Source organism: Lissotriton vulgaris, chromosome 12 (assembly GCF_964263255.1).
Source record: "Lissotriton vulgaris chromosome 12, aLisVul1.2, whole genome shotgun sequence".
Taxonomy (NCBI): domain Eukaryota; kingdom Metazoa; phylum Chordata; class Amphibia; order Caudata; family Salamandridae; genus Lissotriton; species Lissotriton vulgaris.
The window spans coordinates 697,444,057-697,959,388 of NC_141700.1; the positions used below are offsets into that span (position 1 = coordinate 697,444,057).

At 46.7% G+C, this 515,332-nt stretch overlaps 1 protein-coding gene across 3 annotated transcripts; it reads left to right on the forward strand.

Annotated features, from left to right (window-relative positions):
• Positions 1-50,115: 50,115 nt before the first annotated feature.
• On the forward strand, positions 50,116-364,929 carry PELP1 (proline, glutamate and leucine rich protein 1). Of its 3 annotated transcripts, XM_086945907.1 has the most exons (18): positions 50,134-50,286; positions 65,516-65,580; positions 66,082-66,187; positions 66,504-66,653; positions 67,017-67,088; positions 67,714-67,773; positions 101,202-101,352; positions 139,789-139,918; positions 140,348-140,435; positions 193,648-193,736; positions 220,650-220,766; positions 240,799-240,949; positions 293,914-294,073; positions 306,926-306,981; positions 334,586-334,792; positions 351,307-353,670; positions 363,639-363,717; positions 364,466-364,929. In XM_086945907.1, the coding sequence occupies exons 1-18, from the start codon at positions 50,164-50,166 to the stop codon at positions 364,474-364,476; spliced, it is 4,179 nt and encodes a 1,392-aa protein (XP_086802033.1). In that variant the 5' UTR covers positions 50,134-50,163; the 3' UTR covers positions 364,477-364,929. The 3 variants fall into 3 exon arrangements, with proteins under 3 accessions (XP_086802032.1, XP_086802033.1, XP_086802031.1); XM_086945906.1 differs by lacking the exon at positions 363,639-363,717 and having other exon boundaries at positions 50,116-50,286; XM_086945905.1 differs by lacking the exon at positions 364,466-364,929 and having other exon boundaries at positions 363,639-363,832.
• Positions 364,930-515,332: the final 150,403 nt, after the last annotated feature.

Genomic DNA, 515,332 nt, shown 5'->3' on the forward strand with positions numbered 1-515,332 from the left:
CTGAAGGGTGCATGAAAGAACTTGAAAAGAGAAATCTTAGTCATGACATTAATGAAGTTTCATTCCATGATTTTCGAGACAACAATCGTAGTGATGATGACTTAAGCTCCATAATTGCAGTTAAAAACAAAGGGAAATTGCTCTGGAAACCTTTCACGCCTATGTCTACTGGCAACAAAACTTGTAATAGGGGTGGCAGCAGTGCACACTCATCAGACTCAAAATTTTGTTTTGCTGCCAAGCAGGAATGTTTACAATGTGGTCGTATGGGCCAATATGCCAGGGTTTGTAGAAGCAAATTTCGCTCTTCAGTATCTAGCGTACAAGGAGCTGGAAAAGCTGATGACCTTGATTGTGACCGAAATTTGGTGGTTGACTATGGGGATGTCTCTGTTGATGATGACAGAAGGAAAAATAAGCAGAAGGCTATGTTTACCATTGATGGCTGAGAAGTGTGCTTGATGGTTGACACCGGGTCAAAATTTACCATTATTCCTAAATGTCTTTTCAACGAGAAATGGGTTTATTTATTATTTTTTTTCGAAATTTGTATAGCGTAACAAATACCCTGGGGTGTCTCGGCGCTGTGGAGCTACTAGAATCAGCTAGCATCTTACTGGTTGAACAATAGTGTTGAACAACCATCTTACTGGTTGAACAACCAAGTTTTTAAGAGCCTACGAAAACTCAGCAGGTTCGGGGCGGTCTTAATGGCCAGTGGCAAGAGATTCCAGAGTTTTGGAGTAGCCACCAGAAAACGCCTGTCTCCCCAGGTGGCAGTTCTTGTACGCGGTACAGGGAGGAGACTGGTGTTAGCCGATCTTAATTGCCTCTTGGGAGTATAAAGCTGAAAAGCTTCAGTGAGGAACCTGGGTCCTATGCCATGTACTGCCTTATAGGCAATGCAGAGGGCCTTAAATTTAATGCGGCTCTCAACTCTCAGCCAGTGGAGGTGGCGGATAGCAGGGGTGGTGGGCTTGCGGCGAGGGATATTTAGGAGAATCCTTGCAGCCGCATTCTGAATAGACTGCAGCTTCGTTAGGACACGCTTCTGAGTATGTAGAAAGAGAGCGTTCCCATAGTCTATCTTTGAGAAAACTAAGGTGGAAACCAGAGTTTTCCCAGCTGAGGTAGGGAGGTAAGGCAGCAATTTCTTAATTTTTTCAGAATAAAGAATGCTGCAGAGACAACCTTATTGGTGTGGAGGTCAAAGGACAGCTTCCTGTCAAAGATCACTCCCAGGTTTCTGGCCTTTTCCACTGGGACAGGTGGAGGGCCCAACTTTTCAGGCCACCAGGTGGAAGACCATTCCGGGGAGAGTCTGCCGAAGGTCATGATCTCGGTCTTGTCCGAGTTAAGCCTCAGACAATTCGAGGCCATCCAGGTGCTGACCTCAAGCATGGCTCTTTGGAAGTTGGCTGCCACAGTAGGGCCATCTCTGTGGATAGCCAGAACCAGCTGGGTATCATCTGCGTAGGATGTAAGCCGTACCCCATGGGCCTTTATTACCCTCGCTAAGTCCGCTACGTAGATATTAAATAGCATGGGACTTAGCGAGGAGCCCTGTGGGACTCCACAAGGGAGTGCAGAGATAGGGGAATAGAAATCTCCCAGCCTCACTGTCTGGGTACGATTTTCCAGGAAAGATGAAATAATGTCCCTGGCCAAACCGTTTATCCCCAGGGCTGTGACACGGTCGACCAGAATGGTATGGTCGACCGTGTCAAAGGCTGCCGACAGATCCAAAAGGATCAAGACAGCCGCCCCTCCCTGGTCCATGATCGCCCTGATCTCATCAGAGGCCTTTATCAAGGCGGTCTCAGTTCCGTGCCCTTTCCTGAACCCAAACTGCGTTTCGTCGAGGAGTTGGTGAGCCTCGACGAACTCTGAGAGTTGTCTGTTCATCAGGAATTCGCATACTTTGGCAGGAAAGGGCAGACACGCAATGGGTCTGTAACTGGCCACAGCTGTAGGGTCTAGGGAAGTTTTTTTTAAAAGGGGTTTGATGACAGCCTTCTTCCACAGGCTAGGGTATTGACCTGTCTGGAATGCAGTGTTGCAAATTTCCATGAGTGGACGTGAGATCACTTCTGTGAGTTTTGCCATCACGGAAGGAGGACAAGGGTCCAAAGGGGAACCCGACTTGATGGTGGAAATGAGTCTGATAATATTGTCCTGTGAGGTGGGTGTAAAACAGGAAAAACTATCATGGTTGTGATCAAGAATTACTTCTTCACCAGTGCAGACTCTATGTTTAGTTCTGATATCCCCTTCAAAAGATGCATATATATCTGCCACCTTTGTGGTAAAGAAAGTGGACAGTTGATTGCAGAAGGTCTGTGAAGGTTCGACCCCAGGTCCAGTGGAGGGCGTGGACAGAGTCATAACAACAGAGTACAGCTCTCTAGCAGAATTTGCAGAGTTCTCTATTTGTGCCGAGAAAAAAACAGTTTTTTGGGCGATGATCGCCTTTTTATATATGCTGAGGGCATCTTTGTAGGTTTGTTTGGCTATGGGGCAATAGACTTTCCTCCAACGCCTTTCTAGGTTCCTGCAGTGTTGGCGGTGAAGTCTAAGATCTTGAGTGTACCAAGCGGCCGACGGAGATGCTCTATTAGGTCTCGTGAGTTTCTCCGGTGCCACTAGATCGGCGGCACTTCGAATCCAATCCTGGAGGTCTGAGGCTGATAGTGTAGAGGTATCTCCCCCCGGGGGGCAGGAGAAGGCCAAGGAATTTAACATCTTAGGAATATCCGCGTTTTTCCAGGCACGAGTCCCAACCCTGGTTCGTGGCCTGGGTAATGAAGGGTTTGCGGTCCGGATATATAGCTGAAATATAATGGCCCTATGGTCTGACCACGTGATAGGAATAGTATCCAGTACAGAAATGTCAGGATCATTAGTGAACAGACCGTCTAAGGTATGTCCCGCCTGATGTGTGGTACCTTTGATCAATTGGTGCAGTCCCAGATTGGAGAGATCAGCAGTAAGTTGAATTGTATCATGATTGTCCTGCTCTTCCAAATGGAAGTTAAAGTCTCCCAATATCATATATTTCTCAGAGCTTATGATGTGATTATTTAAGTCAGAGAAAGTGGAAAGAAAGGGGTTTCGGGGGCCAGGAGGCCGATATAGTAGTATACCTTTCAGGGCTTGTTTGGAGTTAATGCTAATAGCAAAGGTAGCTGCTTCACAGTTGGCAGAGTTTAAGGGATCCAAGGTGGTACGGTATTTATCCTTGTAAATGATGGCGAGTCTGCCACCTCTTCCTATGGGTCTGTCATGTCTAGCTACACTGTATCCATCCGGGGTTGCAGCGCAAAAGTCCGGCCCTGACCCGGCATCTGCCCAAGTTTCAGTGGCAAATAGTAAATCCAGGTCATGGGCGAGTATAAACTTGTTGATCTGGAAACTATGGGATGGAAGAGAGCGTGTGTTAATAAGCGCTGCTCGACAACTATGAGAGACAGCGTTATCTGGAACATAAGACAAGGTGTAACTAGGGTCTAGAAGGACTGAAGAAGAAAAATGAGGGACTTGGTAGGAGCACCCCGGACACGGGGGGGGGACAAACGCCCACAGCCACGGTAGGATGAACAGTAATACAATCGTGATGTGGCTTACCTAGATTCAGCTCTTTTAGTTGCTGAGGAGTATAGCGCAGTCGGGGACCAGGGGTAGTGGCCATGGGCCGAGTCCGGCCGCGGACGGGCGCAGACGGGCTTGGCTTTGGCGCGGCTTCGGCGCGCGCCCGCTGCGCCAGCCCGCTGCGCCGTCTGGTCATAGTGCTCATTTATTGGCCGTGAGGAGGGTGGGAGGCCAGCGCGACTAGAGCGCAGCCCCAGCCCACACCAAGATGGCGCCCGCCGCCGCCTACAGTCAACCAAAGCGGCAGGCGAGGCGAAAAGAGTGCTTAATAACGTGAGGAGGGGTGTTAGAGTGCCTCAACTAGATTCCCATTAGGCTAAAAGAATAAAATGCCCCCAAACATATTTTTCAGCACACAGTATAAAATGCGTTAAAAAACGAAATACAGCAGGTTTATAAATGCAGCAATGCGTATAACTGATCCCAAGTAGCTCGCAGCCCTAGTGCTCACACAGGGAGAGCTTCAAAAGGCAGCGAGCGTCAAAAAACGGCAAGCTAAGTAGTCTGGGAGGGCGGGAGGCCAGCGCGACTAGAGCGCAGCCCCAGCCCACACCCAAGATGGCGCCCGCCGCCGCCTACAGTCAACCAAAGCGGCAGGCGAGGCGAAAAGAGTGCTTAATAGCGTGAGGAGGGGTGTTAGAGTGCCTCAACTAGATTCCCATTAGGCTAAAAGAATAAAATGCCCCCAAACAGATTTTTCAGCACACAGTATAAAATGCGTTAAAAAACGAAATACAGCAGGTTTATAAATGCAGCAATGCGTATAACTGATCCCAAGTAGCTCGCAGCCCTAGTGCTCACACAGGGAGAGCTTCAAAAGGCTTAACAAACAACTTCTCCTGAAAGACATTTCCTCTGGTGGTTATCAAGGTGAATCAATAGACATTTTGGGATACTTCGAGGCACACATTATTTTTTTCGACAGGAAAATTCAAGGGAAAGTTTACGTAGCATAACATGGTCCAGCTATTCCAGGGTGGGTGCATCAATACGATCTAGGCATCATAGTTAATCCAAGGGCACAAATGCAGGTTATGGTTATAGATTATGAAAGTCTAGAATCTATTCTTAAGGGGGCAAATGCCGTCTTTAGGGAAGAGCTTGATCAGCTCAAAGGTTATGCCCATCGCATCTTACTAAAAAAAGACTCAATACCTGTACAGCACAAGGTCAGAGGTAGGTCTATTGTTGTGAAGGATGAAGTCAACAATCTCATCAAAGAAATGCTCGATGCAGGAGTCATCAAGCAGGTAGAGGCCTCTCGTTGGCTTTCTCCCGTTGTAATTACCAAGAAGGCCGACAGAATTGAGATTCTGTGTGGACTTGAGGTCAAAACAGTTGGTTACTTTATGGGGAGTTACAACTCAAGCTAAAAAGAAATTGGATATCCCTTGTCGCTTCAACGAAGGTGACCTAGTCAAAATCAACAGTGGTAGAGTTAGGAGAGGTCTTTTTAAGTTCAAAGGGACCTACAGTCAAAAAAGGTCTTGATCACTGGGTTATCTTAAACAATGGTGAATGTTGGAATTTTTGTCTTGTAGCACTCTACCAAAAGGATGGTGTGGGCCATAAGCACGAAAAACATGTGAGTTCCCTAAGTAGTAGTGATTATGTCATAGCTCAGGAGCTTGAGGATACCACCCGTCCAAAGCTGTCTGGTACTATCTTTGGTGGGAATAATTCCCTGATTCCTGTGGATTCTTTGATTCCTGTGGGTTCATCCTCAGGTTGTTTGGCTTCCTCCCAAACCAATAGTTCTGTTTAAGACACTGAGAGACCATGTTCCTCCCGTTCTCTCAGGTGCCACAAACCGCTTATTTATCTTAAGGATTCTGTGTGTTAGTTTTTTTTCTTCTTTTCTCTCTTTCATGGTTTTTTATTTTTGCCTTTGGAAAGGGAGATGTGTAGCACATTCCTTTCATGCTTTACAGTCTAGACTTTCAATAATGTACATGCATTTACATTCCATGTCTTTGTTTGAATGTGAGTGTTCTCTTCCAAGTCAGTTGTTCTCCTGTCCTGCTTGGAAGAGTCCGCTCTTATCCTGCTCTGCTCTTCCGATAAATAATCCAGGATCTACTTACCTTGTCTGCGTCTTCAGTCTACTACACTAGGCATGGATCAAGCATGCCAAGGACGGAGACTTCCCTACTCAATGCAGTTTTTTAAATGACAAAACCTGCTATAAAAATTTCATACAGTGCAGTGAAAAAAATATAAACTGAAACACAAACTGCTTTTATTAATTGGAAAGGGCTTCATCATATTTTTGCGATACTTTTTTCACGATTTAAATGTCTAATCTTTCAATAGCCTGCTTTGTGATTTAGGCGTTGGAATTACGCCAGGTCCCTACTTCTGCTCTAACTATGCTCACTGTATTAATTTGCTGGCTTGTCTGCCTCAGCCTCTAAGGAGGATGCAGATGTATTAATACTCCAATGCAGTATTTTAATGTCTGAGCATGTACAAATATTAAGAAAATCACCTAAAGCTGGTATTTTCCCCCTTATATATAAATATTTAAAACAGTGATACAGCATTTTCTGTGCCCATTTGCTTATCATTTGTCTTCCGACTGAGAGGTGATTGGAGTTAATCTTTGCTTCCAATCGAATATCAATTAACAGTGTAACCCATTTAGCTACACAATGAGGACCAGGAACCGGTAGCCAAGTTCAAGAACGTTTATTACAAATTAACGATCAAGTGCAAATACACAATTCGTAAGACCATGCTGCTGTAAAGATATAGAATAACAATTTGAAGTCCCAGATGCCTGAAGAAATTTAGGCAAACTAGTTTACAACAAACAAACAATTTGGTGACTGCGATATAGAATAGTAGCAACAAAATCTGGTGCTCAGAAAATAGTCTAAGACTCTCTCGCTTATATATCAGTAATCTAGAATTTCAAAGTCCTGAGGACCGTTAGGTACTAAGAGAACTCTTAAGCAAGAAAGTGTTAGCATCGCAGAACTTCGGTCAAGTCTTCTATGGGTCAGGGATAGTGATAGCCTAAGCCACACTTAAGCAACAATCGAAAGAAAACATTGAGGTCTAAACCTCTCAACGTCCAATCAGGTAGTAGGGAATCAGGGAAGGTGTCTGCAAGGAATCCGCAAGAGAGGAGGGGATCTCTCTCTCTCTCTCTCGCTCTCTGAAGGAAACCGAAAGAAGTCTGATGTCTGGTGGGATGAACACTATATTATAACATACAAAGTGCACAAGGAACGCACCCTTGACCACGTCATCATGGGTCCATTGTTCTCATGAAGTTCCCAGGTTGCAGACTGCAACATTGATGGTTTATCCCAAGCTGGACATGGGAATTACATCTCTTCCTCAGACACCTAGACTGAAACTTTTGTTAAATAGTCCATTCAGTAGCGATCTGGCTCTCCATGTACCATAATCAAGGTCTTCTTCTCAGGCTCTTTCCCCTATCTCTAGTACAGTAATGTATTTGTTCTTAACTAACAATGCACGTGAATACCTGCAAGAAATGTTGTGTTAGCAGAAAATGGAAAACAGTATTTTATTAAATGGAGCGTGGTGAAATACAGGCCTAAACTGTTAGGACAGGTTAAACATTAATTCAGTGGTGCTCAATTGATAGCATGTGCACATTTAAACATAAATGAATATGTTTCTAGTGCAGTGCATTTAATTCATACTATGTGTGGTATACAATAATCCTTTAGAATAAATTAAGTGCAAGTATGACTAAGAACTATATTTAAATGCATTTAAGTGTAACATTAATGCACACACTACATAAACCATATAGTTTGCGGTAAGATCACATTCTACATATATGAGGATGGTTTTAATCACAGTTTCAGGTCATTATGTGACAATCATACGTTGTAGCACATGTTTATAAAAATTAAGGCTTCTTCTTCAGATGAAGTACTTTATCTGTTAAATGAGGATGGGTTTATTTTCATTAAAACAGCTTAATTAGCATGGTTAAACACACACTTGTGAGTAGATTCTCTATCTACAATGAATGAGCTCTTTAATGGTAATGTTGAGTGAAATAGTTTCAGTAATCATTGACTAAAGTAAGAAAGGTGTTCAGTACACGTTCATGTCATGTATCAGTTAACAATTTATGTTGTAATTCGTGACGTTCAAGAGTGGGAAACTTTGCGCTGCACCAATCCCCCTCTGATGATGAATCAAGCCATCACATCAATGTCTTATCAGATAGACAGATTACAATCTGGTTGTCTTCATCATTCCTTCTGGAATCCTCCAGATGTTTCATGGCATCACAGTATATGTTCTGTCTATCCTCCAGTTCCATATCTGCTCTCTTTCTCTTCACTCCCTTTTTCACTTGAGCACTTTTGTATATCTTAAATATTACGACCAAGAACAATCCACAAAGAGCAATTATCCCTAAGGGTTTTAGAATGCTTCCAATAAGTTCACTACTTAGGTTTCCAAACCATCTGCCTGTAGCAGAAATTCCATTCTCAATTGCTTACCAATCACCTGTTGCTGTTAACCCTTTCAAATTCTTTTTCAGGAGAGTAATGTTACTAATGTATTTTTCAGGTCTTTACTTTCGTCTGAAATGTAAGTAGAACTGTGTTGAACTTTTAACATTTGAGAGACTGCTCTCTTTTGCGAGATGGACGTCTGAAGCAAGTCAGTTCTGCAAAACCATAGATCTAATGGCGGCCATTTCTCTATCTATCACTAAGAATCCTCCAGACAATTTGTTAACTACAGCAGAAAGTTTTCTAATGTTGTGTGAGTTGAGTATCACTCTTACAGATGGTTCAGAGCTCAAAAAATGTCACCTACAATTTCACTAGCACCTTTTTGGTTCTCACATGTTGATCTCTTGTCGAATCATCAGCTTGTCCCACATGATAATTCTTTGGGATACTTCTCCCATATAACTTGTTTCATATCATCTCTTGGGTAATCTGTAAAATGCATGTTTTCCATAAATGTAGTAAACCCCAGGAAAAACAGGATATTTTCCGTCTAAGTATAATCTCCAGTTTCCTCTAACTATGTATGTATGGTCACATTCACTAGTCCATATGAAATGTGTGTCTGTTGTGGATTTTCTAATGAAAATGCATAATTTCCTTTTATGTTGCCAATCTAAAGCTAATGTCACCATGTTTTCCACTAATCTATGTTCACTTTCATCTTCAGTCCATTTTGGCACTTTTGAAAGATTAATTGTTTTAGCCACTAAGTCTCTCCTTTTGTATTCTACTGAATCTATGAATTTCTTTTCTACATCTGTTAAGACACAAGTCAGATTATGTCTGTGTGCATAAGCAGTGTCCAGGGTCAAGGTGGGTCCAAAGAAGTCGCCCACTATCGCAGTGTTTTTCAAATCAAGCTGTCTATTCAAGTGCTTCAGCACAGGAACTTCTGAAAAGACCTAGGGCCCCATTAGGATGGTGGGCGGATTGCCCCCGCCAGGCCGGCGGTAGTCACCGCCGGCTTGGCGGGGGCGATCCATCCGCCATCCGTGGAGGAATGACCCCGCCATATTATAATGGCTGGGGGGGTCCGTGGCGGATGGAAAGACTGTCTGCCGCTTTCTGCCCAGTCGACATGTCGACCGGACGGAAAAGGGTTCTCCAGCCATATTAGAATGTGATATTGTGAATGCCTTTCCGTGACGGCATTGCCCATGGTACCCCCTGCCTTTCAAAGAACGTGGCAGGCACCGCGCGGTGCCTGTCACGTTGTGTTTTGAAATGCACAACATGTATTTTTAGCATTGCGGCGGGCGGTGTCAATGTTGAAAATAGGGGATGCGCCCGCCACTGTGGCAGGCGCATCCTAATTGCCCCCACGGGACCCCCGCCCTTATGGTGGGCGGTCCCTTTCACCGTGAGGATGGCAGAGTTACATGTAAAATAAAATAAGATAACTCACAATTTACACCCAAACATAACCTACTTGGATAAAAGTGAACTGCTGAGAAATGCAGGCGCCCATATGCAGGTGTCCAGTTGGAATCCTGGCAAGGACAACTCTGCCTTCGCACTCAAAAGGTTGGTCAACTGAGTACTGTTAAAAGGTTAATAGCCACATCTTTTTATTACAGCACTTAAAAGTGCTATGAAGAGATATATTAAGAAATACGCTATATAACATCCATATGAAATATGTAGATCAGCATTGAAAGAGTCCACAAAGTCTCTTTTGGTTCATGAATGCTCTACAAATACTATTATGTTAGCATGTGGAGGACATAATGACGGAAATGCACTGTTAAGCCACCTGGAACCCTAAATGTAGCTAAGGTGATCCACTATTGCTGCTAAATATTTTGGTCCAGCTTTGATTGTATCAAGCATATATACTTCTTGTAGTCGGTATCATGAGTATAGTTTTTAGCACTAAGGTAGAATACAAGAGCCTTCCGTCATAATCAGCTCTTACAAATAAAGTTATGTTTGCATAAGTGTAACTTTAATATGATGCCATTCTCCTTCCAAATTGGCACTAACCAATGTCTTGTAAGTTAAGGTACTGAGGTGTAGACTTATCAATGTCAGTACCAAAGAACAGAAAAGAGGGAGACTTCAAAAAACAAATATGAGGAATTTATTTCCCAAACAAACTTGCATTATGGTGGAGCATGTGAAACCTCAAATAAAGACATATTTCTTAAGAAAATAAGTGTTTCCCAGTTAAATCTGGAGTGTTGGCATGTATGCTTTTCAGGTTCCATTGAATGATCGTCACAAATGCATAATGGGCTCCAATCCTGTAGCCATTTTTTAATATAACAGTTCACTGACAGAATATCCAGTCACCCCGAATCTGAGATATAGCAATGATAGCATGACAGACCATCCCTAACCAAGGTAGCTTTCTCTGATACCAAGGACATTGAATTCTGCATATCAAATACTACTATGACTGTGGTGTCACCATTGCATGACCACCTCTATTACCACACAGTGACTGTCATTATCATTCATAGTTACCACCAATATAATTTTGTAATGATAACCTCCATCAACTCAGAGTGACCGCCAGTGTACTAAAATTAATATCTTCCTCAAATGACCAATATCAACTCCCAGTGATCGTCACAGTCATCTCCCAATGACCATCATTAATGCATTACAACCACCATTACCAACTCAGTCTCCATGTCCTCCTCTTAACCCTATCGCTGCTGCCGTCGGCCGTTGGACGTCGCGCAAGCTACCTCCCTGGTGCTGCGCACGTCCAACGGCCGACGCGGCCGCACCCGTTTCTTCGAAAGTTCAGCACTGGCGCTGAACGTTCGAAGCCAACTCAGTGACCACCAAAACTTTCTGTATGCGTGTATATTCCCTTAAAAACCTTCCACTGAAAGCATGTTATGGGTATGATTTAAAACTTAAGAACCACTGAAATTCACCCGTTATAATGATAAAAGCACCCATAACTAGCTCTGCTCATAACCTTAGAAATGATGTAGCAAATGAAATCACTGATGACATTAAATATCTCCTCCCAATTGACATAATTGATGATAGCACTATGGACGGCCAAAGCAGCGAAAGGTTTTACCAACAACAACTTTGATACAAAATGCCTCAAATTTAGGCATAGCAATTTTACCTTGAACAAACTTTAAGCTAAAAACAAAACAATTATCAAACTAGCAATTATTATTTTCTCAATTTGAAAACAATTTTATTGTTACAGGAGAAAGAACAAAAATATCAAGATGTCCATAGTTGATACACTCTTTGTTGTGTACATCAGGAGAGAATACACTGGATTAACAGAATGGATAACAGGCTTTGCAGTTAGGATTAAAACTGGAATGCCAGAAACCGGTCCTCGAAGCTTGTTTCTGGTCCAGGGAAGACATGGCTTGGCAGTTCGGGCTGGACTGTTCCCATGAGGCACAGGGTCAGACTGATTTGCATATAGCCATTTCTGAACTGGGGTGGCAGAGTGGGCTAAAGAACGGTGATGGATTAAACCCAGATCTTTTGACTGGGTGTGAGTGTTTGATTGATTCAGATACTCTGTCCATCACCACCCCCTTTTGTACCTCTTCAGTTATGAGCCTCATCAATTCTAACACCAGAGATTTTGCGCCGATTTTTTTCCCACTTGGGTGTAGATAAGTATTGAACAGTATTAGCTGTTGTTTATTTTTTCTGGGGCCTGCTATCTCCATCTGTATTACGTTAATTCCGTTTGTTGACACTTCAGAATAGCCGTGCACATTATAAATGGAGGCTAACATAACATAACATATGTTTTTCATCATCAGTTCTTTGGCTGTATTTATGGCTTTTATTGAGGCGTACGTGGTAAGGCCTCCTTTCAGGTGACCAAACTTCTAGCTTCTGCTGGCGGAAAGGTGATACGACTTGTAGCCTTGTAAGTGGAACGGTTCTTCCAACCAGGTTTCTTGTGGTTAGATTAAGTCAAACTGCTGGAAGTACATCAATAGATCTTTATTCATGGTTTTCGATACTATGCCATTTATCTTCCAAGAACAAAGTTTTAGCTGTGGAACCTTCTTTTCTTGTTCTGTGATCATTCATGGGCCTACAGATCTAGTATTAATAGCTTTTGCTACCCAGGTCCAGTCTTTTGCTGTGTCGTTCTCACATTTGTCCCAGAGACTCAGGGTGTCACTGGCCATGGCCTCTACAGAAACACTTCGGGCCCCTTTTAGCGCAGATTTTGTGGGCCAAACTGATCTTATTATTCTTGACAAATTTTCATTGTGTTCTTGGTGATGCCAAAGTAATGGCTCTAGATAACCAACATTGTGATGGAGTTTTATGCGAATCCCCCATGTTTCTAATTGATAATCCTCCTTTAAAATTTTCTCCAGTTTTTCCCCAGTGGTCCAAGTAGTTATTGTTATTTCTTGTTCCGACATATGTTTAAATCATTCAAATTCTACAGATTCCAGGTCTTGAGTGACTATGCCGGCCAGGTTACTGATGGAAGGTAGTAAGCGGCGAATGTTGCTTCTGTTTAAAATATCTCCCCGACCTTTTGATTTGAACTCTGCAATAAAGAAAATTGTTTTGGAGTAATTCCGCCCAAAGGTGTTTTGAGGTGTTTCGATTCTTAACTCTGTTTCCCTCCTCCGCAATTTTCAGAGTGGCTGGGGATCATTACCCGCCTGGTTTACTATTTCCACTTTAAAGTTAATATCGGCTACTACTGCCAGCATTTTTAATACTTTTGCAGCAGCGGAATCCTGGGTGTCATTTTTCTCTGTTTTTGACTTTTCCATGCTATCTGTGGCTTGGACTGTTGGGCTTTTGATTTCTAAGGTTTTGTTTTCAGTCAAGGTTTTCTTTCCTGCATCTTCGGTGAAATCAGTTTTCCCCACTTTTTCCTTTTCCACATTACTTAAGGCAGATTCTATCAGACGATTGGCCTGTGGGGTCTTACTTTCACACAAAGGTGTCATTCCTGCGTCTTCAGATCCCATTGGGCAAGGTTCATTAATGATTTTCAGCTTCTCATGCAGGGTTGGGGTCATTGATTTCTCTTTGTTCTGTTTGAATCCCCATTGGGATCTTACTCGCTAATTGGAAGAAAGACTTTATAGAGGAGGTTTTATTCCTGCCTCTTCTCCTCAATTTGCATCGTTGTTTCGACGATTGCCTTTTATTAAACAGTGTGTCCCCTTCTTGTGGGTTACTTAACTGCTTAGCGGGGCTGCCCAGGTGCTGCTCTTCTTGTTGAGATTTGTTAGGGAGCGCTATTTTGGGCAGGCCCCAAAGGCTTACACCCCTTGAAGCTGCCTTGATCCCAAAGTTTTTTTAGTTGTGCTGATCCATGAGTGACTCCTTGTCCAATTGTCAGGCCTTTTCTTTCCTCGGAGGGCAACGCATTCACATTATTTCTTTCCTTATTTAATTCAAAATGGTTTGATGCCTCTCTGGCTTGTTACGAAGTTCCCTTTCAAATGTGTTTCCTTCTCTAGTTCCATCTGCATTAAAGATTCCATTATTTTTGGTGTTATTTGCTTTCTTTAATTGTGTTAGGAGAACTCCCATTACTACCGGTAATGTGGCAAGTTTGTCGATAATTGAATAACAAGCACAGCTTGGAGGACTTATTGCCGTTTCGGATTGGGCTCTCTTAATCAGATTGTTCAGTTCCTAGAGTTTGTTGTCAATGCTTGTAACATGCGTGGCTAAGCAATTGAGAAGAGTTAACTGGATATCCATCGGGTCAGAGTGATATTCCATATCCTTTGTTGAAAGTTGCATGTTGTTTAATAGGGACACCATTAGTTTATTCTCTTCTGTTGGTAAATCCTCAGTCTCTTCCTTTGTTACTTTCCCTGTGTCCTGCTGTGTCCACCTTTTCCCAAGGAGCATGTGGTGACTAGTTTTTTCCACTCTTCTGTTGTAAGAAAGGATAGGTTACTTCCTGCGAGACTAGGAATCTCTTCTTGTTCGACACCGATCTTCTCTGTTCTGCTGTCGGAAGTCATAAACATGGAAATTGACTGGTGTCGTTCCGAAGATTGGACGATGGGAACAGTGGTCGTTAAGACCTTTCCCTGATTCCTGCAATGCTGTGTTCTCGTATCCGGTCTGATATGGTCTGGAGGTAGTTCGTCCGGTCTCTTTTGTGGGTCGGTCCCATGCTTTCTCTGTTTTTGATTAAAATTCAACTATGGTGGGAGTGTCCTCTTTACAATCTAAGAGTGTGTCAGAGATGGATGTTAATGCTTTTACATCTTGGTTTGTCGCCTCTGCACCTTTCGTTACATGTTGATGAGTCTGGATTTTAATGTTTGTTTCCAATGGATTTCTCGGAGCATCCAGGAAACTGGCAATAAGTGAGTTTCCTGAGGTTTGCCTGGCTTCCTCATTCCTTTTTTCAAAACTTTTGATGGTAGGCGTGTCCTTGCAATCCTGACAATCTTTGATATCATTGACTTGCTTTCAATCTTGATCTTGATTGGGTTTTCCTCCTCCGCCTCCATCAATTTTTAATTCCAAATACTGCTGCCTTCCATTACCATTTCTCTGTGTGAGCTCCGTTGATATACCTATTGTGACTGTTCCCCCTATTCCTTTTGGAGCATTTTTTTCTGGGTGTAGTGGTGGGTAGGGGTGTTGGCGAATTTACCACTGCCCCGTGAATTTTGAATAGATTTTAGGTTGGTAGCAAATTTTTGGTGCTTTCACAGGTGGTGACACTGCTCCTTCTATTTCATGATCTAATTCCACCAACATTTCGTGCTCTATGTTGGCCGTAAAATCTGTTGCAGCTGTATTTTCCTGGTCACTGGTGGGTACGATGGTGGGTACTTTGAGGATCTTGTTTTTCTTATTCCGAACATTGATAACACTTGTAATGCTCCGCCCTTCTTTCCCAGACCTCATATCAGTCTAGCTATAAAATTATCTGTAGTTTTGTGATATTACAACTGGATAAAACTATTTTAGTGCTTATGTTTATAATGGGAGACCTATAATGTCTCTGCAAAGTTAGGGCTTAGCTGGTCGGTAACACCCCAACTTGACTTACATTGGAAAAGTAAATAGAGGTTTTATTTTGACCCACAAGCTAATGTAATCTTTAGGTGTCAAGAGCACAAGGGCCACCAAGGAAGGCGTCTTTATCCTGCGTGTCCTGGAAATAATGCTCTATTTACAGGGGGTCGGGGCTCGAAGGACGGGGTTCGAGAACAAAGTCTTAGTCAAAATCGAGGTCTGGCCAGGTCTGAAGTTGAAGTGTAAGAGTGTAACAGCCCCTGTAAGGTGCACAGCGAGCAGGGGCAGGCAACCCAAGAATTCTTTATTTCGCCATCCATGCACTACCCTCCTGCCCTCCTTGAACACACTTCTCTTGAGCAAGCAGGGCTCACGGATTGTCCACAAGCCGCAACTGACATAGTCAGGCAACCTCCGTGGGCTCTCCGGGCTCACAATTCGCAACCACCCCTAATAATGGATGCGCTCACTACACACCACTCCGTGTGATTGTTGCCAGTTATTGTTATTTGGCAGAGCTGGGCAATGCTAGGCGAACCAGGTGCTGCTTGGAGGATGGTGTGGTGTGTCGGGTCAGGGCCCAACACGTGGTAGGAGTCGCCGTAATCAGGGACACAGACACAGGCTTGCTCGTTAGCCGGAAAAACCCCGAGCGGTCTTCCGCCCTGTTTATTTATACCCTGGTGCGAGCCGGCCCAGGGTATGCGTGGATGCGTGTAGGTGTTTGCAACATTGTAGAGGAGAGCCCGTATGGCTCTCTACATCCCTCCTTCAATTTAGTCTGTCTTTACGTAATTCAAAGTTGTTCATCTTAGGGAGATGTCCAGACAAAGTCTCTCAGCTTCTGGCTGGGTCTTGGGTTGGATCGCAGACTGTACCGTTGGCTTCGGGCAAATGGAGATACTGCAACCCCAGCCTGGGTCGTTCCCTCGCTCTCTTCCCTTGGGACCCCACGTGGTTGGCTGTACTCAACAGCGGTGTCATGCGGTGTTGTCCTCGGTGAGCTCTCTTTACTGCACCTGGCCACCGGTGACCCAGAGGATTGTTCTCCAAGATCAGACCACCATCATCTCCCGCCTCCTAATATTCTGTTGCTTCACCCCTGCCAGTGGGACCTCTCACTTTCTTGAAACAGGACACGTTGCGTGTTACGGCATGCCAATCCCGTCTTGCGGTGACCATGGTCCTTTGGACCTTGTCTACGACCCAAGTCTCGGGCTCATAAGGCGTTCGGAACTTCCACCCTGGGTGTCGGTCTCTCACAACCACTGTGTCACCCTCCTGCAGGTGGGGGTCTTTGGCGTGACGCGCCTCGCTAGCCTTCTGATTGGTGGTGCGTCGCCGAGATTGGATGGCTTCGTCATCCCGGTCTTCGGGCATCCAAGTGCTGTCCGTCAGGATGCTGTCTCGGGGTGCTCTCTTGAATAGGGCATGGGCAGGAGCGCACTTGGTGGTGCTATGCGGCGTCTGCTGATAGGCTCCTAAGAACAGATCGAGTGCTACTTCGGGATCCTCTCCATGGTCTACGGCTATCCTTAGGGCTCGGTTCAGGGTCCTCATCAGCCTCTCAACTTCCCCATTCGCCTGGGGCCACAGCGGGGTGATTTTCCGATGTTTGATCCGGAGGCCCTTGAGATAGTCCTGAAATTCTCTCCCCTGGAAGGGTGGCCCGTTGTCTGATTTGATTTCCTCTGGGAGGCCCATGGTGGCGAAGACGCGATTCAGGGCCTTTCTTACTTGGGGAAAAGCTGTAGAGGATATCACTTCGACCACTGGGAATTTGGAGAATGAATCGACGATGACTAACGTGTGTCTGCCACCCGGGAAGCTCCCGAAGTCTATGCTGAGGTGGGTCCACGGCGTCTGTGAAGCGTCCTCGTGATTACTGGCGCTGGCGCCGGGTCGTTGCTGGTGATGGTACAGGCATGGCAGGATCGTACCGTCTCGTCAACTAGATGGTCCATGGCCGGGAACCATACCTTGCTCCTCAGGCGGGCTTTCGTCTTGGCCATTCCTTGGTGACCTATGTGTGCCAGGGCTACTACTCTCTGTTGAATGCTCTCAGGTATCACGATCAAGTGTCCTCTGAGAATGACCTCTTCGTCCCCCACACTCAGCTCGCTTCGGATCTGCCACAACTGCTGACGCGCGTGGCTTACTTCCGGTCAAAGGCTTTGAGCTCCGTCTAGAAAATGGGCCCAGCGGCTCCCTTCCAGAGCATGACGAACTCTCACTAGCGTCTCATCTGTCGCGGATGCCTCCCCGATCTCCTTCAGCGTCATGTTTTCTGGGCACGCTGCTTGCGAGACCATGTGAATGAATTCTTCCGCCTCCGTCATCTCCTCTGGCGGGGAGCGCTGGCCGGTGTCTTCGGGATGGCGTGAGAGATAATCTGCCGGATTGTGCGCCCCTGGTCGGAAGACGAGTCTGAAGTTGTATCCTTGTAGCTGGACGGCCCATCGTTCGATTCGTGGGGGTGCCAGCCTGGAGGACCACGCGAACAATGGCAGTAGTGGCTTGTGGTTCGTCACCACAGTGAACTCTTGGCTGCACAAGTATAGGTGGAAGTGTTGGCACGCCCACTTTATGGCCAGGGCTTCTCTTTCGATTTGGGCGTACCGGGTCTCGGTGTCAGACAGCGCTTTGCTGGCGTATGCTTCTGGCTTCCACACTTCCGGTCCATGTTCTTGCAGGAGGACTGCCCCCAGGCCTACCGGGCTGGCATCCACAATCAGCTCGGTTTTGCGACGAGGTTGGAAGTATGCCATCACAGCCGTGTCCAGAAGGTTTGCCTTGATGTCCTGGAATGCTTTATTCGCCACTGTCGTCCGCTCCCACTTGTGGTCTGTGCGCGTGAGGGCTCTGAGGGGCTCTGCGAGCGCTGCCAGGTTCGGTATGAAACGGCCGCAGTAGGTGGCCATGCCCAGGAAACTGCGCACTTTGGTGGGGTTCCTTGGAGTGCTCGCAGCCTTGATTGCTTCTGCCTTCTTGGAGTCGACCTTCAGCCCTTCCCTCGTGAACGTGTAGCCAAAGAAATCTATTGACTCTTGATAAAAGGAGCATTTTGACCGATGGAGGGTCAGTCCACTGTCTACGAGCCTTTGAAGGGTTGCCCTCAGGTGTGCATGGTGTTCCTCTAGTGTCGCTGAATACACCAGGATATCGTCACTGAGGTTGATCACTCCGCTCAGGCCGGATAGCACCTCGCATATGGCGTTTTGAAACACCTCCGCGGCGGAGGAGACGCCAAAGCTCAGCCGCCTGTAGCGACAAAGTCCCACATGGGTTGAGAAGGTCGTTATATACCGGCTCGCTGGTTCCAATTCGAGTTGGTGGTAACCCGCGTTGAGGTCCAGTTTGGAGAACCACTTCGCCCCATTCAGGTCAGCCACTATGTCGTCCATGGTGGGGGTGATGTGTCTCTCCCGCTTCACGGCCGCGTTGGGTAGCCTCATATCGACACACAGCCTGATCGCTCCTGGTTGTTTGGGTTTGGGTGCTACTACCAGCGGGGAAACCCACGGTGTCGGGCCCGACACCTTTTCTATTACTCCGAGATCTTCCAACTTCTGGAGTTCTTCCTCGACTTGGGGCCTTAGGTTGAACGGTACTCTTCTGTGTCGGAGTGCTACCGGTCGTACTGATGTGTCAATATGCAGCTTGAACCTCCGTCCTTTGAGTTTTCCAAGCCCTTGGAACAGCGCTGGGAAATCCTTCAGCATAGTGTCAGCATGTGCCTGATGCACCTGGTTTGCGAAGAACACGAGTCCTAGATCTTCCGCCGTGTGGCAGCTTAGAAGGGTGCCCTTTTTCCCTTCCGTGATATGGAAGCGTGTTTCCGTGGAATAGTCGCCATTTACAACAGTTGTCTGTATTACTCCTCTCAGTGGCATTGGCTCGGTTCCGCCGTAGGTGTAGATCCTCGCATTGGAAGGTGCCAGTGGGGGCTTGGGCGTCATTTTGTCGTACTGGTCTGAGTCCATTACATTTACGGAGGCCCCCGTGTCGATGAGGGCTTCGACCTCGGCGCCTTCTATGGATATCGAGCACATGGGCGGTGGCCTCCTTTTGGTGGACGCCCTGCTGACGTAGGAGATGACATATACTTCGTCGTCCTCGTCATCTTCATACCGAGGTCACCTGCCTTGGGCTTGACTGTACGGGGGAGGCAGTTCTTGGTGAAGCGACAGCTGGCGGATGCGTTTTGATACTGTCCTGGGCTTTGGACCTGTTGGTCTGTACTTTCCTCCTCGACATACTGCCGCGAAGTGGTTTAGGCGTCCGCATTTTAGACACGTCTTTCCTTTTGCTCCGCACATTGCCGTGGCCAGGAGATCTTCACCACAATACCCGCATTGGTTCCCTCGGGAAGTGGCGGCTCATTGGCGGCCTGCAGGGGGTCTCCTTTGGATGGCGTTGACTCTTTCCTCTTTGATCGGCTGTGTACTCGCCATTACTGGTGCGATCACCGGTGTGCGTAGGGCAGCTTTCATCTCTTCCGTTCTCGCGTCTGAGAGCTCGTGCGACCTGGCTAGGATTAGTATCTCATCTAGTGATATGCCTGGTTAGCGGAGAATGAGTTTCCTCAATAGCTTTGATCGTCAGCCCACTATGATTTGGTCTCTGATTTCTTCCCTCAGGTTCGTGAATGGGCAGGTGCTGGCCAGCCGGCGCAACCTGGCGTAATACATGTCCACAGACTCTGACTCAGTCTGCCACGCCCTTTTGAACTTGAACTTCTCAAAGTCGTTGTTGAGTTGGGGGTCAAAGTGTGCGCCCAACGCAGCGACTGCCGCGTCGTAGTCGTGCTCGGGTCCTGTGTTCGGGAGTGATTCAAATAGATCGTAGAACTCGGGCCCACCATATAGGATGAGGAGCGACCTCTTGACCGTCCCATCAGTCTCTCTTGTGCCTTTAAAGTAGAGGTTCAATCTTCCAATCCACGTCTTCCATCTTGACGCCGCTGTCGCCGGATCTGCCGCCTCGCTAAACGGGGGAATAGGCGCTGCGCCTGAGTGGAGGTGGCTGTGTGGTGTCAGTGCCGGGGCTCCGGCCTGATTCTGACCTAGTGGTGCCAGCACGGGCCGGGGTGGCGCGGTCGCTGCCGGTACATTCTGCCCTGCGCCACCTTGGCCTGCGCCTGGTGCTGTGTTGGACATGCTTCAGTCCCTTTAGGGCCTCCTGGAGCACGCTTGCGTGATCCCGGCACACTGCGCTCCCTTGTGCAGGTGGTTGGGCTGGCCAAGGTTTGTTTGCTCCTGTGCCCAGGTGGAGGCTGACTCCCTTCCCCCCCTTTTGTTTGGGGCGTCCTTCCTGACCCACTTCGGGCGTGGGCTTGGTGTTTTGCAGGGATGGGGCAAGGAATGTCTCACTTGTGGTTATTTATATATATATATGTTCTTCCTTGACTTTGCCTGTGCTTGTTTGTTTAGTGTGGCCTTCTTCGCCGAGTCGCTGGAGCTAGGGGCAGCGTCCCCCCTTCTGCCCGCGTGGGCCGTGGCCTTTGCGCTGCTGTTGCGAGCCGTGACCACGTGACTTCCTGCCGCAGGTGTAGCGCGGTGCTCCTTAACTGCTCGAGCGGGCGCACCTGCACGTCAGGGTCCTGCACGGCCGATGACTCGGGGCCGCGGAAGGAGCACCTGAGGAGGGGGGCGTTCAGAGGCACGCGGGCGGGCAAAGCAGGCACACCCTCACCTCTTGGGGCCCAGTCAGCCACGAACCGGTCCACCGGCGAGTCCCGCCAGCTGAAGGCGCTCCCGACGGGGAAGACGAGTGGGCGGGCCTCAAGCCGGGCCGGTACAGGAATATAGTCGGGTGGGCTCCGCTTCAGGCAGCAGGACACACCGCGGAGCGGTATGCAGAGGCAGCTCAGCACGGGTGGCGGTAAGCCAACCTCGTCGCCAGTTTGGTGTGTCGGGTCAGGGCCCAACACGTGGTAGGAGTCGCTGTAATCAGGGACACAGACACAGGCTTGCTCGTTAGCCGGAAAGACCCCGAGCGGTCTTCCGCCCTGATTATTTATACCCCGGTGAGAGCCCGCCCCGGGGTATGCGTGGATGCGTGTAAGTGTGTGCAACATTGTAGAGGAGAGCCCGTATGGCTCTCTACAGATGGGTCAAGTCAGATTTTGGAAGGGTGGATGGGGGAGACCGGGTGTTGCTTCTTAGAGCAGCCGCCCCGCTGTGGGCCGGCATTGCTACCAGCTATAACTTGGCTTAGCTTACCGCCTTCACTACCTCACCTCACCGCTCCCCTCACTGCTCCGCCTGCTCCGCCTACTCCTTACGTCCCCGGGCAAGGCTCGGCTCCCAGGTTGGCACACCCTGATGACTCTAGGCTCGAACTCAAACTCGGTTGAGTGCTGTGTATACAGCACAGCGTGGCCGACCTGCTTGCCTACCTGCTCCGCTCCGGTTTGCCTGAACTGACTTCCTCTTAACACCTGACTTTGGAGTCCAGGAAGTGTCCTCCAAAGTTGTCAACACAGAGATCAGCACATGGATCACGACAGTGGTTTGGAATATGCATTGAGCTAATGATGGTGATGTTTTTGCACAGTTTGAGCAACGTTTTATTGTGATCTGTGAGAATTTGAGCTTAGAGCAGATTATATTCTATTTATTCTGTGTTTTCAGAATGGGTGCATATCTTTTAATAACTAGACGTTTATAAAATAGAAAGGCTACATGTCTTTTCATTATTGTATTTGGATTAGGCAGGGCAGGGTTTGTATTTTACTCAGTTTGCTAACGACTGACTTTAGTGCTAAGAATTTGTAAAATTCAACGTTGTCTAGTTTGTATTCTTGCTGCATATCAAAAAAGGAACTTAATGGCTCTTGTTTTTTTTTTTTAAAGGATACCTTTATTTGTTGAGTCTTCCAACGGGAGCTTTTGACAACAGAATTAAACCAAAGGGACACTTCTCTTGATTTTTTGGGGTTGACCAGCCTTTTGATGTTTTGGGATTGCTTGCTGTGTTCAATGTCACATAAGTTCTTGCTCTATTGAGAGCCTTAAGCATGCATTATTGTTGGCTGTTTGGAATCAGTTGCTGCCGTGTTTAATAAGAAATGCCTTTTTATAGTTATGAAAAAAAACATCATTTTCATATGCAGCAACCTTCTCAATTTCAGATAAAAAAATGGACCCATGCCTCACTCACCCTGACGACGAGATCCAATTGATTGCGTATCAGCATATGATAGAGGACAGGCAGCTTGGAGTAATCAGCAGGATCATCCAAGAAAAATAAGACATCATCTGCATACAAGGTAATTCTGTTGCTGACTGTCGGGACCACTGGAAGAAACTAAACAAGGCATCCACCCTCACCTAGGCCTTCAGGGGCTCTACTGCTAGGGCAAAGAGCAAGGGAGACAGCAGGCATCCCTGTGGGGTGCCCCTCTCTATGTTGAACCGGTGGGACACAGCACCGCCCACATGTACCCTCTCCTGAAGGCCTGGTATAATAATCAAACATAACTGATGAATTTAGACCCAAAGACAAGACAAGTTAGTAAGGCAAACAGGTAGTCCCAATCCACAGAATCAAATGCCTTCTGGAAGTCTACCATTAGCAAAACCTGGTGACCAAGTAGGTTGGCGCTCAACTAAACTTAACCCCTTGCATGCTGATGACGAACCCCAGCCGTCATGCACTACGGTGCTCGTGTGCTGATGACGGCTGGGGTTCGTCATGGCCCGCCCCTGTTCATTTGTTTACCGCACAGGGGCGGAAACGGGCCAGCAGTGAAGGGGTTAAGACTCACGTGCATGTCATCTGCTTAGCTGAAGGGAAAATTAGCTATTTTATTTATTTATTTATTTCATTTATAGAGAGCATGGTTACTCCCCACGCTAAGAGATAGCTCTGAGAGAATAGGTTACAACATGTCAGGGCTGCGAGGAAGTGTGGTCCTATCAGGTTCTATCCTTGAATCGGTTGTGTAAACAGCCAGGTCTTTAGCTGTCTACAAAAACTGTTTTCATATGATTCACCACTTAGTTTCATCAGAAGGCTGTTCCAAATTCTTGCTGCGCAGTATCTGAATGAGCGTTCCCCCATTCTCACTCTGAAAATTCTTGGTACAGTGACCAGAGCCTTTTCTGAAGATCATAAGCTCCGTCCTGGAGATTATTTGGTGATTAGTGGTTTGCAGGTATGTGGGTCCTTTCTTTTGTAAAATGCGGTAGCATTGGCACATTGCCTTAAACACAACCCTCTTCTCCACTGGAAGCCAGTGGAGCGCTATGAAGGCTTTTTCGTGTTAGATCTTCTTGTCAGGCCAAGTACCAGACGCGCTGCCGCATTTTGCACCCTTTGTAGTTTGGACAGACCCTTTTTTGTGGCTCCAAGGTATAGAACATTCCCGTAGTCTAATTGGGATGTTATTACCGAGTGTACAATGGTTTTCCTGGCATTAGGTGGTAAAAGATCTAGCACTATCCGCAGCGTTTTCATGGCCCCAAAATATTTTCCTGCTACCTTTTGTATTTGATTCTCAAATGTCAACTCTGAGTCAAACCAGACTCCAAGGTTTTTCACTACTGTTTTTGGGATGAGTAGTTGGCCTAATGCGTCGGGCCACCATGCGGTAGACCATATGGAAGGTGTTGAACCTACTATCAGTACCTCCGCTTTATTCCCATTTAACTTGAGGCAATGATTAGACATCCAGTCAGCTAATTCTTTCAGGCACTCTGAGAATTGTGAAACTGCTTGGTCATTATTCTGCGAGAGCAGCACGATAAGCTGCATGTCGTCAGCATAGGAGACAATTGACACATTGTGTTTCTCCACTCTTTCTGATAGTGGTCCCATATAAATGTTAAATAAGGTAGGGCTCAGAATAGAGCCATGTGGAATCCCCTAGGGCAAGGGGATGCTTTCAGATACAAAAGTTTGTTGTGCCACTTGGAAGCTTCGTGCTGAAAGGTAAGAGGTCAGCCACCTTAGTGCCCACTTTTTTACGCCACAAGTTTCTAACTTGTGGAGCAGCAATTTGGGGGAGACGGTATCGAATGCCGCACTGAGGTCCAATAGGATCAGTGCGGCAGTTTGGCCTTCGTCTGCATATTTTCTCAGGGTTTCTGAGGCCAGCGGTAGCGCTGACTCTGTGGAGTGAGCCCTCCTAAATCCTGATTGGGATGGATACAGTATATTTTTCCTGAGTATATGATCTACTAGCTGTTTGTTTGTTACTTTCTCTGCTATTTTCTAAACAAACCTTAGCAGAGAGATAGGGCGTACATTTTCTAAAACTGTTAGATCTGATAACATTTTTTTTTTGTGGCTTGACGAAGGCCTGTTTCCATTTGGTAGGAACAATACCATTTGGAAGGAGAGTAGAATGAGCTCCGAGACGTATGGCATGATTACCATAGCTCCCTCCATCATTATTTTTGGGTCCAGCGGGGATCCAGATTTGATTCCTTTTGCTATGGCTGTAAGTTGTCCTATTTCCAAGATCTTAAATTCTTCCAGTATCTGCCCTGCAGACTTAGTCTGACTATCGCAGGATAGGCCTGTTCCTTGTCGTGCTTCCATCGGAAAGGTGTCATATATGTTAGTGACTTTATTCGCGAAGAACTCTGCCATCTATTACAGCTCTCAGTAGAGGCGATAAAGTCCTTTCTGGTTGTGATACGGCGTCCTCACATACCCGTCTTGTTCCACGTTACTGCAGTCCTTCACGTACAACAGAGAACCCAGCCAGAGCGTCCATAGTAACGGCTCAACCCACCAAATGTCCAACCCTCTGTCCTTTGTTCCAGGACCCAATCCGGAACGGCGAAAACACGGAAGCACTACCTCACGACCCCGGAAGTACCTCCCCCTCACGTGATCCGGACACTAGAAAGACCGGTACCAGGAAACAGTCCAGCGTCGGATTGAGCTTGTGGCAGGAGACCCCGACCGGAGCGGCGAAGGAGAGGACGACCGAAGAGGAAGAAGACTGGTCCGAAGATTGGTGGAGTCCACCGGAGGTTGCTGGGGAGCGGCCGCAACTCAACTTGGAGAGTTGCGGCGGAGCGGGTGAGTGAAACGGAACCCCTCCGATAGCACGTTAGGTGCAGTGTAAATAACCTCTTTCTTGTATAGTTTAGAAACCCTTTAGGCTCACGTCGTCACCCGGAGCACTGTGTAAATATTGTGAAGCACTCCTCCACTTTGTAAATAAACCCTCCAACCCTCACGTCCCACCACCCAACACCCCTACTGCTTCTCAATACCCAGCTTGTGTCCATACCTACCCCGACCCTACCGTCCCCTCCTCACTTTCGATTCCATACCCCACACACTCCCCGGTGCTGGTAACAGGGATCCGACAAGAGAAGTCCGGAAGGACTAACGGCTCCTTTCTTTTCTTTGTTTTCCTCCCGGTACCTCCGAGGACATCCCCAAGAGTAGAAGACCCGGAGAGCCCGCTGACAACGTTACCGAACCCGGACCCTTCTTCCACCCGTGGAGCTGTGCCTTTAATTTCTGGAACATTGACTCTCGATAAACATCTTGTGGTGAAAAGACGTACTGAAATAAATCAAACATTGCCCACTATATACGGCCTCCGCGCTTGGTATTCCGGTCCGCCACACCCCCACGCACACACTGGTTTCCTGTGTTCCAAGGGTCTTTAGTATATTGAACATTTCTTTGGAGGAGTTATTCGCCTTATCGATTCTCTCCGTGTAGAAAGTGCATCTGGTTTTCTTGATTAACACATGGTAGTGTTTTAATTCCCGTTTGTAGTTGTTTTTGGATATACTACAGTACTCCTTCCTCCATAGTCTCTCAAGTCTTTTACATTTGTTTCTGGCCATCTTTAGTTTGTCGTTGAACCAAGGTGCTGTTTTCTTTTGTCTCCTAGGAATCCTGGTGCTCAGCGGTGCTACCTTGTCTAGTGCCTCTGTAATCCATGATTCAAGATTGCTATTTGCCAGGTTAATGTCTTTATCTAGCGTACGATTTTCTTCCATCAGTGCACTGGTGAAGGTGGTGGGGTCAAAATTGTTCCACTTCCTGCTCGAGAATTTCCTTGGGCTGTTGTTTTGGTCTCTTTCTTTGAGAAGGTACTGTAAATTGGTCTGACCAGGGTATTGGCCATGGAGTAGCTACCTTTATCTCCGTAATATTTGAAAAAATGGGGTCCAGGATGTGACCTCCTTGGTGGGTTTGAGTTTCTACTTTTTGTATTAGGTTAAGTGTCAATAAGTCCTTGCATATTGTATTCGCTTCTGGGTTCTGTTTATTATCGAAATGAATATTAAAGTCTCCTAGTACCAAAAAATGTTTGTATCGTAGAGCTGGGTGTAGCATCTTCTCTTTTAGGCTTCTGATAAATTGCGATGATGGACCTGGTGGGCGATATATTAGTAAGCCTGCTATGGTGTTATCGTGCGCTGCTGCTAGGGTGAATAGTCGCGCTTCTCAGTTTTCAAGGCCTGCTTCTTTTATCTCACACATTTTCTCTCAAATTTTACAAATGCTAATGCAGGAAAAGTATTAATAAATAAACGGGAATAGAGTAGAGATGGGTGGGATACAGTGAAACCATTTATTCGTAAAATTAATATTTGTCTTTTTGACTTTATCACTAGTGTGCATTGGGGCCTCTCATGTATAACTGAAGTAAGCTGAGTCATGTGACGACTGCGCATGACTACGGAATGATGACTCGGATGTTGAACAGAAGCCAAGGTCGCAAAGTGTCCTACCCTGGGAACGGATGGTGAAAAGTTCAACGATGTGGACTTGTATTTAGACTGTTAACAAATTGTTGCAAATAAAACGTGAATGTGTGTGTGAAATAACATTTTGAGTACGAATTAAGGGAATGGTGTGAGAACAATGGTCCAACTGATTTAGATGACATGTAAGCATGGTGTGATGATCTTCCCCCCTTGCCTGACTAATTAGATTTCGTATTTTTACGATATTGAAACTTTAGTGTGTTTAACATGAAGAACGAAAGGTATAATTGAGATAGCATTAGTTAGTTAGTTAGTTAGATTCGGGAGATCAGAGGCTGCTGAAAGATCGGGAAAACACAGATGCTGTGAGTCGTGGATGCTGATACTGGGAGAGATGCTGTCAGATGCTGATGAAGAAGCCAAATGCAGAACCTTATATCCTAATTTAATTGGGTTAGATAAGAAGATCGCGGAAGAATCTCGAGGAGGAAGAGAGTGTCGCAGAGGGGTGCGGTGCATTTAAAGAGGTCAACTATCTTGTCCTGATTCCTGTCCTGAAGTCTTTGTCACCTGACCTATCCCGGGGGACCCTTACCAGCCCTTTGGCCAGGGGGTTGGTCTTCACACCATTCTTGGTAACTATTATTTCACGTCATTTGCAGATGTTCCTTTCTCTTTCTCCTCTCTTTTTTCTGAGCATTGCTCATTGCATGAGTCCGTAGAATGTGTTTGATGATTTATCAATTTGAATTTTCCCTCCTATGAATGATGGTGACTGTACTGTATTTTTGAAGTGGTTCACATGCATTTAATTTAGATAAAGATTTTAAAAGTTCCTGAGTCTGTGGTTATTTACCTTAAATGAATAAGATAAAGTTACAGTTAATTATCACTATCAACTAGATCACATAATGGTCCATTGACCAGGGAAAATAACTTTTTGATCAGTGATAGGTTAGTTGGGGATATGAAATAACTAATCCTAAACATTGTGAAAATTAAAAAAACTTTGTGACTCCAACGGTTTACTCAACTTGTGTGTGTTTTATGGGCCCAGGTGAGTATATGTTAGTGGAGTATCTGTTGTTGTTAGTACACCGCTGGATCAAAATATTCTTCTGTTTTTGCAACATGTTTTGGCAGCTTTCCCTATAGTACGTGTTTCTAGCCAGAAAGGTAATCATGCTTCTCGACTCATTCCATGCATCCCTACCCTGCCATGCCCCTTGCCACTTTGCTGTGCTAGTCTGACTTGCCATACGCTATTGCTTACAGTGATCTCTTGTTTTACTTATGCTTTGTGAGGTTTTTCTGTTTTATGCTAATCATAGCTACTGCTGTGATTCTTTTCTTCCAACACTCTTAGACGGTTGCTACTGCAATTTTCCGGAGTACTCGGCTGAGTCTCCAGTTCAACCCTTTAAGGGGAATTCAATCTTCCGCTTAGTTATTTGACTTTTTTTCAAAATATACTTGCTCTTTTACAGAAGGAACCCTTTATTGGTTCTTGTTGGGATAAGATAGGTCCTTTAGTTTAGAATAGGGGTGTGGGAGCGCAGGTTTGATAAACAGGCGTGGAGGCTGCAATAAGGGTTTAGAAAGGGGTTTATTGGTAATAGAATGAGTTGAAACGGTTTGTTTAAGAGGTGGTTTGTCTTCTTCTTCAGATGATTCTTGGGATGAACCGGAATCCAGAGGTGGTAGAGATGTTTGTGGTCTTGCTTGTTCTTCCGGACTGGAGTGGTCTCTCCGGAGGTTCATAGAAGAACGAAAGAAATATGGGAACCGTCAGAATGATGTTTTACTATGTTAGGGTGTTCTTTCCCATCACCACACCGTTTGCGATTTCCTTATTTGTCCTATAGGGATAGGGTTGTCGTGATTCTATACTAGTGTCAGGAATATGCCGTTCTTTAAGTGACTAGGGTGGATAAGGATCGTGTACTTTGAAGTAGGAACTTATCAATCTCAGTACTCCCGGAAACAATGTGCAGAAACGTCAAAAATATTCTTGTATAGAAACATGCAGGGAACTTTATGGCACTCGGTGTGATTATCGTGCAGGGAACTCTAAGGGCACTTGGTGTAAACCGTGCAGGGAACAGTTTATTGCCCTCCCTTTATTTTACACTCCAACCCTCCTCCCTTTCTACATTAAAGTCCCCGAGCCAGTTACACTCACCAGCTCCCGCCGTAACTCTCCTGAGTCACGGCCGCCTTCCAGCCTCCTCCGGACACCACCAGTCCTCCGACCAGCTTTCCTCGTCCTCCTCAGGTCTGGGGTCCTCCGAACCGGGTCCCGCGTCTTCTCTTGAACCGGGTCCCGCGTCTTCTCTTGAACCGGGTCCCGCGTCTTCTCTCCTACCGGGTCCTGCGTCTTCAGGCCAATCGGGTCCCGCGTCTTCTCTTCCTTCGTCCTCGGTACTCCGGCGTCCTCCTCCGTCTTCCGCGCTTGCCCTTCTCAAACGCTGACCCTGCGTCTCTTTAATTGGACCCTGTTCAACTCTTCCGGAGCACAGGGGCGGAACTTCCGGGTCACGTACAGCGTTTTCTCGTCCTACCTCTGTATCGGGTCCGTTCTGCGAAGACAAATGGAATCGTGATGGCGGTATTCTCCGGGTAAGTGCTAGTCCTTTCTCACATCCCCTTTCCCTTGCTGTCCTCCTACTAGGGATTTTCTCTTGAGGATGTCTAGACAAGTAGTCTGCATTTCCTTGGTCTTTTCCTTTTCTATGTTTGGTGAGAAACTTATAGGTCTGTAAGGATAGGAACCATCTTAGGACTCTTTCATTGTGTCCTTTATTCCTTGCTAGCCACTCTAAAGGAGCGTGATCTGTAAATAGGATAAACTCCCTTCCCTCTAGATAATACCTGAGTGTTTCTATAGCCCATTTGATGGCAAGGGCCTCTTTCTCAATCGTAGCATAATTTTTCTCTCTTGGGAAGAGTTTGCGACTTATGTACAAGATTGGTTTCTCGCCTTGTGGAGTATCTTGGGATAACACGGCTCCTAAGCCTAGGTCTGATGCGTCTGTTTGTAATATAAAAGGCCGAGAATAGTCTGGACTGATCAGAACCGACTCAGAGGTTAAAGAGTTTTTTAAAGACTCAAAGGAGTGTACCACTTCAGCAGGGGGGATCTCAATATCTCTTCAGTTTGTATATTTTTCTGCAAGAGATCGGTCAGAGGAGCAGCTGTTTGTGAAAACCCTGGGATAAACCTACGGTAATAACCCAACAATCCTAGGAAAGCTCTCAAATCTTTTTTTGTTCGGGGTAAGGGTATCTGAGAGATAGCTGATATTTTGGATGTCTGGGGTCTTATAACTCCTTCACCTAGAAGGTATCCTAAGTATTTCACAGTTTGTGCAGCTAAATGATTCTTGGAGGGATTGATTTTCTGTCCATGCACTCCTAAAGTGTTTACCACTTGTGAAAGGTGAGTCAAGTGTTGTTCCCAAGTGTCACTGTATATCACAATGTCATCAATGTAAGCCCCAGCATAAGCCTCATGAGGTCTCAGTATCATATTCATGGCCTGTTGAAATGTTGCTGCTTCTCCATGTAAGCCAAAAGGCAACATTTTGAAGTGAAACAACCCATCTGGGGTAGAAAAGGCTGTCTTTTCTCTATCTTCAGTTTTTAAAGGGATTTGCCAGTACCCTTTACATAAATCAAGAGTACTAATATACTTGGCTCTTCCTATCCTTTCCACCATTTCGTCCACTCTAGGAAGAGGGTAAGTATCAAACTCTGAGATTTTGTTTACTTCTCTAAAGTCAATGCAAAATCTTACCGACCCATCTGGTTTTGGTACTAACACAATGGGCGAATTCCATTCGCTTTTAGATGGTTCTATATATCTGTAAAATCTTTTGTACCTCTTCCTTGATAACCTGGCGGCGAGATTCAGGTATACGATATGGTCTTAGTCTAACTCGTTTGCCTGGAGGGGTTCTGATTGAGTGTTCAATTAGATTAGTTTTCCCTGGAGAGGTGGAAAAGACTGTGGATAGAGGCTGTAGGATCCTTGTCAGATCGCCCACCTGATCTTCAGGTAATTCTGGGTCAAAACAATGGAATCTGTGGTTCAGCACTATTCACCGATACAGGAACAGGACCCTCCCATTTTTTTAGTAAATTCACATGATATATTTGTGAGATTTTTTTCTGGGAGTCTGTCTCTATTCGATAAGTTACCGGGGTTACCTGTTGCATTACTTTATATGGTCCCTGCCACTGTCCCAATGACTTCTGATCTGAGGTAGCCATCATGAGTAACACAAGATCTCCTACCTGAAAGGACCTAGGTTTAGTCCCTTTGTCATATTGTTTTTTCTGAGCATTCTGGGCATTCTCCAGGTTGTTCCTAACAATATTTCGGATCTGTCGCAAATGAGTCTTTAGATTAGAGACATACTCATGAAGTGGTTTTGTATTATCAGGTTCTGTTTCCCATTGTTCTTTGGCCATATCCAAAAGGGTACGGGGTTTATGACCATATAACAGTTCAAAAGGGGAATATCCAGTGCTTTTCTGCTCTTTGCATCTAATGGCAAATAGAGCCAAGGGAAAGATATCTTCCCATTTGCGAGCCTCCAAATCTAACAGTTTCTTTAGAGTGGACTTGATGGTAGCATTATATCTTTCCACTAAACCATCCGTTTGTGGATGATAGGCCGAGGTTCGGATTTGTTTCACTCCCAGTTGGCTACAAATGTCTTTCATCATTTTAGAGATGAAGGGGGTTCCCTGGTCTGTTAGAATTTCTTTTGGGAAACCTACTCTGGAGAAAACATTAACCATGGCTTTTGCAATGTTGGTGGTGTCAGGTTTACGTAAAGGTATGGCTTCTGGATATAGAGTAGCATAATCTACCAGAACCAACACGTATCTACACCCACTTCTGGAGGGTAATAAGGGGCCAATGATATCCATACCAACCCGACAAAATGGTTCCTCTATGATGGGGAGTGGAAGCAATGGTACTTTAGGGGGTTGATATCGACTATGTTTTTGACAAATCGGACATTCTCTACAGTATCTTTTGACCTGTTGATATATGCCTGGCCAATAGAAGTTTTCCAAAATAGTTTTTTCTGTTTTGTCAGCCCCAAAATGGCCCCCTAACAAGTGACTATGGGCAAGATACAATACTTTTTCTCTGAATGAAGAGGGAACTAACAACTGGGCGGTCTGGTTTGGGTTATGTTTTCTATACAATAATCCATTATTAACAAAAAAATAAGGACCTACATGTAATGGGTCCTCTTCATCCAGTGCCTTGCTCCATGCTTCCTGAAGAACAGGGTCATCACGCTGAGCCGCATGGAAATTACGGTCTGTTTCCCAAGGGTTGTCTATAGAAATGATAGGTGCCACTAGGGGTGTTCTACCTTTCTCAGCCCTCCTCTGACTACGGCTTTTCCTGGGCTTGGATGCTGGCCATTCTTTGTCAATGTCTGAAGAAAACGGTGCAGAAGCTAACCATTCATTCTCGGCTAGAGAGGAGTCTTGTAGCAACTGAGGTAGTTTAACATAATCATTCCCTAGGATAGCTTGTTCAGGTAACCGAGGTATGAGCCCTACCGTTAAAGAGGTTCCTGAGTCCTTGGGGTGTTGAACCAACACGCGAGCAGTGGGGTAAGGTTTTGTGTCACCATGTACACACTTAATGGCCACCATTCCTTCTATTGTACCAAGGTGACTACCAAGATCTTGGGGTCTGACTACACTGTGTAAACAACCAGTATCGGCTAATGCAGTAACCGCTTGTCCATTCAGGGACACATTACACCTATAGGGAGGTGGTTTTTTCTCTAAGGGTGAGCAGAAATAATTACGGGCCATTCCTATTTCCATAGGTTCCTCTTTTTGAAGACAGAATCGAGCTATATGTCCTATACCCCCACATTGGAAACATTGGGGTCCTAGCATAGGGGGTCGAACAAACGGTACACTCGGAGAAGGACCACTAGGAACAAATGCTAATGGTTCGGGTTTCTTGACTATTGTAGGTCTTGGAGGTCTATTATGTACGTGTCCCCCTGTCTTCCCTGAGACTTCCTCTCTCCCTTTTTGGAAGTCTTGAGCCCTGTTATAGACGCTGGCTATCTCCACTGCGGTTTCCAAGGTGAGATTGGCTTGTTGTCGGACCCAACTTTGAATAGGGGGATGTAGGGACGTAAGATATTGTTCTAAATAAATTTGAGCCATAATCCCGTCTTTATCAGTGGTAGCAGGCTTCAGCCAACGATCTGCCATGTCTTTTACTCTAAAGTATAAGGCACGCAGAGTTTCTTGGGGACCTTCCTTCATTTGTCTCAATTTGAGTCTATAAGTCTCATCGTCCACTCCGAGTCTTTCTAGAATACATTTCTTTATGTCTGCATAAGGAACAGTCCCTTGTAGAGTAGCTGCCTGGTATGCTGCTTGTAAGTCGCCTGACAAGAGAGGTCCTAAATACTGTCCCCATTTTTCTGCAGGCCAGGATGCAGCATTGGCCATTCTCTCAAAGTTACTAAAGAAAAAATCTGGGTCTTCTCCAGGGATGTAACGTTGTAACAACACGGAGGGCAGGGTAGTGGGACCTCGTTGATGTCCCAGGGCCTCAGTCAGTTTACCCATGGCAGCTTCCTGGGTTTGACCCTGACCAGTAATGACTTGTTGTAGTTTTCCGCGGTCCTCTTCTACAACGGTCAAAAAACGTTCCATAACTTTACTAAGATGTTCCTGATTTTCGGCCATTTTTGCTAAAGCAGCCTCCATTTTGCCTTCCAATCCCACTTCTGACACCACTTGTGGGAGCGCAGGTTTGATAAACAGGCGTGGAGGCTGCAATAAGGGTTTAGAAAGGGGTTTATTGGTAATAGAATGAGTTGAAACGGTTTGTTTAAGAGGTGGTTCGTCTTCTTCTTCAGATGACTCTTGGGATGAACCGGAATCCAGAGGTGGTAGAGATGTTTGTGGTCTTGCTTGTTCTTCCGGACTGGAGTGGTCTCTCCGGAGGTTCATAGAAGAACGAAAGAAATATGGGAACAGTCAGAATGATGTTTTACTATGTTAGGGTGTTCTTTCCCATCACCACACCGTTTGTGATTTCCTTATTTGTCCTATAGGGATAGGGTTGTCGTGATTCTATACTATTGTCAGGAATATGCCGTTCTTTAAGTGACTAGGGTGGATAAGGATCGTGTACTTTGAAGTAGGAACTTATCAATCTCAGTACTCCCGGAAACAATGTGCAGAAACGTCAAAAATATTCTTGTATAGAAACATGCAGGGAACTTTATGGCACTCGGTGTGATTATCGTGCAGGGAACTCTAAGGGTACTTGGTGTAAACCGTGCAGGGAACAGTTTATTGCCCTCCCTTTATTTTACACTCCAACCCTCCTCCCTTTCTACATTAAAGTCCCCGAGCCAGTTACACTCACCAGCTCCCGCCGTAACTCTCCTGAGTCACGGCCGCCTTCCAGCCTCCTCCGGACACCACCAGTCCTCCGACCAGCTTTCCTCGTCCTCCTCAGGTCTGGGGTCCTCCGAACCGGGTCCCGCGTCTTCTCTTGAACCGGGTCCCGCGTCTTCTCTTGAACCGGGTCCCGCGTCTTCTCTTGAACCGGGTCCCGCGTCTTCTCTCCTACCGGGTCCCGCGTCTTCAGGCCAATCGGGTCCCGCGTCTTCTCTTCCTTCGTCATCGGTACTCCGGCGTCCTCCTCCGTCTTCCGCGCTCGCCCTTCTCAAACGCTGACCCTGCGTCTCTTTAATTGGACCCTGTTCAACTCTTCCGGAGCACAGGGGCGGAACTTCCGGGTCACGTACAGCGTTTCCTCGTCCTACCTCTGTATCGGGTCCGTTCTGCAAAGACAAATGGAATCGTGATGGCGGTATTCTCCGGGTAAGTGCTAGTCCTTTCTCACAAGGGGCTATACTCTGAATGCAACACGTTGTTTTTATTTCTCTATGCTTGTTCTAACCAATCTTAATTCTTATTATTTCTGTAATCAATTTGCCACTAAGTGAACAAAAGAACAAAATACTGACTAATCTACTAAGACAAGAAAATTAATTTTAAAAAAAAGTCACCAACCCTCTCTTTATTAACTAAACATCAAATGTCATTACTGAAGTCTTGTGTAAAGCTCCATTTGAAAACTGTGGCAAAGATTCATCGGCCTATAAAGGCGCTGAACTTCCAATTACTCTAAGTAAGGTTAAAATGATGTAATTTGTGGACATTTTAATGAGATTTCGACTCTAGCAATGACATACTTCATCATCGGGTTCCTCCTCACACCACTAATAGATTGGTTACAACTCTCACACAACTAGAGAAAAGGTCTTGGATGGTATCTCTGAGGATATCCGGACGTCTGTTTTTTTGTGTAGGTGGTGAGCAGAGTCAAATAAAGGACAGTGAATATGTTATTTTAAAAAAATCTCTTGGTGGACAATATCGTAGCTTCGATGGTTGTCGATAAGGTGCACACTAAAAGAAGCAATGTGATATGACATTGACATTTTTCTGCCATTCCTGTTCACCCTTCCAAGAGGTATATGGCATACTTCAGGACCTATATTCTGAATCTTATCACTCTGCCGGGAAAGCAGTATAATAATTAAATAGAAATACAAACTCTGATCCACAATTATTGTGGATTGCCCAATGTTGTCAGCATCTGAAAAGCAATACAATCAAACCAGAGAAACATATACTGCTGTGGCAGATTAAAATGGATCCAGTCTGCAATCCTTTGTGATCATTTGTCAATATCATATAAGTGCCACCGCAACACCCAATTCTATGCAAGGACCAGAGGCTCCAAATTATGGTTCACGTTTCTTCACTGTTTATTCACAGCAGCTAATAAAAGCAAAATAATAAAACTACATTACCCATAAACACCTCAATGTCACATGACCAACAATAGAGTATCCCCTAAATAAGCGCTGACTAAGGTGACATTGTCCTCTTTTTTTGCTGCTCCGCAGCCAGTTAAGTGCTTTTCTAATATATTGGTATTGCTTGTTAGCTTCAGTGTATGGGTTGATATTCAAATTATAGCATTACGATTGTGATTTTGCTGTTATATCTGTTACTGATTTAAATTTGATTGGCGCAATTTCAGGCTAATGTTAATTGCTACCGTGATTGTTATTGTGTGGGCTACCGGCTTTGAAACTGTGCTGATTTCCTGGTTGAGACTGAGGTTTTTCCCCATTTATCTGCGGTTGGCTCTACCTCCCAGAACGTGCATCTTTTGCCCGCGTTGTCTTTTAGTGGAGTGGGAGGAAAGTGAGCGAGGACGCGCACCGGGCTGACGCGCAGTCCTCTTTCAGTGTAAACGAGCCGCCGACATTGTGCATGAACGGCGACCATTTTGCCCAATTTTAGTTAATCGTTTGGGCTTAAACAAGCGCGGGAGCAGCTTTTTACTTCTCTTTATCCCACTTGGCTTGTTTCAAGCTCCAAGTGACGCCCGACACTAGAAGTGTGTGTGGGGCTGTAAAATATTGCATAGACTCTGCCTAGAGTGGCTCTGGCAAGTCCTCCCTCCACATTATAATTGGTATAATCATTATTATGATTTCACATTGGCTTGCCTGGGGTTGATCTACTCCCCCTGAACTCTGATACCATCAAACTGATTGTAAGGCTCGTCTGTGTGGGTACACCTCTCGTGTGGGAGACAGGGAGTCCTCCTCTGGGATAGATTACTTCACTACAGCGTGCCACCATGTCTGAATATTTTTTTGAGGAGGAATACTATGATGACGAACCCTATGGGTCCATGGAGCAGGACCTCATTCAGGCACTGGACGCAGGAGTGCAGCACAGAGCGAATAGAGCCCTGGTAAGAGCCGTTGATCCCCTGAAGCACCATTTGTGCGGATATGTCCAGCAACAGGGCTTTCTCCCCAGTACTGGAGGTCGTTCCAAATCCAGTGGGCAAGGGGTCAGGAAACCCACGCTGTTGATTTTTCAAAACTAGCCAAGGCTATGGCAAAGGACCATGACTATGGTCCTTTGCTAAAGAGGCAGCTATCTCAGAAATGCGCCAGGATTACGATGAGGACACCTCCTCGGACCATATGTCCGACCAAGAAGAAGCCTCTAGACCCTCCAAAAGATCTAACCTAAGCTACTTACAGTCAAGCCAGCTGAGCTAGTGCATCCCAATTCCACTGCCTGGCTTCCGCCTCAAGAGGTGGCGTACTACGTCCAATCCCATCTCTGGCAGGCCTTTGACAAGGATGTAAGGGCATGGCTGAGATCGGAATGCCCTAGGCCAGACCTAGCAGGTAAAGTGGCGGAAACATCGGAAGTAGGTACCGCTATGCTCAGGTACCTGAGGAAATACTCTAAAGACCCTAAAAAGGCATTGAGCGGGCATGGAGATCATACCAGGGCAAACGTTTAAACATGACTGGCGCCTAGATAAAAATATTGGAGTTGGGCTTTAGAGCCAAGGAGTCCGCACTGGCAATACATCCAAAAGAATTGATTGGGTGAGTGCAGAGGGTGGTATGTCAATTAGGAAATGCGAACTGCGCAATGTCCAGCGAGAGGCATTGCTCAATACTGCTAAAGCTGGACCTCAAATGAGCGGAAATCTCTTCCTCTGAATCAGGGCCCCTAGCCCAGTGCCTCCTTTTTGGCCAGCCCTTCCTTAAGGAGCTTACTAAATTCATCACCACCTTCAGTGGGTTGGCCAAAGCACAGGGCTCTCTCAAACGTGCTTCCGACCAGATTTCGGCAGGGGTTGCGATACAGAGGGCGGTCGTTCGCCTGGAGTTACAACCAAGGTGCTCCGCTTGGTTAATACCACCAACAACGAGGGGGTTACCAGGGCTCCAATTACAGTAGCAACTCCTCCTTCTACTCAACCCGGCCTGCCAAAAATAGATTCCGGAAGGGCTGATACGGAGGAAATCAAGGTGGACCACAGGATGCCAAAATTCAGGTGAGACCACCGTTCCCTCTAGGGCGCGCGCACCTCCCTGACGTCAGCGCGCACCACCTCACGTGGACATCGCTAGAGTGAGTCGCGCCGCCGGCCGCTTTAAAGAAGCGAGCGGCGCGATCCATGCGGTGGCGATGGCGGCAGAGCGGGCGTGAGGAGTGCAGGTAAGGAGGCGGGGGGCTGGTGGGGATTGTGGCACTTGCGGCTATGTGGGAGCGCGGGCAGACTGTGGCCTTTTGTTTAAGTATTGCTGTTAATCACAGCCCCTTCACGGGCTCCCATTAACAGCAATACTTAAACAAAAGGCCACAGTCAGCCCCGCGCTTTACTAACAAAAGCGTACTCAGTTTCCAAATACAGCGCGTACTTTAGCACACGCTGTGTTTGGAAACTGTCTCTACGCTTTTGTACGTAAAGTGTTGGGCAGACTGTGGCCTTTTGTTTAACACCTTGGCTGCTAGGCGTTTTCCCCCCCTGTGCTGGAAAATGCTTTAGTACATCATTTCATGACGAGCTCAGCTCGTCATCAGCACAGCTCAACTGTGCATCATGACGAGCTGAGCTCGTCATGACCATCGAAAGGGTTAAGTATTGCTGTTAATCGGAGCCCGTGAAGGGGCTCTGATTAACAGCAATACTTAAACAAAAGGCCACAGCAGCTAGGGAAACAAGCGGAACAGAAGGCAAGAGGGCAGAAAGGCAGAAAAAACGAGTGGGACAGAGGGCAGAAAGGCACAAAAAACGAGTGGGACAGAGGGCAGAAAGGCACAAAAAACAAGTGGGACAGAGGGCAGAAAGGCACAAAAAACGAGTGGGAAACAGGGCAGAAAGTCACAAAAAACGAGTGAGACAGAGGGCATAAAGGCACAAAAAACGAGTCGGACAGAGGGCCTAAAGGCACACAAAACGAGTGGAACAAAGCGCAGAAGGACACAGAAAACGAGGGGAAAACGAAGTGGAACAGAAGGCTGAAAGGCACAAAAAACGAGTGGGGCAGAAGGGCTCAAAAAACGAGTGGGGCAGAAGGGCACAAAGAACGAGGGGAAAACGAAGTGGAACAGAGGGCACAATGGCACAAAATACGAGTGGAACAGAGGGCACAAAAAACTAGGGGAAAATGAAGTGGCACAGAGGGCAGCAAGGAACAAAATACGAGTGGAACAGAGGGCAGAAGGGCACAAAAAACAAGGGAAAAACGAGTGGCACAGAGGGCAGAAAGGCACAAAAAACAAGTGGAACAGAGGGCAGAAAGGCACAAAAAACGAGGGAAAAACAAGTGGAACAGAGGGCAGAAAGGCACAAAACGAGTGGAACAGAGGGCAGAAAGGCACAAAAAACGAGTGGCACAGAGGGCAGACTGGCACAAAAAACTAATAGCACAGAGGCAAAATACAGAATACAGAAATATAGGGGCAGCTAAGAAAGAAGGCAGAACGGGAAGAGAGGCATGGGGCAGCGAGGGGAACAGAAGGGAAAACTGGGCAGAGACACGGGCAGCGAGGGGTACAGAAGGAAAGACCGGGCAGAGAGAGCACAGGGACAGTGAGGGGAACAGAGGGAAGAAAAAAGGGCACGGACCACGTACAGGCAGCGGGGAAGACAGACAACAGCAGTCACAGACACAACAATGAAAATACAGGCAATACAATACATTTGCAAACTGCCCTTAAGACCCTTATTGTGGCGCTGTATGCGTGAAAATGCACCATCTTTTCACTTTTTAAAGTAAACGTTTTGAGTGCCATTTGGCGCCGCAGACACGCGCTGTTTAGTTCATGGCACACATAGCCATGGTTGCAGCGCACAGAGACCCTCCACTGACGCACACAGAGGAAAAAAATTAGAGAGAAGATTGGGTGAGACTGATCTCATGTTCAGAAGTGATGTTGGGGGGAAGGATCCAATTGTTTATGCACACTTAGCACACAATCTCGCAAGATGATTGGATCCTAGAGACAGTGCAGGGGTACAAGCTAGAAGTTTACACCTCCCCAAATACGGGTTCCCTTCTCCCTCAAAAGTTTTTTTCCCAACAAGAGCAGGACTTTATATCCGAAAAGATGGATTCTCTTCTAAGGAAAGGGGCCATAGAGATCACAGACCCCCACCCCTGCAGCTTTACCAGCAGCATCTTCCTAGTCGAGAAGAAGGGGGGTGGATCCAGGCTAGTTTTAAAACTAAAGGATTTCAATGGATGGGTAGTATATCAGCACTTCAAGATGGAGGCCATCCATCTTCTGTGTGACCTCCTTCAAGAGGGGGATTGGAAGGTCCGTCTGAACCAGAAAGATGCATATCTGTCCGTTCCCATCTACGCATCACATCAACGTTTTCTGCAGTTCCACTGGTAGGGAGTTTGCTACGAATACAGAGTCCTCCCCTTCGGCCTTTCGTCAGCACAATGGTGCTTCATGAAACTCCTTTGTCCAGTGGTGGAATAATTGAGGGCACAGGGTGTTCGTCTAATCATTTACTTAGTCGACATCATCATCATGGCTGGTTGACCTCAGCTAGTAGTGACACATCTCAAATGGGAAATCAACCTATTGCAGAGTCTGGGATTTATTGTGAATCCACAAAAATCAATACTAACTCCAGCCCAATCGATCGAGTTTCTGGGATTTCAGATTGACTCTTGGAGTTGCCAACTCCTTCTTCCAGCTCAGAAAGTCAGGTCAATCAAGAGAGAGTTGAGGTTGATTTTGAGCAGCAGAGTGTATCATTAACGCCTTAACCGCGGCGGTTATTACGCCGCGGTGCGGGCTTTCTATTGAGTGGGCAGGGCTGCGTCGGCCGTTGGACATGCGCAGCACTGGAGAGGGCGTGCTCGCAACGGCCAACGGCCGACGGCAGCACGGAAAGGGTTAAGATCTGTAGCCGGGGTTGTCGGGCTGCTGGCCTCTTCAATTCGGGCAATTTTCCCAGGTCCCCTTGACTACCGGGCACTCCAAAGGTTAAAGATTCAGCATCTCCCGAAAGGCCTCAGGTACGCAGAACAGATCCCTCTATCCAAGGAGGAGAGGGTTTAGATGTTGTGGTGGCTGGACCACATCGAGGCGTGGAACGGCAGAGCCATCTTTGGGTCCACTCTGGAAGTAGTGATCGAATCCGATGCCAGCCGTTGGGGGTGTGGAGCTCGTTGCGGCCAGATTTCCACTGGCGGCCGCTGGTCACAGGAGGAACTTTTGTTGCATATCAATTGTCTGGAGCTATTGGCAGGCTCATTTGCGATTCGCTGTCTTTCAACTTGGAAGACAGACAGTTGTATCCTGCTTCGCATGGACGTGTCAGAGGTATGCTACATGAACAAGCTAGGGGGAAGGAGGTCCCGGATTCTGGCGGAGATCGCCAAGGATTCTGGCACTTTTGCCTTCAGCACAGGATTTCAGTGGTGGCGGAATACCTTTCGGGCTGCAACAACAAGGTGGCCGGTTGGCACTCCCGAAACCTGAGGGACTTCAGCGACTAGAGACTCCATCCCCGGCTTTTCCAGTCACTGAACTACTTTTGGGGCTCTTGCAGGTTGGACCTGTTTGCATCATGTCCCAACAGTGAACAACCAGCCTTTTACAGCTGGTGGCCAGATACAGGGGTGATTGCCACAGATGCGTTTCTGCAGGACTGGTCAGCATCCCTGTGCTGTGCCTCCCCTCCATTTATGATGATTCCCAGAGTTCAAGCACAAACCTAACATCAACAATCAGAGTTAATACTGATCACCCCACTCTGGAGAGCGCAAGCATGGTTCCCAGTGCTTCTGGAAATGCTATGTGCAGTGCTGATCTTTTTCCACAGTGGTGGAATCTGTTGCTGGACCCTCAGAAAGCCTCTCATCCATTGACACAATCGGTGCAACTCCCTCCGGTAGCCTGGTGAGTTTCAGGGACAGATGGAAGGTCCCGGGCCTTTCAAGCGACGCTGACAGGTTTATTAGTGAAGCCTGGTCCGCTAACACCCACAAGAGGTACTCATCAGTTTGGAAGCGATGGTGTAGCTGGTGCTCTCAACGGGAAGTGGATACCACTAAAGCACATGTCTCTTTGATTGTGAACTTTTTAGCATCCATCGTTGATTCAGGCTTAGCCTACAGGACAGTAAACAATTTCCGGTCAGCCATCTCAGCAGGGCACGTGCCAGTAGAGAGTAGGTGTGTAAACTGCTCAGGGGCATCCGGATGGTCAAGCCCCCTTGCCCTAAATACTCAGAGTTATGGGATGTGTCTACAGTCCTGAGATTCTTGGAAGCCTGGCCTTCCAATAAGTATTTGTCAAGAAAGCAACTGTCTTCAAAACTGACCATGTTACTTTATCTCAGATGTCCGAGCGTTAGATCTAGTGGGACATAGATTTTCCCCAGAGGGTGTGACCTTTGTTATCACAAAGCGGACTAAGTGCAATACCTCTTCGGCATCTTATCCAGCTTTTCCTAATAACCCTAGGCTGTGTGTTGTGCAATGTTTAAAAGACTATGAGGTGAGTACTGCTGAATTTTGTTCAGACATGAAGGGTCAACTACTAATTGTGCTGCAAAAGCCATTTCGCCCTGTGATTCCTGCCACCTTGTCAAGATGGGTGCATTGGCTCATGGGCGAAGCGGGCATTGATGAATCAAAATTTGGAGGCCATTCAGCTCGAGGGGCTAGCATCTAAATCTTTCTCTTTAGGGGTCAGCCTCACAGAGATTATGAATGCAGCTGACTAGTCAACAGAGACCACTTTTAAGTTTTTTTTATTATAAGCCTATTGTGGATGTGGCATCTGTGGTGGTGGCTAAGCTTTAAACAAGCATAATCGGAGCCTCCGGTCCTGACATAGAATAAAAAATGTGCAATCATTTGTGACAAGAATTTTCAATTCTATTAAGGACACAGAAGCGAGGATTATCCCACCCAAACGATATGTATTTGCAGTGTACTTGTATTGTATTATTTGCAAAGTATCTTTATACTGGATACATGTTCCTGTGTTTTCCCTTCCCTTTATGATTAATATGCTGATATCAGAAATGGCACACAGTGTTATGGTTTATCCTTTACACTTTCAGGTGCTGATAGCAAGTAGAGCATGATGGACAACATGGATGTAAGGACTTCGCAGTCCCCAAAGAGGATACCACGACTCGTGGGTTCAGGAACCAGGTTCTGAGGTTGAGCCCCGTTGGTCGTAAGTTGTCTCTTCAAGAGGAAGTTCTTCTACCATAAGGATGGTTCTATGGGATTAAGTTTATTGTTTATGGACTTAACTGTTAGATGATCATTCAGCGAAAGAGGACACTGTCACCTTAGTCAGAGCTTATAATGGGGATACTCTATGGTCAGTCATGTGACATTGAGGTGTTCATGGGTAATATAGTGTTTATTACTTTTCTTTTATTTGCTGCTGTGAATAGACAGTGAAGAAATGAGACGCATAATCCTTGCATCCGTGTCCTTAATAGAATTGAAAATTCTAGTCACGAATGTTTGCAAATTTTTAATTCAGTGAGATCCTACAACACAGCATCTGTGATATTTTAACTGAAAAGCTCACCCGCGGTATTATGGTATATTGGTCTCAACTCACCAAATCTTTGATAGACAGGGGCAGAAATATAAATCATAGAAACCAACGTCATCAAGCACAAAAATAAAGAAGAGTATGTGTAAACTAACATGGAACTCTAACAAACCACCAGTATACCTAATAATAATTAGATCTGGCATTACAGATTGGGTTACACGTCGCTACTTTGTGTACGGCTTTGACTCAATCATCAAGGCAGGGCATTAAAATACCAGGCATTACAGTATACAACTGGTCAGGTAGCAGCCCTACCAGTGGCTTAGCTATCTCTCAACTAATAATATTGCAGTTTGGGAGTATTATTCCACCGCTCTACTAAAATGCCTGAATAATTACAGCCTGCTCGATATGCTCCAGATCAGTGCTTTAAATGGGCCGGTACTCACCGGTACTGAGTACCGGCGCTTTTTTTTTTCACCCCGAGAGTACCGGCACTTTTTCCTTACAAAAGGAGAGTACCGGTACTCATTTAATTAGGTCAGCATCTCAGGTCTAGTGAGCATGCGTCACATTTTTACACTGTGACACATGCTCACATGATGGCCATTTCACACCGGTTACACACTGGTAGTGACGTGGAACTGCCAAACAACGTCTGACTTCACCCGCCAGGCAGTTGTTTGGCGCGAAGTATCGGGAATCCCTTTAAAATGGGCAGTTTAGGCTGGTTTTCCGTTTCGGTTTCACAGGTCAGGACGGAAAGCAGAGCCACGGGATCACACAGAAGAAGAGCACTATCGTGAAGGGATTTGCATCGCAAGTCAGACCCAACGAGGAACCCTCTTCATCAACTCCTCCGGTATTTTTTATTTATTTTATGCGATTTTATATAGCGCAAACGTTACCCGAAGGTGTCAGAGCGCTTCACAATAGGAACAGTAATCACGCGCCTGACTCCGTTTTGGCTTCTCCCCACTGCCACACACCTAAGCTAAACACCCATCTGACATCTTTTTACTACAAACATGTACACATTGCTGAAGGGCAGAAGCGCTCAAAGACTGCACATCAAAGGCAGTACTGTTATTAGACTGCATTTTTACTAAAAACAAACCGGAAAACATGGGGGTTATCCCTTTAAGCTTTATAGTCAGTGGCACAATCAAATGCAGATAATAGACGCGTGCCTCTCGCTCAGTCCTGCGATGCATGGACTGCAAGTGTTGGACTCCGGGGTCTTCATAGACAACGACCTTTAGATTGCCCTTCCCAGGTCCTGTCCGTGAGAGGGCGTGCCCGTTCTATAGATCTACAAGAAGCAATTGCACTACAAATAGAGGGAACTTATTTGATGAACCACTGTCACCGGCAAACTAGCAGGGCTGAGGGTACATTTCAAGGCACAAAACGTGTCTTTCCCGTAAAATGTCATCAAACTAACTGCCCCTAACGCACAGGATCAAAGACGAGAGGTAAGGGTGGAAGGAGAGGTGCAGTCTCTCCCGAGTGTTAGTCGTTTTGTAAAAATAAAAAAAATCGTTGTGATCCGCATGAAAGTGTGTTAGACTTGCTTTATTATCATTGTCTGTTTTTTTGTACATTTTTTTTTTAAATAAAAGTGACTTGCAAAGGGTGGGGGAGAAAAAATGCATGGCATTTCAGCAGACGCAACGGAGTGTTGTCTTTGCTACTTTCTTCAGGTGAGGTGACCTTCCTAACTCGATCAGCATGGAGTATTCTTCTGAGAGCAGTAGAGGGCGAGGGGTGTTGCACCGGATCCCAGTTCAAGCAGCTATTTCTGGGCCAGATCTGGGATCCGGCCGACCCAGGGAAATATTCTGAATGTGTCCTGGTGTCATTTTCCAACACCAGGACACAATTCAGCAGTGCCCACACGTTGTTTACATTTTGCTCCATGCAGCAACTTGTGGCCAGCAGGGGAGCTTCCTTCACTTCTACTTCCAGCTGGATATAAACAAAGGCTTGATTTAAAGGTCCTTCGCCCCTTCTTTTTTAGGTCTCGCCTGTCAATGCGCTTGCGCATTGAGCTTGCGAGAGATATTGGGGCTTAACGAGAGCTTAACCATCGGGTGATTTGATGCTGTGCCAGTGAAAAGCAAGCTCAATGCGCAAGCACATTGACCTGAAAAGCGCGTGCACATGAAGGCCAGGCTTCGGGTTGCATACTTCACTGTAAATCTGCTTCAAAGGTAAATCTGCTTCAAAGGCACAGACGGTACTTCACACGGCTGTGTGCGTCTCAGGACAAACATCGGAAGTTTCACACCTCCGTGTTTGTTTCCTCACATCATGTGTTCCTCGCCTGTCTTTCTTTCGGATGAGAAAGAAAATCTCATGTTTCATGCGCGGAACCCTCCTCCCCTGCCCCCTGCTTGTTTTCCTGTAAGAGTTCACCCCATTTCCTGCGGCGACCCTCGGGCTTTAATCTAACCTGCTGCATGCCAGTACAAAGTTCACGCTGGATAAAAACTTCTCCCGGCAGTGGCCCCCCTCGAATGCTGACAGCTTAAGAGCTTTGCTGTCACGCCGCCTGCCCCCAGCACGCCCCCTCCCCCTCCAAGCCTTCTGGTCCTCCTCACTAACAAGGAGGACATTACCACAGCCCGAACCACGAAAATCAAAATGTTTAATGTGTTGCTACTGTTGCTGTTATACACGTGCGTTCCTTTAACTATTTTCGAACAGACATTGGTCACAGTGCCAGGTTACTATAGGATTTAGTGTTCGCAGCACGTGCCTTCCCTCAGTATTGCATTCCTCTCACCTCACCTTTGTAGCACGAGTCGAGGACTCATTCCGTAGCACACCCTCCCCCGCCCCCTCCCACGGCACCTAACGTTGTCCCAGCGGTCTCATTGGATCATTCCCTTGTTCTGATTTTTGCGGTCTTTTGGAACTTTACTTGTCTTATTTTAAATCCTTTTTTTCGTGCTTTGTGACCACTTTAGTTGGCCATTATTTACCGGGACCTTGTAATTCCTGCTTAGTTGCTGATTCCGTGAATAACAAGTTGCCGCCTTTGATTCCCCTAACAATTTTTTTGCTGGCAGCTCCCCTAGTCTTTTACTATGTGTGTCTAGTGACCGTGCTTTATTTTATCTGTGGCTTAATATGCTTGTATCCCTTTAAGCCATCATCGTCCCTATTTTTAACATTTAAAATGTCCATAGGCATGCGTTAAAATTGTTTTTTTATTGGGGGCTGTGTGGGCTCCTAAACTTTAATTCGTAAAGACTACATTTGCGAGCTGACCCTTGGAAAACAGCTCAAATAGGACAGCCAATTGAGTAAATATATGCGCAATTACAGTGGCGATCTGCAAGGAACGTCTGAATCGCAGACAGCAGCATTTCCAGCCCCAGAGATGCATGTTTGAGGGCGGACAGCTGCTGTGATCCCCGGTCAAATGCTCGCCCTCTTTCTCTCCCATTAATAGGTCTGCTACAAATCCTTCTCTGCCCTGCAAACATGTCTTTCTCTCCCTCACCCTCACAACCCCACACCCTCACACCCCCTCACCCTCACACCCCCTCACCCTCACACACCTTCATTCACCCTCACACCATCACCCTCACACCCCTTCACCCTCACACCCCTTCACCCTTACACCCCTTCACCCTCACATCCCCTCACCCTCACAACCCCCTCACCCTCAAAACCCTCTCACCCTCACACCCCCTCACCCTAACACCCCCTCACCCTCATCCCGACACCCCCTCTCATCCTCACACACCCTCACTCACCCTCACACACCCTCACCCTCACACCCCCTCACCCTCACACGCCCTCACCCTCACACACCCTCACCCTCACACCCTCTCACCCTTACACCCCCTCACCCTCACACACCCACACACACCCTCACTTACCCTCACACCCCCTCACAACCCTCTCACCCTCACACACCCTCACAGACACTCACTCTCACTCACCCTCACTCTCATTCACCCTCACACACCATCACCAGCATAGCATAACAAAACAAAGCATAGATTAACAATACACAGCATAGCATAACAACAAAAAAGCATAGGATAGCAAAACATAGCATAAGAAAGCAAAGCATTGGATAACAAAACAAAGCATATGATAGCAAAACAAAACAGCATAACAAAACAAAACATAGCATAGCAAAACACAACAAAGCATAGCATAGCATAACAAAACACAACAAAACATAGCAGAACAAAACATAGCATAACATAACATAACAAAACATAGCATAAAATAACAAAACATAGCATAACAAAACACAACAAAACACAGCATAGCATAACAAAACACAACAAAACAAAGCATAGCATACCAAATCAAAGCATAGGATAGCAAAACTTAACATAGCATATCATAATAAAACAAAGCATAGGATAGCAAAACAAAACATAGCATAGCATAACAAAACATAGCATAACATAACAAACATAGCATAACAAAACACAACACAGCATAACAAAACATAGCAAAACACAACAACACAGCACCATGTGACTCTGGGCAATAGCTTGCTTAATCTTCCCGACGGCCCCCAGCGCCTAGAGACACTTACGGGTGATTGTGCGCTTTACAAATGTGGATTATTATTAATATTATTATTATAGCATAGCTTAACAAAACACAACAAAACATAGCATAGCAAAACATATAATAGCATAGCAAAGCATAGCATACCAAACACAACAACGCATAGCATAGCATAACAAAACATAACATAGCAAAACAAAGCATAGCATAATAAAACACAACATAGCATAGCAAAGCATAGAATAGCAAAACATAGCATAGCATAACAAAACATAGCATAGCATAACAAAACACAGCATAGCATAGCATAACAAATCAAAAGCATAGGATAGCAAAACATAGCATAGCATAACAAGACAAAACATAGGAAAGCAAAACAAAATATAGCATAGAATACAGCATCACTCAGCACCACCACAGCATCACTCAGGGGCACCACAACATCACTATGCGCTACCACAGCATCACTGAACGCCACAGCATCACTCGTTCGCCATCACAACATCACTCAGCGCCACCACAGCATCAATCTGTGCAACCATTCAACAACAACTGGTTCAAATATGTTCTCGCAATGTTTCAAGCTTTATTACAAATGTAACGAAAAAAATTTAATATTTCACTTCTGTTCTTGGATTTTCGTCACAATAAAATACACTGAACATAATCTTCACAATAGTTATTTACAAAAGTTTAAGCTATTGCCATTAGGAATTACAATAACTTTTATTTAAGTATTAATTAATTAGAAAAATTAAAAGCCATTGTTATTTGTAATATCAATACATGTAAGTCACGTAAATACAACACATATTGCATTACAAATGCTATAGGTGTCACATTTGCGAAAGTTATAACTATTGGCATTGTAAATGACAAAGCTATTAATTTCGCTATTTTCAAAAAAAAAACATAAATAAAAAATGTGTCATTTACAATACCAATAGCTCAAACTTTCCAAATGCGAGACCTATTGCATTGCAAATGCTTGTTTCAACTGTCATCTTGGCCAGCATCTAGATGCCAATACAGAGGAAGGAAACAAAGATACTTAGCTTATCACTTCACAATTACCTCAGAGAAACTCTGACTTGGTGGGAGGTTTTTGACTTTGTTCAACTCCTCCTGTGTAATAGATGTATATGCACTGTAACAATTAGGGGTCTCATTTATGAGGTTTTGGCAAAGGGTAGCACTGGCAAAGGGTAGCACCGCATCCAGTGCTTTAAATGGGCCGGTCCTGTCCTCTAAACTGTGTTGACCTGACCTATGACCTTAGGCAGTGTGGATTCTGACCTCTGGTGATTTGAAAGAGAATGTTAAAAGTATCTTTAATACATACAAGGGTATCAACAATATATTACAGATTGGAGCAATTTGTCATTATTCACACCCAAAAAATTCTGGCGCCCTTTAAAGTGACATTAGTCCCGCCTCTTAGCCCCGCCTTCTTGCCACGCCCCCAGGTCACAGCTCAATTTGATGAGCACTTTTTCCCCCCATTTAAAGCACTGCTCCAGATGATCCATGTCGTGCATCTTGTGCTAACGTTGCATGTCTTAGCACATTAAATTCTGACCTATTGACTTTGCCAGTACTTGTTTTAATTGTATTCACCCCTCTAAACAGCAACATGACTACATAGACCAGCCACCCTCTTTGCAGTATTATCCTTCTACCTGTGTTTGGTACTCGTGTGTAACATGCACCCGTCACTTTCTCTTGTAACACACTGTTTTCTACCTCTTACATTTGTTTGTTTTCGATACCTGCACAAGTGCCACCAGTGCCTACGTAACGTTTGTTCTTGTGCTTGAGTGTCCTCCATATATTGCAGTATTTTGCTCACTTGTAATGTTCTCATGTATCAGTTATGTTCCTATTGTGAAGCGCTCTGACACCTTCGGGTAAAGTCCGCGCTATATAAAAACGCATAAATAAATAAATAAATAAATCACCTGTCTCCACTATACCTAGATCTCCACCTTAAACTCTCGACTCATCCTCATGAAAGCCTACAGGTTCATATGTTTAAAATAAACTCTGCGCCTCTGAAATAGTGCTGCTTCCTTGGTTAATGACAGGACAAACTCTATAGTCCTTCCTCAAACTCAGTTGCTCCTATTCACCACTACAACATCCTCACGTGGTTATTGGCTTGTTTACTTTTGCCTTCCGACAGTCCCTTTTCTGTTTCGGAAATTCGTCTGGTGTCCGTCGTCAGCGTATAGGCCTCCGGATAGTCCTTCTTCGGTGACGCTCAATTAACTTCTTTAGTCTTCTCTCGCTGTCATCACGTTCTGTTTCACGCGTGCGCGTTGGTGCCGGCAGCGATGGCGGGTTCTGTGCGAGTGCTGGAGGCTTTCAGCGGCCTGATTCAACGAGAGCGGCTCGGGGATACATTACCAGGTGTATTGCAGGGTGCGCGGGACACCGGGGGACTGCGAGGGACACAGGTGAGTGACTCAGTGAAGCAGAAGGCGTACTGGTTGCAGATTCGGTATAAACTTGGGAGTGTGGGGTCAGTTGTGAATTTGGGCAAATTGTCAACCCATTGAGATCAGAAATGGGTTCTAGTTTTCCAACCACCTAAATTGCTTTATTCCAGTGGAAGGCAATAGTGCTATTTCGTTCAGGGGGAGGACTTCTTGATATAACCTAAGCTTGGTTCCATTGGTGTTTCTAGTTAAGGGGTTGGTCACCAGAATTGGTGTAAAGTCTTTGTTGTCCCAGATTGCTTGGCGAGAGAGAGTACTTGGTTATCCAGGTTGAGCACATGTTTTGAGGGTGGAGCCTAGCGATATCCTATGAGCTCCCATTTCTTGCATAATGTAAAGTTACCAGATTTTCAGAACAAACAAGCATTTACAATGCAATGGTCTCTGCATTATTAAAGGTAGAGCTATTGGCATTGCTCATGATTTTTTTTTAAATCCTAAATAAATGGCATTGTCATTTACATTGCCAATAGCTTAATCGTTAAATGGCATTGTCATTTACAATGCCAATAGCTTAATCGCTCGCAAATGCATGACCTATTGCTTTTACACCCACACAGAGCCACACATACAAAGCCACCCACACACAAAGCCACCCACACAGAGCCACCCACACAGAGTCATTCACATAGCCACCTACACAGAGCCACCCTCACACAGAGCCACCCACACCCAGCACTTGAAGAGGAACAGAAATGCAATTTACAAAGCGACTAGGTCTGGCTTGCAAATTCAATACCGACTCAAATACTTTTTTAAGTCTGCTACTGTGAAAAAAGGAACAAAAAATGGGTATTTCTGTAATCAGTGCATCTATAAAGGTAAATGATTTAATGCCAAGATTCATTGTATTATTCAAATGTAAAATATTCCCTCGTGCATTGCAATGCAAGCTCTGCATAGGAGGCAGAATGATATATCAAATAGCCACATAGCATGAAAATACTGGAAAGAACTCCTCTGGACAGAGCCAACTCTATCCCCATTTGCATTCCAAATAATTGGTAACAAAAGGTCTCCAGTGAGCTGCATCATCAAGCCAGACCTAGACAAGCATTGGCAAAGCCGGCCAGTCTAACATTGGCTACCAGCCTTGTGCTTTTAATTATTTGTTATGTTCCATTATTGTTCTTGTAAAACTTTATTGTTGGGTGAGGTGGGGGCATTTGCCCTTATTAAAAAAAATATATTAAAAAAAAATGGCTTAACGCAAAGCAGTTTGTCTCAAAAAACACACACTGCCATATTGCCCCTGGCACGAAGAAAAGAACCCCGTCACTCAAAGCGAAGTTATCCAATGCCTGGAGTGGGCTGACCCATTGCCCCGTGCTGTAGTGGGTGGAACAAAAATTTAAATGACACAAAAACGGACCAATGGATGAAGATAGCAGGTCACAAGTCCCTTTAAATTACTTACGTTTGGTAAGTTCATGTGGTATGGCTACCGCCAGACCTAAAACGGATCACAAAGGTAAATAGAAGAGCCAGGGTGCCTTGAGAGAGGGGGTTTCGGTGAGGGTTAAGAGAAGGGGGGGGGTGTTTTGTGCACTGCACCTGTCTGGAAGACAGCGTGCCAGAAAGGCAGAATGACACACGAGAGATGCTGACACACAGCGAGCGACTAACCAGCAAAAACACAAGCTGGCCAAAGATGCAGACATGCACAGTACGACAGTAAGGAGGCAAGAGAGACCGACACAAAGGACAGACATACATACATACAGAGGCTGATGAGCAATACAAGCAGACAGACAGCATTAGACAAATACAGAGTGACACAAGACGGACAGGCTGACCACGCCAGAGAGACAGAGGCGGATGCGCACACAAACGGACTGGCCAACAACACTGCACAAGACAGAACAACAAGAGACAGGGGCGAACAACACAGCAGAGAAACGAACTGACAAACCAAGGCAGACAGACTGGTGATACAGGAGAAGCAATCTCTGACGAGATACAACGGGTGACAACACAGACTTCCAGACCAGTCACAGACTGACAAAACAGCAGACACACCTGACACCCACAGGATAATATCACAGACTGACAACACAGAAAGGAAAGGCCTGTCAACACACGAGGGACAAAGGCTGACAGAGGCACCTTCACAGACTGTCTACACGAGATAAGACTCTGACAGCAAAACACAGAATGAACACCACACACACAGACTGAAATGACAGACAGGAACAGACTGGCAGCACACACATGGACTGACAACACTGCTGCCTCCTACCTCACAGTCCAAGTACCTCAGTGCCGCGATGCTGACTTATAAGCAACAACCCATAACAATGACCCTGACTGCCAACACGCCCCGGACACTGACAGGCTCCAGTGGGCCGGGGTTCACGGGCCCAGGGGCATCAGTTTCCGCAGCAGCAATGCCTTGAGGAGCCGCTGAGCCCATGGAGGGTGGAAACATGGCATACACATGGCACACACATAACACACAGCTGGACTCACCCACTCCGGAGGAAGGCACGGCCGGCCTGCGGGGCTCCGGGCGCTGATGCCCATCCCAGAATGTAACGCTCAGGTGGCGGGAGAGCCGGAGGTTCCTGAAGTGTCACAGATGACACGCGGGTAGCTGCGGAGTACGAGTGCTCCACATAATTAAGAGCGGGTCGTTGTCAACGAAGGGACACAAGCGCTACCTGTGTTCATTACAAAACCCCCTAACATGCCTCGCTCAAGTTGATGCTAAATGCGCTGCAGTGAGGCGCATTTTCCTGAAAAACAGAGATTAGTGACAGGATGCCGATGGTCCGTGGCGATCGGTGATGTTAATGAGAATAACTGTTTCCCTGGCAGGTGGGCTCGGAGGAGTGCCACAGAGGCTGCTCCGGATGTAAACATTCTGAATGATAATTTCAAGGGCTGTTTCATTAGTAGAAGGATGCAGGCAGCGCGAGCCGAGTCCCTCGGTGTGGGATGTCAGCTCGTGTTGGATCGTCTGCTTGACAGGAGAGGAAGATACCTGAGGATGCTTACGGGAAGCCAGACTTTAGACGGGCAGCGGGGGCCTTAAAGAGTCCTTAGTGCTACTGCCTTCGGCTACATCCCTGAGGTAAACTAAACCCCCACCCCTCACCCACCCACGAGGCCTTCGTTGGCTCCAGCCCCCTCTCCCACCCACCCCCGAGGTCTCCCTTGGCTCCGGCATAGAGTTCCAGCCCTGGCCAGCGTCTTCAAAGCCACCTCCGACCTACCCACTGGTTGCAATATTCCTTCACCATACAGCTAAGGCGGGGGGGGTGTAACAGCCGTTCCAAGAATGGCGAATGCCTTCCTGAGCCAGATCACAAACGACAACACCTACGGGAGATGGATTCTATAGTGCAGAAGGCCAAGGAGAGGCAACGGCGGAGCCCGTTCGCAGAGGCTTCCAGGAACCCGCCCAGGCACAGATACCGAGCGGGCAGCAGCAGAGGCGACGACGCAGCGCTCCGTGCAGCTGCCAAGGAAACACGAGGACGGATTTAGAAACATATCGCTCAAAAGCAGCCGAACCATGCCCTATTGTGCTACTTCACCAGTTTCTTAAACAAGGGACGCACAACAATAGCAGACACGCAGCATTTAGTAACAAGATGGCGGCCGCCAAGGTACGAAAATTTCGGATTCGGGGCGTGTTTTTTGCGCTCTGATTGACAGATGACGTCACAGGGCTAAAGAACGGAAAAAACACCACCCCCCCCCGAATCCGAGAGAGACGGGGCTTTATTGGAGTGACTCCCTTCTCCTCCAATGGCTGGCCTCCGTTTAGGAAGCCAGCCAATGGAGGAGAGACAAGAAGAGAGGCGGGATAAAGAAGCCACTCTAAGAAACAATAATTCTCCGGACTTCCGGCTTTGCCTACGGTCCCTCGACCTAAAAAGTGCCCCGCCTGTACCTGTATTATCATAAATTGAGGGGGTGGGTGAGAACTGAACAAGCACCTTTTTGCCAACAGAACATTGTTTGTGGGCACACAGCTGCCACATTGGTTTGGCAGAGAGGGGCACATACAGGCCTCGTGCTATCGCTGTGACAAACTACAAATGCTGCACAACCCAGGGACAAACCCAGGGAGAGGGCACCTGGGTTCCAGGAAGTTGTAGTCAACATTGATTAGCTCGCCTGAATGCAAACCTTGTGAATACTGTTAAAATCAAGATACAACGAAGATGGATCTTTTAAGGTTACATTGATGTAGGTTTATTAGCTTAGTTGTAGGTTACAGCCAAAGCCCCGCCAGGAGCAGCATCCTGCTGCTCAGCCCTTCTCACTCCAAATGTCCACTCAATCCAAACACTCAACATTCTAACCACACAATGACATCACTCACTGGCTGAGCAGAGGGAATCACGAGGACTGTAGGGAGAATGCAAAAGATAGCAAGAGAAGATAACAAATGCCTTTGGATAAAACTTCAGCAAACGGTCCAGTGAGTACCCCTGCCCGCTACATACATGACAATTTTGACCCAGAGCAGCCCATTACAGGGCACGGGTGGATCTCTAATGTTTGGTATTTCAAACGACCTACTGTGAGCACCAATTGTCCCAGACTTTACCTTAGAAAAACTTTTGGAGCAGTGACTGGTCACCTTGAAATGTGCCCTGTCTTTACAACTGGCACTGACTTATGAAAGTAGGCTAGCCAAACTTTGACTTTGTGCCAGTTCTCTGGCACATTAAACCCCCTTTTTGCTGAGGGCTTCTTGGTTCACTTACTCTATCACCTGACCCCTCCGGCATACAAGGACAATGTCCTTGTAGCATAGAAGGCAGACATAGCATATTTAATACTTCAACATGTGCCTGAAACATTTAATGTCATTGATTGTGTGCGGCAAGCAACATCAAGAGACCAAGCCTCCCATCTCCGAACATTAACCACAGATTCCCAAGCTGTCCACACTGTTAAACCTCACTTTGTACGCTCTGTAAAATTGTTACAACTATTTTCCTGTCCCCAAAAGGTGCTAAAACCATCTGGTTTGTGTTGTTTAATTTAAGTGCCCTGCAACGTCTGGCTTTAAATACAATATTATTATTTCGAAAAGATATAACTGTGGGTTACCATTAAGTTTATTGTGTGTTCTGTTTTATGCTATATCATAATCCCACACTCTGTATCATTTCTGGAGTACATTTGAGTGGTCAATTGGTTTTTCAGTTGGAGCCCAACAATAAAGCTACAGTAGTAACAATATAAAAAATTGTTTGTGCACAGTAACTGATGACAGCCAGAATACGCAGAGAAGAGTCCTCAGAGCACGTTCAATTGAATGCTGGCCTAAGCTAAGTTGAAAGCTTGGAACAATGGCATTAACTATGAGCACCATCAGAAGAAAGTTGAAATTCGGACTGCCAAAATCTATTTCCATCACTACTATCAACCTTGTCTATTACTACATCTTCACTATTTTCACTGCTACTACTACTATCCAATTAGCCTATTATTTACATGTGAAATATCCTTAACCCAACACCATGCCATTAACTCACTACAGATTTTACCTCAATACTTGACCGTAACCTTGCCATAACCCCCACCCTTACCCCATCACTAGCCCCAAACTTAAACAAGTTTATGGAGCCTAAAGCAATGGCACTAGGAAATGATAAGTGGCTAAGTGAAAAGAAGGTAATGGTATAGCAAGGTAAAGTCTACGAAATAAGGGCAGGACAACCCAGTTTCAAACATGAGCAGTTACACTATTCTGCCAGCTGAGAAAACAATGTGTCATTTCCACTCCCTGTTCAAGTGGCCTGCTACTTTGCCCTAACCTCCTGAAACTGCCAAGGGAGAGCTTTTTCCAGCAGCTTTGTCCTTTGTGTGTGTTGTGCACACTCCTCAGAGAAAGGTTTAAAGGTTAACATGGTGCACTAGGAATGCCAGACCCTGGAGGCAACGGGAACGTTTTTCTCTGGAGGAGAGAACCGGGGGTGATGCTGAAGACGAAAACACAACTAATGAGCAGTACGTGAAAAAGAAGCTGAGCAGAAACCTTAATCACATCGATAAGCACAGTATGTAGCAAACTTACTGGGGAAGCTCCCTCGCAACCTGGTCGCCTGGTCAAACCCAATACGACAGTACTAACTGAAATAGAAAGAGAAGAAAGAACCATAACAAAACAATAAAAATAGACAAGCTGAGGATCAACGGGCGCGAAACATCGTGGTGGGCGCGCACAAGACGCAGCGTGGGCGTGCACATCAGCTGAAGATCGCCGGAGGAGACACCGAGTCTGCCTGCTGCCGTGACTGACCCGCTGCGGAAGGAAAGAGCCCGGTGAGTGGGGGTAGAAGGGGGGCGGCAGAGAGGGAGTGGGCAGAGAGGGAGGGTGTGTGTGTGTTTGCGTGTTTGCGCGTCTGTCTCTGTATGTGTGCTGCCTTCGGCCGGCCTGCGTAAGCGCGTCCACAGAGCCTGGTCCGCTCGTGCACCGCTCTATCTCCCTTGAGGAGCAACTCGGCGGCAATAGGTCTCGATGCCGAGACCTAAAAACCAGAACAGCCATTGACATAGAAATTGGACTAAATGTTGACACTGCACTGACCCGTGCCGACATTTAGTCCGACTTGTATGTATGTATGTATGTGTGTGTGTATATATATATATATATATATATATATATATAATTATATGTATGTGTTATGGAACACTGCATGGCCAATTAAGTATTTAATTTTCATGCTACAGAAACACACATCTCTAGCATGAATGTTAAATTGTCCTCAGCCTTTCTATGGTGTGTTGCCAGGGGAGCTTTGTGATTCTCCTTAGGGGATGGGCTCTGCAGGCTTTGATTCACCCCACCCCCAATTAAATTCTGCTCTGCTGCCTGAATCAAGTCTGGCACCACAGCTGTGGTCTTTTTAACCAAACTCTGTCCATGGTGTCATGAGAGAGCCGGTGTGAATGTGAGCCTACTGAGCACAGTGATAAATGTGCAGGCCCATCCAACCCTCTCTCAAAACCAGGACATTTAGCTGATTGTGTAACAAGTGTTGGGACACCGGGACAGTCATTTAAAAACCAGGACGGTCCGGGCAAATCCGGGATGTCTGGTCATTCTAGCATAATGTCTAATATATTACGTTTATAAATTAAAGGAAGCGCAGTTTAGTCATATTGGGGCAGAGGGAGTAGTGCAAATACTTTTTTATTTTTTTATTTAACCAAGCATGCCTATAGTAAAAGTAGTAGTATCTTTTTTTTTTTTTTGAGTACTCGCAGTAGCATAGTAACAGGAGATTTTGCAAACCTAGGTCTACATGAAGAATGGTAGCAAACTTTGGTTCCCGCAGGTAGCAGAACATATGGCCTTTTGTGAAAAATGCTGCGTTTGGGATCGAGGATTCTCCAGAGATGGGATCCCAACACCACATCCATATGGTGATTGGATAAACCCAGTTAGCAGCAAGTAATGTGGTAAATGTCTGAAAAAAACATTGATAACACCTTCCTATGTGACGTAACTTATTTGTTCTCAATTACTAAATGGTAGAAGTATACAACATAAGCAGTGTACATTATTATCTTGTGAAAGGGACAATTAATTAAGTGAAAAGCATTATCTGCTAGAATGGTATATGTTAGCTGAGTTGTACTTCTGAGTTTTGGTTGGTTGTTCCGTGTCCCCCATCGGAGATGTGCCTGTGGTGTCACCTTTTGTCTGCTTCTGACTGTGCTGATGAAATGATAGTGGCTGTGGATCTTATTGGTTTATCCTGTGTAGTTGCATGCCAAGGCTGGATATTATTAGCGGAAGTGAGAGCTGGTAAGAGACTTTTCTGTATGGTCACCCCGTGTTTCATCATTTGGTGGACCTTACATTTTTGCTGGTTTTAGAACTCTGTGCACTTTATCCCGGTTAACCAGGAGTAGAGTGACTGTGCTCTAACCCCTAAAACTCCTAAAACTAAAACACTAATCCCATATTGGTGTATTTAATTTTTCTGTAAGACTGTAGTCTATGGTGTGGAAATACATCCATGGTCTGAAAGTTAACGGTCACCTGTGGACTGCATTATTTATTGTGCCATCCACTAGCGTAACAAAAACAAACATGGCTTCAAGCTTACTATTGTACCATAACTTCTCGGTGTGAAACAAGCAGTTAGCCTTAAGATAACCTTTTTTGACTGAATCCAATCACTGTATATAAAAGTGGGGCATGTAGAACATTAATGTTGACATGTCCCTACAGTGACAAAGCCCAAAAAGAAAATTATACTGTGGTAAGCCTTGATGTCCTAATTGGAAAACCAGAGTACAGATGAAAATACTAATAATGTATCTCGGGAATGGTATAAGCTAGAACAATAAGAAACTATTTTTGATTGTTATTATAAATTGAATTCAACTGTGAAGTTGGATTAAGGAAAATTAACTATAAAAATGTGCCCTTCACCTGTCTGAACTGTCAGAAAGCTGATTAGCATAAGCCTTTGCAAAATTTTGGATAGGTGTGAATGAAGTGTGAAGTGCCTCCCAAGAGTAAAAAATAGGCTGACTTGAATGGGCAGCGATGACTCCTCTGTGCTGAACAGAATATGCAGGGTTGGGGTTGTGGGCGTTCTTTATGACACTATAATGTCAAATCTTGCCTGACGGGTCCATTGATCCACATCACCCTTTGGTACACTTGAAAAAGAAAGAACGGGATATCAAGACCACTATTGTGTACCCCCTGTCTGGTTGCTGATGGACCCTGCTTTTGTCCTACCAAATGTCCGTTTCTTGGTTTAAGGATACAGTGCTTGCTTTTACCTGGACTTTAATGTTAAATGTGAGAGGAAATTGATGATTTCTCTTTGACACACCTACGCACAGCACCACCCTCAAAACCTTCAATAAGTGTGGACGAAGACTTTTACCATCTTGAAAATGCCCTGACACGTGGCATTTTGAGGCTGTTTGCAGTAAGACGAACGGAAATCTCAAAATAGTGGATGCAGTTGACCCCAAGAACTCCTATTCCACTGGTTAGAGTGCACCAAGGAGTCATTCCCGCACGCACAAATAGTGCTAGGCATAATTGTAGCACCTCCAGGGCCCCATTTCAGAACACCCCTGGACCTGTGTAAGAACACAAAAGGACTGGACCTGCTGCCTGTGACCTGAGAAGCGCTGTGAAGTACTAGACGTGCCCTTGCCACCCCCACCCCCAAACACCCACCCTGGACAAAAGTGGACTTCAAGGGTCAGCTCACTGACCTCCTGTGTGGTTACTGGGACATTACTAGCAGCAACAGGCCTTTCTCCTTGAGTGTCCAGCTGACTATAGGTAACTGGACTTGGACCCGACTTCACTGTTGGCCTCTGCCTGATACTGTGAGAGTCTCTAAGTGTCTTCGCTAAGGGTACTGGGGGCTTTAGAAGTGTACACCTGTCGTTAATTGGGACTAAGAAGGCAAACTCTTTGACCAGTACGGTCCTGGTTGGTGTATCTAACCCATGCTCCATCACATTCGGCCTCAAATTGCACCTAGATCTACCACGACGTTTGGTGCTTTTTGGTTCTATCTTTACAGTAATTTTGGTGTTGTTTTGTAGTTTGGGATTTTTATTGTTTTGTATTTTGACTTTTTTTTTTAATTGTTTTGGTACTACATAAAGCCTCTCGGCTCTGTACCATAGCTACCAGGTGGTTGAGCTCATGTTAATTTAGTGAAATTAAGAGTTCAGTTACCCTGTCAACAGTTGCGATTACTCCTTCAGGTGGGTAGTCGCCCACCCCAAATAATAATCCAATTTCCTACACATTTGGTTTTGGGCAACTAATAGTAGTCAATAAGACTGCTATAAATTATGGCTTGAAGCTAAAAATCCAAACAAAGTATTCTGATCAGGTAAGCTAGGTCTCATTATATGACTTTAGTAAATGACAAAAGGTTTTATTACTGTTGATAAAATTAATCTTGGTTCTGATTTCACTCATTTCCACAGAGATCTTGGAACACATCTATTCAAAGTATATGTGGTCCTTAGTAAATATTAACTTTGTTAGCACCAGGATATCTTAGAATAACAGTTCTCTTGATAATTTAATGTAATTATTTCAACCCCTTGCATGCTGGGCCGGCTTTTACTTGTGAAAGCAACAGTGCATACTTTTTTAATGTCAGGGATATATTTGCCATTTTTTTCTAGCACTTCATTTACTACCAGGTATTCCAAATAAGAGGGCTGCCGATGCTATAACACAGACATCACTCATTTTAAATAGTTCCGTGTTAAGTTACGTAAAGTGTATGCTCGTGTTATATTCAGAGTTTTTGAAGATATGTATGGATGGTTTACAATTTCAGACAGACATTAAGCCATTTAATCAAGGAGTACTGCAGGTGTTGTCTCTAAGTCCCACTTTGTTTAACGTTTGTCGTGTCGCTGACTTGCTTGAAAAGATTATTTTGCATCCCGTTTTGTAACCTATGCAGTTGATGCCCATTTGTTCGTAAGACTGGATGATGATCTGGCATATTCTCAATCTAAGGAACACAGTCATGTGGTCCATTGAATTGGGTGATCTCCCGGTTCCAATTGACTCTGCAAAAAAATTGGATTGGGTAGTAGGTATTTCTTTCATTACGTCCTCTGAATAACAGCTTGATTTCGATTTGTCTGTTATCTCGCATTATTAAAAAGTCTACCTTTTTTATGTCAACTATGGACTGCAGGAAGGTAATCTATTTAGGTTGTCATTTTATCTCTTTTAGGCTACTGTGATGCCATGTAGCAATATTTGTAAAATTTGGCAGCTCTTTACCTGCTAGGGTTAAACAGGTTGTCTCGGATGGCTCCTGTTTTAGGTTAAGCCCATTGACTTCCAGTAAAGGACGAATAACAAATTATGCAAAAATTATTCAAAAGAACCTTTGTATTTTCCATAGACTTTTACCAACAAGGATGTACTCATTTTCACGGAAAAGTACTTCAGTAGTTTCCAACTTCATATCTCATCTCAGGAGCACAAGCTTTGGATTCTGTTCCATACGTTAAGAAATAAAGATCAGGTGGTCGAGCTTTTTTTGTTGTTTCAGCCCAACAATTACATTTGTTAGCTCAATAATGTGTTTGAGTGCAGTTGTTCGGCTTCTATTAAAGTCTGACTCTTTCCCCAGGACATGGTATTAATATATATATGCCCAAAGCCCCTTCTTAAAGCTCACTGGGCAAATTCTGTGAGGCTTTCTTGACAACCAACTTGATCAAACTCAATGAGGACCTAGGTTGGTTTCTTAACTTCTGTGGAAATAAAAGATTAAGCCCTCCCCATTTACAAAACTCCTCCTATAGACAAGAATGTTTAATTCATTAACATTTACTACTTTTGAAGAGCTTCTGAATTGCATTTTTGAGAAGTGAATGGTCTTTTTTGAGGAAGGTAGAGATGGAAGTGTGTGCGTATAGTATACATACAGGTAAACTGAATGTAATATGGTAATTACCATGGTTAGGTGTTGGGAGGGGTTGTGACTCATGAGAGGAAGAACCTACAATAAATCATGATTTTTTTCCCTTCTGTCAACAACGCTAGTATGTAGCTTATTACATAATGCATTTGTTTTGTCGTAAAATTCTTTCATGTGTAGTATTTAGTAAAATGAATATTTTAAAAAAAACGGTTACAAGGGGTTTCATGTCTTACCAGCGTGTTACTCCAAAGCATTGTGATCCATGAAGTAAGCTTCAGCGAGTACGCCTCTGCCAGAGTCTTGAGCAAAAATCACTGTTGCGTTGGCCATCGCTGGACACGTGTTTCGAGGTTGTTACCTCTCATCAGAAAGGAATAGGCATGTATGTAGGGTTGCTGCGTAGGCTGCTGAAAAATATTCTCAGGTCCGGTACCGTTCGTGGCACGCAGGTGCGTAACCATGGGCTCGTCAGCCCCATCAGCTCAAGGGAGCCTGAATATAAACAAAAGTCCAATTGGTTGCACACTGCTTGTCCTACCAGCCTGTTACCCCAAAGCATTGTGGTCCATGAAGTAAGCTTCAGCGAGTACGCGCCGTGAGTGGTACCAGACCTGTAAATATTTGGCAGCCTGCACAGCGAAACCCTGTAAAATACCTATACTCTGCTGATGAAGGAAAATAATCCTGAAACACCGGTGTCCAGAGTTGGTGCTGCAACTATGCTTTCCAAACTTCCAGATCTACGAAAGGCGTACATGCCTAGAAGAACTGCATCTACCGTGATGCTCTTTGGTTACACCTGCTGGTGGGTGGAGTAGTGTGCGACCCATGAACTTTTCATTTACAAATGGTTCCTTCGAGCCATTGGGCTGACTAGCTCAGACAACGCACCTACGCGCCGTGAGTGGTACCAGACCTGTTAATATTTGGCAGCCTGCACAGCGAAACCCTGTAAAATACCGATACTCTTCTGATGAAGGAAAATAATCCTGAAACACCGGTGTCCAGAGTTGGTGCTGCAACTTTGCTTTCTACACTTCCAGATCTATGAAAGGCGTACACGCCTAGAAGAACTGCATCTACCGTGATGCTCTTGGGTTACACCCTCTGGTGGGTGGAGTAGTGTACGACCCATGAAGTTTTCAACGCAGGTAATTACTTCGCATGCTTTTGCCACACATTTTTTAGCATACATGTTTTTCACTGCGAATATGCATTTACAATGCATGCCAATACCACACGTTGTTTTGGGATTTAAAAACAATGTATTTGTTGGGGAAAGCCTCCCATGCCCCCTCAACCTATCTGAAATGCATGGTATTGGCATGCGTTGTAAATGCATATTCGCAGTAAAAATGTGTGCTAAAAATGAGCGGCAAAGGCACAACGAGAGAAACTCGTTGCAAAGGATGTTTCCCCATCTGACTACAGCCTAAGAAGTGTAAACTTGAAAAAGCAAGTCAGCAGATGTTTTACCATCTATTCATGGAGCATCTGGAACAACATCCCCATATCCATCAGTGCCTCTCATACACTGCTCCAATATAGGAAAGAGTGGAAAACTCAACTCGTTCAAGGACCTATTTCACAATGCTTTAACTGTTCACAACTTCTCTATCTCCCTGTTGACTTGATGGTTGTCTTCTTCCTGTGCAGTGTTTGCTGCCTTTTGGCTATGTTTTCACTATAGAAATAACATTACATACAGCTTTAATGGCTAAGTTTCAGCATGCCAAGTTTGTCATATCTGTCTAGGATGGGAAAACTTAAAAATTAGGTTTTTAGATCTCGGCTATACAGCGCATGCGCTGTTGCGAAGAGATGCGTTGTGTACTAATGGTGGGCTTACAGGCTGTCCATCTCCTACCATTGGTGAACTTCAGTGAAACTCTCATTTTCTTTGATGCCATTTGTCATGGCATACAGGCGTCAGGCCCTCTTCTTATGTTTGGCCCTCCCATAGCACATGCACCAAGTTCATGTCTCTTTACACTGCTTCCGGTCTGTGGTTTTCAAGCATTCCATAGGAGTATTTGTGTTTTCAGACAGTCTCCCTTATACACATACCACTAAAATGCATGCCTGTGTTCATAAACAAATGCATTTCTTAAGAAGTTTTAAAAATACCAAAAGCACTTGTTAATTTTTTTACACAATCCAGTGGCATTGGAGCACCCACTCCGTCGTCTGTCTTGCCATAGCACAAACACAAGCCAATAGTATTTGAGCGTTTTAAGTGCTCACAGTTAGATTACACAATGACTCATTCATTTTGTCACTGATCTGCTTCAAATAAGGTTTTTTTTCTCCACATTGTTTCTTGCCCATTTCCCCATCCCCTACTACTTTCCTGTTTGACCCGACTCCCCCCCCCCCCCCCTACCTCCCTAGTCGCTGCTGCCTCTTCTTTTTGTGTGGTCTGATGGTATTGAAGCGCTTGTTCTATCCTTCATCTTGCCATAGTGCTAGCCCCAGCCAATCGCATTGGAGCACTTCCAGTGCTCACCAGTTACAATACACAATGACACATTTATGGTCGTAGGCAGGGGGAAGCATAAGTGATTTGCCCAGAATCACAAATTGTTCAACCCACCCCGAGATTCAAACCTAGTATGCCAGTTCCTCGGTCTGTAGCTCTGGCCATTATGCCACATTCGTGCTTCACTTCAAAGCTCCTCAACTGCTTCTCACCATCACTTCCACATTTTTTCAGCCAGACCACCATCAACACCAAACAAGCACTGGCTTTGCCAATGGATCTTGGGAATGCCCAAGCTATTGTGAATGTCTTTTAGCCATGTTGTCTAGCAGCACATCTGCTGTTCAGCATGGCTGAAAGCCATTTACAAAATCACTATGATGCAGCCAGCGTAGCCATGTCATAACACTTTTTTCTTATCTTAGGAGGGGCAAGACAAAAAACTCAACATGGGGGGGGCTAAGGGACTATGCGTCAGCTCAACATCCTCTGATTCTGGCCTTACTGTAACTTTCAGCAATTCTGAGCAGCAGGTGTGCTGCTAGACCACATAGCTAAACAACATTCACATTGATTGACAAGGGCAATAGCTTGGGCATTGCAGAGACCTATTGGCATTGCCAGTGCTTGTTAAAAAATTAGATTAGAATGATACTCTGAGGTATGCCTTTGCTTGGTTTAGAGTAAGACTGTTCAATAAGTTTTAAGATACTTGTGTTAAAATAATGCCACGATGGCTTTACGGGTACCCAGACCCTTAATTCATATCCTCCTTAATTCATATCTTCCTTTAAGTGAATTTCAGATTCTGTTTTTTAAATGTAACTTAATATGTAACACAATCATAACTTCCCTTTTTTTAGTGTGTGTGTAATATCTTGGAACATGATATCAGTGAATTAGTATTCCAAATACTAAAGGAGCTGTAGATAAAATGTTTCCATCCCAATCTATTTCATTCAGTATTGTTCTGATAGTACACCCTTAGTCTGCAATATTGCAATTGCATGCCAAGTATTTTCCACGCAAACCATTCTTAAAAACCGCTGTGTATGAAAGAAGTTCAGCACCACTCAAGAGTCTGCATTCTTCTTAACAATCTCAAAATATATAATTGGATTTTCAGCAGGATTCATGCACAAACTGTGCACACACTGACACCAGCATTAACCTATTGATTTGTAGGTTGAATGTAAGTGAATGTCCACTGATTTTCTATCTGACATGTGGAAGACGTTTTCCAGCGCTTTGTTGGGATTACAGTTTTTTCCTTTTCTTTCCTAATTGCTAGAACTCTTCGGTTATTGGAGGCCTCGTTGGAATTAGTAATGCCAGACTGAGTTCTGTCAAGACCCGGTAAGAATGATGACACTTATCTATTTCAGTATCAAACGCGCTCTGCAGAGCCTGACGTCTTTCACTTAAACAGACATACCTATCGATCACTGTGGACAACTGCAAGTGTTCGTATTTTTTTTCTTATTGGTAATCTAGACTTGAAAGTTACTTCACCCACAAGAATCGACCTGAAGGCCTCAAAGGACCTCACTGATAAGCCCCTTCTCACCAGCTCTTGCATCGCAATGTAGACCTGTGATTCCCTTCTCAAGTTATTGTCCTCTACCATCTAGCCTCTCCATTATTAGTTTGAGTGGGTTCACACCTATCAAAACTTTCTTTGATGATAGCTTGTTTACTGTCATGAGCAGTGGCACCCTTGTGTGGGGTAGCTGTTTAGCATTTAATGAGGCAATACATATGTAACTTTGTGATTGGATTCTTTTGAAGGCATCTTTCTTCCTCCAGGCTTTTCAGACTAATGACTGTATTTTTAATTTGTCTTTGCTCTGATTGCAGGTATGAAGGTCTCTGCCTCCTCTCCCTTCTAGTGTCTGAATGTCCAACTGATCACTTCCAGCAACATTGCGTGGCTTGGCTTCGCAGCATACAGCACACCATACAGGTGAGTAAGGGAGTAAGGAGTCCAGGCTAACAAATGGGATTGGTACAGCAAAAGGTAAGAGTGTGAAGATGTAATAATGCTTCCAATTCAAATAAACAGAGGAAAGTAATAGGGGAAGTTGTATTCCAGGGATATGAAGTGCACAGGCAAGGTTGTTGGGGGCCACATGGGGCAGTGCAAATAAGTCTCTATCATAGGAGTCGGCTTAGGTTATGGGCCATGGAGCATCCATCACGAAAAGTAGCTATATAATTTTACCTAGTACTCCTGCTGTTTTTTCCTGATTTATATTCTTCTTCATCTTCTTTCCCATTAGGCCCAGGATTCTGCTCAGACAATGGAATTGGCTGTCTTCATTCTCCAAGATCTTCTGAAGTATTCTTCACTCTTGCCTGAGCTGGCACGTGAGATCTCCATGAACCACATTCCAGGAATACTGACCTCACTCTTGGGACTGAAGCTAGAGGTAAAGTGGCTGAAGGAGGCTCTAGCTTTTTGAAGAGACCCTTGAACCAATGAGTCAGCATAAAGTAGCCCAATTGGACTCCAGTTAGGTCCATATTCATAGAAGATTGGAGAGTATGTGGGTGGGAGGATGCAAGCACGTCACATGTTGATATCACAAAGAAGCGGGAAAATGGGCCCACTAGGGCATACAGTGTGCAATTACTAGTTAGGTGGGAGGCACATCAAAGTATTTTGGTGGAATGGAAGTGTATGTTAAGCAAAACTCTGCTGTAGAGACTGTTGGCAGCATGCTTCATCTTGAAAATATATCCAATTATTTGTTACATTAGCTTTTGTTGCATTTGTTTATTTCCTCCCACAGTGCCAGACTGCAGCCCTGAAAGGCATGAAAGCATGTATGAATTTCTATCCGCGAGCTTGTGGCTCCTTGCGGGTAAGTGATGTTCTGCCCTCAAGGCTGAGATGATCTCCTCCATGACTCAGTGAAACCTGCATGTGTGGTGACCACTAAGCGTCAGCGTGTTTGATCTCCTCTTCTTTTACAGCTCTCCTAAGTGACCTTTCCTTGCCTGCTGAACTCTTTACTCTTTCCGTATTGGGGCCTACACCATGAGGGACAGCAGGGAAGGACTTGGGACTCGAATTGAGAGGACTTAAATATACAAATGAATGACCACTGCAATATATGTACGTAGTGGCAGTAATGGGAATTTTTGTGTAACAGGTTGGAGAGTGGGAGGTTTATGCATGCATGCATGCGTGCACAGTGAACAAGCACCTGTTTGAGCAGGCAGTGGATGATGGCGAACAGTAGCTGTGGTAAAGACGTGCATTGCAACTGGTTTATTAAGACTGTCAGTGGCTTTTGGTAGGAGTTGAAGAAATGCATATGCAACGATTGATGCAGATTGCAAGTATTACATTGGAGGAAATTATGCAAGTGCAGGCTAGAGTGTGGTATACAATTGCTGGCAATGTAAACGCAGCCTATACTTACTGAATATATGTTTCACTCACTTTAGTAGACTGGTTGGAATAATCTCCTTCTGTCTTCTCAGGGAAAACTTGCCTCTTGTTTCCTGTCTCTTTTGGATGTGGAAAGCCCCCATCAACAGCAGGTGAGTGTCCGCTGAAAGCCATATAGTAAAGGGCATCTGTTTCCCAAAATAATAGTTCAGTTTCAGTAGAAGGCAGTGATATTTAATTCACACATACAGTGCATGAGTTCTCAAGTGACATTTTTTAATTCTTTTGACGTATGTTCTCTTTTTCTCAGTTATTACTACTCTGGGCTCTTAACTTTCAAAGAGGTTGTGATATGGTTTATTCCAAGTTAATTATTGAACTGGGAAGTAGTCTTTATATATACCTGGAAGAAGGCCAGCACGTGTGTTCTGACCTTCAAGTCGCTTCATGAGGGTCACCAGAGTCACTATGTACACTCTAATATAGTAAATAGCAATAACATCACAGGTTACACGAAGTGACCAAAACCAGTATCAATTTTATAAACGAAAGAAATGGAAACTACATTAAAAAAACATCATTAGAACAAAATGCAGTTTGATTTCTGTTACAACATTAGCTCAAATGGAACATTTCACAAACATAACTGCTGAGATGATTTTTTTAATCCACAGCTGAAAAGAGTGATCCAGAATCCCTCCACTCTTTAAAGTCCGGCAAAGAAATCACCCCCTTTATGTAAGGTGCTTTCAACCTGCACTTTTTGCCTAACTGATAGTGAAAAGTAACAGGAAAGGAAAAAGAAAGGTGGGTTGAAAGAGATAAACTAGAAAAAAAGAACTTGGTTACAATTACATGTTCACAATCAACAGTGTGTTAATTTTTTGGGCCACATAATCCAAATAGTTTACAACATGGGTAGTTAGTCTGAGGTCAGTGGCTTGGAGGGACTGGACTGGAGTGGAGTGGTGTGGCTCACTGGTTAGAGGCGCCAGACCCGGAAGCAGAGAACGGCCCGGGCCAGGGTTCAATTCCTGTCGCGGCAGGGTCGTGGACTACGGTCAGCGGACTCGATAATTCTCGCCTCAGTGCCTACTCTAACCAGGGATCACACTCGGCAACTCTGGGCATTAGCTTGCCTTATCTCCACAACGGCCCACCACAAACGCCGGGGATGCCTGGTTTCACCTTGGAGATACCCAGTAGGGACCATCTCACAGGGATAGCCAGGACGGGTTCCCCAGCGGTCTACAGCGCCACGACGCCCCAGGGCAGCAGTGCGCTTTACAAGACACATACATACAGACATACTAGATCACAGCAATTCTGCATGAGTGGATCCCTGCTGTTATAAAACAGGTTTTTAGCCAATAACTGCGATCAGTTAGCAGGGATGAGCAGGTAAATGTGATTGGCTCAATCGCTTCTCGATGGTAATTACATAACCTGCACTGCTGCCTTTCATCCACGATGTGCCAGCAGGAGGGGGGGAGGCAGGCAAAGGGTCCGGAGATCACCAAACCTGTAGCAGATAAGCTGCTTTTCACATGTCATGACAGACCTGCTACCAAGTATGGTTTTGGGTACAGTACCTTGTAGGTGTTGATAACATTGCAGTAATAAATGCACATATACAAGGATGTCTGGTGGACACTACTTTTCTTCTTCCGACACATCTACGGAGGAATTACTGAAGTAATTTAATTAACTTTATAAGTTGTGTGCCAAAATAAAGTTGAACTGAACTACCACTCCTAAGTAAACACTTAAGCTTATCAGACTCTTGGATCCATCTTGAATAGTAAATAAAGTAGATCCTGTTGCACGCTTTTTTCTGATTCCTGGCTGCACCTATGTTTATCATGGTCAGTGTGTCTGATCTTTTTATTTTCGTTTCAGGTTAAAATAAAACAATTATAAAAAAATTGGAAGGTATTGAGCTACACTTTAAAAAAAATTTTTTAATTGCAGTCAAGGATTTTACACTGACAAGTGGGACACATCTTGCCTAAATGGATGTGCAGAGTTAATATGGCTGTGGGTCTGCGTATGGGGGACGCATCAGATCTGCTGTCTTTGCCACCCATAACTAAACTGTCCTCTTATAACAGCTGGTGTATTTGTCAGAGTTATGTGAAGCAAACAAGGACCCCCTGATACGGATTAATTTCCTGGGTCAGGGCAAAGAGCAAGTGTGAGCAGAATACCCAGGCAAATTTTTGAACCAACTAGCACATGAAAAGTAACTCAATACACATTAAAAAAATGATAATACACTATTGCATGTACATATAAAGATACAAATTTAATAACATGATATTCAATAAAATTGGTACATAATTATACACCAAGGATAAAAAGATTTATAACATTTTAACATATGCATATTTTCAATCATTATAAGTAGTTAATTAATATAAAAGATTAGATGGTTTCCTGTTTTATGTCAAACATAAAACAGGAAACCATCTAATCTTTTATACTAATGAACTACTTAATGTGTATTGAGTTACTTTTCATGTGCTAGTTGGTTCAAAAATTTGCCTGGGTAATCTGCTCACACTTGTATTTGTCAGAGTTGTCTGGGCTTGCTGAAGAACTATTTGTACACGTCTGTGCTAACCAACAGCAGTATGCTATGATGGAAGACTCTGATTCTGTGTGGATCCAGTCACCTTGTTATTTCACGCAAGTCTTGTGTTAGCCTTCACTTTGTTTAACATCTGTGTGCAGCTACTTTATTAGTTACTTTTGCATCTTTCGCGTTCTGCCTGCTCTGCAGAAGGGGTGGCTGGGTTCAGTTAAGCTCTGAAATGTATGCTTCAATTTCCCCATTTGGTAGTATTACAGGCAGTTTGGAGGGATGTTTTCTAACCATAAATAGATATCACAGATAGTGTCTCATGCTTCTGATGTTCATCTGAGTGATAACCTTCTTTTGGTATCCAGGATTTCTCATCTGTCCCTACTTAAGTTATTGGTTATTGGCCATCCTTTTCCAGCTTACATGTGTTGCCTTTTTTTTGTTCTTTCATTACTATTTGAATTTGATATTTTGATCGTTGTGCTGAAGTCTCCTGGGTGCTGGCTTAGTACTGTATTGGAAACTAAAGCTAGCAGAGAAAGTTAGCATCTTTCAGGAGGTTCAGCTCCACTTTGAGTTCTGCTTTTACGCAGGTTTTTGGTGGACTCCTTTAGTGAGGTAGTGTGGCTCACTGGTTAGAGGCGGCAGACCCGAGAGCAGAGGACGGCCCGGGACCAGGGTTCGATTCCCGGCGCGGCAGGTTTCTGGACCAGGGTCAGCGGACTCGATAATTCTCTCGCCTCGGTGCCCACTCTGATCAGCGATCACACTCGGCAACTCTGGGCATTAGCTTGCCTCATCCTCACTAACGGCCCCACCAGACTGCCGGGGATGCCTGGTCTCACCCTGGAGATACCCATTAAGGGACCATCTCTCAGGGAAGCCAGGAAGGGTTTCGCAGCGGTCGAAGCGCCTTGGGACCCTACGGGTAAGTAGTGCGCTATATAAATGCCTATACATTTACATTTACATTTATTTAGGCTGTCCCTTAGTCATAGTTGAAGAAACATAGGCCAGATCAACCAGTTGCTTTGCAGTAAGTTTAGGAAAATGGACTCTGTGACTGTTATTTGACAGGTGATGCAGAGAAACTTGGTTTGCTTATTCTAATGCGCCGTGGGGGAATAGCAATGGGCTTCTTCTCCTTGTTTTTTTTAGGTATTGGTCACCATTGTTTACATGACTTGGAGCTTATGGTTTGAGTGCTTTTCCAAACCAAATGTTGGACACCTATCCAACTCCTACAGGTTTTTATTTGCTTCTCAGTTGGTTGTGTGTTATGTTCAGGTGAACTTTTGTAAGTCTGATTTAGATGCAACACGAGGGTGTGGACCTTGGTGTAATCTATTAAAATATACAACGCTGTTAATTAGGATGATTTTGTGATTATTGTACCTCTTTCCTCCTGTCTTGAGATCTCAGTGCTATATGAAATCTAAAGTTATTAATTCATTTTGCCACCAATAACTATAAATAGTGACGGTTGAGCCAGTTTTTCTGTTATCGAATTGCTGTTGCCAGTGCCAGCAAGATTAGTGAATGACTAATTTTTTAACCCAGCCCTGCTTTCTTTTTTGAAGGGAATGTGGTGCCAAGGAATTACTTTAATCACCGAAGTGCAGACTGTTTCTTGTGAATCAAAGAAGTTTCTCTTTGCGTATTTCAATTGCTTCAGAAACCGTAAAGAGCTTGCATATTGCTCTTGCTTATTAGTCCTCCAATTTTGTTTCTGTAGCATACTAAGATCATTCATTTCTTAGAATGTGGGTTTCCAGGTTCTTCGAACGTATCAGTGCCCCCCGTGTCAGTCACAAATGACAAATGCCAGCTCTGACTATTTGATTTGTCAACTTGTAAAGCGCGCGAATGCCCGTGGGCGTCTTGGCGCTTCAGTTAATAGACCTGAATAAAGTTTCACTGCGCACACACTCTTCTATCAAGTAAGGTCAAGTGTTCTGCACTTGAACTAGATCAGTTATGTATAACAAGTCTGTTTTCTTGCCATCTGCCCTGCAGTTTATGTATGAAAATTGTTCAGTTCTCCTGGAAGTACCAAAAAATGTGTTTGCCCATTTTCATTTACTATAAACTTACTTCTGTGGAGTACCTTTTGACCTTCTTTTTGGTGCAGACCTCTACTTTATTATGAAAAACTGGTGTAATCAACCCTTACCCATAAAATGTTAGCATTTTTAGATAACACAACTAGAATTCAGTGACACAATAACATCTGAGTCTAAGTCTGGATAATAAGACTAGCATGAAATAAACATGCGTTTAAGGGTACTTTACTGTACCTAAGTAGATTCTCCCTCTACCTCATAAAGGTTAATATTAATGATATTAAGTGTTGCAGGTGTCGGGTCTCATTTTACCACATCCTGGAATATATACAGTACCAATAGTCGTAGGAACTAAAATCTTAAGCTCTTGGTTACTCAAGCCCCTTGTTTTGTTATGAATAGATCTCTTCTTTGAAAGGAAATCCATGTAATATTTCCACTACTTATTGTTGATACTAAATGACATCAGCAAAAAAAAAAAAATGTCCGGCCCCATTATGATGACTTATTGGCATGCATGCATCAGCACCCATGTGCATGTGTGCGTCATGCCACTGCTGAGGCAATTTTTGTAAAACTTAATTTGCTATTCCAATAGGGTGAAAAAACATTTTTGAGGAACCAAATAAAAAAGAAAAAAAAATACAGGAAAGTACCTTATCGATAGAAAAGAGAGGCCTAACACGAAATTGTAGCATCAGGACCATCTAAAAAAGAAAAAAATATTCTTTAAAAAAAAAAAAGGGACTATGCATGGCTGTGTAACCACCGTGGGGATGGTAGGAGGAAGCAGCTGAGCAGCATGGTGCAACAGTTAACAAGAGACGGGGGAGCAGCAGAGGTCTTGAGGATAGGAAAGAAAGTCAAGCATGAGTGGGCAAGCAGTGGGTGGGGCTGTAAATTGTGCTTGGTTTAGTACTTCATGTATGCTTACTGGTTTAGTTTTCACTTTTTAATGTCTAGTGCTAGTATTGGGTTTATAAATATAGGCTATGTTTTCCAGAAACTAGTTGTCTGCATTTAGTTTCAGTTTATAAATTTATACTTCATTTATAAGTTAAGGGAAAGTCTGCTGGAGGGCAGGTGTCCAGTGGTGAGCGAGCAGTGCAGACAACTAATACTCTGGGTTTCTGCATCTCATATACGCTGCTGCAGAATGAGACTATGCATAATGCAATAAACTGATTATCCATTCAGTCAGTGCTATGACTTCTGTGAAGAACAGGACATTATTTGTTGGCATGTGATATAGGTCCCTTAAAAGAAATGGACATGAAGATAACCAGATTTAAATGTGTCTGAAGTATTAACAAAATGGATAGCTTATATTTCTGTTCTGTCCCTTGCGCAAATCAAGCTTTCAAGGTCTTATGAGCACTCTATAACAGAATATAATGCAAGGTAACTTCCTCTTTGTTGCATGTGTTTCTTTTGCTTTAAAAGACAATTATAGTCAAGTTGTGGTTGATAAAATAGTATACCATCTGAAAGTGTCATGCAAACCATGATGCAACCCAGTATAGTGCTTACCAACACATCATGTAATGACAGATTTCTTCAGTGGGTCTGAGGAAAGTCTAATTACAAATCTGACACGAGCGGCTCTTGAAGACCTATATATAACCGGTGGGTGCAAATGTGTGTTGTAAGTTTTTATGTTATGACTCGTAAGTTTCATTTACTGACCAAAGCAAATAAATTATTGCCTCTTATTGTTACGTTTGAGTCTCTTGAGAGGGAATGTCATGGCATGCTCATGTTTGGGCAGGGTCATAGTTCTTATGTTGGCAGTTTCATGACTTTGTGTCCATTTCATGTCAAATGTAAAGCAAGTCCAAGGCTAAAAAATGGGGATATTTCATGACTCTGGAGGAGGCAATGTAATTTCTCATGTGAGACAGTTTTTCATGGATCTTGCAGCACAAATCTGTTTTCTCATTTATGGGAAAATTTCAAATATCAAGCAGGTAATAGCCAGAAGAATAAAATGCTCATGTCTCGTTTGGAGATGTAATTCTTTATGCGAAGGAATTTTCACTTATAAGGGTCAAGTTAATTCCGTTACTTGAGTGAAAGGAATAACGTAGGTGTGTTCCAGGAAACATATTGCTGATATGGGTGAATTCAAAGATTCATTGTATTTCAGTATCATGGCGCTTCCGAAGACAATATAGTGTTTGATATTGGGAACAATATTATGCTGATTGCAGTCGTAACTATATGGCTTGTGTTCATATGCACCTCACTTAAGACATGGCTCTTGAGTTTTCATTTTCATGATCAATACACAATCTTTCAGACTGGTGAGAAGTAAATTTCTTGGCTCACGCTAGATAACTTTATGAAGCAATATGATGCAGTGCTGTTATTTTAGTAGTTGTGAGATTTCTTGATCATTCTGCAAAAAGACAATGCTATGCCTTGTATAGTGTGAATTTCAGTGCCTACATCATGGCTTTTCATGCTGAAATGAGGGCAAATTCAAACGGTAGCAGTGACATGTTGATGCCTCTTTGTGCATTTTCACATTACTGTACAACAATGCTCATGCAGACTTAATTTCATGTTCATGTAGGGGAGATTATAAACTGCATTGGGACAGTTACAATGTAGCTTCCAGCAGATCTCTGATCTATGTCTCCGCCAACCTGTGCCTGCTCAGGATGATGACATTTAAACAAGTTATCTCAGAATGAACAGCTCATTGGGCTATGGAAATAAGAAATACCATAAAGGACCGGTAGAGCTGCTTACATGTGGCAGCTTACTGAAGGCCATAAACTACATGCCGGTCTGTCACACTACTTTAACCATTACTCCTAAGCGCTGCCCATAACACGATAACTGCACTTCTGTGGTTATCACACACAACATGGAAACACTTCCCATATAGGATAAAAAAAAAACTGTATCCTTCTAACCCCGCCGAGTCCTGACACAAAATAAATGCCAACAAGGACACTTTTCCTCAGACCCTTCTTTTGCCATTGAGTGGCAAATACTCTAGGAAACGTCGATATTCATGAGATCATCTGTTTCTTGTTGGAGAATCATCTTCATATTGGTGTCGTGAATGTTAGAAGGTTGAGGCTTGAGAGCCTGAACACACATTGCACAGAGCATTGGCAGGCACTGAAGGCACAAGCAGCAGAAGACTAGGACAGCTACTCTCCATCCCCATTGGGAAAGGAGGCTTCAGATCCAGCCTGTGAGGGACCAGTTGCCTTCATCCTGATGAATTTCAGAGGAAAGGTTATGCAGACGTTGGATGGCATCATATACTGTGGATGCGTGATCTAGAATATACACACAGCAGCTGGAGCCAATCAATTTACACACACCACCATGATCAGCGAGGATGATGTCCAGGACCATACGATTTTGAAGTGTTACAAGGCGGTTTGCCTGTAGCTCTGCAGTGATGTTGGAGAGGGCACCAGCTGTTTCTGTGATGGTGGCCTGAAGGACCCTGGTCAGTCCTCGTATAGCCCGACTGTTTGCCATGGGGCCCCAGAATGGGAGGAAACCCTCATCCTTAGCCGATATGACCCCCCCCCCCCCCCCTACGTGAGCGGCGCAAAACCCCCTTCATCAACAGGTGGTAATCTCCATTGGTAGAATAAGTTGGTGGAAGGAGGAAGGCCAGATAGCAGGTACCGGACCAATTACGGGGGAGCCAAGTGTAGGCTGCTGTGCCACAGATAAAATAAGTGTTTGGTGACGCCACCAACTTTGGAGGAGACTTAGAGTTTAAAGTTTTAATGATGTCACAGATACTAGTACCAACTGTCTTAGTTCCCAAGCCATGGATGCAGACTCAGCCCGCACATTTATAACATTCAGAGTGTTTCTTAACATCAGGTAGTAGCCTTCTGACTCGAAATTTGGTAACTGTTTGTTGAGAAGTTGAGTTAAATACCACCATCTCACCGAGTTCCTCCGTCAGTAATAGCAATGTTGATGAGCCTGTCGGGCAAAAAGGAGTATTGCCAGACTGGTTTTGCCAGAAGTCATCTTGAAATGTTCCAAGGGCAGAATTGGCAGTACCATTGATAGTATAGGCCTCCTGCATCAATATCCACCATGCAAGACAGGACCCAGAAATGGAAAAAGGATAAGGAAAGAATGGAACAAGTTGTGTCATAGCATGTGGCATCAGTCCACATACCCAACAATTGATGTATTTATGATCAGCTGATGATGATGTAACATATTGACAAAGGTGTTATTGAAAGTCTGCACGGTGGGGTAAATCGTGGGTGGGTAATGTGAAATACTGATGCTCTGCAGGAGTCTGGGTAGGAGTTGGTGGGGTAACAGGATAGAAGATCCGTAACATCCAACCGATGATGGACAAGATGATTGAGACAAACAGCGTAACCACGGGGGCCACAAAGCACTTGCTATGCAGGAGACTGACGTATCATTTCTGAACTTGGGTGTATTGGACGGCTGCCATTGTACTAAGCCTGGGACCACTAGCAGCTGTCTGTGATTGCTTCACTGGATGCAGGTGCCAAGAGCCCTAGGGGCGTACCTTAGTCTGATACACCAGCACCTGTCTTAGCTGGGAGATCGTAACTCTACAGCCTATAGGTACCTGGGCGAAGTCGAGGGCAAGCCTTCCTTCTGGAACGCAAGTTATATCGGGTAGAAGTAGGAACAGTATGGTCGGGGAATAATTGTTCCTGATGCTGAGCAGAGTGAGGGGAGTGTTCCACCTTTCCCTTCAGTATACTGTCACTCTCTGCTTCTGTAGATGTGAAATGTAATCTTGCGTCACTGAATGGAACAAACAACGGGACTATTTCTGTCTCTGAGTCTCCTCGTCCTTCTCACCCACTGATCATAGGGGAGAGGCAGAGGCACTCGTCTACAGTGTGTTGTGTGGATCCAGTTCTTCCGACCTTCAACTTTCACAGCAGTGCGGGAGGCCAGTATCACCTGACAGCAGGACTCAAGGCTCTTAGTACGTTGAAAGTTGCGAGTCAGAACCCAGTCGCCAGGTTGAATAAGGTGTCCTGGGCCTTTGCTTTTATCAGGTATGGACTCATGCACCTGGTGGTAAAGAGTGCGAAAGGTGTTAAACAAACTGTACAGATAATCAGTCAACACAGGGTATTCAACATGAGACAGATTCTGGGGCCGTGGAACACCCCACACATTGGCAGGCCTCCCGAACACAAACCTCATGGGGAGATGGTCCTATCCTGGTATGGGCCGTTGTTCTGACAGACAGCAGAGCCAGGGGCAGAGCATCAACCCAAGTGACACCTGTCTCGGCTACAATCTTGGCCATTTAAGTTTTTAGGATGCCATTGTACACCTCCACTAGACCTGACTGGGGGTGGTTAGCTGTATGAAATTTTTGTTTGATACCCAGTACTGAACAGACATACTCCATTATTTGAGCCGTAAAGTGTGTCCCATTGTCACTCCAGACCAAACTGGGCAAACCAAATCGTGGGAAGTATTCTTTCAATAGTATTTTGGCGGTAGTGATAGTGGTGCAGTCTTCGACAGGGTAGGCCTCCGCCCATAGGCTGAAGGTACAGACCACCACCAGGACGTATTTTAAATTATTACATCTGTCCATCTGGATATAATCCATCTGGAGGGCTTCGAAAGGAAAGGTAGGGGGATAGAATCCTCCTCCAGGGGGTTACTGTACCTTTTCCCCGGTTTTACATAAGGCAAATCATGCATGTTTTGACCATCCTCTCAGCATATGCTGGTATCTTTGTGTTATACCGTGTGGGTTCCAGCAACTTGTATATCCCTTTCGCACTAATGTGAGCTGGGCCATGGGCCATCGTTACTACCGGTAGCACATGACTGTCGGGAAACATCCATTGTCTCTCCATAGTGATACAGGCCCAACAACCATCTATTACCTTTACCGCCAAATATTACATCCACATCCTCAGCTCTTCAGGGGTAGCATGAGACTGAATAATGATCACACTCTGTACAGTATCTTCAACCGTGCCCCCCTCTGCCACCCATCTGGCGGGACCGCCCACATACATTCCTTCTTTTTTCTTAAGAGCGGTTGGTCTGGCTGTCTGGTCAGCCAGGGCATTGCCTTTTCCAACATCATCCGTCACTTTATGCGCTTTACATTTTGTAATCGTTACCTTTCTGGGAAATGTCAGGGAGTCTAATAATTAGTGAATTAGGTGGCCATGTTGAATTTTCGTCCCATGTGAAGTAGGGAAATTCCTTTCTTTCCACAGTCTCCCAAAGATGTGAGCCACCCAAAAGCATACTGACTGTCAGTGTAGATATTAACCATTATTCCTTTGCTTAACTCACAGGCTCTAGTGAGGGCCACTAATTCTGCAGCCTGAGCAGAGCACTGCGGAATCTGAGCTGTTTCTACTACTTGCTCCAATGTCATGAGGGTGCAGGCGGCCGATGTGTTACCATCTGGCCCTCTGAGACATGATCCGTCCACATACAGTGCACCTTCTGGGTCTGCTATCTGGGTATCCTGTAAGTCAACCCGTCCTTCGTCTCCTCCTCTGTCCTCAATATACAGTCAAGTGGATCTAAACGGGCTTCCTGAGTATCCAGTGGGAGTAAGGTGGCGGGATTCAGTGCAGTGCATCTCTTGATGTTAATGTGGCTGGAAAAGAGTGTCAATTCATATCCTGTGAGTGTGCGCTAGTAAGGTACTGTGTCTTGGTGTTATTAAGGAGGGTATCCACAGAATGGGGAACCATCAGAGTCAAGGGGGAGTTCATGACAATCCCCGCACTCTGACAGACCATGAGTGCGGCCGCAGCTGTCGCCCATAGGCATCCTGGGAGAGCCGTCGCAACAGGATCTTCGGTAGCTGAAAAATAGGCACATGGCCGATGGTGACCTCCGAATATCTGGGTCAATACAGCGCATGCACAGCCGTCTGTCTCATGTACAAAAAAAAAGTGTTTGTTATAATCAGGAGTACCGAGGACTGGAGCAGTACACAGAGCTCTTTTTAAATCCTGGAAGGCCTGCGTATGCTCTCTAGTCCATGGAAAGATGTCTGATATGTCCTCAGTGGTGAGGACAAGAAGAGGTTTGACCATGGCCGAAAAATTGGAAATCCACTGTCTGCAGTATGAAGTTAGACCTATGAAGACTCTCACCTGCTTTTGTGTCTGTGGGGCTGCCATAACATTGAAAACGCCTACACGATCAGCGGTGAGCTGCCTTCCCTCCTTCGAGAGGAGATGACCTAAATAGGTCACCTTCTCTTGACAAAACTGAAGCTTTGTTAAAGAGATCTTGTGGTTATGGAGGGCAAGGTTGCGTAACAAACAGAGTAGCCTCTTTACATGTTGGGGCAGAATTTGTAGCAATAAGGAGGTCATCAACATACAGCACAAGTGTGGAATTATCAGGGAGTTCCAAGGACTCTAGTTGACTTTTGAGAGCTTGACTATAGATACTGGGGCTCTCGGTGAAGCCTTGAGGGGCGCAGCAAAATCTAAAGCTCCGCCCACCAAGGGAGAAACCAAAAAAATGTTTGCTGTCAGGCTGTATAGGAATACTGAAAAAGGCATTCGTCAGGTCTGACAAACGTGCGTGGCGTCCGAAGGTACCATCGTCAAGAGGGCTGTAATGTCGGGGACAACAGGGCATTGGGAGATCGTTATTTTGTTGAGGGCTCTCAGGTCAATCACGAATCTGTATATTTTAGGGGAGAGAGCATCTCAATTTTTTTTTTTTTTTTTTTTAGTACCGGAATAATGGGACTGTTGCAGATATTTCCATGTGTCTCCTCCTCTACGCCCTTGTCTATCAATTCAGATATTATTGTTAAAAGGGCCACTTCTCCTTACGTGGGCAGTCGATACTGTCGAAGGCAGGGAAGGATGGCTCGGGGCTGAATACATACCCCATCAGGGGGTATATCGAGACAGCCGACATCAGTGTCTGATGATGCCCAGAGGGAGGAAGGTAAAGACTGCAACTCTGGGAGGAGGGGACCGTACAGATACATATAGGAGGCTGCGGTGGGGGAAATTAAGGGATACACCTTGGGGACTACATGATATGGTTGCATATAGAGCTTTCAGTAAATCCAGGCCTAATTAGTTTTCACTGCAACCTGTAGTGAGGACCAAGGGAGTGTCAACATGTGCGGGCCAATATCGAGAGGGGAGGGGTTTAGACACCGAGCTGGTCACTGGTTTTCCTGCAAAACCCACGGAGACATTCATGTTGCCAGAAAGGGGTGCCTCCGGGACTGGCAATAGAAGACCTGGTAGCCCCAGTATCCAGAAGAAAATACTGATCGTTCCCCACAACTTACATTTGAACATACGGGCCCCTTTGATCCACTGGAATTTGCACTCTAGTAATACCCCTTTCCTGGCTGTCCTATGCTTGATAGAACCCTGTCTCATCAACTTAGTCATAATCATCATTGTAATAAGTGCGTGTTGCTTCGTATCCATCAAACCTATTGGCTGGGCGTTGCTGGACAAGGGCGTCATCCCTGGACCTATGCTCTTTGTCCTGCGGACGGGGCGGGCCATGGTCCCTAGTTGCCTCCCCTCCCTAGGAGCACGAGGCAGTTTTCCCTGTTCGGATGTTTTCAGCTAATACGGGACACTCATCTATCCAGTGGCCGTGCCCTTTAAAATAAGCACACAGATCTGTTAGGAGGGCTTCCGTGCGTTGAGGGCTTGAGGGGGTAGACTGGCGAGCCCTCGGTGGGGGTTGGGGCTGTGGTCTGAAATTCACGTGGGCATCGGGACCTCGGGGAGGGTAAACCTGCTGCAGAAGTACCTTAGTCTTAAGATCCCTAGCCTTCTTACTTTCTTTCTCTCTATCTTCATTCTCCCTATTCTCGTGATACTGTGCCATAGCCAAGATACCAGTCATAGTCTGGGCAGACCATGTACTCTCAACTTTCTTGAGCCGAGCGGAAATCTCAGGACTTATCGTCAAATACTGGGCCAGAGCCTGGGATCCGGGGGTCCAAGCCACCATGTCCCTTGTATTCTGTTTCAAAATGGGTAAAGAAGTCAGCCACACTTTCATCTTTTCGCTGCCTACAGGCATTTATCTTATCCCAGTTAATGACTTTTTCTGGCTAAAATGTTTTCATAAGTGTTATTATTTTACCGGGCAAAGTCAAGGTGGCAGCTTCTGGCTTAGTCCCTCCTGCCCTTGCTTCTTCCATAGCTTCCAGATTAGCCCATTTACCTCCTAGCTCTACTTCATGGTCAGTATGTCGAATTTTATCCCAAATTTCAGTAGGAATGACCGTACCAAAGAGCAAGTCGATGTCTTCAAGAATAAGTGCACCAGCAGATATTATCTGGCCTAATTCTTTGTAAAAGGCAGCCAGATTTTTTCGAGGATCTGGTAACTGCCCTTTCAACTGCATTACCTCTTTTCCAAGGGACATGAACCCATAGCCTACGCCAGTAAGCTTCACCAGGCCCTCTGCCATTATTTTGGGCATTGGTGAGTGCGTTAACAAAGACATTGGCATAGCTGTCTCTAGAGGGGGTTTGGAGAAGGCGGTCATATCACGGTAAGCTATCAAAGCAGACCTAGCGCCAAACATCCCCTCACCCTGCACATCCCCTCTTTTTATTTGTGACCTGAGGTCCACTAATCCGGCGGATATCTGCATAAATGAATTCTCGAATCTCTGCATAACCAAGTTACACATATATTCAGCCCAGGTGGACTGTTCCATAATCCACCACTGGGAAAATGTGGACCGTATTTCTTTAAATGGATAAATATTCCCGCTACTTATCCAACATTCACACTGTTGCTTTTGCAGGTCCTCTTCTCGAAGGGACGAAAAGGTGACTGCAGAGCGCAAGGAAGCCAGTCGGGGGGGAATTCAATAATCGATATAAATCCTGCTTAACCGTAGACCACGGGGAAGAAGGGAAGGGGCAGGCAGGGGTAAAGCTGCAGGGATTGGGCGGATGGGGACTCGTTGTCATTCCCTTGGCGAGGACAGGGGTACTGTGCGCAGTCTGTGTCATAGGAGTCAAAATAGGGGGGTTTGGTGTGATGGGGGAACAGTAGGAGGGGCAGTGGGGGCAGGAGTGTGCTGCACGGCTGGTGCAGCTGCATGCGGGGCGTCAGCGCAGGGTACATGGGGGCATAAGCAGGAGGACTTTCCAACAGGGTATCGAGCAGGGAATCTCCCTCTTCTCCCCATTCCATAAGCCTTTTCCTTTCTCTTCACGGCCCGGGTAGCACTTCTGCACACACACCCTATGTTCCCTGTCAGCTATCTCTACAGATTTTTCCAGTCGGTCCTGTAAGTGCTCCTTAGCATGGTCAGCCATTGACATCCGCTTCCTTTCTAGTGCCTTTTCCTTCTTTGCTCTCTGCTCAATTTCCTTTCTCCACAACCTGACCGGCTCCAACATCGAGGGATGAATCTTCCGTTTTAATAGCTGTTCTTCTAGATTTGCCAGAACTTGCGGGTCAAAAGACCCATAAGGCGGCCATTGTAATTCTGAGTTACTTTGTGTAGTGCATTTGGTCCAAAAAGGGTAAAACATTATAGCAGAAGGACCATGTTTAGTATACATGGTGTGAACAGGGGTCCCCTCTGGAAGAAGCGGACAGGCCGTCTCCAGCTGGGAGTCCTGCGCACACATACAACAACATAATTTCTTAAACTTACTACTGGCCGGCATGTTTGTAAACAGATAACAGCGGGTTTAAAAAAACTGACCTCGCTGGCTTGGCCTTTGCAAAGGTCAATAACAGCAGAATCACACCGGCTCGGTGAGTGATCAGCCCACCCTTACCTGACCGGGGTAGTTCTCTTCTGTAGACTTAGGGCTGTGTCCTGTTCCAGAAATCACTTTCTTAGGGGACCCAGCGAGGACGCGGTCATGTGGCCCAGACCGGGCGGGGAGGAACAGCGGGCGAGTCGTTCGGCTACTGGACTGCAAGAATCCCTTGGGTAGGGTTCCTCTGTAGGATTCTCTCCGTGCACCACCTCACATTCACCAAGCCTAACCTTTGTGCTCGTGGGTTCCTCATTCGGGCGCCTTTGAAGAACCGTTTATACCCACCTACTGGGTCTCAGCAGCGGGGGAACCCAACTACCCCCCCCCCCCCCCCCCCCCCCCCCCCCCCCCCCAAAGTCTTCCATACCCTCCTTGTATAGGAAAAAGACACAGGAGCCTTTGTCTGCAGGAGGAACCAAGTTTTATTCGAATAGCCCGGGCTATGGAACAGAGTCCCAAGCTCGTCTGAGACAAGACAGAGAAGGCTGCTGCTTCACTCCGCAGCTAACAGACCTTATACACACATTTCCCACCTTAAACCAGTTCGGATGGGGGCCTGACGCCCCCTGAGTCAGAATGCAGTTACGCCATTCTTTGTTCAGGCAGGATGGTTGCTGCAACAGATGGTACAAAAGATTACGGACAGGTCTTGCAAAACAGGATATGTACGTGAGAGAACAGACAGATCTTAAACAGCAGGATATGTGAAAGAAAAACGTTCTGGGACGGTGTTGTGACCAAATCTTGCGAAACAGGGTGGGTGTGTGCAAGAGTTCAGTCCGAGGGTGGTGAGGCCAATTCTTTGTTCCCTTTTTCGAAATTGGCTCAACCATAAGGAGCAGGAAGGGCAGGGTGGTTGTGAAAGTTACGAGTTTCATCAGACATCAGCAGAAACGACCAGGAGGGTTGTGCAGAGGTGTTTGACACAAAATGGAAATGCAAAAATAACGGAGTCCTGACACAAAATAAATGCCGACCAGGACACTTTTCCTCACCCACGACCGTGACCGGAGCTGGTGAGAGAACCAGACGCCTAAAGACACCGCTGCACGGCCTCGGGTGGCCCAACCGACTGTGTCTCAGCATCCCCAGGCATCTCAACTTACCTTTCCAACCAGTGGTCACCTCCAGAAGATCTTCATCCCCGCGCCTACAGTCTTTGTTGCAACCAGAGTATCCCCTTTGAAAACAACTGGGTACCCGATGCCAAAACAGCACCTTGAACCCAGCTGCCCCTGCGCTGCTTCGGGTGTATGTTGCTCCCAAACCCTTGTGGCCTGCCCGTGAGCAGCCACCAACCGGATACCACCTACCCCCCATTGGATAACATTGAGCCCCAGCACTCACCACCTGCCTGCCCTGGTGCTGTTGAGGGTGTTTTGAGTGTGCATCCTCGACCCTGGGGAACCCTGGTTCTAGCCCCAGAATACCAACTCCCACAAATAACTACTTACCTGTAAACCAATAACTATTTTACTCCATAGGATTGCATTCTGCTTTTTCCTAAAAATTGTTTTAAGTGTGGAGTTGAAATAGAATTTCAAAACAGTAACTTACCTGTAACTAATTCAACTGCATTTGAACCTGTATTCAATTGTAAAACAGTGCATTAGATTTTGCAAAGAATTTATTTCACTTACCTGCACCAGGCTTGGCTTTATTATCGAAATAAAATAATTAAGTCAAATTTTTATGCAAATCAAATTAGTCTTTGAGTGTGTGACATTTGCTGATATGGAGTGTGTACAACAAATGCTTAACACTACCCTCTGAAGACTGCTCACCCACACTACCACAAATCGAGAGTAAGGTGCGATCTACTTTTACCTCTGCCTACCTTTGGGGTTCCACTGGACTCTGTGCACACAATACCATACCTTGTTTTAGTATAGTATATACAGAGCCAGCTTCCTACAGGTTCATACAATTCTTCAGGGACCAATCAGGGTAGATGGTTAGTGTGACCATTTGATACTAACAGATGTCCTGCACGTTTCTAGGTGACACCAAAGGGTTTCAGATCAGCAGGCCCGGCACATGTTACAAGCAGACACAACACTTGGGGGTAGTAACAAATTTCAGTGTTGGAAAGTTGGCTGGCTAAAAACGTCAACATTGTCCCAGGTGAAACAACTCTTGTCCGTTCTTTCTGATGACATGGAACTACAGGACTTTTTATTAGGCTCTCAAAAACCACATTAAAAGTGCTTCTTGTATACAATCAAGGCTGGAAAGCTCCCCGTCAGGAGGCTGCGGAAAGACTGAGGGAAATAGTCATGGTAAATTTAGAAAGGGCTCTATCAGTAGTGCATAATGAAATGACAACATTGTTTACTAGGACATCTGCAGTAGACCTCATACAGAAGGACACTTCCTCTTTTACAAAATGGGCAGTCACAGCTTAAATTAATCATTCTACTGAGCTGGATTCTTCAGACACTTCATGCCAGTCCCATACCATGTCGACACCGTAATGCCATTGGGTTGTTTTTACCTCACAATCTAACAAAACAGCAAACTATTGTGGCAAGAAAGGACGCAATGTACACTACGTTATACATAGAGAAGTTGGTGAAACTACCATTTACTTGTTGCAGAAATGCCTTTCGCGGATTGGATAATCCACAGGTTTATTGCTCTGCAAATTTTTAACATTTCACCTCCAATACTGTTTACAACACAATCAAGTAGGCAGAAAAGTGCTAGGAGAAGGATATGTGCTTAATATTTATATAAATAGCAAAACATAATTGAATAACCTATCTGAACAGTACAATACTGTATACATTTCGATGTCAATCACAATGTTAAGGTGATGTTGTAGGAAGCTGGCTAGGTTTATACTACGGTATATCAAAATGAGGTATAGTATGCACAGAGTCAGGTGAAACCCCAAAGGTAGGCAGAGGTAAAAGTAGGAAGGCTTTATCAGAGGGTAGTGTTTTTAAAAAAAATTATATTTCTTTTTATTAAACATATTGTCAAAATTCAGCATTGATAATCACGAGCAAGAGATAGTACAAATTCCATATTTCCAATCTAGTACACATGTCAAGTCCTAGTTTACCATAAACAACAAATCAAGGAGTCTCAAGAGTGTCCGTGTCCATCAGGGGAGCTGGTGGAGTACATGTATCGCCTCTGTAGTCGTTCCATGGCCCCCACACTCTATTCCATTTCCTAGGGCACCCTCTTGCCATAAAAACCGACTTCTCGCTGAACATGCACCAGTCTAGGTCTTCCTTCCACTTTCCCAGTGTCAGTGTCTGGTGTGCCCCCCCACTGCTGTGCTATTCCTTTTCGCTACCATGAATGCCAGTCGCCCATAGTGTAGTGTATGAGTTGAGATCCGTAGGTTCCCAAATGTTTAGGAGACACCTGCGAGCCTCGAGCTGAAGGTCAATGTGAAGTACCTCCCGTAGCGTGAGGTGTATGTTTTGCCAGTAAGACTAAAAGTGTACACAATTCCATAGCATGTGTATAAAGGTTCTGGTCTCTATGCACCCTCGTCTGCATTCCCCATTTTCTGCTCTGCCCATTCGTACCAGACACGGCCCTGTGCTATAAATCCTATGTAGTATTTTGAGCTGCACCAATCGTAACCGTGCCTGGACTGCAACTTCTCTCGGGGAGGAGATCGCCTCCTGCTAGTCTTCCTCGTCTAGTTCCAGGCCATCACTAGTATATTTCTCCCTCCATGATTGCAATGGATCTTCCGTATTATTAATCAGTTTTTTTTTATAGCTCAGGGAGATAGTTTGCTCAGGAAGGTGTCCATCGAGTAGTCTGTCCTCCAAGGGGGAGGCTTCCGGAAGTGTGGAACCATTGACCACCTGGGCAAGCAAAGCATGCCGTATTGGAAGATACCGAAAATATTCGGATTCCGCCAGGTGGTATTGTTGTTGGAGGGAGGCGAAAGGAAGAATAGTCTCCTTGCCCCATATATCTTTGATCTGTGAGATTTCAATGAGATCCCATTTATCGAAGCCCTTGGATTTCCATAGGCTCCCTAGCTTCTCGGAGTTCCACAGTGGAGTAGCCAGGGTAAGTCTACCATCCCTGTTGTTTGTTAGCCGCATGCCAAACAAGGATTGAATGTGCGGTCGGCCCCGTGAGAGGGTACCTGCGGGGCCTGGCGTATAGCGCTCTGCCTTACTCCCCTCCTGGGATTATCCATTTTTCCATGGCATAACCGTGGTCATCCAGTCGACCATAGATCCCATGGTTGATGGCTGCTAGGTGGGATGCCCAATAATACTCCTAATCTCAGGGAAGCTGATGCCCCCGTCATACCAATTGAGGGTCAACTTGGTTAGGGCAATTCAGGGCTTACCTTCCCCTAGGAGATCTCTTGGAAGGCTCTCTGTTTTTTTAAAATAGGATGCGGGGACTGGGTCCATCGCATTTTGAAGAGCGTATAGGAAGCGGGGCAGTGCCATCATTTTGAAAAGGACCGCTTTGCCTAACAAAGAGAGGTAGGGACTTTCAGCGTTTTGACATCACTTTTAAGTCTCTGTATAGGTGGCCCCAAATTGCGGGTAAATCGTAGCTCCGAACTCAGTGTGATGAAAATACCAAGGTAACGGAAGCTGTCCGTCACTATTTTATCGGGCAGCCCCTCAGGAGGGTGGGTGGTTCTCCTGAAGAACATAAATCGCTGATTTCGACCAATTTATGGTAAAATTGGAGTCCCTCCCAAATATTGCGAGAATGTCAAGGAGTCCAATCAAGGAGGCCTTTGGGGAGATCAGATAGAGTAAAACATCGCCTGCGTATAACAAGATCTTGTCCTCCCAACCCGGGGACCACCGCATTTCGCGCACATTCCTAGCCCTGCGGATCCAAGCCGCCAGGGGCTCCAAGGCTAATGCAAAGAAATGCAGAGACAAAGGGCACCCCTGGCGTGTGCCACCACTCCGGTGGAAAGCTGGAGACTTGCGTTTGAACAGTAGTACCCAGCCCGTAAAGACCGGACCAAACCCCAACTTGTCCAGCACGGCGAAGAGATTCGGCCATTCAACCATATCGAACGCCATGGTGGCGTCTAGGGATAACAATATGGCAGGTTCAAGTATGGTTGGTATTCTGCCCAGAACACCATGTTAACAGCGCAGATTAAGGGCAGTATTGCGAGGACTTTAGGTTCTGCATGTTGCAGCGATATCGGTCTATAGGATGCACAACTAGTTTTGGTTTTGCCCTCCTTGTGAATGACTACAATATTTGCAACCTGTTGGTCAAAGGGGCGCATTCCCATATCTCTGGTCTCAATGAACATAGAACAGATATATAGGGCTATCTTGTCTGGTCGCAATTTGTAAAGTTCAATGGAAATGCCGTTAGGTCCCGACGCCTTTCCCGAGTTCATCCCCCGTATTGCCTGTGCCACCTCGTCTATGAGAATGGATTAGAGAAAGTCTCGATACAAATCTGAGAGTGTGGGAAGCCTGATATCCCTAAGCAAGTCACTACTTTCAATACCTTGAGTGTTTACTGGTGGTGCAATACACCGTTTGATAGTAATCCGCAAATTCATCAGCTATTTCCTGTGGGTCTGTTATGGGGACAGTTTTCTCCCTGCAGCTCAGGTACCAGGCCCATTCCCTCCTATCTAGCCAAGCGATTAGTCTCCCCGCCTTGTCTCCGTGTTCATAAACTCTGCTCAGCGCCTCTCTGCCCTGTGCTCTAGCTCTGTCCTCTGCTATACTTTTAAAATCGTCTTGCTTCAACTTCAGGAGATGGAGTCTTTCTGGCGTCACTGCCTGTGCTAATTCTTCTTCCACTTTCAATACCTCTTCCGCTCGCACTAATTCCGCCCGCCTCTCCTTTTTCTTTCCTGCAATCAGGGACAGAGTTTCCCTGCGAATACCTGTTTTATAAGCTTCCCATAACGTCTGGGCTGAGTCAACAGTTCCCTCGTATTCCTGAAAGTAGTTGTCTGGAGCTAGGGCTATTTTCTTCTGGGTTTCTCAGATACCATGGGTTAATGGGGGCTATCTTCCCTTTGACCTTAAACTACCATCATCCAGACCGGAGAGTGGTCCAAGATGCCTCTACCCAAGTGACGAACCTCCCGCATGTTGAATGCCTGCGCCGCTGAGACCAGAAGGTAGTCAATACGAGATAGACTACGATGGGCTCCCGACAAATAAGTGTATTGGGACCTATTTGGGTTATATGACCTCCAACTATCTACCAGCCCCATGGACTCAAGAAAATCTGGCAACCACTTCTGTGCTGGTCTGAGTTCCTGCGGTGGATGACAGTCGAGTGTTTCAGATAGCACTGCGTTAAAGTCTCCTCCTATCATTAGGAGGCCTATAAGAAGTGACAAAAGGATAGTACCTAGGTCTGTGAAAGTGTCATTCTGGAGGCCGGGGGAACATATACTGACATTAATGTGGCCGTCTTGCCCTCCCACATCCCTGAGACCCCAATATATCTACCCAGTGTGTCAGACCATGTGGCTTGCACGGTAAAAGGGAATGAATTTTTGATTAATATGCCAAACCCTCATGACCCAGTGGTAAAGCCTGTATGCGCCCAGTCTATACCCTCCCCTGTTGAGTGCCTTGCACATGTTCCCAATTAGGTGTGTTCCTTGTAGGAGGATGACGTCTGGGGCTTGTCGCCTGAGGAAGTGGTTGACCATGCCACGTTTGATCTTGTCCATTAAACCGTTTACATTCCAGCTGAGAACTCTAACCCCATCTCCTACTACATACCCATCGGTATTGATGCCGGGAAGTATCTCCTGTTCTGTAACCCTTGCTGGTGTTGTCGAAATAACAAATTCTACGTACATTTCAAACCGATAAAATAATGACGTTCCCTCCCAACTTCCCCCCTCCCTGCACTCCGGGCTTTGAACTACCCATGGTCAAACTTGCAGAGTGCCTGTCACCCTATTAGATATTAAAAGTAGCAAAGTGGGGTTTGTGGTGCCCCCTCCGACTTGTTTTCCAATGACGACTTGATTCCTGTGATGGCTTCTAGGATGTCCTTTAGTGTAGGTTCTGGGTCAGCATCAACTGTTGCACCTCCGCTCCTGACTTCAGGGGATGGTTCAGGAATATTCGCTTTGGGAAGCGTATACGTATCCAGCTTGGTCTGCTGTCCTGATTTACTGCCTTAGTTGGATGACATTGTGGTTCGGGTGAATGAGTCAGGCACATGCAGTGGGTGAGTATCCCGGCGGCGGGAACTCCCCGTCGTGCTCTGGGATGTGAGCAGCAAGTCCTCCTCACCAGGTCCAGTTAACCGGGTTCTCACATAGGATCCTCTTGTGAGAAGAGGTGGGCCGGAGGCCAGTGACAGCTGTGCCCAATCCCGGCAGGTCCGGGACGGCAAACGCAGGCTTTTAGTTGCAGCTCGTCCTCCTCGCTGCTAATAATGTTCCCAGTGTTCTGCTCGCCTCCTGGCTCTCTGTTGCGTTGCACTCACTGCAGGGAGCCCAGTCCAACCCGGGTCTGCTGGAGTATAGAAACCCTCCTGGAATCTTCCAGCCTGGGAGTCGCGGTTATCTCCGCCCGACCAGGAGGGGCACACACGCTGCCGCCTCCTCTACTTGAGGCCCCGGCCTCCGCCGCCCGAACAGGCCTCGCTCAGGTTTCGTCAGATTCTCAGCCCCCGTATGACGCTGGGGACCCGCCATCGCCAGAGTATGCTCTTCGAGCCTTCCGGTCAGAGGTTCGTGCACAAATATTGGATCAATGTGCCAGATAGACGAGGGGGATATTTAGGAGTGGCGGAGCTCCACTAAATCGCTGCCATCTTCCTTCGTGGCCTAGCCACGCTCCCCAGAGGGTAGTGTTATGAATTTGTTGTACACACTCAGGCAGTAAATGATGTCACATACTCAAAGACTGAACTCAGACCAATTTGTTTGTATCAAAAATATTAAGTTATTTTATTTCTAGAAACCAGCGAAGTCTGGTGCACGTAAGTGAAATAATACTTTGCAAAATCTTTTGCAATCTTTTACAGTTGAATGCAGGTTCAAATGCAGTTGGTTGAATTACAGGCAAGTCAATATTTCAAAATTACTTTTCAGTTACTTTACAGATTTATTTGTATGTTACTTTTTAGATTACTATTAAAGTTACTATTTCTACTCGGTGTGATATGCCTAGAAATCACACTGGGACATTTCCTGGAGAAAAGGAAAGTAAATCAGTTTTTGTACATTTGCAGTTCTTGTGTTTCATAGGAAAAACAGTCTATGTATTCCTAAGAAGAAAAATTAAGTTACCGGTTTGCAGGTAAGTACTTGTTTGTGTGAGGTAAGTTGGCATGCTGGGACACTGCCGGTTGGGCCACCCAAAGCCCTGGGACTTTGGGTGCAGGGTTGTCTTTAGGCGTCTGGTTTTCCTTACCAGCTTTGGTCACGGTCTGGATGGATCCTCCAGAAAGAGGCTGTAGGCTTCCCATGGAGATTGGAGGTGGGTCGGGGATCACCAGATCTCTTGTCAGGATTGCCGGGGAGACATCCTTGTGGTGTTGGGCCCCTTGGGCGTCTGGTGCAGAGTGGTGCAGACTCATGGATTTGGCCGGAGTCAGAGTCAAGGATTAAACAAGTCTGGTACTCACGGTACACAGTCTTTTATGTGGAAGGCAGGCCTGGTCCTCTGGGTTCTTGAGGTTGCTGGCTGTAGGACAAACTGGGATTTTGCTGGAGCAGGTTTGAGGTGGGGACACGCTGGTAGGACTGTGGCCAAGTCTGTGTCCGTCCTCTTAACTTTCAGCACAGCTCTTCGGTCCTTCTTCTTCTTGGTCGGTTCCTGTCTGAGAAGGCAAGGTTCAAGAGTGCCCCTAAATGCTAGATTTAGGGGCGGTACAGGAAAGTAAAGGCTGAGACCAATGAGTCCCTTCTTTGGGGTGGGTACACCCCCTATTGTGCCACCATCCAGTGGGAGGGGGCATATGCCTCACTCTGGTTGGCTGGGTTCCACCCATCTGGAAGATGGCGGGGACTGAGAGTTGTGCTTCACCTCACCCAACTGAGGTTTTTGGTTTTTCTGCTGATTCTCCCACCCAAAGTCGGGGTCAGAACCAGTTGGAACCAGTTGCTAGAAGGGGGCAAGCCTTTGAAGCTTCCCCTTCGTGGACCCTGCCCATCCTAGGGGAGGAGGCTTGGCACCTCGTCCCATTATGTGCATTGTTTCAGACCCCTCCCCGGAGCAGCAGGCTCTCGACCCAGGGGTCCAGAAACCTATCTGGGGGTGGCAGCTGGCGAACAGCCACTCAGCTTGGACACTAGTATTAGGTTGTTTTTCAGGTGGCATCTCTGTGGGTTTTATGTGCTGAGACGTTTGTAACCACACTTCCCAGTTTTCAGTAAAGCCATTATGGTACTGTGGAGTTTATAATGATAAACTTCCCAGCATCATATACTATTAATGGCATTAGTGCACATACAGTGTCTAAGCCAATTCTTAAACATTGGAAGGGTACAGGGCTCATGCATCTGTACCCTCACCACTTGTATAGTGCACCCAGCTAGATGGGTGACTGACCTATGCCAGGGCAGTGGGTTGTTGGCATGGCACAGTGTGCCATGTCGACTTTTCAATTTATTCTGCACCAAAACACGCAGCCTGCAAAGGCATTGTGTGTATGTGTGTTTAGGTACAGTGCCTCTACGGGTGGCACAATAAGTGCTGCAGCACTTGGGAGTCCTTCCCTGTCCACAGTGCCCCTGGTACCTGTGGTGCCATTTACAAGGGACTGACCTGTGGCCAAAGAGTGCCAATTGGGTTTTGATTACAATGCAGTTTAGATAAAGAACATAGACCCTGACAGGTACCCAGGGCAGGCTCAAAGTACATCAGCAGTTTAGCAAAAAGTGGGGGCAACCATGAAAAAAGAGGGCACTTTCTTACAGGACAGTTGCGAACCATGATGTCTGATATTTCCTCCACATAATTTGTTAAAAGTTGCCAGTCACAAAACGTGCAAATGTGGGAATGCTTGATGTATTTAATTTTTTTCTCTTAATCAGGTGAAGTCACGATGTCTGCTGCACAGTTTTGTTCAGGAAAATCAAATGATGTGGTATCTCGCATGCTCTAAATAATGCATTGTTCCCCCTAAAATTGTCAATCTTTAGTTCTCCAAATGTATTTTATATCAAAAGGATCTCTCCAAAATTCAAACCCTTGTGTGGACAAATGGAAAAGAAAAGATTCTGAATGTATCAATGAGCATATTTTTCTTTGCTGGTGATGGCGTGAGCCAATAATAATACTGCACTTGGTCAGCTGGAACACTTTCCAAAGAACATGCAATCTTCAAAAATGTGATTGTCAACTCTGTAGTGATTGCTACAGCGGCCTTAAAATTAATCCATTTGGAAAAATAATAAATTATGACTATAAAATAACTAGTCAAAGGTAGACAATGGAAATGCCCCAAAAAAATCAATCACAACTTTATCCCAAGGTTGCTCTGGAATCTCCACATTGATCAACAGGATTTTACTCGCATGCCAACTTATAAAAGACACTCTTAACAAACTCCTATGTAGTTCTCCAACATTTTGTCCTTACCAAGCCACCAATAGTGGTTAGAAAGAATGTTCTTTGTAGAAGTGATACCAAGGTGACCTTCATGGACCATTGTGATGAGCTTTTTTTTTTCAAGTGGAACAAATAAACAGCCTCTCAAGACCATGTCCAACTCCACCCTTAACTCGGGCAACACATGGTAAAAGTCTTTGTTACCCAAAACACCTCTTGACACTCATGTCCCCACTATTGATGTGACTGATCAGTTCCTGATACGAGACATAAGTAATACCTAATCGTGCCAGTGCTCAGCAGAAATTGCAGAGTTGCAACTCTCTGCTGCATCAGTTGCTGCAACCACACACTCCTCCAACATCAAGTCATCACATTCGTTAATTACACGTTACAGCCAACAATGATAAATATTCAGCCTGGACATTTAAATCCCTGGTACATGAGAAATCTCAATGTCCAATTATAATAAAGAAGTGATTAATCTGACCAGTCTGGAAGATGATTTACCAATACCGTTGTCACCCATAAGATACACCAACCAGTGATTAATAACTAGGATGTGCCTGTTAATCTAATTTGGGGATATGCAGCCTTCAAATCAATTGTACTGAAAATGCAAGCATCACCTATCTGTGCCAACATCTCTTGAGTCTTAGGATGGGAATGCTATTCCACAATAAGTGAGTGGAGATCGGCACTTAACCTAATATCCCCCTTCTTCTTGTGAGCAATCTCAATACTCGAAACCCACTTCGAGCACTCCACCGGAGCAATAATGTCCTCCGCACACATTTTATCCAACATCCCCTTCAGATCATGGCTACACTCGAAGGCGCATTTCTGACCTGGTGCACAGTAGGTTTAACTTTTTCCTTGAACTGAATGTCATGTAAGAATCCTTTGACACAACCAACTTTGTCCTTCAAAACAGCAATGTACTATTTAAGTAAAACGCCAATCTCCTCCGCACTCGCAGTGTCCATATTCATCACAGATAGTTCAGAACTGACCAACTTGGACTGATATAACCCCATCTTCACCCAGTTTGGATCCAATTGCACAGTAACAAGAACCCCTGGTTTAAGAATAATCCCCAGTCTAACCTGGTCCATCCACTCAGACATCTTTTACATCCTCAGCCACCTACACCTTAGTGACGGCCTTCCTATCTTAAAATGATACACATCCTCAAACCATCCCAACATTTTAATCTCAAACTCACCAAATGCCTTGCCTTTGGTGAAATGTCACACTCGCTTAATTCCACATCACTACAACCATCCATGAATGTACACTGATCCTAAATAGTAATGGAGAGCCAGACTCAGCCAATCCTGTTAACTTTACCATAGCAATGCTAATGCTGCAGAAAAGTCCTCTCACCGCGTTTTTACCATCAGAGGTGATTGTAAGATTGACATTTTGAACTTTTCAAGACATTCACCCAGACTGTCCTCTTCCTCCTCAACTTGTGCAGTAGAAACGCTTGTACTATTAGTTTTTGTATTACGTCCAAGCATTTGACCTGCAAAACTTGACAACATTTCCTATTTTGTCACATTTTAAACATTTGCGTTTTACAGCTGGACAATTGGGAGAATTCACAAAATGTGTATGTGAGCCACAACTAAAGCAGTGATCCATTTTGGAACTGTCTTGAAACTGTTGCTCTCCTTCTTTCTTCACCTAGAGGCGCACAGCTCCAACACTTAACTTCCTCTTTACTTTTTCCTGAAGAAAGTATTTTAGAAGGCACCATAGTTCTCTCAACTCCTTTAGCAGCCCCAACTAGCTGTGTAAAAGAGGGTTTGCAAGTTCACAAGATTCTCTCCTGGATCTTTTTACTTAAACATCCCAACACTTGTTGATCTCAAAGATGGGTATCCATGCCAAGTCTCCACTAAAATCTTGAGATTCGCAATGAACTCTTCAATAAATTCATCACTAGCCTAACACCGTGTAAATAAACGAAACCTTTTAACAATTACAGTAGGCTTCTCACCAAATTGTGCATCTAATCTAGCAACAGCCTCTCAAAAATCATTCCATGACACTTTCACCTCAGGCAAGTTATCAAATATTACCTCAGCAACCGCCCCTAAGCAGCTTAATAAAATCCCCCTCTTTCTTTCTGGATGAAAATTCCTGGCATCAATGGCCAATAGATGTATCTCAAAGTTCTAAACCACGTACGCCATTTAACATCAGATTTGCCAAAAGACTGTAAAAATGGCTGAGGCTGTGCAACAAACTGTTGTGAAGTCCTAGTACTTCCTGGCGTAGTTGGTAGGACAATAATTACTCAAAAACTTTGAATGGTCTGACACCTGAATGCCCTTTATTTCAAATCCTAGTGCAAAATAATTTCAACAGAGCAAGAATAAACCACTTAATGAAAAATAGACTAATTTTGCACATAAAATAAAATGTTACTATGGGTGTAGCTGTAACTGTAGGTGCAGGCTGCTCAATTAATTCAACTTATTACCTTAAAAATAAATATTGGTGTTCCTATCACCGAAGATGGAGGCCGTATAGCTAATAACCTTCGTGAACCAAGGAACATGAGGACTCTCCTGCTCACTATAAATACATCGTCACAAGGTGTGCTTATCTCCGAAGCACTACTCCTGATGTGAAGACGAAAACCTTGAGCCTGGCCCGCTTTCCACCCTGCAGTACCCTCACACGCTAATACAGCTTGCTCTTGTGCTGGCAACAAGGCTCTCATGCTGGTAACCAGCCTCCACCTCCTCAAAATCTCATGCTGGACTTACGGCTGATGTGCCAGTTCCAGTGACTCCTCTTTCAGGAACTGTCCAATAACTATGGCTGCTGGAGTCCCAAGAGCATAAACATCACCAGAGCACAGGAATGTCTCGGGCTTCACCTCAGTCACGTCGCCCAACTTGTTGCCAGTGTTTGTTGGATTCAATGATGAGACCTGAGATGGTGAGTAAAAGATAATGTCGTTTATTCACTACATATGAAGCCCCAAACCAAGCATTGCCTCCTCACCGCCATTGGCTCATTAACCATCTCTCTTGGAACCTGTGCATTCCATGTGAGACCGACCATGAGCCCGACATAAGCGAGGACGCAACCACCACCACTGCAACAATAAACCCAATAGATAAACACTCTGCCTCTTTTCCCCACCCTCTTTGGGCTGATTCCTTTGTACATGCACCCCCCATAGACTGCGGTGCAGACAGTGCCTGTTGGAAAAACTTGGTTTGTATCACCATCAATTTAATCTACTTCCATTCCTAATCGAGATATTTACTACAATACTGTGCACATGCCAGTATTTCCTCTCCTGTCTTAGTTTGCCGGCACGTGACATATTGTTTCTCTTAAATACTGATATTGGACCTCATTCCCTTCACAAAAGCTGACAACAGGACTGGCATTGCTCCACTGAGCAATGCCAGCCCTGGAAGTCGGCTGCTTGACTTCCACCAGCTTGGGCAGAATCTGAGTATAAGGACATGCAATAGCGACCTTCCTGAGGGCATAAGCACAGCAGACCGCTTCCAGGGCCCATTAACCTGTCCGGTGTTACCTTCCACCTCCTGCTACCCCCGCTTAGACCTTTCACACCTGTCTCTCTTGATCTCTCTGCCATCTTCATCGACCTCTGTCATCCTTGATTGACCTAGGGGAATGTATGAGCCAGTTAGAGCCCTTTCACCCCCAGGTACAATGACAGACTGAGCCTGGGCAACACTCGGGCAATATCCAGGTAGACTGGCAGGGTCAATGGTCGGGCCTCCAAGCCCCCAAACCTCTGGCAAATTTACCTCGAACAGTCCTCCTGGAACACCGAATATGCTCCTCCCCACTCTACTCGGCCCCACTCTAATCGGCACCACTCCCCCTAATCTATTCCATTTTGCTCTGCCCGCGCTAGTCTACTCTGCCCAGGCTAGTCTACTCTGCCTGCGCTAGTCTACTCTGTGCCCGCGCTAGTCTACTCTGTGCCCGCGCTAGTCTACTCTGTGCCCGCGCTAGTCTACTCTGTGCCTGCGCTAGTCTACTCTGTGCCTGCGCTAGTCTACTCTGTGCCTGCGCTAGTCTACTCTGTGCCTGCGCTAGTCTACTCTGTGCCTGCGCTAGTCTACTCTGTGCCCGCGCTAGTCTACTCTGTGCCCGCGCTAGTCTACTCTGTGCCCGCGCTAGTCTACTCTGTGCCCGCGCTTGTCTACTCTGTGCCCGCGCTAGTCTAGTCTGTCCCCGCACTAGTCTAATATTCTCTGCGCCCACGCTAGTCTAGTCTACTCTGCGCCCGCACTAGTCTAATCCGCTCTACACTAATCCACTCTACCCACACGCCATTCTACACTACCCACATGCCCCTCTACACTGCCACTAACTTTAGCCATGCTCAATAGCAACCCCTGTGTTGTGCAACATAGCGAAAACACTTTACCAAAGCCAATAGCTCTCATAGGAGCGATTTATTCACTGCTCCAGTGCTTGTTTAAAATGTGTATGTCCTCTGCATATGCGTGAAAGCGAAGTCTTTTTCTTTCATAAAATGTATGTTGCGGATTTACAAAAAAACCCAACCTCCGTCTCTAGCTCTGAACATATCGCAAGCAATCGCTCAACACGGGGAAAGTTGGCAACATTATCTTATCTTGCTGTTTCCAGTTAGCACATGCAAACTGATTTTTTTTAATTTAACGTTTTTTTCCCCAGTTAGTGTTTCTTGCACAAAACCTTATCATTCATTTTAAATGTCATTTATGCTTTTGTTTAAATAATTTTACATTTGAATTGCTGTTCCTGTATACTTTGCTTCGAAGAAGTACATTCTCCCTAATTTAAAACCGTGAACTTGCTGACTCAATCTATTTTCACCGCTCAAATTATTTCTACAATGCTAAATAAGATGGAACTTCTCGTAATCTGAAGTTTGCTATCAGAAAATGATTTAAATCCAGTCTTAAAATGGTTGAACAAGTATTTTTTTATTGCTTTAAATAATTTACAGACTTGTCATCACTAGTAGTTCTTTAAAACAAGCATTTGCAATGCAATAGGTCTCGCATTTATGCGAATTTGAGCTATTGGCAGTGTAAATGACAATGCCTTTTATTTATTTTTTGGTTTTTAAAACCTAAATGAAAGGCATTGTCATTTACAATGCCAATAGCTTAAACTCCTGTAAATGCGAGACCTATTGCATTGCAAATGCTTGTTATCTATTTAGTGCTCTGTAAATGGTCTATTTTTTACTTTGTTTATCTGTGTGATCGAAATAAAGTATTTTGACAGTGAGTAGTCCAACCACTAGAGCACCAATCACCCAAGGCAACTCTATGATTAGGTCTCTATGGTTTTCAGCACTTTGTTTTCCCCGTAGAACTAAAACCACATTCACTTCCCTCACCATGACTCCAAAATAGATGAAGCAAATTTTTTAAAGATGCCAAGATTCAAAGATAGAATGCAGATATTTTTTTAAGTGAGGAGTTTTGCAGATTGTGTAAAGTGCTAAGGGCTTTGTTGACTAAAAACACATTTAATTTCCTTACAATTGCTCCAACATAGATAAAATTGTATTTAAAAAAAAAATGTAAGATTCAAAATAAAAATGCATGTAAAAACGAGGAATTTTACAATTGCTCCACCAAGCAGCACTCTGCTATAATAGCAGAGAAAACATTTCAAAAGGGGTGATAACATGCTTTATACACAAAAAAGCAACTGAATGTCTAATTTTGTCCCGGTCTGATTATTCTTGCTTTTGGATTGCATTTCTGACTAGTTTAGATTTCTAAAATTTGTGTAGGGGTCTAGAAAATCGGCAACCATTATGTATTTCCAGGAATACTCAAATCCCTAACAATTTCTACTTTTGCAAATGTAGCAATTCTACTGCTGCACATAGGAGTGTCAGGCTCCAGCACGTTGCCGCCAATTTACATTTTCGTTTGTTTCTGCCAAGTGAAAATACTTTTTATCTTGGAGAAGCCCATTTTGCTACACCCCATCAACATTGGGGGTGTTTCCTCCCCTTTATCTCTCACATGTCAAAGTTACTCCGGACCACAAGGGTGTAAATCTCTAGCTGCTTAGAGTGGGGTTCCAGGGATGTGTTTCTGGAGTGGCCAAGCAACTCCATACTACATGAGCAGGAATGTTGGTGCTTAAAATTCTGCCATACTGCTTGTGACAAACTGGTCTGTAAATCTAGGTCTATAGGGCTAGAACAAAGGACAAGAAGTGGGTAAATGGGAAAGTTCTACTATCCCAACATATACCACAGAGTGTTAGATTGCTCAGACATTTGACTGACTCTGTGTAGAGGGACTCCATCTCCCAACATACAACTTCAAAGCACATGAAAGACAGATGAAACCAGGATTGGTTGCCAAACAGATACCGAAAAGAGAAAGTGCACAACCGATATCGCTGAATAGAAAGTGCATGCGAGTTATCTGCGACCATCGTGACCTACTGCCAGTAATGATATGCAAAAATGCAGACTCTGACCTCTGAAATAATGAATCCCTGCCGTTTTGTCAAAATTAGGTGTATAGTGTGTACCGCCATTGCAAAGCGCTAAATTTTGAAATCTAAAAAGAGATGGCATTAAAGATCCAAAAGAGCTGATGATGCGTGTTATTTCCACATGCCCCAAGAGTTTCACTTACCCAAGTCTTTGCTAAAAAGTTTCCTGCGTTGCGGAGCTTGAAGTGCTCCGTGCTACAAAAGTTATGCATTTAAACGCGCTTCATTGTGCTTGCCCGAACGTTGGGGAACGAGTGAAAAGAATGCCGATCTTTGTAGAGTGTCGACTATGGAAAAAAAGTTGAGAAATACCTTGGTCGGGAAATGGGTTACAAGTACAGTGTATTTTGGATGTTATGGTACTTTTCTGAAAAATAAAAATTAAATAAAATAAACATGCTGGTGAAAAATAGGTTTAAAAAACCACAATGGCTTTGTACAACACTTTATTCGCCTATGGCATCAACAGACTGGGTTAGTAATAGAATTAAACAAGCATCGATCTCTTAGCTTTAGGGGGCAATGTGTTTCTAATTGGCGTGAATAAGAAACACATGGCCCAATAAAGAAAGTGCTTTGCGACAGCAGCAAAGCAGGCGACCCAGTCAGATCGGAGGCGAAAGGGCGTCCACAAAAAACCCTCTTTTCCAATGGCAGGCCACCGTTTAGCCTAAACTGTGACGCCAGCCAATGGAAATGAGGGACGGGGCTTAAAGCTCTTTTCTGAAATCCCTCTCTAATAAAATTTCGCAACAAAGCATGCGCTGCAACGCAGGCGAGACAAAAACAAGAGAATCACTATTTATTTCTGTAACTTTTCCTTTCAAATTTTCTTTTTTATATTGACCTTGTAATGTTTTACAGTATTGTGCGCGGTCATTCCGGATATTGTATACATATGTTTTGATGGCGTAGGAGACGTACAAAAAAAATACAAATAAGGGGGATGGGGTAAGTTCAGATTGCCTAGTACAACTGGTACAGGCTATGGTGGTTCTATGTTAATGATTTGTGAGTTCTTTTCCCCCTGTTCTAAATCTCACGACCTCCTTTTCCCTTTATTGCTTCTCCTCTTCTGTGAAGCCTCCCCTTTCTCATTCTGCTGTATTTGTCTTCCTTCAGCTGGCCTGTGAATGTTACACCCTTTTGCCCTCGCTGGGTTCAGGCTTCTCACATGGTATGAAATACAGAGAATGCTGGGAGCATCAGATGCACACACTCTTGGCAACGCTGCATGGGATTGTGGGTAATCTCTATGAAGGCTGTGAAACAGGTAGGTCTATTGAGCGTACGTTTTATCTCTATGATCTCAGACCAGGTGAGTGCTATCAAGTGGAAATATGGCTGCTTGTCATAAAGTGCTCATTGCTAGTCCCTGTCCCAGGGGACACCACCAGGAATCTCTTGCTAATTCCATTGAATGTTCATATATGTTTCTGTACTTTAAATGAATTCTTGCACAGCGATACATTTTCAAAGTGTGTTTACAATTAAACACTTCTGTGAATATTTCATTTGACTTTTTTTTGTTCATTTTATTTCTTTCGTCTTTGCCATTCTAGATGCCTAGGAAGTGGTATTCATGTAAGATGCACCCCAAATATGCCCTCATATAGCTCAGTTGGGTTTAGCAGGTTGATATTCTGTAGCACCTACATTCTGCTTTCGGAGCTCTTTTTCTTAAATTTATCATTCTTCAAATATTTTGTATTGATTGTGGAAAAAAGAAAAGCAAATAAACAGTCACCTTTTCGAAAACACTGGGAAAAAGCCTATACTTAGGATAAAAACCACACATAAGCACTATAGTTAGTCTGTATGTAACCAACTCTTAGTTGTGGACTTGTGGCCCTTCAGAAAGGCAATTGTATAGCGGCACCAATCCTAGTGTAGTTTATTATGGACTTTGACTAGGAGCCAGTATTGGGGAAGTGTGGGATTGGGATATAGGGGCAGGGCTAAAAGAATGGTATATGGAGCGAATGATGGAGTTGGGCCAGCCTAGAATGGAAGCACTTGGGGAGGTGATAAATAATTATGGAAAATAGCCTCTGGACTAATTTGTCTTAAGTGAGAGCCAGGAGAAGTATTGGGAAGAAATGGTGGTCGGGAGAAGTCATTCCCAGAGATGGTGAAGAGTAGGGAGTATTGAAGGAGTACATAGGGTAGAGAAGAGTTTGTGTATAGGCTAAAACACACTGGATTCAAGTTATTCAGTCTCACTTGCAGATAGACAATGAAATATCACACTTCTTCCTCACTTCCACCCAACAGAAGCACACATTTAACCCTCTCCTCATGTATTTGAATGGGGTGGTACATAATGCAAAAAGGAAATAAAGAAAATGTCCAAAAACATTTACTGTAGCGAATAACATACAACATAAGCTCACTTCCAAAATATTGTGTGTTATCACAGCTTTTGTTTTGTAGTAAAGAAAGCTATTTGACCTCTGTAGGGGGTTGGGGGAGGGCCCCTTGATAGGGCTGTCTACTTCTGCCCTGGAGGGGGTCTTAAGGGACGGTTCTACGGAAGGAGAGGCTGAATACTGAAACAGACTTTTCTGTGACGGCTATATTTTGGTGATTTTGGTATAAGTCTTTCTTTGTCTACTCGTGATGCGCTCTCGGGCGAATGCTGCGGGGTCATATGGTGTAGTCCGGGGAGGATCCAGGTACCGAGGTCTCGGGTCCTTTCTTCTCCGGGAAGCAGCTCATCCTGTTGAAGCCACACCCCTCCCGTGGGCATGTGGCGGGGTGGCTCGTTCCTCCGAGGCTCTCCTGGCTTCCACGACTCCTCGCCTGGGCTCGTCAGGGTCTCCTCTGCTGGGCTCATCAGGGTCTCCTCTGCTTCCGGGCAACGGCTGGCTCTCTCCTCTCCTCCACTCTTCTCCGGGGAAACGTTGTCCGTCCCTTCCTGCTTCCGGGGTTCTTTTGACGTCGCCACGTCCGTTGATAGGGGCGTGGCTACCATGGAGGATTCCCAACCCTTAAAGGAGTAGGGTTCATTTTGCTTTAACGTCGGCCACCAATAATCCGGGTCCCTTGCCTTCCAGTCCTCTCTGTCTGGGCTGTCAGGGTGCTGCATGGAGGGAACGTAGGTAGGTGAAATAGTGGTGGCTGACCACCAGGTCAAAGTCTGATCCCCTTCCACTGGGGATTGTGCGCCCACCCCGTCACAACCTCTTTGTGCAAAACAGTTGTAAAGTAGGACTGTGACACCATCGAGCTGGAGACTTAAAGTATTAAATATACTGTGGTCAACAATACATTGCACATTTGTTATCAGTGTGCAGCCTTAGCCTGCCTCCTACCAATGGTATATGACATGCTTTTTTCACCCTGCCTTCTATAGAATAACCAAAAATTGCATCTAGCATGTCAATTGAACAACTTCACGTATTTGGCTGATAAGTGGAATGATTTCTTTAAATGTTTACATCTGCATAAATTAGACTGGACCCTACTGGGTGGTTTACACCTTTTTACAAATCCCATTACGTTTTTTTTTTTTAAACTGTGTAAGGAAACGACTCTTTGGATGGTCACCGCCAAAGTTTTCGGACTGATACTGCCGTTTTTTTGACTCGGAGTGCACTGAGGTCTGCTAACCAGACCTCGGTGCCAGTGCCCTGACCTTAAGATATGTAAGTTTTGAGTGGCTTATACCAACTTTCCATAAGCTAACTTGCATATAAGTCCCTAGTATATGGTACTCGGGCCTTTAAGTTAGATGGTCACCCCAAGGACTGGAGCAATGGATGGGCCAACCCTGTGTGTGACAAATGTTAAATATGGCTCCCAGTCTGCCACTGCAGACTGTAAGGGCAGATTTTGCCATTTCAAACACTGGCAAAGCCCAATCCTCCCTTCTTACCATATATATGTTTCCCCTAAGGTAGACCTATTTAGTCTTAAGACAGTGGGCTGTATATTAATAAGTGGAATATGTACTTTTACATGTTCCAGCAGTAAAAAACAGCAATTGTTTTAATTGTGGAAAAGGCTTGAACCCCTGTAGGCGAGTGCTGAGTTACAGGCTGACACCTCAGCCCTGCTAACTTCTGAATGGAACTACTAAAGTTGGTACTGTAAGGTATCAAACAGCTAGTTACATTAAGCCTGACATGATGCTAAAGTCAAAATGTAAGTAACTTGGTATCATGTGCAATTTCTTAAAAGTTGACACTTTGTTGCCCAAAGGCTCTGCTGCACCAAGGACCCAGCAAAGAGCGGCTGCACCGATGTGGATTGCACCTGGTGCACCTCATGATTGGCAAAGGAAAGGACTGTGCCTGCTGTATCCTGCTTTTGGAGAAGTCCACTCCTGAGCCAGCTGAAGCGAAAGATTCCAAGGGTCAGTTGGCTGACCTCCTGTTCGCACCTTAGGGCAACAAAATAAATAAATTTGAAGACGTCTGCTGAGGCAAGTTGGGAGTCTTGATTCCCGGATTGCCGCTTCTCATACCCATGCAGCCCAAGGGACCAGGACCCAACGGTCAAAAGTTGCTTCCGAGTATTCTGGATCTGGGAGAGCCGTCTGAGTGCAGCATGGCAAGTTACCGCCAAAAGAAGGTAACTGCTGAAACCGCTGTACCAGGCGACTGGTAGTCCAGTGGCGACTAGACTTCTGACAAACTTGGAGGACTTTGAGGAACGTCGACCACTGTGGCCAGGTTCACCTTATCAAGCCTGGGGACCAAGGAGTATCTGCAGGAAGACCCCTGTCAATCACACAGCATCTTCAGCATCCAGTATCCCTTACATCAGAATCACTCCATAGAAGTCACTAGCAAGGAGCCACTGAAACATGACTAGACTGCTTTTCTTGTTGAGGTAACAGTTTTTGTGGACCTTGCTGGCCCCCCTGACTGGCTCCCTGTCAGATCTCTTCGCCTAAAGCAACTCTTAGTACCACATCACAATTAACCCACGTTTTTTCTTAAAAACGTTTTTTAGTGTCAAATTAGTTGAATTTGTGCTAATTCTGGTTTGCAGTTAAGTAAAAAGTTTTGATTAACTATACTGGTACCCTCCAGGGGATCTTTTCAATTGGTGTCAAAAATTACGCAAGAATCAAATCTATTTTTATAGATTTGTCGTATTTTATGAATGTCTAGTTTAATTCTTCTGTAATTTTTTTTGGTACTGGTTAAATGCTTTACACATGTTCCTTTGTGTAAGCCCGAGTGCGCAGAGCCACAGCTACCCTGAGTCGAGCTAAGGTTTAAAAAATGAAAAATAACTGATCCTGGAGTGATGCCACACAACCACACCATAAAATATATTCTAAAGTTTGGATACCAACAAAAAAACGGGCGCACAACCCTATTATCAGGGTCCAATAGTCCAAGAAATATAATGCAATGGTGCTTCTAGAGAGATGATGCGTATCCTACATCACCAACTCCCGTGCAGGAGCGACAATATATACAATAACCTCTGAGCACACTTAAACAATCTCTATATATAACACAAACAAGTATCTAGCAAGTGTCTCTCATTTCTTGAAGAGTGAGATGCCAGTGCAGCGAGACGCGGAAGGGGACAGCACGTTCTGATGCAGGGCTTACTACAGGTGGTCGAGAGACAGATAACGACAAGAATTTAGCTACATATTTACTACTTTAAGATAATATCGACCCCGAGCTGAGACTGATAATTTGAGACCGTTGAACTTGTACTTATGGAAATGACGATTTGAGAAGGGATTCAGAGATAAGATTACACCCTTCGCGTAGGAACTTGTCCCAACTTATTTGGAGACCGTATGATATATTTACAGATGCCATGAATGAGGACGTGTGAGGCAAAGATAAGAGAAGCTCTGGATAAGAACTTTATATTAACCCGGACAAAAGAGACTGGTGAATGCAGATTGAGGATTGAGAAACGGAACAGGATCTGCTGTTGTCGATTTTGATTTGGAAGACAGTGCAGATTGACAACTTTATTTACGTTTGGAATATGCATTTGATGCCTGAAATAACTGGATAATTTAAAGCCCTGAAGAAGTCGAGGTATTATACTGTACACGACGAAACACGTGTTGGCTGTTGTAATTAACTTTGGACATCTGGGGAGATACGAAGAAAAACAAAGAAATAAACAACATAAACTGAATATTTTGGAACTTTGATTATTGGAATTGACCCTGTGAGATTGGAAAGTTAAATCTCACTCTTCAAGAAATGAGACACTTGCTAGATACTTGTTTGTGTTATATATAGAGATTGTTTAAGTGTGCTCAGAGGTTATTGTATACACCATAAAATATACTCCATTTCCTCCCAAGCCGCATATAAATGTAATTGTTTATTGAATCACACATCCGTACTAATTACTGTCCAGCAGAGTGCAGTCCATTAAGACCATATTTTAGATTTTTTTAAATGTATTTTAAATGAGTAATACTCATTCTCGATATAATTATGCAGTAGTAACCTTGCAATTCTAATACCTGCCCTTGCCTGTTAGGCTGCTGGTTACTGTTTATCCATCTGTAAGGTCTAGCGCTGGGAAGCCTAGCTTTTGGGACAGCTATGCACTTTACAAATCCTTTTGACAAAACATAACTTTCACACACACTTTCAGATCAAATAAAAGCAAACAGAGGCCTAAAGTAGAGATGTGTGATATTCAATCTATATGTGCAGACCTTGAAACAGCCTTTTAAAATAAGTCATACACACCTCATTTCCCCCACCCCCACCCCCAATCTAGGTGGGAGGTTGGTACCTCTCCTGAAATACAAGGATGACACTGTCCTGGTGGACAAGACCGGTGTATATCTTTACGGTCTACTTACAGCCCTGGAAACCTATTGCAATGAATACCTCTAAGCCAGATGTCTTCAAACTTTTTTGCTCTGAGCTCCCGCTAAGCAAAATGTTTTAAAGTGAGGCCCCCCCTCCAAAACTTTACGGTAAGGATTGGGTGAACGGGAGGGATAAGGCTGAAGGCAGTGGGCATGGCTTATGAGATCATTTCAGGAGTACTTTTTCTATTGCTCATAAACCACATTAAGGGCCTGATTACGACTTTGGTGCTGCAGCGCCTGGTCCGTCCTGTAACAGCACCGCCAAAGCCATGGTCGGGCTACCGGACAGATTACAAGTGTAACTCGTATCTGGTGGGCTTTTATTTTGATGTTCCCATGGTGGTGCCTGATAATGTGCATCGCAATAGGAAAGCCATAAACAGTTCCAGCACGGCATGACCTGAAAAATTCATGCTGTGCAGGAACCAGGGTGCATGCACACAGGGGGTCACATGTTGTGACCCCCTGCATGCATCCCTGGGTTACAGAGGCACAAGGGGGTTCCTGTTAAATCCCTTATGCTTCCTCTCCACCAGGGTTTTCATGGAGGAGGAACCGCCATGAAAACCATGGCAGAGAGGAGACTCCTAATATATTTGGCTGGACTGTGGCGATCCCACCAATTATATTGATGCCTCTTAACTGCTGCACCACTGCCAGGGAACAGTGGTTCCCTGGTGGCTGCGGCAGGAAAATGGCAGCCCAACCCCCGTAATCATAATAGGGTCCTAATGCCCGAAGGATAATAAACACCCATAATTAATGTTTAGTTGGTTCCTGGTACCTCAGGTTCCTGGTACCACTGTACCTGCAGTACCAATGATTCTTTCTGCCCCTATGTGTTAAAGAGAAGCAAACGTTATCTGGGCTCGAATGCTAACCAGGAAAATGGGCACCCACTCCACGGTAAGCAGCTATAACTGAGCAGCAGTGGTGCCACATACACAGCGGACAGCATTACCAGCTGCGCTAATAGGGCCATTTATAGCCATAAAAATGAAGCCCCTACACAGTGCTTCCTCTTCTGGACCATCTCTTTGAGTATATTTATGAGTCTCATTATTTTTCTCCTTCTCCTGGACCATTACTCTGAGGCCCTAGGGGTCAAGAGGATCAGGGCTCTGCATCTAAATGGAACTCTGTTGATTACTTCCTTGTCATCCCCTGGACTCACCTTTTACAAAAGCAACTGCCCCTGAATGTTCAATGCTGACTTTGTGGTGCATCTTCCCGAAAGCAAATGTGGGGTGGTGGTGCAGACAGTTAAAAACAGAAACAAGCGTTTAAAAAAAAAAGTTTTATAAAGCGCAAACTCAACCTGAAGGTATCAGAACACTTTACACGAGCACCCGTTGATTACAGATGGACACGTTAATCTTTTTTCAGGCAAGGGGAGATTTAAGTGATTTGCCTAGAATCACAGGATGCTTGAGCCTCCCGCCAAGACTTGAACATGGTTCCCAGCTTTAAAGTCAGGCGCTCTGGCCGTTAAGCTACATCCTTTTACCAACCACTAAATGATTGAGTCACTTAAAGCCAGGGCCACTGGAATTAGGAGTTTCTGAGGTAGCAGCACTTTCGGAATAGTTATGGGTTTACCACATTTGCTACATAATCCATTATCTGCTGCATAATCTTCAGATTTTAACTAAAACATTTGATTCTAATTCAAACTAAGCAAAAGTGACTTATAAAGTGGCTGGCGACATGTTCCGGAGCAGTAGAAGGCTCTTTATAAAGGTTGATTGGTCATCTTGCAGATGCTTATTGATGGATTTAGGTGGTAAACTGGTAATGATGCGGTATAATATTTCCCCTGACAGTGTTGCCATTAGTAAAAATGACAAGAAATGTAGTAAACCTAACCACACAATGTGCTGGATTACGCTGCTTAATATACCTTTTCTTCTTGCATAATTGAGTCAACCCTATATTTGGTAGGACGTGTTTTTATCTTGAGCACTGCATCATTTTGCAGCAGCCTATGTTAGACTGTTTGTAATGCAAGGATAAAATTATAACTTACATATCCACAGTGCTTTCTGTCACAGGCTGGGAACACGCAGCACTTTCAGTGCAAAGGTCACTATTCCCCAAAGTGTCAACAAGGATCCAATTATGTGTTGCTCAGATTTCATACTTGGGCATCTACAGTGACAGTATTTGCCAACTACAAAATACTTAATCTACTTACTTATTTTCTTTTTAGCCATCTTCTTGACACTCAGTGACCTCTCTTCATCAGAATCTTTTTAGTCCCAATTTAAAGGGCTGCGTGTAAATAAAGACAGCCTGGAAATGCGCAAATGAACAAGGCAGCAGTTCCAGGCAATCTTCATTTGCATGTATCTGCAGAGGCATTCGCGCCCCCCTTGGAAACCATTCACGGACCCCCAGGGGGGCCGCCCAACAATTTGAAGACCTCTGCTCTAAGCAAATGTAGTCATTCACTAAAAAATGCAGTAAAATGGAAAGTTGACATTCAAAGGATCCACCATTGTTAGGCCCACATCCTATCTTGGGTTATGGCTGCAGGAGAGAGGTGGCTATAACACACATCCGACCACTTTGAGTTTCTAGTCTTGATTACTTACAGCCGCAGTGTCCCAGCTATTGACAGAAATAATTGGTTATTACCTGATTTCATTAGTGGGAGTTGTAAGGGCAAAATATGTACCTGAACTAAGTAATGAGAATGAAGCTTTCCAGTGTAGATTTCCCTTTTGCTGAACACTGCTCATTGTAAAGTATGGAGGCATTTATTCAGGCTTCCTAGCTTGGCTCCTCAAGTGCAAATCAGGCTAGAATTTTTTCTGTTAAATTAGGTTCAGCCCAGTGAAGCAGCATTATTGAGATACTGAGATAGTGTAGGAACAAATTTGTTAGGTAAGGCTTGTTTAAAAACAATTGTATGTGGATAGATGAGTGCTCCAAACCAGAAACAAATGAGCTGAAGCTGAGCTCCAACGAAGGTGCCCCAAAATGAGGAAATGAGGCCACTTTGAAATTTTGGCTTGTTGCATAATGATTGAAAGAGGATTTTACAGAGGAGCAGGAAACCGTTGTCATTAAACAAATATGTTTCAAAAGTTAATAGTTGAAAAATGTTCAGCTGGGTAAGAAATTCATATACAAAACCAGAGCCACAATCATGTATAGCAATTTCAATGAGACATTCCATTAAACTAGATTGAAGTTTGGCTTTAGAGAGGCAGAGCCCACCTGGAAACCAGTGGCAGATCATACTTCTTGCAAATCGCTGAATATTATATCTAGTATGCTGTCTCACCTACTTTGCATTTGCCCAGCCCTAAAAATGGCTGTAAACCTATTTGATTGCAGCATTTTTACTATTGGGATTTAGAAGATATAAAGAAGCTGTTTTAACTACAGTGATGGACAGTTTCTTGCAGGATTGGTGAAGTTCATGTTGGCGACCCAAAACAGAATTCAGGCTACAAAAACAAACATTTTAAAGTTTTTACGTTTTATATAGCTCAAACATGACCCGCAGGGTGTCCAAGGGCACTGTACAAACAGGTAAGGCAGTGAGAAATGCAAAAGGAACAAGCATTTGCAATGCAATAGGTCTCGCATTAGGAAAGTTTGAGCTATTGGTCTTGTAAATGACACATTTTTTATTTAAGTTGTGGTTTTGAAAATAGCGAAATTAATAGCGTTGTCATTTACAATGCCAATACTTTTAACTTTTGCAAATGTGACACTTATACCATTTGTAATGCAACATGTTTTGCATTTACATGACTTAGATGTATTGATATTACGAATAACAATGGCTTTTAATTTCTTTAAATAATTAATTTTTAAATAAAAGTTATTGTAATTTATAATGGCAATAGCTTAAACTTTTGTAAATAACTTTTGTGAAGATTATGTTAAGTGTATTTTATTGTGACGAAAATCCAAGAACAGTAGTGAAATATTAAAATTTTTTGTGACATTTGTAATAAAGCTTGAAACATTGAGAAAACCTATTTGAACCAGTTGTTGTTGAATGGTTGGACAGATTGATACTGTGGTGGCGCTGAGTGATGTTGTAGTGGCGACGTGTGATGCTGTGGCATTCAGTGATGCTGTGGTAACGCATAGTAATGCTGTGGTGCCCCTGAGTGATGCTGTGGTGCCCCTGAGTGATGCTGTGGTGGTGCGATAGATAGATAGAGTGAGGGTGATAGCTAGCTAGAGAGAGGGAGAAAGATGGATAGAGTGAAGGCGATAGATAGATGTGTGTGTGGTTGTGTGGGTGTGTGGTTGTGTGTGTGGTTGGGTGTGTGGTTGAGTTTGGTTGTGTGTGTATATGGTTGTGTGTGTGTGGTGCTGTATGTGTGGCTGCGTGTGTGGTTGTGGTTGTGTGTGTTTGTGTGTGTGGTTGTGCCTGTGTTGTGTTTGTTGTGTGTGTGGTTGTGTGTGTGTGTGGTTGTGGTTGTATGTGTGGTTGTGGGTGGGTGGTGATGTGTGTGTGGTGATGTGTGGATTGACAAAATGTTTTGCGAACAGTAACTTGTCCTCCGCGACTTCTTTTTAATTCATTGGGATTCAAAAAAAAATCCCCTTGATAGCTTTACAATATTCAGTATAATACTTAAGTATTTGCATAGCCCACTGGTTCCCTTGCCTGTGTGGGTGGAAAACTTCAAGCAATTCGCCAATATGAAATTAAAATCCACGGCACCAATGTAAAAAAAGCTCTGGCAAAAACAAAGCTCCACTGGTGAGAAGCAGATACTCTGTGCAAAACCACAGTACCTAAAACAAATATTTCAGCTAGTTGTAAATGAGGATATAAGCTCTGTGCAACCGGAGTGGCGTTTACAGATAAAACTGTGTGGACATCACTACCGCATTCTGGTTATAATACATGCGCCAGGTTTAATTTGAATAAGTAAATGTAAAAGCTTCAAAATACACAAATGGTGCAATGCAGTAGTGTCAGAAAGGAGAAGGTCATATCAGCGCAAGCCTAACACCCCCAGCCCCCGGACTTGCCCCAGAAAGCCGGCAATTATGTATTTAAATTACCCAAGTGTTAAAGATTTTTTTTTTATCTGTAAAACACGCAAAAGGCATGAAACTCACAACCCACTGACTACTAAAGATATAGTAAAGGTCAAGACTGCTATCCCCGTAGATGCAAGATCAGATTGTGCCCTGGGCCTGATCGCACTTCAGCCCAGCAGATACAGGTCAGGCGGCTGAGCCCAGAAAACAATAGTCCCATCAAAAGATTGTGAGCCAAACTCTGTGCTTGTATTGAGAAAGAATACAAGGTAACAGCGGAAGTAAGGGACAAAGAAGCCAATCGAGACAGACATACAAGGAAGAGAAATACACATGCAGTGACAGACGGAGCACCAGGCAAATAGATATTAGTTGCAGAGATAGAGGCAGCGATACTGATTTTCTCTGTCTTTATCTCTTCCTAACTCCCTCCCACCTGTCGCCTGTCTCCATCTTTACTTGCTTTTCTCTTGTTGTTTTTCCTCTCCGTCTCTCTCCTTCGTCCCCCCCCCCCTGTCTTATTCTGCCTCTCTTCCTCCCTATTTTTCTCTGTTTCTCTGTTCTTCCGTGTCTCTTCTCTCCCTTTACATGCGTTTCTTTCTCGGAGTCTGTTTTTCCGTCTCTTTAAGCCGTCTTCCTTTTCGATCTCTCTACCTATATTTCCGTGTCTCCATATCTATATGGTTCTTTTGCTTGCCTTTTTCTGCCTCTCCCTCTTTTCCGGACTTTCTTTCTACTTCCAGGTCTGTCCCTGTCTTATTCCGCATGTCTTTCCCCATCATCATGGCTTTCCCTGACTTTGCATCTCCTACCTTTCTCTCACTAGGTCTCTCTCTTCCAGCTCCTGCATTCCCCGTACTGGGCAATTCGACTTTCTTACAATCTTGGGCGAAGTGCAAATGTTGCTGTGCTCAGTTACATGCAGGCTAAAAAGCTTTAATATCAAATTCCCTAGCCTTTCAAAGGTTAGTAGAAACACATTGGCTGTGAAATGCTGTTAATAGCCTGGGACATTTATACTAATGCCTGCTCTGTCAAGTGATCGGCTGACTCTACGGGAACAAAAACTAGCGGGGAGAGGAAGTTCTTGTCTTGCTGTAAGGATGGCATTCATACCTGCAGGACAAACCGATCCCTTGCTACAAAGCAGAAGCATGGAAATCGCTTGTCACAACCTGCTCCTGTAAGGAGCTAAAACCTAATTGCTGTTCGGCCCGATCCATGGAGCCACACGAAGGCTCGTTAGGGCATGAATTGTGCAACAGACAGCCAATATTCAATTTAAAAAGTCAATTAGATTTTTAACAAGTCACCCACCGCCATGCGCATTTTCTGCAAAATCAGCCATCATCAGTGCGAGAGACACTAACACCGGTAGAGACAAACGACGGACTACTCCATTATAGCAGCGTGGAAGGAAAAGAAGAAATAAACAAGCCGTGAGCGTGCACGTCCCGAAACCGGAAGTTCGGGAGCGTCAAGGCTGTCGCGCGGTGGCTGCAGAAGTCAGGAGGGGCGACTGAGGACGTTGATGGGTGAGTGGGGCTTACTTGTAGGGGGGGGTATGTGCGTGTCTGTTGGGGGGGGGGGTGCGTGCGTGATTGAGAGAGGTGCTGTGTGAATGTGGGACAGACAGGAGATGTGCACGGTGCCGGGAGGCTGGGCATGCGCGTCCACGATGTTAAATCTGCGCGCTAAGCCCGGTTGGGTAAGAGAGGGGAGGGGAGGGGAGGGGAGAGGGGGTTGCCTTTTTGTGTCTGCCTGCGTCTGGGTGCCTGCGCGTGTGTGTGTGTGTGTGTGTGTGTGTCTGTGTGTGTGTCTGTGTACATGCATGCCTGTTAGGCTGACTTGCTGGGAGTATCGGAGGGAAGTGCACGGCGCGGGACGGAACGTTTGCGCACCCAAATCTGGAAGAAACGCTCGTGACACACTTTTGTCCCTCATTCCCCCGAGTCCGACAACTAAAAGGCTCCAGCTGGACGCATCCTTCGGATGCAGTACCAGCGAGCCCTAAAAAGCAGTCATCAAAACGCACAATATAACACTCCATCAGCATTATTAAGCACCAGCAGTGCTCCAGAAAGTAGTAAAGCTGAGTGACTTCAGGACAACTCATGAAAGAATGTTTTCAGCAGATGCACTTTTAATACTTTTTTAAAGGAGAAAGATGAGGGTTTTGACCAGATTGCAGGAGGCAGTGCATTCCAAATTCTCTGGGCTAGATTTGACCATGAGCAGTTGTAAGTTTTCTTTTTGTTGAACTTCTGAGGTTTCAATATTAGTGAGTTGGCGCTTCTTAGGGAGCCACTACCACCCCACGATTCGAGTTTCTTTGCCAGATAGACAGGAGTGTTTTGGTGCAGTGCTGTGTCACGCAGGCTGTCTTCTCCCCCTCACTCATGTTGATCCATTTAAATATCACCTCTCAGGAGTCCCCACATTTATTCAAGGGTCGGCATGAGACCGGGGATGATACCTTCGATGCACCACAGCCCCCTGATCCTTTGTCGGCCTACGACATTGACCCTCTAGTAGGACACTGATCCCGACTTACACCATACTAGGCCATCTCCTTTGATAACACCCCCTCTTATCAGGAGCTTATTGGCAGGGCTGCAACTTATCAGGTACCACTCCATAAGGAGCCTATAGAGGAGTATTTCCTCTTCAAAACTCTTTCCACAGCACATAGGGCAACACAGTATCTCCCATTGCTCAAAGGTGTGCTATGAAATACAGCCGATATTTTTAAAGATACTGCACGTGCCCAGATAATCACTTCCAGTGTCAGTAAAAGAAAATATAAAGCATGAACCTATTTATATCAGGGCAAATTCCACCTGACTCCCTGCTTGTTTCAAACACCTGTAAGAGTGCTAATTCACGGGCTGCGAGTGACGCTCCACCTCCTGATAAAGAGAGTACGCTTATTGATGCCTCTGGCAAGAGAGCAGCAGTTCAGTCTACTAATCACTGGTGTATTGCTAATACCATGGGGTTATTGGGCAGACACGATCATGGCCAGTGGGGCGAAATGAATTAACTCGTCCAACATCTCCCAGATGAGTGTAAAAAGAGGGGCAGGAGTTTGTAGCTGAGGGCAAGCTTCTTTCTAACATGTCTTATCCGGTGCGCCCTAGACTCCACAGACACTGGTGCCTATGGCATGAACACTAGTGTTTGGTTGCGCCGCTATGCTTGGCCGATCATATCTGAATTCAAGCCAGAAGTCCAACAGAACATGTTTAAATGTCCCCTTTGAGAAGGAACCCCTTTTTAGCCCACAGGTTGACAGACTCTTGAGAATATGAGAAAGGACATGAAAATTGCAGTCCATGGGTGCATTGCAAACACTAAGTCCTCGTGGCTCTTTTTGCCGCTCGTCCTATAGGGCAGGCTCACAAACCTCTCCCGATGCCTCTTCCTCATGCCGCCGAAGTCGCTTCTCCTCTCCCTGAGACTACTACATTTTGCACATGCAGGGACAACAACTTAAAAAGTAGAGGGAATGGTGCTACCCCACGTGGTGCTGCACCCGCCACAAAGCTATGGCTCCTTGCTCCTGTCTCCTTCCCCTGATCGTTCCACACCTATCTGGGGCTTGATTACAACATTTTTTCCCCACTTGGCAATCGCCATACCTCCAAACATTCCACCTTGCACTCTCAGGCCCTTCCTGGAACACCAAACGTTACTCGAACAGGAAGTTTGAGCTCTTTTTCTCAAAGGAGCTGTAGAGCCTGTCCCTCTACAGCACCAGGGGTCAGGAAAATACTCCCTGTACTTCTTAAACCCCGAAAAGGACGGGTCTTTGCAGCCAATTTAGTTCTATGCCCCTTAAATCATTGCATCCTGTCATAGCATTTTCATTGGGACAGTCTCCAAGACATAATCCCACTTATAAAGTATGACGAATGTCTGTCAGCCCTAAACTTAAGACGCCTACTGTCACATTCCAATACATCAGGCTCATCGCAAATAACTACAGTTTGTGATAGTAGGCCAAAATTACCAATTCAAAGTCCTCCCATTCGGACTGACTACTGTACTGCGAGCATTGACCAAATGCCTAGTAGTGGTAGCAGCACATTTACGCTGACAAAACATCCATGTCTTACCATATCTCGACGACTGGCTTATCAAAGCCAGCACTCTTCTTCTGAGTCAACTACACACTCAAAATACCATAAACCTGCTCCATCAGCTAGACTTCACAATCTGTTTCCAAAAATATCATCTCCAGCCTTTACAGGTTCAACCGTATCTAGGGGCTATCCTAAATGCACAACTGGGATTAGCCTATCCCAATACAGCAAGAATTCCAAATTTCCGATCCTTATTACCACGTTTTCTACCCAGTCAACAGCTGACAGTCAGAACTATCATGCATCTAGTGGGTATAATGCCATCATGCATTGCCATAATGCCACTTGCACTGCTACACATGCATCCACTTCAGGAATGTCTAGCACAAGAGTGGTCTCAGTCACAGGGTCAATTAGAGAATCTAGTGTTGATAGACAGCCGCACTCATCACTGTCTGCAGTGGTGGAACACAAGCAACCAGTTAAAAGGACAGCCTTTCCTCGACCATGTTCCCCAGATCATCCTGACAATGTACACCTTAGTGATAGGCTGGGGTGCTCACTTACATGATCTCACAGTCCAGGTTTTCTGGGACACCAAACACTAGGGTCTCCACATCAACTACCTAGAGTTTCAAGCTGTTCACCTAGCATTGAAATCGTTCCTAAATCACCTGACCAGCAAAGTTGTCATAGTCTGGACAGAGAATGGAAACTTTGTACAAAAGCAGGGGAGAACACATTCTCTATACGTAGCATGCCTATCTCAGACTCTGGCAATGGGCTCTACATCACAACATTCTTCCGTTAGCAGAACACGTCCTAACAGACAACAATTTTGGCCTCCTCCTCTGCAGGATGCGGTGGAACTCCACCCCAAAGTCCTCCTCCCTCACTTCCACAATTAAGGGTTTCCACACATAGTTCTGTTTGCAACTCCAGACAACACAAAATGCCCAGATTTCGCTGCCATATTCCCTCTCCCACCATCAAAGGCAAATGCTCTATGTAAGAATTGGTCAGGGATATTTGCGTATGCTTTTCCGCCTCTCCCTCTTCCGTTTCTGGTTCGGAAGCTCAGGCAAAAATCCCTCACACTCGTACTAGTAGCTCCGACATGGGCCCTACAGCCTTGGTTCACATCACTACTTGAACCGCTCGTAGTTCTCCACGAGAAGCTCCCCCTCAACCTCTCACTAACAACCATGGAGACATCAGATGCCCAAATCCCAGGGAACTCAACCTAGCAGTTTGGCTCCTGAGATCATAGGGTTCGGTTATCTCAATCTCCTACCTGAAATCATGACCATTCTCAAAGAAACTTGTAGGCCTACTACTATAGCATGCTATGCAGCTAAATGGGAAATATTAGTCTGTTACTGTCATAATAAAAGTAGCAATATATTTAGTGCTTCAATACAAAACATTTTGTTTCCTTCTAAATCTACTGCTCTCTGGCTTTGCATTCACTTCCATACAATTACACCTGGCTGTAGTGTCCGCCTGTCTCAAAAATAGGCAATACTTACCTTTGTGTAAGGTACCAGTCATCGAAGATTTTATGGAATGCCTTCGAGTGATTCCATCTAGAGTTCCACCTGCACCTAAGTGGAATCTTAACAATGTTCTCACAAGACTTCTGGTCACCTATTTAAACAATTACGTAATTGTTCCCTCCAATTTCTATCTTGAAAAGTCACTTTGCCAATTGCCATCACTTAGACTTGTCAGTGAGCTCCATGCACTAACCCTAGAAGAACCTTTCTTCCAATTATATAGGGATAGTGTGGTTCTTCGCACCAACCCAAAATTCATTCCAAATGTGGTCTCCTCTTTCCACCTTAACCAGTCAGTTGAGTTACCTATATTTTTTCCTCAACCAGACTGAGTTGCGGAAAGAGTTCTTCATACATTAGATGTTAAAAAGCTGTGATGTATTAAATCGACAGAACTAAAGACTTTCGTAAAACCAAACCACTCTTTGTTGCTTTTTTGCCTCCTCACAAAGGAAAGCCCATATCCAAATCAGGCATTGCCAGGTGGATAATTAAATGCATTCAAACATGTTACGCCAAAGCCAAATGGATATACAACGCCCCCTACAGCACACTCTACCTGCAAAATAGGGGCTTCCATGGCTTTCCTGGGCAATATCCCACTAGCTGATGTATATGAAGCAGCTACATGGTCTACACCACACACTTCCACTGGGCATGCTAGAACATCCGCTTAGTAATGCTAACAAGCTAATGTAGGCCAGGCAGTGCTACATACACTTTTCCAAACTGCTGCAACACCCACATGTTAGCCACCGCTTTTGGAGGGCACTGCTTTACAGTCCAAGCAAAGCGTGTGTATCTACTGCCATATATGCCTCGAACAGATTGTTAGTAACCCTGTAAGCATCTTGTCATGGAATGTAGTGCTGTTGATTCACATGTGCCCACCCTCCTCCACGGACACCTACGGCTGTTGCAGTTACTTTACCTTTACATACTCATGGACTTTTATTTACTGACACTTACATGCCATTATCCCCCGCCTGATGGAAAACAATCTAACAGTGGAGTCGATGCCCATGCATGTTATCACCAAGAGGAGGAGTCCCTTTACCTCTTGACTCGCAAGACTTCCCAACACCAGATGGCAGGAGTATTCAAAGCATGTGAATCTACATCACTACATGCCAGAACAGATGCTTACAAGGTAAGTAACTCAAACCTTCTTGATTCACCTGTTTTATGACTTTTCCTCTCTCCCTGTTTTGGTTGTGGTTTTTCCCTCATGTGACTGATGTTTTACCAATTTACTATGGAGTGCCCTGATGCCTCTTGGCTCCAAGTGAATAACTTGAATGAATAATCCTTAGCCACCAACACCTCTTTAATAGGTGGGATTTAATCTTCTACAGTGTTGGTCTTAACAGTGTATGATCATGACAAAATATCATCTCTCCAACTATTTGTCAACCTTTCCTAACTTTTTTAGAAGGCCTATAGATCTTGTCAGAATGAGAAGAAACCACAGAGCTTTCCCAGATCTCTATTTGGAACACAGTTTAAAAACCTCCCAGAGTTTTGTGATGAGTCTATACTTTAGTTAAGTAGATCCTTCCAGGTTTCCATTTACAAACTTGCATATTTCATAGCTTAAGGTTTCTTTTCCAGTTGTTGTCTTTCTGATGTAAACTTGTACCTCCGGATTTCTTATCTGTAAAGTAATCCCCAGAAGTCGGACTGGATCTTTGAAGCTCATGTCACTGCTAGGGGGTGCCGACTTCTAATCTATGCCTGAAGTGGCTTAAGGTGACGTCACAGAAGCCTTGTAACGCTCACCTCGGCATAACATCAGTTCCCAGTTGACACTGATCCGGAGCACGCTCTATGGATTGAGTTTTCTGCATAGAATAAATGTACCTTTTGCAGTATGATGTCCCCACCCGTGTTATTGGCTTTTAAACTCTACAGGGTCTGTGAGGGACATGTATATGACTGACCCCTCTCCATTCGTCTCTGGTGCCTTGGGTCCGACCAGGTTCCTGTTCATGTCTGAGCATGCTCCCCAAAGCCATCAATGAAAGGGAGACTAAACTGTTCATGGGTTGCAGCAGGGATGACCGAAGAAGTTGTCTGTGCTCTGGACCATGTTACTGATCACCAACATCCCACTTCTAGGGTGCAAAGCAAAGGAAACCTAAGAAATTAAAGTCTTCCGGGTTCCCTCCGACTCTACAGGATTTTCATCCTCTGAACAGAATTTGGGATCCACTGGCTCCATCACTTCCTTTCCTGGACATTTTTTATAAATCAACCCAGCGCTGTTCTTAGCCACTCCAATGCAGTTGTGGCTGTAAATGAAGTGGTGTGGCAGCGTGGGGGAGAATAATAAGAAATAATGCCTCGGTGCTCTTCTGCTTGTTCCTCTGGTGAACAACAGGCTCCCAAGCTCTGCAACACTAATCCAGACTCTACTCTCATGCTGGTAATAGCCAGCATGAGAGAATCGCCACGATTTGTCTGAGCAGACTGGTTTTGCACTCACACAGGGACTGAGAGCCTGTGCCTGCTGTTCTCCACCCGCTGTGCAGCTCAGGTTTGAGAAATCTTTGTGCGCATGCCGATTTGGCTGTCCTAAGATGGCCAAACTGACATACTCACTTGCAGTGCCCACCACTCATCTATGCTGCTGTCATCAGGATGGCCTTCCCCAAGACTCTGCTCTCAGCCATGAAAAATAAAATGATATTGTTTTATTATAATAATTTTATTTTTCATGTTTGCATCTGCCTTCAGGCTCTCAGCAGTGGATCGGCACTCCCCAGTGTATGAGTAGGGGACTGCAAGTAACCTGTATAAAGCATAATTCATCCTGGTGGTTGAAAAGAACAAACGTGAACAATGGTCTATTTTATTGCTACAAGCAAGTTTTGCCATAAATTAATGATTAATAAAAGGAACTATTAAATAACAGACCATCATAAATCTGTCTATCTGGATGAATTGTGTGTTGTATGTGTAATTTAGAGTCACATACTTATGCATTGGAGTGACAGAGAAGAGGTCTGAATTAAATTGTAAAATGTGTAGTTTGTCAGGCCAGGTTGTGCTGTATTGAAGTGACTGGTCCCTGCTTAACTCATGCACTGTAGATGGTATATGGAGATAATTGACTGCTGGAGGTAGTAATATGTGCTGACGTTTGTCAGTGCCATTTGTCAGTGCTTCAGCTCCTAATCTGTACATCCTTTGTACTGTCCTTTCCTGGCCCTCTGGCATGATACCTCCTTCCCGAAGAGCCCTGTTTAGACATTGCTACAGGTGTCCTCTCCCTCACATTCTGGAAGGAAATTGCCTCAGGATAGTTGGGTTGTCCAGGTTGCTAAAATAGGTTACACCCTTTCCTTCCTGCAGATTCTATACCCATTCCTCCAAGTCTTTTCCCACCTCCAGACCAGCTGGCCATACTACCACAAGAGGTGGCAGTATTCCTATTTATTTATTTATTTGCAAGCTTGTATGGCGCTGCGAATCGACTCCCGGAGGAGTATCTCCGCGCCTTTGGCAGCAACTAAAGAACAGCAACTCGTCATGATTTAATTCAAAGCCCTAAACCAGCTAATATTTAAAAAGGAACGTTTTGAGTTTCTTCCTAAAAGGGAAATGTTCCCTGCATACTCTGATTTCCTTCGGGAGTTGGTTCCACAACTTAGGGCCGGCTACAGATAGGGCCCTACCCCCCTTTCTAGCCTTCATGGCCCTAGGAACACATAACAATTCCTGATCTCCTGATCTCAAGGATCTAGATGGGACATAAGGGATGAATTTTTCAGTGAGGTAACCAGGACCCTTTCCCATAAGGCATTTATGGATGACACAGCAGATCTTAAACATCACCCTCTGCCTTACCGGGAGCCAGTGCAGTTTGGCCAACAATGGTTTTGAGGGAGTACGAGGCGGGACGTTTAAAACTAGTCGTGCAGCAGTGTTTTGCACAACTTGCAATCTAGCCAAGATACCCTCATTGGCACCCAGCAACAGACCATTGCAGTAGTCCAGCCTACTTAACACTAGTGACTGGACCAACGTTCTCCTGGTGAAATCCGGTAGCAGAGGGAATACTCTCCTGAGAAGACCAATAACATGAAAACATGAACCCACCACTTGATTAGTTTGTTGTGTTAGGGTGAGCTCATGATCCAGTTTCACGCCCAGATCTTTTACCACCGTCTTGGGCTCAGGGACGGGGCCAAGATCTTTGGGCCACCAGTCCGGAGTCCATAAACGTTTGGCCTCTCCGAAGAGCATAACCTCGGTCTTGGAGACGTTGCACTGCAGGAAGTTGGCTGCCATCCATCGTGCCACCTCCTTCATCCCCCGGGCGAAGGAGTCACGCACCTCGGGAGTCATGATTTTAAAAGGGAAGAGGAGTTGGGTATCATCTGCGTATGATACTGGAATGAACCCGTGGGATCTCATGATGTTAGCTAGGGGTGCCACGTAGATATTAAATAACGTAGGGCTCAAACACGAGCCCTGTGGCACCCCCTTTGAGATCGCCACCACCTCTGATTGGTATGGTCCCAAAATGACTCTCTGGGTGCGTTTACTAAAGAAACTCCTTAGCCAGGCCAAAGCCTTGCCTTCCAGACCGATGTTAACTAGTCTGGAGGTCATGATGTCATGTGACACAGTGTCAAACGCCGCTGACAAATCCAGAAGCACCAGGACGACGGAGTAACCCTTGTCCTGTAGCATCTGAAGATTGTCAGCGACGGACAGCAAGGCGGTCTCAGTACTGTGCCTGGGCCTGAAACCCGACTGAGAGGGGTCAAGTCCACCCGTATGTTCAATAAATTTTGGCAAATACTGATTCACATATCTCTCAACGAGCTTCCCTATAAAAGGGAGAAGAGAGATCGGTCTCAGATTTGTCAAATCCGACCAGGGGATTGAATTGTTTTTATGAAGTGGTCTCACATGAGCCTGTTTCCAGGCTAAAGGGACTTCCCCCGTACACAAAGATAAATTGACTATATGTCGCATTCCAGCCCCCAGATCATCCAGCAGAAGTGGCATAATACGTGCTGGGATGATGTCTGTCGGGCATCCACTCTTTGTTTGCATGACAAGAGCAATCAGCTCTTCAGTAGAGATGGGTGGGAAAGCGGCAAGCTTCTTGGCCTCATTATCTGTGGTCATAGTATGCAGCCGGACTCCACAGTCAGTTGCAACTGGATTGTTAGAGATGGAGTTTGACGCAAGTATTTTATTATATATGGCGTCGATTTTCCTGACAAAAAACTGTGAAATGTTGTCACAGAGTTCTTGGGATTCGATCCCCTCAGTGTCACAGGCAGTGGGCTTGGTGAACGTCTGTAGAATGTTATACAGGGTTTTTGCGTTAGAACCCGCAGCTGATAATTGAACTGCTATATGTTGTTTCCTAGCAGCGCGGATTGCTTTATGGTAGTTTTTAAACGACCTCATAAAGTCCTCCTTATCATCTGCCTTGTGTGTAGCTCTCCATTTTTTCTCCAACTTTCTCATGGTCTGTTTTAGTTGTCTGAGATCCCCAGTATACCAAACTTCTTGTTTTGGGGCTGGGCGGGGTTTATACGTTCTCAGCGGGACCACACGATTTATGGTTCTTAACGCAGCTTCACTGAATGCGCTTAAGGCTGAGGTGGCGTTTTCTCCGCAAACTTCCCAATTGGGCTCAGAGTAGTTTTCCCTAAAGTCTGCAGGGACCAGTTTATTCCAAGGCCTTCTAACATTGGCCATCGGCCTATGGAAGGCTTTGACTTTATAGTTAGAAGGAGTATAAAACGTAATAACCGAGTGGTCTGTCCAATCAACTTGGTAGGGACTGAGACAGTTAATGGCTGTTGAATTACATAGCACTAGGTCAAGAGTATGGCCCGCAGAGTGGGTTGGCCCCTGATTCTTTTTATTAAGTCCAAGTGTGGCCAAATCTGTTAGCACAGTCTGTGCGTCAGTACATGTGGTAATCTCACTGTGGATGTTGAAATCCCCCACCAAAATGAACTCAGAGTTAGCTTGCATGTGAGCTGCCAAAATTTCCATTAGTTTAATGGAAAAGGTCCCACATGGACCAGGAGGTCGATACACGAGTGCACCTTTCCTGGTTTCCCTAGAAGTGGGATTGATCGTAAAAATCATAAGTTCCATTTCCGGGGTACACACAGTTTCAATGACAGCAACCTCCAACTCTTGTTTGAACACAATAGCCAACCCTCCTCCCGTTTTAATCGGGCGATCCAGCCTTACTATTTTGTACCCAGTCGGGACCCCCAGCGTTATGGCTGGGATTGTATGAGGCTTCAACCAGGTCTCCGTTAAGAAACACAGATGAGGTTTCTCCGTTGTAATGAGGTCCCACACCTGTGTTGCATGAGAGACAAGGGAGCGGACATTGCACAGAAGGTTTTTACACGCTAGGGGCGGATCTTTAGGTACGCTAGTAGGCTGAATTACAGGATTAGGACTCCGTATTGAACTGGCAGGCTTTAGGTGACAAGCAGGTATTACCGCAGTGCTGGTAAATTGCGAGTGACACCCCAAACAAGAGAAAGGTCCCCCCACGCTGGAACGAGTCCAGTAGGGGCACAGTGTGGTAACATACCTGCCTATTTCCATGAGAGTCTGGCGTGTATAAACCTGAGTTGCGACAGAGAAGAAAGGAGCAGTGGAGTTGGTGCCAGAGAAGGAAAAGGGGCAGGGATGTTATGCATTTTATTTCTGGTGCCTATGAAAGGCGGTGGTCTGTACCCAATTCTGAGCTCAGGGAATTAAACCTCTTTCTAAAAAAGGAAAAGTTCAGGATGCTGACACTAGCTCAAGTGTTGGTGGCTTTAGAATTTGGAGACCGCATGGTGTCACTCGACCTGCAGGATGCATACATCCACATCCCTATCCTGCATTCACACCGGAAGTACCTGCGATTTGTGATGGGTACTATGAGCTACCAGTTTGGGGTACTATCCGCTGACTTTACATTGACACAGAGAGTCTTCACGAAGGTGATGGCGAGGGTTTCATCCCATCTCGGAAGCTCTTGCATTCCAATCTTTCTGTAACTGAATGGCTGCCTAATCAAAGCTGGATCGCCACATTGCTGTTCGATCTGGGCTTTTCGAGTAATTTATTTGGGGAATATCTTTATTGCATTTTTATCTTTCCTTATTCCACATAATCCAAACATTGGTACAAGTCGCACTTATAACAAGATCAGTAGTGCAATGTCACTGTTTACACAGTTCAGAACATTTACATCTTGCAGTTATAGCTTGGTGTACATCTGCATCTTAGTAGTAGATGTGCATTTGCAGATCGGCATTGGTATCAATAGCCCACGCATACCATCACCTCTAACTGGAGAGCTGGACATGTCTGTCATGCGCGCCTCTTCCCTACTGTGGTTATCCATATGCAAGTATATCAATAGAAACAGAAGTGTGCAAGGCCATATGTGGTTCAGCTATAGGATCACAAAACACAATATTGCTTGGGCATGAGAAGCGAGTATCATAACTGACTGCAAGATATCCATATTTTTTTTTTTAAACAAATTTTTGAGTGCATAATATGCATATATTCTGTAATGCTCTGTCACCCAGAGTCAATCACCATCATCATTAAACAAAGCACAAATGCAGTCATTTTCTTTTTGTTGCAGTAAGGAAGAAGAAAAAATGCAAACCAATTGCGCATCAAACTGGCCCCCCCGATACCCCCCCCCCACCCACAACTCCCACCCCCCCATGCACTGCTGCCTGCTCTGTTCAAGTAAAGCACCTTCAGAGCACAATACATCTCATGCACCGATAAATACACAGTGTTGCCAAGATTGTCCGGCTAAATCCGAGGCTGGTCTGTAGTGTCCTCGGGTGGTGGGTCTAGCTCCAGTCCGCGATAGTCCGCCCACCTTTTCCATATCCTATAATGTTTGCGCAGGCATCCCCTGGCCACAAAGACGGGCTGCTCCATCCCCATGCAGAAGTCCATACCCTTTTTCCATGCCACTAGTGAGGGAGCCTGGGGCGCCTTCCACGAGCGCGCAATATCCCTCTTCGCTAATGTTAATCCCAGTAGAAGTAAATGGCACTTGTACCTATTACCTCCCACCCCAGCCATAACATGTAGCAGAGTCAATTTAGGGTCTCTTTGAAGTACCCAGGCCAGGACTTCGCCCAAACACCGGAGCACCCCCGTCCAGAATCTCTGCAACGCCCTGCATTCCCACACTGTATGTAGTAACGTTCCAACCTCCGTCCCACACCTAAGGCAATCCAGGGACGCAATTAGACCCGCCTTCCACAAGCGCTGCCTAGTATAATATGTGCGGTGTAGGTACCTAAATTGTATGAGTGGCAGGCGCGTACATATTGCAGCTCCCCTAGGGCTCTCCAGTGCCTCCACCCAGTCCTAAGATATCCATATTTTAAACATTTTAACCACAATTAACAAAAAAATAAAATCAAAAAGAAAAGGGAGATATCCAATGTTGAGAGGAATATGTATCTAGTATATTAGGTACCTTTCGAGTTCAGCCATGTCTAGACTGTTGGGTTTGTATTGGATGCAAGCTGCTTTTCCTGGACCATATATAGCCGCATGGCCATCAGGGCATCTTGTATCTAAAGTCGTATTTATGAAGTGCCAGGAAGGAATGTGTGGTCATTGCCCATCCCAACAGCGATGGCTGTGGCTTTTCGTAGTTTCAGAGTGTCTATTGCACCCAGACGACATGTTAGTCACTATCTCCTGTTCGTTGCGTAGGGGATGTATGTGGTGTGGCATTAGTGTGTAAGGGCTTTGAGGAGATCATCCCAGCCCTGTGCGATGGGATACTTGCGTAACCCTGCTGTTTCTTCCCCATGTAAAATAGTGCTCCGCCTGTGGCCAGATCTTAACCAGTGTGGCACCTCAGGTGGGTCCTTGTGCTTCCACCTCTTGGTTATGAATCGTTTTGCGGTTATGAGGCCTAGGTCAGGGGCGTAACACAGGCTCCTGCAGCCCCCGCGGTGTGGCGGGCCCTCGCCCTCCAGGGGGCCCCGTCAGCACCGCACTTCTGCTGGGGAGCTCTAGTATGAGTCCGGAGGGGGCCCCTTTACGCACCCTGCAGGGGTGCCTCCTCAAGGTTCGTTGCGCCACTGGCCTATATCGCGGAATCAAGAGCTTACTTTATTAGTTTTTGCTTGTTTGTAAAACCCCAAAATACAGACCTCCCATGTGTTGGGTACCTCGGTGTTAGTGCTGTTCATAAGTGTCTCTGTTACCGCGCGCCAGTAGGAAAGCAGTGAGGGGCAAAACCACAGCATGTGTAGAAGGTCAGCGCCTAGTAGATGGCATTGCGGACAATCGGAGGTGTTAATGTTAAAGTATTTGTTGATCTTATCAGGTGAGCGGTACGCTCTATGTAATATATATGTTTGTATAAGTTTAAACCGTGAATTGCGTGGTATATGTGTGGCACCGGCTAAAACCTTCCCATTCCTTGTCAGTCCATGGTCGGCTTCTGTCCTCAGTCCATCGTGCACAGTGTCTCTGGTGAATTCAGTACATGAGTAAGTAAGACCTGTACTAGCCAGTGGATCACGTGTGACCCCTCCCCATCACAGATACTGCAACAGCTGATGGGTCGGTGGTTCATTTGTCAATTCTCCCCATGGAGATGTCAACGCCCTTATGATGGCTGCATGTAGAAGGAACTGGCCTGCCGGTAAGTCGCTGTCTGTCGTTAGGGTTGCGAAAGGCATGAGGGCACAGTCTGCGTATAGGTTTCCCAACGTCTCCATTCCTGCTGCGGTCCAGGGTGCCATCACTACTTCTGTCACAGAGTCTCTGCCTCTGGGTGTCTCGATAAGCGGCAGCGTTGAGGCATATGGGATTGTCTCTTGTGAGCTGAAGCCTCCTTCGGTAGCATCTATGGGCTAATTCTATATGTATCTGCGTCGAGCGGGGGAGTTTCGCTAGTGGGTGAAACAAGCTATAGATTTGAGTCTGCGTCCATGTCGATGACTCGGTCGCCATGTCCGCCAAATTCTTTCCACCTTGTGACCCATTGTAGTTGCGCAGCTAAATAATATAGCTCCAAATGTAGACTGCCAATCCTCTGCTCTCCGGTGGTGCGTACAATTTTTGTACTGGTAGCCTGGGTCGCCCGCATTCCAGATTAAACCTCCGATTAATCCCTCCAACTCCCGAAACAGTCGTCCCGGAACATATACCGGAAGGTTTTCAAAATAATATAGCAGTCTCAGCAGTACTATCCTCTTTGCTTAAATAATACGGCTCGTCACAGTGAGCGTTAGAGTCTTCCAAAATTGTATCTGCGCCCTTATGGAGGAAATGGCACGCACTAGGTTACCCTCCAAGATGTCTGCTGGGGATCTATAGATCTAGATGCCTAGATATCTGAACATGGTAGGATACCAAGCAAGCGTAGTCCCGTTAATAACTATATCAGTTGCGGCCACGTCTTCATGGAAAGAATTAACGCCAGATTTAGCCCAATTAACCTTGAGGCCTGACACTTTCTCGAAGCCAGGAAATAGCGCAGATATGGTCGGGTGCACTGCATGGAGGTCTCGTATGTACAGCAATAGGTCATCTGCATATAGGGACACTGCGTGGAGACCATCATCCAAGGGGATACCCCAGTCCTCTCCGCTCTCATGGAGCATGTCTGCAAGAGGCTCCATGGCAAGGGAGAAGAGCAATGGCGATAGAGGGCATCCCTGCCTGGTTCCGCGTCTAACTCTAATCATGTCAGAGATGAGCCTGTCCGTGCGGGCCCATACTGTGGGATGCTGGTACAATAATTGCACCAGCTGCAGGTACCAGTCACCCATCTCGTATTTGCGCAGGACCGCAGCAAGATAGGGCCACTCCAATGAATCAAAGGCCTTCTCTAGGTCCAACACTAAACATCCAGATCGTGGCCAGTTCTTAGTCACGTACTTTTGGACCCTAAACCGGCGACGTGTATTAAGGGAAGTGTTCCTGGCTGGGACTAATCAATTTTGATCTTTATGTACCAGGGCCGGTACAAACGGGGCCAATCGTTTAGCTAAAGCGGAGGCAAGTAATTTATAGTCCGTATTCAACAAAGACAGTGGGCGATAGGAACCAAGGAGTTCAGGGTTTCTACCCGGCTTTAAGAGGGAGATCAGTGTCGCCTCATTTTGCGAGTGTGTGTGAGGGCTAAGTCATCCAAAGCTGCTATATAGACCCGCAACAGCTCCGGGGTCAATATATCCGAATAGGCTTTGTAAAATTCAACCGGCAGTCCATCTGGACCCGGGGATTTACCATTCGAGAGGGATAAAATACTGTCCCTTATTTCCTCCGGTATGGGCTTTTCGAGTAATGCGCGGAAATCTGACCAATGGCCCTTCAAAGACTAAAGTTCATAGGGTCTTCAACAACCAGCACCCTTCTCTCTGCCTTTTCGCCACTACAGCAAGGCACACAAATTCCTGTCCTGGGGGTGCCAAGATTCCTAGATCTGCTGCTGTCTGCATTCTACTAGTCACATGCACACATTGACACATGAGGAACCTGTAGTGGGGCCCCTGTGCTTGGGCAGAAATGGTCGGGTGGGTGAATAAGCGAACCTGAATTGTGGAGTGGCCTTCACTCCCCCTTCAACTGTGACTACGTTAGTGATGGATGCCTCCACCTTATGGTGGGAAGCTTATGTGAAGGATATGGAGATCAGAGGACTCTGGTTTCCGTCAAAGCAATTTCTTCCCATCAACCTGTTGGAATTGTTGGCGATTTAGCTGGTGCTCAGTGCCTTCCTCCTCTACATCCAAATTGAATCCATCCGGATCTTGACAGACAACATGACTGTGATTTGGTACGCAAATAAGCACTTCACTTTCTTTGCCTGAAAATATTGAGAAAGTGGTCTTGGGTGCATCACCAAGTGATCTGGCCTCAGAGGGTGTTCTATGCGATCCTTCAGTGGTTCTTCACTTGTTCCCTGCTCAAGCGATCATTCTGACTCTAGCGCGAGCAAAGGAGAGGAACAGATCATATATTGGTTGACTTTTCAGTGACCATATACGGGAGATCACAGACACCGTTGTACATACAAATGATCGAGATTGAGGAAATTTTATTCAAGCTGGGGAATTAAATACCCTATGCTAACTCTGACCGTCCTAAAGTTGAGGAGCAGTTGGCTGCCCACCCCAGACTGTTATTGATAGACGACTCTGAAGTGCTCCACCACTGCTTTGTCTTGATGAAGACCGCATCATGAGGAACCACTAACCCTTCAACCTCTGGGGTCGAAACATAGACTACCACATATCCTCACACCATAGGAACAGAAGAAATTGATTCACTGGGACCTATGTGTTATGAGTATAGGGAACTATGGACCAAATTTAGGCTGTAAAGGTCTAACTGTATATAAGTGTAATCGTGTTCATGTCACACCACCTTTACCCAGTCCCCCACCAACCCAATCACCCCCATCTCACCCAAAACCTTCCCTTTTCTATCTTCACTGAGAGCACTTCAAATATTGAATGTGATATAATGTGCATCAAGTAGTTTCATGAATTTACATTAATGCTTTGACTAACCAAAGCCGTTAATGAATGTCCTACTTTGAAAACCAATCTGTTTTCAAGAAGAGATACATGGAATAATATGGATGCTTTGGTTTATAAGAGCAGTGAATAATTTTCCTTTCATGCTGTGTAAATAAACCTTTGGAGATGATGAATTATGAAAAAGTTTGTTTGTGGTGAATCGTTGATGCGAATGTAAAATTACAGGGACTACCTTGACCCTTTCTAAACGTACTACAGGCGATCATTCAGGCTGAAACTTCTCTCCCTGTTGGATGGGAGGGAATGGTTCTGCATCCCAGTCTCCGATGACTCCACCTATATGTATGGAGATTGAGCAGGTAATTCTGGATTCCTTTCAGCTGCCATTGGAGGTGGTGGACGTCATCTTGTCAGAGGTTTCCCCCCTCACCAAATTGAGTTACTCTAGCAGATGGAGGAACTTTGTTGCATGGTTTGCAGACAACAATATTAATCCCTTGCAGCCCAAGTTGTCACGGGCCCTCCAATATGCACTTATATCTTGCCCAGAAGGGTTGTGTGATAGGCACTGTGAAGGGGTATTTTGGCTGCGTTGTACATTTCCTGGTCACCTAAACCAGTCCATCACGGTAGGAAAGTGTCCCTTTTTGTCATGTTCACCTCTGCTTTTTGCCTTTGATATGTTTTTCAACTGTTGTGCACTGGATCCCTTCTAACCAGGCCCCAGTGCTCTTTCCATAAAAACAAGAGGGTCCCTAAGAACTGCAGAATGTATTATGCCACCCTAAGAGACCCCCATACAAATTGCATGCAGGCTTCTTTTGCAGGCTATGTGGTTCAAACCATGTGTGAAAGCACGACATGGCACACTCATGGTGTGCCGCGTCGCTGCATATAATATATGTAAGTCACCTCTACAGCAGGCCCTATAGCCGTGAGGCCGGTTGAGTTATATTAAATGTCAGGACATATCTGCATGAGCAGATATGCCCCTGTGCTGTCTAGTTCAATTACTAGATAGTATAAGGAACCAGGGAAGCCATTTTAAGAATATGTACTGAGCCCTAGTCATTACGGGTTCCCCAGCTACAGGATGGCTTTACTGAACCCTATGGTGTTTGGTATCAAACACCTTGTCTTAATAAATCTGTGCTGTTAGTACCAGATCTATTATGACATGCACCCAGAGGGCACCTTAGAGGTGTCCCCTGAAAAAACTACCAGTGTCTAGTGTGCTGGCTGGTATTGTCTATTCTGCCACCACCGACCAGTTTTTGAGCCCCTGTAAGTGAGAGCCTGCACACTCTGAGCCAGAACCCACGCATGCTCCGGAGGAAGGTGTTCACCCCCTCCAGGAAATTTGCTGTGCAGAAGGCATGCTGCCCCACTAAGCTAGTCACACCCAAATGGTGGGCTACCTGATAAACTCCACGAACGAAAGATAACCACCACCTTGTTTATGGGGGAATTAAGCATTCTGAGGCAGGGATATGTCCACTCCCCAGAGGAAATGGTCATATGGGGGTGGTGGAGGGGGGGGGGGGGGGGGGGAGTGTAGTGACCCCAGGGGTAAGTAGCCCATTAGCTAATACCCTTCACTCCCTTTGATGCCCCTAAAATTAGTGTTTAGATGGCCCCCTGACACTAGAAACTCAGATTCACCTGCCTTAAAAAGGACATAGAAGAGCTGAAGAAGTGAGAACGGTGGACCCGCATCTACTTTGGCACAACACCTTGCCCAGCTCCTGCTTTCCCAACAATCACGGACATGGACTCGTCCAGAAGTGGAACAGCCTCCCCAAACCCTTGGAGGACTGTTGAGCTCTTCCTCGACCCTGCATTTTCTCCTGTGAGTGAAGGTGCCACTTCCTTGCACCAGCAGGCATGGACTGCAGCTGTCCGGTACAGTGTTCTGTCGACCCCAGGGCCCACTGAGGGAGCAGCTCCCCAGCATGAGGTCTTCGTAATCCAAGAGGTCAGCTATGTCTCCCTGCCAAGTTTGGAGATGCTAGGACCTTCATGAGCCTCCCTGCGCCAATAACCGAGGTATCCGAGCCAATTGCAAGCACCACAGCTTGTTTGCGTTTAGTCGGAATTGCATTTGTATAGCGCTTACTACCCATGATGAGGCGTCAAAGCACTTTTTCTGCGAGTAGCATGCTACTCCCGGACCCAGAGATTAGTATAGTAAAACATGCAAGTACATTTTAAGTGGTGGATATGTTAGTCAGTTATTTGGATTCGGAAGGATAGCACAAGGATAGAAGAGGAAACAAGCACTGGAAATGCAATAGGTCTCGCATTAGGAAAGTTTGAGCGATTGGTATTGTAAATGACACTTTTTTTTATTTGTGTTGGATTTAAAAATAGCAAAATTAATAGCTTTGTCAGTTACAATGTCAATAGTTTTAAAGTGGTGGATATGTTAGTAAGATAATTGGATTGAGAAAGGTTGGGGAGGGTTAGAAACGGGGGAAAAAGGTTTGTATTTATATAGCGCTTGTAACCCTGATATTCTGGAACCCATAAAGGATTAGTGGTGAATTAGTATGGTGGAATATGAAATAGAGAAGTGAACATGGTTGTCTTTTATTTTGATTGAAAAGGATAGCGGAGGAATAGAATAGTTAAGGATTTCTTTTTTTAGGTCATAGAAGTAGGAGGAGGCTTTTGGATGAGTAAAAATGTTTTTTGTAGGGCAAGAGTTAGAAAGGTTTGTTTTGGGTTATCAGTATAGTAAAAAGAGGTGTCAGATGATGCAAGGAGGGATAGAGTAGGAGAGAGTTAAGAAAGGGCTATTTTGGGGAAATAGTAGTGGTATGGGGTTTGGGATAAATGAAATAATGGGTGTGGAGGATCTAATGATAGATATATAGGGTGAGAGATGGGGTAGTGAATTGGAAAGAGTAGTAGAAAGAAGTTTGAGATGAGTCAGAAAGTTGGGCTAGAAGATATATTGAGAGAAGTATAGGCTGAGAAATAGGGTAGTGCAGTGGTTCCCGAACTTTTGACTCCTGAGGACCCCCATTGAGTCACCACTGGAAGCCGGGGACCCCAAGCAATTTGTATGAGTTACATTTCAAATATTAAAACAGTAATTCTAAAAAAATGCACATGTGTGCACACAAAATAAATGCTCAAAGTACTAAGGATTTTGGGGCCAGATGTAAGACCATTTCATTTATCGCCTCGCAATTGGCGACACATTGCGAGTGGTAAATTGGGAGTCGCTAAATGAAATGTACAACAATGTGTTTAACACTGTTTGGGATTCCCAATGGGGTCGCAAATTGCTAGGTTCTTTAATATTAATGGCCTCTCGCAATTTGCGAGCCCATTGGGAATGCCAGCCATCCCAGGTATGGTGGCCTGCTGGGCTCTGCAGGCCACCATGTCTGGGACTTCTTTTAAATAAAGCAGTTTAAAAAAAATGCAGCCCGTTTACCATGCATTTAAAAAAAAAAGAAAATGAAACATTTGTTTCATTTTCTAAGGGCAGGCAGAGGTCCCTGGGACCACTGCCTGCCCTTAAAAAATAATTTTGCATGCATTTGCAAAGGGGAAGGGGTCCTCTGGGGACCCCTTCCCATTTGCGAATGCATTACCATCTACTTGAAGTAGGTGGGAATTGCGAGTGTTTTGCGACCGCAAAACATTTGTACATGGTTTTTGAGGCTCACTATTTGGAAGGGAAAGCCCCTTCCAAATAGCAAGTTGCAAAACCTATTTAGCAAATCGCAAACAAAATGCGACTCGCGAAATAGGCAATGTACATGGCCCAATAGGTATTTGCATGTGCAAACGGGTTCACGAACCTGTTCACGCATATAAAAACAGATCTTATATCTGGCCCTAAGTATTTTATATTGAAGAAATAGCCCCTCTGTCACATGTATTTCATTTGTTTTATAGCATCCATCATACCATTGTAGGATGTCAGAGTACTTTACATCACACACATATAAAGACATTGAATCATACATGTAAATCAGTGTGTATATTAAATGTTTACAGAGTGATTGGTCTGGAAAAGCACAAACTCTGGATTCAGAACATAACACAGTGTCTAGCACTGACTAACATTAAAAATGTATTTCCACCTAAATAAATCTTTTTAGCAGCATCAGGATAATGAATAACTGGGAAAAACATAAGTTACTAACTGGTAGCATGCAGTTTGCAAGCAGCTCTTTGATGACAGTGTATAGGTCCCTCTGCTATATTACGATTGTCACTTATGAAGTGCACAGTAAAGAAAGAATCTCTGTGACAAAAGCAGTAACCATGAACCTATGCACATAAAATACTGTTTTAAAAAATGCATGTTACACGTTCTTTGCAGTAGGCACATTAACCCTCTGTGCTACATTAGTTAGGTCAAAGCTGCCACTGAACACAACTTTCCTCATGCTCCAGCAGGTACATTAATCACTGGCATTATCTTGAAACTTTTATTGTTGCTGGGAAGCTGCTAATTATACAAGAAACTTTTCTGCGCTTTTGAAACTGTTGACTACGGACCCCCTGGGAATGTGTCACGGACCCCTGGGGGTCCGCGGACCCCAGTTTGGGAAATACTGGGGTAGTGCATTAGATATACTTTTTCAGGAGAAAAGTAACCGACACAGATCCAAGTACATGGAGGTACATAGGTGCACGATGGAAGTAAGTAAATGTAGAGCAAGATGAATTTGTTTTTACAACGTATTCTACATGTTTATACAAAGCAATACACAAAGATAGGTACATATCTATGGTGAATATAAATGCTATATACTGAGGGACACATACATAGGGTGGGTTTTAATGAATCGGAAAATGGGCAGCATTTCTGGCCCTGGTCTCGACCAGGCTCTCACCCTTGTTCTCTCCACCCTTAGCTCCGACGCCTGGGCTGAGACACCCTAAGCCTTGGCAGTTTATAACCCTAGTAGTCGGGTGACCCTAGCCCTAACAATATCTAATCCCAACACTAGCCCTAAAATCTAGAACCAATAAGAGACCAGGACCCTACAGCCAATTTTAGCCCTAGTCCAAGCACCCAATCAGTTTCTAAAACCCTTATTTCTGTGTCCATAGAGAACCTAGCCCTACCAGTAGTCCCAACCCTAGTCAAAGCAACCAATAGCACAAGAAGCCCTAGTCCCTACTTCCAATAGAAATCCTAACCCTAGCCCCAAACCTACATTGATCGAATCAGACTCAGAACCCTCAAATACCCAACCAATGAGGACATTAGCCCTAATCCAATAGAAACATCAGATACAACCACCAATCAGTGTACACATGTACCAAACAATATCAGACTATATAAGGTCCCAGCTACCTCAGACAAGGTTTGCTGGCCAGGGAGTTGGTAGCTGCTCCTCTATTCACAAATCTCCTATGAGACAGACCGGCTCAATCCACACTTTGGTAAGGCCCTAACAAACTTGTCTTTTAACACTATTTGTATAAAACTTTACTAACTCTCCTGGCCAGAAAACGAAGTGCACAGTCCCAATTAAACACAGTTTAAACAGTTTACAGCAGACTACTGCTGTCTCAGTGGGGAAGGGGGTGGGCTGGTTTAACTGACTTGTTAACATAAAATGGTCGCTGGGGGTGCACTGCTTACACACAGGTTTTAGCAGAGAGCAAAGGAGTGAGAAACTGATAGTCAAGGGGAATGAGAGGGAAAAACTACAGAGTCTGGACTGCAATTCTCACAATTCAACAGGTCAAATGGAAGCAGTCACGGGCAGGAAAAAACACAAGTTCACACGAAAACATGGGATAAATTATGCAATTACTGGCAGGTTAAAACTACAATTTTAAACTGTAACCACAGGCAAAGACAGTTAAAGAAATGAAAAAAGACAAGAATAAGATGATGCAATTACAGGTAGGGAAAATCATTTTTTAAACCTTTTTAGGGAAGAGACGGCACTAGTCTGCCTCCTTACCACTTCCTAGACTCTGCTCACTGCAACCTGGGGCAAGGTAGGCTGCAACTCACAAGATGGAGGAGAATGAATTGGGCTTGCACCCAGCAAAGCCTCAAGAGGCCTGGGCATGTGTGAGAGGAGGGCTCAGATTTGCTTGGAACTGGGGAAAACCAATAGCAGTCCGAGGTCTGCTGGCCTGGGGGTGGGGGTGGGGCTGGGACTGGGACTGGGGAGCTGCTCTTTTCACAAATCTCCTAGGAGACAGACAGTCTCAATCCACAACTTGGTAAGGCCCTAACAAACTTGTCCTCTAACCACACTATTTGTATACAATTTTACATCATCCATGCCAAAACTTACCTGCATGTCGAGGAACTCAAAGAGGTCAGCCCCACTCAGAGTGGCCCTGCTGCTTCTTTTCCCTCGTCTGCAAGTTCTTCAAGAATTGAGAGAGCCTCTAACTCACCGACCCCCGCTGGACAAAACACCTCTGCACCCAAGCTCACATAAACCAACAGTGTCTCTGTGGTCTTGAGACCCTCAAGTTCCAACCAACCCCCCCCCCCCCCCCCCCCCCCCTTTTTGGGTTCTGCCGGACTGGTCCTCCAGTCACCCCTTACAGCCTTTTCTTACAGGTACTTTTCCCCTATTAACTTTAGCAGGGAGCGTTCAATGCTACCACCGCGTAAAGCACCTGGGCACCCCAAGGCAGGTAAACTTGAACTGGTGGTTCTTTCGTGGACCTTGAACCCTACTTATCTCAAGTCCAGAAGAACAGTCCTGTAAGTTGTCTGTAAGTGTACCTATGCAGTGAAAGTTTCTCCCTTTGGATAAAATTACTGTGTTTGAGGCTCATGCCTCAAATCTGACAGCTGTCATTTTCTGTTTTTAGTGTAAAATGTTATCATGGCTAAAGTATGTACCCGACTCCGATGATCTTGGTGTCTAAAATGATATCCATTTTTATTTTTCAAAATTAGCTTAGTTTCTTCGGGTGTCTCATTCATTGACTCAGTGTGTACAACAAATGCTTAACACTACCCTCTGATAAGTCTAAACTGCTTGCTCAAACTACCACAAAAGAGGGAATTTCGGATTATTAATTTGAGCCCTGTAATCCAATAAGGGTCATCTGGAATTTTTACATAGTGTACCTCATTTTGGTACGTTACATAAAAAGCCATCTTCCTGCAGTCACCCTTTCTACTTTCTATCCCTCTTCCCATCCCAGTAAGGAGGAGGAGCGATTGTGCAGGCTTTTAAGCATGCATTTAATTACTACCTGGACTGCACCACAGACTTGCGTCTGGATGACTACTTTTCCTGTGGCATTGTGTTGCCAAGAAAGGCGCAGCGGTGCAGAAAATTATGTTCGAGGCATGTGAGCTGTAGATCACATGCTTTGCATACTCTTGCCATCTAGTGTTTGGTCCGGATGTTTGCAAGTTGTTTTTCTTCGAGGTTAAATGACTCCTCCTTTCGGTGATAGTGTGCATGGCATCGACTCCATTGTTAGATTGTATTTTTCTGCCAGGAGGCTACTACAAGAGCTTGTTATGCAGCTAAATGCAAACGATTTGTGATATATTCTAATAATAACAATATCAGTCCTTTAGATGTGTCCATACAAAATGTAATCTCTTATTTACTACACTTGCAGCAGTCCGGATTAGCGTACACATCCATCTGCTTACATCTCGCTGCAGTAGCTACGTACCTACAAAATAGACAGCATTTGTCTCTGTTTAGAGTACCAGTTATCAAAGCATTTATGGAAGGATTAAAAAGGGTAATCCCACCAAGACTTCCACCTGCCCCAGTGTGGAATCTTAACATAGTCCTTACTCGATTAATGAGTCCACCTTTTGAACCAATGTATAAATATAAACTGCAATTTCTTTCATGGAAATTGGCTTCCCTCATTGCAATTACCTCACGGAGGAAAGTGGATGAGCTACAGGCACTAACCATAGAAGAACCTTTTTTCCAGCTCCACAAAGACAGTCGTTCTTTGTACTAACTCTAAATTTCTGCCTAAAATAGTATCTGCCTTTCACATCATTCAATCGGTTGAGTTACCTGTGTTTTATCCTCCACCAGATTCAGGAGCAGAACAAACTATATCTAAATCCGGTATTGCTAGATGGATTGTCAAATGTATTCAGACATCTTGTGCAAAAGCAAAAAGAACTTTACCAATACCCCGCAGAGCGCATTCAACTCGCAAAATAGGGGCTACTATGGCTTTCCTATGAAACCTTCCCATAGCTGACATCTGTAAAGCTGCTACATGGTCTACACCGCACACATTCACCAAGCACTATTGTGTAGATGTGTTAGCGAGGCAGCAAGCTAATGTAGGCCAGGCAGTACTTAGAACACTCTTTCAGACAACTGCAACAGCTACAGATTAGCCACCGCTTTGGGAGAATATTGCTGTATAGTCTATGCAAAGCATGTGATCTCCAGCTCACATGACTCGAACTGAAAATGTTACTTGCCCAGTAAGCACCTCTTCTTGGCATGTAGAGCTGTAGATTCACATGCACCCACTCGCCTCCCCGGGTACCTGTACCTGTTGAAGTTTCTTACTCCTATACGTACGCATGGATATCATTATTCTAAATCTACTAACTCCATTCTCACCCTCTGCGGGAAAACAATCTAACAGTGGAGTTGATACCCATGCGCACTATCACCAAAAGGAGGAGTCACCTTACCTCGTACCTGGAAAGACTTCTTTGAAGAAAAACAACTTGCAAACATCCGGACCCAAGAGGAGTAACAATTGCTTAAATATGTAAAGCAGCTACATGGACATCTCTGCACACCTTGGTGCCTGGACTTTTTAAATGTGCATAGATGGTCACGTCACCAGATGCTTCCGGCAGAATTTCCTCATTTAACCATCAATCAACCCTCCTAAGCAGGGTATAGCAGGGTATTGGTTTGTAATCTATTCTACATGTGAGGAATTTGCAGGTAGAAGTAACCATCAGAAGAATAGGTTACTTGACTGCAATAAAACATTTTCTGGTGAATGTCTACCTGCAAATTCCTCAGTGACCGGCCTGCCACCACGTTTGAAGTATAGTTATACGAAAAGTTAATATCCCAAGATATGTTCTGGTTCTCCACTACTCTAGCAATGTCATTCTGTCAGCTCGACTGAAAGGTTTGGAAAAATGACTGGAAACTGAAGTTGTTTGTCCAAGAGTGTCCACTATATGGCTTTGTCAACATCACCAGAGTTGACTTTTGATTTTGATTAGAAGCTAGATCTCCCACCTACTGGCAATGTGAGAGCTTTGAATTTTCCATATCCTGTCTGACGCTGGGGATTATTCTACAGGTGAGTAATCTGCAGGTATTGTTTCCACCAGAAAGTTAGTTACTGCAGGTAAGTAACTTATTTGTCTTGAATGCGTGCAACTCGTTTGCTAATGGATCCATCCTTGGCAGGATTCCATTCCTGGATCCACATTTTTTCCATCCATGCAAATTTCCTTCCTTAATAAATAACTTGGTGGGGGACTGACTGTGCTAAGATGGAAAATGAAGATAATCAAATTGTCAAACCCCTTTAATATTTCAGTCCCTATTTGACACTTTGCTAGTGTCCAGTGAACAATAGCCAAAATAGATTTTTTGCTCAATCTAAATAAAATGACATGATGCAGATGTTATCCATGTGTCTGTAGCTTTTGATCGAATTAGTTTTTAGATGGTTGCATTTTTCTCTCTGAGTCAATGTTTACTTTTCTTTCAGATCCAGTCCTTTATGAAGGTCCAGGGCTGGAACTCGAACTTCCAAAAACTGACAGTTTAAATTCAAATGCACTCCTGCATCTGAAAAATAGATTCACAGCCATCAGCAAGTGCATATGCCTCCTGCTCAGGTAACTGCCCCATTCTCACTTACCTGTCCCTCACCAGACAGTACAATCAGTGTTTTCCTTGAGAAAACATGCTTACTTTCTGCTGAGGTAACCACCTCTCTCACCTTAAGAAATGCTTGGACTTCCTTTCCCAGTAACCAGTCGAGAACTTTCGTTGAGCAGCTGTTTTCCACTCTGTGTTTGATTTTTCGGTGCCTACGTTACAAGTTCTGTCCTCCTTCCTTCGATAAATCCCTTTCCGTAGGTAACACTCCACTTCTCCCAGAATAACCTGACAATGTTGCTTTATTAACCTGCCCTGTCTTGTGCAAGTACACTACTTGCGGGTCTTGCTTTATCTGATTTTAGGCCAGGTTTTTCTTTTAACATTCTGGCTATCCCTGTGTCTTCTGATTAGCACTTTCAACATGTTCTTTGTTCTCCTTTCAGCTCAGACTTTTCGGCACCAGTCAGTGTCCCAGTGCAGGACATCCTTGATGTAGTCTGCAGAGTTTTGAACATCAGCAACAGAAACTTGGTGAGTGTAAGAAATTGGGTTATTAGTTGAGGAGTGGAAGCCTAACTCTAATAATAAACACAATCCTTGTCAGGGTGAGCCACAATATTCACTAAATAAACCTGTGGTTAACCCTCTGGTAGTTTGGTACAAAATCAGTCCGGCTTAACTTAAAGGCAATGTGTAAAGTATTTATGCAGTACAGAAACCGTAATAAAGTGACAACACAACAAAGGAAAAATCCCAAAACAATTCAATAAAATAGAGTACATTTTAATAAACGAAACTATACCAGAATGACACACATCTGATCTATAGAATGGGAGATCATTTTTTAAAGGTTTTAGGTACATTTATGGCCTAGAAGCTCAAAGTGCCACTTGTGGATATCTGGTCATCCTAGGCGGAGGTGGGGGGCGGGTTAGCGTTAGATGTAGCATGGGTTCGATACATGAACTAAGTTAGTCCCGCTGAAGTGTTACCTTTCAAGTCTGGTGCGAGGGGAGCTGTTCGCTTTGTCAGGTGCCGCAAGGAGGAGGCTGTCTGCGCGAGGAGCAGGTTGATCGTTGCTGCAAGTTGTTGCTGTAGTGCGAAGAGCTGGTTGTCATTGGAGCCTCGTGTTGGTTGATCGTCACAGGTTGTCTCTGTCTGCTTCAAGTGCAGGTTTTGCGTTGGTAGTCATCGCGGATGGTTGATCCTCGACAAGAAGAGGCCACTTTGTGGCTGCAAGGAGCTAACCTCTAACTTCATTGTTTCTTCAGGAGGAGTTCTATCTGACGCCAGCCAAGTGTCTAGGACCTGGAGGGCACCTCTTGGTGATAAAAACTCACTCCATCAAAGGCCTGCAGCAGGGGTCAAGCAGGTCCATGTACTGCTGGTCAGTTGAGTCGTTGAAGGGAAGCTGGTTTTGCCTCTAGTTCTCACAGGAGGTCAGCCTACTTGACCCTTGGAGTCAATCTGGGTAGCCTGGGTTCAAGGCAGGCTGGTATATTTCTTCTATCCACAGGGCATCCCCCTTTCTTCAGACACCAGGGCAGTTCTTATTCTGAATTTTCTGAAGGTCCAGGAGTGTTCTGCGAGGCTTGCTGTATTAGGGTATGCACTGGAAGCACCTCCCACTCTCCGCCCATATTTGTCATTGGCTTGCCATTGTCCTTCATAAATGCTTGCATCTGAAAGAAAAACATTAGTTATAGATTCCTTACCTTAGAATCACCCCCAGGCGTCCGACTGGAAAGTTTTTAGTCCGCAGTACCTCTGCGCGTTGGAAGGTGGCGTCGGGATGACGTCACGGCCACTACTTAGATGCTGCCCTCGCACGCTGACGTTGGTTCTTTCTTTCTTTCACTCCAGCCAGCGCAGATCCGAGAAGAGCTGACTTTTTCTCTACTTTTATGGACTTATTTTTTGAGTCCCTCGACTCCTGATGCCCGGCTTCAAGGCATGTGGTTCCTATAACCGACTGATGTCGGTGACGGATCCCACCGCGTGTGCCTCTTTTGTCTGGAGCGCGACCACGACCCCAAGTTGTGCTCTATGGTGCCGAAGGCTTTGCGGGAGCGGTCCTGAAAGCTGCTTGAGCGCCGGTATTCGGCTCCGTGCCGTTCGAGGTACCGGTTATGAGGGAAGTTGAGGGACCGGTCGCGGAGCCGCCACCATTCATCAAAGTCTTCGCACTCTGGGTCGGGTAAGTCTAAGCATAAGAAGAAGTCGAAGAAGCAGCATCGCTCTTCGACTGCTCCTCGTGAGCCGACCTGACGAGGGATGCAGGTGGTGCCCCTCCTGTGGCTCCGCTTGCCCAGCCCAAAGAGTCGACTCCGCGTTTCTCACTCTTTCAGGGACCCGGAGTGACTCCCGCCCAGCTTCGTACGTTCTACGAGGCGATGCATACCAACTTTGGGAAGCACGGTTTCGCCGGTGCGCCTTCTGGCCCAGCGGAACCGTGTTGGGGTACCTAGGCCTTTTCTGCCGACTGCTCTGGCCCCGACGCCGCAGGCCCCCCTTGGATCCAGGCCTGGATCCGGATCGGCGCCTGTTGAACTGATTACACCTCCACCGGCGCCCTTCCTCTGGCACCATTACCGCATTAGTAGCCGGTCGACGGAGCTACTCCCTCCCATTCGAGGCTACCCCTCCAGCCATGCCACCGCAGTACCACCGCATGTCGGAGGATCACCTGGCCCTTCTCCAGCAGTAAGTTACGGCTCTCTTGGCCAAGGGAGCCATTGAGCGCGCTCCTGTCCCAGAAGTAGGTTGTGGTGGTTGTTCCCCCTACTTTCTGGTCCCCAAGAAGGACAAGGGCCTGCGTCCTATCTTGGATCTCAGGAACGTCAACCGCTTCCTCCAGAAGGAGAAGTTCAAGATGTTGACTCTTACTCAGGTCTTGTCTGCCCTCGACTTGCAAGACTTGATGGTTGAATTGGACTTGCAGGACGCTAATTTTCACATCCCCGTCCAGCCGGCCAACTGGCATTACCTGTGGTTCACGGTAGACCACAAGCATTTTCAGTTTACCGTGCTCCCCTTTGGCCTTACCAGCGCCCCTCGGGGGTTCACGAAAGTGATGGCAGTGGTCGTAGCTCATCTGCTCAGATCAGGGATTTCAGTCTTCGCCTATCTCGACAACTGGTTGTTGAAGACTGGCTCACCCCAAGTAGTAGTGTCCCACCTCCAGACTATGGTAGACCTCCTGCATTCACTGGGGTTGTCAATCAATGTGTCGAAGTCACACCGTGCTCCCTCTCAGAAGCTCCTCTTCATCGGAGCGGTTCTGGACACAACGTAGTTTCTATCCTCCCGAACACCGAGTCTGGGATATTCGGGCTATGATTCCGATCTTTCAGCCTCTATCCCGGGTTTCGGTCAGAATGACCCTGAGGCTGCTAGGCCTCATGGCCGCCTGCATCCTGCTGATAGATCATGCCAGATGTGGGCTCTGCAGTGGGACATGAAGTTCCTGTAGGCGCTGCATCAGGGGAATCTGTCCGACTGCGTTCAGATCTCTGAGGGCACTGCTCGACAACTGCAATGGTGGCTCACGAACCAGGATTGGGTCAAAGGCAGATCCCTCTCCCTCTCCCTTCCCCAACCATACCACACAGTGGTAACGTACGCATCCCTTCTGGGACGGGTTGGCCACATGGTTGAGGCTTCTGTGGCGGAGTCCGAGCTCCATATCAACCTTCTGGAGCTCCGGGCGATCTGTCTTGCACTCAAGGCCTTACTTCCCTCTGTCTGGGTAAGAGTAGTGCGGGTGTTCACAGACCACACCACCGCCATGTGGTACTGCAACAAACAGGGCGGGGTGGGGTCGTGGACCCTATGTCAAGATGCCCTCCGCCTCTGGACATGGCTGGAACATCCAGGCATATCCCTGGTGGTTCAACACCTGGCAGGTTCACTGAACGGTTGGGCTGACAATCTCAGCTGCAGCTGCATGATGGATCACGAATGGCGTCTTCACTTGGAGGTGGTGCAAGGTCTCTTTCTACAGTGGGGGGAGGGGAGGACTTGGTTAGATCTATTTGCCACTGAAGAGAACGCGCAATGTCAGTAATTCTGCGCGTGTGAATTTCCAAGGTGGCACTCACTAGGCCCCACTTTTCATCGTGAGTGGAGTTGCGGTCTGTTGTACGCCTTTCCACCTATACCACTTGCTGAAGATCAGGCGTAACCAGACCCATGTCATTCATGTGGCTCCGGTTTGGGCACTAAGAGTCTGGTATCTTGCGCTGCTCAACATTCCTCTTCGGGAGGATCTTCTGTCACAGCAACAGGTGACGGTCCTCCACTCAAACCTGTCCAGCCTCCACCTCCTTGCTTGGAGATTGAGCGGCGGCAGTTGATGTCTTTCGACCTGCCTCCTGAAGTCTGCAATGTCATTCTGGCACCCAGGTGTCCCTCCACTACGACTGTATACGCCTGCCGTTGGAACAAATTTGTGTCATGGTGCACAGCAAAGACTGTGGATCCCCTCTCTGCCCCTCTTTCTGAGGTTCTCGTGTTTGGCCCAGCAGGGCTCAGCTCTGGGCACTATCAAGGGCTGTCTCTCTGCCATCTCTGCCTTCCTCAGGCTTCCAGATCAGCCTTCCCTTTTCAAGTCCCCAGTTGTAAATCTTTTCTTAAAAGGCATAACTCATCTCTTTCCTCCTATTCCCTTCGAAATGCCTTAGTGGTACTTGAACCTGGTTTTAATGTATTTAATGTGCGCTCCCTTTGAGCCGCTTCACAACTGTCCTTGGAGGCTTTTAGCTTTTAAAACTGCATTCCTGGTGGCCATCACCTCTGCTAGACTAGTGAGTGAGCTCCAGGTGCTTTCTTCTAAGCCACCTTTTCTGTCTGGGCATCCAGGCAAAGTTGTTGTCGGGACTCCGCCATCCTTCTTACCCAAGGTTGTCACTGCCTTTCACATCGGGCAGACCATCACTTTGTCCATCTTCTTTCTGCTTCCGCATCCTTCGAAAGAAGAGAGGCTCCACCATCTGGTCCCAAAACGGGTGCTTTCCTTTTATCTGGATCGCACCAAACCGTTCCGGTGGATGACCAGCTCCTTCTTGGGTACGTGGGCGCTAAGAAAGGTCGGGCGTACACAAGCGGACTATATTCCGATGGGTCGTCTTTTGTATCAAAACATACTATTCTCTTGCAAAGAAGGAGCCTCCAGTGGGGCTGCGCGCCCATTCCACCAGGGCGACGGCAGCCACTACTGCTCTGGGACGAGGCGTTCCTCTGAATGACATCTGTCAGGCGACTACGTGGGCATCGCTGCACATGTTCACCAAGCGCTACTTTCCGGACAGTCCAGTCCGGAGAGACTGCTTCTTTGACCGTTCTGTTCTGTTCTCCAGGACTTTCTGGTGTGAGCTTGGTTCGCAGACCCACCTCCGGGGTTGGTATTGCTGGGGTACCTATTCTAAGGTAAGGAATCTATAACTAGCATTTTTCTTTCAGATGAACAAGTTACTTCCCTTCAGGAACAATATATCTGTAAGAAACATTAGTTAGTTCTAGATTCCTTACCGCTCCACCCATCCTCTCCGGTTCTGCGAACTGATTCCTAGTGTTAAGGTTATCATTTCAGGGCCCTAGTTTTGTGCACCAGTGGTCAGTGTCTTGCAAGGCTCTGCGCTTCTGACTCTGAAAGTCGTGTACAGAACGGACGTTCGTGCGCAAGGGCGGAGTCTAAGTAGCTGTTGCAATGTCATCCCGGCGACACGGTGCCAACGACTAACGCGGAGACGACCGATGCCACCTTCCGACGCGCAGAGGTACTGCTGACTAAAAACTTTCCGGATCAAGTCTGACGCCTGGGGGTAATTCTAAGGTAAGGAATCTATAACTAACTAATGTTTCTTACATATATATCATTACCGAAGGTAAGTAACTTGTTCCTCTGATTCGTAAGTAGGCTTACTAGTCCCTCCTTGGTATCGCCTTGTCTGCATTTGTTACCACCCATAACGACTGGCCCTTTTACTTCTTTGTTACACAAGATGCTTTATTTAGTCTGTGGGCACTATTTCCTTTAATGAATAAGGTGGGACAATGGTGGAGCTTTAATTTGCAGTGTGCCCACACAGCACTCGGGGGACAATGGCAGGCGCTACTTGTATACGGAGTGCGCAATGTGCGCTTTCACTTTAATAGTGGCTGCTTCCCCCGCTCCGGCACTCGTGGGACAATAGCGGGCGTTTTTTCTATACGGAGCGCGCAATGCTTTCATTTTAAAAATAGCTGATGCCCCACACATTCGCGGGATACCAGCTTTGGATCTCTGGCAAGGGCGCTCTGCTTAGTAGCACCTCTTGCCATACTTTCACCAACCGGCTCTAACTTGAGACGTGCAGAGTGTACGTCCACTGTGTAGTGTTTGAAGAATTACTTCAAGCTTGTTTTATTTGTCGTGGTTGTTCATTTCCAAGTATTTGTATAGCGCTCAGCTGCTGCAGTGTGGCTTCACAAGACTGTAGGCTTCCTGGGGGTTGATGTATGTTATGTTCGAGGCATATGGGCTGCAGATCACACACTCATGCATAGTTCACCATCTGGTGGTGGGCCCGGATGATTACACTTTGTTGTTGTCTTGGAAGAGTCTTTGTTTGGTAGACGACTCCTCCCTTGGAGCATAGTGCGCATAGGCATCGACTCCATCTTCAGATTGTTTTTTTCCGCCATCGGGCTTGGATGTGCTTATCGTTCGGTCCCGTTACCGATTTCCTTTCGACTTCCGGTCCTCCATCATACCGTCGGTATCGATTTTGATCGCGATTTCCTTGTTACTCGCGTCAAATCTTTGCGCTTCTCGATTCCTGCGCTCGTCGTGGCCGTTGGGTTCAACTGCTCGACTGGGCCTTTGGCTCATCGAAAGAACACCCTTCAAGAAGTGCCCTCAGTGTGGACACAAATTACCCTACACTGACCTGCATGAAGTGTGCAATCTGTGCTTGTCCCCAGAGCACGATAGCCGAGATTGCCAGGCCTGCGCTTTGTTCCGGTCCAAGAAGACTATCGGAGACCGTCGAGCTCGAAGAGTCATGGCGCAGTCCTCCGCATTGACACCAGATCTCGTCATAGATGAGGCTCCAATCGATCTAGAGTCCGAAGAACAACAGGAGGACGACGTTTTCTAGTAAGCAGAGGATTTAGCTTCCATAGCCGAAGGACAATCATATGATGATGATCTTCTACCAGCTGGTCAACAGGTCGTGAGTAAAAGCGTCGACCCTGTTCACACCCCCATACTGGGCCACCCCGGGTCCGGGTGCACACCGACCAAAAACTTCTGACGCCCCGCCTTTCGGCTCGGCAACGAAGAATACCAAAAAGCCTCTAGGCGACTCCAGCTCGAGTCAGCCTCTTGGTCCTGACAAACAAAAAGTGCTTAAACCGAAACTAACTCTGGCACTGAAGCAACCCTCGGTACTGAAATCAGTCGAGCCGAAAACAAGCTCAGTACCGAGAAATATCGAACTGAAGCCAAACCGGGTACTGGAAAAAAGTCGACCCAAAGTCCACTTCGGCACCAAAACACACTTCGGCACCTAAAGTTGTCGACCCGAAACGTGCTTCGGAACCAAAACTTCAGGATCTGAAAACATCTGATCCGAACAAAAGACACAACACCAAGAAGGATTCTGACTGCGAGTCTTCGGAACCAAAATCTACTCCAAATACTGTAATAGACACTGCTAAACCTTCTAAGCAACAAGACAAGTCTGTGCCGAGGAAAGATACGTCCACAGAAGAGCTTTTCAGGCCAGATCCAAAACAAAAGACTCTTCTTATTAATCCGAAAACTGGATATGTCCTTGCAGTACCTGAGAAAAAGAAGCTGGACCCTCCTAAAACACCTCCAGTTCCTCTTAAACATGCTCAAACCTCCCCTGTAAGAATACCTTCACCATTGCTAGAACTACCAGATTTAGATATTTCCCCTCCACACTCACCATCCACCACACACAGCCCTGCACCAGCAGATGATGGAGAGGAGAATGATTATTCAAGAGGGATAGAAGATGAGCAACACATAGATGACCCAGATGATATTCCTGGTCCACCAGATGATCCCTGGGAAGATTATAACGCACCAGATGACCCAGATCTGCCACAAGATGACTCATACGCTTCTAGGCCATCTCCTCCAGATGACACTATAGGGTTTACGCAACTCATTCATAGGGCAGCCACTTTTCATGGGGTAGAGCTGCACACTGATCCAGTAGAAGACTTCCTTATGCACACACTTTTGCCATCACATAAAACCACAACCATATTACCAATGCTTAAAGGAGTGGTATAACGCACACCAGAGGTATTCAAAGACCCCGTTGGAGCCAGGGTAATTAATCCCAGAGTGGAGAAAAAGTATAAAGCAGCTCCAACTGACCCATCATACACCAAAGGCCAGTTGCCATTAGACTCATTAGTAGTCTCAAATGCCAGGAAAAGAGCGAATTCACAGACAACAGGGGATGCTCCACCCCCTGATAAGGAATCCAAACTTTTAGATGCCTCAGGCAAACACACCATCTCGCAAGCAGCCACTGTTTGGAGAATTGCTAATACTCAAGCCCTTTTTTATCAAGGTATGATAGAGCTCACTAAGATGAGCTTGAAACCCTTATGCAACATTTGCCAGACACACATAAGACCAGGGCTTCTGATTTAATACAAGAGGGTAAAGTCATTACTAATACCTCAATACTTTGTGCTTTAGATACTGCTGACACTGCCTCCAGAGCAGTAAGTACAGGCGCGCTGTTACGAAGACATTCCTGGTTGCAAATCTCTGCTTTCAAACCAGAAGTACAAACCAGCATTCTTAATCAACCTTTTGACCAGCAACATCTTTTTGGTCCCACAGTGGAGAATGCACTGGAGAAAATGAAAAAGGACATGGACGCAGCAAAATCCATGGGAGCTTTACAAACTCAAGCTCACAGAGCGTCCTTTAGTCGCTCCTCTTATAGGGGCGCCTCCAAAAATGTTCAAACAGACAACACCTCCTCTTCTTACACTAAAGTTAGAGGCAGAGGTAACAACCACAGTGACTCCACTCCCAAGCAGTCACTTCCCTCCCTCTCCTCCCCCCAGACCATTCCACTCCTGTCTGGGGGAGATTACAACAGTTCCTACCTGTCTGGAACTCCATCACCTCAGACAGGTAGGTGAGACAAATAGTTCAGTCAGGTTATTGCCTGGAGCTCCCTTCCACTCCTCCAACAATACCACCCAGACAGCGTCCCATGTCACAGGAGCATCTCACTCCTAAAACAAGAAGTCGCCTCTCTACTGTAAAAAAATACAATAGAACCAGTTCCAGTACACCATCAAAACACAGGAGTTTACTCCCTATACCTTCTCATCCCCAAAAAGGACGGCTCCCTCAGACCTATAATAGACCTGAGACCCCTAAATCTTTACATACAGTCAGACCACTTCCACATGGTCACATTACAGCAGGCCCTTCCTCTGTTAAAACAAGGAGACTTCCTTGCCACTCTAGATCTCAAGGACGCCTACTTCCACATTACCATCCACCAAGCTCATAGAAAGTACCTTTGGTTCGTACTGGACAGTCAACATAACCAGTTCAAGGTACTCCCTTACGGTGTCACTACAGCACCTTGAGTTTTTACAAAGTGTCTCGAAGTAGTAGCATCACACTTGAGAAGGGACAACATCCATGTCTTCTCATACCTCGACGACTAGCTAATAAAAGCCAAGTCATACCACTAGTGCGTGCAGCACACTCCTCAAACCATCCAGCTGCTACACAAGCTCGGTTTTACAATAAATCAAACCAAGTCACATCTCCAACCATTCCTGTCTCAACAGTATCTGGGTGCCACCATAGATAGCTCCAAAGCACTTGCATCCCTCAATCCAGCAAGGATACAAAGTATGCAAGCTCTTATACAAAAATTCCAACCGCAACACTCACTACCAGCTCGAGTGTTCATGCAATTAATTGGAATTATGGCATCTTGCATCTCCATAGTGCCACACGCAAGTCTCCAAATGCGCCCTCTGCAAGAGTGCTTAGCAAATCAGTGGAACAATTAACAGATCTGGTGGTGGTGGACGACCGGACACATTGCTCTCTGCAGTGATGGAACACCAAAAACCTTTCCAAAAGCTGGCCGTTCAAAGAGCCAGTTCCACAGGTAGTGCTAACCACAGACGCATCCCTTACAGGATGGGGAGCTCATTTATCAAGGCACACAGTACAGGGCACATGGACACCACAGCAAAAGCTACTCCAAATAAACCATCTGGAGTTGCTAGCCACTTTTCTAGCTCTAAAGTAATTTCAACATTACCTATCAGGCAAGGCTGTATTAGTCCGCACCGACAATATGACAGCCATTTACTACATCCAAAAACAGGGAGGAACACACTCCTTACAGCTCTCCCGGCTAGCGCAGAGCATATGGAGGTGGGCTATTCTTCAAAAATTATTTATTTTAGCCGAACATCTACCAGGACTTCACAATCAAGTTGCGAATCTGTTAAGTCGTCAAAGACAACAAATACATGAGTGGGAACTTCATCCTCAAGTACTTCAACCTTTCTTTCACAAATGGGGCCAACCAGAGAGACATCTGTTCACCACACACCTAAACTCCAAATGCCCAAGGTTCGCCACCAGGTATCCACACCCATTGTCCAAAGGCAATGCGATATGGATGACTTGGTCAAACAGATTTGCGTACGCTATTCCGTCTCTCCCACTCAATCCGTTAGTGGTACGCAAGCTACAGGAACACTTCCTACCATTAACTCTCATTGCACCAACGTGCGCAAGACAACCATGGTACACCACGCTACTGGAGCTCTCCGTAGTACCACATCAAAAGTTGAAACTCTCTCCACACCTACTAACACAGAAACAAGGAGAGATCATGCATCCCGACCCCATGCAGCTCAACCTAGCGATTTGGCTCCTGAGGTCTTAGAATTTGGATATCTCAATCTACCGCCTGATTGCATGAATGTTATAAAAGAGGCTAGGTGTAATGTAATGTAATGATGTTTTGTAAAGCGCATGAATCACCCCACATGGGGTATCTCCGCGCTGTAGACCGCTGGGGAACCCGTCCTTGTGAGATGGTCCCTGCTGGGTATCTCCAAGGTGAAACCAGGCATCCCGGGCGTATGTGGGGCCGTTGTGGTGATGAGGCAAGCTAATGCCCAGAGTTGCCGAGTGTGATCCCTGGTTAGAGTAGGCACCGAGGCGAGAATTTTAGAGTCCGCTGACCCTGGTCCACGACCCTGCCGCGTCGGGAATTGAACCCTGGTCTCGGGCCGTTCTCTGCTTCTGTATCTGCCGCCTCTAACCAGTGAGCCACACCACTCCACCACTCCATGCCCTAGTGGAGTCCCACCACTAGGGCATGCTATGCAGCCAAGTGGAAAAGGTTTGTTGTGATTTGCACAAATAACAACATTAACCCACTAGATGTTTCCATACAAAACATCATGTTACCTGCTCCATCTACATAGATGTAGTTTAGCATACACCTCAATCCGGTTACATCTTGCTGCCATAGCAGCTTACCTTCAAAACAGACATCTGTCATTTTTCAGAGTACCTGACATCAAATCATTCATGGAAGGACTCAAAAGAATAATTCCTCCCAGAGTACCACCCTCCCCTGTAGGGAATCTAAACATTATTCTCATTAGACTTATGGGTCCTCCATTGGAACCCTTGCATAAGTGTGAATTACAGTTCCTTTCATGGAAAGTTGCCTTTTTAATTGCTATTACCTCACTCAGAAGAGTAAGTGAGATCCAGGCTTTAACAATTCAAGAACCATTCTTGCAACTCCATCACAATGAAGAGGTTCTAAAAACAAACCCCAAATTGCTTCCAAAAGTCATTTCACCGTTCCATCTCAATCAGTCTATTGAGTTGCCAGTATTCTTTTCTCAACCCCAGACAATTGCTGAAAGAGCTCTCCATTCGTTGGATGTCAAAAGAGCTCTTCTCTACTATATTGATAAGACAAAGGCATTTCGTAAGACAAAACAATTTTGTGTTCTTTTCTCCTCCACATAAAGGTAATCCCACTTCAAAAGCTGAGATTGCAAGGTGGATCGTCAAGTGCATTAAAATGTGTTACTAAAAAGCGAAACACACTTTATCCATTCCCCTAGAGCTCATTCCACCTGTAAACTAGGACTACATAGACGTACCCTATGCACACACACAGTATTGTTGTACACGTAGGTAGTAGTACACAAAATTCATAGAAATGCAAAACATGCATAGAAACCGTTATTATTGACCCGGTGGGGCCCAAGACCGTCTTAAAATTCCAATATAGATGAGAGGACGTGGACTTGAAGCGAAATGCGCTTCTTGCTTATGCCCGGGAACTGTAGTAAATATCTTAAAAGGAGCCAGTCACTTCAAAGTTCTTAAGGTCTAGTAAAGCGTTGAAAAAAGACGGAGGATCAGAGGTAGCTCTATACCCCCATGGTATGTCTTTGTTTGTTTCTTCTTAAGCTCAGAGGAGCTGTTCCCGGGTCGCCGCGTTCCTGGTAATGGTCATTTATATTGGAATTTTAAGACAGTCTTGGGCCCCACCGGGTCGGAAGTATCACCGGCAGAGCGACCTTTGGCTCAAACACAGCTACCTAGAGCCCTGAAGATTTGCGTGAGCGATGAAACACGTGTCGGCTGGCTGTTGTTAATCCTGGAAAATTACAAAAGGACCAAAGGATCATCCCTTGTCACACTTTTCTTTTCTATTTTTTGTCAATAATAACTGTTTCTCTGCATGTTTTGCATTTCTATGAATTTTGTGTACTACTACCTACGTGTACAACAATACTGTGTGTGTGTGCATAGGGTACGTCTATGTAGTAATTGTGAGGTTTTTGCCAGCTTGCTGACACAACCATTGAGTGGTTATATGGTATTCCGCTCACCCAGTTGCACCACAAATTACTGTATATTAGTGCTTCCATACAGGCAGTGCGCCCATTGCTAGATTGACCCCTAAAAACGATTCTCTCCTTCACCTGTAAACTAGGGGCATCTATGGCATTTTTAGAAAATATTCCCTTAGCTATCATCTGCAAAGCAGCTACATGGTCTACACCGCACACCTTCACAAAGCACTACTGTGTAGATGTGCAAGCAAAACAACAAGCTAGTGTGGGCCTGGCTGTACTCAAAACACTATTTCAAACTACTACAACCGATACTGGTTGTCGCCGCTAAGGGAGAGAACTGCTATGCAATCAATGCACTAGTGTGTGATCTGCAGCCTATATGCCTCAAACGGAAAATGCTACTTACCAGTATGCATCTGTTCTTGGCATGTAGGGCTGCAGAGTCACACACGCCCACCCGCCTCCCCGGCTACCTTTATCTGTTCCAGTAATATCTTCATTAGATACACTATACATGGACATCTTTTTCTGTTCTCATACAACTCCATCATTTTCCCAATGGCGAAAAACAATCTTAAGATGGAATCGATGCCCATGCACACTATGCTCCAAGGGAGGCGTCCTCTACCAAACAAAGACTCTTCCAAGACAACAACAAAGTGTAATCATCCGGCACACCACCAGTTGGCGATCTATGCACTAGTTTGTGACTGCAGCCATACATGCCAAGAACAGATGCATACTGGTAAGTAGCTTTTTCCGTCTTCACGGCTCTTACAGCACAGTGTACAGAGGTGCCCATTTCCACAACCATTTCATCATCCAATACACAACTAACCGAGTACTTATTTGGCCCGCCACAATACATCCCGATGTTGGACAAACTGAGATCGAATGTCCGCAGTGGGTAGCTGATGACTCAAATGTGGTAACATATGTATAGCGCCTAATGCCCTCTTATGCTGTTTGCAGCACCCACAGAAGAATGCTATGCTCTTGTCTTCAGTGTCATGTGACATTAACATGTTTGACAAATTCCACACATCAAAATGAGTGAATGGCTTGTGTAGCTCAGCGCGGGCCTCTTTGCCTTGGAAGTGTGGCTTTAGTGGGAATTCCCTTTTTTCTTGAAGCGAGTGTATCATCTCCCTGTGCAATTTCACAGTGAGGTGCATTTTAAATCAATACTTTCAAATAAATAAATCGATTAAACAATCATGGGTTTTGCAGGCTCTTCCGAAGTGAGGCTCTCGTAATCTACCAGTTCTTCAACGTATTCCCAGAAGTGTTGTCGCTTCTGCCTGCCACTTTGTCATTTCCTCAGTTTGCACCTTCCAAATGCTTCTCCCAGACCATGACAGAGGATGCACTAAGGGGACAGCGTAGGAATACAAAACGTTACACAGATATCATGATCTTAGTCAATGTGGAGTGGGTCTGTTCATCAGGTTAGAAAGCTCTCCTTGGCCCGGACACCTAGGTCCCCAAATTAATAACACTGTGCACCAAGTTTGCATCACTAAAGTGACACAACCCGAGCAAAGTGTTTAATTGACATTTACTTGTTATTGCAAACTATCTTTTGCGCTGAATAGCAGTTATAAAGTAACGGAAAGTAGTGTAACTTTGCATTGAGGGAGACACCAAGGGTGGTGCATGGGCATTCCTATTCAACCACTTATACTTTTGATGCAAAGCTGTATCTGCTACACAAGCATTTGTAATGCAGTAGGTGTTGCATTTTAGAAACTTTGACCTATTGGTATTGTAAATGACAATGCCTTTTATTATTGCAGGTTTAAAAAAAAAAAGGCATTGTCATTTACAATGCCAATAGGTGAAAAATCTCGTAATTGCGAGACCTATTGCATTGCAAATTGTTATACCTGGTGCCAGCCTGTGTGGAGGAATTCCTTGATCTACCCACAAAACTGGCTCTGGTTAGTTTTTGTCCTCTGCTGGGTTTGTCTCCAATCTGTCTAGGGTGACAAAGGCATGGGTAGGCCTGGTATCACGTTCCTGCAGGCATTGCCCTTTGTAGGGGCGCACTACTGGGCTGACTACTGCTACTCCCAAGCCATCCTGTCAAGACGATCCAATCCCCTCATACCTAGGCTTCCGTTGGATCACTGCTGTTGGTTGTTTTTTTGTATAATCACCAGACAGAGCCATTCACAATCATGAGCCAGAAAGGTCCCAGAGAGGCACACTGGGTTGGGCAGAAAAATTGCAACTTTCTTAAAGTGGCATTTTCAGAATTGTAACTTGAAATCGGATTATACTTTGAAAGAGGATTTTAAATTACAATTTTGTTAGAAATTGGGTGTTCGAGGCATGTGGGCTGCTGAATTCATATCTGTGCATAGATCGCCGCCTAGTGTTGGGTCCGGATGATTGCACATTGTTGTCCTGGAAGAGTCTTCGAAGTATCACGAGATAGGTGGCTCCTCCCCTGGACTACAGTGCGCATGGGCATCGCCTCCATCCCCAGATTGTTTTTTTCCGCCATTGGGTTCGGATGTGCGTCGGTTCCCTCTGTCGGAACCGATAGTTGTTTAACTCATTTAACTCGAGACCAAAAGGTCTTTAGGCTTGGCGCCGGTATAGTTCTCGTTCGGGTTAGTTTCTCCAGCTCCGAACTCTCGCTGCCCTTCCGCGTGCTCTCGGCGCGGACGGGCCCACACGACGCTCAGGCCATGGAACGGACTGCGTTTAAACGGTGCCCGGTCTGCAACGCGAAGTACTCGCACCTCGACGTGCACCCAGTGTGCAACACCTGTCTGTCGCCGGACCACAACGAGGCCAGGTGCATGGCCTGCTCGAAGTTCCGGTGCAAAAAGACCCTCAAGATTCGTCGGGCTGCGAGACTCCAGGCCCAACTGTCTGCGCCCCCGCCGGACAACATCTTCGAGGAAGACGTCGGAGACTACGATGTCCAGCAGGTTTCGGACTCTGGCCCTGCGTCCGAGGGGGAGGCCTACGACGCAGGGGACGAGGACTTTGACGAAGCCGACGACGAGGTAGGGGACGACGATACGGCCTTTGCCACCGTGGGGGACAGCTCTGAGGACGAGCACCCCCGGACTGACTCAGGGGTTAACCCCCTTCCTACGGCCCAGGTCGAGGGATCGCCTTCGGGCCTTACCCAAGATCCTGTTCTAAGTCCAGCTGCCCCGCCTACGAGCCCGGCCACGGACATTTTGGAGGTGCCGCTCACTTTTTCAAAACCGAAAGTGAAGCCATCGGGTTCAACAGCTACGGCTTCGAAACCGAAAGTGAAAGCCGTACAGAAGGCTTTGGAGGCGTCAAAACCAAAGAAATCCAAAATGGCCGACGTGGGCGGCCCAGCCAATATGGCCGACCCGAAGTCATCTGGGTCGGGGCAGAAAGCAAAGCCGGCCGACGCGGCTGCATCGGCGCCGAAGGTGGTCGCGGTCGACGACCCAAAGAAGGCTTCGAAGAAGCGTCAGGGTGATCCCAAGACTCAGGCTTCCCCGGCACCAGCCGCCGGAGCCAAGGAGGGTACCACGTCGACTCCGAGGACTCTGCCTCTCGCCGACTCGACTCCCAAATCGGGGAAATCTGGCGAAACGGTCGCTCCCTCTCCAGCCCTCACAAAGAAGGTCCAGGAGTCCCTGCACCGGATTCGAAAGGCCGCGGAGCTTACAGGCCCAGAGACTGGGGTGTCGAAGCCCGCACTGAAGCCGTCCAAGGCGCACACGCCTATCCACTTCACCCTACCGCCGAAGTCGGCGCCGAAGGCCTTCGCCCCGAAGCAGGTGGTCACGGTCCCCTTGAAGGAGGTGTCGACGCCCAAAGCGTCTCCGGTGGTGGCTAAGCCTCGGCTCCAACCACTCGCGGAGGAAGAACGTCGTGAAGTCATCATCGACGCCAATACTGGAAAACTGTCCCTCCTCAAAAGAAAAATCACCACGGAGCCGGTGCTGGAACACTTTCGCATTCCTCTAAAAAACAAAAAGGACTCTGCGGGTACTTCAGCGCCTACGGCGCCGGCATCCCCGGGTGACCTGCCACGATCCCCAAATCGCTCTACCGTGGGGGATGACGATGAGGAAGAGGTCGAGTACAACTATCCGGCGTACTCGGATCCGGAGGAGGAACATGAACCTTGGTCTGCCGGAGGCGACCCCGAGGACCCGCAGTCAAGTCTGGAACCGCATTTCTTTGCGCCCAAAACTTCGCCAACGGAGGACTCTGCTGCCTTCAACGCGCTAATCGAAAGAGCTGCAGCTAACCACGATGTCGAGCTGCACTCAGATCCTGTGGATGTCGACTTTCTGTTCGACACTTTCTCTGTGGCCGAAAAGTCAATTAAAACTTTGCCAATGCTCAAGGGGGTGCTCAAGCATGCGCAGGAGGTATTCAAGGAGCCCACTCGGGCACGCGTTATCAATCCACGCATTGATAAAAAATATAAGGCAGCGCCCTCGGATCCGACATATATCAAGGGACACTTGCCACTGGACTCTCTGGTCGTTTCCAACGCTCGGAATAGGGCGAACTCAAAGACAACTGGTGACGCTCCTCCCCCAGACAAAGAGTCGAAGATATTTGAGGCCTCAGGAAAGCGAATCGCTGCACAGGCAGCTAACATTTGGCGCATTTCAAACACTCAGGCCTTACTCGCACGTTACGATAGGGCTCATTATGACACCCTAGAGACACTACTGCAACACTTGCCTGACCAGTACAAGGAAGCAGGGGAGATGATGATTCAAGAGGGGAAGCTCATCTCAAACGCTTCCATCAAGTGTGCGCTGGATGTGGCTGATACAGCTTCCAGGGCAATCAACACTAGTGTGTTGCTCAGGAGGCATGCTTGGCTTAGGATTTCAGGTTTTAAACCCGATATACAAACAACCATCCTGAACCAGACTGTTAATCCTGACCATTTGTTTGGCCCTGAGGTGGATGCGACGCTTGAAAAAATGAAAAAAGACACGGACACTGCTAAATCAATGGGGGCCCTTCAATCTCAGCAGTTTCGGGGTGGCTCCTTTCGCCGCTCCAATACCAGAGGCACCTCAAGGGGTCAGGCATCGCAATCCACTCAATACTACAAGGGCAATACCCAAACCTCATACACCAACAAGGGTAGAGGTGGATACAGAGGCAACAACATCAAAGGCAGGGGACGTGGAAACAACAGCTCCAGGTCCACCGCCGCCAACAAGCAGTGACGCCTTGTCACTGCCCCCCGACCACACAACACCGGTCGGGGGGAGACTCCAGCAGTTCCTGCCCGCGTGGAAATCCATCACCACGGACAGGTGGGTCAAGTCTCTTATCCAGTACGGTTACTGTCTGGAACTTACCTCCACTCCACCGAACATACCTCCAAGAAGCCGTCCTATGTCCGGCGAGCACTTGCTCTTGTTGCAGCAGGAAGTTCAGGTCATGCTGCAAAAAGGCGCAATAGAGCTCGTCCCGCTGCAGGAAAGGGGTACAGGAGTTTACTCTCTGTACTTCTTGATCCCCAAAAAGGACGGTTCCCTGCGGCCCATCCTGGACCTCAGGCCCCTCAACTGGTACATTCTCTCGGAGCATTTCCATATGCTCACGTTGTAGCAGGTGCTCCCCCTGCTTCAACAGGGGGACTTTCTGGCTACGTTGGATCTGAAAGATGCATACTTTCACATCCCCCTGCATCCTTCCCACAGGAAGTATCTCAGATTCACGATCCAAAACCAGCACTACCAGTTCAGGGTTCTGCCGTTCGGAGTCACCACAGCGCCAAGGGTCTTTACAAAGTGCCTGGCGACAGTGGCGGCGCATCTGCGACGCCAGAACATCCACGTCTACCCCTACCTGGACGACTGGCTCATCCAAGCAAAAACAGAACAACAGTGCGCCGACCATGTGTCCCGCACCATTCGTCTCCTGCACGATCTGGGATTCTCTCTGAACTACCCAAAATCACATCTCCAGCCCGCCCATGTACGACAGTATCTGGGCGCGACAATAAACACTCTGGCAGCCACTGCGCAGCCAAATTCGGTGAGAATCGCCAGTATCCAAACGCTGATCCAACGGTTCAGACCTCAACACTCGCTTCCAGCGAAGGTGTTCATGCAGTTGATAGGCATGATGGCCTCCTGCATCTCCATTGTCCCGCACGCGAGGCTACATATGCGTCCGCTTCAGGAGTGCCTAGCACGTCAGTGGACTCAGGCTCATGGGCAACTGACAGACCTAGTGTTGGTGAGCGGTCGGGCATACAGCTCTCTGCATTGGTGGAATCCACAAAACCTTTGCAAGGGCCGACCATTCCAAGAGCCTGTGCCACAGATTGTCCTGACGACGGACTCTTCTCTCCAAGGATGGGGAGCGCATGTACTCCACTACACAGTGCAGGGACTATGGACACTACAGCAAAGGAAGATGCACATCAATGTGTTAGAACTGATGGCGATCTTCATGGCCTTAAAGGCGTTCAAAGTACACCTGTGCAACAAGGTCGTGTTGATCCGGACGGACAACATGACAGCCATGTACTACATTCAGAAGCAGGGAGGCACACACTCTCCGCAGCTGTCTCATCTGGCTCAGAGCATGTGGAAGTGGGCCATTCAGAGGAACATCTTTCTCATGGCGGAGCATCTCCCGGGCAAGGACAACCAGATGGCGGACCTGCTCAGCAGGCACAGCCATCAGATGCACGAGTGGGAGATACACCCATCAGTACTCCAACCGTACTTCCAAAAGTGGGGTCATCCAGAGATAGACCTGTTCGCCACAAAGGAGAACGCAAAATGCCAAAGCTTCGCCGCCAGGTTCCCACACCCGCAATCGCAGGGCAATGCGATGTGGATGAACTGGTCAGGCAGATTTGCGTACGCTTTTCCCCCAGCACCTCTGATACCGCTGGTGGCACGCAAGCTCAGGCAACACTCGATGACTCTCATCCTGGTTGCTCCAACGTGGGCTCGCCAACCATGGTACACCACGTTTCTGGAACTTTCCGTGGTACCGCATCAAAGGCTTCATCTCACGCCCAGCCTTCTGACGCAGAGCCATGGCGACATTCAGCACCCAGATCCGCAACAGCTCAACCTGGCGATCTGGCTCCTGAAGTCCTAGAGTTTGGCTACCTCAATCTCCCTCCCGATTGCATGAACATCATTCGGGAGGCAAGGAAGCCCACTACTAGAGCTTGTTATGCGGCTAAATGGAAGAGGTTTGTCGTTTACTGCGTTAACCACGATATTGACCCGTTAGATGCTTCCATTCAAAACATCATTTGTTACCTGTTCCACCTGTATCGGTGCAATTTGGCATACTCTTCCATCCGCATTCACCTGTCTGCTATGGCAGCATACCTCCCGAATAGGCAACACCTGTCACTTTTTAAAGTCCCAGCTATCAAGGCTTTTCTAGAAGGACTCAAGAGAGTCATTCCACCAAGGACCCCACCAGCTCCAGAATGGAACCTCAATGTGGTTTTTACAAGACTGATGGGTCCTCCCTTTGAGCCACTGCACTCTTGTGAGCTTCAGTTTCTGACTTGGAAGGTTGCTTTCTTAGTAGCAATTACATCGCTACGGAGGGTTAGCGAGTTGCAGGCGCTTACCATCCAAGAACCTTTCTTCCAAGTACATGCTAACAGGGTTGTACTCCGCACTAACCCTAAATTCTTACCCAAGGTTGTATCTCAATTCCATATAAACCAAACAATTGAGTTGCCGGTGTTTTTCCAAAACCCAGAGACGCTGGCGGAGCGGATGCTCCACACCCTTGACGTTAAAAGAGCCTTGATGTACTACGTGGACAGGACAAAAGATTTTCGCAAAACCAAGCAGCTTTTCGTTGCTTTTGCCACACACCACAAGGGAAACGCTATCTCCAAAGCTGGGATCGCTAGGTGGATCGTGAAATGCATTCAAATCTGTTATGCTAAAGCTAAATGCACTCTCACTATCCCACCAAGAGCCCACTCCACCAGGAAGTTGGGGGCCTCTATGGCTTTCCTAGGTAACATTCCCTTAGAAGATATTTGTAGAGCAGCCACATGGTCTACCACACATACTTTCACTAAACACTACTGCGTAGACGTGCACTCCAAACAGCAGGCAGCTGTTGGTCAGGCTGTTCTCAAAACACTTTTTCAGACTGCTGCAGCTGGCACGGGCGGCCGCCGCTAATGGAGGGACTGCTATGTATTCTATGCACAGATATGAATTCAGCAGCCCACATGCCTCGAACTGCAAATGCTACTTACCAGTATGCATCTGCTCTTGGCATGTAGGGCTGCTGACATTCATATCGCCCACCCTCCTCCCCGGCGCCTGTAGCAGCTGCAGTCTTCATATATACATATGCGCATTAGCATGGTCATCTCTCACATACTTCACTCCATCTCTGCCAATGGCTAAAAACAATCTGGGGATGGAGGCGATGCCCATGCGCACTGTAGTCCAGGGGAGGAGCCACCTATCTCGTGATACTTCGAAGACTCTTCCAGGACAACAATGTGCAATCATCCGGACCCAACACTAGGCGGCGATCTATGCACAGATATGAATGTCAGCAGCCCTACATGCCAAGAACAGATGCATACTGGTAAGTAGCATTTGCATTCTGGTTGGCTAGGGTATGCACCTAAGCCAGGCAGAACCCACCACTCTAGTCAGTGTAAGGAAGTTGCACACCAAAGATAACGCCTGCTCACCCCATTGAAAGCTTGGCAGAGCAGGCAATGTGTAAAGCGTTTTGCGCAACTCACAGAGCAACTCAGACACACCAGTGAGACACTAGGCACACCTGAAAAAGAGACTCCACATAGTGGCATATAAAAATATCACTTATATTATATATAAAACACATTACTTATTTATAAAGTTTTGTATAGTGCAAACAAGACCCAAGCTGGTATCAGAGTGCTTCACATAATGATGGGAACAACAATCCGACAGGGCAGGATTAACGGGTAAACGAGTACTGCGGAAACAGAACAACACATAAATAAAGTAAAGGAGCAGACATGTGAGGAAGGGGTCTCAGCGCATTGTTTCCGGGCTGAGTAGTTACAATACAGGTTCAGAATGTATGCATAAGAAGTGCTTTGACTTCTTTTGGGAAAGAGGACGTTCAGGGATTTAAGTCTGGTTTCTGGAGGCAGAGTGTTCCAGATTCTCGGGCGATACCGGAAAAGGCTCGGTTATAGGTTTTCTTTCTTTGAAATTTTTGTGATTTCAGCAGTAAAGGGCTACAGCGTCTCAAAGATCTGCAACCTCCCGAGAGTTCCAGTTTTTGGGTGCGGTACAAAGAAGTATTAAGGTGAATGGCTTTGTGAGCCATGCAAGCAATTTTAAGATGAATCTTAGCCTCAATAGTAAGTAGTTTAGAGATTTCAAATCCGGCGTGATGTTTATTTCTTTTGGATCCTGTGATGAGCCTAGCCACAGAGTTCAGAGAGGCCCTCAACTGTGCCAACTTGAAGCCCAGAGAGTTGAGCTCCCAATTCTCCAATCTGGAGATGACTAGTGCTTGAAAAGCAGACTTCAAGACTTCCGGAGCAAGGAAGGGTTTTAACTTTCTTAGTATGCTCATTTGGAAGTTCGCTCCTTTGGTGGCATCGCTGATGTGTTCCTGCATGCTCAGGGCCTTATCAAGTATTATTCCGAGAGATTTGGGAGTCAATGATGTGTGGAACACAGTTGAGAGCCGTAAGCTCCTTTATGCATTCAGTTATAGTAGAGGTCTGTTTGGGAGGAGAAATAAGGAGGAATTCCGTTTTGATGGAGTTTAATTTGAGATGGTTAGCAGTCAACTAGTGTTGGGTTTTGAGTAGGATCGAATTGAGTGAATTGATATCTTCGGGGGAGTAGAGTTTCAAGTACAATTCGGTATCGTCGGCATACATGTGGTTCAGTATATTGGATGATTTGAGCATTTGCTTTAAGGGCTCCATGAAGAACATCCTTGTGTCAAACATTGGAGAGACGATGGAGACGATCTAAAAAGGAGGGGGATAAAATGATTTATAAAAAGGCCTTAGCAAGCTACCACCATAATATCAAAACTGCTAGATGTGGTTACATCCAGTTGCAAATAGAACAGGCAGGTAATTCCTCAAAGACACTGTTCGAGATTAAGGGTTTTGCTTCCCCTCAGGCCTGTAAACAATCACCGGTGGAAACGCAGGAGCTCTGCGAAGCATTAGCCCCCTATTTTCAGGATAAGATCTCCCTAATATATGAACTTCTCCAAAAAACACTCACTCAGATGAATTTGACAATACTTAGTCAACTCCAGGGAATTGTCTCAAGCAATTTAACCCCTTCTCACGGGAGGACTTAATTCGTCATGTTCAATTATCCAAATCAGGGTCCCCTACGGATATATGCCCGCCCTATATCATGGCTTTAATCGCAACGAGCTGTGCGCCAGCCATTCAGGAGATTTTCAACTCTTCAATTGCTAACGGCCACATCCCTACGGTGTGGAAGGAAGCCTATGTTCGTTCCATTCTTAAGAAACCCTTGGCAGATCCCATGGTTCTAAACAACTACAGACCAATATCCTTACTCCCTCTGCTAGCGAAGATATTGGAATCTCATATTAATACCCAGTTGAGCCACCATCTAGAGACCAATAGTATTCTGGATATATCGCAGTACGGCTTTCGGCCGGGCTTTAGCACAGAGACTGCCATTCTGGCTGTCACTGACTCCATTAGGGGGATCCTGGCTGGAGGGGGATCGGTAATGCTCATTCTTCTGGACCTCTCCCAGCATTCAACACTGTTTCACATAGATTGCTTGCGGAGAGGTTGCAGGACTGTGGGGTCAGGGATCTTGCGCTGAAATGGCTGGTCAATTTTCTGGCCGATAGGAAACAACAGGTCATGATGGGTGCTTTCAGGTCAAAAAGGTTTCAGCTGGAGAGGGTGGTCCCACAGGGCTCATGTCTAAGCCCTACCCTCTTCAATGTCTATATGGCCCCATTAGCCAGGATTGTACGGCATTACGGGTTTGAGGTCGTCTCATATGCAGACGACACTCAACTGATCTTCCCCATTGGGATTAACCTGGTTGAGGAAAAAGTGAGTTTGTCGCAGGGAATGTTGGCTATTGCTAATTGGATAATAAACACTAACAGAGGGGGGACGGGGAGCTCAAATGGGAAACTAGAGAAGTAAAGTGAGGTCCAGTGCCCTTGCTCCCAAGGTCAAGTATGTCAACACAGATAGGGGCTAAAGTTCCTCATGGGGAGTATACCTAAAGCAGGATGCTCCAAACGAAAGAGTGGAGAGATAGAGAAAAGTGTAAGGGAAAGGTTATGCTCTTGTTCTAGATTACAGGTGGAATAGTAAGGTATGCGTGGAGTGAAGTGAGTGCTTCTCCTTGGTAACCTAGTGCCCTCAGAAACCTTATGATCGCTCTAGATCATCATTGGGCATTGCTCCTCCTGTGGGCGGCGCTGCAGTCCCTCACGGGCCCCTCTAGGGGGCTCTTTAGCGGAGATCTTTTCTTGGAGTTGCCGCAGTTGTGCAGGGGGGTAAGGGGGCCTAGTAAAAATTAGTAGTGATAGTGAGGGAGTTAAAATAACCGTGCAGTACCCTCAATCTAGTTTAATTCAGGGGTCAGGTAGGTTAATTAAAAGGGGGTGGACCCTGGAGAAACCCTATGTAACAAATAATAGGGGCGATTGTCTAACTTAAAGCTGCTCTCAGGGTAAGTGCTCAAGTGGGAATAAACAAATGAATCGGTCAACATGTTTTGCGCGTCTAGAGGTCCCTAGTGGATCCAATCGCGCTTGAGCACTTACCCCGAGAGCAGCTTTAAGTTAGACAATCGCCCCTATTATTTGTTACATAGGGTTTCTCCAGGGTCCACCCCCTTTTAATTAACCTACCTGACCCCTGAATTAAACTAGATTGAGGGTACTGCACGGTTATTTTAACTCCCTCACGATCACTACTAATTTTTACTAGGCCCCCTTACCCCCCTGCACAACTGCGGCAACTCCAAGAAAAGATCTCGCTAAAGAGCCACCTAGAGGGGCCCGTGAGGGACTGCAGCGCCGCCCACACGAGGAGCAATGCCCAATGATGATCTAGGGCGATCATAAGGTTTCTGAGGGCACTAGGTTACCAAGGAGAAGCATTCACTTCACTCCACGGATACCTTACTATTCCACCTGTAATCTAGAACAAGAGCATAACCTTTCCCTTACACTTTTCTCTATCTCTCCACTCTTTCGTTTGGAGCATCCTACTTTAGGTATACTCCGCATGAGGAACTTTAGCCCCTATCTGTGTTGACACAACATTGCTAATTGGATGGCAGACTCCTGCCTCCAAGTAAACCCAGGAAAGACAGAGCTGATCTTTCCAGGGAAAAGACCAGATCTGAAGTTGGACGATTGGTGGCCGGCCGAGCTGGGCAGTGCTCCCGTCCCCTCTATCTCTGTAAAAAGCCTAGGAATACAGTTAGATCAGAATCGGTCTATGAAGCACAATGTCGGAAATATCATGAGCTCCTGCTCCTATAGCCTCCGGCTGTTGCGGAAAATCATCCCATACCTTCCCCTGAACCACCGCAGAACGGTGGTCCAGGCTCTGGTAATCAGCCGGATGGACTATGGAAATGCTTTGCTGGCGTAAGTGGGGGAGACGTTGATAGCAAAGCTCCAAGTCATCCAAAATACAGCTGCCCGGATGGTCCTAAATCGTCCCCTTGGAACGCCATCCCTTCCCCTACTTAGGGAATTACACTGGCTTCCAGTGAAAAAGGTCCTTTTTCAAGACCTGCTGCTTCACATTTAAAGCAACTAGGGGAATAGGCCCTAAGTATCTACAAAACAAACTTCGCAAGTTGACATCCTGCCGTAATATAAGATCAAATGGTAAAGCTATACTATCGATTCCATGTATTCAACGGACTCGCTTGGGAGGCAAAGCTTTCTCCTATTTGGGCCCTAAATACTGGAACTCCCTACCAGAAGCCCTGCGTAAGTCACCATCCTACTTGGCCTTTAGGAAACATCTGAAAGCTTTCCTATTTTGAGGTCATTTCTCAGCCACGTTTCGCTTTCAGTTAGTTGTCTAGTTAGTGCGGAGATACCAATGACCGTACTAGATCGGCTGCTAACCATCATTCACCTACCAGTGGGACAATTCAGACTATTCTATGCCTCCAAAGCTATAAGAATGGCTTGGGAGCAGGTATAGGTCACTTACAATGTATACTAAATGAATAAACAACGGTTATAGTGTTACTCTCAAAAGTTGACAACCAGCGTCACTGTGGCAGGCCGTCATAAGTGCTGGTGTTAACAATTAAGTGCTGGTACAGAGCATCGGAAACTACTGCCTCAAATTAAGCACTGACTTGTAACTGTATCACTTGGGGGAGCTGTGAAGGGGATGATGGGCTAAGCCACATTTATACACATTAGACCACAATTGCATAAATCACTGCGCCACTAGGCAATTGTCATGTAGTCACATAGATCATAAATTATTTTGCCAACTAGGAAATTGTCATAACAATATATTTAGTGCAATAAAGCTAATACTTATAAATTTCACATGGCATAGGAATATCATGAAAGACATCATTACAGTGTGTGATGCAGTTCCTACAAATGACACTTTATCTGGTCTTCACAAAAATTAGACTCACATTTATCATAACATTTTTGGGCATCAAACTTTAGGTGAATATTATAAGTTCCATGAATTAGCACAGGTTAGGAGGAAGCAATCGCATGAATTATCAACGTGCCCCCTGAATGCAAAGCCACAGTGCCCCTGCCCTGCTTTTAGAGGCCATGCGGTAATTCTGGGCCAACTGCAGGGCACAAGAGCTCCTGTGCGCCCACTGCGGTTACCTTGGTAACTCTTGTGGTCACCAGGCACCTCATCGGCAAAACCGGGGTCCTTCATTGAGGAATCTCGCTTGAATGCCACTCGGGAAGACAAGTGCCCCCAAATTAAAGAGAGAACCACCCCGGCGTATCGCTGGGTTATCTGCACCTCTCCAGTGCAATGCTATTTGCGGAAGGTAGTCGGGCCCTCTGCCAGTATGCCACCCTTAACAAACTTGCTCAGACGTGTGTCATCCACATGCGGTAAGGGCGGGGCTTATCTTGGCGGTCCCTAGCCGGTGAGTGTCCCACTCAGCCTTTCTCCGGAAACTCTGCTAGGTGGGCCGGATGTCTGGGCGGCCTCTGATGACGCAGTGTCTTTTCTTAGCCTCAGGGCGACGTTGCAGACACTCTTACGGTGTTTTGCTGATGATCGACCGCGCTGAAGGTGTGCCGAACTGTCCAGACCTCGGGCTCTGCACACCTTGGGGTGGGGGGCTCAGCCCAAATCTCTGAACCATGGTAACCACTCCCTTGGGGCTCAAGGAGCACGACTGAGGAGGCTCTCCCAGCTAGGCCGCAGCACCTGGCAATTATTCGCTACAGCAGTGCCTCTTAAAGATGAGACAAGATGAGGCTTTCCAGCAACACAGCCCCGGTTATTCTTTTTTTTGTCGTAAGCGAAGACACAGTAGATACTTTGACCCAGAGTATCCCAGAACAGGAGGTCAGCACACACAGGCCCTTGGAGAGTCCATCACAAGCAAGATACCACCTCGGTAAAAAAAAAGTCAGTCCTCCACAGACAAGCAGCAACTGCAGGCCAACCCACCCCTCCCTCAGAAAAGGTAGCGCTCTTCACGCAGTTCTTCCTCTTTTCTTCATTGCTGGGTCCTCTTGTTCCTTGAAGTAATTAAAATCCTGGGGTTTTAGGTGTAGTATTATACCCCATTTTGTCATTGTTCTCTTTGTGGCAAGGGTCTCTGAACCTAGTCCAAACCAGTCCTGTCCTCTCTGGTGCAGCCTGACAACAGGGGGCAGACACAGCATTGTGAAAATGGAGACATAGCCTTTTCAGGTGCAAGTGAAACTCCTCCCACCACTCTAAACGCAGACGAGGTCTATTCAACCCAGGGATGAGTCACCCAGACAAGGCAGGGCACCCCTCAACCCCACCAGTGACTGTCTAGAGTGAATGCACATCCCAGCTCCTGTCTCACACACCCACACACACACCCACCCCAGACGCTGAATACACAAACCGCCAGAGACACACAGAATGGTAAAGTACATAAATGCCCACTTTCTGAAAGTGGCATTTCCAGCACCGAATTTAAAAAACACCTTTACCTAAAGTTGCGTAAATAAACTCTGATTTCAGAGAGCCTAAACTCCATTTGGAAAGCTACACATGTAAAAATGTTACAGCGCAGCCCAAATGATAAGCCTATGGGCCAGACAGCCTTTCAATAGGGAAAAGCGAAATACACAGTATTTCACTATTTGGTAATGTCACACACACATCAGTACACGTGCTACCTTTCAAATACACTGCACCCTGCCCATGGGGGTAGGTTGGGCCTACCTTAGGGGTGCCTTACATGTAAGGTATGGGAAGGTTTGGGTCTGGCAAGTGGGTGCACTTGCCAGGACAGCGTGGCAGTTTACAATTGCACACTCAGACACTACAGTGGTAGGTCTGAGACATTTATAGGATTACTCATGTGGGCGATATGATTTTCGCAAGCCTCGGACTACCGCTCACTTCAGTAGTTTGCCATTTCCAGTATTTGGGATGCAGCACCTCTGCCCGACTACCCAACTCTGGTGCAGGATGATGGCCTATGGCGTTTTGGACTCTTGCTAAGTCAGCAGATGTTGCTGCTCTCTGGTCATCTATCACTGCTCATGTCTGGTGTTCTACTGATGTTTGTGCCTCTGTTGGTTTTTGGTGATATCAAAATGGATTGTTGTACACTCCTTAGACTGCCGGGCCTGTTTTTTTCATCTGAGGCTCATTTGAGAGAATCTGGTAAAATCTTTCCCCTTCCAATGAGCATTCAGGTTTACTATAGTTATGTAACAATACCTAACTGATCTGTCATCCGTCAGCAAACCCGAAGAAATTGATTACTGTAATTATTTTGCGTTATGTTCTTACCTGATCTTGGACTTTGTTGCCCTGTGACTGTCTCTCAGGGGCTGTATTGGGGGATATTTTTGTGATCCTGCATTAGGATAGTTTGCTACTTATAGTATTATTTTTATTATGTAGTAATATTCTGGACGCAAATTATGGGGCTCAGAATCTGCTTACTTTGTAATTTTTGCCTCTTGGACTATTGTTCATAAACATGTTGAATATATTAATCTTGTAAAACCAATAATAGTTTGAGACTACCGTGGTGCCTAGGTAATGCATTCTTATTCCTTAAATCCTTTTAATCCTTGATTTTGCTATCTTTATGGAAGGTCTGTCAGTCATAGTCAGTCCTTCATCTATTTGTGCGGCCGTATTTATAATGATCTGCTTAAACAATGAGTTAGGACTCTTGTACTGTTTTACAATGGTTTGACACTTAATCTTTCACCAATATGTACCTCTGTGAAGCACTGAGTAGGAATCCTCGAAGTGATGAAGAGGTATCAGTTTATAGAAAGTTGTAGAAGGGTACTATGAAAAAAAAGGAAATTCCAGTCCTTTCATTGAGATCGGATTATTACAGCTTCAGCTAATCACAACTTTTTTCTTGAGAGACTGATTTACATTAAATCTAGAGAGGTGGTTGGAATTGCCATGAGTAATAGTATTCATGATTCACAATGGGTATCCCGTTTTCAGATGATCTTCTATATGTTCGGATGGATTGACTTGATGGCATAATGAAACTTTTAGATATGTTTTGTTTGAAAAAGGAAATCTTCACCAAGGAGTTAACCTGTGAAGCCCTACTTAAAGACTCATTTGTCCAAACCATGTTTGTATGATAGGTTTAAAGGGCAAATTGGCCGCTTGATGTCTGGACATGGAAAAAAATAGCAATAATTTCCTTTTAGTAGATTTTGTGACATGGAGATATAATTTACTCCTCAAACCTTTAAGGGCTACCGGCCCTGTCCACGCATTTGTACACTTACCGCTTACCATTACTGAGCTTATATTCTGATGCATGCAATTAATGGATTTGCTAGACAATTTAATAGGTAAAGTGGTTTGTCCATCATCATTGGAAACTGTTATCGAATGTGCCTCTGCCTTTGATGAAATCCAATTGATTGGCGTTTTTAATGATTGGCTTGAAATATACTTCTTGCTTGTATTTTTAATGAAGTCTTGTTTATGAGTCCCCTTTAGGGCACACTTTGATTTACCTTATTTAAGCCTAACTGTAAATTGTAGGCTGCTTTGCTTTACACATGTTGCACTCAGCATGTTTATTTTTGTACCACAATATTATTTTAGCAAAACGCTGCACATGCTTTTGTTATTAGTTCTGCTCTCTGGGACTCTGAACATCTCGTACAAGGTCGGACAACACTGTGCCCTTCTTCTATGCGTTGTAGCAACGTAGCTTGGAATTTAGACACAACATACATTCACGTCTGCCGTTTTCAAAAAGACAGCTATCCTATACACGCGACGTGCCATTTGAAAACAGAGATGGGATTTCTTTCTGAAGTGGTCTTGAGAATATTGTGGCAGGCTTGTACAATCTGAGATGCAGATTACCTAACACTAATACAGATATGGGGTTCTGTTCTAATCCCTGAGATCTATAATACATCACTGTGCCTCTGTGGGGAGGATCGGCTGTATCTTTAAACATGGTAGGGCTTCTCATTGTATGTCATTTACTTTTGATGCTACTCACTTTGCTGGTATGCATATGTTTTCTAGTTGCAGCACAGTTTTATAATGGAGAACAATAGTTTCAATAAACACTGTAAACTGTTCTTATGTTTTTGTTTTGTTTATTATGGGCATTCATGAGTGAGAAAACAAAAGGGGACGATCTGTTCCCCCCGGTTCCCTGAGGGGACGTGAGTTTTGTGTTCTGGGTTGCTATCTTACCTGTCACTTTGGGAAGGTTAGGTGGCCAGATAAGGCCCTATGAGCTAGTTTGGATTCGGGTTTATAGGTACTGATGTGGTATGGTGACTACAAACTGACGTTCTGTTATCCAATGCAAAGTTCTGTTTACACAGAACCCCTGCAACAGTCTAAGTTCGGCAGGTAAGTGGATCTAAAGAAGACTAATAGGGAAGTGTCCTTATTGGGTTTCAATATCAAGGTCAGTGTCGACTATTATGTATTTATTGAAAAGTTTTTCCGGCCTGGCAGTTTATTGGTTTCCAGGCCTGTTTGGCTGTCTTCCCTATTGAGATGTATTCTAATTACATTTTCATTTGCAGGGAGCAATTATGTTAGTGGTGTTAAGTTTGGAAGACTGCACCCTCAGATCCTGTCATTAGTCCGCTATGAGCAAAGGGATTGAATTATTTATTTGTTGCCACCTGTATTCTTTCATTAATCTCTAAAAGGCATTCAGTTAGTGCGCTGCAATTGAGAGTTTCATTATTCCTAAAATTGATTAAGAGCAGAGTGGCATCTGCATTATCATTGCATGTTTGTCTGAGTGATATTAGTGTCCATGGGTAAACCAAAGATTGGAGATGTGGTCATTATACAGGCCTTAATGTGATTCCACATGATAATGCAATTTGGAGTAGAAGGTATCCATCAATATTGTTTGAGGCCTGTTTAAGAGAAGTAGTAATATCCATTTTGCATCTTTGAAGATACTCTGGCTGATATTAGTTTCTGCTTAATAGTGTCACAGATGAGAATCGAAATGTCACTCAGTTTTTATTCTATTTTTAATGATGTTTATATTCTCTTCCTATACTATAGCAGACCCCCAAGCCCTTGTGTAATTATTTCCGTAGGGACACTTTAATATATCTTTTTGTAATAATCCTATTGAGTTTTAACTGTTTAGTAGAGACATATGACCTCACGCTACACAATTGTTCACAAATTAATACATTTTTAAAAAGAAACCGTTTTAATTGCAGAACCAAGGTATACAGCATACATTTATAAAGACCCTGCACTGCAAACGCAGTGCCTATTCTTGTTCATGTTGTCTTCGTACACTGCCTGTAAGCCCACATCCCGGAGGTCGGGCGGCGTCAAGCGATGGATCACCATTCTCAGCAACATTTTAACATTTGTATTCTTCATGCAAGGATTTCTTCAGTCCGCTTTTACTTTTTTTTTTCTCCCACCCCGGACCCCACCTCCCCCCCCCCCCCCCCAACTTCTTAGCTCCCTAACCCCCTCCCCTACCCACCCACAAGTGCCCCCACCTACGCCTGGGCTCGCAGTTAGCGTGTGTGTATGAGGACTAACAGGAGTGAATGATTATCTATGGAGAAAGTGTACCTGGTGTGTTTATGGGAGCGTCAGTGTGAGAAGTTGGCCTGATATTCAGTGTTCACTATTCTAGTGATCACTATGTATCAGTCCAAACAACCCTTATGGTGATTGGTTGTAAGTCAACCTTATAGACCAGCTATCCCAGTAGCATGGATACGAGCAGTCTTCGGGCTAAACTCTAGAGGGCGTGTTAAGCCAGCTGTTATACCATCACATATACCCCTTGAACACCAAGTGAAAGGACACCACACAAGTGTTATGAAAATAAACAGTGTATTTATTTAGATCACAACAGCCCTGTACGCTTTATGAGGACAGGGTACTAAGCACACAACAAAACTCTTACGAAAATACTTTAAGTTGCACAATTTACACAAATTCCCGAGGGGCACTGAAAACCATATACTATGGAAGTGGAATGCGAAATTACTAGCAGGTAAGTACTGGACTAATAGGCTTTGGAATCGCTAGGACTACGTTACTGAACCTTCAGATTACTAGTAGGAGGCCTAGGGGACTCGGGTGCAGAGTGTGCACTCTCACGCGGGATGCGGGACAAAGTCTAAGGAGGCTAGTAAAAGCAAAGTTAGTGTTCTCGGGCGAACCCGATAAGGTAGGTTGAACACGAAAGTGGATCTGGACCCTTGGATAGTGAGGCTATGCTGGGGCACCGAAATGCCGAAGTTACCTAGCCCAGGGGCTGCGGCTGCATAGGTCTGAAAAGACATTGGAAACCTTCGTTGACGAACCAGGAGCCTGAAAGAAGGAGTTGCTGGCAGGCGACCAGTGAAGATTGTTCGATGGATCCAAGCCTGGATCGAAGATGGAAGACACCTGTAAGCAGAGGGGACCAAGTCCTGTATCACTAGCCAGTGATCAGATGGGCACCAGGATGGCACCGGATGGAGTCACCTCGACCAGGTGAGTGGGCGACGCTGGGCTCTGCAGTCTCACGGACCAGGAGGCGTTGTCGGCGACCAGGATGGAGGTGCGAGCTGTCCCACGATGGTTGATGCTGTCGACGTCGCTGGACCCAGGATTGGGGCAACAAGTCTTGGCAAATTCAAGCCCACGCGGTGGACCTAAAATGGCGTCTGGAGTGGACCAGGAGGGTCCGGGGTGCTCCTCTTTTGGAAGGGAGCAAGGGCCAGTCTGGAGCAACCAGACTAGCAGTGGTGATGTCGGTCGTCGTCGGGAAGGCCACAAGCCAGCGGGCTAGTAGCCAGACAACGCGGTGAGCAGCCAAAAAGCAGAAGGGCCCCACGCAGATCTCGTGGATGCTGGGGGGCTGGTCTTTGGTGCTGGAGCTGCTCAGGGTCGGGGCTTCTCGGACCCCAAAGCACTCACCAGAGGATCCCTCTGCGGTCGTGCTCGATAGAAGTCGTGCAGTTCTGATGATGGCCGGTCCCTCGAGGTCTCATCGCACCTACGGTTCTCAGCTTAGCTGTAGAGGTAGGTAGAGGTGAGAGGTGCCAGGGAAGCCGGGTCTCGTCGAGCTGGTCAGTCGGATTCCGGAGGAAGGACGTGCAGCAAACCGCAGTGTTCTTGATGGTGCCTGCGGGTGCAGGGTGACTACTCCTTAGCCACAAGGGAGAAATCTTTTTTTTTTTTTTTTAATTTTTGAAAACCTTTATTCGTGCATATTAGGAGAACAAATACGGGCCTACAACCTTCAGGCCGGCCACGATACGGTTAAGCACTGATACAAACATTACGGCCCCTGCGTTTCAACGGTCAAGATTAGCGACGATTTATGAATTATACACTGGAGAGAACCTTGACGCCAGGGGGAGGAGAAGTGAAGGTTAATTTTAAAGTTTTTCAAAATAATTTTATCAGGGAAAAAGTCAGTGAAGAGTAAGAACCAAGGAGATTCGAGTCCGCACGATATCTTCACCAAACGGGAGAGCGGCAGCATCAATGAAACAGCAATGGAAGTAAAATCTCAGGCAGTGAGGCAATGCAGTTATATAACAGGATAGTCACATGAGCAATTACGCACCCCTCCAGTGCCGCCCCCCCTCTGTCAACCCCACACCCGGACCCAGATTCGAAACAAGTATAGCGCAGAAAAATAAAAAGAAACAAGCATTGGAAATGCAATAGGTCTCGCACCATTAGAGTTAGTGCTTTTAGAATTGTTTATGGGTTTTTTTTGTAAATGTTTAGCATTTTTGTTTCCTGTAGCCAATGCTAAAGAATTACAAATAAAAAAAGCCATAAACATTTCTTAAAGCTGTAACTGAAATGGTCTGAGACCTATTGCACTGTGTGAGGGTGAGGGGTTGAGGGTGAGTGAGGGTGAGGGGTTGAGGGTGAGTGAGGGTGAGTGAGGGTGAGGGGTTGAGTGTGAGTGAGGGTGAGGGGTTGAGTGTGAGTGAGGGTGAGGGGTTGAGGGGGTGAGGGAGGGTGAGTGAGGGTGAGGGGTTGAGTGTGAGTGAGGGTGAGGGGTTGAGTGTGGGTGAGGGGTTGAGGGTGAGTGAGGGTGAGGGAGGGTGAGGGTGAGGGAGGGTGAGGGAGGGTGAGGGGGAGGGTGAGTGGTTGAGGGTGAGTGGTTGAGGGTGAGTGGTTGAGGGTGAGTGGTTGAGGGTGAGTGGTTGAGGGTGAGTGGTTGAGGGTGAGTGGTTGAGGGTGAGTGGTTGAGGGTGAGTGGTTGAGGGTGAGTGGTTGAGGGTGAGTGGTTGAGGGTGAGTGAGGGTGAGGGTGAGTGAGGGTGAGGGTGAGTGAGGGTGAGTGAGGGTGAGTGAGGGTGAGGGTGAGTGAGGGTGAGGGTGAGTGAGGGTGAGTGAGGGTGAGTGAGGGTGAGGGTGAGTGAGGGTGAGGGTGAGGGTGAGTGAGGGTGAGGGGTTGAGGGTGAGTGAGGGTGAGGGGTTGAGGGTGAGTGAGGGTGAGGGGTTGAGGGTGAGGGTGAGGGGTTGAGGGTGAGGGGTTGAGGGTGAGGGGTTGAGGGTGAGGGTGAGGGGTTGAGGGTGAGGGGTTGAGGGTGAGGGGTTGAGGGTGAGGGGTTGAGGGTGAGGGGTTGAGGGTGAGTGAGGGTGAGGGGTTGAGGGTGAGTGAGGGGTTGAGGGTGAGTGAGGGTGAGGGGTTGAGGATGAGTGAGGGTGAGGGGTTGAGGATGAGTGAGGGTGAGGGAGGGTGAGGGTGAGGGGTTGAGGGTGAGTGAGGGTGAGGTGTTGAGGGTGAGTGAGGTGTTGAGGGTGAGTGAGGGTGGAGGGTGAGGGGGTGAGGGTGGAGGGTGAGGGGGTGAGGGTGAGGGGGTGAGGGGGTGAGGGGTTGAGGGTGAGTGAGGGTGAGGGGTTGAGGGTGAGTGAGGATGAGTGAGGGGTTGAGGGTGAGGGGTTGAGGGTGAGGGGTTGAGGGGTTGAGGGGTTGAGGGGTTGAGGGTGAGGGGTTGAGGGTGAGTGAGGGTGAGTGAGTGTGAGTGGTTGAGGGGGAGTGAGGGTGAGTGAGGATGAGGTGTTGAGGGTCGGTGAGGGTGAGTGAGGGTGAGTGGTTGAGGGGGAGTGAGGGTGAGGGTGAGTGAGGATGAGGTGTTGAGGGTGGGTGAGTGAGGGTGAGTGAGGGTGAGGAGTTGAGGGTGAGTGAGGGTGAGTGAGGGTGAGGGTTTGAGGGTGAGTGAGGGTGAGGGGTTGAGGGAGGGTGAGTGAGGGTGAGGGGTTGAGGGTGAGTGAGGATGAGTGAGGGGTTGAGGGTGAGTGAGGGGTTGAGGGTGAGTGAGGGGTTGAGGGTGAGTGAGGGGTTGAGGGTGAGTGAGGGGTTGAGGGGTTTAAGGTGAGTGAGGATGAGTGAGGGGTTGAGGGTGAGTGAGGGTGAGTGAGGGGTTGAGGGTGAGTGAGGGTGAGGGGTTTAAGGTGAGTGAGGATGAGTGAGGGGTTGAGGGTGAGTGAGGGGTTTAAGGTGAGTGAGGGTGAGTGAGGGTGAGGGTGAGTGGTTTAAGGTGAGTGAGGGTGAGGGTGAGTGAGGGTGAGTGAGGGTGGGGGGTTGAGGGTGAGTGAGGGTGAGGGTGAGGGGTTGAGGGTGAGGGGTTGAGGGTGAGTGAGGGTGAGTGAGGGGTTTAAGGTGAGTGAGGGTGAGTGAGGGTGAGGGTGAGTGAGGGTGAGGGGTTTAAGGTGAGTGAGGGTGAGGGTGAGTGAGGGTGGGGGGTTGAGGGTGGGTGAGGGTGAGGGGTTGAGGGTGAGGGGTTGAGGGTGAGTGAGGGTGAGGGGTTGAGGGTGAGTGAGGGTGAGTGAGAGTGAGGGTGAGGGGTTGAGGGTGAGGGGTTGAGGGTGAGTGAGGGTGAGGGTGAGGGGTTGAGGGTGAGTGAGGGTGAGGGTGAGTGAGGGGGTGAGGGTGAGTGAGGGTGAGGGGTTTAAGGTGAGTGAGGGTGAGTGAGGGTGAGGGGTTTAAGGTGAGTGAGGGTGAGTGAGGGTGGGGGGTTGAGGGTGAGTGAGGGTGAGTGAGGGTGAGTGAGGGTGGGGGGTTGAGGGTGAGTGAGGGTGGGTGAGGGTGAGTGAGGGTGAGGGGTTGAGGGTGAGTGGTTGATGGTGAGTGAGGGAGAGGGGTTGAGGGTGAGAGGGTGAGGGGTTGAGGGTGAGTGAGGGTGAGGGGTTGAGGGTGGGTGAGGGTAAGGGGTTGAGGGTGAGTGAGGGTGAGGGGTTGAGGGTGAGTGAGGGTGAGGGGTTGAGGGTGAGGGGTTGAGGGTGAGGGGTTGAGGGTGAGTGAGGGTGAGGGGTTGAGGGTGAGTGAGGGTGAGGGTGAGTGAGGGTGAGTGAGGGGGTGAGGGTGAGTGAGGGTGAGTGAGGGTGAGGGGTTGAGGGTGAGTGAGGGTGAGGGGGTGAGTGAGGGTGAGGGGTTGAGGGTGAGAGAGAGTGAGGGAGGGTGAGGGGTTGAGGGTGAGGGGTTGAGGGTGAGGGGTTGAGGGTGAGGGGTTGAGGGTGAGTGAGGGTGAGGGGTTGAGGGTGAGTGAGGGTGAGTGAGGGTGAGGGTGAGGGGTTGAGGGTGAGGGGTTGAGGGTGAGTGAGGGTGAGGGTGAGGGGTTGAGGGTGAGGGGTTGAGGGTGAGGGGTTGAGGGGTTGAGGGTGAGGGGTTGAGGGTGAGGGGTTGAGGGTGAGGGAGGGTGAGGGTGAGGGGTTGAGGGTGAGTGAGGGTGAGTGAGGGGGTGAGGGTGAGTGAGGGTGAGTGAGGGAGGGTGAGGTGTTGAGGGTGGGTGAGGGTGAGTGAGGGTGAGTGAGGGTGAGGAGTTGAGGGTGAGTGAGGGTGAGGGTTTGAGGGTGAGTGAGGGTGAGGGGTTGAGGGTGGGTGAGGGTGAGTGAGGGTGAGGGGTTGAGGGTGAGTGAGGATGAGTGAGGGGTTGAGGGTGAGTGAGGGTGAGGGGTTTAAGGTGAGTGAGGATGAGTGAGGGGTTGAGGGTGAGTGAGGGTGAGTGAGGGGTTGAGGGTGAGTGAGGGTGAGGGGTTTAAGGTGAGTGAGGATGAGTGAGGGGTTGAGGGTGAGTGAGGGTGAGGGGTTTAAGGTGAGTGAGGATGAGTGAGGGGTTGAGGGTGAGTGAGGGGTTTAAGGTGAGTGAGGGTGAGTGAGGGTGAGTGAGGGTGAGGGGTTTAAGGTGAGTGAGGGTGAGGGTGAGTGAGGGTGAGTGAGGGTGGGGGGTTGAGGGTGAGGGTGAGGGGTTGAGGGTGAGTGAGTGGTTTAAGGTGAGTGAGGGTGAGTGAGGGTGAGGGTGAGTGAGGGTGAGGGGTTTAAGGTGGGTGAGGGTGAGTGAGGGTGAGGGGTTTAAGGTGAGTGAGGGTGAGTGAGGGTGAGTGAGGGTGGGGGGTTGAGGGTGAGTGAGGGTGAGGGGTTGAGGGTGAGGGGTTGAGGGTGAGTGAGGGTGAGGGGTTGAGGGTGAGTGAGGGTGAGTGAGAGTGAGGGTGAGGGGTTGAGGGTGAGGGGTTGAGGGTGAGGGGTTGAGGGTGAGTGAGGGTGAGGGTGAGGGGTTGAGGGTGAGTGAGGGTGAGTGAGGGTGAGGGGGTGAGGGTGAGGGTGAGTGAGGGTGAGGGGTTTAAGGTGAGTGAGGGTGAGGGTGAGTGAGGGTGAGTGAGGGTGGGGGGTTGAGGGTGAGTGAGGGTGGGTGAGGGTGAGTGAGGGTGAGGGGTTGAGGGTGAGTGGTTGATGGTGAGTGAGGGAGAGGGGTTGAGGGTGAGGGGTTGAGGGTGAGGGGTTGAGGGTGAGTGAGGGTGAGGGGTTGAGGGTGAGTGAGGGTGAGGGGTTGAGGGTGAGTGAGGGTGAGGGGTTGAGGGTGGGTGAGGGTAAGGGGTTGAGGGTGAGTGAGGGTGAGGGGTTGAGGGTGAGTGAGGGTGAGTGAGGGTGAGGGGTTGAGGGTGAGTGAGGGTGAGGGTGAGTGAGGGTGAGTGAGGGTGAGTGAGGGTGAGTGAGGGGGTGAGGGTGAGTGAGGGTGAGTGAGGGGGTGAGGGTGAGTGAGGGTGAGTGAGGGTGAGGGGTTGAGGGTGAGTGAGGGTGAGGGGGTGAGGGTGAGTGAGGGTGAGGGGTTGAGGGTGAGAGAGAGTGAGGGTGAGTGAGGGGTTGAGGGTGAGGGGTTGAGGGTGAGGGGTTGAGGGTGAGGGGTTGAGGGTGAGTGAGGGTGAGTGAGGGTGAGTGAGGGTGAGTGAGAGTGAGGTTGAGGGTGAGGGGTTGAGGGTGAGGGGTTGAGGGTGAGTGAGGGTGAGGGGTTGAGGGTGAGTGAGGGTGAGGGTGAGTGAGAGTGAGGGTGAGGGGTTGAGGGTGAGGGGTTGAGGGTGAGGGGTTGAGGGTGAGTGAGGGTGAGTGAGGGTGAGGGTGAGGGGTTGAGGGTGAGTGAGGGGGTGAGGGTGAGTGAGGGGGTGAGGGTGAGTGAGGGGGTGAGGGTGAGTGAGGGGGTGAGGGTGAGTGAGGGTGAGTGAGGGTGAGGGGTTGAGGGTGAGTGAGGGTGAGTGAGGGTGAGGGGGTGAGGGTGAGTGAGGGTGAGGGGTTGAGGGTGAGAGAGAGTGAGGGTGAGTGAGGGGTTGAGGGTGAGGGGTTGAGGGTGAGGGGTTGAGGGTGAGGGGTTGAGGGTGAGTGAGGGTGAGGGGTTGAGGGTGAGTGAGGGTGAGTGAGGGTGAGTGAGGGTGAGTGAGGGTGAGGGTGAGGGGTTGAGGGTGAGGGGTTGAGGGTGAGTGAGGGTGAGGGGTTGAGGGTGAGTGAGGGTGAGGGTGAGTGAGGGTGAGGGGTTGAGGGTGAGTGAGGGTGAGGGTGAGTGAGAGTGAGGGTGAGGGGTTGAGGGTGAGGGGTTGAGGGTGAGGGGTTGAGGGTGAGGGGTTGAGGGTGAGGGGTTGAGGGTGAGTGAGGGTGAGTGAGGGGGTGAGGGTGAGTGAGGGTGAGGGTGAGTGAGGGTGAGGGGTTGAGGGTGAGTGAGGGTGAGGGTGAGTGAGAGTGAGGGTGAGGGGTTGAGGGTGAGGGGTTGAGGGTGAGGGGTTGAGGGTGAGGGGTTGAGGGTGAGGGGTTGAGGGTGAGTGAGGGTGAGTGAGGGGGTGAGGGTGAGTGAGGGTGAGTGAGGGAGGGTGAGGGGTTGAGGGGGAGGGGTCGAGGGGGAGGGGTCGAGGGGGAGGGGTCGAGGGTGAGTGAGGGTGAGGGGTTGAGGGTGAGGGGTTGAGGGTGAGGGGTTGAGGGTGAGTGAGGGTGAGGGGTTGAGGGTGAGTGAGGATGAGTGAGAGTGAGGGTGAGTGAGGGGTTGAGGGTGAGTGAGGGTGAGGTGTTGAGGGTGAGTGAGGGTGAGGGTGAGGGAGGGTGAGGGGTTGAGGGTGTGTGTGTGACAGTAACTTGTGTGTGTGAGGGCAGTGTGTGTCAATGCAACGGGGCTCATGTTATCGACCTCAGAAGCATTAAAAGTGTGTGTCTTGGAACGTCTGAGGGCAGCTCGTGTTACAAGCTTGCTTTGAAGATGGTCATGCAGTGCTGGGAGTGGAGCAGATGGTCCTGTTTATGACCTGCAGAGCACGTGTGAAGTGGGCGCGGATGAAGTGACTGGGGGGTGAGGGGTGTGCACGTTTTAAAAGTAGATACGGCCTCCGGCCGTGAATAATTAGGGGGTGAGAAATGCGCTGGGAGGGCTGCCTTTGATGTGGGAATGCGAGGCAGGCAGGCAGGCGGCTGGTGGCATTGTGCACGCGCTTCATGCACTGCAAGGAATCGCCAGCCAGTGGTGGTGTGGATAAAGACTGGATAAGCCCCTATATAGCTTGCCAGCTGTGCTGCGCACAACAGGCGAGCCCTAAAAAGGCCCATAGAACTAATTAGAAACAGTAAATTACCCCCCCACCCTACACCAATGCGGAGGCTACGGCCTGCCCCCCCCCCAGCATAGTGCCTGTCGCCCAATAAACCCGAAATATAGACAAGAGAGAGAGTAAGAATAGAGTAAAGAAAGATAAGAAAACGTTACACATATGATAAAGGGGGTGAGAAAAGAATAGAACTATTCTAATCTAAACTCCCAAAAAGAAGAAAGTGGGGAGGAGCCTACGTATCATCAGAGCGCCCTAAACCCTCGGCCGTCTATGACTTCCACACACTGAGAACCCACTACACCAGAAACGGTCGTGTGGAAATGAATTGTCACAGCATTTTAAATGAAGGAAGACAGATCGCGACGAGTGCACACAGCATATACATACAGTTCCAGTCCCAGTTCAGCCCATCCGTGAAACCATGGCGGTAAAAATCAGTCTAGCCCTGGCCCGATCGCGGGCTTGAGATTAAGCCAGCCCCTACATGAAAGCCCCGCATCCCGTACAGACAAAGACAATATGGCCGCTGGGGAGAAGATGGTGAAGAAGGATCACAAAATGGCCACCGACCAGCTGCAGAGGTCCCTTCGTCCACCACATAAAGTCCATCCATGGCATGTAAAGTACAGGAGTTCCACAGAAAGGAGGCAGTAGGCCACCGTGAACGACTCATCGAGGATGTTAGGTGTTGCCCAGCTGGATACTCTTGCAGACGCGGTGAGGTAGGCAACAATGAAGCAGGCAGCAATGAACGGGGATACAAAGTATCCGCTGTTGAGCTGGAGAGCAATTGATCCTGGGTGCCGGGAAATCCAGTTGCAGGCACCAGTGCAGCACGATCACACACAGTCGTTGCGTCCCCGCAAGAGGACAAAAGCACTGGCAGACCCACGCCGTGTTGATGACAGTCGGAGTGCTCACGACCCGCAGCCGACAGCATAGAGTCAAACTGCTCACACAGCGCCTTCAAGCCAGCACACATTTGTAGACGAAAGTCCCGTAGGGCAGCCAGAACGGAGCCGCATGTCAGCGGAAGCTGCACCCCCACATCGGCAGCAATCAGGGAAGGCACAGTGGAGCTGGTGTCTGGTGGAGGGAGGGCGAAGCAGGCAGTGGGCAAGACCGGAGTATCACCCCCCAGCCGCGAGCAGGCAAACAACACCATGTTTTACCGCCGAACGGTACAATGGCCAGGGGGGGGGGGTCGTAACAAGGAATCAGTTCCCCTCAGGACTGCGCCGCAACAGGGATAGCCAACAGTCGCCTCCCTTCCCTCGGGTCCTCTTTGCAGCTGACTAGGCAATAGAAGAAGGGGGTCGGCAGCCTCCCACAACACGGTCCACAAATCGGGGCAGGAGACCCGCTGCACCGGGGCTTACCTTACAGCCCCAGCCCCTTCAGGCGCAGGGTGCAGGAGGTGTCTGGCCGTCCCCCCCCAGGCTCAGCTGGCGACAATCCGTGGTGTGAGGTGAGGTCGGGACCGCGCGGCTCGGGTTGGCGCTAGCGGGTCCGGTGACTGTGGAGCTTCCAGGGGGCCGTCAGAGGCAACAACGGAGCAGGGGTCCAGGGCGGAGAACAAAAACACCAAGAACTCCGGCATCCGGGCGGGCTGAGACTTCGGGGAAGCGGCGGTGTGGACAGCGCGTCGTCGCACACGTTTCACCTCGAGAATCGACGAGGATAGGAATCAGGATAATAGTCCGAGGCCAAGGGCCGACGGAGCCGGGCGTTCAAGCGTCTGCTCCGGTCGCCATCTTGGCTCCTCCTGACAAGGGAGGAATCTTGAGAAGAAGTCGAGAGTTCCTTTCGTAGAAAGTAGTGTCTTGATTCAAAGATGATCTAATTTGGAAGGGTCCCCGCTCCTGCCTTTATCCTAAAGAAAGGGGTGGGTACGCGACTAGGTCCTGCCCTAGGGGTGGGACCAGGAAGGGGGGTGGTTACACCCCTCTCCCATGCCGGACTTTCCCCAGCTCAGGGGCTGGTGTGCCCCTGGAACTGGTTCTAGCCGGCAGATGCGTAGTGAGCACCGGGGTGCCACTTGCAGTCACCTTCCTGTAAAGCCCTGCCTACCCAGGATACACAAAACCCTGTCTGGGATGGTGCTAGCACCGCCCTTGACAGGAAACCCTTTGTCCAAGCTCCCCTCACTGGAAGGACTCCCAGCTGCAGGGGGTCAGACTTGTGTCTGTGGTGGCAGCATCCATTTTGTGATGCTGAGGCTTGAGTTAACTTTAACCGGGGTTCACAGTTCCATACATGTCGTGTCCCTCTAGAAGGGTGGAATGCTAACCCCGTCGCCAGAATTGGCGAGGGGTTAGTATTCCAATTCGTATGACACCTTACTCGACATGTTTTGATAAAGCGATACCAAAGATAGCATTTAACCGCGAGGATTATAATGCACTTAAGAGTATATGGTATGCGTTATCATGGAACAGCTATTAGGACTTGGTTCCGCAAGCTGCAAACGGGCTCAGCTCATGCCAGAGCACCATCTCACGCGATTCCAAGCACTCTGCCTTCAGGATTGTCAAGGCCTGCCATAGGAGTGACTGATAGGAATCTGTGTGTCCATTTTAGGGTTAGATATAGGTATACTATATCTAAAGCAAAGGGTGATTACACCACCTTGCCCCAGCTGTCGTGCAGCCAGTTGTGTCAGATTTAGATGGCCAGCCAGGGGTGGCATAATGCATGCTGCAGCCCCTGGTAGGCCCTGGGTACACCTATGCCCTGAGTTACAGGGTCTGATAAGGTGGCCCAGTCCCAATTGGTAATGTACCTAAGGTACATGGAATCTATTTTACAGAGAGAGCAGTAGGCCTGGGGTCCTGATTGGCAGGGTCCCAGGCCAACTAAGTCGGAAAACCAGCAAAACACCAGGCAAAAAGTTGGGGTGCAACCATAGTCAGGTATCCACCTTCCTACAGTCAGCACCTAAGTCGGAAGGTCCCTCCTCCTCCAAAGTGCTGTCTCGCAAGGCCTGCACCAACGTCTCCCACGCCGCTGCCGCCTCCAGTGCCCTGTCGCCGGACTTGCGGCGAGCCAGCTGATACCTGAGCGTACTTTCGGTCGCCGCCCATTTCAGAAACTCATTAACCCATCGCCCGTGCGTGCGACCCCTCCTCGATTTCCAATTCCTCGTTACTTCCCTCTTGGCCAGGATCAGGCCCATATCTATAAATTTACTCGTAATCCTATTCATTTTTTTTTTTTTATAAATCTTTATTAATATGAAGGCATAAGGTGCACACACTATATCGTAGTCCAAAAACAATAACATTCATCACGGAGATATGTTACGGTAGGGCAATGCATACAGTGTACAGTCCAACGCATGCGAATGTTATTCAAATCTCGACGTGATCGGTACCTATCCGCTAATTTAATACAAGTGATGAAGTTCAGCATACCGTCTTACATTATGTATGGTGTATCCCCCGTACCCCCATAGTACAATTAGAAACATATGGAGTATATTATTCAGAACAAAGAAAAGTAAACTTAACCATTGTCATCATTGTCCGGTGTGTTACAACCATTCTTAGCTAATCAACAGCACCCCTCCTGGCCACTCCACCTGGTCCCAGACAGAGCTACAACTGTGCATTAGTGTGTCTTAGACAGGCACCCAGCAACCCTCCCGTCCATCCCCCTACTCATCCTCGTCTTCGGAATCTAGGTCTCCTTCTTCTGGCAAGGGTTCGCAGATGTCCCCCCTGTATGTATTCCACGGTGTCCAGACCTTGTTCCATTTACGGGGGCAAGCCCTGAGCACATATACCGCCCTTTCCATCACCATCAACAGGTCCATATTTCTAGTCCATCTGGCTGCTGTAGGCAGGTCCGGGGCCCCCCATTTTTGCGCAATGTCTCGCTTAGCCACTGTGACCGCTAAAGTGGCCCATGTCAACCCGTATCTATCCAAGTCATTGGGGTCCCAGACGTTCAGTAGACATTTACGGGGTTCAGGCAGGATGGAAATTTTGAGTGTTTGGGAGACAGTGCGCATAACCTGTTTCCAGAATTCTTGAATCTTAGGGCAATCCCAAAGTGTGTGGAACAGCGTTCCCTCCTCCCCGCAGCCCATCAAACAGAAGGGGTGTGTTGCCCTCTGTATCCTATGTAGTAGTGTTCTAGTGTAGTAAGTGCGGTGCAAAATTTTGAGTTGCACCAATCTGAATTTTGCCGAAATACCCATTTCTCTTGGGGAGGCAAGCGCTGCATTCCATTCTGATTCATCTAATTCGCCTATTTCCTCCACCCACTTCTCCTTAAGTCGACACGTAGGGTCATCCAGGTTATTTATTAGCCTTTTATATGTGAGGGAGGTCGCACTTTGTTGTATAAAGTCTGTTAACAAAAGATAAGTAGAAGAGTTCTCCCAATTTTTTAATTTTAGGTCCAGAGGAGGGAGGAAAAATACAAAACAAGACAGAACCTCTGATCTGAAAAATATTATTTTTATTTATCATTATATTTCTTTTTTTGTTAATTTTTCTGGTAATAAATACATTTGAATGTGTATATACAAAGTTAACACTTTCTACAACTCATGTCAAAATGTTATCTAAAATGAGTTGTAGAAAGTGTTAACTTTGTATATACACATTCAAATGTATTTATTACCAGAAAAATTAACAAAAAAAGAAATATAATGATAAATAAAAATAATATTTTTGAATAAATCAAATGTCTCTGTCAGATATCTAGCATCCTTTTCAAAGCAATGTATGAAAAGTCTCATTGAGAAAAAAACATATAGGTTTGATCAGAGGTTCTGTCTTGTTTTGTAAAGTCTGTTAACAGTCTGTCCTCCAGTGGTGATGATTCCGGCAGGACGGTGTTTGCCGGGATCGCTTGGAGCAGTGCATGACGTATTTGTATATACCTGAACGTCTCGGTGGGGCCCAGACCATAGTGTTGAAGGTGGGAAAGCGCAACAACCGTGCCCTTATCCCACAGGTCTCCCACCGTGGAGATCCCTATGCAGTCCCACTGTGCAAACCCTTTGCAGGACCCAAGGTTACCCAGTGATTTCGCATCCCACAGTGGCGTCATCCTGGTGATCTTCCTCTTCCATCCCATCCGTGTCTGTGCCATATGCCACAGGGCTGCTGTATGCTGTGTTGGGCCCAACAGTGTTTTAACTTGCGATTTGTTGTACAAAACAGAGAGCATGCAGTCCGTCCCCAATTGCGACCAGTCTGCCCTGTAAGCTGGGTCCGTACGAGGGTTGTGGATCCACTGGTTGATAATTTTGAGTTGGGCTGCCCAGTAGTATAGTTGCACATTCGGTAGCGCAATCCCCCCCTCACACCAACTTTTCACCAGTTTGTCATGTGCGATACGCACCTGGCCATTGCTCCAGAGCAGATTTTTGTCTAGGGCCGTTACTTGTTTGAAGTATTGTGGCGGTACCATATACGGGGTATTTTCCAGCACATAAAGGAACCTCGGGAGCGCCATCATTTTATACAGGGCTGCTCGCCCAAGGAGAGTCAAGGGCAAGGTCGCCCAGTGCTTGACGTCCGCACGCAGGTGATCTAGAGGTGGCTTCAAATTTTGTTCAAAAAAATCTGCGGCGTTGCCCGTGATTATAATACCCAAGTATTTAAAGGAGGTGGTCGTCTGTGCCAGAGGGCAATCCTCTTGCAACAGCGGGTCTGGGCCATGGAGGACGTACACTACGGACTTGGACCAGTTCAGAGTGTAACCTGATGATTGCCCGTGGGTGTTACAGAGATGCAGTAAGGCAGGAATCCCGGTGTCAGGGTCAACCATGTAGAGGAGCATATCGTCGGCGTACAGGGAGACCTTATCTTCCCACCCCTCCTCCCATTTAATACCCCGAAACAGCGGTGTTGTTCGAAGCAGGATCGCAAGGGGCTCCAGCACTAGAGCAAAGAGCAGGGGGGATAATGGACATCCCTGCCTGGTCCCCCGTCCCAGTGGGAATGATGGCGAAATGTGGCCGTTCGCTACAACTTGTGCTACTGGTGACGTATACAAAAGTCTCACCCATGCAATATACTTCGGACCAAAGCCCATGCGTGCAAGCACTGCGAACAAATATTCCCATTCTACAAGATCAAATGCCATTTTGGCATCCAGTGAGAGGATCACCGCTTGTTCGGAGAGGTGTGCACGTGCCAGCACCCCATGGACCCTTCTTCGATTCAGGGCTGTACTCCTGTGAGGCATAAAGCCCGACTGATCAGGGTGTATCAGTGTGTGTAAATGTTGTTAGGCGGCAGGCCAGGAGCTTCGCCAGGATCTTGGCTTCTACGTTCAGTAGGGAGATAGGGCGATACGAGGTGCAGGCAGTCGGCGGCTTGTTTGGCTTAGGAATGGCCACGTTGATCAAGCGGCAATTCTGCCTTCTCGAGGCTGTCAGTATACATATCTAGCAGTGGTCTACTTAGTGTCGAGGCCATTGCCTTGTACCATTTCACGGGTAGCCCGTTGGGACCCAAGGCCTTGCCAGATTGTAGCGCCTGTATCGCCAGTTGAATCTCTTCCTCTGACAGATCAGTTTCTAGTTCCTGCTGTGCTTCCTGCGAGAGTATCGGGATGTTAATGTGTTCGAGGGAGGCTGCCGCTGTCTGTGCAGTGACTACTCTGTCCTGGGTGTAGGTTTCCTGGAAGTGACGTGCCAGAGTGCGTACTATGTGCTCAGGGTGTGTCTGCAGTTGATCGTCGTGAGTGTAGAGTCTCTGTATACCTCTGGCTGTTCCCCTCTCCTATCCAACCATGCCAGCATTTTCCCGGCCTTGTCACCCACGTCATATATTCTATGTGCTGTATTTGCGATATAGCCCTTAACAGTCGTTTTGAGGTGAGCCTGATATTGCTGTTGGCGGAGGTGTAGCAGGTGCGTCAATTCAGGGGTGGGGTCCGACATGTGAGCGGTATGTGCGCGGTGAAGTGCCAGCTCTAGGTCTGTGAGTTCGCGTCTTGAGTCCCTTTTGTGCCCCGTTATCGCTGCGATCGCCTCCCCCCGGAGGACCGCTTTGTAAGCCTCCCAGAGGACCGACGGTGAGGACACTGTCCCACTATTTTCCTTAAAGTACTGTGTGGTAGCCAATTTTAGTTTCTTCCTGACCTTGGGGATTTTTAAATAATTTGGGTACAAAGGGTATATTCTAGCGCACTTCCTTTCTCTAGTGGTGAGCAACAGGGAGATAGGCGAGTGATCCGACACGCCTCTGGGCAGGATTTCTAATTTATCCACCGCTCCCATACCGACTCCCAGAAACAAAAAGTAGTCTATTCGTGAAAGGCTATTGTGTGTGGCGGAGTAGTACGTGTATTGGGCCGCCGCCGGGTTTAGCTGACGCCACACGTCTGTAAGTCCCATGGCCTCTAAGAAGCCAGGGAGTGCAGTAGCACTCCGCAGGTGAGTTCGTATGGGAAAGGTGTCTAACGTGGGGTCCGCTATTGCATTAAAATCCCCCCCTATAATCGTGTCCCCCTCCGGGAGTTCCAGGAGGAACTTGCCTAGGGCTGGTAGTGCCGTGGAGTGGAGCGCTGGTGGGATGTACACTGAGACCACATTGAGAGGCCTTCCCTCCCATTGGCCATGGAGCGCTGCGAACCGACCCTGGTCGTCCGCCGTACGATGTTCCACTAAGAAAGGTGATGTTTTTTTCATGAGTATCCCAGTCCCCCTGGAGCCCGTTGTAAATTCTGCATGTACTGCCATTGTATACCCACGTCTATCCAGTGCTTTACATGTCTTCCCAGTGAGGTGTGATTCTTGAATCAGTAAAAAAGTCAGGATTCTGGCGTTTGACGGCCTGTATAACCAGCCCTCTCTTAATTTTATCCCCTAAGCCTCTAACGTTCCAAGTGAGCAGGCGCAGGGGAGGCACTTCCGTTGTATTACGGGGCCCCTCGGCGGGTATCGCTTGTAGTTGCTGGGCCATTGGGTCGTGCTAACAGTGATGTGGGTGTTCGATAGTCTAGTGCAGAGCACATGCCGCTTCGTGTGTTGGTGCTCTGGAACCCCGTGGCAAGTGGCGTGCTAGTGTAGTTTGGTGCATAAATGATGACAATCAACAAGAACTTGAACATTATAACCCCCCCCCCCATCCCCCTCCCTGCTCCCCTCCTCCACGGACCTTTCCCCGCCCGCTTCCCCAACTTGGCAGAGTGCTCTGTTTCCCCAATTAGTCAAGTCAAGTCAAAGATTTATATAGCGCGCTACATACCCAGAGGGTCTCAAGGCGCTTGAAGGAGGGTGGGGAATTACTTGTCGAATATCCAAGTTTTAAGTTGCTTTCTGAATGCTAGGTGGTTCTGAGTGAGACGAAGGTGAGTGGGGAGTGAGTTCCAGGTTTTAGCTGCTAGGTAGGAGAAGGATCTACCTCCCATGGTGGTTTTGTTGATGCGAGGTACGGTGGCGAGGGCTTGGATGGAGGATCGTAGCTGGCGGGGGGGGGGGTGTAGAAGGAAAGTCGTGTGTTGAGGCAATCGGGTCCAAGTTCGTAAAGTTCTTTGTGTCTTATTGACGGGGAGCCAGTGGAGGTTTTTCAGGTGACTGGAGATGTGGTCTTTACGCGGGATGTCTAGTATGAGTCTGGCTGATGCGTTCTGGATGCGTTGGAGTTTTTATCTGGAGTTTTGTGGTGGTACCGGCGTAAAGGGTGTTTCCGTAGTCCAGGCGGCTTGTAATCAGTGCATGGGTGACCGTTTTTCTGGTTTCGGTGGGGATCCAGCGAAATGTTTTTTTGAGCATGCGAAGAATGTTGAAGCAAGATGAAGAGACGGCGTTGACCTGTCTGGTCATCAAGAGTGAGGAGTCCAGGATGACGCCCAGGTTCCGTGCGTGGTCCGTCGGGATGGGTGCTTTTCCAAGGGCCTCTGGCCACCAAGAGTCATCCCAGGCGGATGGGGAGGTACCTAAGATAAGGACTTCTGTTTTGTCTGAGTTCAGTTTCAGACGGCTATGCTTCATCCACTCGGCTACTTCTTTCATTCCTTCATGTAGGTTGGTTTTGGCGGTATTAGGGTCTTTGGTGAGTGAGAGGATCAGTTGAGTGTCGTCAGCGTAGGAGATGATGTTGAGGTTGTGTTGGCGTGCGATGGCCGCGAGGGGGCTCATGTATACGTTGAAGAGGGTGGGGCTGAGTGAGGATCCTTGTGGTACGCCGCAGATAACTTCCGTGGCCTCTGACTTGAATGGTGGGAGGCGGACTCTGTGTTCTTCCGGTGAGGTACGAGGTGATCCATTCCAATGCTTTTCCTTGGATTCCGATGTTTCTGAGGCGCTGTAGAAGGGTGCTATGGCAGACTGTGTCGAAGGCTGCGGAGAGGTCAAGGAGGATGAGGGCGACTGTGTCTCCATTGTCCAGTAGAGTTCGAATGTCGTCTGTTGCTGCGATGAGGGCGGTCTCCGTGCTGTGTTTGGCTCGGAAGCCGGACTGTGAGGGGTCGAGGGATTTTTTGGTTTCGAGGAAGGCGGCGAGCTGGTTGTTGACAGCTTTCTCGATGACTTTGGCTGGGAATGGAAGGAGCGAGATGAGGCAGTAGTTTTTGAGTTCGGTGGGGTCTGCTGTGGGTTTTTTCAGAAGGGCGCTAAGTTCGGCGTGTTTCCAGCTTTCCGGGAAGGTGGCGGAGTTGAGGGAGCAGTTGATGACGTCTTGGAGGTGTGGTGCTATGATGGAATCTGCTTTGTTGAAGATGTGGTGAGGGCATGGGTCTGTGGGGGATCCTGAGTGGATGGATCTTACTTGCTCGTGGGGTTGGTGAGTCCCCTACAGGCACCGGCTAGTACCCCCCTACTCAGCCTCACCAGCTGCAGGTCCCCTTATATTGCATTCGTCCTGGAGCAGAGAGAGTCCCCCCTATTCCAGGGTCGGTTGCCCGAAGTCAAGCGGGTCCCGTTCCAGATCAGAGTCCAATCTCACTGCATCCTCCTGGCTCGCAGGATGACTGGTCGGCGGAGTCACCTGTCTGTTGTCACGATTGCGCGGTCGATCTCTGTGCGGACGTTGGGGTTGGCCCACCTGTCTCCATCCATCCAGCCAGTCCCGTGCGACCTCAGGCTTGTCAAAAAACCATGCTTTGCCATCGGCCACAATCCGTAACTTTGCTGGGAACAACATTGAGTACGGCAGGCCTTTGTCTCGTATCGTAATCCTATTCTTGGGCGTGTGAGGAAACCAATGCAATATGCTGATAGCCTTGTTGTATTGTAAATCCCTGTCCGTTACTTTGTTTAATATCTCGCCAATCTCCCGCCAGTAGTCCCGTAGGTGAGGGCAGTCCCATAGCATATGGCCCAGGTCCGCACCTGCCGTATTACATCTGGGGCATGCCGCGTTCTGCCTGGTGTGAGGTAGGCTCTATGGAGGACCAAAAATTGTATCAACTGGAGCGTGCGTTCCTCGTGCTCTTCCTTGCCCGCCTCACTATTTGCGCCCAAGTGGTGTCAGGGATCTCTGTCTGAAGATCTAATTCCCATTTAGCTTTCAATGCCGTTAAGGGCTGCAAAGTTTTGCGCAGCATTCTAGAGTAAAGGCACGTTACCGCTTTATAAGTATCAGCTGACATAATAGTATATTGGCAAGCCATGGACATAGCGGGCTCCAGAAGCCCTTCCCCCCCAGTGCGCCTGCATAGCTCTGGTCACAGCAGCATGCATCAAATAGTCCCCCCTCGGAGGGTCAAATCGATCTTGCAAGGTTTGGTATGGGATTAACGCCCCATCTTCGTATAGGTCACCCAGCATTTGCAGCCCTGCATCCTCCCACAACTGTAATCGCGACCAATCGCCGCCGTGGGGGAGCGCCGTCACCATCCCCAGCGGTATCTCGGGTGCGTACATGTGCCGCACCCCCGCTCGACGTTGCGATCGATTCAAGCAGAGCCTAAACGTCTGCTCCTCTAGAGACCAATATCTGAGGGCGAGCCTCTGCTGTAAGGTGATATACGCCAGAACATGGCGGCGGGTGCCCCCGTCCCTCTCGTGCTCCGGACCTCGGTACACCCTCACCACTTTCACAAATTAATACATCACACCAATCTTACACTTTACTGCTCCAGTACCCTAATGACCATGTGGCAGCAATCGCACTCTACATGTTTTTGTATTGACGGGGACACCCCATGGCTTGATAAACAGTTTTTTCAAGATGAGGACATCTGTCCTTGCTCCTTAGCTATTCTTCCCTTGGTGGGACAGAGGCTTTCTACCTGTATTGGCTGTGTGTTTCCTGACAATAAGGGTATAGCATATTAAGTTTTCCAAAATAATGTTCCAGACAATCTGCTAATCGATCAGGGTTGATTCCTTAAGTGACCTAGAGAGCATTTTATAGGATTTAGGTTGGATAAGGTCAGTAAGTGGATCAGTTACCTTACAAGATGATTTTTATTCATCCTGGGAAAGAAGTTTAGTATTAGGGCTCTGTGAAATAGTGACTATATAGACTAATGCTTCTTTTGTTGGCGATTCTGTTTGTAAGCGATTTAAAAAATAATAGTTACATTATTTGGGGTGCGAGACAGACAGGTTTGACTTTTACTTCTGCTTTCATTTTGGTGAAGCTAAAGTACATTTCCTAGGATAAATCTGTTATTGTGTATGTAGTCCTTAAGATGTTTGGTGTCATGAGTTTCATTCTTGAGTTAGGCAGTTGGCTGTTTTGCTTTTAGTGGACTCAGGCAGTTTTGACTCCAGTCGACAGGGTTCCCTTGTGAAAAGGAATGCTCAGTATTTAGGATAGTGAGAGCTGTTTGTGCATGGATTTGTTGCAAGAGTTCTTTGGCTTATTAACACATTGTGAGTTTTGACTTTTCTGTAAGTGTGAATAATGCACAGGGTTTATAAGGTTGATTAAACTGTGCTACTCATTGAGTTTGAGGTGATGAGCTTATGGTATTATGAATGTGTGACAACACTACAGAGGGGGTTATGCAATCTCTGTTCTTCAATATCTGAAAGGTGTCTTTTGTCCCCAGAGTCGGTAGGGAATGGGACATGTAAGCGCATTGTTTTCTTGGTTTCCAAACAGTAAGGGTGTAGTTTGGGCTGTTTCTTCCGACTTGGTAGCATGACCATTGGGCTATTTGCAGTGAAGTTGTTTGGTTTTTGTTATACTTTTGCTCGGTGTTATGAATGTTAAGTAATGTTATTGGCAAAAGGTTGGTTTATACCAGCTTTTCTTTTAATTACAGTGTGCCTCTAAGGGTATGTGTACTTTGTAGTATATGGCTGTACCTATGTCATAGTGTGTTTTCAAATCTGATAAAGTAAAAAAAAACTAAACTAATATTTGTGTGTACTTCTTGGATTTAGGAAGTGTTTCAGTTTGCCAAATTTGAGCTGTCCTTAATAAGGTGTTGGGGACCATGATGAATTCTCTTTTTGTTTAGATGGGCATAGATGGAAGGATATAGATCTGTTGCTGTAACATGGATCCTCCATTTCGTAGTTGCACAAGTTATGTGCAGGGTGAGTTCTGGGCAAAGAGGTTTGTTTAAGTTTTCTTTTACATAGCCCTAATTCCTTTTTGCTGTTAAGTGTACCTTTTCTTATTTTGTCCAAAATCTCGGTGGGTTTTCGTGCTTTGGCTTTGGTTTATGCATAAAGTGGTTGGGGAGTAAATCAGTCTGTTTGACTTCCTCCCCACATGTGCAGAATAGTTTTTTCCTCCTAATTGGCCAGTGAGTAGAGACTTTGGAGTGGTTTGTGCACCTGCAAATCCTCCCCCATAATATTGAGTAAGTCAATTTGACTGAAATATGATGTCTGTACTGCAAAACTTGTGTTGAGTCTTTGTAGCCTTCATCTTTAGTAGACAAAGTGATCATTGGATCCCTGGAAATTCAAGTCCAAACGTAAACACCTGCTTGTGGATTTGCCTCCACCTTTGGTGCATTTCAGGATATAAAATAAAGTTGCACCACTCCCCTCGGGCTGATTGTACTACTATTTCATTCTGAGCAATATCACCTCTACAAATAATCATTTTGCATCCATTTACACATTCCAAATGCACAAATTTGACTTTGACTACCCTTCATAATATCCTTTTGCTACTTTTTAGTGTGAAAACGTATCTGTTCGCTGTAGCCCTGGTCTTTCAGTGAGATAGTATTTCTTTATGGTTGTATATCAGCCTGGTACAATGGGTATATAGTTGCATTTCTGATTTGGGCGTATGTTTAGCTACCTGATGTCTTGTAGTGCATTTTATTTTCCAATGAACTGTAGTAAAGCAGCCTGCTTTAGTTTGGTAAATGAAAGTCATGATGACCAAACTAACTGTATATTTTTTGTTTTTGTGTTCAGAGCTGGCTTGGCGATGGGCCCCTGAAGATGCTTCTCTTGCCTACGATTCACATGGCGGTTTTAGACATCCTTTCTGCTCTCATCCTGGCGTGAGTAATTTCTCTTGTGTTCCATTAGTAGGGCTGGAATTGAAGTACAAAAAATACCCACTCTTTGCGCTTGCCCACAGTGCAATTACATTAATTGAGCACCAAACATGTTCAAAGGGTTGCTTACCTTATCTGAGCCACAGTTAACCTCAAATGACTGTCCTGGACACATATGCTACTTTGTTAGTTCGCTGCCCCCTCCTACAGCGACATCTGGGAGGATTGCAAAGGATTCCCACTCCTCCGCCAGCTTCCTGTTAAACCTTTCCAGCAGAGCTACAATAGCTACATCTGTTTGTTGAACATATACTGTTTCATCTGTTTTACTTTTTTCCCAGTTTTGATTCTCTTTGTGCATAGTTGCATTTACCTGACAAGCGATCTTCCTTTTTATCAGTGTTCCTACAGGTTCACCCTTTGAAGAGCAGCATTTGATATCGGGTTTGTTTATCCAAATTAAGATAATGAAGTTTTACCGCCTGTGCTTTTCCTCTTCTGCTCATGTGCAGTCATGGAAACATAACCAGTTTGATATTAATTGAAGTGGCTTTTCCTTAAAGGACCTCCACTGAGGCAGCGTGCATTTTCATGTTGACCTCTGTAGCTCTCCAGACCCACCTGCTTGATGGTAAAAAGCTAATTGGGGCCTCTCCACCTGACTTCTTAGCCTCTTGCGCCTTCCTGACAGTGTGGGTCTTGGTGGCGAGATCAGAGTCCATGTTAAGGCAGATTCTGTAAGCACGACTGTGAAATCCTAAAGATTCATGTTTTTTTGTTTTTGTTTCCAGTTTACAATAAATTGACAAAAAAACAATGTAAAAGTGTCCAGTTTGATGTACATTGGTCACATAACTTTAATCCCCTTGTTTGCAAGGGGCCCATAAATCTTTTGGACGTGAAGCTTCTGGAAAGAGTTCTTCATATATGTCTAGTTGTTCATTGCAAGAAGTGAATTCCGTGAACCTTGCTTTCTACATCTGGGTGCAACCTCCTCCCTATTACTGGGCAACCAAATGCTTAGCAAGTCACAAAGCCAGAGCAGTATACTTTATTTTGGCACATGGTATTGTTTTTATCCATCCCAACAGAGCAACCACCAGGGTCAACTGTATAGATAGGTCCGTGCTTTTTTTTTTTTTGTAATGTGCTTATCACTTATTCCCAGGATTTGTATATTTGTATATTTCACAGCATTCCCACGCGAAATGGTAGATTATTTCTTCTTCGTCTTGGCAATGATTGCAACATAAGTCTGCGCTTTATTTCCATTTATGCAAAGCTGCAGGTTGGTAATAGATGCAATGTAAAAAACTTTAGTGAATCAAACACAGCCTGCTTCTATGTGGTTTACCAGTTTGCAATTAGCAGTACTTCCTATTTCATTGATAATTGGAGGATCTAGGCCTGCAGTCCATTCTCTGTTTGCAGGAATAAATAATTGTATGGCTATTTCGTTTTGCTTTCTCTTACTCTACTACAAAAAACAAAACCGCTAATCCGCTTCCAGTAAACATTAAAGTGAACTACAAAACTTAATTTCTCATGAACTATCCCATGCCATAATAACTTCATCCACCAATCAGGGCTAAGGAAGGCATATAATATCTGCTGTCCCCATTGTCCTTCCTTTTTCTTTTTTTTATCCTTTTTAGACATATGGCTTTAACTGAACCATAACGTTAGTAACCACCAATGATCTGGAATACTCTGGTAACGTCCATCATCGATCACCACTCAGCCTCGTGGATTATTCAACTGATGGTCTTCTGCTGGGTGCAGAGGTCAAAATCGGAGTTTAACCCAATGCTTTTCAGTGGAGACAGGGGGTGCCTGGAGCCACTCTGCTTGCAGGTAAGTAGTTCAGTTGCCGGGGCCAAGATTTTGGGGTTCAGTCGAGCACAAGGGGAGGGCCATAAAGCAGCACCAAACATACTCCACTGGCGGCACAAGGGTGGCCAGTTGAAAATTTGATGTCCGGCAACCACTGCTTTACAGTAAGGATTCGTCTTGTGGCAAGTAGGCTGCAGGCATGGCACCGGAGGTTGCAGAAGGAAGACCAAACGCAGCTGGGGTAAGTTGGGATGTAGGGTGTCGTAGGGGCACCGTCTGTTCAGCTCACCAAAGGCCAGAGGCTTTCGGTGCAGGGGTGCCTTTCGATGTCTGAGTCTTCTTGCGGGTCGCGGTCAGGGGGAGCCTCTGGATTCACACTGCAGGCACCGTCGTTGAGGGCAGGATAGGTCAACTAACGCTGGACATGAGTTCAGGATCGCCGGGGAGACTTCACTGCACAGGTGAGCTGCTTGGGCGTCGGGTGCAGAGTGGGCTGGAGACGCAGATCCACCGGGATCCAGAGTCCTTGGAGTAGGTCTCTTTAGGACAGGTCCGCTGTCCGCAGGAGATTGGAGTCTTTCTCGAAAGCAGCAGACCTCCCAGGGGTTTCAGAAGTCGCTGGCTTCACAATGGGTTGCAGGCTCGCATTACCTGGAGACAGGCCAGTAGGGCTGGGACCAAGACAGTCGTCTTATTCAGTATTCTCTACAGGGTTGTCTTCTTTCTTCTTTGGCTGTCGCAGATCTAGTTCCTAGGTCCGGAGGAGCTACCTAAATACAAAATTTAAGAGGCGTTTTAGAGGAGTAGCAGGTAGGGCCAATGGTCACATTTCATGGGTGACTACACCCTCTATTATACCACCCTTCTGTGCAAGAGGGTTTAGACCTAGCCCTGATTGTAGCGAACTCCCTATCTTCAAGATGACAGGGACTGAAAGTTGTGCTTCACATCGCCTCCCCCACATTGGGGGTGGGGTTGGCAGAGGAAGGCACACCTCCTATTCTTTTTGAATTATTCCTGCTGTTTTTGCCGCCCAAGTGGGAGTGTAAACCAAGGGCATCCATCTGCTACTAGCAGCAGAGGCTGCGGGTCGCATTGCAAAGGCAGTAGGCCTTTAAATCTTCCCGCTTCAAGCACTGGCTCGTCCTAGGTAGGATGTATGACACCTCTGCCCAGGGTGCGATTTGTTTCTGGCTCTCTACTCAGAGGTCCAGAAACGTGTCTGGTGGTGACTGGCTACCTGCAGCCGGTCAGAGACCACACTAGAGTTGGTAGGTTTTCAGGGGGAACCTTTTAGGTGCACTCTGAGTACAATACCTCCCACACTGAAATCAGTGGGGATTTATTGTAAGGAGTAATCTGAAAGAAACAGGTTAGTATTAGATTCCTTACCTTAGAATATCCCCGGACGTCAGACTGGATCCGGAAACTTTTGCGTAGCAGTACCCCGGTAGGCGTTGTCTGCAGCTCCGCGACTGTCGTCTGCGTCGTTGGCGCCGGGATGACGTCGCTGGAGTACTTAGACGCCGCCCTCGCGAGCTGTCGTCAGTTCTTTTTTTTTTTTTTCTGCGCCAGCAAGCTTCGATCTGGAAAAATTGGTACTCTTAGTCAATTTTTGACACAACTTTTTTGATCATTTTTTATCCTTTTTCGAAGTCTACCGACTCCTACGGTGCCGGTAGGGATGCCCGGGTTCAAACCTTGCGTCGACTGGGACTGACTGATGTCGGTTACCGACCCCCATCGCCGGTGTCTTCACTGTCTGGGCCTCGACCACGACGACAAGACCTGCTCCGACTGACGGGCCCTGACGTCCAAAGCTAGACGGGAGCGGTCCCACAAGCGACTCGAGCTCCGGCAGTCGGCCCCGCGCCGCTCGAGGTCCCAGTCCAAAAGGAGGTCGAGGGACCGGTCGTGGGGTCGGAGCCATCATAGCTCCGGGAGTCGTCAGCGGTCTTCGGCTCGAAATCCTCAGGTAAGGGACACAAGAAGTTGAAGAGACCTCATCGCTCTTCGGACTCCCCCCCCCCCCCCCCCCCGACGCTCGCGTGATACGACACCGCCCTCACGGCTCCACCGGAGCCGCAGGCGTCACGGCCTGCTCCATACCAGTCGGCCCCTGGGCAGAACGAGACGTCTGAGGAGATCGAGGCCTTCCTCACGGCCATGAGGTCGCTCACTCCTCCGTCGGGCTCCGCGGTGCCTTCGGGCCCAGCGGCCCGACTGGGGGCCCCAGCGGGTCGGGTGCTTCGGCCCCGACGCCGTCGGGTGCTTCAGTCCCGACGCCGCCGGCGACTACGGTCCCGGCGCCGCAGGCCCCCGCAGGATCCGGTTCCGGATCCGGGTCGTCGCCGGTCGACCTTACGACCTCGCCGACGCCAGCCCCCAGGGTGTCGCCTCCGGGCGGCGCCGTCCCCGATCCCACCCTCGATTCGGGTCCGGCGCCGGTGGGAGATTTCTGGTTCTATGACCTGGCCCCATCCTTTGGCCCTGAGTTTCAGGAGATGGGTGGCGAGGGGGATTGGGAGGGGTCTGAGGACCCTCTGGCACAGGAGTGCCAGTCTTATCAGGACTGGACAGGTGAGCTAGGGGAGGCCAGTGGTCTAGCCACCTCGCCAGACACTGGTTTTGTCTCCCCTCCTACTGTGGCTACGGAGGAGGAGGCTGCCTATAGTGTGCTGCTGGCGGCCAAGGCCTTGGGCCTGGAGATCCCCGTTGCGGCCGTGAGGACTAACCTCCTCACAGAGGCCCTTAAACCGCAGGCCGAGCCTCTGCTGCCGTTTAATGAGGCCTTGTCTGACGTTCTTCTGGACACTTGGTCCAAGCCCGCTACAGGTCAGCCTGTAGATGGGAATGTGGCCAGACGCCACCGCTCGGCTCCGGGCAACCCTTGCTTCCTGTCCACCCACCCCACCCCCGAGAGCCTGGTCATCCAGGCCTGTAACACCCAGACCGCATTCCCGACGGCTCCCCCCGATCGGGAATCCTAGAGGTATGAGCAATACGGAAAAAAGGTATTCACCTCCCTGAGTTTGGGGTTGCGGTCTGTCACCACAGACTCACTGGGCAGAGCGATGGCAACAACGTTGGCGATTCGTCGCCACGCCTGGTTGAGGTCCACCAACTTTTCGGCTGATGTCCAAAACACCCTTATGGACATGCCGTTTGATGGCCGTCGCCTTTTTGGCGACAAGGCAGACAATGCGCTTGAGCGCTTTAAGGACTCCAGGGCTACGGCCAAGTCCTTGGGCCTCTCGGCCCGCGACCAGCAAACGGCTGCCTTTCGCTCCTTTTGTGTCCAAGGAAGGGGCACCTCCACACGTTCTGCCAGCCACGGGCCGCAGACTACCATCCAGCGCGGTGGCGTACGTGGAAACCGCCGTGGCGGCGGTCAGGGAACACGGCGGGGCCAGTCCACACCTGCCCCTGCAGCATCCGCCTCAAAACCCTCCTAGTCAGAGCTTTCAGGCCCATGTGACGCCAGTGGGGGGCAGGGTTCGCCATCACCTCCTCCACTGGCGCACTGTCACATCGGACAGATGGGTGACCCCTCCAGCCATGCCACCGCAGTACTACCGCGTGTCGGGGGATCACTTGAAACTTATACAAAAGGACGTTACTGCCCTCTTTGCCAAGGGGGCCACAGAGCGCGTTCCTGGGCCAGAAATAGGGTGTGGTTGTTACTCCCACTACTTTCTGGTACCCAAGAAGGGCAAAGGGGGCCTACGTCCTATCTTGGACCTTCGGAACGTCAACGGCTTCCTCCGGAAGGAGTTTTTCAAGATGCTGACACTGGCTCAGGTCTTAGCTGCCCTGGACCCGGGAGACTGGATGGTAGCATTGGACTTGCAGGACGCTTATTTCCACATACCCGTCCTGCCGGCCCACCGGCGCTACCTGCGGTTCACGGTAGGCCACAAGCACTTTCAGTTTACTGTGCTCCCCTTCGGCCTTACCAGCGCCCCACAGGTGTTCACGAAGGTGATGTCGGTGGTCGCAGCTCATCTGCGCAGGTTAGGGGTTTCAGTCTTCCCCTACCTCGACGACTGGTTGTTGAAAGCGGGCTCGCCCCAGACAGTCGTCAGCCACCTCCAGACTACGGCCGACCTCCTGCACCAGCTGGGGTTTTCCATCAATGTGCCAAAGTCACACCTGTGTCCCTCTAAAGCTCCTCTTCATCGGAGTGGTTCTCGACTCTGCGCAGTTTCGGGTTTATCCTCCTGAACAGCGGGTTCGGGATATTCAGGCTCTGATTCCGATCTTTCAGCCTTTATCCCGGGTCTCGGTCAGGTAGACGCTGCGACTTCTGGGGCTGATTGCCTCCTGCATCCTTCTGGTGCATCACACCAGGTGGCGGATGCGGGCTCTGCAGTGGGACCTGAAGTTTCAGTGGGCCCAGCATCAAGGCAACCTGTCCGACCATGTCCTGATCTCTGAGGGCACTGCGACACAGCTGCAGTGGTGGCTCACGGACCGCGATTGGGTCAGCGGCAGATCCCTCTCTCTACCCCAACCGGAACACGTAGTTGTGACGGACGCATCCCTCCAAGGTTGGGGGGGGCCACATGGGAGAGGCGGAGATCAGAGGCCTCTGGTCTCCGGCGGAGTCCCGGCTCCACATCAACCTTCTGGAGCTGCGGGCGATTAGTCTTGCACTGAAGGCATTCCTCCCCTCTGTCTGGGGGAGTACGGTGCAGGTGTTAACGGACAACACCACCGCCATGTGTTACTGCAACAAACAGGGCGGTGGGGTCGTGGACCCTATGCCAGGAGGCTCTGCGCCTTTGGCAGTGACTGGAACATCAGGGCGTGACCCTGGTGGTTCAACACCTGGCAGGTTCTCTGAACGCCAGGGCAGACTAACTCAGCGGACTGTGCATGATGGATCACGAATGGCATCTGAACTCGGACGTGGCGCAAGGCCTCTTTCAGGAGTGGGGAGAGCCTTGGTTAGATCTATTCGCCACAGAAGAGAACGCGCAATGTCATCAGTTCTGCGCATTGTAATTTCCAAGGCGGCACTCGCTCGGAGACGCTTTTCGTCGCGAGTGGAGCTGCGGTCTGTTGTATGCCTTTCCGCCTATACCACTTCTGCCCAGAGTGCTGAAGAAGATCAAGTGCGACCAGGCCCAGGTCATCCTTGTGGCTCCCGACTGGGCACGAAGATACTGGTATCCCGAGCTACTCAGCATGTCTGTCGATCCCCCGATTCGTCTGCCTCTTCAGGAGGACCTTCTGTCGCAGCAGCAGGGGACGGTCCTCCACCTGAACCTGTCCAGCCTCCACTTCCATGCTCAATGCGCACTGGCTTTTAACATGGTACACCGGTTCCAGGGAGGGCGGGAGGAGGAGTTGGGCCGTGGGTGGTGGGAAGGGGGATAGTTGGCAGTTCTTGTTTTTAGGAAGACCTGCACATTGCCTACTGAAAGACTACAGCCTCAGGCATCACTGTTGGACACGTATCTCAAAGGCATTCGTTATCAGCTTCTGTTACGCTGAGATTGTGGATTTACGGAAGGGAAGGGATCCGATGGGAGGCAAAAGGGCGATTGTGGGTTCTATTAAGTGTAATTTTGACTGCTTGAAAATCAATAAAGTAATAAAAAAAAAAAGTCCCGCCATTTGCCAGTGTCTTCTGATACTGTCCAGGCCATCAACACTAATTCGCCTGACAGAATCAGAGCGTGAGGGCGGTGAGAAGGTCCGGGAAGGTTGGAAACATTATCTGAGTCTGACTGGACATTTCCAACAGCAAAGGGAACCAGAGCTGACCTCTCAAACAGGGTGTTACAAGAACTGGCTCCGCCCCTTGTCATCTCATCTTCGAAATGACCCTCCGAATCATGAACGGGAAAAAAGCATAATGGATGCTCCACTGGCAGTTCCGGAGGAAAGCATCCAAGCTCACTGCAAGGGGTTCTGGCCTGTAAATGAAGAATATCCGAAGCTGCTAGTTCATATGGGAGGCAAAGATATCCGCTACACCCGGGCCCCATTGGTGGTTGAGTAGATGGAAAACTCTGGGGTGTAACCTCCAATCCCTCAAGTCCCCAGGAACCGTGAGTTCCAATCTGCTACCACGTTCGCCTTTCCCTGGATGTACTCCACTATCTGTGAAATTTTGCGTTGGAGACAAAAATGGCAAAATCCTTGGCAGTCTCCCCTAGGTGTTGGAATCGGGTTCCCCCCCCCAATTTGGTGACGTATCGCACTGCAAAGACCTTGTCCATCCGCAGGAGAATACAATTTTGGGATTTGTAAGGGGAATAACCTCTTGATTGCGAACGATCCAGCCAGGATTTTCAGACAGGTGATCTATAGTTGACCACCATTCTCCTGTGGAGATTGTTCCCCATCTGTCTCCCCAGCCCCATCTGTTTCTGGTTCAATTATGACGTCCAAAACACTGCCCAATATGGATTTGCCGTTCCAAGCATCCATGTGCTGTAGCCACAAAGTCATCTCTACTCTGGCTTCCTCCGATAGGGAGACCTGCTCAGAGTATGAAAAACCCCCAACTCAGATGGAATATTTTCAGGCATTGAACGGCTTTGTAGTAGAGGGAAATGGGGAAATCGTCTAAATAGAATACTCCAAATCCCCACAATCCTGGCTAGTACTCTCAAAGAGGCCATCTAAGGCTCCTTCTTGATTGACAAAATCTTTTTGAGTCTGGAGCCTGAGAAGGGCCTATACAGAATCTATATGAAACCCAGAAAGGCCATGGACTGCGAAAGAATCCAACACTATTTCAGGGCATTGATGATGAACCTCAGGTCATGTAGAAATTGAATTGTCCAGTTTAGATGAAGCATAACCACCTCCCGATCTTGGTCCATAATGATCTGATCTGCCAGATAAATTTTCAATGTCACCCCTCTGAGTCTGAGGGATTTTTCAACCAGCTCAACAGTTTTGTGAAGCACAAAGGGGCCATAGAAAGCCCAAAAGTATAGGCAGAAAACTCATACTAGTGATCCCCCCCCCCCATATTCCCCTTGCAGAATTGGAGAAAGCCTGTGCGTGGAAAAATAGGAATACGAATCGTGAGATATGCGTCTCTTAAGTAGAGTCTGACTAACCAATCATTTTCGTGAAGGGGGTCCCTCAATAAGTGAATGCCTTCCAGTTTGAAGTGACGATAGACCAACCATGTATTGAGCTGTTTGATTGAGGACCAATCTGTAACCACCCCATCTCTTCGGCAATAGAAACACTGTACTGACAAATCCTCTGGAATTAGGCTGAGTCACCATGATTGCCTCTTTGCGCAAAAGCTCTAGGATCTCTGCATCAACAAAATGCGCCTCTTGTTGGAACAAAATTAGGAAGAAAGTTTGTGTGTTGGCATGGAGATTAGTAGAACTTCAGTCTGAACCCTTGCACTGTCTCCAAAACCCAAGGCTCATCCGTAATCTGGCTCCAATTGGGGAGGAAATGATGTACTTTGCACCCACCCCTCGCCACCCCGGTTAACGTCAAAGGAGAAATAATGGGTACCTGAATAAGAGGAGTCCGCATTCCCAGCTGCACCACCTCTGTAGTTTGTTTTGTGGAAGTTTCCTCTAACCTGTCGGCATCTGGAAGGATAGAAGTTGTCTTGATTCTTAGCATTATTCCAACCCCCTCTAACTCCGGGATATGAACCTTTTGTTTGAGGCCCATCCGAATCCTCGATGTGATGTTCAGCCCCTATAGCGTCCGGCTCTAGTAAAAAGGATATTATGGAAAAAAAAAATTAAGAGAAGATTGCGCCTTATAAAATGTGGAGAAAGTGCCCACAAATTTTCACAGATCTTTCACAAAATGATCGCGAACAACTTCCTAATGGGCTTGCCTCCGATGAAGTCAGCCCCGCCAACTTTAGGTCGATTTGCATTAGAATGGAACAATGCCTCTCCAAAGAGATCACACAGTTTGCATTGCCCAGTAAGCATAATGCTTGTTGTGACCACCCCATAATGATATCTGTATCCACAGGAGAGCCTGTCTCCTTCGCTTGAACCGCCATTTCTAGAATCTTGGTAAGCCGGCCTGATACATTGAGAACCAGGTCTTGGCAGCTGCGCAAGGCACGGTCAATGCCTTTTTTTGGTAAACTTTAGGATATTTGCTCATGAAGACCGCAATACTCTGGTTAATCTGAGGCATGTTTGCCACCTTCCCAGGAAGGGAGGAATGCGGGTATTATGTGCGAAGCTTTGCTGTTACTTCCTTCTGCAAACCTTTGCACAACCTGGATTGGACTTAATCCGCACCTCTGCACATGGACACCACTCCGTCCATCAGTGTGAGCTGTTGGGATTTCAACCTGTGCAAAGGGAAAACGTTTTCATCTAGCTTCTATTTTCGCCGCCAGCTGATGAGACCTCAATTTCAAGTGATGTGACATCTTCACTGGACCACTACTGAGAAGATTCACCTGGTGGCAGTGTTGAAGTGGCTTGTTTGAGGAATCTCATTTGGAGACTCAATTTTGAATTGGGGGGTGATATGAGGAGAATTCACTTTCAGTATTGCCATAAGTTCAACATCAAGTTCCCTGGTCTGACACACATGGGCAGTGGGATGATAGGGGGTGCAACTTGTGCCGTTCCCCCCCCAACACAACGAGGCGACCTGCTTGGCATGCAAAGCTTTTTGGTACAAAAAGACCATATAGCACAAATCTAAAATTTAGCACCTGAAATCGCATGAGACCTGTTGCTGCCAGCAGACTTTTTTAGGTGCCGAAGGGGAGGAGGTGGGCTTCTCTGGTCTGCAACCGATGGAAGGAAAGCAGTGCCTGAATAAATTAGAAAGAGGAGCACCCAGCACGTCTTAGCACAGACACTAAAACAAAGACAAAACTCAGGGCCTCGTTCACCCTGTGCCTGAGAGTCAGTCCCACGGGGTTTGAGCTCTAAAGTACTCACCTCACAGGTCGAGGCTGAGCACTAATCCAGAAGGTATCTTGTATCGTACCAAGAGACTAGTCTGAAAATGCACTGACTTTCGGGTTAGGCTCATATGACTGGCGCCTCTTGACCCTGAGGTTTCCCCTCAACACAGAGCAAGCCCTCAGCCAGGTGTATCAAGCAGCACCAATCATCCAAGCTGTCTGTATTCCAATGCCCTAGAAATCCTATTCTGGGCTGAAATCCGCTTCAGTTTTGACCTGGAGAGCATTCACTCCCCTTTCCCTCAAATGCTCACTCCCAATCACCCCAGCCCTCCCCCTCCACCTCTTAACCACACACCATATGCCAAATAAGAGGAGGCTTACTTTTGAGCAGCTGCTCTCCCAGGAACTACCTACCTTGACTGTTCCTAGAAAGGGTAGGGACAGGGTCACAAGTCCTTGACCGCAGCCTCTCACCTACAGATTACCTCCACCACCGCCTCCTCTGCCCTGCACACTTCACCTCTTCTGGCACCACACTCCTCACATGGATTCAGACAGGGGCAGCCAGTACGACCCAGGGAATCTTATTATGTGCCCTGGCGCTCCTGGGAAGGGAAGTGATCCGTCGGTGGACTATTGGGCCAATTTCACTCCCGCCCGCCCCCAGGAGATCCAGATCTCTAATCATTCAAGGCTTCTCCTTCAGATGGCTCTGTGTAAAACACAGTTCTATAGCTGGCGGCTCAGCACCAAAACGTGAAATTGCATGTGAAAGCCAGAGTGAATAAACTGAACAGACATGTGGCAGATCATGAGTGTCATCTACATCCTGAGGTGACTCCCTTTCACATGGAAACGTCAATCACTCTACTGGCATACTGTGCTCCTCACTCCTTAAGAGAAGGTGTGGCTCTATCGGTTCGACCACAAAAGGGTTTTAAGTTCTTAAATTGATCATACACAGTCCCATCACATGGACAATCAACTTTTTGCATTTTTCTTTGTGCGCAAGAAAGGGATGGCTGTGCAGAAGAGTGCCCAGATGAGGTGGTTAGTTCTCTGCATCAAGATATGCTATGCACTGGCCAGGAAGCAGCCGACCGATAATCCAAGAACCCAATCCATCCGTGCCCTGTTCGATAACCACCATGCTGGCAAGTGGTATGCCAGCACTTGATGTCTGCCTGTTTGCAGCATGGGTGTCTGTTAATACCTTCACAAAGTACTACTGTCTTGACTGCTGGTCTGACTGGAAGGACACTTCACCCACTCAGTTATGTTAAGTAAGCTTATAATGCGCAGTGCTGTACAAACTTTCCGGGCAGTAAACTCAATTGAAACCTGAAAGACATTTTTCTTTCTATATAGGACAACAGCCATGTTTTCAGTTTTTTCTTGAAAAATGGGATGTCTTAAATTGTATGGCATCTCGTTTCATCTCTTGGTGGCAAGGTAAGTGAAGGCATGATATCCACGTTGTCTACGTAGGATGAGAGGGCATGCCAGCAGTCAGAGTTGGCAGATCATAAAGATCTTTTAGGCAGACAGAGTTTTGAAGATGGCTCTTTTCTTAACTGAAAGCCAGTACTGCTAAAGTAGAAAAGGAAATATGACATGGCATGGGAGATGGAGAATCAATGTGACTGCCAAGTTCTGATTTCTTTACAATTGAATCATAAATCTTGATGCAGTGCATATTTAAATACAGTTTCCAAAGTCAGATCTTGCACTTATAAGTGCTTGAATGATGAAAGTGGCACTCAACCTCAAGGACACTTACTTCCAAATATGTCCAACCCACTACCTGTGCTTTGTGGTAAGTTTACTGCAACTCCAATTCAACGTTCCTCTCTTTAGGGCTTACTAAGGCTCCGATTATATTTACAAAATTTCTAGCATGTGTCCAGAAACGCCATTCACGTCTTTCCTTTACTAGACAACTGGCTGATAAAGAGCAGCAGCAACGAACAATGACGGCAAAGTACATAAAGAGCAGCAGCAAAGAGCAATGGCAAGCACACAAGCAGGCAGCAGTGTCTTCATTACACAGATTAAGCATCTGTCAATGCCAAAAAATCCACGCTACAGCTTCAGCAGTTTTAGCCGTTTTTATGGTCTGTTTTAAATCCAATCACTGTTAAAGCCTTCCCCAACCAAGAGCGGATAATGGCTTTTCAAAAGTCTGCCTCTTTTCGGACACCACTACCTATATTGGTGAGGAAGGTAAAGAGGCAGTTGGGTGGATGGCTTCAAGTATTGCAATAGAACCACATGCAGCAGGTGTCTTTTGAGGCAATGGTCACAAGCGGATGGTCATTGGATAGATCTAGTGTAGAGACAGTCCAGAGTTCAGTACACCCTCATTTGGCAAAATAACAAAAACCTTTTGGTGTCCGGCCTTTTCTAGATCTAATTCTGCCATTGACTATTGTCACGGGAGAGTCACTAATTGAGTGGGGAGCACATCTCAATGGCATGACTGTACAAGGTATTAGTGCACCTCAATAACTGAGTTACTGTATCAGATACCTGGAATTAATTGCAATCAGTTTATCTCTCAAGGTTTTTACAGACTCATTCGAGGCAAAACCGTGCCAATGAAGATGGACAATATGACAGTGTTGTATTGCATTCAGAATGGTAGCAGGGGCGCGTACTCACCCTCTATCTCTGCATTTGCCCAGGATATATGGCATAGGCCATTTCAGCTTCAGAATCCACTCCTAGCAGAGCATATGCTGTGGTTGACAATGACTTTGTAGACCTGCTGAACAGGACACATCAAAAATTCCACAAACTGAAGATGAACCCTCAAAGTACTTTCCCCAGTGGGGCTCTCCCTCCATCGATCTGTTAGCCAGAGTGAGAAATGCCAAATGCCATACTTGACCCCCAGGACCAAAAATGCACAGTCCTTGGGCAATGCACTGTGGATGAACTAGTCCAATTCCTCTGATTTCAGACTAAGTGAAGAAAGTGTCAATGCCGTATCCTAGTAGCACCAACCGGGCCAGACAACTTTGGTACTCAAGGCTTGTGGAGATGTCTGTGCATCCACACTAGAAACTACAGTGGAGGCTGGATCATCTCACTGAGCATCAGGACCAGCTCAGACTCCCAGACCTCAGGAAATTGAATCTAGGTATATGGCAATGAGGTCTTAAAGCTTGGTTACCAGTAGCTTCTGGAGGTTTGTATGCAAATCCTGCGTGAAGCCCCTAATTGTCCCAATCACATTTGTTATGCTACTTAGTTGAACAGTTTTATCCACTGTTGCATTAGTAACCACACAGACCCCCTTCCTCCCCACCCCATCTAAAATCTCTGTGCAGGATAAGACTTGGTTCGAGGAATGTGTGCTGTGTATACACATGCTTTGCATACTCCTGCCATCTAGTGTTGGGTCTGGATGTTTGCAAGTTGTTTTTCTTCGAAGAAGCCTTTTCCAGCCTCAAGGTAAGTTGACTCCTCCTTTCGGTGATAGTGTGCATGGGCATCGACTCCATTGTTAAATTGTTTTCTTTCTGCCATCGGGTTCGGACATGGTTTGCATCGCTCCGGTTCAACACCGTTTTCATGATCCCCCTCAGTGCGCAAACGCACTGTACCCTGGTCCGTATGGTTTCGTACGCGTTTCATGTTTTCTGCGTCCCGTAAAATAGAAAAATTAACTTGAGTCCGGAGACATTCCAGCGGGACAAGGTGCTGTGAGTACAAAGCCCCTTTGCCTCTCAAGATTCTTGCTACCAAACATAATTTTCAAACCAAGAAAGTCGCAGGGACCTGCTATGGCATACTTAGTGGACTTAAACCGTTGCCTGGATTTTTTGACCCATCAGTTAGGCACATGATCATCCAGGCTTCCATCCTATCAAGACTGGATTATGGCAATGCACTGTATTTAGGGGTTAATAAGACCGAAACCCTGAGATTACAGCGAGTTCAAAATGTGGCGGCTAGAACACTGCTGGGCCTCCCTAGAACCTGCCCCACCTCTAATGGCAATCCGTCGGTTGCACTGGCTTCCTGTCGCCAACCAAGTGGAATTTAAGGTCCTCTGCAGGTCCTCTGCATTGCATTCAAAATCCTGAAACTTTCCTCTCCGGCCATCTTGTCCAATCTGCTGTCACCTTACTACCCTACGCACCAACTTTTCTCTACTGGACAACACCTGGCGACTGCCTCGTATGAGGAGGGTACTGTTGGGTGGACGTTCTTTCCCTCTTTTGGTTGCCAAGCTTTGGAATGCTCTGCAATACTCCATTTGTGCCACAGAAAATTACTTGGGCTTTCGCATAGCTATTGAAACCCATCTCTTTCCCACCGCCTAGTGCCTGCTGAGGCAGCTGTGCGCTATACAAAACCTGTGTACATAACATAACATAACTCTTCTCGGCCACCTCTGCCCTCTGGTCATGGTCGGCCCGAAGACACTGCTTCCAATGCCCCGCCCTCGAGCTCGGCACCGAAACAGACAGTCAGCCTTCCAGCTCGGGACCGAGCCGAGAACTTCCTTCAATGCCAAAATCTTCGGCCCCAATGGAAAAAAGGACAAATCCAGCTTGGCATCAAAAATTTCGGCATTGAAAGCAAAAGGGGCTCGTCCTAAGCCTCCAGAGCCGTTCCTAGAGGTTATGCAAGAAAAGCTGGATCCTAAGCAGGAAAAGATCTACATTAATCCAGACACTGGACATATATCAGCTAAACAGGTCACTCCTTCTAAAAGGAACATTACTTCTGAGCATTTAAACAAAATCCCTCTGAAAAAGGACATGGCTACAAGCCCTATACTGACCCCTCCACCCTCTTCACCACCCCAGGCGTAAACCCTTTATATATTACACCACAGGGTTCACCACACACACAGCCTCATATTGATTACATAGGTGAGGATAGTCCACCATCTAAAGATCCTTAGAATGACTATAACATTGATCCTCCAATGGATAATGATTGTGACCTATACCCTACAAAGCCTTCACCTCCTGATGACAACACGGCATGCCACAAATTAATATGCAGAGCAGCATCATACCATGGGGTCACAATTCATGCGGAATCCTTAGAGGAGACCTTCGGAACATCATATAGAACCGCACAATCTTTACCTATGTTAAAGTGCATGATGCGCCATGCCAATGATATTTTTAAAGACCATGTACAGGTTCGTATTTTAACCCCTAGGATTGATAGAAAATACAAACCTCCTCCAACTGATCCGATTTTTATTAGCGGACAGTTACCCTTAAATTTTTTATTTGTGTCAAAAGCTTGGAAAAGATCTACTTCCAAAACTATATGACAGGGCCCATTGGGAAGAATTGGAGCAGTAACTCCAATATCGTCCAGAAGAACACAGGAAAAAAGGGTAAGAATTAGTGTAGGAGGTTAAATTCACACCCAATTCATCTATCAGATGTGCACTAGATGCTGCCAATATAACATAACATAACATAACAGGTGTATTTGTAAAGCGCACGTTCACCCCAGCATCGGGGTATCTTGGCGCTTAAATAACAGATGTATATTGTTACCCAACTCAATAGCAGCCTGGGGTTCTTAGAAGGCATTCATGGTTGATAACCTCTGGGGTTAAACCAGAACTCATCAAACTATTCTTAAATCTTTTTGGAGCTCAAGTAGATGAGTCACTTAAGAAAATAAAAAAGGACACCGAAGTGGCAAAATCCATGGTAGCCCTCCCGTCACCATCTAATAGAGGCTCCTTTCGCCGCTCATGCTATAGACCGGGATCCAAAGGAAATGCCTCAGATCCAATTGCATCCTCATACAAGTAAAATACACAACCCTCGCCATCGACACTTACTGCTCCATCTCCCAACAAACAGTGACTTGCTCACTATTCTCCCCGACCATCTTCCACCTGTCGGGGGAAGATTACAACAATTCTTTCACATCTGGCAATCAGTAACATCAGACAAATGGGTATTAGACATTATCCAGCATGGTTACTGCCTGTAAATTAACAGCAACCCTCCCAATATTTCACCTTGTACTCCAAGAATCTCATTACAATACCAACAGTTCCTCAAACGAGAGGTACAAGCTCTTCTAACAATAGAAGTTAGAGAACTAGTTCCTTTAGAACAACAAACTAAAAGTTTACTCCCTTTACTTCCTTATTCCCAAAAAGGACAGGTCCCTAAGACCAATCTTAGATCTCAGACCGTTAAACCTATACATACTGTCGGAACACTTCCATATGATTACCCTTCAATAAGTGCTTCCACTTTTACAACAATGCGACTTTATGTGCACACTAGACATAAAGGATGCATACTTCCACATTCCTGTCCACCCAGCACATCGCAAATATCTCAAATTTGTGATAGCAGAAAATCACTACCAAGTCAAAGTACTCTCATTTGGAGTCACTACTGCATCCAGAGTATTCACAAATGTTTCGCAGTAGTAGCAGCTCATCTTAGAAGACAACAAATTCATGTCTTCCCATATCTGGATGATTGGCACATCAAAGCCAACACACAGCAAAAGTGCTTACAGCACACTCCAAACACCATAAACCTTCTCCATCAATTGGTTTATACAGTCTGTGCACAAAAGTCCCATCTTCAACCCTCACATTTGCAAAAATATCCAGGCTCAACGCTAAATACTCGTACAGCTCTAGCCTCTCCCAATGCAGTCAGAATGCAACATTTTCAAAACTTACTACTACAGTTTTAAAACAGCCAGTATCTAAAAGTCAAAACATTCATGCAACTATTAAGAATGATGGAAATACGAGAATTCTTCACCTCAAATAAGAATGAGATTCTTTGAGAACCTCCTAGACACCGCAGCCCCGGACGTTGCCTTCCTCACGGAGACCTGGATGAACGCCTCTTCAGCGCCCGACATCGCCATCGCCATCCCAGAAGGCTATAAGATCACCCGGAGGGACCGCACCGCCAACCAGACGGGAGGAGGCATCGCCATCATCCACAAGAACACCGTCCGCATCACGACTAGCACCGACGACACCCTAACCACCGCCGAACACCTGCATTTCCAGATCCACACCGACCCGAAGACCACCCTCAGAGGCACCCTGATCTACCGACCCCCGGGACCACGCACTCAATTCAGCGAGGACATCGCCGACTTCATCAGCCCGCAAGCCCTCCGCTCCGCTGACTACATCCTCCTGGGGGACCTCAACTTCCACCTGGAGAACAACAACGACCGCAACACCAGCACCCTGCTCGACAACCTCGCCAACCTTGGACTCAAGCAGCTGGTGTCCACCCCCACCCACCTCGCCGGACACACACTCGACGCCGTCTTCTCATCCAGCACAGACATCGCCTTCAGCCACGCCACAGGACTCCACTGGACGGACCACAGCTGCGTCCACTTCACCTTCAAACGAACGACGATCCACCACCACCAGCAACAGGTTGCTCGAAGAAGCTGGAACAAGATCACAGCCGACCAACTCGCCGCCTCCCTGAGCCAGCACCCACCTGCCAGCTCAGCGAACCCCAGCCAGGCCGCCGACAACCTCACGAAGTGGATCAGCAACTGCGCGGACGAACTCGCCCCTCTGAGGACCCCGCCCAGCAGACCCGGCAGCAAGAAAGCACCATGGTTCACCGACTAACTCAAGAGCTCCAAGAAGAACTGCCGAGCCCTCGAGAAAGTCTGGAGAAGGGAACCTACACCGAACAACATGACCACCCTCAAGCTCGCCACCCGGAAACACCACCAACTGATCCGCACCGCCAAGAAAACTGCATTCAAGGACCGGCTGGACAACAACGCACACAACTGCAAGGAACTCTTTAACATCGTGAAAGAGCTCTCCAACCCCAGCGCAGGAAACGACGACATCACCCCATCGCAAGACCTCTGCAACTCCCTCGCCTCCTACTTCCACAACAAGATCGCGGACATACACAACAGCTTCAGCAGTCAACCGACGCACGCCACGACCGCAGCAACGCCACCCACCACCACCCTCCGCGCCTGGACCCCGATCAGCACCGAAGACACGGTCCGCATGATGAACTCCGTCCACTCCGGATCTCCGACCGACCCCTGCCCTCACCACGTCTTCAACAAAGCCGACGCTATCATCGCACCCCACCTACGGGACATTATCAACACCTCCTTCGACTCCGCCACCTTCCCTGAGAGCTGGAAGCACGCCGAACTCAACGCTCTACTCCAGAAACCCACAGCGGACCCCACCGAACTCAAGAACTACCGCCCCATCTCGCTCCTCCCGTTTCCAGCAAAAGTCATCGAGAAGACCGTCAACAAACAGCTGGCCGCCTTCCTCGAGACGAATGGATCCCTCGACCCCTCACAGTCTGGCTTCCGAGCCAACCACAGCACCGAAACCGCCCTCATCGCTGCCACCGACGACATCCGAGCCCTGATGGACAACGGAGACACAGCGGCCCTCATCCTCCTAGACCTCTCCCCGGCATTCGACACGGTCTGCCACCGCACCCTAGTGCATCGCCTCAGCAACGTCGGAATCCAGGAGAAGGCACTGGATTGGATCATCTCCTTCCTCGACGGAAGAACGCAGAGAGTCCGCCTACCACCGTACAAGTCAGAGGCCACCGAAATCATCTGCGGCGTCCCCCAAGGATCATCTCTGAGCCTCACCCTCTTCAACGTCTACATGAGCCCCCTCGCGGCCATCGCACGCCAACACAACCTCAACATAATCTCCTACGCCGACGACACCCAGCTGATCCTGTCCCTGACCAACGACCCCGCCGCCGCCAGAGCCAACCTGCACAAAGGGATGAAAGATGTAGCCGAGTGGATGACGACCAGCCGCCTGAAACAGAACTCAGACAAGACGGAGGTCCTCATCCTGGGCTCGTTGCCCTCCGCCTGGGACGACTCCTGGTGGCCCCCCGCCCTGGGCACCGCACCCAAACCGACAGACCACGCACGCAACCTGGGCTTCATCCTGGACTCCTCGCTCTCCATGACCAGACAAGTCAACGCCGTCTCCTTGTCGTGCTTCAACATCCTGCGCATGCTACGGAAGATCTTCTGGTGGATCCCCACCGAGACCAGGAAGACCGTCACCCAGGCCCTCGTCACCAGCCGACTGGACTACGGCAACGCCCTCTACGCCGGTACCACCGCCAAGCTCCAGAAGAGACTCCAGCGGATTCAGAACGCCTCAGCCAGACTCATCCTCGACATCCCTCGCAACGGCCACATCTCCGGACATCTGAGAGACCTGCACTGGCTCCCCGTCAACAAAAGAATCACCTTCCGTCTCCTAACCCACGCACACAAAGCCTTACACGACCAAGGCCCGAGCTACCTCAACAACCGAATCAACTTCTACGCTCCGAAATGCCACCTCCGATCAGCCAGCCACGCCCTCGCCGCCGTCCCCCGCATCCGAAGAGCGACAACAGGAGGAAGGTCCTTCTCCTACCTCGCCGCCAAGACCTGGAACTCCCTCCCGACCGACCTGCGCCTGACCCAAGACCACCTCTCCTTCAGGAAGAAGCTGAAGACCTGGCTATTCGAGCAGTAACGGCACCCCCCCCCCCCCCCCCCCCCCCCAAGCGCCTTGAGACCCTACGGGTAAGTAGTGCGCTCTATAAATGTCTGTGATTGATTGATTGAGACATTAGGGGAAAGATTGAGTTTGAGGAGGCAGCCATAAGGGAAACACATTATCTGGGGAAGGAGGCACGTGCAAGAACATAGGGAGAGGGAGACCGTGTGGGTAAAACATTAGCAGGTCTACTTAAAAGCCATGAGCCACGATTATATTAAGTTACGTACATCCAATAATGAGACGGTGACTGGTCAGGCTGCTGTCCAGGGGAAAATGCTGTCTTACTCCTCACTTCATGCAGCGCGCCACACTGACATCCACCCTGACCTGGCTGCCTTTTTATTAATTCTATTTGGGTGCTATGGCTTGAGGACGGCCATCGCAATTATTTGGAGGGAGGGGTGATCGGAGTGAGCCGAGCCTTGCCCGGCAATAAGGCCTCAGGACAGAATGGACTGACAGCCACTTTTTACAAAGAATTTTCACCGCTGCTAGCGCCACATCTCATCAACCTGTACGAGGAATCGCTGGAGCGGGGAACGCTTCCGCCCTCACTCCGCGAGGCGCTTATCACAATTCTCAAACCTGATAAGGATCCGCTGCTTTGTGTTATCAATGATCAACCTGGATAGTAAAAATTCTCGTCAAGCTTATTGAGGCAAGATTATTCCCGCTGTTACCCATTGGGCTTCGCCCTGACCAGTGTGGCTTTGTATCTGTCAGAGCTACATCTCACAACCTACGCACCATTTTTGCGACTATACAAGAAATAGACCACTCTCTTCCAGCGACTACGATCTTCCTGTATGCCGCCAATGCATTTGATACCTTGGAATGAACATATCTTTTTGCACTCCTTTCTGGCTTGGACGTTAGCCCAAAATTCCTAAAACTGATCGCCAGCTATACTCCTCCCCGACAGCAAGCCTGCGGATTAATGGGATAATTTCCCCCTTCTCGGTGTCCGTTCCTTCCCCCCACCCCCTTCTCTTCGTCATGGCCATGGAGCCTTTGGCTGCCCAATTGAGGCAGCAATTCGCGCACCATGGCCTGGCATTAGTCCCGTTTGTCTGCAGACAATGTGACGCTGTATGTTAAGCTTCCGGCTGAAAATTTACACCTTCATGATCAGGTAACTCAGAAGATTTGGCGGCTGATCTGGCATAACTATCAGTTGGGGACATCGATTATCTTCCTTTGACCAGGCAACGGTCCGCCTTTTGAACCATTACCCAATTGTCCATTGCAATTTTTATCTTGGAAGGTTGCCTCTCTAATTGCTATTGCTTCACTAAGATCTGTTGGTGACAGACATTGACCTTAGGAAAACCTTTCTTTCAACTTCATAAAGATAGTGGTTCTTCGTAAATACCCTAAATTCCTTCCAAAAGTAGTTTCTGCTTTTCATATTAACCATTCAGTTGAGTTACCTGTGTTCTTTCCTCAACTTGTTTCAGTAGCAGAAAGAGCTTTACACACATTTGATGTCAAAAGAGCACTATTGTGCGATATTCATAGGACAAAAGATTTCCGCAAAACAACTTTTTGTTGCAATTGCTCCACCTTATAGAGGAAATCCCTTCACAAAATCTGGCATTTCTAGATGGATTGTTAAATGTATTCAACATTTTTATGTTAAAGCTAAAAGAACTTTAACTATAACTCCTAGAGCACATTCTACCTGCAAACCAGGAGGATCTATGGCATTTTTAGGCAACATTCCCATAGCTAACATATGTAAGGCAGCTACATGGTCTACACCACACACATTTACAAAACCATTATTGTGTGGATGTATTAGCACGTCAAAAGGATAATGTAGGACAGGCAGTGCTAAAACACTCTTGCAAACAACTGTAACACCCACTGGTTAGTCACCGCTTTTGTAGGGTACTGCTATACAGTCTATGCAAAGCATGTGTATCTACAGCATACATGCCTCGAACGGATTATATTACTTACCCTGTAAGCATCTGTTCTTGGCATGTAGAGCTGTAGATTCACATGCGCCCTCCCTCCTCTGGTTGTTAGTTATTATTATTCACATTCTATACGCATGGACATCTCAATACTACGCTTACTTACTCCATTCTCACCCTCTTACGGGAAAACAATCTAACAATATTTTCTATGACATGTCACCAGAGAGCCACACAGCCCGTGGTTTTGTCATGTAGGTGTCCTTCTCAGCTGCACCCTTTTCTCTGACTTGTTGTGGGCAGGGCACTTTGACTGCACGTCCTGTCATATCCGGTACCGCTACTGCTCTGAGTGTTATTCTTGTAAGCAGACCTCTATTGCTTCTTGTGTTTTACTAAACATTTTAAGTTTCCAATGCAAAGGCGTGTGTCCTTGTCATGTATTGTCATTGGGGTTCATCTTTTTACGTGCAAAATTGTCTGTCCCAGTCTCCGCAACACTTAGTCAAAAGAGATCAACTGTAACCCGCAAGATGTGCAAGACCTGCAAGGTATTCCGTTTCCAGGCTCTGATTATTTCCCTGTGCATCCCCTTCTACAGCACATGCGCTATCCCTGCGTTTTGAATGTGCTGAAGTCGTTTCAGGAGTTTGGCCTAGGCTCCTGCGTAGAGGGCGTTTCTGTAGTCCAACCTGCTGCTGACTAGGGCCTGGGTGACCGTTTTTCTAGTTTCTGTGGGGATCTTGCGGAGCATGCGGAGGGTTTAGAAGCAGGGGGATGAGACCGTGTTTACCTGCTTTGTCATGGAGAAAGTAGGGTCAAGGATGAGGATGAACCCTAGGTTGCGTGCGTGGTCGTTGGGTGGTGGAGCTGTTCCCAGTGCGGTCGACCACCAGGAGTTGTCCCAGGCAGAGGGAGTTGAGCCAAGGATGAGGACTTCAGTCTTGTCCGAGTTTAGCTTCAGTCGGCTGTTCTTCATCCATTCAGCTACAGCTTTCATTATTTCGTGGAGGTTGGTTTTTGCGGTGAGGGGGTCCTTGGTAAGGGGGTCCTTGGTAAGGGAGAGGATCAGCTGGGTGTCATCGGCATAGGAGATGATGTTGAGGTCATGCAGTCGGACGACTTGGGCGAGCGGTGTCATGTAGATGTTGAACAGTGTCAGGCTGAGGGATGAGCCCTGGGGTACGCTGCAGATGATCTCAGTGGCTTTGGACAGAAAGAGGGGAAGGCGGACGATCTGGGTTCTGCCGGAAAGGAAGGAGGTGGTCCAGTACAGAGCCTGGTCTTGGCTCTCTGCGTCGTGGAGGTGTGTGCGAAGGGTGCGGTGGCAGACGGTGTCGAATGCGGCTGACAGGTCCAGGAGGAGGAGGGCCGTGGTTTCTCTGTTGTCCAGCAGGGCCCTGATGTCATCTGTGGCGGCGATGAGGGCAGTTTTGGTGCTGTGGTTGCTGCGGAACCCGGACTGGGACGGGTCCAGGATGCCGTTCTCCTTGAGGTAGCGGATCACTTGTCTGTTGACTGTCTTCTCGATGACCTTCTCCGGAAACGGGAGCAGGGAGATGGGCCAGAAGTTCCTGAGGTCCTTGGGGTCAACCTTGGGTCTCTTGAGTAAGGCGTTGATCTCGGCGTGATTCCAGCTCTCCGGGAAGGTGGCTGTCTCGAAGGAGATGTTGATGGCTTTCAGTAGATGGGGTGGGATGGTTTCGCTGGCTTGTTGAAGATGTGGTGTGGGCACGGGTCAGAGGGGAATAGGGAGTGTATGGTGTTCATGATTTTGTTGGTGGTGTTGTCGTCAATGTTGGTCCAGGCGAGCAAGGGGTTGATGCGGGTGGTGGACGTAGTGATGGAGGTCTTGGTGGTTGTCTGGGCGGTTGTGACATTGAAGCTGTCATGGATGTTGACCAGGGAGTCTCAGAGGTCTTGCGAGGGTGGGATGTCGGTGTTGGACCTGGGGTTGGAGAGTTCCTTCACAATGTTGAAGAGCTCTTTGCTATTGTGTGCGTTGTTGTCTAATCGATCTCTGAAGGAGGACCTTTTGGCGTATCTGATGAGGTGGTGGTGCCTGCGGGTGGCGGTCTTGTGGGCTGCGTAGCTGTCAGGTGTCTTTTCCCCGTGCCATTTCTTTTCTAGCTTTCGGCAGGTTTGCTTGGAGGCCTGGAGGTCTTCAGTAAACCAGCTGGCTTTCTTGCTGGTGTGTCTGTTGGAGGGTTTCTTGAACTGGGCGAGGGTGTTGACGCAGTCGTCGATCCATTGTCTGAGGTTGCGGGTGGCGGTGGCAGTCGGTGGGGTTGGCTGGTGGGCTCCGTGCGAGGGTGGTAGTTAGCTGGTCTTCAGTGACTTTGCTCCAGCAGCGGCGGGGGTTCTTTTGGGTGCAGTGGTGGATTTCTGGAAGGTGAAGTGAATGCAGTGATGGTTGGTCCAGTAGAGTTCGGTGGTGTGGTTGAAGGAGACGTGGGAGCTAGCGGAGATGATGGGTCAAGCGTGTGACCGGTGGAGTGGGTGGGCGTTGTGACGAGTTGTCTGAGTCCGAGGTTGGCAAGGTTGTCGATCAGGGTGGTGGAGTTGGAGGCGGCGTTGTTGTTCTCAAGGTGGAAGTTCAGGTCCCGAGGAGGATGTAGTCTATGGAGGCGAAGGCATGTGTACTGACTAAGTCGGCGATGGAGTCGCTGAACTGTGGTCGGGGTCTGGGGGGTCTGTAGACTAAGGTTCCTCTGAGGGTGGTGTTGGGATCGGTGTAGATCTGGAAGTGTAGGTGTTCGGCGGCGCTGAGGGTGTCGTTGGTGTTGGTCGAGACTCTGAGAGTGTGTCTGTGGATGATGGCGATTCCTCTCTCAACTCCGTTGCTCCGGTCCCTGCGGATGATCTGGTAGCCGTCCGGGATGGCTATGGTGATGTCTGGTGCCGAGGAGGCGTTCAGCCAGGTCTCCGTCAGGAAGGCGACGTCTGGGTAGTTTGAGTCAAGTAGGTCCCAGAGTTCAACATCGTGTTTGTGGGCGGTGCGGGTGTTGAAAAGGATGCTTCTGAGGTGGTTAGGATCTTTACTGGTGTGTGGATTTGCGGAACGGATGCTGGTGAAGCTGCAGTTCCGGCAGGTGAAGGGTCCTTGCATACGTTTCGGGGGGCCAGGAAGCAGGTGTGTGATCGTCCGTTGTTGAGTGCGTGGAGGGAGCTGGCATCGTAGCGGCATTGGGGGTCGTGGCGTTTGGGGGGCCAGAGTTTCTGGGGCTAGGCACGGTCCAGGCACAGACATTTGGCGCACCAGCGGCGCGGCCTTGCGCGGCTGCCATATAAGTGGAGGTGGGACGCAGGAGCAGCTAGGAAGCGGGAGAGGGGTAGCAAATGGGGGGGGCGGGCCACAGGGAAGCAGCGGCGGGAAAGAAACGGGCAGAAAATTGGGCACAAGAGAAAACAGTTAAAACAGCAGTGACAGTGATAAAGTGATACAGGGAATCAAAGCAGGAAATAAAAATACGGGGCAGGAGACAAACCAGGGGCACAGGAAAAGAATTCGAGAGGAGAGAGCAATACCAGGGAGCAAAGCAGGCAGGAGTGCAGCTGAGGCACACTGGCCTCGAACCTACGGCGCTGATGAGAGCAGAGGGACACCGGCACACAGGTGGTGCTGTGCGGCGTGGGGGAGGGACCTACCTGAGGTCAGGGTCAAGGGTCGCTCCAACACAAGATAGCAGGAGTATACAAAGCAGGTGAATCTAAAACACCACACACTGCAAATAGATGGTTGCATGGTCCGAAACCTGTTTCTTACATTTATAAGTCTGACAATTGTTTACACCTGACTTTCTTTATTAAACTCTGTTGGAGGCTGTCTCAGGCTAGTGTCTGGGTTTTGTTTACTTGGTATCATTGACAAAGCATAGGAATGCATTGTGTGATTTCAACAAGTGAGTTGGTGGGTTGTGGAGAGGAGAGGGAAAGTTGTAGTTTCCTTATTTGAATGTTTCCTTAAATGAGCTAATGGTCTGTTTGTATGTGAGCTGTGAGAGATAGGGAAAAATGGAATGGTGGTCCATCCAGTCTCAGGGTGGGTTTTATAGAGTTTGAGAGATTAGATAGGGGATGGAGAAGAGGATGAGCTATAATATTTTTTGTGTGTGATACACATGACTAGGGATATGTTGAGTGATAAGTACCCTGCTTAAGTGTTTGTGAGAGTTACTGCACTGTTTGCTATGAAGTGTTGGGTTACTGATGTTTGTGAATGAGGTGTGACTGGTCTTTGGACTGGTGGAAAGGCAAGCAGATAGGGTAAGCAGAAAGGGTTTCAAAGTAGTTATTCGGGGAGGATGGTCTGTTGTAATTGATTGCTGGTGTAATTAATGCAGAATCGTATAACCTTCTGAGTGGTTTGTGATGAACATTAGGTCCAGTTTGGTTTGAGTAGGTTTGTCCTACTTTTTTTAACAGAACGGTCACTGTATATTGGAAAGTATAAAAGATGTGATCAAGTATGAACATGTAATATGGTGGTTTTTGATGCATGTATTGTAATGGGGTTTTGGTTTTAAGATGGGAGTAATGATGGGGACCTAATACAAGGAGTAGAAAAGCATCTTGTCTACCTTGATCAATTGGTGCAGAGGTTTTGACCTCTGTTTGATCCTTTATAAGGAAAACCCTACCCAAAACCCCTTTGTTGCTTTGTTGCATTGTTTGCGATAGTAGACTGCATTTCTTGTTTTTTTTGTGTTCTACAGGTGTGGAGCTCGACTGGTACGCTTTGCCAGTGTCATTTGCCGGCTTTTCTCACAAGTTCTGACTGCATGGAGTGTCTTGCGTGACTCTGCCGTTCCTGGTCAGGAAAAGCCTTACAGGTGAGTGAGGAGCTAGATTAGTTGGTTGAGGGGTAGACTGATATAACTGTAAGTGGTCTCTGCAGCAGACTGTTGGTGGCGAGAGATTTGGAAGTTTGAACAAGAGGGTACTGGCTACTGAGTGAGCACATTTATATAGCTCAGTAGAGAAACCACTGCACTAGATGGAATGCCGATTATGGTAATATTTAGAGAAAAGTTGCAGAAATGGCAGTATGAAACTGCGTGTGGTGCTATTACATGGCAAACACTCTAAAACTGTAACCCTGAAGTAACTAACAAGGACCTGGTTAGTCTAGTTACTTGTCTTGTGTTTTAGACTGTGGGGATTGAAAATGAGGCTTTCACCCTGCCAAAAGTAAATGAAACAGGCCCACTGGATAGTGCGACATAGATTTGCAGATTTTGCGGCACAAAAATCTGAATTTTGCAGCACAAAAATTTTAAATTTGCAGCAGCATTGTGGCACTTTATTTTGCGCCGATTTGTATCACAAAAACTCTTTTCACCCACCTCTTCTTTGCATCCTCCTCGGCACTGCACTTGTCCTCCACTCCCCCACCTCCACTTCCTTGTTGATCCAAACAGCAACATAATAGACAATGTGGAGAAACTTCACTTTGTTTACATTACCAAGTATTAGGGAGTTAGCTGATTTTGCGCTTATTTCGCAAATTGTGAAATACTGGAGGGTCTGAATAAAGAGAGAGGTATATATAGATAAATAAAACCTCCATGTCGCTGCACGCAAGCCAGGACTGGACTGGCACTTGCCAACAGCTTTCAGTTGGAGGTTGGAGATGACTAAGTAAAGTTCCCTGTGCATTCTGTTCAATATGGTCCATCTACGCAATGTTGCAGTTTTTCAGTGAGGCAAAGTGTGGTAACTATTAATTTCTTCCAATATTTCATTTTTTTTCTTGGCTGCAGACAAGTATGTGAGGAGAACAAATCTAGTCTTCAGAGCAGGGTATTTCAAGTGCTTTTACTCCGTACCCTGGTGGGTGCTTAGAAGTGAGATTTTAGTTTTGGCCTGGAATCAGGCAGTTCGGTTTCAGATGGACCTGGGTGCGGCTGGTTCTTGGAGGAGGAGACCGGAAGACTCCTAGAGTGAAGATGAATAAAGTCGGATCTTTAAGAGTGTGGCTTATCCATCCTAGTTCTAGGACACCCCCGCGCCGCACGGCCACCAGCTGCTGCGTGTGCCTCCCCTTCCATTGTGCCTCGCTGCCCGACTGCCGCCTCGTGACCACGCCCCCTCCTTCGAGCGGCGTGGTCCGTGATCGGCGCTCTTCTCCCTGTGCCCCTGGTGTTTCTACTGTGTAGAATTGTATTTGTATTTGTTTAATTATTGTTTTCCCGTTTTTTATAGGTTTTTCCCGCTGTATTGCCTGTTTGTTTTCCCTGCCTGTTGCCGCCCTCCGTCTTCCCTCCCCGCTTCCCGCCACCACCGCTGACCCCGCCCCTTTTTTCCTTCTGTTCCCTCCCCGCTCCCGCCTCCCAGCTGCTCCGCCCACCCACGCACTTGGCTATATATGGCGACCGTGCGACGCAGGTGAGTGTGACCTAGTTCTAGGACCCCCCCCGCGCCGCACGGCCACCAGCTGCTGCGTGTGCCTCCCCTTCCATTGTGCCTCGCTGTCCGACTGCCGCCTCGTGACCACGCCCCCTCCTTCGAGCGGCGTGGTCCGTGATCGGCGCTCTTCTCCCTGTGCCCCTGGTGTTTCTACTGTGTAGAATTGTATTTGTATTTGTTTAATTATTGTGTTCCCGTTTTTTATAGGTTTTTCCCGCTGTATTGCCTGTTTGTTTTCCCTGCCTGTTGCCGCCCTCCATCTTCCCTCCCCGCTTCCCGCCACCACCGCTGACCCCGCCCCTTTTTTCCTTCTGTTCCCTCCCCGCTCCCGCCTCCCAGCTGCTCCACCCACCCGCGCACTTCGCCATATATGGCGACCGTGCGAACGTGCAGCGGTCACGCGCAGCGTGCGCGCCGATTGTGCGCCGAAGGCGCGCCAAAGGTAAGCCCGTCTACGCCCGTCCGCGCCTGGACCGCGCCCAGTGCCAGGACCCCTGGCCCACGAGGACCCCGACCGACCCGCCTGACGTACACCGCCGCCACCCTCATCGCACTCAACACCGGCCGAGTCCCGGGATGCTGCAGAGCCACCCCACGACGCGTCCACGGACCCTTCAGCTGCAACACCTGCAAGTTCACCTGCATCCGGACCTGCCCGACACCAGCACCTGCCAAGCCGAACACCAGCAGCAACCACCTCAAGTGCATCCTGCTCAACACCCACTCCGTCCACAGACGGGCCATCGAACTCTGGAACCTCCTAGAGGCCACAGCCCCCGACGTTGCCTTCATCACGGAGACCTGGATGAGCGCCTCCTCAGCGCCCGACATCGCCATCGCCATCCCAGACGGCTACAAGATCACCCGGAGGGACCGCAACGCCAACCAGGTGGGAGGAGGCATCGCCATCATCCACAAGAACACCATCCGCATCACGACCAGCACCGACAACACCCCACCCTCCGCCGAACACCTGCATTTCCAGATCCACACCGACCCGAAGACCACCCTCAGGGGCACCCTGATCTACCGACCTCCGGGACCACGCACTCATTTCAGCGAGGACATCGCCGACTTCGTCAGCCCGCACGCCCTCCCCTCCGCTGACTACATCCTCCTGGGGGACTTCAACTTCCACCTGGAGAACAACAACGACTGCAACACCAGCACCCTGCTCGACAACCTCGCCAACCTTGGACTCAAGCAGCTGGTGTCCACCCCCACCCACCTCGCCGGACACACACTCGACGCCATCTTCTCACCACAGATGCATCCACTTCACCTTCAGAAGAACGACGATCCACCACCACCAGCAACAGGTTGCCCGAAGAAGCTGGAACAAGATCACAGCCGACCAGCTCGCCGCTTCCCTGAGCCAGCACCCTCCGGCCAGATATGCGAACCCCAGCCAGGCCGCCGACAACCTCTCGAAGTGGATCAGCAAATGCGCAGACGAACTCGCCCCTCTGAGGATCCCGCCCAGCAGACCCGGCAGCAAGAAGGCCCCATGGTTCACCGACGAACTCAAGAGCTCCAAGAAGAACTGCCGAGCCCTCGAGAAAGCCTGGAGAAAGGAACCCACGCCAGACAACAGGACCACCCTCAAGCTCGCCACCCGGAAACACCACCAACTGATCCGCACCGCCAAGAAAACGGCCTTCAAGAACCGACTGGACAACAACGCACACAACTGCAAGGAACTCTTCAACATCGTGAAAGAGCTCTCCAACCCCAACGCCGGAAACAACGACATCACCCCATCGCAAGACCTCTGCAACTCCCTCGCCTCCTACTTCCACAACAAGATCGCGGACATACACAACAGCTTCAGCACTCAACCGACGCATGCCACGACCGCAGCAACGCCACCCACCTCCACCCTCCGCGCCTGGACCCCGGTCAACACCGAAGACACCGTCCACATGATGAACTCCGTCCACTCCGGATCTCCGACCGACCCCTGCCCTCACCACGTCTTCAACAAAGCCGACGCTGTCATCGCACCCCACCTGCGGGACATCATCAACACCTCATTCGACACTGCCACCTTCCCCGAGAGCTGGAAGCACGCCGAACTCAGCGCTCTACTCAAGAAACCTACAGCAGACCCCACCGAACTCAAGAATTACCGCCCCATCTCTCTACTCCCGTTCCCAGCCAAAGTCATCGAGAAGACCGTCAACAAACAGCTGGCCGCCTTCCTCGAGACGAATGGATCCCTCGACCCATCGCAGTCCGGATTCCGTGCCAACCACAGCACCGAGACCGCCCTCATCGCCGCCACCGACGACATCCGAGCCCTGATGGACAACGGAGAAACAGCGGCCCTCATCCTCCTAGACCTCTCCGCGGCTTTCGACACGGTCTGCCACCGCACCCTAGTGCAGCGCCTCAGCAACGTCGGAATCCAGGAGAAGGCACTGGAATGGATCGTCTCCTTCCTCGACGGAAGAACACAGAGAGTCCGCCTACCACCGTACAAGTCAGAGGCCACCGAAGTCATCTGCGGCGTCCCTCAAGGATCCTCGCTGAGCCCTACTCTCTTCAACGTCTACATGAGCCCCCTCGCGGCCATCGCACGCCAACACAACCTCAACATAATCTCCTACGCCGACGACACCCAGCTGATCCTCTCCCTGACCAACGACCCCGCCGCCGCCAGAGCCAACCTGCACGAAGGGATGAAAGAGGTAGCCGAGTGGATGACGACGAGCCGCCTGAAACTGAACTCAGATAAGACGGAGGTCCTCATCCTGGGCTCCTCGCCCTCCGCCTGGGACGACTCCTGGTTGCCCCCCGCCCTGGGCACCGCACCCAAACCGACGAACCACGCACGCAACCTGGGCTTTATCCTGGGCTTCATCCTGGACTCCTCCCTCTCCATGACCAGGCAAGTCAACGCCGTATCCTCGTCGTGCTTCAACATCCTGCGCCTGCTTCGGAAGATCTTCTGGTGGATCCCCACGGAGACCAGGAAGACCGTCACCCAGACCCTCGTCACCAGCCGACTGGACTACGGCAACGCACTCTACGCCGGAACCACCGCCAAGATCCAGAAGAGACTCCAGCGCATCCAGAACGCCTCAGCCAGACTCATCCTCGACGTCCCACGACACAGCCACATCTCCGGACACCTAAGAGACCTGCACTGGCTCCCGGTCAACAAGAGAATCACCTTCCGCCTCCTTACCCACGCTCACAAAGCTCTCCACGATCAAGGCCCGAGCTACCTCACCAACCGCATCAACTTCTACGCTCCCAAACGCCACCTCCGATCTGCCAGCCACGCCCTCGCCGCCGTCCCACGCATCCGTAGAGCCACTACAGGAGGAAGGTCCTTCTCCTACCTGGCCGCCAAGACCTGGAACTCCCTCCCGGCCGACCTGCGCCTGACCCAAGACCACCTCTCCTTCAAGAAGAAGCTCAAGACCTGGCTGTTCGAGCAGTAGCGGCACCCCCCCCCCCCCCACCCCAACCCCCCCCCCCCCCCCCCCCCCCCCCCAAGCGCCTTGAGACCCTACGGGTAGGTAGTGCGCTCTATAAATGTCTTTGATTGATTGATTGATCATTTCTGACACTGTCCTGCTGGTGCGTATAGGGCCGTCCCTTGCTCCAGTAGCGCCCTGGGCAGAGAGGAATGTGCCACCCTTGCTACAGCCGGTGAATTAACAATGAGACAGCAGATGCTTTTCACAGGTCAGTCCTTGCCTGGAAACATCAATGCAGCGACTTGCTTCAGATCACACATCGCCGCACCTTCCAGGCTCACCTTCATCATCCACAATATAACACCCTCAGAATGGTGCTAAGTTGTTTATTGGGAGAGGGGGTGAAAGGCAAATGGAAGGACAAGGTATGGGGGTTGATAGGGTGCTAAAAGAAATGGACTGCAGCACTTTAAAAACGTTTAAAAGTACTTCCATGGGAATCATTCGTTAGATACCGAGGACGGACTCTCTTCGTTCCCTTCACAGGAAATTCAACTGCTTTTTTTCAGTCTGAGATGGATGCAGCGCTACAGGTCGGGCGAGGTACATCGTGGCACACTGTACAAGATCAAAACTTAAAAAAACAGAGAGCCACATTATGCGGCAAGCGCAGACACAAGTAAAGGATTTGTGACTGCATCAAATGGTCAATAGAGAACATAACTATGGGCACATGTAGGCATCCTGCCCTGTGGTACACTATCACATGGTCACAAGAGAGCTTAATCGGTGGGCATGTGTACATTTCTTGAACCATGGAGCAGTGTCATCAATGGCATGAAGCATCACACAGTAATGCGACAGGAAGAAGCAGGCAGCTATTTTATGACGTATGCGCATATGGTCAATAAAATGTCACAATTTGTGTTGATGCCTGCTGGAGACATTTTTCTTTGTGGCCAAAACAATAAATATCAAGCTTGTCGGCTAATTTCAGGATTATTTCGTGAATCTCAAAATGCTGGATGGTCTGAATGAAAGTGCCTTTTCTCTGCGGACAAATAGTCATGTTTCCTCCTGGCTGCCAATCAAGCCTATGTATTTAGGGCAGTTTGAATTGTAGATATTTGTAGACTTGGATATAAACTATTATTATATTTAATCATTGAGTTTACATAAATTTGAGGGAGGAGGTCTGGTATGGTGGGATTTATCTTTTTTTGTTGGTTGAGTGGGAATGCCTCACATTTCCTTCACTTAACCTTGTACCCTGAGGACTTGCCAAAGTACTCAATCGGTGCTGCAAAAGAGGTGTCCACCTTTGACAGGAATATGAGGATTTTATCGGCATAGAGCAGGAGCTTTATTTCACCCGCCATTGTAGGAATGCCTGAGACCTGTGCAATCTCTATTGGGTTTCAGTTCTCATGGACCACGATCAAGAAGTGAGTCCTGGCATTATTTGATCTCCTCTTAGCAGGATTGCTATCCGACCAGAGGCCGTGAGTGGGTGATGAAGTCAGGAGAAAAAAGTCAGTTTGGGCCAATTAACTGCGTGAATGCTCCCCACAATAAGAAGAGATAGATCTATGATGGAACCACGTGTTGCTTAGCAACGCATGCCGTTAAAATGCTAATGCCATTACCATGCATTTTTACAGCAAATATGCCTTTACCATGCATGCGTTTACAAAAGATTTCGTTGTAGAAGCATGCATGGTAAAGGCAAATGCTTGCGTAACAATATGTACAGGTTGGTAGAAACACTTGTTTTTTGCACACACGCACACATTTTTTGTATATATATATGCATATATATTTTTACTAGCAGCCCGCCCCAGCGTTGCCTGGGGCAGAAAGGGGCTGGGGGCAGTACACCCGCTCTGTAAAAAGGGGTTCAAAGACAACCAGTAACCAAAGACCCTTTTATGTTGCCCGGCGGTATCGCCTCTATGACCCACCAATGTTAATCAATGAAGAAGCAGGCGCTGGAGACTGGAAGGCAGGAAACGAGGATTTTATTCTCTCCGGAGGAGAACATATCCATTCAGACAGCAAGTATCGTCACGAGGTGCTCTAACCACATCTCTGAGGCCTGGCCTCTTATACTAGGGTTTATGACCTTTATTGCACATAACACATTCTCGCAACACTTTGATGCTTGAAAGAACATCCTCGGAATCTCCCCTTCAGACCCGTTCCCACATACATTTACAGTTGGATTCCCCATCCCGGTCACAACAGGTGATGGTTGTCGCACAGCAGGGCATTCCGCCGATTCACGGAATGCATGGGGTTGATCGGATCTCATAGGGTGGGGGCTTTGATCGGCTCGAGGGTCTTTTTGATAGGGAGGGGAAGCTTCCTACTGTACGGGGTAATAAACAGTATCCGCAGGGCCAGGTGGTGGCCTGGAAATAAGGAAGACAAACGGGGACACAGGAAAAGGGGGTTTGCATCAAAAGGATCTGAGACCATGAAAGGAATGAAGGGAGGTGTCGCGCTGGGAACAGGATGGGGTTCTGTGACGGAGCTGCGCTGAAGAGGGGTTTATGACCCAAGGCATGAGAGAGCGGGGGTTGTCGACGTGCGGGGGGGGATGTTTTGCGAGGTTAGGAGAGAGAGAGAGACGCGCTGGCTATCAGCGAGGGGCAGGGAGGCCATGGTGTTTAAAATGGCTGCTGCTTACGCGCAAGGCATGTGAGAGTGGGAATGACCGGTGCGTGGGGGTCTTTCGTGAGGGTGATTCTGATCGTCTAAAATATGGCGGATGCGCATTACGAAAAGTGTGGACTAGAAAAAGGCAAGATGGCGTAGATAATGTTCACTAAACTATATTAATTTTCCACAGCTCCCGCCCGACCCCCTCCCGCACCGACTCCCTCCCGCCCAGACTCACTCGCGCCCCCCTCCCGCCCAGACTCACTCGCGCCCCCCTCCCGCCCAGACTCACTCGCGCCCCCCTCCCGCCCAGACTCACTCGCGCCCCCCTCCCGCCCCGACATTTTCATTTACTGCTGCCTCCTACTTTCCTCCCCCTGCATCAGTCTCACTTTCCCTTTCCTTACAGCGCTCCCGGTGCGCGCCCCGGAAAGCGTAGTATTTTGAAGCCATACTTTTGTCATAAGTAAGACTGTTAGCGCTCTAGTTGTTCTTTAGAACACTCTGGGGCATTCTGTCATTGGGCTATAGTTGGGCTACATCTGGCTGATATTTGGGCTACATTTGTTTTTTTTTGTCTCTGGTGGCCATCTTTGGGCTACATTGGGCTACATTTGGGCTCTAACATATATATAGCCCAATGTGGCCCAATATATATTTTTTCAAAGTTAATTTTCGTAAAAAACACTGGAGCATATATCTTGAGACATAGCAAAGGCACATCGGGGTACCAGTCCCTACAATTTTGCCAGGTTTGGTGGAAATCCATTCAGCCGTTCGGGCTAAAAGTGAGTTCGACCGCCCTATGGAAATTAACATGGGGAAAACACGTTTTGGGACCCCCCTTTTATCTCGGCCCCCGCTTGACGAACCCCCCCCCCCACATTTTCAGGGAAGGAGCGGAGCGGAGCGGAGCGGAGCGGACCACCTACTTTGAGAAATTTGCGAAGATTCGTCCACCGGCGCCAAAGTTATTCCCAATAGAATGTTGCGGATTTCCTAACTATAACTACCTACTGGCGACCGCCAGTAGGTAATATATATATATATATATATATATATATATATATATATATATATATATATATATATATATATATATATATATATATATATATATATCCGAAACAATCCACTCCGTGAGGAACAGAGAGAGGCCACACAGGGGAAACCTTTGGAACACCTTTAATAGAATGACAGCGTGTGCATGATGCATTTCGGCCCGACGGCCTTCTTCCGATGCTGCTGATTAGGCTGCGTGTGAATCCACCCGCACATTTGTATATCCAGAAGCCCTGCCATTGGAGGTAATCCGCTGACGATAGGTCACGTGGGTCAGACTTCACTGCAGCTCTCACAACTGCAGCACCCAGAATGCACCAAACCGGGCAAATGTAAAACGGCAAAGGCTGCATAGTTCAAGCCCAGTGATGGGTAGAATTGATGCCTGGAAATGTGCGCAGTGTCCAAATTACTAGTTGTAGCCCTCATTCCTTTGCCGGTCCTCCTCCGGTCCCCATCGACGTTACAACCTCGTGGCAAGTTTGCCGGCTGAACCACGAGACAGCGGCTCAGTGTCCTTGTCTCCCTGTTGGTTACAGGCTGCATAATGCAAAAGTTCAGTAAACAGGCGTATGTCACGAGGTGGGATGGATGTAATTCAATACCTTGAAGAGTCAGTGGATTGCGCACCGAGAGGAACCTGAAGAACTGTTTCAAACTGGAGCGCAGCAATACATGTCCGAACATGATGGAAAGAAAACACTCTAACAATGGAGTAGATGCCTATACGCACTATTACTAAAAGGAGGAGTCACCTAACCACCTGACTGTGAAAGACTTCTTCGAAGAAAAACAACTTGCAAACATCCAGACACAACACTAGATTGCAGGAGTATGCAAACCATGTGTATTTACAGCACACATGCCTCAAACACATATATGCGCACACACACTTTTATGTATGTATGTATGTATATGTATATGTATATGTATATGTATATATATATATATATTTAATTCACAAAATGCCCCAAGCATTTAAAGAGCACACAACTTCACCCCAGCCATCCGGCAGTCTTACGCAGCTCGCCGTGATTCTCCCTGTAATTGTAATGCCGATGCGTTTCGGGGCACTGCGGCCCCTTCTTCTTGGGCAGGCTCATAAATATCACTGAGACTTGCAACGATCTGTTACTCTCGGTTTTATTCGCGTCACATGACCTTGCAGCAGCCTCTCCCAATTCATGCTGCTGCAATGTTTTATGGGGCTTGTAGGCACCGCGTTGCAAGTAGTCAATCTTCTTTGAGTAAGTTCAGTGCATATTTACAGTTTTTGAGCGTGTTTTAAATCCTTGAGTAGGAGTTGGGATTAACAATGACGGGCTTTCTGTTCGCGTTCAGCCAAAACATCCAACATACTCTGGATACTTTCAGAGAAGAATCTGAACAGGAAGAATCGACAGCGGCGGAAGAAGAGGGAGAGATTTCTCTGTCCCAGAATCTGATTCTGAGCTGGAAATCTAATGGGAGTCCTAGGACTTTCCACTGAGACAAGGTGCCGTGAATACTAAAGTCCCTTTGCCCCATAAACTGTCTTCCACCAAACATAAGGTTTCGGCACCACCTCTGCCTTCGGGCCTTGGTCGGCACCAAGACTATGTTTCCGATGCCCCGCCCTCGGGCCCGGCACCAAAACAAATGGTCAAGCCTTCCGGCTCAGGATAGAGTCGAGACAGATAGTCTTCGGATCCGAAACCTTTTGCTTCTAAGGACAAAAAGGACAAGTCGGGTTTAGCGACGAAATTGAAAGTAGTCCTTCCAAAGCCTCCGGTACCTATCTGGACATTATGAAAGAAAGATTAGACCCTAAACAGAAGAAGCTATACATCAATCCAGATACTGGTCACATTTTAGCTAAAACACCTTCCAAAGGGAAAGTCAGTTCAGAGGACACTGGTTATAAGATTCCTCTCAAGAAGGACATGGCTACAAGTCCTACTCACCCTACTTTGCCATCCCCTCCACCATCTTCACCATTACCACAACTGCCAGGCTCAGATCCACTATGCATAACACCTCGGGGTCTCCCCATACACAACCTGATTTGGGGGATGATGATGATGACTATGACAATGGTCATTTACCAGCAGATCCATAGGATGACTATAATATTGATCCACCCATTGATAATGATCCAGATTTACACCCTGCAAAGCCATCACCTCCAGATGATGCGCTTTGCGCTACCTGAACGCGCTGCGCTGCTGATATCCACATAGCTGCCTGATCGTAGGCTTGTAATTAACCCCGTTTTAGTATTTTTGTTGGACTTTGCTTTTTATTCGCCCCCTTTTAAATACTAGCTATCTGCAGTTCACTTTGCATTGCCCACTTACCCGCAATCTAATCGGATAAGAACACCGCTGTTTGGCGGGTCCCTTTCCCGGCACTCCCGACGTAGTTGCTCTTTGGCGGCCATATTGGGGGGGGGGTAAAGGCACGCCCGGCGGCGATTCCCACGCGCGGTAACGGTCTAGTTGTCACTAGGACGCTAGGCGGCTACTTAAGCAGGTCATTCTGACGCGCAGCGGAATCGCGCAGCGGGGACGCCGGATTTCTGCCGGAGTTATGCCAGTGTTCTGCCCGTCTGCACCCGTCCGCGCTGAGGACGTGCTGCAGGACCAGCCCAGTGGTATTGTTGAAGTTTTTTCGGTACCTAGTCAGGTAGCTCGTTTTTACTCTCTTGGCGATTTGACTAGTTTGAAACCATCTCTTACCATGCCACTACAAATCTACCCTTGAGAACATGGTAGGCTCTTTCTTTTGCCGTTCTTGCCATACAGATCCCTCCTCTATTACTGCACCAGGAAGTCTTTCTGTCTCCTCCTTGGATCGGGCTCCCTCTCATGCGGAAAGGGGCTTTTTAATCAATGCACGATCACTCATCAAGAACAATATCGCTTTCCATGACTTTGTCACGGCCAGAAATCCGTCCTGGGTTTTCATAACGGAAACGTGGGCTTCTGACTCGTCGGGTCCGGACCTTCTGATTGCCATCCCGGAAGGTTATGCGTTACACAGATTGGACCGAGTGAAACGTAGCGGAGGAGGATTGGCGATTCTCTATAAAACTTCTTTCTCATGTCACATAAAAGCTCTCTCTGGGCCGTCTGATTCATTTCAGGCTTTATATTTCGTTATTTCCTCTTCTCCATAGTCTTCCTTTACCGGCCTTCTTATCTATAGACCCCCGGGCCCCAGATCTAATTTTTGTCATGATTTATTTAGAATCATGGAGCCTTACTTCGGTAAACCCTATTTCACTATTCTAGGGGATCTAAATTTCCATCTTGATGATTTGAGCTCTAAAGATACTCTTTCTCTAACTGACCCTCTTACGGCATGTGGTTTCCCTCAGTTGGTGTCCAGCCCCACCCATCTGGCAGGACACATCCTGGACTGGGTGTTCTCAAATGACCCTAGGCTGTCCTCTGGTCCCCCCCGTACCTCTAGTCTGGTCTGACCATCTAGCTGTGCCTTTGGAGCGGATTACCCCTTTAGGTCCCTTGACTTTCCAGCCTTCTGCCAATAGAATTTCCAAGCGATGCCTTAGGAATATTACCAATGAGGTTCTTGCCCCTTTAATAGGATCTATGGCCGATCTGGCTTCCAGAGACGCTGGTGCTGCTGCACATGAACTTGACACTTCCATTGCGAGAGCTGTTGATGTACTAGCCCCAGCCTCGCTCTGTTACTCAGCTAGGGCAAAACCCTTGGCCCCCTGGTTCTCAGAGTCCTTGAGACTCTTGAGACAGAAGTGCAGGAGGCAGGAGAGGAAATGGCGGAAATCCTGGGCTCCTACGGACAGAGATTGCCATAAGCGGCTACTGGGAGAATATAAGGCCGCGATCATTAAGGAAAAACAGGAGTTTTTCTCCAAACGCACGATGTCCCTTACCTCTCCCAGGGAGTTCAAGATCGTCGATACCCTGTGCACTCTACAGGAACCGGATCCAGTCGTAGCCTCTCAAGATCTTTGCGACAGGATCTCTGATTTCTTCCACTCTAAAATAGTGGATATTTACACCATCTTAGAAGCACAGAGAAAGACTCTTGACGACTATCTTAATCTTACCCAAGACAGTCTAGAGCCCTGGGTTAGGGACTCGGCTAAGACCCTTACGGTCTTCCCCCTCCTCTCTCTTAAAGACCTTGACTCTTTGCTGAATAAAATGAAGTCGGGCTCTCCTCTGGACCCTTGCCCTTTAAAGATCCTGAGGGATTGTAAGGATACATTATTACCACCATTACTGGAGGTAATGAATGGTGCTATCCTTCAGGGCGTTTTTCCGGTAGCCTGGAAAAAGGCCATTGTCAAGCCCCTTTTAAAAAAAACCTACCCTGGACCCAGATAATCTTAAAAACTTCAGGCCCATTTCCCTGCTACCTGCCCCTGCTAAGATGCTGGAATCTCATCTTAATTCTCATCTCACCACTTTTCTTGATTCCTCTTGCTACCTGGACCAATCCCAACATGGGTTCAGGAAATCACACAGCACGGAATCCGCACTTACTGTGGTGATGAACAATATCCGAACTAAGATGGACCAAGGACAGACCACCCTGTTAGTCCTTTTAGATCTGACGGCAGCATTTGATACCCTGTCCCCCTCGACTTTAACAACTCGTCTGAGGGAGGTAGGGCTGCAGGGCCCATCGTTGAAATTGCTGTCTTCCTTCTTAGAACTTAGGGAGCAGAGGGTTAAGCTTGGAGAGTTCCTCTCCCCTGCTAAACCGGTGCAATGCGGGGTCCCTCAAGGGTCGACGTTAAGTCCGACCCTGTTCAATATCTATGTGGCCCCCCTTGCTAGGTTAGTTAAATCGCAGGGAATAGAGGTTGTATCATATGCAGATGATACACAGATTATGGTGTCCTTGACCCACTCGATCAGCACCACCGCATCCAGCTTCAGGAATTGCATGCAAGTAGTTGCAGAATGGATGATCCGCAATTCCCTGAAGCTGAATGGCGATAAAACCGAGGTGATGATCTATGGCAAGGACCAAGATGTCTGGTCCAGTGAGTGGTGGCCTCCATCATTGGGAGCCTGTCCTACACCTTCGCTTTCTGCCAGGAACCTTGGAGTCATCTTTGATACTTCCTTGGCTATGAATTTGCAGGTAAATCGAACGGTGGCTACCTGTTGGGGAGTCATTAGGATTCTAAGGAGAATCGCTCACTATCTCTCCCCCCAGGCACGTGAACGGACTGTAGTCGCGTTGGTGTCCTCACGTTTAGACTACTGCAACGCTCTGTATGCAGATATTAACAAGGGCCTTATTCAACGCCTCCAGAGCGTGCAGAATGCTGCGGCGAGATTTGTGTTGGATGCCCCTAAGTCCTTCTCTGCTACCTTAGCCAGGAAGAACCTCCATTGGCTCCCGATCCAGCAGAGAATTGTGTTCAAAATCCTCTGCTTGGTTTTTGGAGCACTTGTGGTAGGACCATCTGATGCCCTAGGATCTCTGTTAACCTCCTACTCTCCAAGTAGGAGCCTTCGTTCTTCAAACAAGAATCTTCTGTGCATCCCGCGTAGCAAAAAAGTCAGATGGGGAGGCAGGGCCTTTGCTACCGTGGCCCCCCGTCTGTGGAATGCCCTCCCCTCCGACATAAAGATGCAGCCTTCGTTGCCTCTTTTTAGGAAAGCATTAAAAACATGGTGCTTTATTGAGGCCTATCAATAAGCTTGTTATGTGGATATCTCCTTTGGATTAGGCGCCTTGACGCCCCTCTGGCTAAGTAGCGCATTATAAGATGGACTTCGTTCATTCATTCATGATAATGTAGCTTATCAAGATCTGATTTCAAAGGCAGCAGCTTATCATGGAGTTAAATTACATAAAGAGTCTTTGGATGAAGACTTTTTATTTGTGACACTAGGGTTCTTCACATAGGACTAGTCCGAATCTACCTATGTTAAAAGGCATGATGAGACATGCAAATGAGATTTAAGGACCCTGTTTGTGCCCGCATTTTAACACCTACAGTTGACAAAAAATACTAACACCCCCCCATCTGATCCTAATCAAAGTACTCCAATTCAGAGTAACTACTGCTCCCAGAGTGTTCACAAAATGTCTAGCAGTAATGGCAGCACACCTCAGAAGACAACAGATTCATGTCTTCCTATACCTAGATGACTGGCTCATTAAAGCCAGCACACACCAAAAGTGTTTACAACACACTCCGACTAAATTAGACCTACTTCACCAAAGGGGTTTCACGGTCAATGCGCAGAAGTCTCATCTTCAGCCTTCACAAATGCAGTCCTATCTCGGAGCAACACTTGCACACCTCCAGCCTCTCCCAACGCAGCCAGACTTCAAAATATTCAAACTCTGCGACTACAGTTTCAGAACAATCAATACTTGGCAGTGAGGAATTTGATGCAATAGTGCCTCATGCAAGGTTACACATGTCCTCTACAAGAATGCTTAGCAAGTCAGTGGAATCATTCTCAAGGTCAATTAACAGCTCTAGTGTTGGTAGACAGCTGCACCCATCGCTCGCTGCAGTGGTGGAACACACAAAACTTCTCAAAAGGGCGGCCCTTCTTCGACCCTGTTCCACAGATCGTGCTAACAGCAGACACATCTTTCACAGGTTGGGGTGCCCATCTCAACAATTTGACTATTAAGGGTCTATGGGACGACCAGTACAAAAGTCTTCATGTGCACTATCTAGAGCTTCTAGTTGTGTTTCGAGCACTGAAAGCTTGTCTGCATCTCCGCATAGGGAAAGTTGTCCTAGTCTGCAATGACAATATGACAGCTATGTACAAAAAATAGGGGGGGGGCACACTCTGCAACTGTCATGCCTCTCTCAGACCATTTGGCGTTGGGCAATCCATCACAGAATTCATCTTCTGAAAGAGCACCTCCCAGGATTGAATAATCAAATTGCCGCCTCCTCAGTAGGAGGCGGCAACAAATACATAAATGGGGACTTGATCCCCAAGTTCTCCTTCCATACTTTCAAGAATGGGGATTCCCACAAATAGATCTGTTCGGATGTATGACGTTACAGCGCATACTTTTACCACGCATACCATTACAACGCGGTTTTTACAACGCATACCATTACAACGCATAGCGCTTTGGGGTGCTGGATAGTGAATAGTTTAATTTACTATTCCAACTCCAGTCCCCGTGGACACTAGGGAAGGTGTTGGATAGTAAATTAAACTTATTCCCTATCCTAGAGCGCCCCCCAGCGCAATGCGTTGTAATGGTTTGCGTTGTAATGACCACGTTGTAATGGTAGTGCGTGGTAAAAGTTTCGTTCGCCACAGTGAACAACTCAAAACGCCCAAGCTTCGCCTCCAGGTTCCCACGCCCTCTATCCAAAGGCAATGCCCAATGGATGAATTGGTCAGAGATATTTGCCTACGCTTTTCCGCCTCTCCCTCTCCTTCCTTTTCTGGTTTGGAAGCTAAGGCAAACAACCCTCACACTGAGTAGTGGCTCCCACTTGGGCCCGTCAACCGTGGTTCACCACATTCTTGGAACTATCTGTAGTTCCACATCTAAAGCTGCATCTCAGTTCCAGCCTTCTCACTCAGAACCATGGAGAAGTCATGACCCAAACCTCAAGGAGCTTAATCTAACGATTCCTAGAGTTTGGATACTGAAATTACTCTTACTCCTTCAGGTCAGGCATAGGTACCACTCACCAACTAAAGTTCACCCAACTGCATTTTTCACCAAGGATCAATGATACAACCTCTTCTTTTTCTCCCCTCTTCTGACCCCAACCTATTGCAGGACATGATATCTACTGACTCTCCGAAGTGGGCTGCCGCTGCACACAGCAGCCTGTTAGGCCAGACAGTTCGGTCTCCAGCTTGACAGTGCTCTCATTCAATGCTCAGGGACTAATCAAATGCAAAAAGGTGTTATCTTTCTTGGCTGCCCATATCCCGAACATAGTGCTACTCCAGAAAACCCATGTGATGGAGGCCGAATCTCTGAAGCCAAAAGGGACTGGAAGCGACAGAGCTATAGGCCTGTGGCAAACCTTCTAAGAAAGGAGGCAATGCTTTGCTGCTCCATTAACTGGCTGCCAGAGTTATTTCGACCAGGTCGGCAAAGAAGGGAAGTTTGTGGTAGCCGAGCTGGCAATACAACCATCTCATAGGAAAACAACCATTGCAAGGCAGCCATTATCACATATAACCATTACAACACAGAGTTCACAACGCAGGTACCGTTGCCAAGCATAATCGTTACCATGCAGGATTAACAATGCATATGTCTTTACCTTGCATGCCTGTACAACAAATTCCATTGTAAAGGCTTGATTAGTAAAGGCATATGTGTTTTAAATGTAAGTATTAATAATTTATACACACATATATACATACACACATATATACATACACACATATATACATACACACATATATACATATATACATAAATACATAAATATACACATACACACACACGTACCATATAGTCACTGAAAAAAACAACGTCCTTAAATCACTTACTGTTTCATCCTGTAAAACAGGGGTACTCATAGTACGGCCCGCGGGCCAGTGGCGGCCCGGCAAGCCTTCCCTGGCGGCCCGCGGACCTTGCACACATCATACCAGTGTTTGAATTTTTTTTTTTAAAAGAGTGTCTGCAAACTAAGTTACAGCAGCGCGACTCCTAGACTCTGCTGCTCTGTGGGGGCCGGCCGGGGGATTCCTGCCATAGTTGGAGTGGAGCTGCAGGGGCAGAGGTGAACAACACAGCCTCATTTACATGCTAATGGTCTTTTAAAGACCTGTTAATGCGCTCGGTGCATCTGTGTGTGTGTGTGCTCCGAAGCTGTCTCAGCCCGGGCTGACACAGAGGCAGGGTGAGAAAAGAGGGAGAGGGAAAGAAAAGGAGACTAAGTGAGGAAGGGAAAGGGAGAACGGGTGAGGAATTAAGAGACGGAAGGAGGGAAAGGGAGGGTGGAAGCAGGGCTCAAGTCAAGGTTCCACGCGGGTGGACAGCGTCCCCCCACTTATTTTACCGGGAGCTCGATAACTGGAGCACATGGAGCAGCACATTCACTATTTGGCCTCTCTGGGGTGAGATTGGAGCTCATTCAGAATGCTGCTCACGCACTGGTTTCTCTGATGCAATCGCATCTTACGGGCGAGCAAGAGGAGGCAATGAATCTGAAGGTGCAAGCCACCTTTCGTGACATCACTTCTTGTTGTGACGTCAGCGTCCCCCCACTTCTTTTTTTAGGACTTGTGCCCTGGGTGGAAGGGAAAGGGAGGGTAAGGGGGGGAAAGGGAGTGACATAGAGGGAGTGAGGGAGGGGAATGGAGATCGGGTGAGGGAGCGAGAGAGTGAAAGGGTAGGGGGGAAAGGGAGGGAGGGAGGAAGGGAAAGGGAGGGGGAGGGAAAGGGAGTGACAGTGAGGGAGGGAAAGGAAGACCGGGTGAGGGAGGGAAACGGAGACCGAGTGAGGGAGGGAAACGGAGACCGAGTGAGGGAGGGAAAGGGAGACAGAGTGAGGGAGGGAAAGGGAGTCATAGAGTGAGGGAGTAATGGAGTAAGAGAGTAAGGGAGGGAAAGGGAGACCGAGCGACGGAGGGAAAGTGAGACAGTGAGGGAGTGAGGGAGGGAAAGGGAGACGGAGAGAGGGAGGGAAAGGGAGACAGAGTGAGGGAGGGAAAGGGAGACAGAGTGAGGGAGGGAAAGGGAGACAGAGCGAGGGAGGGAAAGGGAGACAGAGTGAGGGAGTGAGAGAGGGAAATGGATGCAGGGAAAGGGAGGGAGGGTTAGGGATGAAGGGAGATGGAGGGAAAGGGAGGGAGAGAAAGGGAGTGACAGAGTGAGGGAGTGAGGGAGGGAAAGAGAGACAGAGTGAGGGCGGGAAAGGGAGACAGAGTGAATGAGGGAGTGAGAGAGGGAAAGGGAGGGAGATAAAGGAAGGGAGGGAAAGGGAGTGAGAGAGGGAAAGGGAGACAGAGTGAGGGAGTGAGAGAGGGAAAGGGAGACAGAGGGAGGGAGACATAGGGAGGGCGACAGAGGGAGGGGGACAGAGCAAGGGAGAGTGAGAGGGAGGGAGGGAGGGAGACAGAGAGAGCAAGAGAGAGAGATGTGTGTATGCCGGGTCTGGTGGGCCAGTGCATGAAGGTGTCCGCTGCAGGGACCAGTGATCAACCTCATGGTCAGTTTTTTTTTATTGCTCTAGCCCCGCCCCCTCCCCCACTGACCCCGCCCCCACTGGTGCGGCCCTCGGACACAATTCACAGTGTAAATTTGGCCCCCGAGAGAAAGTTTGTGAGTACCCATGCTGTAGAATGTCTTGCTTATGCCGGACAACCCAACAAGACCAATACACACAAGTTTCTAATCCAGTTCCTGGAGTGCTGTACCCAAATCATTGACACAATCTTTTCAGTTCTTTCTTTGTTGTGAGAGCACCCACCTACTGCAAAATCATTTCAAAAGTTTTGGAAAGGTTTTCAGCTATACACTTATCAGTTTACAAGAATAAAGACGTTATCCGATTTTCCCCCTCCCCCTCACAACAAAGAGGATCCAACAGTGGTACTGTAGTCATCAACTGTTCTCCGGAAAAAGGCCTGTTTTTCATTACTATTTTTGCCTGACATTCAACAACCAGGGAGTCAGGAGGGTGTCTGATCCGAAAGAAATATGCATTTCAAACGAATGTCAAAATTTATAAGGGTGAGGATGTGGTCTCCAACCTAAGAATGCTTTAGATGAATCTGGAAAGTGAAAACGTGGAAACAAAGCAAAAAGGGAAGCAAGAACAGGCACTAGCTAAGAAGGCATTTGCGTAACAGTGAAGTACATTACAGTGACTTACATTACCTCTTTTGTGAAGAGATGCTGAGTTAATGTTTGTTTGTTGCTAAAGAAAACTAATCAACATATTAATTGGACATAGAACCATTCTGTCTAACAGTTTGTAGTACTGCTGCATGTCAGATGTGGATCTTTATAGGATTATATGTATATAACATGCTGAAAGAAAATTGCTACAGTCTCATGTAGTGGACCTTAGGATCATGTTACGAAATGTTGTTTGATATGATTCTGTACCAGAACTCCTCACTCTGCTTTTGTTGGTTCACATTTAAGAAATGTTAAGTTAACAAGTGAATCGTCTCCATAGATGCAATATTTTCCAAAGCCCACTCCCTATGCCAGCTTTGTCAATGTTTTCTTTCATGCTGTCAGTGGACTTAACCAGAAAGCAGACATTTCTTATAAGTAGTCTTTTCACACCTACCTTTGTGAATGTCCAGTGGCTTACATTTTTTAATTCCTGACTGCTTTTTCCTAGTGCTGTCAGAGCAAAGGCATACTGTGTTCTGGAGCTGTGGCTAAAGGTTTGTGGTGCATCAAGTGGAGTTCTGCAAGGATCGACGCACCATTCTGATGTACTGTTGGCTCACCTCCTTGCTGACATCACACCTTCAGCGGAAACTATCAAGGTAAGAAGGACACTTTGAGACCAGGCCCTTCTTTCTCCCATCAGTGAGAAATCCTATCAGTGGGAAAAAGACAGGCATGCCCATCTTTATCCTATCGGTCAGCTAGAGCCAGTTTGAAACTCTCTGCACACTAGCTTTTCTGGTTCTCTTCCTGGCAGCTATGAGGATAACTAGCCGAGCGAAGTGCAATTTGAGACCTTCATATTGCATTTATGCCTATCTGTACACTTTTCATAAACCTGCTATTTCTTGGTCCTGCTTTGCTTGTAAGGAGAAAGGCTTGTTGCAGGTTTACCCCGACTTTGTTTGCTCTCAGTTTTGACTACTATGCACCGGTGTAATGGCTCTGAAGTGCCCTGAGCCCAGCTAAACAGGACTCACTGCATGTGCTCTGACCTGGAAATTGGTGTGTTTTATTGTTTTGTCCTCAATTAGCATAGCCTAATTTACTTGTAAGTCCCTAGTATGATACCAGGGGTACCCAGGGCCTGTAAGTTAGAATGTCTGTCAGGGACTGCAGCACTTGGTGGGCCATCCTGAGTGGGACAAGGTGAAATCTGGCTCCCAGTCTGTCACTGCGGTTAGTAGGTAAGTGTGTTATTATGCAGTGTGGCTGGTTAGGCTTCACAGTGTAATAATCTCACAATTCCCCAAATAGGTCCCTTTTGGAGTCCTACTAATAAATCCCTAGCTCAGTCCTGATAGTGTGGCACAAAGCGATCATGCTTTGCTAGTGAAACACGTGTTAAGCATTTCAGTGTACCAACATGGACAATAAGTAATTGAAATCACTTAAAAGAAATCAGACACCAATTTATAAAGACCAACATTGACAAAGCCAGTAGGTCTAGCTTTTGGGACCTGATAGAGATTTTTATTTTTATGCAAGTATCGGCTGCTTTATAATAGTGTCAATGTATTGGAGGACCTTACATGAGTACCAGTTACATTACACAAGGTCACATTTCTTTTTTTAAACCTAGGGAAATTAAGTGCTTTAACTAGGATTACAGGATGTTGAGCAGGTGCCGAAACTTGAACTCTGTTCCCCAGTCTAAAGTCGGCAGCTCCGATCGCTTTCTTTAAGAACTGTGCTAGAATGGAATATTGGAAAATAAAAAGGTGCAAAAAACTGTTTACAATTCGCAGGGTCACAAAGAGTGAACAGGTTTTGCACATTCTTGTACGCACAGACGAAGGCACAACAAAAACTGAAGAAAACATTACACAGTTTCTTCGTATGATGCAGTCTTATGCTACTCTAGTTGTGACAGTATGAAACAATCTGCATAAAATTGACGATTTCGAATAAAGTCAATAACACAATATATGAAAAAATAGAACAAGCAAGCTCACCCTCCAATCTTCCTCAGAGCGCGCATATTTGTTGCTGTAAATTGTCAGGGTGAAAGGCAAATGTTGTAAGCCGGTGGCCTGGATCTGTGCTGCCCTCCTTTTCCCGGCTGTGCCATGGAGTGTGTGAAAGTGAGTAATGTGATTATGGGCAGTGAAGGTGGGAGACCTGCAAGCGCCGACCTTCCAATAACCACAATACTGCGAGGGGGAGAGCATATTAAGCGACATGGATGGTGGAGTAGGGTTCGCATACAGTGCCTAGGAACTCCTTATTGTATCGCGCACATTTGCAACAAAATTAAAGAATAAAGTATGTTCGAGGCATATGAGCTGCAGATTGCACACTGTGCATAGATCGCCACCTAGTGTTTGGCCCGGATGTTTGCAGTTTGTTGTTGTCCTGAAAAGTTCTTTGGAAGTCACGAGATAGGTGACTCCTCCTTTACACCACAATGCGCATGGGCATCAGCTCCATCCCCAGATTGTTTTTTTTCCACCATCTGGCTCAGATGCGTTTCCTGCGCTCCGGTTTGGAACCGAATTGCCTTCGGCGCGCAATCCTCACCCAGTTCGACGGTATTGTTTCGATTGCACTCCACATCAACGCAATTCTTCACCACTTCGAAGTCTTACATTCCGGTCGTCGACGAAGGCCTTCGGGCCTACCTAGGCCTTACTTTCTGGCTCATGGAAAGGACGCCATTCAAAAAATGTCCTCAATGTGGGTCGAAGTTTCCCCACACCGACCTACATAAAGTGTGTAACCTTTGCCTCTCACCGGAGCAGGAGACCAAAGACTCTTCAGCTTGTGCCTCCCTCCGCTCCAAGAAGACGATCCGGAACCGACTAGCTCGAAGAACAATGGCTCGCTCGTCGGCTTCGATCCCCAACGACATCTTCGAAGAGGGCGTCGACGTGCCAGAACACCAGCATGCCGAAGAGAGTACCAGCTCCTCAGACGCCGAAGACTCCGACGTCGAGGAAGTCACTCCAGCTCAACGGGTCGTAAGTAAGATAGTCGACCCCAACCCTTCCTCAACACCCTGTAAAAAGGCTTCGGGCACTCCCCCTTCGGACACGGGTGCACACCGGGAGACTGCTTCCCATGCCCCACCTTCGGGCTCAGCAAAGAAGCCCATTAAGCCTTCAGGCGGCTTGGGCTCGAGCCAGCCTATTCCCGGTGCCGATCCTATACCAACACCGAAGTAAAAGCCATCTTCCTCAACCACGCAGACCGTTGCTCCGACACCTAAGCACACGGCGCCGAAGACTGGCAGCGGCTCATCGATGCCGAAATCGCATTCGGAGCCCACTAACGCCTAAAGCTCAAGAATACGCTTTGGATCGATAAAACACCCAGAACCGAAGAAACAGGTTCCGGTAAAGGGCATTTCAAAAGGGCACACTTCTAAACCAAGACCAGCTACCGACTCGGTGCCGAAAAAACCTACAGAGCCGAAAAGCTCGACGCCGAAGGATCTGCCCTATTCAGAAGAACTTTTCACACCTGATCCTAACCAAAAAACTCTTGTAAAGCATCCTAAGACTGGTCAATTGACTCAGTTCCAAGAAGAGACCACATGATGCGCCAGCACCTCCTCCTCCTCCTCCAAAGAAGAGACATTGCAACCTCTCCATTAAGGGTCCACTCTCCACCACCTCCCCATATTGTACTTCCTCTTACATCTCCTCCACCTCACCATTCACCTACACCATCCCCTAATCCAGACGATGATGTAGGCACAGACTCTGATAACACAGGTGGGGGTGCACATGACCCAGCAGGGACCAATAGTCCCCCTCAGTCACCTAATCCATGGGATGATTACAACATCCCTGATGTGCCTTATGTCCCACAAGACGATCTATACCCTTCTAGGCCTTCCCCACCAGACGACACTATAGGTTTTAACCTACTAGTCCGAAGAGCTGCCGAATATCATGGGGTGGACTTACACACCGATGCGGTGGAGGAAGATTTCCTACTAGACACTTTTGATAGCACACAAAGGTCTACTGTCATTTTGCCAATGCTATGGGTGTCATCAAACACACAACCGAGGTTTTTAAAGACCCCGTCAGGGCTAGGGTCCTCAATCCTCGCATTGAGAAAAAATATAAAGCTGCCCCTACAGATCCAGTCTATATATACAACTTTATAAATAAATAAATAAATATTAAAGGTCCAGCACCATTAGACTCTTTAGTAGTGTCTAATGCACGTAACCGTGCTAATTCTCAGACATCAGGTGAGGCCTCACCACCAGACAAAGAATTCAAGCTACTTGACGCCTCTGGTAAAAGAACAGCGGTACAAGCAGCTAATAGCTGGCGCATTGCCAATACCCAAGCATTGTTGGCCAGATATGACAGGGCACATTATGATGAACTAGAGTCCATAATGCAGCCTCTACCAGACAAATACAAAAATAGGTCCAATGAACTTATACAGGAGGGTAAAAATATTACTAATACTTCCATTCGTTGTGCCCTAGATGCTGCAGATACTGCCTCAAGGGCAATCAATACCAGCACCCTTCTACGTAGGCATGCTTGTCTACGTATCTCCGATTTTTAAACCTGAGGTGCAAAACTTCATCCTTAATCAGCCATTTGATGGGACACATTTATTTGGCCCAAATGTTGACGTGTCTTTAGAAAAGATGAAAAAAGACACCAATACACCAAAATCTATGGGAGCCTTGCAGCTGCAAGCCCCCAGACTTTCTTTTTGTCGCTCATCATACAAAGGCAACACTAGAGGCTACTCCTCGGAAAGTCCCTCCACTTCTGACAAAACCCCTAGCCAATCCACATTCACTAAGGGCTACCAGAGAGGGGGTTACAGGGGTAACCACAACAAAGGCAGAGGCAAAACCAACAATTCTCGCTCTGCCTCTACCCCTACCCAATGACTTTCCTCCCCCCCCCCCCCCCCCCCCCCCCCCCAACATTCCACTCCTGTGGAGGGAAGACTGCAACAATTCCTTCCTGCCTGGACCAACATCACATCGGACAGGTGGGTGCGACAAATTATTCAGTCAGGTTACTGTCTAGAACAAACATCTACCCCCCCAAACATACCACCCAAACAGCGTCCAATGTCACAAGAACATCTATCACTGTTAAAGCAAGAACTAGTATCTCTGCTACAAAAAAGTACAATAGAACCAGTTCCTCTGCACCAACAAAACAAGGGGGTTTACTCTCTATTTTCTAATTCTAAAAAAGGACTTCTCTCTAAGGCCTATTCTAGACCTCAAACCGCTAAACATATTCATACAGTCAGACCATTTTCACATGGTCACACTCCAACAAATCCTTCCGCTTCTGTCACAAAACTACCTCCTTGCTACTTTAGATCTCAAGGACGCATACTTCCACATTCCCATTCACAAGGCTCACAGGAAGTATCTCAGATTTGTAATAGACGGGCAACACTATCAATTCAAAGTACTCCCATTCGGAGTCAAAACAGCACCAAGAGTATTCACCAAGTGCTTAGCAGTAGTGGCAGCTCATTTACGAAGACAGCACATCCATGTCTTCTCGTACCTCCACAACGGCCTCATAAAAGCCAGCTCATACAACCAATGCGTGGAACACACTCATGCCACAATACAACTACTTCACAACTTGGGGTTCACAATAAACCATGCCAAGTCCCATCTACAACCATCCAAAGTACAACAGTACCTCGGTGCCACAATAAACACCTCAAAAGCGCTAGCTTATCCCACTCCAGCAAGGATAGCCAGCATGCAAACTCTTCTAACAAAGTTTCAGCTACAACACTCCCTTTCAGAACGAGTGTTCATGCAACTCATTGGGATGATGGCCTCTTGCATTTTCATAGTGCCCCACGCAAGACTTCAAATGCGTCTGCTACAAGAATGCTTATCACGTCAATGGAACCAGGCTCAAGGTCAATTGACAGACTTAGTGTTGGTAGACGGTCGGACTCATCGCTCTCTGCAGTGGTGGAACACCAAAAACCTTTCCAAGGGACGACCGTTCCTAGAGCCAGTTCCTCAGATAATCTTGACTGCGGACGCATCGCTCTCCGGCTGGGGAGCCCACCTACTGCAACACACCATGCAAGGCAGGTGGACACCACAGCAAAAGTTACTCCACATCAATCATCTAGAGTTACTAGCAATATTCCTAGCACTGAAAGCTTTCCAAAAGCAAGTATCAAACAAAGCTGTGTTAGTCCGCACAGACAACATGACAGCCCTGTATTACATACAGAAACAGGGAGGCACACACTCCCTGCAGCTCTCAACTAGCACAGGACATATGGCGGTGGGCTATACCTCAAAACATATTCCTTCTAGCCCAGCATGTTCCAGGAGTACAAAATACCATAGCGGATCTGTTAAGTCGTCAAACACAACAGACCCACGAGTGGAAACTTCATATGCAAGTTCTTCAGCCATTCTTTCAGATGTGGGTACAACCTCAGATAGATCTATTTGCGACCCACGAAAACTCCAAATGGCAAAGCTTCGCCGCCAGATATCCACACCCACTGTCCAAAGGCAATGCGATATCGATGAACTGGTCAAACAGATTTGCGTACGCTTTTCCACCTCTACCACTCATGCCACTAGTAGTACGCAAACTATAGCAGCATTCTCTCACCTTCATCCTAGTTGCTCCAACGTGGGCTAGACAGCCGTGGTACACCACACTGCTACAGCTGTCTGTAGTACCGCACCAAAAATTGCACCTCTCCACACCTCTTAACACAGAACATGGCGAAATCAGACACCCGGACCCAGCTCAGCTCAACCTTGCTATCTGGCTCCTGAAATCCTAAAATTTTGATATCTAAACCTTCCTCCAGACTGCATGAATGTCATAAAAAAAGCTAGACGTCCAACCACTAGGGCATGTTATGCAGCCAAGTGGAAACGATTTGTAATATATTGTCTCAACAACAATATTAATCCTCTATATGCGTCTATTCAACACATCATAGGATGCTTACTGCATCTCCAAAGATGTAACTTAGCCTATACGTCTATTAGGCTACATCTTGCTGCAATAGCAGCATATCTGCAAAACAGACAGCATCTATCTCTATTCAAAGTGCTTGCCATTAAAGCCTTTATGAAAGGCCTTAAAAGAATAATTCTTCCCAGAGTACCACCTTCACCTGTGTGGAATTTAAACGTTGTTCTCACACGGTTGATGGGACCTCCCTTCGAACCCTTACACAAATGTGAACTACATTTTGTAACGTGGAAGGTTGCGTTCCTAGTAGCTATTACTTTCCTGCGGAGAGTTAGTGAACTACAAGCACTATCCAATCAAGAACCCTTCTTGCAAATACATCACAATAAGGTAGTTCTGCGTACTAATCCAAAATTCTTGCCCAAAGTCATTTCTCCCTTCCATCTCAATCAATATGTGGAACTGCCCGTTTTCTTCTCGCAACCACACAGTAGCAGAAAGAGCTCTTCAGACACTAGATGTCAAAAGAGCATTGCTATACTACATAGAGAGGACACAACCCTTTCGTAAGACAAAACAACTTTTTGTGTCTTTCTCACCACCACACAATTTCAAAATCTGGGATAGCTAGATGGATTGTCAAATGCATAAAGATTTGTTACCACAAAGCTAAACTTACTTCATCTGTTCCTCCTAAAGCCCACTCTACAAGAAAAATAGGGGCTTCAATGGCATTTTTAGGGAACATTCCCCTAGATGACATCTGCAGAGCAGCTACATGGGTTACACTGCACACATTCACAAAACACTATTGTGTAGATGTGCAAACCAAGCAACAAGCTAATGTGGGCCAGGCTGTTCTCAAAACATTATTCCAAACTACTGCAACAGATGGGGGTAATCGCCGCTAAGAGTGGGTACTGCTATAAAATCTATGCACAGTGTGCAATCTGCAGCTCATATGCCTCTAACGGAAAATGCTACTTACCAGTATGCATCTGTTCTAGGCATGTAGAGCTGCAGAGTTGCACACGCCCACCCGCCTCCCCGGCTACCCATGTCTGTTCCAGTATTATCTCAATTGGATACAAATTACATGGGCATACTTCCTTCTTGCAAAGCTCCATCATTTCCCTAATGGCGAAAAACAATCTGGGGATGGAGCCGATGCCCATGCGCATTGTGGTCCAAAGGAGGAGTCCCCTATCTCATGGCTTCCATAGAACTTTTCAGGACAACAACAAACTGCAAACATCCGGGCCCAACACTAGGTGGCGATCTGTGCACAGTGTGCAACTCTGCAGCTCTACATGCCAAGAACAGATGCATACTGGTAAGTAGCATTTTCCTTCTAAAAAGTTGCTAAATGGGGAGCAGTGCATACTAGTAATTGGTCCATGCTCTCGGGGAGGGTTAAACACAGGAAGAGGCATGATGCGTGCATGCCCTGGACAAATGGGGAGAAAGAATATGAGAGCTACGATGAAGACCGCAAATGGGAAGCCTATGGATGGACTAAAGCCTACAAAGTATATACATGTCTCGAAGAGACAGGTCAAGCGCTGTCTAACCAATACCTAATAAAGCAGACTTTATTGAAATTTAGGCACCAAAATGAACACAATTGGATGAATATAACCGAAGTTATGGATTTTTAAAGGAAAAATAAATCCATGCAATTCCCTACTGTGAAACTTTAACTTTGGGGTCTATGGAGAAATTGACTAGTGGCAATCCATCACTTGTTGGTCGAGTGGAAAAGAAAACACAGAGGGTGAAGGGGTTCCTCTTTCGTTTGGAACTTGTCTCTGGTCCAGGACGAGTCGCAGTCGTGCAGTTGCAGGGTGGTTGCCACAGGTGCAGTCTTGGGTGCTTCATTTTTGGGCAGGTCCTAAAATCGCAAACTCTGGTCTCTTCTTTGTCCTTTGGTTGCAGGTCGATCAGATCTGAGGTTCTGTTGCCAGGTGAAACCCCTTAGATCCTAGATTTAGGGGTTTGAGAACTAGTAGCCATAACAGCTAATCCACCGCTGAGGTGACCACTTCCTGGATAGTGTGGCAACTTCTCCACACAGACACAGCCTCTAGTCAGACACTTTTAAAGATGGCAGAACCCTTCTTCGGGTGTACAGACCAGGTAGCTCACCTTAGGGGTGTGGTAGCCTTCTGGGGGTGTATGCCTCCTGACTATCTAATCTTTGCACCTGCCCGAGTTGCAAATGTGCCTGGGGGCAGGGCATTGGCTATTTCCCCCCTCTGTGGATAAGCCTGGTTGCCTATCTGAGTCAGTGGAAGCTTTGATGCTCGCTGCTTTGATGTCAGGCTGTCAGCCAGGGCACAGCAAAGACTGGCAACCAGGTGGGCAACCTCTAAGGAAGTCACCTGGGTGCATGCCACATTAAATCCGACTATGGGGAAAAGTCAGGTTTGATGAGATAAGTTGTTTAATATCAAACATGTTACCCTAAACCCCCCTAAACACTTATAGCAGCCCCTAATTGAGCTTGCACTTATATGTCCATACCTGTAATATAATGCACCCTGACTCCTGGGCTTTGGAGGCCTACCATAGGGGTGACTGGCACATATTAAAAATAGTACTATGACCCTGCCACTCCTGGTGCGGGCAAAGTTGAGTTCAAGCAGTTTACACTGCTCCTGCAGTCTGCAATGGAAGGCATGCTGTCATCTGTTTACTTGGGTCACTCAGAGTGGCACAATCCGTGCTGTAGGCCCTGGTGACCCCTCTAACTCCCATGCCCTGGGTACAACTGCTATCATTTACCAGGGACTTATAAGGGGGTTAAAATCCCTGTCAATTGGGGTTACCAATTTATATGTATCATATTTTAGGTAGAGAACACCGACACTGTGACCTGGTTAGCAGGCTCCAGTGCATTTCGGGATCCAAAAACCTTCATCATTGGCGAAAGAAATGTCAAGGTGACCATACAAAAAGGGCACTTTCCTACACAGGTTAAAACTGCTAACTCAACTTTGCCATTTAAAGTTAAGACAAAGCACAAACCTCCTTTTTTAATGTTTGTAAGGCTAACAAGCCCTAAGGCACAGTGCTGTATATTGTAAAGTGAAACGTACTTTTAAATATTTCAGCAGTAAAAACCCTATATTGTCATTTTTACTGTGGAAAGCCTAGTAGCCCCATTGTACAGTACAAAGTTGCTGGGTAGCACCCCATCCAACTTCTGAATTCAACTACTAAGGTAGGTATCAAAAGAATAAGTGCATTACATCCAATTTAATGGTTACATTGAATTTAATGTTACTGGTGGGCAGAGTGCAACATAAGCAGTTGGCACTTTAGTTGCCCAAGCTTTCCAGTACCCATTTACTGATGTACACAGGACTTGTCCTGCAGACCACTTTCTGCACTCCTGGGGTGCGTCCTAACAACTCCCAGGAAAGGACACAATAGAGACCTGCATGGGAGAGCAGTGTTACCTACCTCCTGCAGGAAGCCACACGGGTGTTAGCCCAAAAGGTGAGCTTCAAAGGAGATGCCGACTTTGAAGGGCTAATGGGTAATACTTAGGAAAGGGGCTGCACTATTGATTAGGCTGGCACTGGGGACACAAGAGAAGGCAGTTGTTCAAACCGTTTTTTCCAGGGGCATGTAGTCCCATGGTAGCAGGCTAGGGAGCTCTTGAGTATCGAGAGAGGGTCCTCGCCATCTTGGTTGTGGGCAGAATGGTGCATCCTGGGATAGCCAGATTCCACATTTCCCAGGAAGTGGTCATCAGGAGGGAGGGAATCCGGTAGTCCATTGGCTATCAACTGCATCTTACCCTGAGGGCATTTTCTGAAGGTAAATATGGCACCAAGATCTCGGATCTCGACTGTCTCTGAAGAAGGACTGAAGAATTGCCCTGCTACACCAAGGGACCCACAAAGAGGGGTTGCACCGTTGAGGACTGCACCTGGTGGCTAGCAAAGAGAGGGCCTGTGCCTGCCGTGTCCTGCTCGAGGAGAAGCAGTCTCCAGAGCCCAGTCAATCCAAGGAAACTCTAAGGACTGATTGGCCTCCCGTTCGCAGCACAGTAACAAATCGGCAGAAGAAGCCTGCTTGGGGCAAGTAGGTAGTCGCTACCACGCCGATGTGCAGCACAGAGTACGAAGACATGACGCTGAGTTTCACCTGAGTTCGTTGAGCCCAAGAGTGCTGTCTTGTAGTTGCTGTGACCCTCAGAAGGACAGTTATCGACCTACGAAGGATTGGCCTCTGACCACAGCAGTTGGTGACTTGTAGTCCAGTGACGACTGGACTTTGGCCAGACCATAGAGCACTTCTTAGGATGTTGATCCTACAACCAAGACCCCCTCATCACCTTCATGGACCGAGGCATGCCTGCAGGGAGACCCCTGTTGACTGTGTCGCATTAGCGCATCTTCAGCATCCTTAATCCCTTGCATCGGGATCACTCCCTAGGATTCCATTGCAACCCAGAGAAAGTGGCAGAAACTGCTGAAGGACTGCTTCACCTGTGGAAGTAACTGTTCTTCAGGACCTTGCTGGTCCCGCTGACTGGCTCCCTGCCGGAGTCGATCGCCCGAAGTACTTGCAACTGACTGCAGTGACACTTACCTAAGTTTTCTTTGAAAAAGTTTGTAAAGTGGCCAATTTAACTTTGCCAAGGCTTGTTTGCGGTTGAGTGAAATTGCAGCGAGTAACACTATTACAGTAGGAGTGAGAAAGGCAAAGTACACAGATCAGGATGGTCTCCAGCATAGTCACGTTTCATATCAAACCAACGCCCCACCCCTCAAAACTGAGCATACTACAGGAACCGTAGGAGGTGATGACGCCGAGAAAGAGAAAAGTAAAGGGCCATAGAACCAATGAAGAAACAAGAAAAAATAATAAAGGCATTGCTCCGTGGGCACAATCTACGGCGTTCCTCCTCATCAGAGGCTCTCCGGCAGGCAGCGCTTCATTAGCCAGAATATCGCTCTCCCAGGCGTCCGAACGGTCACTAGCTTGCCACACATCGAGATATGGTCGAGTCACGGCCATGGGAGTAGCAGGTTCCATGGCGCTACAGACGATGTTGTAGAGGCAGACTCAACAAGCGCCAGGCTCGCTATCGCAGTCTGGAGCTCTCATTGCCCAAGCACAGGTCTCGAGTCACACAAAGTGTCGCCCGCAGTAGCGTCGGGAGAAACAGCAGGAGCATCCGAGCGGCGCACGGGCGGAAAAACAGCTGAAATATAGTCAACTCGGACCTTAGATGCTCCGCCGGCACTCAACCCGCTGGGTGGGATATAGAACTGCAGCAAGGGTTGCGCAATGCAGTTGAGTCACTCCGGTAGGCCGACTCCGCCCCGTCGCAGAAGAACGTTGTTGATGCATTAGAGGCTGGCCATCCCCCTCACGCAAAGCCCCGGTTCCATGGCTGTTAAGGGCCGGAGATCAAGTGAGGATATTTCTCCGGTTCTGCAGCTGGTAGGAATCTCGGGGGCACGCTACCGGAGGCCGTGTCGTTTCCCCTTCACGAAGATGCGGCTCGGGTTCAGGATAGGTTACAGGATGTGAGCACAAAGCAAGGAAGATGGCGGAGCTGAGAGCCTACGCGGCCATCACGGTCAGCAGCTTGGCTCCTCCTCCTTCAGTTTTGATGCTGTTTAAATGCTTAACACATGTCCCTCTTTGCAAGCCTTGCTACTCAGAACCACAGCTAGCCAGGGTTGACAGGAGGGTTTTCCAGAAGAAACCTACTGGAACTAAAGGTGTTGGTATGTGTATTACATGATGAGGTAGCACAACCACACAATATAATAATCCCATTTCCTCACAATGCTTAAATTGGACATTGAAAAACAAACACATAAACTAATGTGCAAAAACAAACCTGTAGGACGTTGTGGACCTCTGCTCCATGTCATACAGGGGTCTCATTAAAGAGAACTCCAATGGTTGCATTTAGATAAAACGTAATCTGTTTCTTTCTAACGACTATGTAGGTGGCAGGTTATGAACTCTATGTGAATCTCTAACTATTGCAGGGTAAACCATTTTGCAATACAAAATGTACTTTGTTTCTTACCATCTTATTTCCCGTATGGGAATTCCTTAACCCCCCCCCCCCCTGTTGCCCTTAAGGTTTCTTAATATTAGGTCATTGTGAAGGGCATTCCAGAAATAGTTCAGAGAGGAAAAAAGGCACTGACAGGACTATGCTTCATGGAACTGCGGTAGCTGCAGACAAATTTGAAGTGTTTTTAGCTTTTCATCATAAAGTACCTAATTTTATTACTGACTTTAAAACGACCTACCCCTGTTGGGTGTGCTCTGATTCTTTTAGTGTTAATGCATGTCCCTATAACAGGTTCAGTCACAGACCTGTATCTCAGAGGAGAAGCTATGAATACTGTAGCTGGTAGAGATATTTCTTCTCTGCAACTTGTATGAATGATCATTTGTTGGACCTTGAAGGGATGGCTAGGATTACATTGGGAGGGTTCACTTGCTGTAGCACTGAAAATGTGGAAATTGGTGGATTTTTGTGTTTGATGTTGTGTTTTATTTTGTTTATTTAAACCTAGGCCCGACTGGATTGCAGGCGGTACTGGGAAGCATAGTTTGGGAAGTATAGTTTGTGAAATACTGTATGCCTCAGTTTGTGTAGCAAACCCTCACTTTTAATTAAAAATGTGCAAACAAATACATGTTAACACTAGTTGCAAGTAAAAAAAAGATTTTGATGGATACCATTGTTATGTTGCTGAAATTTTAATGACTCTGACAAGCCAACAAATTGGAGAGGAAACATGACTACAGGTATACTGCTACATTATAGCCTTTCTTCTTTCACAGCTTTTAACTGGTTAAAGATGGCTGAAAATAGACAGCCAGAGAAAACAACTCTTATGGCTATCACCACGCCTGCACTTCATGATCATGCTTGAAGCATACCAAAATTTACATTCCTTTAAGAAACTAGAGCCTTCAAATTCTAAAGGCATTGTCATTATCAATCTATGCACCGGCCAAAGTCCAATTCTTTCTTATAGGCAGAATCTTTGACTATTCAGGTTCTCACAAACATTCTTTACAAACGCCATGTAACTGACTAGCTCTTCCACCATAGGACTATTGCACATCAACGTAGTACCTGTCTGCAAATGTGCTTTGGAGCCTTATAAGGAGAGTGAAGCTCTGTATAAGAGTAACTACAAAACAATAATTTAGTGCATGCTGCTTAACCGAAACTGCTGACTTGCAGACTCGCAGCCACCAAAAACACTCTACTGCAAATTTGTGACTTTTCTCAGCAGGGCAGACTCCATTTTTTAACCCACTTTGTGTTGGCTCAGATGGTCTCTCTGTCCAACTCAGAAATCCATTTCATACACAATACGTTTGTTGAAATGTAACTTATTGTGGCTAATAGAAGACCGTTTTACCATGCTTTTGAACCTTTAGCGGTGTATTAAAAATTCAGAATTCACATCTTTCATAACTCTCTTGTTGTACTCCTTTCCAGTGTCAACTTTCTCTGAGCTTTTAGCCACAAACTAGTGCCTGACTTTTTCCCCCAGTCTGTGGTATGTGGCTTAGAAACATGGCACAATTCTGTATTTTTTATATAATCCTTAGTTGCCCAGGAAGGCCTGAAAAGTGGAGTGAACTGCAGCTGGTAATTTCTGAGCTCTCCTCAAGCAGTTTTTATTTTTGAAGTTCTGATTAGCTGCCAAAAGCCTGTCAGAATAGTTTTAACACATGGCCCTGTCTTTATTGGTTAAAAGTTTTCTTTGGTTATAACTATTATCACTATGCTCTGGAAGACGATCAGAATCCCTGTTGGCAGCCTACACTTTTCTAGACTACTCATTCTGGCATGTTGTGAGCTCTCAAACAAGCTTTTAGCACTCTGTTGCTCTTTCTAGGTTTGTTCTATAAATGTAATGTTACATAAATAAAGATATGTACAGGCAGCCAGAACAAAGGACCTTTTCTGGTTCTGGCATGAACATTTCTTCTTCTAGTTTGCATGCAGACCTTTTTCTTTTTGAAGTTCCAGGTTCATTCCACAGGTGAACAAAAATAAAAAAAATGGCTTATTAGTTCCGATTCACATTTAGGTTTTGAATATTGTATCACCCAATCTTGTTGTGTGCCATTGTTAAGAGTCAGCCTTGCCTGCAGGCCACTGCTTTCCCTGAGAGTCAAAGTATAAACCAGCATTGGCATAGTTAATAGGTCTCGTCTTTGGGACCGTATAAGTGTTTAGCCGTGCGTAGCCGGCCATGACCGATAATAATAGATTGGGGGTTGGTGCGTCTTTAATATATTCTGTGCAGGACGACTTTGATGTAGATGAGCACAAACTGACCATCTATGCAGGAAAATATGGGGGTGAGGGGGGGGGGGGGGGGTATCTGTGCTGTGTGCTTGTGACGTGTACATGTGTGCCCAGGTGTGGACATATTGTGTGTGTAGGAAGGTGGATACCTGACTATGGTTACCCCAAATATTTTGCCTAGTGTTTAGCTGGTTTTCGACTTAGTTGGCCTGGGATCCTGCTAATCAGGGCCCCAGGCTATCTGCTCCCACTGTAAAATGGACTCCATGTACTCTAGGTACATCTCCAATTGAATATTGGGTCACCTTATGAGCCCCTGTATAGTGTACCATAGGTACCCAGGGCATAGGTGCATCCAAGGCCTACCAGGGGCTGCAGCATGTATTATGCCACCCCTGGCTGGCTATTCACATTGACGCAACTGACTGATCACTCAGCTGGGGCAAGGTCGTGTAATCACCCCTTGCTTAGGTGTAGTATCCCTATACGTACCATTACATATAGACACATATATACCTATAAGTCACTCCTATGGCAGGCCTTAACAATCCTGGAGGCAGAGTGCTTGGTTTTATGTGAGATGAGGCTCTAGCATGAGCTGAGCATGTCTGCAGCTTTCGGAACCATGTCCTTATAGCTGTTCTATGATATAGCCATACCATATACTCTTAAGTGCATTATCATCCTCGCGGTTGATTGCTAACTTTGGTTTGGCTTTATCAAAACATGTCGTGTAAGGTGTCATACGCTTTGGAATACTACCTCCTCACCAGTTCTGGCGACGGGGGTAGCATTTCACCCTTCTAGAGGGAGAAGACATGTTGTTCCCACTAAACCCGGTTAAAGTTCAACAGAGCCTCGGCATCACAAAATGGATGCTGCTGCCACAGACACAAGTCTGACCTCCTGCTGCTGGGAGTCCTTCCAGCGAGGGAGGCTTGGACAATAGGTTTCCTGTCTTGGGAGGTGCTAGCACCACCCCAGACAGGCCATAGTGTATTGGGGCAGGGAGGGCTGAATGAAATGAGACACTGCCTGGGGCACACAAGGTGTCCCATGCATAGCCCAGTTCAAACCAGTTGCTGGGGCACTCCAGCCCCAGCTCTGGCGCGAAACTGGACAAAGGGAAAGGGGTGTAACCACCCCCTTCCCTGGTCCCACCCATAGGAGGGACCTAGCAGGTAATCCAGCCCCTCAGATTATTATATAGGTAGGAGCCGAGTCAAGAGAATTTAGATTTATCCTGAACTGAAACTTGAAACGAAACTCTGGACCTTCGACATTCTACTCGACATAGAAGACTGAAGAATCTCCCTTGTGGTCAAGGAGTGACCACCCAGTGCAAGCAGGCACCATCAATCGATCAACGGTTTGCTTTGTCGATGCTCCCGCCGGAGCCCGAGCACAGAGCCTGACAAGACCCGGACTTCCAGAATTCCTTCAACCCGATCCACAGCAAAGCTGAGACCCGTGGAGGCGACCAGAGACGTTGGACCGGCCATCTTGGAAAGCCTGCAAATTGCTTCCAGTGCAACTTCTGAGGCACCCTCGAAGTTGTGCATTGGGGATTGAGAAGCCCCAGCCCCGAGCATCATCTGCACTGAAGATCAGCCCTCCACGAGTGCCGCGTGGGGCCCTTCTGCATTTTCCTGCTCGACGCGTCTGTCCGGTCACTTGCCCGTTGGCTAGTGGCCTCTGTGACGACGAACCTACGAATTTCCACTGCTGGCCTGGTTGCTCCAGGCTGGCCCTTGCTTCCCTGAAAAGAAGCCCATCAGACCTTGCTGGTCTGATCCAGAAGTCATCTTCGATTCCTGCGTGGGTTGCCTTTGCCAAGGCTTGTTGACTCCAATCCGGAAGCCGACACAGCCGACAGTGAGATCCTTCGTGGGACAGTCCGTGCCCAGCTCCTGGTCGTCGTCGTCGACGACACCTGGTCCACGTGGCTGCAGAGACAAGCTTCACGGCATCACCTGATTGCTTCCTGGTCACTGGCTAGTGACCCAGACTCTGTCCCCTCTGCTTTCAGGTACTCTTCATCCTCGATCCGCCCTTGGATCCACCCTTGGATCCACCCGGACACTTCTCTCCTGGTGGCCTGCAGCATCTTTCTTCAAGGCTCCATAGGATTCAGCGACGAAACCCGACACACTTTGACACCTATGCACCCACTTCCTGTGGGTAAGGTAATGCGAGTACTCCGGTGCTCCTGTGGGTATTAACTATCCTAGTTTCCAGTAGCTTTCTCCTAGTCCATCCGGAAGTGTCCTAAAAGAACTAGTTTCCATTTCTTTCGTTCCCATTCAAACTCCATGGTAACTCGCGTGTGTGTAAAGACACTGCACACGCCTCCCGTGGGCCTCCTGCTTCCTATCCTTTGGTAGTACAGCGTAGCCCCAGCGATGCCCTAGGCCTATCCATTGTCCGTGACGTGGTTCTTATACCACTATTTTAGTATATGCTTTAGCGTGCCCCTAGGACCCTACTGTATTTTGTGCAACTTATTGTATGATAATTAAGTATCTTGTTATGTGCTTGTGCCTCTGATGTCATAAAGAGCTCAGGGGGGTTGTTTTAGTAATAAATACATATATATTTTATATATAACCTGTGTGGTGTCCTTTCATTTGGTATTCAAGGGGTTACATATGGTAAAACAGCTGGCTTTACTGGCCCTCTGAAGTTTTAGCCTAAGACTGCTTTGTCCATGCTACCTCTAGGATAGCTGGTCTATAAGGTTGACTTTACAAAAATCACCATAAGGGTTGTTTGGACTGATACAGGGTGCCCACTAGAATAGTGGACATCACATATCAGGCCAACTTCTCAGTGTGCACAACGCGCTAGCGGGCATGGGCTCCGTTATAACGGATTGTGTGCACAGGCAGAGTTTGCTGTTGGTGCACAGGTGGGCTGTTTATCCCGTTGGGTAATGTGCTTGGGGGTCCTTAATATTGGCGGATGTGGGGTAGGGTCAATAGAGAGGCTGAGAATGGTTTATGTACAGACTGAGAGTGGCAGCAGGAGGGGGGTAGTATCCTGCCCCAGTCATTGAATGAACAGGGAGCTTGCTCTGCGGCATGCGGAACCGCAAGTTGAGGCATGCTTCTTGCTACCTCACCTGTGCCCCTCGCTCACAAAGTGCTGTGCCTCTCCTCTGCCTGGTTACAGATGTTCACTTACAGCAGCCGCCAGAGTGGCAGAGTGTTGTCTGGGCATGGGCATCTATTCTCACTGGGGACTGTGCTGCCACTGGGGCACCGGTGCATCTCACTCCCTGGGGACACGGGAGGGGGGGGGGTTTGCACAGGTCCCCTCTATACGCTGAAGTGACTCGGAATGGCAGCACTGGGACCACTGATAGATTTTTTTTGAGGAGGATGGAGAGTGTAGAGGGGGGAAATAATCTTGGAGCTATGTGTCACATCGGTAACCGTAGTGTGCACCCTCAGCGTGTGCTTAGTTTGTGGTAATTGAACCTGTACCTTGCATATGGACAGGGCGACACTTGCAGATCATCAACCGTTTAATTAAGTTTCTTTTGTTGTGCTTCATTAAACTGTTGTCCCTAGGTCGTCTTTCCCTCCTTGGGCTTGCCTTCCACGTGGCACCAGCTGTCTCTGGTGTCCCGAGCCATGCATCCTTTGTTCCTCACAGGGTGCAGTGCCCACTACTCCGTACCAGAGCAGTGGAAGTGAGACAAGAACCACCACTGTTGCCTTGTGGTGCAGTGGGATACAAGAAAGAGGCAAGGAGCACTGAATGCCGGGCATTTCCCGATGGACTAGAGCCATGGTCTCCGCCGCTTCCCCTCCTCTATCAGAAATGGGTAGGCTGACCGGTTTTAGGTTTAAACCTATAATACCGGATAATACCCCACCGAAAGGGAAATCGCCCTCATCAGCGTAAATATATCAACACTGAAAAAAACACCTACAGAACCACAAACTAAATGCCATTCAAAGAAAGGAAAAGGAGCGAAAGGTCTTTTTTTTTTTCTTCCTGAAGGGGCCAATACAATGTAGCTTTGTTATACAAACTAGCAGCAAGAAAGACTGGGCTAACATTATTCTGCTTGTTTTGTTGTTTAGGGATGTCACTAAAATACTATTTGTTCTCCAGTATTGGGGTGTTTTTCATAGATTCACATGCTTGAATCATTCCCCGTCGTCGGAGTGGGAGTCCCTCAGTACATAAAAAAGCAATAATATGCCTATAGAAACTTCGACACATGACTATCCTAGTCATTTTGTATAGACCACTCTGCAGCCAATCAGGCGACAGCACCCTCCAGAATGTTCTCCTCAGAGGCTCAGGCTCTCAGATTTTCTACCGCACGTCGTGTGAAGGTAGTCTCCCTGAGCTTTGCTCAGTTTCTTCATTACTTTGGTTGGTTTTCACCTCCTAAAAGATGTCTACTTCTAAATCCCTCTTCAGGGCCTGTGATTGTTGTGGGACGCTGAGGTTGTTTAAGGAGGATCCTCACAAGAAATGTATTTATTGTTTATATCCAGATCATGAGGTAAAGGAGTGTAAGATCTGCAGAACCTTTCTTCAAAAGACTCTCAGGTACAGAGAGGGTAGTCTTCTCCTGTGGCTCAGAAGATCAAGGACCAGGATAACCCAGTTTCTGAGGTAGGAAGTATAGCCTTGTGGTCTACTACATTCTCTAAAAGGAGGAAGGCTGAGGTTGAGAAGGCTTCTCCTGGGGCAAAGGTGTTGAGGAAAGCCCAATCCTCTCAGGATTCTGGCGTGCCTTCTACTTCAAAAAAGGCTTCTCCACCTTTTAAATCTGGTCCTGGTATGCCCCCAAGGAAAACTGGAAAATCTTCATCTTCCAATACAGCTTCTCATAAAATATTACCTCTGAGAAAAAACTTGTCGTCTTCAGCGTTGACGACTGCTCCACCGTCTGTTTCTTAACGTCGACGCTTCTTCAACATCGACGGTAATATTCTCCTCACCAAGACCTGAAATGGTGATGTCTTCAAGTTCCTCACCGTCGACGCTCGTTCAGGTAACGGTTCGTCCCATCTCGTCGACTAAGATGGTGCCATCGATCGTCGACGCCCCTCAGTCGCCGAAGATTTTGAAGGTACCGTCGACGAGCGATTCGTCGTCGACGAAAGTCATACTGTCGACGGGCTCATCGTCGACTAATATCACCCTCCTGTCGACGTCCTCGTCGACGAGGATTACCATACCGTCGACTAGGTCATCGTCGACAAAGAAGACACTTCTGCCGACGACGTCCTCGTCGACTAAGATTACATCGTGGACAGCCACACCATTGACTAAGATTACCTCGTTGTCGAAATCATCGTCTACAACGACTGCCTGGTCGATGCCGACGAAGATCGCTGTTCCACAGACAGTTACTGGTTTTTCTCTGTCCACGACACCGACGACTGTGGCACAGTCGACGCCTCCACTATCAACTTGTACAGAACTGCAGGTGTGGTCAGCTAAGCAGTCTACAGTCCCTCTACCTTCACCGTCTGCAGCAGCTTCATTGCTAGAAAGACGTGGATCATCCTTAAAGGCTCTATTACTGTTAAAGTTGCCAGAGCAGTTATTAGACTCTGAGGAAGAGGAGGAATCCTACGAGGATGAAAGTTTTCGTGCAGCCAGAAGCCCATCTGAGCTGCTTATAAACTAGAATGAAGATCATGAAGAGGATCAGTTCCTTGAGCCTTCTGCTCAGGCTCACGTGTCGGTGCCTACTGCTCAGATGCCTTTTTGGATTTACTCCATAACCTTCATTATATGTTCAGTGATTATTACCGCCGATTCCCACCTTCCGAGTCCGGTGATTCACGCCGGTCAACGCCAATGCCACAAGCATCTACGGCACACTTAAGACCTCCAGGACAATCCTCCCCGCTGCCTATCTTGGGAGACACAACCTACAAGACCTCCTTCGCCGGTACCATCTCATCACACTCAGGATGATGTTACTTCTGATGAGGAAAGGGAAGAAGGTGAAGTAGATGGCAAATCAGTACTGTCGGAGTGGGATGATTATCAAGCACAAACTCCTTCTCCAGCTGGTCCACCTATGGCGGACTCTCTGCCGGTAGACATTGCGACTTTTCATCAAATCATGGACAGGGCAACAAAAAGATTTCTTATCACCATGGAGTCTAAACGGGATGACTGCTTCCTGTATGATTTTAAAGATCAGCCACAAAGGCAGGTGAAGACCATACCAATAATTGACTTTATTTGGAAGGAGGGTTTGAAGATAATGGCTACGCCAAACTCTCTCCCGGCAGTTCTACCTCGAGTTGATAAGAAATATAAGGCGCCTCTCACTCACCGACATGCCTTATTGGTCAAGCTAAAACGGACTCCGTTGTCACCCAGGCTGCTCAGAGGAGGGCCAGGAATCCTTCTTCGCAAGTCACTGCTCACCCTGACAGGGATGGGAGACGTCTTGATTCAATTGGCAAGAAGGTCTCAACTATAGCGGCAACTACTGTCCGTGCTGCGAACTCCCTAGCGGTACTTGGGAGGTACGATAGGCAGATGTGGTCAGACATAGCCCCTTATATTGAGAAGCTTTCGGAGCCTGATAAGTCTGAAGCCAAGAAGATATTACACGAAGGTGAATGTTCGTCAGCTGAAATAATCGATGCTGCGGTGGAAGTGGTGGCTACAGGTTTCAGACAGCTGGCGGGTGCAGCTGTTTTGAGAAGACAAGGATGGCTCAAATCTACGTCCTTTCGCTTAGAAGTCCAGACTAAAATCAGGGACATGGCCTATGATGGAGAGTTTCTTTTTGGCCAACACGTAGACGAGGTTTTGCAAGCCATTAAGGACACGGAAACAGCACGATCGCTGGGAACGCTGCCATTCCGGAAGTCCTTTCGTGGTGCAAAAGGAAGAGGCAATTTCTCCAATAGAGGATGTTACTCTCAGCAGCGTTCATATAGCATCACGCAAGGTATCCAAAGATACCAAACGTACAGGCTGGAAACGTACGGTCAGAGAGGGAACAATTATTCCCAGACAAGAAGGAAAACCTCTTATCGAGGAAGAGACACCAACAAGAGCAAGTGAGGCGAACAATCTGCCATCACTTCTACCCAAGCCAAATTCACAAATTGGAGGAAGAATATCCCACTACTTATCAAATTGGTCCACGATTACTACAGACAGATGGGTCCTGGACGTTGTAGCCAGGGGCCACATTCTGGAATTTGTCAAAGCCCCTCCAAATTCTCCCCCAAAGGGTCCACCACCAGATCATCTCAAAGAGCTGTTCTTTCAAATATTTGCCATGATTCGGAAAGGAGCAATCTAAAATGTACCTCAATTGCAAAGAGGGAAAGGTTTTTATTCGAGAATTTTCCTTATACGCAAGAAGTCGGGAGAATGGCGTCCCATTCTCGACCTGCGTGCCCTCAACAAATACCTCAAAAAGTTATCCTTCCGGATGTTAACACTTCAAGAAATCCTCCAGGTTCTCTCAGAAGGGGATCACATGGCAACACTCGACCTTCAGGATGCTTACTTCCATGTGCCCATCCTTCCCAGGCACAGGAAGTTTGTTAGGTTCAGAGTGGCTGGCAGGGACTTTCAGTTCAATGTTCTCCCATTTGGACTGCGTTCAGCTCCCAGAGTTTTCACGAAGATATTAGCTCCGGTGGCAGCTCATCTTCGTTTGGAAGGAATTCAAATTTACCCATATTTGGACGACTGCCTTATCAAGGCCAGTTCTCTAGTCACAGCAGAAGCTCACGTTCAAAGGTGCCTGTCACTATTTCAGAGCCTGGGTTTCTCAGTCAATTTCGAAAAGTCCCATCTAACTCCATCTCAAAGGAAGGCTTTCTTGGGGGCAACTTTGGACACACAACTCGCCCAAGTTTTTGTGTCAAAAGAAAGGCAGATAAAGATCCACAGGATGGCTTCCATACTGCTGAAAAAAGAGTGTGTTTCTGAGTTCAAATCTAGGGATGATCTCTTCATGTATCCCTCTCATCTCCAACTGTCGTCTCAGGACTGCCCTTGCAGGAAGAGCTCAGTCTTCGTTGGGTGCAGGTGGTAGGATCATTCAAAGACACGATCAACATAACTCCTCGGATGAGAAACTCCATTCAATGGTGGATGCAAAGATGCAACCTACAAGGGGGATGTGCATTTCTGACAGAGGTGCCCAGATTTATCATTACCACGGATGCTTCTCTGGAGTGATGGGGCGCACTCCTCCAGGAAATGACAATCAACGGAAAATGGAACGTACAACCGAAAAAGTGGCACATAAATCTCCTGGAACTACGAGCCATCTTTCTAGCACTGAAATCTTTTCAAAGAGTCCTCGAGGGTTCCACGGTTCTAATTCGAACAGACAATACAACCAGTATGCATTACCTGAACAAACAGGGAGGTACAAGGTCGGCTCGGCTATCTCGTCAAGCATAAGAGATTTGGAATTGGGCTCTGGATCACATCAATCTTTCAGCGATCCACGTTCCAGGGGTCTCCAACGTGCTAGCGGACTCCCTCAGCAGGTCTGCTGTATCCACTCACGAATAGGAGATCCATCAGCCGACCCTGGATCGAGTATTCCGAGAGTGGGGTCACCCCGACTTTGATCTATTTGCGACGAATCGGAACCGGAAATGCCCACGCTTTGCATGCTGGATTCCCCACAGGAACTCATGCGGGGATGCGCTTTCGATGAACTGGTTTCAGACATTTGCATTCACCTTTCCACCAATTCCTTTAGTCCCCAAGGTCATCAGGAAGATGAAGAGACAACCATGTAGCCTAATCCTGATTCCTCCAAGGTGGCCTCGACAATATTGGTCCTCCGAACTTCTCCTCCTTTTGGAGTGCAGTCCAATCCAGCTGCCACAAATACCGAATCTCCTGACCACTCAAGGGGGTCAAGTGTTCCATCCGGAACCAGCTTCCTTGAAATTAGCAGCTTGGCTCCTCAACACAGAGTTCACCCACTTAGACATCCCTGCAGATTGTCAAGAAGGTCTGGCCAATGCTAGAGCGCCAGCGACGATTAAAACCTACAAGCTTAAATGGAAGCGATTTTGTGCCTGGTGTCGCTCTGCTGATCTGCATCCCATCCATGCTAGGCCGGAACAGATCTTGCCTTTCTTCTTTCATCTGGCTAGATCAGGTTTATCGCAATCAACTCTAAAGGTATTTTTGACAGCCATTTCCAGATTCCAGCAGGACGGATCTAATTCTCTTTTTTCTTCAAGAATAATTCAACAATTTTTTAAAGGACTATTCCGTATGTTTCTTCCAATTCGACGTCCTCCTCCATCTTGGTACTTAAATGTGGTACTCGCTCAACTCATGCGTCACCCCTTTGAACCCATTCATAAGATTGATCTCAAGTTCCTTTCATGGAAGGTCTCTTTGCTCTTAGCATTGACATCAGCTAGAAGGGTCAGTGACATTCAGGCATTCACTTCAAAATCTCCTTTCTTGCAATTTACTCCAGATTCTGTGGTGCTACGTACTAATCCTAGGTGCCCAAAGTTCCATCTGACTCATCTTAATGAGCCGGTAATTCTCAAAACATTTTTTCCAAATCCACAATCAGCGGCTGAAAGGGCTTTACACTCTTTAGACATCAGGAGATGTCTCAAGTTCTACCTTCAAAGAACCGCCACTATTCGCAAAACAGACCAACTGTTTGTGGCCTATGGAAAACTGTGCCAGGGATGCGCTGTATCCAAACAGACCATAGCCCGGTGAGTCTCCTCAGCAATTGGATTCTGTCATCAACAAGCAGGAAGACCTTTACAGTCTTTACCAAGAGCGCATTCTACAAGACCGGTATCCTCTTCTACCGCTCTTTTCTCTGGTGTGGCTCATTCTCAGATCTGCAGAGCTGCAACTTGGTCCAGCAGGCACACCTTTACCCAGGACTACTGTTTGGACTAGGCCAGTGATGCAGATGCTTCGGTGGGAAGAGCAGTTCTTCGCAACTTTTCAAATAAGGTGAGCCTCTGTTCTCCCTCCTCCTCTATGCTCTGTTTAAAAGCTTATAACATGTTTTTCTATTTTATTAATATGCATGTATACTGTAATGCAAATAGTGTCTAATGAGCTTTATGTTATGGGTACTGCTTTCTACTCTGATTCAGGCATGTGAATCTATGAAAGACACCCCAATACTGGAGAAGAACAATAGTTACCTGTAATCTGTGGTTCTCCAGTATTGATGTCTTTCACAGATTCACTTGCACCCGCCCACCTCCCCTCAGAGGCTCCTTCGGGCGATTATTTGGTTTCACTCCTGTGCGAGAAAATCTGAGCCTGAGCCTCTGAGGAGAACATTCTGGTGGGTGCTGTCGCCTGATTGGCTGCAGTTTGGTCTATACAAAATGACTAGCATAGTCATGAGTGTGGAGGTTTTTTGTACTGTAGCTTGGGCTACTTTACTTCCTGGTTTGTTATTACCAAGGTTTTGGTGTTTCTATAAGCATATTGTTTTTTTATGTACCGTGGGACTCCCACTCCGACGATGGGGAATGATTCAGGCATGTGAATCTATGAAAGACACCAATACTGGAGAACCACAGATTACAGTTAAGTAACTATTCTTCTTCATTTTGCTTTTTTCAGTTTTGTAGTCTTTGGTCTAAAGATGGAAGGTTTAGAAATATGTTTTAGGTCTTATTTAATGATTTTATAAACTGTAGATAATCAGGAAACCTCAATCATATTTTACATTTTGACTGCGTTTGATTTTTTCACTGATTAGTGAAATGGCAGGTTTCATAAGAATCTTTCCCAATATGTGCCATCACATTTACCTACAGAGAATGGGTAAAAACCCTTGATACATCAGCCCCCAGTTTTTAGTGAGTCAGTATTGATAGTAGGTGGATTGCCAACACCTCCGGCTTTAAACATTCAATGCAGGGTATAGTGAGCAAGTATATGTGAAAAGAGTGCTATCACCAAGCATCTGGGATAGTTTGTGAAAACATGACGCCAGACTTTTGGAAAACATGTAACTAAATGTCATTTGGAATGCTGCTGCAAAAAGGGTATTTCCAAGTTCAACAAAGATTGGAGTGATATTGTTTGTATTTGCAGTGATTTAGCTACATGTATGAACAAGTTGTGTGATAACCTGTCAAAATCGATTCCTGAGCTGAAGTGCTTCCCTGTAAGATCATTGCCACTTGTTAGACGATATGCTGAAAGCATCTTTACAATCTTCAGAGTTAATGAAGAATGCTATTGACTTTTTAGTCCATCGTGGTGCACTGTTTTGTTATGCGTGGGAACTAAAAAGCAAATGTTCCTCTTTGTGTGGCATCAAAGAGAGCAATCCCATTTGTGTCATTAGCTGATGGTTCTCAGTCCAAGGGGCTGTGAATGGGATAGTATCCATGTGGCAACGTTTACAGAATTGATGATTCCAAAGGCTACAAATGTGAGGATCTATTATCGCATATTGACAGTGATGTGAAAGAAAGTACACTACTGCATTCTTAAATTTTTAAAAGAAAACGTAACTGCTTTAGTGGACATAATAAAACAACTAGAGTCTGAAAATAACCTAGTCTGCCAAGTGTAGATGTGAAACATCTCATTGAGAGTAGGCTGGGCGACATCATTAGTGAATTTGGCACTACAACATGATCCATGTTAGAGTGCTTGCTACTTGGTAAGCAAAGCAATGTTGACAAGCAATTAAATAACTTTTATTTTACAATGTATGAGAAATGGCTTGCATGAAGCATAGAAGTGTCCCTTCACCAACCATAGCATTTGAAGTCAATAAAACCGCACCATGGGGAGTTTTCTCCGTAGTTTCAAAAGTGTTGCTTCATTTTTTGACTGCTTCAATAACTCACGGGGCATAAGCGCCCAGTTCAACAAAATTGCTCCAGAACCTGCAGAGAGAATCGCAGTCTTCAAGTGCACCACTATTGACATGGAAAGCTATGTCAGTGGCCAGAGTTAGAAAATTGTTTACTTCCTGTTTTGGCGTTGCCCATGTCAAGTGCCAATCTTGAAAGGGCCTTTTCACAGAAAAAAGTTTACATGCGAACCACAAAGTGAGCGCACATGACCAAAGACTCACTGAAGAAGTATTGTATGGTGTACTACAATAAGTCTGATTTTCAAAAATGAATTTGGACCTCATATACACTGTACGTACACTGTCTATATACCCTTGACTATCAGTGCAGAAAGCAAGCAATAATAAAAGAAACGTTCGATAAACAGAAAAACACTTTTTCTGTTTTTAATGGCGCGGAAATGTGTAACCACTGTTTTTATAAGGTATTGAAATCACTTGAAAACACTGAAAAAACCCCACCACAATTTAACAAAAATAGAAACTGAAAACCGGAAGGCCTAGAAATTGGTTACAGTTAAACAATTTTAAAAAATGCACGCACAAAGCAAGCAAAAATAAATAAATGTATGCGCATGGCGTCTTGTGAACCAGGCGCCATGGCGATTAAAACGAGCATTTTACAAAAAAAAAGCACAGCGAGTTCCGTTTAATTAGTAACCTGATCCACGATAAGGAATGCAGCTGCAACCCTGTGCGCCTCTGCTCGCTCCCGAGAGCAAAACGCTGTGGGAGTGAACATTAAAAAAGAGGTGGGACAAGCACCCGCCTTTAGCCTTTAGCCATTTGTATGCTTTCATTATTGAAAGACGGCTGTCGAGAAAAGTCTTTGCATCGATTGGCCTTAAACAAGGGTGTGTCCTTGCGCCTCATTTATTTAATCTTTTTATTTCAGATCTTTACGGTAACTTAAATGCTTGTAATGCACATCCTCCGAAACTAGGTGATCTACAGCTCACACATCTGGCTTATGCTGATGATATTGTTCTCATGAGCCTAACGAAGGTGGGCCTAACCAGATTAGTAAAAAAACTCTGTTTTCCTGTCGGCAAACAGGTTGGCCTTAAACGGTACTAAAACAATGTTGATAACCAATCGCCGTGTTTCAAAACATAATATTTGGATAGATGGAAAACCGTTAGAGAAAGTCTCAAACTATAAATATCTGCGCTTCTTTATAGATGACAAGCTTGATTTAATAGACAGAGGAAATATCTGACGCAAAGAGCAGGAGCATTGATATTTGGTCTAAGTACTCTGGCGAAGAAATTGGAAGGTCCATCATTAAAACCTCTTTTAATCGTGATGGCGAATAAGGTTCTTCCCACCCTGACATATGCAAGTGTGGCAATGCATGGAAAGGACGCGGACCTACTAAACAGTTTAATAACTAAAATATATTAAAAAGTTCTTCGACTACCAATCATGTCCTCACCAGCCCAAATGCGTCTTGAATTTGGCTTAAAAAATGAAAGGCTGGGCTGACTATATTCATACATTAAGGTGTGGTACCAGATTAAGCAAAAAGCAACCGACAATCTTAATACCTACCTACCTATAGCAGGAGTTGAAATCACACAAAAAATCAAAAGCAAATCAATTCCTTACATATGCTATGGAGGTAACCTGCTCAACAAATCTTTGGGATAAAAATCTGCGATTCCCAGTATTAAAACGGGCACTAAATAGAGTGGCCAAACTTCATTCATTGGCCACGGACAAAGAAACTTTTTCCCATCGTTCTCATTCTTGGGCTGTGATCAATGGTTATAAATCACTAAAGCCAGCATTCTATTTGGAAACAACTTATTCCATTTTTACTAAGAAAAAGCTGATTGCATTGAGATTTGGTAAATTTCCAACCCTGGCTGAAGAACCAGCCTGGAAACAGGACGCTACCGTCACATGCCGACTATGTGGTAGCCCCAAAGAAGATCTAATACATATAATTTGTCATTGCAAGATGTTGACCAAGGAATGGACATATTTTTTAAAGCATATCTTCCGGATTGAGAGGCTACGAACATGTAGATCTGCCATTATTGGAGGCTTGAATGCGACTGCCCCTCAAATACATTGCAAGCTGGTTAAGTTCTTGCAGGCATTCGAGAAACGTCTACAATTATAGGAAGATTTTAACTGTTAATGAACTACTCTTTGCCTGACTGTTTTTATCTTGATCCGAAGGAAAATAATCTAGTTTTAACTCTTGTTCTTACTAAATGCTTCTTTTTAAAGTGAATCTTAAATATTTTAATAACGGTTGTATGATGTAAATCAAATTGTTATGGTTTTAATTAACTAAACAATAAAGATTAAACTTACAAAAAAAAATTACATTATTGAAAGACACACGCAAAAGCCAATCCTATGAGTGGGAGGAGTCAGACCCACACACAGTAGTTTAGAGTACTAGCGGCTGCTCTCCGGCTCAGGATCGACCAAAAAAGGTTCTAGTCTTTGAGTGGGCTTGAAGCAGTATCTTACTACTGAGGATCCAGAATAGCAAGCAATATTTGTTAGGAGTTCCACAGACCCCTAAGAAGTGGCTTGATGCTAATCCAAGTTCTTTGTGGGGATCTGTCCCTCCCACGCACTCGGGGATTGGTATCACACTCCAGAGAGGATTATTCTGTAGGTTCCCGAGTGATACCCGTTGTCTACTCCCTGAGACCTTAGTTGCTGCAAGATTGTATGTTTACTAGCATAGTACATATCACCAAGGACGCCACGCCAGTTCTGGATGTGTATGTATTTAATATCTACATTCTAATAGTTGCAGTTTTGATTCCCATCAATGACCTAAATGGACATAAGCTACTAAATTAGAATGTCTGGTGAAAAATAAACCTTGGACTGATGTATTGTTTCCTCTGTGACTGAGTCAATTCAATTCACGAAGCTTTATTCGGTGCATGTATATGACCATAAAAGCACAAAACAGAATATAACAATCCATTAAAAACACACATACAATTCCTAATTCTTGAGCTAATTCTACAATTAACAATCAAAATACATTAAAAACACATACTTTTCCTGGAGTTGATGCATTGGTTTAAAACCGTTGCAGTATAAAAACAGATGTCTGCCGATTGCAAGTTAAAAATTAAAGCCATAGCATGTTTAACTGTACGTACACCATATTTGACAAACGGGGGTTTCAAAAAAGTAATACGAAAATTTGTGTACAGTTTACAAAACAGCAGAAAGTGCTCTGAATGGATACACCATCACACATACATGGCCCAATTAGATGTTTCTTGATATTTGGGTGGGCCACTAAATAATGTGCCATACCAAATCTAAGTCTGGTTAGCACAAATTGAGTCCTCTGGTTACCTTCTGTAAAAGTAGAAGTGAGTTGAAGGTTCTGAAAAAAGTGGTAGTTAACGTTTTGTCCCTTTCGTGACAAGGAGATAGTCTGCTTGTGGCTGCTTGTTCCTGTGCAACACTTTCTCACAACCAACATCCACATCCCCTAACTGCTGCTTGTTGGCTGAATACTTAAGCTGTTGTGGCATGATTTTTTGACTGGAGAAGATGTGGAGGAAACGTTGGGGCAGACATGAGTCTGCAACTGGGATCTGCATTTTCATAGTTGACGTCTGTGTTGCCCAATTTTATCTAAGCTTATGTGCAGTCTTATTTTTTTTTTGTTAATGAATTTGTTTTATTCTAAAGTTTATTGATTTTCAGAATTTATAAGAAACCAAACATACCTTAACAATATATTGATTGCTGTTACTGTCAGGTTCTTAAAGATCGACTGTATAGACAGATTAGATCATACAATCATCATAACATCTATGAAAATAACCAAGATCATTTATGTAAAGGTTGGATGGTCATTCAGCAATGGGATTTGCCACCCCACAACACCAAACTGGAGTTTCTGCTAGAGTAGGCGAATGGTTATAGATTTAAATGTACTGATTTTGGATGGAGTCTATAAAAAAGAGCAGTATAGCTGTGTCTCAAGGCACCTATGTATTGAGAAGATAAAGAGTGATAGTGGGTGACATAGGGGAGGAGCGATGGCGGGTAGGGAGAGAACCATGTGGTTCAGAAGAAAACTAAACTAGCGTTCCAGCAATAGTGTTTATGAATGCTAAATACAGCTCATGGAATTCTGCCTGATCTGCACAAAACTAAATGTGTTTATTGTTGGCTTTGAATGCTGTCTGGGTGGTGTTGGCAATATGCCCAAGTTAATCTCTTATCCAGGGAGGTCCTGAGCAGTGAGGTCATTACAGACTTGCCTGTGAGATGCCTTGTGACTGCTGAAGTGGTGTGGTGCTGTGAGAAAAAGCAGGGCTCTGTAGCAAATATACCTCTTCTGCTTGGTCACCCCACACTTTTTGCCTTTTGCAGGATCCTATATTTTTACTAGTGTAAGACTTATGTGCAATTAAACCCTGTTAACCTGTGGTGGTAGTGCCTTTGCCCCCCCTTTAAACTTGGTCGAATTATCATATATTCCCAAATGGTATATTTATTTTGCCTATAATTCCATAGTTATTGTACGAAATGTACCTAGGGCAAGTACATTTAATGTTGCTGGTGAACCTATTGTGCCAATCATTACAGGGACTGTGTAAAACATGGCTTCAAGCTAATCTGTGCAGACTGACAGTATAAAAACTACAAATCAACCTGTCAAAATAAACCCTTTTGAAATGTCATTACCTCTTTTAAATTTTAATAAGTTAACTCTGTGTAGGGTGTGTAGTCTATAAGACCGGGTCAATGTTATATAAAATTAGGATATGTACAAATATAGTGTTAACATGCCCTTGGAGTAAGTATCACCCAAAGGCTATTTTTGTCTGTGGCAGGCTTAGCTGTCTTATGTAGAAAGCTAGAGTACAGATTACAATCCTACCACTGTATCTCTGTAATGGGACTCACTACAAAAATAAACAACTATTTTGAATTGGTATTAATAATCCAACTCAGTGATTAGATCTGATTTTAAATAAATATTAAGGGAATTTAATGTTTAGAAAATTGTTTTTCCCTGCCTGAAGTTCCTAGAGGCTAACTTGCATTTGCTCTCAATCTTCACCCAGCCAAGTTTTAGCATTTGAATAGGTGTAAAACAAATAGTGTTACATGCCTCTGAGGAGAAAACAATAGGCAGAGATGGTTAGACTGAAATTCACAGAACATGGATGGTTGGGAATGTGATCATCCTTTTTTACATTATCGTGTCAGATCCTGCTTGACTGGCTTGCTGAATGTACATATAACACTTTGGGTGCACTTGAAAAGCCGAGAACAGGAAGCCAAGTATACCCACTGCCTGGTTGCTAAAGGACCTTGCTTTATCCTTCTAGACTTATGTCTCTGGGTTTTACATATAAACCTGGATGGCAAAACAATTCTTGTGTATTCACTGTCTGATTGCAGATAAACTCTGTTTTTTCTAACAGACTTCTGTCACCAGATTTAATGGGGTACAGTGGCGGGGTACAGTGGCTGCTTCAAACTGGATTTTGGTGTTCGATGTGAGAGGACAATAGGCTTACCATAGTACGCTGCCCCCACACCCCCAGGCATTGTAGCCCAGGTTTAGTATGGCGAAGACTTTTGCCATCTTGCAAATGCCCAAAATAGGTAGGGATGGCCCTAGGACCTTTAATCCAATTAGTTAGGGCGTACCCAGGAATATTTACGATCTACTACCTTTTGGCAAGCATAAATGTGGCATCCCCAGGCACCTACTTCAGAACACCAATGAACTTGAGAACCAGCAGATGATGACTGGACTTGCTCTCTATAACCTGAAAGGAGCACTGAAGTACTGGACCTGCTCCCTTTTGTACCTACGACAAAGAAATTGACTCCCAAGGGTCATAAGGCTAGCTTCCTGTTCAAGCTACCGGGTACAATAAACTAAGAGAGTCCTGTCCTTCAAATGGTCATCTGACTAGTAACAACTGGACCCTACTTTTGGCATCAGCCAGACACCCTGTGTGCCTAAAAGTGCCTCCTCTGTAGTCCTGCAGTGGCGGATTGAACCTTAGAGGACTAAAGTCATAAGGTCTAATCTTTGACCATGATGAATCTGGTTGATGTATCCGATCCGCGCTACATTGCAGTCTGCATCAAATTGCACCTGGATACTGGTCTATTGAAATCATTGGCACTTTGTGCTTCTTGCCTTTATCCCAAATAGAGGATTTAAACGTTCCCACCTTTTGTTCTTCTAGTTGGATTGTCATTTTGGAGATTTGGTTTATTACATTTTACTCTATTTTTTGTAATTGTATTTTTGCTGTTTTTCGTTTTGGCTCGTTTACTGGTTTGGTACTACAAAAATACATTTCACGTTGCTCTAAGTTAATCCTTTATGCTCTGTGCCACAGATATCACAGAGTTGAGATCAAGTTATTTTAATAACTTTGAGGACTCACCCTGAAAAGGGTTGTCACCCACCCCATTAATAATTTCTTACACAGGCTCCCATTGAGAAGATGTGTTTGTCTCTATTAGTTCCCAGTTTAACAACTTCTTTGACCCTCTCAGTAATCATTACTTAGAATTCATGGAGGACAACCATGTCGATGGTGGTGCTTTGCTGGCAGATGCCCCCCTGTGGAGAGTCTAGAGTGCTTGGGGAGTTGCTGGAACGCTGGTGCCAAAGTGAGGAGGTGTTGTCAGACAACTAGCTGAAGCATATGCAAGTCAGTGGCGATCACATGATGGTGCCTGGGCAACTCAATGGGTTGCTAATCTCGGCAGGGAAAGTGTTTGATCAGTAATGGGCAAGCAACTGCCAAAAAAATTGGATGCAGTTGGGTGTTGGAGGAAGCCTGCTCAATTTTTGTACTTGGCAACTGTTTATTTTAATTGCCGGACTGATAATTTCTCTTGTAGGACCCAGATTCAGCTCACAGCCTTGCTGTCCTGTTCGAACTATTAGTACTACTACTATGCCACCCATTAACCGCGCACTGCCACATCTGAAAGACGAAAGCAGAAAATTGGAGTCTTTTAAATTCCAAAAGCAACTCTGTGAAAGACATTGCTAGGATGCCCTAGAAATGGAGAGAAGATAAGCTTGCTTTGAAGAGTGTTGCAAGTTGACATGGCAGCCAAAACAATCAAGATTGAGGAAATAGGGGGAGGAGCTTCGCTGGCAACCAAGATGGCCGCGTAAGCTCGGAGCTCCGCGGACCTTCCGATCCTCCGCAACTATCCTGCCCGTAATCCTGATCCACGATGGTGGATACTCGTTGCTGAGGGCCCACTGAGGTTATCACCGTTTTCAGATTCCAAATCGGTGTCTCCTACGCGGAGCTACGTCGAGTGGGACTCCGTGCCAGCTCAGTGCCATTGTCTCTGCGGACTCCGCTGCTACGCTTTGCTGATCTGCGGAGTGCCTGCCTGCGCCAGCGGAGAAGTGTACTAGACAGCGGTGCTATTTGGACTGCGGAGCTAACCTGGGCCGGTGCTTCATTGTCCTCCCGGACGCATCTCCGACCTCTGGGCTTGGACTTGCCTGGCATAGCCCTTTGTTCTCTTGGACCTAACATGGCGGGCAAGGGGGACCTCGACAAGCCGTCTAACAGAGGAGTGCGCAGTAAATCGCAACAGCAGCAGAATCGGATTGAGCGTTATACTCAGCCGAAGACACCGCCTGTTACTGGACCCTCTGCCAAGGGTATCCCACATTCGGGCTCGCCGGACGGCTCTGAGCCCACCCTAAGCGATATTTTGGGAGCCATCACAAATTTCCGGGCGGACATGCAGCAACAGCATGAAGTCCTCACGCACAAGGTGGATGGCATGGCCGTTGATCTGTCCCTCATCAGAGCCGACTTGGGCAAAACCAATGATCGGGTTAAGAATCTGGACATCAAGACGAACAGTCTCACGGGAGATGTCTCGGACTTGCAAACTGAAGTCCGGAACCTGCAGAGGACAGCGGAGCACTTCGCGAGGCGGCTGGATGACTTTGAAAGCCGGGCCAGGCGGCAGAACATCCGTATTGTCGGTGTACCGGAGGGTTCGGAGGAGGCGGCGACGGACCTCCTCGTTGAAGACCTGATCAGGACTTATCTGGCCCCGCCTGGCCTCAGCAACTTTTTCTCGGTGGAGCGTGCCCACCGAGTACCGGGCGGCCCGCCGAAGACGGGCGTGGCGCCTAGAACCATCGTGGCCCGGCTGCTTAATTTCCGAGACAGGGATGCTGTCCTGCAGGCTTCCAGGCGACATGGACCACTTAAGTTCCAAAATGCTGATGTCCATTTCTATCCGGATTTCACCAGGACGGTTCAGCGGCAGCGCCAAAGCTATGCTGGGGTGAAGCGACGACTAAGGGACCTAGGCTTCAAGTACTCTATGATGTTCCCTGCTAAGCTCCGAATCGAGCACGAAGGTCGTGCCCTGTTCTTCGACTTCGCTGAGAACGTTAGTGAATGGCTGGACACTCTATCACCGCGCCGGGACGCACAGGAGGACCATGAGGGTGGCGCTGCTGGCGGCTCGGACCTATGAGACTTGGTTCTGTAGTGGGTGACTACTTGATTATCTTACTTGCCTCAGTGGCCTGTCAAATGTAGCTTTGAGATGCCGTACTATCTTTCCTGTCAGTACATGGAGGGTGGCGGGAGGTGTTCGCGGAGATTCCTCACTCCTCTGGGTGTCTTTTTGTAGAGTAGTTATGGGGCGACAGGCACACTGCTGGTTGGGGGGGCTTTTTAGTCACATGCAGGGGTGCAGGGTGGGGGGTGTAACTTTGCGAGTTTTATTTTTTGTTTGCTCTATCTCTTTTTCTTCCTTGAGGCAATGGACTGTGTGTTTTACTGTGCGATTGACGATTGGGTTGGATGGAGTCGGGTGGGGCGGGTTGGTAGGGGATGGGGGTAGGAAATTGAAAGTGCTTAGCTGGAATGTCAATGGATTAGGTGATCGGGTTAAGAGAGGGGTGGTGGTTCAGCTGATAAAAAGGAACATGCCTGATGTTGTATTATTACAAGAAACGCACTTAGTGGGGAACTCTTGTAGGGCCCTGAATCGTAAGGGTTACAAGATGGTCGCCCACTCTGGGTTCTCCTCGGGCTCCCGGGGGGCGGGCATCCTTGTACGTGCGTCCCTTCCTCTTGAAATAGACGTCACGCTCCTAGATGATAGAGGACGCTACGCAGCGGTGTTGGGTAGATGGGAGGGGCGTTCCCTGGCCCTGCTTTCGGTCTATGTTCCCCCTGGCCTCCAATCTAGCACCTTCCAGGACCTTGGCGGCGCCATTTTGTCCCTGCCTTCGGGCCTTTTGATCCTAGGGGGTGATTTTAATTCAGTCTGCTCTGGTACTCTAGATCGCCAGCCACCGAGAGACCTCCTGGGTTCCCAAACATGGCTGCCGACCTTCCTTGACTCTATGGGTCTGGTGGATTGTTGGCGGTTATTGCATCCTGCGCTTCGCCAGTTTTCATTCCTTTCTGGTGCCCATGGAAGTCTGTCCCGCCTGGATTATGTCCTCACCCTGGCGGCACAGTCGCCCGCCATCTCTGAGGCGCGCTTCCTGGCGAGGGGAGTTTCCGATCACTCGCCGCTGTGGATCTCCTTTGACTTCGGTGTCATTCTGTCCAGCCGCCCGGCAGCGGTAAATCCCTGGTATTTCTGCAACCATAACATGCGAGCACTCCTGGCCAAGGCTATCGGCCTATATTTTACTGAAAATACTGGATCCGTGGGCTCTGCGGTCACTCTGTGGGAGGCCTTCAAAACGGTGTTGCGGGGTGAAGCCCTAGCTATCATCGCGGAGGCTAAACGAACTCGCGATGCGGATCTTATGCAAGTGGAGGAGGAGGTCTTGGACCTCGAGTCCCGTTTGGGGCCTGAGCCTGACCCTTCTCTCCTGCACGAACTCTCTCTGAAACAATCGGAGTATCACGATCTCGCCACGAACGCAGCCCTGATCTTGGCGAAGGAGCAGCAGGGCCGCATCTATGATGTTGGGGACAAGGCTGGTAAATTGTTGGCCTGGCTGGACAGGCGGGAAATGGCAAGCCGGGTGGTCCCGGAGATCCTTGGCGAGGACGGAGTGGTGGTTACTGATCCGAGTGCCATTGCCGAGTCTTTTGCGGACTATTTTCGGGGTGTTTACACTTCCGGTTCGGACCGCTCCGAGGCCGACTCATCTGAATTCCTCTCGGCGATAGACCTTCCTTGTCTCTCGGAGGAGGACAGGGTCGACATGGACCGGGACATCACCGCGGACGAGATCGCTCTGGCGATTCGCGCTCTGCGTGCAGGTAAAGCAACCGGACCCAATGGCATACCGGTTGAACTGTACAAGATCCGGCCGGACGTGATCTCCCCTCATTTGAGAGATATGTTCCTCCGTGCCCGCGAGGATGGTGTCTTTCCCTTGGACCAGCGACTGGCCACTATAGTGGTTATCCATAAGGACGGCAAGCCGCGAGATATTTGCAGGTCCTATCGCCCCATTTCTCTCCTCAATGCCGAACCCAAGATCCTGGCCAAACTGTTGGCTAACCGGTTGGTCGGGGTTATAAGCGACCTGGTGCACCCGGACCAGTCTGGTTTTATTCCCCGCCGCAATACTGCCCTTAACCTGCGACGCCTGCACGGGGTTATGGCCAGGATTCATACCATTACGGAACCAGCGGTACTGGCCTCCCTTGATGCCACGATGGCCTTTGACTCCCTGGAATGGAACTATTTATGGGCGGTGCTGACGAGACTTGGGTTTGGACCGGGTTTCCTGGGCTGGGTGTAACTTCTTTATGCTAGCCCTCTGGCTGCTGTCACGGTCAACGGTCGCATGTCTGCGCCCTTTGCGCTCCAACGCGGGACCAGACAGGGCTGCCCCTTGTCTCCGCTTCTGTTTGCGCTGGCTCTAGAACCTCTTGCGGCCATGCTACGCTCGCACCCGGACTTGCACGGGATTTCCTGGTCCCCGGGCTTTGAGGACAGGGTCTCCCTGTACGCAGACGACATCCTGCTCTACCTCACCTCCCCTTGCAAGTCGCTTATAGTGGCGTGTGATGTGCTCAGGTTGTTTAGGCGCTACTCCGGCCTGATCATCAACTGGGCCAAATCCTCCCTCTACATCCTCAAGGGTGACACGCCGCGCCTCCCCAGAGGTTGCAACATACAACTGGCCGGACAAGGATTTAAGTACCTGGGGATCTACATCTCACACAACCCTAAGGCAAGGTACGACCACAACTTACTCCCCCCGCTCCACCGACTGCGGAGGGATGTGGAGAGTTGGCGTAAGCTCCCTCTCTCTCTACTGGGCCGGGCGGCGTTATTTAAAATGATGTCCCTGCCCAGATTCCTGTATGCCTTGCAGAATACCCAGGACCTTGTCCCGGCCCGCTACTTCAGGGAGGTCGAGAGCCTGCAGCGTGCCCTTCTTTGGGACGGTCGACCTCGTGTCGCTGTCCAGAAGCTTACCATGCCATGGTACGACGGGGGCATTGCGTTACCAGACGTGCGGAGGTACTACTGGGCCTCTCAACTTACCGCAATCAACCATGGTTTTTACGGTCCCGTGGACAGCCCCGGCTATGCCATTGACCGGTGGCTCTTGCAGGGGGGCAATTATATCGCGCCCTCTACTCTAGATCCTTCGATCGGAACCTCACGGGTCCGACCAAGGCGGCGGTCCACACGTGGCGAACGGTTAATAAGATACAGGGCTGGCAGGGCAGACTGACGAAATTCACCCCTCTCTTCGATTCCGACATCTTGGGTAAGCTCTGGCACACCAAGGGCTTTGACAGGTGGGACCTCATAGGGATCTCGAGGGTCGAGGACATGCTTTTCAGGGGGGAGGTCAAGACTTTCCCGCAGCTGCAGGCGGAATACCAATTGAGTGGAACGGAGTTCTTCCGCTACGCCCAGCTGCAACACGCAATAGCTGCCGCCAGACCGGAGGAGGGTGACATCCCCGAGAGCTCTCCCTTGGAGGACCGAGTGCTGGACGGGCATATGCCGGATAGCGCCATCTCTCTGTCCTACAAAAAGCTGATCAACGTTCAGGTGGACCTCCTCCGGCGCTTGCGGGAGCAGTGGGTGGCCGATGGGCTGGAACTGGACGATGAGGACTGGCAGAGTGCTGTGTCCTCCCCCAAGGAGGTCGCCATTTCCTCACGTCTGCGGCTGGTCCAGTTCAAAATACTTCACCGAGTGTACGTCACCGGCCCCAGGCTTGTGCGTATGGGCTTCTCGCCAGATGGCCTTTGCCGGCGTGGCTGCGGAGCCCTTGCCACTTTTCTGCATATATTGTGGGAGTGTCCCATTATTGCCCCTTATTGGGAAAGGGTCCATAGAGTGATGCAGGAGGTGACTGGAGTGGGGTTGGCTGCGGAGGCGCGTAGATGCCTCCTCAATGTCTGGGAGCCGAATGACTATAACACGGCGCAGACCCGATGGGCTACACTGGGCAATATGGTTGCTAAACGTGACATAGCGCAGAAATGGGGATCCAACGTGGCCCCCCTGGTGGTACAATGGAAGGCCAACATGGATTGGTGCATGTTGCGTGAAAAGACTGTGTACGCTGCCAGGGGGCGGCCTCAGACTTGGAATAAGGTGTGGGGGGCCTGGAACGCTTACAGAGGTGATTTGTGTTTACCACCTGAGCCGATGCCTCGAGAAGAACGCTTATCGCCGTAGACGTTGACAACAGCTATGCTACTCTTGCTCTGATTCTCCTGTTCTTCCCCCCCCCCCCTCTTTTTCTACATTCTGCTTCAGCTCCTTTCATAATTTATCTAGCCTCTGCCGCCTCCTACTGACTCATAGTCAATTTTTCCTACCATTGCCTTTTCTGCGCCCTCGGGCGCTTCTGTTCACGTTTCTGTGTTTACATAAAATAAAAACAACCTGTATTGTTCTGACATGAATCGTTTGGCACTATGATCGTTCTGATACTTTGCTGCCTTGCCTCCGGGATGTTAGGCTGAATAGCTGTGTGCTTTATTACAATAAAGGTTTTAAAAATTTAAAAAAAAAAAAAAGATTGAGGAAATATTTAAAGACACAGAGAAGAAGCTGTTGGCCTGGATGAAATAGAGCAAAGTTTATAACAAAGCTATATGGAGAGTTGAGGTGCTGGAGAAATGACCATCTTCTGATCCCTCGTGATTGATGAAGTTGCCTGTACTTGAAGCAAACATTAAACTTCGACATAATTTGCAGGAGGTACATCTCAGGGTACTAGGTGATAGCCAGCGGAGATGACAACATTGTAGAAAGACCTTCTGGAGTTGCAGGTTGGATCAGAGAAATATATAGCAGCTGATAAACTGTGAGGACAGCACAAATGTCAGTGGCACATTTATGATTGTTCTGTGGTTGGTGAACTGGTGAATAGGGGTGCTCTAAGCAGAACTAGCAAAAAAGTTGTTTAAGAGATGCGAAGCATCTACACTTCTATGATTTAAACTCCAAGCCCTTTCACTAGAAAGAAGGCTTTTTAGGCACAAAACAAGCTGGTGTAGATTAGAGGCTGATGGAGCATGTGTGAATGTAGATGAATGGAACTACTGTGTTACTCCGATGGATATATTTGAAGTACAAAGGGGGTTTCGAGGCTCGATAATGATTGTCTGGGAGTCCATCCTCGGTGAAGAGGGGATGCAGGTAGCTGAGGATTCATTTTCTGCTTGACATATCGTAGTTTTGTTTATTGCTTGTCTCCGCTTTGTTTTATGTGGTGTCAATTTGTAAAAATATATTTTACGTTCTTGCAAGAAAGGCTTCAAATGTTGCTTGTAGTAACACTAGGCAGCCTTTTTAGAGTTTGGCTATCCAGTCATCTACACTTGCCAACTGTGTGCCTCTCAACCTGTGGACACTATTTTTTTATAGCTTTTATGTTTCTAAATCCTAGGATTTCTGAGCCGAGTTTGTTATATGTCCATTGACATCATTAAAGAAAATCCATCTGTACGAGACAAAACTACTCTTTTGTGACCGTGTATAATATAGCTGTACTTTTGGAATTGAAGCCAAGCATATTTCTCATTCCAGCTCTTGCATGTCAGGATTCATTTTTCTTGACCAGCCTGATCTCAGGCACTTGTATGGATGCTCAACCCATGTCTGTCTCTAAGAATGAGACTGAGCATGGGTTTCTGTTTCCCTTAAATATTCTACCTGCCTATTAGACCTACTTTACTACATTTCCAAACACACGGCACATCACCACTACCTGTACTTTATGCTTAAGTGGACAACGCTACCAATTCATAGCGCCGAGACGCCTATGGGCCTTTGTTTGCGCTTTAGAAATGTCATTAATAAATAAATAAATATCTCTACCATTCTGAATCACAACAGCCCTAAGGGTGTTCACTAAATGTCTAGCGGTGGTAGTGGCACATCTGCAAAGAAACGCCATAAATGTCTTCCCATAACTGGATGATTGGCTGATAGAGAGCTGCAGCAGCTGACAACGATGCATGGCCCATGCTCAAGCAGCAGTGTTTTTGTTACACAGGCTAGGCTTCAAAGTCAGTGTGAAAAAGTTGAATCTCGATCCACGAGAGATCCATCCTTTTCTGGTTGGTGTATTAAACTCTGTCACAGAAAAATCCTGACCAAGAGAAGAGAGGGTTATTTCATTCCAAATGCTACTACCTCATTTTCAGAAACCACATCCCCTTACTGTAAGGATAGTGATGAAACTACTGAGTGGGATGGTTTCCTATATAGCAGTGGTGCAACATGCAAGATTGTACATGCATCCTCTGCAAGAGAATCTAGTAGGGCAGTGCTCACAGTTGGAGGGTTAGTAGGAAGATCTAGTGTTTGTAGAGCCCAATTAAGGTGATCAATACCACAGGCGCCTCATGTGGCAAGGAGCAACATTTCAATACCTGCTTCTTATTTCCCTTCTAATTTTCCGTGTCGGTTTCCCTCTCTAAAAGGGTGGATTCTGGCTGATATGTCTTTGTGTGACCACTGACCTGTGTGATCCAAAACTACATCTTGAGCGGACTGCTCTGATCACCTCTAATTCAAGGTTCACACATGCAAGGCTGCTGAAGTCCCTCCTAATCTCAAACCCATTTGTAAACGCCATGCATTGCAAGCAAGCTAAAAGCTGCTCTGTCTTCACAGGGACATGTTCATCATCATTTCACAGTCCACCTGGTGCAGTACTATGTGTCTCTGTGAGTCCACTCTGCAGCAGAGGATCAGCCTCTGGCAGCACTTGCTCCCAGTTCCTTTTAACACCACCAGTGTTAGTTGAGCTCACTTGTGCATGCCTAGTTATGTGTACTCCAGCAAGATCATCTCAGAAGGGCGATACTACAGTGTCTCCTTTTCCAAGACCTCCTTCCGACAAATGGTCACGATAGTGACCCAGACACCCACAGGTAGTACTTGAAGCTAGTCCAGGTAGTGTACTCCCAGACAACAACCTTTAGTTACTGTAGAATGAGACCTTTCATGCACTGGTGGTAACCTGTGCTCTATCTGGATAGGGCCTTACTATGTCAGGATAATATGAGGCACCAAAATAAGCCCCATGTTTTGGAGCCCCAGGCCCTGTGAATTTGGGATGAGGGCGAATAGATGTCTGGAATCCTCTGGTAAAAAGATGCACCAATCTCAGTGTTTTAAACTATGGCTTACAACATCACCATTATGCAAGCTGTATGTTTGCCATTCTGGCGAACCATTTGCTACACTTGAGGCACAAGTTTCCCAGTTATATCAAATTAAATCAAGCTTGTTTCGGATCAAATAGAAAATCCATAAAAGTCTACTATAAAATACAATAAAATCCACGTGTAAACAAAAAGAGAAAAAGAAACAGAAAAAGCTTCTTAACATAATTAAAGTCATTATACAATTATATATATCATAAGGAAAATACACTTTATAATATTTCATAATTCAAATTTTCTAAGTAAACGAGTTCATTCCTTAGTTTAATTGCCGACGTTATATAACCAAGTACTGCATTATAGACTGATATTGTATCCAAATTTCTTAAATAGTTAAAACCAGCTTTGTGGGAGTACAGGCACTCAGTTTTAAAAACAGGACGAAGGAAAATTGTTCTAATTTCCTTATAGAAGTTACAAAAAAGTAAAAAATGAAGAGTACTTTGTTTGGACCTGCTATCACATGGGCAATTTGGAAGGTTAGCACACCACTTGCCCCTCCTAGGATAGGCAAACAGAAAATGTAATGTGTTCATCCGCAGTTTGGTTAGGTAGAATCTATACTGAACATGGTTATAAAAACGAGGTATGGCTGTAAGCCCTTAGCAATTGGCCCTTCAAGATATGATACAACAGTCATCTTGGTACTCGCGACCTCTTCTCTTGAAGCAATCCTAGCATTCAAGAGGCTCTTTTTTAATTAAACCTTGCTAATTTTTTGTATATCCTCCGATTGAGTCCAGTTCAGGGCCAAATTGCATTTGTCTAAAAGACCACTGATATAACTTAACCAAGGTATTTTCTTACAACGGTCTTGGGACAGACAGTAAAATAATGTCCCTCGTAAAATGGGTTTCTTCCCTATTCCAGACGCGGTGCCACAAGTTTAAAGCGGCAATACTAATCAAATCATGTATGTGAGAAGAGCCGGTTTCTCTATGCAAGATAGCGGAGGGGTTGAGGCAGGTACGGCTAGTAAGCGTCTTAAAAAATTATTTTCAAGGGTTTGTGTCTGGGTGGTATCTGTCTGGCCCCATAGGGCTCCCCCATAACAAGTCCCTGTAATGCACTACGCTCCATATAACATCAGAATCACCCGTACAGGCTTTTTACCAATTCTTTGGGAGAATCTGAAAATAGCCTCTACTACTTTCACAAATTTCTACTTGCATATTTATCTGTTTATTCCAGGTGCCCTCACTGTTAAAAAGAATCCCTAGATATGAGAATGTGGCTGTTCTCTCTATTAATTTCCCGTTAATATAATATGTTTTTGTTTTAATATTCCTTTTACCACAGGACATAACCAAAATATTGGTCAAATTAATTTTTAAGGATTTTTCTGTCATAAAACTTGTAAAATTATCCATCAAGGTTTGTAGGCCGTTTGCTGTCCTCGAGATTAGGACAGCATAATCGGCATACAATAAAAGGGGCGTAGGTCGATTGCCGACCTTTGGCACATCTACCTCCAAATTCTGTAATAAAACATCGACACCATTTATATTCAGTGAAAACAAGAGAGCTGCAAGAGTACATCCCTGTCTTATCCCACGTCTAATATTAAAATTCTTCGTACATTCCCCATGTTTCCCATAACGAATCGTTGCAGACAGACTGGCGTAGATTTGAGATAAGAAACTAATAATGTCCTCGGGGGCGCCCATACCTCTCAACGTCTCCCATAGCTTTGAATGATTTACCAAGTCAAAAGCGCTTGACAAATCAACAAAGCAGATGTGAAGGCAGCCCTCCCTTGCAAAAGTATATTTCCCTATTATTAGTTCTAAATTCAGACATTGTTCAATTGTTCCAACTCCTCGTCTAAAGCTGTACTGATCTACAGATAAAATATTATTTTCTACTACCCATTGCTCCAGCCTGACCAACAACATTCTACCCATTACTTTAGGGGTTGAGTCGAGCAAAGATATTGGGCGATAGCAACTAGCACTGCCCCTATTCCCTTTTTAGGTTTCGCTGGGGGGCGGAGCCGTTAGGCTCCTCCTCCAGAGAAATCTGTAGTTTCTAGTATGGGTGACTTAGTCACGCCTCTCTGCTTCATTGGCTAGCTCCATAAATGGAGGCTAGCCATTGGAACAGAGAGGCGTCCGTCAATGCCGGACCAGACACGGGGGCGTTCCCGAGATTCTTTGGCTTTTGCCAACGTCACGCGACGCCGGGAACGCCCCCGTGTCTGGTCCGGCCGGGCCGTGCTTGCTGCTGGCACAGATTCAGGGGTGAAACGAGGCCCGCGGTGTTTCCCTGCGCCCAGGATCCCCCCTGTTGATCTGCTGGTTAGAAACGGTCTAACCGCGACCTGGGGCCCCGAAAATCTATTGCCGCCAAATCACCGTCGCGGCCCGGGGCCAGAAACACCCTCCAAAGCGGCCGTTCGTGACCAGGAGCTGCAGCAGCAAAGATCGAAGCCGCCGCGCTCCTATTGGCCCAGCAAGACGAGCCCCTCCAGTAACGCCGCGCTGGGATTGGCCCAGCGCCGCCGCGTCATCGCCGAGGCCGCGCACTGATTGGCTGCCGGCTCAGCATCATCCAGGGGCAGGTCCCGGGAGCTGCGCTGTCATTGGCTGACTCCCGGGCGTGTGTGGAGGCTTGGCGTGAACGCCGCGACCGGATTGGTCCTCGGCGCCCTGCTTGGTAGGAAGCTGCGTGGGAGTGACGAAGCCGGGGAAGACCGACCCGACCTCGCCGAGGGAGCGCCGTGAGTGCCCCCTGCCCCTGGCCTGCCTGTCCCTGCTTGGAACGCAGCGCTAGTCCTCCGCCGCTCCCCGAGGAAACGAGAGCGGGCGGAGGGCTGCTGGGACCGGCCGGGGCAAGGAGCGAGTGTGCTCTGTGAGGCGCGGTGCGCCTAAATCCACCGGGGCTGCGAGGCTGAGCGTGATCAGTAAACAAGGAGTCCCAGGAGTATCTGGTGAGGCGGGCTCGCCGCGGCCAGGACGACAGTGAACAGGGGGAGCAGCCATCCGTAGCAAGACACCGTGACTCGGGTCGCTGGAAGGCGAGAAGTCGCCTTCAAGCCTGTGAGGCTGGAGGGCGCGCTCATACTGGTAAGCGGTAACTACATAAGGGGATAAGCAGCTGCGTTGCGCGGGGCTAAAGGATGGCACAAGTCAGTGATGCGTGTTTTTTAATCCAATATATCTGTGTCTTAGAAGCAATTGACCCATGGCACAGCTGCTCGTAGCGAGATGAGTTATCATTGCAGTTAATTTTTCTTTCACGAAGTGCCGACTGTAGTGGTAAACGCAGGAGAACTGAACGATAAGTAAATTGGAAAGGAAACCAGAGGCGCGGGACCCTGACAAGGAGTTCATGCAGATTAATATTTTCGATGGTACAAATATTTGAGCTGTGTGTTAAATGCAAGCCGCTAATCACGATTACACCCGGTCACTGAATGGCTCCACGGGAGAGCGGGAGATTGATGCTTGTGTTAGCAAATAGAGCACTACAAAGGAGGGTAGCATGCTCCCCGGGTTGCTCATGCCCAGGCGGGGGATGGGGCAATGGTGGAATGTAGCACCTCGATGTTAGCTGTACTTTTCCCAGTCAGCCGAGGCCCAGGGTAGTTAAGGCGGTTTGCCTAGGACCCCAGCGCCCTCCCTATGTCACAGCTAGCTGGCTAGATAGCTAGAACGGTGCAAGACTGATTCGATGGGCAATTCACCAACTGAGTGAGAGTCCCGGCGTCGGCTCAGCAGCCTGTGATTCTGGGCAGATCCCCTTGGGTAATGTGACTTGCGCTTCCTTGGGCCGATTTGCGTAAAATAAAACAGTAAAAGTAGATTCTCCGCCTTCTCTTAACTCACCCATGTGGGACAATAAATGAACGTGCTGCCTGTAATGCACGACTGCTCCGGCAAAGCGCCCTGAAACCGGCGGTCAATATCGTAGGCGATCGCCACAAAGAGTGTTACGGAAGGGGTACATAACGGGTGATCAGGCAAAGAGCTCCGATCCGGGTTGGCGCTACATAAACCGATGAAAGATTTGGGGGGGAAAAGGCATTCTCTGCAGGACAGTCAAACCTCGGGATCGCGGCCACAGCTGGTGATATCGGGCAAATCCCTTAATTTTACGGTGCCTGAGTTTTAATGCAAATAAGGTGCCCGGGTAAAGCGCGCCACCGCCCTCAGTTCGAGTTTGCGCTATATAAAGAAAGGTGCAGAAAAATCCCCACAAAAAAGGGTTACTTAAGGTACACACAACCGGGCAAATCACTTTATCTTACTATGCGTGAGGGTGTAATGCAAAGACGGGGCCCAGGAGAAGCGCTCCACCCCCCACGGGTCGAGTTGGCGCTATATAAAGGAACGCGCAGAAAATTCCCCACAAAAAGTTGCTGAACGTGCACATAATTTGTGACCGGGCAAAGCGCTCCAATCAGTGTGGCCGAGAATGCGCTGCGCAAGCTACAGAAAGATTTGGGGGGCCAAAAAATGAACAAGACATTCGAGCCTCGTGGTCGCGGCCACATGTTTACAGAGTGCACAAGAGATTATGGCGCAGTGATGTGCACACCAACATACACGGGCATACAACTCAGTTGTGAGTTCTTGGTTTTAGTTGCGCACACATGAAACTGCTTCCATTTGGGCGCGCATTGCCTTATCGTGAGGAGAACTGAATTGTGTTTAGCCCTTGTTTATTGAACGGCGCTCATACCTGAAAGTGCTTAGTTTCATATATTTAACGTGTGCACCGCCTTTATATAAAATGTGCAGAGAAATCCCCGGTTAAGATCTATTAAAGGTGCACATAACTTGTGATCAGGCAAAGCACGCCAGTCCTTGGGCCTGCTTTTTAGAGTTCCTTGTTGCTCAAATTGGTGCAACTCCTGATATTTGTGAGTTTCCCTCGCCTTCATTGCTAGAGTTTTCCCCCTGATAAAGTCTCACGGTAGTCCTTGAAGTGGCACTAATATTTACACTGAAATTATGAACACGTCACACAGAGAAATCTGAAACCATGGCAGCTACGAGGGTGGGCAGGATTTCCGTGAAGGTGATCCCACCATAGGCTAAGAGAGATTTGTATGCCTGGTGAATTAGAGGTAATCTATGTGGACTGACACCTCTAAATGAAGGGGATTTGAGAGGTTAGACCAGTTACTTAAGACCTAAAGTGTGGCAGGCTAGAAGATGGAGGTGGGAGCGGAGATAAATCACCCTATCTCCCCGTGCCTGAATGCGTAATGTAAATATGGTGTTCATGTTAAAGCGCTCCAATAACTTCGGGGCGAGTTCGCGCGAAATTATATATGCACACAAAAAAAAAAAAAAAACGCGAATGGAACCGGTGAAACACAGAAGGAATAGCTGTCGCCAGTATTTCTAAAACTGTAACGCGCCTTTAATTCTGGAAGCTTTGCGCAACCTAGGTGACAAACAGGGACTAAAGAAAAAGGCAGCCTTAAAACATCTCCGATGAGAACAGAGAACGAAGCTGAAGAAAATAACAGTAAGTATGTCAGGGATGCTTAGGTAGTAGTTGAGGAGAAGGACCTATCTGGTGCTGTGATTACTTTGTGAAGGTAGTTGGGTTGTCAAACATTCGTGGTTAGATCAAGAGAATCGGAGCTGGCACAAGGAGCAGATGAGTACCTTTGAGGGAGGGTACCATAATGCCAAAATAATTGTGCTGAACATGGAGATCTTTCTCTGGTGTGACCTCAATGATATTAACTCCCCCCAGAGTCTACAAAATATAATGTCCACGTTTTGCTACTGCTATTTGTCAAATTAGATGTAGGTCTATCTAGCAAGTGAAAGTAGATTCCCTTGCCCTCCATTTAACCTTTGCTTTCGATAAACAGACAGGAGGGTTGAGATTTCAAAGGAGTCTAAGTAGATAATAAGGTGATTAAATGTATGGAGTAGATACATGTTTAAGGGAGTTGTACATAAAAGGGATGCCAAGGAGATATGTAATGGTGCTCCTGAAACAATTTTATTTGATTTGTGCCACATAGGTTCACCCATTTAGTGATGGTTTACTTGGAACCTTGCTTTCTGTTATCTAAATATTTTTTTTTACACTGGTGTAGTTTTTCCTTCAGGTATTTAATAATTTACTTTTTATTACGTATGATAAATTTAGGGCAGATAATGTTTGCCATGTCAAATTATTTTACACTTTGCCCTACCTATTTTCAATACCACATGCCTGCCATGGAGTCAACATTTACCATGTTTCTATCCTTAGCTTTATTGCTTCTTTAAAAAATGTTCTCCTTCAGACAGCTTCTTTGATTTGTTAGCCTTTCTTAGACTCTATATACAGGGCGTTAGTATAACCGTAGGTCACCGGGGAGTAGTCTTGCATGCCTCCTTAGGTTTACATATGAAAGTAATTTTCTATCTCGTTTAAAAAAAAAAAAAATCTATCTATCCGTAGTTCCACTCTTAATTGTGGGGCTCTTTGCATGTGTGTGGGGCTCTGTGCGTGTGTGTGGGGCTCTTTGCGTGTGTGTGGGGCTCTTTGCGTGTGTGTGGGGCTCTTTGCGTGTGTTTGGGGCTCTTTGCGTGTGTTTGGGGCTCTTTGCGCGTGTGTGGGGCTCTTTGCGTGTGTGTGTGGGGGGGGCTCTTGCGTGTGTGTGGGGGCTCTTGCGTATGTGTGTGGGGGGCTCTTGCGTGTGTGTGTGGGGGGCTCTTGCGTGTGTGTGGGGGGCTCTTGCGTGTGTGTGGGGGGCTCTTGCGTGTGTGTGTGGGGGGCTCTTGTGTGGTGTGTGTGGGGGGCTCTTGTGTGGTGTGTGTGGGGGGCTCTTGTGTGGTGTGTGTGGGGGGCTCTTGTGTGGTGTGTGTGGGGGGCTCTTGTGTGGTGTGTGTGGGGGGCTCTTGTGTGGTGTGTGGGGGGGGCTCTTGTGTGTGTGTGTGGGGGGCTCTTGTGTGGTGTGTGTGGGGGGGGCTCTTGTGAGGGTGTGTGTATTGGCATTGTAAACGAGAATGCCATTTATTTATCTGTTTTCAAAACCAACACATAAATAAAAAGTTTGCCATTTACAATGCCAATGGCTCAAACTTTTCCGAAGGCGAAACCGTTGCATTGTAAATGCTTGTTTGAAAATGGGGACTATCAGACTCTCCGCCCAGGTGGCCGGTATCACCCCCGCAATTGTTGCATTAAAAAAATTGTGCAAGACCGGTACCCAAAGATCTATATCATATTTAAATACCTCAATTGGGACCCCGTCTGGGCCAGCCGCCTTGCCACTAGCACTATTCTTAAGGGCTGTTCTAATTTCGTCTTGGGTTATACTACTTATTTTGGTGTCTTTTAAAATTATAACAGTGTTATCCTCCGTATTTACAATACCCTGATGTATCATTAAAAATTGCGTCAATATGGGTTATCCAGTCTGCAGGAGTTACTACAGTATCAATTTTTACAAATTGGGCATCTTTGAAGAATGGTTGATTCAGGGTATTCCAGAAAAGAGTCAAGTCTTTAGTCTCTGCAGCTTTAATCAGGTTCTCCCAGGCATTTTCCCTAATCTCCAATTTTCTTAGATTAAGAGTTTCTTTATATAATTTCCGTAAGGTTTTAATCTCCTCTCTATTACGAGGTTTGGTTTTTAATGCAGACTAAGTCTCTATTTAATCTAGAGCATTGATTATCGAACCATCTTGGGGAAAGCAATACATCAGTCTTAGGATTCCTTCGCAGGTTATCGGAAATAACGTTCGAGATACTTTGAAAGGCCATGACTATAGCTATACTAGTTGAGGATTTATCGAGGCAGGTTATGAACTGATGATTCATTTTTTGTAGGCTCCTATTTGTAAAAACTACTGGATCAACCCCTACCCATTTGATTGAGATCCCATTTTGCCCCTGTATATTTATATCCTCAGCGTGGGAACTAAGTGCAGTTTTTTAGCATAACAGAATTTAAGGTTATTGGCAGGGGATAGTGGTCGCTCAATAAACTTGGAAGAACTGAACATTCCGATATAAGGGGCCTAAGATTTATTGAGGTGATAGTGATCAATGTACAAGGATAATCTTACTCCTTCATAGGTACGAATAGAACCCATATCCTCGCCTCCACTCCCCTTCATAACCTTTTCCGTAATTTCTAGATTGTACTTGGACATGACAAAATTAATACTTTCCCCATAATTATTGTGCGGAAAGTGTCCAAAAGCACAGCCTAGTTCCTCTTAAAATCTCCTGCCCAAATTAGGGAACAATCGGAACCTACATTTTTCATGAAGTCCATCAACTCTTCATCTAAGAATGTGATAACCTCGTGTCGCGAAGCATTAAAAATATTATTATAAACATTTATCACTAAGATGTCCTGTAATCCCTTTGCTGAAAACAATAAAAACTGAAAATTTGACTCTTTAGTATAATTTTTTTTAAGTCCGCCTAAACGACAATGAAATAAGTGCTAAACCTCCACTGGCCCTATCTGCCTTTGAGGGGATAGCATTTGTTGAAATAGTCTTAAAACCGTTTACATAGAAATTGTCTATGAGCCAAGTCTCTTGTATTAGAACCACGTCACATTGTTGGATACTTTTATACCAATCCTCATCCTTCAGTTTGTTCCTCGCCCCTGCTACATTCCATGTCATAATATGTAGATATTCCTGCAATGGGGGTCTGACATGATTTGGCTCAGCCTCCATAATAGGCCCTTCCTTACATTGAACAGTGCAATTTTCCCTAACAAAAGTTCTCTCACTTGAGCTCCTCCTGGCGGAGTTTAAAACATCTGGATGTATAGCCAGGTTAATCACAGAAGATAAGGGAGACCGGGCACTAATATTACAAACTTATTGGAGGTAGTCAATCACAGTTGTCTAAACGGACAAGGGAGAAAATCTGTTTACTAGGTTTAGATGGAATGATCTCCGTGGTACTCCATTAACTCCTCCCATGCTCATGACAAACTCACTTTGTCATGAGCCACGGTGGCCGTGTGCTCATGACGAGCTGAGCTCGTCATAACGGCCGCAACGCTCGCACACAGGGCTGATTCCCCCGCTGAGCTGAGCGTTCTAAAGAAACGGGTGTGGCCGTGACAAGCTCAGCTCGTCATGAGCACACGGCCACCGTGGCTCATGACGAGCTGAGCTTGTCACGAGCACTGGGGCGCTGTGGGTGCCCCCCAGCACAGCGGGGTAATTAGCCCTGCAGGGAAGGGGTTAAATGTTCTTGGATAATTTAGTTCACTGGGCATTAGCCACCCAGTTATAACTGTTTGCCCTTCTGACAAACCATGTGCTTCACTTAAGGCAGGAGTTTCACAATTATACCTACCTATGTCCCAGTGGATTGCACAATTCTGTTTAACCTTGGGAATTCAGGGGCAAAACGTAATTTGCTGGAGTCCTGGACTTCACTCTGTCCACCAGTTTTGAGACTGGCATCGAATAAGTATTCCAACTTAAATGTAGTTGCCCTCCCATGCGATAGGCAGATGTTGTTGGATACCTCTAAAGCCCTCTATTGACATGTTCCTCTAGCACTACTGGGTGTTCATAACCAGTTGATGAATGGCATTAAAGTTATACATGCCTTTTTGGCTGACGAAGGCTTCTTGCAAGTCCGTAGCTTAGTCCCAAGATTTCAGCAGCTTACTAGCCCAAGTCCAAGAGGAGGTGCTTCAGAAGAACATGAATACAGCGCCATCAATTCTATGTTTTAGGATACGGACTGAGCTGTAGGAAAAGGAAGAAAACACATTTTCCCCATTCCCATAGTAAAATTGCACAGCAATACTGCAAAAACTGCTACACCAAATTTAGCACAAAGCTAGATCTTGTTTGAGAAAGGATACTTTTCGTGATTTGATGTAAATCTATTCTGTAGTTTTTTGAGAAATTAAGGCTAAAAAGTGTATATTTCACACCACTGCGGAACTGCAAGCTCAACCACACACTGTGATTGGCTCTCCGAAGAAAAGTTGTGCCCACCATCTTATGACTCTGGGACTGTCCCAGAGTCTTAAAAATTAAAACAAAGCTAGATAAAAGGGGGCAAGACTAGGTTCACGCTGCCCTCCCCTGGTCCTTGTGGGGTGAGTTCCAGAGGGTCCCCCTGCGGTCAAATTAAAAAAATATATATTTATATGTTTTGGGGAGGGCGTACCTTGGGTCCGTGGATCCACCGCAAAGTCCAACATCCCTGGGATTGCATGGTGGATCCGCGCATCGGGAGTGAATTCCCCAGGTTGTCATTTAGAGCCTTGCAGTCCACAAATCCATGGAATTCTCTCCTCCACCCCCCCCCCCCCCAAAATAAAAAAAAGGGTTGTTATGCTCTCAACACCGTACTGCCAAAGGCTGTGCCATCGTGGGTTGGGGCCCATGCCCTGCGCCCATCCCCACACCACTTAGGGTGATGAAAATCTACTTTACTTGGCAAACCCTAGACTTTCACTAGAAAAACCAAATGTTAAAGTGACGTTATAGTTCGGTATGGTAATAATTTCTTTTCTTTGCATTAAAAATAATTCGCTGGAAAGTACACAAGGTTAAAGGCATGTTCTTGTTGATGAAAATGACATTTAAAAACATACTATTTAAAATGAACAAAACCACAGAAATTCACCAGTTTAGTTATTCTTAAAGCTAAGGTAAGAAGGCTGTTTATTGCCAACACGTGGCATCAACATGATGCATGGTTGGGTGCAGAGGGAGCACTGAAGGCAGGAAAAACTGCATCATTAGTTGAAAGCTAACCTGGACTTGAGGGCTCCTAAAAGTGAGGGTGACCTCACATTCTTCCCTTGAAAATGTCTCCACACATGCCATCCCCTCAGATAGTGTTTCTGTATATTTTGCAGCTGAAAGGTGGACACGTGGGAGCTGACATGATGGGGAGTTCTGGTAAGCCAGCCTCAAAGAAGCAGAAGATGTCAGACATGGAAGACTCATCTGAGCTGCAGAGCCATCGGAAGCATGATGCCAATGCCAATAGTGACGTGTGCTGCGGAGCTCTCAAAGGTACAAACTGAGACAACAGACACATTCAAGGAAATAAATTTGCCATACTCCTGTCTGATGAACAGCAAATACATCCACATTCTTATGTTTGTGAAACAGCCATTGTAAACATCCTTACAATAGTCAATGTGAAGATGTGACACATCAGGAAGTAGGGAAATACCTTTATCCATATAGATTATTTTTAAAGAAAGGGACATGTGTTCTTGCAGAGGTAGTGCCTGTTTTAGGTTAATTAATGTGTATGGTTGCATTCCTTCAAAGCACGTATAGCACTTTGTCAGCCTGAGGAAAAGACCTGTGTGGTGTTGAAAGCAATCACCAAAAATGAGTTGGACAAAAAACATATCACTGTAGTATTGTCCTTCTGATTGTATTTAAAATAAAAAGCAAAACATTTAAACACTTGGTGCTCTGTACCAAAGTGCCACTCTGAGTATTTTCTCAGATGTCACACATTGTCGCTTATTGGGACGGGAAGAGGGATGTCATGTCATGTCTGAATGTAGTCTGCCATGTTGCAATTTACTTAGTGCAATAATGACCCATTTCGTTTCTTGGCACTTGCTGTGTAACATATGACCAGCTCGAGAAAGATCCGGTGAAGTTGAACTTTGTCAAAGAAGTGGATTTCACTGCTTCTGAAAGTTTAAAGGGCAATCTAGTGAACAATACCGCATAAGCCTTGAAACAGTATCCGACCAGCTGCAATCGTTGTTACTAAATTATTGATTCAGGAATGAATTAAGGGAACTGCTACTATTTCTGTTCGATGAATGCACACTATAGATGATTCTCTTGAGTCCCCATGCACTTTGGAGAGGTAAGAAACCCAACTTGATTGTGGTATGTCCCTGCTGTTTGTTCGCCAACTACCATGCTGTCGCTCATTATTTGTTCCCAAAAAAGCTTTTTGGTTGTTGGTTTTACCGGCCTAGTACAACTTCATCCATGTTTCTTCATGGTAGGCCCTTTTTGTCTTCCAGATCTCGTTCTTATATGTTTTTCTCAGGTTTGCCAATAGTTACATTTTAAGATCTTTATGGACACAATTTGTTTGTTTATATATTGCCCTTATTACTTTATTGGGGACCTTCTTTTGGAGGTACAATTTGTTTGAGTACCGCCTGTTGTTTTTTGGCCTTATTGGGTTGCACTCAGCAGTTGTTTTGGGGGGGAGAGGTGGGGGAGAGGTCTGTTAGTGAAGAACATAGAGAGGGCCAAATTACCACCATAGGGTTTCCTGATTTGGAAGTTTCCGAGGTCCAGTTATATTTTTGTTTCCGCAAAGGTCAAGATCTCAGATAGTTATCTACATTCCATATCATTCTTCTTAGATTAAATGCGGTATAATTCTCCTTAGATTAAATGAGGTTGCCAATTGGTCGAGGTTTCTCGTCTTTGGCTGGTATTCATGTGTTAGGGCTAATTATATGATTTGAGGATTGTGATTGCTCTCCACTCGGATTGCAACATGATACCCCTCGATTTCAGATGTTATTTGCCTAGAGACAAAGGTTTATTCCGTTATAGAAACTAGCATGGAAAAGTTGGTATACCTACTTTATTCAGTTGATGATGATCTTGTCTCAGCATAAGCTCATATTTTTGAAAATGATAACCACTTTGAGTTGTATTTAGCTTCACCAAAAAGATCAATTGACCATGTGCTTATTCAAATCGCCTGACATGATTAGGCCCATATTATGGTTTTGGTGGGTCCAAGTATCAATTACTTCCCAGACGGTACTAAGCTGCATTATTCTGATCGACTTTTTTGTGCCTAGGTACATATTTAATAAGATTATTGGTAATTAAAGGTGTATTTTAATTCATTGTAACCATGTAAGTTGAAAGTCAATTTCTTAATGCTTTGTGCTTAGTTCTAATGAAATACAAGTAGACAACCTGCCTTTTGCTCAACCAAAGGTGGATGAACTGGTTGCTGTGGTACAATATTCTTGGTAACCAAGTCTCTTCCTTATCTGTTTTCCATGTTTTTGTAACATAAGAACTTTAAAATTCTGTAAGAAGTTTGTTTTTTGGTCTTGTAGAAGTCTTGAGAGGCCATGAACGTTCCAAGAACAGATGATAGACTTTTGCGATTTATCCGTGGCTTTAGAGCTTTCAATTACTATCTATAGACAGGGCTAAAAAAATCCACTCGCCCGCTCGCATTTGTGAGCCAGATTTAATTAGGGTGAGATCGTTTTTAGATCCTACTCTCCCTTTCTGGCCAGTAGGAAGGAAAACTGACTGTCTCTGAAAGCAGAGCAACTGTGACAAGATATCAAGATTTAAAGGCATCTTTATTGCTCACAAAGTGAATGAGCAATAAAAATGCCTTTAAATCTTGTTAACTTGTCACATTTGCTCACAGAGGTCAAGTGCATTACAGTTAAGTCAAGTAGATTTTTTTAAAGTTACTAGACCTACAGGGTCTAGTGAGAATTTTAGATTTTTCGAGACCTGATAGATGTTCTTTTAGTAAGAGTATTTGGTAGCCAAGCCCACTCCCCATCTATACCTGGCTTCCTCTGTATTGATTTGCAAGTACCAAAACCCTAAATACAGCTTGTAATAGTAATACCTGTTGTTGATGCTAGATTGACTAATGGTCCAATAGCCTCTTTTAGGACATTAACTTGCCCTCCATAATTTCCAGATGGTATATTATTTATCTGAGTGTTCTTTTTTGCTGCTGGCTTTGGGATCAGTAGGGTTGGATAGTTGCTATCTGAGCATTTCCTGAACTCGATACGCCATTCTTAGAAAAGGGACGTATTTTCCATGGTTTTCTTAACCGTATCCTTGTTATGCCAAATGCATGTTATTTCTCGGGGGAGATGGTGAGATGATTTTTAAATTGAAAAGAATCTAAGGCATCAGTTGTTGGATATCTAAGAGCTGGAGTAGCTGTTAGTAGTTTTAAAATGTTATCACGGTTTAGAATATCATGTGTACCCCTTGAATTGTATCGTGGGATAAACCAGAGTTTTGTGGAAGCGGATGGGCACTTATCCTGAGTTTTGGTTTACATTTTTGTATTGGGAAGATTATGATTTATTATTGAGCTATATGTGCTCGATCTCCTAGGACAACCTCCTACTTGGTGTTGTATAACCTGGCTGCCCTGGTTTGCTCTGGGATATCCTTGCAGTTGTTGCAGACTTTTTGCCGGTGAAGTAGAAGGGTGGTAGCATTGGGCATGGTGATTAAAACTGCTGGAGATTTAAAGCTTGCCAAGACTCATCCCATCCGATCGGGGGACATGCATGTCTCTCCTGTCTCCACATTGCCCATGTGTGCTCTTTGCATCTTGGGGATAACAATTTGCGTTGATTTCGTAATGATTAATTTTTCTTTTTTTTTTGGTTCTCCTGGTCCTCCAAGATAATAGACAAGTTTTGATTGATTCGTTCCCTAGTCGACTAGTTAACTAATATTTTTTCCTGGTCAGAAGATTTTGTGATGGGCTTGTAATTGGGTCACTTTCTTTTGTTCTGTATGACATACTTGACATGACTGGGCTGTTTATTTTGTTTATTGTATTATGTGCTTTTCTTTGCCTTTACAACGCTCTTTTGGTTAGTACTGTTGTGTTTGTAGTAGAAAGTATGTCTGAGGGATTTATAGCTTGGTTGCCTCCACCGTTTTGGACTGGTAATTTTTGAGCGACCTCAGACTCATGCAAAGAGAAGGCTCTATACTTAGCTGCAGGAGTTTTTTCATTTCCAGAGTGCAGAGTGGGGTATGGTATTATTTCCTCCTTGCCCTTATCTTCTGTCATAATAAGATGTGTTTTTTCTTTGCATATTGAGAATGGGTTCTCAGGGGTCATGATAATTTTTAAGTCCAGATCAGATCTTCCTATAACTGGGATTGGGCTGAAAGGGTCTATTTCTCGTCTATCCTTTGGATTGTTCGGACTTGGAATTTCGTAAGGTTTTTTGTGTACACGATCTGTGCTGTGCTCTTATTTAGGTGACCCTTGGGGGGAGTTTGGAGTCATCGATTGGCCTATTCTATTTTCAGAATCAGATGTTAAATCAATCACAGTGTCCTTCAGATCTAGGCCAGAGTCTAGATCTATAGTATCATGATAGTTCTCAATGTTACTATCTATAGATTCTCCCTCATTGGATACAACATTTGATAGAACCGTCTTTGGTAGGTTAGATACTGTTGCTTGTCCTTTGAGCTTTCACTACTTCTCCCATACTAGATATCTTGTTTGGTTGAGCCGCTGATATTGAGTGGCAAGGAGCATGAACATGTGCTTTTGCAAATATTGGAAAAACAACAGTTGATGGACAGAATGCAGAACAATGTCATACGTTCACCCCAGTACAGAGATCTGGGCCTAAATCCATCGTTTTTTTGCTCACCATGCCATTCCAGTTTGAACCCAGCCATATGCAAATCGGTCTTTACCTTGTGCCTCATGGGAACAGTCCAGCCCGAACTGCCAAGCCAGGTCCTTCCTGGACTGGAGACCAGCATCCTAGGACTGGTTTTGTAGTTTCACCCCTCTTCAGCCAGGATAGATTTATTCCAGTGGCATGGAGAGCACAGGACCCACGTCTGTGCCTGCAAGTCCCAATCGGGGTGAGCAATGCAAAAACAGTTGATGGGCAGAATGCAGAATAATGTCATACATTCACCCCAGTACAGAGATCTGGGCCTAAATCCATCGTTTTTTTGCTCACCATGCCATTCCAGTGTTAACCCAGCCATATGCAAATCAGTCTGGACTCTGTGCCTCATGGGAACAGTCCAGCCCGAACTGACAAGCCAGGTCCTCCCTGGACTGGAAACCAGCATCCTAGGACTGGTTTCGTAGTTTCACCCCCTTCAGCCAGAATAGCTTGATTCCAGTGGCATGTAGACCACGGGACCCACGTCTGGGCATACCCGTCCCACTCGGGGTGACAAATGCAAGATCTCTTGACTGGGGGAGAATGTTTTCATTGTCAGCATTCCGTCCATCATTTATTTGCTGTAACACTTTTCTCCCTAAGTGGGATGGGTTTGCCCGGATGTGGGTCCCTTGCTCACTGTGCCACTGGATTCAAGCTAGCCTGGCTGATGAAGGGTAACATACCCTGAAATCGGTCCCAGGATGCTTCAACATTCAACATAAACTGAATACTAATATCATCAATCATGTGTTATGCAAAAACTATAACACTGGTATATAATACCTGAGAGAAATCATGAACAACTTTAAATTGCATACATTTTATGAATGCATGTGTAAATTCAGAACACAAAAATTCGGTGGAAGTTACGGTCTACGAGGAGGATAACAATTCCAAAAGGTGTCCCCCACGGGTACCCAGATTCTCAATTCGTCATTATTAATGAGCCCTTAAGGCAGAAAAAATCCAAACCTCAATGGACGGGCATCCTATTCTGGGCTGCTCCGTCCCCTCTCCAACAGCGCAGCCCGGAATAGAATGCCCGTCCATTGATGTTTGGATTTTTTCCACCTTAAGGGCTCATGAATAATGACGAATTGAGAATCTGGGTACCCTTGGGGCCCACCTCTTGGATGTTATGGGACACGTCCTGTCTTTGAATTAGGAAGCCCAGTTGGGCTCCAGTGATTCTGGCGATTTTGGGCCTTCCACCCTTTGCTTAAAGTTTGGACCACAGCGATCCTTGTCTTTCCTGAGTTGCCGGCTGGCACCAGGATTAGGTTGCCTCCTCCCCGTCCTGAAGAAGACTCGCAGGTGAGGTCCGCACCCGCCCTCCATGCGTTAGTCGAGTTGAAACGTCAACGCCCTCCTCCCACATTACACCTGTACCTCTCTCCCCGCTCCTCTTTCTGGAAGTGCATATGTTGCATGTGTGACTCAACAAAATTCCTTTTGTAAATAGATGTTTTCTTGGCAAACAGGTCTTCTGATTCTGGTCTTTTTTACCAGTAAATGTCTAAATTATTTAAATTGTTTTTGCTCTACATAACCTATGACCTTCACTTTCTAAACCCCCACACATTCACTCACTTTTCCTCCTCCTTTTCTCCTTTCGGGCAACCCATGACCACTGTATAAAATGTGCACTTTGAGCTTATAAATAAATGCATTACATATGACATTGGATTCTCTGGCGCTTTTGCATTTTAGTGTTCTGAATTTACACATGCGTTCACAATACGTATGCAATTTAAAGTTGTTTGTGATTTCTCTCAGGTACTATATACCAGTGTTATCGTTTTTGCATAACACATGATTGATGATATTAGTATTCAGTTTATGTTGAATGTGTCTCGGACCACCTTGTACATTCCCGCATTATACCTAGGTCCGTTGTTTATTGGATCACCCCATTATCCATAATGATACTCAAACTGAAATCAGCGTCCTCCCTCCATGTCTTTAGGAAACAACTCAAAACCTGGCTATTTAATCAGTGATCTCTCTTAATTCTATTCAGGTCATCCTTGGCTCAACTCTGCTCTGTATAGCGCCAAGACTCCTCCAGGCATTTGTGCGCTTTATAAGTAAAAAGACAAGATATATAAAGGTACAATGCAATACTACTGCTGCAAGCAACACCAGTTCAGTTTGTCTGCTCGCTTCTGCAGATAGCTCAGAGAGGTTTTTTATTTTATTTTTAGCACATACAAATTGCTGTTGTTTTATTGCAAATGTCTATACAAGTCATTTGGTTCTTATGGCGCTGTGTGCATAAAGGAGCATAAGAATTTAACTGAAAGTCAGCCTGGGAATGCCCAGAGCCGACTCAGACCAGTGAGTCTCAAAACAGTGAGACCTCACACCCTGCACCGCTCCCCACCCTCAACTCACCGCACCTTACTGGGGATTGTCTCCGGGAGTTTGTGGTGTGACAGAATGCGGCAGGGTACGTCTTCACACCAACTTGCCGCACTGTACTCCACTAAGATGGACAAAGGGCAAGGGCCAAAGGCAAGGATGAAGGGCAGTTGGTGAGTGGGGCACACCGGTAGATACCACAGGCCGCACCGGGTTCGTACCACAGGCCGCACCGGGTTCTAACAGGGCCGCCTCCATGGACCGCCTGGGGCACACACACTGCTTCCGCAGACTTCAGCAGCCACACTTGGCTGGGCCTCATTGAGGTGCAGGATCTGAAATGTGATGTTTGTGTTTGAGCACCACCAAAACTTTCCCAAATGCATATGTTATGATCACCTGAAGAACCATAGCAGCCAACAGTCTATAACCACTTTCAAACAAAGTCCTACTTAAAGGTAATGGTCACGGCAAGTGGGTTAGATGACTTCCTGCAGGACCCCTGGCCTATGAAAACATTTCAGGTGATTCTACTCTCCCAAACCGCTACCTCCCCGGCAACAATGGTCCTCAACATTTCTTTAACTTCAGGCCTCTGCCCACTCTGTCGTCAAGACCTCTTACATCAGACCACTCATTCAGAATAAGAAGCTCCGTCTATCTGATCATGCCAGCTACCGACTACTCTTCAATGTCCTCAGAGTCCTCAGACCTTGGTCAAAGGCACGCACTCTCCCCGATGCTCTGCTCCGCCTTGAAGCCAGCCTACTCTGTGCTGCAGGGTTCAAGACCACCCTGGTCCAGGCGCCCCAAAGGCGCTTGGTGATTGTTTTTCTTGGCTGCATTCGATCTGCTACAAGCGCCACTGTTGTACTGTTGTATTGTATTTCCTGTTTTATTTTACTTATTGACTTTTCTGTTCACTTACAGCCCTTGCTGTTGGCTTTTGCTCTCTGTGCTCCCCTTCGTCTCCCCTCTGTTTTTTCCCAACGACGCCGCTAACTGCTCTCCCTACCGCCCCTCTCCCGCCTCCCAGCTCCTCGTCCCTCCCCCCGCCCCTACATTATGGCGACCGCTGCGTGGTCGCGCATCAGATGCGCCTAAGGCAAGCCCGTCTTCGCCTGTCCGCGCCTGGACCGCGCCCAGCGCTGGACCCCGTGGCCCCCTTGCACACCACGCCGCTATGACTCCAACATCCTCCACGAACTCAACACCAGCCTATCATCCTTCTGCTTCCAGGACACCGCGAAGCTCACCCACGGACCTTTCTCCTGCCAAAGCTGCAGCTTCACCAGCCACCGAACACCTGCACGTCCTGCCTCCCGCCAGGGCAGGTCGCAACCAGCTCAAATGTATACTACTCAACAACCGCTCTGTCCCCAGGCACGCCATCAAACTCTGGGACCTACTCGAATCATCCTCCTCAGACGTCGCTTTCCTGACGGAGACCTGGATTAACCCCTCCTCGGCGCCCAACATTGCCATAGCCATCCCGAACAGCTACAAGATAACCCGCAGGGGCTGCACCAACGGACCAGGAGGAGGAATCGCCATCATCCACAGGAATAACCTCAGAATTTCGACCAGCACTGAAGACACCCCTCAGCGCTGCTGAACACCTGCACTTCCAGATCCACACCGATCCCAACACCACCCTCAGAGGAACCCTCGTCTAAAGACACCCCCCCGCCGCCCCACGGACCCTGGCCTCTGTTCAGCGACGCCATCACCGACGTCGTCCGCTCACACACCCTTGCATCCACAGACTACATCCTCCTCGTAGACCAGAACTTCCACCTTGAGAACGCCACGACAGCAACTCCACCACCATGCTCGTCAACCTTGCCAACTTCGAACTCAAACAGCTCCGCCAGACACACGCTCGACCCCATCTTTTCCGCCAGCAACCATGTCTCCTTAAGCCACACCACCTTCTTCCACTGGACTGACCACCGCTGCATCCACTTCTCCTTCGAGAAACACACCGCGAACAACCACACAAAACTAATCCCGCGCCGCAGCTGGAACAAGGTCACCGAAGACCAGCTAATCCCCACCCTCGCCCAAGACCCACCAACCGACCCCACCGACACAGCTGCCCACGACTTCGAACACTGGATCGATGACTGCGCCAACACTCCCGCCCCGATCAAGAAACCCTCAAACAGACGTTCCAACAAAAGGGCGATGTGGTTCACCACCGACCTCCAGACACCTAGACATGAATCGGCGCAAAAGGCACTAAAGTCGCTCCACTGGCTTCCAGGCCAGGATTAAGTTTACGGCCCTATGTGCTATGCACAGCGTTTTAAAGGGAAAAGGACCAACCATACTTAGAACCCTGATCACACCCTACACACCAGCAAGAGCCTTAATATCTCTCACAGAACACCTGGCCAAAACCACCAGGATTAGGAGAGCCAGATGGGAAGGAAGATGATTTTTGCATATAGTACTGAAACTTTGGAACTCTATGCCCATAGATCTAATACTTACCATGAACTAGATGGCCTTCAGAAAGAAACTGAAGACCTGGCTTTTCTCAGGTTGAGCCCCAGTCCATGCTCACTCCTGCTCCACATCGCTGGGAAGCCCACGGGCAGCTACGCGCTCTATAAAACTCACAAACCTAAACATATTTGTTTGTCTCTTGGTTGTTGCGGCACACGTTTTTTATACTAGAATTAATCTGGTTCAATAAATCCTTATTACAAACGTCCCCATCATTTATTCTGTGTATCTCTCTCTGAGACAAAAGTGAGCACGAATGACTGAGCAAAAACTACCAGTTTCCACAGTCAGGGTTGTCATGTTGGATAGTTGCCAGAAGCTATTCGCTCCTTGCTAAGAGGGGGTTTATTTATTTTTATTTATTTTTACCATTTATTAAGCGCACTGTTACCGGGCAGGTGTCCTGGCGCTGAAATGATATACTTTCTCCATACGATGTTAGTCCCTATAGATTAAAAAGCCATGTTTTAATGTTCTTCCTGAATGTCATTAGGTCAGTGCTTTGTTTTAGGGGGAGGGGCATTTTATTCCAGATATCGGCTGCTCCGGAAATAAAGCTGCGACCTCCCCATCTAGCTTTCCTAATACGATCAGTCTTGACAAGCCATTTGTTGGATGATCTTAACTGTCGGCCTGGTTGATACAGCTGGAAGTGTTGTTGAAGGAAAGACGGACCTTGTCCATTCACTGCCTTGAACACTATGCACAGTGCTTTGAACATCATACGTTTCCGTACTGGGAGCCAGTGCAATTTGCTCAGTTCCCCAGAAACTGATGCAAACTTGTGTAGACCCGTAATTAAGCGGACAGCAGCATTTTGCAGCATCTGCAGCTTGTTCAGGATCCCTTGCTGTGCTTGCAAATACAGACTATTGCAGTAATCAAGGCGTGACAGCACTAATGCTGTCACGACAGTTTTCCTGCTGCTAGTGGAGAGAAAGGGGAGAATTTTCCTGATTGTTTTTATTATCCAGTGAACAGAGGATGAGAGGGCATTGACTTGTGCTTTAAAAGAAAGTTGTCTGTCAATGAGTACCCCCAGATTTTTTACTGTCGTGGCAGGTATGGGAGATTCTCCCATTTCTTGGGGCCACCAATTGGGGGTCCATAAGTTGGTCTCATTGCCAAAGAGAAGAACCTCTGTTTTCGAGGAGTTCAATTTAAGGCAATTCCTAGCCATCCATGAACTTACTGCAATCATACAGTCCTGAAATCTTGCTGCTGTTCCCTCCTCTCGACCCGGGAGCAGAGATACCACAATTTGTGTATCATCTGCATATGATGTCAATTCAAAGCCAAATGACCGAATCACCGGGGCGAGGGAGGAAATGTATATATTAAAAAGGGTAGGGCTCAGGGAGGAGCCCTGAGGAACCCCTCCTGGGAGTGTAAAAGGAGTGGATTCGAAATCTCCCAGGGCTACCACCTGAACCCTGTCCGAGAGGAAAGATCTCAACAAGCTCAGCGCGACTCCTCGCACTCCGCACCCCTCAAGGCGGTCCACCAAAATACTATGGTGGACCGTATCAAAGGCCGCGGACAAATCAAGAAGCACCAGGACTGCCCGTCCGCCCGCGTCCAACACCTTCCTGATTTCTTCTGTGGACTTAATAAGGGCAGTCTCAGTGCTGTGGCCTTCCCTAAATCCGTGTTGCGCCATGTCAAGCCCTTGAGAAGATCTGAGGAAATCACAGAGCTGAGCATTCATGGCCCTCTCAATAAGCTTGGCCGGCAATGGAAGTCTAGCTATGGGCCGGTAACTATTGGGGTCTGAAATGTCCAAAGTTGATTTTTTAAGCAAAGGTGCGATGGAGACTTGCTTCCAACACAATGGATATTCTCCCCCTTTAAACATTGTGTTAAAGACCTCAGTTAGCATAACTGAGATGGGAGTGGCTGCAAGTTGAGCCACAGCAGCTGGACAGGGATCGTGGGGTGAGCCTGATTTAGTTCTTAACAGTAGCTTTGTTATTTCTTCTACTTTTACTGGGCTGAACTCCACGAATTCCGAAGGCTGTGAGTTCTTTTGTATGGATTTGTGGGTTCCTTCACTGAGAGTAAGCTTCACTTGATGTTCTAGGGCGGCAAAAATTTGCTCTACCTTTCCCAAGAAGAATTTAGCAAGAGTCTCGCATAGCTCCAAGCTAGGGGGAATAGTGACTGATTTCAAAGTACTTAAGTTAGTCACAGTCTCAAAGAGTTCTTTAGAGGAATTCTTCGCGGACTCAATTTTGGCGGAAAAATAAACGCTTTTTGCTTTTCTAATCATTCCTTTGTATGTCTTAAGCCTGGCATTAAGTATCATTTTGTCTGCCTTTGAGTATTTTGTGCGCCATTGGCGCTCTAATTTTTTACACGACACCTTATAGTCGCGTAGTTCCTGGGTGAACCAAGGAGCAGATGGTATTGTACGCGTTGAGCGGCAGAGTTTGGGCTGGACTAGGGAGGTACAGGCATGATCTAACCAATTTGTATAGCTTTCAGCGGCTTCGTTTATATCTGTAGGTGGCAAAAAAGTGGAGGCTAACAAGTAGTCCTCCAATACTTTACCATCCAAATCCTTCCAGCGCCTACAGAGCTTGGCAGGCTTTCTGTCATAGTGGCACTGTGAGCAGGCTGGTCTACAGACTAAGATATCCTTTGCGGGTGTCTGAAATCAGTCTGGACACCAATCCCTTAGTTTATGTTGTCTAAATGCACAGATCCTATTTAGATTTGTAGGAACAACACAGTTTGCTATATTTGTAACACTTGACAAGATTAAATCTCTGGCCTGCTAATCATTTGGGCTACTCATATTTGTTTTTTCTTATTGCTAATAGAAGAAGTGTCTGTAGTCTGAAGGACTTCTAAGCTCAGCGGATCTCTAGTCTCAAGACCTTGCCCTTCCTAGCAAAAGGCAGATGTCTAATGTGAACTAAAAATACACTTGACCAGACCTAGGGATCTGCTTTGAGGATAAATACATGCTGATAATACTGATTCTGCTTTGAGAAGGTGATGATGAGACTGACCTATCTAATAATTCACTGTGAGTTGAGGATGGCTTTTCTCCGGTCTGTAAATCTGCAGAGCACATTCAATGATTTGACTTCTGAGACTATTGGGGTCAATTAGAAGCATTAATAAAGGGACTTAGGCTTATTTGTGATGTCTGTTAATTGATGACACAAGGTTGACTTTGAAAGTATGATGAAAATCTACTTCATTTAAACGATTGCCCGCCTTGAATAATTAATTGAAACATTTTAAAATGATTAGTTTGCTTAATTTGCATTTATAAATTGTTATAAATACCCAAGCATTAAACACATGTTGGTTTAGAATGGTAAAAGTTTGTTTTACTGCACTTACCTTTCACACGTAGCGTGTTGACTTTCTTAAAGAATTTCTCAGTGACATTCAAACCACTTTCACTGTGCAACATTTTACATTAGAGGATTTTTACCTATTGTTGTGAATTCCTTTGGTAATTTTCATTAAAATGCCTCTGGAAGATTAATGAGGTACTCCTGATACTGGTTAGCTCTGCTAATATTTTCTCATTTCTAATTTTCAGTGCTAAGTCGGGCAATCCTGCTTTCTGGAAGTTTGATGAAAGAAGAGACTCATAGGGTGAGTGCTGGGCCTAGAGAGTTCTAATGACTGATGCAGAAAATTCAGAGGGTGGCCATTGGTTGGGCAGTAGCATGAGTGGGCAAGGACAGAAAGAAGAGGTGGATTGGATGAACAAAAAGATGAATTTTTGTGGGTACATAAGGGAAAGATGGTAGTGGAAGTATCCGGTATTATGTTTTACAAAACTAAAATTATCATAATTTTTTGTGTGAATTAAAAGAATGCAAAGATGTGGTTGTATCTCACTCTTTTTACTCAATGTTTAAACAATATAAACAGTTTACTAAATATTTAACAAATTCAATTTTTTTGCTTGCGATGCCGTAAATGGGCTCCAGCGCTATCACAATATGAGAATGACTAGAGCAAATGCCCGAGAACTGGCATGCACTGCTGTGCCCAAAGCAGTGCATGCTGGTTCTAGGTCATTTGTTCTAGCCATTCTCGTGAATAAAGAGTGCCATATACACCAAATATTTAACAGAAAGTTTAACAACGGTGTAATCCACTCTTTGACGAGAGGCAGTAGTGTTCAGTATTTGGTCATTGATTATTAAAAAATTGTTGGAGTGGGGGCAACCAGAAAAATTATTTTTTAGGTGAAGTAGTCCTTACGTATGTATTCAATCTCTAGAAATTCTTGTTCGATGCTGGTGGACGGCATACATTCCGCAGGTTACACAGTTAGGTTTTGGCATTTTTTTCTTTCTTTGTACTTAAGATTAAGGGAGAAATGTTCTGTGTTGGATCTTAAAATTGTGATAGAAGAGGTCTCTGACTTGTCAGGTACAGAATGTGTGGATTCGGTCTTTATAAGAAACTCAAAGATGCATGCAGGGTAAATGAATACTTGCCTGCAAGCAGTGTGTGCAATTCAGAAAGTTACTTGCACAGCAAATCCCTGGCTGTTGGTGGGAGAAGGAGTAAGGGTGTGCGCAGACAGGCAAGTGAGGTGAATGCTGGACTTAGTTGAATTAAGAGTCAGCAGGGACAAAAACAACAGATCCACAGCACCTTTAATGGCAGCCTAATCAGTCACTGAGTGGTTGAAGACAGAGTAGATGCAGAGGGCGAGTGGCAGGCCTGGTCTTTGGACATCATATAATGGTGTACATTAATGCTAATTAACAGAACACGTTTTCCAGTGGCGAGCTCCAGGCTCTGCAGACGCTGCAGTAAGTTTGGAAGAGTTTAGTAAAATGCCCACAAAAGGGTTGTTATTAGGAAGAAGCAAGGACATATCCCAGGGGGGCAGCTCAACTTCTTGGGATGTAAACTTATAGTAAATTAGAAAAAAGTGACCAGGTGTTCATCAAAGCAGGTCATGGTTAATGTATAGGAGAAAAAAAACTGGAACAGTCTTAAGCTCTTAGTGAAGTATAGTTCGAGACTTGTGGCTGTAGATACATGTTTTTCTTACGTCTGCCATCTTGTATTGGGTCCAGATGTCTGCAAGTAGTTTTTGTTCAAAGAAGTCTTTCGAGTCACAAGACAAAGTGGTGACTCCTCTTGGTGATAACGTGCATGGGCATCAACTCCGTTGTTAGATTGTTTTCTTTCCGCAGTCGTGGTTCTGACATGTTTTGTAAAGCTCCGGTTCTAGACCGTTTTTGGTTCCTTTCAGGTTGCTATTCATTTCCACCCTCATTTGTATTGTTTTGGCCACGTATTCCATCCTGGCATCCGGCAAATCAAGCCATTTTCGCCCGTCCATTCGACGTGCTCCTATCTTCACATTCGGGCCTCACTCGCTCGGGCCTACTCTTTGTTTCACGCAGCTTTGATCAATATTGCGCTGCTAATTGAACGATTCTGACCCAGTTGCCACGTAAAGTACCTGAGAACCGACCTACATGTGTTTGCAACCTGTGTTCATCTCTTGATCCTCGTGAGGCGGAATGTGAGGGGTGTCTATCTTTTCGATCAAAAGAAGACCGTACAGGACCGTCTGGTGTTTCTTAAATTTCTCTGCGACACACCAGACCTCAATCAATTTGTCAAGCAGGAACAGGAAGAGCTTCATGAGGCCTCTGCTGCTTCTGCGGAGGCTTTTTCCATCCATGACTCCAAATTGGGCTCTGATTCAGACCTCACCTCTGGATGTTAAATATAAGATCTTCCTTCGGGACAGTGAGTACACCTGCCCCTGTTCCACCTCCCAAAAGATATTCGGTTTTGACTGATGCGTTGGGTCCCGGGCCACCACTGACAAGCCCTGGTAGGCACTGATCACCTGCTTCAGAGGCCCCGCCCTTGTGCTCGGCACCAAAAGCAAAGCTGACGTAAAAGGTTCCTGCACCGAGCCGAATGAACCCGGCACTGAGCTGACCATCTGCTTCTTCTGCTCAGAGCAATCAGCTACCCCTGCCTAAGGCTCTGATCTTATCGCCTCCAATAAAGAAGCCTGCTTTGACACCGGAAACGCTGGCTTCCACTTTGAAGTTGCCTCCAGAACGATTCTCCAAGTAATGCAAGAGCAGCTCGATCCGAAACAGCAAAAGCTACACATTCAGCCTAAAACTGCCTGTGTTTTAGCCCAACCTTTGCACTCTGCGTTAAAGTCATCAAAGCGCCAGCTTTCCTTTGAGGAGGCCATAGATGTCCCAGTGCCTGCTAAAAAAGGTCATTGAAACAGTCCTCTTCCTCCTTCTCCACCACCCCCTCACCCCATGATTTACAAGGTGAACCGCATGGTTTTAAATCACCAGGGTCTCCACAGTCTCCTACTTAGGATTGGGATGGGGAGGTAAGAGACAGGATGCATATATACTTCCCACAGATCCTTGGGATAATTATGATGATCCCCCAGATGATACCGACCCAGATCTCTACTCACTAGACCATGACCCTCTGATGATGCTTCATCTTCTTCTGGATCTCTTCACTAGGAAAGCAGCTCATCACCAGGTTCCCCTACACAAAGACCCAGTTGGAGATGATTTTTTTCTTTGAAACCCTATCTAATACCCATAGAACAGCTCAATGCCTGCCTATGCTTAAAGGCGTGTTTAGACATGATGAAGACATTTTTAAAGACCCAATGCGTGCATGCATAGTCACACCCAGGGTTGACGAAGTATAAGCCTGCACCCTCTGACCCTATTTTCATCAAGAGTCCGCTCTCTCCAGACTCCTTTGTTTTAGTCAATGTTTTTAATAGAGCTAATTCTCAATTCTCAGCAGATGCTCCACCACCTGATAAGGAATCTAAATGTATTAATGCTTCAGGGAAAATAGTAGTTGCTCAATCCTACAGTCATTGTCGGATCGCTAACACTCAAGCCCTTTTTTAACGCAAGATATGACGGGGCACACTGGGATGAAATGGAGGAACTCCTTCAACATCTCCATGAGGAATATAAAAAAGGGGTCATGAAATTGTAAATTAGGGAAAATTAATCTCTAACAATGTCATTAAATGTGCTTTAGACTCAGCTGACGCAGCTGCTGGAGGAGTCAACACCAGTGTTTTGTTGCGTATACATGCTTGGCCACGTATCTCTGGTTTTAAACCAGAAGTGCAACAGACCTTATTACATTTACCTTTTTATAAAGAGCATCTATTTGGTCCCCAGGTGGACAAAGTTTTGGAAAAAATGAAAAGGGACACTGAAGTGGCTAAATCAATGGGGGCGCTACAGACTCTCACTCCCAGTGGCTTCTTTCAGCATCCCTTCTACAAACAGGTCACCAGAGCAATACTACCTGATGCCTCTACCTCCTCATACAGGCAACAGCAAACCTTCCCTTCCAAGGGATACTACAGGGGTACTTTCAGAGGAAATATTTCAGGAGGTAGGGGGTGCCTCAATACGCTCTGCCACCTCCAAGCAGTGACTCTGCTCTTTCCTCCCGACCACTTAACATCTGTAGGGGGACAACTACAACGTTTCTTCCCCGCCTGGAAAACCATCGCCTCAGATTATTGGGTGTTGAACATTATCCAACATGGTTGTCTTAAGCGCACATCCACACCTCCAAACATTCCACCTCACAGACTTAATCTGTCCATAGAGCACCACACTCTGCTCAAACAGGAAGTGGAGGCTCTTTTACTCAAAGGAGCTATAGAGCCTGTCCCTCTTCAACATCAAGGAACTGCAGTTTAAGCTCTCTACTTTCTACTTCCCAAATAAAGCAGGTTCACTACGGCCTATATTAGATCTCGGGCTCTTAAATCCTTACATCCATCAGAACACTTCTACATGGTCACTCTTCAAGATGTGATTCTACTGCTTCAAATAGGCGAGTTTATCAGCACTAGACTTAAAGGACACTTAATTCCACAGTTCAATCCACCCAGCTCATTGCAAATACCTCAGATATCTAATAGCTGGAAAACATGATCAGTTCAAAGTTCTTCCATTTGGAGTCCCTACCGCACCAAGGGTGTTCACCAAACGTCCAGCAGTGGTAGCAGCACATCTGTGCATCAAAACATTAATGACTTCGCATATCTAGATGACTGGCTCATCAAAGCCAGTACTCATCTCTTGTGTCAACAACATACTCAAACTACCCTCCTTACATTAACTGGGATTTACTGTCAACCTACAAAAATCATACCTTCAGCCCTTACAGATTCGCCCATATCTAGGTGCCATACTCGACTCGCAATTAGGGTCAACATACCCAAATATGGCCAGAATTCACAACACCTAAACATTGGTGCAGCAGTTTCAAACCAAACGCATACTAGTCAAAACAGTTAAGCAACTTTTAAGCATGATTGTATCTTGCATAGTCTTAGTACCACATGCTCGACTACATATGCTGCCACTGCAAGAATGTCTGGCGCACCAGTGGTCTCAAACACAGGGTCCGCAACAAGATCTAATGTTGGTGGAAGCCACACTCGTCACTCTTTTCATTGGTGGCACACACAAAATTTGTTGAAAGGGTGGCCATTCCTCGACCATGCTTCCCAGATCATTCTCACAGTGGACGCATTCCTCACACGATGGGCGCTCACATTCAGGGTCTCACAGTTCAGGGGCTCTTGGATTCCAATCACCAGGGTCTCCACATCAACTACCTTGAGCTTCAAGCTGTTCACCTAGCTTTGAAAGCGTTTATAATTCACCTGACTGGAAAGATTGTCTTAGTTTGTACGGACAATATGACAACCATGTACTATTTACAAAAACTAGTGGAAGGGGGAGGTTGGGGGCACACACTCCAGCTATTACGCCTATCTCAGATGATTTGGCATTGAGCAATATATCACAACATCCATCTGCTAGCGGGACACCTCCCAGGGATGGATAACCACTTTGCAGACGTTCTCAGCTGGATGCGGCAACAAGTCCACAAGTGGGAACTCCACCCACAAGTCCCTCTCCCATATTTTCACTGGTGGCGGGGTTCCATAAATAGATCTATTTGCCACTACAGACAACATAAAATGCCAAATTTCGCCTCCAGGTTTCCACACCCACTATCCAAAGTCAGTGCTCCGTGGATGATCTGGTCAGGGATATTTTGCCTAAGCTTTTCCAACTCCCCTCTTTTTCCATTTGTGGTTCGGGGATTCAGGCAAATGTCTCACCCTCATTCTAGTTGCTTCCAGTTGGGCTCACCAACTATGGTTCACTACACTGCTCTAACTCTCAGTTCCCCATCAGAGGCTTCCCCTCAACCCAGACCTTCTCACTCAGGACCATGGAGAAATCAGGCACCCAAATCCAAATTAGCACCATCTTGCAATTTGGCTCATGAAGTCATAGAATTTGTATACCTTAATCTTCATCCTTAAAGAAGCTCGTACAGCTAGAGCTTGTTACGCAGCAAAGTGGGAAAATTTGTTTTAGCTGTCCTAGTAAACAAATTAATTCCCTGGAAGACCTTAAACTAGCAATTCCTCCTAGAGTTCCACTTGCACCATTACTCAATATAGTGCTCACCAGACTTATGGGCCCACCATTTGAACCACTGCCCAACTGCTCCATGCAAATCTTGTCTTGGAAAGTTGCTTTTTTAGTAGTTGTTACCTCAAGTATCTGAACTCCACGCATTAACTTTGGAAGAGCCTTTTTTCCAGTTACATAGAAATGGTGATCCTTAAAACCAACCCTAAATTCATTCCAAAAGTTTTTTCACCTTTCACCTTAATCAATTAGTTGAGTTACCGGTTTTCTTTCCACAACATGTTTCCATTGCGGAAGGAGCACTCCATGCACTAGATGTCAAATTAGCTCTAATGTATTATATTGACGGAACTAAACAATCCCATAAATCTACATAACTGTTGCTTTTTCGCCTCCTCACACCAGAAAGCCCATATCCAAAACAGGCCTTTCCAGATACATTTAAACATGTTATGCCAAAGCCTAAAGGACTTTGCTCTGACTTTCACTCCATTCTCACCCAGGGGAAAACAATCTTACAGTGGAGTCTGTGCCCATGCACATGATCACCAAGAGGAGGAGTCACTTTGTCTTGTGACTCGAAGGAATTCTTCAAAGAAAAACAACTTGCACACATCTGAACTACACACTAGATGGTGGAAGTATGCAGAGCATGTGAATCTACAGCACTACATACCAAAAACAGATACTTACAGTGTAAGTAACATATTTCTTATTACACATGCACAGTTTACGTCTCTGTAGTTAAGGTTGACGCTGAAGTCCATAGGAAATTCCATGTTCGAGGCATATGGGCTGCAGACCACACACTATTGCATTAGATCACCATCTAGTGGTGGGCCCGGCTGATTGCACTTTGTTGTTGTCTTGGAAAAGTCTTTGTCTGTTGGATGACTCCTCCCTTGATTGTAGGGCGCATGGACATCAACTCCATCTTTAGATAGTTTTTTTCCGCCATCGGGCTCGGATGTGTTCATCGTTCGGTCCAGTTACTGATCTCTTTTCGAATCCATAAATCAATCAAAATACCATAGTCGTCGACATTGATTCCTGTTACCAGCGTCAATAGAGACTTCACTTCTCGATTCCTGCGTTCGTCGGGCCGTCTGGCCCAACTCCGCCATTGGGCCTTTGGCTCATGGAAAGAACACCCTTCAAGAAGTGCCCTCGGTGTGGACACAAATTCCCTCACACCGATCTTTATGAGGTTGGCAATCTCTGCTTATCTCCAGAGCACGAGAGTCTAGACTGTGAGGCCTGCGCTTCGTTCCGGTCAAAGAAAACAATCAGGGACCATCGAAGAGTAATGGCGCAGTCCTTTTCGTCGACACCAGACCTCATCATAGACAAGGCTCCAATTGAAGTAGACGCTGAAGAACAACAGCACGAAGACATCGCTTCCGAAGCAGAGGATTCAGCTTCTGGAGTCGAGGATCAATCCGAAGATTAAGATCTTCCAGCTGGTCAACAGGTAGTGAATACAGATGTCCACCTTGTTCACTCCACCATACCGGGACAGGCTTCGGTTCCACCTCCACCTTCGGGTACAGGTGCACACCGACCAGAACCTTCCAAAGCCCCGCCAGCGAAGAATAAAAAAAAATCCTCCAGTCGACTCGAGCTCGAGTCAGTCTGTCGGTCCTGAAAAGCAGAAGGTCCTTAAGCCAAAATTAACACCGGCACCAAAGCATCCTTCGGTACAGAAAGTGGTCGAACAGAAAGCAAGTTCGACACCGAAAGAGGTTCCCAAAGCTACCAAACCGAAAACCACCCCGGTTCCTAAAAAAGTGGACCCGAAAAGGGTTCCGGTACCGAAACATACTTCGGCTCCGAAGGTAGATGAGTCGAAACGTACTCCGGGGAAAAAAAAACTCCAGATCCAAAGAGCACGGATCCTAGGAAAAAGTCTTCGGAACCGAAACCAAAATCTGCTCCAAAGACAATAGACACTGTTAAACATAAGCATTTCGGCCCCATACCATATAAATCGGCGCCGAAAAAAGTTTTTCCAGTAGAAGAGCTTTTTAAACCCGATCCAAAGCAAAAAACCCTTCATATTAATCCAGAGACTGTACATATCACTTCTGTGCCTGAAAAGAGGAAAATTGACTATTCTAAAACACCGCCTGTTCCTCTAAAAAAGCATGCTCAAACTTCACCAATGAGGATTCCTTCACCAGAAAGAGAAGTACCAGTAGAAATTTCTCCTGTACATTCTCCATCTAGTACACATAGTCTTATACCAAAGGATGATGGGGATAGTTACTCACAGGACATACAGAGTGAACCTCACATGGATGACATTAATGACCCAGATGATATTCCTGGGCCATCAGGTGACCCATGGGAAGACTATAATGCACCAGATGTCCTACAAGATGATGTATAACCGTCTAGACCATCTCCCCCAGATGACACTATTGGGTTTACGCAGCTCATTCATAGAGCAGCCACTTTCCATGGGGTAGACATACACACAGATACAATGGAAGATTTCCTAATGGACACTTTAATGTCATCACATAAGACCACAACCACACTTCCAATACTTAGTGGAGTAGTAAGACATGCACCTGAAATATTTAAGGACCCAGTCAGAGCAAGGGTAATTAATCCCAGACTATTAAAAAAAAAGTACGATGCGGCTCCAACTGATCCAGCATACATTAAAGGACAGTTGCCATTGGACTCACTAGTAGTGTCAAATGCGAGAAAAAGGGCTAATTCGCAGACAACAGTAGATGCTCCACCTCCTGACAAAGAGTCTAAGCTTTTAGATGCTTCGGGAAAACGCACCATTTCACAAGCTGCTAATGTCTGGAGGATTGCTAACCCTCAAGCTTTGTTAGCAAGATATGATAGAGCTCATTATGGTGAGTTAGTCACTCATGCAACACTTGCCAGAGCAATACAAAACCAGGGCTTCTGGCCTAATACAGGAAGGCAAAGTTATTACAAATACCTCCATAAGATGTGCACTAGACACAGCAGACACAGCTTCTAGAGCAATAAACACAGGGGTATTGTTGCGTAGACATGCATGGTTACGGATCTCTGGGTTTAAACCAGAAGTACAACCCAGTATCTTAAACCAGCCATTTGACCAAGAACATCTTTTCGGTCCATCAGTTGATGAAAAGATGAAAATAGATACAGAACCGGCAAAATCCATGGGAGCTTGACAAACACAAGCCCATAGACCTTCCTTTCGGAGCTCCTCATATAGGGGCGCCTCTAAGGGTTTCCAAACAGACAATAACTCCTCTTCTTTTAAAGCGCCCAACCAAACCTCACCTAATAAAGGATATTATAGAGGAGGTTATAGAGGAAACGACAATAAGGGTAGAGGTAGCGGAAACCACAATCGCAACACCTATACTCCCACACAGTGACTTCCCTTCCATCCCCCCAGACCATTCCACTCCTGTCAGGGGGAGGTTACAACAGTTCCTACCTGTCTGGCACTCCATCACCACAGACAGGTGGGTAAGACAAATAATTCAGTCAGGTTATTGTCTGGAGCTCATTTCCACTCCTCCAACAATACCACCCAGACGGCGTCCAATGTCACAGGAACACCTCATACTGCTAAGACAAGAGGTGGAATCTCTACTGCAAAAGAATGCAATTGAATCAGTCCCAAAAGAACATCAAAACACAGGAGTTTATTCTCTATACGTTCTCATACCCAAAAAGGGCCCTAAACCTGTACATACAATCAGACCACTTTCATATGGTCACACTACAACAGGTTCTACAATTGCTAAAGAAGGGAGACTTCCATGCCACATTAGATCTCAAGGATGCCTACTTCCACATTCCCATACATCAATCGCACAGAAAGTACCGAAGGTTCATTCTAGAAAGTCAACACTATCAATTCAAGGTACTCCCTTTCGGAGTAACGACAGCACCTCGAGTGTTCACAAAGTGTCTAGCAGTAGTAGTAGCAGCACACTTAAGAAGGGACAACATTCATGTCTTCCCATATCTGGACGACTGGTTAATAAAATCCAAGTCATACAACCAATGTGTACAGCACACGCATCAAACAATATGTCTGCTACACAAACTGGGATTCACAGTAAATCAAAAGAAATCCCATCTCCAACCATCCCGGTCTCAGCAGTATCTGGGTGCTACGATAGATACCTCCAAAGCAATAGCTTACCCCAACCCAGCAAGAGTGCAAACTATACAGGATCTTATCAAAAGATTCCAGCCACAACACTCACTACCAGCTCGAGTGTTTATGCAACTAATAGGAATGATTGCATCTTGTATTTTCATAGTGCCATATGCAAGACTACAAATGCGCCCCATTCAAGAGTGCTTGGCAAGTCAGTGGAATCAGGCTCAGCAATAAATAACAGATCTGGTGGTGGTAGACGACCGGACATATCGCTTTCTGCAATGGTGGAACACCAAGAACCTTTCCAAGGGCCGGCCGTTTATAGAACCTGTTCCACAGATAATACTAACGCCAGACTCATCTCTCACAGGATGGGGAGCGCATTTACAAAATCACACAGTACAGGTACATGGACAATGCAAAAAAACTACTCCACATAAACCATCTGGAGTTACTAGCGATTTTTCTGGCTCTAAAATAGTTTCAGCATTACCTATCAAACAAAGCTGTACTAGTCCGGAAGGACAATATGACAGCAATGTATTACAATAAAAAACAAGGAGGAACACACTCCCTAAAGCTCTCCCGGCTGGCACAGAGCATATGGAGATGGGCCGTTCCTCAGAACATTTTTCTATTAGCAGAACATCTACCAGGAGTTCACAATCAAGTTGCAGATCTGTTAAGTCGTCAAAGACAACAGATACACGAATGGGAACTTAATCATCAAGTTCTTCAGCCATTTTTTCAAAAGTGGGGTCAACCAGAGATAGATCTGTTTGCTACAAAACACAACTCCAAATGCCTAAGCTTCGCTGCCAGATACCCACACCCATTATCCAAAGGCAATGCGGAATGGATGAACTGGTCAAACAAATTTGCGTACGCTTTTCCACCTCTCCTACGAATTCCATTAGTGGTACGCAAGCTACAGCAACATTCTCTCACATTGATTCTCATAGCACCAACGTGGGCGAGACAACCTTGGTACACCACGCTACTAGAGATGTCAGTAGTACCACATCACAAACTAAAACTTTCTCCACATCTACTAGCACAGAACCATGGAGAGATTATGCAAGACGCCCTACCACTAGAGCATGTTATGCAGCCAAGTGGAAAAGGTTTGTTGTATATTCTACAAATAACATCAATCCCTTAGATGTTTCCATACAAAACATTATATGCTATCTCTTAACTCTGCAAAGATCTAACTTAGCGTATTCCTCAATCAGGTTACATCTTGCGGCTATAGCAGCATATCTTCAAAACAGACAACATTTGTCATTGTTTAGAGTACCTGCAATCAAAGCGTTTATGGAAGGACTTAAATGAATAATTCCTCCTAGAATACCACTCTCTCCAGTGTGGAACTTAAATGTTGTTCTCACAAGACTTATGGGTCTTCCTTTCGAACCATTACATAAGTGTGAATTACAATTCCTTCCATGGAAAGTTGCTTTTTTAGTAGCTGTAACTTCACTTAGAAGAGTAAGTGAGATACAAGCATTAACAATTCAAGAACCATTTATACAAATTAATCATAATAAAGTGGTTCTTAAAACAAATCCAAAGTTTCTGCCAAAGGTCATTTCACCTTTCCTCCTCAATCAATCTATTGAGTTGCCAGTATTTTTTCCCCAGCAACAAACAGTGGCAGAAAGAGCTCTACATACATTATATGTAAAGAGAGCACTTCTCTACTACATAGATAGGACGAAACCTTTTTGTAAAACTAAACAACTGTTAGGGTCTTTTTTTCCTCCACATAAGGGAAATCCAATTTCAAAATCAGGCATTGCAGGATGGATTGTTAAGTGCATTCAAATTTGTTATGAAAAAGCAAAACACACACTATCCATTCCCCCTAGAGCTCATTCTACCCCTAAATTAGGGACATCTATGGCATTCCTAGGGAACATGCCATTAGATGACATCTGTAAAGCAGCTACATGGTCTACTCCGCACACATTTACAAAACACTACTGTGTAGATGTGCAGGCAAAACAACAAGCAAGTGTGGGCCAGGCTGTACTCAAAACATTATTTCAAACTACTGCAACAGACACGGGTGGTCGCCGCTAAGGGAGAAACTGCTGTGCAATCTATGCAATAGTGTGTGGTCTGCAGGCCATATGCCTTGAACGGAAAATGCTACCTACCATTATGCATCTGTTCTTGGCATGTAGGGCTGCAGAACCACACACGCCCACCCGCCTCCCCGGCTACCGGTCTCTGTTCCAGTATTTCCTTATTTAGATACACAATACATAGTCATCTCTATATGTACTCCTACAACTCCATCATTTGCCCAATGGTGAAAACAATCTGAAGATGGAGTCGATGGCCATGCGCACTACCATCTAAGGGAGGAGTCATCCAAGACTCTTCCAAGACAACAACAAAGTGTAATCATCCGGGCCCACCACCACATGTTGATCTAATGCAATAGTGTGTGGTTCTGCAGCCCTACATGCCAAGAACAGATGCGTACTGGTAAGTAGCATTTTCCTTTTGCAGCATTAAAAACTCCTGTTGACCAAATTTGCCCAACTTGGGGGATGCGACCTTCAAACTATATCCTTTCAGCAAGCCACATGTGTGACACTGGTTACAGCTCTAGCCCTGAATTAGGATCGCTCTTCAGCTAGAGTTTGCCCTATATCACACTATACCATTACAACGATTCAGCCAGTTGTGGAGGATCACTCCCCTCCAGCATAACAATGATGATGAGGTGGCAGAAAACCTGTTACCTTCTTATCATGGAGATGCTGGGTTTAATCTCTACTTTCAGAATTACACTGTTGATACCCTCCAAAAATGAGTCCTGGACTATCCATTTAGGTATCCGACCAAAGAAGGTGCCTCGTTTGCATTTGTAGTAAGGAGGGCAGCAGAGGTTTTGGAACTGACACTCCCGACTGAAGAGACTAGGATTAATCTCTTGACTGAGATTTTCGAACCTAGACCTTATATTTCAGGGCCTTTGTTGGCATTTAAGAATGCATTGGTTAACCCAATTATGGCAACTTGATTGAGACCGTTTTCTGTGCCGGTGAATAATTGCCACATTACTAAGCACTATAAACCAGATCCTGGTGACTCTAAGTTCCTAACATGACACCCCACTCTGTAGAGTCTTGTAGTCAGATCTCCACTAGTTAAATCCTAACTTCTTTCTTGCTACTCCTTCAGGCACTCTAGCACGGCTCATTAAAATCGGTCATACCTTTTGGGGTGCTGTAGCAACATCCCCTGGGACATGGCATGTGAGATTTTAACAGTGTTGCCTTAAGATATGTATACCATCTTTGCACAAAAGCTCCAGGATGAACACGATGCAACTAACTAGATTCTTTCCACTTGCCTCTACTCCACCAGGTTAGTTGCTGAAGTAATGAGCACTATTGTCATTATTATTTTTTTGTCTTGTTCATAACACAACAACAATCCCAGTATCCCATTTATATCCATCGTCCCCTTGCGCAGAATGAGCAGAATTAAGGCTGTCATCCATGTACACATCCCAAGACACAGTACATAACCCATCACACCCTTCCATGGACACAATATTGTGGTGGAGTAGCAAAAGGGAGGGGAGGAGGGACGAGCAAGAAAAGGGAGAGTCATTAACTGTATTCAATTATCATGCAAGATTCTGCTCCCTCCCTTCCCCCAACCCCCTAGCATCCCGCCCATATCTTGTCAAATATCTTAAGGCTTCCTCTGTCTTTGTATACTGATTTTTCCAGGGCCATGCATGAGTCCATGCCCATCTCTCAATCACGTATGGTGCCATGCCTCCCCATTTTTTGGCTATGTCCGGTTTAGCTACCCTAAACCCCAGGTTTGTAGATGGTGGCCTCCAAATCTTTCCATATCTCCAATAGTGGAGATATGGATATGGATGGGGATTTGGGGAGAGGATGTAGCCTAACGTCTAGGGCGGTAGGTTCTCAAATCTGGGCAACGGGGTTAGAGTCTGGCCAATGATGCTCAACATCCTGTGATTCTAGGCAAATCACTTAATCTCCCAGTGCCTAACAAAAATGAATGTGTCCTTGTGTAATGCAACTGGTGCTCATGTAAAGCGCTCTGATACCTTTGGGTCAAGTTTGCGCTATATAAAACTACGGGGGGAAAAATAGCACCAGCAGGCAGGTATAAATAACACAATAGAGCCACCCAATAGTCCCCCAGGGACTGGGTATCGTCAATAACAATATCAAGATGTCCCTAAAGGAATCATTCGTATAAGAGCTTAAATATTTGTTAGTGTCATATCCATGAACACTTAATTTGTAAAAATCACAGGAGCTTAATGACAACTACAATTTATCAAAAAGATCAAACTTTAATACATATATTTTTTATCAATTGTTCTTGGGCAACTTAAACTACCAGTCATTTCCAAAAGATATTGTGTGGTAGTACATAGTACACCATTCGCATTACACATGGATTTTATAATCAACCATGTTCAGGTGGTTATTGCACAGACTAAATGAGTCTACAAAAACAAATATGGATATTTCAGCAAAAATGGTGTTCATGCGTCGGCAGTTATGTCACAGGTACAGTTTGTGGCCTCCTCCAACCTTTGTGTTACCAGCTGCTAGAACCTATGTAGTTGGAGCATTCCTACAATACGTGGAAGACCGTTTCTCTCTGCCTGAAGATCCAAAGACATACCTCTGTCTCGGCTCTCCTTATTTTGTGCTACATTGTTCTGCTGTAGTAAATCATATGCAAGATTTTCAGCTGCACAAGTCCGAATCTGGCTTTTATGGCTGCCTCCTGTGGGAGCTGCTCCGCCGCCAAGAGACCAAATGTTGTGTTGTCATTTCCCTCTTAAAACATTTGCCAGTTCTATTTGGGTATTGACCATAATTGTCTTCTATATAAGGGATATGGCTTTAGCAGTAAATTGCCCATCTTACAACCTCCTCTCTAGAGGGGAGTCCTCTTGTGTCTCTTAATCTGCTGGAATCCTAGATCGTAAGGCGTGAAGTATTTGAATGTTAGGGTTGGGGCCATATCTTAGTCTGTCTGGAGGTGTTCAACTAGGACATTTCCATTTGCATCCCCTACCTGTTCTAGTGATATGCAATTAAGTCCCACTTCATGAAACCTTATAATGTAGCCTCAACCTTGTTCCCATCCATAGGGGGGTCTTTTTTTCTCATTGCATTTTCCTGGTTAGTTTGTGCTGTGCTATGACTACTGGGTCTATAGCCAGAAGTAAGACCCTCTGGCTTTTTCCCCATAAAGGGAATGCAGGTATCCCCTCATGCCTTGAGTGAACCTATCTAGTCTGAAAGGAGGCTTGTCCGTTGCGGCATAGGCCCTTCAATTAACCACACAGATGTGTGCTGCGTTGTAGTTTTTACTGACATTGGATGATGCTTTTCCACCATCATATGTGGAACACAGTAAGGTGTGCAGTGCGATCTGGGGTATGCCTCTTAACACCCAGAGTAACGTCTATAGGCAGTGATCTACTTTAGGGGAAGTTCTGCAATATGTAGATGAACCTGGGCAGCGCCATCATTTTGAAGATCGCTGCCGTCCCATTAGTGAGATTGGGGGTATGCCAGCCCATTATATGCATCTCCAGTTTGGTCAGCTAAGGGACTAAATTGTCCTCATAATGTGCGCGGTTATCCCTAGTGATATACAGGCCCAAGTATTTAAAGTAATAAAATATAATATAGCAAAAATGGGGCAACCCTGTGTCCCTCAGAACCTGGGTATGTATATAATAGGCTGCAATAGTTCTGCCTGGGAGAACCGAATTGCTTTGAAAAAGTAAAGCTAAAAGTTAAATTAAAGAGAACCTGGAAGAGTTGCTTGATACCTATTAAATAAGTATGTCAAGTATAGCATTTACATTGGTTAAATCATGAAACTCATATCAAATAGCATTGGAACATATATCGAATGACTTTGGAACACTGATTGAAGCAAAACACCTACAAGTATATGCTTTGCAAAAGACTCCTCTTTTATATCAATTTAAGCTTCAGTCAATATTTACAAGTAATCAGAAGTCTGTCCTTACAAGAAATACTGAAAAAGGTGACTCCCAGTCCCCCAGAAGCAATGCGTACCGTCCGCTGTCATCTGTCCCTGTTTGTGTGTGGTAAAAGGGAACAATGTTCTTTAGTAATATTGCTCCTCCTGTTGTGAAGCCAGAGTACCTTGTTTCTCAACCCCCCCTGTATAAAGACATTGCTGTTTTGGGTTACATCAAGACTCTAGAGACAAGCCCTCTCTTAATTGTGTTCCCCAACCTGTTGACGTTCCATGTCATGAGTCAGTGCATTAGTCATCCTAATCTGCACCTGGACATGCAATTGAGCTCGTTGGCCACATGTGCCAATTCAACATCATGTGTCCTGGGTAATAATCAAACAATAACATAACCCCAATCCCCCGCCTACCTTACAATACTATAATTTCCAAACTAACCACCTCCGCAACGCATGATACGTCTGTTGCCTCTGCATAATAAACAACTGTCACTTAAAGTATGGTTTCCAGAATGAGGTAGGGCTATCGGAGGCAACTCCTCCCTGTTCTTCTGGTACAATGGATGTTGCAGCAGAGTTGTGTGAAAAGCCAAGTTATTCTTGTTCTGTCATATCTGCCGCAGGGTGAGCTTCAATGTTCTCTGTCACTAATGAATGGGCTATTTGAATAATATTCTGGAGATACAGGGCTCTCAAGGTCATTTGGCATGGCTGCCTGTATCCAGTCCTTACCTGGGAACTACATTGTGCTGCTTCTTTACAAACTTCAAAGTTTATTCTTGTAAGTTGCTCTTCTGCAGTCCTAACCTGGCAAAAAACTGTACCCTCTGCCAGTCTGGAAAGGTAGGCATGTCCTCGCGCTCAGCTGTCTATATTGTCTCAAGTGAAGTATAAGCACAGCTACATGATTTCATTAACACAGTCACAGCAACAAAAGTATATTCCTTGACTCATCACTGACCTTAAAAAAATTAAATTAAAAAAAAGGCTTTCCAAATATGCTACCTATGCCCAATCAGTCAGACATTGCTATAGTCACACCTGCCAGTCACCCACAACACCAAAATGGTGCCCACTTAGACCACATCAAAAGTCAGCATCTTCCAACCAACCATTTCAATATGGTGTAACATGTCACTCTGCTATGAAGCAAAATATAATGTTCGAGGCATGTGGGCTGCTGAATTCATATCTGTGCATAGATTGCCGCCTATTGTTGGGTCCGGATGATTGCACTTTGTTGTCTTGGAAGAGTCTTCGAAGTATCACAAGATAGGTGACTCCTCCCCTGGACTACAGTGCACATGGGCATCTTCTCCATCCTCAGATTGTTTTTTTCTGCCATTGGGTTCGGATGCTAACTCGTATACTCCCAACTTTGGAATCGAAAACAAAACTTTTCTAAAGGCCTTCGACTTCGACGGTATTGTTCTCGTTCGGTACCTCTCTACTCGATCCAGCCTTTCATCTCGAATCGGTCGTCGACGCGGGCCGTTGGGCCTTTTCGACGCCACGTGAGCCGACCGTCGATGGAAAGAAGCCCGTTTAAAAGGTGCCCACAATGCCACTCTAAGTGTATGCAACATGTGCCTTTCCCCAGACCATAAGGAAGAAACCTGCCCAGCCTGCGCCCAGTTTCGATCGAAGAAAACTATACGAAACAGACGGGCCGCTAGGCAAGAAATGCAACGACAGGCACCGGAACCGGACAACATCTTCGATGATGACCAGGATCTACCGGAAGCTCCAGATTCGGACCTAGAAATCGTCACCGTCGAGGACTACTCTGACTCCGATGACGAGATCCCACCTGGGCAATCGTGAGTACCCTGCCCCAGACACCAATTAGCCCGTTACCAAAGGCTCCGGTCGAGGCATCGCCAAAAGGCCTTAGCCAAGATCATAAAGTTTCGCCAGCCCTGCCATCCGGCTCGGCTCCGAAATCGTAACCGAAACCTTCAGAGACCCCAGGGCCCAGTACCATCGTCCCGAAGAAGGTTCCAGAGCCAAAGAAGTTTGTCGACCCGAAGGCTGTCGATCCGAAAAAGGCCGTACAGCCAAAGAGCTTCGAGTCAAAGAAGACTGTCAACCCCAAAAAGGCCGTTCAGCCAAAAACTGTCGACCCCAAAAAGGTACTCGAACCGAACAAAGGCACGCAGCCGAAGGGCGCCGAACCAAAAAAGGTCGTAGACCCGAACAAGCCTACTGTTCGAAATCCGTCGACCCCGCAAAGGGTGCCGTACTGAAGCCTGTAGCAAGGCCTGAAAAACCTGTCGACCCAAAGATAACTGCTCCAAAGACACCAGTCGATCCAAAAAAGAACATCGACTCGAAAAAGGACACTCATCCAAAAAAGTCTACGGAGCACAAAAAACGCGTCGAACCGAAAGTTCCGGTCGACCCAAAGACACTGGTCGACCCGAAAAAAGGGCCCGAACCGAAAAAATCCAACAAAACACCAAAGTAGTCGGAAAAACCAGGTGGTACCAACCCAAAAAAGTCTAACACTCAACCCAGGACTATAGAGGAACAACTCTTCCACCCAGATCCATCAGACGACCAGGCAAAGATATATATTAATCCAGAGACTGGTAAAGTTACCATCCTGCATAGGAAAGAGAGGCCTTTGGCGCTCCTGCCTCTATTCCATTGAAGAAAAAGGACTTTGGGACTTCTCCCTCTAAACTGATTCACAGACTTTATTCGACAATTAAGTCATAAAAGTATACATACATATATTACACCAATAAAGATAAAGACATTAAAATCCATACAATAAATATATATATTTTTTTGAAGTATTAAACTAGAGTAGACTGTCGAATTACAGTTTAAAAAGCATATAAAACTATTTCATAAACATACATTAGTACAGGGGAATGTTGTGCAACGTTCACAAGTGTTGGCCCATAAGTGCAAGGACAGATACAATTTGGTCTTCACATTTTTACCGCTAAGTATTTTGTGCGGATTCCCTCTAAACTCTTCATCCCTTTTCAGCCTATCATGCCTACTACACCTTTTGTTCCCTACTCTCCTTATTCTCCTTCTCACCACGGGGACAATGAGGGTAACATGGGGGATGAGCCCCAGCCTCAATATGATTTCCCACAAGTTCCTCAACCACAAGAGGAACCATCGGAGGAGCCAACTGACCCTTACAACACCCATCCCATCCCTGATGTACCCTCTTATCCTATTAAGCCGTCACCTACTGATGACACCGTAGTCTTCAATCAACTCATAGACTGGGCAGCACAATTCCACAATGTTGACATTCATAATGACCCTGTTGAGGAAGACTTATTTGACACCTTCCCTACTTCAGAAAAAAGTGTCAGAACACTTCCCATGTTAAAGAGGGTTCTAAAACATGCACCTGACATATTTAAGGATACAGCCAGGGCACGGGTAATCAATCCCAGAATAGGAAAGAAGTATACGGCAGCTCCTACAGACCCTACTTACATCAAAGGGCAGTTACCACTAGACTCACTGGTAGTGGCTAATGCACGTAAAAGGGCCAACTCCCAAACAGGGGAAGCACCTCACCCCGATAAAGAGTCAAAAATACTGGAGGCATCAGGCAAAAGGGTAGCAGCACAAGCTTCCAACTCATGGAGAATTGCTAATACACAAGCCCTACTGGCTCGTTACGACAGGGCGCACTATGATCAGCTCGAAAGCCTAATGCAACACCTACCTGAGCCTTTTAAAGCACAAGCTGATGACCTCATACAGGAGGGAAAATTCATAACAAACGCCTCCATCAAATGTGCACTTGACGCAGCAGACACCGCAGCTAGGTCAATTAACACGAGCGTCTTACTATGCAGACATGCATGGCTGCGTATTTCTGGTTTTAAAAATGAGGTGCAGTCCACCATTCTTAACCAACCTGTCAATCAGGATTTTCTATTTGGCCCTGCTGTCGACACCATTTTGGATAAAATGAAAAAAAGACACAAACCGCAAAATCAATGGGGGCATTGCAATTTCAGCAACATACAGGCTCCTTTCGACGCTCCTCATACAGAGCAACTACACGAGGAAATACCTTGCAAACATCTGCCTCATACAAAAGTAACACACAAGGTTCCTTCAACAAAAACACAAACAGAGGAGGTTATAGGGGCAACAATAATAAGGGAAGAGGACGTGGAGGCAATAACACCAGAGCTTCCACTGCCACAAAACAGTGACTTCATCACGCTTCCTCCAGACCACCTAACACCGGTCGGAGGCAGACTCCAACAGTTCCTACCTGTCTGGAACGCAATTACCACAGACAGGTGGGTGAGAAAAATGATCCCGTTTGGTTATTGCCTAGAACTGAATTCTACACCACCAAACATACCACCCAGACATCGTCCTATGTCCACGGAACACATCACCCTTCTACAACAAGAGGTGAAATGCATGCTGGAAAAGGGGGCCATAGAGCAAGTCCCTTTCCACCAGCAAGGGACAGGAGTATACTCCCTACACTTCCTTATTCCCAAGAAGGACGGTTTCCTCAGACCAATATTGGACCTCAGACCCCTAAATCAATATATACTATCGGAGCACTTCCATATGATCACACTACAACAAGTGCTCCCGTTGCTACAACAAGATTTCCTTGCAACACTGGACCTCAAAGATGCGTATTTTCACATACCCATCCATCCAGCCCACAGAAAATACCTCAGGTTCACAATAGAAGGTCAACACTACTAATTCAAGGTTTTGCCCTTCGGGGTTACCACGGCTCCAAGAGTGTTTACAAAATGCTTAGCGACAGTGGCAGCACATCTCAGAAGGCAACACGTCCATGTGTACCCTTATCTGGATGATTGACTAATACAAGCAAAATCGTACCAACAGTGTGCAGCACACACGTCTCAAACAATTCAGTTGCTACACAGCCTAGGCTTTTCAATCACCTACACAAAATCGCATCTGCAACCATCCCACATACAGCAATACCTGGGAGCCACCATAAACACCTCAGCGGCAAAGGCATATCCAAACTCAGCAAGGATAGCCAGTATGCAGATACTCATTCGCAAATTCCTGCCACAACACTCTACCAGCTCAAGTCTTTATGCAGCTCATAGGCCTAATGGCATCCTGCATATTCATTGTCCCCCATGCCAGACTTCAAATGCGCCCATTACAGGAATGCCTAGCACGGCAATGGAACCAGGCTCAAGGACAACTAAAAGACCTAGTGTTGGTAGACAGTCACACTCGCAACTCTTTGCAGTGGTGGAACCCACAAAACCTTTCCAAGGGGCGACTGTTCCAAGAGCCGGTTCCACAACTAGTACTAACAGCGGACGCATCACTGACTGGCTGGGGAGCCCATCTCCTTCAATACACAGTACAAGGGCTCTGGACAACCAAACAGAAAAAGCTGCATATTAATCAACTAGAATTGCTAGCGATATTCCTAGCCCTAAAAGCATTTCAGAAATACTTGTACAACAAGACGGTGTTGATTCGGACGGACAACATGACCGCAATGTACTATATCCAGAAACGGGGAGAAACGCACTCCCCACAGCTGTCCCATCTGGCACAAAGCATATGGAAGTGGGCGATTCCCAAAAACATTTTTCTCCTAGCAGAACACCTTCAGGCAAGGACAATCAGATTGCCGACCTGCTCAGCAGGCACAGCCAACAACTACACGAATGGGAGATTCACCCCCAAGTTCTCAAGTCATTCTTCAAAGAGTGGGGTCACCCAGAAATAGACCTGTTTGCCACAAAAGAAAACTCCAAATGCCAGTACTTTGCCGCCCGATTCCCACATCCGTTGTCACAGGGCAATGCGATATGGATGAACTGGCCAGGCAGATTTGCGTACGCTTTTCCCCCAGCACCGCTGATCCCGCTGGTGGCACGCAAACTGCAGCAACACTCACTCACTCACGCTAATCCTAGTTGCTCCCACATGGGCGAGACAAACGTGGTACACAATGTTCCTGGAACTTTCAGTAGTTCCTCATCAAAGACTCTGCCTTGCACCCCATCTTCTAACTCAGAACCATGGAGAAATCAGACACCAAGATCCCAATCAGATGAACCTAGCGATCTGGCTCCTGAGGTCTTAGAGTTTGTATACATTAGCTTGCCCCCAGATTGCATGAACATCATTAGGGAGGCAAGGCGACCAACCACACGAGCGTGCTATGCAGCTAAATGGAAGAGATTTGTTATTTACTGCAACAATAACCAAATCAACCCTTTAGACGCTTCCATACAAAACATTGTGTTACCTGCTGCATCTACAAAGATGTAACTTAGCATACTCTTCTATACGACTACACCTCGCAGCTATAGCAGCAAACCGTCAAAACAGGCAACACCTTTCACTGTTTAAAGTACCAGCAATCAAAGCCTTCATGGAGGGTTTAAAAAGGGTGATCCCTCCAAGGCACCCCCCTTCCCCATTCTGGAATCTAAATATAGTACTTACCAGACTTATGGGCCCTCCTTTCGACACTACACTCATGCGAACTACAATTCCTAACGTGGAAGGTTGCATTCTTGGTTGCCATTACCTCACTCAGAAGAGTGAGCGAATTACAAGCACTAACAATTCATGAACCTTTCATGCAGGTACATGCCAACAGGGTGATTCTTAAAACCAACCCAAAGGTTATGCCTAAGGTCGTATCCAATTTCCATATCAATCAGTCAATAGAACTGCCAGTTTTCTTTCAAAATCCACAGTCAGTAGCTGAGAGAGCCCTACACACATTAGATGTAAAAAGAGCTCTACTTTATTATGTGGACAGAACAAAAATCATTTAGAAAAACAAAACTATTTGTTGCTTTTGCACCACAACACAAAGGAAATCCTATTTCAAAGTCAAGAATAGCCAGATGGATAGTTAAATGCATTCAAATATGTTATCAAAAGGCAAAACGCACTTTAACTGTCCCCCCAAGAGCACACTCTACAAGGAAAATGGGGGCATCCATGGCTTTCCTAGGAAATATTCCTCTTGAAGATATCTGTAAGGCAGCCACATGGACCACCATACACACTTTCACAAAACACTACTGTGTAGACGTACCAGCAAAACAGCAAGCTGCTGTAGGCCAGGCTGTCCTCAAAACTCTTTTTCAAACTGCTGCAGCTGGCACAGGTAAGCACCGCTAGAGGAGATACTGCTATACAGTCTATGCACAGATACGAATTCAGCAGCCCACATGCCTCGAACGGAATATGCTACTTACCAGTATGCATCTGTTCTTGGCATGTAGGGCTGCTGACATTCATATCGCACGCCCTCCTCAACCGGTGCCTGTCGCAGCTGCATTATTACCTCTGGCATGGCCATCTCTTTCTTTACTTATCTCCATCTCTGGTACAATGGCGAAAAACAACCAGAGGATGGAGAAGATGCCCATGCGCACTGTAGTCCAGGGGAGGAGTCACCTATCTTGTGATAATTCGAAGACTCTTCCAAGACAACAAAGTGCTATCATCCGGACCCAACACTAGGCGGCGATCTATGCACAGATATGAATGTCAGCAGCCCTACATGCCAAGAACAGATGCATACTGGTAAGTAGCATATTCCTACAGTAAAACGCAATATGAGCTTTCATGCATCAGAGAAAATGCGACAAAGTTCGTGTTGGGAGAACCTGTCCCCAGGCCTTCTCGTGTGACACACCTAACACACACACACACACACACGCACACGCACACACACATACACATACACAAACACACACTGCAATCTACAATTTTAACAGATTACTCAATAACACACTTATGCTAAGGGAAGTTATTAATTATTGTGAATTGCAATGCATTCCAGACTATTCTATTGCTTCATCAGGAGGATGCTTTCGACTGTTCATAAATGCAATTTATTCTTCATTTCAAACCATTAATCAGCTAACCTTAGTCTCTTGTTTGTGGATCGATCATTACGAATTTGGACTGTTCAGAGTTATTGAACCAACACAGTTGGTGTAATATTAATGCCCCTTCCCCATTTCATGACTGTTAGAAAAGCAAAGGTTGAAGTCTCGATCCCTGTCAGATAATTGCTTAAATGCCTTCTCACTAAACATTGTAGTTTGACAACCTTCTCTACCTAAGGAAACAAAAATAATCAGTTTTCCTTTATACCATTTATACCATTCCGATGTCAAGTGCCTATTAGTTGAATCTTGAAAAGTTTTGTTTGTTATAAATGCATTTCTCAGTCTTCACCTCTAATCAAATATTTGACTACTTCTTGGATCTGGACGCTTTTTTGTCTGTGTCCTAAATGATGGTAATGTAACACATTTGGTGTTTTCATCTAGTTGGTCCTCATGTTTTTTATCTTCTCTTAACCTTATCTTTACATTGAATTTTACCCACACATCCAAGCCAGCAATGGCATTTAATCAAATATGTACAGTGATCCATACTGATTGAGGTTGAAGATAAGTGGAATTTTATTTGCCATTCTTCGATGAAGACCGGTATTTTGTTTGATTTTGCCGTGGCGCTGTGCACATTTGAAGAGTGAAGTTTACCTTTGTTCTTATTAGTAAGCAAAGTCTGTCTTAATGTAGCAACTCATGTCTACTGTACCTAAAACATATTTTAGGTTCAGACTTCTTTGGAATTCAAGAGTAAAGCTTTCTTTGAAAAACATTTTCAGGTATCCTCTATTTTCAACAAAATCCAGTGTTTATTGCTTTGTAAGCTGTTTAAATATTACATAATTCACTTTAAATATTTGCTCACATAATTTATCAGATGTCTTTCATTCATCTAATTTTACTAATCATTCTTTAGTAATATTCTTTTCCCACTTTTTGGCAAATTCCAACCACTTCAGGATATCCTCCAAGAAAGATTTTTTCTTTCATCCTCATTTGCTCTTCCAGAAAGTGAGATTCTTTAGAGAGGATACTTTGAATATGGCGTCACAATGTTGCTGACCTTTGTGGGATTGAGTGGGTTTGTGCACTCACTAGACCTGGTGAATGGGGTCACTAACTGCCGCTAACGGAGTTATCTCGGCCGCTGAATGGTGATACATGGGGCACACAGGAGAAGTTTATAGGTGCAAGTTCAGATCAGTCTCAAGTACACACGTGCGGTTCGGGGGGCAGGGTTGATTTGATATTTTTCAGTTTTGTATTCCTGTTGAGATGTAAATACACTTGAAGCAACTGCCGGTTTTCTGCTATGACGATGATCTACCGGTTTGTTGGCAAATGCTAATGTTCTCCTGGTTTGGTACTTGGGTCCTCCCAAGATACAGGGTTTCAGAGGATTGTTGAATGAACAGAGTACACGATTTCTGAAGGCATCATGAACAAATATTATTGAAATGTATCTGAATTCCTTCCTCGGACATGGAGTATTGTTAATGTATGCTAGATGTGGTTCTGCTAGATATGCCAGTGAATCAAAAATGTAATAAAGATATTTACACAAAAAAAAATTAGAACTTGTCAAGCTGATTCCCAGTTGGTTGATAGTGGTGTGTCTGTGCTTTGATTTGGATGCTTCCTTTCCTGTGTTTATTTAGCATCAGGATACATTTTAAGTTATTTGCCACACTTTATAAATGTGGTAACATAACATCACTTGTTTGCCAAAAATGTTAACTCTGCTCTCAGCTTTCCCTTTTAAATGTTGGGAAGAAATTGTGGCTCAAGTGCATATTGCTGCTGTGACAGTACTAGTGGCAGGGGAGCTGTACCACCAAGTGAGGAGTCAAACCAACACCTAGCTGGAAGATGTGCACAAGACTCCACTGACTGACTTGTGTATGGAGGTTCCCTCAGTGGATTCGGTCGGGCAGCTGCCACTATATTGAGGCTGCCAATCTGACTTAATAAAGCATCACCAGGGGTAGAGGAGCTATAGAGATGGTATCATAGCAAAGCAGGGGATGAGAATTGAACATCCATGAAGTGACTGGTAGCTGTAGGATACCTCGCTCCCCAACCCCTCCATTTTTGAAGGGACAAAGAGGTTTTCCCTTTTCACCACTTCTGTTGGGTTTCTCTTTTAGCTATTGCTGCCCATCTTGATTCTGCATTTGTTTGAACCTTTTCACTGGCATATATTGTGCATGCTATTGAGTCCCATAGATGCGGTTCCAACCTAACCTAAATTGAACATCACATTTAGGTCTGGTGTAGAGGGCCATTTGTTGCCCCCAGTAATGTGAACACTCCCACGTGTGGACAATCTGATTTCACCTGCTGTTTTGTGGTTAGAGGCTCCTAAAGGGTTGTACGTTCAAGGGTAGTGGCAAACACTACAGCGGTTACTAATCCACTACTAATCTTGACTCCTTTCATAAGCATTGAGAAATTGTGTAACCAGCTGGGTTGTTCACTAATTTTATCCTGAACTTCAGGACCACTGCTGTTGGAGTCTAAGTATATTTTTGGTCTGACCTTAACTTACTGAGCCTACCCTTTCCGACTCAAGCAAAATACCACTGACCTAGTTTGTGTCCTGAGCCTTAGGCTCAGTGGGGTTTTGTTGACTCTATTTGCAGGAAATGTTGCTGTCTGATTTCTGTCCCACTTAGGTCTCCAACTTTGCATCCAGAGTCAATCACTCAATACAGAGTGATCACATTCCACCAGAAACTGCCTGTCACCTCTGCCCCTTTGGCTGAGTTTGTTTACAATCATTAAAGTAAAATCTACCTAATAAGTATCCCTAGTATCTAGCCCTAGACCTATTTTGCAGTAAAAAGCATAATGGTGCTCAGCAAGGGTGTGGAAAGTATAGTGCAGCTAGCAATGCAATACAGTAGTTTTCTTACAGGATAACATTAGCATTAGGCCCATGTTTTGTAGCACCTTGTGCTTAAGCATTTTGTAATGAACTAGGTTCCAATTGGGTTGCAGTAGTTGTGCTAGCTTTGAGATGCAAGTGGTAAACAATGGAACCCTTTTCAAATACTAATTAGTAGGCTCTTGACTGTCGCCCCTGATTTCCAGAGTAGGCAAAGGAAAGATATCATGTGCTCAGCTTGAACCTAATGCCTGTGGAGGATAAGAAAATAGGTGAAGAAGCGGGCCCACACTGGGCCAACATCTTTAAAGGGTGACAGAAACTAGAATTTTGAATGGCAGTTTTGAATGGCAGGTATTGGTATCCTGACTTTGCTGGACCACAAAAAATGGAGAGCCCAATAGGGCTATGAAGCTGCTGGGATGATTTTGGGGGATGCCAAAACACTGGCCTCTTTCTTGAGAGGTGGTCAAATAACGAAGCTTGCAGATTGGGCTGAGGCTTAAATGAAGGTGAATTGTCCATTAAGTGGGGGCTTTGCATATGGTTTTACAAGATGAACTTGTTTTTCTTAATGTTTGACATGTATAGTTGCATTGCCATAAAAAGCGTACACCTGCCTGATTCGGAGGTTTTTACTAAATGTTATGAGGATATATGCACTAAATCACTGCACGGCTGAGCAGCTTTTTGTGACGCTTCATCTTTGAATTCAGCATTACCACTTGTCTATCTTGTTGACATAATCACAATTAACATGTGTACTGGTCTCTCCTTGGTTCCTTCCTTTTTGTCAGAAACTCCATGAGCTGGTTGTGCCATTGCTAATTCACCTGCAGCAGAGCATAGGACAGATGACCAGCCCATATTCTTCTGCTGAGTGCCGCAAGGAACTGTATCGACTTCTGCTCAGTCTTCTGCTGGCGCCCAACCCACGTTTACCACCACCTCTTCACTGTGCCGTCCGTCTTTTTAGCCTTGGCCAGGCTGAGAAGAATACAGAGGTAAGACCGTGATTATCTCCTTCCCACTGGTTTGTACCTCCATAGCCTTCACTGATTTCTGTCCGCAGGCATGCGCTGCCCTATTAGTGGTTGCTTCTCACCTGAAAGGGTACACTGGCCTAGCCAACTAAAGAACTGCTGCTTTAGTTTTCTTCACTGTAGCACAAGTGCAGGATTGCTGTTCTTGAATAGCTTACACATAAATCCGTAATGTGATCTTCATCAGGAATAAAGAGTTGCATCTTTGTCCAGACATTGGGGCACTATTTGCACAGCATGCCCTAGAGCAGAGGTCTTCAAACTTTTGGATGCCGAGACCCCCTGTCTACATTTTCAGGCGTAAGGACCCCCTCCTGACAAAAATTTCTAAACCCTGTGTGGGTGACAAGAGTACCCAAGTGACTGCACGGTGAGCGATGCAACAGTGTGAGAGTAGGGTAAAAGGAGTGGCTGCAGAATGAGTGAGGTGACCATATGAATTTGGGTTCGGCTGTAAGTGCAGAGTGGGGCAAATTAATGCATGGTTAGTGATGGCCTTGTTTGAGTGAGCTACAGATTGAGCAGTGAGGGGGGTGAGGTGAGTGAAGTGTCACATGAGTGCAGGGTGAGTAGTGTGCTCATGTGACTGCAGGGTGAGGTACAGGGTGAATAACGCAAGCGCATTGTTAGTGCAGAGTGATCACTGTGAGTGCAGGGTGAGCGGGTGAATGTTGTGAGTGCATGGGGATCAGTGTGAGTGCATTGTGATCACTGTGAGTGCAGGGTGAGCGGGTGAATGGTGTGAGTGCATGGTGACCAGTATGAGTGCATTGTGATCACTGTTTGTGCAGGGTGGGCGGGTGAATGGTATCAGTGCAGGGTGAGCGAGTGAGTGATGTGAGTGCATTGTGATCAGTGTGAGTGCATGGTGATCAGTGTGAGTGCAGGGTGAGTGGGTGATCAGTGGGAGTGCATTGTGATCAGTGGGAGTGCATGGTGATCAGTGTGAGTGCAGGGTGAGCGGGTGAATGGTCTGAGTGCATTGTGATCAGTGTGAGTGCATTGTGATCAGTGTGAGTGCATTGTGATCAGTGTGAGTGCATTGTGATCAGTGTGAGAGCATTGTGATCAGTGTGAGAGCATTGTGATCACTATTAGTGCACCGTGATCAGTATGAGTGCAGGGCGAGCGTGAAAGTGAAGGCGAGAATGAGGAGTGAGTTTTCTGAATGCTGGGTGCATTCCCAGAAACTTGAAGCTTAGGGTTTCAGATATAAGTTAAACTATTGCTATAATGGCATTAATCAGGGATCGAGGGTGGAGGAAATAAATATTGTGCTGATACCGCTCATTATTTTGATGGCCCACAAATAAGCAGACACCTAAAGCTGTATTTTTAGCACTTATCTGTGGATACTTAGAACAGCAAATATAAATAGAAAGCACTTTTAATTGTGTTCTAGGGCTGCCTCAATGATCCATGACTGATAATTAAAGAGAACAAAGACAGAAAAGTCACAAAGCTAATTAATACATACTTTTTTATTTATAACTCTATTTAGTGTCAAGAGCAGGTCTCTGCTGGCTCTTTAAACAACACACCGCAGGCATTTTTCTTTTGGCTACCCAACTTTATATTTCTTTTCATTAAATGCATTCTCACACTACAGCAGTAAGTGTAAAAATACAAATGTAAGGAATAGAGTGGGGGCCCAGCGGGTACTGGAACCATTAAAAAAACTAAGCCTAGCTAGCCAGTTAACAAAAGGCATGTAAATATGCAAATGGTCTTTAAAGACCTGTGAAAAGCTCAGGCGGCCGGAGATAAGACTCCAGACACCTCCCAGCCGAGCCCCCAGCAGCGCGAGCTGCACTGCAGCAGCCTGGGCTGAGAGACATTACGGGGAAGGAGGGGGGCTGAAGCTATGGGCCTGGGCAGAAGTGTGAAGGGAATGCGCGACCCCCTTCCTATCACTCCACGGCCCCCCTGGGGTCGTGCCCCACAGTTTGAAGACCTCTGCCATAGAGCCATCAAAACAAGGGGTCAGTGGAAATTTCCATAAGAACAAGGATCAACCTCAATCAGTTTCACTCCTACTCATTGACAAATCATAGTGATATTTCACAGTACAGTGACACTATTGACAGCCCTAAACAGAGGGATTGACACTGCCAACCAGCACACTAGTGTGACCTGCTGATCACATGGCCATTTGTTGAGCAAAAATCAGGAAATACTAGGTAGTTTGGAAAGGCAGTCACTACTGTGCATATTCTTGCGGATGTGGCACAAAGGTGCCAGTCATTTCAGGATTCATTTACTCTTAATTCTCAGAGGCTCATCTTGCTGTTGAGTATATTAGGCAGTTCAAATAGCAAAAGTTTCCAAGTTGGGGCTGAGAGTATCTTGCAAGCGCCCATTACAATCTACCTACAGGGCCACTCTGTCCTAATCTCCACTGACTTTCTGCCACAGAGCTACATTGCCCCCAATACTCGCTGTTGTTCACCCAAAAGAAACCTGTCCTAGAATGACTCACTGTCCATCCACAGGACTTCACTCTTTTATATAGCGTAAACGCGACCTGAAGGGTTCGGAGTGCTTTACATGAGCATCAGTTGCATTACATTACAGACTGGTACTTTCATTTTGTTAGGCATAGGGAGATTAAGTGATTTGCCCAGAATAGCAGGATGTTGAGCATCCCTGCCAAGACTTGAACCTGGTTCCCCAGCTTGAGGCTCAACTGCTCTAGCAGTTGGGCGACAGACTTTGTGGGCTTGGTTTCCTCTGTATTTCTTCTAATTAGTGGGCAGAATAGGATTATTTGTTCTTTCAATTACATTTTTATGGTGTCATTATTTGTGAAATTTGTGAAGCTGAAATAGAAAAAGAGATCTGTCTGACAGTCTCAATCTGCCCATCATAGCATAGAAAAACTCCAAACCAGCTTCCAGTCGCTTGACTCTCGCAGAATATAGAATGCCAATCTGCCACCAAATTCTGCTTGCTGAAAATATTTTCAGCCTTCACTGTTATATACCTGTCAAGACATAATTACCAAAAATACACCAGCATCCTCAATAAAGTTCTCCAAGCCAGATAATTTAACATACCTCAGAGATGTTGTCAAAAGAATGCAGCACCTTAACCTTCCCCTGGTCTAGCTGTTGACTACAAAGGAGACCTCTAAGAGCTGCGGGCAGTTGCTACAACAGTTCAGTACCTGTTCTTGACCACCTTCCTTGTTAAGATAATTCCCACACTTGCCCCCACCCCCATCCATCCTAGACGACTGGTGCCTAATGTAAGAACTGATATGGCACCAAACACTGCACATCCGTTACTGGTTTTCATGAGATACAGCTCACCTCTAGATCGCCATGCTGAAATCTTCGAAAATCTGAACATTATCCACGTAGGAGAGCCCTTTTCTGATACAGGTGCCCTTCATACATTGAAAGGCACTGTAGCGAAGCGTGCTTGGGCAGATCACCAATATTGAGGAGAAGAGGAGCCCCATAATCCTGCAAAGTGTTGTAAAGGTATCTGGTGCTGAAGGATGGCCTTTGACTAATCCTTTCTGATGATCATGCTTTATTCTAGGTTGGAATTTATGACTTACCCCCCTGCCCCCCTCCTCAACCCCCCAGAAAAAAAGCCAATATTCTGTTAACAGCACCTGCTCCAATTTCTCCCTTTTTATAAAGCCCAGCTGCTGGAGCAGGTTCACTGTTGGGGCAAGTTGGACTAACAGGCTTTGAGGGCTTTGCTCCATAAACAAAATATTCTCCATGTAAACCATTAACCTCAACCCTCTGGATCAGAAGATCTTTGTAACCGGCTTCAGGCTTTTTCAGTTAAGCACCAGGAGGCAAGAGCAATCTGATAAGGAAGGCTTGGAATTTGGTTGCTACGCAAGTATTGCAGAAACTTGCTGTGCAGAGGAGAAGATGGATGTGGTCTTTCTAAAGGATACTTTTATTTGAGGATTCATCACCTGTAGAACAACCCCAGGTGTCAGACTGGATCTGGAAATTTTAAAGTAACTAAGTTGTTGGTAAGACTCAGTTGGTGCCAGAAGTGACATCAGATAGCGCCTCCATGGCCATATACCACCCGCTGCATTGGCACAAAAGTCTGGGTTTAAACACTGTAGATGCCCGTGCTGGTTTCTTTTGTGTTTGGAGTTCGACCATGCCCCTAAATCATGCTCTTCATGCCTCAGTGTGCATTCCAAGGCTATCCAGGAGCGGGAGGTCAAACTTTTGATGGCCCAAGCATAGGATGACTGTTTATTTCGAAGACATTCCTGACCCAGTTCCTGCTCTCCATTGTCATCTTCCGGCAAGAAGAAGAGCAAGCACAGTAGAAAGGAGAAAAAACGCTCTAGGGGTAAGTTTCCCCTTCGGCCTCAGTCTCCCAACAGGAGCTTCATCCTCAAAACCGGAGTTGGTCAACATAACTCCAGAGGATCCTCAGTGCAGCTCTGGTTTTCACTTGGACCCTGCTCTGGTCCTGGCTCTCCCTGAGTTCCAGATGCCAGGAGCAGACCTGGCAGACTTTCACAATGCGATGAACTGTATTCTCAAAGGCCTCGGCGGCATCTGATGCACCTTTGGGCCTAGTGGACCCACTGTGTCTGCCACTTTTTATGCCTTTTTAACCAATGCCTTGTGGCGCCGTTCCATCAGTCGCTGTCCTCGCCATATTGCTTTGATCCCAAGTCCCGCTTCTCGGCACAACAGCCAATTCAGTGGACGTGTTAAACCCACCTCCACCACCAAATTCAACACTACTGCTGCGGCCACCTCTAGCCCCAGATACTGCGATGCAACCTGACATCAAGCCTCAGGTTCACTCTTGTAGAGAGGCCCAAAGACTACTGGAAGACGAAAATGATAGGTCACACCTCCAAGAACATTTTGCAACAGACTGATCCTGTGAGGTACTTCCCTGTAGGTTTACCGGCCTTAAGATCCCCTGGGATTCCAAGGCCTGTCTTCAACCAGTGGGTTAGATGCATTGCTAGAGCTAGCTAGGGGCTGTCCACTGGACTACCAACACCGGATGTCCTATCCTTGCATGAGGTCATGTTGAAGGCTGCATAAGTGTTGGATTTACTGTTGCCAACCACTGAAACAAAAACCAACGTCCTTACAGAGCTTCTCCTTCCTTCGCCAGCCTCAGAACCACTTCTCCTCTTCCACAACTCTGCTGGATCCTTTGTTTTTTGGTTTTTTTTTTGTAATATTTATTAATTACATTGGAATAAAAAATTGAATCACGACCAACAATAGTCAAACATATTACATCATGCAACAACCCCACAGAGTAGTAGGATAGCTTAACATCAGTACAGAATCATGATCTGGCGCGCTTCCCCACTCCTCCCTAAATTAACTTCCCATTAGTGCATACAATGTATATAAAACCCAGTCTACGTGGCAAGAGGGAACTATCTCTCCTCAGCAACCACTGCAAAATGAGTAGAGTTAGAACAATGAGACAGACTCATCCATGTTCTCCACATAATCTCAGAGGTCCCCAAAAATCTCTTGGCCTAGAGGTAGGCAGAAGTTGCTCAGTGTATGACTCAGCCAATTTATTACACCTAACCATGCCCTTCAACCAATCCTTGAAAACGGGCACAGCTGCTCCCCCATGGAGATGGGTCGCACTGACAACCTAAGAGGGATGTTATCGCTGACAGTTTCCTACAATGTTTAAGGGCATCCATCACACCACCCATTAAAAGCAACAATGGAGTAATAGTGGCCGCACTATCCACCATGATGTCCTGGGTCCATTTCACTTGAGCCCAGAAGGCCGCAATCTTGGGGCATAACCATGCATGGTGAAGAACGTCCGCAACATGAGCGGCACATATACGACAGGTAGAAATCAGACGCCAAGCCATGATTCCACATGCTAACCAGAGTGTGATATACCCTATGTAAGTATAATGGATCTGGTGATATTTTTCATTAGGAGAAAGATCATTGTTTATCCGTAACGTCAAAGTCCAATTCTGTAGACCATTACATAGAGGCGTGCCATTCTGGTTCGGAAGTAGCCTGAGAGAGCATAGTATAAATGTGGGTGACAAATGTATAACCAAGGGATTGGCCGGGAGGAAGGACGGGGGCTTCCAATCCACTGTGGCATCACGAAAAGTAGGGATCAGCCGTTTTAGGACGTGTTTGAGGTTATAATAGCTGAGCATATTTACCACAGGAGAGGTTTCAAAGTCAATGAAGTCCTGCAATGAAAGGAAGTTATGACTGGGAAACAAGTCTCCCATGTATTTAAGCTGTTTAAGCTGCAGCACAGGAAAGACCGCCGTTTGAGAATCAATATGGGGGTTTGGGTAATGAGCAATCTCATCCTGTGCTGCAACCCAACTGAGTTCCACCATCCGAGTCCGCGTCCAGCCAGAGCATTTGATCATGTGGATCTTCCTATCTGGATGAGGCAATTAACAGTAGAGATGTACCTGGATAGGGGCAGGTTCATTCTAGATCTAAATGCGGCACTCAACGGCCATTAGGAAACCAAGGATGAGCAAACTGAGCTTCGGCAACTAAATAGTACAGCTCAAAATTCGGTGCGCTGAAGCCACCCTTGTCATAAGTCTTTTGTAATTAAGCCCCGTCAGTCTTTGGTTGTTTGGCAGTCCATGCTAAAGTAATCATAAGGGAACGTAGATTAGAAAAGAATGTGTAGGAAAGAGCCCCTTTTTTCCTTGGTTGCCCCTGACCCCCCTCCCCCCCCCCTCCCCCACCACCACCACACCCCTCCAAACACACACACACACATTTTGCCTAATGTTGATGTACTTTGACTGAGTGTGCCATGGGTTCCTGCAAACCAGGTACCAAGGGCCTATGTTTGTTCCCTAAACTGTACTGTTGCAAAACCCAATTGGCAACTCTCTGGCCACATCTAAGTCCCTTGTAAATGACCAATGACCTAATTCAGAAGGGGGAATTAATTACCAATACTTCTATTAGGTGTTCCTTATACGCAGCAGGCACAGCAGCCCGCGCAGTCAACACCAGTGTATTGCTAATCAGACCTGCTTGGTTCAGAATTTCGAGGTTGAAACCCAAGGTCCAAACCTCTGTTTTGAACCAACCCTTTGATTAGGAGCCCCTCTTCGATCCTACACTTCTCTGGAGAAGATGAAAAAAGATACAGAGGTCACAAAATCCATAGGGGCTTTGCAACTCCCTTCCAATCGGGGATCCTTTTGTCGCTCCTTTTACAGGGGTGGCTCCAAAACCACTTAATCAGAGAATACCTCCTCCTCTTACCAGGGCAATAATCAATCACTCTCTTCAAGAGGTTACTTTAGGGGAGGATTTAGAGGGAACAACGTCAAGGGAAGAGGCAGAGGCAACTCAACACGCAGTTCTCCTGCAAACACTAAACTGTGACTTCCCGCTTCTGCCCTCGATCATTCCACTCCTGTCGGAGGGCATCTCCCCCAATTTATACCCGACTGGAATACAATCACCTCAGACAGATGGGTTCTACAAATTATCCAATAATGGTTATTGCCTGGAACTTAGACACTCCTGCAAACATTCCTCCACGGTCACACTCAATGGCACAAGAACACCTCAACTTTTCAACCAAGAAGTTCTTGCTCAATTACAAATAGGAGCTATAGAACGAAACAGACGAAATTAAATGAAACAGACATTTGTATAGCGCATGGCTACCGAAGGCATCCCAGCGCTAGAAACAGCTAACTAAGAGAGACTGCCAGACTAAGGAAATAGCCAAGTCTTTAAAAGTTTGCGGAAGGCAAGATGATTAGGTTCCTTACGAAGATAGAAAGGAAGGGTATTCTATAGCTTAGCGGCATTAAGTGCAAACCGCCGGCCTCCACTACGGGCTTTCCTGATCTTGGGTACAATGACAAAATTCATGTTGTCTGAGCAGAGCCATCTTTTAGCCAGATAGGGCTGGATGATGGGATCGTTGACGGCGGGCCCTTTCCTGCTAGGGACTTGTGGATAATACACATTGCTTTGAATTTGACTCTCTCCCTAATTGGAAGCCAATGAAGAGAGTTCAATGCAGATTTTCTGACTGGAATTTAGGGATAGCCAGAAGCGATCTGACTGCTCAGTTTTGGATGGTCTGGAGTTTTGATAGGGCCTAGGTGGGAGCACCCAAGTAAAGGACGTTCCCATAGTCCAGACGAGACCAAATGAACGCCTGAACCATGTTTTTTTTAGCTTGAAATGGAAGGCAGGGAAGCATCTTTCGCAACAATTCCAGGATACCATAGCAAGCAGATGCTAAGTTGCGTTCCTGTGTCCTAAAGGCAAAGTCATGGTCCAGCCAAATACCAAGGCTTTTTAGCTGAGTCTTGGGAGAGGGGACAGGGCCCAGGGAGGATGGCCATATTAAGTTGAGATTGAGAGGAGATCGATTACCTAAAATCATCAGCTCACTTTTATCCCCATTCAATTTCAGAAAGGAGTTCTTTATCCATTTGGCCGTTTCCTCCAGACAGCAATGAAGGTTGGATGAGGAGTTGTCGGCTCTATTGAGCCCCATCACCAGTTGTGTGCCGTCAGCATAGGTCACTATGTGTACGCCAAAAGGTGACACTGATTCTGCTAACGAACACATATAGGCATTAAACAAGGTGGGGCTCAAGGATGAGCCTTGAGGGACTCCACAACACAGGGGCAGCTTTTTGGAGATCTCCTCATTGTCAAAAACTTGGAAAGATCTATTACTCAGGAAGGGTTGTAACCAGTCAAGAGCAACTCCAGTTATACCCAGTTTCCTGGGTCTGTGTACCAGGGTACGATGGTTGACCGTGTCGAAGTCAGCGCTGAGGTCCAATAAAATGACCACAGCAGTGCCTCCGGAATCCACAATCCTTTTAGACTCTTCCACAACTGATAACAGGGCTGTTTCTGTTCCCTGACCAGGTCCAAAGCATGTCTGGGATGGATGGAGAAGGTTGTGAGCCTCCAAGAATGTAGACAGCACTGAGTTAGTGTTTGTTCTGCAATTTTACTGATACCAGGAACAAGGGATATGGGACGGTAATTCCCCAGGGCAGTTGGATCAAGGCTAGGTTTTTTGAGGAGTGCCTTAACCACTGCTTCCTTCCATAAAGGAGGGACCATTCCTGAGGAGAAAGAGGCGTTAATCAGCTCTAAAGTAACGGGGGACACCGCTCCTATGGCCTGTTTCAGTATTTTTAAAGGGGCAGGGTCTTTTGGTGAGACACTTTTTACCTGGGCCAAAATGCACTCTAGAGCCGAGTGATCCATCAGAGGGATGGTGTCCATGAGCGGTTGAGTCCCATAGTTATTTGGGCTTAAAATGCAACCCTTAGTTGGGGGAAAGGAAGTGAAGATTGATATAACTTTGTCAAGAAAGAACTTCGCTAGATCATCACAGCGTAGACCTGTGGTGTTAGGGGTTACTGAGGGGTCGGGGGGAGAATCTAAGCAATGCTTTTGCTATTCGAAAGATCTCGCGGGGGAGTTAGACGCTGTTGAAATTTTTTCTTCATAATGGGCAGCCGGGGTGGGAGGAGATGAGTCCCTCCGCTACATTCAGCTGTAAAAGCTGCGGCGGACTGGGGACCGGCAAGTGCAATGGAAAACAGGTAATAGATTTTAAAAAGAACCAAGTATTCAACTAAGTCCCACTCAAATTAAAAGATTTTTTTTAAAGACCTAGGCAGATTTAAAATTGCTTCTCATGTGCGCTGCTTCTTACCGCCCCATTACCAGTTCCATTACAATATCAAGGGTCTCTCTCAGGCCTATACTAGACCTCCGAGACCTCAATCTATACATCCAATCTGATCACTTTCATATGGTGACACTCCAACAAGTACTCCCGCTCCTTCAGCAAGGCAACTTTCAGTCCACTTCGGATTTAAAGGACTCCTACTTCCACATCCCGATACACCCAGCTCACCGCAAATACCTCAGGTTTGTGGTATTGGGGCAATATTACCAATTCAAAGTACTCCCATTCTGAGTCACTTCTGCTCCCAGGGTTTTCACTAAATGCCTGGCAGTAGTCTCAGCTCATCTACGAAGACAACACATTCATGTCTTCCCATACTTGGATTACTGGCTCATAAAAGCCAACTCGCAAGCATACGGTCTACGACATACTTACACAACCGTGCAGCTCCTCCACGATCTGAGATTCACAGTAAAGCTGGCCAAGTCCCATCTCCAACCCTCCACTCGCAAGCGTATTTTGGGAGCCACTCTAGATACACAAAAGGCTCTGGCCTGTCACAATCTGGTCAGAATCCGCAACATTCAAACTCTACTTTTCTAGTTCCAGCCTCAACACTCATTGCCAGCTCGAGTATTCATGCAGTTATTAGGAATGATGGCGTCTTGCATCCTAATAGTCCACTACCCAAGACTTCAAATGCGTTCCCTTCAGGAATGCTTAGCACGTCAGAGGAATCAGTCAGATCTAGTGTTGGTAGACTGCCGCACTCATCACGCTCTGCAGTCGTGGAATCCACAAAACCTTTCCAAAGGGCAGCCCTTCCTCGACCCGATTCCACAAACCGTGCTAACAGCAGATGCATCGCTCAATGGTTGGGGAGCTCCTGTCCAAACTCACACAATTCAGGGCATGAGGAACCTGCAGCAAAGGCAGCTTCACATAAATCATCTAGTGCTGCCTACCTTGCAGCAGGCCGTAGATTAGAAAAACAATTTGGAGAGAGAATGCAAGGTAAGGGCATTGTCCTACTTACATAATTAACCAATTGTGCTTTCGTTTTACTCTCGAATTTCAACTATTTTGTGGCGTTTGGTGGTCATTACATTCAGTGTGATCTGAAGCCATTGTGCGGCTACTTAGGGTGTCCGCATGGAGGGCAAGGCCATTTAGGGAGACTGCCTTGTTTCAAGGGACTGGGTTTGGGGGCCCTAACTTCGTTTTCCGATCATTATGGAAACGAACGAGCATCCAAGCTACGCATTGGTAATTTCAAGCAACCAGAGGAGTGTTCTTCCTCAGTGCCAGCATTTTTAGCCACTAAGATAGCTCCGCGAGTGGATGAGCCTCCTACATAGATTTGGGTGAGGACACAGCGAATCTGCTTGTAAAGGAGAACTTGCCAATGTTGTGGTTGTGATACAGGTTGCCTCTACAGCCCAACAGAGCTGTGGCCGAGTCAGTCACTTCAGTTACGGTGAGGCAACAGTGCCCCATTTCTAACACAGGTGCATGAAATTTTCCTAAATGCAATTAGTATACAAAATATAACCTATTTCCCAAGAGGCCAGTATATGTGACAAACTAGGTCTACTCTGCTTTTGACCATTCCGAAGTCTATGAAATTTGTGCTATTTAGGTAAGTGTCCTTCCGTCCTTTGAGCACTATTAGTATTATTTTTAAGTATTGTAACAAGGATTGGGGTTGTGATGATTATCAATAATAAAATTAATGTTAATCAACCAGATGCACTCACCTGATGCGGTGCTGCAGTAATGAGGCCGCATCTGCACCAAAATATAAATTGAGAAGAATCACAGGTAGGACAGGAGTGCTGTGAGTATAGCCACATTTCAAGAATGGGCAATGCCTTTGATTTTAAAATCTCTGCTCCTATTTCCTCTGCACTCATGGCCCTTTCTGCATGCACACCGCCCTCTCTGCCCTTGCCCCACCTGCTCACCAGTTGCTGCTTATGATCATAGAAAGTGGTGCGGTGTGAAGGTTATCTAGAATTCCAGCAAGCGATTGAGTCAGATTTGCACGGGGGTTTGCGGTGAAAAATTGAAAAATGTGGCAAACAGTGCATTTTAAAACACAACTTCTATGAAAAATTGCTAAAAATTCATATTTTGTCAAGGAGCACTCCATATACATTTACTCTGAAAATGTTCCTTTATACCTTTTCACCCCCTCCCTCCTTGCACATACCCCTTTGACTCCCTGCCTACCATATGACCCCTGTTTCTGTATTACTCTTGAACCTGTAAAGCGGTCTGATACCCTCACGGGTCAAGTTTGCGCTCTATAAAACTTTAAAATAAATAAACTAGCCATACTTGTCTCTTTTGCTATGTCTCTGGCATCCTTAATATCAACCCTCTATTAAACTTGACCACTAGAAAGGTCACACATTTGAGTTTTGCAATGCACAGGCTGCCCTCTCATCCAATCTCCTTTCTCTTTTATAAGGTATTGCTGCTTAAGTGTATTGTTTAACCAAGAGTAATACTAAGTATTATCAAATTATTATGCTCAGGACCACTGTAATGTTGCGGCATGGCTTGACTCAAGCGGCAAGGTGGAAGAAATTATTTATGTTGCAAGAAAAGGCAAATTATGCTGCTCATTTAGTTTTATCAAATTGTGTGTGATGATCTACTTGTGAAAATGACCTGTTAAATACTGATGCATGTAGAATTTTGTGCAGTAAGCGCTGAATTCCCAAGTTAGCCCCCATTTTCTAATTGAAAACTTGAACAAAGAGGTTTTTAGCAAAGTCTAGTAAATACCTTACCGTAGGGTGTCCGTATTTACCGGGTGTGGTTAATATCTCACCACCATCTGACCAACATTGTATATAGCACGAATTCGACTTGAAGGTATGGGAGCGCTTTACATAAGCAACACTTACATTACCCAATGTACCCCCGACTCCAACTCTCTCCCCCAGTGCCATATTGCAAACCTTCTTTGTTGCCCGTTTCCCCCGAGTGTCTGCAGAGGGCAGGCTTCCCTAACAAGGTGTGTGGATACTGCCTGGCCAGGATCGCATGCCGATACCCAAATGTATTTTACTCTCAAACATCTCCTCCATATGGACGGGAACCTGGATTCCCCAGTGTTTTGCCAAGTAGGCTGCATGTGTGCTTGCTTGCTGCATTCAATGCGAGTGGTACTTTCAGGGAAATCAATATTCAAAACAGCTGGATCCCGGCACGGAGTACATACTGTAACCCACGCTGCCCCAGCGACGCTTAAGCACCAAACTTGAACCAGACAGACTGTTCCCCCCGCCCCCTCCAATCCCTGAGAGAAGTCCCTAACACTAGTGAATCGGCCCCTGCAATTACTCCTGCCACACGGCCTTTACATTAAATACAGAGATAATTTACGTTATTTGTTCCGACAGCAGCACAGATGGGGGAGGGCAGACATAAGGAATATATATATGTATATGTGTATTTATATATGTATGTACATTTATGTGTATATGGGGGTGTGTGTATATGTATTTTTTATATATGTATATGTATGTGTGTGTATATGTATGTATGTGTATATATATATATATATATATATATATATATATATATATATGTATGTTAGTCCAATGCCCAAAAGCAGCGAGAGGGCACTCAACGGTGCTCTCACCATCTGGTTGTCAAGCCTCACTGCAGCTCATTTTCGAACTCGCAAAATTCACCAAAGTGCGTCTGCCAATGCGTTTCGAGGCTAATACGCCTCTTCCTCATGGGCTATTAAAGATGCACTGATCAAGCACCTCCGTTTTGAACCACTTTTATGTAAGTAGAATTCCCTCAGTGGGTGTGGCCAAGTTTGTTCGCACAATAGTGTGCTGGGAGATGTAGTCCTTGGAGGTGCAATTTATTAATATCATCTGGTAGGTTCAGCGCAAAATTACTTACATTTTCAGTCCAAGTATAGCCTTTAGTAGGAAGGAAAATTTAAAAGAATGAGCTCATTATCAATAGAGCGCTGCACCGTTTGGTTTGGCATTATTCCACCCCACAGTCTTCCAGATGTGAAGTGGTGCTCCTCTCCACTGCATGAACTGCAGTGATATTTCCATGTTAGTCCAATGCCCAAAAGCGGCCAGAGTGCCCGCCACAGTGCTCTCACCATCTGGTTGTCAAGCCTCGCTGCTGCTGGTTTTCCAACTCCCAAAATTCACCAAAGTGCCTCTGCCGACGCGTTTCGAGGCTGATACGCCTATTCTTCATGGGCTAGTAAAGATGCACTGGTCAAGCACCTCCATTTTGAACCACCTTTATTTATTTATAATTCCCTCAGTGGGCCTGGCCAAGTTCGTTAGCACAATAGTGTCCTGGGAGATGCAGTCCTTGGAGGTGCAATTTACTAATATCCTCTGGTAGGTTCAGCGTGAAATTACTTAGATTTTCAGTCTATATATATATATATATATATATATATATATATATATATATATATATATCTCCTACGACCCCTGATGAGGCATTGAATTGGTGTTGTCCAGTTCCCAAAACCATCCTCTTCCCAACATTAAGGGTCAGAGTGCATTTGTATGTATGAGTGTAAACGGTAAATGCCATCACTAGGTAGCGGCAAATTTCCAAATGTAATACACCTACCACACTTATAGAAATACACATTACTTCCTTCATTAAAAAAACTCTAATAAAAAAAAGGCCCAACACTAGAGCTGTGTAAGACTATAAAGAGCATTCATGATTTTTCCAAAATGTGTTATTCTAATAGCAAAGTATTTAGCAGTACAACCAAAGAATAATTTTAGTAATTACACATTGGAAAAATCAAATGTCAGTTACCACAGTGAGTATCAAGGCATTTCCAGGTCCTGGGATAAGATTAGATAAGCACCCCAAGACTGACGCCTATGAGCTGGTATCCTAACACTTTGCATAAAAATGCACTTCAGGGAAAACTCTAATACAAGTTAGTTAGTATGCAAGGTCAGTGTCAAAGAATGATACCATGTCCGTTCCTTGTTAGAGTGTTTGCCATTTGACAAGAAAAGAAATGTTGAGGAGCAATTCAAGAAATGTTATTTTACAATGCATGAGAAATGGCTTGCAGTGCTGCATAGAAATGTCCCATTCCCAACCATGGCATTTGAAGTCAGTGAAGCCTCACTGTGGTACTCTGCACAAGTTCTAGATCCCTTCCGTAAAGGGGAATTTCTCAGGACTTTGAAAAGTATTGCTTCATTTTTGACCACTTCAATACCTCTGTGGGCATATGCACCCAGTTCAATGTGTATGTTGCAGTCCCAGAGAAACTTGCTATTTTCAGGTGCTCCAGTATTGGCATGGAAAGATATATATTTAGCTAATTGTGTACTGGCTGTTTTGGCGTTGCCCGTCTCGAGTGCCAATGTTAAGAGGGCCTTGTCACAGATAAGTTTACATGGGAAGGAAAGAGCGAGCATGTATGACCACAGACTCACTAAAGAAATATTGTATGGCGCACTACAATAAGTATGATTTGTAGAAATGTATTTGGACCTCCTTTATACTGTATGAACACTGTCTATATACCATGCAGTGCAGAAATCAGGCATTAATAAAAGTAAAACGTTACATAAACCCCAGAAAAACACTGTTTTTAATGGCGCCAAAATGTGCAGCCCCTAATAAACACTTTTTTAAAGTTATTGAAATCACTGGAAAACACTGAAAATACCCCACTAGAATTTAGCAAAAATAGAAACTGAAAACAGGGAAGTCTATGTATGTATTTGAGTGTCCTTGTTGCATGATATCTAGGGAGTACTATCTTCTCAATAGAAAAACACATATTAGAGCACCACAGAGCTTTCAAAAAACGGTATCCTGCGGCAAGACATTTTCAAGAAAAACATGGGAGCAACTGAATTACTCAAATTTGTTGGTATAAACAGAGTGGCCATCCACCCTAGTGTTGGAGAACTGAGATTATGTGAAATGGCATCTATTTGAACACATTCACATCCTATGGTCTGAATACAGAAGAGGAAATGGCTGTTTGTTTGAGAGGGTAATCTTTCTACTTCTTCTATCTAAATAGCCTTGTTTTAATTTATGGGGCTATGCCCTCTTTTGTGCTTGATAGGTAATGTATATATGGGTCAATCAGACCAGTTTTGAAGGCACCATAGCAAATATGTGACTATTTGTGCCCCAGTCCAGTGCCTTCTATGCCATGTCCCTTGGATCAGATTCTGTGCTAAGGTCCCTCGGAGGGTAGTCTAACGACTGAGACCATACTAAAAGTGCAAGTCAGTCACCCTATATTCACTGATCCATAAACTCTCCAGTTTTAGGAGATGATCAAGAAGAGGACAACAGAATGCAAATGAATAACATTTTGTTTATTCAGTGTTTTTTGTTCTAATTTAATGTCCCCCACGGTATGAAATGTTTACCAAACAGGAGAACATAAGTGAAGTGTTATGTGCAGCTGAATAGATTTTCGCCCTCGTCCACTCTTTGAACTTTTCATTTTTTCTTTCACTTACTTTCTCTACTAGCCCAATAGAAAGCATTAAGTGTTGGTCAAATAAGCAAATAAACAGTTGAAGACCTAATAAAATGAGTATGTATGGTAGTGTGGTAGTAATGCTTCAATAATGACTTACCAGAACAGCAGCATCGAAGTGGATATTTAACCTTTTAATTGTGGTCTAGAAAATGAAGGTTCAAATAAAACTGCAAAGAAATGTGTGTGGTACTTTAATTGTGAATTGTGGATATGTTGGTTTGACTTAATCTGTATTTATTTGTTCTTCATTTTCTAGGTGCTGTCCTTCTGTGCTGAAGCGATGGTGATTTTGAGCTGCCTTATCCACCCTAGAGTGCCATCGCTTCAGATCCCAGTTGTCAGCTCAGGCATGAGCAATGCAGATCTTCACAAACTGCCAACACAGGGACCATCACAAGTACAATCTCCATTCCGCCACTCTGTGCCCACTCCTTTACCAATCCCTGCTACTTCTCCTCACCCACAATCAAACCATATTGGTCTTCCTCTTCAAGGAAACTCAATGATCTCACGACTACCTCCTTCCATGATTCAGCCCCCTGCCATGCCACCATGCTCTGTTGCAACAGAGAACCATAATTCAGTCCCACATCTTGGAGGTGACCCACTACTGCAAGATATGCAGTCGCCTTCTGAGGAGCTGTTTGGTGGCAAAGCACATCGTCCATTGTTTATTCATTATGACAAGGAGGAAGCTTCCGATGTGGAGATTTCTTTAGAGAGTGATTCTGATGACAGTGTTGTGATTGTTCCTGAGGGGTTGCTATCCAAACCGCAAGAGGCATCGCTTCCAACTAAAGGGCCAGAAGAGGTTGAAGAAGCACCTAAAGAGGCAACTATTGTTCCCATAACTACAGCTGCTGTTGCGATCAGTGTGCCTCCACCTGTTCTTGCTCCAATTCTCCCTCCACCTCCAACTCTTTCTGTGCCCACACCACAGCTGGTGACCGAGAGTCCTGCTGCCGCTTTGGAGGAAGATCTAACGGTTATCAACATCAATAGCAGTGATGATGAGGAGGAAGATGAAGAAGATTACCCAGAGGATGATGAATTCTTTGATGAAGAAGAGGACTATGATGAAGAATTTGATGAAGAACTTGAGGAAGAAGAGGAAGAAGGGGAGGAAGGAGATATAGAGGAGGTGGAAGACATGGAAGATGAGGAGCTGGAGGAAGATTATGAAGGTGAAGATGAGGAAATCATGACTGAAGAAGAAGAGGATGATCTTCCACAGGATTTGACGTCAGAGATGGGTAATGCACAAACAGATCTGAAGGCAGAGAGAGTGCACGCAGTGGCAAGGGCAGCTTTGCAGCAACGAGCAGCTCTTCACCAGCAGGCAGCTCTTCAACAGCAGGCTGCTGCTCAGCAGCGGGCCGAGCTGGAGCAGCGGGCCGAGCTGGAGCAGCAGGATGATCGTGAGCAGCAGGCCGAGCACGAGCAGCAGGCCGAGCACGAGCAGCAGGCCGAGCACGAGCAGCAGGCCGAGCACGAGCAGCAGGCCAAGCAAGAGCAGCAGGCCGAACGAGAACAGGCCAGGATAGAACAGCAGGCTGAACTGGAGGAGCAGGTGAAGGAGCAGGCCATATATGATCAGCAAGCAGAACAAAAGCGGCAGGTTGAACAGGTGGAGCTGGCAAACCTTGAACAGCCAGCGGAGCAAACGAAGCCGGCTGAACTAGATGAGTTGGCTGAGCGAGAAGAGCTAGCTGAGCCAGAGGAGCAGGCAGAGCAAGAGGAGCAGGCAGAGCAAGAGGAGCAAGCCGAACCAGAGGTGGCAACTGATTTATCACGGGTGGCAAAACTAGAGGCATCTGTGAACAACCAGCAGAAAACCGAGGTCGAAGAACTGACAGCTGTTCAGGAGGAGGTACACCAGGAAAAGGCAGACCTTCAGGAAAAAGTAGAGGTTCAGCATGAACTCGTAGAACAGAAGGCAGAGCTTCTCCAAGAGGAGATACCACAGACTTTGGAGACCCAGCAGGAGGAGACCCTGCAAAAAGCAGGGCCAGAGCTGAGGGCTGCAGTGCCTATACCAGAACCAGAACCTGAACCAGAGCCACTGTCACTGGTAATGGAGAAGCAGACCTCTGAGCCAGAAGTGATGGAAGTTGAGAATGCAAATGAGCCAGAAGCTGTGGTCATACGAGATGAGGCCCCTCCCCATCTGTCACCCGTACGAGAAAAAGTTGAAGTGGAGCCTGATCAGGACGAGGAACCAGAGCATGAAGATACGGCTGATGATGATGACGATGAACCGGAGGAGCATGAGGGAGATACAGATCTTTTTATGACAGTGGAAAGTGATGGTTGTGAAAAAATGCCAGGAGAGGAGGATGAAGAGGACATGGAGAGGGATGAACCTCCAACGCTGCCTAAAGAGATAGAAAAAAATGCCCCAACAGATAAAAAATCAAGTCCGCCGCAAGTTCCTCGTGCATCTCCACCTCCTTTGCCTCTAGATCATGAGGCCCCTGATTTGCAACCAGAGCCTAAGAACTCACAGCAAAGTTCAGAGACACTTGTAGGTGAAAGAGGCCGGTGTAAGGAATCCGTGCATGAACTCAAAACCCAACAAAAACAAGAAACGAAGATGGAGTTCTTCACTGTAAAGGAAGAGGTTTGTCTAAGCTTGAAAATGATTGCTACAGGGGAGGTCTTGTGATCTGTGCTAGACAGGCAGCAATGGCGGTTGGGTGGTGGCACCTCCAGGAATCCATGAAAAATAATGAGGGATAGAGTCTGTCTTCTATAATCATTGTCATGGAATGTGGAAAGTGCCCCAAAGGAAGCATTCGCTGGTGGGTGGTGCCTAGCTTACAAATGCAAGTCAGGGAACAAGTGCTGCTAGTGGGGACAGGACAGAGCAATACAAGGAGCTAACACTGATGAACACAGGATTGTCTAGAGAAGAAGTGATCCTAAGTTGCCTGGAACTGAGTGATGGGAAAATCTTAACGGTGCTGCTTTAAGGCCGTTTTTGCATGGATTTTATCGCTGCCCATGAGATTGGTTCCAGTGTATTCCGCAGCCTGGTGTGCTGGCTCCCATTTATCTTTCTCTTTGTTGCAGGAATATGAGGATTTGTTGCATAATGGGAATGGACCCTGCCAAGCACAGTGTCCTTGTGAGAGCATAGGGAAGAAGAAAGTATTCGTAGGTATCCTAGGCACATCCTGTAGTAGGCTTTGTGGCCCTTACCGTTACATGTTAGGTTCAGGCATGTTCTGGCCTCTTGGTATTACATTCTTTGCAACCAGCAAAGAAGGCAGTGTTGCTGTGGCCTAGTCATGACTGGCTTTTTAGAATACAATATCATGTTTAAATTAGGCACATTGACGTTTGCATAATACAGAGCTAAAAGCGAAACTCCAAGTCACAGTTGTATAGTTCATGTTTCGAGACAAGAAGCAAGCCAAGCATGTGGTCTGTGCTTTCACACCTAATCATCTTTTATGCCAAACAGTAGAACTCGCTAACACATCACCTTTAGGGATATTACCTACCTTTAAAATGTATCCACATTTTTATCTGGGTCAACTATGAGCTTCCTTTACTACCACTAATGTTATCCCTTCACGGTGCTCTTCTAGGTGAGTACAGTGGAGTTGTCCCATCCATGGCAGTCCAACCCGCACAGTTTTGCAACTCTGGCATCTCCATCATTCATATCTTCTCCTTAACTTACACTTGATTCTCTGTGGAGGTCATCTGTGTGATGGATCTGACAACTTTTGAATCATGACTAATCACACAGCCATGTCTTCTGTGACCGTCTCACCTTTCCTATAAATCCTGATGTGCTTCTCCTCTGTCAGAGCAGACTCTGTAGTATTTCCCACTCCTTCCTCATCGGTCTTCAGCGAGTACAGCCAGTGTCCTGCAATGTTATGTTTTGCCAGTGCAGACCCCTGTGCTGCAAATGTGTGCCTCATCTTACTCCCTCTAAGTTTAGAGATCACCCCAGCAGATAGTGTTTGTTCATTTTGGTATATTGCCTATTAGGGATATAGTCTGGACATAAGACCTACATAATCTTCTGTTGTGCTGCATGCCCAGGGCACATACCAAAAATTGGATTCTGTCTCACCACATCTTGGACAAGCAGGAGGCCTTTCCAAGTAACTTCATCTCGGTTTGTGGTGTTAGGTGTGTTCTGTGTAGGTAGTTAAAATTGCTCCCATTTCAACCCTGTTATTACTTGAAACTTTTGTGACATGAAATCCTGCCACCTCCTAGTCGTAAATGGCTCCCAATGGTCTATACTCTTCTCAGGAAAGCATTTCCCTTGTGTTAGCCCTTGGTCCACTTCAGTTTTCTGTAACTATTCTGTAGCTTCTACTGTTTCTTCTTTTGGTTTTAATTCATAATTGTTTGCAAATGACTTTCTGATCAATTCCATTTTCTTCTTGTTGACTCTTCGTAATGAGGACACCATTTATTTTTTGGCCACTGCCAATGAAACTAGATGTTGATGCGTTTCCTAAAGCTTAATTCTCCTCTGACCTTTTGTTAGTTATCAAAAGCTGCTGCTTGTATCTTCAAAATATTTGTAAAATCCAATTTTTCTACCTTCTTTCACTTAAACTACGTGTTCAGTGACTTTTTTTCTCACATGAACTAATGTACCTTGCTTTACATTGGTCTGCCTAAACATCTCCTCTTTCTACTTCATTATAATTACGGTATGCGTCTTTTATTCATTTGTTTATATATTTTATTTTTTTGTTTATATAGCGCCAGAATCGAATCCCGAAGGAGTATCTCTGCACTTGGGTCGGGCAACATAGATATGGCGCTCTTGCAGCTAGATCAAAAACAGAAAAGGGTAGTCTTGAGCAGCTTCCTGAATTGAAGGTGTTCCAGACACTGTCTAGGGTACAGGTGGAGCTAGTTCCGGTAGCGGGGTCCCAGATAGGAATTATTTTCTCTAGACTGTTCTACTGACTCCCTTCGTCTCCTCATCATTGGCTCCAACTTAGATTCCATTTTCGATGTATACTTTTTTAGTTTCTAGTTATTTATGGTCAGTTGCTTCAACTTAGCTATGTTCTTGGATCTCTCTACCTCAACTAATTTTCTCTGTTGTTGCTTGAAATTTTCTTCTGACTCACATCTCCCGTCTGCCTCCTCACCCTTCCTTTTCTTTAAAGTCTTTGTTCCCTAGCTCTGGAATAATCCGATTTTTGTATGTTCTGCCCATAGTCTGTTTTATGAAAACTACTGAAGGAGTTTGAGTATTCTTGCTGGATATATGTAGAACAATGTTTTACATTTTTAATGTACTGCTTGTTTGTTCCTGCGTTTAAAGTGCTTTAGATAAAGGCACGATAAAGCAAATAATATTAGAAAGTAATACCTTACGGTAGTCATTGTAGAGGATCAGGAGAATTCTGTGATCCTAAAGAGACTGTTAGTTATAGATTCCTTAACTTAGAATTACACCCAGGTGTCGGACTGGATCCGGAGAATCTTTTGTCAGTAGTAACCCTGCTTGTAGGTAGGTGCCGTTGGTCGACTCCACATCCGGCGTTGTGTTTGCGGGGATGATGTTGCGGAGTCTATATAGAGCGCTGACGTCCATTATATATTTTTCTGCGCCAGCTCATCGCAGATACGGAGAGAGCTTGCCCCTTGGTCAATTTTTGACTAATCTTTTGTCAACGTCTTTTTTTTGAGTCTCCACTTCCTGGTGCTTAGGGAATGTCCCACCGTTGAACTGATCAAAGCCTTGTGACTCCTGTCACAAACTGATGTCCATGACGGATCCACACCTCGTGTTCCTCTCTTGCCTGGAGTGCGACCACGACTCAGTCATGCTCTGACTGTCGGGCCATGAATCTGAAGTCTTCGCGGTAACGGTCCTGAAAGCTTTTGGAGGCCCTGCAGTCTGCTCCGCTTCGCTCCTGATCTCGCTCGAGAGGAAGGTCTTGCGACCGGTCGCGAAGCCCCCACCCCTCTTCTAAGTCTTTGCACTCCTCGGGTCAGTCAAAGCACAAGAAGAAGGTGAAGAAGCACCGTTGCTCTTCGCCTTCTCCCCGTCAGTTGGATGACGCAACGCGGGACCCAGAATGTCGTCACTTTAAGGCTCCGTCTCTGGCACCTGATTCAGGGACGACTCCGCGCCTCCCCCTGTTTCCGGGAGCTGGAGCGTCCCCTGCCCAGCTTCGTACATTCTACGAAGCCCTCCATCATGTTTTTGGGCAGCCCGACTCCGCTTGAATACCGTTGGGCCCCTCGGAGCAGATTAGGGGACCTAGGCCTTCGATGCCTGAGGCACAGGCCTAGTTGCTGCAGGGTCCCCAGCAATCCAAGCCTAGATCCCAATAGACGCCGGTCGACCTTACTCGACCTTCCCCCAATACCACGCCCCGGCCATGCCCCCGCAGACGCCGTCTCCATCCTCATTCCTGAGGTGCACCTGGATCGACGTCGGCCGACGTCTAATCTGATGCTGGAGGGTACTTTTTGTTCCCTTGTTCATTCCAGGTGTTCCCTATTGCCCTGAGGGTGGTGATGAGGACTGGGTGGGGTCGCTGGACCCTTTAACAGGCCACCTGGAAGAACTGGACTGGAGAGAGGAATTGGGTTACACCAGTGGTCTGGATACATCCCCAGACCGTGGCATGCTTTCTCCCCCTACCGTGGCTACGGAAGCGGGAGCGTTCTATGCAGTGGTCATGCGTAGTGCAACAGAGGCTTTGGGCCTGGAGCTCCCTACAGTGGCAGTCAGGACAAACCTCTTGACAGAGGTGCTTTAACCAGTGGCAAGTTGCTCTGAACCCCTCTTGCCCTTCAATGAAGCCCTCCCAGACGTCATTCTGGGCACTTGGTCCAAGCCCAGCACAGGGGCTCCTGTGGAACTGACGAATGCCCGCCTCTACCGCCTGGCTCCGGGTGATCCCATTTTCCTTTTCCAACACACTTCTACCGAGAGGTTTGTGGTCCAAGCCTCTACTTCCAAGGGCGCATTCCCTTCCGCACCCCCGAATAGGGAATCCAAGAAGCTGGAAAATCTTGGGAAGCTTTTGTTTTCTTCCTCCAGCTTGGTGCTGCGGTCCATGAATGCCACATGCCTCTTGGGCCGTTATACCCATACAGTCTGGGGTATGGTTGTGCAAGTGCTGCCTCAGTGCCCGGAGGAGGCTCAGGCCATTCTCGCCCAAGCAGTGGCGGATGGGAGAGATGCAGCAAAATTCACAATCCGCTGCAGACTAGATACCGCTGACTCTCTGGGCAGAACGACTGCCACGTTGGTACCCTTCGGCGCTACCTCTGGTTGAGGAAGTCTGATTTTTTGGGGAGATGTTGAAGCAACCTTGTTGTCGCCTTTTTGGAGACGAGGCGGACTCAGCATTTTAAAGATTCTCGGGCTACGGCCAGATCATTGGGCCTCACACCGTCCTTTCATCCCCCACACTCTTTTCGTCCCTTTCGTGGCTACTGAAGGGGCACCCCACCATGTCCGACCCAGTCCAGCCACTGGCCCATGCAAGCTGCCCAGCCTCTGCGTGGCCATGGACGTGGGATCCAGGGACATGGGTCTGGGAACCAGCGGGTGGGCCAGTCCACCCTTTTCCCCCCCTGCAGCAGTCTCCAAAACCTCCCAGTCTGAACTTTCAGGGCACCAGCAGCCAGCTTGTGGCAGGATTCGCCATCACTTCCCCCACTGGCAATCCATCACGACAGACAGGTGGGTTTTGCAGATAGCCCTGTTCCATCGCAGCTCAGCGATGGAACAGGTTGCCTCTTAAACTACGCATGAGCAAGACTGAACCAGAATTTCGCCGCGCTCTGAAAACCTTCCTGTTCCGCCGCTAATCGCCATCTCTGATTCCCTCCTGAGAGCCGCAATCACATAGCGCCGGGACACCCCGTTGGGGTAGCTGCGCGCTCTATAAATGACACAAAATAAAAAATAAAATAGCCCGAAGAGGCTACTCCCTCCACTTGGAGACTACCCCTCCCTTCATGTCACAGTCTTTTGATTGCATGTCTGAGGATCATTTGGCGCTTCTCTTCCAGGAACTCTCAGCTTTCTTGGCCAAGGGAACTATCGAGAGGGTCCCTGCACTAGAAGTAGGTCGTGGTTGCTGTTTCTGCTACTTTCTGGTGCCCAAGGACAAAGGCCTACATCCTATTCTGGACACCAGGTCCCTCAACCTCTTCCTCCAGAAGGAGAATTACAAGATGCTACCCTTGTCTCTGGTCCTATCTGGATGGTGGCGTAGGAATTGCAGGACTCCTTTTCACATTCTGTCCTGCCAGCCCACAGGCCTCACCTGCGGTTCACAGTAGGCCACACGCATTTTCAGTTTACTTTGCTCCCCTTGGGCCCTACCAGTGCCCCTCAGGTGTTCACGAAAGTGATGGCGGTGGTTGTCTAATCTGCACAGATCAGAGGTTCTAGTCTTTCCCTATCTCAACAACTGGCTGTTGAAAGCAGACTCACCCTAGGCTGTTGCCTCCTACCTCCAGACTAGGGCGGGCCTCCTGCATTCGCTGGGGTTCACGATGAACATACCGAAGTCACACCTGACTCCCTCTCAGTCGCTACATGTCATAGGAGCTGTTCTGGACAAAGTGCAGTTTCTGGCCTATCCTCTCGAGCAACGAGTCTGGGATATTCGGGCTATGATACCGGTGTTTCATCCTCTATCCTGGATTTTGGTGAGAATGACCTTGAGGCTGCTGGGCCTCATGGCCTCCTGCATCCTGCTGGTGGATCATTCCAGATGGCATATGTGGGCTCTGCAGTGGGACCTGAAGTTCCAGTGGGTGCTGCATCAGGGGAATATTTCAGACTACATCCAGATCTCACAGTGGACTGCGCAACAACTGCTGTAGTGGTTAACAAACCAGGATTGGGAAAGCGGCAGATCCCTCTCCCTTTCACAACCAGACCTCATGGTGGTGACCGATGCATCACTCCTGGGATGGGACAGCCACCTGGGAGAGGTGGAGATCAGAGGTGTCTAATCTCAAGCGGAGTCCGGGCTCCATATCAACCTGCTAGAGCTCCGGGGAATTCTTCTGGCACTGAAGGCATTCCTTCCCTCTCTCAAAGGGAAAGTGGTGCCGGTGTTCATGGACAACACCACCGCCATGTGGTACTGCAACAAACCGGGCCGGTGGGGTTGTGGACCCTATGTCAAGAGGCTCTTCGTCTCTGGACATGGCTGTCACATCAAGATATAACCCTGGTGGTTCAGCACCTTGCAGGTTCTCTGAACGCCAGGGCGGACGAACTCAGCCGCCGGTGTCTGCTGCATCACAAATGGTGTTTTCACTCGGAAATGGTGCAAGGTCACTTTCAGCGGTGGGAAGAGCCTTGGTTAGATCTGTGCGCCACCGAAGTGAATGCTTAATGTCAGCAGTTCTGCGCGTTGGAATTTCTAAGGCGCCACTCGCTCTGCGACACTTTTTGTCACGAGTGGAACTGCGGCCTCCTGTACGATTTCAGCCTGTACCACTTCTGCCCAAAACGTTGAAGATTACGCACGCCAGGGCCCAAGTCAATATTGTGGCTCCAGACTGGGCACGAAGAGTCTGGTACCCAGAGCTCCTGAGCATGGCCATCGATTCTTCACTCCGACTCACTCTTTGGGTGGTTCTTCTGTTGCAGCAGCAGGGAAGGGTTCGTCACCCAAACCTGTCCAGCCTCCACCTCCTTGCGTGGAGATTTAGTGGCAACAGTTGAAAGCTTTTGTCCTTCCTCCCAAAATCTGTAATGTTATCTTGGCAGCCAGGCGTCCCTCCACTAAAACGGTGTATGCCTGTCAATGGAATAAATTTGTGGCATGGTGCTCAGCAAAGGCTGTGGATCCCCTTTCTGCCCCTTATTCTCTTATGATCGATCATTCGACCATGTCTGCTTTCCTTTGGCTTCCAAGATCAACCATCTATGTTCAAGTCCCCTATTGTACAGGGCACTAATCATTTCTTTCCTCCTTCCCCTTTCGTATAACCCCAGTGGGACTTGAACCTGGTCTTAACCTACCTTATGAGCGCTCTCTTCGAGCCTCTTCACAACTGTCCTCTCAGACTCTGAAGACCTCTTTCCTTGTTGCTATCACCTCTGCTCTCAGAGTGAGTGAGCTCCAGGCTCTTTCTTCTAAGCCTACTTTCTTCTCTGAGCATCCGGATAAAGTAGTGCTTAGGACACGGCCTTCGTTCCTTCCCAAAGTGGTAATGCCCTTTTACATAGGACAAACCATTACTTTGGCCACCTTTTTCCCACCTCCGTACCCTTCCAAAGAGGAGAGACCTCAAGCGTGCGCTATCTTTCTACCTTGATTGCACAAAAGATTTCCAGGTGGACGATCAACTCTTTGTTGGCTATGTGGGTGCAAAGAAAGGTCGAGCTGTTCAAAAGCGGACTATCTCTAGATGGGTTGTCTTGTATAAATATCTCCTACGCTTTGGCGAAGAAGGAACCTCCAGTGGGGCTCCATGCTCATTCTACCAGAGCTAGAGCGGCCACCACTGCTCTTGCTCGCGGAGTTCCACTCCTGGACATTTGTCAGGCAGCCATGTGGGCATCCTTGCACACGTTCACTTGACATTACTGCCTTAACAGCCAAGTCCGGAGGGATGGCTTTTTTGCCCGTTCAGTCCTCCAGGATTTTCTGGTGTGAACGTAGACCGCAGTTCCTCCTCCGGGGTTGGTATTACTGGGGTATCTATTCTAAGGTAAGGAATCTATAACGAACAGTGTCTTTCAGATGAACAAGTTACTTACCTTCGATAATGATGAATCTGTAAGACATATGTATGTTACAGATTCCTTACCGCCCCGCTCATCCTCCCTGCTTTGCGAACTGATTTTTAGGGATAGGGACTCCCTTGCAGGGCCCTAGTTTAGAGCACCAGCGTTAGTGTTTTGCTTGGCTATGCACTTCTGGTGTGTAAAGTAGTGTCAGAACTGACGTCCACGCGCAGGGGTAGCGTCTATATAGACACCGCAACGTCATCCCGGCGAAGACGACTGATGCAAGTCAACTGACTCCACCTACCGACGCGCAGGGGTATTGCTGAGAAACAATTGAGTGACGCCTGGGTGTAATTCTAAGGTAAGGAATCTAGAACTAACATGTGCCTCTTGCAGATAAATCGTTACCAAAGGTAAGTAACTTGTACATTAGGAAGACCTCCATATTGATTACCTTGATCACTGCCTGACTACGGAACCTAAGCCATTTCTGATTCCAATGCAAATCTGTTTTCTTAATGTCGTGGTATGGTTATGTGTGTGACTGCAATTAGTTGTCTGGTTCTTCTCTGATACTGCTGCAAATGGAAGTTTGTCTGCATATGTATCAGATATCAGCAGTGGGGCAAGTGAAGGGACAAAAGAATAAGTACCTCAAAATTAATCCTGTGAAAATTGAGTTCCTAAATACAGTAAGGTGAGGTGATACAGTAAAAGTCCTTCCTGGTCTTTATTTTTCTTCTGAAAATGATGCCAGTTACCAGTAATGCATGCCTAGAATCTGGAAGTAAGTGTGACTGCTGAACTCTGTTGATTCCCTGATCTCGGACGTAGCAGACATTGGAGATTTTCCGCTCTAGAGTTTTTTCACCAGGCTTAGGGCTCTTCTCTTGTCTGGGGTTTATGAATCCACCGATATGTCTCTGGTCTTTCCAAATATGTTCTCCAGAATTGTCACGCTGAGTTTTTATCAAGTTTGAGAGGTAGGTACCATCTTACTATGCAGATTCCCTACACTGCTTTCCTTTCCAGGAACATCCTCTTAAAAGCTGGGTATTCAGCAAAAGGTGAAGACCTAAGAGGCATTCAGGAAAAATATAAAAATAATTATGCACTTTTAATGACTCTGATATTAGCAGAAACATTTGTACAGAGGATTCTAAGATTCAAAAGTGTTTGAGGTATTGCTGCTATTAGATCAGTGTCTGATCAAATCAGGGATTCACTTATTTCTGGTTAACTGTAATCACCTGTCTCTTCGGAAAGTTCTTATCTGTCCTGTCCCTGGCGACAATCGAACAGCTGTATCTGCATGACAGTCTGCACATGGAGCCAATCATGTTATTTAGCATATGAAAACCTTTGGTTGGCCACTTTACAAAAGATATTGTATAGCATAACTGCTGGAGTATGTCTATCCAGTGATAAGCTAAAAGCCCTACAGAAGCGATAAAGCAGTTGCAAGCTATACTGTGTGAATGTTGTGCTGGGTGGGATGATCTCTGGGAGATTAGGTGCTTACCTGTGTCACAACGTTTGTGGCACATGCGCTAAAAAGGGAGCATTTTACTATTGAAACAGTTTGTACAAACAGGAAGAGATCACAATGTTGCTACTTTCCTCCTGCGAAACCTTAATTGGCCATTGGCCCGAGACCGGAGTAAGCTATAGTATTTTAAAAGGGTTACAGTCCTTCAGTGGATATGGTGGGATTTTAGTAGTTCCATAGTGATTGCTGGGGATTTGGTGCCTAGGTGTTGCATGGGGAGGGCCAGACAGAAATTGAGGTAATGTAAACATATTGTACCAGAGTTGGCATTACATGTCATGTGGGTGTTTTCAGGGTCTGTGACTGACCACGCTGTGTTCTATTACAGGAGGAAGTTAATGATGCGGAGTCCATGATTGCTGACTTCATAGACTGTCCTCCAGACGAGGAAAGAGACTGCTCCCCTGGTATCAGCTCATAGCACATAGGTCCTCACCCACCCTAAGAGGAGCTTGCAGCCATTGTAAAACAAAGATGATGGACGGAATGTTGCACAATGGCAAAACATTCACCCCCAGTCACAGATCTGGGTTTAATCCATCGCTAGTTTGCTCACTAAGCCACCCCAGTTCAGACATGGCCATATGCAAATCAGTCTTGGCCCTGTGCCTCATGGGAACAGTCCAGCCCGAACTGCCAAGCCATGTCTTTCCTGGACCGGAACCAAGCATCCTAGGACCGGTTTCTGGCTATCAGCCGTCTTCAGCTAGGATAGCTTGACTCCAGTGGCGTAGTTAGCAAGGGACCCACATCTGGGCATACCCTTCCCACATAGGGTGAACAGCAAAACAAACAAGATGATGGACGGAATGTTGCACAATGGCAAAACATTCACCCCCAGTCACAGATCTGGGTTTAATTCATCGTTATTTTGCTCACCAAGCCACCCCAGTTCAGACATGGCCATATGTAAATCAGTCTTGGCCCTGTGCTTCATGGAAACAGTCCAGCCTGAACTGCAAAGCCATGTCCTTCAGTAGATATGGTGGGGTTTTAGTAGTTCCATAGTGATTGCTGGGGATTTGGTACCTAGGTGTGGCATGGGGAGGGCCAGCCAGAAATGTAGTTAATGTAAACATATTGTACCAGAGTTGTCATTACATGCATGTGGGTGTTTTCAGGGTCTGTGACTGACCTCGCTGTGTTCTATTACAGGAGGAAGTTAATGATGCGGAGTCCATGATTGCTGACTTCATAGACTGTCCTCCAGATGAAGAAAGAGACTGCTCCCCTGGTACCAGCTCGTAGCACATAGGTCCTCACCCACCCTAAGAGGAGCTTGCAGCCATTGTAAGCTTTGTAAAGCAGAGGGCAATACTCCTGGTTCGAGTACAGGTCAGGAAGCAAGCCGACAGACTCTTAACCAAAAAGTGCCGGTGTCTGATCCAAGACTAGCCGGACACAAGCTGAAGAGCCGTAATGAATGTCCTGACCAAGTGCTCAGGATTACAGTGGCGAACACTGCAAAGGCTCTTGACATAACCCTGCCGTCCGAAGGACCTTTCAGTACACTTTTTTGGTTGTTTTTATGTTATGTTTGTTTTCTGGGTTTTTTTTGTTGCTTTTTTGTAGGTAAATCTTTGCCAGCATACCAAGTAAGAATAAAGGTGTGGCAATAACCATGTCTGTTGTATTTTGTGAAGGAAATGAAACATATTAGTATGAACAACCCTTGAATAGGTGCCGGAGAGACCCGAGGCCTGTTTGCCACAAGGCCGCTGTTTCCTGCTCCTAGTTAGAACTTCGAAGAGTGGGAGGCCGAGAAAAGAAGTCTGCTATGTAAATATGAGGGAACTATAACCTACACTGAAATGTCAACGGTTTTTGCTTTAAGTTGTATATGTTTGCATGAGCAGGTTTGGTGCAAAGTGCAACATTGTTTTCTGTAGAACAATACATGCCTAAAATCGTTGAAGTTCTTCATGTTGAGGAGTTTGCAAAAATATCTTTTTGTGAAGACGTTTCTGAGAAAGGCGAATGTTGCCTTGACTCGCTGCCAAGTTTGTAGAAATATGAGCTTGACTCCCCCATACGATCAACAATATTGGTACAGCTTATGGCGGGAAGTCTACCTTCAGGTCATCATGAATTAACAAAAGTGTATGAAGGATGTATTATTGTCTCCGACGATGCATGTATAATCATTTGAAATAACCCATTTAATGGGAGTGATCTCATGACTTGGACCCCAATGTGTGTGCACCCTTATTCGTTGTTGGTGGAACGATCTTGCGTGCAGGTCTGGCGTACACCTTCTCTTGCCTTCATGGACATCCTCCTGCTATTCATGTGTTTGCCATTAACTGTCATTAGTGCAGTCGCTAATAATGGTTGAGAGAAAGTGTTCCGCAGGATGTGGTTTGCCCTGTAGACCGTCTTAGGTATTTACCAATATTTTATATTTATTCATTAGTTTAAAAACTATTAATCTGACTTAAAGTTCTGCCTCCCAACACATAAAACCGTTGCCTCTCAGTGCAAGCTGTAAGTTAAACCTTCCTCTTGTGTTGCGAATGACATTACATATGACATCTTAAGTGACAACTTTCATTACATAATTTATGACATCAACTCAAATGCACAGGAAGGGAAAAATTAACGAGACAAGCAAAATATAAAACATTTTAAAATAACTGACACCAAGCAAAACAGTAACATACAATTAATCTATTGTAAATTATCAACTAAACTAATTGACACAGTGGGATAGAACAACTGCTCACTGCTGACATAGACACTCTCAATAGAGACACTCATCAATGATGCCCTGGGCAAAGTCGTACACCGCATATGGGAGTGGCGCCAGGTAAGGTCCAAGCAGTGAGTTCAAAGGTGATGTTGTAAATGATGTGATTATTATTATTACATACTAGCTGTACCCGGCCAGGCTTTGCTGTGGCTCAGTCTGGTTAAATTGAAGAGAAAGAAAAGAGTAAGCGCACGTTTCTAATATATTTAATTTCACAATGCTTGTTGGTATACAATATGTTTTTGTCCATCCTAATATATGTAGACTATTGTCTATATACGTCCCTTGTATTTGTTGCTTAGCAACCAAATCACTAGTGTCTGGTCGGCCTTTCGATTAAAAACACGTGCGTATTGGACACGCGCGTATTCGAATCCAACGTTGTGTATATATAAACATGCGCTAATGTTGCAAATTAAACTAACTCCTCCCTCTCCCTACACCCACTTCCCGGCCTGACACGCTAATGTCGAAAAGTGAACCAACTCCTCCCCCCTCCCTCCACCCACTTCCCGGTCTGCCATCTTGACACCAACTGTCCATCCTAATATATGTAGACTATTGTCTATATGCGTCCCTTGTATTTGTTGCGCAGCAACCAAATCAATAGGGTCTGTTCGGCCTTTCGATTAAAAACTTGTGTATTGGACACGCGCGTATTCAAAACCAAGGTTGTGTGTATATATAAACATGCGCAAATGTTGCAAAGTGAACCAACTCCTCCCTCCTTCCAACACTTCCCGGTCTGACATCCGGACACCAACTGTCCTTCCTAATATATGGATACTATTGTCTCTATGCGTCCTTTCATAATGTTGCCAAGTGAACAAACTCCTACCCCTCCCTCCTCCCTCCAACCACTTCCCGGTCTGCCATCCTGACACCAACTGTCCATCCTAATATATGTAGACTATTGTCTATATGCGTCCCTTGTATTTGTTGCTTAGCAACCAAATCAATAGGGTCTGGTCGGCCTTTCGATTAAAAACACGTGCGTGTTGGACACGCGTGTATTCGAATCCAACGTTGTGTATATATAAACACGCGCTAATGTTGCAAAGTAAACTAACTCCTCCCTCTCCCTACACCCACTTCCCGGCCTGACACGCTAATGTTGAAAAGTGAACCAACTCCTCCCCCCTCCCTCCACCCACTTCCTGGTCTGCCATCCTGACACCAACTGTCCATCCTAATATGTGTCCGAGGCATGTGGGCTGCTGAATTCATATCTGTGCATAGATCGCCGCCTAGTGTTGGGTCCGGATGATTGCACATTGTTGTCCTGGAAGAGTCTTCGAATTATCACAAGATAGGTGGCTCCTCCCCTGGACTACAGTGCGCATGGGCATCCCCTCCATCCTCAGATTGTTTTTTTCCGCCATTGGGTTCGGATGTACTTTCTTGACTCAAGTTCGGAATTGATACAAAAAACTTTTCGCAAGGCCAAAAGGCCTTCGGTATTGTCTTTCGTTCGGTGCCACGTACTTTATCCAGTTCTTCGGTCAGGGCGTTGAAGGCAGTTTGCCTTTTTCAACACCAAAGGCCCCATCAACGATCGACGATGGAACGGAGCCCGTTCAAAAGATGCCCTGTTTGCAACTCAAAATACCCTTACATTGATGTGCACCCAGTGTGCAATAAATGTCTATCCCCGGACAATGACGAGGCCAGCTGCATGGCCTGTTCCAAGTTCCAGTCAAAGAAGACACTTCGGCTTCGACGCGCCGCAAGACAGTCGGCGCAGAAAACGCCTCCCGACCCGGAGAACATCTTCGAGGCTGATGACGACGAGGGCATCGATGAAGAGGATCCTGACCAACAGTCGGACCCTGCGTCGGAGCACGACTCTAACTATGATGTGGGCGAAGAAGATGACTACGTCCATGAGGAAGACGTCGTCTAGGTAGGAGAAGACGCAGAGGCCATCGGAGCCGTCTATGACGACTCGAGCAATGAGCAAGGCCCACCCGCAGTCGCGGGGCCCAATACTGACACTGTACTTTCTAAGGCTCAGGTCGAGGCATCGCCGGAAGGCCTTAGCCAAGATCTTAATCCACATTCTATAGCCCCGCATCAAGGCGAAATCGAAACCGAAACTGCTAAAGACAGTCCTCGGATCCACGGCCTACGATTCGTCGGCTCCAATCAAATCGAAGAGTGTCATCGGGGTCACAAGGGGGCGCCGGCCCAAAGACCGGGGCGCCGAAGCCTGTCTCTACGGTCAAGCACGTCGCACTGACGCAGTCGACGTCCAAAGATGGCGACGCTGGCAAAGGACTCCAGGCTAAGAAGACTCTTGATCCGAAGCTTCCAGCCTCCAAGCCAATAGTGGGCAAGGCCTTCGAGTCGAAGAGCAAAATCGACCCGAAAGAGCATGTCACGTCGAAGCAGAAGAGCGTGCCTGCTGCGCACCGGGAGCTCGAGTCGACGCAAGGCCGCAAGCAAACTAGTGATCAGACTAAGTCGGTCGGATCGAAGACAGCGCCACCCTCGAAGAAGGTCGGTTCATCTCCAATGCTTACGCCACCAATTAAGTACGGACTGCCCCCGACCGCTCGACCCAAGACGTTCGAGCCACAAAAGAGCACCGACACGGCCAAAAAGGTGTCTGTAGTTTCACGAAATCAGCCCATTGAGGAGGACGTGATGTTCCAAGCGCCCTCCTACGACAATCAGTCAAAACTATTCATCGACTCGGATTCTGGCAGACTCACGATTTACAAACGGAAGATCATTCCAGAAAATCCTTTGGAGTCATACAAGATCCCTCTCAAAAGGAAAAGGGATTCTGCCACCTCACCTGTTCTTTTTGAACCCGTGGAGTCCTATGGACAAGAATATGCCTATTCTCCCACACGCACCAATGAGGATGTGGGGGAGGGATACAATGAGGAAGAATTTACTTCTCCTATTGACACAGATCAAGAGGAACCTCAACCCTAGATTGACCCTGTTGACCCTGGTGAGCCACACACCACGCCTGACACTCAGTCCTATACCATCAAGACCTCGCCTACTGAAGATACTGCTGCGTTTAACGCATCGATTGAAAGGGCAGCCAATAACCGTGACGTTGAAATGCACGCTGACTCAGTGAGGGAAGACTTTTTGTTTGATACTTTCTCAACTTCAGAAAGATTAGTAAAGACATTGCCTATGCTAAAGGGTGTCCTTAAACACGCTAGTGACCTTTTCAAGGAGACCGCAAGGGTTGTAAACCCAAGGATTGAAAGGAAATACCGGCCTGCGCCTGTGGACCCTACGTACATCAAGGGCCAGCTCCCATTGGACTCACTAGTGGTGGCTAATGCTCGTAAGAGAGCAAACTCTCAAACAAGTGGTGAGGCTCCTCCTCCGAACAAAGAATCCAAAATCTTAAAAGTTTCTGGCAAGCAAGTAGCGGCTCAAGCGGCAAATATTTGGAGGATCTCAAATACACAGGCCCTATTAGCCAGATATGATAGGGCTCATTACGACACGTTAGAGCAGCTACTACAACACCTGCCTGATGCTTATAAGGAGGGAGCAGAAATGCTGATACAGGAGGGGAAGTTGAATTCAAATGCATCCATTAAATGTGCGCTCGATGCAGCAGACTCAGCAGCTAGGGCCATCAACACAAGTGTGATGCTTAGAAGGCATGCCTGGCTACGCATCTCTGGTTTTAAGCCAGAGATCCAAACAACTTTACTCAATCAGCCGGTTAATCCTGACTTTCTTTTTGGTCCTGATGTGGACACGACCCTAGAAAAAATTAAAAAAGACACAGACAGCAAAATCCATGGGAGCTCTGCAGTCCCAACAGTTCAGGGGCGGTTCCTTTTGTCGCTCCGGTAACAGGGGAGCCTCTAGAGGTCAAGCATCACAGCAAGCCCAATACAACAAAGGGGGCGCGCAGACCACCTATAACAAAAACAATAGGGGTGGATATTGTGGGAACAGCACCAAGGGCAGAGGATGAGGAAGTAATAATGCCAGATCCTCCGCCACCAATAAACAGGGACGTCTTGTCACTGCCCCCAGACCATATAACACCGGTCGGGGGAAGACTTCAGCAGTTCCTGCCGGTCTGGGAAGGCATTGCCACAGACAGGTTGGTAAGACAACTTATCCAATACGGCTATTGTCTGGAACTAACCTACACTCCACCCAACATACCCCCAAGGCACCGTCCTATGTCCGCAGAGCACATGCACTTATTGCAGCAAGAAGTCATCTGCATGCTGCAAAAAGGGGCCTTAGAACTCGTGCCTTTAGAACAACAGGGTACAGGGGTGTACTCACTGTACTTCTTGATCCCAAAGAAGGACGGGTCTCTCCGGCCCATTCTAGACCTCAGACCCCTGAACCAATACATCTTGTCAGAACATTTTCACATGCAGACTTTGCAGCAAGTTCTAACGTTGCTCAGTCAGGGGGACTTCCTAGCAACCCTAGACCTAAAGGACGCATATTTCCACATTCCCATTCACTCAGGACACAGGAAATATCTCAGGTACATCATAAACAACCAGCATTACCAGTTCAAGGTCCTGCTTTTCGGGGTCACTACTGCCCCCAGGGTGTTTACCAAGTGCCTGGGGACAGTGGCTGTGCACCTTCGGAGGCAACACATCCATGTTTATCCTTATCTGGACGACTGGCTTGTACAAGCAAAGTCAGCCTAGCAATGTGCCAGCCACTTGTCCCGCACGATTCACCTCCTACACAGTCAAGGATTTTCTCTGAATTACCCAAAATCACATTTTCAACCCGCACATGTACAACAGTACCTAGGAGCAACAATAAACATTCTGACAGCAACGGCGCAGCCAAACTCTGCTAGTCAACAGCATGCAATTGCTGATTCAGAAATTCAGGCCCCAACACTCACTCCCAGCGCAAGTATTTATGCAGCTGATAGGTATGATGGCCTCCTGCATCTTCATAGTACCTCGCGCGAGGCTACACATGCGTCCGCTTCAGGAGTGCTTGGCGCGACCGTGGAACCAGGCTCAGGTACGTCTCAAAGACCTAGTGTTGGTGACCGGTCGTGCATACAACTCTCTGCATTGGTGGAACACACAAAACCTTTGCAGGGGACGACCGTTTCAAGAGCCTGTACCACAGATAGTGCTGACGACGGACGCATCTCTCCAGGGCTGGGGAGCGCATGTCCTCCATTATACGGTGCAGCAGCAAAAGATGCACATCAACCTGTTGGAGCTGATGGCAATCTTCATGGCGATGAAGGCGTTCAGATTGCATTTGTGCAACAAATTCGTGCTGATCCGGACGGACAACATGACTGCCATGTATTACATCCAGAAGCAGGGAGGCACGCACTCCACAATTGTCACATCTAGGCCAACGCATGTGGAAGTGGACCATTCAAAGAAACATGTTCCTCATGGCGGAACATCTCCCAGGCAAGGACAACCAGATGGCGGACCTGCTCAGCAGGCACAGCCATCAGATGCACGAGTGGGAGATACATCCGTCGGTGCTCCAACCATATTTCCAGCAGTGGGGTCATCCAGAGGTAGACCTATTCGCCACAAAGGAAAACACAAAATGCCAAACCTTCGCCGCCAGGTTCCCACACCCGCAGTCTCAGGGCAATGCGATATGGATGAACTGGTCAGGCAGATTTGCATACGCTTTCCCTCCAGCACCGCTCATACCGCTACGCAAACTGCGGCAGCACTCCATGACGCTCATCCTGGTTGCTCCAACATGGGCAAGGCAGGCGTGGTAAACCACGTTCCTAGAACTCTGTGGTGCCTCACCAACTACTGCGACTCACACCCAGTCTCCTCACTCAGAGCCGTGGAGACATTCAGCACCCAGATCTGCAACAGTTGAACCTTGTAATATGGCTCCTGAGGTCATAGTTTGGCTACCTGAACCTGCCCCCTGACTGTATGAACATCATCAAGGAGGCAAGAAGACCTACAACCAGGGCATGCTATGCGGCCAAATGGAAACGATTTGTAATTTACTGTTCCAATAATGACATAAATCCGCTAGATGCATCAACGCAAAACATTGTTATTTGTTGCATCTATACAGATGCAATCTGGCATATAGTTCCATCAGTATACATTTGGCTGCAATGGCAGCTTATCTTCAAAACAGACAGCATCTTTCCCTTTTCAGGGTGCCAGCCATTAAAGCTTCTATGGAGGGACTCAAGAGAGTGATTCCTCCCAGACACCCTCCTTCACCTGTCTGGAATCTGAACATAGTTCTCACCAGACTAATGGGACCACCCTTTGAACCTCTTCACTCTTGTGAGATACAGTTTCTTACATGGAAAGTGGCTTTTCTAGTAGCAATCACATCGCTAAGGAGAGTTAGTGAGCTTCAAACCCTAACTATTCAAGAGCCTTTCATACAGATTCATGCTAATAGGGTAGTGCTGCGTACCAACCCTACATTTATGCCTAAGGTGGTGTCGCAGTTCCACATTAATCAAACCATAGAACTGCCTGTTTTCTTCCCGAATCCAGATTCAGTGGCAGACCGAGCACTGCACACATTGGATGTTAAAAGAGCTCTCCTGTATTACATAGACAGGACAAAAGATTTTAGGAAAACTAAACAACTGTCTGTTGCCTTCTCTCCACAACACAAAGGCAACCCCATTTCCAAATCCGGTATAGCCAGATGGATTGTTAAGTGCATACAGATATGTTATCAGAAGGCTAAACGCACAGTAACAGTTCCCCCAAGAGCGCATTCCACACGCAAGTTAGGGGCATCCATGGCTTTCCTAGGTAACATTCCTCTAGAGGATATATGTAGAGCAGCCACATGGACACTACTGCGTAGATGTACACTCCAAACAGCAAGCTGCTGTAGGACAGGCTGTTCTCAGAACTCTTTTTCAGACTGCAGCAGCTGGCACGGGCAACCACCGCTAAGGAGGTAACTGCTATTTATTCTATGCACAGATATGAATTCAGCAGCCCACATGCCTCGAACGGAATATGCTACTTACCAGTATGCATCTGTTCTTGGCATGTAGGGCTGCTGACGTTCATATCGCCCGCCCTCCTCCCCGGTGCCTGTCGCAGTTGTAGCACTCAGAATCATTCTCAGGCATGGTCATCACTTACTGTACTATACTCCATCTCTGCCACAATGGCGAAAAACAATCTGAGGATGGAGGGGATGCCCATGCGCACTGTAGTCCAGGGGAGGAGCCACCTATCTCGTGATACTTCGAAGACTCTTCCAGGACAACAATGTGCAATCATCCGGACCCAACACTAGGCGGTGATCTATGCACAGATATGAATGTCAAGATTAAAAACATGCGCGTATTCTAATCCAACGTTGTGTATATATAAACACGCGCTTATTCAAATTCAACGTTGTAAACATTTTAAATCAATCGGTGAAGAACTTTTGTAGATTTAAGATTTTTATCAAACGCACATTGACATTTTTATGTGTCTGTTTGTGCTTTCGATTAAAAACACGCGCGTATCAGCAGTGCAAGTACGTTTTGTGCTGCAAACCATAAACCAGTGAATTTCATTAGTTCGGTACATTTCAGTTGGAGCATAACTTTTATTCCAGTGAATCTCAACTTTTTTTAAACCTAGTTTTGCATTTAAAAATATGTATTTACTAAAATTGTGTGACTTGCCTCTTTCAGAATCCTTTGTCATTTATTCTTTTGATGAGCTCTGGACCTGCCAATCACCTGCCACTTCACTTTACCTTATTTCCAGTGTAACGTTCATATCTCTGAATGTAGCCCGAATGCCTATCAGAGTGAGAGGTGGAATGCATAAACTAGTGTCTGTTTTGGAAGATGTCTACCTCACTGTGGCTCCATCAGTGTGGTCATATCCCCTTCTCTAAATCTGATTGAGTGGCAATATTTGTAAATTTCGATCTGCATTGTACACCCACTGCCTCACTGTCCCTTGGGCTTCATCTGAGTGTTGATATCTTTGAGTGCATATCTGAGTGCGACGCAATGTGCGTAAGTCTTGACCTGTGTTGGACATTCACTCCTCAGTGTATCTTTACCTGCATCAGAGTGTTCATATTCCTGAGGGTACCGCACAGTGTGTATGCAAATGAGTGGCGGTGTGCGTAAACCTGACCTGTGTTGGATAGCCACTGTTTCACTGTACCTTTGTCTTCATCGAAACATTCATATTCCTGATTGTAGTTCTTAGTGTCTATCTGAGTGAGTGGCAGTGTCCGTACACCTGGACCTGTGCTGGATGCTTCACTGTACCTTTGCTTGCTTGGGAGAGTACATATCCTTGAATGTAGCCCAGACTGCATATCTTAGTGAGTGACGCTGTATGTAAATGTAGGCCTGTGTTGAACACCCACCTCTTCCCATTGCCTCTCTCGGATATATATTTCTGTGTGTATCCCTGAGTGAGTGGCAGTATGCGTATAATTGCACCTTCACTGTACTCTCACAGCGTTGCTGTATCTTTTGCTCCATCTGAGTGTTTCTATCCCTGTGTGTGACCTGAGTGTGTATCTGAATGAGGGGCTGAGAGCGTAAACATTATCTTGCATTGGGCACCCACCACCTCACTAAGTGTAGCTCTGAGTGCATATCTCAGTTAGCGGCAGTGTGCGTAAACGTGAACCTACTTTGGCACCCTCTGCCTCACTTTACTATTATCTGCATCAGAAGATTCAAAACCCAGTGTTCGTCTAAGTAGGTAATGGTGAGCCTGAACATGAAGCTGCTTTGGATACCTTTCGCCTCTGTGACTTTGGCCCCATCGGAGTATTCGTATACCAGAGAGTGTATATCTGAGTGATAAGCACTGTGCGTAAACTTTGGCCTCTGTTGTATGCCCACCAACCTAGCCTTTCCCACCATCAAAGCATTCAGATCCTTGAGTGTAGCCCAAAGTGAGTATCTGAGTAAGTGGCAGTATTTGCAAACCTTGACCATTGTTTGACACGCTTTGCCTCCATGTACCTTTGCCTCTATCAGGGTGTTAATATCCTTGAGTGTAGTCCAGCATGTGTAAGTCAGTGAGCAGCAGTATGCATGACATGCCTTAGACATCCACCTCTTCACTGCATCTTTGGCTCCATCGGACTGTTCATATTCGGACTGTAGCCTTTCGTGTGTATCTGAGTGAGTTGCAGGGTATGTAAACTTGGGTCTGCGTTGTACACCCACCGCAATACTGTACCTTTTAGACCATTGGAATCTTTGTATCCCTTTAGTTCAGCTTACTGTGTACATGACTGAGTGGTGGTGTGCATAAAACTGGACCTGTACTGGAGACTCACCACCTCCCTATACCTCTGCCTCCATAGTAGCGTTCATTTTACTGAGTGTAGCTCTGAGTACATGTCCAAGTGAGTGTCTGTGTGCATTAACCTGTACCTCCTCTTTGTGCCTTTGGCTTCATCTAGCATAATAGTAACCCTGAATGTAGACTAAAATGTGTATGCGAGTGAGTAGCAGTATGCATAATCCTGGACCTGTTTTCGGTACGCATTGCCTCACTGTACTTTTTCCTCCTTCAGTGTGTTAATATCACAATGTAGCCCAGTGTGTGTAGAGGTGTGCATAAAACTTGGCCTGCGCTTACGCCCAATACCTCACTGTACGTTTGGCTCAATTGGAGTAAGAGGGTAGCCCTATGTGCTTTTGTTTGTGACTGCATGCTTACATTTGAATCTGATAGACGCCCATCACCTTGCCACCTTAGCCTGCATTGAAGTGTTCATATCCCCGAGTGAAGCCCAATCTATGAGTGGCAGTATGCATAAACCTCAAACTGCTCTGAATAGCCACCACCTCACTGTACCTTTTTGTTTTCATCAGAGCATTCATATGAGTGTAACCCTAAGTGCATATCTGAGTGAGGGGTTGTGTGTAGCCTGGATCTTGTACCACTGAGTTTGAAGTAAATCCGTTTAGCCGTTCTCATTGTAAATGAGAGCAAACTTTCAAATAAGATCTAAAAATGCAAAAACAATTCAAGTCAAGTCAAAGATCTTTATTCGGAATAAAACATCCATAAAAGTGCATAACAAATACAATGGCAAAAAAATACAGGAATAAACAACCAAAATTTGGTCTATCTAATTCTACAACAATGCAGGTACATATTAAAAAAGACAATATATGTGATTTAAACATTTTAGATCATTTAAAAATAGCGACAACTATAGAATGTGGGACAAAGACAGAGGTAAAATCAGGCCAGATATATGTGCAAATTACAATTGTTTAATTATCCTCCCTTAACTTTTCTCGTTGTAGGATATTCATGAAGCTTGGCATGCCAAACTTTAGCTGAACAAGTTAATATCGCCCAGTTTTGCGCAAATCTGTCCATGTGGTCAAAATACATAGCTACATTTAAAACAAGCATTGGAAATGCAATAGGTCTCGCATTAGGAAAGTTTGAGCTATTGGTATTGTAAATGACACTTTTTTTATTTATGTGTTGGTTTTGAAACTAGCAAAATTAATAGCTTTGTTAGTTACAATGTCAATAGTTTTAACTTTTGCAAATGTGACACCTATAGCATTTGTAATGCAATGTGTGTTGTATTTACGTGACTTAGATGTATTGATATTCCAAATAACAATGGCTTTTAATTTTGTAAATAATTAATACTTAAATAAAAGTTATTGTAATTTATAATGGCAATAGCTTAAACGTTTGTAAATAACTTTTGTGAAGATTATGTTCAGTGTATTTTATTGTGACGAAAATCCAAGAACATTGCATTTGCACCTAAACACACACAGAGCCACACACACACAGATGTGGTGGTGGTGGATCTGGGGGATATGGTGGTGGTGGATGTGGTGGTGGTGGTGGATGTGGTGGAGGTGGTGGATGTGGTGGTGGTGGATGTGGTGGTGGTGGTTGTGGATGTGGTGAAAGTGGTGGTGGATATGGTGGTGGTGGTTGTGGATGTGGTGAAAGTGGTGGTGGATGTGGTGGAAGTGATGGTGGTGGGTATGGTGGATGTGGTGGTGGATGCGGTGGTGGATGAGGTGGTGGATGTGGTGGTGGTGGTGGTGGATGTGGTGGTGGTGGAAGTGGTGGATGTGGATGCGGTGGTGGATGCGGTGGTGGTGGAAGTGGTGGTGGTGGATGTCGCAGTGGATGTCATGGGGATGTGGAGGTGGTGGTGGTGGTGGATGTGGTGGTGATGGTGGATGTGGTGGTGGATGCGGTGGTGGTGGATGCGGTGGAAGTGGTGGATGTGGATGCGGTGGTGGATGTGGTGGTGGATGCGGTGGATGTGGTGGTGGTGGATGCAGTGGTGGTGGAAGTGGTGGTGGTGGATGTGGTGGTGGATGTGGAGGTGATGGTGGATGTGGTGGTGATGGTGGATGTGGTGGTGATGGTGGATGTGGTGGTGATGGTGGATTGGGTGGTGGATGTGGTGGTGGTGGTTGTGGTGGATGTGGTGGTGGTTGTGGTGGTGGTGGATGCGGTGGTGGTGGTGGATGCGGTGGTGGTGGTGGATGCGGTGGTGGTGGAAGTGTTGGTGGATGTGATGGTGGTGGATGTGGCGGTGGATGTCATGGTGGATGTGGAGGTGATGGTGGATGTGGAGGTGATGGTGGATGTGGTGGTGGATGTGATGGTGGATGTGATGGTGGAGGTGATGGTGGATGTGGTGGTGTATGCGGTGGATGTGGTGGATGCGGTGGTGGATGCGGTGGTGGTGGTAGTGGTGGATGGGGTGGTGGTGGTAGTGGTGGATGCGGTGGTGGTGGATGCGGTGGTGGTGGTGGATGTCATGGTGGATGTGGAGGTGATGGTGGATGTGGTGGGGGTGGATGTGATGGTGATGGTGGATGTGGTGGTGGATGCGGTGGTGGTGGATGTGGTGATGGTGGATGCGGTGGTTGTGTATATTGTCTAGAAGCCTTGTATCAGCAGAGCTGGGCATTATTGACATAACAGCAGTGGCACACAGGTGGGTAACATGCACATGACCTGGTGACCCTGGAGGCGTGAGTGGTAGGACATTGTTACACCCCTACAGTGTGCGTCTGTGTGGTGTGTCCTGGTGCGTGTCTGTCCGTTTTCACATGCATTTATTCTGGGAAGGTCTGTGTGTCTCTGTCAGTCTTTGTTAGAAAATGGTTGAAGGGACATCTGTTGTAGAAGTGTTTGTGTGTTTGCGACTGTTTCCGTGTGAATGCGTGCCTGCGGTGTTTATCATCATCTGTGGGAGTCTCTTTGCAAAACGACATGTATGTTCGTGTGTATGTGTGCTCGCACGTGCCTGCGTTATTGTGAATGTGCGTGCTATTGTGTGTAGTGTGTGTCTAAATGCGTGCGAGTGTGTTTCTCTGCCCTTCCACATGATGAAATTCACAAATTTTCCTTCCCTTCTCAGTCAGTCCCACTGAGAATACGTGGGCTGTCACATCCCAGATTGTAGAAGCTAATAATCTTAGACTTAGACACTTGTTAGTTCCCAATCTCCACTCCCCGAGTCTGTGTAGTAGATTTAAAAATGCTCACTTCGAACCTGAGAAAATTACACAAATGCATCCTGTAAAACTACAATTTGATGAAGAACTCTGACGATGAAGAAAACTGTGATTGTCTGCAATCATACTTGCAGTCATATTTGCATTGCAAATGAAAGTAAATCTGGCTTTAAGGCAGCCAATGCATGGCACGGTTCAACAGGAAAAGAGATAGCCAGGCAAACAAAATAGTTTGTAGTAGGTCAAGGAGTACTGGCATTTACAATTTTCAGAAGGTACATCCTCTCCCTAGCTATGTATCCATGCCGTGGTGGCACAGCAGCTCAGGAATCCTTTCTGTCGATTCTTCCCAAAGTTAAATCTGGGTCACCGGCGGATGTCTGCCCTGCTCGCATCCTACAGCAAATCTATTCTAGCTGCCCTGATCCCCCGATTGCCTTCCTCAACAGCGCCTTGGCACAGGGTGTGGTGCCCCCGGTACTAAAAGCAGCCACCATAGTACCCCTGCTGAAGAAACCCGGCTCGGACCCTTCTATCTCGTCCAACTTTCGCCACATGTATGTTCGTGTGTATGTGTGCTCGCACGTGCCTGCGTTATTGTGAATGTGCGTGCTATTGTGTGTAGTGTGTGTCTAAATGCGTGCGAGTGTGTTTCTCTGCCCTTCCACATGATGAAATTCACAAATTTTCCTTCCCTTCTCAGTCAGTCCCACTGAGAATACGTGGGCTGTCACATCCCAGATTGTAGAAGCTAATAATCTTAGACTTAGACACTTGTTAGTTCCCAATCTCCACTCCCCGAGTCTGTGTAGTAGATTTAAAAATGCTCACTTCGAACCTGAGAAAATTACACAAATGCATCCTGTAAAACTACAATTTGATGAAGAACTCTGACGATGAAGAAAACTGTGATTGTCTGCAATCATACTTGCAGTCATATTTGCATTGCAAATGAAAGTAAATCTGGCTTTAAGGCAGCCAATGCATGGCACGGTTCAACAGGAAAAGAGATAGCCAGGCAAACAAAATAGTTTGTAGTAGGTCAAGGAGTACTGGCATTTACAATTTTCAGAAGGTACATCCTCTCCCTAGCTATGTATCCATGCCGTGGTGGCACAGCAGCTCAGGAATCCTTTCTGTCGATTCTTCCCAAAGTTAAATCTGGGTCACCGGCGGATGTCTGCCCTGCTCGCATCCTACAGCAAATCTATTCTAGCTGCCCTGATCCCCCGATTGCCTTCCTCAACAGCGCCTTGGCACAGGGTGTGGTGCCCCCGGTACTAAAAGCAGCCACCATAGTACCCCTGCTGAAGAAACCCGGCTCGGACCCTTCTATCTCGTCCAACTTTCGCCCCATCTCCCTGCTGCCCTTTCTGGGCAAGGTGATGGAACGCCATGTTACCGCGGCTCTGAGCACCCACATTGAGGCGAATGGGGGGCTGGCTTCTCGTCAGGCAGGATTCCGCCCCAGGCACTCAACAGAATCGGTCGTAGTCGCCGTCCTAGACAACCTCAGAAAGGGCATGGATGACAACAACCACCAGGCACTGGTCCTCCTCGATCTTTCCGCCGCCTTTGACACGGTGGACCATACCATCCTACTCACCCGTGTCAAGGCGGCTGGCATCGGGGGATCAGCCCTTGTCTGGCTCTCCTCCTTTCTGAGGGACCGCACCCAGGCGGTCCGTCTAGGCGACTTCACCTCCACTCCCCTCCCTGTCACTTGTGGTGTTCCCCAGGGTTCCTCTCTCTCCCCTCTTCTCTTCAACCTTTATATCTTTCCTCTCATCTTTGCTCTCCAGCAGTTGGAGGTCACCGTCTTTAACTACGCGGATGACCTCCAGCTCATCTTTGATCTGTCCCCCTCTTCTCTCTCGGTCTCCAATTTCCAGTCTACTATGACATTCATCAGGGACTGGATGAATCACAACCACCTTAAACTGAACCCTGATAAAACTGAGCTGGTTCTCACTGGTGGTTCGTCCAGTCCCTGGAACTCTCTTTTCTGGCCCCCCTCTCTTGGCCCTGCACCCTCCCCCTCCACCACTGTCAAAACACTGGGTGTAAAAATGAACAATCAGCTCACTCTTCACTCTCACATCAGCTCCGTGGTCTCCTCCTGTTTCCTCACTCTTCGAACTATCCGCTCTGTCTCCCGTTTCTTCACCCCTCAGGCCCTCAAGACCATCATGGCCGCCCTGGTAATCTCGCGTTTGGACTACGCCAACGCTCTTTTCCATGGCATCCCTGCCTATAGTTTGCGTAGACTCCAAGCCATCCAGAACCAGGCGGCCAGACTGATATTTGGCCTCCCACGTTATCACCACTCCACCCCCCTCCTAAAGAAACTCCACTGGCTCCCCGTGAAACAACGTTCCCTCTTCAAAATCGGGTGCATGGTTTTCCAGGCCCGTCAGGGCACTGCCCCTGCTTTCATCACTTCACTTATCAAACCCTACGTCCCCGCAAGAAATCTCCGGTCCTCCTCCAAGTCCCTTCTCCTGATCCCCCGTTTCTCGCGCAAAAAATGGGGTGGATCCAATTTCTCTACTCTGGCCCCTTCCTTTTGGAACTCTCTCCCTGATAACCTCCGCTCCGCAACTCAGTACCTTTCTTTCCGTGGAGACTTGAAAACTTTCCTATTTAGCCAGGCTTTCCCCGCCTAAATTTTCTCCCCGGTCTTCCTTCCCCTCAGCCACTGAACCTTCAGCGCCAAGAAACCGCAAGGTGTATGCTGCGCTTTACAAGCATTTTAAATTAGAAATTAGCAGCTGATCCCTCCCACCTAAGGATCTAATCTGATGACACTGATATTCAGGATACGGTTTGACAAAACATCTTTCAATCCCTATAGTAATTGGTGCAGCTAGTCGTGGCGCACTGCTCAATGGTGATGAAGAGTTATCACAAGTAAAAAGAAACCTAAATCACGTCAGCAGGGCACCCGCCACGAGCTTCACCTTCCCTGCTTGAATCAGACTGTGTTGTTCCATTACGAACGCCAAACACAACAAATATCACAGTTTTGGGTTTGACAGATGCAGGTTTTTGGTCCCTCTTCGCCTAACCACTAACGCATCCGCACACGTGCTTGGAATCCAAAATACTAACCCATTACACCTAAAAAGGAAGGGAGAAGAGAAAGCGAGACTGATTACAGTGATTTAACTCTGCATTTAAGGGAAAGCACTACATTTTGAGAGAACAGATGGTACTAAAGGAAGGAGGCATACTCGGGGCTGGGATAGCAAAATGTAAAGTGTGTGTGTGTGTGTGGGGGGGAGGGGGGGAGGGTTACTGGGAAGGCATAGTGAATCAAAGGATAATGGGTTGACTTAGAGAATCCACAGTGACGACATGTACTCACAGGAGCGAGCATGTGGTAGCGTCCTTGTCAGCATTTGTGGCACAGGAGGCAGCAGCTATTTCATGTCCATGGCCAAAGTACCGTGCAAATGGGAGACCTGGGAACCACGAGAGGTAGTCAGCTTGACATCCGCCAGATTCTCGACTGACAGCTCCAGATGTTAATAAAGAAAACATCTTCAGATCAGGCGGAGGCTGAAAGAGGGCGAGGAGAGAATGTTTTCCTTGTGATACTTTCTTCTTTTCTGCATGCTAATTTAAGATGAATATGGAACAGGGTGTAATTATTGTAAAGAATCGTTACTCTGCTACGCGGGGCTCCCGGACACTTGAGGGCATTGCTGTGGGGAGGAGAAATGCGACACAGCGGGTAGGGGAGGGGGCGGAGACCTAAAAAGCAAACAGCATAGAAAGCGATCGCTATGGTAAAACAAGTATATGAAAAACGGGCCGCCGCGCTGCCCGCGGCGACCCGGAAGCTCTTGCCCGGCCGGCCAATCCGCTCGTGGCCGACCGGAAGTCCCGCCTCCTGAGGTCCGGGAGAAGAAAGCCTGCCGGCGCATGGAGCGCCCTGCCGGTCCTGGGTAGCCCGGGTCCCCAGGAGGGGGCCCGGGGAGAAGGAGCAGTGTGGCGCCTGTTGCGGGGCTCCTCTAACCTGAGGGAGCCCCGATCCAGAAGAGGAGACGCGCCGTGAGGAGCAGAGCGCGAGAGGAGCCCCGCCGGAAGAGAGCAGCCGGTGAGTGGGGCCCAGGGCTGATGTGAAGTTAGAGTCCCCCGTAGGGGACTCCGTGCCTGCCTGTGTGTATGCCTGGGGGGAGGGGGGGGGGGGGGGGGTAGTGTGTGCGCGAGGGAATGTGTGTGCGCATGCGTGACTGTGTGTGAATGAGAGAGAATGCGAGGCAGGGGACAGCATGGCGACGTGCGCGCCCTCGAGGAGGAATCTGAGACAGCGAAGCTCGTGCTTGAACGCTGTCTAACATTCCCCCAGACACGCCAGCAAAAGATGTCTTCGCAGACAAAGCAGGCTTCGCCTGCTTTTTAGGTCTGCTCGACCTAAAAATGATTTTCAATGCAAAGTGCTGCTAAACCATAACATCACTGTGATAAATCCAAATGTGTAAAGTGCTATATATATTTAAATCAGTTAAAATGTGAGTTACGTTTCTGATTGCTACTTCAACCGCAGATTCTTTACTTTGTGAACATTCCCCAGGCATCAGACTGGATCCGGTAACTTTAAAGCAGTTCTCCTGCACGTGCCAATAGGTATCATCTTGTGGCTTTGTGTTGACATTTGAAGTGATGAGTGCAGCTGCATATAAACACAACCCATTCATGCTGACGTAAGTTCTTTTCTTTCCACATCTCCAGACGGAGCATCTGTAGTAGGGGATCTCTGAGTATAGTCATAATCTAGTAAATAGTCCCGCCCATGTGCGTGGACCACGGCGATCAAAAATAATCTCTTAAGTTGTCAAATCATGCAGAAAACTGCAAAGACTCTTAAGAGAGAATTTAAAGACAAATAATGCAGCCTATGTCCACAGGCTACACTGTCCAGTACTTCAACTAGAAATTCCACCAAACAAAACCACACAACACAGCCTGCCCAGTTTCTTCCTTAGAAAAACTTGCCTCTACCAGTAAAAGACTCTGGAATGATAGAGAGGAAGGCATGGACAGACAAGCTCCATAGGCTGCCATTATGTGGCTTAAATAGGATACTGTGCCTTTAAGAGAACTTTCCAGAACTTTCTCCCAGTATCCCAGAATGCACAGCAGGTCCCCTTTACTTTCAGTTCTTGTTTCCGACTCCTGCTAACAGGACCCTGGCATTGAGCTCTCCCTTTTTCAAGGGTTTATATTGGATTTAAGGTCACTTTTTGATAAAAGTGTTTGCAGTTTATATTTCTTGGTGTTTCCCTTCTCTCCTGTGTGTTTCTTCAGGCTTTTTAGGGCTCTAAAATGCCTGCTCTTTTCGACAAATGCCCAGCATGTGGAAGGAAGAAGGCCAAGACTGATCCACACAACGTCTGCATTATTTGTCTCCCTGAAGCTCATGTCCCTGAAGAATGTGACATCTGCCAGAACCTCTCAGCAAGGACCCTGAGGGAAAGGCTGAAGATTAGGCTTCAAGCCTAGAAGAGAGACGACTGCAGGCTGCAGGTGGGTCTGGGCAGGCTGGGAAGGTTCCCTCTGCCGAGGCCTCTGGGGGGCTCCCCAGAGGCAGGAAGACCAGCAAACGGTCCTGGTCTCCGTCGGCGTCGATTGCATCGACGACAACGTCGAGAGGGATGACGGCGGTGTGTTCCCCATCTCCCCGGGGCTCCGGGTCGAGACGGCGTGAAAATTCGACGTCGAAGAGCCTGGGTAGGCCTCCGTCGAAACCACTGTCTATGGCGTCTTCGTCTGTCGGCGTCGAGGGGATCCTCAGCGTCGAGGACCTCGAGAAAGCGGACGGCGTCGAGGAGAAGTAGACGCTCGCCGTTGAGAATGGAACGGTCGACGTCGCGGAGGCGGCGTTCGGTGTCCAGGAAGTCGACGTCGCAGAGGCGACGTTCGACGCCGGAGTCGCAGAGGCGACATTTGACACCGGAAAAACGACGTTCGGAGTCGAGGAGGAAGAGATCGGCGTCGAGGAGTCGTTCCCACTCACGAAGCGGCGCAGGAGGAGTTCTGGCTCCAGAAGTCACGCTGAGTCTGGTGGAGGGCGCCGGAGACGGGGACCAACTACTGGAGGGGCTGGGTCGCAGCCCCCTCCTCCGAAGAAGTCACCGGGCTCGGTGTACTCGGTGGAATATACACCACCTCGGCCGAAGACGCCTCCTCCCCCTGTACCTAAGGAGGATCCTCCCGTCAACCCTCCTCTCCCACCACTTCCTCCCTCAGGACAGCCACCGCTCCCGCCGCATGGGCCCGCCCCTCGGCTGGAGATGCCTCCTGTTCCTCCGCCAAGTTCGGTGTCACTACCTCCTCTACCTACACTACCTAAGGGGACTCCTAAACCAAGACCCCAGGATAGGCCACGGAAGACGCCTCCGCGGAAACCTGCGAAGCGCCCACGAACCGGGAGGTTGCGCTCTCGCTCCAGGAGGGGGGAGTGGTCATGCAACAGGTCATCCACGCGGTCGAGACGCCGCCATAGGAGACACAGATCTCGCTCTCACTCAAGGTCCTCAGGGACCAGGACCTACTCTCCGACTTTGTCGGGATCGCAGGACACAAGGGTGTCGCCGGTTGATGATCTGGTGGCGTTTCATGATGTTCTGTTGAGAGGCGCAGCCAAATTGGGCATCTCCTTGACGGTGCCCACGCCCAAGACATCGGTAATTTTCGAGACACTGCACCAGAAACACCTGTCTCGTCCACTACTGCCTCTGGTGCCGGGCCTGGAGGAACCGGCCATGTACCTCTTTCTCACCCCGGCGGTGACTAAGGCGGCCTCCTCGAGATTACAGAAAAAATACCGGGCTCCAGATTCGGATCCAGCTTTTCTAAGGGTGGAGCCTCCTCCAGATTCTGTGATAGTGACGGCGGCCCGTAAACAACATGCTACCACCCCGTCATCCACAGTCCCCCCGGACAAAGAGTCTAGATGGATGGATTCAGCTGGAATGAAAGTTTGTGGAACATCGGCGACCTCTATGAAGGCTGCGAGGGCCACAGCTTTGTTGGGCCGCTACGACCGTGCCCTCTGGGACTTCCTCCAGCAGTTTGCGGAACACTTACCTCGTGAGAAGAGGGAAGATTTCCAGGAAGTGTTAAATGAAGGGATGCTGGTAGCGAATCAGATTATCAGCGCTGCAGCCGTTTCGTCCCTCTTGGCGGCGCATGGCTTTTGCCATGGGATTAACCAGCGACGACATGCCTGGCTCCGCCTTACGTCACTGAAACCGGACACACAGCAAAGGGTTGCCAATCTTCCATTCTCTGGCGAAACCCTATTTGGGAAACATGCGGATGATGAAATGGCCCGCATGAAGGCGGAGGCCGAAACACACACGGCTGTGGGTCTAGAAAAGCCCAAAGAGACGAAGAAATCGTACCGCCCGTTCCAACGGCGGTTCGGTGGACAGGGCAGAGGACATGGCCAAGCTTTGGGACAGTCACAGCAACAACAGCAGTTCCGTAAGCCGTTCCAGAAACTCCCGAAGGGCAAAGGCGGCCAACAGTCGGCACCAGCGACCAAAGGCCCGGCCGGGTCTAGGCCCTGAGCGCTTACTTCCCCCGGATCCGTTACCCACTCCGGTTGGGGGAAGCATTCAATTTTTTCTGGCAGAGTGGAGAAAAATTACTCAGGACAAGTGGGTGCTGAATATTGTTTGCAATGGATACAGTCTTCGGTTCACCAGCCCGCCTCCAGCGATTCCACCGGTCCGCTCACAGTTTCAGCTGCGTGAGCTTCAAGCGGAGGCCGATATCCTGTTAAGGAAAAGGGCGATAGAAGACGTATCTCTGTCTCAGAGAGGAAGAGGCCTGTACTCACGGTTCTTTCTGGTTCGCAAGAAGGACAAGAACGAGTTCAGGCCCATTCTGGACTTGCGACAAGCAAACAAGTGGATTCGCAGAGAGAAGTTTTGCATGCGGTCGTTGCATCAGATTTATCCTCAGTTGCAACAGGGAGACTGGCTATGTTATATAGACCTACAGGATGCGTACTTCCATGTGCCCTTTGCACACAAACACAGGAAGTTCCTGCGATTCCAAGTCGGCGCCAATCATTATCAATACACAGTACTCCCATTCGGACTAAAGTCTGCACCGAGAACTTTCTCGAAGTGCATGGCGGTGGTAGCAGCACACCTGAGAAAGAACAAGGTGTTCGTCTACCCGTACCTGGACGATTGGTTGATCAAGACCTCCTCCTTCTCGGAAGCTCAAGCACACTTCCAGAAGACGTGCGTTCTCTTGAACAAGCTGGGGTTGCACATCAACATGTCCAAGTCTGTCCCGACTCCGGTCCAATGCATACAGTACTTGGGAGCCTCCATCAACACGCTGTCAGCAAGCATGTCTCCTTCGGAGGAGCGACTATTATCACTCCTTCGGAAGGCTCAGGCTCAGGCTCTTATGACCACTCCATCTACAACAGTGAGGACAGTGTCTTCTCTACTTGGATCGATGGCCTCTTGTATCTTCCTGACGCCACACGCACAACTGCACATGAGACCGCTGCAGGAGTGCTTGGAGGACCAGTGGGATCAGAGAAAAGGTTCTTGGGACGACAAGATACGACTGTCTCTGCATGCTCTTCAGTCGCTGAAGTGGTGGTGTTCAGCGGAGAATCTCCTCAGAGGGGTTCCCTTCCACAAGGACATTCCTACGCAGACTGTCGTGACCGATGCTTCTCTCCACGGTTGGGGGACGCACCCCGAAGACTTACAGATTCAAGGAACGTGGTCCCCGATGGAGGCCACGTATCACATCAATTTCCTGGAACTCAGAGCTGTTCACATGGCACTGAATGCCTTTCTCCCGTCCTTTCAGACCAACTCTCTGCTTGTACAAACGGACAATACGACCACGATGTATTACCTCAACAAGCAGGGGGGTTCGAGATCACGCACCCTGTCACAGGAGGCGCAGGCGATCTGGCACTGGCTTCTGGCCAGAGGACTGACGATAACGGCTAACCATCTGCCAGGTGTGCAGAATGTTCAGGCGGACGCACTGAGCAGACTGCTTCAGGAAAACCACGAATGGGTCATAAACGACGAAGTACTAGGAGATGTCTTTGCTAGGTGGGGGACTCCAGACGTAGATCTGTTCGCCGCCGCCAAAAACAGCAAATGCCGAGACTTCGCCTCCAGGTACTACCAGCGGGAGACGCTGGGGAATGCGTTATGGATCAACTGGTCGAACAGCTTTCTGTACGCTTTTCCACCCATTCCCCTGATTCCGGCGGTATTCATCAAGTTGGCCCAGTCCAGGGCTCGAATGATACTCATTGCCCCGGAATGGCCCAGACAGTGGTGGTTCACGGACCTGCTTCACCGGACTCTCCTTCCTCACATACGGCTGCCGTGCAGGCCGGACCTTCTCACGAAGTTCGGGGGTCAGATGTTGCACCCCAACCTCTCGTCTTTGAGTTTGGCGGCATGGCTCATGAGAGAGTGCAATATGGCCATTTGAATCTGCCCGAAGATTGTATGGACATACTAAAGGAGTCTGAGACCTTCCACTCGGACCTCCTATGCTTACAAGTGGAAGAGGTTCTGTATCTGGTGCAAGTCCAAGAACTATGACCCGACGATGTGCAAGGAAGATGTCATCCTTCCTTACCTTCTACATTTGGCGCAGTCTGGCCTTAATGTTCATTCCATTAAGGTTCATCTTGCTGCATAGACTGCCTACAGGAAATGCCCTTCACAGACTTCCTTCTTCCAGATCCCTGTGATCAAAGACTTTTTGGAAGGCTTGAAGAAAGTGTTCCTCCTGTCAGGCTTCCTTCGCCTTCTTGGGAATTGAATGTGGTGCTGTCCAGATTGATGAAGGAGCCTTTTGAACCTATTCATAAGGCTTCATTGCAGCACCTGTCCTGGAAGGCGGCGTTCCTCGTGGCCATTACATCGGCCCGCAGGGTGAGTGAAATTCAGGCGTTGTGTTGCCAAGAACCTTATACTGTATTTCATGCTGCTAAGGTTGTTATGCGTACTCACCCTAAATTTCTTCACAAGGTTATTTCTGATATTCATGTCAACCAGACCATAACGTTGCCTAGGTTTTTTCAGAATCCTTAATCTCCAGCGGAAAGGTCTCTACATTCCCTGGATGTTACGAGGGTGCTGAAATTTTATCTGGATAAAACCAAAGATATTCGTAGGTCAGACCAATTATTTGTCAATTATGGATCGGTCAGGACGGGTCTTGCTACCTCTAAGCAGTCCATCTCTAGGTGGATTGTGTCCTGCATACAGTTGTGTTACCAAAAAGCTAATAAGACCTTAGGGGGTAAACCTAAGGCTCATTCCACCAGGGGTAAAGCTTACGACAGCTTTACTCCGTAATGTTCCGATTGCAGAGATCTGCAAGGCGGCCACTTGGAAGTCGGTTCATACCTTTGCTAAGCATTACTGTCTGGACACTGATGGCAGGGCAGATGCTCAGGTTGGGCTGGCTTCGCTGCGGAATTTATTCGTGCAATAGTGTTGTTAATTTTCTTCTCTCCACCGCCGCTTTGGTGTGGGGATGGGCTTGCCATTCTATTCACTAGATTATGACTATACACAGAGATCCCCTACTACAGAAGGAGTAGTTTCTGTCCTGTAACTCCAGTTCTGTAGTAGGGGTTTCTCTGTTATAGTCATAAGCGCCCGCCCTCCTCCCCGGTGGAGACAGATATTCATTTAAGGAATGCTACAGGTCTGGCGTGCTACGCCTTCAAAAAGAACTGAAAGTAAAGGGGACCTGCTGTGCATTCTGGGATACTGGGAGAAAGTTCTGGAAAGTTCTCTTAAAGGCACAGTATCCTATTTAAGCCACATAATGGCAGCCTATGGGGCTTGTCTGTCCATGCCTTCCTCTCTATCATTCCAGAGTCTTTTACTGGTAGAGGCAAGTTTTTCTATGGAAGAAACTGGGCAGGCTGTGTTGTGTGGTTTTGTTTGGTGGAATTTCTAGTTGAAGTACTGGACAGTGTAGCCTGTGGATATAGGCTGCATTATTTGTCTTTAAATTCTCTCAAGTGTCTTTGCAGTTTTCTGCATGATTTGACAATTTTAGAGATTATTTTTGATTGCCGGGGTCCACGCACATGGGCGGGACTATTCACTAGATTATGACTATAACAGAGATACCCCTACTACAGAACTGGAGTTACAGGACAGAAACTACTCCTTCTCTCTGGTCTTTTGACCAAGCCTTTTTTCAAAATTCAGTGTGCAAAGGAAAATAGAACTAAAACAGCATGGTTCAAACCCTGTAGGGTCTGTTGTTAACCGATGTCTGTGATAAACACTCATAAAGTCTGTCTGTGATCTCTGGAGAACCGCCTCGGCACAGTCACTCTGCACAGCCACTCTGCACCGCCTCGGCACAGCCACTCTGCACCGCCTCGGCACAGCCACTCTGCACCGCCGCGGCGCACCATCTCGGCACCTCCGCGGCGCACCATCTCGGCACCTCCGCGGTGCACCATCTCGGCACCTCTGTGCCACAAACACCACTTGGCACCTCTGCGGCGCACCATCTCGGCACCTCTGCGCCACAAACACCACTTGGCACCTCTGCGGCGCACCTCTGCGCCACAAACACCACTTGGCACCTCTGCGGCACACCATCTCGGCACCTCTGCGCCACAAACACCACTTGGCACCTCTGCGGCGCACCATCTCGGCACCTCTGCGCCACAAACACCACTTGGCACCTCTGCGGCGCACCATCTCGGCACCTCTGCGCCACAAACACCACTTGGCACCTCTGCGCCACAAACACCACTTGGCACCTCTGCGGCGCACCATCTCGGCACCGCCGCATCACTTGGCACCACCTCCTCCGCCTCACCTCCTCCTCAGTGCGGCACCACCTCCTCAGTGCGGCACCACCACCACCACCTCCTCCTCCTCAGTGCGGACAACCACCTCCGCTCCAGTGCAGCACTAGCACATCACCACCTCAATATCAGCACAGCATTACCTCAGCATCACTCAGCACCAGGTCAGCACCGGCTCCACATTAGCGCAGCCCCACCTCCACACTAGAATAGCCCACCTTCGCTTGAGCTCAGCCCCATCTCAGTCTGATCTTGGAATCTGTTGATTCTCCCCTGGTGTCCGTCCGCTCCTCGTGTTGTGGTTAAGGTACCTGGTTGCCAGACCTCTCCCCCGGGTTTTCGAACAGATACTTACGGAGCCTCGTGCAGTATAGCCTCCTGTCCTGAAGCCCTGAGCGGTGCAATTGGCAATGCCCACAGAGCCTGAACCCTTTGACAAAGGCCCTCAGAGCCCTTTCCTGAGCCCCTGTGTTCCCCGCCAATCTCTTGACTATCCCTGTGCTCCCCGTTCCAAGTGCCATCTAGTGCCCAGGGCATTTTTCACTGCACTCTTTTCACCCTTTTCGGGCCCTGTCGTTCTTCTGTTGGTTACCTTAGTCTTCTTTCTCCCATCTGCCCTCTCTAGGGTCTTTTCTCCAACCCTGCCCCGTTGGAGGAGCCTGCAATGCCCTGAGACCATGGGCAGAGGCAGACATGTAATCGAGGTGCACTGCAAGGCATGGACGGGGATCGCTTAGGGGAGAGGCTGCCCTGGCCGGGCTGCAGGAGCTCCAACTGCTTTGGAGCCGGCAGCAGGTGCTGGTGGTCTGGCCGCGGCGCCCACAGTGGCTTCTGAGGCAACATCCGTCTCTGGGGCCAGATTCCTCATGCACTCTGAAGCTGATGCTGCAACCTGAAGCTGATGCTGCGACTGCGGGGCCTTTTACGGACAGCTTTCGTATAAAGCGCTGTATGGGTGCACACTTGTCATTACTTTCACCTCGAGCAATAAAGATCAACAACTTGTGCACAGCTTTAAGCCGCCATTAATGGTGCAGACTATTCAGTGCATGTTCAAGGAGGCATGGACTATGACTTAGTCACAGGAGATATATGTTGCAAGTAGTGAAACGTTGTGATTCTGATATAATTGGCTGTGCATGCTGCGAGCTGTGTCTGGGGGCACTGCAGACTCCGGTTGCCAGTGATCAGTGCGCCTGTCCCTGGGATCTCGGGCTGTGCCAGGTCAAAGGTGAACCGTGTGCAAAAGCGGCTAAAGGTTTTTTGAAATCGACCTTTTGATTGAAGGTGACATACAACGCACTATAAAAGGGGTATTTTTTTGGGAGAATCTGACTACTACTAACGACATTTTTTATTTTTTTTTATTTTTTTATTATAGTTTTAAACTACTTTCTATATTAAATCCTCATTAGCCTTTACGCCACCCATTGTTCGATTGTTTCCGCCCTGGGCTTTTATCTCATATGCTGGCTATAGACTCTGGCATATGCGGGTCTCCAGCCCGCACTGGGCCAAAATCCTCTGTACCGCCCTATAAAGACAATGGCACAGCCCTACTGGAGGCCGCAGCCCGGTCTCCGACTCCGCCTTCACGAAGGACGGACCTGCTCAACACGCCTGCGAGATAGGCCAAGGCCTTAATCATAGGATTTTTCATTTTGTGTCCTAATCTCTTACAATATACCAAGGCGAAGGCCCACTCCTTACCCATAATGTTGCCAAAAAAGTGACCAAAATCTATGCTTCTTGTTCATCCGACCTTTGGAATCTAGTGTCGCAAAGTATCTCATGCTCTTTAACCAGTCCATAAGTGTCTGTGACGTAGCTTCTACCCATACCTTACAGATTTCCCTGCGAGCTAGCAGAACCCCATAGAAAACTAACTTTGCTTTATCGTTTATTCTATTATCATGTAAATCGTGTCTCCCAGTAATAATTAATTCAGGGCTTACCTCCATCGTGCAGCCAATTGATTGTGACAAACAGTTGCTTACCGCCTCCCAAAATTCCCTGATGTTCAAGCACTCCACGAACATGTGCAGGTCGTCCACATTTATATTTCTGCATTTTGGGCACTCAACCCGTCCACCAGCTTTAAACTTCGATAATCTACGGGGAGTCCAATAGGCTCTATGGATAGTAAACAGAACATTTTGCCTTAAATTTGAAGATTTTACTGTTTTACAAAGTATAGTCATCATTTCTTGCCATTGGTTTTCTGTAGCGATGTCCGGCAAGGAATCTCCCCATAGCAGTTCCGGCAGTGTGAACGGGCCATCTTCCATCTCCACCATTGCCCAGTACCATATCGCAACTTCCTTCTTGAATGATTGTAGAGAAAATATTTTGTCTTCAAAGTCATTCTGGAGGCCGATAACAGTGTCCGACTTGTTTGCCCAACTTTGCATCTGCAAATATTTAAATTTAGATAACCCTTTACCCCTCACCTGTGCCCCTTGTATCCATCCAATCAGCTTTCCCTCTGGAAATAGGTCTCCCCAAGTTTTAATCCTGCTATTTTCAACGGGACAGCCAATGCATCCTCTGCCCAAGACGGTGATCCTGGTGTATCCCAAATAGACGACCTATACCCATAATAACTCAACTTTGCTAGTTTCCTGATTTTATACCAGAGCTCTGCTGCTTCCCGTAAAGTTTTCAGTTTCACAAATTTTGGGTCTGAAAATCTATACATGAATCCGTCCTCATCATAGTTGCTCAGGCTTAACATAGCCAAAAAGATATGCCCGTTGGTTGTAGCCTTCGGTACTCCCATAAACTCTCTCAAATTTTTTAAACGAAAAGCCCAGTCATATAACAAAAAATCAGGTGCTGACAGCCCGCCCTTGTCCCATCTTCTTCTAATTTTCTTCCAAGATAGGCGAGATCCCTTAGAGGCCCAAATAAAAGAACAAATCTCGCTTTGTAATCTCTTAAGCCCCTTCTTGTCAAAGTCCCAGGGAATTGTTTCAAACAGAAAAGTGAGTTTTGGTAAAATCACCAGGTTAGTACGACCAAACAGAGTAAGAGGTAGATGACTCCAACTTCGCAATATAGTCCCTATTTCTTTCTTCACCCTAAAAAAATTAGTTTTTGTTAAGTCCGCTATATTCTGCGTTATTCTCACGCCTAAGTATCTCATCTCCTTCTTACATTTAATATCTTCAGTATCCAAGTTCCATGCCATTAGCTCTGTTTTACTCTCATTGATTTCATACCCTGAAACCTTGCCAAATTCTTTAGTGAGCTTAAATATGTTTCCCATTGACTCTTTCAAGTTTGAAGTGAAAATAATATCATCCGCGTAGAGACCAATCTTCTTATTCCACTCACCTGCCCTAAAGGGGACTATTGTATCCATAGCTCTGATCCTACAGGCAAGCGGCTCTATATACAATTTAAATAATAATGGAGAAATCGGGCATCCCTGACGCGTACCCCTCATTACCTTAAAAGAGGGTGTCAAAATGCCGTTAACAAGCACCTTAGAGGTGGGGGAGCTATACAGTGATAGCAAGGTGTTAGTATAGCTTGGACCTAATCCTAGATGCTGAATGAGTTTCTTCAGATAAAGCCAATTCACACGGTCAAACGCCTTGGCGGCATTAAGGGCAATAAGAGCAAGCGGGAGATTAAAAACTGTTGCCATGTCTATTGCGCCAACCACTGAGAAGGTGAGTTCTTTTAAATATCTACCCTTCATGAATCCCTTTTGGTCCTCGTGAACTAAGTGCGAGATACCTTGACTCAATCTATTGGCCATAATTTTAGTAAACAATTTATAATCATTATTTAATAATGATATTGGCCTGTATGCATCTAAATATTTGGGTGATTTGCCGGGTTTTGGAATCAAGACTATTACTGCCTCATTCCAAGACTCCGGCATCGCTGTGTCTCCTCTAAAGATGTTATTAAATACTCGATGTAGAATAGGGGCAATTGAGCCAATCAGGGTCTTGTATACCTCCAGAGGAAGACCGTCTGGCCCCGGGGCCTTACCTCTCTTACCATTCTTTATTGCTTTTTCCACCTCCATCAGTGAAATTTCTGAATTCAAAATCTGTTTATATTGGATTGGAAGTGGCTTTATTAACTGTGCCCATGCTATCACCTCTTGTGAGTCTGGTACTAACTCCTCCTTATAAACCGTGGAGAAATGCTCAAAAAAAGCTTCTGCAATCTCTCCACTATCTGTAATAGCTGTGTCTCCTTCAGACCCATCCACTCTCATTTCCTTGATAAAGTTTCGAACCAGGTCCTTCTTTGCTTTCCATGCCAGAAGCTTGCCACACCCCTCTCCATAACTAAAATGTGCCAAGCTGCTAGCATCCCATCTCTCTTTGTTTCTGGCTGCAAGAACTGTAACTAATTCAGCCTTCAGTTTTAAAATGTCAAAAATGGCCTGGTCCCTTAGCTGCTGCTCATTTTCTCCCATGATCCTTGCCTCATGTTGTCTGATTTTTTCTTCCAGATCAATAATTCTACTATAATATAACCTTCTTCTCTTTGCCCCTAAGGCCCCCAACCTCCCACTCAAAAAGGCCTTACACGTGTCCCAAACCACATCTAGCTTGGCAGAATCTATGTTCGCAGTCAGAAAAACATCCAGTTTGCCTTCTACATTCTCCGTGGCTTCTTGATCTAACAAGATCGTGCGATCTAATCTCCAAATTGGGTTCTGCGTTTTTTGGCCAAACGTCAGATGTAAAAGGATAGCTGAATGATCCGATAGATGTACACCTACATGACTAATACTTGTAACATGCTCCACCATCCTTAGATCTAACAGAAAATAATCTATCCTTGACCTATGTCTATACTTTTGATTATAGTATGTGTAGCCCACCTTCTGGCCTGCTTTAATACGCCAAATATCGCACATTCCATACTGTGTTAACAGCTCCTTTACTCTGTTAGACATCTTAACATTCCTCTGCGCTCTCTTTCCTGAACGATCTAGGTCTTTATCCATGACCGTATTAAAGTCTCCTGCCATAACAATATTGCCAGAAAAGCTTAATAATTCAGCCGCTAATTTATCCAAAGGTCCCAGGTCATCAATATTTGGCCCATAATATCCAACCAAGACAAGATCTTTCCCAGCCACCGTGGCCTGTACTATGAGCCACCTCCCCCCAGGATCTGCCACCATAGCACCAAAAGAAAACTGCACCCCTTCCCTAACTAAAATTGCAACCCCTTTAGTCACCATAGTCTGGGGTGTATAATACTTATAAGCTATCGACTTCTGTGTTCCAAACATATCATTGCTTTCTACTTCATTTAAATGAGTCTCTTGCAAAATAACTATATGAGCCAATGAGTCTTCTAAATATTTGAAAATAATCATTCTCCTGGATTTCGCCCGTAGCCCATTAACGTTCCAGGACAAAATCCTTAATTCTTTCTTGTTAGCCCCCGTCATTCTCTCTAAAAAAACAACTGATCTTTACATCGCTGGTGGCCCTTTGGCCTCTGAGGATTACTTTTTAAATTCCCCCTTCCCGCCCTCTACCCTTCCCCCCTACCCTTCCCCCCCTACCCTTCCCCCCCCCCCCATCCCCCCCTCCCTCCGGAAAACCCTTCCTGTCTGCCCATGGCCATAGGCCTTGTGAGTGCGATGGTGGTGGTGCTTCTCTAGTTCCGAGTAATCTTATACATATGTTGTCTTAGGCCTATAAAAAAAAAGGAACAATTACCATCCCTAATTTAGAGTGGATGCATCTCGTGTAATCTCTGCACATCTCTCAATAAAATCATCCACATCCTCAACTGTACGGAAAGAGTGCATCTCATTTCGCCACATAACTTTAAGAAATGCCGGAAATTTAAGCTGAACTGTGGCACCCAAGTTCCTTAGAGGCTCCATTCGCTTTCCCATCTCCCATTGCCTGTTCGCCGTTACTGGGGACAGATCTGATCTGATTTCTACTTTTGCTCCGTCAACTGTTAAGGATTTCTTTTTCAAGGCGACTGACAAAATACTCTCTTTTAGATTATATGTTAAAAAATTAATAAAAATTTTCCTCGGTTTAGTCCTATTAGAATTCAACCTAAAAGGGTCTCGATGTACCCTCTGTATATCATCAAAAATAGTCTCCTCGTCTACCTCTAGCTCTAACTCTGTGCTCAAAAGATGCGCCACATATCTTTTTATGTCTGTACCCTCACTGTTTTCAGGCAACTTCAAAAAAAAATAATTATTACGCCTCTGCATATTTTCTAAGCGCTCCATCCTTTCATCCTGTGCTCTCTCTCGAAATTTAATCTCATCAATTTCCTTTTGATTGGTCACACCTCTTCGCGGAGCTTCTTAGCCTCTAACTCCAGAGCCTCTGTACGCTGACTTAGTTCGCTAAACTTGGCCTCTAAACTGTTACATGAAGCCTGAATGCTTGCCTGATTAGCCTTCACAACATAGAATCCTTCCTTCATATCTCTATCTAATTTCCTCAGAAGGGTGACTTTGTGTATATCTGGATTAGCCTCATCTTGCTCAGGCAACCCTGTGTTTTCCCCAGAGTGCAAATTGTCCTCTTGTGTTGAGGGTTCCTGCGTCTGCCTTGTGATCTCTACCTTGCTCTCAGCCACTGTCAAAGGCTCCATGTCTTTACTGCCCGAGATGCTTATTACAGCCTTATCCACCTCTCCTCCGTCAGCCATACTCTCCTCTCCTTCTCCCTGACTCAAGCCTCCCGAATCCTCCCCTAGAACCTGGTACCTATTGGGACTCAAAGGAAGGATCTGGCCTTGCCACCCTTGTTCAGAACTCACCCTGACGATGTTCGGTCGCAAAATTAGCGTTTTTGGGATTGTTTTAAAGTATGTGTTAAGAGAAGGAGAAGGAGCTGCTTTATGTTTTGTTTTTTTGCTCGAAACTGTGTTGTGCCGCTTTAATGACCTGCCTCGAGTCTGCCCTTTCCTTTCTTTGAAATTTTCCGGCTGTTTTTGTGGATCTCCTACCTCCGCCTTACTTGCTGCTACCAAACCTGCGCTCCTTAATACATATGCGGCCCTCCCCGAGTCCGCCCTCGTACCTGTGGTAGTAGTATCAGCTAGAGGAGCTGGCTTGCTGCTCCCTGCTTTGGCGTTTGTGGCGTGTATATGCTCCAGTCCTCTACCACGGCCGCCACCGGCTCTCAGTGCTATTTTTGCCACCGCCCGTCTCCCCCTTCCTACCTCCTGGGCAGCCCTTGTCCAGCCGACTGCTGCTACTGCTGCGGGACTCGCCTCCCCCGCCGCGCTTCCACCATGGACTAACCCCGCCTCCAGAGGCTCGCTGCCGTCCTCGCCCGCTGGCTCCATGGCGTTTGTCTCCATGCGATACCGCTGCTCTCAAAAGGACACCCGAAACAAAACCCTCGAAGATTCTTCAGCAGCCCAGCCCAGCCCAGCTAACGAGCTTCAGCTCCGCACATTTTGTTGGCGGAGGTAGATAGGTCCCCACCATTGTCTTGGCTGCTCCGCAAGGGGAAGAGGTAATCCTCCCTAGTTACGCACACACTGTGCCTAAGTAGCAGGCCCTGAGTTTCGCAGAAGATTGGGCTAAGGTGCTTGCACCAGCATTGTACCATACTCACTGTGGGTGGGACAAATTATCCCCCAGCCATGAGATTCCATTACGGTCTATGCCACAGCCTCAACCCCAATATCCAGTGCGACGTGAAGCGAAAGCTACCGTGGCAGAGATTCTTGAGCAATTGGAGTATCAAGGTGTGATTGAAACATGTGTGTCTCCGATGAATAACCCTCTTTTTACAGTGACCAAGCCTGGTGGCTCGTACCGTTTGGTATTGGATCACCAGCACTTAAACTCACATTGTCGTACCTGCACGGTACAAAACCCTCACAGTTCCGCTCTTGTGGATAGTCTCGTACGAAAACGGTTTAAAACCTCACTTAACATATCCAATGGCTTTTTTTGCCCTTTGCAGGGCCTTCTAAGGTGTAGCACAGTAATGTGCTTTCTCAGGAGAGTGGTCTGGGAGCCTGGTCATTAAGGCTGAACCTGGTTCACCAGTTCCACTTCAGCAGCTCTGACAATAGCGCTACATCCTCTCCCCCACTGAACACCATACTGCCCCACTTAGAGAAACTTGCACTGACCTGACCTGCTATACACACCTGGATGTGACTCAATTCTATTTACGCACTAGACGAGCGATATGCTGCCTAAAAAATTAACATCATAGAAAAAGCAAACACTCAGGGAATGCAAGATTAAGTAAAGCATGTGAGTGGTTGCACCTGATTCATGTGCACTTGGTGATTTGTTTCACTTTTTGTTTTGAATTATGTTCCTGACTGTTGCAATGCGGTTCAACTGTTATAAAAAGTATTGTAAAGCGCTCTGATAGCCTTCGGGATCAAGTTTGCGCTATATAAAACTTTATAAATAAATCAAAAAAATTAAAATGATGGATGTCATTTGCTTCCCTGCCAGGGCCTGATGTCTCCACTTTTCTGTAGTCCCACGAGGGTCTCATGGCAAGCATGCCACACTACTGACAACAGCAAACATAAGGATGCACAGACATATATACACAAACTATACTGACATCAGCACTAAAGATCTGAAAGAGACACGTTAGTGATAGATTCCTTACCTTAGAATATCCCCAGGCGTCAGACTGGATCCGGAAAGTTTTGCATAGCAGTACCCTTGCGCGTCGGTAGGCGTCGTCTGCGGCTCCGCGTCCGTCGTCGGCGGCGCCGTGATGACGTCGTCGGAGTACTTAGACGTCGCCTCTGCGTGCTGACGTCAGTTCTTCTTTTTTCCGCGCAGATCTGGAAAGAGCAGTTCCCTAGTCACTTTTTGACTAACCTTTTGTGATCTTTTGATCCCTTTTCGAAGTCTTACGACTCCGACGGTGCCGTTAGGGATGCAAGCTTCAAGCATTGCGACGAGTGCGACCGTACCATGTCGGTCTCGGATCCCCACCGCTTGTGCCTGATGTGTTTGGGCGTCGACCATGACGACGAGGCCTGCTCAGACTGTCGCGCCCTGTCGGAAGGCCAGGCAGGAGCGGTCCCGCAGGCGACTCGAGATCCGCCAGTCGGCCCCGCGCCGTGTGAGGTCCCGGTCCCACGGGAGGTCGAGGGACAGGTCGCGGGGACGGAGCCGTCACAGCTCCGGGAGTCGGCGCCACTCCTCTGGGTCCAAGTCGTCAGGTAAGAAACACAAGAAGTCGAAGAGACATCATCGCTCTTCTGACTCCCCCTGACGCTCGCGCGACGCGGCCGGGGGTTCGGGTGACACCGCCCACGCGGCTCCTCGGGAGTCGCGGGCGCCGCGTTTGGCTCCATACCCCCCGGTCCCTGGGCTGAACGCGACGCCGGAGGAGATTGAGCGTTTCCTCATGGCCATGAGGTCCCTTTCTTCTCCGACGGGTTCCACGGCGCCTTCGGGCCCAGCGAACCCGTCTGGGGGCCCTAGTGGGTCGGGGGCTTTGACCCCGACGCCGTCGGGTGCTTCGGCCTCGACGCCGCCGGCGCCTTCGGGCCCGGCGCCGCAGGGCTCCATGATCCCGACACTGCCGGCGCCCTCGGGCCCGGCGCTGCAGGGTGCAGTGGTCCCGGCGTCGTCGGCGCCTTCGGGCTCGGCGCCGCAGGGCACCGCGGGGCCCTCCTCGGGCGATGGATCGTCACCGGTGGACCTTACGACCCCCCCGGCGTCGGTCCGTATGGTGTCCCCTCCGGTGTCGGCCGGCGCCGTCCCCGATGCCTCCTCTCAATCGGTTCCGACGTCGGGACGACGCCTATCGGCGCCGCTCTCGACGCCGGTCGGAGATTTTCATCTCTATGAACCGTCCTCATTCACTTATGACCCTGAATATCAGGAGATGGGGGAAGAGGAGTATTGGGAGGGGTCTTAGGACCCTCTGACAAGGGAGTGTCAGTCTACCATGGACTGGACAGGAGATCTTGGGGAGGCCAGTGGCCTGGAGACCTCTCCAGAAACTGGATTCGTCTCTCCTCCTACCGTGGCTTCGGAGGAGGGTGCGACTTATGGTGTGGTGTTGATGAGGGCAGCCAAGGCCTTGGGCCTTGAGCTCCCCGTCGCGGCCGTGAGGACTAACCTCCTCACTGAGCTCCTTAAGCCGCAGTCATGCTCCGCGGAGCCTCTGCTGCCGTTTAATGAGGCCTTGACGGACGTTCTTTTGGGCACTTGGTCCAGGCCCGCTACAGGTTCGCCTGTAGATAGGAACGTGGCCAGATGCCACCGCCCGGCTCCGGGCGACTCCAGTTTCCTGTCCACCCACCCCACCCCCGAGAGTCTGGTTATCCAGGCCTCCAACTCCCAGACCGCATTCCCGACGGCTCCCCCCGATCGGGAATCCAAGAGGTACGAGGCCTATGGCAAGAAAGTGTTCTTGTCCCTTAGCCTGGGACTGCGGTCCTCCAACACTGCATGCCTCTTGGGCCGTTACACCCACTCTCTGTGGGAAACGGTGGCGGAAGTGCTGCCAGAGTGCCCGTTGGAGGTCCGGGCCAAACTCGGCCAAGCCCTAGTGGAGGGCCGGGATGCAGCGAAGTATAACATCAGGTGCGGACTGGATACTACTGACTCGCTGGGCAGAGCGATGGCTACGACGGTGGCGATACGACGCCACGCCTGGCTGAGATCCGCCAACTTCTCGGCAGACGTCCAGAATACACTCATGGACATGCCGTTTGATGGCCGTCGCCTCTTTGGCGACAAGGCAGACCACGCGCTTGAGCGCTTTAAGGACTCCAGGGCTACGGCCAAGTCCTTGGGCCTCTCGGCCCCGCGCCAGCAAATGGGTGCCTTTCGCTCCTTTCGTGGCCAAGGAAGGGGCGTCCCCACACGTGCCGCCAGCCACTCGCCGCAAACTATCGTCCAGCGCGGCGGCGGCCGTGGAAACCGCCGTGGAGGCGGTCGGGGGAACAAGCGGAGCCAGTCCACACCTGCCCCCGCAGCATCCGCCTCTAAACCCTCCTAGTCCGTGCTTTTCGGCCCATGTGACGCCAGTGGGAGGCAGGGTCCGCCATCACCTCTCTCACTGGCGCACAGTCACTTCGGACAGGTGGGTGCTGCAGATCGTCCGAAGGGGCTACTCCCTCCCCTTCGAGACGACCCCTCAAGCCATGCCACCGCAACACCACCGCGTATCGGGGGATCATTTGCGGCTCCTGCAGGAGGAAGTTTCGGCCCTCTTGGCCAAGGGGGCCATCGAGCGCGTTCCTGGGCCAGAAGTAGGTTGTGATTGCTACTCCCACTACTTCCTGGTACGCAAGAAGGGCAAAGGGGGCCTACGCCCTATCTTGGATCTGAGGAACGTCAACGGCTTCCTCCGGAAGGAGAAGTTCAAAATGCTGACACTGGCTCAGGTCTTGGCTGCCCTAGACCCAGGAGACTGGATGGTAGCGTTGAACTTGCAGGACGCATACTTCCACATCCCCGTCCTGCCGGCCCACCGGCGTTACCTGCGGTTCACGGTAGGCCTCGAGCACTTTCAGTTTACCGTGCTCCCCTTCGGCCTTACCAGCGCCCCACGGGTGTTCACGAAGGTGATGGCGGTGGTCGCAGCTCACCTGCGCAGGTTAGGTGTGTCAGTCTTCCCCTACCTCGACGACTGGTTGTTGAAGGCGGGCTCGCCCCAGACAGTTGTAAGCCACCTCCAGACTACGGCGGATCTCCTGCACCAGCTGGGATTTTCCATCAATGTGCCGAAGTCACACCTGTGCCCCTCTCAGAAGCTCCTTTTCATCGGAGCAGTTCTCGACTCGGCGCAGTTTCGGGTTTACCCGCCCGAACAGCGGGTCCGGGATATACAGGCTCTGATTCCGGTCTTCCGGCCGTTATCCCGGGTTTCGGTCAGGTTGACGCTGCGGCTTCTGGGGCTGATGGTCTCCTGCATCCTTCTGGTGCATCCCGCACGGTGGCGGATGCGGGCTCTGCAGTGGGACCTGAAGTTTCAGTGGGCCCAGCACCTTGGCAACCTGTCCGACCATGTCCTGATCTCGGAGGGCACTGCGAGTCAGCTGCAGTGGTGGCTCACGGACCGCGATTGGGTCAACGGCAGATCCCTCTCCCTTCCCCAACCGGAGCACGTAGTTGTGACGGACGCGTCCCTCCAGGGCTGGGGAGGACACTTGGGAGAGGCGGAGATCAGAGGACTCTGGTCTCCGGCGGAGTCCCGGCTCCATATCAACCTGTTGGAGCTGCGGGCGATTTGTCTGGCACTGAAAGCATTCCTTCCGTCTGTCCGAGGGAGTGCAGTGCAGGTGTTCACCGACAACACCACCGCCATGTGGTACTGCAACAAACAAGGCGGAGTGGGGTCGTGGACCCTTTGCCAGGAGGCTCTGCGTCTCTGGCAATGGCTGGAACATCAGGGCGTGACTCTGGTGGTTCAACACCTGGTGGTTCTCTGAACGCCAGGGCGGACGAACTCAGCCGTCGGTGCTCGATGGATCACGAATGGCGTCTGAACTCGGACGTGGCGCAAGGCCTGTTTCTGCGATGGGGAGAGCCTTGGTTAGATCTATTTGCCACCGAAGAGAACGTGCAATGTCTTCTGTTCTGCTCGTTGGAATTTCCAAGGCGGCACTCGCTCGGAGACGCTTTTCATCGCGAGTGGAGCTGCGGTCTGTTGTACGCCTTTCAGCCTATACCTCTTCTACCCAGAGTGCTGAAGAAGATCAAGCGCGACCGGGCACAAGTCATCCTTGTGGCTCCGGACTGGGCTCGAAGGTACTGGTATCCCGAGCTACTCAGCATGTCAGTCGATCCCCCGATTCGTCTGCCTCTTCAGGAGGACCTTCTGTCGCAGCAGCAGGGGACGGTCCTCCACCCGAACCTGTCCAGTCTCCACCTCCATGCTTGGAGATTGAGCGGCGACAGTTGAGGCCATTTGACTTGCCTCCTGAAGTTTGCAACATCATTCTGGCAGCCAGGCGTCCCTCCACAAAGACGGTATACGCCTGCAGGTGGAACAGATTTGTGGCATGGTGCACAGCAAAGGCTGTGGATCCCCTCAATGCCCCCCTCTCTGAGGTTCTTCTCTTCCTTCTTTCTCTTGCCCAGCAGGGCTCTGCTCTGGGCACTATCAAGGGCTATCTTTCGGCTCTTTCAGCCTTTCTGAGGCTGCCTGACCAACCTTCTTTGTTCAAGTCCCCTATTGTTAACAGATTTCTGAAAGGCATCACTCATACCTTTCCTCCTGTTCCTTTCGTGATGCCTCAGTGGGACTTGAACCTGGTTCTCACCTTTCTGATGTGCCCTCCCTTTGAGCCACTTCATAACTGTCCACTTTGCCTTCTTTCTTTGAAGACTGCCTTCCTGGTAGCCATCACCTCTGCCAGGAGAGTGAGTGAGCTCCAGGCCCTCTCTTGTAAGCCTCCTTTCCTTTCAGTCCATCCGGACAAGGTTGTTTTGAGGACTAGGCCCTCCTTCTTGCCAAAGGTGGTCACGGCCTTCCACATTGGGCAGTCCATCACATTGCCCACCTTCTTTCCGCCTCCGCACCCCTCGAGAGAGGAGGAGAGGCTCCACCATCTGGACTCAAATCGTGCGCTCTCGTTCTATCTGGATCGCACACGCCAGTTCCGGGTGGATGATCAACTCTTTGTTGGGTACGCGGGCGCTAAGAAAGGGAAAGCGGTGCACAAGAGGACCATCTCTTGATGGATTATCATGTGCATTCAGGCGTGTTACTCCTTGGCTAAGAAGGAACCACCTGCTGGGCTGCGGGCTCATTCTACTAGAGCCGCGGCCACTACAACTGCCTTGGGCCGCCGGTGTGCCCTTGCAGGACATTTGCCAGGCAGCTACGTGGGCCTCGTTGCACACGTTTGCTAGGCACTACTGCCTGGACATTCAAGTCCGGAGAGACGGCTACTTTGGCCGCTCCGTTCTCCAGGACTTTCTGGTGTAAATATTGGTTCGCAGACCCACCACCACAGGGATGGTATTGCTGGGGTATCTATTCTAAGGTAAGGAATCTATCACTAACGTGTCTCTTTCAGATGCACAAGTTACTACTTGTGTAACGATATATCTGTAAGAGACATTAGTTAGTGATAGATTCCTTACCGCCCACCCATCCTCCCCGTTCTGCGAACCGATATCTAGGGTTAAGGTCATCCCCTTTCAGGGCCCTAGTTTCTTGGCACCAGTGTCGGTTTTTGTCATGGCTCTGCGCTTCTGGCGCGGAAAAGCTGTGGCTAAAAACTGACGTCAGCACGCGGAGGCAGCGTCTAAGTACTCCGACGTCATCACGGCGCCCACGACGCCGGACGCGGAGCCGCAGACGACGCCTACCGACGCGCAAGGGTACTGCTACGCAAAACTTTCCGGATCCAGTCTGACGCCTGGGGCTATTCTAAGGTAAGGAATCTATCACTAACTAATGTCTCTTACAGATATATCGTTACACAAGTAGTAACTTGTGCAACAAGTTACTTACCTTCGGTTCCGCATCATCTGGTAGCGACTCTATATACAGATTCCTTACAGCAAAAGTAAGGAATCTGTAGCCAGAAGTCTCTAACAGATACAATATCATAAGCATTTGTAACGAGCACGTTCACCCAAGGGAATCTTAGCCCTGAATAACAAATGTTTGTTGTTACCCAACTCTAGTACTCATTATATAGACCCTAGAAGGATGAAAGGCTGCGTGGACCTGCCGGGATTTGAACCTGTGACTGTGACTGTGACTGTGACGTGGAACAGAGGCCTCTCTATGCTTTAGTCCGCTACACCCAGACAATGAAAGTTCAATGTGTTCTTTTTTTTTTTCTTTCTTCACACAAACCACAACGTTCAGGGATGGTAAGAAGGGCCTAGCTATTGATGGTGCAGTAGGTGGCTCAGGGGCCCAGAGATGTGAAGGGCTGATTGAACCCAAATTATGGGTGTCTTCTACTACCTTACCCGAATGAACCGTGTGGGCCCATTTATGTTGCTTTTAGTAGGGTCCATGGCAACCTTGCTGTGTGACTGTGTGTATAATAACCGTGTATTGTAAAGCGCTCTGATGCCCTCGTGGGTCATGTTCGCGCTATATAAAACTTTATAAATAAATATACACAATGGCCAATACATTTCTGCCAGGCGCTGCATGTATGACGTTACTGGGGTTAAGGGGAATTGACGCCCTGATCATCACAAGTGCATGACCCTTCACCCTGTGATCAGCGCACTCCAGACATCCGTGTAACTGCGTCTCCCATTCTTCTCTGAATTACTCGCACTGAAATAAACAAGCCTTGGAAAAGGCAACCCGACTTCCACTTCAAGGGGGAAAGACACAGGTGAGATATTGAACCTGCATGTGAGTGGGGACAGTTTTTAAAATACAAACCGCGCTCGTGGACGGGACGATGAAAAGGGTTTCCTCTCCCGAAAGGGAAGGGGCACAATGCATCGCCTTCACAGACCCCTGGGGGACGAGGAAGCACCAAAGAGAAACAAGCATTGACAGAACCAATAGGTCTCGCTTTTGAGGTGCTCTTCAGCATTGACACTATGGAAGTGCGGTGTCTCCGCGATGATCTTGCGCTGAAGCTGCAACACCTTTACTAGTGAGACCACCTGTTAAACGAGCACTTTCTGAAGCTGTGGCAGAGACAACGTTCTAAACCGGAAAACACGTACACGGAGCCTCACATTTCCCTAAAACTAATGAACGTGCTTTGAACCTACCAAAGAAAAGCTCAAATAACTGTGAAATATCCCTGGCATGGTTTAAGTACTGCTCGGGTCCCCAAAACACATACAAACATTGAAACTGAAAGCAGTCTCACAGTCCGGGTTTGATCAGTGCTTTAAGTAGGAAAAAAATAAGTGCAGGTACTAATTAAAAGGGGCTAGAGGTGTGTCGAGTGGGCGGTGCTATGGGCGGGGCGTTCCCTGCTATTTCACACCCATGGATCCCTCGGTGTTCTGTAAATGCAGCGATTAGTTGATGGGGCAGCTCCTGCGCTGTAAAAAACAAACATGAAAAGAAAAGGTCGATAATTGTGCTGAACTGCCACTCGCTTAAGTGTGGCCAGTGCAGCACCAGCCCAGGCTATTTCATGCACCTGACGGAGAGGGACCTGGGGGGTGGCTAAAGTAATGAATGGTCGTTAGACGCTTTATCAACAGCGCAAGGTCTGGCTAGACCCTGCTCTGTTAATCACAGCGTGTGACGCAAGCGCTCTCAAACCCCTGCAGTGTGAGGAATTGCAAGGGGCACCTCGGGACTTTACCAGCGTCACTGCAAAAGCCGACTTCATGGCTCGGTGTGATTGCGAGATCCGGAAGCAGAGCGGCAACTGTCCTGCGTTGTAGGGGTTACGGAACCTGAGCCTGCCGTGACACCAATCAGGGTACCGGTACTCTCCCTGACAAAAGAAAAGTGCCGGCAATGAGGGCTAGAAAATTTGGAAGTGGCGGTACTGAGTACCAGTGAGTACCGGCCCATTTAAAGCACTGTGTTTGATTCAGTAACGAGTTTGTTTAAGATCAACAGCCAAACATGTCTAATCGGTGCAATTCCAGGCAGGCCCCAGGGCCAGGCAAGGCAGCCTACCAGCATGGGGCTCCACACAAGTGCACCACATGTACCCCTGCCGGTCCAATTGAAAGGAAGGCGTCTCGTAACAATTTGGGCTCATGGGTGGGCTCACACCCGAGAGGGCTCCCACCCCACCCTCGGGGCCTATCCGGGATGGTGTGGGAAGGCCTGGGGGAGGGGGAGGGGGGCACTTCCTCTTGTCCTAGTTGCAACGAAACACATTTTGCAGGTTTTTCCTGCAATTCGGCCTCCTGTCCAGCTGCCCTTTCAGAGACACCACAGGATCCCCAGTGTCAGCACTTTAGCGCCCCCACAGTTGTAACTCTCAGCCACCTTCAGCTCGATAGGAGCGGTAAAAGAAAGACTCTCCAGGATTTCGTGACTTGCAAAAAAAATCGCTAACTCTAGTTTTGTGAAAAAGCCTAGCCTTTTACAAAACCGCCCCCAAAATTTGGAGAAAATGCTATCTGATATATTTTTTAATTTGACGAGGCTGAAAAAAGGTTGTGAATACAAAAGTTACAGATATTGTTGCCTCTCAATTCCCAACTTTTTGGAAACGGGGACATCTTGTGTCCATCTTATGGCTGTACACTGTAAATTCATGATAACTATGTGGGAAAACTTCGAGTCCTCTAACAAAACAGACTGTTGCAGCAGCTGACAAGAGCAAACTTCAATGTAACTCTCCTTTTACGTCCCAAGTGTAATCTGGCTTGTTATGACTTAACATTCTCCCAGGAGTTTCCCTGACGACCTGGAGGGTAGCAATATAGAGAAAGAAATACTAAGAACTATTCCAAAGATGTGAACCGGACAGGCCCATGGGTAATAGGGTCTTCCTGTAGAATATGCTAAGGTCATTAAGATAAGAACTCCTTTACGGAGGCAGAGCAGACATGAAAAGGGCACCCAAAATGTAATAACGTAATACTCTGATTACCACACCAGGCAAATATCCCCTGGTGTGTGCTAGCTACCCTACAAAATACAACATTTAAATCTCGGCCAAAGTTCTGGATAATATGCTTGGCCCAGTGTCCCCTGTGCTCATACTGCCCTCTCCGACAGGTTTTGTGCACAGCAGGTTTTCTGTGTGAGATAATAATGAAGGTAATGCATTAGATCGAGAGAGTGGAAATAAGCATCTGGAAAAACAGGTTAGGACTCCCAAAAAGGGTTGTTAAATAGTGCCCTATAGTTGGCAGACCAACAGAAGCTCAAGAAGACTGTGGGTGGGGAGGGGTGGGGGGGCGGGGGAGATGATGATGATGATGATGGGAGAGCTGCAGCCGGCCTCCATGAATGTCAAAGAGCAATTATGGACAATCATGGACAGAGTCACATTAGAATGCAGCACAGAGGATTTCAAAGAGAGAAGCAGCTAAAACAATGTCCTGGTAGTGGGAGACCATTTGATAGGAGAAGGCGACATCTCACCCCCAACCAGCTGCACAACTCAAGTGCCTAGTTGGCATTCATATTTCCTTGACTTTCAACAATCTAATCCATCTTTTCCATGACTTTTCTTTCTTTTCACATCCTTTTAGACTTTTTAGTCGCCCGCACGTAGACTGATGTGCATTTTTCCAAGTTTCTAATGTTCAAAACGTGTCCATCCAGACCTCTCATTCATGAACACGACTGAAGCAATGGTTCGTCAATGGCAGTGTTTATTCATAAAAAACCCAATGCATTTCGGGCTGCAAGCGCCCTTTGTCAGGGGTCATTGTGAACAATAAACAATAATCACCTTTTAGTATAACAGTTTTACATTTTTTGTCATCATATACACATAAAAAAATAAAAAATAATAACGTGTTCATCACATTACCAGTGCGTATTATATTATGATCATCTGACGAAGGGCGCTTGCAGCCCGAAATGCATTGGGTTTTTTATGAATAAACACTGCCATTGACAAACCATTGCTTCAGTCGTGTTCATGAATGAGAGGTCCGGATGGACACGTTTTGAACATTAGAAACTTGGAAAAATGAACATCAGTCTACGTGTGGGCGACTAAAAAGTCTAAAAGGATGTGAAAAGAAATAAAAGTCATGGAAAAGATGGATTAGATTGTTGAAAGTCAAGGAAATATGAATGCCAACTATGCGCTTACTGAGTTGTGCAGCTGGTTGGGGGTGAGATGTCGCCTCCTCCTATCAAATTGTTTCTAATGGGTGCCAATACGGGCTGGCATCATACCAGCTGCACGTTATTTAATGATAACAATGACAATTAGTTTAAAATATACCGCATTAGGTGTGCATTCCTTCCCCCCCCCCACTACATGATGTTCACTGGTAGTGGGAGAGCCAGAAAGTGCACTGAGCCGTGGGGATCTGCCTTTTGTCGTTGTTTTTGCATTTGTCGTTTGTTAGAATTGGGGGTCTCTGGTTGGCGCAGGTATGTACTTGCGACAAGCAGGGACCCTCTCCTCTAAGTCAGGGCAAAGGACTACTCTTAGGAATTACCCCTGCTCACCCTTTAGGTAGTGTGGCGCGAGCAGTCAAGGCTAATCTCTAGAGTACATGTAGTTAAGCATTTGCAATATCATATACAATAAGTACCAACCCACCACACGAGATACAAGACTGTTGATCTGTAAAAATATATGTCTTTTATATAAACTTTCAAGTAGCTTCAAATACAGTCTTCAATGCTTTACAGATGGTTCCAGTTACTTTCAGTATGCCACAGTTCTTAAAATGCAGCGTTTTGGTTCTTTTAGGCAGTTCTCTTAGGTTTGTGCGCTTCGTAGCACTCTTGTACGCTTCATACTGCTTTAAGAAAGGTGCCCCACTACTCCTCATGCTTCTCGCGTGAGCCGGCGTATGGCGCGGTCAATGTAAAGGGGAGGTACAAGGCGTACCAGCAGCCGTACTGTAAGCGCACTGTTCTCAGCGCGCGGTTCTTCCCAACATCCAATGTACGAGGCATACAGTTTCTCTAGAATCAAGCGTACGTTGCTTTGGAACACAAGCGCACAGCTCTAAGCGTACGCCCCCCAACTTGCAGGGTACGATGCCCACAGGTCACTAGCAATACCAGCATAGAAGGGGAGAGTGGTACGCAGCGCACAGTTCGTTCAAGGTGGTGCGCAGCGTACAGATCTCTCCTACACCAGCATACGTGATGCACAGTGATCCGTACCTTTGTTCTTGGTGTCCGGTTCGGTGCGGACGGCTCTAGGCTGCGGTCCGACGTTGCGGTGTCGTCCTGGAGGGTGGGGTGACGCGGAGGCCACTGGGTCTCTTCTCCGTTGATTGGCGGTGCTCCAGGGGACACAGGCTCACAAGTGCTGAGTCCTGGGGTCCTGGAGAGGTGGCGGCAGCTTGGGGGTGAATCCAGCGGCGAGGCACTACCAGCAGGGCGTTCTCCCAGAGGGGGATGAGTTCAGGTGCAGGCGGTCTTGGTGTGTTCCACAGCTCGGGCCACAGGTTCACGTTGTTTGGACCAACCGGTCCATTCTTGCGGTGTGGTTTTTGGCTCGTAGCAGCAGCTCGTGGTGCTTGGGCCAGACGGGGCAGACCTTTGCGGTGCGAATTGCATCGCAGGTGTCCAGGAGTCGCGTTGCTGGGCGGGATGGGGCGCACAGGTTCTCAGAGTGCGGGACAGCTTCCCTGTCGCACTCAGGTCTCCGGGGCCAACGCTGAAGGGGTGGTCACGCCAACAGCAGCTTCCTTCTTCAGGGGTGGTAGCGCCCAATGTTCCTAGGGCGCAGTTCAGGGGGCAGGCTCACACGCAAGCCCTTGGAGATTGTTCACAGCAGAGACACAAGTTGAAATTAAAAGTCTTTCTTAGTCTTCTCTCCTTCATGCAGCAAGGCACCCACCACAGGCCAGTCTCTCAGGATTAGAGACAGTAGTCCTCCATGCAGCTTTCACAGGTCCTTCTCTTCGGGCAGAGTTTCCTCTTGGCGTAAACAGGATCTGATTTCTTAGGAGCAGGGCTCCTACTTTTATAGGACATTTCTTTTGTTCTCGCAGGCCAGGGGGGCCTTTGCCTAATCCAGTCAGTCTCTGAGCTCTTTGTTTTTCAGGCCCTGGCTTCTTCTTTCAGTGTGCAGGGCAGGGACATCAGACGTTCCGCAGGAGGTGGAGTCAGCATTGTGATGATAAGTACAGCCAGGAGCACTCTGTTGACACTCTTCCCTCTTCCTGGACCAGGTGCAGGGCAGAGTCATCAGTTGCTCCCTGGGGGGCGGAGCCAGCATTGTGGTGGCAGAGCACAGCCCTATTCAGAGTCAAGGGGCACTCCCTCCACCCATCCTGGTGTAATCCCCCTATTCACGACCTGTCCTCCCTAGCCCTGTCACTCACAGAACCCAGACAGCAGATACACATAAGAGCAGAGGTGGGCTGAAATGGTTAGGCAAGCAAAGGCCTACTTTCTAAAAGTAGCACTTGCAAACACAGGATATTAAAATAAACTTTACTAAAATAAGTATTTTATTATTCCGAGTTCAGGCATACTAAACTCAAGTTTCTACCATGTTCCCTGAGCCTGCTGGGATTATAGAGTGTAATAATTCCAGCAGCCCAATCTGGCCTATGAGAACAGGGTGCCTTACCATAGTGAAAAACGAAAATGGCTGTAATTCACTATTAGGACATGCCACACACATCAGGGCTTGTCCTACCTTATGCTTACAATGCACCCTGCCTTTGGGCCTACCATAGGGGTGACTAATATGAAGTTAAGGGAAGGTTTAGGAGCTGGCAAGTGTGTCCACTTGCTCATTTAGCATGACAGTACCAGACTGCACGCAGGTCTTGCAATGGCAGACCTTAGACACATTTTACTAGGCTGCTTCTGTGGGTGGCACAACCAGTGCTGCAAGCCCACCAGCAGCATTTGTGTTTACAAGCCCTGGCACTCCTGGTGCACTTTACTGGGGACTGACAGTAAACCAAATAAGCCAATCATGGAAACCAATCCCATATAGCAATTTACAGTAGGGAGAGCATATGCACTTTAGCACTGGTCAGCAGAGTCATTAAACCAACAAAAACAGGTCAGAGAGAATATTGGAGGAAGGCAAAAAGTTCAGGGATGACCCTGCCAAGAGGGCCAAGTCCAACATCATTTATTATAATTACCACTCAAATGCTTGCCTAAAGGGAGGCAGATGTCCTAGCAGGAGCCGCTGATGTGGTGTTGGTGGTGGCCCTGTTTGCTGGTTGAAGGGTGTGTGTAAGCAGTCAGTGGAAGGAGCAATGTTTACAGTTTGAGTGGCGCTGGTGTGTTATGAGTGTTGTGCTGACTTCTGTCAGGTTACTGTCAGCGGCTGTTTGCTGGCTAAGTTACATTTGCATGATTAAGGACTCTGTTAAGTGAATGCTTGTAGCTTGAGTGACAATAGTGCATCGTAACATCTGCCTGTTGAGACATCTTCAGGTCAAACGGCGTGAGCAGTGCCCGCAACCTGAGAGACAGTTGCATGGTTAGGGTTCTCACCTGTTAGTCTGCTGCTTGAGTGACATTGTATAAGGAAAAAGGGAACCCAAATTAAGTTGGTCAGGGACATTGGGAACAAACTTATTACAAGAGACAATGGTCCCCGGGTTAGTGGAGAATGTGTGAACAATAAATATAGCCTCGATCAGTACTGTACTGTAGCCGATATCCAGCCGAACGAAGGCAATTTTAATATGCCAAAGAGTTGAATAAAACGAGAATGCGAGTTACAGAACAGTGGGATACAAGCCTGTATCCATGAACCCACATATCAAACAAACAAACAAAGGAAAAGGGTCAGGCAGTTTGCAGTTGTTTCCATAAGGTAATACGCAATAGAGAAAACAACAATTTACATATAGGAATCTCTGTGTATAAGGTTACCAATTGTGTTGACTGCATTTCGATCCTTAACTTAAGATACAGTGCCTGGACTCCAACTCCACCACGCCCCCTAGTAACTCTCCCTTGGGCCAGCCCACATCACAATGCTATCTCCCTCCCCTCAGGCATAGAAGTTACCACAAAGGAGAAATGAGCACAAAAAAAAAAACACTCGCAGACACTTTAAACATGACCATTTCAATGTGAAATACTCTGCTAAAATAGATTTATGGTTGGAAAGGAATGATCACGAGTAAAATAAAGTGCTGCAAAATTGCCATTTTTGTGCCTCTAAATTTGAAACTCTATGTTGCAATATTCTGGGGAGTCTGAAAAGAGGTGCTTGTAGGTGGCTGAGAGGAGTAGCTGCGGCCCAGGAGGAGTGTGCCCAAAGCAGCTTCCGGAGCCCAGAAGGTGTCACTTATGTAAATTAGAGGGGCCTCACCCATTCCCCTTCAGCCGGGGCAACGAAAACCCTAGAACAGGACCTGGCAGGACCCACCAACATTCTAGAACCCCATTATAGCAGTCCCACCATAGTGACATCCACGGCCGCTGCAGGTAAGAGCGGTTGGGCAGTGGGGCCAGGTGAGGGGGGATTTCGAGAAACGACTACGGTTATGAATAGGCATGGGCGAATTTTGCGAATTCGCAATTCGCGAATTTTGCGAATTTGCGATCCGCAAAATCAGCGAATTTGCGAATTCGCAGATTTAGTGGGTAATGGCCGGGCGGGAAAACGGTGCACATCGCTAGTGTGAGGGGCAGGGCCAGACGGGCAAGGCTTATATGCGAGTTCGCATTTCTCTTGTGTGCATAAAAGGACAGGCACGGATCAGAGAAGCTCGTGGTCACAGGAACTGCACAGGGATTGAGCTCGTGAAAGTCAATTATGCAAAGGCCTCCATCAAGCATCGATAGATATGGGGAGAGCGCACACCTACCCGGCCTCGACAAAACACACATTTTTGGGGGTGCTGATTAACTTTGCCATCACACCAAAGAGCGCCGGGGTCCCTCAAGTGACCTGTCCATCAAGTGGGTAAAGGGCGCGAAGACGGTGCACACACCACTAGTGTGTTGGGAGGGGCCAAACGGACGGGGCTTATATGCGAGTTCACATGCCTCTTGTGTGTATAAAAGGACAGGCATGGATCAGAGAAGCCCGTGGTCACAGGAACTGCACAGGGATTGAGCTCATGGAAGTCAATTATGCTAAGGCCTCCATCAAGCATCGATAGATATGGGGAGAGCGCACACCTACCCGGCCTCGACAAAACACACATTTTTGGGGGGGTGCTGATTAACTTTGCCATCACACCAAAGAGTGCCGGGGTCCCTCGAGTGACCTGTCCATCAAGTGGGTAAAGGGCGCGAAGACGGTGCACACACCACTAGTGTGTGGGGAGGGGCCAAACGGACGGGGCTTATATGCGAGTTCACATGCCTCTTGTGTGTGTGTATAAAAGGACAGGCACGGATCAGAGAAGCTCGTGGTCACAGGAACTGCACAGGGATTGAGCTCGTGAAAGTCAATTATGCAAAGGCCTCCATCAAGCATCGATAGATATGGGGAGAGCGCACACCTACCCAGCCTCGACAAAACACACATTTTTGGGGGTGCTGATTAACTTTGCCATCACACCAAAGAGCGCCGGAGTCCCTCGAGTGACCTGTCCATCAAGTGGGTAAAGGGCGCGAAGACGGTGCACACACCACTAGTGTGTGGGGAGGGGCCAAACGGACGGGGCTTATATGCGAGTTCACATGCCTCGTGTGTGTGTGTATAAAAGGACAGGCACGGATCAGAGAAGCTCGTGGTCACAGGAACTGCACAGGGATTGAGCTAGTGAAAGTCAATTATGCAAAGGCCTCCATCAAGCATCATAGCTAATTTTCGATGATAGATATGGGGAAAACCCACTCCTAACCAGCCTCGACAAAACACACATCATCCTAACTAACTATTTTAGGATGGCGCCGGCAAGCTGCCAGCGCCATCCTAAAATAGTTACTAAATTAGCTTCATAAGGAAGCACTAATAGATAAAATAAAGCAGGTGCTCGAGCACCTGCTTTATTTTATCTATTAGTGCTTTCTGTTCAAGCTAACTTAGTAACTATTTTAGGATGGCGCTGGCAGCTTGCCGGCGCCATCCTAAAATAGTTAAAAGTTCAACAGGCTTGAACTTTTGCCCCCGAAATCCGCAGCTCGCGGATTATCATTAAATACGCGGGAGTGCGCGGATCGCGGATTTACCGAAAATCCGCGAAATCCGCGAGCGGAACGGATTTTCCGCTCATGCCTAGTTATGATCCAGCGCTCCTAATGAAAAACTGTCTCACAAACGCTACTTATCTCCACAATACTCACCATTAATCATGAATCACTTACCAAGGCCCATAAACTAACGAGACAATTTTTGAGCGACTGAATCATGTGACCTAATTAATCAGATCTATACACAAACGTTTTACAAAATTATTTACAGACTGTAGTTTATAATTTCTTACCATGGTTTTAAACATATGTCATTTAATTAAGTCACAAAGGCGAATGGATTAACTGATGGTAACTAGACCAAGAATAAACAAGACTAGCTTGTCACTTCAAAATCTAATTTTTTTTGTCTTTATTATTCAAGGAAAGAGCATTTTTTAATCAAGATTATTTATTTTATTAGCAAAGTGAAAGCATCATTTTTAAGGAAAAGACTTATTAGTCTGACATTTTAAAGATAAATCAGTTAGCATGAATTAAAACCAAATATAAGTTTCCATTCCCTAAATTCTATCTCCCTGTCTAAAACTCACTTCACCTAAAAAAATAATCATTAAAGACTGCTGTCCTTACGTGCGCCAAAAAGTCCAACAGCACGTCACGCCCTTCAGGAATCTGAAAGCGAGGAGAGATTCCCTCCTCCCCATGGGCCAGGTTTTATACCTTTCTAACTAGCTAATCTTCTCAAAATTGTTCATATTTCTTTGCCATCCAGAGTTCCCATTGGCTGTCTTATGTCAGACCATATTGTGTCATCACCATTTCCAAACCAAGAACGAGCTTTTCTTTAGCCCTTTTGTCCTTTGCTTTCGTGTCATTTCGCTTCCTCGAAAATGTATCTTTTTACTCGAGCTAGAGTTCATAACTTCCTTGCCAATCTTGCCGCTTCCTGTCCTTGGAACTTTCTCTCCATGAGCATGTTAAGCACAACTTATTTAACTGTATTTTTCTGACAAAATTGTCGACGTGGTAAACGTTTCCACTTCTGTGCAAGGCTCCTTTCTGGACAGGATTCGAAAACGCCATCTTTTGTAGGCCTAAGGCCTCTCTCAAAAACTATTATTTAAACAAACACAAAACATTAATTAATTAGAGAAATGAGACCCATTCTGTTACCCACCCCCTTTGCTAATTAATAACCCATTAATTTATGTTACCTAGCTAAGCACACAGAGCAGCATTTATATCTACCTTCTTCTTTTAGGCCACAAGGATTCTCCACGAGCTATTGCCACAGAAAAGACATAACATAAGCATACAAATAGGCACATGCCATTAATTAAACAGCCGCATTTAATACTGACAAAGACCATAAACAAGGTTAGTTTATTATTTTCCACACACTTGCAATTGCAACATAGAGCATATAAATTAGTCCCACATGTTTTTCTGAATGTATGCATTTTTAAAACGAAGTTGGTTAATGATTTCAACACATGCTTATTGATACAGTTACATTGGTTATGGAAGGTTACATTTGCGAGTTTGAACAAAATTTCATTCATCTGCTCGCTCCATCAGTTACAAGTGAACAACCACCACAATATCTGTGCGCCGGCTGTAGAGGTGCATTTGTAATCTGAAGATCACAGGACGCAAACCTGGCAGTTTACTCTGCCTTTCTGCTTCACTGAGTTTACAAAAGGAGTACAACTGATCTGGTAAAACGCATGAGAAAAGTCTGTTTATGAGAAAAGTCTGTTAAATAGAGCCTACGGGTATCGAGAATGTCCACTTAAAGCGAGCACACTGGGTTCAAAGACCAACCTGCAGCGTCACAACAGGAACATTAAAAAACAGAATGCAAATGATGGCAGGGATCCAGATGAGGGGAAACTGAAATTCTGACTTTCTATATTTACCGGTTTACTACTCTTTCCTAAGGTACACAATAAATAGAAAATATCCATATGGTGTAAATGTCTGGTGTGATTTTTAAAAAAAAACTGTTTTAGTTAAAGTCTCTGGAGGCAGCCAACATAGAAAAGCCTGTCAAAGTAAAATCCTGGGGCAGACAGTCATGGAGGTGGGTAAAGGGTCAACAGTCGTGAGCTAATTAAACATGAACCATAAACTCATCAATTAATTAAAATCATATTTTGAAAATATCTGTTCTTTGTGTTCAAATATTTTATTGATTTTGATCATATATAAACAAGACCAAACAAAAAAGAGAATCAAAAAAGGTAAACATATGATCTAGTTTGCTAACTAGTGAACTATCTAACAGTTATTTAACATTTTAATATTGGGTAAATAATCTTAAGTACCATAAAGATAATTATATACAGTAAGAAAAGAAAAGCCAGAAAAGGAAGGCAAGAATAATAAAAAAAGGAAAAGAAAAGAATAAAAGATAGAAAATAGATAAATCATTTAATAGAACAAAATATTACAAGTTATTATGACTAGTAACATTTGAGTAGAACTACGTAGTTGTATTACAAATAGTTAAACAATTATTAATTTAATTAACAGATTAAATATAGTCATGGCTGTAAAGCTATATAATTATCAATTGTTTTCCAAAATAAATGATAATTAGAAGTGTTATGAATAACACCTGTAAGGGATACATTGGCTACTGTTCTGGAAACAATTATCCATGCACAACATGTATGTTCTGACAGTCATGAAGCATTTTTTCAATTAGCAGTAATAGATTTCAATGCAGGTGAAATAAAAAATTCAAAAAGCTTGCCTTCAAGATCTGTCAATTTTGTTGTAATAACAACTGATTTACAAATTATCATAGTATAAGATAATATATCAGTAACATTCAATATTTTTGTTACTATATTCCAAACATCATTCCAAAATTTACTAATGTTGACAGTGAGAGAGGATATGTTTTAACAGTTCTTGATGAGAGCAATTCCAACATACACAAGAATTCAATAATTTTGCTTTAAATAACCTAAAAGGAGTCCATAAGCAATTAAAAAAAAACATGTATTTGTTTGGTATATTGAAACGGGCATCCATCCTGAGACGTTATTCAGCCAGATTTTCCGCCAAATGTCTAAGGATATTACAATATCTAATTCTTTATTCCTAACAGAAGTTACGAAAATAATATCATTTGCACTTCCATTCAATTTTTTATAAACAAGAGATGCACTATGGGAAGAGGAGGCCAGGGTTTGTATGCATACAGTCTAATTAGATATCGCATTCTGGGGAAAATTATTATGAAATATTCTAGTAAGCATGGGCGAATTTTGCGAATTGGCGGATTTGTGAATTGCGTGTTCGTGGGTGTTCGCGAGGCGCTTTGCGTGTTCGTGGGTGTTCGCGAGGCGCTTTGCAATTTCGCAGGGTTTTTTTTTTTGCCTGCTTAATCACTGCCACCCTCTTATTTTTTTTATGCCCATCTGCCCTCTGTACCACTCATTTTTGTCCCCTTCGGCCCTCTGTCCCACTTTTGTGCCCTTCTGCCCTCAAGTTTGGGGTGATTAATGATTGTGTAACTGAATTTGAGCCGCACCTGCTTTACTTTATCTATTAGAGCTTCCTGTTGAAGCTGACTTTTGTAACTATTTTAGAATGGCTCTGGCAGCTTGCTGGCGCCATTCTAAAAGAGTTTCAAAAGTCAGCTTGAACTTTTGACCCAATCCATTCCATTCGCGGATTTTCGTTCGCGGATTTTGCGGGAAATTCGCGAATCTTGCGGATTGCGAATTTACCGAAAATTCGCGAGCGGAAAGGATTTTCCGCTCATGCTTATAGTCTAGTATTTAACTACACAATAGTTCATATTTATAACTATCTGTAGATTTTAGTTTGAACAATTGTTGTAGTACCTGAAAATATAAAAAAAGTTTTGTCACAGAATATACCTTTCAAGTAAAAAATATCATCTTTAATCTGGGTTTTCCAAAATGTTGTGGATCTATTTAAATTAAGTCTAGGATTATACCATAATGATGAGTGTAATGTAAATGCCATTGTGTATTGAAAAATTTAATCAAGATCATTTAATGTCAATTTTGTAGATGTCACAATCGTTGATTTGCAAAGCAAACTTGTTAAATTAGCCATGGTGACTAATGTAAGAAATGGGGCAACCAAGCTTTGTGCAATACTAAGCTAAAAAGAAGTATTATTTGTCACGGCTTGAAACCATAATTTACTTTGCTTTAAAATGAAAGTGTAAAATAGTCAAATGTTGAATAAAATGAAGAATCAGTAAACGTTTCAGCAAGGTGGGTTTATTAAAACCTCATCCCAAGAACAGCCTACAGCAACTGACTCAGTCAGAATCCTTGACAGAGTCTATTCTAAGAACATGGAACACAGGTAAAGAACAAAGAGGCTTAAAGGGGAAGGGTAGAAAACATCACACATCTCCCTTCTATACATATGAAAGAGAACACAGGTTCAAACATAGTCTTTCAAATAAGAGGGAGCTCTACGAGTTCTTTGACTTCTCTTAGGAGGACACGAAGACCTATTAACAGAAGAGTAAGAACCAAAGTGGAAATCATTGCATGAATTATCATTATGAGCAGAAACATTTGAAAAAGACAAATCAGGATTAACAACAACTACACGACTCTTATTCCAAATTCTTCCATCATCAGTTTTGACAGCATTTTTAAAGATCTTGATAACAGACCTAATGTCGGTATACTTTGACCACGGTTTGCGTCCCACAGGAGTCTTAATTTTAACAAGATCACCTACTTTGACCTCATGAGAAGAAACACTTTTCCTAAGATCAAAATATGCCTTGCGAGCATCTTGTTTGAGTAACTCCTTAGTTCTCCAATCACCAATATCATTATTGACAAGACCTTTGTTCTGACACATCCACCCCGGACACATCAAAGTGTTAGGAGCCCTCCCTTTGAACAGCTCAAATGGGGACCTTCCAGTAGTAGAATGCGGGGCAAAACGATAAATGTTAATCCTGTCCTGGAGGGTGGACTTCCAATCTAAACCAGAAGAGCGAGCCAGTTGTATAGATTCTTTCAGAGTCTTATTGACTCTTTCTACAGCACCATTAGTTTCAGGATGGTAAAGTGAACATCTTTTATGAACTATACCACATTTCTTTAGAAAATCAAAAACATGGAAGAACAAAACTGAGGACCATTGTCAGATAGAAGACTGTTAGGAAAACTTTCCTTATTAAATATTGGCTCCAAAAACTTAATGACAGATTCAGTCGTAATTTCCCTGACAGCAGAAACCTCAATCCACCTAGAGTATAAATCGATCAACACAATGAGATAAGGGGTATCAGAAACACCAGAGAGAGGGCCAAGAATGTCAATAGCGACCTCATCCCACGGATGACCAGGTAAAACCCTCTTCACCATAGGCATTTGTCTTGTTTTTAAAATTTTATCACTGGAACAGCATTCAGGGCATTTACGTACCATTCTCTCAATTTCTAGGTCCATGCCAGGCCACAAGAACTGCATGCGAAGAAACTCTTTGGTCTTAACAATGCCCAAATGTCCACAATGGGCAAGAGACAACAATTTACTCCTTAAAGAGGTGGGGGGAACAAGTTTAGTACCACGAGTTAAAAGTCCATCATTCACAGACAGTTCATCAGAAACTAACGACCATGGCTTGTCCAAGCGAGAATTATTCTTCAAGGAAAGGATAACCTTCAAAATGTCTTCATTCTTCTCCAGCTCAGATCTCCATTCAGACTCAACAATGGCACCATCGGTCACCTCACACACATTCACAAACTCTTCTGGATCACACAAATCATCTCCTTCAGAGTTCTCAGAGACAACCAACCTTGATAAGCAATCCGCAGACCTGTTAGCTATCCCAGGAATATACTCAACCTCGAACTCGAATTCTTGCAAAGAGACAATCCATTTTCTTATCCTAGATGAGATAGCATCCAAACCTTTCTTTGAAAATACTTCTTTCAGAGGTTTATGATCGGACAAAACACAGACTTTTGTCCCCCAAATCAAATTTTTAAACTTTCTTAAAGCCCAAAAAATTGCCAAAGATTCCTTTTCTATTACAGAGTAATTCAACTCTGAACCTCTGAGACAACAAGAAGAACAACAGATCAAGGAATCTTTAGGTAAAGAACAAAGAGGCCTAAAGGGGAAGGGTAGAAAACATCACAGAGAGCTTTATGATACTTTACAAAATCAGATAAACTTAAACCACCATTGTTTCTGATAACCTTCAATTTCATATAGCTTAAACGAGGAGGTTTGTTATTCTAAATATATCTGGTAATAACGCTATCAAGTTTTTTTTATAGAATTGAAGAGGAAGCTGTATAGGCATCATGGATAGAAAGTAAAAGATTTTCGGAGCAGTAACCATTTTAAGAGAATCTATCTTTCCCCAGCAGGTTAAATGGAGTGCAGACCATTTTTGAAAATTTTCTCTGATATATTCTAAAACACATTCATAGTTTAATGAAATCGATTGTTTTATATTATGTGAAAATAATATACCCATGTATTTGATTTTGTCAGTGGCCCATAATTATGGGAACCATAACTGGTAAACAATGAACATTTAAGGGGGGAAATTCAGTTTTTTATTTTTTATTTAGTGAGTATCCTGAAATTGAGAATAAGCATAATTAAATTTAATAATTAAGGAAGGGTCGAAGCCGGATTACCAATATAGAGAAACAAGTCATCAGCGTATGCAGAGTTTTTAATAGGAACGTTGTTAATAGTAAGACCTTCAATTTCTTTGGATATTTAATCGCAAGTAACAAAGGTTCTATTGCAAGTAAGAAAAGTAAAGGTGATAACGGGCATCCGTGCCTAGTAACTCTGTAAAGTAAAAATGTATCAGACCTCTGACCATTAATAAAAAGTTGAGCAGACAGACCTTGAATATAAAGCTGAAATCATACGAATAAATAAGGAACCCATATTAAATGCAGCCAATGTATGAAAGATATATTGCTAATGTATTTTGTCAAAAGCCTTTTCTGCATCTGAGGCTAGATGGCCAGCAGGTTGAGTTAATGATGCAACACTTTTAATTACATGGAGTAATAATCTTACATTGTTTATTGACTAATTGTTTTTCATGAAACCTGATTGATCAAAATGCACCATGGAAGGCATGGGCGTCCGCAGGGAGATGGGGGGGGGGGCAAGGAGGGGCGCTTGCCCCCCCCCGGAGCGACCCTCCTTGCCCCTCCTGCGGACACCCATGAAAACCGTGACTTCAAGACGGGGTTCTCACTGTTTCCTCTCCTTTCTTTTATTTTCTTCCCTGTGAAATGGATCCAAAAAAGAAATAGCTTTTGCTGGAAATGTCATATTTTTTTTCACATTTTAATTCCTAAGTGCAGCATTGGGAATAAAAGGCTAAAAATATGAAAAATAGATAAATAACTAAATAAAGTAAGACAGAGTGGTAGCAAACTGGCAAAACTGATTTTATTCACACTGAAACACATTAGCGCCACTTTTACAGAGTTTGCCAGTGAAGTGCTATTTTTGTTTTCTTGTCTTTGTTTTCCCTGGACTTGGAACCAGTGCACCAAGCCTGGAGGTACTGAAATGTGTGGATTGGAAAACAAAATGTGTACTGCGGCTCTGCGTCCAGGGATGTAGTCTTTTTACCATACTGCTTACCTTTTGTAAGGGTATAAGCAATGGACATTGAAATCGGTCCATTCAGGGCCCTGTAGTTGTGTCCTTAACTTTTCAGGCAAAAGCACTCACTGATTTCTGAATAGTGAGTGTAAAAGCATTAAGGTAACCATGTTGTTCCTGCTTACATTTCCCATGGTTTGCTAAAGTTTGCATTCCCTATAAGTGTTTGCTCTTTCCAGGATGTTGTTACTTTTTTCTTTGTAGGCCGCATATTGCTCTTGTCTAATGCGTAATTGAAATTGAGCCGCATCCAGTTGTTTATAGCGGGCAACAATTGGGTTGTAGTTGAAGACAGTGGGAGTTTTTCTCAGTGGGGCAGTACGGTGTTCAGTGGGCGAGAGGATGTGGCACTATGGTCAGAGCTGCTAAATTTGGAACTGGGAACCAGGTTCAGCCTTAATAACCAGTCCACCAGACCACTCTCCTGCGAGAGCACAATCACATGCTAGACCTTAGAAGGCTTCGCAACACCTTAGAAGCGTGGTGTCTTCGCACCAGCAGCTGGACCCTAGCCTGACAAGTGTAGGTTAACCTTCAAGGCTTGTCCACCACTATCCATACTGAAGTTCACCTCCAGTCTTCGGGCAGGCCTATGAAGCAGCATGCCCTAGAACAACAGTCACTGAGGTCACAGGACCCTTGAGAAGGGCCAGCTCTAGGACGGTGCAACCAGTGTGACCGCACCAGGTGCTGACTTTAGGTGGAGGCATCATGTTTGCAAGTATATTATGGTTTTAAAAACGCTTGCTGCCTCCTTCCTGGACTCCAGCAATTTTCGGCAAAAATAAAAATTTCATGATGACTCTGGTGATTAATGTTCTTCCTAGAGTGATCAGATTTTTGTCTAGTGGAAGTTTTGACTCATTGAAAGGTAGCTCAGAGGGTTAATGTACCGGCTGCAAAGAACATGCGCCATGCAGATCACAAAGTGCACATAATGTAAATAGGTCAATGGGCTACTGCTTTTGTCAGAGATCCTTTTGTTACTTGCAGTTTAGAAGTTAAAATCCTAACTTAGAACAGTGAGCTATTAACTGTCATCTAAGAGCTGCATACAAACTGCAAGGTAAAAATTAGAGCGTTATCTTCCACCCCCCCTACCCCAGTCTTTGATTATCCTAATGTCCCAAAAAGTGTTCTTTTGGACAGAAATCAATTCTGATTATTAAGGCGAACCCCCAACCATGGTATTACGTATTAAATTCCAGGTTTTGTGTTTCTCCAGACCAATCACTATAAAACTATACAGGCTACTAGTATGTTTGTCATGTGACTCCTACACCTTGTAGTCCTTAGTCTTATGTAACATTTTCTATACAGTGATTTACACACATATTGATTGTCTCTCTGTAATGTGTGTGAAGTAAAGTGCTCTGACACCCTACAATGGCATAAGTGGTGCTGTGAATCAAATTAAATGCATCTGAGAGAGAGTGGTTATGGAAACTTGGGGGGCACAGTTAAGGGTGGTAGTGAGGGAATCCATGGAAGAGGTGGTCATTGGGGGGCACTAACAAACATTAATGCACAGGACACCACCAGTGCTATGGCTGGCCCTGCCCTTGAGGCAAGTCTGCCTCACCCATAGGTACCTCCATTGGCCTTGTTTCAGCAGTAGTAGCTGCAATTCACCAGGGATTGGCAATGCAGGACTTGCACGCACACCAAACTAAGTTCGCAAACTTACAGTCACCTGGCTTCATTCACAAGCACTTTTAACATGTGCTGCCTGCTGTGGGGCCACTGGAATTAATTATGCAGCAAAGGATGACAACATTATGCCTAAATTATGCATTAAAAAAAGGCTGCAGCGTAATGCAGTATTTTTTCAGATATTTTATTATTTTGATGTGTGTACACATGCTAACAGTCTCTGGAAAGATTTTGCCTTATTAGTACCAGTGTAACATACAAACGCAGCAGTGAGAAAGGTGACCAGTCAACCTTTACAATAGGCCATCCACTCCGCAGCAACACAAGTCACATTTTATATTAACTTTTGATATGTTTGAGCTACAAACAATTTATTAGTTTAAATGGTCAGATCATGCAGCAGATCCTGCATTATGAGGCAAATATGGCAGAGCCAAAATTTTAGAGAAAACATTTGCAAACTAGGATATTTTGCCATTCGTGTTTGAACTGCTGTTGTGGGAAAAGGGAGTAGTGCTGATGACAGAAACTCCATGGCTCGGAGACAAATGGCTTGTGTTTCCACATGTTATCGTATTTGGTACATTCTGTGATTAGAAGCATATCCCACTTTGTGATTATATTTTAATGTTAATAACTCATTATAACCTTAAATAATCATGTGTATCCATAGGTTGATTAAACTGGGCAGTGAAATGCCAAACAAATATTAAAAATTGGGATGTCTGCGCATTCTGGTCACACCTCTGGCTCCACCCACAGGTCCAATCCTTGGGTTATTCCCACCCTCTGATTCTCCACCCATTGTTCCCCTACTTTTTCCCCCCCACTTCGACCACTGTTTAAGACTCAGCATCCCTGGACCTGTGATGTGCTGCTGCTGCGGGCGCCGCATGTGCCACACATTTTGGGGGCCGGGCTTCCGCATAAGGGAGTTGGCCAATATTGTATCCCTAAACGTGGGCACGTTGCCAGTTTGACAATAACTATACGTAGAGGGACTCTAAGTTTCTTTTCAAAAATATAGCTAACATTTGGACCCATACATTTTATTTTGTATAAATTAATTGAATGCTTGTAAAATTTAGCAATTCCCAGGGAATTCTAGTAAAGGGACCACCTATTGGCGAATCACTAGCGTGTGTGATTGCTGCATTATTTATTACTAACTTTGACGTTGTGCTTTACCTTTGGATAAAAGTTATCATGAATTCTAGCACTAAAAAGCCAATATTGGTAAATATGTGTGCTACAAATAACCCCTAACATACACTGTGCATACAGTATATTCAATCTGGTGCTTTATTCATAGGTATTCTGATAAAAATCGAATTGTGCTGAAGACAGCCTTTATTGGTGTTGGATCGAGGACCCGGAAGTCTGCACACCTAGCAGACAGAGATAAAGCACCTTGTCAGAAAGTTTAGCGTTTTCCCTACAGGTGGTGTTTGTTGGCCTGTGGCAGGGTCAGTCACATGTCCTGGATTCTTGGCATTTAATTGAGTCTATCCCAGTTCTGCGCCCCAGTGTTTCTTGTGCCCCACCTGGCACACATCATGTCGGAGGATGGTGATGATGTTAACATTTTGCCCCCCCGCTCCCTGGAAAATGTCTGCGGACGCCCATGATGGAAGGCAATACTGAAGCTAATCTTGTTGCCAAGATCTTTGCGTAAAACGTACAATAGGATGATAGTTTGAAGCCATTGAGGGGACTTTACCTGGTTTTGTAAGGACTATAATTAAAGCTTCAGTAAATGAACCCTGACATTGTTCATGTAAGACTAAAATGGGTAAATAATTTTAATAAATGTGGTGACAGGAGAGCCACACATTGTTTATAAAACTCTGCAGGAATACCATCCAGACCTGGAGATTTACGCAACTTGACTAATTGAATAGCTGAGAGTATTTCATTTTTTTTTTTTTTAAATATATATTTATTGCAGGAATCAGTAAATTTTTACAAAGCGACCAGCATTATAAATTCAATCAAAATTAGTATAATACATCCCTCAGTCCCCCAACAGGATGAACCATTACACAGCCTTTTAGCCCACAACCCAAGGGTCGGGCGGCGATATCCAATGGGGACTCAACAGGGAGTCGACGCCGGTCCGGATGATCCACTATCCGTCATCTGCTTTTCTAAACCATCCTACAAAGAAAGCCAAAAGAAACCCCCCCCCCTCAAAACACTATGAACCAAACCAAAACCCCCCCCAACCCCGCCATCAGTGCACAGTAACAGCCGTAGTAGGATGTGTGAAAGGACCCATGAGGAAAGCAGCAGACATGTAAAGTGCAATCGTCTATCGGGACTCGGGGCGAGCTGCATCTTCACTTTCGGAATCGCTGGGAGCGCAATAATCTCTGAGGGCCTGCACTAATGTCTCCCATTCTAGCGCTGCCTCCTGCGCCTTCTCGTTGTGTTGTCTCCTAGCTAACTGGTACCGCAGCGTGCTTTCCCCCGCCGCCCATTTCAAGAGTTCGCTGTGCCATCGGGCCCCCGTTGGACCAACCCGTGCCTTCCAATTCCTGGACACCTCCCGTTTAGCAAGGAGAAGCCCCAGATCAATGAATTTACTAGTGATTTTATTTTTGGGGGTATGTGGGAACCAGTGCAGGAGCCCCACTGCCGCATCAACCGATAAGGATCTCCCCGTTACCTCCTCTAGGGTATCCCCCACTTCCAGCCAGTAGGAGGACAGCCCCGGGCAGGACCACAACATATGAAGAAGGTCTGCATCAGGCGCATGGCACCTGGGGCAGTCCGCGGAGTCCGTGGCAAAATATTGTTGGATCTTCGCCGGGGTCAGATATGCCCTATGGAGTACGTAGTAGTGGACCAATTGACCAATTGAAAGCGGGCGTGGCGCGTGCCCTTCCAGGCCCGCCTCAAGTAGTGAGGGGGGCCAACCCCTCATTGAGCAGTCTGCCGTATAGGCAAGTGACCGCCTTAACAGTTCCCGCAGACATCATAACGTACTGGCACACCGGAGAAGTAGGAGGTTCCTCCTGCCCGTGCTTCCAGTGCGCCTGAATCGCTCGGACCAGGGCCGAGTGCAAAAGAAAATCGCCGCGAGGAACCTCGAAGCGATCAATGAGCTCCTGAAAGGGCAAAAGCGCCCCGTCCTCGTAAAGGTCCCCCACCAACTGTAGGCCCGCGTCCTCCCAATCCGCTAATCGTGACCAATCACCGTCGTGAGGAAGGGCCGTCAGCATGCCCAAAGGTATTTCGGGTGCATACGGTATCCGCAACTGGCCCCGGGCGTGGGCTCGGTTCCAACACAAGCGAATGGTCTTCTCTTCAAGCGTCAAGTCCTGCAAGGCCAAACGCTGTCGCAGCGCTATGAAGGAGAGAACATGCCTAGCTATTCCTGTGCCCCTCCTATCCTCTGGGCCTCGGAATTCCCTGGCGACCTCCTGGGTGAAAGTCTGCAGCTGCGCTGCCAAGTAATACTTTTCAAAGTCCGGCACCGCCAGCCCACCCTCAGCTTTCGGCCTCGTCAGGGTCTTGAGGGCCACTCTTCGGCGGCCCGAACCCCAGAGGAATCCGACCACCATTGACCGTAACAGTCGAAATGTGGCTGGCGGGATCCAAATCGGCAGCGCCCGGAAATAATATAGCAACCTGGGAAGCGCCACCATTTTAAGCAAAGCGATCCGTCCAGCTACCGAGAGCGGTAGAGTAGCCCAGAAGTCCATGCTACCACGCAGCGCGCGAGCGCTGCGAGCTATGTTTCCATCCAAGAGGTCTGACGGTTCATGGTAGACGTACACCCCCAGGTACTTAAAGCAGTCAGGTTCCCACCTAATCTCTCTACTGATATCAGGGCTAGGTGTACCCTTACGAACCGGGAAAAGACAGGTCTTAGCCCAATTCACCCGAAGGCCCGAGACCTCCCCAAACGCCGTGAGCGCCGTCGCAGCTCCATTCAGGGCAGCAACCGGGTCCTCAAGGAAGAGCAACAGGTCATCAGCGTACAGCGAGACATAATGTGGGCCCGAAGGCGTCCATAAGCCATTATAGTGGGCTCCCGACCGGAGCAGCAGCGCCAGAGGTTCCACCGCTAACGCGAAGAGAAGCGGGGATAATGAACAACCCTGTCTCGTGCCTCTCTCCACCGGATATTGCGAGGAGATCAGCGGGCCTGCCCGTACCCTGGCCGACGCCGAGGTATATAGTACCGTGGTCCATCTGACGAAACCCTCCCCGAGGCCGAATCGGAGTAATACTGTGCGCAGGTAGTCCCATTCCAGGCTGTCAAAAGCCTTCTCCAAATCTACCGAAAGGACTACCGGGCATGGGGCGTCCACGAGCGGTTCTCCCAGCAAGCGGAACAGCCTACGGATGTTCATGGTCGTGTTTCGCTTGGGGATGAATCCAGCCTGGTCCTCATGCACCAGAGAGCTCATGTGACCCAGCAATCTCGATGCCAAGATGCTGCTCAGTATTTTATAATCGACCGTCAACATTGATAAAGGACGGTAGGACGCCGGATCGGACGAGTCCCTCCCGGCTTGAGGAGGGGAACCACTAAGGCCTCGCACATCGAGCCGGGGAGCCGACCAAGCCGCTTCGCCTCTCTGTAAACGATCAGCAACCTCGGTGCCAGGAGATCAGCATAAGCGGCATAAAATTCAACCGGAAGGCCGTCCAGACCCGGGGTCTTATTCCTCGCCATCTTTTTAATGGCGCTGCGAATCTCCCCCAGTTCAATGTCGGAACCCAGGGCTTTCGCTACGTCAGGTTCTACCATTGGGAGCTCCAGGGGTCGTAGGTAGTCAACAAGCCGGTCGGGGTCTCTGGCAGAGCGACTGCGGTACAAGCGTTCATAGTAGTGCAGGTAACAGCTCAGAATCTCAGGCTGAGTGTGCACTTCGGTCCCATCCGCCGTACGCATGGCCGTCGTCAGAGAGGTCTGGCGCGTAGGATTAGCTAGCCACGCCAGCAATGCGCTCGATCTAGCCCCCTCTGCAAGGGACCTAACAGTATAGGCCTTATAGTCGAAACAGCGCAGCCGTTCGACCTCCGCCGCTACCGCCTCCTTCGCCGCTGCCGTGCGTTCCTGGAGTTCCGGGCGCCCGGGCGGCGGAGTTCCAACTCACGGAGTTTCCGATCTGCCATTTCTAAATCATCAAGGATGATTCGCCTCATGCCCACCTTCTTGGAAATGCAGAAGCCCCTGACCACCACCTTAAAAGCGTCCCATTCTATCGCCCTCGAACCCGCAGTGCCCCCGTTGGACGAGAAGTATTCCGAGATCTTGTCTTCTAGGTCCGCTTTAAATACAATGTCCTCTAAGATTTCGGGACGCAACTTCCAGGTGGGCACAGCAGGCACCCCCGGAAACCAGCGAAGGTCCAGAAGGAGAGGGTTATGATCCGAGATGGTCCTGGTCAAATATTCAGATCGGACCGCCGCTGAAACCAATTCTGCCGAGCCCAGAAACCCGTCCAGTCGGACGTGTAACTCGTGCAAGCCTGAGAAGTAGGAATAGTCCCTAGTGTCGGGATGCTGTGCCCTCCAGATATCCGTCAGACCCCAGTGCGTCTGCCAGTCTCTCCTACCTTTAGCCACACGGCGAACCGGAGAGTCAGGGAGGGGGGGATGTGAGCGGTCATTCTCCACATCTACTACTGAATTGAAATCCCCGCCGAGCAAGAGGGGCCCGGAAAAGAAGTGGGCCAACGAGCCCGATAACCCGGAAAGGAAGGCAAGCTGGTCCACATTGGGTGCATAAACACAGCAAACGTTTAGGTCCCTCCCCCCCAGAGTGCCCGAAATGGCCACATATCGACCCTCCGGATCCACCACTGATTTCGTAACCTGAAAAGGAACCCCAGCTCTGATCCAAATTAGCGCCCCCCTGGCATACGCGGAGTATGAAGTGCAAAAGACCTGCCCCCTCCACCTACGCTGTAGCGCCGCCCCTTCCGCCTTGTTAAGATGGGTCTCCTGCAGCAGCGCCATTTGCACCCCTCTACGCACTAAATAAGCGTGGACTTTGTGACGTCTAGACATAGTGTGAAGCCCCCGTACATTCCAAGTAATGCATTTCACATTAGCAACATCAGCCATTGTCCCATATTGTTCGTGCAAAGTCTCTCCATCCGGGCCCCAACAAAAAAAGAGCAACAATCAACCCAGCACTGATGGCGGCCATTTCCCCCAACCAAAACACAACAACCCCGGTTCGACCCAAACCCTTGCCCACCCTCCCCAGAACAGGACCCAAATAGTGCCATCTAGTTCCCATCCAAACCATACCCCCAGCAAACCCTCTGTCCCCGACTAATCCTGCAGTCGCCACCGCAGGAAGGCCTTAAGGGCCAGGTGCGGGCTGGGCGTTGGCAATGGGCCCTCGATGCTCGGGCTACCGAGACTAAAGTGAGCCCAAAACAATAAGAGAAAACCCTCAAGGCACGAGCAGGGCACCCCACCTCCACTTCCCCGGGGATTATGAGCAATCGCCTACCCCCGCTGCGGGCCCCCACCCAAATGGACGCAGCTCACCCCGTCAACCCTGTCCATCCAGAAGGTCCTCAACCGAGTTCGGAGTGATCACTGGCGTGTGGACACTGTCGGTCACCGATTCCTCCGAGTCCGTTGGTACCCTCTCGTCACCAAGGTCCGCTTCCTCTTCTATGGTACCATCCCGTGAGCCAGACAGCGCAGACAACACCTCCAACACTCCCTTCCGCTCCGTCGACGTCTCCGCAGTCGAGGGTCCGCCTGACCGGCCACGGCGACTCCGAATTCTTTTGGACCGCCGTCGCTGTCCAGGCTCCACTGCTAGTTGAGATGAGGAGCCAAAGCCATCCTTTCCGGCTCTATAGAGTTCGAGCCAGTTACAGACATCCTCCGGGGAATCAAAGAACTGAGTCTTGTCATCGACAATTATGCGGAGCCTTGCAGGAAACAGGAGCGAGTATTGGATGCCCTTGCTCCGGAGTTCGCGCTTGACCGCCAGGAATGAGAACCGCCTGCGCTGGGTCTCGTAGGTGTAGTCCGGGAAGATATTCACCTGGCTGTTCGCCACCTTGAAGGGGCCATTATGTCTGGCGGCATTAAGGATGAGATCTCTGTCCCGAAAGTGCAATAACCGTGCCACCACCGGTCGGGGGGTACGGCCCTGTTGCTGCGGCCTCGCTGGGATTCTGTGTGCTCGCTCCAGGGTGTAGAAGGAGGATAGACCCTCCGGGGCCACCGTGTCCCGTAGCCAGGCTTCCAAGTAGGCCACCATGTCACCATCTTCAATCTTCTCCGGCAGGCCCACCACTCGAATGTTATTTCGCCTGTTGCGACCTTCCGCGTCTTCCGCTCGCCGCTCCAGGGCATCAATCCGGGATAGGGCATCCTTCATCGTCGCGGCCAGGGTTCTCTGTGCCGGCTCCAAGGTTTTTATCGAGCCCTCCACTTCCTTGACCCTATCCGAAAGCTTGCCGTGGTCCGCTCTAAGGAGGCCCAGACTCGTCACCACCTGGGCAATGTCCTGCTGGAGGGCCGAGCGTGTGGTCGCGATCGCCTCCAGGACCCGGTCAAATTGTTGCTGCAATGGCGCACCACCAGAACTTTCCGGGTCCCCACGTTCTTCTTTGTCCGGGGCCTCCGAGTCTGAGGCGGCTGGGGTGGTCCCCTTGGCTCCCCTCGGTTTCCCCATGGCGCAGGAGTCACACGGTGGAGAGCCAGTCAGAGGCGCCACCGAGTGCGGGCGTCGGCTATGTCTCTCTCGGCTAGTGGCCTTCGGGCCGAGGGCGGGCGATCTCCGTCTCCAGGGCCTGTTGGACCTCCACAACTTCGGGCCGCGCCACCACCGCGTCGTCGGAGGGCACTGAGGAGGAGGCGGGGACAATCGGCGCCAGGTCGGGCAGGCCCGTTTGGCCGATGAGGATCTGGACCGAGGGTCTCCAACACCACCGGAGACTTTGTGGCGCCAAGGCGCCGTGCTGCCCATGGAAGTCAGTCACTCGGGGAGATGCAGCCAGGCACGGCTCAGGGGGTCGGCACCGCAGCCAGGGCCGCCAGGCGTCCGTGAGTCGAGGTCCACTGTAGTGTGGGCATCCGATCATCCAGGAGCGATCACCGTGTCCAAAGTCCGATCAGAGCGACACCCAGACCATCACATCACAGGGAGATGAAAAGGTGGAGGGTGCGCTGTAGCTAACGACGCCCCTCCAGACTAAAGGTCCCGACCAAGGGGACAAAGAGGTCCGGGCGCCATGTTGGGCCGCACTCCGCGGGACCACAAACTTCGACTTTCCGTCGGATCAACTCATGTTCGAGTTGCACCAGGTGCCTCGGCAGGTCGCAATCAGTCTGATCGACGGTTTGCGGGGACTAGGGTGCCCCACGGCCTCCGATCTGCAGGATAATCACGGGCTCAGTCCCGGAGCCGAGCTCTCAGGCGACCATCGCCATCGGCGTCCAAGCCACGCCCCCTAGCTGAGAGTATTTCATTAATAGAAATTGGCATATCCAATTTAGCTCCAACTGTTTGAGAAATTTGAGGTAAATCACACTTCTCAAAAAATTTATCAGTAAGTGATAATCACTTGTTGTAGGTTTATTATATATCTCTGAATAATTCATCATAAATTCATTCACTATTGCTGTATGAGATATGGCTGTTTGTCCATCTGATTTATAGATAGCACTAATTTGAGTTTGATCTTTCTTAATATGCAAATAGTTTGCTAAAAAACTTCCAGTTCAATTTGTATTAAAACAGAATTTAGCTTTTGAATTAGAGATTTGTATGCCTGCTCTTGTAGTTAATATAGAGCTCAGTTCATAGCGAAGTTTTTGCAAGTGTATTTTGTATTTAATGTCACTGGGTGTAAAAAAGACGTTCCTTTTTAGCAATTTGTTTGTCTAATTCGCTAATTCCTGTATTAAATGTCTAATCTGTATGGGCCATATTGGAAATTGTAAACCCCCTAATGTATGCCTTAAAGGCATCCCATCTATTTATAATTGATGTAGAACCTTCGGGATTAAACATAAAAATATTCATGAATTGATGATAGAATTTTTGGGTTGTTGTCATTATTAAGAACATTATTTGTGTTCATGCTCCATCTTCCTCGAGACTGCTGAGATACTGTAGGAAGTAAAATGCATGAAACAAGCGAATTATCCGAAATATCAATATTTTGGATAATGGTTTCAGAAATAAAGGAAACTAAATGATGGGATATTAATCAAAAATCTGATTTATAATATGAATTATGCACAAAAAATGTTGAATTGTTTGTTCGTTGTATGATGTAAACGCCAGATATCCACTGATTTAGTTGATTTAAGAACAAAAAAGGCTTTTGGGGGATGATATTTAATTTGAGAACATCTATCTAATAAAGGATCATTTATAAGATTGAATTCACCTCCAATAATAAATGGAACATTACCTAATTTTAAGACTTCTGACGTAAAAAGAGACCAAAACTCAGGGTCATCCTTTATGGGATCGTACATATTAATCAAGTGCAGCACCATGTCATTATTTTAATTATGAGAAAACGACCATTAGAATTGGAATTCTTATGTAATACTAGAAGATTTCATGTTTTTGAAAATAAGATGTCAATTCTGTTTTTCCTATCGAGAGCAGGTGAAGATACAATATTACACACCCATTTTTTGTTCATATACGCTAGAATAGTGTCATCAACATGATTTTCCTGTAATAAACAAATGTCCTCCTTATGTCTAGCCAGATAATCCAAAACTTTAGTATGCTCAACCGGATGTCGTATACGTTTAACAAGTTTAATACCATGAATATTAGACATCATTGAAAGAAATTAAGTTGAGAAGAAAATAAATAATTAAAGAAATAACCAAATATACATAGTTCTGTAGAAAAAGAAAGAAAAGGAATGGAAAAAATGGACCTACATATAACAAATACAACATATTTACAGAAATATAATTCTTGAATCGCAAACATGCATAACAAGAATAACCACTCAAAACACGCCCAGTAAAGAATTATATCAATGTAGGCTAACTATATATGTGTAATAATCTAGTAACATTTTCTTTAGTATCCATGGAGAGCAGCGAGTGTTGGTCTAAGTATAGATGAAGGTCATCCAGATGCTGAAAGGACCTTGAGAAGCCATTTTTCCATATTTGCATAGTAGACGGGTCGAAAAGTCCATATTTGAATCCACAACTTCTAAATCTTGGATGAAGATCAGTAAATTCTTTACAGATTTTTACCGTTTCCTTAAAAAATCTTGATAAATACAAATGTTATTACAGTTGACCATTAAAGATGGAATTTTGATTGACTTTTTCCGTAATAATACAAGATGGTGATGACGCAACACCTTGAGTATCATCTGACAAGGTTTAGTTTAATTTGAGCTTCTATGTGATAGGAATTCTATGAACTTTGTCGATCTCAAATTTTTCAATAAACTTAAGTCTTAACAGGCCAGGCAATAGGTTTTCCAAATACATTCTGCAGTCATTACCTTCCTGATCTTCAGGCAAATTGAAAATTCTTAAATTGTACTGCTGATTACGATTTTCCAAATCAAGCAATAATTTATTCATTGGTTCTATTTCACTGCAACAGGAATAAGAACATCTCATTTTGTTTTGTTGTCTTGAATTTTAATTGTATTGTCAGAAACTTTCATTGAAATACTTGCCATATCTTTGCCCAAATTCTTAATTTCTTATGCAATATTATCTGTAATAGTTCGAATAGCCTGCATTTCATCAATCACATCAGTTAAGGAAGGTTCAGAAGATTCTACAATTTTAGACTTGACTGGTGGAGGTGAAGTAGTATTTTTATAACGTATGTTAAGAACCAAAGGAGTATTTTTACCCTCCATAGAAATAAGTTAATTATTTGAGGCAGTAATCTCCTGTTCAAATTATATTTTCCAAGTCCTTAGAAAGAATGCAGTATAATATAGCACTGTGCAGCAGCTAAAACCAGCTGTGGGAGTATCCAGGACACAGCAGCACACTTTCCTGCCTGTGGTTCTACCCTCCTGACAGAGAAAATCAGCAATACCTGAGTGGAAGTACTACTGAAAGGAGATTCCTCACATATCACCTTCAACCTCATCCAAACCCAGACAAAAGCGCCTGCAATGGGTGCCAACAATGTCAGAAGACTCCAGGTGCCATTATTAGCTAAAAAATAGCCTGCCACCTAATTTACAATCACTTTTTTGGAGACACTTATACGTTTTAAGCAAAATGGTTGCCGATGATGATAAAAGTGAGCATAGCTGGGGAGTACCAATCAGCACGCTCGAGTGGTGGTGCGCACGTGAGGTGCCATTTTGCTTTTTTCACTATTTTTGAAATATTAAACACATTTATGGGTGTGTTTTTTTGGGTATATATACCATTGTTGCCCGACGTTTAATAATTGATTGGGTATGACTGTCATTTGACAAAAGACACCATTTTATAAAACGAGGACAAAAGACACCATTTTATAAAAAGAGGCAAATAAAGTGGTGTGACACTACCTTGCAAGCAAGAAGGAGTGACCAACGTAGATATAAAAAAAAGAAATTCTACGTCCACATTTGAGATTTGATAAGCCTTAGGTAACAGGTCTTGTGTGTATTTGATAAATTGAGAGGAGGGCGACCTGTTCCTTGTGTTCCCTCTACAGCTCCGTATTGACAGAACATCATTAAACCGAACAAAATGAGCCTGTTTTTGAAACATGCCTTAAGATTTAAAGTTATTCCAGAGTGATTCGAATGATCCAGAACCAGCCTGTGGCTTTTCATTGTGAAGGTGTTTATGTCTAATGGGACTTAAAGGGCACCATGTCCGCTGTTAAAGGGTATGGGCACATCAATAAACCAAACAAAACGAGCCTGTGTTTGAAACATCCTTCAGATTTCAAGTTACTCCAGAGTGGTTGGATGGCCCCAAACCAGCCCGTGGCTTTTCATTGTGAAGGTGTTCATGGGACTTAAAGGGCACCACGTTTGCTGTTTGTCCTAGCCAACTGCTATGCACACAGGCGGTGTGTTCTCATATTTGTGCGGCATTCTTTCAGTGGTCAACCTGTAAATGTATACTGGACAGATCTCCCATCGGCGGCACATTCAAGCCTTATCTCTGTACTCTTCAATATTGTAACAATATTTGTGAATACGAATTGTAATATCGCTGAAGCAAAATCCCATACACATCCATTCTTTGAATATATAGTAAAATCATATGCTCAGGGGGACAATTTCAGCGATGAACGTATGTTCAGAAATTATATATATACACTCTCTCTCTCTCTCTCTCTCTCTCTCTCTCTCTCTCTCTCTCTCTCTCTCTCTCTCTCTCTCTCTCTCTCTCTCTCTCTCTCTCTCTCTCTCTCTCTCTCTCTCCCCCCCCCCCCCCCTCTCTCCCTCTCTTTCTCCCTTCTCTCCCTCTCTCTCCAGTTGGTAGTTATAGTTAGGACCTAGTTTCCCGAGGAAAAGCTTCTTTTGACTTGCCTATATCTTTGGCATAGTTTGACAAATATTCACGAAATTTCCCCCAGAAATGTGTCCTGGTGATTCTTGTTGTGCATGGAAAGGTTTGGGGTGATCCGAATAACAGCTCCTGAGTTGATCTCTGACACAACTCGCTTCAGCCCATCTCAAGAGAAAATTCCGCTACTGCAAACAAATAAGCTGCAGTCCTTCCCCTTTCAATGGACCCACTAAGTTTGGGGCTGTTTCTTTCCACAGACCTCTCAGTAGCTCTCTACAAACCACAGGCACACCCCCTAGTTTTGTGTATTTTGTCACTTTCCTAGCACTCTATACGCTCCTGGATTTCTTTCTGTCTCAATGTCCAAACCCGACCACCAAAAGTCAGATCTAGTTTTCTCTTTAGTTTTGCACACTCCTACGTGTCCTTCATGAGCCATATTGATGACTCTACTCTTCATGCTCACAGGAAAAACCAGGTGACTGCCACTAAACACTAAACCATCATGATCAGGAAGTTCATTCCTGACCATCCAAAATGGGCAAACCTCTCCACTGAGTTTTTTTTTCAGGTCATCCATTCATGGTGTATGGAATGTCATCACTCTTTACTTCTGTTTTCCATTCTTCCTCACTGATTGCACCATCCATCACAACACAAACACATTCATCAGCCCATATGGTGACCTCCAATTGTCATGTTTAGTGTCAGGACTTTCTGTGAAAAATCTTGACAAACAGGATGCAGTGCAATTTTGCACACCAGGAACATATTTGACAGAGAATGTGAATTCCTATAGTTCCAGTACCCATTTTCATATTCTACCTGACACACTGTGTTGCCCCTTTCTCAAGAAGATCTCTTTTAGGGGGTTATGATCAGTTACTACTGTGAATGACCTTCCCCAGAAGAAATATATATTTTTTAATTTCCCAACTCACCGCCAGGGCCTTTCTCTCAATAACTGAGTAATTTTGCTCTGCCCCTTTCAAGGCAAGTGATGCACCTGCAATAGTGGGCTTCTCTCCAACCTCAAGTTGAAGAACAGCCCCCAGATCCTTGTTACTGGCATCAGTGACAACCATGGTAAGTCTGTGTGCCCTGAACACATTTAGTTTTGGAGCCTTCTGTAGCTCATCTTTTGTAGTATCAAACTCCTTTTAACATTTATCACTCCAATCGAATCCTACACCTTTCTTGTCCAAAAAAGACCGCATTTCATCTTTGTTCTTAGGGGGGACGGTTTGCATATAGTTTCCACTAGTTCCAGTTTGGGTTTGACCACTTCAGGTATGTTCGTGTGACCCTGATATGATATTTCAGGTTCGCCAAACAAACATTTATGTCCATTTAATGGCAAACCAACATCTCTCAATTTACGCAAAACAATGAAAACTCTGCTATTGTGTTTCTTCCAGTTGTTTCCATAAATGAACACATCGTTCTGGAAACACTGTAACCTTTCTAATTTTCCAGCACCAACACCATTATTCTCTGGAATACAGAGGCCACTGACAGACACAAGGCTAAACAGCATCCTCATGAATTTAAATGCTCCCATGTGTGTCATAAAAGCAGTCAGATCCTGAGGCTCAGGGTGCAATTTGATCTGATGATGGGTAGATGTGAGATCCAGTGTAGTGAAAAATCTCGCATCACAGGTAGCGAACATAATTTCTGAAATGTTAGGTGATGGGAACTTATCTACTATCAATTCTTTGTTCTACCCTTTAAATCTAAACATAGACGAATAGCACCTGACGCTTCTTTAGCTATTACTATGGGTGCAACCCACTCTGTGACTTCCAGTGGGGTTATAATTACTTGTGTTTCCAATCTCTCTAAATCCTTAGGTACATCCTGTTATACACTTTGTGGGATCCAGAAAATCCCCCAAACTCTTTTTGTTCAAGCCATCCCAGGATGTTCTCACATGCAGGAATAATATGCCCTTGATATTCTACAGTGAACCTGCATCTTTATTTCCTGTTCTCTATACTCCCCTGGCCTAACATCCATGCAGCACAGATTGATACTTGGAAGTTTTTCGATAATACACCATTATCTATATGGTTAGCCTCGATCAGGAATCAAACAACTTATTAACATCAACATCACCCACTTTTTCTGCAGGATTGCCATATGCATTGATATCACCTTTTTTCCTCATTGATATGTAAAACATATTCTTGTCCAACCTCTTTAATTCCACAGTTTTTGTAAGCCTTTTCCTTGGAATGACCACTTTCTCCAGCACAAGAGGATTTGGACTTAAAAGGCAACATTTCATGAAATGCCCCTTTCCTCCTGACACTGATGACACACCACTTTCAGTGCCGGGCATACACTGTTGTTTGCTAAATGCCCTATGTCCCCAAACCGCAGAACATCCTCCTTTAAAGCCATTGCCAGCTTTATTTACATGTTTTGTCTCAGTGGTCTTTACCACTTCTTCCACCTTGTCCCTTTTATGCATTATTCATTGACACTTTAAAGCATGTGCTCCACCCTCTTCGCAGTAGCCAATAAATCACTCAAAGGTGGATCATCTTTTAACCATAATTCCTCTCTAATATGATCACTTTTGCAATGAAGTAGAAATTGGTCTCTGATGCATTCTTCAATCAATGCACCGAATTTTCAGGTGAATGCCACTTTCCTCAAGCTCATTACATACTCCTCTACCTTTTCCTCATCTTTCTGTGTACACCTTCAATAATAATATCTCTCAATATTGTACCTGAAGGGAACGGTTTGCCGGTGAACACTCCTGGCTCCCTGGTCCCGCCGTGAGGGGAATGGCAGTGCAGCACAGCGCAGCTCAGGACTACAAGCCCCATCAGGCACTGCCAGACGCTTGCTGAGGGTGTCATCGCGGCACCAGGAGGTGCATTCAATTGCGAGCAGCCCTCCCACAGCGCGGGACGCGAGTTGGCCAAGGGCGGGCCCATCCGTGCCCGACGGAGGCTGGGCAGGGCCACCCCTCTGACAAGCTATCAAGCTCTTGCACTTCCAATGGTACAGAAATAGAGCTAACTGAGAGGCGTTTGTCTTTGGGTGTCCCAACTTCAAAGTGGACTGTGATTGTACCAGCCCTCCCCTGACACCAAGTTTATCAGTTACATCTATCAGGGACACCCAACTTTTGGAACGCACACGCAACGTGGAAAGGAATGAGGTCAATGAGGCTGCTACTGCCACTGACCGTGATCTCCTTGTAGCAATAACGATATTGTACCAGACATGAATGTCTCCCCAAACTCAGCAACTACCGGGGCAAAGAGAAAAAGGAAGCTGATCAAACCTACGAGTTCCAAAAGAAAACAACCACCTTGTTTAAATAAGCAGTGTACTGCCCTGAGTTCATGGATCCAAGGCGCCGTGGTACCTGTGGCTCTGAGTTCAACTAACAACACTGTCACTGTTGATTTAACAGTATCCGTAGTATCAAATCAGTCTACTTATACCCAGACTGAGACTCTGATTGGCCCTTTATCCTGCTTTAAACTCGGCGATAATGCAATTGACATTATAGCAGACTCTATATATGACTGCATTAAAACACTTGTTGACAAGAGTTTTGCTGCTCTCTGGATACGTTTAGATCGCTTACAGTCATTGGTGAACAAACCAGGCCAGAGCAACACCACTCATAAGCAGGCTTCACAACAGGGGGATCCCTCAAGCCACAGGTTTCTAGCATAACGAGTGTAATTAGCCCAAATAACCACCAGCAAATAACGCTGACACAACCCCCTCATACTAGCACCCCTAGTGCTCTGTAAAATAAGGAAGTGTTTGAAACCTAAATCCACTGGCGCACAGAATGACCTAGCTATGTCTAGTGATTAACACCCTGGCTGCTAAGGGGTTTTCCAGGCCTGCGCTGCAAACCCTTGAATTCTATAGTTTCATGACAAGGTCAACTCGTCATAAGCACAGCGCAGGTAAAACCCATGACGAGTTGACCTTGTCATGAGCATGGGAGCATGGAAGGGGTTAATAACAAGTACCAACCAGTTCACTCAGCTACTCATGCCACCACCTCGAACTGTGCAAACAACACCACTCTAGTTTGCAATACCCAGGGAGCAAAACCCACCACTGTGAACAATATTAGTGAGTCTGTGGCGGCTAATGAAGAAAACCTTAGCCTACCTCTGCTTGCCCCTATGTTTTAGTCTTAACAGGCGTCCCACCCTTAAGGAAAATCAGACTGAGACATGGGAGCAATAGCGCAATAAAAGTGCAGTTTGGCTGATTGAAACCAAAAGGTTTTAAGGTGACAAACGTAAGTGACATTATAATGGTGTGCAGGGTAGGGTGGGTTGGCTCTTCAGTAAAGAACATAGAGGGGGATTGCGTAGTCATTAACTTCTGTCCCCCAGCTTTAGTAGGATCAATATTATTGACACAAGAATTAAACAATACCATCTCCACTCTTGTTTGGTCACTACCCCAGGGTTTCTTTTATAAACCTACCCCTGGGCCAAACACACCTACTTTCGCTCTGCCTATAGATCCTAATAGATTTTCTGCCCTGTCTGGTTTGGATAACTTGGATTGACTACCGACCACTCAAACACCATTAAGACAGACCCCCCCCTAGACTTACGTCCAACTGTTTAGAACTTGTTATTTGAGAACTACAATACCCTGAGCCCACTCCTGTAGAACATGATACAACAGAACTTCATGACCCGAATTTGAATGTTCGAAGCTGGAATATTGCCGGTTTGGCTTCCAAGATAGTTTCTGAAGATTGGGAAAACTTAGTCACAAAATACGACATTCTCATGTTCCAGGAAACATGGGCAACAACGGATTTATATTTCGAGGGGTTTGAATGCTTCAACATCATTGTACTCACTCCTAAACAAGGCCTCCCATCTGGCGGTCTTTCCATATGGGTTAATATCTCCTCAGGCGGTAGTGTTAAAATCCTTGTTACAAATGACGATCATTTTCAAGCTGTTATTAACACACAAGAGATCTCAATTTGCTTTATTAACTTTTACAATAACTATTTAATAAATGCACCAAATAGGAATTATAATATTTTGTTTTGTTTGTTTCTGCTTTAAAAAATCAAATTGAGTCTGGCAAGCTTGCAGGAATTTGCTTGGGCGGTGATTTTAATGCTAAGATGGCGAGGGCAAACATTGCAGTCACAACACCAACTTTAGACACACACACATGTAAAAGAGGGAAAGAATTATTGGAACACTTATCAAATCACAATCTATTGAATGTGATGGATATTGCAAATATCCAGCACAATGACAGTACCATTCCGACTTATAGGAGTTGTGGCTGCACCTCGACGATAGATTACATCTTTATCTCGGCTTCCTTAGAAGATGCTGTAGCAAAAGCAGAGGTTCTATTGACTGTCTTTGGAGACCACAATCCCATCTTAACAGCAATCAGGTTTGTCCCCAGACTTGTTTTTACTAAAGAGCCGGGTGCAAGACATTTAACTCACTCGACGGACAACTTGAGGATTTTCTGGAAGGGCATTGATAATGGCAAACTGTTTTCCAATATGATCGCAGCTCACTTACCCTTCAGTGAGACTGCTGTCTAATGACCCAAACTTAGAGGTGGCCAATGCTTTTCGCGACCTATGTGCTGGCATTAAACGATTAATTTCGAAACATACATCTAACACTAACTCGAATCCCAGATGGTTTAATAATGCCTGTTCTCGAGCAAATAGAGAACTCTGTGTAGCACTAGCAGCGGTGCCCAGGGACGTAACCCTGGGTGGATCTCTCAGACAGCACTACAAACAAGTGTTAAGGCAGCAGAAAGAGGAGACCCGAAAAGAACGCTGGGATAAGCTTGCTTGCGCTGCCAGCCTCAACAATGGAAACAGCTTTTGGGCAGCTGTCAAAGATATGACATCCATGGGCCTTCCACTTACGCCTTTAAGTTGCAATATAACAAGTGAGGCCTGGGAAGCTCTTTTTTCTAAAATGTATGCAGCCCCACCTCATAGCGAGGAGCCCTCTGACTTTTCTAATGTAGTACTCATTCAGATATCAATAACAGAAGTCGAGGATGCAATCAATCAAAGCTTGGGCAATAAGGCACCTGGCCCAGATGGGCTTCCCATAGACCTTATTAAATATAAACCTGAGTTCAGGGCGCCTCTTTTACTCAATGTTTTTAACAACCTAGTAGATACCTTTATACCAAGCACATGGTCTACCAGTATTATTGTGCCGACTTTTAAAAAAGGGAAGCGTTTCAACCCAAGCTGCTATAGACCAATCTCCCTGATTGATAACACCCTGAAGATACTTGGGAAAATACTATTTAATAAAATTAGATCTTGGGCTGAGGAGGGACAGATTTTAAATAAATGCCAGCTAGGGTTCAGACGTAAACTGGGAACAGCTGAAAAATGTTTAAATCTTAACATGATTATTGGCAAATATACCATAGCCCACCATTCCCCTATATATCTGGCCTTTATGGATCTCTCCTCAGCCTTTGACCTTGTAAATAGGTCACGTCTATGGTTAGCACTTTTAAAGTATGGGTTGGAAGAGGTTCTAGTGCATTTTGTAGCTTTTTTACACAGGGACTGGAAAGTTCGGGTGAGGATTGGCAAGGAGGGGGAGGTTTAAGGGAACGTTAATATAGGTAGAGGGGTCAGGCAGCGGTGCGTACTGGCCCCTCTCTTCTTCATTCTGTATATTAATGATTTACATAAAACCTTTTTGGAACTCACTCCCGATGTTCCAAAAATCAATGGCAATATACTCCCCGTTTTATTATATGCAGACGATGCGGTCCTAATGGGCCGCACCCCAAACGCACTACACATTTTAGTTAGAGGATTTGTTGATTTTATGGCTGGTCTAGATCTATGCACTAATTTTAAGAAATTGTTCGTAATGTGTTGTGGCCCAAAAAGCACGTTATTCACTTAACTACCTCAGGTTCAGAACGCCTTTTATGCACTCGCACGTTCCCGTACCTAAGACTAATGTTTTCAGACATCGGTTGCTGGTCAGCTCATCTGGCCCACTGTAGGAATATATTTCTAAAGGGGATTAATTCAATTTTTATGCCTCCCGCAACCAAAAAAGACTTAGGTAGTGCTCTCAATAATTAAAATGTATAAAGCACAGTGCATACCCATGGCTACTTACGGTGCTGAGGTCTGGGGCTATGCAGAAAGTAGTACTATTCAGGGAGAAGAAAAACGATTTTGTCGAAGACTTTTGGGGATCCCAATTTCTTCTGCAAATTTTATTTCTCATCAGGAACTACAGCTGCCTTATATTGAGGATTATATTAGATCTCTAACCAGAGAAATTATAACGGATTGCCTGAAATGCAGTAAGGTTGGAGACATCCTGTGTCTGGCCGCTGTCAGAAACAGCCTGACTGGCGTGAACCTCGGTCACATTTTCTTGAATCCGAATACTATGGAGGGCATAACTAAAAAGACCATGCAAGAGGCCCTATATGATCAATGTAGTTATTCAAGATATGATACGGAACGTGTTAAGTCAACAGTCACAAGGTATATGTCTCTGGCTTCTATTAACTGCCCTCCATTTCATTTGCCATCCAGTTATCTCCTATTAAATTTAAGCTGATGGGAGAGAAGCCTGCTGTTCCGCCTCAGGGCAGGCACCTTAAAATATCTATTGTGCTTTCCAATAGGCTTTAATATTAACCTTGGGCAAATGCCTTGCCCTTGTGGCAATCGGAGCAACCAATCAATGTTGCATTTCTTATTCTTTTGTGATTTTTATTTGTTGTATACTAAACAATTCCTAATTTCCTTCTTTAGCCCCTTCGATGCTCAAGACGAGCTCAGCTCGTCATGCAGTACAGTGCTCCTGTGCTCATGACGAGCTGAGCTCGTCATGACCACACCCGTTTTTATTATGGCCCAGCACAGGAGAGGAATAAGACCAGCATCGATGGTGTTAAGTCAATGACTATTATCGACTTTAGAATAGCCTACATGGAAATTCTCAGTCTTAAAAGTGTAGACTTCACCTTTAGAGTAATTTATTTTCTAAAGGCAGCAGTTTGCTCACGCGCTTCAATGAGCACCCCTTAAAAACACCATTCCTCGTGATCACACCCAGCTGCCACTCGCTGTGAACCATAATTCCTAACACTTTGTGGCATTCTGTAGAAATGTTTGCCCTGTATAATATGGTATATTAAATATAGCTAATACTTGTATGCACTTTAACATAATATATATATGCTGCTATTTTTTCACTGTATTTTAACATATCATGCTGCACTGTTATCTGCTTGTTCCTGATTGCCTGTATATCAATTCAATTTGTAATTTGCACTTATCTCTTTATGCTGCTATTGCCAAGAACAACTGATCCACTTAAAGGGATGGTTGTTTTATATATTTGTCGGTCTGCTATAACATGTTTATTCATATTACAGATCGTGCGGTACATACATGTCCTTGTTAATCATTGTTATTTATTGATTTTTGTTGTAAAAAATTATTTTTTAATGTGACCTGTGCTTTTATGGATATTTTGTATCCGAATAAAGATTATTTGAATTGAAGTGAATATTGTACCTATACGAGATAATTAGTGATTATCCAATTTCTTGATGACTACTTTAAGATCTGAGGGAGGCAGGAGACTTTTGCAGTGTGTGAAGGTCTGCTCCTCAATTTTAGGGTAATATACCTATATTTACTATTCCAGCTCTTTCAAGACCTCTGACCAATTGGGGAACAAGTTCTGTCTACATCAGAACCAAAAAAGGTATTAGTTAAAATTGAAATGATGCATAATGAGTAAGGGCCATGAGGGGCTTCCATCCACCAGGCCCTTCCCTGACCATTCCTACCCGAGACAGTCAAGCAACTTAAAAGGCCTTGCCTGAGGTTATTCTGAAGGTGTGTTTGGTCCACCATGCAACATTTGAGTGATTTAGCATTTACCCCATCATCGCTTTTGGCATTCTTGCGAGATACCACAGATGTGGCTGGAATCACATTCGGTGAGGTGCTAAGGGCGGGATTATAACGCAGGTCTGCAATTCAGAAATGAGATCAGATCGCCTACTTTCACACACCTCTCAGCATTAATGCCAGTGGCAATCGTCCCGCTCACCATGTCAGATCAAACACTATCGATACAAAATGCTACCCCATACTTTAAACGCATCTGCGTACACTGGTCTGTAATTGCTGTGGGCTTTACTCAACTGCAAAAATTCTCTTGCTATATGTCCTATCGACCAGGTAATAACATCTAGAGATCAAATTCATCGATTTCACCTATAACCTCTGCTTAGAAGACTTACAGTGAAATGATCTTTGGACATCAATAAAAAGAAATTGTGTTAACTTGCAGTGGCTTCAAACATGCCTTGAAACTTTGTCCAGTGGTTTAAAAACAGTTTGTAAATGCAAATTAGTTTCACTAATCCCTTTTTGAAGCCTATTTGGTAAACATTTATGGTCTGCATTCAGTAATAATATTGGTTGATATTTGGTTCTAATTGGTATTTATTCTCATTGGGGATAAGAAGTATTGTTACTTCAGCACATGAAACTTCCTTTGTACTTTTTCAGAAACTGTGTTAACACCATCGGTGCGGCGCATTTTCCCGCTGTGCGCTGAAGATTTAAAAATCCAGCGGTTCATGACGTGCTCAGCTCGTCATGAGCGTACGAGAGGTGTACTTCATGACGAGCTGAGCTCGTCATCAGCGTCGAAGGGGTTAAATAGGATCCTCATGCATAAAGTTCACTTATGTATTCTTTTTTTTTTTTTTTAAATTTTTAAAACCTTTATTTGAGAAAAATGCACACAGCTATTCAGCCTGACATCCCGGAGGCGAGGCAGCATAATCAAACAGGAGAACAATAGTGCAAGAATCAGTGTCGCAGTACAATGAAGGTTGATTTTATTGTTTTGTCGTTTCATAAAGAACATAAAGAAAGAAAAAGAAAAGGGCGCCAGAAAGGCGCGAAGAGAGTGGCAATGGAGTAGAAGAAACCAGCGAAGCGTTGTCAGAGGGGCAGGGGGGGGGAGCATAGGGAACACAAGCATGGAAACAGGAGAATAGGTCAGGAGAGAAGAGGGGGGAGAGGAAAAAACAGGATAATATTTACAACGTGGTACAGTTGGTGTCACAGGCTATGGCGACAAATGTTCCTCCAATGAGACAGGTTCCGGGGGCACACAAATGTCTCCCCTGTATGCGTTCCAGGCCCCCCACACCTTCAGCCACTTTTTGGGCTTACCCCTGGCAACATAGACCGTCTTCTCCCTGAACATGCACCAATCCATGTTGGCTTTCCATTGCACCACCATGGGAGCTACTGAAGCCCCCCACTTCTGAGCGATATCGCGTTTAGCCACCATGTTGCCAAGGGTCACCCACTGCGTCTGAGCCACATTGTGGTCCATCGGTCCCCATATGTTGAGGAGGCATCTCCTAGCTTCCGCATTCACCACCACCCCAGTCACCTCATCCATAATCAGGTGCACTCGTCTCCAGTAGGAGGCTATGGCGGGGCATTCCCAGAGAATGTGCATAAAAGTGGCAAGGGCACCGCAGCCGCTGCGACAAAGTCCATCAACCGAATAGCCCATATGCACAAGCCAGGGGCCAGTTACGTACACCCTATGCAGGATCTTAAGCTGCACCAGCCTGAGACGGGAAGAGATGGCAACCTCCTTAGGGGAAGAAACCGCACTCTGCCAGTCCTCATCATCGATTTCCAACCCATCACGCACCCACTGATCCCGCACACCCAGGAGGAGGTCAGTGCGAACATTAATAAGCTTCTTATAGGACAGTGAAATGGCGCTGTCTAGCATATGGCCGTCCAGCACCCTGTCTTCCAACGGGGAGCTTTCCGGGATCACCCCCTCCTCTGGTTTAGCAGAAAGCAATGCGTGTCGCAACTGGGCATACCGGAAAAATTCCGAGGTACCCAGCTGATATTCAGCCTGCAGCTGGGAGAAGGTCTTAATCTCACCTCTCGACAACATATCATCTACCCTGGAGATACCTATAAGGTCCCACTTATCGAAACCTTTGGTGTGCCACAACTTGCCCAGGATGTCTGAATCGTATAGTGGGGTGAATCTAGTCAGCCTGCCTTGCCAGCCCTGCGCCTTGGTGATAGCCCTCCAAATGTGGACCACCGTTTTCGTTGGGCCCGACATCCGCCTGTCTAGAGACCTCGAGTAAAGCGCCCTATAGTAATTACCGCCACTCAAGAGCCACTTATCCATTGCGTATCCAGGGTTATTTTCCGGACCATAGAAACCATGATTGATGGCCGCCAATTGAGAGGCCCAGTAGTATCTACGCACGTCCGGTAGCGCTATACCCCCATCGTACCACGGAAGCGTAAGCTTCGTGATAGCGATGCGGGGCCGGCCATCCCAAAGCAGGGCACGTTGAAGGCCTTCGATCTCTCGGAAGTATCGGGCGGGAACCGGATCTTGGGTATTCTGCAGGGCGTACAAGAACCTGGGCAAGGACATCATCTTAAAAAATGCCGCGCGCCCGAGTAAGGAAAGCAGACGTTTGCGCCAACCCTCCACATCTCGTCGGAGGCGGAGTAGAGGGGGAAGCAGGTTGTGTTCGTAGCGCGCCTTCGCATTACAAGAGATATAGATCCCCAAATATTTAAAGCCCTGGCTGGCTACCTGGATGCCGCAGCCTCTGGGGAGGCGCGGTGTGTCCCCTTTCAGTACACACAGGGAAGACTTGGCCTAGTTAATAACAAGGCCAGAGTATTGGCCAAAAAGTCTCAGTACATCACATGCCACAATAAGTGACGTGCAGGGGGAAGTGAGGTAAAGCAGAATATCATCCGCGTAGAGGGAGACTCTGTCCTCGAAGCCAGGGGCCCAGCTGATACCATGTAGATCCGGGTGAGTCCGCAACAAGGCCGCAAGTGGCTCGAGTGCGAGCGCAAACAAAAGAGGCGACAAGGGGCAACCCTGCCTGGTGCCCCTATGAAGAGCAAAAGTCGCCGAGACACGGCCATTGACGGCAACGTTAGCCAGCGGGTCAGCGTACAAGAGCTTCACCCATCCCACAAACACCGGGCCAAAACCGAGCTACGCCAACACCGCCCAAAGGTAACTCCATTCGAGAGAGTCAAAAGCCATCGTGGCGTCTAAGGACGCGAGAACAGCCGGCTCCTCAAGGGTATGGGCCCTGGCCAGGGCGCCGTGAAGTCTACGCAAGTTAAGGGCAGTGTTGCGGTGTGGAATAAAGCCCGACTGGTCCGGATGCACTAAGTCGCCGATAACACCAACCAGGCGATTGGCGAGTATCTTGGCGAGAATCTTAGGCTCAGCATTCAGGAGGGAGATGGGACGGTATGACCGGCACAAATCTCTTGGCTTCCCTTCCTTATGGATGACCACGATAGTAGCCAACCTCTGGTCAAGGGGAAGTAGGCCATTCTCCCGCGCCTCCAGGAACATGTTACGCAGGTGTGGGGAAACCACATCCGGTCTGATCTTATACAACTCAACTGGGATACCATTGGGACCAGGTGCCTTGGCCGATCGCAGTGAGCGGATCGCAAGTGCAACCTCATCCACAGAGACGTCCCTGTCCAGGTCATTGCGTTCTTCGTCCGACAGGCACGGGAGATCGACAGCTGAAAGAAATACTGTCGAATCGGTCTCAGACCGGTCCGAGACAGAGGTGTAGACGCCTCGGAAGTAGTCAGCGAAGGACTCAGCAATGGCACTTGGATCAGTGACAACAACTCCGTCCTCCCCCAATATCTCGGGTACAACACGGCTAGCCATCTCTCTCCTGTCCAGCCAGGCCAGCAACTTCCCGGCCTTGTCGCCGACGTCGTATATCCGACCCTGCTGTTCTTTAGCTAGGGCAAGGGCAACGTTAGTAGCAAGATCACGGTACTCCGACTGTTTGAGTGAGAGATCATGTAGGAGAGCGGGATCGGGCTCAGCCTCCAACTGGGAGTCCATCTCCATGATCTCCGCCTCAATGCGTACCAAATCAGCATCTCTAACTCTACGGGCTTCCGCTATAAGAGCAAAAGCCTCGCTCCTCAAGACTGTCTTAAATGCCTCCCATAAAGTTGCGGCAGACGCAACCGACCCCTCATTTTCAGTGAAATAGAGATCGATGGCCTTGGCTAGGAGATTACGAGTCTTGGGATTACGGAAATACCATGGGTTAACAACCGCCGGCTGTTCTGACATGATAATATCAAAGTCAAAGGAGACCCACAGCGGGGAATGATCAGAAACACCCCGTGCCAGAAAACGAGCCTCAGAAACAGCAGGCGCGTGAGCCGCCAACGTAAGAACGTAGTAGATTCTGGAAAGACTACCATGGGCGCCAGAATGGAAGGAATAGTGACATTGTGTGGGATGCAAAAGCCGCCAACTATCTACCAGCCCCAGCGTCTCGAGGAAAGTTGGCAGCCATAATTGGGAGCTACGGAGGTCTCTAGGCGGATGGCGGTCCAAGGAGCCGGAGCAAACCGAGTTGAAATCACCCCCCACAATCAACAACCCGGCAGGCAAATTCAAAATGGCGCCACCAAGGTCCTGGAAGGTGCTAGACTGTAGGCCCGGGGGAACGTAAACTGAAAGTAACGTCAGGGCACGCCCTTCCCATCGTCCCGCCACGGTAGCGTACCGCCCCCTCTCATCGATCACAGTGGTGTCAATCTCAAGCGGAAGGGACGTACGAACAAGGACACCCGCCCCCCGAGATCCCGAAGAGAACCCTGAATGAGCCACCATTTTGTACCCTTTGCAATTGAGCGCTTTGCATGTATTCCCAACTAAGTATGGGCGGAAAATCCGTTCCGCTCGCGGATTTTGCGGATTTTCGGGAAATTCGCAATCCGCGAGATTCGCGAATCTCCCGCAAAATCCGCAAATCCGCGAGCAGCGGATTTTGCTCGCACTGCTCGCACTGTTCGCGTGAGTTCGCGCCCCGCGAATAAGTGCAAAATTGCAGAAATACGCTCTTAGCAAAACTGAAAGTAACTACTTACCAGGTTCAAAAGTTCAGGCTCATCATTAGTAGCCATTTCCTGTAGTGCTTCCTGAGGGGCCCTCCAGAGTTCAGTTGCCAGTTGAAACTATTATGTGACCCTGCTCTGAACCTCAGAATAGTTACACATATGCCACAAAGGTCCTGAATTACAGCTAAGGGAGACAAGCAGGAGCCAGGCTGGAAGTTAAAATCCATTAATCAGCCCCTAATTCATTATTGTCAGTTGGGGCAGGGCAGGTGTTGTAACTAATTTTGCAACAATGAAAGCACTTAGCAAGTGCAAAAGATCACTAATCAGGGCGCACTAAGGAAGCAGGTGCCAGCTAAAAAAATATTCTGTGACACATTAATCAGCCCCAAATTAATTCAGGTCACTTGAGGCAGGGAAGGTGTGCTTTGCTTTGCCGAAAATAATGTACACTGGACAACCAGAGGGTGTGGTGATGAAACAGAGGGTGGCATGGGTGGGCCAGAGGGTGGCATGAGTAGTCAGAGAGTGGCAGTGGTGACAGACAGTGGCAGTGATGAAGAAGAGTGTCCCAAACAGGCTGGACACGTAGAAACAACAAGTTCGCAAAACTTGCGACCCGACAGGTAAGTTCGCAAATTGCGAAATTGTAAAAACCCTCGCGAACTGGCAGAAACACGGGCGAACTAAAAAAAAAAAAAATCCGCAAATTCGCGGATTTTGCGGATTGCGAATCCGCAAATCCGCAAAATTCGCGAACGCGAGATCCGCAAAATTCGCCCATGCTTATTCCCAACCAGGTGTGTCTCCTGCAGGAGAACAACATCTGGCATATGCCGTTTAATCAATTGATTTAGAAAAGGGGGTGGTGATGAACAGAGTGTCTGAGTTAAACAGACCACTCTTACCCAGTCCAAAGATCAGGGCTTGATCCATCACCGTTATTTATCTCACTGCCCCATCCCAGCTCAGAACCTGGCTATGTGCAAATCAGTCTGTCCCTGGCCCAGTGCATCATGGGAACAGGGCAGACTAAACTACCAAGCCAATTCTTCACCAGAAAGGAGACAAGCTACCGGGGACCGGTTTCTGGCATTTCAGCCTTCTTCGGCCCGGCTTGCTTGAATCCTGATGGAGCAGTGAGAAAGGGACTCATGTCTGAGTATACCCTGCCACACCTATAGTGGCCAAAAACGATTTAGAAAAGGGGGTGGTGATGAACAGAGTGTCTGAGTTAAACAGACCACTCTTACCCAGTCCAAAGATCAGGGCTTGATCCATCACCGTTATTTATCTCACTGCCCCATCCCAGCTCAGAACCTGGCTATGTGCAAATCAGTCTGTCCCTCGCCCAGTGCATCATGGGAACAGGGCAGACTAAACTACCAAGCCAATTCTTCACCAGAAAGGAGACAAGCTACCGGGGACCGGTTTCTGGCATTTCAGCCTTCTTCGGCCCGGCTAGCTTGAATCCTGATGGAGCAGTGAGAAAGGGACTCATGTCTGAGTATACCCTGCCACACCTATAGTGGCCAAAAACGATTTAGAAAAGGGGGTGGTGATGAACAGAGTGTCTGAGTTAAACAGACCACTCTTACCCAGTCCAAAGATCAGGGCTTGATCCATCACCGTTATTTATCTCACTGCCCCATCCCAGCTCAGAACCTGGCTATGTGCAAATCAGTCTGTCCCTGGCCCAGTGCATCATGGGAACAGGGCAGACTAAACTACCAAGCCAATTCTTCACCAGAAAGGAGACAAGCTACCGGGGACCGGTTTCTGGCATTTCAGCCTTCTTCGGCCCGGCTTGCTTGAATCCTGATGGAGCAGTGAGAAAGGGACTCATGTCTGAGTATACCCTGCCACACCTATAGTGGCCAAAAACGATTTAGAAAAGGGGGTGGTGATGAACAGAGTGTCTGAGTTAAACAGACCACTCTTACCCAGTCCAAAGATCAGGGCTTGATCCATCACCGTTATTTATCTCACTGCCCCATCCCAGCTCAGAACCTGGCTATGTGCAAATCAGTCTGTCCCTGGCCCAGTGCATCATGGGAACAGGGCAGACTAAACTACCAAGCCAATTCTTCACCAGAAAGGAGACAAGCTACCGGGGACCGGTTTCTGGCATTTCAGCCTTCTTCGGCCCGGTGTTGGATCTAGCCCTGTTCTCTTGACTGGGTGAGAGCTTTCTGCTTAATTCAGAGACTCTGTCCCTCACCACCCCTTGTTGTAAATAGTTTAATCAATTGAAGCACAACCCCTCTCTTAATACGGTCAACCAACCCGTTAACATTCCAACTGAGAACTCGTAGTTTCCTACCCCCCATCGTCGGGACCCAGGCCCCACCCAACCCCAGCAAGCCTCAACAACAAGTGAAACAGATCAGTACACACAACCCATTGCCTAAGAGAAAGAAAGAGAGAATAACGAAAGAACAAACAAACTTCCCCACCACCACCCCCCACCCTGCACCCCTGCAGCAGACTAAAAAGCCCCCCCAACCAGCAGTGTGCCTGTCGCCCCATAAACTAATCTACAAAAAGACCCTAGAGGAGTAAGGAATCTCCGCAACCCCCTCCCGCCACCCTCCATGTGAAAAACAGAAGAAACATCAAGAACGGGAAAGCATTGGTATTAGCAGTCACAGACATCAGGGACACCAACCGCCATAATCGGCACAGCAGAACCTAGTCCTAGAGATCAGGGCCACCAGTTGCGCCACCGGAGTGCTCGTCGTGCTCCTCTCGACGTTGCGGCAAAGTGTCCAGCCAATCGCTCGCATTCTCTGGCACATCGAAGAACAGGGCTCGGCCCTCATACTCAATCCGTAGTTTAGCAGGGAAAAGCATAGAGTACTTGAAACCCATGTCTCTAAGGCGCCGTTTCACCCCTGCAAAGCTCTGACGTCTCTGAACGGCCCTAGTGAAGTCCGGGTAGAAGTGCACCTCAGAGTTCTGAAATTTAAGCGGCCCATGTCTCCTGGAGGCTTGAAGGATCACATCACGGTCTCTAAAGTTGAAGAGCCGGGCGATGATGGGTCGAGGTGCAACACCCGACTTCGGAGGGCCGCCAGGTATCCTATGGGCCCGTTCCACAGAAAAGAAGTTACTCAGTCCAGATGGTGCGAGATGTGTCTGTATCAAGTCTTCCACAAAGAGGTCCACTGCCGCCTCCTCCGCACCCTCCGGTATACCAATGATGTGAACGTTCTGTCGCCTTGCACGCCCTTCGAAATCCTCCAGCCGTTTGGAGAATTGGTCGTTAACCGATCTTAGGGTCCGGACCTCCGCTTGCAGGTCCGAGACATCGGTAGTCAAGCTGGAGGTCTTAATATCAAGGGATTTCACCCGATCATTGGTCTTTCCCAGGTCGGCCCTGATCAAGTTGAGATCAACGTCCAGGGTGTCCACCTTGTGAGTCAGGACCTCATGTTGCTTTTGCATTTCAGTCCTAATGCCCGCGATGGCCCCCATAATATCACTTAAAGTGGGCTCAGAGCCATCAGGCGAGCCCGCGCGTTGCGAGTCTTCAGAAGAGGCCACCGCAGAGGGCGAGGTCCGCTGCTGGACATAGCGGTCGATCTTGTTCAACTGTGTCTGAGTTGTTCGACGAACGCCTCTGTTCGTCGTCTTGTCGGGGTCTCCTCTGCTGGCCATGATGGACCCAAGGAGAACAAAGGGCTACACCGCCCGGACAAAGAAAGCAGATGTGCGGAACAGAGGCGAGGCCAGCAAATAAACCAGGCCGACAACAGGCGACTTCGCAGCTACACGCACTCCGCCAGCAGGGATCGGAGATTTCCACTTCGCATTCCAATCATGCGGAGCGTTGGTACGATCATCGGCCACCCATGAGACAATGGCGCATCCCTGGCACGAAGTTCAGCTCGACGTAACTTCGCCTAGGAGCAACGGATTTGAAAGCGGAAAGCAGTTCCTGCGTCCGTGACCTCTCACCAATCGAAATCCACTAACGTGGAACAGGATAGTCAGCAGGATATTTGCGGAGGGTCGGAGGGTCCGCGGAGCTCCGAGCTTACGCGGCCATCTTGTTCGCCCGCGAAGCTCCTCCCCCACTTATGTATTCTTGAGTTGTTTAAGGAAGTGGTTAGTTAGTCCATCTATACTATGTGATTTTTTCTTTAGGTATTTGAGGCTGTTCAATGGCTTTTTATAATTCCAATTGGACTGAAAGACAATGAGGGCATGCCAAGCTGGCAAGCATGGGTCTCAGTGCTAGCAGACAAGGGGAGGAGCCAAAGCTGCAGTGAGAAGTGTGGCTCAATGGTTAGAGCGGCAGACCCTGATGCAGAGGTCTAGCCCGGGACCAGGGTTCAATTCCCCGCCTCGGCGGTCTTGGACTCAAAATTCCACGGACCTGATAATTCTCGCCTCGGTACCTATTCCAATCATGGAGTCCCACTTTGCAACTCTGGGCAATAGCTTGCTTAATCTCCACAACGGCCCCCACAACGCTAAGGATGCCTGGCCTCCACCTTGGGGGTGCCCAGGAGTGGACGCCTCACAGGGAAAGCCAGGACGGGTTCCACAGCGGTATTCGTACAAGCGCCTTGAGACCCTTGCGGGTGAGTAGTGCGCTATACAAGTATCAATTTACATTACATCCACAGCTCTATCTTTTCCAGCATCAGCAGCCCTTTCCGAAGGGACAAAGTTTGAAGCCTTACCAGGGAGGAATCCATGGAAATGACTGCAGAAAAGGAAGAGGATCACTGGGCAAGGGCTCTTCCACATTAAAGCAATGACTTGCCCTCTATTCCCACTGATCACACAACACCTGTCAGGGGAACAAAAAGTTCTTCCTTCATTAGTAGGAAGAGGTAACCTCAAGCAAGTTGTTCTTATCATCGCCCATGGGTATGGCTTAGAATTTTATTTCATTCCACCAATTGTACCTCTTTATCACCACATAATCAGGCAGAAACATCACAGGCCGCTGCTGGAGGAGGGGGGGGCAATGTTCCATTTCAATGAGCTCCAAATAACCAAGGAGGACAACAACTACATTCCCTGTATTTCATAATTCCCAAAAGTAGTGTCAGAGGATTTCAAGATGACTATTTCCACTACTCTACACTGGAGCTTAGACGGTGACCCTAGACGTCGAGGACACCTTCTTTTATGGCCCAAACCACCCAGCGCACCATTGCCAATTCAGGTTGATGGTATGTTGGCATAAGTACCTGTTCAAAGTGCTACCCTTTGAGGTCACCGCAGCTGCTTGGTATTTACCAAATGCCTAGCAGTGGTTGCAGCACATCTTGACTGCTCCATTCATTTCATACCTCAAAGACTGACTGATAAATGGCAGCAGCCAACAGTGGTGCCTAGCGCGCACTCAAGTCAAGTCACTTTTACACACATTGGGATTCACAGAAAAGGCCAAGCTCCATATCTCTGTCCCAAAAAATGCAGCCCTATTGAGCTTAGGGGCAGGTGAAGCCTACCCCAACAGTGCGACATTGGGGGCATTTTAACACCATGCGTGCGGCGCATTTTCCCGCTGTGCGCTGACTTTTTTAAAAACCCACGGTTCATGACGAGCTCAGCTCGTCATGAGCGTACGAGAGGTGTAACTCATGACGAGTTGAGCTCGTCATGAGCGTTGAGTTAAAGGCTGTTTCTCTAACAGTGAGAATGACTGTGAAATTGCTGGGAATAATGTCATCTGGCATCTTGTATGGCAATAGGTCCAAATGCTTGCTTTCATTAGTGCCCTCTACAGGAGTGAGTGTCTCTCAGGCAATGGTCACAAACCATTGGTCGTTTCGAGGATCTAATGTTAGTAGAGCCTTTAGCTTAGCACAAACTAAAATGGTGGAACAATAACAATTTGTTAACGGGCAGGTCATTTATTGACCATCAGCAATAGATGATCATCACCACAGACAGCTCCTGCACTGGATTCCAGAGCACACACAGACGACCTGATCAGCCAGAGATCTGGACTCAAAAACAGCAGCAACTCCACGTCAGCTCCTTCTGGGGCTATGATATGATCCCAAAGTTTTTTGTAGCAGTTAAACTTCACACCCTAGATTTGTCAGTAGCCTTGGGTGTTCTGGCCAATGCTATCCTTTAGGGCAACGTTTGCCTGCTCATTGTAATCCCTAAGACTTGTGTAGATAATTGTACTTTTTGAAAACAGTTGATTTAGATTGGGTGCTAGAGAGAGGAATGCAATGCACAAGTCTACTAAGATGCGACTGGTCCTGTTTTAATGCATGTTTGTGCAATGCGGGCAGCTCAGTGAGTTGCAGACACTACTTCCGAATTTCCCAAAAAGGTTTGATTATCGAGTACCTCAAAAACTGACCCCCAAGTAAAACAAAAGTTGCATTTTAGAGTGGCATGAGTCCTGAACAGTTCCAGAGGACTGCTGGAGATCCTGTTGGAAGACAGGTCTGTGATGACTGCTTAAGGACCCAGCTAGTCTACAGACCTTTAAAGCTTCTTGCAATGGGAACAGATGTAGTGGGTCAGCACCCCACTGTGGAACTTAAAGCAAGTTCCAACATTTAGAGGTCTCTCTCCCTCTCCAGAAAGGCTGCTAGTGGTCAAGCATTTCCAACAGTGAGCCACACACGTAACTTAAAGGATTTATAGTTACGTTGGGGAACAGGACTTTAGGGTTTGGATCCAACAGTGACTTTTAATATTGGTTCCTAGAAGCCTACATGATAGAAGGATAGTTCAGACAGCTCCAATATCAGGAAATTCAAAAGAGGAAGGACATGTGTCCCTCTGGGGCAGTAATGGGAGATTTTGCTGGAAGCATAAAAGTATGTGACAGATCAGAAAAGGTTCATCCTCACCACAGGATGTAGGTAGAAAAGACCTTCTGCATCTTCACAACCTATGTGATGGCCTTGTGTGTATGTATCTGATTTTATACAGTGCGGACCTAGCAAGGAAGCAACAGAGCGCTGTACTTTATAAAGGAGAATGTGAGACAATCTAAAAGATCGTGTGCATCAAGTGGGAATTACACAAATACAATGAATTGCACATTTTTAGACACCAAGGGAGATTAAACGATTTGCCCAGAATCCATGAAGTCATGCGCCAAGGCCATAGACGAACCTTGCTCCCCATGTTCCAAAGTAGTGAGATCCGGCTGCTCCCACACATCACTAGTGTGGCCCGCTAGGCTGCAAAGAGGTCACAATTAGTGGGCATCTCTGATCTGCTAGCTGGGCTTTGTGGGGATTGTATTAACATTTAGGTTTTCTACAACCTACATGATGGTCAGGTCACCTAGTCTGCATCTTATGACTCTTGGCAGCAACGCCCTTGGTTCATTCCAGGCCTTCAGGTTTGGCAGTCATGAATAAAGAGTCTGTCCCTGGTAAATATCTCCTTTCCTGCTCCATCTAGTATGCGGTCTCTCCTCTCTTAAGACAATGCAGAGTCTTAACGGGGCTGTGTTATTCCCACTTTAAATGCAATAGAGCAGGGCCAAACTAACAAAGATCTGATTGTTTATTGGACTCAGAGAGGTGCAGCAGATGAGCTCATGTTGCTGGGAAATAGCCACCAGCAGAGGAAAGGGGGAGTGCTGGAATTTCTCTGAGCTAACTGCACATTTATGCTTGCAGTGGAAGGGATGAGGTGTCTTAGCCCCCCCCTTCTCAAGGAGTTAAGTCGATTTTCGGTGGTGACCCAGAAGCATGTGGATAGGCAGTTCTTAAGTCCACCTGTATAAGTCAGTCTGCAGTTGTGTATATCGTTTTCTGAATAAATAGATTCCTAACATTCAGATTGAAAATGTTTGAAAAAAGCACACATTTCCCACATATTTCACATACATGAGGATACGTTTCTTGCGATGACACAGTAGCTTGGGAGGACCTATATAAAGGACTACTCTCTTACTTGTCCCTGGGGTGCTCATCACCATAAAGTTGCAGAAATGCTCCATTATCTAGCCCTGGCACTGGGAAGACTTCACAAGAATGGTATGGGAAGGTTTCAAAGTAAGCAGGCCGCCTTCTTCCACTCTGCCTGACTTGTCCGGGACTGTGGAATATACAAATATATTCTAGCCTGGTCCACTGCCTGAGAACTAATGTTAAATTACCCATGTAATACATTGTTGCCAGCTAACTAACCTTGCAAAAAAGCTTTGAAACACTATTGGGCCTCCCTTGTACTCCTGAGGTTCTGTAAAATCTGCCTTGTCCTGTTATATTATGGTTCCATCACGATTTTGGTGATGTTGTACCGTATTTAGCAAGTATGGCTAATATGGAGTGAATTCGTCATGTTAACTAGCGAGTTCATTACGTATTCAGAGACTTTGTCTCGAATATGGGTTCCATTTTGTATGTGCCTCCATTTTGGTGTTGCCATCAAGTAGGCCCACGGAAGTAACCAAACGAACAAAGTTGCATGGGCTTCGTTATTCATGTACTTATTAACTAAGCCTTTTCTTGACTCTAAGGTGCTTTGTAAGGAACTGACCTCTTTATCTGAAACTGACCCTTTGTGAGGCCAATTTCCTTAGTTGATCCTTGTCTGAGATTGCGAGTCAAAGTTCAGGACATCGTTGACTTTTAGCTTTTCTACACATGCCTTATCTTGCTCATTATCTATCATTGTTTCCTTTTTATGTTCCTTCGTTATGTGCATTGTGCTTTCAATTATGGGTTTGTCCGGCTTTTGGTAATTGAATTTGAGACATCCTAATAATTAACTTGTGGGTTGGTACAATGTAAAGTGAGCCTTTTTGGAATGTGATAATGTATAGAAACGTTTTTCTATTGGTCAGAATTTGCTGCAGTGGGTGTCCATTTGTAATGTGAATATTGTGTATAAATACTGAAGTCTTGCTCTACAAAATTGAGCAGTATCTTGAGTTGTACACCGTGTTGTGTTGCTGGGATTACTGCTACTAGCTGCAGCTAATAAATTTGATCTCTGACGCCACCTAGAAGTATTCCGTGTCTCTGTTTGCCAAGACAGGAGAACCCGAAGACTTTGGGCGTGTCCCTGCCGCTGCTGGGTTCTAAAAACCCGGTTCTTCAGTTGGCGCCCAACGGTGGGGCGACTTCCGCGGTACCGGTCCAAGCCCGAGGATCGTGAGGAGCCACGTGAGGAAATTCTGGAGGAAGGCTCGAGTCGAGAAAAAAGCTGTATCAGGACCCGGTGACAGGGAGGCCACTGTTCTACACGAAGACGTTATTATCCAAAATACGGAAAAAAATCCAGACGGTAGAAGGAAGCAAGCTTACGCAATGGCATATCAGCCTCAAGTTCCCTCTCACTTCGAGATAGGATTGCATCCAACCTGTGATACAAAAAGAAAACTGTATCCGATCCTAGTACACATACGGTGGTCACCCCTGGTACAGCCAAACACTGAATGCATATATGAATTCATGTTCAGGTGGAATAATTGTCAAAAAATTCCATTGAGTGAAGAAATAACAAGATATGCAGCCTAATGAATGAAAAGCTGTACCACCAAGACATCTCTTATGGTCTGAATCCCTCAAAAAGTTTGAGTGATTTAAAAAAAAAAACGTCCTGAAGAAGGTGTTGCCATCCACACAAGACACCGAAACGCCGCGTCGACTTTTGGTTTTTTAATTTGTTATTGATTGTATTTTTATGTATTGCTAGATTTGATAATTTTGAAAAATAAATAGATGATTTTAAAGATTGGTGTATATTAGAGTGTTTTTAAAGATTGTATGATTTTATTTACAGCATTTGGTTTTCACAGAGTTCCTTTACTGACTGTTAGCCACCATTTAGTGATATTTATAGTGTGTATTTAGATTGCAGAGATAGCTTTCTCTCTAGGTCGAATATAGCCTCCATAGACACCTCAGGGGGCTATTTTACGACATAAGGTATATCCTTAAAGTTCAGGGACCTCTTCCTTGTTTTTGTATGCTCATTTGACATGGACACGGTCAGAACACGAGGATGATGATGTTCTGCAAGCTGCTGTGCCTCCTCATCTAAAGAATGACACCACCAATCCGGAACTTTTATTTAAGGATCCAACTGTACCTGATAAAGAATGCTACGATTTCAGACCAAGAAAGCTTGTACATATGGACAAATAAAGTGAAACTGAAATATTTTTATTTTAGATAGTGAATTTACACTTTGGCAGATCAAGAAACTTTCTTTTTTGCTTTTTCCTTTTTCGAGTCACCATCCAGACTACGCTGCAGGGTCACGGTAGGAAGTTCTTAAGGGGTGAACCGCCCAGTGACACAAGGTCCGTGGTCCAGGGTCGTTAGTACGATCTTGGCACACACTTAAGTGAAGAAGGTAACGACCGTGAGCAGCACGTTAGAGGATGGAGTTTTTTGATGCCGACCAGAGTGTTAGGAAAATACAGCCTGATTCATGAAAACCGAATTTTGCGAATTATAAATTGCGATTGACAGCGAATCGCAATTTAGAATTCGCAGAACGGCATTCATCAAAATCTGCGATAAAATAAAACGAATCGCAAGCGGCCGCAAAATGCGATAGCGATTTTTCAAAATCGCAGAAAAATCGCAATTTCCGTCCAAATCGTGTAGGAATAGCGATCTCGCAATTTGCGACATCGCAAAATGCGATCTCGCAAATAGCGAGATCGCAAAAACGGGAAGTCGCATTTCGAGCACAGTGATGACATCACAACCAGGAAGCAGGCAGTTCCCACCCCCATTCAGAACAGTGAGGCAGAGATCGAAGCTGCATCACACAGAGCACCTTCCAGAACACCTCCAGACTTTGGAAACTTTCACTTTTGAGACTGCAGCAATGGCAGAGGATGCAGCACCAGGGCCCAGTGACACCGGGCGCAAGCGCAAAGCTGAAATGAGTTGGAGCACCTAATAGATGGAGTGTGTGAAAACCACACAAAACTATTTGGAAAGGACTCCAGGAGGTTGCCAGAGGGGGAGAAACGCCGACTGTGGCTGGGGATCGGCGCCAGAGTCAACGCTGTGGGTGTGACACACAGGTCGATAGACGACCTAAAAAAGAGGTGGTACGACCTCCGAGGTCGTGCCAAGGAGAGGGTGGCAGAGAGGCTGGGCGAGAGCCAGGCTACTGGAGGTGGAGAACCAACAGTCCCTCCCAACACCCCCATGGAGTGTCAAGTGCCCCACAAGTCTTTGCTTGTGACGCAATTCCGCAGAGACGACAAGAGCACCCGTCCCTGTACCCACCTGACCCTTGTGGAAGGCAATACCGAGCAGGGATGAGATGGACGCATGGACGGGAGCCAGGGTGTAGGGCTAAATAATAGCGTGGAGCTGGCGGGCGTCCCGGTGTCAACTATGAACCAAGAAAGGGACAGATCAGAAAGGGTCAGAACAGAAAAAGAACCACCCCACACATGCACACACAGACCTAGTCACCCTCTGAGGACTCACCAAGAGTTCCGGGAATCAGGTCCACAGACAGGTTCAGCTCCGGAATATGAAAAGCTCAGGTAAGGCGCTCCTGCGAGTTTCACCCAAGTCCAAACCATAAAGAAGCGCTCCTACGCGGCGGCAAATGAACCAATTCAGACCAGGAACACAAGCGCTCCGGGACGTGTATCCGGTAGTAATGCTTAGTCCAGCAACACAAGTCTGTTAGCTGAGCTGTTTCCCTAGTAGCGCTCCTGCGCGGTGGGAAACCGAAATGTACAAGAACCAAAAACAAAATACTCCTCGGAAGGTCTACAAACACCCTCAAGGCGCTCCTGCACGGTAAGGGTAAAAGAAACACTAACAGGCACTTCCCTGGATCACCCAGGAGGAACTACAAGCAAGCGCCCATGAACAGTGCATACGTGAGGACAGAACAGCGCTCCAGCACGGTGCCTCTGAAGTGACAGGTGAGCCTCAACAAGCGCTCCAGCGCGAGTAGCTGACGCACCAGCTGAGCAGCGCTCCAGCGCGGCTTGGCTCTGAGAGAGACTGGCAGGTCTCGGCAAAAGGCGAAAGTAGTCCGCCTCACAGGAACCTCCAGCACGGAATCCAAAGCACAGAGCCGGACGGAAACGCGATGTTTAAGCGTTTCCCCCAGAAGTGCTTCTGTGCTCCCTGGTTGCTGCACGGGACTAGACCGGGGACTCAACTTCTGGCCGGAAGTGAGTATCCGGCGTTCTTTGTGTGCATGCAGGGATGGCCGGCCGTGGTATCGCCGCGAAACGTGACATGGAGGACCGTGTGGAGGACACACTTCAGCGAGAGGCGTGTATGGGGATCATCCCTCTGGACTCATCCCGACCCACCCAAGACAGCCAAGGTAAGAGGCATGCGACTGCGACCCTGTCCCCTAACAATGGCGATGACCCTATAGCCTCCCATAATCAACCCCAGTCATGCAACCCATGCACATTAGGATATGCCTAAAAGCATTGTGGGACATGTAGTCTGCCCACAATGTACAAAAAGTCCAATGCAGCCAGACATGTCCCAAAGTACGCAATGCCACAGCCAGTCAGGGAATGTCAGCCAGCATGCATGTACCAACTGCACATGTGAAAGATACATGCAATTAATCTACGTCCACTTTCCCTCACAGGTGGCGCTGACAACAACAGCAGCGACAGCGATAGGCTGCTGATAGACGAGGCACCAGAGGATGCAGAGGAGGTGCCAACAACCACACATCCAGCTCCATCAGGCGCTGCTCCATTGCCTGCTGCTAGAGCACCACCATCTGGGCCAGCTCCATCAGGCGCTGCTCCAATCCCTGCTGCTAGAGCAACACCATCTGCGCCAGCTCCATCAGGCGCTGCTCCAATCCCTGCTGCTAGACCACCACCATCTGCGCCAGCTCCATCAGGCGCTGCTCCAATCCCTGCTGCTAGACCACCACCATCAGCGCCAGCACCCTCAGGCGCTGCACCATTGGCAACCGCAACACCACCACCAGCGGCACCCTCAACATCTGGTGCTGCTAGAGCGGCGACAGTGCGCACACCCACTGTGGCCAGCCAACATAGCAGGCATGGCAGGGAGCGCCAGCAGAGCACAGCACGCAGCGGCAGGAGGGGGATGGCTGTGCGTGTGCCAGGGCTCAGCATAGAGCGCCGGATGCTGCGCATCCATCAATTGCAGGCACGACGCCAAGGGGCATTCCAACTCCAGCTCCACAACATTGGCAGAAATGTAGCAAATGTGTCGGATAGGATAGAGCGGATGACAACTGCCATGGAGGCCAACACTGCGGCCATCATCTCGCAGCGCAACATCGCCCGCCGCCGCCACCGCCAGCTACTTACGCGCCTATCTGCCTACACGCGCTCGAACTACGTAATTGGTATTGCCACCTCCCAGCTGTCACGTCGGTCCCTGGCTATGTAGCAGCAGATGGTGCAATGCTGCGAGGATGTGGCGCGTGTACTGGAGGAATGTCTGACATAATATCGACAGACAGAATATCGAAATACAAAAATATCGGCACAAAAATATCGACATCAAAAATATCGGAGTCATATCTTCATAAAGGTAAGTACAAAAATATCGAAAAAATAATATCGTAGTACAAAAATATCGAAATTAAAAATATCGTTTTTTTAAATGTATTAATAATAATGTAAAAATAATTTTAAAATACATATAATTTTACAAATATTAAATAAAAATATTAAAACAAAATTAAAACTTATACATATACATTTAAAATAAATAAAACACTTAATAATTTAATGTAATTTTCTTTTTTTTAATTTCATTTAATTGATTTAATGTAAATTATTTTTATTTTTACCCTGTACGCCTGTACCCCAAAAACCCAAAACTGACCCTGAACCCTAAAAATATCCCTCTACCCCAAAAACCCAAAACTGACCCTGAACCCTAAAAATATCCCTGTACCCCAAAAACCCAAAACTGACCCTGAACCCTAAAAATACCCCTTTACCCAAAAACTGAAAACTGACCCTGAACCCTAAAAATACCCCTTTACCCAAAAACTGAAAACTGACCCTGAACCCTAAAAATACCCCTTTACCCAAGAACTGAAAACTGACCCTGAACCCTAAAAATACTCCTTTACCCAAAAACTGAAAACTGACCCTGAACCCTAAAAATACCCCTTTACCCAAAAACTGAAAACTGACCCTGAACCCTAAAAATACCCCTTTACCCAAGAACTGAAAACTGACCCTGAACCCTAAAAATACCCCTTTACCCAAAAACTGAAAACTGACCCTGAACCCTAAAAATACCCCTTTACCCAAAAACTGAAAACTGACCCTGAACCCTAAAAATACCCCTTTACCCAAGAACTGAAAACTGACCCGGAACCCTAAAAATACCCCTTTACCCAAAAACTGAAAACTGACCCTGAACCCTAAAAATACTCCTTTACCCAAAATTAATTAATATTATTTAATTACCAATTAATTATTAATTAACAATAACAATAAAGTAAATATATTAGCACATTAGCTGTAATTAATTTAATTTAATAATTAATATTATTTTTTCCCAATTAATTAATTAAGAATAACAAAAAATTATATATAAAAAAAATTACTCTAATTAATGTAATTAACTAATTAATATTAATTAATGACCAACTAATTAATAATTAAAAATATGTACAAAATTATATTAATTAATTAACTAATTAATATAAATTAATTACCAATTAATTATTAATTAAAATATTTACAAACATATATTAATTAATTAATTATTAATAAATTACTTCCAACCCTATTCCCCTATAAACCCATAACCCGCTACAGAACATATTTATCAATTAATCAATTAATAAAAATTAATTAAAAATTAATTCTCAATTAATTAATTAATAATTCCTACTAATTAATAATTAATTTAACATAATTAAATTACTTCCCACCCTATTCCCCTATAAACCCACAACCCGCTACAGTAGTAAAAGACAATATTTAATTAAATTAAATTAAAAATAAATAATAAAACATAATAAATACAATATAATATACACTAAATTTATTTAAAAATTGATATTAGTAACATCAAAGTTATTTATTTCGATATTATTGACATCGATATTTAAAACTTCGATATTACTGATATCATACTAATATCGATATTAAGACTGTCGATATTACTTACCTTCGATATTTTGTCCCATCGATATTTAAACTTCGATATAATTGTATATCGAAATTTAAAACTCGATATTTTGTCTGTGTACCGTACTGGAGCAGGTCACCAGTGCCGTACTGGCACTACATCCAACTGGCCCAGCCAATGGTGGTGGGGACGACACTAGTGAGGGGACCTCCAGTGTCAGCAGCCTGTCTGCCTCACAGGTCAGTGTCCTACGCCGCAGCAGCAGGCCCACTGCGGGTTCACGTGCCGTCCCTGAGGATGAGCCTGAGAGGCGATTGGGTGCCGCGCGCCGGAGGCGCACTTGACTTTACTGTCCATTGGCAGGGACATGCTGATGATAGAAGCATGTCCTGTGTATGATTTAGAGCAGTATGGCGCAATACTACTCACATGTAAATAATTGCAAAATGTCATTAATTCAATTCATAAAGCTTTATTCGGAACATAAAAAACATGTCCATAAAAGCACATACAATTACAAAATACAAACATTTCATTGGTTAAAAAGAAAAACATAATACATTTGTTATCCAGAGGGGGATGGAATAAATAGTTAAAATGATTAAAAACTCATACTTTTCCTGGCACCAATTGCCTTAAGCAGGAAAGTAGCCGTAAAAAAGCAAATGTCCGGATGGTGCAGATTAAAAAGCAGTTTCATAGAGTCAGTAATTGTTCTTACTCCAAATCTTTTCAACATAGGCTTTAAGAAGATTTTCTGTAGTTCACTATACAACTGGCATGATAAAAGAAAGTGCGTAGTGCTCTGTTCCGCATTGTTATCACAAGCACAGGGTCCAGTAGGGCGCATTTTTACATTAGGGCACGCAACCAGATAATGTACCGTTCCCATCCTCATTCTGGTTAGTACAAACTGGTGCAAAACTCTGGTCACCTGTGTCAGGTATGGATGAAATCCAGAAAATCATTCATGCTATTGTACAGCTTACATGTGGATAGTTTACATTCCTCCAAAGCACGCTTCTCTAAACAATAATTCAAAAAAGTAATTTTCAAATTTGACTTGGAGATATCAGAGGCACAGTATCGATCATTGGTCACATTAAACCCAAAAACCTTTTGAAAACAATCGATAATATATTTGATCCAAGGGATCTTTAAGTGCTGGTCCAAAGAGAGGCAATCCTCAATAATGGCTCTATTCAAGGAGGTGCCATCATTCAGCCAAACAGAGCGCCACAGTAATAAGGGTCTTAACATGATCATATCGTTCAGGAATTGAGTCCCTGTTTCCTTATGAACCAAGTTGTTGGAGGTAGATTTGGGTAGACACAGGAGCCTTTTCAGGAAATTATTCTCCTCCACCTGTAGACTCCCGGCTGGTGACACACCCCATACTCCAGCCCCATAAAGGGCCGCAGAGAGACATCTAGATTGAAAATGTTTTAACATGTCCTTAATGCGTCTATTCCCCAGCTTCTTGGCAAATACAAAAACCCCATTAGCACTCCTGATCATCTTTGTTTTAACAGCTTTATGTTCAATATCCCAGCTACCATTTTTTGAAAAGGTGATCCCCAAGTAGCAGAAATTGTCAACTTTTTGAACCGGTTCACCTTCTATAAAATAATGGGAATGAACTTTCGTTTTAGCTCGTCCGGGCCCGCACTCCATCACATAAGTTTTCGACCTATTAATCACCAGTTTCCTGTTTTTGATGAACAGCACAAACCTGTCCATCAAGCGTTGGAGACCCAGGGGGGTCCTGGACAGCAGCACGGCGTCGTCCGCATAGAGTAACACAGGGATGTTAAGGTTGTTAACTCTAGGGACGTCTGCCGTAACTGTCTGTAGAACAGAATCCACCTCATTTATAAAGAGTGTAAAAAGTAGGGGTGCTAAAACACACCCCTGCCTAATTCCCCTCCCGATCCTGAACTTGCTCGTACACTCCCCATTAGGTCCATACTGAACACTGGTGCTAAGTTTTTCGTACAGGCGGGCCAGAAAGTAAACTATACCTTCGGGAGCTCCCATTTCAATCAGTTTAGCCCATAATATGGCGTGGTCTACCATATCGAAAGCGCTGCTTAGGTCAGCAAAGCATAAATAAAGGGACCCTTTTTTGGCCTGGGTATATTTCCCTACCAAAAGTTCTAAATTCAAGCACTGCTCAATAGTGCCACAACCTTTTCTGAACCCAAACTGACAGTTAGTTAAAATTTCATTGGTCTCTGCCCATTCCTCTAATCTGACTAAAAGGACCCGACTCATGACTTTAACAGATGAGTCCAGTAAGGATATTGGCCGATAATTTTTGGCATCGCCCCGGTCACCTTTCTTATAGATCGGGACAATTATTGATTCTACCCAAGTAGACGGTATTTTGCAGCAAACAGCTGCATTAAAAATCTTGACCAGCAATGGGCCCCAAATCTCCGGGGCGGTCTTATACACATCTATGGGTACCCCATCAGGTCCCTGGGCCTTCCCTCCCTTACTGGCTCTTATACTAACCATAACCTCATCTATGGTGATATTTAAGGCTACGATGGGCCAGCCTTCTCCATAGGAGGCCGGTCTATTACCAGAGTCAAAAATAATGGAAAAATGTTGAATCCATGATTCCATGCTCACATTTGATGTGAGCTCTGGGACCTTCTCGTCCTTAAGGAATGGGCTGTTCACCGTGGTCCAAAACAAAGTACAATTCTTCAGTTCTGCCGCTTGGCTAAGATTGTCCCACGCTTCTTGCTGTAGTTCAGCCTTTCTGCGTTTAAGGATCAGATTATAATCCTGCCTAAGTTGAATCACCAGACTCTTATCTCTTGGTTTAGCTGCTAGGGCCTCTTTAAGGTCACTCCGGGCAGTAGAACAAGCATGGTCAAACCACCCCCTTTTATGTCTACTCTTATGCCCTACTTCTTTAGTGAACTTCTTATTGATGGTTGAATTAATTATATCGAAGTGATCAATACTGGCAGCCACAGTTTCATCCTGTTCGAGGATTGCCGTAATTTCCATCAAACAGCTATTGATGATAGAATCAGATGTTATATCAGCTTTTTCTCCTTTCCACCTCAACCTAAAACCATTTGGTCTATGGGGTTCGATATTAGCAATAATACCTAGATCGAGTGTGGAGACAGGTTTCCAAATCATGGCTTCAGTAGTTAAGCAGTTATGGTCACTTAGCATACCATCAACCACCTTGGGCTCTGAGCACAGGGGAATTAGGTTAGAAGACATGCACATAAAATCAATGACAGTATTAGCCCCCCTCCCTTTGAAAGTTGGTATATATTCTCCCTGGCCATTCTTTGCATTTTCCATAATTTCCATATCATAATCTATCAGAAAGTTATTCAGGGTTTCTCCATACGAATGATGGGGAAAATGAACATCAGCATCCCCTGAGCGATTGTAAACACCACATAACTTCTGAGATGATAAGGGGCAAACTGAAACATTAAAATCCCCCACAAAAATAAAATCATAAACCCCATTAAAATTTTTCACAAAGTTAGTCAGTGCATTATCTAGCTCATTAATTGCTGTGTGTCTGGTGCCATCAAATATATTATTGTAGAAATTAATCAAAAGTATATTTCTACCCGCTTCTTGTGCTAGCCATAAAATTTGTGAATGAGCCCCCACTATTACATGCTTTTTCACCGAAATAGGTAACTTGACTGAAATCAAAACCAGCAACCCTCCTTTTGCTCTACCATGGGTCGAAGCCAAGGCAGGAAGTTCATAGGATACAAAGCCATCACTGCCCTTAAAGTTTTTACACCAGGTTTCCTGTAGGCAAATGATGTCAAATAAACTGATAAAATCTTTCCATCCTAGCATATCCTCCTTGGTCATCAGGCCTGCAATATTCCAGCTAGCGATATAACAAGTTACCCTTTCCCTATCATGGCTAACAATAGGCGTTCCATCACTAAATACGGACATGTTATCATCTGGGTTAAAAAGCTCTATGTTATACATTGAATTCCCAACTTCTCCCCCAACAGGCATACAATCTACAGTCACATTATTAACCAGTTCATTTGCGGGCATTGTTAACTCTCCAATATTGTTACTATTTGCGTCTCCCCCAGGAACCGGATCGATCTCATGTCAATCATTTTGGTCCAAAAAACTCAATGACTGGTACCTATTCTGAATTGGGACTTGGTAAACCATCCCATTAACAGGTAAGAAAGTACTATCACAGGTTGATAATGTGTTGGGAGTGTGTGTTATAAATCTATTCCCGCCAGGGGCAGAGTTCAACATGTGCATCGGCGGGATAGGTGTACCATCCTGAAAACCAGGACAAAAGGTAGATAACACAGGTCTATTTACAATAGATGGATAATTGAAATAGTTCTTTACCCCCTCCCTGCAATTAGCAGAAGGCAACCTGTTAAGATGGTTATAGAAATAGCCCAATGGTCTTGCAACAACATCTGTCTCCGACTGCGTGAGTGAGGCCGCTCTAAGTAGGACCGTCGCAACATGTTGCGGATGTTTAAAATTAATAATCACGCAGTCGCCCCCACAGGTCTTCCTAGTATTAGCAATCCAATTGACTCTTCTGATAGAAATAATTTGATCAGAGTAGCCAACTGGGTAACCACAGTGGCGGTTTAACCATGAAGTTGTTTTATTTTTTAGGGAATCCGCCGACTCCTGGGTATAAGGGGCCTGACTTAGAGTCGGGACATTAGTTAAGACCACAACATAGGGTACACATTCAGGGGGGAGGTCTACTGGGCGCCTACATATCCTTACAGGTACCCCATTAGTCCCCCCTATGGCAGCAGGCGTTGCTGACACAGCTGGCACCGAGACAGCCTTTCCTCTGTTTGGAGCTGGTAATGATCTTGCATCAGTATGTGAACTACCTGACACTACGCTTGTTGGCCCAGCTGCCGGTACCTGTGAAGGTCGGCCCACTTCCTGGGCTAATGGGCGTGTTGATACAGGTAACTCTTTGGATAGTTGTTTCCCAGTATTAGCAGTAGAGGGGGCACTATTTGTAAGACGTAGTTGTACCCTGTCCTGTATAGGTGCTGTGTTTGGGCACGCTGTATCTTTAATATTTAATATGGATTTATCCAAACTAACTGCATGCTGATCCACCACAGCCCTTAGTCTCAGTACTTCTGCCCACAAATCATCAATTTTAGCTAACAAGGGCTCTACAACCATTTTGAATTTATTATCGATAGTACTCACTAACAAGTCAATTTGGTCAGGCTTAATAGAAACACAGCCGTCTTTAGATAATGCCCCTATTTCCTCGATGTTCCCCTTGTGTATGGTGTCTTTTCTGTTTTTTCTAACAGAATGATTTCCCCGTTTAGGAGCTGTTTTCCTGCATGCACTTATAAATTTAGTAGCCCTATTGGACTGCTGAGGGGTACCTTCAGAGGTCTCACATGGGTTATCTTCCACCACAGTCAGGTTATCAGGGGCCTCAGTAGATTCGACATTGATACCGGTGTTATCAGTCTCGACTGCTGTGACAATGTCATTGGTGGTATTCATATCAGCATTATTGGGATCCAGAGACGAAACCAATGGGAGATCTGGTAATGTACTTTTACCTAGCGATTTCCTTCTATCGCTATTGATTCTAGTAACTACATTCAGTAAATAGTTATCTGGTAGGGTAGATTGGATAGACATATTTGGGGTAGTTCAGAAGTCACGGACAACTATTAAAACATAGACGAAATAACATCCACAAGGTACCACTTGCCCGTACTCACAAGTGAAGCCAAGGGGAGTGGCCCGTCCCGTCCCCTGTCATCCCCGGACGGCCACAGGCGGCCCCGCCCTTGTCCCGGGCTTCTCCCTGGCGCCTCCCGGGCGCGACTCACGGGGCGAGAGGAAAGTCAGCGTTATCTAGCACCTCCGGGCGCTCCAAGCGCGTCACAGGCGCGCCGCCCCTGAGGCTGCTGGGGGCTGTGGTTCGGCGGGTTTCCCTGCGCTCCTCCGCCGGTAGTGGGAACTGCCGCCGTTCATCTCACGGCTCTGCCCTGCCCGTTGGCGTGCAAAGTAAGTTGTTGCGCTTTCTGATGTTCAATTGCAGGCACGACGCCAAGGGGCAATCCAACTCCAGCTCCACAACATTGGCAGAAATGTGGCAAATGTGTCGGATAGGATAGAGCGGATGACAACTGCCATGGAGGCTAACACTGCGGCCATCATCTCGCAGCGCAACATCGCCCGCCGCCGCCACCGCCAGCTACTTACGCGCCTATCTGCCTACACGCGCTCGAACTACGCAATTGGTATTGCCACCTCCCAGCTGTCACGTCGGTCCCTGGCTATGCAGCAGCAGATGGTGCAATGCTGCGAGGATGTGGCGCGTGTACTGGAGCAGGTCACCAGTGCCGTACTGGCACTACATCCAACTGGCCCAGCCAATGGTGGTGGGGACGACACTAGTGAGGGGACCTCCAGTGTCAGCAGCCTGTCTGCCTCACAGGTCGGTGTCCTACGCCGCAGCAGCAGGCCCACTGTGGGTTCACGTGCCGTCCCTGAGGATGAGCCTGAGAGGCGATTGGGTGCCGCGCGCCGGAGGCGCACTTGACTTTACTGTCCATTGGCAGGGACATGCTGATGATAGAAGCATGTCCTCTGTATGATTTAGAGCAGTATGGCGCAATACTACTCACATGTAAATAATTGCAAAATGTCATTATTATTGTGCCTTCAACAATAATATTTATTCTAGCATCGTACATCGGCCTCCTGTCATTATTTCCATTGGCATGCATTTGTGAATTGTTGGGTGAGGGGAGTGGGTGCACTAGAAACTGTTCATTGTGATGTGGTTGCGGCGTCTGTGTCCTTCAGCTGGATTTTCCCCGCGTGCATGACGCACATGTGCAGGTGGCCGGTCGTCCCCTTCCGACTCACTGCCAGAGATCTCTACAGGTATCCGGCGCTTGGTAGCAATGTTGTGTAGTATAGCACACACAGCCACAATGCGGCAGCACACATCAGGCTGTAGTACATGGCCCCACCAGTCTTGTGCAGTATGCGGAATCTGCTCTTCAGTAGCCCAAATGTCCTCTCAATGCAATTCCTTGTGCGTATGTGTGCTACATTGTAACGCCGTTGCTGTGGTGTCGCAGGGTTGAGGTATGGGGTGAGGAGGTATTGACGGAGGGCGTAGCCACTGTCACCTGAATGAGAGGAGCAGAGGGTCAGTGCCTGTGCAGCGCAGCTACTTCATCACAGTGTAACATTGTGGGCCAAGTGTACTTACCAAGTAGGTGTCCTTCACCAAAGTATCCCCTGGCCAGTGGTGTGTGGAGGCCGCAGTGCCGGAATATGAAGGAGTCATGTGTGCTCCCCGGGTACTGTGCCACTATGTCTGTGATGTATGTGATGTATGTCTTAGCATTGCACACCATCTGGATGTTGAGGGAGTGGTAGGCCTTCGGTTGCGGTACATGTACTCCGTTTCAGCTGGTGGGCAGATGTGGATGTGGGTACAGTCAATGCATCCTTTCACATGTGGGAATTGCGCAACATTGTAGAATTGATGCTTGGTCTCATCCAAGTCCTGCCTGTTGGCTGGTGGGAAATTTGATGTGGTGGTATAGCTGGGTCAGCATTGCATCTAGGAAACTCCTTAGGCAGCGGGACATGGTGGGCTGGGATATCCCCCCAGCAGCGGCAACTATCCCCTGGAAGCTCCCGGAGGCCAGAAGGTGCAGGCTGCACAATACCTGGACATGTGTGGGCACGGCATTGGTCCGCCTTGTTGGGTGCTGCATCAGGGGGTCAAGGTCCTGAATTAGCTGGATGATCATTGGCCCATTCAGGCGGTACTTTGCGTATATTTGCTCTCTGGTTTGGCCCAGCAGACCCGCTGGCGGAATATCCTCTCCTGGATCCTACGTCTCATCCGTGCTGCTCGCTGTAGCCTTCGCCGCCTAACCACCATGTAGAGTCCTGGCATTGTGAGACTCCTAATGCTGCTGCTGCATCTCCTTAAGTGTGTTTGGTCAGGCCAGCACCTGTTACTGATTGGGAAACGGTTTTTCAAATCTTTTTTTCCTTGGCTTTGATGGTTACCACCTGCTTTGGGTTGTCCTTAAATTGCGCCTCGCAAAAAGCGATTTACGGGTTTTTCGCAAATTGCGATTTTTCTTGAATAGCGATTGTGATTGTATTGCGATTTTGCTATTTTATTTGCATAATCCGTGGTTTCTCGCAATTTCCGATTTGCTATTGGGCTACTGCCGGGATTCTGCGAATAATTTTGCGATTTCGCTATTCTGTGTTTGCGAATTCGCTTTTTTCATCAAGAATACTGTTTTTGACAATTGCGCTCGCAATAGCTTTTTCGCAGCTATTGCTATCGCAACTTAGCTTCATGAATCTGGCAGGTAGATTCTAAAGTCCGAATATGTATATTGGTTCATAGCAAATGTTTTTTAATACTGTGTTTTCTAATGCTTTTGAATATTGCGTTAGCTTGTGTGGGTTGGATTTTCTATGCCACACAATTGCTGCTTACATCTACCTCCCAACCTACTCTTTCTTTTTCTACTGTTTCTCCACATGAGTTTCATACATTACCTGAACATGAACAGACACGAAGATCAGAATTTGTGAACAATTCGTTTATACAAATGTTACATCAGCATCAGTTAGTAATTAATACCACAAATTGTTGGGTGTGTGGTCTTATGCCACATACAACAGATAAGGGAATGCCATATTTGGTTTTGCCTTTTTCACCTAATGGGTCAGTTTGGGCACTCCAATCAATGTTTATCCATGCGAATGAAGCCTCTCCAGTGCGTTCTGTTAACGATAACGTGAGCAAGAATGCTTTGATACGGGGAATAGTTGATATGATTAGAGATATTGACGCGTATAATGCTATCCCCAAAGATGAGGTACAGGCATATGTCGGTTGGAATAAAACGATATACAGTGTTAGTTTGACTGAGAAAGAGAGACAGAAAAGGTCTCCTCCAATTTGGGTTGTACCCCACCGTGGTTATCTTTGCTTACAAGGTAATGGTCAGAATCCGAGAGCTCAGCTCGGTAAGAGTGTGTGTGTTCACACATACGTTTATACGTCCCAGAAATCTCCTCCGTTCGTGCCAGCCAAAGGCACGTATTTTGTCTGTTATGACAGAGCATATACATGGTTGCCGTCGGATTTTTCAGGTACATGTTATGTAGCATTTTTGCTTCCCCTTACATACACAGCTGCTTTTGACTACCATAAGATAAGATTTGGTAGAGGTATTATCGATGCGGAAGATACTGTCGCACAAGAAGTTGGAGACTTCTTTAAGGGTTTCCTACCTTTTTGGGGTCCTATGGCTAATAGTAGGAATATTCGTCAGCTTACGAGAGTGGTTGAGGCCACTATAAATGAGACTGCAGGTGCCCTTAGCAATATTACAGCTGAGCTTCAAGCGGATCGCCTTATGACATCACAGAACCGCTTTGTTCTAGATATTATACTTGCAGATAGAGGTGGGGTATGCAAATTGATCGGATCTAGATGCTGCGTTTTCATACCAGACAATGCCCCGACAGTGTACCAAGCCATCCAGAAGTTGCGTAAGTCTCCTGAATCTATACATGTAGACGAAGGTAACTGGTCATTGATGGGATGGTTATGGGAATTTGATGTCCAAATGGGGATGGAAGGTTCTGATGTTCCTTGGTTTGGCGTTAGCTATCCTTTTCTCGTGTTGCCTATGCCTCCAGTGTGGTCCCGCCATTTGTAGTCTTTGTGCTACAATCTGTGTGAGAAGACCCGTCCTGAGAGAAGTGAAGGCTAATAAGATGATGTTACACAACACCTTGATGACCTGATGAGAATAGACATAGACCTGGATTCAGACTGACGTGAGTTTAGGTTGTTGCCAATGTAATGGCAAAAGGAGGGTCTGAGGTTCTGTAAAATCTGCCTTGTCCTGTTATATTATGGTTCCATCACGATTTTGGTGATGTTGTACCGTATTTAGAAAGTACGGCTAATATGGAGTGAATTCGTCATGTTAACTAGCGAGTTCATTACGTATTCAGAGACTTTGTCTCGAATATGGGTTCCATTTTGTTCGTGCCTCCATTTTGGTGTTGCCATCACGTAGGCCCATGGAAGTAACCAAACGAACAAAGTTGCATGGGCTTCGTTGTTCATGTACTTATTAACTAAGCCTTTTCTTGACTCTAAGGTGCATTGTAAGGAACTGTCCTCTTTATCTGAAACTGACCCTTTGTGAGGCCAATTTCCTTAGTTGATCCTTGTCTGAGATTGCGAGTCAAAGTTCAGGACATCGTTGACTTTTAGCTTTTCTACACATGCCTTATCTTGCTCGTTATCTATCATTCTTTCTTTTTTATGTTCCTTCGTTATATGCATTGTGCTTTCAATTATGGGTTTGTCCAGCTTTTGGTAATTGAATTTGGGACATCCTAATAATTAACTTGTGGGTTGGTACAATGTAAAGTGAGCCTTTTTGGAATGTGATAATGTATAGAAACGTTTTTCTATTAGTCAGAATTTGCTGCAGTAGGTGTCCATTTGTAATGTGAATATTGTGTATAAATACTGAAGTCTTGCTCTACAAAATTGAGCAGTATCTTGAGTTGTACACCGTGTTGTGTTGCTGGGATTACTGCTACTAGCTGCAGCTAATAAATTTGATCTCTGACGCCACCTAGAAGTATTCTGTGTCTCTGTTTGCCAAGACAGGAGAACCCGAAGACTTTGGGCGTGTCCCTGGCGCCGCTGGGTTCTAAAAACCCGGTTCTTCACTCCCCTCAATGCATCTCTGCAGCTTACATTGGTCAATGATAGGGAGCAATATCAACACCAAAATATACTTAATTGTACACAGACACATACGCAGAAGCATAAACCAAACCAACCTCTTCCTGTGCCTCTACTTACTCGAGTGTCCTGAGGACTTCGAATGGGACGATGTAGACTTTGGGTTCCGTGACCGGTCCCGGGACCTTCCCTTCTACTGGGACTTCGACTAGGACAAAGTGGCATGCCAGGCCACCATGAGCTTTAGGGACCGCTCCCTCAAAGACTTCATATGCATGACCTGGCAATCGGAGCAGAACTTTGGGTTGTGCTCGTGCTCCAAACACCACAGAGAGACGAGGTACGGGTCTGTCACTGACATCGGCCATTGACGGGCTCCGCAGGGCTTGAATCCCTTCTTCTGCGATGTCATACTCGACTCACCGGGAATTAAAACCTCAAAAACAGTCTCAAAAGCGTCAAACAACTTCAGTCAAAAACAGACTGGGGGATATCTTTTCTCTCAGATCAGTACTTGCTTGGGTGGAAAGAAAAGAATTGACGTTAGCGCACCTGGGTGGTGCCTATATGGGTACCACAGCGTCACTTCTGGCGTGCATGGCGACGTATGTAGAGTTGATCGGCACCACCTACTGTTGCACAGGGGTACTAGTCACTAAAAAACTTCCAGATTTGGTTTGACTCCTGGAGAAGTTAAAAAGATAAGAAATATGTGGTTTAGCATAGCCTCTACCACATAGGGTGTTACCGTAAGTAAGTAACTTCTTCTTTATGCTTCACCCACTCACCCATGTCATTTTGCACCTGCATCACTCTCTCTATGTCCCACCCTCTCCTCCTTTACCTCCATGGTCCTTTTTTGAAATTCATAACTACAGACAGATAACTAGGTTATCTGGGACTTTAATTAGTCCAGCTGTAAACTATCATCCTCCTATCACTGCCCTTTTTCTCTGTCTCACCAACCTTCCCAGCGCAGCATATGTTCCCTTCCGCCCCCAATTTAACCGCTTCCCAAGCACCCCCGTCCCACCTTTTGCGTTAGTTGGCACTAGCTTTTTTTTGTTTGCCATTGCTTGATTACTTGCTTCACAAGCATTGGCAAAGGCTGCATGGCTCCTGTGTGCCGGCCCGCACCTCAGAGCTGAGGAAACCACGGCTGGACTGGGAACAGAAACCAGCCCTGGCAGTTCTGCTGAACTGGCCCTAGAGAAGGAGGTGGAGGCATGCGATACAGAGAAGTGCCGACGTAGGGGGTTGCTAGTGTAAAGCACCACTGCCGCTTTTGTTACAGGGACCGATATTGCAGCACTGCTGCAAAACCAGCCCCCAGTAACAAAACCGGCTCCCACGGGTCTAAAACCGGCTCCACCCTTCCAGCCTACCGGGAAAATGCCCAGTGCCCACTACAGCCAGTCCGGCCCTGGAGGAGACCCATCCCCCATGGTTGTAGACTCCTTGGCGCTGTCGCGCCACCCCAGTTCATACTGCTGGTTCCTCACTCGGCTTCACCAGCTCACAGCCTCGCGTCTACCAGGGCGCACGAGCTGAGCTACCAGGAGCCGTTTGTGTTGGTTTTGGCACTGATCTGTGATTGAGCTTCGCTGGAAGGAGAGAGGGCTCCTTCCTATCCACCTCCCACCGGTGCCAGGGAGTGCAGAGAAAGGGGGCAGGGATTGGTAACCCTTGTTTCATGCGTCAACACCTTAGCTTACCTCTACAATGGTGAGTTCAAGTGAAAACATGCATGATGGGCCCTTCGGCTAAACGCACTGCTACTGGGTGCCAGCCAGACACCCATGCGGATCACTGTTCGGCTCCTGGGCATGGGTTCATGTCCGAACAGTTCAGAGGTGCTGCGCACGTGGAATTAAGAAATCTTTTCTTGCACTTCGTGACATAGCACTTTACCGAGGAGAAGGTCTGTGTGCAACCCATCATTGAAAGACATTGTACCTAGAGTGGTTTTAAGGGAAGAGCAAAGTGGGCTCTAGCCGAGGGCCCCAGCCTTTAAAGGGGCCCCCAGATAGAGACAGCTTTGTTCTTGCCCTCATTACCTTGAATAATTCTTAAACATATTGTTTTAAAAACCGGTGTTCTTTATCTTAAGTTTTATGTGATTGATGTGTGAAAGTCTATTACATGCGTTTTGCAGAAAAATGTGTTCGTTTCATGCAACATCCATAAAAAAGTTTCTTTGAGATCAAAACAAGACCTCACATATGAGAAATGGGAGAATGTCACAGAAATGATCTGCAGTAAAATTAGTGAGATGCTGCTGTGTTACAACACTGTAAACACACACTACTATCCTCGAAAATTAGATGTAAATACATTTAGAATTTGGACCAGAGGGCCTGAGCACCACCAGTAACCTGGCTAAAGAGGGCATGAAAGAGCTGAAATGGAATCATAAACTCAAAGCTGTTCTGAACAGGAGCCCCCAAAATTATTTTGGCCCAGGCCCCCAAAATCCTTAAGATGTCCCTGATTGTACCTCTGCCAGGGCATTGCAAGAACTTGTTTTCAAATAGCTCCAACTAACACGCTTCTGCTGTTTGTGAGCGCTATAAAACACGTAAATGGTACCTATTTCAACTGCACACAAGTGACTTACTCTTACACTTAACTCTACTAGCACCAACTCTTCCTGCTCGTGCCTACTGATACTCCTAAAGATACTTATACTTATGTTTGTTTCTAACATTGCATACATACTCTTACTCTGCTACTTAACCTCTTCATTCTATTTACTTCTCCCTTTTCCTACTCCTCATATTTGTTCCTACTCTTGTGTTTTATTATTCCAACATATTCTTGCTTCCACTTACAACTTGTTACACTTATCTCCTCCTGCTCTTACTCATTTCTCTGCTTGCTCTTATTTCTTCTGCTTACTCTTATTCTTACTTTCTCACTTTTTCTACTGTATTTGCATCTGTCATTATTAAGGGTTTGCTTACCTACTCCTACTTACACTCTTACTCCTACATACTCCTATTTTAACCTACCTTTCACTAATTTTCCATCTACATACTCCAGCTGTTACTTCTGCTTAGCCCTTCATATGCCTATTCTTACTCATACTTACTCCTCCTCCCACTCTTCTACTTTCTCCTACATACTACTTATTCATGCTTGTATCCCTGCTCCTGCTTGCTCTTTATTCTTTTACTCATTAGTCCTACTTACTTCTACTTACCTTTAACTACCTCTAATTACTTATCTTACTTTTGCTTACTACTGCTCTTCATTGCTTCTAATCATTGTACTAATTGCTCCTTTTCCTACTCCTACACATAATCTTAGTCCTACTTGTATGCCTACTTAGTCCTGCTTACGTCTACTCCAACAGCGACTCTTAGCCCAACTAAGCCCTTATATTACTCTTTCTTACTGCTACATACTCTTACCCCCTTGTTCATCACTCTTACTTTTTATTTTCACCTATACTATCCATTCCTGCCTACTTTCATACTTAGACCTACTTTTGCTCACGCTTACACCTCATATTACTTCTAGTTACACCTATTTTACTTACTTCCACTCTTACTTGAACCTGCTACTACCTTCTCAAATGAATTCTTCCATTTACCCCGGCTTACTCCAACTTTTACTCCCACTCCTTTCTACTGTTATCCATACATACTCCTGATCTTACCCACCCTTAGTCCTATTCACTTCTGTTCAAACTCTTACTCCTACTTACCTCATTCTTACCCTACACAGATCCATACTGTTACTCCTATAATTACCACTACTCTTTCTCCTATGCTTACTTCCGCTTATGCCTTCCTACTTTCACCTACTATTTGTTCCTGCTACTTCTACTGCGATTCTTGCTCCTAACATTGCTTATCTGCTACTTACTCGCTCCTACCTAATCATACATACTTTTACAACTATCTCCACACTTACTCCAGCTCTTACGCCTGCACGCACTACTATTCTTTAATCCTACTCTCTTACTTACTACAATTCTTTATTTTGCTTACTTCGCCTTCTGCATACTCCTACCTACGCTCATGTATTCCTACTCTTGTGCCTACTTATTTCTAATCTTGCTCCTACATATTCCTATTCCTACCTACTCTTACTTCCCCCTACCCCCTCCTATACACACTCGCCCTTATCCACTTTCACACTGAATTCTATGACCCAAGGTGACCCCATATTTACTTTTATTCTGCATGCTATGTCCCAAGGTGATAAAACCTACATGTTTCAGAGAGCATGTGTATTCTCATCCATGTGTGTGGGTATGTGTGCGAATGTGTTGGTCTATGTTTTGGTGCATGTTTGGTATATGCTTTTGCATATGAGTCTGTGTACAATTAAGTATATTTTGGTGTTGACATTTCTCCCTATCATTGAGCAATTTAAGCTGCAGAGATGCAATGAGGGGAGTACAAGGGAGGTCCAATATTGCTTAGAAGCTTTTTTCAAGGGTAGGTAGATGGCAACAGGGGATTACAAGGGGAATATAACATGAATTCTCGGGCAGTGGACCAGGCTAGGATACATTTGTATAGTCCTCAGTCCTGGACAAGTCAGAGAGGGTGAAAGATGGCAGCCTGCTTATTCTGAAACCTTCCAATACCATTCTGGTGATGTCTACCCAGTGCCAGGATGGAGCATTTCTGCAACTCCACGGTGATGAGCACCCCAGGGACAAGTAAGAGAGTAAACCTTTATATGGGTCCTCCAATCTACTGTGTCGTAGCAAGGGATGGCAAGAGAAAGAAGGACTGGTGAAAGTGTGGCTCATCGGCCCCTGGGCAATGCTGATGAACTATGTGATTTAGGCCCACTTGGCCTTGAGCATTCACAAAGAGTTGAGATCAAGCCGGACTGATATGTTTAGGTCTCTTCTACTGACTGATGAAACTGTTGGAGACCCAATACTACCAATAGACCATACATAAATGAATACCTTCAGTACACCTGTGCGCTTTAGGAGAGCCCCTTCAGCCATTCTCTGTTGCCATTTGTTAAAAGTTGCCATTGGCTGGGTAAGTTGTTCTTAAAGTCAGGATATTTTGTGGAAGATTACATGGGGCTTAAAGGAGTCCCCTGTTGTAACTTCTTCACTGTGCTGCTGCTTCTCCCCCGCCCCTCACCCATCCCGGACACACTGTCACTTTGCCCCATCCAAAGGCAAGAGCTTTTGGCTTTGCCAATGCTTGTGTGCATAATTAGGGCACTGACTTCCCAGTACAGTATGTGTACAAAATAGCTACGCTAACCCGTAGCACATACACTGCAGCGGTAGGCCCTCTATTAGGGCAGAGGAACATTCCCTCACCCCCTCCCCAGCTCTGCAAAGGTGAAAACTAAAATGGTAATAAAATGCATTTATTACCATTTTATTGGTCCCTTTCCCCAGCCGAGCCGTGTCTGGGGGTGGGGCCACTGCTGCCGATTAGCAGCAGGGGAGAGCTGCTCACTCCACCAGTTTACACTGAGTATGTCATTTTGGCCAGCTGTCATCCAACGGCCAGCCTGACATGCGCAGTGTAATCTACTACACCCAACTGCCTTAGCTGGACGGAGAGCAGGCACAGGCCCTCAGTGCTTGTGTGAGCTGCGAGGCAGCCCACTTCAGCCAATCCTGGTACTGCTTTCATGCTGCTAACATTATCAGCAGCATGAGAGCAGCTTTTGGATTTGTGTGGACTATTGCTTCACACCAGCGCCGACGGACTGAAGGCGCACAAGGACCAGAGGAGTCAAGCCAGCACATGGGTAAGTACATTTACATTTTTTTGATAACAGTCTATGCATGGGTTGTATTGCTTTTACAGTATGAAGACTGAAAACAAGGAATACTCTTCTTGTTATTTGCTTACGAGTCAGTTAGTTTGTAAATGTGCGCTCTTAAAAAGACATTCTCTGCACCGTTATGTGTAGTAAGTGTTTACAAGAATTCAGCGGCAGTCCCTGTATCACGGCAGAGGAGTGTCCCCCACTGCTGCCACCGCTGCAAAGGTGAAAACAAGAATGTTAATGAAATGTATTTATTTCCATTTTATTTTTCCCTTTCCTCAGCAGAGCCGTGTTTGGGGGCGGGGCCACTGCTGCTGACTGGCAGCACGGGAGCAGCGTTCACTCCACCAGTTTACACTGCGCATGCCACTTTGGCCGGCGGTAAATCTCTCCACCCAGCTGTTTTAGACAGCTAGGCGGAGAGTGGGCACAGGCCCCTAGTGCCTGCAGGAGCGTCGAGGAAGCCCACCCCAGCCAATCCTGGCGATGCTTTCATGCTCCTAACAATATCAGCAGCATGAGAGCAGCGTTCTGATTAGTGTGGAGTATTGCTGCACACCAGCGCCGACGGACCGGAGTGTAGTATCGCAGAGATTTGTTCTAGTGTTCAGCATGCTTGTCACACACTGAACACCCCCACCCACCAAAGGCGTCATCAGTCAGATGACCCTGCTTAATAATAAAAAAGGGTTGAGCGCACGTGCTCAGGGCCAGTTAAGTAACCACCTAAACTGCGTCTGCGTCCATCATTTATGTAGCATGCGGGCCTAGCGCCCATGCATCACCACACGGAGAAGTCGAGCCAGCACATGGATAAGTACATTTACATTTTTATATGACAGTCTATGCATGAATTTTATTGCTTTTGCAGTATGAAATCTGAAAACAAGGAAGGCTCGCCCTGTTGTAATTCCTTACAATTAGTCAGTTTGTAAACGTGCACTCTTAAAAAGACATTCTCCGCACAATTAAAGTGTAGTAAGTGTTTACAAGAATCATGGGAGTGATAAATCACTTATTTTATTGTCGAGATTGCCTACATTTCTGAACTTTATAGGGGGGTCAAACCTTCTTTGGGTTCTGGGCAAGACTTTATCAGCTCTCCGCCACAGGAATTGGCAGTGACATGCACTGCCCAGATGTTTCTGTTCTTTCTGTGAATTTCAGGAATTGCCAAGTCTCCGTCGCTCTGTAAACCCTGGGCTCTGCGATGCAATGTCTACCGGAAACAATACAGAGCAGTAAGCCATTACTTGTCAGCACATGAATGCCATAGATTTAGTCACCCGTGAGTTCTTAGGAATATACTAAATTGCAGTAATATTAGATCACATGTATTCACAGATTTGAAAGGAGAGGCAAGCATAAGATTCTTGAACTCATAACCTTTTCTACTTTTCCAAAGCAAACATTGGTAAAGTCAACATGTTTGGCCTAGAGCTGCAGAAGGCTGTGGGCTTTGGTTTGAGCCCAGGCAATCATCCTGCAGTTCCAGCTGTGAGTGGGAGGGAATGAGGAAGTGATCGATGGTGTACTGGTTGGCATTAAAGCTGTTGGAGGAGACACAGAATGAAGAGAGAAGGGTAGTCATGAAGGGAAGAAGGGGAAATCTGGGCCCTTATTTATGAGGCCTTGCGTCAGTTTTGCGACGCCGGTGCGTCACTTTTTGTGACGCACCAGCGGCGTAAAATATGCGCCTTGTTGCGCCATATTACAAAGTGACGCATCTAGGTAGATGCGTCACTTTTTAAACCCCTGCGCCACATTATACCTGCGTCAGGTATAATGTATGCAGAGGGGGCGTTCCCCCGCAAAAAGCCTCGTAATAGTGACGCAGTGAAATCTATGAGATTTCACTGCGTCACTTTTAGGATGCTGTTGCTTCAAAATCTTGCGCCTCCCTCACAGCAGGCGTAAGACTGACGCAAGCCCTTTCACATGGGGCTTGCCCCATGTGAAAGGACACATTGCCGGAGTTGCGTGACTTTTGTGACACACTCCAGCAATGCGTCACTTTTGCGCTTACAGATGCGTCAGAAATACTGACGTATCTGTAAGTCCTTGCGACATGATGCATCATACATTAAATATGATGCATCATTGGTGTCGCAAGGAGTGCGCAGTGAAAAGTGACGCATCGCTGTTTTCACGCAGCAATCCGTCACTTTTCATAAATGAGGCCCCTGGTACTGAAGAGAGGGATGACAGCCGATGAGAAGTAGAGATAAAGAGTCGAAGTCTGTGGGTAGTGGCAGTAGTGTACCTAGGGAATCAGAGAAATTGTTGAACACCTTGCTCCCACCTTGGCACCCGTTCCCCCGGGCCTTGCTGGTCAGTGGTTGCCTCACCAATTATTTAGGGTACCAGCCGCCACTGATACACTGTACAGCCTGACTGTTGATTGAGCTTTGTAAACCTCAGATAGGTTTCCTGTTGGCACATAGGTGGAGAAATAAATGTAGCAATGCCACCACTAGACTGCAGGCAAGACTTCCTGGGATATTGATTCAACACAAGGTCTGGCTAAATTCCAGAGCTAGATATGTTAATCACTTTTATCTCTTCAAGGTAGAACCTTCAATGGACAGAGTCATAACTTTCATGTTCCTTGGTTCAGGAACATAATGTAAGGCTTGGTAGTGTCCCTAGTACATACACATTACATAATTAAAGCTTTGCAGGCAGTTGTATGTATGGCAAAAGCTCCATATATACTTAGAAGCAGTGGCATGTGCTTGTGGGATCTAAAGCAGTGGTTCTTAACTTGTGGTTCAGGGGCCCCTGGGGGTCTGCGAGGCCTACTCAGGGGTCTGGGACTTGTACAAAATTAAATATTGAAATGAATACATTAAAATTAATACATTGTATACTAATAAAGAAGCAAAATTGAAAATGTGAAATCTTTTTCTACATTTCATTCTGAATTACACAAAATACTTAGCTTGGTGTATATTTGTTTTTGTATTATTGTGTATTGTTTTGAGATTCAAATCATAGCAATTGCAAGGCGGGGGGACCTCGGCTTCCAACAATCCCTCGGGAGGGGGTCCCCGGATTCCAGTAATGATTCATTGGGGGTCCACAGAAATCAAAAGGTTAACAACTGCAGATCTAGAGTATTTTCAGTTACTGCAGTTAGATTAAAGCGAGGCTGTTTGTAAACATATTAACCCCTTGCATGCTGATGACGGCCGGGAGCCGTCATGGCACACAGTGCTCATGTGCTGATGACGGCTCACGGCCGTCATGACCGCACCCGCGAACGGAATGTGCCGCGCAGAATCGCGGCAGCATGCCAGGGGTTAAATGAGAAGGTGGCGAGGATACTGTGGTAAAGGAAGATGCAGGGTAGCCAGTAGTAAGGTGAAATAGGATTGGGTTTATTCACAAGGTAGGAGTCTCAGGTTACAGGTCAAGATGGTAGAAAGGAAGCCCCACTGGGAGCAGCATCCTAGCTGCTCAACCCCACGCACTCCAGCTGACAATCACCAAACCAGGCACACAAACATTCTATGACATCACAGGCGCTCTGGCTGAGCAGCAGGGAACAAAACACCAAGGGGAGAATGCATGGCATAGATGAAGATACCACACATACCTCTGCCTCATCCCTCTCCTACATTCAAACATGTCAGTCATTCAATTCAATTCAATAAATCTTTATTCGGATATAAAATATCCATAAAAACATGTCAGTCATTTAGATACTGGTGCCGTATAATACTGTGGCTCAGAGATCATTTGAGTAGCCTTTATAAAATGCTCGCGAATGAGCATTTGAACACCATGTCTACAGGGCTGATCAACAGCTTCTGTCATTTTTGCCTCTTTTGTCAGGTTCTGCAAGCTTCACTCAAACAATTGCTCCCGGAATGAGATGTGCAAAACCCCTTTCTGCGTACTTTGGGGCTCAGGTGCACAAACGAGGGTGGAAGTGTAGCCCTGAGTTTAATACTTGGCGTCAATCACTTTCTCTTGAACAAGCAGCCTTGAAATGCATCTAGGCTTTTGAGCAATCCTGCTTTCAGAACCTGATGGGAGCAGAAAAAGAAGCTGTACTTTCCTTACAGTCAGGGCCACTTGAATTATGCGATTCGGTGACTGTGGCATTTTCCGCATAATTATTGATTAGCTGCATTTTACATGTAATCCATCATATGCCGCATAATCTTCAGATTGTAACAACAAACTATTTTCTAGCTCAAAGGTTACTAAAAAGGCAGCTACTTGTGTTGCCTTGGAGTAGAAAGCCCTTCACAAATATTGACTGGTCACTTTTAAGTTGCTTATTGCTCTGTTTGGCTGGTAATCTGGATCTAACAAGGCAAAACCTTTACCCAGACAGAGTTAACATGGGTACAGATGACAAAACAATGTAGTAAAACTGTAAAGAAGAAATGCTGAGTTATGCTGCATAATTTGTTTTGGTGCCACATAATTTAGTCAACCCTGCAGCATAATTTTACCCTCCCCTGTCACATAATTCCAGTGGCTCTGTTTATAGTGAAATTAAGTAACACCAAAACTGTAAATACAGGGTGCGCCATTTTTATCTGGGATGTCAACATCTGCAGGAGAGGCACATGGTCTCATGAGTAATCACAAGAGTGACTGCCAGATAGCACTTGACTGCCAGATATCACGTGCCCCTGGATTATTTCTCAATTTTCAACATTAGTTGAAAATGCCCACAGCATCTCATGGATTAACAGAAAAGTAGTGGATTTCCCTCTAGAAACCAATCGAAGAGTACCATCACTTTATACCTTAATGAGTATTTTTTTTTAAATGTGTTCTCCCCTTCAGGTCTCCTGAGTCTCTGGAGCTGACTTGGTACTTGAAGCCTTGTCCAAGCTTTCTCATACCACTAACGTCCATTGAGCCTTTAAAGACATGCCCTTTGATCCTGCCTCTGAGATTCTTGTCATGTGGATTTCGTTCTCGCATGGTTAACATTTAGGTAGGGTACTTCAAAGATAATGAAAATTTGCCCAACAACATGAGGGTAAGTTTCAATTCTATTAAGAACATAGAGGCGAGGATTATGCTTTCTTCCTTCACTTTTAATACATTATTTTCAAAACCGCAGCCATTTAAAAACATTTCAAAACTACTTTTCCCATGAACATTAGGGAAAACAAACCGCTCATAGGTCCTTCTTTGATATCTGCAGCGTGGTCCCCAAACATAGTCCTCTGTCGCTGCCTGAACTTCCTCTTTCTTCGACTGAATCGCGCCATAAATTCAATTTCACGCATCCTGCTTTGATCCTTTGGTCCTGCAAAGACACGCTTTGTCAGCAATTGTTTCCAAAGATCCTTGGCCAAACAGGTAACACTTTAACCATTTGCATCATACAAAGACAGGAAGAACTTTAATAAACGTAACAACTGCAAATTAAGAACTGTAATCTTCTCTATGAACAAAGCAAACTAACTTACTACAAAATGGGAGGGTCTGCGTCTCACTTCATCGCCTTGCTTCTGTGTTTTTTAATAAAATTGAAACTTACCTTGACATTGTTAGGCAAGTTTTCATCCTATGCAGGACTGCAGGTGAGGATTATGCTGGTTCAAAGCTTACTCCCCACCAATTGAGCCACTTTCAACACCGGCTTAAAGTAGAATCTCTTAAACGTAGAGTCTGAGGACCAATCTGCTGCCCGCATTAGGTCCTTTAGACGTGCCCCTATCAGAATGCTTTTGAAGCCATTGCTCCCCTTGCAGAGTGCGCTCCAAATGCTTTGGTATCTATGCCAGCTTTCTGCATCACCCAACTGACCCATTGTGCTATTGTAGGGGTCGACACCGCCTTGTATGGTTTTCTCAATGCAATGAGAAGCTGCTTTTCGCCCAGAGGGAGGACCTCTTTAGTCATTTCCTCATATGCTTTGAGGCAGCGCACAACACACAGTTTGGAGAAGTCACTGAACGCTGGGTAAGATGTTGTACGAGTTTTTGACTTGGTACGTCTATTTAAGATTAAAACTACCCCATTTGGGTAAAATACCCTGGCTGTAATGTCCAAGGCTCGCACATCTGAAACCCGTCTGCATGAAACAAGGCAGAAAAACATCACTAATTTAACTGGAAGCTCTTTTTGGGATAAAAGCCTAGTCAGCTGCCAGGACAGGAAAAGTTTCAGAACTAAGTTCAAGTCCAAAAGCACTGGGTAATGCAGTTCCAGAGGAAGAGAAAGGTGAATGCCTCTAAGCAACCAGGAAACAAAGGGATGTTCTCCCAATGAGGCCCAGTCAATGGGAGCATGTCCCGCAGAGATGGCGGACCTTTACGTGTTAATTGAACGGTATACTAGCCCATCCTCTGCAAGGCTTGACAGAAAATTCGGTATCTGCACTACATCTGTGCCCACGGGACCCAGACTCCGTTGCAGACCCCAACCTACCCCACTCATCCAAGAAGAGTGGCATCCTTTGGGAGTGCTGTCTGCTGTCGGCTGTTGGCAAGAAGTGTTCTTGCCAGCAGCCGGGAGCCACAGGTTACTCATCAACCTGGGCCCTTACCTTTGAATACCTCGATCATCTTTAAGAAGTCTGAGATCCTACGAGCCCAGCTTTTCTCAAATACAACCCGAAACAATAGAGCGGTCTCTACTGGAGCCAAAACCCTTCCCACCCTCACCTATGTCCTGCTGAAGACCCTGCCCAGAATATGTGAAATTGGCTGTTCCGTTAAGGGGTCGAAACGTCAACACTTTTATATTTTTATGTCAGACATATGTGACAGAGAATGTTTATCTGTAAATGTGTTATGACTTGACATTTAATGATTGGATAGTAATACTGTCGGGATAGTTTACAATTATCCTATTGATGTACATATGTATGCACCACTGTCCTTTTTCACAATCCTTCCTATACACCTATCACCTCACTCCTCTGTGCACCTGTTTTTAAAGAATATATCCATTTAGGATTTGTTTTCCATTGTATGTATTGATTTATTCAAATATTATGAATCAATTAAAGCAGACCCATTGTTGGAAGGAATAAATGGTGGTGTTGGATCCACATAGGTAAGCCACCATCTTATTTCCTCTCGGACCTTGTCTGTCAGGGGCACTGACTGGGCAATTGTCAGACACCTCCTCAGCTGATGCACTTTTTTGACACTGTAGGGCCCGATAATGGAGTGGCCTAGGGAAGATTGTTTGGATTGAGGAGGAAAGGAGGCTCACAAGGTGGGCGATCTATCTGAATGTAAGCAAGACTTGGCTAGTGATTGGCGGAGTTCATGCCTGATCTTTACCATCTTCCGAGAAGAAAGAAGAAAGGCTTCAGGATGCTGTAGTGGAGTCTACAATGAAGCCTAAGATGGTCACTCTCTGGGCGGGGGAGAGAAGCAACTTCTTCTCTTTGACTTCTAACCCAAGGCCTTGCACGAGGTTGGTTGCTGTTTGGAGATGGGAGACCAGTTTCCTGAGACATTGAACCATGAGCAAAATGTCCTCCAGGTAAACAATTATTTGAATTCCTTGTGCTCTGAGGAACTCTACCACCAGTTTGTAGGACCTTTGTGAAACATCACAGCACGGACAACAGGCTGAATGAGAGCGTGGTGAACTCGAAAATCTAGGTCTACCAAGGAACCGCAGGAATCTGCAATGGGGAGGGGCACACCGGGACTGACCGGTAAGCATCCTTCAGGTCTATATGCACCATTTATTCTGATGGAAGAGAGACATCTCTGAGGAGATGAATTACATACATCTTGAAGTGGCGATAAACCAGTCACTCTTTGAAGTCCCTGAGATTGATTACCAGCCTGCGGTCGCTGTCTGATTTGTCAACCAGAAAAATGTTGCTTTGAAAACCATTGGGGTGCAACTCCGACTGACAGCTCCTTTGTGGAGGAGTGCCAAGATCTCCTCATCTATAAGCGGTGCGTCTCGGGCAGAGAATCATTTATTTATTTCATTTATTTATATAGTTTTATATAGCGCGAACATGATCCCGAGGGATATCAGAGCGTTTTACAATTGTGGGAAAAGGAAGGTAACAGTTGCAGAACAAGTTTCAAATAGAAATACAGACAGAAACACATATCAAAATAGAACGTACAGGAAAAGAACAATTACAAGTACACGGGGTCAGCAAAATAATAAGAAAATAACTGGTACATATCGAGATGGAATAGCATCCAGTGCACGGTTTAAAGGTTTAAGTCCAATGCATTACCGCAGACGATCCATCAACCTATTAAGGTAAGAACTTGTTCATAAGGAATCTTTTTACTATCACTTTGAAGGTAACCTTGGAGGAGAGTCTATGTATTTCCGGTGGGAGAGAGTTCCAGGTCTTTGGAGCCGGAGAAAGCTCGGTGGCATCTTCTCTTTTTGCGAAAGATCTGAGATTTCAGGTTGTGCTGCTTAGAGGCGTGGCTAGAATATGGCTGTTTACAACAAATGCATTTTTCACGCATTCCATTACAACGCGGTTGTTCATACTTGCTGTAAAAAGCTTCAGAGCACGAGCACCCGGCCCTCCGGAGGACACAGAGGGGGTCGAGGCCACACAGAGTAGTCACCAGCAGCAGGGACACAAGTGCCCCCAGCTTCACCTCCAGGTCCTCGACCAACTGCGACCTGGACTCTAGCCCCAGGTTCCACTCCATGGAAGGGCAGGGCTGGCTGATGGAGCTGGCAGCTCAGTGAACATTTCCGGGCCAAGAGGGTTCTTCGTTCACTGCTCAGAACGCGGAGCCCCTTCTCTGCTAGGGCATGGCCGGGGTGTGTGAGCTACAGCCTTCAGGAGCAGTCATCAGTGAAATAGAGGCTGCTTTCAACTTAATGTCCGACACCCGGAGTGTCCCGAGCCTTCCTCCAAGAAGATCGGCCAGAAGGTTAGCTCTACATAAAATACACACACCACCAAGAAGGCACAGCTGGGGGACTGAGGCACCACCGGAAAGAACACACTGTTCAATTAAGTTCTATTTAATGCTGCACCTTCCACACTTTCGGACATTAGAGCAGGGTTTGGGCAGTCCAGATGGGGCAGTGCTGACGGATACGGGAATGTTGTTTCGCAACCTGGATGCACAGATGGACAAGGCCAGTTGTCTTGTTTTTAAGGTTTTGCCTGGCGAAAGCTGCGCTCTGCGCAGCTTTTTCGCGCAGGCGAAAACCTAATGAGTACTGTAGTGTGGTTTGGAACGGCCCCCGTCATTTATTGGCTGGCTCCATAAATGGAGCCTAGCCATTGGACGAGGGGCCTGTCCGTCAATGCCGGACCAGATTCGGGGGCGTTACCGAGATTTCTTGGCTTTTGCCGACGTCACGCGACGTCAGCCAAAAGCCGGGAACGCCCCCGAATCTGGTCCGGCATTGCCGGCACCTGCCTTCCTGCTCCTGATTGGTGAAGCTGCGTGGACGTCACTGCTGGTCCGCGAGGGAGCCCACTCCTCGGGAAAACTTCGCCGCCCGCCTGCCTGAGCTAGAGACGGGCCGCCGCGCTGCCCGCGGCGACCCGGAAGTGACTAGCCGGCCGGCCAATCCTAGCGCGGCCGGCCGGAAGTGCCCGCCCCCCTGCAGCCCGGGGGAAGAAGGAAGACAGCAGCCCAGGAGAAGTATGGCGGCCCACTCGGGGCTCCCGTGGCCTGGAGGGAGCCCCGGGAGAAGCGGAGGACGTTGCCGGTCTCCCATGCCGAAGAGGGAGACCGGAGATTGCCGCCGTCGCAAGGAGCCCCCGCCAGAGTGTTGCCGGTCTCCCATGCCGAAGAGGGAGACCGGAGATTGCCGCCGTCGCAAGGAGCCCCCGCCAGAGTGTTGCCGGTCTCCCATGCCGAAGAGGGAGAGCGGAGATTGACCGGAGATTGCCGCCGTCGCAAGGAACCCCCGCCAGAGTGAGGTACCTATGGGTTTTGTTCCAATCTTATTCATAGTAAGCATTGACACTATGTTGGCACTGTTATATATAGGACAGATTTCCCTTACAACGAATTCAAATAGGGGAGAACTATTCCATTAGGATTTCTATTTTCCCTGTTGAGTGTCTGGTGGTAAAGCTGAAAAAACACACCTTCCCTACCTGGAAATGATAGCGATAATCCTAGAGCCTTTTAATATGACTTCCGACAAGACACTGAGATGAAAGGACTGGTCTTAACTGTCAGGAGTTTTGTGTTCATTAATGGGCATTAAAAATAAATACAGTGCAGCCAAATGACAAACTCCCCCTGGGCTGGTGCTATTCCAGCGCAATCGAGGGTGAATGCCTGCTTGGTTTCCCTTGCTGTTCTGGCATACAGGTGGTACCAGAATATCATCGGACATAAATGATGATGTCCAAAGTATGGTCTGCCAAAATATCACCTCGAGGGAGCTGTTAATGGAAAATGTACATCCAGTGAGACATTTTCTTTGTAAACGTTTTTTAGGTCATAATTCTTGGATGGCAATATTTCTGTATTCGATACTTTGAGCGTTCGATGTAAATGGGAAGAAGTTGTAGCCAGTCTGCCAGTCGTACAGAGAAGCCACGGAAGGTGTCGGGTGGCGTCACACTCCATAGGCCCCCCCACCCGGCAATCCCCCTCTCCCCTCTATTCCTTCCGCTGTTGACCTAAAAGGAGCTTCGATGGGGCCTGGCTTGGACCCGTTTGTGGGTTCGGGGATTACAGGTAAATACGTCCAGCAGCTTTTCACTTGTTTAATGCACTTAAATTTGCAACACGGTGTCGATGACAGTGTTTACCCGAGTGTACATTCAATAGCTGCTGAATTTCAAAAATCTACTCGCAGCTGCTGTGTTCGAGGAGCCACCTATCGGTTTCACTCGCGTTTCATGCGCAGTATTAAATAACTAAAAATAGATTGGGACGCTCCATTATATGACTGTAAGTAATGCTCTCGCTCCCAGACAGCACGAGTCCTCCCGTCTGCAAATATTGTCAACTCCAGCCGGGATTGTGACGAGGAAATGCATTGACTTCCTGACCCCATGTGCCGGATGTTGGGGAGATGAGCGTGGCGTGGGAAGGGCTCGCTGCTGGCCGGGGGGGCGTACTGCTTACCTCCATCCCACTAGATCCCTTGAAGGAGCAGAACCCGCACTCAAGCAGGTGGGGAAGGGCGCTGCTGTGTGTAAATAAATGAAGCACATGGACGATCCCGTTCCTGTCCAGGTGTGCTGTGGGTTTAGAAGAGCAGCTCTGCTATATAATTATGCCCATGAAAGAAAGAATGTTTTACCCCTTTCCAGTTGTCAACTCCAGCCGGGATTGTGACGAGGAAATGCAGTGACTTCCTGACACCATGTGCCGGATGTTGGGGAGATGAGCGTGGCGTGGGAAGGGCTCTCTGCTGGCCGTGGGGCGTACTGCTTACCTCCATCCCACTAGATCCCTTGAAGGAGCAGAACTCGTGGACTCTTGGGAAATGTTCAGGAGGTTGGAGACTCGCACATTGGTATGACGCAGAAACCAGCTGACAGTGCCCCCTCCTGCCTGCTGTCCGTGTCTTTGCCCCCTCCTGCCTGCTGTCCGTGTCTTTGCCCCCTCCTGCCTGCTGTCCGTGTCTTTGCCCCCTCCCGCCCCCTCCCCATGTCTTTGCCCCCTCCCGCCCCCTCCCCGTGTCTTTGCCGCCTGCTGTCCGCTGTCCGTGTCTTTGCCCCCTCCCCGTGTCTTTGCCCCCTCCTGCCCGCTGTCCGTGTCTTTGTCTTTGCCCCCTCCTGCCCGCTGTCCGTGTCTTTGCCCCCTCCCGCCCCCTCCCCGTGTCTTTGCCCCCTCCCCGTGTCTTTGCCCCCTCCTGTCTGTGTCTTTGTCCCCTCCCGCCCGCTGTCCGTGTCTTTGTCCCCTCCTGCCTGCTGTCCGTGTCTTTGCCCCCTCCCGCTCACTGTCCGTGTCTTTGCCCCCTAAAATCGGTATTTTTGTTTGGGTAGTGTGTTGCTGATAGTGTTATTGCTATAGCAGTTTACTACCTCCCTTGTTGTATACTCTCACCTGTGGCTCCGGCCTATAACTGAAGGGAGGGAAAAGAACAGCTGTTATGGCCCACAAGCAGGAACGCCACTATATCGGGGTCTAGTCCACTGGTTTTCCACATGTATATCATTCTAATTATTTGCTCTACTGGTTTGTTGTGTGTTTAAGTTCAGAATTTAAAGTATAAAAATACAGGAGTCCAAGGTGACAGTACACGTGAGATTTGTTGAAGGTGTAATGCTTTTCTAATTGGTGTAGGATTGCGGCTTTGTAACTCATCTGTGCGCATTGAAGGCACGGGTCACATTAGTATTCCGTGCTGTAATCCTGTCTTTAGCCGCTTGTGAAACATAAGGTTGGACTGTACATTTGGAAACCTCCACCCTGAAATAACTGTGTGCAGACACGGAGATCTCGGGAGCCACTACAGCCGAGTAAGACTGACCTAATCTGTGCAAATGTGCAGAGTACGCAAATAATTTATTGTTTTGAAAAGCAAACACACTATTTTGCTGATTTGCTTGTATGTAAATGATGTACAGCCTTGTGTTTATGAAACTGCCTCATCTGTGCAGACTAATGTTGATTCGTGGCCCAGCTTCTTCTTGCGCGTGGAACAGTCACAGGGATGGTGTTAAAATGTAGTCTGTCTTTGTGGTGGGCAGAAACAGACGCATCAGCCAATAACCTCTCCTTCACTTCAACAGTGATTTGTTATTATTATGGTTTACCGGGCACCTGTACTTGGTTCGCAATCCCATGGAGCAGAGCTCACGGCTCTCTGCCGCGGAAGCAACTGTAAAAGCTGTGCTTAGCCCTCCTTACCAATGGGTTTGTTTCTTCAGCTATACCTACGGCCGTAACATGGTCTCTTTCTCCATTTGATCAGCCTCTCACCCATGACCAGCAAGTGCCAGTGTAAGAATTGGATTTTTGTTATTGTTATCCCAAGCACCCAAACTGGTTTCTTTTATCTTTGTCTGCTAGACGGGCTGTTCGACTCCTGCGAAAAACCCGGATAATTGTGTTGATTCCCACAGTGATGATGCCATACCTGGGTTAGTTTAACATCGTATGTATAGGATGCTTCAATAAATTCCTTGACTGTCGAGAGAGCCAAAAACACCCAAGCGGTCGCACTCCTGTGCATCCTCTTTGACAGTGCCTGCACTGAAAACCACATCCAGTCGAAACAAGCATTGGCATAGCCAATATGTCTTGCTTTTGGGCTCTAATAAGTATTTAGTTATGCAGCACAATATCCTTGGTGCAACAACATCAACTGTTGCATTGCTAAACACTTATAAGGTCCCAAAGGCGAGACCTATTGGGCTTTGTGTGGCTGTGTGTGTGGGGGGCTCTCTGTGGCTGTGTGTGTGGGGGGCTCTGTGTGGCTGTGTGTGTGGGGGGCTCTGTGTGTGTGTGGGGGCTCTGTGTGGGTGTGTGTGTGGGGGGGCTCTCTGTGGGTGTTTGTGGGTGTCATTTGCGAGATAAAGCTAGTGGCATTGTAAATGACAATGCCATTTATTTATGTTAAAAAAACATAAATACAAATAATGTCAAGAGCAATGCCAATAGCTCTAACTTGAACAAAGGCAAAACCATTGCATTGTAAATGCTTGTCCTTTTAATACTTCTTAGCCTCCAGTCTGATAGAGCCCTTGGTTGGCGGTGTACAGGGCGCACCCAGCGATAGTGAGCTTGTCTGTAAGCTAAGCAGGGGTTCATTTGCAACGGCTTTGTAAATGATGCAGCTGGTTTCAAGATGGTGCAGCCTGTGATAGAGATCCGATGGAGCTCTATCGGAAATAGGATGATGTCATCATAATTGATCAGGCCGTGGATGAGATGAGCTGAGCTGTAGCATGTAGGGTGCCTTCAAAAGGGGCCCATGAGGAGTTTGGGAGGCCATGCAGCAGGGTGTTGGGACCATCCTGCCACGAGAGTTTGAGGGCTTGGATCCCTTCCTGGGAAAAAAACATCCTGATACAAAGTCATCACGCCAGGCTGTCATGCAGAGATATAAACTACTGACAGTGTATCCATGAGGTAACAGGAGGAGTATAGAGTCTCCCCTCACGTTGCATTTGGACTAATGCGAATTGCGAGAGATGCCTAAACTAAGCAATCTGAAAAATTGCGTCAAGCAGCGGCTCATGAACTGCCTTGTTCTCAAAGCAGCAATTTGGCTTAGGTGGCAGTAAAAAGAAATCAGCGAGGTAACCACATCTGTCCTCTGACTGGCCAAGTAAGGTTGATATTTTCATGCCTGGCTAATGTTCAATGGAAGTAGTATACTTTAATGTTATGCGTGAGAGAGTGGCTTCTGATCAGATTCACCCCCCTATTTTTTTTTTTTTGAAGAACTGGTTTTTGGATCTCTACTGTAGTCTCACCAATTGAGTCTCACTCAATGTAATCTTCTGTGAAATCGTCATGAGTGTAAGCCGCCAGGGACTGTTGCAGGCGCAGAGCTGGAGCAAGAGGATCTGAGCTGGTTATACATGTGCACATGCGAGTGAACACGTGCAGGGTGAGCGAGTGGGATTACTGGCTAACCACCTGGCGTCTGAGCTCAGGCCTCCTATCCCTGGTGGCACCATGAGTAAATTGCTTAGGACTTGGGCAATCTTAAATTCAAAAAGAAATAATATCCCTATGTATATTGGACTATATTGTGAGTTTGTAGTGCACTTGCATCGTAAATGTGTAATGCTTTACTGTGTTTACACCATAGGTGAAAGCAACACCAAAATATTCACTTTGCTTTGGCTCAAAATAGAGAAAAGATTAAAGCCTCCTTTCCAATGTTTAAAACGGCCCAGAATGCAAATATAATACAAATATAGCCATATTCACACTCCTTCCTACACAATGGGTTAGGAAGTTTTTTTCTAGTCAGCTGGTAATAAAATGTTGACTTTGACTACCCTGCAGATCCTGCATAGGGGGGCACAGGGTGTTTCTAAAGGAAACCCCCAGGTCAAGAAGTTTGCCAGGAGCCCAGACAGACATGCAGGTACTGGGCTCTTGAAGCTCCCCACATCTGAAAGGAGACAGCAGAGTCCTGCAGCTGCAAAAGTGCCTCGTTCAAACAAAGCAGGTTATCAGGAGCTAAAGAGGCAGATCCCTGAGCATTCCCTCATTAGAGGGTGAGCAGCACCCCGGTGGTTAGTGCATGCCACCAGAAGTGTCTCTTTAACTGTGCGGCTTCCCCTGCGGCTGCTGGATTTGGGTAGGCCTGTCGACGTGCTACTGGGAGGCGGATGATTACTTTCAGAAAACAAGGATGGGCCAGAGGGACTGTACTTTAGAACTTTACTATGTCTGTTTCTCAATTAGATACATGGGGCCTTATTTATGAAGGCCTTGCGCCACAGATGTGTCACTTTTAACATGGGAAAAAGTGACGCACAGGCGGCGCAAAGCCTTCATAAATAAGGACCCTGGTGTGTCGACTTTTATATTGTCATATTATGCTCTGTTTTATCTATCCAATTATAATGACAATGACGGTGAACAACTACATGTGTATTGCTTTGCTGCGCTAAATGGCAAATAAAGTTTATTTTAAAAAAAGTTGCATTAGATGTCAGGCAAAAAGTTGGGGGTAACCATGCAAAAAAGGGACAGTTTCCTACAGGTATGACTTTTACATTTTTTTCGCACTCTTACACAATGTTATTGCAGAGGCGCTGTTCTAGAGGCCCCATGAGTTTGTTTACCAGCCTATAGATAGAGGTGTCAAATGACTCAAGAGAAATCTTCAACCCACTATAGGAAGGAGAGGGCGTCCTTCTCACATGTGGCTTGAGCTGCCTGCATATCCATAACTACTTATTACCCCTTCCTTGGGCATTTTGTACTGTGCTTTTAGGGTATAGAGCCTTTTGCGGATGAGTTCCAACAAGGCAGGCCAGATAGAGGTAACCCTCTCTCCTATGGCAAGCATGTGTAAAACCTATGGTGCTGGAAAGGGGCCCAGGCGACAATGTGGGTGGGCCAGAGGCTCACAAAAGGGAGGCAAAGGTCCCAGGGGCATGTGCACTCCCTTAATATCTCAGGGCTTTGCTGCCCGGTACGTAGCCCACACAGGCCTTCAAGGCCTACAGTGCCAATAAAACCCTGTAGGGCATCAAAGAGAGTAGCACGTAATACATATCCTCAGCGGGGCAACAGCCATTAAGAAATGCGGGGAATTAATAATACGGCACATGCTGGGTGTCACCCTGGTCTGCAGGTCAAGGCTCGGCGGCTCGCAGGCTTTGGCAATGCATGCTTACCTCCTTTGAATGGGAAGGAGAAATGTGCTGCATGTAGCCAGTGAGACGTGCCTCAGCAGTGCTTCTAGAGGGCAAAGGCCGCATCGCACATCAGTAAATTGTGGGCCTGAGTGGTCCCGCAAAGGAACAAGCATTTACAATGCAATGGTTTCGCCTTTGTTAAAGTTTGAGCTTTTGGTATTGCTTTTGACAAATGGTCTTTTCTAACTTCTTTGAATTATGTGTAAAACGTTGATGTGTTTTACTTTACACAGAAATATGGATTGCATTTATAATGCAATTAGTTGCAGATGCACAGTGAATTAGAATACACGTTATTTCCTAAAGCATGTTAGTGAAGCCAGGAGTGTGAGAGAAGACAGGAGAGAGAGGGCAAGAAGGAGAGAGATGGAGACTGAGTGCAAGAGAAGAAGTGATAGATATAGAAGTTAAGGAGAGCAGGAGTAAGAAGGAAGAAGGAAGAGAGGTCAAAAGGAAGAGAGGGCAGGAGAGAGAGGGAGGGCAGGAAGGAAAACCTAAATGCAAAATGGCCGCCGGGTAGGAGCTCCCGGTGGGAGCTCCAAGTGCTGGGGATCCCAATTTTGGTTTTTATCCCCGTTAGCACCCGGCTCGCGTTTTGTGCTAAGCAACACAAGAGTAACTGGAACAAGTAACTGGATGTGAAGTAACAGTAACTTCCTTACCTGCCTGGCGTTGGACGAAAGCTGCTGAGGATCCCCGACCTGCCTGGAAGCTGAGCCTCGCAGGAGAAGACGAGCCACCCACACCTTCCTCTTCGGTCCCTGGGCTCCCCCTGGCCAGTTTGCAGAGCACGACACAGATGTCTATTGCCGGGAGCCCGCCACGCTCGACTGGTACACATTGTGGCTGCCTGCGCGACGAGCTGTGGCACCAGAGGTATCCGACCCGCCGGCAATCACCACCGCTAGCGCCGGTCATTAGGGAAGTGGTGCCGGACCCGCCTGCAATCACCACCGCTGGCGCTGGTCATCGTGGAATTGGAGCCTGACCGGGATCAATGCTGGCGCCGGACGGATGACGGGAACCCCGCTGCGGAGTATTCCTGCTTGCCTACAATCACCGCCGAGACCCCCGGTGCCCCGTTGGGAGCTGTGCTGTCCTGCTCGCTAAGCTGTCATCTTGTCCTGCTCGCGAAGCTCCTGCCTGAGTGCTGCTCCGGGGCCCCAGGGCTCCAGGTCGAATTCTTCACAACGCGGCGACACCAGTGGAAGCAAGCGCCCTGTTGCCAAGGTGAGCTGCAATCACCGCTGAGACCCCCGGTGCCCCACGGGCTGTCCTGCTCGCTGAGCTCCTGCCTGACTGCTGCACCGGGGCTCCAGGGCTCCGGGACGGAATCTACACAACTCGGCGACTCCAGTGAAAGCAAGCGCACTGTGGCCAAGGTGAGCTCTGTGTCCCCCCCCCACTCTACAAGCTGAGCTCTACGCCCCCCCCCCACTCCCTGAGATATTTTGGAGCCGCGATCGGGGATGTAACTTTGCAGATGGGGGGGAGAGCGGTCTGAATGAGTGCAGGTGAGAGAGGGCAACCCTACCTCCTTGAGACTCTCGGTGAGATTGTGGATCATTGCTCACACCGTGTCTCAGTCGGATGCCCTGCCGCCACCCTCCCCCCCCCAATAATGGACGTACAAGTATAAGTTCCCAAATGCCGCGTCTGCACAGGCGAGTTGGTGAATCGCCTGTCCTGATTAGCACTGTTGCAGCATGGTGAGCACGATGTTCATGAGGCTCCTGAAGTTTTATGCACGCAAATAACTTCTGTGAATGCTCTGAATGTACTACCACATTGGTACGGGCATGCAGAATTGTTTCTGTGGACAAAGCGGTCCCTGCACTCTCCACTAACTAAAATGGCGGGGGCCATAAAGAAGAGCCATAAATCGCCTCCACTGCCCACCAGATGACCATGAGGCTACATACCAATGAGCTCAGGGGTCACCAAAATAGAGATAAGACGCCCTCCTCTCCTCCTTGCAACGCTGGAGCTGTACCTTCTCCTCCTCACCAACTAACACAGATGATGGACTAACCCGACCTGCCCTAGAGTAGAAAGGGAAACCTAACTCTCTAAAAGTCTTCAACAACAGACAAAGGACTACTACAAAGGACGCTTGTTTCTGCATGTGCTACTCGGGCGGCCATCTGAACATAACCTAAGAACTGGCCTTTTTTATACCAATCCCACCCACCACAGACTGTACATAGCTCTGTATCTAAATCTTCGTGTGATTAAGTGTCTGCCTTTTATTGCAGTATTATATTTCTCATGGTATCTAATTCTTCGCGTGATTAAGTGTCTACCTTTTATTGCAGTATTATATTTCTCATGGTATTTTATACATTTTGTGTAACCTGCACCCATTTTCACTTTTTCCCCACCGGTAGTGCACAGATCGCGACCTCATATTTTACCGGTTGCTCACTAGAGTCATATGTGTCTAATGGACCCTTATGTTTGCACTTATATTGGTTCCGGTATATCTTTAGTATTTTATTCCAGTATATCTATAGTAGTACATTCCTATTTGCATATTGTATAACTTGTAAGCTGCACCCATCTCACTTTTATCCCTATTATGCACTGTCTGCTACCTCATATACTTTGTTCATTTGTAAGCTGAAAACGCTCTCTCAGGAATGGCACCCAGGATCTGGAACTCACTCCCTCCCGAAACCAGGCTCATCTCCTACATCACACTTTTTAAGAAAGAAGTAAAAGCCATTCTCATGGCCAAACACACTTGACCTATTAACGTTATCTGTAAAGACTCTGCACCAATCTGTATTATTCTGCATGATCCCTACGACTATGTGTTTTACCTGTATTATGGACTTACCTGACTATCTATGCACACATCTATCTGTAATATTTGCATTATTGATGTACTTGTTTTACTTTACTCCCTAATGACCTGAGTTTCACTCCCGTGGTGGTATTCCCTGCTTTGTAAAGCGCTCTGATATCTGCAAAGATCTTGTTCGCGCTATATAAAACTTTCAAAATAAATAAATAAATAAATAAAAGAGGCAGAAAGGAGAGGGAGGGCAAGAAGGAGTGGGAGGGCAGGAGGGAAGGTAGGAGTGTGTGAGAGAGGGCAGAAAGGAGAGGGAGGGCAGGTAGGAGAAGGATGGCTAGAGGAGGAGAGGACAGGAAGGAGAGAGAACAAGAGAGAGATGGAGGACAAGAAGGTGAAAGAGAGCAGAAGAGAGAGGTGGAAAGGGAGGGCAGGAGGGAGTAAGAAGGCAGAAAAGAGAAGGATGGTAGAAGAGAGAGAGCAAGAAGGAGGGCAGAGGGAATAGAGTGAGAGAAGGCAGAAGGGATAGGGAGGACAGGAAAGAAGAAGAGAGCAGGAAGGAGGGCAGAAGCGAGAGAGTGAAAAGAAAAGCTAAGGAGTGCAGGATAGAGAGTGAGGAGAAAATGGGGAGGTAGATGGAGAGTGAAAGGCAGGAGTGTGAGATGTAGAGGGAGGGCAAAAGGAAGAGAGATTGAAACAGAAAGGAGAGAGAACAAGAGAGAGATGGAGGACAAGAAGGTGAAAGAGAGCAGAAGAGAGAGCTGGAAAGGGAGGGCAGGAGAGAGTAAGAAGGCAGAAGAGAGAGGGATGGCAGAAGAGAGAGAAAGCAAGAAGGAGGGCAGATGGAATAGAGTGAGAGAAGGCAGAAGGGATAGGGAAGACAGGAAAGAAGAAGAGAGCAGGAAGGAGGGCAGGAGCGAGAGAGTGTACAAAAAGGAAAGATAAAGAGAGAAGGATAGAGAGTGAGGAGAAAATGTGGAGGTAGATGGAGAGTGAAGCCAAGAGTGTGAGAGAAGACAGGAGAGAGAGGGCAAGGAGCACATGTGATAGACACATTTGGAAAGGAGCAGGTGAAAAACATCAATCGAAGTGAGTGTTAACACGTTCTTTGCATCCTCAGGGAAGAGCTGTCTGAAGCAGCAGTGTCACGGTATTCATCATCATTACATCAGCAATAGGGAAGTTCATACTGATTGCTATCAGCATTCAAAGTGTCCCAATCACCGGGCCAGCAAACACTGCATGCTTCGTTTTCAGGGGGAACCGTGGGCATTTTGGGCGGGTGTTCATGTGCGCAACTTTGATCCACGCGATAGGAAGCAGCCTTTGGGGAGCAAGTAATCCTCAAGCAGGGAAGCTGTGCGAAAGTGGAAAACACAAGGGGGAGGCCCGAAGAACAAACAGGAAATTACCATCCCTCTCTCAGCCATAAAGAACCCTTTATGAATGTTATCAAAACGTGTTTGCCAAAGTCTGGAGGGAAACCACAGATATACAAGAAATCAAAAGCACTTGTTCTGCCCAAGACACTCTTAGTGCCACATTTGCATAAGATAATTTCAGGCCAACACACAAGAGGTGTATTATGCCACTATGCTAGGTTATATGGTTTAGACTGCCAAGAGGTGTATTATGCCACTATGCTAGGTTATATGGTTTAGACTGCCATGTGTACAACTGACAATCGTTTACATCTGAAATACACTTTCGTGCAATAATGTGCATCAACCTTTATTAATGTGAGCTCATGCTCACTTGAGACTCCTGTAGATGGCATGTGGCAGTTTTAGAGTAAGACCACAACATATGCTCTGACTGTCCCAACACACCGCACCCGCCGCCCGAGTACCAGAGGCGCCTGGTTCACTGCTCGATGCATCATGCCTGACAATATTAGGAGTTTGTTCGGATTTAGATTATTGCACTAAAAGAGTTCGGGTAACTAACTGTGCACAGTAAGGTGTGTGCCATAAAGCAAGTCCCTTTGCAAATCTAGTAGAACCCGAGATGACTCTGTGGAATCAAACATACCTTTTCTCTGGGAAGGTGAATGGTCCACCCGTTCTGGGCGCCACTCAGCATAGAATGAAACACGCATTAAGCACGGGCACACGGACAGCGGGAGGGGGGTGGGCGGTCAACGGGCAAACGGACAGCGGGAGGGGGGTGGGCGGTCAACAGGCAAACGGACAGCGGGAGGGGGGGCGGGTCAACGGGCAAACGGACTGCAGGAGGGGGGTTGGGGGGGCGGTCAATGGGCAAACGGACAGCGGGAGGGGGGGCGGGTTAACGGCACACGGACAGCGGGAGGGGTTGAGGGGCGGTCAACGGGCAAACGGACGGCGGGAGGGGGGGCGGGTTAACGGCACACGGACAGCGGGAGAGCAACGGGGACGGGCTCGCAGCTCTGGGAGGCGATTTGCTTGCCTGCGAGCCCGACCTAACATCACCCGGCTGCAGCGCCGCGTGGCACCTCGGGAGGGAGTCGACTTCTGGTTCGTAGGTTGAGGATGGAAGGGGGCATCGTCAGGAGTCCAGGAAGGTTGGAGGGGTGTCACCCAAGGTGCTGGCGACCCTCCTAGAACAAAGGAGATAAAAGGCCAGGGTCTCTTTGTCCCTTCACCACGGTGTCCGGCGGATCGGAGATGCAACAAACTGCCGGGGGGCATACGGAGTGGCGATGACCTGTCGATCGGAGCATCCAGGGGAGGGGGCCCTTTATCTGCGTAGGTGTACATGGTAGCAGGAAGCGAAGGCCCATCATGAAGCCAGCGTAGCGCTGTGCAGGAGTGGGAATGCTGCACTGAACTTTGACCAGCGTCGATGCAGAGGCGGGGCCCAGGGCGCAATCGGGGAACAAGGGGGGCTTGAGGGGGGGCAGCCGACCGTAGGGAGGTCCCCACCCCCGGGCTGATTGGGAGGGGCTAGTGGGGGGGGTTGTGCTCGGAGCGCCAGCCTTGGGCTGCTTTTGGGCTTGTTTTGGGCTCCCTCGGTTCCTACTGAGGGAGCCCAGTTATATATTCCCCTGGCTCCTCCTCCCGGCCACCATTTTAGGTTGAATGACCTGGTGGCCAGGAGCCCATTAGATTATTGAAAATGTTCCCTCCCTCCCTCCCTATTTTCGGTTAGCCCCCTTTTTTCCTTTTTCCCTGGGTCCTTTATTTATTTATTTAATTCCTTTTATTTAATTATTTAGTTTATGCTTCCATGTTTTTTGGGTCTTTTTGTCGGAACAGGTGGATATGGGGTAACAATCAGATTTTGTTCATTGTCGCTTGGAACAGGTGCCGTGCGGAAATTGGGCGTTCTTGGTCAGCAGGGACATGAAGGTTGTTGGGTTTTTGCTAAAGTTGGGCTATGGCTTGAAAAGTTTAAATAGTTGTTTCGTGGGGTGGTTACAAGGTTTTGGGTAATGTAAGTTGTTGGTGGGTAATTTTTGGAATGTGATGTTATGCAGTGGGTTGGGATGATATTTAAATGATTATCAGGTTTTGGTATTGTTTGAATTGTAATTATGTTGTGCTGGGTGGGGGCGGGGTTTGTGACGTGTTAGGGGCGGGCCTGACGTTTGGGGTTTGTAAGGTAACATCTTATTTAGTGAGGACTAGTTTTGTGAGGCGGTTGCCAGGTTTGTATTGTTGTAAATATGCACCTGTTTCAATAAAAGCGGCCTTTTGCACACTCTCAATCTGGTCTGGTGTCTGCTCACCCCCCCTCACCCCTCCCTCCCAACGGAGGCCCAGCACGGAGCGGGCATTTAGGCAATGAGGCACTAAAAATAAACAAGCACACCCCTGGGGAACAACGGGGGCCCTGCACGGAGCGAGCAATGAGGCAATGAGGCACCAAAAATAAACAAGCACTCACCTGGGGAACAACGGAGGCCCAGCACGGAGCGGAAGCACACGGACAGGAGGGGGCGGGGTGGCGGGAACAGACAGCGGGAGGGGGGTTCGGGAAGGCCGCAGGAAAAACATGAAGCACACAGACAGGGGGGGGGGCGGAATTGGACAGCGGGAGGGGGGTCGGGAAGGCTTCCTCCGTTGGCGGTCGGCCGCGGAATGGCCAAAACAAACCTGGAAGCCAAAAAATAAATAAACCCTGCCCACGGCCGTGATGACGATGCAGAGGGAAGAAATCGCAGGAACGCCCCCGAATCTGGTCCGGCCTTGACTTATTCAGCTGGGTTTTATGCATTGAGTCCTCTTGTGGCCCTACCACTCATTTCTTCCTGATAGACATTGTCGCCCTGTAGTCTGCACAGTTAATTCCTGGTTTGGAGAAAATCGGAACATGATGCATTGTTTTCTTTTCTCTGCTCCCAAGTAGACAGCTATTCTGCCTTAGTCTATTTAAAATGCTGTCTGCAACCTAGAAACAATTAGATTAGCTTGATGGTTTATTATTTAAACCGCTTCTGTGCTGAAGTCAGTGGGAGGTGCAGAGCCTGCAGAGTAATCACGGAAGGCTGCTGTAAGATGCATTCCCCCTGTCCTCGACCTTCATCTTGAGAAGAAAGATAGCTATAGACTCGGAGGTGCATCCGTGGATGCACTGAGCCTTGTGTCCTGACTTACACTATCAAGGTATGGTGTTAGGTCATTCCAACAGACCTGGTAGATGAGTACTCTCGATATGCTCTCCTTAGCATAGAGACTACCAATAGATAGAAGTAACAAGTATCATCAATAATGTTATGAACTATTACCATAATTGAATTGTTTGTATTTTTCACTATTCTAATAATGTTCATAACAATAATATGTCTTATCTTTCATACAATTGCAGTTCATGTTTTATTTGCAAAGAATAGAGCTTTTCAATAAACGTTTGAAAATGCAATATTGTATCTTTTATTTGTGACATTTTGGGCATGCGAAATTGACAGACGTAATGGTTAAATCTGTTTCCATGATTTCCTTGGGAGTCAGAGAGTCATGTTCTAGGTTACTGACAACATCTATACCTCTGGAGGTTTGTGAGTTTAGATGCGGTATTGTGAGCTGCCAAATAGACCACCATTTATTGATTATATTTGAAGACTTAGTCTTTGTATTATGAAGGTTTGTTGTTCTAAATACACAGTCCTAATAGATTAGTAGGAACCGTATAACATGGTGCCACCAACATTCTAGGTTTGGTACCAATTTAATGAGTCTCCTTCATATTTACTTCCATGTGCCCAAAGCTCCTTTATCCTGAAACATCTGTGGTGAAAAGAGTTTTATTCTCCTTCAGCTAATAGGAAGTACCTATTTATGTCTGCAGGCCAATCAAGCTAAAAGGATTGCCCCTTATAGTACTTTTCCTTTCTTTGTATTCCATTCATTAACTATGGAGAAACCAGTGGTTATTCTTGTAAAGTGCAGTTAAGCAGTAACTACACACTTAACTATACATTGTGGAGACGTTACCTTTGTGGTGGAGGCACATGAAGAATACAGAGGTGAGGTTTTTAATTCCTGGGTTGATTTTCATGAAGTCAATGCTAATTCACAAACATTTCACACATACGATGAAGTGGTAGTTCCAGCTGCATATAGATCTTAGGAATATTTAAACATTCCTTTTACATACCAAGAACATCATAATTGGTTCCAAGTCACCCTCCACACACAGTACACAATGCAAGACTGGGCCCTCTCAGTAATGAAGGGGCAACCTAGCCAGCCTTAACAGTTATACACTTTATCCCAATGCACAATAATTGCAACAGTGTGATATGCTTGCTCTTTTAAACCATTTAGTTAGACTATACGGCTTCTCAAGCTGGACAGGCTCAACTGTTCATGCCTGGTATTAGTCCCTACCACATGGGAGGAAACTAGATTTTGGATTGCACAAAAAACAAATCAGCTTGAGGTGATGTTTCCGTATATAGGAACCCATGATAAAATCACAATCCTCACTATGTGTCTTCCACTTTGTATAGCTCCTGACCTGAGAGCTCCCGACTGAGTATGGATCATGGGGCACCTCCATGTACTTTCCAGGGGGCCCCCTCCAGTGGGTACTGTTTTTGTAGCTATATATGTTAGCAATTTTTAGAGCTGGATTCCAAAAGACTGAATGGATATCAGGCTATCACTTCTTCCTAAAGAGACAGGTTTTTAGGTGTTTCTGAAAGGAAGCTTCTGAAGGCTCTATCAAAGATGGAGAGGTAGTAAGTTCCATTGTTTAGCTACCAGGAACCTAAAGGAGCTGCCACCAAGGCTCTTTCTACAGAATTTAGGAACACTCACAGACCTGTTCCAGCTGATCTGAGGCAGCATTTATGGCGGTAAGGTCAAATCAGTGGAAGAATACGACTAGGGCCATTCCCCTGAAGTATCTTGTGTACATAGCACATGGCTTGTAAGGATATCCTCTCCTCAACGGGGAGCCAGTGAAGTTTTTCCAAGGCTTGCCACGTGGGGGCACGTCTGGGAATATTCAGCAGCATACGAGGGGAGAGCTTTTGCCTATTACACCCTCTGGAGAATTAGAATCCTCCTCTTAGAGGCCCCCAAATAAAGGGCATTGCAATAGTCCAGTCGTGATACCATGAGAGCCTGAACTGCTGTTCTTTTCGTGGAGTCTGGAATGAGCCCTAGAGTCTTCCAAATCATTTTCAGGACCCCAAAGCAGGTGCATGTAAGAGTGTAAATTTGGTCTGTGAAAGATAAGGTGGAAACAAACCATACTCCAAAATGTTCTCCATTGTGGTTGTGGGACTCACTAGGACACCAGATCGTGGACCAGATAGATGGCTGTTTCCCCACCACCAGGATTTTGGCTTTATTAGAGTTCAATCTAAGGCAGCTGTTTTTCATCCAGTTAGCCAGGTCTACCAGACATAATTTAAATTCTTCTGCCGCTTAGAAGTTGTCCTCAGCCAGAGTTAGAATCAATTGTGTGTCATCAGCATACAACACCGTCTACACACCATGGCCTTCTATTATTTCCGCCAATGGACACATATATAGATTAAGCAGGGTCGGGCTCAAGGCTGAGTCTTGAGGCCCTCCCTTTTTCATCAATCGAGTGGTGGAAGTAAATGACTGTAGGGTGACTTGGATGGTACGACCCTCTGCCAGCCAGTTTAATGTGGTGCCTCCCACCCCTGAATGGTGTAACCTGTCTAATAGCAGTTCATGGGAGACAGTATCAAAAGTGGCGCTCAAGTCTAGTATGACTAGTGCAGCCGTCTTGCCATTGTCTGCAATTTGGCGGAGAGATTATGATGCATATAGAAGGGCTTGTTCCGTGCTAAAAGAAGGTCTGAACCCAGATTGTGTTTCATGGAGAAGAGCCTTTTCTTCTACAAATTGTTGATTGACTAATTTTTCTGCTGTTTTTGCAAAACAAGGCAATAGCGATACAGGTCTCAAATTTTCGAGTACAGAGGGATCTAAAGAAGGTTTCTCCAAGAGCGAGATCACCATAGCATGCTTCCACTCCTGGGGAACGTGCCCAGAGACAAAGGATAGATTGAGCAGCTTAGTAAGTGCCGGAACAATAGCTTCTCTGCTCTGTTCTAGTTTGACAGGTGACGTGGGATCTAGAGGAGAACTGGACTTTACTTTTAGCATCAAACTGTTAGTTTCGTCCTCCAGGATAGGTTTTAACTATAAAAGACTTCTCTGAGGATCTAAGTGGCTCTGAGCAGAGGTTGCAGGCTAAAAATTTCTGGCCTTCTCGGGAAAAGAGGTATAGATATTGTTCATCATGTCAAGAAAAGACTGCGATCTGATCGCCGAGGGCCGTACTAGGTGGAATTGATGCAGCGGTTTGTTCCAAAGATGTTAAGGAAGACATTATCTGCAAAAGTTCCTTTGAGGAATTTTTTGACTGCTCGATTTTCTGAGCGTAAAAATTTGCAAGAGAGCGACTAGGATCTTTATGATATTCTTTCAGGGTCGCTAGATTTGAAGTTTTATGGCGTTCTTCATAGTCTTTGCCCTATGTGTGTTCCAGCCGCTTACAAGATTTCTTCTTTGCCTGTAATGCCTACGTGAACCACGGAGCCGAAGCTTTGGCTCGCATACTAGTGACAACTTACTTAGGAGTTAAGGCGTTTAGGGCCTGGTTAATCCGCCACATTAGTTGCCTGTTGGCAATAGAGGGGCAAGACTTAAGTGTATCTTGGTTTAGGGGTGATGGGAAAGCATCTGGAGTGATAAGGGACCATTTGCGCATGCTTCTTTTATGTGATGTGCTGCTAGTCGAGGAAGTGCGAAGACCCCAAAAGGACCCAAGTGGTGATCTGACCAGGCCACTGGAATCATCACAGCCGACGTTATAGAGTTTGAATTAGTGAATATAGAGTGTAGAATGTGACCATGCACATGTGTGGGCGCTCTTATCAATTGGGTGAGCTGGAGCAGACCAAGATCCTTCACCAAACCTTTGACTAGGGGATAGTTATTGTTACTGAAGTGGATATTAAGATCTCCTGCTATTAGGAAATTAGCATAGCGTACTACATAACAAGGAATAACGTCCATTCAGATTTATAAAAAAAGTGGCAGCAGGGCCAGGAGGGTGGTAGATTAAAAGACCTGTTAACGTGCAATGACTAGTAAGGGCTCAGCTAAAAAAGGCTGCTTCAGAATTAGCAATGTCTAGCTCTAACAGTCTATATTGCAGGCTGCGTTTAAAAATTACTGCCAAACCACCAGCCCTGAGCAGCAGGCGGTCGAGTCTTAGTATGGTGTAGTTAGGGGGCACTGCCTCAAGAACGTTGGGGGTTGAAGAAGCTGAAAGCCACGTTTCCGTTAGGAAGCGCGTATTGGGTTGATATTCCGTAGTTAAGTCTGAATGTCTGACAAAATATTGACAGACAGAAAATCGACCAACAAAAATATCGGCACAGAAATATCGAAGTCAAAAATATCGAAGTCCTATCTACATAAAGGTAAGTACAAAAATATCAGAAAAAAATATAGTTGTCCAAAATATCAGTGTTAAAAATATTGTTTTTTTAAAGGTTTTAATAATGTAAAAATAAGTAAAAAATACATATAATTAACAAATAATATAGATATAAATATTAAAACATATTTAAAAAAATAACTAATACGTACAATTTTAAAATTAATTAAACATCTACATATAAATTAATATATATACTTACTCCATTGCAACAGTAGGGAAAGCGTTAGGTAGTGTAGGGGTAAAATTACTATCCCTCTCAAGTGAGTGCAACAGTATGGAAAGCGCTGGATAGCGTAGGGGTAAAAATGACTATTCCCACTCCAGTGAGTGCAACAGTAGGGAAAGCGTTGGATAGCGTAGGGGTAAAAATTACTATTCCCACTCCAGAGAGTGCAACAGTAGGGAAAGTGCTGGCTAGCTTAGGGGTAAAAATTACTATTCCCACTCCAGTGAGTGCAACAGTAGGGAAAGCGTTGGATAGCGTAGGGGTCAAAATTACTATTCCCACTCCAGAGAGTACAACAGTAGGGAAAGCGCTGGATAGTGTAGGGGTAAAAATTCCTATTCCCACTCCAGAGAGTGCAACAGTAGGGAAAGGATTGGATAGCATAGGGGTAAAAATTCCTATTCCCACTCCAGAGAGTGCAACAGTAGAGAAAGGATTGGATAGCATAGGGGTCAAAATTCCTATTCCCACTCCAGAGAGTGCAACAGTAGGGAATGTTGACTAAACACTATCACACAAGCCTGGACGACTGAATCTTTATTATTGGGCGTCCTCCATTGCTATGTGTGTACTCTGTAACAGTTGACCTGTGATAGGCCAGAAAGGTCTCACTATGTGAAATTGATGTTTCTAGGTCACCTCACCTCTTCCCTGTCCATCACCCTCACTTCCCCACCTGACCACAAACCCTACCTACTTCCCTACACCAAGAGCACTTTTTTGAAAATATACTTAAGTCTCTAGATATGTGAGCAACTGTGTTGCCTATAGTGATCAATAATTTGAAAATTAATTCAATTAATTGCCGATTATTTTGATAATAAATTGCATCCATTTAATGCTTGCATCAGTTTATGAAAAATGTGATCTTGTGAATGCGGTCATTTGCTTATGTTCTGTAAGATTGTTACTATTGCGACCATTTTTAGGTCTCGCCTGTCAATGCGCATTCGCATTGAGCTTGCGAGACTATGGGGGCTTAAACAGACTTTAACCAACTTGCAAGGAATCGATGGCGATTCCTTGCAGTGCCCGTGAAATTCAAGCTCAATGCGCATGCGCATTGACATTAAAAGCGCGTGCGCATGCCCCCAGCCGCGCTCCGCCAGCAGCTCTTCCCGCTCCGCCCCTTGCTCTCCGCCCCCTGCCTCCCCTGCCGCCAGCACCTCCCCTCATCAGTTCCCCAGCAGCATCTGTTCCCCAGCCTGCCGAGATCAGCTCTTCCTGCTCCGCCCTCTCCCCACTCTCTCTCCCCTCACGACGCTCCTCCCGCTCCGCCCCCTCCCCACTCTCTCTCCCAGCACACCTCCCCCTCGCTGCGCCCCTTGTTTAAAGCTTGTTCTAATGTGTGATTTATCCACGGTAACTGTGTTGTTTGTGTGTGCTGGAAATAGGGCTTTTTGTATGCGTGTTCCTTTCCTTTACCGAGGCGAGTTTCGTGTCCCTTTTCCAGCTCTGTCATTGAATTTCCGATGCCAAGCATTAATAATAAGGTCATGCTTGCCCTTTGGTGGGCTGGGCTGAAGTAATTTCACTTCACCACGCACTTTACGAATATCACCATAAGGGGAAGTAACAGGAGGCAACCCATCCGTCAACAGACCTCATCTGCTAGCAGCCACGAGTACTACACATTTAGGGAATGTTAGCTAGCGTGTTCTTTTTATGCAACTTAATGGATTCCAAATTTTTCATGCTTGTATTTTCAGCAGTGTTGTTTGCTGTTGTTTCGACAAATGTTCACACATTCACTTACATCTGTTTTTTCTTGAGAGAGAGGCTCTCCGTTTCTTTTACCCCTCTTTTAGCTGTTTGATTGACTTCTTACCTGTACATTAGCTTTGCAGTGGTGCATATGTGGTTTCCATTTCACTAGGACTAATTGCAGAATATAAGGGATATATTGTTCTTGCAGTACATTTTGCACAGCTGCTGATTAGTGGGAAGGCTTCCAATTGGACATTGACTCGTAATATATTATTTCCCTTTTGACAAATATTTTCCTACGAACTTAAACTTTATGTGCTATGAATTAGGTTAAGAAGAACGCACTTTAACACCTACAGCAATACTGATTACTTGCCAGAGTTATAAGCTACCCATAGTAAAATGGCAAATAGATAAATATATTAAAACACGCTTTCTTTGTATTTGGCCATGTTTATTACTTTCGCAGTGTTAAATCCATTTGCATTTTAGCCCTTTGTGTTTATAATTATGGTGGTAAAGCCACCTTCCTTGACGTTTGTTGGATTGTCATTCTCGTTTCATATTGATCTGATGTTTCGTATGTACTCTCACATTATTTAAATTTAAAGTGCCACATCCACCACCACTACATCCACCACCGCATCCACCACACCCACCACCACCACATCCACCGCCACATCCACCACCACATCCACCACCACCACATCCACCACATGCACCACCACCGCATCCACCACCACATCCACCGCATCCACCGCATCCACCACCACCTCCAAATCCACCACCACTTACACCACCACATCCACCACCACCACATCCACCACATGCACCACCACCGCATCCACCACCACATCCACCACCACATCCACCACACCCACCACCACCACATCCACCGCCACATCCACCACCACCACATCCACCACATGCACCACCACCGCATCCACCACCACATCCACCGCATCCACCGCATCCACCACATCCACCACCACATCCAAATCCACCACCACTTACACCACCACATCCACCACCACCACATCCACCACATGCACCACCACCGCATCCACCACCACATCCACCACCACATCCACCACCACCGCATCCACCACCACCGCATCCACCACCACCACATCCACCACCACATCCACCATGACATCCACCGCCACATCCACCACATCCACCACCACCACATCCACCACCACATCCACCATCACATCCACCACCACATCCACCACCGCATCCACCACATCCACCACCGCATCCACCACCGCATCCACCACATCCACCACATCCACCACCACCGCATCCACCACCACCACCGCATCCACCACCACCACCGCATCCACCATCACCACCGCATCCACCATCACCACATCCACCGCATCCACCATCACATCCACCATCACATCCACCATCCACATCCACCACCACATCCACCTCCACCACCACATCCACCACCACATCCACCACCACATCCACCACACCCACCACCACCACATCCACCACATCCACCGCATCCACCACCACCACATCCACCACGACATCCACCACCACATCCAACACATCTACCACCACTTCCACCACCACCGCATCCACCACCACCACCGCATCCACCACCACCACCGCATCCACCACCACCGCATCCACTGCATCCACCACCACCGCATCCACCACCACCACATCCACCACCACCACATCCACCGCATCCACCACCACCACCACCACATCCACCACATCCACCACCACCTCCACCACCACCTCCACATCCACCATGACATCCACCACCACATCCACCACAACCACATCCATCACATGCACCACCACCGCATACACCACCACATCCACATCCACCACCACATCCAACACATCCACCACCACTTCCACCACCACCGCATGCACCACCACCACATCCACCACCACCACCACCACCACATCCACCACCACCACCACATCCACCACCACCACCGCATCCACCCCCACCACCACATCCTCATCCACTACCTCATCCACCACCGCATCCACCACCGCATCCACCACCGCATCCACCACACCCACCATCACTTCCACCACATCCACCACTACATCCACCACCACTTTCACCACATCCACCACCACCACATCCACCACCACCTCCTCCACCACCACATCCACCACATCCACCACCACCACATCCACCACCACCACATCCACCCCCACATCCACCACCATCACCAACACCAACACCACATCCACCACCACCATATCCCCCAGATCCACCACCACCACATCTATATGTGTGTGTGTGTGTGTGTGTGTGTGTGTGTGTGTGTGTGTGTGGCTCTGTGTGTGTGTAGGTGCAAATGCAATGTTCTTGGATTTTCGTCACAATAAAATACACTGAACATAATCTTCACAAAAGTTATTTACAAACGCTTAAGCTATTTCCATTATAAATTAAAATACATTTTATTTAAGTATTAATTATTTACAAAATTAAAAGCCATTGTTATTTGTAATATCAATACATCTAAGTCACGTAAATACAACACACATTGCATTACAAATGCTATAGGTGTCACATTTGCGATTAAAACTATTGACATTGTAACTGACAAAGCTATTAATTTTGCTATTTTCAAAACCAACACATAAATAAAAAAAGTGTCATTTACAATACCAATCGCTCAAACTTTCCTAATGCGAGACCTATTGCATTTCCAATGCTTGTTTTTATTGTACTGTAAACAAATGAGACAGAAAAAAGGTTCCAAAGGTCACTTTCAGTTTTTGTCTCACAGAGAGCTCATTGTGCTCGAGAGGAGGGACTAGGGATGGAGTCTACAGAGCCCACACCTGCCTGGGCATGTGAAAACTTCCTCAGCATTGTGCCAATAAGCCAACATTGTCTCAAGAGTCAGAAAATGTGCACAAAAGTGACAGAAAGAAGGTGGCTTTGGTAGTGTCGGTCAGTAAACAAAAATCAGTCATGGCAAAAACATTTAAAGCAGCCCCACATTACAGGAAGCCCCAGTTTCAACGAGGCCAAGGAGATTTTCTTGGTTGG

Coding starts and splice junctions, on each gene's coding strand:
- PELP1 (XM_086945906.1), top strand. CDS start 50,164: ATGGCGGGTTCTGTGCGAGTGCTGGAGGCTTTCAGCGGCCTGATTCAA. Junction 65,581..66,081: donor CTGAGTTCTGTCAAGACCCG/GTAAGAATGATG, acceptor CTCTGATTGCAG/GTATGAAGGTCTCTGCCTCC. Junction 66,654..67,016: donor TCTTGGGACTGAAGCTAGAG/GTAAAGTGGCTG, acceptor TTCCTCCCACAG/TGCCAGACTGCAGCCCTGAA.